We start from the raw sequence: 546244 nt of genomic DNA on the forward strand, positions 1-546244 counted from the left end.
AGCCCAAGGGACTGCCTTTAGAGTAGCAGACTGGATAGTTAACAACTCTTTTACTGTAAGAGAATAATTTCATATTTTTAAAATGAACTATTATAAGATAATAAAGTGTCCTACTTTTCTGACACCAAAACACACTTAAAACCAGCCTGCCTTATCCAATGAAAATACCAAATAATTGAAATTTTGCTAATCTTGCTCCCAAAATAAAATCACGAGCAAACATCAGATCTCTAATACTTTCATACGTAGAAAGCTTGTATTGAAAACATCTTGCCAATCTATAATCAAACAGTGTTGGTAACAATATTTTCATGTATGGTTTTGACAAGATTTGAAATTAAAGTTCTTCAGAGTTGAATAAAAAATTGTCTGACATTTGACCAAATCCAGTTAAAAAAGTACACACTTGAAGATGAACTGAATGAGCATGAAATAAATGAGTAAGAGGAAATAACTCGAGCAAATATGAAAATTTAAATTATTTTATTATAAAAACTTATACAAATGAACCATAAACACAAAGGTAAAAATAAAATTTAAACAGAATTAAGCCAGTACATAAAACATTTCAAATGAAAAAGTAATAACAAAAACCTTATCAACTTGTTTGAAATTATTCATCTTTTAGATACATGATGCTTTATTCCTTAGACTTAAAATAGTGATCTCCATTACACTTACGCTATGAAATATTGAATACCATTTAAAAAGACAAATAGATTCCCAAATTCAACGATTAACAAATTACTTGCAAACTGATCACCAAAATCTCTGTACATTTGTTAACCAAAATCGTAAATCCAAAATACAAAATCTACCTTAAATAATCTAACCAAACACCAAATTACTTAAATGAGACTCAGTTTCTGAGATGGTATCAAGAGAAAATTAAAATCCTACTTATATACAAGGTTGTGCACACAAATGGATTTTTGTCAATATACTTTTAAAAACAAACCAAACCAGCGACCATTCCTGAAAACCCTTTCTATACCTGGATGGAATTTTAAAGGGCTTTTAATAACTTCAAGATTACACAGAAAAATAAGTTTATTGTTGAAATTTCAAGTAATTTTTCTTTTGAACTTATAAACGGGTTCAGTATTATGTCCAAAGCGTCTAGAGAACAGTTCTTTAATATTAATGCTTTTTCCCTCCCCTCAGTGAAAAGGGGATGAATTCCACCTGGGGGGCAACACTTAACTGTAAAGAATCCATTCTCCGCAAGAAATTTCCCCTCAGAACCCAGATAGCGGCTTTCACAAGTAAGTTCTCCTTACAACTGTTTTTAAAGAAAAAGTTGCTACCAGCGGACTGCACTCACTTCCCTACTCACTTAAAATCAGATTTTAGAGTTATTCAGTGACAAATTATCACTTGGATAACTTTGTCCAAACTTGTGCCGATGTCAGACAAAATAAATACCCGTTCATATCTGGAGCTACATCTCAATCAAGACAATAGGATTTTATTTACACGATTATTGTCGAAGTCAACTGCTGACTCGAGTAGGACGGTCTACCTGGGTCAGTGCCATTACTCCATAAATAGCCACTTTTTCCAAACCTGTGCTCAGATTTCACGTTGTACATTTCACACTGAGAACCTAGACTTGGGTAACAGGTTCTGACGCCCGTAATCAGTCAGGGCAGACTGACTTTGACAGATGATCATCTCATTTATAAAAAAAAATAGTCCCAAATTTGTGCTTTCTTCCTCATCTCTGGACAAAAACCCGTCAGAAAAGATTTTAGGGTATACTGCACGGAATGACTCCCTGCAGTAAATCGGCCCCCAGAAGCACAGGATGAGGGTGACGCTTTACAAATATTTCCTGTAAGGAAGTTCATTAAAAATTATCTTCCACATATCTCTATTTTCTTCAGAGCCTTCCTAACAAAGATTCTGCCATACAATTTCTGTTAACAGCTCTAAATGATGGGGAAAATTTTTTTACTATCATGCAGACATTTTCAGTTTCTTTTTCTTGGCCTTCAGTACAGGAGGTAGCGAAATCTTAAAGGCTGTCCTGAAACGATAGAAGAAAATACTTTTTAATGCTCTAAGTCTCTAAAGGGCGAGCCAGCCACATGACCTCAAAGGTACTTACTCGCAGGTAGTGCAGATAGGGCTGAAATTGCAGAATACTGTAAATTAAAAAAAGAAATCAAACTGAGTGGTTTGAAAACTACACAGTTCAGATATTCTCTGCACACTCCCCCCAAAATAGAAAAAAAAGAAAAACTCAGCACATAAACTTACTTGACAAGCACACAGAACAGACGTAGCCAATTTCAATGAGATTTCGGTGACAGAAGCAAGCAGCCCGGTAGTCAACGTGAACTGGGGGTGGGAGGATTAACTGAGATCTCTGATCTTGATCAGGAAGAAAAACCCACTGTATTTAAAAAAAAAAAAAAAAAGCGAGGAAATTGTGTGAACAGTCACATAACAAACACTCTGCATACAGCTTACAGGCTCCAAAGATGCCCTGAAGCCCACCCTTCTCAGCTCAAATCCCCTGGGTCACCCATCTATTCCTGTATTCCAGTTACTGGCATCAGCTGTCTTGCTCCTATTCATTCCCCAGGAAACAGGGGTCTCACTTGACTCAAGGTGCTGGGTTCACTGCTGCTGTTTCCTTACCAGTAAATACTGCAGGAGGGAGGGCATCTGAGGCACCTTCAAGTACAGTCCCCCCGTGATGTCACAAGCCTGCAAGACACACAAAGGGCTCTCTGCCAAACAAGCACTTGCTTAGCTTTTCCAGAGGAAGATCTAACACAGCAAATTGAAAGGGAACGTTTTCCCAGAGTGAGTGAGGACCAGAAGCTTGTAGCTACCTCTCAAGATGTTCAAGTATCTTGTTTTTTCCCCTCGGCTCAAACCCTTTCAACCCTTTGAAGACTACAGTATAAGACAGTATATGACTTTTTTCCTGTTTGTTTGCTACTGGTAAAATTTTTATTCTTGCCATTACATTTTTAAATAATAGCTCTGAGATATAATTCACATGCTGTAAAATTCACTCTTTTAAAGTATACAAACTCCTAGCTTTTAGGATATTCACAGAGTTGGGCAACTGTCAGCACTCCCTAGTTGCAGAATGTCTTCATAACCCCAAACGGAAATTCCTCACTCATCAATGTCACTCTCCATCCCCTGCTTCCCCAGACCCTGGCAATCACTAATCTGACTTCTGTCTCTACAGACTTGCCTGTTCTGGGCACTTCGTATCAATGGAATCAGACAACATGACTGGCTTCTTTCACTTTGGATAATGTTCTCAAGGCACATCTGAACTGTAGCATGAATCAGTACTTCATTCCTTTTTATGAGCAAGTAATATTCCACTGTGTGGACAGACCACATTTTGTTTAGCCATTCATCTGCTGATGGGCATTTTGAGTTGTTTTCACCTCTGGGCTATTAGGAATAGCACAGCTATGAATATTCATGTACAATTTTTTTTTGTGGACACCCATTTTCATTTTTCTTGAATATATATCTAAGAATAAAATTGTTGATTCAACCTGGTAATTCTAGGTTTAACTTTCTGAGGAAGTTTCAGACTGTTTTCCAAAGTGGCTGTACCATTTTACATTCCCAACAGACACCACACGCCTACCATCAAGCTTAAGAAATAAGACCATCCCAGAGCCTTTGAGGTTGGTGTACTTTCTGATTCTATCTCCCCTTCCCCCCAATCCTCATCTCCAGCAGTAACCTGAAGTTTTCTACAATTTCGTGCTTTTAACTGGCCTTTTAGGAAATATTTCTTATGGTCAAAAAACATTTGTCAAGAGTTTGGTAATTTCTTCAGTCTAATTTCTGGGGTTTTTTTTTTTCCTTTTTGGTTAAAGTAAAATTCAGTTTCATACTTTTCATTAAAAGCAATGTCTAAATGTTATCCAACAGAAATATGACACCAGCAACATATATAATTTTTAATTTTCTAGCCACATGAAAAAGGAAAAATAGGGGGAGACTATAGCTCAGTAGCAGAGTGCCTGCTTAGCATGCATGAGGTCCTGGGTTCAATTCCCAGTACCTCCACCAAGAAATAAATAAAATAAATAAACCTAATTACTGCCCCCCCATCCAAAAAAAGGAAAAATTAAGAGAGAAAATCAATTTCAACAGCATATTTTATTTAACTCAATATATCCAAAATATTATCATTTTAACATGTAACCAGTATAAGAATCATTAATGAGATATTTTACACTGTTTTTCATATTATGTCTTTGAAATTCAGGGTGTATACATTCACACATCTCAATTCGGACCACACTGACTTCAAGAGTTCAATAGCCATACGGTACCAAAAAGGACAGTACAGATCTAGAGTATGATCCTATTTTTATATAATTCTTTGCTTAGTGATCTATTCTTCCAACTATATATACAGAGAGACCTGTCATGCGTTCACCTGATATTAACAACAGTGACATTCGGATGACAGGATTTGAAGGGATTTTTTTTTAACCCTTTTTAAAAATACTTTTCTGTGTTGCTTGAATTCGTTTTAATGCGTGAATTACTTTTGCAAAGTCAATCAAGTTTGAAATTTTGAAAAAATTTCAAAGGGAAAAAAATTTCAAAGGGACCAGAGAGATGCTGGGGCTCTAATCTGAAAGCATCACCCAGGCTAGCCCCTAGAAATGTGTGAAGACTGGTGAAAGGCATTTAACAACAGGTAACAGCACACACCACGCGTTCATAACCGCCAACACCGAGCACTCATTTAAAATGTACCTGTTGGAGGAGTCCTGAATCGGAGTCTAAGATGCAGGCATCAATCAAAATATTCTGAAATGAACATTTCAAAAAATGTTATAGGAATAATAATGACAACCTTATAGTGAAAACCTACTATGTGCCAGACTCTATTCTTAAAACAGCTTATTTAACACACACAGTAACTCTACAAGGTAGATATCTGACTTGCATTTTACAGCTGCAGCAGCCAGGCCTTGGCTGGGCAGTGGTCATAGAGCTGGGGGTGGGGGTGCGCAGTGCTGCCACTCCCAGTCTACCTGTCCCCAGAGTTTATGGTCTTTTCACTCTATCATGCTGCCACCCCAAGATGGAGAACATTATACAGGCTACAGCAGCATTTTTACTTTAAAACTGAAGTTTTAAGAAAGCTTTTTCTTTAAACTTATCAGAGAAGAAAACGTGTTAATGATAATTTATCTGAACACTTCAGTTATCTGCAAAGTGAAAACATCAGATCTTTATCAGCTCTCCCTAAAGCAAAGAGACAGAGCAATTGAGTCAAGGTATGCAGCAAATTGTAAAACCCAGGATTCTTAGCCTGGGGCCCAAGGATGGGCTAAACAGGGCTCTAGCCACATAAACCAGGAAACTACATGCAAAACTGCGTCAGAGTGCGTGTTTTTCTGGGGACCCAGCAGATTCTCAAGGGTCCAGGACCCAAAATAGAGAAATGACTAGGACAAAACATGGATTCCAGATTCCCAATCCATCATTCAGTCAGACTACCTCTCTAAATTGGTGATTCAAACAATAAAATTAATTCCTTCACTATGAAACCAATATTCTTTAAAAAAAAAAAAAAGGCAGCGCTCGATTCACCTGCTTCTGTGCTGCGAAGATGACATTCATGAAGTTCATATATTGTAATGCACTGTCTTCCGCAGCCTTAATCACCTAAAAATCACATCCACGTTAATACCTTCCAGCCACATCCTGGCACTCTCAGTCAGGTGTCACCACAGTATACTACACACTACAACCAATATCATTTTTCTAATTTGCCTTGGTAGTTATTATTAAATAACATCTAAAAGTGTAAAGATGGCTGTAAAAATCTCCCCTAAATCCTACCACTCAAGAGATAATACTTGCTAATGGTTTCTAAAGAGCATCTATGTGGCCATGTCTATACACTCACACCCAAAACACACACCAGGATGATACTCTATCTAGTGTTTTAGAACCTGCTTTTTCAGTCTACAGTATCGGGGCGTGGGGGGAGGAATCTTACGTCAAATAGCAGATTTAGATGGATCCCATCCTTCATGCTGAGTTTCTAGATTTCCACTGTTTAACCAACTGTCTTTAAAGATATTCAAGTCATTTCCAAGCCTTGGTTTCTGACAGTGCTCTGATGAACACCCTCATCTACCTTTTGCACAACTCTGATTAAGCCTGTAGTAGTCAATGAGATGGGTGAAGTGTCTGCACATTTCATTTTGATACAGATGACCAAACTGCCTTCCAGAAAAACTGTATCAGTGTATCCTCCCATGGGCGATGCAAAGAATAATTAATCCCAACTGCCATCAACCCCAGATTTTTCCATTTGTGCTGAGCAAGAAGCCAACGGTGAAAAACCCACTATTTGACACTGACGTTTCTTTGCTCACCAGTAGGGCTGACCGTATTTCCAAACGCTAACTGACTGCTCACGTTTCCGACCTGTTTCTTAGAGTGAACTTTGACTTTTTTTTCAATTGAAGTATAGTTGATTTACAATGTTGTGTTAAACCCTGACTTTTAAAAATTAATTTATGAGAGCTCTTGTTTATTTTAGAAATATTACATTAATCTCGTCAGGCAGCTATGCTAAAACTACTTTTCCCTAAAAGTTTTTTTTTTTTTGTCCTTGTTTTGGGGATTTCATTTTTTCGAGATCTTAAGCTTCTTTTTATAGTTCCACATAATGCTTAGAAAGATACTCACCAACCCAAGAGTATAAACAGATTTATTTTCTTCTAGTGCTTTTATGACTTGAATATTTACACTGAAATGTTTGATCTTTACTAGAATGTGTTTAGGTATAAGCAGTGAGATCTAGCTTTGTTTTCTTCCAACTGGCCAACCAGCTGGCCCAGCACTTTTTACTGGATAATCCACTTCCTCCCCACTAATTTGAAGTGCTTCATTTATCACATGTGAAACTCCCCTGTATACCTGGTTTCTGGGCTCCACAGACTTTTCCATTACCTGTTTGCCTACCACTGCACCAGAACCACACCGTCACTGTAGCTTTATAAAGTGTTTTAATGCCTAAAGGAGCGCAAACAAAGGATAACAAAGAGCAGTGCTCACCACCCAGTTCTATGAGGGTTAAGTGGGGACCGAGTGCAGTCACCCACTGAGTGGCACCCTGAAAGGAACTCAGGATGAAAAGCAGGACGGAGCCCTCTGTGCTCTGGATAAACAGGCCCTAGACAGATGTGCACATCAGGAAGAACTTCGGTGACCCCAGATTCTTGCCTCTCCCCATACACAGAAAAGCACTAAAACCACTAACTCTAGATATCTAGTCTCTGTGATTAGCGTTAATTGTTTACCAAGATGTACACCTGACTGCACGAATTTCCTAGCCAAAAAAAATCATAATAAACTGGCTCCTCCCCTACCTCTCTGGGGCAGTTTCCTCACAGCTGAGTGGCTGTCTCCTGGGCTTTAATCCTCAGTAAGACCCTGAGTAGAACTGAAACTCACAACTCACATTGTGTGTCTTTAAGTTGACAGGAGCAAGTTTCTATCTATTATTCTGTTAGAAAGCCCCTGGCTTTCTCATTGATTTACCCTTTCAGATAAACTGTTGACTTTCTTAAATCCCCACTCTGCCAGGGGGGAAAACTTAAACATCCAAGAATAAAATATGGCTTTCCACAAACTAGTGGGGCGAGGGAAGGGGGAGAGAAGTAAGCGGCACAAACCGCGAGGTATATAATAGGCTACAAGGATGTATTGTATAACATGGGGAATACAGCCAACATTTTATAATAATTACAAATGGAGTATAACCTAAAGTATAACCTAAATTTTTTAAAAAATTGTGAAGCCCTGTACTGTACATCTGTAACATATAATACTGTACATCAACTATACTTCAATTAAAAAAAAATAAAAATTAAAAAAAATAGCTCTCCATTTATACAATTCTTTTATGTCTCTCAGAATTTGTTTTTTCTCATAATCAATTTTACACAGTGCTTGTTAATTAATTCTGGACACTTAATATTTATTGCTTCTATTATAAATGGGTCTTATTTCCCATCATGTTTTCTAATTGGCTATAGTTGGTATATAAGCATAGCATTGATTTCTTTCAATCTTACCAATATCCTTGATTTCATTTCCTGATTATCTATAAAGAAATAAAAACAGATTCCAATTTAACTGAATCTTATTAAACATACTACATACAAGGTTTTCCACCAATTTTTAAACAGTCCCTCCGAGTTACAGTAGGAAAACAAGGATTACAGTCTCACAGAAGAGCACAGGCTCCTACCTTTAACCTCCTTGTTCATTCTATGAATGTCTTATTTTCTTAGCATTAAGGAATTTTAAAATATTATTTTATAAATACTCATAGCAAACAGAAAAATAACCTCAAATCTTAGTTAAGTAAGTCGAGCATCCACCTGTCAGGAAAAAGGAAAAGCTCTCTTGCCCACGACAACACACACAACGAGAGTGACTGGGGGCTTCCAGTTACCACCTCTGCATTCCAGCGGGCTTTGTAACTTGACCAAAACATGATCTTTGTCCCAGAAAATTTAAATTATCAAAGGTTTGATTGTTCTGTGATTATCCACATGACTGTTCGGTGATTACCCACCAGGTCCTAGACGTGAATACTGGGACCACAGATAAATCAACAAGCCAATGAAATGAGACAATGAACCTGAAAACCATACACAGAGGATGAGACAACCCCAATCAAAGTCTGGGAGAGAAGAATCGCTCAATACTGTACAAAACAAACACAGTAAATTACACAAGACTGAGAAAACATCCCACACACAGAGGTAATCAAAATGCTTACGAAGGTGGGCAGAGTAACTCAGCCACCTGGAGAAGCAGCCACTCAGCTAATAAGCCCCAGGGTCAATAAACCACTTTTAAAATCAAACACTGCTTCCAACATAAGAGAGACGAGAATAATTTTTTTAAATTTGCCTAAATAAGAAACAAAGAAGCATTCTGAAGAATAACTCGTTGTGAGCAAGACATACTGGAGAATCTAGACTTTTCTTTCTTCCCATTTCAAGTTTTTACAGCTTGTCTTAAAAACATTTCAAAGCCAAGCCAAACTATTGTTTGATTCTCTACCACTTTAGAATACTCACACCTTCCATTAACATAGGCAGCCAAGGCTCTAAGAAATATCACAAGTGAAAATATCTTTATTACAAAAATACACCCTCTGAATGAGTAAAACACCAAGGATACAGCAAAGAGCTTTGGCGAGGGATCCTGCCAGCAGAGTTTCTGTATGTTGACCCTTTATGTCACCTGTAAATAACAAAAAAAAAAACATTAAAAAGGAAATTTTAGGTATTTTCTTGAATTAAAATCATTTTCAAGCCAAAGCATTCTTCTTCATGAATGAAATCAGATATTTTCAAACTGGGTTTAAGAAACATAGATAAGCAATTTTAAAGCACTTCCTCAATTTAAAATATCCTGGTGGTCAAGGGCTGAAGGGGGGAAAAGAGGAGTTGTTTAATGTAAGGTTTCCATTTGGGATGATGAAAAAGCTCTGGAATGGACAGTGGTGATATGTGCACAACAATGGGAACATACTTAATGCCACTGAACTGTACGCTTAGAAATAGTTAAAATGGTGAATTTTACATTATGTATATTTTACCACAGCAAAAAACAAGTAATAAAAAACATCCCGGTGTTATTTGGAAAGGTTCTGGCTTCTCAATGATCCGAGTGGTACAGAAGGTCATGCGTAACTGTAAGCAGCCTGGACAGTGGCCCCTGGCCAGCTTCTGAGCCCTTCCCCCTGCCTCCTCCCAGCCAGCCCCCTGCGAAAGCAGGACCCGTGAGAAGAGGACTGGAGAAACTGCCCAGGCTGAGGCAAGGAGGGACGAAGTTTATAACTTGTTTGGAGACTTGGGTGCAAAAGAGTCACTCTTATAAAAATCAAAATTCTAAACCTTTAGCTCAAGAAGGTGGGGAGCCCAGGCTGACACCCTGTGTGAGCAGGGCCTGCAACTGGTCCAGGAGCACTGATACCCCACGGGGAGGTCAGATCAGGAGCAGTGGGAAGTCGGGACTTTATTCTGGAGGCCGGTGGTTTTCAAAATGTGTTTCTACAACGGGCTTTAGGAACATCACAAGGGAACCTAGCAGAAATACAAATTCTTGGGGCCTCCCGAGACCCACTGAATCAGGAACTATAGATTGGGGCTCAGTGTTTTGTCTTAATAAAGCCTCCAGGTGACTGTTAACAGTTTTTATTGGGGTATAACTTACAGATCACAAAGTTCACTCTTTTTAAGCACACAAGTCAATGATTTTTAGTAAATTTATGAAGTTGTAAATCTTCGCCCCAATCCAATTTTAGAACATTTCCATCACCCCAAAAGATCACTTAGGCTCGTTCCTAGGCACTTCCCTGCTCCTCCCCAGCCCCGGGAAACCACTAACCGACTTCCTGTCTCTAGAGCTGCCTTTTCCCTACAGGTGATTTGGACACAGGCAACAGTTTGAAACTACCACCCACGAGCAACAGGGAACCAGTGAAGTCCTCCAAGCCAGAGAACAGCAGCTCTGACTTTTAGGATGACAGCTCTAGAGGCTGAGTGGAAAGACATGAACCGGGAGAGACAGGAGTCAGTTAAGAGGTTGCTACAATGATCTAGAGCAAAGGCTCTCAGCCTGGGCAACCGTGCCCCACGGGGGACATGCGGTTGTCACGACCGAGGGATATTATGGCATCCAGCGGGCTAAGGCCAGGGATGCTGATCGGTACCCTCCAAAGCACAGGAAACCACCTCAACAAAGAACTGTCCAGCCCTAAGTGCCAGCAGTGCCGAGGTTGAGCCGGATGTCAGGTAATAAGGGCCAGACTCTGGAGGCACTTCCGAGGCCAAGCTAACAGGATTTCACAGCTGATGAGATGTTGGATGAGAGAGGGAAGGAGTCAAAAATGAAAGCTTTTGGAAAAGCAAGTGGATGGGGCTGACAGAAATAGGAATTGGAAATGGTGGTGTAACTGAGGGAAAAGATAATGAAACTGGTCGGAGGCGTGTTAATGAGACTGTGGACACCAAAGCAGAGACACATGCAGCCTGAAAGAAAGGCTGGATTAGAAGTGAAGACTGGGAAGTGTCCACACATAGATGATAATTAATGACAAGGGTGGATGAGAACACACAGAGGAAGAAAATAATCCTACAGAATAAAAAATAAGTATTTTTTTAAGAAACAAGATGAAGGAAAAGTCAGAAATGGAAGAAAGGATGGTCTAAAAAAGAAACACAGGTTAACAGGACATCCTTAGAAACCAGAGTGTGTGAGGAAGTTGAGGATATGACCAGTGTCAAATGATGTGGACGCAGGAGAATAAGGCACAGGCTCTGATGAGGTGATGCTTCAAAAGAGAAGAGAGAATGAAGCAGGTAACGTCAAGAACCTCAAATTTCTGGACTCAAAGCCTCAAGGACCTCCACAGTCCACTCCACTTGCAAATAGCAATAACGGAAGGAAAAAAGAAGCTGAAAGTGGTTACTCTTGGTCATTAGATCTTTGATCTCTTCAACAATAACGTCATTTGCTGCTGTTAGCAACTCGTATTTTCCATCTTTACTTCCTGAGGGATTAAATTCGGAAGAAGGGTTGCCAGGGTCTCCAAAGAAGTCTCCAAGTCTGCCATTCTTTCCAGGATATAAGAATCGACTGAAACAACAAGGGGAAGAAAAAAAAACTCTAGTTACACAAACATCGGAATGAAACTCAGCAGAGACAACAAAACTACACGAATTCCGAACACTCAAGATTCCACAATAAATTTAAGTTTTTAAAAATGTATAAAATAGGCAGATTGGCAGACATAAGTCTACCACCACAGAAGGTTCGATGATTCCACTGTCTTCTAATAAAAAAAAAAAACAACAAAGAAGGAACAAAGAAGGTACTGGGTTATAGCCTCTTGAAATGCTTTAGGGTGGCTCTCACTCTGCCTTGTCAGATGACCAGTGAGAGACTCATCCCAAATTCTAATTCACTACTCATTTATCATTTGAGATCCGTTGATCTACTCCAGTAATATCTGGCCCAGGGGTCCCTGAAAAGCTCCACCTCGGGCTCCATGACTTTGACAGTTATCATATAAAACATTCCTGATTTTTTGAAAAAATGGAAACTTTGCCTGTCGCAGCTTTTACTGGTATCATAACCAAATTAGCATCATCTTTTTCACTCAGTTCTGGGAAAAATGTACAATCATGATGGGAGCAGGAGCGCTCACCTGTCGGCCCGTGGGCTCTTTTAACACAGAGTGGGAAAAGCTGAGAAGTAAACACTAACCTCAGCTGAAATCTGTTGGTAAACAAGAGTCACTCCTACTGTGATGTGACATTTAACTGAGACACAGTGGAGCTGTATCTTCCATGAGGATTAGATTCTACAGCGTGTTAACATGACAAGTAAATATGGTTATTCTTCATGAAAACATTTACTGCATGCGTGGCCATATTTGCAAATCAGCTGCAGTCTGATGCACCATTTTGCAGTGACTCCAGCACAGCCAGCTTTTACACCAGTGTTAGAAAAGGTCACTGTTTCTTCAGCCAAGCAGCAGATGGAGTAGTTGGCTTGGGTTTAGGAGCCAATGTTATGAGAAAAATCCTTATTTATAAACCCTAGAGTCCCACACAGAGCAGTGAAATATTCATAACAAGAGAGGTAGCAGGAGCCAAGAACTGGCTGCAGGGAAAGCAGAATCACCTCTCATCTTACCCGCTCCCTGGGGCAGACCTAGGAGCAAAGCAGGATGGGAGCTGCCCACCCCATTTGATAATTCTTTTTTTGGCCTGGAGAACACAGGTGAATCCGTGTGAGTTAAACGTGTACATAATGCAACTCTACCATACATCAGCTGATGAGTTTTCAGTATTTGCACCTATGAAAATACACATGTACTGAATCTTTTTTTTTTTTTTGAAGTTTAGCTCACATTTTATTTTTTTTATTGTTTTTATTTTCTTTTGTTTTGGTGGGGGGAGGTAATTAGGTTTATTTACTTATTTATTAACAGCAGTATGGGGGACTGAACCCAGGACCTCAGGCATGCTAAGCACATGCTCTACCACTGAGCTATACTCCTCTCCCCACCATGTACTGATTCTTGATGCTGTGAGTATTGCTGGCTGGTACAGAAAAAAATTTTTTTGCAATACACAGTAGGAATATTACATGCCAGCTAGCATAAAAATCTCACAGATGTTAAGCACTCAACAGGAAGAATGGTCATAGTTGTCATACCTTTCTTGAATGTGACTCGCTATCACAGCAAGTTTGTTGGAACGATTCATGAATAAATGAGAATTTCCTAGCACCATCACCGCATCTATGCATTTTGATAAAGTAAACTGTTGAAAAACAGAAGGCAAAAGGAAGATAAATTAGCTATCCAAATGACTATGTCCGTTCTTGACATAATTAAGATTTCATTAAAATTTTACAGTTATTCACTGCTAACAGTCTGCTCGGGAGCTCCCTCCTCCGAAGCCATAAGAAAAAGCACTTGCAAACTACAGTTGTCTAATTTCACTTGTATGAGAGCATTTCTGCATCTGTACAATACTCCACAAATGTTTTCTGCATAACATTCAGGGAATAGCAAACATGTCACATCTTCAGTGATAAAATTACCAGCAAACTATTGCTATGCATGGAATAGATAATGAATACATGCTGATTAACCTGGTGATTTGTAAAATTTTTCAATTCATTCATTCACTAAGTATGCTGAGCACCTATTATGTGCCAGGGGAAGATTCCTTCCTTCATGGAGTTTACATCCTCACAATTACTAATATTACTAAAATACATAGGTGGATATTTTTATAATCGTGGAATAAGGCATGTTTCTGTTAAAGAAATACTTCAAGCAGAAAATAAAACTCTCATAAATTTCACTCACTGTTTTTTAAAAATATAAAACAAACCTAGTAACATTTCTGTAGAGCAAAAAACTGACTAAAGTAAGAGGCAAATTACAAACTGGAAAAAGTAACTACAACATGTGACAGTGAGTTAACCTTTTAATATAAAGTGTCCACAAATCATAAAAAAAAAAAAAGGAACACTCAAAAAGAAAAATGGGCAATGCCCCAAAGGAGAAATACAAAGGGCCATTAAATACTTAGCAGCAAACTGAGGTAACTTTTTTTTTGGTATATCATATCAGCAAAAGATAAAATAAGGAAACAAAGAATCTTGTGTTGGTACAAAAAAAAAAAAGGAATGCTCATATACCACTTATGAGAGTTCAAAATAAGACAGTCTTTCTCAAGAGTGACAGGGTAACATGCTGGTCTAGCCACACAACAGAATCCTGTTCAGCAATAAGAAGGAATGAACTACTGATGCATGTAACAAGGACAAATCTCAAAATAATTATGCTGAGTAAAGTATCCAGACCAAACAAACGAACAAAAAAACACAAAATCCCACTATATATACTGTTTCAGTCCATATATACAAATATCTGAAAAATGCAAACTAAGCTATAGTGACAGAAAGCAGATCAGTGGTTGCCTCGGGGTGGGGACAGGCAGAGAGGTGGGTGGGATAAATTACAAAGGAATATGAAGAAACTTTTGAGAGTAATGGGTCTATATGTTCATTATTTTGATTGTGGTGATACTTTCATCAATGTATCCATACCATATGTGAAATGTAACATAACAAATTAAGCACTTTAAATATGTGAAGTCTGGGGGAGGGAATAGCTCAGTGGTCGAGTGTGTGCCCAGCATGCACAAGGTCCTGGGTTCAATCCCCAGTACTTCCACTAAAAATAAATACATAAAAATCTAATTACCTCCCCTCCCCCCAAAAAAACCTAAAGCAAACAAAAAAGAATAAAGCAAATGCAGTACTTCAAAAAAACAAAAACTTAAAAAAAATGTTAAGTTCACCGTACGCCACCTATAGCTTGATAAAGCTATTTTTAAAAAAGACATCACTAAGAACATGAAAAGAAGGGAGGGGAGTGGGAGAGGATGAGGACAATAGGTGAAAGGGATTAAGAGGTACAAACAACCAATTATAAAATACTTAAGTCACAGGGATGTAAAGAACAACACAAGGAATACAGTGATACTGTTATAATTGTGTACTGTGTGTAATGTATAAAAATACAGAATCACCATGGTGTTCACCTGAAACTAATATAATATTGTTACGTCAACTATACTTCAATAAGAAAAAAAATGCAAAGACAAGCCACAAAGCTGTAGACAAGGAGGAAATATTTGTAAATCATATATCTGACAAAAGATTTGTATCTAGAATATATAAATAACTCTTACAATTCAATAACAAGAAAATAAACAGTTCAATTTAAAAACTGGACATAACATCTGAATACAAATTTCACCAAAGAAATACATGAATGGCTAATAAGCACAGGAAAAAAGGACTCAACATCATTAGCCATTAGGAAAATGCAAATTAAAACCATAATGAGATATTACTACCTACAACAGAATGCCTAGAATCAAAAAGACAAACGAGTGTTGGCAAGGATGTGAAGAAAAAATTGGAGCCCTCATACACTGCTGATGGGAATGGAAACGGTGCACCCACTTTTGAAAAGTTTGGCAATGTCTTAAAAAGTTCAATCTAAACTTACCATATGATCCAGCCATTCAACTCATAGGTAACTACTCAAGAGGAATGCAAATACATGCTCATACACAGACTTGCTTTTACAGTATGTAAACTATACCTTAATTAAAAAGCAACGTAAACATATACTTGGTCAAACCAGAATTATCCAAAAGCCCTCTCAAGCACTCTTACCTGAGATTCCTTTAACGCTTGCTTTCCCCACCAGATTGGGTTGGTATCAACTATGATAACCAGAAGATTCAGTTCATCTTCTGAAAATATGACAAAAAATTTAAAAACATTAGCCTCATAAAAGTGTGACAAAACTTAACATTTTCAATCTGTAAATTAAATCCAGAGCAAGCATCACTACGTCTTTACATGGCTACCATCCTCCAATCACGAGATTAACATAAAGCCAAGTTCTTTTACAGATTTAGAGCCCTGGGGGCCCTCAGCAAGCTCTTGCTGGCCTTCTGCACATCTACACCTTTCATGCACTAGAATGTAAGCTCTGTGAGGGAGGATCCTGTCTGTTTTGTCACTGCTCATCCTCTGCTCCTAGCACGTTGCCTAGCACGTGGTGGATGCTCAAAAAATATCTATTATATGAACCCAAAGATATTTGCATTTTAAATGGCTAGTGAAGGACGGAAGAAACTGATTAATCAGTAGTAAGAAACACTAGCAGTAGAATTGCGGGCATGGGGTAGGGTTTTTAAATGGAGACACAAATCAATCTGGCTCCAAGTCCATCAAGTCACCTAGCAGCAAGGCCAATTAAAGGTGCAAACCAAAGTGAAAAGCAATTGCTATGTACAGATTTTACTGTGAAAAGAATTAGGCTACTCTCTCCAAAATGACAGACATGACTGAACAGGCTAACTTAACACAGTAATTCATTCAACAAACATTTACACTAAGTACCAGTGTTAGGTGTTGGCGATACTGAGTCCAAGCCCTCAAAGAGCCTACATTCTAACTGTGACAGACATATGGACCCGTAAGCACACACTGTTATGAAAAACCCAGGATGCTCATTTAATAGCAAAAAGCAACAATGCCTATCTTGACCCCATACCTTCCTTCCTCCACTTCCCATCTCCTGTATCAAGATACTCCCACCTCATCTTTGATTTCTGCTTACCTACCCAAATCCTATATACTCTCCAAGGCTCCAAATCAATGCTACCTTTCTTCAAAAGCCCTCCCCAGGTTTTCCAACAGGTCCTGGCTCCCCCATCTCAGAAGGGTGGAAATATCAGCCCCTGTGCATCAGGCCCTGGCACACGTGATCCTACAGTCCCATCCCACGCTGACAATAACCCAGCAAGAGACTTGTTTTGCTATCTTTCACCAATTGTAAGATGTACTCCCTCTTTTTTTTTTTTTTAACATTTGACGGTTGCTGAAATCAGGATGGTATCTTAACGTTATGACTGACTGACAGCATTATATTTTCTCTTAGCGGTACTAAATAAAAGCACATTTCATAATCAATATTGTCTTAGATTAGATGAAATAAGCTGTTCCTACTTTGCAAAAGAAAATAACCTGCTCTAAGTCACATGGCCTGTAGCAAGTAGCAAAGCCAATACCCAGCTTTCAAGACAGATCTGCTTGACTCTAAAGACTATGGCTTTTTAGTGCCCCAGTGCCTCCTTCTGACCACGCACAGCATTGCCCCTCTCCTAATGACAGAACTCACTACCTCATTTGACGGTTAGCTATGTTTCTGATCTCTCTTCCCAACTCTGCCCATTAACCATGGACTCCTTATAGAATGAGAAATGAGTAATGTAGTATCAAGCACAAAAGAAGCACTTAATAACTGTGTCTCCCACAGGCCCTCACTCCTCTACCCATAGCCTTTAGCCTTATTCTCCAACAGGCCCCACCCCACAATTCTCAAGGCCATAAAGTTCTTGCTACTACCAAGCCCGAGAAAAATGCAGTGTTGCCTGTCAGGAGAGGAGTGTATCCATACACATGGATCGTCCCTATGAATTTCCTTCTTTGTGTCTCTAGCTCCTCATTTGTTGCCAGGGGCCATACCAGATCTGCCTCCCTCACAGAGTTGTGATAATTATTAAAACAAATAAAGATATCCGGACAATTGTTACTGCCTCCAAAAAAATCTGTATCTATTCCTGCCCTCCATAGTCCATTTCCCACACAGCAGCCACAGCAATCTTTTAAAATCATAAATCAGACAGTAACACTTCTTTGATTAAAACCCTAAAATGCCTTTATATTACGCTTAAAAAATAAATCTCAAGCTCTTTATCATGGCCCACAAGGGCCCTGTACCTGGCTGGGTCACTCGTCCCTCTAGCTCACTTTGCTCCTGCCACCCTGACCTCTTTTTTCTCCTTTTACGGTATCAGGCCGTGTAACTAGCAGTTTAATGTATAAAAGAAAGGCTCTCCACCTTCCTCTACCCCTATATGCCCCCTTTCCGCCTTCCCATTGTAACAGACTGACTCAACTTGCCACGGGGCCTTCACAAAGTCATTCGAGTCAGAGTTTCAATACCACTGGTCTTCCCTGGACCCCTATCTAAAATAGCTCCTCATCCTCATCTCCTAATCACAATCGACAACATCATCACATTATGTTATCTTCACAGCTGTCACGCTTCGAAATTATTTTTATTTACTTGCCTATTATCTGCCTCGCTCACCAGACTGTAACCTCCACGAGTGTGTCACGTTCTCTACTGTATTTCCCAAGGCATAAAATAACGCCTGGCACACAAGGCGCGCTCCAAAAATATCTACTGAATTAATGAATACATTCGCCACTCCTCTAAGCACCAAACAGCTTCCACCCAGTCCCTAAAATATACTCCATCCGGCCGGCGCTGGCCGGACAAAGTCTGCCTAGCCCCGGGGTCCGAGTCCTCGGGCCCTCACCGCCTAAGACCCGCGGGAGCGGCCCTCACCGTCTGAGACCATGGCGGACCGGATCTTTCAGCGCACAGCCAGCTGTGGTCAGGCAGGCCTCCCGGAAACTGTTAACCCTGACTTCCGGCGCTGCCAAGTGACGTGTGAGGCGGCTTTGCTCAGGCCGCGCGCCGTACCCACGGCCCCGCCTCCAAAGCGCCGGAAGTGGAATGCAGAGTGGCGCCGCGCGCTGTCAGTCTCTGTGGCTCGGAGCCCGCGCGGTTGCGGGACGCATCCTGGCAAGGAGGGCAGCTCTGGACCCCTCGGGCTCCACGGTCCGGAGGGCACGATGGACTCCAAGGGTAAGGCGGGATGTGACGGGCCTGCTGGGCCTAAAGCGGAGCCGCGCAGGGTTCCCTCCACCTCGCACGTCCAGACTGGGCTCCGGGAGAGGTCCCTTTCCGAGCTCAGGCTGTTTGGCTGGATGTGGTTCCTCGAGTCACAACTAAAACTCTTTCGCTGCTCCTATATCCAGGGAATGGGTCCTGGGGGTATCCCCATACACCCCCTCTCCCCACGCTTTCCAGTGCCTTCTTCCAAAAAGTGAGACTTCGGACGAAGTGTGCAGTCTTGATTTTCTCATATGTGAAGTATGAGTAAGACTCTGCCCTGTTGGATTTGGTACTTAAAAGAAAGGGCGTATTTGATGTGCTCATCTAGTGTGCTTATCAAGGTGTTTTATTAACTTAAGGACAAGGGCAAACTAATATATATTGTACCTTTCATGTAAAAAATAATAGCGGGGTGGACCTCTACATACACATACGTGTATACGTTTATGTCGGTGAATAGGCTTAACTTGGCATAGACTGGAGGGGTGCAGGAGAAGTCGGTAAGGTGGATGACTCTGGGATTCTTTCAGGACTTGGGGTTAAGGATAAAGAGGAGAATGACCTTTCACTGTCATTTGATAGAGCTTAAATTTTATGCCATTGTACATGGATAGCTTTTTCAAAATGGGAAAGAGTTTGCAAATAGTGATGTGATGTAATCCCTGTTCCCATAAACATTTATGGTACCCCTGAAGCCAAACACCCTGCAAAGTTAATATTTTAAAAATTTGTCTGCTTATTAAGATCTAGTCATTGATAAGCTCTCTGATCGTCCATCCTGCTAAATGAATTTGATGAATCACTTTTTCTCCCTTTCCAGAGTTAATTGAATACTTTAAGTCTCAGATGAAAGAAGATCCTGACATGGCCTCAGCAGTAGCTGCCATCCGGACTTTGCTGGAGTATTTGAGGAGAGACAAAGGTAAAGAGGGTCCTCCCCAAGCACTCGGGGTATTAGGAAAGTCAGCTCATAACTCAGAAGTGTAGAAAGTGAGAGACACCCTTGTGCCTGCAGAAGGTAATGCAGCCCCAAGCTCTGCTTCTCCCTGCATTTCAGTCCTCCTTTTGACTTCAAGAGAGCCCTCAAGTCATCATCAAAAGGGTCCCCCTTCTCAAATGAAATATACTCTGAATCAAGAATGACCATTTTTATATCAGGTTAACTATGAAGCTTAAATTATAGCCATAGTTCGGCTTCACAAGTGTTTATTGAGCTTCTGTCCTGTGGCAGATTCTTTATAGTTGCTATAGAGAATATTCCACTATAAACTCTGGTATTAATGTCATCATTGTGATCACTACTAATTCAGACATCCTAAATGTAAGCATCTGGGTATAAGCATAATAATAATAACAACAACAAAGCCTTCTTTAACTTAAAGGGCTGGCCTAGAGGTGCATGGCTCTAAGACAACCTCCAGTGTCTTCCCATTGTACTTACAATAACATCCAAACACCTGAGCCTTATGTTCACCACACCGCAGACCTCTTCTGTCGCTGCTACTTAACTTCCTTCCCTGCTGTCCCTCACTGAACTGTGCTTCACTCTGGCCTCTCTTTGTTTCTCTTACCAACTTTGTTTCCATCTTGAGGCCTTTGTGCTGTTATAGTCTGCATCTGGAACTTTTCCCACTGGATCTTTATGCGGCCAGATCCTTTCTTACTCACATCTCTGTTTAAATGGCCCTCACTCTGAGAGGCCGTCCTTGTTAATTCTCTCAAGGAGCTCTACCTTTTTCATCATTCTTTTTTTCTGTCTTCATGTCATTCTGTGATTACCTTGATTGTTCCTTTATGTGCTTGTTTACTGTCTGCCTCTCCCACTGGAAGGGGGTTCCATCAGAGCAGGGATCCTGTCTGTCATGTTCACTGATGTATCTCTGCCATCTTCAATAGTGCCTGGCATACAGCCTGCACCCAGTAAGCATTGCTTGAATGAATGAATGAATCACAGACGCATCCAGGGGATGTGATACTAAAATGAACATCACCTTCCTTCTGTGCTCATCCCAGGGGAGACGATCCAGGGCCTGAGAGCGAACCTCACCAGCGCCATCGAAACCCTGTGCGGCGTGGACTCCTCCGTGGCTGTGTCCTCAGGCGGGGAGCTCTTCCTGCGCTTCATCAGCCTCACCTCCCTGGAATACTCCGTGAGCCCCTGCCTGCCCTCCTTTACCCTCTGTTTCTCTGGCCACAAATATTCTCAGCTTACCTGGATCCTTTCTTTCCCTTCATTTTGCTCTCTTCTTCCTAGGATTACTCCAAATGTAAAAAGATCATGATTGAGCGGGGAGAGATTTTTCTGCAGAGAATATCACTGTCGAGAAATAAAATCGCAGATCTGTGCCATACTTTCATCAAAGATGGGGCGGTGAGTAGATCTTGGTCATGTGCGGTAATCGGGAACAAGGACTTCGGAGTTGGACTCCTGGGATAAAATCCTGCCTCTGCCACTTACTTGCTGTGTTACCTTGGACAAGTTATTTAGCCTCTCTGGGTTGCAGTTTTCTCATCTGTTAAATAAGGGTGATAATAGTAGCTAGCTCATAGGGCTGTTGTGAGGATTAATGGGATGGCATGTGTGAGGACTCTGCACTGTGCCCAGCACAGAGTAGGCCCTGTGTAAATGCAGCCATTACTGTCATGGACGGTTGTCATCTTAAACAGGCAGAGAAAGCCCCTGGGACAGCAGGGATGATTCTTGATTTAATAAGGTGTCTTACTAAAGCGGTATTTGTTATTATTGGATATGTACTAAGTTAATCTGAATTAGATCAACACAGAACAGCTTTTGTCACGAGTTAATACTATCTTCCTGCTGAACGTTAGCACTAGATTGAGATTTTCATCTTCACTCCAGATGTGGTTACAGAGGTGCAAAGCTGCCCAGTGTTTATAAGCTAAGACAGGAGCTGTAGGTTAAGTCAGGCTCCCAGCCAAGGGGTAATTACACTTGTGTGACGTCTCTCCCACCAGCTAAGCCTCCACCGGCCATAAAAGTATTTACTTGCATCTGGACTCTGAAATCATTTCCTGTTTTATTACCCTCTTCCCAACTTTGAAGTGTGTTATTAAGTAAATGGCGCATGGTGGGGAGCTTGTACAAAAGCCAGTGGCAAACAGCCATTCTGGGGCCAAGAGGAGGCAAGGTTGTGACCACTTCTTGCCGAGGCCTTCTCCTGCAGACGCACTGCGCCGTCAGCGTCCTGCGGGGTTCATTTGTTCTACCGTAATTGAATGTGTAGGAACCACCTGCATCAGTGCTATTTTGGCTAAATTTCGAGCAGAGCTGCTCCAGTTTGAACCTGCGGATGAACCACATGGGGATCATACTAAATGCAGGTTGTCAGTCTGGGGGCTCCTGAGAACCTGCATTTATAACAAGCTCTCGGGTGAGGTTCAGAAAGGAGCTCGGGAGCTGCGTGCACCTGTCTTACATGACACAGTCCTCTGCGCTGCTCCTTAGAACGGAGATTACATCTACGTGTCTGCAGAGTGTACCCAGTCTACAGATGGATTGTGTGTTTACTCCCAAACAGTATTTGTAAATTTTTAAAAATTAGTTAGCCAACATTGAAATACTGGATTTTTAGCTCCTGTGGAAAAATCAGATGATCTGGCAACAGCGGGCCCACGTGACAGCAGCCGGAGCTCAGCCTTGCCACTGTGCTGCTGGCCCCAGCGGCCCGCTGCACTTCTTTATGCTGCCTGCCTGGTGCCTGTCGGCCCAAGGGTGCAAACCATGTCTCAGAATTAGGGAAACCAACCCAAACGAACCTAATGGAGCCTCCAAATAGAAAAGCTTGCGTATCTGGGAGTAACACCACGTGGAGATCCTACTTCTGCACTTGCTATGGGTAGAGGAGACTCATATTCCTCTGGCAGAAAACATTTTCAGCTTGCCTATGGGCTTCAAACTCAGTGTACTCTCAAGGAGCGCCTTTCTGGTCACAGGTGATTTGTAGGAGAGCACACGGAGAAGCTTCAGGGTACCAGGAACATGCACTAGGCAGCAGAGAGGATTGGGGAGCACCGGAAGTTTGCCCTTTTGACAGAGCGTTCTCTGTCCACAGAGAATATTAACTCACGCCTACTCCAGAGTGGTCCTGAGGGTCTTGGAAGCAGCCGTGGCGGCCAAGAAGCGTTTCAGCGTGTACATTACGGAGTCACAGCCTGATCTATCAGGGCAAGTATCTTTCCATTTGGTTATGTGCCCAGCAGTCCTTTACAAGAGTAAACTGAGGATTAGAATCCATTGTAAGAGGAGCCAGAGCATGCCCCCTCCCTTACCCCATTTGCCAGCCAGTCAGCATGGCCCTCAGCAGTGCCCGTTCCTGCCCCTGGAAGAAAAATCACCGTGAACTTGAAGTAGGTCACAGTACAGGATCTAGGGGTCTTATTTAGTACTGAAATCAGAGGGACAGCAATCGATAGATTTTTATCAAGGAATAAATAATGCATATCTCCTATTTATCCACAACATAAAAGAAAACTCCCTTTTTTTCCCTGAATTTGCATCTCTTACCTGGAGTCCCCAAGAGTACAGTTTTCCTGAAACACATACTTCCTTCTAAAGACCCCAAATTCTTGTTTCCTTAGTCCAGAGTCTTGGGATCTACCCCTTCATCCATTAATATTAACTGAGCTTCAAGCTAATGTGCTTTATCATCGTCCAACATAAGTGACTCACCATACACCACTGTGGGACTTTCTTGGAGTTTTTCTAATGTTCTCAAAATGTTATTTTCAGTAAGAAAATGGCCAAAGCACTCTGCCACCTCAACGTCCCTGTCACTGTGGTCCTGGATGCTGCTGTGGGGTAAGCACCCAGCTTCCCCTGCCCCAGGTTTCCTCACCTCCTCCCAGGGTTGGCTTGGAGCAGGGTTTCAAATGGAAGGTTTGAGTCCCATTCACAAAACTGGACTGGGTAGCGTCCTACCTCTTAATTGACGGCTGTGTTAAACCAGCAAGCTCATTATAAGGTCTTGGTAGCGTACACAGAAGACAGGGCTGTAGGATGCTGGGGAGACTGAGAGTCACTTACGTAGTATCGTGGTGCATTTTAAGAGCAAGGTGCAAAGGTCAGCTTAGGGTCAGCACTCATGATCCACGATCCCGCTTCATCTGAAGACACAGGCTGTCTTTGGTGTCACTCTGGGATTCTGTGTCACCTATGGAACTTTCCTTCTAAAACCGAAGCGGCACGCTCCATGGATCGTCAGCGTGCCTTGCAAGAGAAAACAAGAGTAATAACCCCTTGGAAGGAAAAGACATAAGGAGATGATTAAGGAAATTAGGAAGGTGTTCAACCATTTTAGGGAGAGGGGATAGCGCAGTGGTAGAGGGCATGCCTAACATGCACGAGGTCCTGGCTTCACTCCCCAGTACCTACAGACAAACAAACAAGTAAACCTAATTACCCACCCCAACGACAAAAAAAAAAATTTTTAAGTAAGCATTTTTTAGAATCCTACTAATTGCTCATACTAAAAGGTAAATTGGCCTTCCCTTACCTGCAAGATTCTTGAATTACATAACACATTTTTCCAACTTCAGATCATTTCAGGTTTTTAAAGTTTTGTTTTGTTTGTATTGAAGCAGAACAAAAAAATAGAGTGTGCCACATGTAGTAAGGATAAATACCAGCTCATGAAGTTCCTACTTCAGTTACACACATACATGCGCATGTACTGGGTGGCAGCGTGAGTTATACGTCTTATTATGGTGTCGTGATCAAAATGGGTGTTAGTGGTCCTGGAGCAGAGCTGGTAATTGTGCCGGGGGCTGTCTCAGGTACTCGGTGCTCTTTGGGAGAAAGGTAGTTAGGAGAGGAACTTACCCTGGTGAAAATGGGAGTATTCATCTTGGAGGTGATGATGCTACTAAGAGCAGAGCAAAGAGAGCATAAAAACTTGTTCTTAATTTCCTCAGCTACATCATGGAGAAGGTGGATCTTGTTATAGTTGGTGCCGAAGGCGTTGTTGAAAACGGAGGAATTATTAACAAGGTAGGCGCATCCGTGCTCCAAGGGCGTGGGGGCGTGCTGCTGGACGCGGGAGCGCACCCGGCACTGTGTGGGAGCACCGCTCCTCTGACCTGCCTGGCTTGCAGTTCCCACCCCTGCAGCCAGCGGGTCCCAGTTCCCGTGAGTCACTGCAGTGGTCAGATTCTGGTCAGATTTCTGTCCGCTTTTGAGATTGATCTGTGTAAGTTGGAATATAATTTGTATTTTCGCAAAGTATGCTCTGATGGCATTGGGCTTTTTGGTTGGGTTTTCTTTTTAATGGAGTGATGACATCAATATAATGTCTTAAAATTTCTCTATTGCTTAACATGGGAAGATTTCAGGATAGAGTGGCATTCATTGCACTCGTATTGTTGTTCAACCACTACCATTGTCTGTTTTCAAAACTTTTCTATCACCCCAAACAGAAACTGTCACCACTAAGTAAAACTCCATTTTTCTTTCCCATCCCCCAACCCTTCTGCCTCCGTGATTTTTGCCTATTCTAGGCACCTTATATAAGTGGAATCATACAGTATCTGTCCTTTTGAGCTGGGTTTATTTCACTTAGCATGAGGTTTTCAGAGCTCATCTGTATTGGAGCCTGTGTCAGGACCTCATGCTTTGATGCCTGCATAATGTCCCACTGCATGGAAACACCTTTGCTTATCCATTCTTCGGGTTGATGGATACTTGAATTGTTTCTACCTTTTGACTGTTGTGATTAATGCTGCTGTGAATATGAGTGTACAATTATCTGAGTTCCTGTTTTCAGTTCTTCAGGGGTACATACCTAAACACGGGATTGCTGGGTCATATGGTATTTCTGAGTTTAGCTTTTGGAGGATCCGCCAAACTGTTTTCCATCTTACATTCCCACCGGCAAACTACGAGAATTCCAATTTCTCTACACCCTTGCCAACACTTGTGTTTTTAATTATAGCCCTCCCAGTAGGTATGAAGCAGTATCTGTTGTGGTTTTGACTTGTGTTTCTCTAATGACTAAGAATCTTGAGCATCTCTTTGTGTGTTTATTGGCCATTTGTATATTCTTGGAGCAACGTCTATTGTTTTCTTTTTTAAAAGGTCCTCTTTAATTCCAGAGCCAGAGTTACACATATTACATCCACTCATACACTTTGTTGCTTCCACTTCAGCTGTGCTAGAAGATCTCATCCTTCTCCACTTCTGACTTCCCAGATTGGAACCAACCAGATGGCTGTGTGCGCCAAAGCACAGAACAAGCCTTTTTATGTTGTTGCAGAAAGTTTCAAGTTCGTACGGCTCTTCCCACTAAACCAGCAAGATGTCCCGGATAAGTTTAAGGCAAGTTTTACATATTTGAAGGGGCATTTGAGTCTAAACTGAAGTCTTTGAAAAAACGCAGTGCTAAGAATGTTCTAGGAAGTTACTCACTTCCCATTGCTATTTTTTCCAGTACTCAGGATACAAAGATAAATTGGTGGTCTAATTTGTCCCCAGAATTTCAGTCTTTCCCTTATTCACTGACATGCTAGGTATGGGCCAAGGAGGCAGGGACAGCTGGTGGGTAATGGTCGAAGTTTGGGGGTCAAGTGTCTGGGCCCTTCTGCCATCCCCGCCACTTACTAACCACTTGACCTTGGGCAAGTCCTTCATTTTAAGCTCTGTGAACTTCGGTCACGTGCGCAGTAGGGTGATAGTACTATCAGAGTTGTGATGATGTAGACATAACCACGGGAAGAGCTCAGCGTGGTGCCCGGCATGTAGTAAGCGCTCTGCAGATGCTCCAGTGGTCTCGAGAGGCCTTGAGGAGTTAACCCAGCGCATCAATGGAACACGTGAAGCTTTTCTTTAACCAGCTGGCTCACCCACGCCACGCCCGGCCCTCCCCACCAGTGCGATGCACAGCCAGCTGCTCCCCGTTTCCCCGGGGCGCTTTCAGGCAGTGGCACACTGATTACCCAGGCCCAGGTCTCCCCAGCTCAGAGCCCTCAACACGTTGGGCAAGCAGACTAACGAGTGCTTCCTGTCTCCTCAGTACAAGGCAGATACTCTGAAGTCTGCACAGACTGGACAGGATCTCAGAGAGGAGCACCCATGGGTCGACTACACCTCCCCTTCCCTAATCACCCTGCTGTTCACAGACCTAGGGGTGCTGACGCCCTCAGCCGTCAGCGACGAACTCATCAAGCTGTACCTGTAACCGCCGGGTCCTCTCCTGCCGGCGTGCGGCTGAGGAATTGGGAAGCCTCTTGACCCCTCGGTGAGCCAGGCCAAAACTGAATTGTTTCTTATGACGTTTTATAGACTAAGGACTTGAAATCATAAGTCATGGAGAGTTTTTTAATTCATTTCAGTTCCATCTAAAATATGTTCATGGTTCCTATAAAACCCAACCTAGATTGTGCTTGTAGTTTCCAGACACTTTCATCCATTTCCAGTTTCCAGAAATACAAGTTGGATTGTTGGCTACTTGACCAACTAAAGAAGATGTGCCTGCCCCCCTCCCTCCAGCTCCCCGCACTCCAGACTGATTTGCCGAAAGCATCAATGAGGCACGCAGGCCTAAGAGAGCCAGGCGCCCCTCAGCAGCTGAGCGGCGGCCACCCCGGGTGCAGGCTGCATGCAGTGTGGGATGAGAAGGGCAGGAAGCGCTCAGGAATGTGTGTCAGGCTTCCAGCGGTGAACTCGAGCTTTGGGCTGCCACCTCTGCAACAGGATCCGGATCCACAGAGGAAACCACTACGAGAGCCCAAGGCAGGCGGGGGCGGCATCTCTGGCAGCAGCATCCTGCACAGCTCACCGTTTACAAAGACGCCTTCCAGAACATTTGTAAACTTAAATTCTCTATCTGTGAAAGATGTGAATTTAAACATGTTTGGATCCTGAACAGCTTTTTACAATTGTTCTTGGGAACAAATTCAGCATCTTTTCAAATAAATTATATGAAAGATTTTGCTATGGCGTTGCATCAGTGCTGCAAGCTGACCCCAGACCCAAACGCTCCATCCATCTTGGTGGAGACACTGGGCGGCCCCCTGCATACGCTAAAGGCACAATCAGTTAGAAGGAAATAGAGTTCATTCAACAGAAGGCATTGTAATTTTCTTTCCCAGAATGACTTGCCTTCTCTGTTTTTTAGATCCCCGCCAATAAAACGGTGCTGGGGCTGTGGGGGGGTTCTGTGCGGTACATCGGAGAGATTAAAGCTAATGCCTGGGGCCAAGGATGCCAGGGAGGCAGGCGCCTGGAAACACTGAGGAACTTTAAAAGACCTAAAATCAAGCCTACTTCAGTATCTTTATGTTAAAAAAAGGTATAAAAAAGTCACCCAAAAAATGAGCTCTTTAATTCTAAATGACCCATCAAAATAAATACTGACATCTATTATTTACACCCAAAGAATCTCACATTCTCTTCTGCCAGGCTTCTTCAAAGCCAGTGCGTTTTTAGTAAAACACGAGTGTGCAGCCCTCATACCTCCCCAGTCTGAAGTGACAGCTTTCGGAGAGGCGATTCTTCTCGGGAGTCTCCTGAAGTTCTGATTCTCAGAGAGAGCAAACGCCGGCCGGCCGCGAGAGTGGGGCCAGCTCTCTGTCCTCCCCTCGCTCTCCAGCCTTTCACCTGAGGGGTGGGAGTCAGCCGTCATCCTCCGCATCTGACATCCCCAAATCTGCTGTCTTGACTGATCTTTTGCCACTTGTCAACAGCCCCTTCTCAAATTCTTCTTCAGTAATTTTGCCTTTTTTAAACTTTTTCAAGAGCCTTGTGTCATTAAGCAGTTCCTCCATGTCCTCATCTTCAATGTCAGAACCCTAAGGGCAGAAGAGACCGACAAACTGCTGCATTCCTCAGCCACAGCGTGCTAGGTGAGACCAGCCATTTCTAACCAGGAACCACATGTGCTCAGATCAGCTTCCACAAACGGCCCATTCCCCGCCCGAGCCACCCGTGAAACAGAAATCTGAGACTCCTATGCGACTCCCATTAGAAGACCATCACCTGCTACAGTGAAATTTATCCAGAATTCTACGTTGAGTATTTAAATAATAAAACTGCGAACTTTACCTCTTCCCTTTTCCTTTTTTCATTCATTTTCTTCTTCTTTTCCTTTTTGGCCTTCTGCTTTGACCAAGCTTTATTTTTTATGAACTTTTTCCTCCCTTCATTTTCTGTTTTCTCTTTTCTTTGTTGCTCCAGTAGCTTCTGCCTCTGCCTTTCTCTGATTTTATCTTTAAATGGAATGGTGTCTGTATTGACATCCACGGGCACGAAATCTGGAAACTGCTTTCCTCTCAGCTCTGGCATTTTGGGCATCCTCAGCAGGGCAAAACCTCGAGCAAGACTAGCAAAATCAAGATCTGATTAAACCAAAACACCGGCGTTAGCGCACCCAGAGTAGGATTACAAGCATCAACCCATGGAGTATTCCCGGCAATATAATTTTTTCTAACCAAACGATCTAATGTTCTTTTTAATTAGAATTATTTCATTTCAACTAAAAAGGAATACTCAACAGCCAGTGTATTCTCTGTCTACTCAAACCAAGGAAGGCTTTCTTTTAAATGTTTACAAAACATGAACCCTGACACAGGACTCACATTTTTATAAGACAAAATGGTTTCATACTTGTAATACTTATAAAACTATCAGATGTCTCAGATGGAGACACAATTAAGAGAACAACGTACCCTTTAATCTGAAGATGAGGCTGCATTCGTGCTTCGCATAAGCCTGGACGTATGACACAAAAGCTTTCATGCCCTTTTCAAACACAGCTCTGTCAGCCAGGGCCATGGACTTGAGCTTTGGAAGGAGGTCTGCTGTGTTTTTCTGGAGTTTCATCTCCTGCAGGGGGCACTGCACAGGGACCACATTGTCACTCTCTGGCTGTAATCACTTCATCCCCAAGGCTACCCCATCAGAGCCAGAGCCAATAAAACCAAAGGTAAAACAATCCATTTTAGTCTTAAAGCCCAAATACTACCCAAGTATTTAACTTGATCCAGAAAGTATTTTAAATTTTTTAAAGAAAAGTTTAAAATCAGACTTTATGTAACAATCGTGATTTCTAGTTGGAAAATATGGCAACACTAGGTCCGTGTCCCCAGGTAGTGACACTCAGCTGGGACCGGGCAGTGGCTGCCACCCTGGAGCCTCTCCACAGACATAAAGCCAGCAGCTTCCCCACTGACATCACCAGCCTGGCCCCTGTGAGTTTGCAACCGCTAATCTAAGTTCTGGACCACCTGCTGGAAAAGAAGTCCAACCACCCCGGCACTGGGTGTTCTGTATGGAAAAGGAAGACGGCTTACTTTCTGGTTAATGGCAAGGAAGCTGACGTACGACTCTTCCATGGGCAGGAGGAACACGAGCGCACTGCCGCCGTGGCCGATACGGGCTGTGCGGCCACAGCGATGCACAAAGGCGCTGCGAACAACACGGGACGGGGCCACGGTTACACGCGATGGTGGCTGAGCAAAGCCCAGGCAGGTCTGCAGCCGTGCAGAGGATGCATCTAAAGTGACACGAGGAGCCGCCAGAATCCACGGCTCAACCCCAGCCCTGCCACTTACTGGTGTTAGAAGAGCTGCTGATTAAAATACACACTGCAAGCCAGGTAAGAGTGTCACACATCTACTGTGAACTATAAAAGTTAAATTTCTGCCGCTCTGATGATACCGGTGGGAGGACATGGTCCCAGCAGAAAACTTGGGAAACAATGAAACGTATAAAAAAGAAAACGAAAGTGACCTGTGAGCCCCCACCCGGAAGTAACAACTGTCTGCGTAGGAGTCTGTATTTACAGGCCTCTCATGTGTTTTGAGGCTTTCATTAGGAGCGCAGGCTTGCCTTCGGAGAATAACTGGAATTTTCACATACGGTGTACGTACTGTCTTCCTTTAAACATTCTATCATGCATTTCTGCAAGAACTTTCAAAAGTATTTGAAAATACCTCACTCACCGGTTCGCCTATTTTTGCTATTTCAGAGAATGTTTTAACAACCGTCACTAAGTGTATCTGACTCAGGGTTCACTTCGTTAGGCGGGACTCCTGGACAGAGGGGACATCTGTCACGCGGTACCTTGCGCTGCTGGGAGGGTCGTACTGCAGCACCCAGTTGACTTCGGGAATGTCTATTCCCCGGGCCATCACGTCAGTGCACACCAAGATCCCACTGGAAAACAGGAAAAAAGCACTCGAGTGAGGAGGCTGCCATTTCCACCACCAGCCAGCAGCCTGTTCTGATCTTGGTGATGACGACAGCGATACTCAGGCTGCAGAACCTCTCACAGAAGCAAATATTTAGTAACAGTAACGTTCTGATTTTTCTTCCCCCTAAGCATCTCCAGGACTTGAGAAATTCCCCGTGAAAACAGCAGGTGGGGAGGAGACACGGAGAGGAGTTTTTAAAAAAGCGTATTTCCATTTGGTGGGGAAGGAAACTGCGTTTAGTCTAATCATTGGCAGCCATTTAAAAACATGAAATTTTCCCTCCCAGCCTGAGGTGGTTAGCAGTCAGGTCTGTCATTTTGCCTAAAAGATTGCTTTTAACAGCCAATGATTAAGAAAAACAGAAAGGTATCTCTGTGCACAAACAGAATCAAGTTACGGTCAGTAGAAACACCAGTTCCCTACAGTGTAGCCTTCAACGGACTTTCTATCCGCTCTGTCCACCCACTGAACACACAGCTGTCCAAACCCCCACTGGCCGGCCCCGAGCCAAACACTGGGGGAGCCAGGAGAAGCACAACACACAGGTTCCTGATCTTACGGAGCCTGAAGTCTAGCAGGGAAGCTGACGGGCAAGTAAGGAAGTCAGTATAGCCAAGTGTCATGGGGTCAGGGTGGAGGGAGGGGATCTGGGCACCTTCACGGAGAAGACGTGATAACCAGCTTAGAGGAGGAAGATGGCTCCAGGCAGGGCCACGACACGTGCAGGTTTCGAGGCAGAGCGACCCGGCGGAAGAGCAGAGTGGCTGGAGATCTCCACCTCCAAGGGAGCGGACCCACCTCTGCAGTTTGCGGAACTCCATGAAGATCTTGTTGCGCTTGTATTTCATCTTTCCGTGAATGCACATTATCTTCACGCCCTTCACCAGGGCCTCCAGGGCCTTTCCGTAGTACTCCACACAGGCGCACGTGCTGCGAGAGGGGCGAGAGGGCTTAGAGCCGTTGGCTGTCTTGGTCCTTCGGCGACTTGGGGGAGGGGGGCGCGAGCACCGGATGCAGTGGAATGACCCAGTCCTCTTGAGGAGAAGGGCCGTAGAGATCATCCACAGCTGAGCTCTCAGCCAGTGAGAGGCTCATCTTTTGACAAAACCCTCTGAGCAGGAGTTAAAACCCCAATGATGTACTCCCATCCCTGGCCCCCTGAGAAACTAACTACAGTGAAGTCATCCTTCACAACGAAAACCGTGACATCTAAGTACAAACAGTCTCACTCCTTTTCCTTTGGGGAACTGCTGCTTCCCCAGTGACTCCCAAGGGTGCAGATAACCCAAGTTAGACCAATCAGGTCCTTCCGCTACATATTTGGACCTTAGTCGAGGACAAAAAGGGGCTGGAGCAGCATCATCCCAGTGAGGCCGTGCCCTAGAGAAGGCCACAGAGCTCTCTGGGCCCCCCAGATCCTGTCCTCCCTAGGGGCTGGGCACCCAACTTCTCCTGAGGGAGTCTGTGAGCTCCCTGCGCACCACTCTTCTAATACAGTTCACCCTAAGCCCCTCATCCCTCTTTTTATTTGAGAGATTCCAAAGTGACGTCACATCCTTTTGCAGATGAGGAAACTGAAGCTACAGAGGAAATACGGGTGAGTGGCAGACCCAGGACCAAAAGGAAGGTTTGATTCCATCTCCAGCGTTCTTCCCATTATCCCAGGCTCAGGAGTCCAATTTGGGCCAACTCTTGTCTAGGTACTTCTGTCTTAAATACTGTTCTCAGTGACTGCTACCAGACTGCTCGCTGTTTCCACCACAAGTCACATCAGTGCATGATAAAGCAGTTTTACATACTGAGGGTCATAGTCCACAGGTCCTGAAAGCAATCTGGTGGGTCCTGAAATTAATTTACTGAGTCTGGACCAGCATTTTTTCTTTTTTAATTAGAACGAAATAAAAAGCATCAGAATGTGTCCCTCCTAGGCAAGTGTAGTTTTGTGAAATCTGTTTCAGCTTTGTGTGTGTGTGTACATACCAGGCTGTATTTCTAACTGTGGGTCAGTACAGCTAATGCATTTTATTGGTAAAATGATGGATGGAAAAGAAACATAAAGTTCTTTTGGTATAGGGAAGGGGAGGGGAGAAAGAAAGAAAGACCACAGGTATGTTTAGAGGAGAAAAAGCAGTCCAAAGCATGCACACATCTGTTCCTCTCTTGCATTCTGACAACAGGACAAAACCTCCCGTGTGGCAGACCCCAGACTGGCTGATTAAACGCCATCCCAACCACTTCCTCCTTTCACCTCCCTCTCCTCCAGAGGCTGGGACAGCTTCCCATTTTCCCCACCTCTTGGAGTGAGAGGTGCCCAGCTGACCCACCTTTGGCCCATACAATGAAAGCAAAGTCAGCTGGGGAGGGGTTGGTTCTGAGAAAGCCTTCTGCACTTCTGATTAAAAGGGTCGGATATAGCCAACACTGCCCTTCCTCCCCTCTCGGCCTTTCCTCCCTTATCTGCTTTCAGTGCAGAGGTGACAGTGGGTGTTACAGTGGTCATCTTAAAACTAGGAGGTGGCCAACAAGAAGGAACGGCCAAGACAGTGGCAGGAACACTGGCCTTGATGTTGCTGGGACAGAAACCAACGTCAGGACCTGCCTACCTCCAGACTCTTTAAAGAGGAGAAAAATAAACCCCTCCGCTTGAGCTGCAGAAGTCGGGTTTTCAGTTAGTAGCAGCCAAACGCATTCCTAACAGAGAAGCAACCTAAAGGGAATCCCAGAGCTGAAGGGCACACGCACGCGCACACTCTGACTGTGGCTGAAGCCCGGACTCTGCTACCACAGTCCAGAAGGGGTACCTGAAGAAGACCAGGTGTTTTTCCCGCTTGTGATTTCGAAGAAAGTGTACCAGCTGATTAAACTTCTCATCTGCCTTACACACCTGCAAAACAAAAAGGAAAACCAGTAAAATAAAAACAAATTTGCTGACAACAATAACCCCATAGCTACTTTCAGTTTCAACCTTAAATTCTAAGGAATCTAATTTCCTCCAGGAAAAGGACAGACGTTGGTCAGAATGTTACTCCGTCTGCCGGGCAGTCTACAGGGTGAAGAGCAGCCCGTGCAGCTGACACACCTAAGTTACAGAATCACGTAACTGCGGCCTGGGGGGTCACCTGTGCAGTGAGCAGTTCCCAAATCCCAGCATGCAGACAGTACCATGCGCCACAGCGCCGTCTCCAGGGTAGATCTTTACAAGGCAGATTCTCGGACACAGCATGCAGATCACAACTAGGTGGGTCTGGAACTGGACCTGTGTCATTTACGAGCTCCCAGGAGGTTCTGAGGCACAGCCAGGTTCAGAAATCACTGCTCTAAGGTGAACACAGGTTTCCAGAGCAGAATGTACAGAACCGTTGCACAGACCTCCATGGAAGCAGACTCCAGACAACCAAGCGCTCCACTCAGGCCCCTAAACTGGGGGCCTCTATATCCCCCTGAATGCCTTCCCTCTATTTTCACCAAAACCAAATCCTCAGTTTGGAATTTCTGTCTCACACTCAGACATCTCTAAACATAGTCACTTAAATGAATGCAGAAGAGCAGGATCAACAGCAGCCACAGTGGGCTCCGAAGCTAATTTATTAGTGCTTACCACGTACCAAGCACCGGCCTGCAAGCCTTCATAGGGACTGCATTAGCAAACCAGTCCTCACAGCAAGGCTGTGAAGAGGGTGCGACTCGAGCCCCCACATCCCAGGTGAGGAACTGGGAAGCTCCCCTAGTTCAGTTAGGAAGGGCCAGATCCCGGATGTGCACCTGGGCGCCCTCATTCACCCCTGCACTCCCACCACGCCCTCCCTCCCCAGGGAAGAGCCAGCCTCCTGGCTTTAGCAGACCCAGCCTCGGGCAGAAACAACGAGGTCTGATTGCGAAAATACCCTCGAGGCAGCGGCACCAGATATAGTTTCCTGACTTGCAAACTCTGTTCTACGTTCAATCCCCCCATGAACTGGCACAAAGGCCAGCAGCCTTCTCCCTCACCCCTCACGGTCCACAGCAATAGGGACACTGGTGTGGAAAGAGCCCACTGCTTTGTGAACATGTCACCGTGTTCAGGAGCTGAGGGGCCCCTCTCAGCCAAAAGTAAAGCCCCGTCCCCTGGCCAGGGACGCACGATTTAGATGTGCCTTGTCCAGCAGTGACACTGGCCTGTGGTTCTCCCAGTTCCCAAATGGCGCTGCCACCCTGGCTGACCATCCTCTCTAGATGCTTCTTGGCCCGACCCAGAGACGGGAGAGAATTGAAGACGGGCAGCCTCGTTGCTAACAATCACTTTTCCAAAAGCCCTCCCACTGCCTTGTGAGGAAACTACAGGTAAGGATTTACTGCTGCAAATTCAGCAATTCCCAGTTGCAAATCAAAAATACCAAACATTTAGGTTACAGAGCAGAACACTGTCACCCAACAAAGCCTCCTTCAGAGAGCCTAGCATTTGGTTTTGTGTTTCACCTGCATGTCTGGCTGTGCCGTCCACCAACTCAGGCTCATACTAATGGGATGGGAACCCAGGTTCCCCGCGCCTGCACCCAGCACGCCCACGCACGTGTAGAGATTGAAAACGTATGATCACTTGCGGGTAGGAGGCCCATACATACCGTCCTTGGAGACTATGCTTAAAATACAGTCACACCGACATTAACTTATTCACTTACTTGCTCAATGACAAGTATCATCACACACACCAGGTGTCCGAGCTCTGTCCCCAAATGCATTTTAATATGTGCCACAGGGTATCACTTTATAGATTTAGTTTCCTAGCAAACTGAAAGCTAATCCCTAGAGCACTCATTATTATTCTTTGCTTGCTTATTTGTTATAGTTGCTAAGAGTTAACATCTATTAGTGGGAATACGAATGCATACATATTGATAAAACATACAGGCAGTAAAAGTTTAAAAAAATTACATCATTTTTCAAGTAAATAGAAACACAAAAATCTAGTAAGTTGTTAAAACATTATAGTTGATCATTTAAAAAGAAAAACCAGAACTAAGCTTACTGAAAGCAGTTCAAGTAAAAGAAAATTAGTAATTCTTTCAGTAAATCGCTTTAGCTTATAATACTTTTTCCCTAGCTTTACCGAGATATAACTGGCAAAAAAATTATATATACTTAAGCACGTATATATTGAAGGTGCACAATGTGGTGGCTTCATGTATGTGTACACTGTGAGGTGATTACGGAATCGAGTTAACTGACACCTCCATCGCTTCAGCTAGTTCCCTTTTCTATTTTTTGGTGAGAACCCTTAAGACCTGCTCTTACTGAATTTCAAGTACACAGCACGGTCCTGTACCCACAATCACCATGCTGAACCTCAGAGCCCAGTCCGCGTCACCACTGAACTGCAGGAATCAGCGAGAATGCCCCATGCTCACCATGTAGTAGTTCTCCAGGCGGGAAGGGGTTTTCTGGGTGCTGCTGGCCGCGGCGCCCTTCTCCTTCACCGAGATGCGCACGGGGTTCCGCAGGCCTGCTCTCACCAGGTTCTCCACCTCCTGCGTCTGAGTGGCCGAGAAAAGGCCCGTTCTCCTCTGCTTGGGCAAAAACTCCAGGATGGTGTTTATACTAAAAAAAAAAAAAAAAGAGGGCTCCTCTTAACCACTCCTTTATCAGCATAATCAACAAATGGTGCTTTATGATACTAAACAGGTGTTTTAAAAGACTGGAAGCCATCACAATATTTATAGTAGCTACTACTGGGAGGTGAGATTATGGGCGATCTTTATGTCTTCTTCATACTCTGGTTTTCCCAAGGTTTCTCCAATATTAAGCATATAATTATGCTTTATAATAGAGTGCAATTAAAAGAGTGAAATTAAGAATTAACTTTTTGAGACTAAAAACTACTGAACTGTATAGTTTATATGGGTGAACTATGTAATAGGAATCATATCCCAATAAAGCTATTTATTTGTTAAAAAACACAAAAACTGTTAAAGAAACCATGAAGGAAAACACATCTTAAGAACATCAAAGATAAAAGAACTGGAATTCAGTGTGGTAGAATCTGAAGGATCAAACCACCTGATGATTTGAAATGCAAATGTGGCTAAGAGAGGTAGTCAAGGAGTGACAGAAGAACTCCATTCTGGTCTCCTTTTCATCCTCTGCCACCCAAAGCCCATGAAGTCCAAAATCCAGTACCTCGCCTCAAACCCCATGTCCAGAAGTCTGTCCGCTTCATCCAACACCAGGACGTCCAGGGACCTGACGCAGCTGGCCAGGTCCAGGCCCTCGGCCTTCCTTCGGAACATGTCCTCCAGGCGGCCGGGGGTCGCCACAATGATGTTTCCACTGTGCAAACAAAGTTCACACTGACCAAACTCCCTGGATCTGGGGATCTTTGGGATTCCAGACACCAAGCTTTGTATCCCTCCGCCCAGAGTGAGAAGAGCAAGGGCCCGAAGCCCCATATGCTCTGCCCGGGAAGAGCGGGACCCGCACTCCGACACCCTTCTCCCCTGCGGAGGTGAGACTCCAGGGGGGATGTTCATCAGGACCACGTGGGAAGGAGCCCACAAGCAAAATGGGAGGTTGGCCTGAAGAAAACCCTTTTTTTGTGGGGAGAAGGTTGCTGAAGGTGAGAGGTTCCGATTAGGCCCAGATTCTGCATCGATTCCTCTTGGGTTCAGTGCAAGAGCAAACAAAGAAATGAGTAAGAGAAAGCAATCTTACCCGTGCTCCTTAAACCTCGCAACATCCTCTCCAGGATTCCTGCCTCCGATCCAGAGGATCTGGCTAAACGAGAAACGGGTGAGCAGGTCAGGCAAAAATCACAGCCCGCGGCTAACAGGGACCCTGCGTCCACTTTACCTGAACTGTGGGAAGGCCTTCGTGAAGTGGGACAGGACCTCGTCTATCTGAATAGCCAGCTCCCGCGTGGGTGTGATGATTACGGCGCCGACCTGCCCATGTCGGGGGAAAGGACAGGATCAGCAGTGCTCGGGGCTCAGAGCCAAACTCACACGAGGTCACCCACGCCCTCCAGCTCATGGAGCAAAGTTCCCAGAGAAGCAGCACTTCCGGGGCTTTTTCAGCAGCATCTGGTCACAGTGCGTATCAGACAGTTGACCCTCGAATGATGCGGGGGTTAGCGGCGCCAAGCCTCTGCAGTCGTAAATCTGCCTATTATTTATAGTCGGCCCTCCGTATAACCAGTCTGGTTCCTCCGTATCCCCATTCCGCATCTGAGGATCACACCAACCTCAGATTGTGTAGACCTGCATTCACTACTGGAAAACTCCACGTACAAGTGGACCTGCCCAGTCCAACAACCCGTGTTGTTCAAAGGTCAACTGTAGTTTGAATTACTCCGTTCTCACTACTCAAAGCAGTCCTGTTCTACAGAGTGGCGACAAACGCTGTTTGGCAATGGTCCAGCAGATACTGGGCCATTGCTCCTGGGGAAACAGGGTTAGGTTCCTGTGAGCCTCTGGTCACATTTCTGTCACCCTGTCAATATATAAGCTGATTTTGAGTATACTTCTGTTTAAAGACACCTTATTTTGTAAGTCAACTATACGTCAATCAAATAAACAGACACCTTATTTACTATATACTGTTAATTCATCAACGCTGAACTCATGGCCAACAGCACTGTTACCACACCTGGATGAAGCTTAGCAACACGTGGATTTTCTCCCTGAGGCACATCACAGCCTCCTCGCGTTCAGGAACACTTGACAGTGCTTCACCACTGTGTCTGGGAGTCATTTTATACAGTGAAATCATCCCCCCCACCAAATAAAAAAAACCAAGCAGTAAGTAGACTGCGAAAAAGACACTTGTGTGCAGCCTGAGGGCTGGAAAGAGAGGGCAGAGGTTCATCCTGTTCAGACTCAGCTGGGAACATGCCAACAGGTGACTTCAATTTGTCACTGCCCCACGCAAGTCCACGCAGGAGCACGAAAGCACAGCGAGCACTGCTTCTGGGAGCTACAAATAAGTTTTAAGGAGGAGGCAAATTCATAAATACAGACTCCGCAAGTAATGGGGACAGGCTGTATTTAATTTTTCTTATTTTTTTCAAGCTTTTGACCAGTGAACTCTCTGATGACTCAGCTCTCCTCACCTGACTCTTTTTTAACTTCTCTTCCCTCCTCAGGAGAATTTCCAGGATGGGGATGACGAAAGCGAGTGTTTTGCCACTACCTGTGACCTGAAAAGGGGGGAAGTTTTGGTTTGCTTTTCCTCACAGGTCATTCTGGAGGGAAAACAGGAGGATGGGCTGCATTTACACAAGGTACTCACCGCTTCCGCGGCAACATCTTTGTTTTTCATGAACAAAGGGATGGTTGCAGACTGAAGAGAGAGATGGCAAAGCCCTGGTTAGAGGATGCCGTGACTCCAGAGATGAAGCCCCAAGCCTGAGGAATGCAGTGCTGACCTTGGTCACACTGGACCCCACCATAAAGTGGACTCTCAGCAGAGTCTTCAGAGGCAGCCTTTGTGAGGGGCTGGCTCACAGGTAACACAGCAGTGGTGTCTACACAGACGGCGTGGAGCGGAAGTGAGCTGAGCTGGCATCTGGGACTCTTGATTTTCCCTTTGAAACCTGTCCCCTCTGCCCCACCCCCACCCCAGCCTTCCTCATCTTGTTAAATGATGCCACCACCCACTCAGTCGCCAAGGACGAAAACCTCAGGGTCCCTCTACATTCCTCTTGCGTGCCCCGATGCCTGGTCCCTCAGCAACCCTCAAGCTATCTCGGAATTGACTTCTCAGTATCCACTGCTTCTTCTCTACTCCAAGCCACCATCACCTCTAACTTGATAATGGCCTAACTGACCTTGCTTCTTCTCTGACTCCTCGCAAGTCCATCCTCTACACAGCGGTCACATCCCTTCCCTTCCTGCAGCTTCCCCTGGAAGATGGCTTCCCATTGCATTTGGAAGAAAGTACAAACTCCTACAAGACAGACCCTGTGCAGTCGAGCATCCAGGTTGCTTGTCTCTTACACTTCTCATGATGCTCCAGCTACAAAGGCTTTCTTGCTGTCCCTCCAAGATCACTTCCAGCCCCAGAGTATTTGCACTGGTATTTCTCTCTGCTGGAACATCCTGTCCCCAGTAACCCCACAGCGGCTCCTTCTCAGTCATTCAGGTATCAGTTTAATGCCACCGCCTCAGAGGGGCCTTTCCTAACGCCCCGTCTTACTCCCTATCCTGTACCTTCTCGTCACTGTCTCCTCCATAGCACTCAACAGCAGCCGAAATTAACCTCATTCCTTTACTCCCTTCTCTCTCTGCTGCTTCAGAAAACAAGGCCCAGGAGTGGGAACCAACACTGCAAAATCCCCAGAGCCTAAGAAAGAGTACCTGATACACGCATGTCCAGAATAAATTACTTGGATAAATGAACAGATCAGGGCAGGACGCTTCACTTAGCCCCCAAAATAATGATGACAACAGGTAATGTTTATCGAGCGCCCATAACGTGTCCAACATTGTTTTATGTAACCTCACAACAACCCTCTGAGTCGGGTAACACTACTGTCGTCATTTCACAGAGAAAGGAAACGAACACAGAGAGATTAAATCATTTGCCTGAGGTCTCACAGCTAGAGTGGGCAGGGCCAGAATATGTACCGGGCACTTATACCCGAGCACCCAAGGGCGGGGGCGGGGGGCAGTGTTGTGACGACCCTGGCACAGGTGCGCCGCCGCCTGCCGCCTCTGCCTGCCGATCACTAATCATCCCTCGAGGCTGGGCAGCAGGAAGACGTGGCGAAAGTCCTAGCCTGGGCGAAAACTCCAGGATGCGAGTCCTAATTCTAACACCTACCGGCCGTGTTAAGCGGCTGCCTGGCCCACCCTGAGCCTCCGTTTCCTCACCTGCCCCCTGCGCACGGAGGGCCCTTCTCCCCCCGGCCCGCGCTGGGTACCTGCACCGGCGTCATGTACGGGAAACCCAGCTCCCGCAGCGCACCCAGCACCCGCGGGTGCAGCGGCACAGGCAGCGACTCCCAGGAACCCTCCGTCACGTGCTCCATGGCGCGCTCCGCCGCCGCTGCAGCCACCACCCGGAGACCTCCCGGGTGCCGCCAGCAAGCACTTCCGCTTCCGGTCGCCAACAGGGCCGACGGGGAAGAGCACACTCCAGCCGCAAAGTTCCGGAGGGCGGGGAAAGGCGCCCTCGCGGCGGGAGAGTGGGAAGCCGAGCGCTGGCTGATGAAAGCGGACGGCGGGAGCCAGGCTGGAGCAGCACCATCGGTCCCGCGCAGCCGCCTCGGCTCGGGGCGTCCTTCCACACCGAGCAGGCATTTGGGCGGGAGGGATTTTGCCCAGGCTCTCTCACGTTCCCCGCCAGTTGGAGGCAGGTGGCAGCACAACACCGCGTCCCGGCCAAAGGACAGTGGGACTGGAGAGAATGGAGAGAAAAGCACCGCAGCCCGGGAGCCCCAGGTTAACAGTCGTGCAAAACAGGCCGACGATGGGGAGCCACTGCCTGGTACAGTCATCCTAGTACTTCCGAGGACGCTGGGTCAGAGACCTAAGCACGAACACTGTATCTTCTCACTCCTGTGCTCACCACTGGATTGATTTGTCCACATGCACATTCACTCAGCAAACTTTTACTGACCAGCTATTAGGTGCTGGGACCGTATTTTCAGCTTGAGTTGCTCGCTGACATCCGTCAGGGCTTTTCAAATGTCGTTTCAGATGACACCTTCTGTTCGTAATCACTAAAACCGCTCATCCTGCTTTATTTTTCCTCCATAGCACTTACTATTAGTAAGCCATATCATTTATGTATTTATTAGGTTGATCTCCCCCACTAAAAGGTAAATCCCACGACCCTGGGTACTTTTCTCTATTTTCCTTACCTCAGGGGCCACAACTGGTAGCAACAGCAGTCACCCAAACATTTTGGGGGTGAGTAAAACGGAAATGGCCCTCATGCAAACTCCTGTCATGTCAAACTAGATGAAATGGAAAGGAAAAGCCTGAGACATTTTTACTTTAATGTTATCATCACAACCTCGAAACGGCTTTGACAACTGTTTTGTAAAATAGGACTTCCAGGCAGATCTAAAAGCAAAGACCGAGAGAAAGCATAGCTGCATTTGCATCTGGTGGTCCTTCTTCTCTGGAAACCGTTTCTAAGCCTGTCTCTTATTTCCAAAATAAGGATTATATAATGTGTGTTTGGCAGTTCTGAGGAGTAAATGACACAGACCATTAAAGCACTTAGCAACGTGCCAGGACATTACACATTACGTTGGATAGATTCTTTTATTACCAGCTAGATTCTTTTATTCTTTTATTACTAGGTAGTTTCTTTTATTATTAGCAGGTCCTTAGTGTAATAGAGGAAGAGGAACTGTTTCTAAAGGCAGAGATCTAGATTCTGGTCCCATCAATCACTCGTCATCTGGGAGCCTTGGGCAAATCGTTTCATCCCTTTTAAACTTATTTCTCACATCCATAAACCAGGTGGTTGAGTGAAATAACACAAACTTTTTTTTTTCCAAATAAAAAAGTATTTAAGATGTTAACACTGACCCATCAAAGAAACCACACAGGGCAACCTAAAAATTGGTTCCTATTCACTATCCTCTAGTTTACAGACATAAAATCTAACAGGTATTTATAACAGGCATCATTACTGAGAAAACCGAACACATCTCATTTCAAATATGATTAGAAAGGTGATATTTAACAAATGTGAATTAAACATTAATATATAAAACACAGACTACCAAGACTGTTTTTAAAAAGAATTGTTTATTTACTGAACCTGGGGCAGATTAGATACACAACCAATTTTAAATTTACATCTTTTAATTCAATTTTGAAGTGTTTTCACACACACACACACAAATTGGCGTGCAACAGTTGTCCTAAGGTAAAACAGTCACCTTGAACTGTTGCAAGTATTTTCACCCAAGGTTGAAAAATTGTTTATCCTGAACATGAAAACCTGTAACAAATTTAAATTAATTATATAAAACTCGTTACTTGTAGTTTTCCCCTTGCAAAGATCCAAAAAAAATGTACAAGTAACTAATATACATCAGTCACAACATAATCCTGGATCATCCCCACACCAAAACCAGATGCTCCTTTAATTTCAAACCCATCATCAGAGACCAAGAGAAAGTCATTTCGTTTTATACAAAACAAAATTCACATGTGCCAAAAAAGAAAGACCCAAGAAAAACAAAAACAAAACCCTAGTACTGACAGTGATGTTCAGTACCCTAATTACAGTGGCCAAAATGCCACTGATCAAAAATAAAATAGTGGCTGTATATCACTGCAAATAAACCCAAGAGGCTTCAACCCTTTGGCATCAGAAATCCAGATTTTTCCAATTATGTGAACACATACCTCCCACATGCCAAGAGTGGAGAAAGCAGATGTGCCAGCATAGAAAGAAAAAGCTACCATTCGCTGAAACACTCAGAGAATTGGCTTTAATAGAGCTTCTTCTTACAAGGTTAGGCAGAAACCAAAAAATGGTTATTAGCTGTTTGTGTCAATAATTTTAAGTGGAGGTGATTGAGTTCTAAGGTTCTAAAACTTTAGGGGGGAAAAGGTTGTTGGATTAAGTCTTATCTTTAAAGCAAAAACAAGATAGACAAAGTATAAAAGTACCAACCTAGTAGCAAACTCTCAAGTCACAGAGCTGTGCCATAGGGCTGGATAAAAAATGTCAAGATTCAGACTGTTGTTTCTCATAAGGACGCAACAAAATGAATCTTTAATGACTTGAACTGCAGGATAAGGAATCCAAAAAATGCAATCAGTTTAGTAAAGTACTATCAGTAAGTACTATCCTGAACAAAACTGCATTTTATTATGAAAACAAAAGGAAGATATAGTAAGAACTATACACCTATATTTCACTTACAGCGTTTGAGTTCTGGAAGGACCTGTATACCGGAGGTGGAATTCGAATATGAAATTATGCCAATCAAATGTCAAATTCTCACTGTAACTTTCCTAAAAAGGTGTTTTCCCCCAATATCTATTAATCGTAAAGAAACATAAGCTGTGAATGTACAGTTCAGAAAATAAAAACATAGAAACTAATGACATTATTATGACCAAGATGTTTGGTAAACAGTGAATCATGTGCTCGGGAATCATCAGGAAAAGGCTTTTAAACAACCCTCCGGACTTCAAAAAATCTCTTCAGGTAGTAGATCTGTCCCAATGTCATGGCAACTAGAACAAGAGCTTCAAAGAAGGACCAAAGGACCACTCTGCTGTTTGTGTTGTCATTGACTGTTGAGGACAAACAAACAAAATTTAACAACCCAAAAACCAAACAAGCAAAAAACAGGCATCATAAACTACCCCCTCGTCTGTGTACAGGAACATTCTGCACAACATTCATATTACTCTGAATACCTTTGTCTTTTGTCCCCAAGCAACTCAACATACTTAGGAGCAGAAAATTCTAGATTTAAATGAGAAAGACCTTAAAGACTCAGGGAGTATGGTGAAGCCCACTCTGCTCCTATACAGGAATAGAGAGGAAAAGTGAATTGCCCAAGGTCACATTCTACGGTTAAAACCCAACCCACCCTTCTCCCTCACACTGAAATGTCCCTGCATAACAATCCTTTTCGCTGAATCAGAAAACTGAGTTAAAAAACCAAGAGATCATTTCGAGATCACAGTTACCCACAAAGCACCACCTACCAAGTCAAAATGTGTCAGTCTAAGCGTCTTCTTTAACATTTGTTCAATAAACAATAAACATTTACTGAGCACCCACCATGTACCTGGCATTTGTTCTAGATGGGGACGTTTCTCAGTTTTATGGACCAACACTGGCAGCTACCACCAGACAAACTGGAAACAGTCTCATGATTAACCCCGTTTTTAAGTTAAGAATTTGATCATCAAAGAAAACAGTTACAGCTATACTAATTTATTCTGCTTAATTTATGTCACATTCTCTCAAGTTTCTGATCAAATTCCATAACTCTTAAAAATGAGTAGTTTCTGATTCTTCTACAAAGGGCCAATATTAAAAACAGTCATAACTAGCAATACAGTCGTACAGCTGAATAAGTGACTGCCACATTTTTAGATGTATGGTTACCATTTATAAAAAAAGTTTACTAGAACTGCAACAACTATTGGACTGATGATCACTCAAAAAGTGGTAAAAAGCAGTTAAATGTTTCCAAAAAGGTAACCTATAGTTTCTCAAGAAAAAAAAAGTGTTTTTTTTTTTCCCAGAGTAAGAATAAACACATGTTCAAGAACATTAACTAGAACTCTGAAAACTATCAACACTGAAATTTTAGTGCTAATTCCATGGCATGAAGTTAACTTCTGCTGTAAACTTAGTAACCAATTCTAGCATAAATGAATGACTAGCATCTTAAAACTTTGTCTAAAAGAGAAATGGCTGAGTGAATACTTCAAAATATTAAGCGACCATGTAGAAAGAAGTATTTATGTCACATTCTCCCTTCACTTATGGAAAAATGCACCTTTAAGTTTAAATAGAACACATTGAAGCAAAACAACAGAGGAAAGTAACCATCTAGGAAAACGTGTCTATTAAGATACTGTTCTCATGCCAGTCACATATTACTCTGATCCAGAAGCAACACAGTATTATTGCGACACTGTAGTTAAAAAAAAAAAAAAAAGCCTCATTATATCCATCTCTGAGGAGTGACTGCTATTGGAAGATGAACAAAAAACAAACAACCCTGTGGGAACTATTTGATTTGCAAAAGTAAACTGAATGCCTGTTATTATGTTGTTTTGTGAGACAAATACAGGAGAATCTCTACTTAAGGGTGAGAGAATAAGGTCGAATGACCCCAGAGACTGGGACAGGTGCTTCCTCTGGCTGCTGTGTTCCCAAGAAGCAACCATGCCCTTAAAGCCATCTGGGCTGAGCTAGTCACACTGCAAAGCAGCGCAAGCTCTGAGCCCTCACACTTTGTTCACTGCCCCTCTCATCCTAGAAAGGGTCGGCCCCCACCTGGGAGCAAAGTAACCAACAAATAGGTCCCTGTCAGGTGAGGCACAGAAGGTGGGGATCCCGGGGGGAGGAGATTAAGACTGCAGGCGAGAAGGAATCACGGAAGAGGCAAGAGTGTATGTGTACGAGCCGTGGGCCATCTTATGCCCCACTTGGTGCCCTCAAAATGAGAACAGAGGCACTTCTCCAGGCTGTCATATTTACTCACTATTCTCTCAAGAAAAGGTGAAGTCTATGCTCCAGGTCCTTTCCATCAGCGGCAAGAATAGATGTAAGAGGGTAGGAAGAACAGAAACCACATCTTGAAGAAATTCAACCTGTTCTCATCCGTTTGAGTCACTCCTCTCTCACTCCCCACCTCGACTTTAGAACAAAGACTGCAGACGTAAGTCACTTTGCATGTACAGACAAGCTTGCTCCCAGGGAGGTCTACCCCCGAGAATGACCTGGAGGATGAAGACACTGAATGGGTGTGGACCTGGATCTAAAATACGGTTACCTGGTCTGTGTGTCAATATAGTACTTCTTATTTTTAAGTGCAAATGCATCACACTTAATGCTACATTATGGGCTAAAGAAACAGGCTTTTGTAACCTAAGATGGGATTCCAATCATCAATGTTTCCAAAAACAAACACATTCTCAGTTCCAGCTTACAAACTTGGGAACCCAAACCGATCCTCAGCTGGTGAGCATCTCTATTTATGTTTTAGTGCTTTCTACTTTAACTCCGCTAAACCTTAGGCTTTAGAAAAACAGCCCAGCCTCAGCATATAATATTAATCACACTAGCACAAAAGTTTCAGACATGTGATTTAAAATCAACACAATACCCACTTTACAAAGTTGTTCCTTTCTACTTTATGAAAACTATTAGCTTATTCCCTAGCCGACCATACATTTTTTGAGACTCTTAAAAGCTTCTGCTGAATCTTAACAGCATTTCCGGGTTTAGAATGAAAGTCCCAATATTAAGCTGGTCTAGTACAAAGCTCTACAAAGACATACACTCAAAAAATATCTTTGCAGGAGTGCTTTTCTAAGTCAATACTTTAGTATGTTTATGTTTGTAGAATTTCCAAATGAGCAACATACAAGGAAGCTTTTGAGTAATACACCTTCACCAGCTCATGGCCCCCAGGCCCTGCTGCAAAGTCAAAGCATCAACTTACTGGCTCTGTGTATTCTCTCCCGGACTTCCATGTATTCCTGTTCATGCTTCACAGCTGTCATCGCCACTGCTAGCTCATTAATCATTTCTTCTAGTTTGTTCTGGTGAGCTACAGAAGGATGCAAAATCATATTAGCACATATTTGCTGATCTCTGTTTGAAAAATACTTATAAAGCAATAAAAAGAAAAAAAAAAGAAAATCCTCAGAGAAGGTATACAAAAGAAGATATTTTTAAGAAATGGCTCAGACATCATTTTGGACCACTGATGACAATGTAATTCTCAAAGCATTTTTTAAACCATTCCCAGTAGAGAAATTCCTTTCATGGTAGGAAACAAACTATACAATGTTTACTAACTAAAGGAAAACAATTAACCCTAAGAAATGTCTTCTAATGAATTGCTAAGTGAAGTTCATTATACTCACTGCTAACCATAGTGGAGGGGAAAAAAGACTGAGGTGGGGGAAGAGAGAGAGAAAACACACAAAATAAACCTAAAGCAAACAAAACTCTAATAATAACACTGTTATAATAATCCTATTATAGTAACAATCTTTAAACTAAAATCAAAGTCTACTCTTAAAAATGATGTAACTCTAACATTAATTTAGGAGCAGTAGCAAAGCTGACTTTTAACATTTATGACACTGAGCAGAAGAAAACAAGAAGACATCTGAGGAAAATCCACACCAACTCAACATTCTTCTAGTCAAAGCAGTTATTGCACTAGAGTGGGAAATAGCAGGCATTGGAAGTGAAGAAACAAGCTCTCAGGTGCTTATCGTTTAAAACCAGGTATCCTCTATAGCAAAAAATGAACACAAGGTAAACTAACAGTTCTGAAGAGTAAGTGTACACTTCTAGGCAGTGCTGTATTATGACACTGAAAAAATGGGCCAGAAAAAATACACCACAAGGGAAGACTACCATCAGAGGGGTCTCGTAGTGACTGCCCAAGATTTGCCCTCATCTGGAATTTCAAATTGCCACAGATTATCCTAAATTTCTTAAGAAAAGCCAAGAGCCTCCACCATTTTAAGGCAGTTGGGCTGGAATCACAAATGATCCCTCACCAGCTTCACTTCAGCAGCCCATGCGCTGGGTGGAACCTTTAGAGCAGGGTTTCTCAGAAGCACTATGGACGTTCTGGATCACAATTCTTTGTTGTGGAAAGCTGCCCACTATGCTATAGGACCACCAACCCAGCCAGGAGAATCAAAAATGTCTCCAGGCATTGCTGAATGTCCCCTGGGGGCAAAAATCGTCCTAACCTGAGAACCAAGGCTTTAGAGGAAAGCTTGATTGACAGCTGCCATTCACTGATAGTAACAAGCACAAGCGAGAATATCATGTTAAAAGATTATTTAAGAATTATATTCACATTCATCAGCCAACATTTTCTAACTATTTAGAAAGAACTAACTTTCAGAAAATGAACAACAACAAAGCCCTCTGAAACACCTAACTGTCCTTGAGAATAAGCCAAGTCCTGAACTGCAAATGGCCCTGAAAAGCAAGCACAGAAATTTCTTAGGAGTATGAATTCTACAGATTTCAAAACCTATGAACACTTCATGTGAATACTCTACTAATTGCTCAATTAATACTATGAAGTGTGTTGAACTTAAGTTTCCAAAAATCCTGAAATGCACTGTGGGAAAAAAACAAAAATCCGTATTTGCTGGCTCTTGGTAAGGAATTTACCCAGCAGAATCAACTTGGGGTTCACTGCTGATCAGTTGAGGAATAAAAATTAATCTCATTGCAACATACGGCTGACAGAGCTTTTGCCACCTATCCAGACACGGCTCCTAGAAAATGCTAGTAACAGTAAAAAAGAGCCTTCAGAATACTTTCTACAAAATCAACAGCAACATTTGCTATTAGCTATGTTTAACTAAGACTTTTACTTGTTCAGTGATGGTTCAATCTTTTCACCTCTCAGTATTCATCCAACAGAAAGTACGATGCTACTACTTAGCCAACTACTGTGTTCCCAGTGCTAGTAATTTAAAATGATCTAAACTTCACCTCCTGGAGCCAAATGAAAAAGCACCAAAAAACAATCTCTCTAAAACTTTAATTAGTTGTAGGATTTTTTTTTAATTAAGAGAAAAAAACACTTTCATGCTAGCAAACTGAGGTTAGAAAGAAGGAAAGCAGAAATTAGACACTAGCAAACAAAAATATGCAGAAAGACAGGATGCTGTCAAAGAGCAATCCACATACCATCCCAGGTATCTCCACCACCTAGAGGAGAGTGTAGGACATAAACATACACACACAAAAACAAGAAGTTTAACCAAACTAATCATGTATACAGATGAGCAAATAAAGATGTGTATACCAGAATCAGCAAAGTAACAGAACAAACAACCAAAGACACATGTAACCTACATGCTTACAAGGGCACAAGGTGATGAAGAAAACCTAACAGAAAGGGCAACTGTACAGAACTAAAATATAAACATGAACTTCCAGTAACTTCTTTTTGTAAATCAGATTTGGATAAATAAAAAGTGTACTTCACAAAATGTTTTGGTTGTAAAGATAGTGAATGAGACTAGAATAAGAAATCAAAATAAATATTCAGGTGGATAAAATGCACAGCACTAATTGAGAAGTCTTAGAATGTGATATAAATCTTCTGAATGTTCATCTCACCTTCTGTTTCCATGTCTTGTCCTTTTGGAGCCTCCCCAATATCAATGGTGAACACCACTACCTTTGGAGTCATGGTGGACATTCTATTGCTAAAACAAAACTTGTATGTTCCATCCATGTGAGCAGCAAATGTGTATTTCCCACTGGACTCCCGGTCTCCTTTATAAATTCCTTTATTGTCAGGCCCTGTAATCTGGAGGCAGGAGAGGAATGCGTGAGACAACACGAAGACTTAAAATAACAAACTTCGTAAGTGACATCTATTGGCACTATGATATTCGCTCAAAAAACATAATCTGCGCTTGGCTCCACTTCAGTTAGTGACAGTAACCTCTTCAGGCTGCAGTTCTCCCACTTAAGGAACAAGGCTCGCAAAACACCTTTCAACTCTGACTACATCTGTCTGTCCAACTTAAATGTAAACCCCGCACCTCGCAGAAAGAGAAACCACACCTCCTCTTCAAGTGGCCCAACACCATCAACAAACATGCAAACATGTAGCAGTTAGTATCAAAACAAAACAAACCTCTTTAAAACTAAAAACTTTTGAGCAAGCTACATTTCTAGGTTTTCCTGATTGATTACTGCCAACCAGTAAAGGAATCTGTTTTATCAGACATGCCTGAAGGCTTAAAGGAAAGGACTAGACTGGAAATTTGGAGACCCAAATTCTCATCCCAGTCTGCGATAAATCAGCTGTTAAGCCTTGCTCTAGTCAGTTCCTCTTATAAAGTCCATACCATCTGTAAATCTTGCAGACTGGAATAGCTGATGTCTTAAGATCTTACTTAATTTTAACAGTCACTCCTTCCATTATCTCATCATTTCTGGACTTCACTTGTTTTGTGTTATGTATGCCCAACTCTGCGGATGGTCACTGTCAAATGGAAAATCCTTCAGCCCAACTAATCATGCTAACATGATTATGAATTTATGTATTAGTTACAACTGGTTTCCTAAAACAAAGTTGGAAGCGAATCATTCTTTAGGCTTAAAAAAAAAAAAAAAAACAAAATTTAGGAACTGCTGGTTTCTTGAAATAACTTTCCGTTTTCTCCAGATACTTCACTGCAATCATGACTTCTAACATGCGTGATCCAACTTCATTCTCTGAGTCAGAGATGGCTAAACGAGGTATCTGGAGATTTGGGTAAAAACGGGTAAGTCGGATCGTTTCTATGAAAAATAAAGGAAAACACAACGTGAACTTCTGCCCAGCATTCCTAAACAGCTTTCGATTTACTTTTTCAAAAGTTTCCATGCCACGTTCCAACTTCAATTCGGACTAAGGAGGAAAGCAGCTGCTGACCGGACCGAGACGTGCTACGAGCTAAACAAGACTGTGGAGCGCCTCCTGGGCCTGGAGCTGACACGCGGCGCCTGGTCAAAGCTCGGCGAGAGGTTCCAAGGGGAACCTGCCGTTCAAGCTGAGAATTCAAAGCAACCAAGTAACGGCTCCTTATCCCGAGAGGAGCCCGGAATCCGGGCGGGTGCGGGGAAATGGGCCGTTAGGGGGTCGCCGGGTGGCGGCCCGGGCCCCTCCCAGGATTCGGACAGCGGCCTCCGTGTCCCGCTCCCCCGCGAGCCCAGCACGGGCCCGGGGCGCCAACCCCCGAGCGGCCGCGCGACCCCGCCTCGGCCGCGGGCAGCGTGCCCGCACCTCCACGTCGATGTCCAGGAAGCCGCCCTCGGCCACCTCGAAGATGAGGCCCATCTTGGTCCCCGAGGTGACCCGCTCGAAGAAGCACTCCTCGGCATGCGCGTCGATGCTGACGAAGTAGCCCGAGGCCGTGGCCAGGAGGGCGGCCAGGAGCACGAGCAGCTCAGCGAGCGTCACCATGGTGGGGCTGGGGCCGAAGCCAGGACCGAGACTGCGGCCTCCAGAGCCGCCGTCGTCGCCGCCACCGCTGGCTTTCCAGCCGCCGCCGCCTCAGCTCCGCCCCTTCCGGCTGCGCCGCCCGAGGGGGCTGATGCGGGCGCCGTGGATTGGCGGGCGCCGGTAGCTGCCACGTAACGGACGCACGGCGGCCGCCGAGGGACAAGGCGAATCCGCGCAGACTGAGCCTGGACGGTGGCTCCGAAGGACCAAAAACCATCGTCTCCATCCCTCTCCCCGTTCGCGTACAACCTGAATTTCACGTGGACCACACTAGGAAGCGACGGTATCAAGAAACCTCCTCCGCCCTGTGCAGTACCCTCTTAGGATTGTCCATAAAGATGGCGAAAGATTTGGAAGCAGCAACAGGAGTGGAAGGAGGAGATGGGGCTGAAGCCAAGGGCTTTGCGATTTTTTGTTAGCCTCCCCTCACCTCACAAAAACCGACAGAAGGACGATGGAGACAGGTACAGACTGGGAAGGGACAGGAGGGAACCTCCTAAGATGTTGGGGAAAATTTTTTTTTGGAAACGTTTTATATCGTCACCTAAATGATGGGTACACAAATGTTTGTATATTTTTTTTAAACTCGAGAAGCTGTATACTTAAGACTAATACACCTTATTCGTATGTATATAATACAACAACATAACACAAAACTTTACATTGTCTACATCCTCCAAAATTAGGATTCTCTCACCTCCCCAAAGTCTTCCTGACAACCCACACTCCTTTAGCTCTTGCCAGCTAATGGGACAATTTTCTCCAACCCTTTGTGTCCTATGCATCCCTCAAAACCCAACTCAAATGTCACCTCTTCTCTCCTTGAAATGTTCCTAGATGTTCTTCTGCCAAATACTAGCCCCTTCCTTTCCGCTTACAAGGCAGATTTGTGCTTACTGAATTATAGTTATTTACCAGTCTGTGTCACTCATAAGGCACTAGTCTTGGCATAAGTATGCTACCGTAGGTCCACAAAAGATTTCACTCATGATGTGTTTGTTGACATGTCAAGCTCTCTAAACTGGCCTGGGGATAAGGAGACCTGGGTTGTTACTCTAGATTTGCAATTAAGCTGTGTGACCTTAACTATGTTCCACCACCTCTCTGAACTTCAACTTCCTTATCTGTAAAAAGGGGGGTGACACCACATTCTTCGCTTATCTGCTAAAGTTATCATGAGGACCAGATGACACGATGTGTGTGAATGTGCTGTGCAAGTTTGAGGGATTATTTCTTCAAAGCCTATCAAGCAACAGGGGGCAGTAGTGACCCAATATCCAGTTTCACACTCAGGTGTCAAGAAACAGGTGCGGCTACAGTGATGGAAAGTTCCTGAGTATGACAATGTGTTACTGAACTCAGATTCCCCACCTTGCAAACTGAGGCAAAGGCCCTGCTTCTCCTGGCAGGTCAGTTCTGTAAGTGTTATCCTGGGAGCCATCACTGGAGGGAGGCTCAGCTGAAAGCCTGCTCCTCTGGTCTCACCAACTCATTTATGAGCTTCTATTTCCCAGTAGTAAACATATTTCTGCTTGGAATACCTTCAGAGGTTTCCTACTAAACTGATGAATACAGCCTTTTAGGCTTCCTAAGCAACTTAACTCTCTAGGAAAGTGTCAAGAACCATTCTATTATTTAGGCATTAAATGATGATTTTCATTTTCAGACTGAGTAAATAACATTCTAACTCCACTTGTCGGGGATTTAAAATGTGGACATTTAGCATCTCAATAGACCACAGTGAGTTGTATGTTGTGGGAGTTTTTATTATATAAGTGATAGGATCCTAATTCAAATGTCTTCAAGGATCAGGCAGTTTATATGAATGAGAAATGGCACAAGCTTAAGACAATAGGGAGTAGGGAGGACTATGGCAAACTGGAGCATAGATGCTATATCTAAACACATTCAGCTCTAACTTTTGAAGACATGGTGGTGGCCAAAGCAAAGATGCAGCCACAGTCATCTGTAAATTTATATTTTGTATCATAAAAGCAACTGTGCTATCTAAAAACTGGAAAAGAGACAAAAGTAGCCCTAATCACAATACTATAAAATAATCTATCAACTACTTGCTATTATCTTCTTCTTTGCACAGATTTTTCTTTTCATCATGCTTGTCATAATTACTCATCAGGTGTCTTTCGACAATGTTTCAGGATCTAAAGACAAATTAATTCAAAGAGCAACAAGCTCTCAGGATTTGCCAGGTCACCCACAGAGTTGTTCAGCTATCACCACTGTCTAACTCCAAAACATTTCATCACCCCAGACAGAAGCCCTGACCCATTAGCAGTCACTCCCCATTCCCACTGCCCCCTGCTCCAGGCAACCACTAAGCTACTTTCCGTCTCTAGGGATTTGGAATGGACTCAACCAATACGTGACCTTTTGTGACCAGCTGCTTTCACCTAGCATAATGTTTTCAAGGTTCATCCATGTTGTAGCATGTGGCAGTAGTCCATTCTTTTTTATGGCAGAATAATACTGTATTATGTGAATACACCACATTTTGTTTATCCATTCACCCACTGATGGACACTGAGTTGCTTCCACTTTTTGCCTATTTTTAGGAATGCTGCTATGAACATTCCTGTACATATTCTTGTATTGGGTATATACCTAGAGTGGGCATGATAAATTATTTCTTCTTGAAATCAGAAGCTGGTTGTGGCAGGGACTAGGAAATCAGGCTAGAAATTGATGTGGGATTTGTATTAGTTGCATGGTCAGTTCTCAAATGCTGACAAATTTTAAAGAGAGTAACAAAAGGCTGTGTCCACAGAAAGGCTAGATCAGCTTTCTGCTGTCTGGGTGTTAACGTTCCCCTCCCCTTCTGGTCTCATAGAGGTCTTTTTTAAAATTAGGAAAGAGTAAAGGAGACTGGGGGATTTTCTTTTTCTTTTTCTTTTTTCATTTTTAGTTTTAAAATGTCGCTTCCTAATCGCAAACTAAATACTGATTTTTTTCCTTTGTCTGTTCAACATCCATTCTCCCCTCTGTAAGAGCACCTTGCTTGTCCGGTGAGGAGTCCCCTCCCTCCTATCTTATCCCATGCCACTCCGGCGGACTGCCCCCACCCTCTAGCTCTAAGCCTGAACAACCAGCAACACCCATGTGCCTAAGTTCAGTGACTGGTTCAGGGGTGGGCATGTGTCCCAAGCTGAGCCAGTGATACACAATGAAAACCCATGGAATTTTTCTGAAGTTATTGAATGGGTAGGATGCAACTCCAGAGGTCCTGGATGCCATCTTGGCCACCATGTGTGGAGAGCCTGCATGAGAGTGACATCAACATCTTGCAAACCTGAAGCTGAGGGGTGAAGAACAACAGAGGTCAGATATCATTGCTGATCCTCTGGATCCAGCTGTGCCTGAAGTCCATATCCTGGATTTCTTATTTATGTAACTTTTTTGCTTAAGCCATTTTGAGCTGTGGAAGAGTTTTGACAAACTCTGGAAATCCCAAACAAGAGGCATTACAGCTACAGAGACTTCCCCCATGTCTGTCTGGAGATGCTTGTGATAAGCAGGTTTGATGCTATAAAGGGTTTTAAATAACTTAGGTCAATTAATTGGTGGCTTAGACATTTTGACAGAGCATAAGGAGAGACTATGTCTTCAAAAACTAAGTCTTGGGGTGGAAAGTACTAGTCATTGTAATTCTCAATCCTGCCATTCATTTAAATACTCATACTCAATTCCTTTCTTGGGGGTCTTTAGTTCCTCACCTATGAAGTGGAGTATTATCTCCTCAGGAAGGCTGCTTGCCTTCCCCCCTCCACTGACTGAGTGAGCTGCTCTTATTTTGGGTTCCAGTCAAATCCTGTGTTTGGTTCTGCTGTAGTCTTTTATCTTGCTATTGTTTTATCTTGTTATTTTACTTTTTTATTACTCAGGTGTAATTTACATACCACACAATGCACCCATTTTAACGTGTACAATTCAGTGGTTTTTGCTACGTTCACAGAGTTGTGCAACTGTTGCCACAGTTGATTTTTTAAAATTCTTAAAGACTGTCAGTTCATGCAGCTGAAAATCCTGCAGGTAGGAAACACTCAGGCACAGCTTGATCCAGCTGCTCAAATGACATCCCGAGACGTGGTTTGTTCCCCCATCCCTTGGCCATGCTTTCCTACCTGTTGTCAGGTGGGCTCTCCCCAAATAATGGTGAGATGGCCACCAGCAGCCCCAGGATTTCAGCCTATTTTCTCAGCAACCCAGTAGGAAAAAAACAACCAACCAGAGCAAAAATTTGCTTTTTTAAGAGGTCCAGTAACCGTGTCAAGGAATCTCCTTAGACTGTCTGAGGTCAGTGCCCAACCAAGTGAACTGCTGTCCCCACAGGTCGGATGATGCTGATGGGTCAGGATCTTGTTTCTCCTTCCCAGGAATCGAAGAGCAAGGGCAGAGTGGTTCCCCTGAGGAAAGTCAGAAAAATAGGGTGGATCCTAGCGGGCAAAACAACAGATGTCCCCTTTCCACTCACTGGACTGTGAGCTCCTTGGGGCAGGGACTTGCACTTCGGAGCCCCACCTGGCACCCGAAAGGGACTCAGTCAGTGCCGATGAGCTTCCCTGGTGGATCAAGCTCTTTCCTCTTTTACTTTCCCACTCTCTTCTGGAGCCTGCTTCATTTCCCAGAAACAAGGAGTTCTTTGAGGAGGTAAATTTTCCTACAAAATGACTCGAGCTTCCAGAAGGAAAGTGTTATTTTTACCAAGGCAAACAACAGGGAAAGTCCACTGAACACAAAAATCTGTTCATGGGTGAAATGGATAAAACAAAATGTGGTCCATCCGTGCGATGGAATATTATTCAGCCATAAAAAGGAATAACGTACTGATTCATGTTACAGCATAGGTGGGCCTTGAAGACATTCAGCTCAGTGAAAGAAGCCAGTCACAAAAGGCTACATATTGTATGATTCTATTTACATGAAATATCCAAAAGAGACAAACCCATCGAGACAGAGAGCAGAATCATGGTTTCCTCGGGCTGCGGTGGGAGTTAGGAGGAAATGGGAGTGGCTGCTGCTGGGGTTTCTGTTTGGAGCAATGCAGATATTCTGGGACTAGATAGTAGTGATGGTTGCACGTATCTGAACATACAAAGAGCCACTGAATTGTATCTCTTAAATGTGTGGATTTTACAGCCTATGAACTGTATCTCAATGAAGCTGTTTAGAACAAACCAGCAAAGAAGAGTTTTCAGCCATCCAAGGTGTGGTCCGGAAAGGAGAGCCAGGAGGGGCTGTGCCTTTGAGATGTGATCACATTCCAAAGCTGGTCAGGGTTGAGTTTTGTTCTTTCCTAGACCCTATTTCTACCTTGACCATCAAACAACCTTCCTGGCTTTGAGGAAGAGGAGAGCAGGGCCTGCTGTCCGCTTGCTGGCCCGGCACGGTCAGCTGGCCCCACTGTTCTCCCGTAGAGATAATGTCACAGAACAGCAACGTCAGACAAGGTCACCCTGTGATGGCGATGGAACGAGGCAAAACATGAACGTGGTCCAGGCTACAAAATGCCAGACATCGCCCTCTCTTGGCTGCTCCTGGACTGGTTGCAGCCTTAGCCTCACCCTAGGTTGTCCTCCTTATAAATAAGATTTATTCAGAAACCCAATCTTAGAATCATCCCTGCTTTTTTTTTTTTCCTACGTGGTGGGTAGGTAATCAAGTGTATTTATTTAATTATTTTTTATATAGAGGTGCTGGGAATTGAACCCAGGACCTCGTGCATGCTGAGCACGTGCTCTACCACTTGAATTATATCCTCCCCACCATCCCTGCTTTCTGATGGCACTCACTCTAGAGCAAACTCCCAGACCTTTTACCTCTCCCCAGAACCACTCAACCAACCAAAGCCCAAATCTTGTAGTAGTTTCTTCCTAACACCCTAACTTTCTTACCAAGACGCCCTGTAGCTCCCCAGGCTGCGCGTTCTCCCTGGCTGCGACGAGTTAGAAGCCCAACTGGCTTAACTACCAGTGGGTTCTTGATGGTCTGTGGCTGGAGGACAGTGACAGCTTCCAAATACCCACTTTTTATTTATTTATTTGATGCCAAAGCTAGCTCAAAGAGAGCACAGAGGTCAACAACACACTCTCCAGCCTTGGACAGACCTGGATTGAATGTCAGCTCAGTCACTTACTGTGTGACCTGGGGCAAGTTAACTCACCTCTCTGAGCCTCCATTTCTTCAGTGATGAAATCACGTCATGCTTCTGCTCAGAACCCCAATAGTGGCTCCCAAGCTCATTCAGGGTCAAGTTCGTATTGCTGACCCTTCCCTGGGGGCCATACATGACCTGGTCTCACTCTCCTCTCTGCCTCTTCTCACACTTCCCTTCTCAGCTCTGCTCAAGCCCCAAGGACCCCCTGGCTGGGCCTCTGCCACACCAGGCACAGGCCTGATGCAGGGCTCTACATTTCCTGTTCCCTCTGTCTGTGACCGTCTCCCCGCAAGCTTCCTCATCCCTCACTCTCTCACTTTACCCAGGCCTCTGCTCCCACATCACTTCCTAAAGGAAAGGCCCACCAATTCCACCACCCTCTAAGCCAATGGTTCTCAAATGTGGGTGAGCAATGGAATCACTAAGGGACATTGGTAAAACAGCAAAGGCCCAGGTCCTTCTTCATCACTGCTGGTGGGAACATAAAATGGCCCAGACATTCTACTTCCAGGTGTCAAAAGGAAAGCATGTATCCATGCAAAGACTTGTACGTAAATGTAAACGTATTTGAATTAGGCAAAAACTGGACATGACCCAAATGTGCATCCACGGATGAGTGGGTAAATACGTTGTGGTATAGCCATACAGTGGAATATTACTCAGCAATGAAAAAGAATGAGCTATCTAGACACATAATAATTTAAAGAATCTTAAAATCATTATATGGACTGAGAAAAGCCAGAACCAAAAAAAGGACATTCAGCTTTTTTTCTGTTTTGGATGATTTTGAAGAAAGCTGCTACAGACGTTCTTTTCTCATTACTGTGGCTATAAAGCTAGGCGTGGAATTGCTGGGCCATGGGATAGGTGTATGTTTAGATTTAGTGGATGCTACCTGTTTCCCAAAGTGATTTTATGAGTTATACTCCTAACAGCACCGTAGGAGGGTTCTGACCTTGGCAAGCTGGCAAAGTGAAAAAAAAGCTCGTGTGGTTGAAATGTGCAGAATAAAAAAGGGTTAGATCCAGCCCCACCCCAGCCCCACAAGAGCAATGAAAATCACAGAAAGGATTTAAGTCAGAAAATGGCAGAAAGATGCAGGGCTGCAGGCTGGAGATGCCCCCCACCCCACACAGCCCCTTCCCCTCCCCACACAGCCTGGGCTGCCGTCTGCAGTGATGCGCTGTGGTCTGCAGCCTTGTCCTTAGTGCCTCGTCTGTAGGCAGGAATGGAGGCGCTGGGCAGAGGAGGATGTAACGATCTTGTTTAAAATAGCCCAAACCAGCAAATAGCGTGATTGTCTATCAGGGGAGAAATAATCAGGTAAATTACAGTGCATACACAAAACAGAAAACTATACAATCATTTAAAAGAATGAGTCAGGGATTATCTATTAAAAAAGAGAAAGGACGAGATAGATATGTATATGCTGAGCTGGAGAGATGATTATAGGGTGACATCAAGTGAGAAAAGCAAATTGCATACTAATGTGTATGTCATGCTTCCATTTGAGACATAAATGTGTGTTTAGATATATATGTATATTCTCAGGAAAAAAGTCAGGAAGAGCGTGGATTAAACTGTGAATAGTAGTTACCCAGGAGTGTAAATGGGATGGGAGGAATTCTACTAAATACATAATCTTGTAAATGGTCAGATTACGGGATGGCAGACCCAGATCTGCTGGTCCCACCTGTACCCTCCCCAGCCCCCGCCACCTGGGATGCTTGCCTTCTTCCTGGCATGAACACCACCAGCCACAGTTTATGCTGTCCCCATGGTTGCAGAGCCCCGTGCGGTGCCCCGGCCAACTCAGCTCCTAGCAGTTCTGATGGTCTCAGAGGACCACAGGGGCAAAGGCTGCAGCCGCCTCAGCACCCAGGACCACCCCAACTGGAGGGGATCTGCCTGGTGATGGGGGGAGGTTAATGTCCTATGGGGAGGATGAATGAGAGACATAAAGGAGCGGGCGGGTGAATTGCTCATCTTCCACCAGCTCCCCTCACCCCCTTCCATACCCTGATCCATGCTGTCGGTCAGTTCTGAGGTTCAGGGGTTTCACATATTCTCCCTGGGGACATCCCATTAGATTAAGCTGTTCTTGCACAGCTGGGCCAACTTCAGTAACATTCCACCTTGAATTTGCTCTCCTTCCTTTCCGGCCTCACTTCCTTTCTTCCCTGACTCTTGCTTCCCTGATATTATACCTGCCAATAAAGTGTTAGCTCCTAAGCTTTTTAAGGAATCCATACAAAGACAATGGGTGATTTTTTATTTTACGTTTTAAATTTTTTTCTTTAAATATTCTTTTTAATTAAGAGCCCAACCATTTGAGTGGATGAGACCCTCAAAGCAGGGAAGCACTACCAAATGGATGTAGCTGTGATGGAAAATCTACACAGACCCAGCATTTACAAGTGACCTCTCTTCAGGTGGAAACAGACATTGAAATTCAGAGAGCGTGCCCAATGCACTTAGAAGAATCTTGTTGCTAAGGTTTGATCTTCCTGTTTTTCCAAGGTAGGTTTTGGAAGCCTGTTCATATCTTCCACACAATGTCCTTGAGTCGGCAGGGTGGGGCGTGGGGGTGACTATCAAGCAGAATCAGTGCGGAACAGACTGTGAGTCTTGTGTGACATTTCTGGTGCTTAAAGATGCAATGACATCAAAATTGTTCATGACCATCTCCAGTCTATCAAATTAAAAAAAGAGGAGGAGAAAGGGGATAAGGACAAGGAATGAGAATCCAGAACAGCAACCATGGGAAGTCAGGAGTGTCATCAGTGGAAGAGTGGGTGTGAGGCTATTTCTGGTTGTGAACCCTTGGGATCAAGCCCAAAGGACAGGACAAGTAAAGCAGAAGGCTCCTCAGACTCCTGACAAGTGGGGGTCCTCACAAAACAGTCAGTCTTAGTCATCTGGGGCTGCTGTAACGACAACAACAACAAAAAAAACATAGACATGCAGGTGTTAGCTAATGCTGTGGTGGTAATCATAAGGCAATACGCAAATTTATCAAGTCAACACATTGTGTACCTTAAACTTACACAATGTTATGTAACAATGTGTGTTAACTATCTCAAATTTTTTTTTAAAAGGAGGCAAAAACATGTACCACAGACTGGTGGTTTATAAACAACAGAAATTTATTTCTCACAGTTCTGGAGGCTGGAAACCCAAGATCACCAGCAGATTTGCTGTCTGGTGAGCACCCGCTTCCTGGTTCATAGACCTCTGTCTTTTCATACGGTGGGAGGAGAAGACAGTTTCTGCCATTTCTTTTATAAGAGCACTAATCCCATGATGAGGGCTCCATCCTCATGATCTCATCACCTCCCAGAGGCCCTTTCGCCTAACAGCATCGCATTGCACGGTTAGGATTTCAGCACGTGAATTTGAGGGGCACAGACGTTCAGTCCATTAGACAGTCTTTGGCAACAGTACTGGGGAGCAAACAAGTTCATACTGTCTAGCACAGGGAACTCTGTTCAATATCTTGTAGTAACTAATGGTGAAAAAGAATATGAAAACAAATATATGTAAGTTCCTATATGACTGAAGCATTGTGTTATACGCCAGAAATTGACACGACATTGTAAACTGACTATACTTCAATGAAAATATATTTTTTAAAAAACAGTACGGGGGAGCTACACTTTAGTGCCCCGAAGTTCCCTCTCAAGTCCTAGTGTGGTTTCTCAGGCCACAATGGCCTGATTTTCCAGGAAGCAGTAACTTCTCCTTGCATACAATCACTGCTTCTCTCTGCCACGTGACCAGCTCATGGAGTGAGGAACCATCTGTCCTCTGCCCACAGCTCTTCCTCCTCCTCCTACCTATGGGAGCTCCCGGCACCCACTCATCCTTTCTCCCCACTTCAGATCTTCTGTTCCTGTTGGTGGCATCAAATCTCTCTTCTTTTACTCATGGCTGAAGCAAGACTCAGGGTCATCCGAGAAAAGCTAACATTTTGCCACTCCTCCAAGCTCATAGTCTGCATTAATTTTAAAAAAAAGTTTTTGATTAAAAATTTTCTACCATTACAGAAGAAGGGAAGATGGTATAATGAAGTTCCATGTACCCATCACCCAGCTTCAATAATTACTAGCAAAAAGGCCAGTCTTCACTTCATCCATATCCCCAACCATCCCACCCTCCCAGTGGGTTATTTTAAAGCAATTCACAGACACTGTATCATTTCATTCATAAATATTTCAGCAAGCCCATAGTCTTTAAATAGTTGTTCCGTGTTATTGAGAGAGATTGAGTATTGTGTGTGGAGTGGATGGAGAAAGACCTTTAACCCCCGTTCTATTGTTTTGCAGCAATTCAGCTCTGGCCTAAATTTGCATGCCTTCCATGTGTTGTGTCCTGCTCAGCATCTGAATTCCCTTTCTAAGTCTGGGCTGTCCATCATATGTGATTCTTGATGAAAGCAGAGCTTTAGTCCTTCTGTGGAAGCTGAAAAAGTTAAACTTTGCTTCCTCTGATCCCAGGGCACAAGCTATAACCCAAGCTCAGCTATTTGGACGTTCTCGCCAGGCATCTGAGTGTGGAATAGATAAACCATGGCACGCAGACGGCCTAAAGGAATGGCAGGGTGGGTGGTGCTTGGAGAGTGAGGTGTTTTGGTGTAAGATGGAGACGGAGAGGTAAACCAGATGAGGCTCTGAAAGTCACAGTGGCCACAGTAAGGACTTTGGGTTTATTGTAACTTGGCTTTGACACCTGGCATGATAAAATGTGTGTATCAAGATTACTCGCTGCTGTGTAGAAGACGGATTAGAAGGAAGAAGAGATGAAGCAGACATCTCAGCCTGCTGTAACCTTCCAAGAGGGGAAATAATATTAAGTGGGGCCAGGGTGGTAGCAGGGATGTGAAGAAAAGGGGAAGAATTCGAGAGAGATTTTGGAGGTAACAATTGACAGGACCTGGTTGCCCTAATTGCTAATTCCTCTAACAGCTCCTCACACCACAGTCAGACAAGAGTGTTGATTCTATTGATGTCCCTGTTTTGAATAAAGTGTGTGGGGGGGTTGGTTATAGCTCAGTGGTAGTTTCAATATGTGTTAGAAATACGTAGTAAAATATTTATAAGTGAAAAAATACCGTGTCTGGGACTTTTTTTGCAACTGAATTGTGCTAGCACACCTGGTTACTGTGACGCACTAATTTCTTGACTTCCCTTCCCTTTCTCAACCCTCTCTTGTTCTGTATGAAATTAGTTTTTGTTTTTTGGTTTTTCTTTTTGGTTTTACATGTTGACTGTCTGTTTCCCACAAGTGCAGTAATCCTGTCTCTTGTACATTGCCACAGCCCACAGGCTTAGCAGAGAACCTGGCAATATATTAAGAGCTAAATATTTATTGAATGAGTGAACATCATTATACATCTTATTGCATCTAATTCTCCAGTTCTGAGTTCCACGTCCACGTTTCTGCCTGTCAACTGGACATATGTCCACACCCGAACCAGATATCTCTTCCAGGTTTCTTTGCTAAGAAGGAGGAGGAGGAGCAGCAGATAACTCTTCTATAGCACTTTGTATGGCCCAACACAAATGTTGATTTGTTCAATAATCACAGTTACCCTCTGTGACCCCATTTTACAGAGCAGGAAGCTGAGGCCCCAAGGGGTCATGTGACTTGCCCAAGGTCACACACCTGGTCAGTGACTGCCCCACTGTTAGAACGCAGAGAGGTCTGAAAGCTTAACCACCAGGATCAACTGCCTCTCACTACTTTCCTTAAGTTTGTAAACATTCTCCAGGCTCATCCTTTGGAGGTTATCTTGGACTCCTGTCTCCTCTTTCCCTCCCTAAAGTCATTTCCATCCCCCCCACTCTCCCATCCCTTTCCTGACATGGCCTGGAGGTTCAGGCTGCAGGCTGGTGCTGTGGCTTCTCCATCCTTGTCCCTTTCCAGCAGACTCTCAGTCCTTCTTTGCTACCTTGAAGACAAAGTCGCATCCCAATCTGGGCATTCATTATTTAGTCCTTAGTTCACCACGGGCACCTGCCCTGTTCAGCTCCACCCCTCCCAGCTATGGGACCTTAGACAAGTTACTTAATCTCCTGTAGTGGGTTGAATGATGGCACCCCTCCTGAGCCCCCCGCCAAAAAAAGTATGTTCATGTCCTAATCCCCGGAACCTGTGAATATAACTGTATTTGAAGAAGGTGTCAGTGCAGATATGAGATAGGATCTTGAGAGGAGATCATTCTGGATTGTGCAGGTGGGCCCTAAATCTAATGACAATCGAATGTCCTTACAAGAGACATAGAGAAGACAGAGATCCAGAGGACAAGGTCATGTGAGAAAAAAAGCAGAGATCAGAGTCACACTGCCATGAGCCACGGAAGCCAGCAGCTGGAAGAGGCAGGAAGGATCCTCCCCTAAAACCATCAGAGGGACATGCCAACACCTTGATTTCCGATTTCTGGTCTTCAGAACTGTTAGAGAATAAGTTTCTATTGTTTTAAGTCACCGAGTTTGCGGCAGTTTGTTACAGTAGCTACAGGAAGCTGGTGCCCCTCCCTCTTCCTCGCTGTCCTTAATTCAGGATGGAGATTATCCTATGGTCTACTTTATTGGGTTGCTGTGCACAGATCTAACCCCGGTCTCAGCACTTACTGGCCTGGCCTTGGGCAAGTTGTTTGACTTCTTTGTACCTCAATTTCCTCTGGTGTAAATAGAGTTAATAATGCTTCTTAGGATGTTGTAAGGCAGCAGTTCTTGAACTTTTTGCTCTCAGGGACCTTTTTCCGAGGGCACACTTAAAAACCATGGAAGACCCTGAAGAGATTTTGTTAGATACATAACATCTATTGATATCTACTGTAACTAGAAATTTAAACTGATGGTTCTTGAAACTACTGATTAATTTTAAAAAGACACATGACATGTTAACATGAATATTTTTAAATAAAAAATAGCTATGCTCCAAAACAAACAAACACAAAAGTACAAAGGACAGTGGCATTGTTTCATATTTTGGCAAATCTCTTTAATGTGTAGCTCATTATCAGGGAGAGCTGGATCCTCAAATCTGCATCTGCATATTCAGTCTATCATGATGAGCTGTTGTGTGTTATGTATGTGAAGAACATCTAGCCTCTCATTGATACACAGCCAGCAAAAGGGACCTTATAGAGACTGACTGCATATTGGGGAATCCCAGGGGTCCTCAGGCCACACTTTGGGAAGCATGAAGTAAATGAGGAAGTATTTGTAAAGTACCTAGAATAATGCATGGCACATGATAAATGCTATATATGCTTAAAGCAAATACAAAGCAAAAGAAAAGAACAAATGTCCAATAGATTTTAAACTTTAAAAAGTTTTCGTTTTAATCAATACGTGTCTGGTTGGGGTGGGCTTTATAGCTACAAGGGCGTTCGGGTTGTTTTTTTTTTTTTTTTTCAGCCTTCAAGGCCCTCACAGTGTTGGGGGAGGCGTTTCAGTGTAACCACGGTGGAAATTCACTATGCTAAGAGCAGTTTTATGGGAGTAGGTGGCCGGCTGTGGGGATGCAGAGGAGGGTCCCTACTTACCCACTCGTGGGGGTGGGAAGGGTGGGGCTATAGGTTCAGGAAAGGCTCTCCTGGGCGGGGAAGGGTGGTCTGATGGACTAGATGATTTAGCCAGGTCAAAGGACAGAGGTTTGGGACAAGAAAACTGAGATCCAAATCCTGGCCTCACCTCCTCTGTGAAGTGGTGTTTATGTCACAAGGAGCCGCTAATGGACGTGGCTCGGCTGGCGGGGCAGCCTGGCGGCTTAGGAAGCAGAGAACCCCTCGACCCTTCTGCCCCTCTCCGGGGCGCCTCTCCTGGAGCGCAGGGCCCGGCGCCGCCAGGTCCCCCTGGTGACCGGATCGGCCGGGAGGGTCTGAGAGCCGGGGGGTCTTTGACTCCTCCCCAGGATGGGCCCCATTTCGGAGTCCACCTCCTGAGCCCTCCACTCCAACCCCGACGCTGTGAATCGTCCAGAGACCAGCGACCGCCACCACCATCGCCCCTTCTCCTCGGGGCTAGTCTCGGCCCCTCCGGGGCGGGAGCGGGAGAGGAGGAGCCAGGACCGGGCCGGAGGAGGGGGCTGCGCGTCCGGACGCCGTGGGGGCGCCGGCTGGAGCGGGGAAGGAGGGTCTGGCGAGTGAAGCAGGGGGCGGGGGTCTGCGGAGTCGGCGGGTGGGGGTGCCGCGGCCGCGGGGACCCCAGGGCGCCCTCGGGCGGCGGAAGCCGGGCGCGCCCCTCTCCAGGCCGGGATCGGGGCGGGGCGCGCGGCATCCCCGCGGGGGGAGTCGGTCACCCGGCCTCGCCGCCGCCGCCAAAGTTTCCCGGAGGAGCCGCGGCCGCCCTTCCTTCCCAGGCCCCGGGCGTGGGGGCGAGCCTCCGGCGAGGACCGTTTCCGAGGGCAACGGGGCCCCCTCTCCAGCCAGACCCCGCGCCTCCATTGCGCCCAACTCGGATTCCCAACTTGGGAGGCGCCGCGGGCCTGCGCACGCGCGCGCCTTCCTCGCCTCCTCCTCCTCCTCCTCCCGCTGGGGAGCAGGCTCCGGGCCGAGCCGGCACCTAGACCCGCACCCCGCGCGCTGACCCCCGGCTCCCGGCCCGCCGCCTCCGCCCATGCCGACGCCCGCCTCCCGCCCGGTGCGCCCTCGCCCGAGGGCCAGCTAAGTGCGGGCCGGCGGCGGCGGCGCGAGGTGGGCCCGGCCCGGCGCTGCCCTCGACAGCGGCAAGTTTGGGAGTTGCACTAGTTTGCGGGGTGGGGGAGAGGACGGACGGGGGGCCATGGAGGAGGACCGGGGGTCGTCGCTGGCGGCCGAGTCGGCGCTGGAGAAGAACGTGGCGGAGCTGACCGTCATGGACGTGTACGACATCGCGTCGCTCGTGGGCCACGAGTTCGAGCGGGTCATCGACCAGCACGGCTGCGAGGCCATCGCGCGCCTCATGCCCAAGGTCGTGCGCGTCCTGGAGATCCTGGAGGTGCTGGTCAGCCGCCACCACGTCGCTCCCGAGCTGGACGAGCTGCGCCTCGAGCTGGACCGTCTGCGCCTGGAGAGGATGGATCGCATCGAGAAGGAGCGCAAGCATCAGAAGGTGGGCGGTAGCCTCAGTCTGCCCATCTGGGCTATGGGGCCGCCGGGACCTGAGGGCCCTTGAGCATTGAGCACGCGTAGGTGCACACGTGTGTGTGTGTATACACTGAGTAGACTAGAGGAGAACGGATTAGATGAGGGAGAGAGGGGTGCCCTTGGCCCTCTTCTGCCCAGCCAGGGGCCACTGGCATATACGACCCCAGAGATAAGGGGTAGTTCCTTGGAGTCAGACCTGAGTTCCATTCCCACCTTTACTATCGAATAGCTGTGTGACCTTGACTAAGTTACTTAAACCCTCTGTGCTTTATTTCCTCACATATCAAATGGTGATACTAACAGGACCCATCTTATAAGAATTAAATAGGATAGTATCTAAAGTGCTTAAATAATACCATTCTTTTCCAGAAATAAAATAAGCCCCCCTGCCCGGCAGTGCTACAGTGAGAGGATGTGACACCAGCCCCCTATCTTCATCCCCGTCCAGAACCCCCAGAGCCAAGGGGATGTGACCTCCAGCCACTGAGCTCATTGACCCTCAGTCTCTGGGTTCTAATTTGCAAACGACTTTCTAGGGTTCCTTCTGTTATTAAGCGGAGGTGGTTGCCCTTCCTTTATTTTCTCTTTAATCCTCGCAGAACTCTGTGAGGTAGGGGTTATTATCATCATTTTACAGAAGAAGAAACTGACAATCTCATCCCAAGTTAGTGCTGAGAGAGTCCCAGCCCCGGTGGGGATTCTAGTGCCTCTTCCCCACCCTCTTTGAATTGGGGGAAGGTGATTTGGGGCAGCTTTAAGGCTAAGCCTCTGCCTCGTGAACACGGATCCCCCTGCGCTTGTGAATCAGGGACTCCTCACTGGGCTTGGTCGGGGGAGTCCAGACAAGGTGCCTGGGGAAAAGGAAGTGGCAGACGTGTGGTTTCCTGCCCCAGCCTCAGCCCCGGGAAACTCTTGTCAGACCCTTCAGACTGAGAATGGGAGGAAACGTTTTTCCTTGGGGAATTTGGGTGTCTGAGGGGACTCTGACTTGCTGTGTGGCCTTAGGACATAGTCTTTGGCCTCTCTGAACCTCTCTGACTAGCTGTGACCTGTTGTGTACTTTGAGATCTGTGTCTTTTCAAGGGAAACATCCCAGGCTATTTGTCGACAATCTTAACCTGAGGACAGATCCTTTGGGACAGAGCACTAGTGCTTTGGAGGTTTGATTGTGTTTGTCCTCAAAGGTCCCTACACCCTGGGGTCAGGTAAGAGATCCAAGCTCCCAAGCCTTAGGCAGCATTTCCAAGATCACACTGGGAGCTTGAAAATGCCCCAGCCTGTAATTAATGTCAAGATTCGGAGGAGCAGGAGCTTTGGAGCTAGATTGCCTGGTTTCAAAGCTTGTCACTCCCGGGCTGTGTGATCATGGGCAAGTCACCTCACCTCTCTGTGCCTCAGTTTCCTCAGCTGTAAAATGGAAAGAATAATAGTGCCCATCTCATCAGGTTGTGGTGAGAATTAAAGAGCTCAGGACAAAACCTGGCCCACTTGGAGGGCCTTACGTGTGTTAACTATTGTTCCTAGGCCGGGAGAGGCTTTCACTGGGTGTTCTTAGGCTGATACTGGAGACTCCACCCCCACCCCGGGTACCCCTGCTCCTACCCTGGGTCCCTCCTCTCCCAGAGAGTCAGGGAAGGAAGGGACCTTGAGCTCCCCTCATGCATCTGCCTCTTATTGACAGGCACTAAGGGACTTAGCCCAGGTCACACAAGAAGGCCTGGCACCTTTGTCCCCACCCCTAGCATTTTAGTTCTGCTGCAGCTGGACTGGGAGCCACCCTGGGGAGCCATCAGAGGCCACTAGGCCTGGAGTCAGGTGGAAGTCCCAGCCAGCTGCACCTGTCACCTCTGGAACGCTCGCTCTCAGCCAGGAAGTAAACACCAGTGTGTTCACCGCCAGGGCTCGTTTGTAAACACCGAAGATGATCTTTTCCAATTTGGAGGACAGAATCCCTTGTTTTCCCATCCCAACTCCAGTCCCCATCGTACTCTTGGGATCAAGAGACTTGTCTGATTGTTTTTCATCTTCATAAACCTCAAAGGCTCTTCAAGGTGTCATTTCCACAAAACTCTTCTTAGTATGTCCTTGATCTTATCTGTCTGTTCTTCTCTCCCTCCTTCGCTTTGCTCCCTTCCTTCCTTCTATTTCTGTTTCAACAAATCTGGCTCCAGTAAGGCTTGAACCCTGTCTTCCTCAGTTCTGTTCATCACTCAGACCTAGGCCACAGTCTTGTCATATTTTACCTGGTGACTCAGTGTGCAAACCAGTCAACTGACCACAGCTTGCAAAGTGCACCCCTAGGTGACATGATGGATGCAGAGGAAAGGAAAACCAGTTCCTCATCTCAGGCAGTGAGTGGGTAACAGGGAAGACAGGAAGAACACACGAATAGACTTTAGAAAGCAGTGGCTGTGCAGATACAGTTGCATATAATGTAAACAGTATACATTGTTCATTTAATCAGTCAACAGATACATTCATTGAGTACCTACAATGCACCAGGCACTGTTCTGGGAGACACTGGTGAGCACAACTGATAAAGTCTTTGCTTTCAAGGACCTGACATTCCAGTGCAGTGCTGTCCCATAGAAATACAATGTGGTGTGTCACATTAATAAAAAAGACACAGATGAAGTTAATTTTAATAACATATGTTATTAAACCTAGTCTATCCGAAATATTATTTCAACATGCAGTCAATGTAAAAAAATATTTTTGTTGAGGTATAATTGACATACAACATTGTATTAGTTTTAGGTTTACAACATTATTTGATGCACGTATATATTATAAAACTAAACACAGTACATTTAGTTAACATCTATCACCACACATAGTTACAAAAAAGTTATTAGTGAGATATTTTGCATTCTTTTTTTCCTATGTCTTTGAAATTCAGTGCATGTTTAACCCTTACTGCATGTTCCAGTTTAGACCAGTCAAATTTCAGGTGCTCAGCAGAGACATGTGGCTTGTGGCTACTCTGTGGAAGGGTGTGATTCTAGAGTAAAGAGATAGATTTTTTTTTTTAAGTTTTTAAAAATTTCAGCTTATGATAAGTGCCATGAAGAAGATAAAACAAGGAAAGAGATTGGCCAGGGCTGGGGTCTGGCAGATGGGACAGTCAGGAAGGCTTCCCTGGGTAGGTGACATTTGAGCTGAGATCTGAATGAAGTGTAGGTGCCACCCATAGAGAGATCTGGCATTTTAGGCAAGAGGCACAGCAAGTGCAAAGGCCCTGAGGTAGGAATGAGCTTGGTGTGTTCAAGAAACACAAAGAAGGCTAGTGTGTCTAGAGCAGAGCAAGTGAGGAAAAAGGGAAGGAGCTGAAGTGAGGGAGGTACTGGGGCCATCTGTGTGCTCAGCCTGTGCCAGGTGGGAGCAGAGGGGACCAGGGCAGGAAGAGCCTGACTCTGCTTCCAGCCTGCCCTGCGTGTAGGAAGGTCCCATGCCCACTCCATCATTCCACCATCACTTCCGCCCTCCAGCCCCACCCGTCACCTCCCCTGGTGACCTTGAATCAGCTGTGCGAATACTTACTACCTCTCATTTCCCCAGTGCAGCAGGCTTCCTGACAAAGGAGATGGGATTTAGGAACTTATTTAAGAGATGAATGGAGGCGATGCTGGACATCCGGCCATCTGGGCCGGCTTGTGATGGGCTGTAGGAGGACCAGGAATCAGCAAACATCTTTAGCACTTTCTGGGTGCTAGGCACTACTCCAGGCATTTACATATATTAACCATTTAATCCTCATGACAACCCACAGGGGTAGATACTACACTATTTTTCTCATTTCAGGCACCTGAAGGTTGAATAACTTATCCAAGATCAGCTAATAAGTGGCAGAAACAGAATTCAGACTCAGGCCATCGGGCCTCAGTATCCATGCTTTAAACCAGCATTCTATACAGGCAACAATGATGAAACTTTGTTTAGTTTACGGTTTTACAAAATACCTTTTTTTAAATACCTTTGGTTTTTTGGGGGGGAGGGGAAACAGCTTTAATGAATATAATTCACAAAGCTTACAATTCACCCATTTCAAGCATACAATGCAATAGTTTTTAGTTTATTCACAGAGTTGAGCAGCCATTACTGCAGTCAATTTTAGAACATTTTCATTACGCCAAAAAGAAAACCCAGACCCATCAATAGTCATTCCTCATTCCCTGCCAGTCCTTCTGCCCCTGGGTAGATGCCAACCTGCTTTCTGTCTCTATGGATTTACCTGTTGTGGACATTTCTCATGAATGGATCGTACACTGTGTGACCTTTGGTGACTGGCTACTTGCCCTGAGCATCGTGTTTTCAAGGTCCATCCAAGTTGTAGCACATGTCCTTGCTTCATTTCTTTTTGTCTGAATAATATCCCATTGTGTGGAAACACCACATTTTATTTACTCATTCATCAACTGATGGGCATTTTGGTTGTGTCTACCTTTTGGCTATTGAGAATAGTGCTGCTATGAACATTTATGTACATGTTTTCATTTCTCTTGAGCAGATCCTACAAGTGGAATTGATGGGTCACGTGGTAACTATGTTTAACTTACCAAGGAACTGCCAGGCTGTTTCCCACAGCGGCTGCACCCTTTTGCATTCTCACCAGAAATGCAAGAGGGTTCCAATTTCTTCATATCGTTGTCAACACTTGTTATCGTCTGTTTCTCTGATTACAGCCATCATTAAAATAATTTTAATAGACTGATCTTTTTTATTCTCACAACAATCCTGTGAGCCTTTTTTTTTAATTGAAATGTAGTTAACACACAATATTGTATTAGTCTCAGGTGTGCTACACAGTGATTTGACACTTATATTATAATATAATCATCATAAGTCTAGTAACCTTCTGACCCCATACAGATTTACTGCAATAATACTGACTATATTTTTTGTTATATATTACACCCTGTGGCTTATTTATTTTATAACTGGAGGTTTGTACCTCTTAATCTCCTTCACCTATTTTACCCCTCAAGCCCGTCTGGCAACCACCTATTCGTTCTCTGCATCCTTGAGTCTATTTTCATTATTTTTTGTTTGTTTTGTTTTTTAGATTCCACAAATAAGTGAGATTATATGGTATTTGTCTTTTTCTGTCTGACTGATTTCACTTAGTATAATGCTCTCTAGATCCCTCCATATTGTCACAAATGGCAAAGTTTCACTCTTTTTTATGGCTGAGTAATATTCCACTGGATATGTATACCTCATCTTCTTTATGCATTCAGCTATCAGTGGACACTCAGGTTGCTTCCATAGCTTGGCTGTTGTAAATAATGCTGCTGTGAATGTTAGGGTGCATATATCTTTTTAAATTAATGTCCTGGTTTTCTTTGCTGTGAGCTCTTATATTAGGGCTCCCTGACTAAGGGAAACTGAGGCTCAGAGTTGTAAAGGGAGTTGCCCTAGGCCACTTGAAGAGATGCCTGTTTGGGGGGCCGGGTGGCATCCCCAGGGTCTTTGCAGCCTCTTTCTCCCTTGGAGAGAAGCTTGTCCTGTTGGAGGGTCTGTCTGAAGATCAGGGACATGACCTCCCCAGAGCGGTTAGGAATGTTCTGGTCCCTATAGCCTGGGGCGGCCCCTCCTCGCTCTCCTGTCTAGATAGTTAAAAGGTCCAGTTCCAGTGCCGTGGTTGTCCTCGGGGCAGTTCTAGCCTGGCCAGGTCCTAACAGTATAAATGCAGGCCTCACCCAGAGGAAGGTGTTTTTCACAAAGTTGCCCTGTGGGCTAGTGACAGCCTTGTCGGCTTACCTGGCGGCTGGCTTTCGAGGCGAACGGGACGGCCCAGAGCCCCGGCATCCCGGAGCGGCTCCTGTGGGTCCAGGGGGTGAGGCCGCTGCCCTGAGCAGGTGGTGACCCGCGCCGGCCCCTCCCCCGGCAGGAGCTGGAGCTGGTGGAGGACGTGTGGCGCGGGGAAGCACAAGACCTCCTTTCCCAGATCGCGCAGCTGCAGGAGGAGAACAAGCAGCTCATGACCAACCTCTCCCACAAGGACGTCAGCTTCTCCGAGGAGGAATTCCAGAAGCATGAAGGTAAGAGGAGGGGCCAGCAGGGGAGGAGGGGGGGAGGTTCCCACTGCCAGCCCCGGCATCGTCGGTCACAGTCATGAGCATGGTCCCGGCGCAGCCGTGACTCATGTCACGTGGACTCACACCATCACTCTGTCTGGGAAATGGTTTGGCCTGCTTTACAGGTGATGAAACCGAGAGGTTCATCTGACAAATCGTTGGATTCCTCACTTTTCCAGACTCTTTCCTAGGCACTGGGGATACACGTGGGACAAGACAAAGCCCCTACGCTCGTGAAGCTTATGTTCTAGTGCAGAGGAGATAGGTGATAAGTATGTAAACAACTAGATGTCACAGTTCTGAACAGATGCTGACCAGAGTTGTGGAAGAGCTAAAACAAGGGGACTATAATAGAGGCAACTTGGTAGGGAGCTTCTTTAGATATGGTGATCAAGGAGGGCCTCTCGATGAGGTAACATTTGAGCCCTAGTGAAGTTATGGAGCGAGCCATGCGAATATGTTGGGGAGGGGCGGGTGCAAAGGCCCTGGGGCACGACTGTGTATGGAAAACCAAGAAGGCTAGTGTCACTAGTGCTACAGAAGATGATTGAAGCCAAGGGCATTAAAGATGAGGTCACAGGGGTCAGCAGGGATCAGATCACATAGCCCATTAGAGGCCAAGGTTTGGGTTTTATTCTGAGTGTGCTGGGAAGAAATTTGAGGTGCTTGTCACCGGCACAGGTTTAATAATGAGCAACCCTGGATGGCCACCCAGATCTGAATGCTGCTGGATGCATCAGCTCGGCTCCCGGGCAGCCTCCTTCCTATTCAGGGGCTGCCTCTGATCCCAAGGAATCTCAGACCCACCTCTTTGGTTAAACTCAGGTCCCTACACAAGCCCCCTCCTCGTGGTTTTTGGGAAGGGGAATGGACTTTCGTGGGGGGCCTCAAGTTCAGAACTCGTGGTTACAACTCTAGGAATAAAGTAAGGTGCTGTATGAGGACTGTAGGGACCAGGGAAAAAGGAAGTGTTGGAGCCAGGAGCCGGCATTCTCTCTTCCTTGGGCTTCCCTTGTGCAGGTGTGAGTACTGCAGTGCAAACAAGTCTGAGTGGTGTTGAGCGTTGGCTGTAGAGCCAGGCCGCCCAGGTGTGAATCCTAACCTGATACTTACCTGCTAAGTGACCTTGACCTTCGTGTGCTTAAGTGCAACATGTAAAAATGGGGGAAATAACCATATGTCCCTCAAGGTTGTTGTGAGGCTTAAATGAATTAATACATGGAAACTGCTTAGAATCGTACCTGGTGCCTACACTGAGCGAGTGTTCACTCTTGTTACTGTGAGCTGTTGTTATCCTATCCAATCTCTTTTTTTTTTAATTGAGGTATATTTGACTTTCAATGTGGTGTTAGTTTCTGGTGTACAGCACAGTGATCCAGTTATACATAGATACTCTTTTTCATTATAGTTTATTACAAGATACTGAATACAGTTCCCTGTGCTCTACAGTAAGACCTTGTTGTTTATCTATTTTATATGTAGTGCTTTGTATCTGCTGATCCCAGACTCCTAGTTTATCCCTCCTCGCCGCTTTCCTCTCTGGTCACCATAAGTTTATTTTCTATGTCTGTCAGTCTGTTTCTCTTTTGTAAATAAGTTCATTTGTATCATTTTTTAAGATTCCACATAAAAGCGGTATCACATGGTGTTCGTCTTTCTCCTTCTGACTTACTTCACTTAGTGTGATAAGCAATCTCCTTTTTGAACAGATGAGAACAGGCTGAGAGGGTCCATGCCTTTCTCTGGCTTAGTAATATTCCATGGTATGTTTAGGCTTGGTCTTGTTTATCCGTTTATCCACTGATGGACGTTGGGTTGTTTCCCACTTTCGGCTGCTGAGACTAGTACTGCTATGAGCATTCCAGTACACGTTTTTGTGTGGACCTGTTTTCAGTGCTTTGAGGTTTACACCCAGGAGTGGAGTTGCTGGGTCACGCGGTAGCTGTGTGAGCTTGGTGATGTACCCGGAGCCATCTTTTTGTCTGTGACATTTCTGCGGGGCATCCGGAGGCCTCCAGGTCTGACCTGAGAACCTTCCACCGGCCCCAGGGACCTCCTGGAGATCTCGGGGCCCCCAGGGCCCCCAGGCATGGGCCTGAACACCCTGAGCCGCTTCCCTGGTGCTCTGCTGCATCTGCGTGCACACGGTACCCTCCGTGTGGGAGAGCATCACCACGGCTTCCCAAATCCCTGCTGGGCTTGCCGTGCAACAGCCCACACGGGTGCCATTGGAGACACACTTAGTTGGCATCTTGCGTGGGTCCAGCTCCTGGGCGGTGAGCTCAGGGAGGCTCGGCTGTTCTGCGCGGCAGCAGCCCCCAGCCGAGTGCAGAGACTGGGCAGACGCCAGGCGTGCCTCTCGCGGTTATTTTTATTTTGCATGGGAAACCATGGGAACACAGCAGGGACAAGAGCATTGCTCCCACCTGTGAGAGGAGCAGACCTCGGGCTGAGGGCCCCTGGGAGGAGGTGCCACCCATAAAGTTAGACTGTGGATCCCGCGCTGCTTTGAGCAGTGGGGCAAGGCTTGGGGGCTGACTGTGGATTTAGGGGTGCCATTGCCTAAGCTGGTGTCGGGGTGAGTGGGGACAGAGAGCCTGCACGGAGCAGCACTGCTTTCTCAGCCACTCACACTGGCCCTGCGCTCAGAGCACCCGGGCAGTCTCCCGTCTCCCCCTCCCTGGAAGTCTCCAGACTAACAAGCATTTTCCTGCCTCTTGTATTTGGAAATCCTCATGTCAGCACTCGGAAACTACTGGTTTGCCTGCGCGGAAATGAATTACAGATTATCGAAGCCGTTGGACTTGGGAGATGGGGTTGCAAAAATAGGCTCAGGGGTCTGGAAAAAAAATCTTAGGCTCTGGACAAACAACTCCGTCACCAGGAGAGGAAGAAAACTGATCACATAGCCATTTTCTGAAGGGCAGCTGAGAAAAGCACTGTCCAAAAAAATGTCAGACAATGCTCTGGTTTCTCTTCAGATGGTATAAATCTTTGGCCTTTTACGAAAAAATGTAAGGCAAGCCACACACGTGATTACAATTTTTCCAGTTGGGCATTAAAAAAAGTAAAAAGGGCAGGTGAAAGTAATTTCAACATATTTTTATTTAACCCAGTAGATCCAAGATACCAATCCTCTCAACATGTAATCAATTTAAAAATTAGCGTAGGGTATTTTGCATTCTTTTTTTTTTTTCATATTAAGTCTTTGAAATCTGGTGGGTTATATATTTATATATAATATAACATATTATATGTGTGTTTTATTGGGGTAAAATACACATCAAATTTACCATGTTAACCGTTTCTAAGTGTACAGTTCAGTAGTGTTAATTACATCCACGTCGTTGGGAAGCCCATCTCGAGAACACTTTTCGTCTTGCAGATGGAACTCTAAAACTCTGTCCCCGTTAAACAGCAGTCCCTCATTCCCCCGCCCCCAGCCCCTGGCATCTGACATTCTACTTCCTGTCTCTAGCAGTTTGACTATTCTGAGTACCTCGCATACGTGGAATCATACAATATTTGTCCGTTTGTGACTGGCTTATTTCACTTAATGTCCTCAACTTTCATCCCTGTTGGAGCTTGGGTCAGAATTTCCTTCCTTTTTAAGGCGGAGTGATATTCCATTGTATGAATCCACCAAATTTTGTTTATCCATCCATCCGTTGATGGTGAGTGTGTACTTTACGTTTATGCAGCACGTGTCCATTTGGACGTGCCCTATTCCAGGTGCTCCGTTGTCACTAGCGGTGGCTGAGCTGGACACACGGAGCTAGAATGTGTTCGCGGAGGCTGCTGGGTGAAGTCCATCGTGAAAAGAATGGGCTACAGAGGCAGGTGGACCTGAGTTCAAAGCCCAGCCCCACCCTTGCCAATGGGTTACGCTGGGAAGAGTCCTTCCCGTTCCCATCCTCAGGGGCCTCACCTGTAAGATGGGCATGGCGACTCCTGACCCCTGGGATTGTTGAGAAAAAGTATGTGCAGCATCAAGCATAGAGCAGTCCGGGAAAAGATGACCCCAAGAGCAGTTATGCCGATTTTTGTCCTAGCTGAAGCTTGTGTGGGAACCAAGAGTGTCTGGTATGAATTTCAGCTCAATAAAAACAGTCCATGCACCGTCTCTGGGACTTTCTCCGTGTGCTTGCTCTTTAGTTTCCTGGGGCCGCTGTAACAAATGACCACAAACGGAAATGCACTCTCATAGATCTGGGGGCTGGGGGTCCAAAGGCAAGGTGTCAGCACGGCTGTGCTCCCTCCGAAGGCTCTGTCAGAAGAGCCTCCTGCCTCTTCCAGCTTCTGGTGGTGGCCGGCCATCCTTGGCTTGTGGCTGTGACCCTCCAAGCTCTGCCTCTGTTGTCACGTGGCCGTCTCTGTGTTCTGTGTGTGTGTGTGTGTGTGTCTGAATCTCCCCCCTCCTTTCTCTTATAAGGACACCAGTCATCGGATTTAGGGCCCACCCTCATTCAGCATGACCTCATCTTAACTAATTACATCTGCAAAGACATATTTTCAAGTAAAGTCACATCCTGAGCTTCCAGGCAGAGGTGACATTTGGGGGGGACGCTATTCTCTCCGCTACGCTTGCTGACAACGTAAGGAGCTTGGGCTGTGAGACTTAGAAAGGGAGTATAGTGGTTGCAGGAGTGTGGACTCTGGAGCCGGACTGCCTGAGTTTGAATCCTGGCAGTGCCACTAATGAGCTGTGTGGCCTTGTGTGAGTTAACTAGCTACTGTGCACCCGAGTTTCCTCGGCTAGCCAACGGCGGCAACAGGAGTCTTGCTTCATAAAATATTCTAAGGATAAAATGAGTTAAGCACTGTTTATATCAGTTTCTTCTGGAAGGAGACCCTGAGACGATTTTCTTGTGTAGGTAGTTTATTAAGGAAGCACCCCCAGAAGGTGGGGTTGTGGCGGGAGCAGGGCAGCCAGCGCTGGAGTGTGAGTTACATGCCAGAGTGTGGGCGCGGGGGCTGCACTTCCTTACGGAGCCTGCCAGCCTACTTGGTGCCCAAGGTGCCCGGTCAGTAGCAAAAGCACATTGAAGGGGTGCGGGGGGTGAACACAGGTCTCCGAGGGGCTCTGAGCACCGCCTCATCCATGGTGAGCGCTGAGCCCAGTAGCTGGTGACGGCAGGTGCTCGGTAAATGTGTGTGATCATCACCGCCGTCCTGTATCAAAGGCGCCTTTCTGGCTCTGGGGAGTGAAAAATGTCTTGGTCTGGAATTGGGAGACCTGGATTACAGTCCAGAATGGCCGCCAACTAGCAGAGTTGGGGCAAGCATCTCAATCTTCTCAGGGCATTTTCTTCTCATATGGATTGAGGGGGGCGGACCATAGGGGTTTGTGAGTGGTAGCGGTTGTTTGGGTCTTTAAAAAAAAAGATCTATTACCTGTGTTCTTCCATATGTAAAAGACTAAAGCAAAACAACAAAAAAAGCACGAGAATTCTCTTCCCTTCTCACTGCACTGTAAAACCATTCCCTTCCATGCATTGACACACATATTCCACGTGTGTGGTTTTTAAATAAGCAAAAGCTCCTATAGTGCTAACATTGATGTTGCAGGGAACAATGTATTTCATTTTTTAAATAAAAGAAATGGTGCTGTATAGATTGGCACTTGCCTTTTTAAAAAAATTATGTATTTACTGTTTGGATTGCCTTTTTTAAAAAAAGTGACATGAAATTCATATATCATAAAATTAACAGTTTAAAAGTGTAAAATTCAGTAGCATATGGTGCATAATTTATTTATAATGTTGTGTGACCATCACCTCTGTTTAGCTCCAAAATATTTTTTCTTCCTGGTAGGGGAAGGGAATTAGGTTTATTTATTGAATTATTATTTTTTTAGAAGAGGTACTGGGAATCGAACCGAGGACCTTGTGCATGCTAAGTATGCGCTCTGCCACTTGAGCTCTACCCTCCCCGACAAAATATTTTCGCCATCCCCAAAGGGGACCCCGCACCCATTAGCAGTCACTTCCCAAACCCCCCTGCCCTCAGCCTTGGGCAACCGCTAATCTCTCTGTCTCTATGGATTCACCTATTCTGGACATTTTGTGCAAATGGAATCAGAATATATAGCCCTTTGTGTCTGGCTTCTTTGGCCCAGCATCGGGTTTTGAAGGTTCATCACACTGTAGCACGTGTGAGAACATGATTCCTTTTTATGCCGAGTGATATTCCATCATATGGACTTTTTTTAATCCATTCGCCTGCTGACAGACATTTGGACTGCTCCCTCCGTTCGGCCGTTGTGAATAGCGCTGCTATGATTTTATCACTTGCCTTTTTCTTGTGACCAGCCACATAGTGTCGCACCGTGTGGAAGGTACTTGTTTAACCGTCTCCTTGCCGGTGGGTGTTTAGCTCATTTCCAGTTTTCACTCCTACAAACTTGGCTCCTGGGACTGACCTTGGACTTGCTTCTCCGTGCACTTGCCCGAATGTCTCTTCAGTCTAGATCCCAGGATCCTGAATTGCTGAGTGACTAAACAATTGCTCAGAACTCTTCCAACTTTTACCTGTCTGTGAGTCTGTTAAAAACGCTTAACCTTTTAGTTTTCCGAAGCACTGGTGTGACCACTATTGGACTTTATCGTAGCAGCAGCCTTTGGAGCAAGGAGGATTGGTATTTCTATTTTGTGGATAAAATGCCAGCTGACACTTAGAGACACTCTGTGCCAGGCCTCTTGCGAGCACTTCAGGTAGATTAACACATGCAACCTCACAAGAGCCCTGAGGTGGAGCCTCCCCATGATCCCCACTTGCAAGTGAGAAAACAGGCATGAGGTGCACTGCAGGGGCAGCGGAAGAGCCGGGAAGGAGCCCCAGAAATCTAGCTCCAGACTCCAAGCCCTTAATCGTTTTGTTCCCTGGTCTCTTGGTCCTGCAGCCACTGATACCCATAAAGGTGGCGGATGTAGCTGGGTCCCAGCTCCAGGCTTCCTTTCTCTGGACTCATGCTCCCCCCTCACCCACTTAGCTGTCCTGCTCACATGATTTCTCCAGGAGTGGAATCTGCCCCCACCAAGAGGCCCTTAATGCCCTGCCCAGAGCCCTGGCGGGAGAGGTGCTCAGAGAGACAATAATGACTGCTTTTGTGGCTTTTTCACAGACTCTGCCTACTGCTGATTTCAGCCCCCTCCCCCACTCAGACACACACACACACACACACACACACACACACACACACTCGCTCACACTGTCTGAGAAGCTCTTTTTTGGGAGACGTGAGGAGTATCCACTTGTCCCACTAGCCAAGGCCCTGGCCCCACCTTGCAGCAGTGGCCTAGAAGTTTTGGGAGGGGATACCTGGTACCCGAGACCCTCAGATGGCCCTTTGATTGCCCATTGGAAGTCTGGAGGCCCTCCAGCTCAGAACTTTGGCTGGAGAGCATCTTTTGAGAAGTCAGGAGGTGGCCAGGAAGGCACCAGGGCTGCACCTGAGGGAGGAGGAAAGCTGGAGTCTCTAGAGAAATAACTGACTTTATAAACGCCAAGTGGAGAGCAGAGTTCTTTTTCACTGCTGTGTAATATTCCGTTACCTGTTAATATCCAGGTTTATCCATTCATTCTACTATTGATGGGCTTTTTGTCCATTTCCAGTTTGGGGGCTATTACAAATAAAACTGCTATGAACATGTTTGCACCGCCTGTGCTGTACAGATTGTCACTTACTGTTTCAATCTCCAGTATGTCTCAGTCTTTTAAATAGCCATATAGTATCTGATTGTACTACAGATTATTGAACTGTCCGCCTACTGATGAACATGTGCACGCATGCCTGTTGGGGATATACCAGAAGGCAGCTGCTGGTTCAGAGGATGTACGTCAGCTGTAGTAGGTAATGCCAAATGGGTTTCCAAAGTAGCACCCCCAGCAGCTCCGCTGAGCACTCTTGTTGCTCCACCTTCTCTCCAGCACTTGGTATTCACAGTCCTTTTCATGTTCGTCACCTGCTAAGGATGCTCGCCCCTTCCAGCCATGCCTGCCTTCCCACTCCAGCTAGGGCTGGCATCTCTCAGGGGCTTTGCAGCTTCTCAGTCTCTCTCAGCCTCATAGTTTGGTGTACGGCCCAAGGGGGCCCAAGCTGAGTGGTCTCAGGGGCTGAACTGATGCCCCCACGCCCACCAGTAGGAAAGGATCCTATTTCATGACCTTGTGTGATTTCCTACTGTACAATGTTGTCAGAGAGGTGGAGTCAAGGGGTACCCATTTTGCAGCGGAGGAAGTGGAGGCTCAGAGAGGTTATGTCACTTCACAAGTCAAAGCCATAGGCTGTGATAGAGCCTGCGCGATCAAGCTCGTCTTTCTCTCTTGCCTTCTGGGGCCTCCCAGTCCCTCGGGCCATCAGCATTTCTCATTACAGTTCCTTCCCTCCGGCTCATCTCACTTGCAGACACAGACACCCCTGGCCTCCTGTGCATCTTTCCTCTCTGGCTGTCCCTTCCTGGTCTCCTTGGCCTCCCCCTCCAGCTCTGGGCAGGCTCTGCATGTTGAGATCCTGAGGTTCTTGTTGCCCCTTTAGAGAAAAATCCAGCCTCCTTACTTGGCCTCCGAGGCCTCACGTGATCCAGCCTCGCTCCCAGCTCAAGCCCGTATCACCCCTTGGCCACTGGGCTCAGCCCCTAGTGCTGCCCTCCAGCTTCTCAGATACAAGGTCTTCCCCCTCCAGGGCCCCTGTCTGGGAACGCTGGTCCTGGTCACCAGGCTGCCCTTTCCTGCTTCCGGTCTCAGCATAAATGACCCTTGTTCAAGGGGCCTTTCTTCACCCATAGTCTACCTGGGTCTCACTCATTATTTCTCAGCCCCCATTGCATCTGTCATGGCATGTGTCATGGTCTGTAATGACACACCTGTCTGTCTGCCATCTATAAGTCTGTGAGAGCAGAATTATGTCATGACCCTAGTGACTAGTTCAGTGTCAGGTATACAGCAGGCGCTTGATAAATACTTGACAGATGAATGTTGTGCATGTGTGCACACGTGCATGTCTGTGCACAAAAATATGTGAGAGTACTCCCAGCAGGTGGCCCTGTCTGGAAGAAAGTGTGTGCTGGGGTCTGCCCCAGTGTGACACCTTCTGGTGACCTTAAGGGAACTTCTGAGTCTTGTCCCCCTGTGGGGAGGTGGCATGGCATCAAGGAGAGGACGTGAGACTTGGGGTCAGAAAACCTGGGTTTGAGCCCCAGCGCTGCCAGTGCCCGGCTGTGTGACTTTGAACAAGTCTCTGGGCCTCAGTTTTCTCTATCTGTAAAATGGGACTCATGTTAAAACCAACAACAAGAACAGTAATACCCATTTCCAGCAGTTGGGAATGAGAATGCAATAGGGTCGAGGATGTAAAGTGGTTTATCTTTACTGGGTTCAGCAGGGCCTTGGAAGGGAATCAGTCCCTATTCCATCAGCCCACCTGGAGCGGCTCCCAATGTGAAGCCCTAGACTTTTGAGATGGTTGAGGCAGGACAGCTGCCTTCTGGGACCGTCCTGCCTTTGTGCCTAGAACATTGTCTCCAGCTCATCAAGGGCAGTATCCAGGTCTTACCTGGATTTGTGGCCCCCGTGGTATCACGCACCGTTCTAGACACGCACCGTGAATGCTTGTTTGTGGTGGTGACTGCCTGCTTGGGACCATCCAGGACAGGAGGAGGGAGGCCAGCGGGAAAGCTTCAGTGTGGGATGCAGCAACCTGGAGAAGGGAGTCACAGAGGGAAAGTAGTCCTGAGTCCTGGGGGAGGGAAATGGGGGAGAAAAAAATGGTTTCTCCCCTTTTAATCTGTGGTTGAGTCTGACTGCCAGTACCCCAGCCCAGGTGTCCTGGTGATCAGGGATTAGCTGTCAGCCCAGTGCCTGTATGAGGCTGAATAACGGACCCCCAAATGTCCAGCCCTAATCCTTGGAACCTGTGGATGTCACCTTCTAGGGTAAAATCCTTACAAATGTGATTTAGTCAGAATCTTGAGATGGGAGGTTATCCTGGATTATTTGGGTGCACTCCAAATGCCATGACAAGTGTCCTTACAAAAAGGAGGCAGAGAGAGATCTGACATGGACAGAAGGGGAGAAGGCCATGTGACCGCAGAGGCAGCAACTGTAGTGATGTGGCCACAAGCCAAGGAACGCTGGCAGCCACCAGAAGCTGGAAGAGGCAAGGAACACATTCTCCCCTAGAGTCTCCAGAGGGAGCCAGCCACAGTGACATCTTGGTATTGGGCTGATTTTAAACTTCTGCCTCCCGGAACTATGAGAAAATACATTTCTAATGTCCTAAACTACCCAATTTTGTTGGTTATTTGTTACAGCAGCTGCCTGAAACTCATACAGCATCCGTCCTCACATTCCTTAATTCATCACATCCCTGATCAAATACCTGCTGTGTGCCAGGCACTGTGCCAGTGCAGGGAATACACAGGGGATGGATCAGGCAAGGTCTTGCTCCTGCTGACAGTATCCTTGGGGGGCGGGGGGCAGGGGGAACAGACATTGAACAAGCAAGTAACAGACAACACCCCTTGAGCATCTGCTGTGTACCAGGCATCTTCTTCAGTGTTTCGTGTGTGTTAACTAGATCAGTCCTCACAACAGCCCTATGGGGTAGGTCCTGCTATTATTCCCATTTTAGAGATGTGGAAACTGAGGCACAGAGTGGAGGGAACCCAAAGCCACACAGCTAACACACGGGAGAGCCAGTGTCTGAGCTCCAGAGCCCACTCTTCGAATCACGTTGCAGTGTCATCTTTCATTATTAGATGAAAGGATGTACCAGATACTGAGCGGTTGTACAAAGCACTGTGAAGGGATGAGTGGGTGGGAGATAGGGCTGCGTTACAGGGCTCAGGGAAGGAGGGGCCTCTGTGAGGAGGTGACCTTGAGCTGAGGCCTGAGAAACGAGGGGAGCCAGCCAGCGGGAGGTTGGAAGGCAGGCACTTGCAGGCACTGGGAGTGGCAGCCGCAAATGCCTGCGGTGGGGATGAGCTGGGAGGATAGAGGGGCAGGAAGCAGGTGCTGGGGAGTGGAGGAGATGAGGCCAGGAGGAGGCCGGGGGAGGGGCCAGGTTGATCTCAGTGGGGAGCTGCTGGATGGTTTAAGCAGGGGAGGGAGGTGGACTCACCTGCTGGTCCCGCCCCTCCACCTCCCCCAGGCATGTCGGAGCGGGAGCGGCAGGTGATGAAGAAGCTGAAGGAGGTGGTGGACAAACAGCGAGACGAGATCCGCGCCAAGGACCGGGAGCTCGGGCTGAAGAATGAGGATGTTGAGGCTGTAAGTGATGCGTCCCGCCCCACCAAGAGGCTCCCGCCTCCCCTTCAGTCTCACTCTCTGGGCTCCATGGGGTGGGGATCCTGCCCACAGCTCTGTGGACCCAGCTTTGAAACAGTAGCCATGGGGAGGACCTTTGGCAGAGTCTTCGCTGGAGCTGTAGGCGGGAACATGGCATGGCCAGCGATCTGACTCCACACACTGAAGAGGTCCCGTGGCCTGGGCAGCCTTTGCTATGACCCTGAGGCTTCCTCTAGCCCACCCCCTTCATGCCCCAGCATGGTCCAGGCTGCTCTAGGAACCTATCCGGTGTCTCTACCTAAATTAGAAAAAGACGCCCCTTTCTCAAGGCATGTTACTTCCATCTGTTGGGAAATTGTCATAAGATACTAATAAGACACTTATCTTCCATCTGTCATAAAATTATAGTAAATCTACAAATTGCCCACCTCTGGCATCAACAGAGTTAGGAGAATATGAACACATTCCAAACAAATCAAGACATCTACACAGTATAAATGGCACACCTGCAGATGGTTTGCCCTTGTACAGTGCACAACATGAACTACTGTATGCGGCGGCCCCATACCATGGCCTTTGTCTCTCTACAGCTGCAGCAGCAGCAGACCCGGCTGATGAAGATCAACCATGACCTCCGGCACCGGGTCACGGTGGTGGAGGCCCAGGGGAAGGCCCTGATCGAACAGAAGGTAGAACTGGAGGCAGATCTGCAAACCAAGGAGCAGGAGATGGGCAGCCTGCGGGCGGAGCTCGGGAAGCTGCGAGAGAGGCTGCAGGGCGGGCTCAGCCAGAACGGAGAGGAGGAGCCTGAGGTGAGTGGGAAGCCAGCTGGTGAGGTGATGTGGAAGGGACAGTCTGTGGGCTGGCTCGGGGTGGGCAAGGCTGCCTGGCTTTCCCCATTACACATGAGGGAAATGGGAGCCCCAGGGAGAGCCAGCTGCTGGCCAGAAGACACACAGGTGGGCAGGGGCAGCGCTGGGCCTGGAACCCAGGACTCCCAGCATTCCAGCCCAGGGTATCCAGCTCGGTGGTGGTTACTGGGCACCCGCCATTCATTCATTCATTCATTCAAATGATTATTAACTATGTTGCAGGCATGGGGGAGAAAATGCAGACCTGGTTCCTGTCTACATGGAGCTTACAGTCAGTATAGGAGACAGACATTAGTCAAATAATCATGTAACTCCCTGTGACCCAGCAATCCCACTTCTAGGCATGTGCCCAAGAAAACTGAAACTGTATGTCCACATAAAAACCTGTACGCAGATGCTCACAGCAGCCCTCTTCCCAACAGCCAAAAGGTGGAAACATCCTCCGTGTCCATCAGCTGATGAGTGGATAAAAAACTTCTCAGAGTGGACTCTGAGAACACATTCTAGCTGTGTGTGTCCAGCTCAGCAGCCACTAGTGACAGTGGAGCACCTGGAATAGGGCACGTCCAAATGGACACGTGCTGTAAATATAAAATACACACTCACCATCGATGAATGGATGGAGGGATAAACAAAATATGGTAGGCCCAGGATGTGACCCACGGCACCAGAGGTGTCTGCCACATAGATGTGCCCCGGGGTGTGCCAGGAACACAGAGATAGGGCAGTCAGTCCTGACTGGGGGGGCATGGAGCTTCGTGGACCATCTGTGACTTCAGCTGGATGTCCGTGATAATAATGCTAAGCTTTTGGTGGTGGCTGTAGGAGATGGCTATGCCGTTTCAGAAGAGCATAAGGAACTGTTAAGAGAAAAGCTCAGGGCTGGCTCTTTCTTCCAACAAATATTTATTGACTGTTTCAGGTTTGCAGGCACCATGCTGGTCTCCTGGGTTACAGGTGGGGGAGGTAAGACGGCTGAGCTTACCATCAGGTTGGCTCAAGTCCCAGCACAGTCATTCAGTATCTTGTGGATTTAGACCATACACTTCTAGGATCTTTAAAGGACAAGAACCTCTGGGATACAGATAGGGAGGTAAAAAGAGAGAAGTATTAAAAGGGAGAGGTTAGAGTCTGCTTTGGGATAAAGGTGACAGAAGCCTAAGTTAAAATGGTTTAAGGATTTTTTTTTTTAAGGAATTTTTGGCTGTGTAACTAAAAGCTTTGAGTTAATGATGGCTTCAGGTATAGCTGGTTCCAGGTGCCCAAGTGACAGTGTCAGGAATTTGTTTCAGACCTCCTCTCAGCTTTGCTTTCCTCTCTGTTGGTGTCATTCGTAAGCAGCCACTTGCCATATAGTGGCCCCAGTACTTAACCAGCTTTGCAACCCCAGTGGAAGGAAATTGCCTCGTTCCCAGATTCTCAGCAAAAGTCTCAGGGAACCCTCTCTTTAGCCCATCACTGACAGTCATTGTGGTCTGAGGTCTAGAATATGCATGTTGTCCATTCCTGAGCCACATGGCTACCTCAGAGGTGCCCATCAGAGCTGCATACACAGAAAGTGGGGAAGGGGAGTTTCTCCAGAGGCAAATTGCAGTGACTCAGCCTGGAGACGTGTGGGAATGGAGGCAGGCCAGGCAGAGACAACAGCTGTTGTCATCAGTGCCGGAGAGTCAAGGTTGAGAATGCCACACACAACACGCTGAGCAGTGAAGGATGTGGATTCTTTCACAGGCTTTTGTCAGGGAAGTGACAGGATCAGCTCTGAATTTATGGAGGACAATTTGAAGAGTTTGAACAAGGAGCTGATGGCAGTCTTGGCTGTTGGGAGCCCTTTGCAATAATCCAGACAAGAAGGGTGAGGGCTGGACCAAATCTATAGCATTGGGATGGAGGAGAGGAGCCAGCAGGCGAAGTGTGGGGCGGCCACCCCGCATCTCCCCAGGTGTACCGCTTCCAACCTCCTAAGCCCCATGAGAGCTCAGGCCTGTCTCTGCCTGGACGGGGGGACCTGGTCCAAACCTGGGTCCTGAGCTCATCACCCCAGCTGCAAAACTCCAAGCCCTGCTCCGTATCTCTTTAAGACAGGAACATTGAACACCTCCTTGGCCTGGCTGCCTGTCGGTTTCAGTTTCCTTTCTGGCATCATGGGGGTGGGACAGAACGGGAGTGAAATCAGGTGACAGTTATGACTAACCCACTGAGCAGCGTCTGTTCCCAAACTCAGGGCGTCTCTGCTGCGTTTGACTCCATCCCTTGGAGCTGAGTGGAGTTCACGATGCTTGTCACTCAAACGGAAGCCACAGGTTGTGGTGGCTTCATCACCTGCTGCCATGTGACTTGGGCCTGTCCATCCCCCTTTGGCGGTCAGTTTCCTAACTGACAAATGAAGGGGATGAATTTGACTTGATTAAGTAGATCTAATAGTGCGGCTGGGATAGAGGGCGGTGGGATCAAAGGATGGCACAGTGAATTCTGAGTCCAGAGGAGAGGGCAGTGCAGGCCTCCAGAGCACTGAGATGAATCTTGTGGGATGGGTAGGCTGTCCAGGGTTAGAATGTGGGGCAGGTCATTCCAGGCAGGAGGAACAGCCTGGGGAGTGGGGGGGTGGTTAGCCCTGCTACAGGATTGGTGGGGGAAGATGGGAGCCATGGAAGGATCCAGAGCTGGGGAGGAATCCATTCTCATCGTTGCCTCTTGATTTACATGGTTCTTTCTGAAGGGCATCACTGTCCTTTCAGGGTGATCTGCAGTACACGAGGCCCCTTGTATATTCTTATAACCTACTTACTGAGATATAAGTCACGTACTGTACAATCCAACCATTTAAAGTGTACAAGACAAGGGGTTTTAGTATATTCACTATATTGTGTGCTCATTGCCACTGTCTAGAACGTTTCCATCACCCCCAAAAGGAACCCCATACTCACTAGCAGTCACTTCCCATCTCTGCCTCCCCCAGCCCCTGGCAAGCACTGGTCTACCTGCCCTCCCTGTGGGTGTGCCTGCTCTGGATATTTCACTGACTTGGACTCATACAACACGCGGTCCTGACCGCCTTCTCACGCAGCGTATCTTCTAGTTCATCCGGCTCCTCGTGTTCTAACTGCCAGTTCTCCTACCTTCGGTAGGTAGACACATAAACCCTTAAGAAAATGAGGTGGCTTCCCTTCTAAAGGACTTCATATAAAATCAGTAAGAAAACTGTAAAGTTAATAGCTACCTCCTTGACGTCACTGCCTCTGTTTTGCAAGTTCTGATTTCTTGGTAAGTTGAGTTTTTTTTTTAAGTACCCAGAGAAAGCAGACAGGGGCCCAATGGCTGACCTGTGAAATGGGATTTGGGGGCTGAATTCATCCCTGTGGAAGCCTGGAGATTCCAAGGGTGACCAGAGCACAGTCCTGGCCCATTGCTGGGCCAGGGGCTTCGGGAACACAGGAAGAGGCCTCGAGGTGCCCGGGCAGTGGGGGGCCTGCCCTGGAGGCCAGGTCTCAGGCTGGAGGGCCCCGGTGGAGGGCGTTGCCTCCCTAAGGCCTCCGGACAGGTCCCGTTGCTTGTCGGCCAGTCTCTTGAGCCTCCCTGGGGAGCACCTGGGACCTCAGGCGTCTCCCTCAAGCTGTGCCCAGACAGCCTCGCGGGACCAGCAGACAGTCCACGATAACCCAGGCCACCTCCGTGGTCCCCCGTGGAGTAAGCGTAGAAGGCCGGCTGCCGACCGGCCCGATTGCCGGCTTGGGAAGAGCCAGCGCAGTGTCCCTCAAGGCCGGGGCTGCCCAAGGCTCGCGTCAGTGCTTGGTGGCGCCCTGGAAAAGCTAGAGTCCCAGGCTCACTCTCTCCTGCACTTTCAGGCAACGGTCCCAGAAGTCAGGGCTTCCTTACGCTCCCATCCGGGAAACCCCCAAGCCCTAAGGGAATCAGGTTGCTTCACGGATAAAAGAGCCATCCTTTCTCCAGCGAAAGAAGTTAGGTTCTGAGGAAGCCCTTCGGTGTCTTGGGTGATGACAGCCCGTGGCAGGGGGAGCAGGGAACTGCTGCGGCTTGAAAGCGTGTGTTCGTAGGAGTCCCCAGGTGTCTGGGTGAGAAGGGCTCTTAGAAATATTACTGGGTTTTCAAGGACTGGTTGGGGTAATGAGGGCCCGGAGAGGAGCAGGCAGCTTGCCCAAAGGCCTTTTGGAAAGTGAGGGGCTGGGAACCCTCTTGAGGGGCTTTATGCCTTCCCCAGGGCGCATGGACCCCTGTCAGCTTGCCCTTCCCAGAGACACGGAGAGGCCTGGGACTTGCCAAGTTGTCTGGGGGAGGGAGGGGCTGGAGGGAGTGTGCAAGCCTGCGATTTGGGTCTACGGCTGCCAACACCTCCAGGATACAGGCAGGGAAGGAAAAAGGGGAGGGGAGTGGGCAACCATGGAAATAGCATGTAAGAGGGAGCAGCTGCTATGCAGCACCAGCCCAGTGTTGCCATGTGGGCCCAGTGTGGCCTAGTCTTCCAATGTTTTTTCCCTAAAGGAAGCCCCAAACCCAAACTTTAGGGTGAAATCCCCTGACCTAAAGCTGCTGGCAACCAATTCAAAAGAGTTTTAGAACACAGTGAGGGCCAAATAAAATGAGGGGATGGGGTCACTGGAGTGGACCCAGAGTTCTTGGCAAACTCCTACACATTCGTCAAGACCCCATGCACAGAGACCACATCTGCAGTGACATCTTCCATGTTCCTCCTCAGAGTTTGATGCCCTTGCACCACTTATTATATTACCTTGTAAATTTTTATTTGTGTATATCTTCCTTCCACCTCCACCTGTCTGATTCATCTCATTTGCTCAGTGACCAGCAGATGCAAAGTTGATACTCAATAATGTTAAATAAATATGAGACATCCAAGCATGTTCTGTGGTTAACCTGGGCAGAAGAAGAGAAGGGAACTGGCATTAGTGAGTGCCTGCTTTATACTAGGCATTTGCTATACATGATATTGGACAGGGGTTACGGTCCCAATGTGTGGCTATCAGGTGGTCCAAGGAGCAGCCCTGGAGGCTCTGCAGAGGGAGTTGGACACTGAAGATGTTCCCTGAAGACACAGCCCCCCTGAAGGTGTGGCACCAGCAGATGCCTGGAGTACCTTCTTGGGAAGCTGAGTCCTCCAACATTTCCTCCCCTAGTCTTTGGATAGGAAGAGGCCCCTCTCTGCTGCCCAGCCGGCTTGGGGGGTAGCATGTGTCAGGTTTCCTGCTGCAGTGGGCCGCCTCCCCTGCTGCCTGCTGCTCAGTGCTGACTCCTGGTCAGGACCACTTCCCAGCCCGCGCCTGCCAGGTGGCTCTTCTGTCACCTGATCTGCCCTGGTGGGTAGTGTCTCCTTACAAGTGTCCTTTCCCAGAACAGCCCGTCCCCAACTCTCCCAGGATGGGAGGCATCTCAACTCTGCCTTCTGGAGCCCTTCAACATCCTGGCCTGTCTCAGTTGGAGTCCATTTCTCCTTGTGCTTCTGTGTTTTTTTGTTTTGGGGGGGGGGAAGGGGGTTAGTTTTGTATTTCAATCCCGCTTTCCCCTGTTCCAGAGCTCACCCACTGTTGTCCTAAGCTTCTGTCTACTCCTTCTAAACAATCATGGGATGCTGGCGGCTCGGGGGGTGTCAGGAATAGTGCACCCTGGAGAGTCTGGGCCACCTGCAGATTTGCCCAGCTGACTTGGAAAGCTTGCAAAAACTTCCTTGCTATCGAAAAAAAAAAAAAAGAAAGAAAGAAAAGAAAAGAAAAAGAAATGTTGGCAAGGAGGTGGAGAATGTCGAATCCCTCCTACACTGCTAGCAAGAATGTAAGATGGGGCAGCTGCTGTGGAAAACAGTTTGGCAGTTCCTCCAAAAGTTAAACATAGTCACCATATGACCCAGCAATTCCCCTCCTAGGTAGCTACCCAAAGAACAGAAAACAGGTGTTCAAACAAATCTTTGCACACTGATGTTCATGTCAGCATTATTCACAATAGCCAAAAGATCGAAATAACCCAAATGCCCATCAGGGGATAAAAAGGATAGGCAAAATGTGGTGTCTTTACACAATGGAATATTATTCAGCCATGAAAAGGGAATGAAGCACTGACACAGGGTACCATGTGGATGAACCTTAAAAATGTGATGCTGAGTGAAAGAAGGCAGTCACAGCCACATATTGTATGATACCATTTCTAGGAAATGTCCAGGAAAGGCAGATCCACAGAGATGGAAAGCAGGTGGTCATTGCCAGGGGCTGGAATTGGGGGGTGGGTTGGGGAGGAACTGCTAAGGGTGTGGTGTTTCCTCTGGAAAATGTTTTGGAACTAGATAGAAGTGGTAATTGCACAAGATCGTGAGTATGCTGAACACTGCCGAAGTGAGTATTTTAAAATGGTAAATTTTATGTTAGGTGAATTTTATCACAATTTCTTTTAAAAAGCTCTTGCTGAGGAAGAGGGCAGAAGGATGGGGTTGGGGTCTGGAGGAGGTGGCTCAGCAGGTTAGGCTCCATCTGTGTGACCTGCATGGAGGAGAAGTGCCCTGCGTGTGCACGTCGGCTGTGATGTCACCCCCTCACCTCCCATCAGGGCTCCCACTGAACTTCAGCGAAAAGATGCCCACAGCCACTGGGGAGGAGAGGGATTAACCAGAGGGCCAGGCACAAATGGGGAAGTGTCTACGACTTAATGTCAGATGAAAAAGGAATAGAGAATTGTGCGTAGGCTCTGATTCCAACAACTTTGGCCAGGTTAGCAATGGCCTTGGTAAGAAAATGAGGCAAGAACACGGGAAAGGGAAAGCAAGCAGATTTAAGAGGGTGGCGGCACTGGGGGTGCACTGTTTCTTCTCCTCGGGTGCCTTTTAATGTCATTTGTAATAAAACCCTGAGTCAGATGGGGAGGCACCAGGACCACGGGTCTGGCTATTGAGAAGGCAAACAACGGTGGCCACTGGCTTTCGTCTCCAGAGGGACGCTGACTGCATAGAACGTGAGCAGAGGCCGCCTGCAAGTTCTTAAAATAGCGCCCTCGGCGAGCTGCCCAGGCCCCGGGAGGATGGGAAATTCGGGCTCCGGCAGGATGCGTAGTGGGTGCTGGTGGTGGCAGGCCAGGAATTCATTTGCAGCATCTCTGCCTCCTCCAGACGGAGCCGGGCGGAGACGAGTGTGTCTCAGAGGTGGAGAAGGTGGCCATGGACCTCAAGGACCCCAACCGCCCCCGGTTCACACTGCAGGAACTGCGGGACGTGCTGCACGAGAGGAACGAGCTCAAGTCCAAGGTGTTTTTGTTGCAGGAGGAGCTGGCGTACTATAAGAGGTGAGTGTCCCTGGGAGCTCCCAGGCTGGCTCCTTGCTGAGATTGTGAGGAGTTTGGGGACAATTAGCACCTGGAAAATAAGGATGGCATCTGTATCCATTGTGGAGACCATCTCTGGCCTGAAGCACTTACATACCCGCTCGTAATTCCTTCCTGTAACTCAAGGGTTCAGGTGCATTTTTTAATTCAGAATTTCCAGCTGTGGCGGGAGGGTATAGCTCAATGGTAGAGCGCTTGCCTAGCATGCACAAGGTCCTGGGCTCAATCCCCATACCTCCATCAAATAGATAGATAGATAGATAGATAGATAGATAGATAGATAGATAGATAGATAGATAAACCAACCTAAGTACCCCCCCAATTTTTTTTAATGAAAAAAAACCTTTCCAGCTGTTAGAAAAGAATATTCCACCTACTGTGTATTCTCTCACACCACAAGCGAGGTCTGGGGCTGCTCCCCAGAATCAAACTCGTGAATATTTTTGCAGCAAAAGATACGAACATTCATACTAAATCGGATAAATAAAGACTATAAACAGCCTCATGAGATTTCATTTCAGGTTTTACCATCAAATGAATGACAAAAAAAAAAAAAACCTCACAAATGCATTTTGGGTGTTAGAGCTTTTCAGATTTTGGAATTACAGATAAGAGATGGTGGAGCTATGCAGCCTAATTATTTGTTCATCTGGTCCATTTGTGGCCCGTGAACTTCTTGTACATGGTAGAGCTGCACCGTCTGATGTGGTAGCCATTAGCCACATGTGGCTATTTAAATTTGAATGAGTTAAACTTAGGTAAAATGTAAAATTCAGTTCAACAATTGCACTCGCCACATTTCAAGTGTTCAGTCGTCACTTGTGGCTAATGGCCACCATATTGGACGGCAAAGATATAGACTGTTCCCATCCTCGTGGGAAGTTCTGCGGATAGCACTGCTCCTGACTTAGCCCACCATCTCGTGCCATGAAACCTCATACTCATTCAGCTTTGCACACACTGCCCTTCTATTGGGTCCCCAAAACACACCATGCTTGTTTCTACCTCAGGCCCTTTGCACATGCTGCTCTTGACTCCTGGTCATTCAGGGTCAGGTCAGGTGTCACCTCCTCAGAGAGGCCTGCCTTCCTCATCACCTCCCCTCCAGATGAGCGCCCTGTCCTGGTCACTGTTTATCGCTTTACCCAGTTTTACTTTCTGCATGTCTCTTTTCACCATCTCACATTATCCTGTTTATGAACATGCTTGTTTTATTGTCTGTTTCCACACCAGACTGCAACAGCATGAGACCAGAAACCTTATTTGTCTTTTCGTGACTAAGTTCCCAGAACTCAGCATGCAGCTTAGCACAGCGTAGGCGCACCAGCACAGCGTAGGCGCACAACATCTATCTGTTGAACAGAAAGCTGGAAGGAAGGATGCACCAGATGTCCCTGCCCCAGGAGGGAAGATAAGACATCAGAGAAAATACAATGCCACACATTTTTACTGAAAACCCACTGTGAGTCCGCCACCTAAGACAGTTTTATGACAATGTGTGCACTGGCTGTTCAAAGAAGAGAAAAGTCACTTCTGGCTTGGGGATGGGGTGGAAATCAGGAAGGCTTCATGGAGGTGGTGGCATCAGAACTGAGCCTTCCCTAAAGGATAGGGTACTTTTCAGGTATGGGATATGTTATGGGTGGCATATTTCAGGCAGAATAAATCACAAAGGTGTGGAGACAAGGAAGCATTTGGCAAGAACAGGAAACAGGGAATCGTTCTTTGTGGCTAGAATCTCCAAAGTAAACTTAGAATAGCGATGTGGTGACCTTCCTGAAATTGTTCACATTTAACTAACTGGGCCAAAGGGCCTGCAGGCACCTGTGTCCATGGCCTCCAGGACGAACCCTCGTCACTGGCCACTCCTGTCGCTCCGAGGCCGGCCCTTGAGGCAGAGAGCCTGTGGGGCAGAGGCAACTGTTGTTGTCCTCCTGGGTCCCCTTACTTCCACTCCCCTGAAAAAGGACACGCCCTCCCGGACCATCGGACGATACCCTTGGAATAGTCCAGCTCTTGTGGAATGTTTGACTCTTTTACCTCACGCCTCTCAATTCCTTCCAGTGAAGAAATAGAAGAGGAAAATCGAATACCCCAGCCTCCACCCGTCGCCCACCCAAGAACATCCCCCCAGCCGGAGTCTGGGATCAAGCGACTGTAAGTGCTCCGCTCGCTGGCGGGTGGCCGACCTGGTGGGTCCCACGGCCGCTCTCTTCTCCCGGGCACCAGGCTTGTCACTAACTAACCCCCTCCCGCTGAGATGGGCCTAACCCCGGGGCACGTCGGGTCTGGCCCTTGACAGTCCACCTCTGTACCTTAAAGGTTGAGCTCTTCCCGGGGGGTTCCAGGGCAGAGAGGTTTGGGGAAGGCTGAGCGGGCGGGAAAGGGGTGGGGCCTGTGGCTGACGCTCAGGGCTTGCTTGAGAGCGTCAAGTGGGGCATGTCTCTGAGGACAGCAAACACGGCGCGGTAGGGGAGGGTCATGCATTTTAAGGACTTGAAACCCCAGGAGTCCGGAATGGCCGCAGGTCCCCCCATGTATGCTTTTCTGTGAGGACTTCACCTGTCCCTCTGTCTCTGCATTAAGGACTGATTGGTGCATAATGCATGCAGAGTCAGGCCCTGGTTGCTGTGGGGGACATGCAAGAAAAGAGCGACCTAGTCCTTGCCCTCAGCTAGACTTAAAGCTACTTCAGCGGTCCCTGCATCACAAGAGATGCGGATGAGAGCATGCAGACCCTTTCCCTGGGGTAGGGGGGTGGGACATAGAGATTTGTAAACAGTTTCGGGTTCACTGACCCCTACAGCCCTTCAGATAAAAGGTTAAAGCTCTGGTCTAGTTAGTTAATATCTACTAAGAACCTACTATGTGCCGGTTACTGTTCCCGCAGATAATAGCCCTGTGAGGTGGGGGCACTGCCATTCCCAGTTAAGGAGACTGAAGCATTGAGGTCAGTCACCTGCCTGGGTCATACAGCCAATACAAGGCAGAGCCAGGGCTCGAACCCAGGCAGCCCGGCCCCAGAGCCCAGGTTTTACACTCTGCAAGAGCACCTCCTGCTCCCAGTTGTCTTGTGGCCTCGTTGTCCCCCCTGAGAGGGTCCTCCTGGCTCTCGGCCTTCTGGCTCATTACAGAAGAGGCATCGGTTCTTCCCCGCAAGCCCCGAGAGGCCTTGTGAAAGCGAGTGCTGTGGGTGGGAAAGCAGACCGGAGTGTGTGGGGAGAGAGACTGGGGTACTACTCGGATGCCTCAACCTTTGAAGTCCAGTTATGTTTGGAAATTCTTGGCTAGTTCTTATCCTGGGAACTGAATTCATCCTCAGCGTTGGGGAATGGGAAGGGAACACAAAATGTGTGCAGCCTTGTAACTGCTGGACCCTCTGCTCTTAGAAAGGGGTGCCTTGTTCAAATGCTGGGCCCTGGTGTCTGTGGGAAAGGCTGGCCACCCTCTGGAGTGTGTGGGTTAACCCGCGGCTCCTTTCCAAGCCTCCTCTGCCACTTCTGTGTTGCTCGTTTGCCTGGCCCTCCATCTGCTGGTTTCGGAGGAGCTGTGGTCCCAGTTCTGGTTAGGGATAAATATTTTCTGAGGTGAAGCTTGGAACCAGAAAGACTTCCTCTGGATCCCAGTACCATCTTGGCCACATATAAGTTCATAATCGTCCGTCAGCACTTGAAACTCAACTCAAAGTAACTTAAAGAAAAACTGTTGGCCAAGCAACTAAAAATTTTCAGGTCATTCTGGCTTCAGGCTCAGCTGGACCCAGGTCTTGTCATCAGGGCTCTGCTTCGTTCCCTCTGTTTCTGACTTGGTTTTCCTCTCTGGGGGCTGTATTCTTGGCTGTGCTGTCCCCTTAGGGTGGAAATGCCGCAGCCATCAGCTCGGGCTTCTGTTTTCTGGTCTGAAACTCCAGTGGGAAGAGAGACTCTCCCATGGGAGTCAGAGTCGAGTCTCATTGGCTCTGACTGGGTCACATGGCCACCCCTGAGCCAATCACAGGGCAGTGCATCCACAGGCCTGGCCTGGGTCTCATTCTCACACCTGAAGCTGAGAGTAGCTTTAACTCCATCCAGTTCCCGTGAGCTGAAATGAGGGGAAGGACAGGCCCCAAGCAAGGTCAGTTTGCTAATTAACTCGGAGACGTAACAGGTATCCACTGTAGCCTCATCTTGGGGAGAGGGAACCCTCTGGTCCTGATTATGTGATGTAATCAGCACCCTTGGTTAGGGTTTTCCATCCAGTGCTCGGTAAGAAATGGGACTGACTGCTCTTAGACCCTGATCCGTCCTCCAGCCCTACTTGCATGTAAGGATGAGCAGAATGGCTTTTACATGCTTTGGGTTAAAACCTGGGGAAGTTGAGAAAAAGTTGATGAGCCACACAGGCCTTTCCTGGGCTGAGGGAGGGATGAGACCAGGAGACCAGTGTCTTCTTCCTAGAGTAGTTCCTTGCCTGTAACAGTCGGACCGTGCTAGCATCTCTGCTCCAGGTGAAGCGCATTTACAGCGTCGCCGGCACTGTCATTCCAAGTCACGTGTAATTCTGAGACTTCCTTCTGAAGCTGGGCTGTTCTGACTTTCTAGTTTTCCACTCCAGTCCCCTTTCTTTAAAACAAGTAATTAAGAGGTGGCTTTTGCAAATCTCATACTGGGTAGAATCCAGAGGGAAGTTATCAGAACTAGCCAACAATCTTCTTCCCATTAGTTCTTCTACCCACACCTGTGGTGCAGGCTGTGGTGTCTGGTCCTCTCTTCCAGATTGCTCCAGAAAGGACCCTGGGGCCCTGTTCTCAAAGCCCATCTCCTCTTTAGCTTGACCTCTGGTTACTCAGCAAGACCTGGGGCTCTGAGCCTGGCAGGAGAAGCAGCTGGAATCAGGGAACCAGGGAGGGAGGGAGAAATCAGAATCTCCTGTCCACAGGGTGCAGGTGGCCAGTCCCGCGGCTGTCCCGGCCTTCTAGGGGATAAGTGGAACATCACACCGGCAGCCCAGACAGGACGCTGGTCGCCTTTGTCCACCTCAGCCGCCGACCAGGCGCTGCATCAGTGCAGCCACGAGCTCAGGGCCTGGGGCAGGGACAGGTCTTCCCTGGGGACCCGGGCAAGGGAACGGTGGTTCTTAAGACGGCTCCACGCTTGTCTCCCTCTCCATCCTTCACTCTCGGGCAGCCATCTGGGTCTACTTGGTCCCTTCGTCCTTGCTTTTGTGGAGTATTAGTCACACGGCCTCTTGAGTGCCTCTCACGGCCGTTCTCCAGCTCAGCTCCCCGCCTTTGACTGCTTTTCCCACTGCCCGGGAAGTAAGCAGTAACTGCCATGGAGGTTCGAGAGGGCTTCACCGTCTTGGAGCACTTGAATTAGGGTATCTTCACCCTGATGGAGATTCAGAGCTGGGACAGTTAGCCGCATTTCTCAGATGAGGAACCTGGGGCCCAGAGAAGTCCATTGCCTTCATTGAGCTCATGCTGCCGAGAAGGATCAGAGTCAGATTGGAAGCCCTGCCTTTTGTCTGCCGCCCGCCCCGTGCTTGCCCCAGCTGTCTCGTTCGGCCTTCCCGCCCCCTTTTGCTCACCCCACTTCCCGAGTCATCAGCTCTGGGCTGACCGCCCAGTTCCCTTATCTCTCAAATGCACCACCAGCCAGAGACACCAGAGTCTACATTTCTGGGCTGAACTGGTCCAGGGAACCAGAAACTCTTGCCACTGTCAAAACAGTGTGCCCAGACGTTCCAAGAATAGCTTGTGATTGAGCAGCTGCTGGCCGGGGAGTCTGGGTTGGCACTGCCCGGGAGGGTCACGAGGGAGCGCCTGAGTGACTCCAGCCTCATCCCCAGTGGACACCAGGCACCAGCGCCCCCTTTGTGTGGCCTCCGGCTCTCAGTCTTGGTCGCATGCACGCACACACAGCTGCTCGCTGCTGAGCAGGGGCGGGGGCTGCCCAGGGGGGCAGGAAGCTGGCAGTGGGCGCAGAGGCACAGCCAGGGAAGCTGCGATCAGAACAGCTGGCCTTACACACCAGAAAGGTTGGTCTTGAAGCAGGCGGCCACCCAGGTATCCAACAGTAGTGACAACGGTGCGTCCTGTCCCTGTCCTCCTACCCACCGCCCTCCTCGCTGCAGCCCAGAAATAGCTTCCTCGCAGCCGCCCTTTACGCTGCCTGAAATGCCACTGTCAGAACCTCATTCGGTTTGAGTCTTACAGAAAGAATTGTCGCAGGGAGGGGTGGGGGAGGGGGGAGTTTAAAGCTACATCATATCCAGGTCATAACTTTTGGCCAAAACAAGGTAGTCTTTTTGTCATGAAAGTGGCAGTCCCTCTGAAGGAGACGGCTTCTATAGTGAGGCACCTGGGATAGGGAGAGAAGGGGGCAGTCTGTTCAGTGAGAGACACAGAGAATAACTCGGCCGGAACCCCCTAGGTGCCCCAGGATCCCTGTGCGTCAGTCTCGCCCCTGATCAGGCCCCATATGAGGACCAGGATTTCCTAGTGGGCAAACATCCGTACAGGCAAAATACCCACCCCACATGTGGGACCACCCCCAACCAGTGACTCTGTCTTTGGGGGCTCCCTGTTACGTACACTGAGAGAGGAGTCCTGGTGAAGGTGGGTGCAGAACTGTGTGGTTTAGAGCCCCTAGAAAGCTACTGGTACCAACTAGCCTGGCCCCTGGGAATTGGGCCCATTTACCACAAGGTAGCCCCCTTTTTTCATTGTCCCCATGAGAAGCCAGCCAGGTGTTTCTGCCAGGATGCCAACTTCCAGCTACTCTGTGAAGTTGCATCAAGGGTGATCCAGACAGAGAATCTCCAAACCTCATTTGAGATAATCATACTTTCCCCACCAACCTCTTAAAAAAAAAAGTCAGAGCCGTTCAAAATAAGGTCTCGAGGCTTGGCTGGCGTTTCTTCTTCACTTTCCTTGCCCAGACAAGGAACCGGTGAGCACTGACTGTCAGCTCTGACCTACCCAGGCAGGTGATTACGCAGGCTCTCTCCTGCCCCATCCACCCGGCTGCCTCACCTTCTCTCCTGGGTCTCCCCTGGCCGCCTTCAGGGCACAGAGCCTGCAGCTCAGGGCAGCTGGGGGAGATGTGCTGGAAGACACCCAAGCTCGTCACCACCAACCCCCACCACAGGGGTCGACTTTCCCTTTCCCGCACCCAGGCCTGTGTTTCCAGCCCTTGAGGCCCCCTGTCTAACCTAGGTGGTCATCACATGCTGTATACATCTGCTAGGGCTGCGGGACCACAAATGGAGTTTGCTTAAACACTGGAAAAGTATTGTCTCACAGTTCTGGGAGCTAGAAGTCCAAGATCAAGGCGTTAGCAGGGTCGATTCTTTTTGAGAGCCGTGAGGGGGAATCTGTTCCCTGCCTCTCTCTCAGCTTCTCGTGGTTTGCTGGCCATCTTTGGCCTTTGCTCACGTATGGAAGCATCACCCCAGTCTTTGCCTCCATCTTCACTTGGCCTTCTTCCTATACGCATGTCTGTGTCCAAATCTCCCCTTTTATAAGGACACCAGTCGCACTGGATGAGGACCATCGTACTCCAGTATGATCTCACCAAAACTAGTCACATCTACAAGGATTCTATTTCTAAATAAGGTCACTTTCTGAGGTACTGGGGGTTAGGACTTCAAAATATGAACGGGGGAGGGTTGCAGCAGTATCGTTCCACCCATAGCATAAACCATAAGCAAACCCTTCAGCTGATCTGTCTGTGGAGTGTGTTTCTTTTTCATGCCTCCCCTGTTTTTATCTTCTCTGTGTCTATCTGTACTTTTCTAACCAGGATCTTTACAGCCATAATGCCCATGGTAGCCGCTGGACTGATAATAGATGACCCCACACTGCAGCCTGTCCGACGACTTGTGTCCCTCGTAGGCACTGTGATTTTCTGGTTTTCTTTTGAGCTGTGCCTTTGGAATGTCTGCTGCGGCTACTGCTGGGGCTGGCCTGTCTCCTCTGGCCACGTTAGCTGCATGGCCATCACCTGCGTGTCCCCATTTGAAGTGGGTGTTGTGTGTGATTCCAGACGTGCCACTCATGACGCTCGATCGGCACGAGTGAAGCCTCGGAATTCTCGGCTCTGTCACCGATAATTCTTTTTGTCTTTTCTGTTTCCATTCTAAAACCACCTTGTCCATGATCCAGTAAAGAAGGTCCTTTAAGTGACGGGTCAGTAATCAACGCCCACCACGACCCACCCCTTGAGTGACACTAACGCTGTGTTTTCGATCTTCACGCCCTGGCTTTCTAAACCGCTTTGTTTTGCCGAGCCATCATCAGTGAGCCATTTGATCTTGGTTTTTTTAAAAAAAAAAAAAAGAAAAACAGAGGAGGGGACCTTCATCTTGATTCTCTCAGTGTCCCCTTGGACAGGGCGTGGCAAGTGGCTTTCCTGCCTGAATCAGGTAGACGTGAAATGTAACAGTGATGGGTGCCGCTGTATTTTTGGCCAGCTGATTGCTTTGATTACACTATGAAAAGTGCTCACAAATAACCCAGGATGAAAAAATCATGCCTTCACTTGCTAGTACACATACTGGCTGTAGGGAGAATTTCCAGACAAATTTGGCGTGCCCGACCTTTACGATGAAAGACCACTTTATTCCTGGTGGGAAGCTACTGTAGGATCCAGTAACCACAGAACAGGAAAATCATTTTCACCTAGATGTGATTGAAACCATAGGCTATCGCACTAAGGGGGAAAAAAAGAAAAAGCTAATAGGTGAACAGACAGAGGGAACTAAAAATAGTTGATCTGAAGCTTTGATTTCTTAGTGGTTCATTCCTATCCCTGCCCCTGGAGAACATAACAGAGCGACGGGATCTCTTACCAAGTTCAAAAACCAAAATTCAAGAGTAAGGGAACTTGGTGAGAATAGAAGGAACCTTTAGGGGCTGGGAGCATGGAAGGACAGCTGGCAGCTCAGAAAGGGTTTCGAGGGGAGATACTCAAAATGGGCCAGCTCAGGTGTACTGGCCGGGGTCCTAGTCTCTGTTTAGGTAGAGTTAAAGCCAACCTTGTTTTAAATGGACCACTTTGTAAGCTTTTTGCCTCTGATTTCTGCCTTTATCTTTTAGGCATCAGATGGTTCACTCTGACTGATCAGTGATCAAGTCACATCTGTCTTAAAAAGACCCGTTGGTCCGTTTTAACTGTTGCTATGTAGTTACTGTGGTAACTTCTCCAGGCTTTCACTATTAAATCAGTTTTTGTCATCAATTTTGATGTTTCTCAAAATTCATTCACATACTACACTCACAGTGTTCATCTAATCAGAGAACCATGTGTACCCTTAATACATATCTTAACTGTCCTATTTTTTAACTGTCCACTTTTCACCTCATTCTTAGCAGCAGTAATCTCCATGAAGTTTGGGCTTTGATATGTACTTAGCTGGTTTCCCGATTCATATTAAATAAATACATAATTACTTAAATTTAAAACATTCGTCTCTTTACATCAGAATCATCTTACGCTCCATGTGGCTTTCGAGTATTACTTTCTCTGCATCACTAGGGTAAAGTGACTCATGATTTATGTTCCCAGTAGCTTTTTACTTCCACTCATAATGAGAAGAAATCCCCAGCAGTGCTTAATGCGGGAGATGGATGCATCACACATCACATACGTGCGCACCCTGACCACACCGTGCCACCTCCAAGGTCCCATGGCAGTGAAATGCAGAATCCCCTGCTGCTTTCTGGAATAACTCTGACCCGCACCCCCCAACTCTTCCGTTCACACCTTGAGTTGATTTGCTCCCTTCACGTTTGCCGCTGTATGTCCCTGGCATTGCAAAAACCGTGACGCGCACGGCCAAGGGCAGGCTCTCATTTCTTTCCTTCTCTTCCAAAAGGTTTAGCTTCTTCTCCCGAGATAAGAAGCGTCTGGCCAACACACAGAGAAACGTGCATATCCACGAGTCCTTTGGCCAGTGGGCCAACTCCCACCGAGACGACGGTTACACGGAGCAAGGACAGGAGGCCCTGCAGCACCTGTGACCGTGGCCCACCTCTGTCCTCGGACCTGAAGTGCCCACTGCCAGCGCCTGCAATGGAACCTGGCCGCCCCAGGTGTCACAACCCTGTACACCTCTTGGTTCAGATGTACCCTCAAAACTGATCCCTCAAACAAACTGTCTGCTTTGAGGAAGCACGTTGAAAAACTGATGCCAAACTCTAAAGAAACGTTTATTTATACCCAGGGCTATCACTGTTTCTAATAGATGACTCTGATCCCTTAGGATATATATTTAATAATACCACGAGTGGAGGTCGACTTTTGCATTAACTTCAGTAACACAAGCTTCGCCAGATACATCACTTGCCACTATAATTGCTGTTTGACTTGCTTTGTATGAAATTCTGTGTGTAGAAGTTTTATGATCACGTTTGTCACACTTAGGTGGGAGGCAGGGAAGTGGTACGTTTTCATTAGTTACGTTCATGAAATTGTCATGGTGGTAGCATTATGTACAGGATGTGTCAACTACACAAGCAGGCCTCGGAAGTCACAGGACGAGGTGGCCCAGCTCAGACACAAAGCAACGGAAAACGGGGGTGACAGTCCTCCCACCCAGAAACTGGAGACAGCTTTGCAAGAGCCCATGGTTTTCCACTGCACCTTGTAACTGACAATGCCTAGAGCATGTAGCAATGTTTAAGGCGAGTGCCTTGGAATCTGCTGTGAGTTATGCAGTACTAACCGAACAAAGTTGCTAAGGACGAGATAGTGCAACGTTTCTTGTGTGGATTTTTTCCCCCTGGCATATTTCCTTCTAGCATTCACTACGTCCAATACTTAGTCCCCTGCAAAGAAGACAGATGTCCCAAGGCGGATGGGGAATGGGGTGCGGAACCCCAGGGGATGCCGGATGGTGGGTGGGTAGACTTGCCAAAAGTGAGGGCGGTGGGTGAAAAGACGGCTTGGGGACCGCGTGTCTGGCTGAGTCGTGGGGCTGCAGGAGCAGACGGAGAGCCAGGTGCCCCGTCTGCAACTTGCGAGTTGGGAGTTTGCCCAAATATTGCTTTCTGTCCGCCCACGGGGCACCCACGGTGCAAGGCCGAGTGCTCACAGATTGAGAGAGGTATCCGTTCCTAACGGAGCGCTCAAGTACGTCTGACAGGGCTGCTGTCTACACATCTTGCTGTGGTTTGCTAAGAAACCATCAGGTGAACTGTTCTCAGATCACTGAGAAAAACAATCAGAAGGGATAACGTTGGTTTAGAGCAGTGGTTCTCCAACCTGACTGCCCATTAGAATTATCAGAGCTTATTCTCAGAGAACATAAAAGCATGTATACTGAGGAATCCCCCTGCCCCAGTCAGTTTTCCTTACCCTTCCCAGGGGTGACCAGTGTTGGTAGCTTCTTGGTGACCAGTGTTGGTAGCTTCTTGGGTGTCTTTCCTGAAATAGTTTATAAATATACATGCAAATTATGTTAAATATATATATATATTTCCATTCCCTTTTTACATAATTGGCAGTATATCATACACTTGCTATCTGTACCTTTCTTCCTTAGAACACCCTGGACATGCCCCCACATCAGTGTAAAAGACCGTGGGGCTCACAATTGGCCCACAGGGACACCTGGCACTCTGTGGAGACATTTTTGGTTGTCACCTCTGGTGGGAAGGGTACCACTGCCATCCAGGGGGCAGACCCCAGGGATGCTGCCACATTCCCTACAGTGCACAGGACAGCCCCCAGTGACAGCGAATTATCCAGCCCCAAATGCCAACAGCGCCAAGACTGGGGAACCCTGGTCGACTATACAGTGTAATTTGTTCCCGTTTGTCCAGGCCCCACCAGTAGACAACTAGCTTCCTTCTGATCTAAAACAGCACCGCACACTTTCACACGTGTGCGTCAGTCTGCAGAATAAACCTGAAGCAGAATTGCTGGGTCGGGGGGTGTCCGCCTTTGCCGCATTGAAGGCTTCCGCTGCAGCCCCTGCCAGGGGGTTCTACTGGGTTTTTTAGTTACTAGGGCAGATTCAAGACTAAGCCCAAATGTCCACGGGTGGGGTCTGAGTGTGGCACTCAGGGTTGACAACCGCCGGCTTAGACTATGTAAACACTGCCCTGGATGCATCTCTTCCGAAGCTCTCTCAACACAGGCTTCCCTGATGTGGAGCGCTCTTGTGTAGCTCACACACCTACCAACGCCAGCCCATGTCACACCCCGTAAGTGAAATGTGGGTGAGACCAGAAAGCTGTTCCTGCAAGGCTGTTCCTGCAAGACTTGGGAGGTAATAAAATTCTGCCCTGGAAATTTACAAAGGGAAGAGCATATTTTTCTAAAAACCATTCTAATGGCAATTTTAAGACTAATAGTTAGGTTCCCTACGTTCAATAGGAGGCATACTCCTAATGCAAAAACCTAGTAATGAATGTGCGAGTCTTGACACTAAATCAGACATTTATTTTGCATGAGACATCATGAATTTTAAGAACCTGAACTTTCAAAGAGACAGCCGTGGATAAAATAAAAATGTTAAATGTCACTTTTCTGAAGATCATGTGAACAGTATGGAACTTACTCAAAGCCCTCAGAAGCTAAGGTCAATATATCCAGCTCTCAGACAAACCAGAGGCCACCAGGTGATCAAGAGGGAAAAAAGGAAATCAACCCACCAGAACTAGGTAGGAACCTTTCACTGATTTCATCTTCATTCCACTCTCGTTTCTTTTGAGCGTTCCCTTTTCCAAGGGCTGGAAGACTGTCACAAACCACAGTAGCCCCAAAGCCCTGCAGCTCTGGTTTTTTATTTTAAATGTCAGCCATTCCACCAAAAAAGGAAAAGGGGAAGAAAAAGCAGTCAGCATTTGGCTGGAGAATGGAGTTATATATTTGTTCAAGAGAAGCTCGTGGCTGACCCAGATCACTGCTGAGAAGCCTCTGGACATTCTCCCTGGATTCACTTTTCTACCCCATTTTTATTTCAATGCTGCAAACCCCTGCATCATGGATGTAAAGATGGAAAAGACACAACTTAGATTCAGACCAGATTCGGGTTCCAGGAGTCACAGGACCAACACAAATGATTTTCAGTCATCACCTCTTTTTGCCAAGCCCTCATAATGGTCATTTCCAACAGATGGCAGAAAATCAAAACAAATTCTCTAGTGCCAAATTAACTGGTGGCTCCTTCCACAGGCCCTTCTGCACAGATGCCGGTGACTACAAAATGCCTATCAAATAACATGTCCTTAAAACTATAACACGAAGAAGAGAAATTCAAAATGTCCGTGCTCGCCTTGAACCTGGGTTCCAGAGTCGAAAGGAAACGTATCCCAGCCCCACTGTCATCAGTAAGTTTCATTCGACCAGTGGACTTGGACTTCGTCCGCCAGCCCTGCAGACGCCCCTGCACCGTTACTGACGCCGTGGCTCCGCTGGGGTTCCGGTGGGGGAGGGGAGCCTCTACTTACTTCTGTCCCTCTTCTCCTTCCCCTTGACCCTGTCATCTCTGAAGTCCCTCTCTCTCTCCCAGTCACCCTCAGGCCACACCCTGCTTGGTTCTCTTTCCAGCCATCTCTTCTCCCGGCCCCGGTCATGGTCTCGATCCCGATCCCGCATCCTGGAGTCCCAGTGTCTTTCCCGGGATCGGGAGCGCTCCCTCCTCTCCCTCTTTCCCTCTCTGTACTGGTCATTCTTCACAACGGGCAAATTAATGGGTTTTCGGAAAGGTCGATCCCGCCCCCCAAATCTCAGTTGCCCAGATTCCTTTTTCCCCCCCAGGCCTCCTCCAAGTCGCCGAGGAATCCACCCTTTGAGAGTCCTTTCCAGTTCGTAGTCCACAAATATCTCGTGCTGGTCGATGACCAGGCCATCCGCGTCCCGGTAAGCTTTGAGCAGAGAACGCTCCTCTTTGTATTCAATGAAGGCGTAGCCCTTTGAAAAGCCGGTGACCAAGTCCCTCACCAGCCGAAGCCGCCGGATGTCCCCATAGCGGGAAAACACTTCCTTTAACCTCTCCTCTTTGGTCTGCAGGTTCAGTCTGGCCACAAACAGGGTGAGGAGGGGGTCTCCGGTGACGCCTTTGTTGGGGGCGTAGCGTGCCAGCATGGCCCTCCAGACCGCGCGGTCGTGTGGGTCTTCGTCAGTGCCATCGATGCTGCCAGCTTTAAGCGGGTCATACTCCTTGGCGATGGGCACCCAGTCATTCATGTTCTAAGGAGGATCACAGCGAACATTTATGTAGCACCGACTACGAGCTATGGCTTTAATCCCTGCAACAACCCAGGGAGGTAGATAACAATCATTCGCCTCCTCCTCCATAGGGAGGGAAGCAAATTCTCAGAGGCTGGGGCCCCCCAGCTAGAAAGCCAGGGATACAGTATCCAAGCCGGGCAGCGGGGCTCCGGGATGCTCTTTCCCACTCACCCACCCTCCCTCCTGGGAGGAAGCAGAGGGCAACATGCCTGAGTTCGGCGCATCCGTGTTACCCAGCTTAGGCACAGGAGGGCAGGGGGCATGTACCAACTACATTATAATGAGGCAACATGGACCGAAATCCAGACTCAAAACAGGCTCGCCTTTCAGACTTTAAAATGGTCATAGGAAAACCAGCCTGGGAACTGCCACAGAAATGGTGTTTTTTAAAATCTCTTTACTACCAAGAATTTCAGACATATACCAATGCAGACAGTGGCGTAACCCTCCCTGAATCTCCCAGCCAGTTCCAACTACGACTGACACCTGGCCAGTCTGGTTTCACCTGTGCCCCCACTCATGTCCCTGCTCCCGGATTATCCTCAAGCAAATTCTAGATATTATATTTCAGTGTGGATCACTAAAGGAAAAGAACTTTTTTAAAAATGAAACTACAAGGGAAAATGGTGTTTTGAATGCAGCATTTTGCACCTGTCAGTAAGCAGGTAGCAAAACTAAAATGACAGTGACCCAGCCGCAGGCTTTCAGTTCACTGCAGTTGTCATCCATTCTGATACGAGAGTATTTCTTTCTGAAAGAGGGTGGGTAAATTTACATCTGACATGTGATAACTGATTCATGTGAACCTGCTGGAAGATCAGGTACTTGCCAACATTTCAGACACTACTAAAAAATCACGTGACCACTTCTGTAACGCTTTAGAGCCAGGGCTGAAATGTTACTTAAAAACCAGGGCTCTGTTGAATAGATAGCCTCATTCTTAACAGCATCTTTCCATGACATTTATTAAAACGGTATCTATACCTTCCCCTCTCTTTTTAAAATTTTCCTCAAGGGTTTTTTTTGCTTTTGTTCTTCAGTTTATGGGTTATGTAAGGGGAGTGATTGTTTACGGGGCACACAGTGGAATTTTTTCCTAGTAAAAAAGTCAAACACCTACAGAATAAAACTGAAAATCAATGGACTCAAGACCTCTGACTTCCACTTAGCCTCTCACTATATTCCACTGCAAATCCTATTCCACCCAGGACTGCTCCTCATTCCTTGAATGGGCCCTAATTCCCCAGCTCCATGTCTTTCCTGGTGCAGCTGCCTCTGCTGGGAATATTCTCTTCCTTTCTACCTCTTCCATCTCCACTTGTGGAAATTCCACTGGTCCTTCCAAGTCCAGCTTCCAGCCTCTTCCCCATGAAGCAAATCTGTTTCTCCCACAGCTCATGGTACCTCTTCTGACATACTGCTCATGTTTTTCCCCATGCACAATAAACACTCTTCAATCCTGGGACTTCATGATAAATGCTGGGGAGCTGAACCGACTCCAGTCAAAATTCACTGAACCTTTATTGGTCCAAAGACAAAAAGGACCACTTCATGAGAACTGAGAGACAAAACAGCATTACTCCGTCTGCTGCCAAACTGTTAAAAGGAGAGCTTATGTCTGTCATCATTAACAGGCAACTTTAGAGAAGACACCTCTCTTGTACTCTTATCAGCAAAAGGATGATAAACAGCTAGAGCAAGGGAAGGAGCAGGAGACGAGAGTGAGACAATTTTGGTCCAGTCTCAGCTCTGCCTCTCACTCACTTTGTCTTTTCTCTATCATGGGTATAATTTCTCCATGTGGGAAAAAGAGAGAGAGACCACTATGTGGTTTGGGACTCTGCTCTGGTATCCTCTACATGGCCCTAAAATTCTTAAGATTCTAATCTTACTTCCTACCTTCATCACAAGGTTGCAGGGAAAACAAAACAAAACAAAACCCAAAGACCGTAATAATTACAGGTAACTTGTATGGAACACTGAGGTGGTGTCAGGTACTGTGCTAAGCACTCAACTCCCCTCACCTCTCAACAATACCAGGACACACATACTTCTATTACTCCCATTTCAGATGCGAAGGGTGAGATACAGAATGGTGGGTTTTTTAATCCCAAATCACAGAAGTAGCCCGGACAGGGAGTTGGAACCAATGGCTTTTTTGACTCCAGAGCTTGAGCTTTTAACTATTTCCTTGGATGGCTGTCATAAAATATAAAGCTTTGGAGATGGGGCTAGGAAAAAGCTGGCTAGGTCTGGGTGTTTGAGGCTGAGAGCCCCAACCAAGTAGGAAAGAAACCCTTCCCTATTCCACAGGAAAGTCACAAAGATCCACCAAATAAAACTGACATTATTGTACACAGTCAGAACTCCTCTTCAAAGCTGTAAGGGTTCTTCAAATTAAAATCTGGAGAGAACTACAAAGGGATAAAAAAATGAATTTTCTGTTTTCTTCCTGATTTGAATGCTCGGATCATTACTAAATACCAAGAGAAGAGCGGGCTTCACAACCCTTCATTGATCTTTCTAGGTGTATGTCCTCCGTGGCTACGTTGAGATTTCCTACAACAATCTCTTTGGATTTTTAGATTCTCGTCATTACTTCATAAACGAATACGAGACGTTAAAGACGAATCTCACCGGGGGGTGGGGTGGAGGGAGGTGGGGCAATTAGCGATTAGGGACAAAAGTATGGATAGTACAAAAGCACTGGATTGGGAGTCGGAACACCCAGGTTTAAGACCCAGTGATATCCTGGGCAAAATTTAAATTATCTGTAAAATGTTACTAAATGCCACTTCGCTGCATCTTAGGTAAGACGAGATAAGGTAGTGTCTATAATTAAAATTATGCCCCCGAAAGCTATTATTAGACAAGCAAGCAAAGCACGCCTCTCCCAGGTGAGTCTGCGGAACAAGCCCGCGCTTCCCACCAGGTGGGAAACCAACTGAAGACGCGAACACGGGGCCGCCCACGCATGCGCAGCGATGCCGCGGACGCTAAGGCGGAAGTCTCGGTGGAAAGTCTATACTCCCAAACCCCCCACGGCAACTGCGCCTAGGCCCTTGAGGCTACATCCCCCAACCCCTCACCTTCTGGGTGGGCGCAGGATGGAAGAGGCCGTTCTACCGACCCAGCTATCGCCCCCGCTCACCGCAACACAACCCCAAAAGGTCTCCGCCCTTGCCCGGCTTCAACATGGCGGCCCACACGAGCCGTCACACAGTCCAGGCCGAATCCCCTCGTCCTTCTCGCCAGGGTGGGCCCTGCTCCGACTAAACCGCTCTCGCTCACCTCAGCAAGGCTCGGACCTCCCTTGTCACGGGGACTGGTGCCGAGCTCCAAGCGACGGAAGATTATTCCCGCCTTCCGGACCGGACCTTTACATTGGAAGCAGCAGATTCGTCACGGCCCTCTTTCCGTCTTTGCTTTTAAGAAATTCAGTCACACGCGTCGAGCATCGAAGTCATATCGTCTCCGAAGAGAATGAAATTTCTGTTTTTCTGAAAATTTTCACGAAGACAACAACTGCTAAATTGAACAATTAACAGAGTTGAAAGACTATCGAAAGTGCAGCTGACTGGCTGGGAGCCGCAGAATCGCTCTCGGTCGCGAAGGGATCTTTCAGCGCAGTGAGAGTTTTGGTTCTCAGACTCGCTTAGAGATTTTGATTCTTTTGTGTTTTTTTTTCCCTCCGAAAGTACGTGTGCCGGTTCACAGTGAAACTCTTTACGTATGTTCTCCCAGAGCTTTTCTAACCCCTGAGTTTAACAAATCCGCTTTCCACGCAAGCAAAATACTTATTCAAAATGAGCTTGGAAGCGCGTGGCAGGTTGTTAAAATGCCGTTTCCTGGGTCCCGCAGGGATCTATGAATTCAGAATCTCTGAAAGTTTGCACTTTTTGCAAGTCCTCAAATGATTCTTTAAGGACCCCTGTCTTAGAGTCACGGTTAGGAAGCCGATTTAAAACCTGGGGTTGGGAGGGAGAGGGCAGAACCGTGTGGTCAATAAATATTTGTAGAATGGATAGATGGATGCATTCAGATTATACTATTTCTTTTTTGTAAGGTCAGTATATTCGATTGGATTACGACTTGTGTTACAACTTGAAATTATCGATACAGTTGTGCTTTCTAAAATTTGGTGACGGGTTCTCTGTTCTTCGGCCACCCGTTTTCTGGTTATTCCTTGCAAGTGGGTGATTTCTGCCAACAACTTACCTCTTTTTGATTCCAATCTTATTCTTAAAAGGTAAGCCAAGCACCAATTACTAAGGGTGTATTACTGTTATCCAATCTTTACTGAATCTTTATTATGTAGGTGAAGCATAGGTTTGAATATGTAGAGCTTTCTTTATAGTACATCTTCTTAAAGTAAAATAATAAAATGTATAGATTCTTTAAAATGAGCAATATCTATAGTTTAATTTTTTGTTTAAAAACGTATGTGTGGTATGTACATGCAGTGGAATACTATTAAGCCTTAAAAAGGAAGAAAATTCTGATAATTTTAACTTGCATGAACCTGGAAGACATTATGCTAAGTAAAATAAGCCAGTCAGGAAAGGACAAATATTTTATGATTCCATTCCTATGAGGGACCTGGAATAGTCAAATTCATAGAGGTAGAAAGTAGGATGGTCAATTATATAACAAAATACTTTACAAACCAAGCAGCTCTGGAGGGAAACATGAACTACACTACTAGACATTTCTATAGAAGTTACACACTAATAGTTTTTTTCTTCTTCCAGTTTTATTGAGATATAATTGACATACAGCACTATATACATTTAAGGTGTACAGCATAATGATTTTTTAAATTTTTATTTTATTTATAGTCAGTTTACAGCATAATGATTTGACTTACGTCATGAAATGATTTCCACAGTAAGTTTAGTGAACTTCTGTCATTTCATATAGATACAAAATTTTAAAAATAGGAAAAAAATGTTTTTCCTTGTGATAAGAACTCATAGGACTTACTCTCGTTAACAACCTTCATATATAATAGAGCAGTGTTAAAAATATTTGCTGGGGGTGGGGTATAGCTCAGTGGTAGAGCACATGCTTAGCATGTACAAGGTCCTGGGTTCAATTCCCAGTACCTCCTCCAAAAAGAAAGGAAATAATAATAAGCTAAACCTAATTACCTCTCCCCCCAAAATTTGTCATTTTGTACAACACATCCCTAATACTAATTTATCTTATAACATGAAATATGTGCCTTTTGACTGCCTCCGTCCAATTCCCCTCTCCCCCACCCCCCACCTCTGGTAACCACAGATCTGATCTCTTTTTCTATGAGTTTCTTTGCTTTTGAAGTATATAGCTGATCCACAACACTATGTTAGTTCCTGGTGCACAGGATAGTGATTTGATATTTCTACATTCCAAAATGATCACCACCACACTAATGCTATCTCAAAGCAAACGTTTAGCACCACCTGCAAGGCCCTGGGCTAAGCTCCTGTAGTTCTCTCAACAGCTCTTGGAAGAGCGTATTGTTACATTCCAGGGTGGAGCAAGAGCTGGCTTGGAGAGTAGGGTGGAGGGCTTTCCTCTCACTGCTTACCTGTGGCCTCCTTTAATGCTTTCCCACCCTCCCACTCACCACCCTGAATAAACATTTCACCCAAGTTTAAAAAAAAAAAGTGCTCCTATGCAAACACTGACTAAAAAGAAGTGCCCTGGGCATCACCCTTCCTGCAACCAAATTCTTTTCTAAAGACCTTCAACTCCTAGAGATGAAGCCACTGATCCAGGATTGCAGGCATTTAAGCCCAACTTGGAAATCCCAAAATCCTTGCTGTTTCCATGCAGGATTGAAGGGTAGCAAGACCTGAAAATAATTTAGAGAACAGGAAGAAAGGTGCTGAGTGTGCCACGCATGAAATTAAGGTGCCACAGATGCTCAGAAGAGCATGGTGCTTACTCTGCTTGATGTAGCAAAATAGGACCAGCAGATATTTGCTAATGGAACATTCCTGTGGGTGGAATTAACCCCCAGACATTTATGGTTCCATTTTCATTAAGTGTGACCCACCCACTACTTTTGTTTCCCCTGTCACCTTTGCCTTGATTTAACCATGAATAGGGCATGACCTTACTTTCTGCTCCTTTTTGCAGTCAGTTTGGTTTCTGCTTAAAGGCGGGGGAGAAGAAACGCAGCTGCATACTGCCACACGCCCATCTTAAAGCTCAGGGGAGGAGTGTTTTTGAAATTATTTTTAAAACTTCATATAATGATGTGTCATTGGGACTTTTAAAAAGCTTTGTTGCTGACATAGTCTATGTACATTACTGATCCAGCTTCTCATATCTTGTTTCCAAATAATCATCTGAACTTGGGGAGTTTCTTATACTTCATATTTTGGAGATAAAAGTAGTTTGTAATAGTAATAGTAATAACACTAATACTAGCCAGCATCTGTTGAGCACTCACCATGTGCCAGACACTGTTCTAAAGCCCTTCACGGCAGTCTTATGAAATGAATTCTAACCTTCTCCCCATTTTATAGTTGGGACAACTAGCCCCAGAGAGTGGTCATTTACTTGCCTAGCGTCGCACAGTTTGCAAGTGACAGAGCCAAACAACCTGAACACAAGATCTAGAACCCACCTTGAACCCTGTGCTAGCACTCAGATTTTCCAAATTGGAGGGCGCATGTGCATGAGAATTACCTAGAGGGCTCGTTAATACACAGACTACTGGGGCACAGCCCCGAAGTTTCTGAGTCAGTGGGCCAGGAATTTGCATTTCTAAAAAGTTTCCAGGTGAGACTGATGCCACAGTTCAAGAACCCTTGCTGTGTTAAAAAAGAAACAGGCCCAAAATGGAATCACTTGTGCTAAGCCCCAGGGCAGCAAAATAGAACTTAACATCTAATTTTAGTTTCCGCCTCTCCTAGGGGTGGAATTTTAATTCCAATCAGTCTGGAATTTCCCAATCAGCCCTAGTGAAGTAATCAGCTTGATAGGACCACCCTCCCAATCTTTCCCGGAAAGGAAGGTGACCTTATCGGAAGTAATCCTTTCTTTTTCTGACTTCCTTGTCTTACCCCTCCTTTCTGCCTTTAAAAACCTTTCATTTTGTGCAGCTCCTCAGAGCTCCTTTCTACTTGCTAGATGCAAGGCTGCCAGATTCATGAATCATGAAACAAAGCCAGTTAGTTCTTCAAATTCTCTCAGTTGAATTTTGTTTCTTAACAACTATAGCTCATCATTGTTTCCATAATTTCCCAATGCAGAGAGGAGGGCCATGGTTACCTACCAGAAGATTGTCCAGCTCTATGAGGAGTCTAAGAGGCAAGATCATTAACACTTTATAATAATAGCCAGTGTCCACTGGTGCTTGTGATGTGCTAGACACTGGACGAGACACCTTTCAGGCATTATCTAATCCTCACACCAGTGTTCAGGAGTATTTTATTTCCCCCAGTTGACTGTAGGGAAATGGGGATTTGGGGAGTTTAGGGAACTTGCTTAAATTTATGTACCAGCAAGTAGCAGCTGTGAGGTTCTACTTAACTACTTAACACGTGGACTACTTAGCTCCACAGCCCTGCTGCCCTCCACACGACAGTCTTTGCACGTAGTAGATGCCCAGTAAATAAACTGTTAAATGAATGAACAAAAGAATCTTTGGGGTTTTTTTTTTATATCAAAAGCCTAGTTACTCAGTGGAAGGACATTTTGACATTTTAAAAGCGTGATTTACTAGGTTTCACTGTGTAACAAAGGGATATAAAGCACGGAGGAAGGAAGATATGGTGCCTTAGAGGGTGAATTTCTAGAGAAATTTCAAAGCAGAAGGAACTTTTGAAAAGAACCATGGTGCAGAAGAGATTTATACCAGCAGTGGAGGCTGGGGATCCTGAAGAAGGTAGGAAGGAAGAAAGAAGGGAGAGAGAGGGAGGGAGGGAGGAAGAAGAAAGAAAGAAAGAAGGAAGGAAAGCAAGAAAAAGAAAAAGAGAGAGAAGAAAGAGAAAGAAAAGAAAAGAAAGAGAAAGAAATGAAGCAATATTAAATTCTTCCTGATACCATTGTCCCGTGAAGTCTACATTCCAACAATGATGTCTCAACAGCACTGAGATACCATCTGCTTATCATAAAATTAGCCCATTTAAATTGTGCAATTTGGTGGTTTTCAGTATATTCACAGAATTGTGCAACTATCACCACAATCTAATTTTGGAACATTTTCACTACCCCAAAAAGAAGCCCTGTTGGCATTAGCAGTCACTCCGCATCCGCCTTCCCCCAGCTCTAGACAACCACGAATCTACTTTCTGTCTCTAGGATTTGCTGTTCTGCACATTTCATGTAAATGGAATCAAACAATAGGTGGCCTTTGTGGCTGGCTTCTTTCACTCAGTAAAACGTTTTCAAGATTCATCCACATTGTTAGCACATGTCAGCGCTTCATTCCTCCCCTCCCCACCAGCACTTTGTTGAGGTATAATTTACCTAAAGGAAATGCACACGTTTAGCATACAGCTCCACAACATCTCAGCTATGTATACACTCGTGTGACCTCCACCAAGGTCAAGATACAGTATTTTCATCACCCCAGAGAGTCTCCTCATGCGTTAAAGAAATATATTTTACCATCTTAATCGTTTTTAAGTGTACAGTTCAGTAATGTTAAGTATATTCACATTGTTTCTCAATCAATCTCCAGAACTTTTTCACTTGCAGAACTGAAACTCCATACCTTCCTCCCCCCAGCCCCTAGCAACCACCATTCCACTTTCTGTTTCTATGAGTTTATGTGCTAGATATTTCATAAGTGAAATATATCGTGTTTATCGTTTTGTGACTGGTTTTTTTTCCACTTAGCATAATGTTCTCAACGTTCTGTTGTAGCACGTGTCAGATTTTCCTTCCTTTTTAAGGCTGATTCATATTCCATTATATGTTTATCTGCAGAATGCCTTCTCATTTTCAAAGCAGTGATTTTTGTCTTGTTCTCCTCTCACAGACAAGCTCAGTGTTTGTTGGAGATGAGAACGAGGAATACCCGCTAAGGTTTTTGGAGCAGTGCCTACGTGCTTTTTATCCAACGCAGTATCTCACGATCTCATATATCCCTCACAGCGACCCTGCCCGGTACTGTTATTTACAGAGGGGTAGACTGAGGCTGGGAAGTTAAGTAACTTGCCAAGGCCACACGCTGGCCAGATGGAGGAGCCGGCCGGGAGGACAGCTCAGGGATGGTCAGCTCCGCGCAACCCAGGCCTCCGCCGCGCTGCCACCGACTGCTGTTTTCTGCTTTGCGGCAAGATTCAGAAAATACCCTCAGAGACCGGATCTGCCTCCACGTAGCATGCAAATTCTGTGGCTGGAAGGCTTCAGTGTGAAAGGGAAAAGTTGTGTTCTTTAGCCTCTTTCCCAGACTCGCGGTGGAAACTCCGCCCCCGTCTCCGCGGAAACCCGGCTTCGGTCGCTGCTGTCACCGCGCGCGGAGCGCGGGGCCGTGCCCCTCCCCGGGTTTGCAGCAGCTGCCAGGCCGGGAGCGGTCGCCGTCACCCCTGAACCTCTCCGTTCCTCTTCTCGGCCGCCCTCCCTCTCTGTTGTCCTTTCGTGCCCCAGACCACATCCTGGAACCCGCGCTCCCGCACGGGCCTCAGCTGGGACCGTGCACTCGGCGTCCAGCCCTGAAAGCCGCCGTGTGTGGCCTCCTTGTCCCCCCGGGCCCACCCCTGGGCTGCGCTGATTGGCCGATCCTGTGTCGTCCCCCCGCCCTGGGCAGGCAGCGTCCTCTGCCCAGCGGAAAGTTTTCCGTGCCGGGAGGAAGTTGGTTGTTTGGAGAGTCCGAGAAAGCAGCTCCAGAGGCTGCAGGGGTCTGGGCGGTCATGGAGGAGCCCCCTTTGCGAGAGGAGGAGGAGGAGGGGGACGAGGAAGAGGAGGAGGAGGAGGAGGGGGAAGAGGCTGGGCCCGAGGGAGCTCTGGGCAAGAGCCCCTTCCAGCTGACCGCCGAGGACGTGTATGACATCTCCTATGTGATGGGCCGCGAGCTGATGGCCCTGGGCAGCGACCCGCGGGTGACACAGCTGCAGTTCAAGATCGTCCGCGTCCTGGAGATGCTGGAGACGCTGGTGAACGAGGGCAACCTGACGGTGGAGGAGCTGAGAATGGAGCGGGACAGCCTCAGGAAGGAGGTGGAGGGGCTGCGGAGAGAGGGCCCGGCGGCCGGCCGGGAGGTGAGTGTGGGAGAGAGGGGATCGGCCCAGAGTAGCCCTGAGATGCTGGGGGAGAGCGCCCACTGGCTGGGAGGCCGCCTTCCTCTCTTGAATATCCAAGCCCCTCAAAGCAAATGGCTGTGAGTATCCAGGGCTCAGATTAGAAGCGTTATGAATGTTAACATTAACTGAGCACTTACTAGATACTGGGCCCTGTGCCGAGTGTGTTTTAATCAGCAGCTTCCAGCACTTTTGACCCGGACCTTAAGCAGTGGGTCCCAAGCTTTAGCATGCGTCAAAATCATCTTGATGTTCCTTAAAACACGGATTGCCCAGCCCCAACCCTAGAGCTTCTGATTCAGTAGGTCTGGAACGGAACCTGAGACTGCATTTCTCACAGGTTCCCAGGTGCTGCTGATATTATTGGTCCGGGTATTTCATACTTGGATCATCTTTGACCTAGAGTAGGAAGTATATTTTAATTAAAGAGAATTTAGTGCTTATGACCACGTAAAGACACATACAAGAATATTCAGAGCAGCTTTATTCATAATGGTGCTGAACTGGAAATAATCCAAATGGAACAGCAGAATGGATGTTTTTTATTGTAGTATATTCATACAATGGAATACTACACAGCAATGAAAGAGATCAGAGTACTGATACGCACAGCTGCTGTATGGATGAATCACACAGATGTTACACTGAGAGACAGAAGCCAGGTACAAAAGAGAGCCTACTGAATGTGAAATCCAAGAACAGGAAAATAATCTTTCCCTATAGAAGACAGGTTGATGGTAACCCCCAGGAGGGGGAGGGTGGTGGAAAGCAGGAGGGAAATTTATAGGGAGCTAATCTGGTTGTGGTTACATGGGTAAAAAATCATCAAGCTCTAAACTCAAGATAAGTGCATGTTTCTGTATGTTATACCTCCATTTTACAAAAGTACATTTTACATTTCTGTCCAGTATTGACAAAAGTTTCAAGAAGCAGTTTACCCTAACCCACCGTTGCTAAACATGATGTACAGTCATACTTTCCATTCTATTTTTTAAATTATTTTGCCATTCACTAAATTAATATCATGACTCACTAGTGGGTCTCCAGCTACAGTTTATTAAAAAAAATTGCTGTAGGTGGATTATCTCATTTAATCCTCACATTTATTATACCCATTTTACAGAAATGGAGGCATGGAACAGTTAAGTAATTTGCCTAAAGACTTACAGCAAGTCAAAGGTGGAAGTAGAATGTGAGCTCAGAGATGCTAGTTTCAACCACGCTGAACTAGAACACAGACCTATGACCTTGCTTGTAACATTTGCTTACAAACTGAGAAACATGCCGTGAAAGGACAACACGAACAGGGTGGCTGAAATTCGCAGGAAGAGTGAAGGTTTCCGGTAGCTTCCTTGTTACACTTATTTCATGTACTCATTAGTCACGGTGAGAATTATATTTGTAGATGAGGTTGTGCTTAAGTGTCCATCATGTGCAGTAGTCGAGTATCATGATTAGCAGCCTGGCTTTTGAGATTCAAGAGCAGTTAAATGACTTGCCCAAGATCCGTGAGCTCACTTTCTGTGCTCTCTTCCTGTCCCCTCCAACTTTGGGCGCAAGGATACAGGAGGAAGCCCCATCATGGACCATGAACAGTGTGGTCTGCACAGGGGCCACGTCATTTCCTGTTTGGGGCACAGTGGCCAAGCTTCATCAGCCAGCAGATGAGATGGCACATTTTTCTCCCAAACTATGTCTTAAGAACCGAAGTGGGGAAAAAGGCAGAGAGAATGAATGTTTACTGCTACTCGACAGTTCATAAAAATATGCCCTGTTCTTTTTTCTTTTCTTTTTAGTTTTTTAACTATTATTTTTAGTTGTGCTAAAGTAGAGATAAAATTTACTATCTTAACCATTTTAATTTATTTATTGTTATTGTTTGTTTTTTGGGGGGGATAATTAGGTTTATTTAGTTCTTTTAATGGAGGTGCTGGGGATTGAACCCAGGACATCATGCATGCTAAGCATGCACTCTACCACTGAACTATGCCCTCCCCCTCCCCCTTAACCATTTTTAAGTGCACAATTCAGTGGCATTAAGTACATTCACACTATTAGGCAACCATCACCACCATCCTCTCCAGAACTCTTTTTATCTTGCACAAATGAAACTCTGTGACCCACTAAACACTAACTCCTCACTCCCTGCTCCACCAAGCCTCTGGTAACTACTGTTCTTTCTGTCTGTGTGAATTTATCTGTTCCAGGTACTTCACATAAGTAGAATCACATAATCTTTGCCCTTTTGCCCCTGGCTTATTTCACTTAATGTCCTCAAGGTTCACCCATGTTGTGGCTTGTGTCAGAATTTCCTTCCTTTTTAAGGCTGAATAATATTCCATTGTTTGGATTGCCTCACGGTTTGTTCACACTTGAGTTGCTTCCTCCCCTTCACTAGTGTGAGTAATGCTGCTAAGAACATGGATCTATAAATATCTCTTCAAGTTCCTGCTTTCAGTGCTTTTGGGTACATACCCCGAAGTGGAATTGCTGCATCATATGATGATTCTATTTTTAATTTTTAAAGGATCTGCTGTACAGTTTTTCGTAGTAATTATACCACTTCACATTCCTACCAACAGTGCACAAGAATTCCAGTTTTTCCACATCCTCACCAACACTTATTATTTTCTGTTCTGTTTGTTGGATTACGGTAGCCATCCTAGTGGGTATAAGGTAGTTTTTTTTCCTTTCTTTTTTAAAAATTTAAGTTCAAAATTCAAAAGTTACGAAAGTGTTTGCTTTGGAAAATCTCCCTCCCCGTCTCTCTCCACCCCCAGCCACCCACTTCCCCTCCCTGGAAAAAAATTTAAATGATCAGTTTCTTAAAGTATCCAGAGATGCTGTATGCAAACACAAGCAGATATGAATATATTTCTCCACTGTTCAGATAAATGGTATTATAATATATACCCTGTTCTGCCTCTTACTAATCTTCACTTAACATAGCATGAAAATTGTACTAAGTCAGCATATAAAGCACTTCCTCATCTTTTAATGGCTTTTGAAAACTTCTGTTGTACAGTGTTATCAACTGTTCAGACAGAGTGTTCTTAACTTGGAATATTTGGAAGCTCCTCAAGGGGGTCATGATTCTAGCCTAAGAGGTCCATGAACTTGCATGGGGAAAAGGTATATATTTTTCTCACCAACCTCCAACTAAAATGTATTCCTTTCTTCAGTTATGAGTGTAGACAACAAACCACTGATGACCTGTGACAGTCATCAGTGTCACAATCAACAATGTCACAGTGGAAATCACAGATATTTTCACATCCCATTACAGTGTAGTACAAATCCCAGTACGTTGTTTTTGTTCAGTATTTTATTAGACCTGTGGCTACATTGTGTTATTTAATAAAGGAGCAGGTATATTCATCGTCATTTTGTTTTTAGAAGATTTTGATGAGTGTGTGTTATCTGAGTTGGTTTCCTTGTAATCCTATGCCTTTCATTTTATACATTTAAGATCGTTGTTCTGAGATGGAATCTACATGGGCTTTACCGGGCTGCCGAAAGGATCCATGGCACGTGTGCGCGCACACACACGCACACACGCACACGCACACACGGTTAAGAATCTCTGCTTTAACCAGTTTCCTATAAAAACGCCTTTATTTTCCAATTATTTGCACCTAATCCATGCAACAATAAATTACTCTGACATATATCAGTTGACCCCTGAGGAAGAGCGTCTTGAGGAAATGGATTCACTGGGGCGAAGGAAAGCCGCATCTGAAATTTTAATAAGTCTTCCCAAATTGTACACGAAGGAGGTTAAAGAGATTGGCTCCCAATGGGTGAAGGTGCCCATTTCCCCGCAGCATTTACAACACAGTGTGTTTTCAAACATGCTGATGTCTGTCAGTCCCGTAGGAAGCATGTGATCACTACTGCATCTGTCTTTATGGTGTGCCTTATTCTGTCACCTGTGGAATATTCCAGAGTCTGGTGGTGCCTTAGTTTGTTTAACTAGGCTTCTGTTAATGGATATTTAGATTGTTTTTTAAATATTTGCTTTTATTTTAATTTTAGCTTGAAAAAAACGTTAAACCTCTGGAAGAGTTGGAAGATAAGTACAATGAACACCTGTAAACCTTTCACCTCGATTAAGGGGTTGGGTTCAGGTGTGTGTATATGGTGTGTGTGTGTGTGTGTGTGTGTGTGTGTGTGTGTGTGTGTGCAGTATGTCTTAAGAGATACACACTCAAGTATTTATACACACATATATAACAGATGTTTATGTATATATATTATTTATTCACTCAAAATTTGCTCACCTCTTTAAGCAGACATTATTTTTGTTGCAGAATTAATAAAAGATCAGGATCCTTCCCCCTAAATACGAAATACTTCATTGTGTGTCTCCTAAGACATCCTGTTACATAAGCACAATAAACGATCAAATCTGGGAGAAAATGTTGGCAGCACACTAAGCTCTAACACGCCATCCCTGTTCAAAATTGGAAATAACGTCCTTTATAAAGTTGTTTCTTCCTGACGCGGGATCCAGTGCAGGGTCACATGGCACCTTTAGGACACATGTCTTTAGTCGCCTTTAGTCTGGAACAGTTCCTCTGCTTTTCCTTGTCTTTCATGTCCTTGGCGTTTCTGAAGATTGTATATTACCTGGTCTATAGAATGTCCTTCAATTTGGGATTGTCCTGATATTTCCCCATGGTTAGATTCAGGTTATACATGTTGACAGGGATACCTTAACTGATGCTATGTCCTCAGTGCCTCGTACCAGGAGGCACCTGATTCAGTTTGTCATTATTGGCGACGGTGACTTCCATCACCTGGTTAAGCTGGTGTCTGCAAGATTTCTACGCCGTGAGGGTTCCTTTGTTCCCTGTCTGATGCATCAGCAGCCTGTGAGGAAATACTTTAAAACTGTGTAAACTATCCTGTTCCCCAACAAACTTTCACCCAAAGGTTTTAAATCCATTCATTAGTCTCGCCTGAATCAATTATTACTAAGTTGGTTGCAAAATGATGATTTTTTTTAACTCTGTCATCTTCTACACTTGTTAAATGGCATTCCGATGTAAAGTTCCGATTCCCCTCCTCCCCGTGCTCCCATATTAAGAGTTCTCCAGAGAAACAGAATAATAGGAGATACATAGATGAGAATATTTACTATAGGCATTGGCTCATGCGGGTATGAAAGCTGAGAAGTCCCACAATCTGCTGTTTGCAGGCTGAAGAATCAGAAAGCCTGTGGTGTAATCCACTCCAAGTTGGAAGGCTTGCAAATTGGGGGGCTGTTGATGTAAGTCCTGGTTTGGGTCCAAAATCCCAAGAACCAGGAGTGTCAATGTCCAATGTCCAAGGGCAGGAGAAGAAGGATGTCCTGGCTCAGAGAGTGAATTCACCCTCTCCCCACCTCTGTGTTCTATTCAGGCCCTCAATGGATTGGGCGATGCCCACACAAACTGGGGAGGGCCCTCTGCTGAACTCAGTTCACCAATTCAAATTTAATCTCTTCCAGAAACACCTTCACAGACACACCCAGAAAAGACATTTAACCAACTATCTGGGCATCCCTTAGCCCAGTCAAGGGGACACATAAAATTAGCCGTTACATCCCCCTTAATTAGTTAATTAATTTAAATAAAAACATTTTAATTATGGATTCCCAAATTCTCCTTTTATTTGATGGGTTATTATCCAGTCATGTTATTATTCATTTTGATTCTCAGATTGTTCAGTTTGGCCAGCAGGAACGCCTTCAAACTGATATGTCTTCATCTTTTACACAATGAAATGTTCCAGGCTCATCTTGGACTTTCCCCGTTCCAGCCCTGGACTCAGCCATTCTCCAAGGAGTGCCGGTTTCTTTCTTGGAGAATGGTGCTTAGAGCTCTTCTTACTACCAGCCAAACACTTCCAGCAGGCAACATCTCATCTCCCAGCGTCCCTGGGAGTGACAGAACAAGAGAAATTTCCTTCCTGGGATGGACAGTCCATCCAAACAAGGGACGTTGTCTAAGCGACGTCTTTTCTCACAGGTCAACCTGGGACCAGACAAAATGGTGGTGGACCTGACAGACCCCAACCGACCACGCTTCACCCTGCAGGAGCTGAGGGACGTGCTACAGGAGCGCAACAAACTCAAGTCGCAGCTGTTCGTGGCACAGGAAGAGCTGCAGTGCTACAAGAGGTGGGGCTGCCTGCCTTGGGAGCCCCTGTACCACAGAGCCAGACCCTGCCTGCAGCCCACTGATACGTGACATATTTGTTCTTATGTTCATTCAGCCAGTTTGTTGGAGATCCACTATACGCCAGGCACTCTTCCTGGCACTGAGGGTAGAGCAGTGAACAAAACAGAAAAATCCATGTTAGTCGAGGGGATGACAGACAACCAACCAGAAAACTCGAAGTGAACACTCAGATGATGGTGACAGAGGCTGTCGAGAATGTGAAGCCAGGTGACCTGACTGCGGAGGGCTGGCGGGGGGTGAGGAGGGGCCTGCTTTAGATCGATGGTCAGGGAACACCCCTCTGAGGTGGTCTCAGCCAGCCACATAATGATTTGGTTGGGCAAGAAGTGTGAAGACCCTTGGAAACAGGTTTGGGCAATCTAAGAGACCCGCCATGGTGGAACTTGGGATGCGAAGCAGAGGACAGTGCAGATACTGAGGCGGTAGGTCCTGTTGTCCACAGGAAGCCGCTCTCATTTTATTGTCGGTATAATGAGGACTCCTTTGGGAAAACCGTTTCCCCAAATGTTTTCCTTAATGTGGTTATTTCTCGAAAAGGGAGCTCTGTGGTTGAATAATTCTGGGAAACACTGAGTTAAACAAAGCAGGTTTCCTTAGAGGCAGGAGAAGGAAAGACCAGGAGAATAAAAACATATTGCCAACTAATATTTATCGATGCTTACCATGCACCAGGCACTCTGCTAAGTGTGTCTGCAGCATCCTTTCCATTAGTGTCCACAGCAAGCCTGTGAGTTAGGGTAATGTTATCCCCAAGATGATGGAAGGTTCAGAGGTCAAGTACCTGCTTGAGGTCCCAGGGCTGGTGGTGGCAACCCTGAGACATGACCTTGGGCAGCCTGACATCAGAGCTTGAGCTTTTAATTATCATGTCAGGTTTGGACATCGAAAGTTTAGAAGTAAGGACATACTCCGATTCACAACAAAACAAAACAAAGCCTCCGTGATATTATTCTTTAAATCCGTTGAATGTGGCATCATTAAGAGAGCAGCAAAGTAAAAATGTTCTAGGGAGCCAAGTCCAAAAGGTCTGAGTTCTTCCAACAAGAATTTAATTGTCTTCCTTCTGCTGAGGTTGGAACCACGTTAATGGAGAAACCTGTTTTCATCTCATTTAGTAAGTGCTCCCGACACAGGTAGTTAAAAGAGGGAACTGCTAGACTGCCAACGTGAGCAGCTTGTTAGCGACTAAAGCAGTGCACTTCAGTCTTGAATTCCCAGGGAACAGCAGATGTGCACTTCCCATCTGGTACAGGCCAATATGCAGGCAGCAGGCTTCTGTTCAGTCTCTTGTGTTATATATTCTGGAGAAACCAGAATGTCAGCCGAGGTGTTCTCTTAGCAACTGCGTCAATTTAGAGGCGCAAGCTCATACTCATGACAGTTTTTAACTGAGGGCAGACGTGGTAGGCTGTTTCCAAAGATGGCCGCGACAGCTTTTCCCATCCTGCTTTCCCTTTGCAACGAGACTTCTCCACTCCTCTCATCAAGAGCTAGCATCCGTTTTCCCTCTCCTTGAATCTGGAAGGACCTGTGATTTGCCTTGACTGATCGAATATGGTGGAAGTGTTGCTGTTTGGCTTCCTGGGTAAAGGCTCTAAAAGGTCTTGCAGCTTCCATTTTTGTGCTCTTAGATTGCTGCCTTGAGACCACCATGCTGTGAGGAAGCTCGAGGGAGTCACATGGACGGGTCATGTGAAGGAGAACCCAAGAGCCCCATCTGACAGCCCCGGCTGTGCCCAGCCTCCAGCTGATCCACCAACTTAATGCTGCCCCATTTGAGAACCCCAAACTAGACAGTCAGGAGAACCACCAAGCCAACCACAGAAATAGAGCCATCATGAGAAATCATAAATCATCACTGTTTTAAATCACTAAGTTTTGGGGTGTTATGTAAGAGTAGATAGTGGCGAAAGGAAACTTTTAGGTGACGCCTCTTATTCAGTCATATGAATATTATTATAATAAAAATAGAAATAACAATACTAAGTAATAAGAGCCCACTCTTCACAAAGAGGGAGAGAGAAGGGTAAATTCTGCTCTGTGATGCTCGTACCCAAAGGGGTGTGTCAGTCAGCCTGGGCTGCCGTCACAGAACACCAGACACTGGGGAACAATAGAAACTTCTTTTCTCACAGTTCTAGAGGCTAGAAGTCCAAGATCAAGTTGCCAGTATGGTTGGTCTGGCTCTTCCTGGCTTGTAGGCAGCTGCCTTCTCTCTGTGTCCTCATGTGGTGAGGAGAAAGAGACAGAGCAAGCCGGCTGAGGTGTATTCTTGCAGGGGCACTAATCCCACCCAGGGGGCCCTGACCTCACGACCTTAAGTAAACCCGGCTGTCTCTCCAAAGCCCCGTCTCCAAATACCGTACTGTTTAACATACGCATTCTGGGGAACACAATTCAGTCTGTAGCAAGGGGGAAGCACCACAGACATAAATTTACCAGTAAGCACCACATCAAAATACCTAAGTGGCGCTAACAAGCTTACTGGGTCATATATTGAAATGTTTCATTGTGGTCAGGCTTATTTGGGTTGCAAGTGAGAGAGATCCAGTTCAAACGAGCTTAAGCACAAACGGGAATTTTATTGACTGACATAGCAGGGAAGAATTCTGGAACTGCTCTCAGAAAGAAAAAACTGCAACTAAGGCCTCAGGGTTGGCACCAGGGGCAGGGTTCTTCTTTCTTTCCTCTTTGGTTCTCTGTTTTTTGGTCTCGTTATCTTGTATTAAAGACAATCCTTCTCTGAATCTTAGGAAACATGGCTGCTGGCAATCTCAGTTGAGCAAGTGAGAGAGAACAGCTTTGTTCCAATTCCGTACATCAAGTCCAAGAAAATACTCTGGCCTTCTTTGGGTCACCTGACCTCAATATCTTATTGATCAATATCAGTCTGGCTCTTATCACCATCTGACTAACTATATATTTTTTAATTTTACTGATTTATTTGTTTGTTAACTACTTCCTTCCCCAGTGGAATATAAATTGCAAGGAAGAAGATACTTTATTCATTGCTGTATCTGTATATCTTGGCACAGTAGGTAGCCTGATAAGTATTTGTTGAATGAATGAATAAACTCCATGTATTCTAATCCTAGGAGGTAGGTACTTTTTTTTTTTCAATTGTACATGTTTTATTAATTAACCTAGTTTTCTTTGATCATAGAGGTAGGTACTTTTATTATCCATATTTCACCAATTAGGAAATGGGGGCTTAAGTTAGAGAATTTATACGTGGTCATAGTCCTAGAAATTGGAGAAGCTTGAAATACAGGCCAATGCAACTGGACAAGAGAAAGAAAGAAGAGGTTTTAACACTGCAAAGGTGGAAGAAAGAGTCTAATTATCTGAGTCAGAATGTCTAACTCTAGAGCTTTCGATGATACTATTCATATAATAATAATGATTAAGAACCTGCACTTACAGAGCTACACAGATAAGAGATCTACAGTTAAACAACCCATTTGTTTGTCTTCTTTTTCCCAGTGGCCTGATTCCACCGAGAGAAGGCCCACGAGGAAGAAGAGAAAAAGATGCTGTGGTTGCCAGGGCCCGCAATGCCAGCAAAAACAAAGAGGAGAAGACAATCATAAGGAAGCTGTAAGTCACCTTGCTGCCCCCTTGTTTCCACTAAGTAATTGCTGAAGAAAGTAGCGGGGGCAAGGGGGGAGGTCCTGTTCTCCTGGCGGTGGTGCTGCAGCTAATATGAAAACTCAGTGCTGGTGTATTGTATCTGCCAGGCAGTAGTGTGAGCGCTTGACGTATATTAACTCACCGACTCATCACAGCAGCCCTGTGAGGTAAACAATTGTTATCCCCAGTTTGTAGATGGGGATACAGTTACCGAGAGGTGAAGTAGCGTACCCAAGGTTCACCAAAATAGTGAAGTCAGGATTTGAACCCAAGGAAGTCCAGATTCCATACTCTACTGCCCTCCTATGATAAAACAATAACCAAATAATAATAATATTACAACAACAAGAAAAACACAATAACAAGAATTATTGGAGTTTAAGGGGTCTAATTCATCACCTCTCTTAACCTGCAACTTTGGAGGGCCCTGTGTCTCCCCCCGTTAGGATACATAATGCAGTTTCCTTTAAACACTCCGCTCTGGTTCGTGCACCATTGTTTTTTGGGGTTTTTTTTTTTTTCTCTTTTTTTTTTCTTTTTTCTTTCTTTTTTTTTCTCTTTTTCTCGCACCATTGTTAATCCCTTGTCTCTGGTTGCTACGACCCAGACCATAGAGTGTGGGACACTTGTTTAAAATTCAGATTCTCAGAAATCAAGTCACTGGCTCTAGCATGAGGCCCAGAAGACTGGGTTTTTAATAAATTCCCAGACAGTTCTGATGTGGGGAGCTCTTGGACCACACCTTGAGATGCGCCTTTTCTGGCACCAGGTGTCAGTACAGTTAGGCACACCTTTCCTCCACCCCATGCTGAAGCAAGCAGCTCTTTTGCCTTGGTTGCTTTGAGAATGTCTGGCCTGGTGACAGTTTACCAGCCACTGGTCTTATGGATTAAAAGTGAGAAACCACCTTGGTCAGGGATCTCAAACTCAAAAGCCTACAGGGTCCAAGCACTTAATGTGCATAAGTGATGGGGTGTGGGCTGGGCAGGGGACATCTGCCCCTTGGTTCTGTCTGGCTGAGGGATAACATGTTATCAGAGCTTGTGCTTCTTAAGAGAAGCCAAGACACCAGGTGTGTTCATGGAATCTGATTTCCAAATGCTGGTAAATAATTTAAGCTAAAAAATAAAGACCATGCGATCCAAATGATCCACCACTGCAGGCTGCACTGGGTCCTCGGCTGCCATCAGGCTCTCACTCCGTTAGTCCTGCCTCTGAGGGAGGGCTGCTTGGGGAAGGGCCCCGGAGACCTCGCTTTCTTCCATTCATTCAGTCGTTAGTCAGTCAACAAACCCTGGCCGAGTCTGTATTGTGCACCAGGCGTGGTACTTGTGCTGGGGATACAGCAGTGACCTGTTCTGCAAGGACTCTGTCGACTCCCATTTCACAGAGAAATCATTTTGAGGAGTTAGAGATTCTGGGTTACCTTCCAGGGCAGGTTTAATGGAGATGCTTTTGTTTTGAGAGAGGGGAGAAATTTTTTTTTTTTTCTTTTTCTCTTTTTGGATCTCAGGAACAGAGGGTTGCGTTAGTGATTCTCAGCTCACGGCACAATGAGCTTTATTGTCAGCACAAGACCCCTTCTTCTTGGTTTTTATTTATTCCTTCTTCATCCCCATCCCCCGTTCCCATTCTTCTTCCCAGTTCCCCTCCCCCTTGGCCAATCTCACATGGTATTTAACGTGTTCTAAAAAGCGTACGTGGTCTTGTGTGGGTGAATTTTTAATAGTAACTATTACTGTGTTTAACACTTCATTCTGTTTCCTAGTGTTGTTTTCCCATAAGCACTGTGGTGGTTGTCTTTTTTATTAGGAACTCATTTTTTAAAAATTTAATATTATATTTTACTTATCCAACAAATTTAAAATATTAATCATTTCAACATGTTATCAGTATAAAACATTATTAATGAGATATTTTACATTCTTTTTTTTTTTAATAGTAAGCCCTCAAAATCTGACGTATATTTTACACTGACAGCACATTTCAGTTGAGACTTGCTGTGTTTTGAGGGCTGAAAACCATGTGTAGCCAGTGGCCACCATATCGGATGGCACAGCTTTAGCTGATATGTGGTTGGATCCTTTGGGCTTTGAGAACTAAGTTCATATGAGCTCTTTTTTTAAGTTTTTTTTTTCAGTTATACATAACATAAAATTTACCATTTTCATCATTTTTAAGTGCATAGTTCAGTCATATTATGTACATTTACAATATTGTGCAACCATCACCACTATCCATTTCCAGAACTTTTTCATCATCCTATCCTGAAGCTCTGTCCCCATTAAACACTAACTACCCAGTCCCTCTCCTCCAGCCCCACCAACTCTGCTTTCTGTCTGTGCGAATCTAACTACTCTAGGGACCTCATGTACGTAATGAGACACGCAGTACTTGACGTTTCACGACTGGCTCATATCACTGGCATAATATCCTCAGGTTCATCCGTGTTACGCCTTGTGTCAGAATTTCTTTCACTTTTCAGGCGCAGTGATATTCCATGGAATGAACAGACCACATTATGTTTGTCCATTCATCTGTTGATGGACGTCAAGCAGTTTTTAAGATCTATCCATTTAGCAGTGCAGACATCCCAGGGGCGGGATCCCAGGTTGCCTTCCCCCGCGGCGGGCAGTGCTGCAGTGAATCTGTCCGTGCTTATCCGTGTCCTCTCATGCACCTGCGTGTGACTTTGCCAGGGATATGTACCCAGGAGTGAAAACTGCCGGATCACGGGCTCTATCAACCAGGGTTCTTGTTTGTCAAGAAACAGAGGCTCACTCAAAGGAGCCACTGAAAAGATTTAAAGAAGGGACTTCTTGAGAGATAAGAGATGGAGAAACACCCTGGGACCGACAACAGAGGGGCGAAGGGAGGGAGCTGGGAGGGGGAGGGGGAGTCAGGAGTGTGGCCTTCAGCTGAGGAACACACAGTAACTGGTAAAGCAAGGCCGGTGGGGACAGAGCTGGGGAGTGAACACCCCCACCGTTCCTCCCACCCTCCTAGCCCCTGTGGGTGCATCCCATTGGCTGAGCCCAGCCGGAAGCTCGAGGACAAGGGAGCTTGTTGAGATCACCCACAGACATCAGCCTCCTGGAGCAGAGAGCAGGTTTGAGAAGAGAAGAGAGGGTTCCATGGGGGCAAACAGCTCCTGGAGTATGCGTCGACTTAGTTCAGTTAGGCACTACCAGACTTTCTAGAATGGCTGCATGAAAACTGCTCTATCAGACGAGACCACCTGGAACCACACTCATTTATTCTTTTGACAAATATTTACTGAGGGCCTCCATGTGCCAGGCGCTGGTCTAGGTGCTGGGGATGCAGTGAACGACACAAGAGTTCCTGCCCTCGTGGTGCTTCCATTCTAGCAGGGGAGTCAGAGAGTGAACCGGTAAGGAAACGTACTAACAGGACAATTTCAGATCGCCCTATGTGCTAGGAAGACCATTAAATAGGGTGCTGAGAAAGAGGCTGATAGGGAGCTACTTTTAGATTTGGGGAATCCTGAAAGGCTTCTATGAGAAGGCAGCATTTAAGCTGAGCCCTGAAAGATCATAAAGGGAAAAAGCATTCCTGGCAAAGGGAACAGCAGGTGTTAAGGCCAGAGGCTGGGGAGAGCTTGTGGAACAAAGATCACGGTGGCTGGAGCAGCAAAGAGAAGGGAGGTGAGGTGGGAGAGGGGGAGGGATCAGGTCACTCAGCGCCATGTGGAGCCCGGTGAGGACTTTGAGTTTCTTTCTTCCCCAAGAAAGGGTCTCCTGAGGTGAGATAATGAATATAAGAGCCTCTCCACCCCATAGAGGGTGTCAGATCTGAAGGTGTTTATTTGAGATGTTCATTGACTGGCTATCCCATTGCAAACAAGGCTTCCAGAAGCATTAGCTACTGATTTCTTTCTGCCTTTTCTAGGGGAATTCTTTGGGTCACTTAATTGGAGTTTGGACCTGATATGGCAAAAATAAAATGTTTGTTCTGTGTACAAGCCAGCCTGAGGATACATGTTTAAAGAGGCCACAATTTCATGATCAGACAAGCTCATTGAGCTAGTGGAATGAATAAATGAATGAATGACTTTCTGAAGAAGTAGGTCATGCGAAGGATTTTTGTCCTTGTCCTGAGGACAGTGTGGAGCCATGGCAGGGTTTAAGCTGAGGAATGACAGTCGGCTCTGCACAGTGACACAACCATTCTGGCTGCTGCATGAGTAGATTGTAGGGGGTGACGGGGAGGCTGTTGGTGCTCCTTATGGTGGCTTGGGCTGGGGGTGGCAGTGAGGGAGACAGGAAGTGGTAGGGTTAGGAACAAATTTGGGGCATGATGACTAAAATCCAGCAGATGGGGTGAGGGGAGAGGAGCTGAGAACAACTCCCAGGTTCCTGCTTGAATGACTGGGTGGGGGATGATGTCATTTCCTGAGACAGCGAAGTGGGGTTTGAGGGGCGTATGTGCAGGTTCGGGAGGAGCACTGACGCCTGCATCCACCCACGGGTCAGGGGCTCGACCCTGCCATTGCTAGCAGAGCTGCCAGCGCTGCTGGTCGGGGGGAGGCCTGTTTGCCTTTGACTAGAAGCAAGAGCCTGTATCCCCATCGCTGACTTTTCAGCCCACTGGCCATCTCTGCATCTTTCCTGTAACTGGAAATAACACTGACATTGTACGTTGTGATCAACCCCAGATATCACTTTTCCTTTTCAAAACTCTGCATGAGGAGGACTGAAAGTTTCGGCATTTGGTATTCATATGCCTTGAGGGATGTCTTTGTGTTTTATCTATTTTATCCAAGAATTTACATGTTAATCTTTATTCGTGGCAAAGATCTATTTAATAATTGTAGGTAACATTGAGAAGCTATCACTTCCTCTAAGATAAGGCCACTTAAAATTAAAAAAAAAAAAAGGTGTCAGACTCCAGATTCCATCTGTCAGTCTAGCATAGAATTGAGTGGGTTCTGGGTCTGACTAGTAGTTCCAAGGTATACCATGTGACCTTGAGCCTGTCACTTAACCTCCCAGAACCTCAGTTTACTCATCTATAAAATGGGGATTTTGATTGCACTCACCTCCTGATGTTGTTATGACTGTGAAATGAGCTAATAGGTGGAAGGCCCTGGAACAGTACTGGCCCCATAATGAGCCCTGAGGACATTTTTGAGTGAATGGCCTGAAGGAGCTGCTTACAGATTTTGCAGGGGGTTCTTCACTCCCTGCTTTGTTTTCTCTGTTCCCTCTGAGCCCCCTCCCCTTTCTCTCTCCACCCAGGTTCTTTTTCCGATCAGGGAAGCAGACATAGATCTGAGGCCATGACTAAGGAAGGCAGCAGTTCTGAGCCAAGATGACATCTCACGAAGACTACTTCCTCACTCATCTCTGTGTCATGCACACCCACTGCACTTGCTCGCTTGTTTCCCCTCAAAGCCGTCTGAGCAAGAAGGGGTGAGTTCCCCGTGAAGGATGGTTTTCTTCTGGCTGCAGAACTGGGCCCCCCACCACCGAAGGATGGGCCAGGGCGGGTGAAGCAACAGGAAGAAATCAAGAAAGCAGAAGGAGAGTGCAATGGGCCGCTCGCAGCCCCACTTCAACCGCCAGCGTGCAGGTGGTCGTAACTCGCAGCAGCGACAGACATCAGCCCAAAGCCAGAGGGGAGAAGAGGATGCTGGGAAATACGGTATTGACATTCCAGGGATGACTTCACTGATATTTAGTGACTATTTGATCTTGCTCACATGACTTTCTTTACCTGATTTTGTATTAAAGTGAAATGACTTTTGTACGTCTGTAAGTGTTTTGGAGTGGACTCTTACAGTTACATGACCTCCTAGAAGGTGCTTTAACTTCTCAGAGTCTCGGTTTCCAAGTCTGTAAACTGTATACAGTTGACCCTTGAACAACACGGTTCGAACAGCGCTTGTCCACTCACACACCAATTTTTTTTCCATAGTAAATTCTGTAGTACTTCACTATCTGCAGGTGGTTGAATCTGCGTGTATGGCGGAACCTCAAATACAGAGAGGGCTGCTGTAAGTTAAACGGGGATTTTTCAGCTGTGGGGAGGGTGGGCACCCATAACCTCCACATTGTTCAATGGTCAGGTACATACACACCCACACATCTACATAGATGTGTACATACACATGGTGGTGTATATATGGTGCACATACTCTTCATTGAAGCTGAGTGATGGACCATTACTTTGTTTGTTGCTATGACAGAAAAAATGCTGCAAATTACAACATTAAGATACTATTGATTTTAAGGCTCATCCTGGTTTCAGAGATGTTACAATGTAAAAAAAAAAAAAAACAACAGTGCGTTTAGGGATCAATGAAATCCAGTATACGGATAGCAGGTGACTGCACTTTGCAAAGAACCTAGCAAGTTGGATGAAGACACCCCGTGAGCCTGTGTTCTTAGTGAATTACACCGGCTTACTGAACACATTTCACCTGCTGCCCGGATTTTCTCATTTATTCCTATAAAAAATAATTGTGAAGAGATGGGGACTAATACTAATCCTCCAGTTTACAGATTTGAAAACTGAGACTCCGAGAGGTTAAAGTACCTCACACAAGGTCAGGTAGCTGGGAAGTTACTGCCCAGGATGCAAACGCAGGCCCAGTTCTAAGGCCTGTGAAGCTACATATATCCTGATTCTCCAGAAAACACTAGTGTTAATAACAAACGCGACTTACCACGTGCCTTGCCCACGCTTACACGTGCTGCCTCACCCCATCCCTGTGGGATAGGAACGTGGTACCAAGCAGATGCCAGCACGGCGGGGCTTGTCCAAGGCCCCAGCTTGTAAGTGGTGGAACCAGGACATGAACCCAGGTGCAAAGGCCACAGCCACACTCCCTCCCAGGAAAAGTCGGCAACCTTTGTGTGTCTGGCCATCTCAGCAGCAACTTAGATCAGGGGCTCCTGATTCCTGTAACCTTGTATACTGCTGCAGCCCTGACTGGGTGCTCCCCTCTTAACAGCAGGAAGCAAGGAGGAAGGTTTCTGCACCTTGGAGGTGAGAGCTGACTTGGGAAGCGGATTCGAGCATCCTGGCTTCACCACAGTTGCTGGGGTGTGGGCATTCAAGTTCAGGAAGATAAGTCCGGGAGCATCTTTCTTGGAGCCAGGACTGGTGTGACCACAGACAGGAGATACAGCCGCTCCTGTGATACGGGCTTTCCTCTCCACACCTAGCACAGGGAGAAACAGGCTGAGAAGCGGGTTTTGAGCCAGGTTTCGGAAGGCGTCAGGAGTGGTCGCTGCAGTAATCATCTTTTAAAAGTGAAGAAATAAATTCAGCAACTAAGTGTCAGAGCTTAAAGGTGCTCATCAGTCCTGGGCCCTTAGAAACAGTGCATGATAGGAAACACTGAAATTTTTCATCCTAACAATAGCTAAACATTGATTACCGAGGATTCTCTCTGTGCAAGCACTTTGCTGTCTTAAATTCATTCAGTCCTCACAGTCACCCTGATACAAGCACCAGTATTTTCTCCACGTCACAGAGGAGGAAAGGGCACACCGGGAGGTGAGGTAACCTGCCTGACGTTACGCAGCTGCTGAGTGGCTGGAAACGGAGGTTCCGTTCCAGGGCTGAGCACTTGGCCACACTGTCCCCTCCAAGGTGAGGATGTAGTAATGTATGACTGAATCCTCAGGAAACCCTGGCAAGGCAGGTGGACAGAGGCTGTTCCCATTCGATGGATAAACTTCAGATGGTAAATGATTTGTTCAGGGTGACAGCTAACAAATGCTTTAAGCTGACGCTGAGAATGGACCTTCTGCCTGTAAACCAAGGACCCTACTCACAGTCCAACCTCCCTCAAGTGCCTGGGGCTGAGGGAACTAACAGCCTATCAAGGGCAGACGGTGTGTGTGCGGCGGGGACCAAGGTCTGGGCTGGACTGGGGGACTTCCAGCACCAGACAGGCGCAGGTGATGACTCTGAGACCCCTCCCTGAGAATCAAGTCTGCTATATTAGACACAATAAAAATGACAATTACAGGGGGCAGGATATAACTCAAGTGGTAGAGCACATGCCTATCATGCCTGAGGTCCTGGGTTCAATCCCCAGTATCTCCACTGAAAAATCAAATAAGTAAACCTAATTACCTCCCCCCTGCAAAAAAACAAAAAAAAAAAAAAAAGGAAAGAAAAATGACAATTACAGCAGCTAAAATTTACGCTATGTGTCAGGCGCTGTTCTAGCGGGGGGAACGTGCCTAACTTTTAATCCCCACAAGCAACCTCTGACCCCCATTATACAAATGAAGAAACTGTCCCCTAGGAAGACATTCAGCAAAACTCACACTGGTGTGTGGCCCTTCTGTAAAATAAAGAAAACAGAAAACCCAACCTTACTTTTTTCTACCTCTGCCCTGTAAAAAAAAAAACCAGAATGACACAGGTAGCCTCGCCTGGCAATAAATATTTTAATTTTTGTTTCATTTTTATGATGACAAATAATTTTCAAGTTTATTTCCTTTTTTTTTTTTTTTTTCTTTTAAATACAAAGCTAAACCACAAACAGGTACAACCAAGACATTTTTATCTCACATTTACACACTCCCATCGGATCCTCCTCCAATTCGCTGACCGCTGACCAGGCAAGTGCGGGTTGGGGGAAGACTTTCTTAGGTAGCACCGTCGTGAGGCCGGGGTTGAGGGCATCAAAGTTGAGGACAGGCTCTCATACCTGTCTCCATTCACATTTACCTGGGAGCAGGGGGGCCGGGAGACCCCAGGTCACGGCTCCAGAGCCCCGGCCCCTAAACTACAGGTTAACAGAAAGCGGGAATCGGTCCCCCTTGGGGAGGAAGCTACCTGCTCTTCCTGTCACAGTCAAGGTGAAAACTTTACCCTCAGCCATGATCCCTGGGCCGCTGGCCTGCCCGCTCCCCTGCACCCCAGCAGCTGGGGTGGGGGGCCCTGCATTTCAGGGCATGTAGCTCACCCTTCAGTTCACGGCTGCATTTTCACAGGAAGGACACCAGGTGGTCTGACAAACAAAAGCCTTGACAGCAGGTCTGGAACTTTCAACCCAGCAGAATCAGGGTTGAGGTTGGGGGGGGATTGGGTAAGTAATTTCTGGTCCCACTACAAAACTTTATTTTTGATTAGAATAGTGTACCATCTCAAATCTCTTCTACAGAAACAAAACCAAGGAAAAAAGAAAAAAAAAATTAAAAAAAAACCCCAAACAAAAACGCAGCCACTTCACTCACTTCAAGACCTATATACACGTTAAGTTGTCTTCTGTGGTTTTTTTTTTTGTCTTTTTGCTTTTTGATTTTTATTACTTTTTAAAATAAAACTCAGTGTTCACATTTCTATAAAGAAATTAACCCAGTTTCGGGAAACCCTGTCCCGGCAGGGCCAGGTAAGCGATGCTTTTCCCTGCCCACATCTGCTTTGATTCCCCGCCCTGATGCTGCGAGGTGCCCAGAAAAGCGGCAGCCCGTGGAAGAGTGTTCTAGGCCCGGCCCGTGAGCCGCCGGGTCAGTGAGCTTTCGAGAAAGCAGAGGGGAAGACTATCTTACTGTGAAACCTTTTTTTAAAAAATATTCATACACTTCAATGTGCGCCTGTCGAGATGTCAGGAAACAAGAGCTTGGGAACATCCCAGCCAGGCCATGGCGAGGCGGCGTCTTCCTCACGCCCGCCTGCACTGGGACGTCGGGGGTGCGCGGGGGTGGGGGACAGTCCTGGCTCTTGGGTTGGAGGCAGGAGCATTGCCCGGCTTCCTAGTTCATGTTCGACTCTTTCCTCTAAAACCTGTGCCGAGTCTTTGACTGCACGGGAAGCACAAACGCTTGACTTGTATGCAAAAAAGGTACAAAAACAACTAGAATATAAAAGTTTTGGTAATATAAGGCCATCTGTTCAAGTCCACCTTGGAAACCTGTAACAGATATTTAAATACTACAGTGAAAAGGCATCTTAATATACTTTTTAAAAACATCTGAAGTAATTTGCTAAGATTAAGTGTGTAAAAAAAAAAAATCAATTCCCTTTGAGGGCACTTTGTCCATTGAAGAAGGGAGGCGGGGAGGGGAACGGGGCCGCTGGGCTAATGCTTCAGCCAGGGGTAGGCTTCGATGGAAGCCCTGCTGCGGTCCCCGTAGTCGTACAGGAGCTCCTCCCCGGCCTCGATGTCGCGGGAGGCGATGAGGATGAGGTGAGGCACGCCGCCGATGTCGTGCAGCTTGGTCTGGCAGTTCCCGCATTTACTGTGATTGATCAGCCTCCCCAGGCGGTTTGTCTCTCTAGTCGCATCCACGCTGGCGGGGAGGGAGGGAGGGAGGGAGACGGAGGGTTAAATTGATAAAAAAGCTTTTGAACCTAGCCAGAGTCTCGCTTGCTCTCCACTCTGGGGTGATGGTGATTTACAGCCCCGTCTCTGGGAGAGCAATTCGACTCGAAAAAATATCTTTAGGAGTCTGCGGAGGCGCTGAGTGGGGTGTCTGAGGCGGGGGCGGCTGCAGAGGGGAACGCAAAAGGCTCTTTGTGGCGGCACGGGAGGCAACTGTGGAGTTGTGTGTAATAAACAAATGAACAAAAATCAACCGTGCTGATACTGGGGGAGGCTGTGCGGGGACAGGTGGGAACTCTGTACTTTCCACTCAGTTTTGCTGGGAACCTAAAACTGTTCTGAAAAATACAGTCTATTAAAAGAACAATCAATGACACTGCCACATGGAGAACAGAAAAGTCAGTGATTCCCAGAGCTGCTGTGGCCAAGTGCCCGGAGAGGGAGCGGCCACGTGAGCCCCCCACGCAGGCTTTTACATGACTGGTCCACCTCTTGTCCGACGAGGTGGCATCCTGGACTGCTCCGATCCCCAAAGTAAAAATAGGAAGCGGGGAGAGCTACATCACAGCTTTGAAAACTGGTTAGGTAGCAAGAACTACACAAGAAGCGGGAGTGGCAGAGCCAGGATGCCCTCGGGGGCTCTCTGGCTGGACCTACACCAGGCTGGGGAAACGCCACTCGGAGCACTAGCAGGCTTACCAGTAGGTTTTGCTCAGATACTGAAAATAGTACATGTAGCAGCCTGTGGAGGGGTCTTGTGCGTACAGAGCCTCCCGCTTCTTGGCGTCGGTGATCTCAATGAGGTCCCCGTGGTATTCCACCACAAACTCGCCCCGGGAGAACTGCTTGGTGGCAATCACGCCCCTGCCTTTGCCATCGATGAGGTCAATCTGTTGGGAGGCGCCGAGACAGAGCGTTGGTTCATAATAGCAACAAATGCCGCCGAGCATGGCCAGCTGCCAGGGTGCCAGAGGCCTGCACTGCGTTCCTTAAACAGCTTTAGTGAGGTAGGCCATAAAATTCACTCATTTAACACGTACAGTTCGATGGGGATGATTAAATGCACCCAGCCGTGCGGCTATTGCCACATACCATCACCCCAAGGGGCTTCCCTTGTGCCCATCTGCAGAGCGCTGTTACCCTGGGTCCTCTTGCGATCTGCTACCTGGCTGCCGTCCCCCCCATTTTGCAGATGAGAAAATGGGCTTAGAGAGCTTCCACGCAGGTAGGGAGTGACGCAGCACAAGCTCTGACCCCATCTCAGCCCCTCTAGGGGAGCAGCAGGACCCAGTGTTCCGAGTCTCTCCATTACTCCATCACTGACCTCCCGGGTTTCTCCTCACTCCATTATAAGTGGAGATTGGTGGGGGATGATTGCTTGAGAGGCCCAGACTTAAACTCAGATCCCTCTAGATGGCTGGTGGAAGCTGAGATTTCCAACTCAGGGCCCCAAGCCAGATCGACCCGGCCACCGCTGCGCAGTGACTCCGCCTCATCCACCCAATGTGTCCAAAATATACCAAGAGGAAAGCAAATCTCCTGGGCAGGGCCATTTCCCAGCAAAGCAGTTTAGAAAAAAATTATCTTTATCCTTTTAAAAGTTTCCCCAGGCCTCATGCTAAATGAAAGAAGCCAGATACAACAGGCTTCACATTCTCTGACGCCATGTATATGAAATGCCCAGAACAGGCAAATCCAGAGACAGAAGGGAGACGGGTGGCTGTCAGGCGCTGGGGGACGGGAATGAGAGTGACTGTGCTCTCACCGGGCTTCTGCTTGGGAGGACGAAGAAGTTCTGAAACTAGACAGAAATGATGCTTGTACCACACTGTGAATGTAGAGTGTACTTAATGCCGCTGAACTGAATACTTAACAAATGGTTACAGTGGTCAATTTTATGTCATACGTATTTCATCATAATTTTTTAGAAGCTTCCTCAGGATAACATCTGACATACAAAGCCCGCTCTATGTCCTTCGTGAGGCATTCCCTTAACGACAGTTTGAGCGTCTGGCCTCTGACAACCTGAAGCAGCCTGCCTAGTCACAGTGACCGTCAGAGGGTTAAAGCAGCACGAGGGAAGGTGTGACCTCACGGCCTGCGCCTCCCTGCAGCCGGCCCTGCTGCCCCATAATTACCTTCATTCCTTCTTCCTTCCCGCTTTCAATCAGTTCATCTATTCTTTTCCTTTCTTCAGACTGGGTGGGGAAGAAAGAAGAAACAAGAGCATCAGCATCCTCCGCTGGCCTGTTCCTATAGCCCTCGCTCTCCGGGCTGCCCAGTTGTCCTCTGTGGCATCAGTCCCCAAAGATGCCTAGGCTCCCCAGATCCCATCCTCCCCTCATTGCCCATCTAGGGGGACAGCTCATTGCCTGGGGCTCAACTGGACCAGGAGGGAGACAGAGGTGGCCCAAGGGCAGAAGCAGGCTTGTTGCTGTGTTCTGTATGGCCCATGCAGTGTTTTAAAAAAACATCTGAATCACTGACATCTAAAAACCAGAAATCTGACTTCATATAAAATCAGCTATGGCTGCTCAGAGGCTGTGTCCTTTAGACGGGGCATGTGTGTGCTCCACGTCCCTCCCATCTGATGGCCCCGGCAGACATCTCTGTTTAGGATCTAAGCTACGTCTCCACGGAAGCCGCTGCCATGGATGAGGAGAGGGCCTCCCACCCCAGAGTCAACAATGCCAGGAACAGAGAAGCTGTAAAGGAGTGGACACTCTTCTGGGGCCACTCCCCCCTGTTACCATGCCCACCCCTGCCTTGGGACACCAGGGAACCAACAAGAGCTAAACAAAAACAGACAGGAACCAGGCATGACTCACCAGCGCGGACCCTCACCAAGTAGGACGGCACATATGGGAGTGGCTGGAACAGCAGAGCCCCCTCCCCCACATACACACACACAGAGGTCCACCAGACAGTCTCAAATCCCAGTCCACTCCTCTCCATTTCTATCGCGGCCCCCTAGCCAAGCCACGCCTGTGCTTGCCCGGACACCTGCAACAGCCGCCTTGCTGGTATTCTGGCTTTTGACCATCAACCCTCTCCACTCCTGCCCCATTCTCTGCAGAGCAGCCAGAGGGGTCTTTTAAAAACGTAACGCAAATGAGATTGTATCTTTTTGCTTGGCCCACACTGGCTGGCTTTTACAGAGGCCAGGCTTGTAGGAACCTCAGGGCCTTTGCACTTGCCATTCCATTGCCTGGTATACCCTTTCCCTAATCCATTTGCCTGGCTTGCTTCCTCCCTTCCTTCCAAGCTCTGCTCAAAAGGTACCTCCTCGGAGAAACTTCCCTACTGTGGCTAAACTACCTACCTACTGATTTATTAACCAGTGTCAGAGTGCTAGCCAAAATTATCTTGCTTTTCCATTGTTGTTATTGTTGTTAATTGCTCCCCAATTAAATATACACTCCATGAGTTCAAGGGCCTGATCTTGCTCACGGTGGAGTCTCCTGGCCTAGAACGGTACCTGGCGATCATAAGCCCTCAAAGCAATGACACCGAGCGCACAACCACCTTGTTGAATAGTTAATTAGTTACAAGCGTGCCAAGACCAGCGAGCAGAAGTAAATGGGAGTCATCATGGGAAAGTGGGATAGGCGACGGGGGATTTTCCTGCTGTGACGGAACAGGGCAGAGATGAGCTGAGGAGAGTAGGGGCCGGGCCAGATGCCCTGAATATGAAGCCCTAGTCTGGGTTTCGCTCTGGAGTCTCAGGGGTTTGGGGCACGCAAACAACCAGCTCCGAGCTTCCTAAAGAGTTCCGGCAGCAGCCCACAGCAGGGGTGTGGGCAGGGGTGTGGGCAAGGGCTGTCTAGGGCCTGAGTGGGAAGGGAGCAAGGCCTGCATGAGGGGGAGGGCCTGCCAACAGGAAGGAGGGAGGGATGCAGGAACTCCCGAGCTGGAATCAGCAGGCTGCCCTGCACATCAGGCCAGGGCTGGGCTGGGGATGACGAGGCCAGGGCACTGCCAACAATGCAGTCCCTGCCCCTGTGCGGGCTGTCACTCCACCCACAGCCAAGCCAACCAGCGAAGGGGCCCCCATGGCAAAGAAATGAGGGGTACAGGGCATCTCTCCAAGGCCCAGTTTCCACCCTTCTGTCCTGGCCCTGACCCTGCCCTGGGCCCGGCCCCGCCCGCTCTGTCTTTGGCCATGGCAAGGTGTCTGCAGGGCTCTTTATTTGTTCCACCCCAGATACCCACATCCTCCTCTTACGCCCCGCCTGCCTGGGCCTCGGTTTTGGCCAGCCCAGGAGGGCAGTCAGGTCAGGCCTGACCTCCCCCTCAGATGAGGCCCAGCTGCCCCGCCCCAGGGCTTCACCTCCGCCACCAAGAGAAGGCACCGCCCTGCCAGCCACAGCCCCACCACCCCGGCCAACAGCCGCCTGGCTGTCCTGGCCTGCGACCACCTGGCCATGGTGCTCACTGAGCAGAGCCAACACAAACTGTGAAAGGCAAGCATGGCGCTCCCCGGCCTCTGGCTCGGCATCCAGTGACAGGGCGAGCTTTATTGTGCCTGCAGACCCAGCTCTGGGGACCTAGTGCCTGCTCCCTTCTCCCCATCTGCTGCAAGATTCAGTAGACCTGTGTCATGTCCCACTGCAGCCTTCACTCCTCCAAACAGAAAGGTCCTTGGTTTTTTTTTTTAAATTAAAAAGGCAAACTCAGCTGACCCCACCCTGCAGCCCACGGTGGCCCTGGGTGGACCCCAGGCTCCCTGTGTGGGCAGCGGCCAGGCGGTGTCCCGGCTTCGGGCACCGCCTCGCCCTCTGCAGTGCTAAGTGACCGAGCACAGCCTCCACTGCAGGCGAACATTCTGTAACAGCTTGTTCTTGGCTGAAAGACACTGCCTTTCTAAGGAAATAAAGCCAAAGCTCCTCTCTAGGGGGAAAATGGACCCCCTTTTTTAGTTTTTTTAAATGAAGCCCTGGCAAGTCAAAGAAAAAGTGAGAAAGAGAGCGATCACCACATGTACAGCCACAGAGCTGACATCACAATGCTGAAAGAGTCTGTGTGGGTTGAAATGCTAACTAACACCCACAAGGCCAGGTCCCCCCCGTCTCTGTGGGGGTGGCAATCCTGAGCACGACTCCCAGGCTTCGAGGCTGCCCTGCCAGCCCAGATGCCCGGGTGGGAGGGCGAGCGGAGCAGCCGGTGGGCTGCAGGGCCAGGCCACTCCCGGGGTTCCTGCACAGGGAGGCAGCAGCCACACCTCACTGCATCAAATATTGACTGACTGCCGCAGAGCTCAGCACTTGGCAAACACAGTGGGCGGGGCCTCGCAGCCCAGCTGGCCTTCCTGCCTGGTTCTCACATGTTCCCAGGGCCAGGGCCGGGGGGAAAAAGAGCAGAGAGGAGCCTCGGAAAGGACAATACCCTGGGAGACAAAGGTGATGACAAGAGTTAACTGGTGCCCACTGGCTCAGTTCTAGAGTTCCATGTGCATTAACAGATTTAATCCTCCGGACAAGCCCATGTGTTTATTATCCCATCTTACAGACAGGACAGCAAGGCACAGAATGGTGAAGTAACTGGCCCAAGGTCATCTAACCAGTGAGTAGTTCCCAAGTCACTGCTCTTCACCTCAAGACACAGAAACTTCTGGACAAAGAAGCCTCTGGCAGAACACGCAGCCTGGCACACCACGCTCCAATGGCCCTGCAACAAGTCCTGGAAAAGCCCCCTTTGTGGTGACCCCTGACTTCCCACCCCATGTCCCACAAGCGACAAGGCTCCTTCAGAGAAGCATCTCAACCAAGCCTCAAGGTGACTTAGCATGTGATGATGACCCCACGAGACGGAGGAGAACACCAAGGCCACAGAGGCCAAGAAACCTGTCCTAAGATGATACAAAGACAGCTCCAGCCGTGCGCACCACGCGCTGCCCCCTGGGCCGCCCTGCCCTCCAGGAGCCGGAAGCAGAACCACGTGACTCTACCTGCAGCTCAGCTTTGCTCTTCCTGGAGCTCCTTCGCACTGGATAGAAATCTGTGAGTTTGCGATTCTGTTGCGTTTTTCCTTGAGCTCTGGGGTGGGAAAGGAAGAGGAGGAAGCAAGTCTTAGCACTGAGACCACATTCACATCCAGGAAGCACACAACCCCTTAGGAAGGGGACTCCTTGGAAACGATGTCACTTAAACACCTTTGTCCACTGTGGCCTGGGGTCACTTAGGCTCACCTGCCCACGGGGGCCTCCGAGTGTCAAAGACAGGCTGCCTACTCTCGGCAGGGACGGGGCTCTTGAGCTCTGGACCCCGCCAGACCAAGATGCTGACAGACAGTAGTGCCCCTGGTGGGAACTCAGAAGTCTGAGCCCTACTGCGAGAGGGGCTGAGACAGTGGACGGCTTCCCCCCTGGCTGGCACTGGCATCAGGACCAGGCCGCCCTGCGTTAGCGTGGGGGAGCCCCAGGGGGCACTTACTTTTTCCTGGGTGTCTGTTTGCCCCTGACAGGCTTTTTCAGGGCTTGCTTGGCGGCGGCTGCATTGGGAGAATCACAAGACGAGGTTGGGGTTTTGGGAGGTTCTGCAGCTTCAGATTTTTGGTTTGGAAAAGGTGCCAGGGGACCCCTCCTGGCGTCTTTGATCTTGTGTTCATCGGCCTTCATGGTGCTTCGCATGGCGTTCCCAGAGTTTCTTTTCTCTGTGGGCAGAGGATGGAGAGAGACAGGCTTATTCCAGACTCTCTGTCTCCCGCTTCCTAGCCCTCAGCTGTATTCTAAGAAGGCCACCGGTGTGTGGGGCAGCAGTGCCCTTGGGCTGTTAAGCCTGGTGTCCACTGACAGGTGTCTTGGGAAAAGCACATGGCTTTACTTTTTGATCCAGACACCAGGCAGAGCTCTTGGTCTTCCACATTTTTTTTTCCCTTCAGCTTTGTTGAAGTATAACTGATAAATAAAATTATAAGATACTTGAAATGTTACACCATGATGAGTTGACATACACATTATGAAAGGATTCCTCCCACCATATTAATCAACTCATGAGGTCTTCTGCATCTTGGGGGGACGAGCCCTTCAAGCAGAAGCACCACGGCCCACAACACTGGCAAGAGGGCTCCATCAGTGGCTTCTCGGGAAGTGGGCTGCAGACCCCAGAATAAAAAGCTAGATTCCTAAAGAGCTGGGCCAGCGTTGGTGGACAGGAGTAAGGCAATAAAACAGAACCTCTCTCCCAGTAAAGACTGCTTCCCCAAGAGCTGCCTGGCATGATTCATTTCAGACTCTTTTTAAAAAAATTCCCTCTTGTAATGGTTGAAGCCCGGTGTTCATCGGGGTCCTCAGCATGGTGCCCCGACAGCCGTCAGTATGTTGCGAGGGATGTCGCAAGTGACTTGTTACTAAAAGTAACTGCGGAGCGCTAGTGTTGAACTATTTTTTTCCAGAAAATAATTTACTTTTTAAAAATAAGTAAATAAGGGGAGGGTATAGCTTAGTGGTAGAATGCGTCCTGAGCATGCACGAGGTCCTGGCCTCAGTTTCCAGTACCTCCATTAAAAAAATAATAAATAAATCCAATTACTTTCCCCCACCCCAAAAAATAAATAAATAATAAAAAGAAGTAAATAATACATTGCTGGTGGGAATGTAAAATGGTGCACGTTGGAAAAGACTTTGGCAGTTCTTTAAAATGTTAAACACAGAGTTACCATGTGACCCAGCAATTCTAATCCTAAGCTTCTAGTAAGAGAACTAAGAACACACGTCTACACAAAATACCGGTATACAGACATCTGTAGCAGCTTATTAGTAACAAGCAAAAAAATGGAAACCCAAACATCCATCAGCTGATGAATGGGTAAATGAAATGTGGTCTATCCACAAGATGGAATATTACTCAGCCACAGAAAGGAACGAAGCACTGATACATGCTACAACATGCATGAACCCTGAAAACATTATAATGCCAACACATTATAAGGCCGGACACAAAGGTCACATACAGTATGATTCTGTTTGTATGCAATGTCCGGAATAGGCAAATCCATAGAGATGGAAAATAGATTAGTGGTTGCCTGGGGCTGGAGGGAAAAGGAGGAATGGGGAATGATTGTGAATAGATAAAGGGTTTCTTTTTGGGGTGATGAAAATGTACTAGAATTTGACACAACAGAGGTGATGGTTGCACATATCTGTGAATATGCATTGAACTGTACCCTTTAAAATGGTGACTTTCAGGGTATCAGAATTATATCTCAATAGACAGAAGAGGAAAATAAACATGTCAGCACCCATCCAGAGCACTCTCACTCCCTTACATGCCTTCCTGAGTGGAATGAGAGAGAGTTAAGGCCGAGACGTCGGCATGACCCTAGGAGTGGGTGGGGTTCGGTGCTCGTGGACGTCAGCTGTCACGTCAGTCTGCGTCAAGGCAGGAAAAAGGTAGAGAGTCACGGACAAGAGCCTGGCCCCTGGGGTCTCCTCCAATGTACATCCAGCCTCCAATTCTAATTTTCGCCATTTAGTGAAACCACGAGTCAAACAACCTAGCTTGTGTACTATGTTATGATTTAGGACAATCTATGTTCTGCCCAGTTCTAGAAGGGATAGGAGACTGGCTAACCACCTTCAGGAGAGAGCTCCTCCCCCAGTCCCAGTGTGGTGAGTGCTACCCTGCATAGAGATGCAGGGGGGAGCAGGCGCGATGTTTGAGGTCCAGTGGGGGAAAGGGCTGAGTATGCAGCCTTCACAAAGTCTTTCTGCACTCATGCTTTACCTGGTCTTCAGAACAGCCCTGTAACATAAGACTCCCTTCTCTCCCACTGTACAGACGAGAGAACTGAGGCTCAAAAAGAGTAGCAAACTACCCTCGCCCCTTCCTTTTATCAGTGGCAGAACCAGGATTAGAACCTAAGTCATCTGAAATAACATCACCCCAGGCACCAGGGGAATCAAGCCCAGGGCTGGCTCCAGCCCCTGGTTCTCCGTTCTGGCCCCAGAGGCTGAGCTACACCATCCCTTGTGGCACTTTGTTAATGAATACAAAGCTTCCTTGTATGGAGCTGCTGGTAGCCAGAGTTCTGCTTCTTTAAGGCAAGTGTTAATTAGAAGGGAGCACAGTGAATTGGGGAAAGCTCATGCACCCCCCACTGCCCCTTTAAAATGGAATATTCGGATTAGAGCAAGATTTCTAAGAGGTTTCAGCATGTTTTACAGGGCCAGACAGAATTTTCAGTAACCATATATTTTCTTGCTCCATAGTTTAACTCCAAATCTCATTCCAGAGGATGCTGCTTCAGAGAGTAGCACGGAACACTTGAGTGGAAAGAAAATTTAGGACGGAAGTCAAGGCCATCTCGTAAATGGGAAGGAAGTCAGTTCCTTGGGTTCACACGACTCCGCCGGAGTGCAAGGGCCTGGTCTGGACAACCCAGACTCATAATTTCTGCGCTTTTAGCACTTGTGAATCCCTTTAACTGCAGGTCAGGTGCTGCATTTTTGCAGCCTGGCAACTAATCAAGCCTGAAGGACATGCTAACGCTTGTGAAAGCAGGGAGAACCAGTTAGACCAACAGGGCACATGCCCTGGAAAAGGCCACCCTTTCCCCTGTGTCTGTGTTTCTCAACAGCAAGACAGAACATGGTTCAAACCTTTCAAACTCTGGCGTGAGAGGGCTGGATAAAAACTTAACATACATGCATCATTATGCAGGATGCAACCCAATCAGCCATGGTCAGAACAAGGCCGTGTCACAGGCTTACCGTCGCGTTTCCTGTAGATGCCGGATAATGGCTTCCCCTGGCATTTGACCTCGTGATGTGCAACTGAGTTCTCTTCCTGAAGGGGGGAACGCATTCCAGAGCATTTGTTCGGGCTCATGTAGGTATAGATCTTTGATTGCCCGGTAAACACGTTCTCCTAAAACGACAAACGCATATTCTGAAAGAGGCTTCAAAAAGAAGATCTCACAGCATTTAAGCAAAGAAGGGGCAATCAGGAAACAATCCACAAAAAAACAGACAACGTCGCTCAAAAACTGGGCTACCAGGGGAAGCCAGGCCCAGTAGAGCAGTGGAGGGTCTAGAATCCCCCTGGTCCAAGTCGGTCTCTAATTCCAGTCGCTGAGGCGGGGCGTCTGGCCAGGGGGAGAACCAGTTGTCCACAAAGGTCTATATACGAAGGAGGCAACCCACCAGTCTCCGGGAGGTCAGAACAAGCAGGGTAAACAAGGCTGGGATCTGAAGGGTTGGCCTCTGCGCAGGAGCTGACTGCCCTGGCAGGAGTTTCTAGCACAGAGACAGGTCTCAGAGAACCTGACTGACCACTTCTTGGTGGTGAGATCAGCTGGTAGGACTTGCCATTACTGCCCCAGCCTTCTGTGTGCCCAAGCCAGGCCCCACTTAAATCCTCCCAGGGCCGCGGACTGGACTGTGGTTTTGATAATTCTCGCCGGCTAACTGGGGACTGCAGAGCTAGTGAAAGCAACGCCAAGGGCCAGCGCGTTGAGGGCGGTCGCTATTGCGGTGGGCAGGCAGGTGGGGCGGTACAGGTCACTGCCGGTGTCTCTGGGTGTGGGGCCTCTCCTCTGAGTAAGTGCAGACCGGAGGAGGGCTTTCTCAGAAACACTGCTGGGCCTTTCTGCCTGGTGAGCCATTGAACACCAAGTCAGCAAGACCCGTGACCTCCCTGAGGGCCCCGGGCAGGCCCCGCACACTCTGGGAAGGCAGCCACCGGGGTGGCTGGGTCTCGGGGCATGGAAATGCCATAAAGACACAAACTTTTCCGAGGTCGAACATTGCCAGGGTCATGGCGGAGCGAGTGTGGACGCCACTCCCAGGCAGGCAGCAGAAAAGGAAGCTGCCCGGCCGGGCGCCCCGCCCGCACCCCCGCCCCAGGGCCGCGGGCGCGCCCACGTGCTCTCGGAGCCGGGCCGGCGGGGGCGCCCGGCCGCAAGGCCCCTCGGGGAGCGCCGAGCGAGTGCGGGGAGGGTGCCTGCTTACCCCGTTGGTGCGGGGCCTCCCCGGGCCCCTCCGCTCCACCATCTCCGGGCCCGGGGCCGTCGCTGCCACCGCCGCCGCCGCCGCCGCCGCCTCCACCGCGCGGGGCTTGGACATCTTCCTGCCTGGAGAGGGGGACCCGGGGGAAGCGGGGGAGGGGGCGCTCAGGGCGCGGCGGGGCGGGGAGCGGGGCCGCCCGGGCCGGGCGCCGCGGTGGCGCCTCCCGCCGCAGCCATGTTCCGAGGGCCCGGCGGCGGTGGGCCGCCCGCGCCGCCGGGAGGCCGGGGCCGGCCGGCCAGGCCGGGCCGGGGCCCGCGTCGCCCTCCCGCCGCCCGGCCCGGCCGGGCCCCGCGCGCCGCCCGCCCCCCGCGCGGCCGGGCCCGACACACCCACCTGCAGCCCGGCCAGGCCCATGGCGGCGCGCCCCGCGCCCTCGCCGTCGCGGCCCGGCCACCACTGCTGCCGCTGCCGCTGCTGCTGCTGCTGCCGCCGCCACCAGCGCCGCCGCGGCGCCCCGGGGAAGGGCCGGCGGCGCCCCACGGCGCCCCCTTCCCCCATGGCCTGCGAGGCTGGGCCCGGCACCGCGCGCCGCGGCAGCCCCGGCCGGCCCGGGACCGAGGACGCAGGGAGGGAGGCGCTGGCGGCGCGTCCTCCGCGGCCCGCCCGCTCGCCACCGCCGCCGCCGCCCACCGTCCGCTCCCGGCCGGGGAGGGGGGCTGGCAGGGGCGGCGCTGCGAGGCTCCTCCGGAGGGAGGGAGGGAGGGAGGGAGGGAGCGAGGGAGGGAGCGAGGGAGGGCGGGCCCCGCGGTCGCGACGAATCCCGACTCGGGCGCGCCCCCTCGCGCGCGTCCTCAGCCACTCGGGGAGGAAGGGGTGGGAAACATGATAATAACAGCCCGGCTCCTTCCCTTGCAGCTCAACGGATATTTCGGGAGACCTGTCGGTGCCAGGCGCAGTCAGCCGCGGTGAGCGCGACAGGCGAGAGCCCTTCTGTGCGCCGGTGCGCACGGAGCGTCTTCCTGGGCATTTAATCCTCCCCGCAAGCCCCTGGCAGCCAGGTCCTGGGGCAAACCCGTTCACGATGAGGATGCTGAGGCTCCAGGGAGGTGCAGGGGGCTTGCCCAAGGCCACAGAACTAGAAGGTGATCGGGTCAGGTGTGAAACCGAGGCGGTCTGCACTTGACCGGTACAGACCCTGGGGAGATAGAGCCAGGAATTATAATGGTATGTTTACTGGGTGCTTCTCTTGCATACGTTATCTCATTCAGACCTCACAACAGCCCTGTGAAGGTAGACACCATTATTATCTCTTCCACAGACAAGGAAAACAAGGCTGAGAGAAGTGAGGAGCTTGGCCAAGTTCTCAGAACTAGAAATGGATTTCTGGCCAACAGATCCCAGAGCCTACACTCCCAGCCACTACCTTCCGGTTTACAGATGAGGAAATGAATAGGGAGGAGCCAATGGTATCGCAGAAGGGTTTAGCAAGTCACCCAGGTCTCCTTTACCCCAATGAGAAAATGTCCTAGGCAGGCAGGGGTTCCAGGCTCTGTAGTGTCTCCACATAGCTTACTGCCCTGCACCAATGTGCTGTAGCCATTAGGGTTTGAGGGCCAAAGGCCAGAGAGTCCCTGTATTTGTGCAAAGTCATAGATGCAAACAAGACACCTCGGGGCATCTAGCTCTTGCTGCTTGGATTATGGCCTGGGAGGAAAAGATTGGGTATCTCTCCCTGCATCTGCCCCAGAGGTGCTTTGTGACCACAGCCAAGTCCCTTCCCCAGTCTAGGCCTCAGCATCCTCGTGGATAACAACCAAGAACTATGAATGCCATACCCCGCCCAGGGCACCTTCCAACATCCACAGATAAACAAATGGCTGTCACTTTAAGTAGCTGCCTCCCCTTAGAAGGGATAAGACAGTGGATTAAATGGCAAGGCACTGCTCAGGACAATGCCTCCCAAATCAGCTCGTTCTTTAGCATTCTTCAGAGGAGGGCTAGGGAAATTGCCCTCCCCCCATCCCTACCCAACCACTAACTCCAGTAGGGTAGGGCACTCTGCCTGTTTAAATACCCAAGGGGCTATGCAGAGAGTTACAGAGGATTCTAAAGTGACATTGTGACACCCAGGTTGAGCCATTTGAAACAGTGTCTGTTACCTCTGCAGGGTAGAGAAGGTTTGTAGTTTGTTGCCAAACTATCATGGGAATCATGGTTTGGGAGTAGGAAGCAGCTTCTTAGATAGTTATGTCCAATTCTCTACTATTTTAACTCCCCCCACCCCCCACTACACACACATACTTTAGAGCTTTCTCTATTTTAGCCCATAAATGCACGGGATACATTAAAATACAAGTCTAGCACTCATCCCTCTCAATTCTGCAGCTCTAGTACCTAGAAAATGTAGCACAAATCATCCAGTATAAGTTTCAAAACACTTTCTTTTCTCCGTACATGAGGTGTTCATATATATACAACAAATACATATAGCCATCAGCAGACATAAAAACCCTTAATGCTGTCAGGGATCTCACAGAAATAGAATTCAATCACAAGGATACTAATAGCTAACACTTTTGAATGTTTACTGTGTTAGGCCCGATAATAATGCATTATTTACTTTAATCTTCCCAACCATTTATGAGAAGGTACTATTCCTATTTCACAGATGTATAAATTGAGGCTTGGGAAAGATAAATCACTTGCCTAAGGGTTACGAGACTGAAATAGTGAAGAAGCTGGGATCTGAACCCAGTTCTGCTATATGAGGGTACTTTACCAGAAAAAATGTATACTGCTTTCCTCCAACTCAGACACCAAAATACCAATTCAATCATTCAACAAGCATTTACTGACTACCTACTGTGTTCCCAGCCCCATGCTACAGACACAACAGTGAACACAGAGAAAGATGGAGCACGGTGAGGCCAGAGAGGTCAGTAGACCCCTGAAGGCCATGATGAGGGCTGTGGACTTGATCCTAAGAGCAAAGGGGAGGTTCAGGATGGGGGGAGTACTGAAGGCCACATGATTAACATCTGTGTTCTTGGGGACCACTCCAGCTGCTGAGGCATAATAAACTGGAGATGGTAACAATGGAAAGAGGCAGACCAAGTAGGAGGCCATCTGATAGTGGGAGCAGAGATGGAGAAAAGTAGAGAGTGACCTTGCTCAAACCAATACCCTCAAGGCTGTAAATACGTACCAGATTGTAAAACTTCAAAACCAGAGAGGAGTTGCCTGGTATCTGAACATTTTCTTTGTGTGACTCAGCAAGGCTCTCAAAGTGTCATACAAGTTAGGAACAAAGACTGCTTTTCTAGAAGAAAAGACTGACCCTTCATTTGAAGTACTGTAAATGATTCAATATCTACCACGTTAAACGCCCAATTTAATGGTTTGCAAGAATAATGGAGCCTAAGAAATAAATGACTACTCATTTGGGGGTCAAGTGAGTCAGAGAGAATCTCTAACCAGTACGTTTTAAAGGTGATTTGTAAGCCTGTCATGGCAGAAGCTGGGAACACTCATCTTCACTTTGAATAAGTCAAGGGAAGTAGAGTGGAACGAGTAAAGACACAGAATGGCCAGAGTCTGGACAGTGACTTTGGACTTCAGCTTCCACCTCTGAAAAATGGAAAAAAACAGTTCGTAAAGGTTAACTGAGTTAATAAAGTACCTGGCCCTCAGTGGTAATTATTATTTGCCCATATTAAGTATTTAAGTGGTTCAGTAACAAAGTGGTTCATTTTTTCCCCCATAGATTAATTAGAGCAGGCTATTTTTTTTTAATTGACTACTGTTGAAACAGGTAGTTTAAATGATTTTGCTGTGATGGGAAAAATGAGTCAGGGAAGCATAGCTTTATTCAGATTTGTCACAGAAATTACTCAGATATTAGTAAATATACTTTGTGCTGCTTAACAACTTTCCTGAAGGAAAATATTCACCTTAATTTTCTCTGTCGATTGAGTTATGAAGCTCTTTAACTTGAAGTTCACGATGCCTCATTTCTTAATTATAATCTGGGTAAATCTTGTCCCAAAAGACCCTAAAGGGATGCTGGGAGAGTAAATGATGCAACTGGGTGCAGGGGCTGAAAACAAAGAGGTCCAGTAAATACTTGCTGAATGAATCCTTATTCATTATGATCTCTATAGGGAGAATACTGCATTAAGGCAAATCCCTCCCAACATGTAATACCTTGGAATTTTGAGGGAAATGTAAAACCTCAACTTATTTCTTTTAAATAATAATTCTACTCAACCATAACGCTCAAATTTTTGCATTAAGGAGACACAGCGGCTGGAAATGACCAGCGATTGGAGATCACTTTGCCGCATAACGTGGATCTTACTGTTCTGACAGCAAATTAAGTGTGCAAAGAACTTCAGGCAGGGACACCGCCTCCCTCGCTGCTGCACAATCCCACGCAAGCCATTTCCCGTGGGCAGGAGTCCTGATCAGGTGCGGGGCGAAGGATCGCCCTGGGAGGTGCCAGGGGACTCGCCTCACCCCAAAGTGGGCCATGGGGGCCCGTCCCCGCCCCAGCGGCGCAGAGCTGACTCAGGGCGTGGGGAAGGAAAGGAAGGCGCCTGCCGCGGTGTAGACTCCGACGCGCTCCTCACCATGTAGGTTACCGATCTGTGCCCTCGCCTTGGGGTCACCTACTTTCTCAACCAGAGAGAGCTCTAGGCAGGCGAAACCTCGCCCTCTCCCCTATTTGTATCAGTAACAACCATTCCGCGGGGGTGCCCAGCGCTTCAGTTTCCAAACAGCTTTGACATATGGCCCCATTACCTCCGGAGAGGCAGGCCAGCGGGTGCCCACACATGACAGAGGGGAAACCGAGGCAGGTGGGTGGGGGGGCTTCCGGGGGCTTCGGAAGCATGGGGGTGGCCAGGTGGGGAAGGTTCCGCAGCCCCCCCCCCGCTTCCCCCCTTATCCCCGCGCTCAGTCTGAGCAGCCCGCGGGACAGCGCCTCCTCGCTGCCGCTCGCGCCACCTCTGTCCCACCTCCAGCGCGACCCCCGACCCCAGCTGCCCCGGCGCTGGCCACCTGGGCCAATACCTCTAGCCATGGCCCTGCTCTGTCACCGCCTGGGATCTCCCGGGAAACGCAGCTTTCGAAAAAAGTTGCAACAACTGTAGCCAACTGCTCCGCCGGGCCCCGGCTGCTACCCTGATTGGCGCCGCCGCCCGTCTCTCCCCGGGGCGCCCGCCGTGATAGGCGCATTCTGGAGGGAAAGCCCGCCCTTCTCCCCGCCTCCCCGGCGGGGGCGGGGCGAGCGGCCGCACTTTCTACAAACGCTTTCGGGACAGGTCCCAGCGGAGGAGATGGGAGGGGGTTTAAATTTTACCGTCTCTCTGCGTTGATTGGCTGCGCTGGAAGGACACCTTTGCTGCCATTGGGAGGCCCCAAACTCCGCCCTCCCGGTGCTGAAGCTCCGCCTCAGGAGGGTCAGTCACGCGGCTGGAGGCCCGGGCTCAGAGTAGACCTGCTCAGGACTTCCGGTTTTTATCGGGTTTGCCTGGAAGACGACCTTTGACCCCTCGACCTCCCCTTATGGCCTGGGAAGCCCCGCTCTGAGCAGTTTAATATCTGCACCACCTTGACCTTTCCAGGAGTTTAATCCATTCACTCCTAGGTTTGAAAGGTTTATCCAGTCTATTCTTCCAGTATTCGAAACCCGCTGGCACAGCTCCTACCAACTAACTGAGTCAGCCTCCCAGAACTACAAGGATCCTAGCCCAACACACCCACCCATTTTACAGATAGGGAAGCCGAGGACCAGCGGGAACAGGTAACTTACTTGCCGCCCAATGTCACCCAGCAGTTTAATTGCAGGTCCTGGGTCAGTCTTTTGACTGTTAGTCCACTAGAGGGCTACCTTAACCCCAGGGAAACCACTCTGCACCTTTTCCCACCCAGGAGAGCCTCAGTCAGTATGATCCCAGAGAAGCACAGGTGTCATGGGTATTCTTTGCTTTGAACACTGGTAAGCTCTTCCCTTGGGACCCCTCCTGGAGATAGGGGTAGAAGTCACTCATCCATTCTCTCTCTTTGGGCCCCAGGAAGATTTTGGAATCCCCACCATTGCACCAGGAAAGTACGAGAGCAAAACAAGGTGATAATATGTGAAAGCCCAGAAAAAGTAGGAAGTGACACTTTTGTCACTCACTGTGTGCCCTTTGGTATATCATGTCAGCTCTCTGGCCCTCAACGTACCCAGCTGTCAAATGATGGAGTCTGGTTATCATCTCCAAGATTCCTTCCAGCTTCCATAAATATATAAAGGTTTTTACTTTCTCTAAAATGCATTAATTCAACATTTATTAAGCTGTTTACCTGGCACTGTCTGGTCCCCCAAGAATACAGTGGCAAATAAGACAGGTCCCCATACCTTTTAGGGAAGAAAAAAGATAATGTTAAATAGTGATTAATACTTGAGTAAAATGAATTTTACGGAGTGTGAGTGGGGAGATCATTGCTTCTATAGATTGGTGAAGTCAGAGAAATCCTCTTTGCTCTTTTTTTCTTTCTTTCTTTCTTTCTTTTTTTTTTTTTTTTTACAGTCCATGTCTTTTATTTTCCTTACACCATCAGTTCAGGCTCCTTTCCATTGGCTCTCACCAAGTACACTTCTCTGCGTGGAGCAGGCTGGTGCTTCAGCTGAACCCAAGTACCTTTCTCTTTAGCTTCCTTCTTTTTCTGATCATTTTCCTTCACTCGTTTCAGGAAGCTATCTCAGCTCTTAGAGTGCTTAATATGCTCAACACGCACATTAATTCTCCTGGCAAGAATCTTGCCCTTAACTTGTTTGTTTACAATAATGCCAACAGTGTGCTGGGTAACACTGTAGACTCCTCCAGGTTTGCCGTGGTAACAGTTGTGAGGCATTCCTTTTTGAACAGTACCGGTTCCTTTGATGTCTACAGTATCACTTTTCTTACAGATCTGCATGTATGAGGCCAAAGGAACAGCTCCATGTTTTCTAAAAGGTCTAGAGCACATACAGCGGGTGCCTCTCCTCTTTCCCTTTGTGTTGGTCATTTTGGCGAGTTACTGGAAGATGGTGGATCCGGCTGGGAAGGTAGGCGGGGGCTAGACCACGGAGGCCGTGCAAGGCTGTGCTGCTCTCTGCTCTAAATTCACTTTTCTCTGCCCTGAGATAGCAAGGCTGCAAAGCGGATTGCACCTTTGTCACCTGGTGTTAGGGCCTGTCACTGGGGGACTGTCTCCTACAGGAAGACTGGAAGACAGGGAGAGGGACCAGGGACTTACGCCTGTTCACTTGTGTTCCTGTCATGCACCTGAGTAACAACATTTTACTTCTGACAGGGCATTTGGTTCATTCTCCAGGTTCTTGTGAGGAAAGTCTCATCATGCTACCTCGGAAGTCCCAGCAGCAGCCCCACTTTCGAGTTCCCAGCCCCAGCTTCGCAGGGCCCACCCCGAGGCTCCTGAAGGGCCAGCACCACCTTCGTGGTGCCCCTTTCTCAGAAGCATGAGGACCAGCCCTCAGGAATCCTCTGATTCTTCTTCCTCTACTAACCCCACCTGTTCTCTCTGTTCTCCAGCTGTAGAAGTGGGAGCTGCTTCCTGCCGTGGTTACGAAATTACCTCGATGGTTGCTTTTTGCTTTTTCAGTCCTCTGCCACCTGTTGAATGAATTTCCTATTTTCCTAAACTCTGTTTTCCTGACCGGACCCTGACTGACACAGAAGCTGTTAGTAGGGGCTTAGACTTTTATCCCAGGTCTGATAGGAAGCCGTTACATAGTGCTATGCCAAGTGTAGGTAGATAGATTGGTGAATCTGAACAGTGATTTTGCAATAATTACTGTTACATAAGTTGCAATAATTTCTATTAAGATTTGGAATCTTGGAATAATGTGACATGTTTCTGGAAGGTCTGTTTAATGATCTCCATTTTCCTAAAATGGCCACATCACGTAGGTGAAATCACACCAGTCCTGAGATGGCTTTTCTTGCTCTAGTGTTATCTTTGCATTAATATTTGCTCCAGGCTTTTGCTATTGTTAAATACTTTATGTTAGCATCAGTTCTTATAAGATTCTACCGAATGGGACATGTGAATCCTTAAGTTTCACAGGTGGTGGCCACTGTGATGTACGAACTCCTTTCCATTCTTCTGTGAATATACACACACACACACACATATATATACACCCATATATATCTCACGTACATATATACATTTTCCTATTATACGTACGTGTGTGTATATATAAATATGTGTGTATGTATGTCTAGCTAGCTATTCACAGGTATATAAATATATTAAATTCCCCCATATGTAGATATACCCGTATATGTTAATATGTGCAATACATATATGATATTTGTAATATGATTAGAACTCAAACAAGTGAGAGTAAAACAATACTCTCTACCTCATAGGCTTATTGTGAGAATTAAATGAGAGAATGCATATAAAGCATTTGGGGATTTATAAGGGTGAAATGGTAGCCATTTAGCACTGAACTTTTTTCTTCTAAGTGGAGGTGCTGGGGATTGAACCCAGGACCTCCCTCGTGCGTGCTGAACATGTGCTCTGCCACTGAGCTCTACCCACCCCCAGCAGTGAACTTTTGAATAAAGTTACAAGATTCCATCTTAGTGAATTGCTGTCCTTTGGAGTTATTTAACACTTTCTTCCTCTTTTTTTCTTTTTTTTTTTTTTTTTTTAGTGTCCTAGAAGGGAGGCCAAAACTTGACCAAAACTCGAATGAACACAAGAACTTGGCGTCAGATGATATACAGTCATAGTTTCTATGCTTGATGAGCCTTTTTTCTCATCTGTTATAAATAAGTGTATCTTTTCTCCCCACATCTCTCTTTAAGAAAAAGTACTACAAACTAGGAATTAGGAATACTTTAGGATTAGGAATACCTTCAAGTTTTAAAAATTGTAATTTTACTGCAAAAGCAAATGGAAAAATGTATGTATTAACGAGCAACGGCAGTATTTTGTTTGTTTTGAAAGATGATTTAGAGATGGTTTGGCAGCAGCGCTGAAGCTGTTCAAATTAGAATGTGATTTTTCTTCCTTTTTTTTCTGTGCGGGCTTTTTCTGGCTGGACCTTTAATTTGTGAGTTGGAAGAGATGAATGAACACCATCATTTTGTTTCTGAGAGATGTTGTGTTCGTTTGCTTGGGCTGCTGAAGCAAAGCACCACCCAACTAGGCAGTTTAAATAACAAAAACGTGTTCCCTCAGGGCTCTAGAAGCTGGAAGTCCAAAACCAAGGTCTTGGCTGGATTGGTTCCTTCTGAGGACCAAGAGGAATATTCTGTTCCGCGCCTCCCTCCTAACTCCTGGTGGTATGCTGGCTTTCTTTGGCGATCCTTGGCTTGTAGAAGCATCACCCTGACCTTTGCCTGCCTTTTCACATCATGTTTCTCCCTGTCTGTCTCCAAATTTCCCTTCATAAGGACACCGTCTTGTTGGATTAGGGCCCACCCTAATAATCTCATTTTAATTTAACTAGATCTGTAAAGATCCTTTCTCCAAGTAAGGTCAGGAGGGGAGGGTGTAGCTCAAGTGGTAGAGCGCGTGCTTAGCACGCAAGGGGCCCTGGGTTCAATCCCCAGGACTTCTGTCAAAAAAATAAGTAAAACCTAACCACCTCCAACCCCCCACTAAGAAAAAACTAAACTAACAAATAAGGTCACTCCTGAGATTCATATTAGGTCTCCACGGTATTAATTCACCAGGGACACAATTCAGTCTATAAAAACAGTGGGGTTTTTCTTAATTAATAATTTAAAGATCTTAAATGTGGTGCTTTTACAGGAAAGTTTATAAAAACGAATAGCAGGCCGTCCATTATAAATACATTAAAAAGTATTTCTTTAAAAATACATACATAGGGTGAAAACTTCAAGCAGAAACTCTCCTCCCAGCTAATGTGAATCCCTCAACTCCAAAACTATTCCATGCATATGCTACCATAGTACCTTAGAGGACGTAGAGATGAGGCTATGAGTAATGATCAAAGAGATGATGACTATGAACACTTTTGGGTAGCTGAGGAGTTGTCAGAACATTCTAGAAATCCATATTAAGAAACAGGACACTTGACATGTTTGAAGTTAAAAAACTTAATCCTCATTACTTGTGGTGACTGAGAGTCTGTGTTTTAAGTCTTTGCCTTTATTTTTCTGTCCATTCTTCTTCTGCCTTTACCTTTACTAAAAATATGTATACATATTCTGTGGATTAAAAATGTCCTGACTTTCTTGGGACAGTTTGAGTCTTTATCAGTTCATACTCAAAAACAATTGATAATTAAGTGAGTAAAAACCCTTAAAAATTAGCTTAAATATATGTTTGAACCTTTCTTTTATTTAGATTTTTTTGTTGTTGGGTGGAGGTAATTGGGTTGATTTCTTTCTTTATTTTTAGAGGAGGTACTGGCGATTGAACCCAGGACCTCATGCATGCTAAGCATGCGCTCTACCACTTGAACTGTACCCTCCCTGCCTTGAACCTTTCAACATTGCACTTTAGTTAGTATCTGTATTGGTCAAGATTGTTTTGGATTGCAAATGAGGGAAACAAAGCTCAACCTGGTTCGAGAAAATAAGGGAGTTCCTTATTTCTCATAACAGAAAAGTAAGAGTAGCTTCAGGCATGACAGGATCCAGAGACTCCAAGGATGTCACTGGGATTTAGTTTTTCCCCCTCTCTCCCTATCCAGGTCTTTGCCCCGCTGATTTCTAGGTTGGTCTCCAGCTCCGCTTTGTGGCCTCTGCTCCCACTTTCCAATGTTATTTTGGCAAAGGAGTGTCTTTTTGTATTATTTTCAATACAAAGTTTTGCCATTGAATCTCACTGGCTGGCGCTAAACCAATTCATGTGGCCTGGCAGTGGATCCAGTAGTCCAACTGCCCAGACCCAGATTACATGCTCTACACTGGAGTGATGTATGTGGGAGATGGGTACTGCTTTCCAAACCACATGGAGTTTGAGAGGGATTGATACAATTAAGGTGCTGCTATCTGAAGAAAGAGATGGATTCTGGGCAGTCAAAACAACTGCTGTTCCAAAACACACGATTTTTAGGGCAGTGGAAATACTGAATGATGCTGTAATGATGGACACATGTTGTTATACATTTGTCAAAACTCATACAATGTACAGCACCAAGAGTGAGCCCGAAAGTAAACTGTGGACTTTGAGTGATAATGATGTGTCAATGTAGGTTCATCAATTGAAACTAAGGTTCCATCTGGTGGGGCTATTGGTAATAGGGGAGGCTATGCACGTGTGGGGGCAGGGGGTAGATGGGAAATCTCTGCACCTTCATCTCAATTTTCCTGTGAATCTAAAACTGTCTTAAAAAACATAAAGCCTTAAACAATAACAACAACAAAAACACCTCTGTCCACAATGATGTCTGCCATCTTGAAAAAGCCAATACATCCTTCAGCTGTATTCCGGTGCTCTCTACTGCATTAGATATTGTTTGACCACTCATTCTTTAAAACTCTACTGCCTTGGCATCCATGATGTAATCTCTCCTTGGTTCTGCTTTGACCTCTCTGATTGACCTTTCTAAGGCTCATTGAGTATTCACTTTTTAGGTACAGAACCTCATGGTTCTGCCCTTGGTCCCCTGCATCCTCTCTAAGTACAGTTCTGTCCTGTCTCATGTTTTAATCCCTATCTGGCTCCTCAAGCTGTAGGCTCCAAACTGCTTGCTAGAGCTGTCCACTTGGATGTCCCATAGGCCCCTCAAAATTCCTTATGATAGACTTACTTTGATAGCCTACAATGAACAACATCTCCCACTATTCATACCCTGGTGATGACTTTCCTTGAGTCCTATTTGGCCTTGTTAACCAACAGAATATGGTGGAAACATCACTGTGTCATTTGCAAGCCTAAAATTTAAGAATGGCTAGAAGTTTCTGCTTTCATGTTCTTGGGATCCCTGAGCCACTATAAAAGAACCACCAAGAGGCTGGTGGAGAGACCACATGGAGAGAGAGAGAAACACAGCTGTTTCAGCATCCCAGCTGAGCCCAGCCCACACTTGATCCATTAGTTGGTTATAGTCACACAAATGATTATTAGCAAAAACAGTAGAAGAACTGTCCAGCTGAGCCCAGCCCAATTTGCAGAATCATGAGAAATGAAAAAGTAGTTGTTGTGTTAAGTCATTTCATTTGGGGGTCGTTTGTTACATAGCAATAGATAAGCAAAACACTCCTCATGTCTAAAGCCAAACTCATTGTCTTCCTCTTCTGACCTGTTTGTCTTCCTGAGATCATAGTTTCAGCTACGGCTCCATTGTCTACCTAAGTACCCAGGTCAGAAACTGAGGCATTGTGCTAGGCTCTTCCCTCCCCATCACCCCTTTCCAACCAGCCACTATGTCTTGCTGGCTTTACTGCCTAAATATCTCTTGAACTTAGCCTTCTTCTATTGCTCAACAGTTTTGCTCCAGTTCAGGTTCTGTTCTTATCTTCTTTGACCTGTCTGGTCTTTGTACCAGCAGTCCAGTTCTTAGATCCATTGCTACCCTGCTTTCAGAGTGTTTCTTCTAGAATGTAACTCTAACCATGGCAGTTCTCCACACAACAGGCCTCTGAGTTCTTTGTAGCCTACAGAATAAAGTCCAAACTCAGTTATAGGAGAATGGCCTTGATCTACTTTTTGCAATATTACTGGTAACTCCTTTTTATTTGCTGTATCAATCAAGGTTCAGACAGGAGACAGAAACTACACCAGTTATTTACTGAAGATAGTTTAAAAGAAGAAATTGCTAACTAGGTATAAAACGGGGTAACTAGGCAACAAAAAGGGTAAAAAGGGAACTTTAAGGCACCACAGAAGTTACAACTGCAGGAAGCAGTTCTCACTACTCAGGCTAAGGGGACAAAGGTGTAATTTAAATTTAGAAACATAGAAGTGGGGCCCCATGTTACTGAACCCCAAGCTCCAAGGAGGGGTTCTGCTCAGCCAGTGCTAGTGTCTCTGAGCTTAGAGGGCGACCCTGTGGAGGCTCTTGCTGGTCCTCGTGTCTTGGAGGAGAGTTTTGTGTGATGAGGCCAGTTCTGCAAGTGTGGGAAACACTGCAGACAGATCTAGCTGCTGCTATGGGAAGGAAACGCATCTGCCAGGGTGGAGATGTGTTGCTGGGATGATGTTCACAGGAAACTTTTTCCTCCTCTGGCCAAGCAGTCTCCCTCTTGCAGAGTCTAACACTGAAACAGCTGGCAAAGCAATGCAGTTTTGCAGCAAATCACAAAGCGGAGCATAGAAGCTTGGGTTTGGAGCTAAGAAACAAGAATCTTAATAAATGATGCACTTGCTTTGTTACTGTCCCTTCTTCTTGCTTTGCTCCTGTCTGTTTTGGGATGTTTGCAGGTGCTGATTCCTCTTCTTCAAGTGCAGTTCCCTCTTTGCCTAGTTAACACCTACTTTTCAAATCTCTTTCAGTTGTCGCTCCCTCAAGGGAGCCTTCTTTGACTTCCCAAATGAAGTCAAACTCCTAACAGGCTCTGTTAGCTTCTACGTAGCACTGCCACAGTTACTAGTTTACATTTTGTGTAATTTGGGGATTAATGCCCACTAGACTGTAAAGGCATTAATCTCAAGGCAACAACCACCCCCTACCTCTCCCTCAATCTGTTTTTCTTAAACTTCGGTCCCTAACACCTAACATGGTTATCTGGCTCAATAAATATTTGTTGAAGGAAGTGAGAAGTATAGTATAAATAGCCCCCCCGGGGGGTGGTGGCAGGGGAAATCAACACCATGCCTATTAGGGATTTTTCTGAATCATCTGCTTCCAGTATTATCTCTGTTCTGGGTGCACCCAATATGCCTTCCCCGACCTCTGACCCTCAGTATCTCAGTTCCCATCCCGGTACAACTGATACTTGTGATGTCACTCTGATATGCCCCAAGTGTGCATGCAACCAAAATATTATATATTCTCATAGATAGAGGTGCTTCACTCTTTTGAACAACTGTTTCACTGTAGAAAAGTACCACAATTTAGTTAGTTTTCCCTTAAAGACATTGCGATTGTTTCCCATCTTTTCCTTCTATAAATGCTGCCACAATGAATAACCTTGTGTTTAACATTTGTGTGCATATGTGCAGTCACGTTTATAAATATCCTCTGAAACACCATCTTTTACTTTGCTTCAAGGTAGAGATTATGCAGAGATGGCAGCAAAGAATCAGGCTTAGATGCTCAGAAAGTACCTCAAAGAGTGGGGGTTCCTAGGTTAGCTCTCCGTTTTCAGAATCTAGGACTCATCTAGTACTAGTGGGCAACTAGAGTTCCAGGGGCCGCTTGGAAACTGAATAGTTCCAACCAAGCTCCTAAGACACTGAGGCGTTAACTACAATGTCTTAGATTTCCTTGCTGCATCCTTTCATATTTCTCTACATGACAGATTTGTCATCTCGTTTACTGTCATCGACTCTATACCATAAACTAGGCAAGTAGAAAGCAGTGAGTAAGACAGATGAGGACCTTGTTCTCATGGAACTATTTTTATTATTTTTACCTTTATAGGTTTTGTGTGTGTGTGTGTGTTCTTGTTATGGATTAAACGAAATAATAGAAGTAAAGTGATTAGCTAAGTGATTAGTCAGCAATTTTAAATGTTTATATGTACACATATATAATACGCATTTATGTATATAAGCACTAAATTGAAGACTCAATTATTTTTATCATGGCTAGTTTTTTCTCCTCTCCCTGAGCCCCATACTGTCTCTCCAAGAGCTCACATCTTAACCTCCACGTGTTCCGACGACTTGGTTTGCTTTGAGCACAAAGCAAGAGCGAAGCGCCGCCGGTAGGGGGCAAGAATCACCCAGGCGTGCCCATTACCTAAGCAACGGAGTCAAACAGCACTCTCAGAATGACTCTACAAAAGGGTTACCAAGAAGTTAATTTGTTTATTCTGTGTTGGCTCACTTAATAGGAGTAGTAATAATAATCATAATGGATAATATGAAAATAAGGAAATGAGAGGTGGTAGCGACGGATCTGCAGTAAACGTTCATTGAGAGCAATAGTTTGTTCAGGTTACCGGGTGTGTGTGTGTGAGGAAAAAAGAAGGGGGGCTGACTGCGCTCTCACTCCTTAGGATATGATAATGGCAGTGGACCAGCCGAGGGGCTCCAAGTTACTAGCGGTTTCACATTGAAAAGTGTTTTGAACGAACCTAACAAGCAATGATGAATATGCGAATATTTTTTTCTAGAATTAATTAAGATATTGAAGCTTTTCAAAGTGACAGAGACGCCACTAGGTAACTTTCTAGGCCAAAGCCACATACCGAAAAGATTTTGAAAACAGCTTCGGGCCCCTCCTAGCCTGACTAGAAAAGCAGGTGTGGGATGCATGCGCCCCGCCCACCGGCTGACCTCCCAGTGGCAACCCCGAGCGCCGACCTTCTTCCCGGCAGCCCACGGGGGAGAAAGGGAGGAGGAACGGACCTCTCGCGAGGTCTTTCGAGTGCCGGCGGAAGCAGCCGACACGTGACTCTCCTAGGCGGCCTTCGCCTTCCCCCCTCCCCCTTCTCGGAAACCCGGCCCCCTCACCCCTCGCCCACCCCGGATCCGCGGTAATGGACCGTTTGGGTTCCGGAATTCCCTTGGATCCAACCACTGGTACCAGGTCGGCGGGAGCCGACGGAATCCGTGCTCGGCGGCGAAGGCAGGGGGCGGTCAAGATGGGGGGGGAAGTCATCTTCCTTCACCTAAGAGGGAGGCGGGGCGGGGCGAGGCGCTGCGGAGCTGGGTGGGGGAGGGAGGAAGTCACGTGGGGCGCGCGGCGCCTCATCCGTCGCCCCACCTCCTCCCCGCCCGGCGGGGCGGGGGGGCTGGGGGGGAGGGGCGTTAAGATGGCGGCGGGGAGGTAGGCAGAGCCGGACGCCGCTGCTGCCGCCGCCACCGCCGCCTCCGCTCCAGTCGCCTCTGGTTCTTCAAGCTCTCGCCGCCCGGGAGAAGCTGTTCCGGCGTCGGATCCCGCGGGGAAAGTAAGTCTTCCCCTTACCCCTTTTCTGCTTCCACACTCCCTCTCCCGGACAGCCTCCCACTCCCACCCTCCTCAGGGGGCCGTGTGGGGCCGGGTTGGGGGGGGCCGCCACCTCACTCCGGCTTGGGGCCTCCCTCGCCCCTCGTCGCACCCTCAGCTGCACGCCCCAGGGCCCACGAGGGCACGGTCCCCGGCGGCGGCCCCGCCGTGCTAGCTTCCTTCGCCCGTCAGCGCCGGGCCCTGCGGTCGCCGCGCGTGGGGCTCTCGGGGCCCGGGGGCCCCGCTGTCCCGGGCCGGAGGCACCCTGTTTGGGCGGGGAGGCAGGGTCTGCAGCCGCTGGCTCCGGCTCCGCTTGGGTCGCCCCCCTTGATTCCCCCACTCGACTCGGGGGCTGCGAGGTCCCGGACCCGCAGGAAAGTGAGCTCCGCAATTCTTCAGAAGTCCTCTTGCAGGAGGATTGCTCCGGTTTGGGGCGAGTGCGGGAGGCGACAGGGTCTCCCCAGATCTGGACCCCGCACCTGCAGTTTGCTGATTACCTCGCTCTCGGGGCGATGGGGACAGTACGTGGGACACGTGGGGACACCTTCACGCTTCACCCGATGATTAGGTTAAATTTGCCTCAAGCTCGCTTGCTCGCCTCCTGGACCTTAAGTAAGCATCTATGTGGAGGGGAAAGGCGGTTGGGGATTTGCTTACTTTGAGAGTGCTTGGCGTAACGAGCATCTAAAGTTCCCCAAACCAGTGTATGCTGGTGGTTTCCCAGAAGTGGTTTGGGGGTCGGTTTAACCCCTGAGGAGATTTGGATGTTCCTGAACCCTTGTGATTGTTTCTTTCCTGACCCTGGTATCCAGCTCCTCCCCTTTCCACCCCGGCTTTGTGTTTCTGTTTGGTTAATGTTTGCGGACCACTAACTTGATCCTCGCACAGAGAAGCTCTTTTTATGTGCGTGCTCCGTTTACTGTGGGAGGCTTTTGTTTTGGGGAGTCGCTGGTTGAGAAACGTGGGAAAAGAACGGGCGAGAAGATGAGAGTCAAATGAAGCAACGTTTTTATCCATTGAATTGCGCAGCCAATTGTAACCGCACCCGGAAGTTTGTACTGAACACGTGTTGGTGAGAGAAGGTTAAAACCTGGGTCCCCTTTGACCTTTGAAAGTTGATTATTAGCAGTTTATGTTGAGTTAAATGTTTCGTATTCTCCGGGAAACCGGAATTAGAGACGGAATAGGGCTCCCAGAGAGTCGGCCAGGAGGGTCCAGAAAGCTGTCAAACGCCGAGTTGCTCTAGCGCGATTAGTCTCAGCAGTTGCAGACACTTAAACCAGCTAACAGTGCAGAAGAACTCCATTTTTTCCCAGTTATTTACGGCAGTCGAAACTGATTTTCGTAAGCAGTGGGAAAGCCTTCACCACACAAAAGATAGTTTGTGCAGAGTTTCTAGGGTACAGTGCAGAATTTGCTGCTGATGCCTTGAGTGGGACATTAATTTTGCAAGCCAGGGAACATTTTATTTTCATGTTTAAAGAAGTTGTTTCCAAAGTTTACCTTACGAGAGAAGATACCTTTACTTTTTTCTCTGGCTTCTGCTTTTTATCTCCCAGTCTAACTTTATTCCTAATCTAATTTTATTCCATGCAATGAACTTCAGGATTTTAAGTAAATTTTACTTTGGTTGCTGGGTGAGTGTTCAGAAGGGAGGCTTAGGGAGTGGTTTATAGTTTGTTCATAATTTATCTTTTCATTCATACATTCATTCATTCATTCGTTGAATGTGTCTGTGGATTGGACAGTTTCACGTGTTTTAAGGGCTTTGCTGAGATTACTATTTAAATACGTGCAGTATGGAGATGATTTCCATGCTTTTAAAAGTCTTTTTTCGCTTCAAAGACTTTAGGTACAGATACATTTTGGCGTTCCTTAGTCTTTAAATTGAGCTTTGATTTGAGACTTGCTGCCTGGGAAGGAAGACAACACTCAGGTCTGAAGTCTTGTCTTACCCTGTTCGCCTGACTTTTCATTAGGCTCTGTGGGTGCCTGCACTTTGCCTGCCTAAAACTGATGTAAAGATACATTTTGAGAGGAATTGTTTTCCATTAAGTAGCCAGTTAATAGCCAAAATGATGCAATCCTTAACTGTTTTCCAGTTATATTTGCTTGTCTATACTAACTGACAGATCCACTTTGAAGTGATTGAACTTACTAAGTATTAAGGACAACCGTGGGATACCACTGACATTTTCTGCAGATGGAGAGGATAGGCTCTTGAAGAGCAGGAACTGTTTTTTATAAAGGTATTGTACAACATCTGTCAAATTAACTGCTTATTTGCTTCTTTAGAGACAGTATATAGCACAGAACAATGGTTTTTCAAGCCTTTTCCCCTCCTTGCATTCTACAGTAAGAAATATGTTTTATATTGTGACCTAGTACATAAGCACACACAGAACTGAGTTTCTTGAAATGTTTATCCTCTCTACATGTGCTGCACTAAAGCTATTCTTATTTAAAATATTAGAATAGTTACATTTGAAATATTTAAAAATACTGGTCATGATGCACTTGAATTATTTGACAACCCACTGTGCTGTGACCTGCAGTTTGAAAAATACTGGTATGGGTTTTAAGAATAGAGTCTTGGATGGGTGTGATGTCAGACTTCCTGGGTTTGTAATTCTTTTTGAAGCCTGCTTTGTTATCTCATTACAGTTCATCTCTCTAAACCTCAGTTTCTTATCTATGACAAGGGGATAACAGGTAACTTTTACTCATGGGTTGTCTTAAGAGTTAAAAAAGAAAAAAATCCAACCATGTAGTAAATGTCAGGAAGACTGGCCCTCTGACTAGACATCTGAATTTGATGTCATCAGGGAGGTAGTTTCATTCCCCCCGTTCTTTCTTGTGCTTCTTTTTCAAAGCATTTTTGAAGCTTGTGTATAATTTGCACATTTCTTTGTGAATTCATTCTTTCTGTAGGTTTTGCAGTGAGAGGGAGGGGAATAGTACTTTACTGAGCAATTGCTCCTTTGAGAAGCAAGTGTTTAAAAATACAGGTTATATATCCTTTTAAGAAAATCTTTAGCGAACTTCTTTATACCTGTCTTCTCTTCCTCCTCATGTTTTTAAGGAACAAGTGCACACAGTAGACAGTAAATACTTGTTGATGGATTTATCAGCCAAATTCTAAGTGGATCGTTATCGTTCAGATTTTTAAACTGAATGTTTACATTCCGTCATCACATCCAGACTAAATAAAAGCAAAGTTGAAGCTGGGTCAGAAATTAGAGATGCTTAATACTGTTAAGTAACGAGGAAAACTCCTTTTCACGCAGATACTTCTTGCATGATATTTATGTACGCATTTAAAGATGTCTACGAGTTTCCTCAAGACACGCTAACTGATTAACTGGACAAACTGGATATATGACACTTTTGGGTAAAAGGGAGCTAGTATTTTATAGAACTAATATGGATGTTATTTATTGTATAAATTGCCAACAAGTAAAGTTTATGCTCTGGAAAATAAAGTTTTGCATCAGCAGTTTGAAAGAAAACATTTTTTGGATGTGATACTAATACTGATCAAAATGATAGTTAATAGCTAGTAGCTAATATTTATTCCAAATAGTATAAAATTTACTCAGTCCAACAAGCCTATAAGGTAGATTCTATTTTTATTTCCACGTGAAGATGAGGAAAGTGGCAGTAGTTATTCCCTGACTGGACCACACTACTAGCGGGCGATGTGGCCAATACTTGAAACCACGCATCCTGCTTGACTTCGCAGTCTCCTCAGCCTCAGTGTTGTGCCGCCATCACCGCGGGCACACCCCTTGTATCTGCCCGGAGCTGTAAGGATCTGCTCTGCGCTCAACAAGGGGAACCTTGTCCTTGTTGATAGGTTTCAGTGTTGGTGTTCTCAGCAGGAAATGTATCCTTCCATTCTTCTGGTTGGCTATTGTTTCTCAGGGTTCTCTTGCCAAAGATGGCTCTAAGTTTCTACTACTTGTCCTTGTTCCTTATTTGTCATTGATGCTTTCATAGGTGTATTTTTTTGAAATAGGTGATTTTTTTTCCAAATGTATTTAAGATAAAAATGGAACATTTTTTGTTGTCCGTTGTTTGAGATAGAATCACTCTGTGGTTAGTAACTTTCGTTAGATTGCTACATGTTGAATGTCACCTGAGGTCTGTGAAATCTTTGTAGACACACTGTAGAACAGTTCTTTTTGCACCTAACAGTATTTATGTTTACATTGTATTTAGTGGGTTCAAAATGAAATTTGTAAAAAAAAAAAAAAAAAAAAGAAGAAGAAGAAGAAAGAAAGAAAAAAGTTGTTTTCCTTCTCAGGAATAAATCTTAGTTATTTGTAAAATGAGAAGATTGGATTATATAACCTTTTAAGGGCTCTCAGCTTGAGCACTGATATTCTATGAGTCTGTAATAGTTTCAGAATAGGAATATGATTAAATATTAAGAGTTTTGCTTAATGGAGTTAGAGGATGGCATTGATGTTCCCTCTCTAGCCCCTTTCCTCCTTCTCATTGCAAAAAAGTGCAGGTAGAGAATTTGTGCCCAATTGGCTTGAGAGAAAGGATCCCTAGATTTTGTTTGTATATGAGAAATATATAAAATTAAAAGCCCTTTTATTAATAGTGTGTCAAAAGACAGTGTCTTTTATAGACATTGACATTGCTAGTTGACTTCTCAGATCAGAGGGTCTCAAATTGTGATTCCTACAAATGACTTTTGAGTTGGTCACTGATAATGTTATTTATAACTATTGTCATTTGTATGAACACCAACAAGTTTTTCCCTCAAATTCCTTCTCTGATGATGTTTTTGTACTTTAAATGCTAATTATTTAGAAAATGTATTTCAGAAAGCTCTCATGAATTCAGTAACACTTTTCAGTGTTTGTGTTGTTGTTGTTAATTAATGATGTCTCTGTACTTTTGAGTCTAATTAGACAAGGCTTGGTGTGCATCTGATGGATTAATGGATTCCTTGGCCTCCAAGGTTTCTGTGGCCTATAGTTTAGGATTGGTTTAAAACAATGTACTTTTTCCCCAAATATAAACAGACCATTATTTCCAATATTTATTAAAGAAAGACGACGTTTTGAAAGTCTAAGGAATTGTTAATCTAGGTCAAAATTAGCAATAACAAGTGGGCCAAGACCCCATAATCCCACAGGTCATTGGTCCTAATGAATTATTTTAAAGATTGAAAATGTTTTTAAAGTGCTGCTTTAGCTCTCATGGTATGTATTTGAGCTTTGTCCTAAGATAGTAATTTATAAAGTGTGGTCGACTATGTCTATAGTAGAAAAATGGATCGACTTTATATTAAATCCATGTTGGGACAATGCTCCCATTTGTCTCCTCTGCTGTCTGGTTCCTTCATACTGTCTCCATCTTGCTGTTTAATACTAATACTCCCCCTTCCAATTTTAATCTCAGACTGGCATTTATTCCAAGGTTAAATATTGAAACTCTGTAGATTACCAACATTGACTTCTTAATCTGCTCATTGGAAAGAGAATGGGTGGGCTTTGGGAGTTTGAACAGTCTACACCTGGGTGTGACCTTGGGCAGTAATATAAGCTTTTTAAGCCTGAGTTTCATCTCTAGAATTATAGTACCTATCTTGCTCAGGGTTGTTGTGGACTAGTGATGTACATAAAGAACGTAAACACTGTGCCAGGCTTGTGAACGATACGTAGTCATTGTCAGTTTCCTTCCCTTCCTCCTGCCTGCTCAAAATGTTTTCTTCCTTAGACTTATTTTAATTTCTCTGAAAATTTTTTGGGAAATATCCTTTGGACTATCTGTCCTTCCTCCCTTCCTTTAAACAGCAGGTCTGCCCTTAGTTTCATTTTAGGATGTCTGTGGTTTCCACCTTAAACTCATTGATGTTTCCATTAGAACATCTTTCTAAATGATGCACAAGCTAATGTGACATAGACCTATCTGGTAGAGGATTTCTCTATTAAATATCTTGCTTTCAGCTAAAATAGTAGTTCTTAATGTATTGGAAGTTGTGGTCACAGTATTCTTGGCTAACACCTTTCTTTTTGTATGACATAATTTAACAGTGACACTTAATTCTATTACACAGTGTGAGAACAAATGGACTAGCTGAAAATTAATGTATTATTTATATAAAATGAAATTAGTTCTCTGAGGAAAAAAGTGGTCAAATTTCGTATGTTTGTATATATAAATTGGTTATTGTAGATAATGAGAAAAGTTAAAATTGAGAAAGCTATGTTATTTTGAGCTTTTATTTAAACTTAGTCTTATGAATTCTCCTTGGAATGCATTCTCCCTTATTCTCTCTATAGACGTCTTGCTATTAAAGCACATCATTTTCCTGGTCTGCTGTAGCAGTTTCCTGAGATGTCTCCCTGCTTTGATCTTATGCTACCCATTCTCAGTTTCCTTCCACACTGCTGTAGAGTAACTTAGTTCTAAGTCACAAATCTGACTACGTCATGAAATCCTCTATCTGAAAACCCTTAAATGACCCCTGTTATTTACAGGATTAAATGTACTCTCTAGCATGGTGCTCAGGGCTTTGGGCGATGACTTCCTCATCTCTTGCCATCACCTACTTGAACCTCATACTTCTGTATGAGCTTCCATACACATGTTGAATTACTCTAGACATCTTTCTTAGCATGCCAGTATCATTCACGCCCCCATGAGTTTGAATGCGCTGTCTAGAAGATCCTTGTCCACCTAATTTCTTCCTTGAGACTCAGTTCCATTGTCATCTTTGTAACCTTTCTCCCCTAGCAAATTCAGCATTTCCTTCTCTGTTCTCACAGCATTTCGTAGACATACATTCCTACTGTGACTTATATACTCCTTTGTCCATCTTAATATGAAGTTATGGGGATTAGAGATTATTTCTCTTTCATTCTTTTTCGCCTGATACGTAGATTCTTCATAAATATTGAATGAGTGAATCTGGTCGAAAATGTTGATTTATATTTAGAAGAGAGTTAATTGTCATTTTTAAGTTTTTTTCTGTTGATATTTAATATTTTGTTCTAAAGATGGTGGAGCCAGGGCAAGATTTACTGCTTGCTGCTTTGAGTGAGAGTGGAATTAGTCCGAATGACCTCTTTGATATTGATGGTGGAGATGCGGGGCTTGCAACTCCAACACCTACCCCTCCAGTACAGCAGGTAAGAGTTCTCCAAAGTCTCTGTAAAAAGTGAGTTTTTTCTTAATTTTAATCTCTAAAAAAAAAATACTGTATGATTAAGCCTTAATTTTAAATACGCACATGAATGTTATTTTTAGGTTGTTAGTCCTCATTCACAATGTGGAAAATATGTGCAATGAAAATCAAGACATTTTCTGCTTTAATATATAAAATAAAAGTAAAAAGTGAATTGTTTAGGTTATTGTGGGAAGATCACTAATCTCAGTAGTTGTCTTTGTAAAAATGTCTTTCTGAAGTTTCACTGTACACATTCTCTGAAAACAACAGTAAGATTCTGGTGCTAGTGTAGTTTAGTGAAGATGTTATGCTTGCACAGGTTGCTGCTTTATACTTGGAATCAGTGATTTTACATTCCATTTGAACGTAAAGCTTGAAATTTTTAAAAATGTTAATAAATACGTCTCTTGTTCGCTGTCGTCATTTTTTATTTCTTTCTCTGATGTTGTTTTCTCTCCAGTCAGTGCCACTTAGTGCATTAGAACTAGGTTTGGAGACTGAAGCAGCAGTTCCTGTTAAACAAGAACCAGAGACGGTACCTACTCCAGCACTATTAAATGTTAGGGTAAGAATTGCTTAGATTTGGCATCACTGCGAAACTAGTTTAGGATTGTAGTAAGACTCTGCCCTTTAACATGAAATAGTTCTATCTCACTAGTTCTGCTTTTTGCTACTTCTTTCCCAATATTCTACTCACCTCCTACTTTGTAAAACATTTCTTTCATTCTTCTGGTAGTTACGCTGATCAAAAGATTAGGACAGAGCAACATTTTTTGAGTTTATTTATTGCAGAGAATACAAAATTGATGAAGTGAAGATGAACTACACATTATCCCACTACACTTTTCATTTTTACTTGTTTATTTTGGGTTTCGTCTATTGATGTATATAATTTTTATGTAATTGTAATTGTGCTTTAAAAGTAGCGTTCCTCTGGCCTTGCTTTAACAATTATTAATTTAAGCCTACTGGTATAAAATTATTGGACAAACTGTTTAAAATTTAATGACTTAGGATAAATTGTTGAGAGCTGTACTTAAAAGTGATAAGTAGTAATCTAGAAGATTCTTATGGGTCGGAGTCATGGAAAAATAACATAATTTGAAGGGTAAAGAAAGTAGAAATAGACTTAAATTTATGAAAAAATCTTAGTTGTACTTTAGTTGCCGTAGTCACAGACATATTGTTATCCTCAAATCTTGACTTGTTTTTCATTCTTGTCCAGCTCCTAACCACACCTCTCTCCCAACTATAAAAAATAAAATGCTTTGTAGCTTTGCCTTAGGCTCAGAGAAAGCATTCACATTGTCACCAATATTTGTAATTTACCTGGCTGGATCATTCATGTGACATAGGAGTTTTAAATTCTGCTTGGTAATTTTATCTTAATAAGTTGAACATTAGTATAGTCTGTATGTTAGCAGATGGAGTATTAGACAGGAATCACAGAGTGTTAGAAATGGAAGATGGTCTTCAGAGAGCCCAGGCCTCCAGAGGTGAAGTGACTTGCCTAAGTTTATCTTGTTAGTTGGGACAGTGCTGGGATTATAAATTATGTTCCTAGTCCTTGTGTTCCCTGGGGTTACTATACATTACAGCTTGCTTAGGATAGTCTCATTTTACGCTTACTGTCCCCAAACTCCTCCTGTGCCTTCTTTTCCTCAAAGTAATGTGTTTTAACTTGATAGTTTATAGCTAATCATTTTCTATTAAAAATGAAATCCCAATGGTTGGGTAAGATTAAGTCAGTTTTAGATTTTTTAATGTCCTACTGAGTTTATGGATATGGGCTGCATTAAAGAAGGAATTTTTCATGGGTGTGATGTGTATGGTTTTCTCTTCTAGCAGCAGCCTCCATCTACGACAACATTTGTGCTGAATCAGATAAATCAGCTTCCGACCTTAGGATCTACAATTGTGATGACTAAAACACCACCTGTAACAACGAATAGGCAAACCATTACTTTAACAAAGTTTATTCAGACTACTGCAAACACACGCCCTTCAGTCTCAGCACCAGCAGTACGAAATGCCATGACCTCGGCGCCGGCGAAAGACCAGGTTCAACTGAAGGACCTACTAAAAACTAATAGTCTGAATGAACTCATGAAACTGAAGCCACCAGCTAATATTGCTCAACCAGTTGCAACAGCAGCTAGTGAGTCTTTTTGTTTTTCAGTAGTGTCAGCTGTCTGCCTTTGTTGAGATATGTCAGTGTGTTTTTAAAGGATTGCTTAGGTCTTAAAAGAACTGGGCATTAAAGAGGTAATATGTACATGACTCTGTACATCTACAGTATTTATACAGTTTAAGGGAAGCAAAAATTTAGAGGTCTTAGCTTTTTTTTTTAAACACCTTTATTGTGGTATGGTTCCTGTACAGTAGCATTAAGCCTTGAAATGAAAGGTGGAGTTACCCAGGGGCTACATTAACATCATGAGATCTCAGTTTTATACTGCCAGTAACCCGTTAACATTTTTCTCAGTCCTTTAAATCAGTGCTTCTCACACTTTATGCCTATGTTCAAAGATCTGGAGATCTTGTTCAAAAACAGAATCATATTTCATAGGTCCGGGGTGGAGCCTAAGATTCTGTATTTCTCATGTGCTTTTTAGAGGTGCTGTTGCTGGTGGTCCTTGGACCATGCTTAAGATAACAGCTTTAAACTGATACTTCGCTACTTTAACTCTGACTTTCACAGTTTTACAATTTAGGCTGTCATTTACTTCATTGCTTGTGGGTAGCGTTTTTAGAAACTTTTCTTTTAAAATATATTAACTTTCATTGTGAAATAAATCACTGTATTTTCTTTGAAGAGTGAGCATTCAGTAGTACTTTTCTTTTTATAATAGTCTTCCTTAGATATAATTCACATACCATAAAATTTACCCTTTTAAAAGGTACAGTTCAGTGGATTTTAGTATATTCACAGAGTTGTGCAACCATTACCACTAGCTAATCCATAATGCTTTAAGTATAGGTTTAGATCTAAAGGGGAAAACTCAACAGTGGATTGATCACTCTTTTTTAGAAATTCATTTATTATTAAAAGATGTAAATTTTACAGTTTTTTTCATCTGGAGTGGCTTTCTTATTGCTCATTTGTTTAACAAATATTTATTGAGTGTCTGCTGTATACCAAACACTGTTCTAAGATTTTGAGACTATGGCCAGGAAGAAAGCTGTTGAAATCTTTGCCCTCATGGAGAATGCATTCTAGTGGAGGAAAATAGACAATAAACAAAACAAATAAGTAAAGTATAGTGTATTAGATGGGGGTAGGCAGGTGGAAGAAAATGGAGAATGGGACAGGAAGAGGTTACATTTTAAGTGGAATGCTTAGAGGAAGCTTTGTATTTAGTGTAGTAAGTTAATTTTTTAGAGTAAAATACAATTTTTTTTTTAACTTTAGCTGTATCAGATTTCAGTAGTGTGGTTTTAGAAACTGAAAATGTGAACTCTTGAGAGATTCTTTCCTGTCTTTTTCTATTGAGCTAAATAATATTTGAGTCCTTGTTACATACCAGTACCAAGTTGGTTACATTTAAAGGTGCTAACTCTGAAGTCATATATGCTGAGCTGGCCACTGTATTATAGTTTTAACAAGGGGAATGGATGTGCATCCCCTATCTTTTTTTTTTTTTAATGTCTTTGGGATTGTTGTATTTTTAGACCAAGGGGATAGAATGAAGGTTCCTGGTGATTTATACTAGTACATACATAGCATCCCATCAGACTCTTGGAATGAGGTGATGGGTATTGAATAGAGAGTTTCTCCTTCTAGACAGCTGCTACATTTTTCTAATTTTGGAAGATAAGTTTTAACGTCTGGTATAGATCAGTATATAATTTTGTAACAGAATTGATTGCTTGAAAGTTTTAATGTGTTTGTATACAGTAGAGGGCATCTCACAGAATGGGCAAGAAGTGTTTGTAGGATGATGCAGAACTTTGTCTCCAGTGACAAATGTAATTAAAAATAGCAAATAACCTAACAGTCTTTCTGTTTGATTCCATATTGTTACATTGTCCTGAACTAACTAGAGCCTGGCAGTCAGATTCCCATTGAGAAATCATTGTAGCTGCCTTAGGACTGATTTCCATTCTTTGCCATGGAGAGCGGGACAACAGCCCTGACCTAGCTGAGGTGCAGGGCAGCATCTGGAATGTCTCCTGGGAAACTTGGAGGTGATCAGCAGTTAGTAGAAGCTGCTTTTCATTAAAGTCTTTGGATTTAATGAGGAGAAAGACTGCTGCTTTTATGTGAGTGGCTTTCTGCACATTCCATCCTCAAATCAACACATGCCTTCATAATTTAAGGAGAGAACTGTGCCATTGTGAGGAAAGAGTTTAGAGAACAAAATAACTCAGGATAGATTTGCAGCTAACCGAGTGATATCTAGTACAGTAACATTTCCACATTCAATATAGTAATTTTTAAAAGACTGCAAGTCAAGGCCATCCTTGTGTGGAAGCTTGAAAAATTGTCAGACTAGACCAGGGCTGAAAAAGAAACACAGTGAATGCAAAAGATAAGCCAACGTTTGTGTAAGAGGGTCACCTTTTTACTGAAAGGGAAGAACATTGCGAAGAGCAAGGTTTGGCATGTTTTCTACCTTTCATCTGTGTGGGTTTTGCCCCTTTTGGACCCCTTAGCCGTTTGAGTTTCTCTTTGGATTCTGATCTCTCAGTTGAGCTCCAGTCCTGTAACTATGAACTGTTTACTGGCTCTCCCACAGTTATGTTAAACAAATTCAGACCCCCAAATAAATGTATTATCTCTGTACTAGCGTACTTTGCCAACACTTTAATCCTAGCCATTTTGTGTTCCCAATGACATACCACCCAAATAATGTCCTTTCTTTTGGTAGAATAGATAAGGTGCTAATCAGTCTTCCTGGTGTGATTTTCACACTGTGATCTCAAGAACAGCATGTACGGAGAATGCTTCAGGGTTACTTGGAGGATGGAGGCTAGTTTCAGGGGCTCTGGACTCCTCAATCAAGCAGCTCTCCTTTCTGAGAGAGAGGTTTTATTACTCTATCTAAAAAGAGTTTGCAAACCACTGGTATAGAAAAAAGAAAAGCTCTATTGTTTGGAAATTTATTTTGGGAGAAGGAAGAAAATAGATTTCCCAAATTGTTGTTGTTGTTGTTGTTGTTTTTCTTTCCTTTCTGGAAATAATTACTTTTCCTTGGAAATTAGTAAGTACCTTAATTTTTTTTCTTCTTTTTTTAATGGAGGTACTGGGGATTGAACCCAGGACCCTAGTAAGTACCTTCAAATCAGGTGGGATTGATTCTGTCTTGGTGATAACACCAGGTTTGGGGTTTTTTACTGAGCCAAGTGAAGTGTCTCAAAGTAATGCTGGCTCTTGGTAATGGTTTTGATATAAAACTACCAAATAATGTTCTGGTTAAGGTGTCTTTTTGATAATAGTTTTCAGACTTCTTGTGCACACATTTTCTTTTGTTTTCTAATGTTAATTCTTACCTCTATAATGACATACAGCTTTGAATTTTTTTTAAACTTTTTTTTTTAATTGAGTAATAGTCATTTTACAATGTTGTGTCAAATTCCAGCGTAGAGCACAATTTTTCAGTTATACATGAATATACATATATTCATTGTCACTTTTTTTTCCGCTGTGAGCTACCGTAAGATCTTGTGTATATTTCCCCGTGCTATACAGTATAATCTTGTTTATCTCAGCTTTGGATATTTTTATCTTTATGCTTAATTTAAGTTGGAGATAAGCAGATGGTATTCTCTGATTTGTGAAGTGGGTAAACTTTACTCAATTTTTTTTGAAATTTAGGAAAAAGTTCTAAAATGTATATTGTCTCTTCCTCATCAGCTGATGTAAGCAATGGCACAGTAAAGAAAGAGTCTTCTAATAAAGAAGTAGCAAGAATATGGATAAATGACATGAAAATGAGGAGTTTTTCCCCCACCATGGTGAGTTTCAAAAGCTGTATCTGTATTTTTGGTATGAAAATACACTTGGCTAACTGTAACCCTTAGGAAACTTTTTGTGTGAAGAGTACTCAGCTACATAAACTAATGAATAAGCATTTAATCTCACTGGAATAAACTAATACATACTGAACATGGTCATTTTGACTTGGATATTTGATAGGATGTAGTATTACACGTAGTACTGACATCTTTTTATTGTGACTCTCACCTGAGAAGTAAAAAGGACAATGTGGAGTTAACCAAAAGTATTTGATAATTATTTTCATTTTAGGATTGAATCTTACTATGTATTTAGTTATGAGCTGTCAGATCATATAGTGGTTTAGTTATGAGTAATTACATGATAACTTTTTTTCTTACATTTTGGAAATGCTATATGCTTCATGTAAATTGATTCTATACATGTGTTGAATAATTATGCAGTATATAACCCTGTGTGTGTGTGGCAGGTATCTGGCTTCCTCCTTTAATAAACATATAATTTGACAACCACGTGGTTTAAGTAGTAATATTTAAGGTACAGCAAGAGGTGCGTTGTGATGCTCACAATAGGGATTGTGGGTTTGGAGGAAGATAAAACTCAGATGGGGTGAGAAGACTTCACTTTATGGAGGAGGTGTCATGGAGCTTGGGAGGAGTCTGGAGAGACTTTGAGATGGCATTTTAGGAAGTGAACTACAGCATTAGTAGACACAGAGGAGGTGGTAGCCATGTGCTCTTAGGATACTTGGCTTGCAGGAAGAAATTGAAATGGGTCTTTGGGGGCTCTGTGGAGGGTCCAGAGTTGAGTTTGATGTGTTTGGAACTTGGTGCAGCAGCAGTGAGGGAGGGCCTCTGGCAGGAGAGGGAGCTGCTACTTGTGTTGCGTGATGGGAAAGAAGAAACAAGTTGGGAGGCTGGTTAAGTAGTCCAGAAGGGAGGTGATAAGGGATAAACTGGAGAGATTGCAAAGGTGATTGGAAAGGGTGAGGGGAAAGAAAAAAAGGAAGAGAATACGAGGTGACTGAGTATATTGGTACTAGAGAGTTGATTGGGTTGGAGAGACAGCAGAGCGACCTGTGCCTGAGGCTTTGAATGGGGACCAGGGGAATAAGCACTGTCGTTGTCAGTTTACTTAGTGGTTGCATGCCAGTGGCTTACTTGGAAATTGAGTTTTGGAAAATAAGATTGCATTTTTTCTTTAAGATTAGTTGGTGCTCAAGTTCCTAGTCTAGCCCATGTTGCCTGTAATATGGCAAAAGTTCTATATTGTCTTTTTTTAAATTATTATTATTAAGTTATTTTTTATTTTTTGTGGGGGATGTAATTAGGTTGGTTGGTTGGTTTGTTTTAGAGGAAGTACTGGGGATTGAACCCAGGACCTTGTGGATGCTAAGCAAAGACTACCACTTGAGCTATACCTTACCCTAAAAGTTCTGTATTGTCTTAGCAGTCAGGAAACATCTAACAGATTGCAAACTGGTAGCCTCTGGACCAAAACCGGTTGACAGATGTGTTTTGTTTGGCTTCCACATAATTTTGGGAAAAAAATTTGTTTCAAGAGGCCTCATTTGTTTCTGTTGTTTTTTGAGGGGGCAAGAGGTTTACTTATTTATTTTAACAGAGATACTGGGGCTTGAACCCAGGACCTCATGCATGCTAAGCACGCATTCTACCACTGAGCTATACCCTCCCCCTGAAAAAGTTTTGAGTATGTTTCTAACATGTAAAAATTCTGATTTCTAGATTCTCTTGAAAAATAGGAGTACCTGACAATCCTGGGCCCACATTCCCTACCTAGTGTTAATCTCTCTAAGGTTGAGTAGTGAAATATCTACTTTGTGTGTTGGGCAGGCATTCTCCAGGTACCACAGTCTTCCTCCCCTTCATTTATCTCCTTGACCCTAAGCTTGGTGTCAGTTGCCGTTTTATATCCAGCTGTCTTAGAAATATTACTTGTCTGGTCCCTGGATTTTGTGATCCTTTTGTATAACCACCTCATCCTCCAAATATACCGGTGGTAAAAAAGGAAAAAATGTTGGAGAGAGAGAAAGAAGGAGGCTGGTCTTTTAGCATAGTATGCATTCCTGTTTTATAGGTGGGGGAAAAGGTGCAAAGGGAGGGAAGGGAAGGAATCAAAATTTAAATAATTTGCCCAGGGCTACACAAATAACAGCAGAATTGGGATTTGTATCTTTATTTGGCCAGCCCCGTTTTGTCTCTTATTCCTGAAACTGGGTTTCATTTTGGCATACTTTCTGAGAATATTTGGAGTTTTGTGTTTTGTTGGTTTTTTGTTTCTAAGGACCCCACGGGTTGATGTTGACTGAATGTTTATCTCCCACCTCCCTTTTCCTTCCCACGTTTATTGAGCATCTATATGTCACCGTATGCTGCTCTAGACTAAATAAAAATAAGTAAAACTGAAAGAAGAGCCTGACCTTACTTTTTAATGCCGTGCTATCCTTGGCATTACCTGTAGGTCCTGACTGGGTTTTCTCTGTCCTTCTTCTACCGTTTCCTGGGTCTCACAGCTGCTTGTCTTCGTTCTCCCTTGATCAAGCACGCATTAATAAAGAGCTTTCCTAGTGGTTTACTGATGGGAAGCCCTTGAAAAAGCCTCTTTTCACTATTTTCCTATCCCTTCCTGCCTCTATCCTGTGAGATTCTGTGGAGAAACACTGGGTATGGTGACCATTCACTCAGTTTGCTTGGGACAGTCTGGGTTTACTCCTGTTTTCCTGGTACAGTTACTAATAGCTCCTCATTTTACTTTCAGTCGTGCTAGGGTTTGGAGAGAAGTGATACAGGATCCTGTATCCGATTGTCGTGTCTGCGGAGACATGGATGTCAGAATAAATTTCTCTGTCTTTCAGAAGAATTTTAAAATTCCAGGTCTTCTGGGGTTCTGCGGTTTTAGGATATAAGGGAAAGAAAACAGATGGAGGAGAACTGAAAAGAGGGCAGGATGTGAGGCTTCTGCCCAGGAGAGTGTAGGATGTGCTCTTGGAGCTTAATCCACCTTTTCTCTTCCGACTCCTCGCTCTCTGTTCCTGAACTGGAATGAAGAGTGAGGACTGAGGTTAGAGAGTTCTGAGCATCAGGGAGGGTAGTAGGCAATATTGAAGGGAAAGTAGTCTGAGATGATGGTGGAGCTGTGTGGTGACCCATTTGATAGGGATCAGAATAGGTCATGCATTGTCTGAGTCTATCATTGGAGAAGCAGGGAAGTCACAACATATGATCCAGATTGTAGGGACTATAGAAGTGATACGTCATGTTTCCAGGGCTGAAGATAGCAGGTATTCCTGCAGAAGCATTTTTCTGTGTGTTTTGACTGGGCCTCCAGTCTCTGGACTAAGTTGATTTTACTCTCTCTCTGTTATAGAAGGTCCCTGTTGTGAAAGAGGAAGATGAACCAGAGGAAGAAGATGAAGAGGAAATGGGTCATGCGGAAACCTATGCAGAGTATATGCCAATTAAATGTATGTCTCTGGGACTTGTCAAAATAATGAAAGACTTCTGGGTTCCTTCTGAACTTAAAAACTTCCCCACACATACTGTATTATCTGTTAGGACATATTTATGTTTGGTACCTCAGGATTTCACAAGTATGAGCTTTTGTAATATATTTTAAACTATAATATGTTTTAAAATATCCACATGAAAATTTTACTATGAGTTTTTTTTTTTCCCTTCACAACATTTGGGGGAGGGGCATGTAATTAGGTTTGTTTGTTTATTTATTTGACAGAGGTACTGGAGATTGAACCCAGGACCTCATACATGCTAAGCGTGCACTCTACCCCCGACCCCACAAACTTAGAACTTTGTTTTAGAATGAAATCTTTTAAAACTAAGAGTAAAAAAGCTTTTTTCTTTCAAGTTAATTTTGCTCTTATCAGCAGTGATTATAAAATCATAGTAAATTACAGAGATATAAACACATAGCTTTATAGTTTATACAGCTTACTTAAAACAGGTGATGAAAACATGGGAATCTTTAAAGTAAAATGTGCTATTTGAATTCAGTGGTTTATATTAATGCCATGTCTATCTTTTTTCAGTTTTTTTAGTGGCCAGTATATTAAGTTGAAAATTAAGAATTTTTAGCTTTTGTATAAAATTTTTCACTTTTTAATTTTATGAGGGTAATAAGATGGAGAAAAAAAATCCATGACCAGAATTTGTCTCTTAAATATTTTGATAATATAATAAGACCACTTAAACTAAAAATCTCTGTTTACCAACTATGTATGGATTCCAAGATCCCATACTTTTCTGGTCGTTTAAAATGATGCCTTAGTCTAGGATTATGTTCTGTTACTACTGGAGAACTTGGTGATACGAGCTAAGATGGTATTTTTCTAGATCATTTTAATCAGTAAGTCTATATTTAAGCCATAGGTAGTTGATAAATAGGTCACTGTAGTCAAATTTAAACAATACTTCACCATCCATCAGTGCTTTGTATAAGATCTCAGAGTGTATAGTTACTTATTTTCTTATATATATTATATGGTAAGCCTGGAACTGTTATTACTTAGAATGATTAAAATGAATATTTTAAAATTTTTGTTTAGTAAAAATTGGCCTACGTCACCCAGATGCTGTAGTGGAAACTAGTTCTTTGTCCAGTGTTACTCCTCCTGATGTTTGGTACAAAACGTCTATTTCTGAAGAAACCATTGATAATGGCTGGTTGTCAGCATTACAGCTTGAGGCTATAACATATGCAGCCCAGGTAAGCCGTCTTTTATAACTACATGCAGTTTTTATCTTTTAATCTTAGTTCATGTGATACAGTTGTTTCAATTTAGAGGTAAGTTTTCCTTGAGTGAAAAACTTGCGGGTGTAATTTTTAAAGGAATTTTATGTGTTAGGAAATTAAAGAGTAGGGTTGATGTGGGGGGTTCCATGTTTAGTGGAAATGATAAAATGTCATGACCTTTTTGGGAATTCCTCACTGGGAATATGTATTAAAATTAAAAATACCTATATCCTTCGACCTAACAATTCCATTACTGGGAGTCTATCTCATAGAGCTATTAAATAAGAACATAAACATATAAGGCTGTTTGTTGCAGCTTCCACCCCCCCCTCCCCCCCAGTAGCTGAAAGCTAGAAAAGATTTGAAAGCCCCCACCCATAGGGAGTGATTCCATCTCAGGAGTCTACTTCCTCCACTGAAGTCTTTAACCCCTCAAAGTCATCCATGAGGGTTGGAATCAGTTTCTTCCAAACTCCTGTTATGTTGCTATTTTGACCTTTTGCTGTGAATCACAGATATTTTTAGTGGCTTCTGGAGTAGTGATTCCTCTCCAGAAGGTTTTCCATTTACTTTGCTTGAACCTATCAGAGGAATCACTATGGCAGCTATAGCCTTACGAAATGTGTTACTTAAAGAATAAGACTTGGAGAAGAAAAAAAAAAAGAATTAAGACTTGAAAGTCGAAATTACTCCTAGTTCCATGGGCTATGGAAGGGATGTTATGTTACAGAGCAGACACGAGAACGACCTTAATCTGGTTGTACATCTCCATCAGAGCTCATTGTCAATGCGTAGTACTATTTTGAAAGGAACCTTTTATTCTGAGCACTAGTGGGTTTCAACAGTGGGTTTCAAATGTTCAGTAAACCATGTTATAAACAGATGTGCTACTTTTTTATAGCATTTGTAGAGCCACAGGCAGAGTAGATTTAGCATAATTCTTAAAGGCGCTAGGATTTTTGGAATGGGAGATGAGCATTGGCTTCAACTTGAAGTTGTCAGCTGCATTAACCCCTAGTAAGAAAACCGCCTGTCCTTTGAAGCTTTGAAGCCACACATTGACTGCTTCTCTTTAGCTGTGAAAGTCCTGGATGGCATCTTCTTCCAACAGAAGGCAGTTTCGTGTATATTGGAAATCTGTTGTTTAGTGTAGCTGCCTTCACTGATACTTTAGTTAAATCTTCTAGCTTCCACATCAGCACTTGTTGCTTCACCTGCACTTGTATGTTACAGAGATGACTCCTTTCCTTAAACCTCACGAACCAACCTCTGCCAGCTTCAGACTTTCCTTCTGTAGCTTCTTTACCTCTCTCAGTCTTCGCAGAATTAAAGAGAGTTAGGGCCTTGCTCTGGGTTAGGCTTTGGCTTAAGGGAATGCATGGCTGGTTTGATCTTCTGTCCAGACCACTAAAGCTTTCTTCACTTTAGCAATAAGGCTGTTTTGCTTTCTTATCATTTGTTCACTGAAGTAGTATTTTTAATTTTCTTCAAGAACTTTTCCTCTGCGTTCAGAACTGGGTTGTTTGGAGCAAGAGGCCTAGTGTTCAGCCTGTATCAGCTTTCAACATGCCTTCCTCTCAAGTTAATTATTTCTAGCTTTCGATTTAAATTGAGAGACATACAGCTCTTCCTTTCACTTGTATACTTATGAGTCCATTGTAAGAGTTATTAATTGGTCTAATTTCAATACTGTGTGTCTTAGGGAACAGGAAGGCCCAAGGAGAGGGAGAGAGATGGGGAAAATGGCCAGTCAGTGGTGCAGTCAGAACACACACAACATTTACCAATTTAATTCACAATTTAGTTCATCTTCTTACATGAGCAGGGTGCGAGGCACCCCAAAACAGTTAAAATAGTAACATCAAAGATCAATGATTGCGGATCACAATAACAAATGTAATAATAATGAAAAAGTTTGGAATTACCAAAATGTGACACAGAGACACAAAGTGAGCAAATGCCATTGGAAAAATGGCACTGATAGCATTGCTTGACCCAGGGTTGTCACAGACCTTTAGTTTGTAAGAAGTGGAATATCCCCTGAAGTGCAGTAAAGCGAAGTGCAATAAAACGAGATATGCCTGCATGGTCAGTATAAGTGTCCACACTAAGCCAGACTCTGTACTGTTCATATAAAAATGCATAATGTTGTTATGTTTCTAAAACTGTGTGAAAGACTGATGACCAACGTCTAACGGGGTAGATTAATTACCAGCTTTTGCTTTTTCAGCAACATGAAACATTCCTGCCTAATGGAGACCGTGCTGGCTTCTTGATAGGTGACGGTGCTGGGGTGGGAAAAGGAAGGACAATAGCAGGAATCATCTATGAGAATTATCTGTTGAGCAGGAAAAGAGCTCTGTGGTAAGTGCTGAAGACCGGCCGTGGAAGCTTTTGTTTGTGAGTAATCCAGCGTATGAGGATGGGCTTTAACGAGTAGGTGTAAGTTTTGAAGTGTCAAGGCCTGGTTTTATTGACTCTTGAATACTGCTAGAATGATGGAATTTGCCTTTAATTTGTGTATTTTTCTTTTCTCTCTTTCTCTTTTTTTGGTGGCAGGTTCAGTGTTTCAAATGATTTAAAGTATGATGCTGAAAGAGATTTGAGGGATATTGGAGCAAAAAACATTTTGGTGCATTCATTAAATAAGGTATGAAAGTTTTGTATTCAGCCATTACTGTTGGTGTATGGATTACTGTGTGTTAAATACTATGCCAGGTAGGGTTCTGTAGTGGCAACAAATAGGCATTGTCTCTTTTTATAGAGTTTATTCTTTCAGTTTTCAGGGTGGTTTGTTTTTGTTTGTTTGTTTGTTTTGTTTGTTTGTTTTGTCTGTTTCTGAAGTAACTTTCTGTGGGCAAAACTCGTAACTGAGTGTGGGGTGCAGTGTCATACAGCTGTCTGGACCGGCAGTGCGCCCCTCATAGCACATAGAGAACTGTGGTTTGGAGCCTAGTTTAGATGTTCGTACTTTCAGTGGACTTGTATTAAACCTGTACCTGTGTCTTGTTAAAACAGTGCTGTCAAGTGGGAGAAAATATTTCATTGTCTAGAAGCACAGTTTAATGTGATTAGAATCTTAATGTTCATTTAGCAAATCTTTATTGACCTCCTACTATGCACCAGTTCCTGGAGTCACAAGGGTGAAAGAGGCAGACCTGGTTCCTGCAGGTGTTTCCTTGCTAGCCCTTTGAAACTAAGTAAACGTGAATCCACTTTCCACGTGAATCCTGAGTTGCTTCAGTGTTGCCCTGCCCATCAGTGGCTTTTTTGGGTGAATATTACCGAGTGGGTTAGTGGGTAAAGTACTGTGTACTTCAGTGACTGCTGAAGTTCAAAACTTAAAACAGGTAACTGGCATCTAGAAATGGTTTTCTGTTTCTGAGTCAGTGTAATTGAAGAAGGGCACAATTATTAATCATAATTCTTATATATCGCTCAGAACTTAGTTACAGTGCTTTGAAGGTAGTAAGTGCACAATATTTATAGAATGAATACTGGGACTTTTTCTTGTAGGGTAGTTTGGTTTGTAATCTTTCTTTTGGTGGTAGACTTTTTAGAGACTTTGAAAACGGTCCTTGCACCATAAAGTTAAACACACACACACACACACACATACATAAATGTGGGGGCATGGGCATGTCTGTATGTGTATATACATATGTGTGAAAAATTTTGTGGATGATCTTAGGTGGTCCTTTGATTTTCCTAAGTCCATCATGGTCTAGTTAACTGCTATAGAAATTTGGGTGGGATAAATATTGAGACAGATAAGCGTATTTATTAAGTTCTTTTCTTTTTTAGTTTAAATATGGAAAAATTTCTTCCAAGCATAATGGGAGTGTGAAGAAGGGTGTTATTTTTGCTACCTATTCTTCCCTCATTGGTGAAAGTCAGTCTGGCGGTAAATACAAAACGAGGTTAAAACAGCTTCTGCATTGGTGCGGTGATGACTTCGATGGAGTGGTATCCTTTGCAAAAAATGTTTTTATATTTTTTAATGACACAAAAGTTAATCTAAGGATAAACATTTGGAAAACAGGAATTCTGAGGTTAAACAGACTACTGGGATTCCAAGGAAGTCAGAAAGTTGATTCTGTTTTGTAGTTGTCATTTAGAAGGCCAGTATTTAAGTTCCTCCTTTAGGAAAATGTTAATAGGTGTGGAACATGCTGAATGCTATATTCCCTCATTAAGTTAGTGATTTCCAGACTTCCTTGCTCGTAGCATGCATTTTACTGTCCTGCATGAAAAACACCAGTTTTGAAATGCTGATAAAATTGGTTTTCATTCGTGCTTGTACTTAATAGAACTTGCCAAAATCCTCTGTGTGCTGGACATTTCTAGCTGTAGTGGATCCTTTCCTTCATTCTAATTAAGAAATAAGTATCCAGTTAAGGTTAATGCCAAATACAGTGAATGCCTCTCTGGCTAGAGAGAGGCGAGGTGGTGGAATCAGGGAGAGGCACATAGAGGGCTTTATTTATAATCGTAAAGAAAAAACAATCTGAAGCAGTGGCAAAATGTTAAGGTTTGACAAAAGCAGATAATAGGTATGTGGATGTTAGTTGATGCTCAGAGGCTTGTTACCAATAGCATCCCTCCTGCTGATAATCCTGTTTTGTTTTGTTTTGTTTAACTCCAGCTACTGTCTTAGAAATTTTGGCTATTTCCCAAGGCCTCTGGGAAATGAAAGTTAACTCTTCCTAAAAGATTAGAGACACTTGCTACTAATATGACATGCTCCTTAATGTATTCCTTACAGATAGTGTTTGATGAATGTCATAAAGCAAAAAACTTATGTCCTGTTGGTTCTTCAAAGCCAACCAAGACAGGCTTAGCAGTTTTAGAACTTCAGAACAAATTGCCAAAAGCCAGAGTTGTTTATGCTAGTGCCACTGGTGAGTAATTATTTATTTAGAAGTTACATGTATAGATTATTTTTTTCAACTATATAATATGTTTCATTTTGGGGTTTTTTTTCAGGTGCTTCTGAACCACGAAACATGGCCTATATGAACCGTCTTGGAATATGGGGTGAGGGAACTCCATTTAGAGAATTCAGTGATTTTATTCAGGCAGTAGAACGGAGGTAATGCAATTTACAGTATACACTAGCAGTATAAAAGAGGTGTTATTGCTAAAACCTCTTCTACATATGTTAAAGCCCTACTATATTTAATGATAGTTACTGTGTGTTTTAATTTTATTCAGAGGTGTTGGTGCCATGGAAATAGTTGCTATGGATATGAAGCTTAGAGGAATGTATATTGCTCGACAGCTGAGCTTTACTGGAGTGACCTTCAAAATTGAGGAAGTTCTTCTTTCTCAGAGCTATGTTAAAATGTATAATAAAGCAGTCAAACTGGTGAGCATTTTTTTCTTAACTTCTAGTACTTTTTTTTAATTGAAGTATAATTGATTTACAATGTGCTAATTTCTGGGGTACAGCAGAGTGATTCAGTTATACATATTTATATTCTTTTTCACTATAGATTATTATAAGATACTGAATGTAGTTCCCTGTACTATACATTAGAACCTTGTTGTTTTATCTGTTTTATATATAGTAGTTTGTATCTGCTAAACCCAATTTCTAGTACTTTTAATGTACCTGATAATATTTCTGTTAGCCATTCTTGTCCAATGTAATCTCTGTCAGCCCACAGGAGTATATTTCTGCAGTAAAACAGCAGATAAGTCACCAGATCCTTATTTTCCCAATTTTCCAAGCTTTCTCTTTGTTAAAGTAATTTATGAAAAATAGCCATTTATTTCAGTTGTAATAGTTTCAAAAATCACAATGTAACTATTTCCTAAAATGACTATATTAGGTAGTAAGAATTTGGGGACAGCTCTCTGTGAGTGTCCTAAAAAACGTATGTTCAGAGATTTCCTGAAGGTGTTTCATTGAATTACTGTTAAGTGGTGTCTTGCACTGAACATTATTTTGATTGACTGAGTCACTTTTAAATAATTCACACTCAGAGATTGAAGTATCTAAAATGTTGGGTGTGCATTTTCAGTGGGTCATTGCCAGAGAGCGATTTCAGCAAGCTGCAGATCTGATTGACGCTGAGCAGAGAATGAAGAAATCCATGTGGGGTCAGTTCTGGTCTGCTCACCAGAGATTTTTCAAATACTTATGCATAGCATCCAAAGTTAAAAGGGTTGTGCAACTAGCTCGAGAAGAAATCAAGAATGGAAAAGTAAGTTGGAGAATGTCTGAAGAGATTCATCTTTGGTTATGTTTTTTAGTCTACTGGGTGTTGAGGTTTTCTACTTGTATTATAAACCTTTTCTTTGTAAAGGACAGTTGTAAAAGTTTTAACCGTAAGACTTTAAAAAATAAATTTTTCAAGGTAGTAAAAGCAATGCCTGTTTATAAAGAATTTAGATAGCTCAGAAAAGTATAAACATCACTGTAATTTGGCTATCCATACATATAACCACTGATAGTATGTAGGTGTATTACCTTAAGGCTTTTTCCCTTTTGGTGAATATGTATCTACTTAAAGCGCAAAGACAGGGGCAAGGGTGTCAGTTGGGTCCACCACTGTAATACCATTTCCTAGCTAAGTGTTTTACACATAGCATGTTTCAGATGTGTGTAGGATAAATAAATGGGTACACGTACAATAATGGGTAATTCTTGCTGGAAATCTTTTTTTAAAACTAAATATTTAAAATACATCTTGAGAAGCCACATACATATTTTTACTTATAATTATTAATACTCTTTTCTTCCTCCAGTGTGTTGTAATTGGTCTGCAGTCTACGGGAGAAGCTAGAACATTAGAAGCCTTGGAAGAAGGCGGGGGAGAATTGAATGATTTTGTTTCAACTGCCAAGTAATGTTTTTGGTTTTGAGTTTTTACTTAGATTTGTTTAAATGTTGGCATTTCCTGGAGACAAGAATTTTTGCCTTTTAAAGTTTTCCTGATCTTAGTTTTTGCAGTCCTGTGCGTATTCGTAATAGTGTGTCTGTTGGAAAACATTAACATAGAAATGCTGAAATGTCAAGTATTTTGACAGTATTATGCCCAGTATTTGGACTAATGGAAGGGTTTGATCTTTATTCGTTTTGTACATCTTGAAAATCTGTAACAGCTTGGTTTAGTTTCAGTTTTAGTTTTGGCTTTGTGTATTTGAAATTACCATTATTCAGAAGAGCAGTAAGTATAGTTTGCCCCAGTTTAGTAAGCGCCAATATAATAATTGCAGATAGTCCTGAGGTAGAAGAGTTTTTAAAAAATATTTTTGACATTGTTTTTCAGTTTGTTTACAGAACCTGACAATTCTAACTTGTAGTAAAATTAACAAGAAAACTTATGCCACCAGATTGTCTTTTGCCTCAGGGAATACATTCAAGTGGCTCCTTTTAAGATGCATGTATTTAAAAACTACTTTTTAAAGCAAGTCATGCACCTGAGAATCTGTATTTTTCCTGTGCTTGCATACCTAGTACTGCCTCTGATGTGATGGGCACTAGTCACGTGGCAGTTGAGCAGTTGAAATGGCTAGTCCAAATTGAGATGAGCTCTAAGTGAAATACACAACAAGTTTCAAAGACTTAAGGAAAAATATGTAAAATATCTCACTGATTACATGTTAAAGTGATACATTGAGTTAAAATACTAAAATTAGTTTCACCAGCTTTATTTTACTTTTTAATTTAGCTACTGGAAAAATGTAAAAATTTTGCTTGACTAACACTATGTTTCTGTTGGACACCCTTGGCCCAGAATATTAAAATTTATTTGAGCTAGATTGTGAATATTTTGTAAGATTGCATAAAATATACTTACTTTTTAAAAAATATGTTTGGTGAAACTATAATAATTTTGTAGACTGAACCACTAACTGTCACTATTTCTCTCTCCTGCAGAGGAGTGTTACAGTCACTCATTGAAAAACACTTCCCTGCTCCAGATAGGAAGAAGCTTTATAGTTTGCTAGGAATCGATTTGACAGCTCCAAGTAACAACAGTTCTCCAAGAGCTAGTCCTTGTAAAGAAAATAAAATAAAGAAGCGGAAAGGTGGGCACTTTCCTTTAAATGGGGTTGAAAGTAGAATAAATTTGAGCTTTTTGCTGCAGCTGTATTTGGGGAACGTACTGCCTGCCTTGAATTGGCAGATGGTTGCATATTTTCGCTGTCACTTGTGTAGTTTTGAATGCTCGAGTAACCTGTTATTAATGAGTGACCAGTGCTAGGCACTGGTAAGCATCAGTCACACATGATCTCATTCAACCCACGAGGTATCCATATGAAAGTAGGTTTTATTTTTTCGGTTTTATAGACAGAGGACACTAAGGCACAGAAAGGCTAAGAGGTTGAGGAATATTCCCAGGTTCACACAGCTACTGGTCTTTCTGTTGTCAGTGGTGTGGTTGTGGGTGTGTGTGTGGGTGTGGGTGTGTGTGTGGGTGTGTTAGGTGCTTACGAAGCTGTTTTGACTTTCAGAAGTTACCTTCTCAGGCTTTCTTTATCTAAAATGGGGAGAATAACTCCTTGTATTGTGAAGGCTCTGATGCTGTGTCTTCTAAATGCCTGACACTTCACCCTTATATTTCATCCATTCCAAGTAATACTTTTTTTTAAGAACATTTTTAATATGCCTGAAAGTAGGTTTATTGTCGTATAATTAACAGGTTTTTTAAAATTATTATTATTTTTTAGTAGTACAAAAAGTAATGCTGTCTCAGAATCAGTGATATCTTAGAATGGTCAGATAGATGGACATGTTTCCCTTTTCTGAATTGTTCTCACTATCTTGTTAATATGTGAGCTTCTTAATGTTTTCTTAGTTTTGATTGGCTTATTCCAGATATCTTTTATGAATATTCAGTAAGGTAGTTCAGATTAGCACCTTGTTTGACTTTTTAAAATGCAGTTTTATAGTTATTTTAGTATTCCATAAAGTGTTTAAAAAACATTTTATCAACCTATAATTATTAGGCCTCTTATCTCAACCTGAGATGCAATTAAATTGTGACAGTGCCAGAGATTCTGTTTCATCTCTGTTGTCCTGAATTTATTTTGAAACTTGTGCACTTGAAGGTGGGCTTGAGTTTGTACTTACATATCTAATATTTTCTTAAACATAATTGCACATAACCTTTCTTGTAAGAGTCCACAGGGTTAGCACTTGTCTGTGAATTTTCTTTGCTCTTATTTACGTGCATAAATGCTTTTCTCCACTGTTCTCGTTTGAACTAACTAAGTGTATTAACTCATGAACTAAATGTAATTTCCCGGATCTTTAGAACAGTGTGTTTTGGCTGACCTTCTTGTTTGGGGTTTGAGGGTAGGTGAAGAAATAACTCGAGAAGCCAAAAAAGCACGAAAAGTAGGTGGCCTTACTGGTAGCAGTTCTGATGACAGTGGAAGTGAATCTGATGCCTCTGATAATGAAGAAAGTGACTACGAGAGCTCTAAAAACATGAGTTCTGGAGATGATGATGATTTCAACCCATTCAGAGACGAGTCTAGTGAGGATGATGAAGATGGTAAGTTCATCACTATGTTAAAGGACGGTTATTTCTGGGTATTTGAAATGGGGTGTTGTACTAAAACCTTTTTTCCCTGTACAAAATCATCACGTAGATTCTAGTCTTTCCTTAGTGGGAGCTCTAGGCTTGTCTGTCGCTGGCGGTGGAGCCCGTTATGCGAGGCGATGGCCTCCGTTCTGTACAGTCACGTTGAACGTCAGGCTGTGGAGCCGCACCTTGTGGTGTTAGCATGTACCGAGCCAGCGTCACTGGTGATGCTTTCCTCTGGGAATGTTTAGTTTGTTTTGACAGATGGTTAGATACATGTCTTTCCTTGACTTTCAGATCCCTGGTTAATCAGAAAAGACCACAAGAAAAACAAAGATAAAAAAAAAAAGAAAAGTATAGACCCAGATTCTATTCAAAGTGCCTTATTAGCGTCAGGTCTTGGATCAAAACGACCGAGTTTCTCTTCTACACCAGTTATCTCACCTGCTCCTAACAGTGCACCAGGTATCCACGTTGAAGCTTGCTTTTGTCTGTGAAACATACTTTTAAAAAAAGCAAAAATTTAAATTTTGTACTGATTTTTAACAAATGTATTTTATCTAGCTAACAGTAACACCAACAGTAACAGTAGCCTTATAACAAGTCAGGACGCTGTGGAAAGGGCCCAGCAGATGAAGAAAGACCTGCTTGATAAACTAGAAAAATTAGCAGAAGACCTCCCGCCTAATACCCTGGATGAACTTATTGATGAACTTGGTGGCCCTGAGAATGTTGCTGAGGTAAGTATGTCTTGATCGGGGCTGTGTCTCTTTTAGGTAATTTTTTGCCACTTTTTTTTTTTTTTTTTAATTTTTTGCCACTTTTAAAGCCTTTAGAATGAGTGATATATTTGGTATCATTGTATAATTATCTAATATCCTCTCTTAGATCTTAGTACAAGCCTTGCTCTACTCTGTTGTTATGCTAGAGCCTGTGAATTCCTGCCCTTCGTATCTTTGAGTGTCTATCCCAAGACACTGATCTCGGTTCCTGCACCTGTCACTCAACCTTTGTTATTATTGCCACACGTCTGTTTTCTCCACTGGAATTTGAACTTTTTAAATCCAGAAACTGTGTTGCAATGTTCTCTCCCCAAGGGTGCCTGCTGCAGCCCAGGCTGCACAATACGTGTTGGTTTCATTATCCCCTTTCATCTCCCACCAAGTTTCTCTGATGGAATAGTCCTGAGCTTCATGCGCCATAGTCAGATACCTTAATTGTAAGTGACACTGTTTGGCTTTGCAGATGACTGGCCGCAAGGGGAGGGTTGTAAGCAATGATGATGGAAGTATATCTTATGAGTCAAGATCTGAACTTGATGTCCCTGTGGAAATTCTGAATATCACAGAAAAACAAAGATTCATGGATGGAGATAAGGTATGCTTTTCTCAGATGTTTTGGATGAAAAGAATAATGCCCATATGTTTAGATTAATCTTAAAAGGGTTTTCTCTTTTAATATAAATCTTGTCCATTGAATGTTTTTATTCTATACTTTTTTAGTAATTGCACATAATCACTGAACATTTTACGTATTTTCATTATTTTCTTATAAATTGAATGTGGTAAGTGTTTTGTGCACAGAATTAGATGTAACTCTTGATAACTTTGGAGGCTTTTGAGGTCTTTAATCAGAATATTAAGATACTGTGTTCTCTTAGGTCATCTTAATGGCACGACAAATGCTACTCTAGCTTCTTTTTTTTTTTCCGCTTCATTGTAATTTTGAGTCTAGAAATACATTTAAACATGCCCAGATACGTTATCCTTTGGCTTTGCTGTATCTTGTCTTGCTGTGCCATGTTCTATGAGGACAGTTCGCTCTGAATGGCTACAGATTACTTGTGCGTATCAGACCACTGCAGAGGTCAGAGTTGCCTCCAGAGGCCCTTTCTGTAGGCTCTTAGTGTTAAGTATTAAAACTTTGTCAGTGTTAAGATTCTCAGATCAGTTCTTCCTCCATCTAGTTGGAGTTGCTATAAGCATTTGCTGATGAGATTGCTAAAAAATAGCAGTACCACTTCAGTCTCGTTCCTTACTCTAAGAGAAGTGGAATAAAATAATCTCTTTATTCATACTTTGTTTTTTATTTCAAAATTTTTTTCTGCCTCTGCAACTAAAACTAGATGATAGTTATTATCATCATCAAAGTTTTAAAAATATATTTAAAAGCTCACATGTATTTTAAAGATTGTAGGTAGAGATATTATTATATTTTATGTACTTGTTTCTTTAGTAATTTAGGGCCATATGCATTAGGAATTATATTAGTTAGCATTAGTTTTGGCTGTTAAGTAACAGAAAATCCAAAATCATATTGACCCAAAGAAATTTATTTCTCCCTCATACAAGTAGGTAGACCAGGACCAGTGTGGCCCCTTGAAGGGTCTCTTCTGTCTTGTTCCTTTAGTATGCGGGTCTCCATTCCCGAGTTACCTCTGTATTGCAAGACAGCTGTTTCAGATTCAATCATTACACCTCTACATTTCAGCCAGCAGAGAGGAGAAAAGATGAGAAGGGCATGTCCTTGACTAGGAACGTTTCCTGGATGTTCGTATCACCTACAACCTACTGGCTGGAGTGTGCCCACACTTAGTTGTAAGGCAGACTGGGAAATGTGACCTTGATCCTGAGCGTCCGTGTAACTATGCATAGCTAAAGCTGAGGGTTCCATAACTTAGGAAGTAAAGGAGGACATGTATTGGTTGATGTTTCCCAGCTTGTCTTTGTGCAGGGGTGATCTTCTGTTTTTTCTTTCTTACTTTCGATACAGAATATTGCTATCATCTCAGAAGCTGCCAGCTCGGGTATTTCATTACAAGCAGATAGGAGAGCTAAAAATCAAAGACGGAGAGTTCATATGACTCTGGAATTACCATGGAGTGCCGATAGAGCAATTCAGCAATTTGGTAAGTTCCTGCACTAAGTTTCGCTTAATAGCTGGGAGTCACTGGGGAAATATTTTAATGTCAGACATATTAAAACTTGACATATATGTAGGTTTTGAAATTGTCTGTATTGCATATACCTTAAAATAGGGAGTTCATCATGAATTTATTTCTTAGCTGTTTTAAAAGGTATAAAAGGCCTGCAGTAGGATTTCATGGGGTTTCTGGCATTGTATCCAAGAACGGGGTTCCTCAGGAGTATCTCCATTATAGACCTTCAGGATGCACTTAACCATGTCAGAGCAGCTGCCACTTGTGTCCTTTCACCCCCAGTGGCTTCACTGAGGGCACATGGCTCCTCCCTTCCCTGCCATCTTCATATCCCTATGACCTGGTGATTGAAAAAAAACAACAATTTTGGGAGAATCCAGGACAGCTGTGCATCAGCAGCATTGTGGTCAGCCAGTCTGGAGTTGTAATAATATATTTATTGTATAATAGTTTCATGGCCATTTCTTTTCCCTTGTAAGGGGGAATATTGTTCTGAATATAGATGTTAAGTCAATGTTTCTGATTTTGTACCTTCTGGGGAGTTACGGTAATTGTTACATTCCCCCCCGCCGCCCCCGGTTTAAGGGTTTCTGGATACCAACTTAGTGTTAGCTAGGAATAGATCTCAGAATACTAGTATCTAGTGAACACAATCAGTGATGATTATTACTTTTTTTAATATCGTTACAGGACGAACTCACAGATCAAACCAAGTTACTGCTCCTGAGTACGTCTTTCTGATTTCTGAATTGGCAGGAGAACAAAGATTTGCATCTATTGTTGCTAAAAGACTTGAGAGTTTGGTAAGTTTTTGAGTTACATAGATGTGTATAAAAGATGGTGGATGTTACCTGTCTTCTGTGTCTTAACTGGAAATTTTATGTTTGGATAGGGCGCGCTTACACATGGGGACAGAAGAGCAACAGAATCTAGAGATCTGAGCAGATTCAACTTTGATAATAAGGTACATTTCAGCTTCTAGTATCTGAAAAATTGTGGCAGTAAATGGAAAAGGGAAAGTGGTTACTGTTGAAAAGTTAAAGTTGCCTCCTCTTACGGTTTTGCTGTAAATTCATGGCTTCCCGTAACACACATAGCAGTCAGATCTTTGGTGATCAACTCTGCAATATAGTCATCTTCCCATTCCTGTTGGAAAATAGGACTGTATTAAATACTTGCATTGGAATCACATGTGAGTTCCCAGAAGTAAAGGAATCTATTTACTGATTGCCTGCTATGTGCAAAGGTGTGAATTAAGGACTTAGGCAGTCTGAGATACAGATAGGTAGGTAGGTAGGTAGGTAGATAGGTAGGTAGGTAGGTAGGTAGGTAGATAGGTAGGTAGATAATTGAGTCCTGCTATTTTTGACTGTTTGTACAGTAATAGTTTTTATAGTATTCACTTGGTCATGTGATTGACGGGTATCCAAATGCTGAAACTGTTTAAATGTATTTGGTTTTTATTGCAGTATGGAAGAAATGCTTTAGAAATTGTCATGAAATCCATTGTAAACCTAGATTCTCCTATGGTATCACCACCTCCCGACTATCCTGGAGAATTCTTTAAAGGTAACTTTTAAAAATAATCATAATAAAGGAAAATCAGTACCGACAAGAAGGTACTATAACCTGTTCTAACATGTGCTGTTGTTTTTTGTTTTCTTTGGACATAAATTACATAAAAATTTAGAAATTGATGGTTACCGGATACCTAAATTGACCTCTTATAAGCAGTAGATTTATTAAATTTCATTCAGGTGAAGTGATTTTGCTCTTGACATCGTTTATTGCACGTTGTTTAATACTAGGTTAATAGAGGGAAAATGCTTTTGTTAGATTAATTTGAAATGACTATGCTGAATAGCTTTTAAAAATTTAATTTTAAAGTATCCTGGTAAATAATCTGTGGAGGTTGGTGGGGGGTGTAGATAAAATATATTAACAGTTGTTAAAACTGGGTGGTGGGTACGTGTGGTTCTTAGAATATTCTCTTTACATTTGTATGTGTTTGGACGTTTTTGTATTAAAAATAATCCTAAGTAGTGCTATAGAAATTCTTAGATGTATCTTGCAAATCTGTAGAATAGATTTTACCCCATAAATACAAGTATTTTAAGTGATTTTAGTAGTTCTGGAAACAATGAAAATATCTTGTAAAATAAATAGATGTTAAAATATTTGAAACATTATCATTATAGAGTTAGCATTTTTCACTAGGAAGTCCTTTCCAGTTGGACCAGTGTTTAGTGTTACTAACAGTCCATATTGTCATCTCTGGCAGGGGTGCTTATCATCACCGATGGCATTTACCTAAACAAAGACCCAGTAAAGCCTTGATCCTATTCTTTTTCTCCCTCTCCTTTTCCTTCTCTTTCTCTTTTTGTTTGGTCATTGGAGAGAATGTCAAAAAAACTCATCAGTTTATTTCTAATTTTTAAAAAATTGTATGTTACTATTCATTATAAGTAATGAAAAACTAAAAGTGAATAATGAGGAGTCAGTACTCTCCCGTTAAACACCACCTTCCATTCTCATCTGCTCGGGTCATTCTGGACAGAGGCAGCCTCACACCCCTTTCTCCATGTTTGTCTAAACACAGAGCTTTTTTTTCTTTTTTTTTTTTTTTATTACAGTTCGACTCTACATACCAGAGCTTTTCTTTTAAATGTTAATATTACTTGCAACATGCTTTTCTCATTTAATACATCATAGACATTTCTTACAGTCAGTGGCTGTAGCACTCATACAGGCTTTAACGGCTGCGTAGTGTTCCACAGCTGGTTTCTGTAATAGTTTCTTTAGTTATTCCCTTACTGATATTGAGGTAATTTCCTCCCATGGGATGGGTTCCCAGAATGAGGACTTCTCTGCAGTGGAGCTCTTTGGCGACACAGTTGTCACCCTCAGAATTAAACATTTTGAGCACATAGCAGAGTCTAGCTGATTAAATAAATGTGTAAGTAGGATATAATTATGCTTCCTGTTGACCTTTTTCTTTCTTTGACCCCTTATTCTGTAATTCTGGATTGGAACCTGGACACTCATATTTTTTAAAAGCTCCACAAACTCTCCTCTTAGTCGTGGAATTCAGAACATGTTGACTGTTAAGCGTGTTGCTTATCTTCTGCATCACCTTGTCATTGCTGATAGGTAACGTTTGGGAAGGAAGCAGGATTACTTCCTTTACACAATTATTTAATCAGTTTCCTCCTAGGCATTCAAAATTGTTTAGATTCTGTGGGTTATAACTGTGTAGCTGGGAATCTCCATAGCCAGAGATTGTTGTCGGGAAGACAAGACATCTTAGTAAAATAATAAAATATAATGCGAGTTGATTTTGCAGTGCCTAAAGATCTGCAGGGGTCGTGGGTTCCATCTGATTCAGCTAATAGGAACTATGGGAGGTACATAGACTCTTACCTACTAGAATTGATCTACTTTGATTAGTCAGGTAATAGCTCATTGACTCATTTGGGTTATACGATTTTTTACAAACTTATTTTATTATAGATGTTCGACAAGGACTGATAGGAGTTGGCCTGATAAATGTAGAAGATCGCTCGGGAATTCTTACTCTAGATAAAGGTAGTAGTATGAGTTTCATATGTTCATATAGCTGTTGCTGTTTCATTAAGCCCATTTTGTTTATGCTTTTGTTAACTTGAAGAGGAGAATTCAAGTCCGTAAGTCTCAGTTCCTTGTTACTGAATGCTCACAAGCACTCTGGCTGGCTTTTGCTACTGTGGTTATTCAGGAGATTAAACCTCTATCAATATAGCAGCAGTTCTCAAACCAGGTTGTGTGTGTGATCAGCTGTCGTGCTTTTAAAAAGTGCTGAAGCCGAGGGCAGGAGCTCAGATGTTGGTAATTTTCCAGAACTCTTGGGCATTCTGCTTGTGCAGCCGAAGCTGAGCTTCACTGACCTATAGCACTTAGAACTTTCACGAGTTAAGACTTACTGTTGGAAAACAAACATTCTCTTGTGCTAAGTTGTGTTCATACTTTCAGTAAGTGAAGTTGAAGATGGAGAAATTCAATTTGGCAACTGTCTTCTGAGCCTGTGCTGTAGTCGTGCTAATGGCTAGAGATATAAGTGGTCAAATTATAGCCCTGTTCTGGCAGCAGTATGAGGGTTGTGAGGGAAGACTTAAGAGGAGAAGGTGAGACTTGAACTAGGCTTAGATGAATGAATTTTTTAAATTGTCGTTTGAATGCATTAAATCTTTCATATAATCTTGTCATTGCAGATTATAACAACATAGGAAAATTCTTAAATAGAATTTTGGGCATGGAAGTTCATCAGCAGAATGCATTATTTCAGTATTTTGCAGACACACTTACTGCAGTTGTTCAAAATGCCAAAAAAAATGGAAGATATGATATGGGAATCTTAGGTACGTTGGGAAAATTTTAAAACATCATGTGTATTCCTGATGAAATAGTCTTTTTACATAATTGCTTTTTCTTGTTCAAGATCTTGGTTCTGGAGATGAAAAAGTGAGGAAAAGTGATGTTAAGAAGTTTCTGACTCCAGGGTATTCAACCTCTGGCCATGTAGAATTATACACAGTAAGTTTGGAAAACTTGCGCGTTCAAGTATAAGGTCCTTCTGTGACAGGTATTGACATAAGCGAGTTTAATTTTAAAGTTTATTATTTCTTTTACAGATAAGTGTAGAGAGGGGAATGTCCTGGGAGGAAGCTACCAAGATTTGGGCTGAGCTGACAGGACCAGATGATGGCTTTTATTTGTCATTGCAAGTAAGACTATTTCCTTCAGATACTAACTGTTACAATGTATGACATATTTTCATTGCCAGCACTGTAGTTACCTACTTGCTTTGTACTGATTTTCCAGTTGTATTTAGCTTTCTCTGTTTTGTTAATTTATCATTGCTATGTCGGCCTGTCCATTTATATGCATTTTTACTACATTTTGAGGGATGTCATTAAGTGCAAGTTTTTAATTAGTACACATTCTTAGTAAATTGAACTGTTTTTTTAATAATATAGTGACCTTCTTTAATCATAATAATGCTTTATGTCTTTAAGATTCAGTTATTAATGTAACTGTATTCTTTGGTTTAGTATTTGCCCGTGGACAGAGCTAAGGAGAGAGGAAGTGTGTGTATGTGTGTATACATACATATGCATTTACATATACACACACAAATGAATGCATGCGTAATAGATTCATACATGTTACGGTGTCTTGAGTTCGTATTTATTTGTTCTGGTCAAAACTACAGGATTTTAATCACGCCTCTTCTCTGATATTTATCTTTGTCTTCTTTCTTCCACACTAATAACCCTTATTCTTCAGAGCACACAGGATGATAAAATATGGATACTACTCCCTAATATCCCTGAAAATAAATTTTTTAAATAATAACTTTTTTGCACATGCTTTCCCCATTCTATTTAAAAAATTAGTTAAACTATTTCTGCATGTCAGCATGTGGCAATTAGATAATATACTCTTCTTTTAACCCTTAATCTTGGAGGGAGGGTATAGCTCAGTAGTAGAGTGCATGCCTAGCATGCATGAGGTCCTAGGTTCAGTCCCCAGTACCTCTGTTAAAAATAAATAAATAAACTTAATTATCTCCCCCCAAAACAAGCAAAAACCACGAAGAATTGTTATATTAAAAAAATTAATCTTAGTTCTGTAGGTAATGAATTTGTATTTAAAGCTCACCACTCACTCACTAGTCCTTAGGTTGATATTTCTCTAGTTGTCTTGTCTAAAGCCCATTCTGTAGTAGACTCCTCAGAAAAGGGCTTATGGAAGCATTACTCCCTGAGTTCTTGCATGCTGATAAGTGCGTGCCTTTGTACTTGAAAGACAGTTTTTTCCGACATGAAGTTCACATCTTCTTTCCTTGAATATTTTAAATATACTACCATTATTCTTCTGAGAGAGTTTCTCTCAAAATTTGATGGTGCTCCAATTTTCTTTCCTTTTTTAATTTAGTTCTTTTTTGACTACATGTGCAAAGGATTCTTTGAAGTTTAGTCATTTTATTACAGTATATCCTGGTATTAGTCATTCTTAGTCACTGTTCTCAGGTAACGTGATATGCTCTTTCAATATGTAGTTTCAGATCTTTATTTTTGAAAGTTTTGAATTATTTTTATTTGCCAAGTTTTTAATATCCTATTGCTTGAATTTTTCCTTACCCAGGTCTCCTCTTATCCATGTATTAGATCTTAGCTTGTCTTTAATATTTATTTTCTCTTGAATTCTTTTCATAAACTCTTTCTCTTTTAATAGCTTTTATTAAGCTATAATTCATATACCATACAATTCACCCACATAAGTGTATAATTTAGTGATTTTTGGTATATTACATTGCTAATTTTTTTAAAATTGTGGTAACATATAACAGAATTTGCCAATTTAACTGTTTTAAAGTGTATTTTTAAGTGGTATTAATTATATTCACAATGTTGTACAACTATCACTGTTAAGCAGTATCTCCCCATTCTCCTTTCCTTAGCGCCTGGTAACCTCTGATCTAATTTCTGTTTCAGAATTTGCATATCTTGGTACCTTATATAAGTGGGATCATGCAGTATGTGACATTTTTTGCCTGGTTTTGTTCGCTTAGCATGTTGTCAAGGTTCATCCATGTAGCATGTGCCAGAACTTCATTCCTTTTTGTGACTAATACTCCATTTTATGTATGTAGCACATTTTCCTTACTTTTTAAAAATTTTTATGGAGCGACCAACTGTGAATGATGATGTGGTTCACAATGTAATTGTGTAAAGGAGATCAAATATGAACCGCAGGCAGGATGAAACCATAATCTCTCTAGAGCAGAAATCCCTGAACTTTTTCTGTCAAGGGTCAGGTAGTAAATATTTTAGGTTTTTGCAGTGTATACGTGGCCTCTGCTGACTATCTGTGGGGTTTTTTTCCCCTTCCTTTCTTCCTCAAACTGTTCTTAAGCTTAGGAGCCTCAGGCCAGATTTGGTCTATAGGCCTGATTTACAAGTCTCTGACTCAAGAGGCAAAGCTCTCAAACTGGATTTGGCTCCTAGTTTTTGTTTGTTTGTTTTGTTTGTTTGAAAATCTTACTGAGATTATTGTAGATTCTCATGAGGTTATAATAGATAGTACGGAGAAATTCCTTGTACACCAGTGCCTCCAATGGTAACATTTTACAAAATTGTACTATAGTGTAATATCACAACCAGATGGGGGAGGATATAGCTCAGTGGTAGAGCACATGCTTAGCAAGCACAGGGTCTTGGGTTCAATCCACAGTGCCGCCTCCAAAAATAAATAAATAAATAAACTTAATCCCCTCGCCCCGACAAGCACAACCGGGATACAATTCACCATATTTTATTCAGATGTCTCTAAGGTCTTGGATGGGATACTGATCGGTCCATATAGGATATTGGTTATTGTTTTTCACTTGAAATTATTGCCAGAATTTAAATACTTACAGATTTTGATGAAAGTGCTGACCCCCACCAGTTTCTCTTGAGTGAAAGGATGTGGTAACACTGTCCTTTGTTACTCTCTGCACGGCAGCAGGCAGCTGGACGTGAGGAGTGAGGGCCTTAGAAGAAACATCATTCCAGGAAGGTGCAGCCTGTTCTCTGAACCTCCTCAGCAGCAAGCAGATGTGCTTTACAATGTGTTTAACATGTGTTAACGTGAGGAAACCATGTCAGAGTCATGTTTTAATTCCACTGTAGTGAGGTGATTTATTTTGTAATTATAATGAAATAACCTAACACCATCTGGATAGATCACAGTGACCTAAACTGTAAGTTTGAGTGTTTCACATTAGCTAATAAAAATTTTTAAATGTAGTTTTCATGTTAACTATTACTTTATAGACTTTGCAGTAATTATATAAACTGTTTCAAATCATCACAAGTAAAAGACTGAGATCTTTAATATCCATGAAAAGAAACGTAAAAGGCCAAGTCCTTTGATCAGTGTAAGAAATGCCTTACTAAGTAGCCTAAGTAGCTTAGCAGATGATTTATTTTGTAGAGGAGCTGAAAAAAACCTTTACTTTGAAACTTTTTTTTTTCTTCAGTTTTGCTCCAGAGATTATTGCGTAGAAATTGTTCATCATTCTTTACAAGAGATACTAATTTTCCAGTCATATTTTTCCTTGAGTTAAATACAGCTTTTTACAACTCTTTCCTCTTAGAATTTTTTTTAAGTAAAACAAGTTCCATCGTTTGTCTAATGCATCCTTTTCTTCCATTTTTGCATCATATTTATGTATCATTTTTCAACATTGGCTTTCTCCTGTTACAGCGTTACTGTTTAGAGATTGATTTGTCATGTGGTGTTGCCCCCTCACGGGGCCACAGGAACAGGGAGTGGTGCTGCTGGGTGAGGTGGGTTCAGAGGTCTGGGTGATCAGAATCCTTATCTTTGAGGTTATATTTCATTGTAACTTAAAGGAGAGTAACATACAGTAGGGGTAAAATTATTTTCCTGTGAAGACCATTCATGCCCACTACCTATATTCTTACCTCGTATCTCTTAGGGGCTGTGAGTCCAGTTTCATGGACTAGAAGAAGCAAAATTATCTTCACAGAACATTTGTGCTTTAAAGCTTATTCAACACAATTTTCTAAAGGAAATCTTGGCCCTTAATGTATTCAGCCTACCTCAGAGCTAAGGTCCATCAGCCTTCACTTTGGTGAGACCTTGTTTAACTCAGTTACACAGCAGGTGTCATCCTTTCTTCAGAGTTATGCATTTACGGAATCATTTGGTGTTACAATCTTTCAGAGCGTTATATTTGCTGATGTGATGGTGCAGAAAACAAGCTTGTCTTAAAATGTGCATATTGAATCTTTATGTTTTCTCACCTTTTTTTTTAATAGATAAGAAATAACAAGAAAACTGCCATTTTAGTTAAAGAAGTGAACCCTAAAAAGAAGCTTTTCTTAGTTTATAGACCAAATACTGGAAAACAGCTAAAATTAGAAATTTATGCTGATCTAAAAAAGAAATATAAGAAGGTACTTTTTTCATTTGTACATTATGCTATGTATGAGTACTTGTTTTATAATAATACATTGAAACTATGTGTTTATATATAATTATTTTGTCAGTTTTTCCTGTTTAAAGACTGAAATATTTTCAGAAAAATTTTAAGTCTTGTTACATTAATAGCCCAGTCTTAATGTTATCAACCATTAGGAAACTTACAATTATTTGAAATAGCTTATGTGGTCAGAAAAGGAGACTTCTAGTGCTAACTACAAAAATCAGAATTTTTTAAATAAAGGGAAGGTGCGCAAGACTGAAATTTCTTCTGCCAACTCTTGGTTTTATTGTGAACTACCATGTTTCTATTTTGCAATGATTTCTAGAAAAACAGTGAATGTTAAGAATGAAAAATTCCTAACAATAATTACTATGTTGTTATTACCTTATATTATTATTATTTCTAGCCATTTCACTTGAAAACAAATGTAATTAACTTGGCTATTTGAAAATTTCATTACGTAAGAGGAACCTCGTGGCAGAACTTTATCAATAGCATTCAAATACAAGCAGTGGCAGGGGCCAGTTTCTCTGTAGAGTCAATTTTAAGTTTGCTTTAGAGACCAAATTAGGCAGCCAGTTTGCTTAAAACAATACTGTTCAGTGAGATTTTTGTCTTATTTTCACAGGTGGTCTCAGATGATGCCCTGGTCCACTGGTTAGATCAGTATAATTCGTCTGCAGATACTTGTACTCATGCTTATTGGTTAGTATTTTCATTTTTCTCACCATATATTCCAAAGTGTAATCAAGATTTCATTTAAACACCCCTTCACTTTTGAGCTGTCTGTCCCTTCAGATAAGCACATGAGCAGATTATCAATTGCTAGGTATTGTTCCTTCAAGCCGAGGTACTTGGTGGAAGTCTGGAGAACACACACTGTTTGAGGTTTCCCCTCTGCTCTTCACTGGTGCTGTGTTACTTCCAGCCAGCTGTTGTCCGCCAGCAAGGACTTAGCTGTCATTCTTAGGGTTGAGACTTTTTCCTTCTCCTCTCCTTTCCTCCCTTTATTTTTTGTTCCCTTTTTTTTTTTTAAGCTTTTTTATTGATGTCCCAAATCAGTTATATTTTTAAGAGTAGGGAACTTCTAGGAAACCATGGAGGTGCCTCAGGTAGCTAACAGCACTAGCACACCGTGTTGCTGGGCTCTGGAGCTGATCTTTCTGTGTCACTAGGTTGGCCAGAGGTGTTCTCACGTCATTGTGTTCATGTCAGGGCGTTTTAAATGCAGTATCTGGCCCGCTTTCTGAAAAGTGATATAGGATATAGATGACTTTTAGCTAGGTTTTTGTGTAGACACATGTAGGAAGATAAATTTGCTTTGATATTAGCAAGGTTTTGGTGGTGTTTAATTTTAGGAGTAAGTGCTGTTGGAAATTAACTTAAGAAGAGCCTTTAAGGTAACGTATGTAAAAAGTTAGCACACAAAGGTCCTCTCTGAAACATTTGCTTTGGGTTTTAGCAAAGCCCCTAATACTATGTATTAAATTCATCTTGAATTAATAGTGGAAAGACATTTTTTATTGATGAATTATGAAAATAATTTGAATTATAAAATTTTAATGTCTCCTCGTTTTTCACAATTTTAAGAAATTTTAAGTATGATTTTATTTGTTTGTTTGCTGAGGCCTTTCCCACTTACCTGATTTAGAACAATTTATTGGTGGTTTAACACTACAGAAATAATTGGCAGGATTACTTTATAAGCTGGCACTAATACAGTCAACTAACTGATATTAGAATGACAAATGTTTAAATGGATATCAAAACCAATAAGTCAGCCCTTCTAGAGGGAGTCAGACCCCAGAAATAACTGTAATTTTAAAATCAGTAGTGACACCTTAAATTGGAAAGGATAATCCAGTCCGTCAAAAGGGTTACAATGTCAGAAACTGTCAGTAAAGGCAAATGACCGTAGGGCATTTTCTATTTGGAATTGGGGTAGACCTTGCAGGCTTTTTATGCGTGTTTGTGTTTGTATGCATATATTTTTTCCTGTTGTCCATTCTAGGCGTGGCAATTGCAAGAAAGCGAGCTTGGGATTAGTTTGTGAAATAGGTCTTCGTTGCCGCACTTACTATGTACTATGTGGCTCAGTACTGAGCGTCTGGACAAAGGTTGAGGGTGTTCTAGCATCTGTCAGCGGCACCAACGTGAAAATGCAGATAGTTCGGCTAAGGACAGACGACGGACAGCGGGTTGTAGGTGAGTCTTTTTTTTTTTTTTTTTTTTTTTTTTTTGAGTGGGGGTTGTTGAGCTGTGAGAAAAAAAATCAGATCCTGTTTTTTTATTTTGTTTCTTGCATCTTAGAATCTTAGCATCTATTCCAGTGGTGGGATGGAGCTTGCTTTATGTGTTCTTAAAAGGTCAATGAGTAGGTATGCTTTTGAATGGGCGTTGTTGATTCTGGCTGAAGTTCTGCCATGGCGGTTTGTTTTATGCTGCTCTCAGCTGCTCTCGCTCGGCTTCCTCACCGTTGCCGGCTGTGCAGGCTCCCTGGTGTGAAGACTAAGCTCGGCCTCTTGCCCAGGGTTCTCGGAGACCCATTGCTTACTTCCATTGAGCCCCATTGGCACAATGGCACTCAAAGCCGCTGTGCGCGGAGGATGGGCTGGCGTCCGGTGGGGGGCAAGGGCAGACCGGACTAGCTGTTCCCACCATTGCCTCAGTTACAGGCTTCACAGGAACCCATCCAGTTACTGCACTTGCCCTGTTGCTTTGTCTTAGTTCCTTTTGCAGCAGTCTCCCCTCGGTATCATGGGTTGCACATTGGTAGCTTGTGGGCTAAAGTTAGTCCATGAACATTTTTTTGACCCTCAGGTATTTCTGGTTGCAAGATTTTATTTGAATTAGTTGCTAACATTTAAAAATCAAAAGACTGGATTTCTATTTTTTTAAAAAAGAGAAAAACACACCGAGCAGCTTGGAACATTGATCCCCTATCCCCACATGAGAGGAGTTAAAGTTTCCTTACCCAGGCCATGTACTCTCCGGTTTGCTAACATCCGCACTTTGCCACTTAGAAGTTACTGCTTCAGTAAGCATTTGAATTTGCAACTGCTATTCTGTAGTCTCTTTGGTACATTAGTACATGCCAGAGAGGGTGGTATTGGCATACATTTGTAGAGCTGCAAAGACAGTAGATGGGAAGGCACTGTGCTTGCCCTTCTGTGGCTCCAGCAAGAAGGTGGTGTTCACTAGACACAAGCCTGCGCTCAGGTGTTTGTGGGTAATGCTGCTGAGGAATCGGTTAACTTCTGAAGGGGCTAGTTCAGGTGTTAGGTATTCATTTAGTTTTTGTATGGAATGTTGTTCATTAAACTTAATATTATGCCTCATTTGGAATCTGCTGTGAAGCTGTAAAATGCTGTATGGTTTTTCCTGTTTGCAGCCTTTATAGGTTCTTACTTCTAATTACAGGTTTGATCATTCCTGCAAATTGCGTGTCTCCTCTTATAAATCTCCTGTCAACTTCGGACCAGTCGCAACAGCTTGCAGTCCAACAGAAACAGCTCTGGCAGCAGCGTCACCCCCAGAGCATCGCCAACTTGAGCAACGCGTAAGAACAGACAGGTTTCAACATGGATGTGTCTGACGTGCTGTTGAAGCATATCATTTGCATAAAAATCAGGGACAGTTTCCAAAGAATTATAATTTTTTTTTCAGTTGTGCTCTCTCTAGTTAATTTTTTTGGGAATGAGGACAAACCTGGAATAGCTAGCAAAACTGCAAATCAGCAGTGCCGACGGTGGTACACGTGTCTTTCCTTTTGCTTTTCCCGTGGTACTTCCCGGATGCTTTTACTTTGGGTGAGCAGAGGGGTATGTACGCGTGTGTGTCAGTCTGTCTGTCTGTCTGTTAGTTTGTTAAAGGCTACGAGCCACAATTGGTTTAAAAATGCTTGGAACTTCCCAAACTGGCTTTACTTTTGTGTTAAACAGTGCTCAGGGTTAATGCAGTTCACCCACGGCATTGCTGTGGGCCTTTCTCCCGGATGCATGTGTTTTGAGTCTATAATAGAGAAAATATATATTGGTTTCCTTTTCCAACTTATTAAAACAATAGGTTTATTAAAGCATGCAATGAAAGGTTGCATATCATGCATTCAGGTTCTTTTCTAGTTTTTGTTCTGACAGTGCATGTCTTTGAAAGCATGCGTAAACAAGATTAACACAGAAGTCAAGTAAGGAGAGAGACATTTGTAGATGTACAGCATTGGTTATTGCATTTTTATAGTGTTTATACCTGGGTATTGCTTCAAACCCTGCTAAATCCCCTGCCCCCATTCTCCCTGCCCCAGGTTTCTTGTCAAGGTAATGAGTACATACATTTTCTGTGATATAATGCTTAAAAGTTAATTTTAATGTATTAATAGTATTCCTAATGTGTGCTGCAAAAATGGCTACAAGCCTGCTTTTCTTAAAATTACATTTTTTCTTAACTTAAAGATAGTTTTAGAAAGAAGTACAAATTGGCTTCCATCTTGCAAACAGTCTTTTTTTTTAACTTCATTATCTTAATTTGCTTTGTCACTCGTAAAAATGGAAAACATACTTGAGTTGTAAACTAGACAATGAGGAAACACTTGAGGCTTCTGCTGTATGTTTATTTCTTGTGTTATTGTTGTTACCCAGTAACTTGAATATCGTTTAATGTGTTGTAAGACATTGTAGAGTTTATCTCAAGCTGTTAAAAATGGTAATGTACAAATGTGAATAGACACTTATCTATAACATGGGTAAGTTTTGTTTCGCCTATAATAGATGTTTATAAAAACAAGTGAGGGGACAATTGGTCTTTTTGTTTCCTTGTTTTCTCCCTTTCTTTCTTTTCTTTTTTTTTTTTTTTTTTTTTTTTTTTTGCTTGCACAGGTTGCACTATTGAAAAATTGAGATTGTATAAATCTGGTCAAAAGCTGCAAGACACCACACTCTTGTAGATGTCAAATAAAAAGTTGTTATACTAACCAGAAGTGGACTCTTGTTTAGGCCTCACCACCTTCAGCAGTAGTCTGTGACGGGGATGCTGCCGGACTTGCGTGTTCTCAACATTCCAGGTAGCCCTGTATTTTGGCTTAAAACCTACCCCTCAGAATTAAAGTGGTGTTGAGGAGTGGGTAAGATGATAGTATTTTTGAATGTTTTTCAAGTTGAACTGTTCTCCTTTGTTACTTTTTAACTTCTGGCAGAATCAGGTGAGATACAAAGTGATGGGAAAGCTAGGGCTCTTATCCTCTTGTGTTTCTTCAAGCCTGAGTTTGGTTATTTCAGGCTTACCATACATTTTCTTTCTTTGGATTTATTTATTCTTGATGCCTAAAAGAACAAATTGAGAATAATTTCTGTTCTTTGGCATATTTTGCCCAGTGGATGCAACTTTTATCCTCAATCTAGTCCTTGTATCTCAGGCAGTAATCCTTAGGAGTATCAACCAATGTCCCTTGTTAGGGCCACTAGACCCAGCTGACGGCCCAGAGCAGAACTGTCCATCTGAACGAGAACTTCCCAGTTAGTTCTATTTTTAAATCGGGAGGCAAAGCAGCTCCCATCAATGCCCTGAGGTGAAATAGAGCTGTGGAGGGGAGGCCTGACGAAGTAGCTCCCTCCCGTGAGACAAATGGCAGGGTTGGGGAAGGTAGACTTGGCCCAACTTCCCTTTTTTATGTTGAGAAATACCTTTTTTTAGCAGGTTATGTTTTTTTCCAAGCAGCATCAATATGAGGATTGTTTGACATGCAATTAGTTGACCTGCACGATTTGTGATGTAATGTTTGCTCTTGGAATAGCTGTCTTGATACAAAGGGGCATGTGTATGTTCTGTCCTTTGTAGAACAGCTTTGTTTTACTTTTTTAAAAAAGGTCCAGAAATAAGGCCTCTGGAAACTGAGAGTAGACCTCAGAAATGCCACCAGTGTGACAGATGGGGGAGCTGAGGAGCTTCGTGCCCATGCTCGTCATGGGGCGGTGTGCGTGTGAGCACTGGGAGCCTCTGTCCATCCCCCTCTCAGGAGGTGAACATAATGACCTTTACACTGTGCCCTTATCTAAGTCAGCAAGTTTAGGTTGGCCAAAAATGGGAAAACCCAGCATTCAAGGTCCTCCCCTGTCAAAAAAATCGAGTCTCAACAACAGCTAACTTCTGTCAACCAGATCCTGTATTTCAGGATCTGAATGCCACATCTGAACCCAGGGGCCTTGTCGAACCTGACTTGAGTCTGCTTGGCCCCTGCAATGCCTTTTCTCCCTTTTTAGCAATATGACTCTGAGCACAAAGATTTGATTGTAAATCATGGTAGTGCTTTCAGCATTTACAGAGCTGATTGTACTGAAACCACTTTCCCAGCTCATAGCTGCTCAGATGGCGTCCTGGGCGGTGGGCAGGGGATTAGTGTTCCCCGATTGAGCATCCTCCATACCACAAGGTCTCTATCTGCAGTTCAGTGGGATTGTCCAAATATGTATCAATGATGTGAACTCCAAAAAGTGTTTATAAGGTATTTTTTAATACAACTTGATCAAAAAGTAATTATCTTAAGCAGTTTTCCCTTTTTGCTGCTAAATTGCAGATACGTTCTTCAGTATCTTTTCTTTACATTTGTATGTAAGTTAGCAAGAACCTGTATCCAAAGCAACGTAGTTTGTGTGTATGTATATATATATATATTTATTCCAGTCGAATTAGCACTTCAGAAACCTTTTTTTTTGAGTTGCAACAGTAAACCTTTTATTTTGCTTCATCTGTAAAGGTAAAAGTTCTACATTACTAAGCCCTGGGGGAGTGTATTTTAGATGCAAATTTTTCTGGCTGTAGCCCTGGGGGCATTCACTTGCTAATCTCCATGTGATGCTATCAGAACAACTTCTAACAGGCATGACGAGAAAGGGTACCCAGACAGCGTTTACAGTTGTATAATGGGAGTCTTCCCCCAGCCCCCTCCCCTTTGCAATTTAGCAGGAGGGAAAAAAGCAATAGGTCAGAAATGATTGATGCCTCTCAATGTATGAAAGTAGGAGCAGAGGGAAAATATTTCCCCCTTGGGTCCTTTTCTTGATTAGCTGTTAAGGGGAAGGTCCCTATCCAGATACTCTCATTCTGCAAGTGTACCTGAATGCTCTTTGATAGTTTCTAAGAATGGTGCTACACAGGAGTCACTGCTGAGCTGGGATCCAGGTGACAGATGTTTGCTTAGCACAGGCATCCCGATGACAAAGGCAGCCGTTGGATAGTGGTCATTTGTTGGCTGCCCTTCCTCTGTCTGTGGTCTCCTTGGCTAACACCACGTCCATGCACGCGCACTGTGCACGCTTTGCTGCTGGAATGTGCAGCAAGCAGTCCATGTCGTGGCTGCAGCTGGGAGCAAAAACCGTTTGTAAAGGTTTCGCACTGGATGCCAATTGTCTAATGCAAAGGCAGTGTCTTTAAGGGCATGTAAGTGAAGGAAACACGTCTACATACCTGCACCTCGAGCTAGCTAGTGATTTTTTTCTGAGTATTTGAGGTGAAATCCAAAACCCATCTTCTGATTTTATGCTGTACTTAAATATATGTACATAATGTGTATATACAGGAATGTTGAGTTCTTTGGAATTCTGAATGTAAATATTTCTTGTAAATTGGGACCCCGTCCACTTGTCTCTCTGCCCTCCTCCCTTCAGTCAGTCCTATTTATTCTTTTCTTGACTTCCCATAGGGTCTTCTTATAATTTTTTTTTAATGTAGAAACATATGAGAAACTTCTTAGTTGAATTTGTTCACGTGTATTTTAGAATTCAGTTTTGCATCTTTACTATAAAATTCCTATATCTCTTGTGTTAATATTTTTCAACATGCCTAATTGTGTTTTGCATTTTTATTGCAGATTTTTACTGTGTGCAATGCATTGTACTGGGGGGGTACTTGAGTGCAATTTCTGATACTGTCATTATATGACTAGTTATGCTCATTTATGTTGCTCTTTGGAAGCTATAGTGAGCCTGATGTTTTCACCTAAAAATATTTGTTCCTAAGACTTCCTTTAAGCTCCTCTAACTTCTTCAGTGCATTTGGGATCAAACTTAGCTCTTCAGTAAACCCAGCTTGTTCCTACCCTTGCAAATTTTTGAGGCCTGCACCAAATCCTTCATACTTGTGGCTCTCCAGCTGAGAGGAAGGTCTTGCAGATCTGAACAGTGACTTATGGCCTGCTGCTGCTGCAAATTTTGCCTTCTTAACAAGTTGGGCCTGTACTTTTAACCTGCAGAATAATAATCAGAAACTTACTTTGCAGTGAGCACAGGTAATCTGCTTCTGTTTGCACCAGTTAAGGATATTTATAGCAGGTACAGAGATAGGCCTGGTACATGCTGGTGTCTATACTGACAGGTGACATTAGAGAATGTCCTTTAAGGACAGTTGTCCTCCAAAACAGAGCAACACAACTGTCGTGGAGGCTTCCATGAGCCTTCAGCCCAGGGGCTGATTCTGTGCTGAGGGCAGACCAGGCAGTTACCTGCGGAGGGACTGGCCAATAGGCTCCTCTGACCTGCTCTGGCCCCCAGTGTACGCGGAATTGATCTTGACTAGAGCAGCCGTGAAGCTGGGAGCTGAGCTGGGTTAGGCATTCTTCACCAGTAGATTAGTGTGGCCAGTGGGGCAGACCCAGGCATGGCTCACAGAAGTGGTGGTGATCGTCACCCGGGGGGCAAACATTGCATTTTTAATTACAGATTTTGCACTTCTAGGAAAATGTTCTTCCATGACTTTCAGGAAAGATAGCTGAGAGTATCTCTTAGGACTTTCATTCATGTACACATTTCATTACTATTCAACTTGGTAGACTTGTTAAAATTTAAAAGTTGTCTGCCTTTAGTAAGCCTCGGGGACCTAATTTGTCATGGAGTCGGGCCTGTCAGGGATGAGCTCCGGTAGGAAGCCTTGTCCCAGCCCACCCTGCTCTGCGTTCCTCCTCTGAGGGCCCGTGGAGCCGTTGGCCTGAGCGTTTGCAGCAGCAGCTGTCAGGGCACCGTCAGGTTGGTGCGGGGCCCAGCAAGGGACGCCGCCTGGAAGAAGGCACATCAGGCCTTCCAGGGGCCGAGGGTCAGCCTGCCCGCCCCTGAGGGCGAACTCCCCGGCTTTCCCGCCCACCCTGCCATGAGGGCCTTTCTTGCCGTGACAGTATTTGTGGCACTGAAGAGGATAAAGAAGCTTGAGCCTTCTTTCTGACTTCTGCTTTATGGGGCAGAGAGCTTTTTTTCTACGTAGCACATTGCAGTCTCACAGCCATCAGAAAAAAAATCATCCTGTTCATGGTTTATACTGAATTTGCAAACTACTGATATTATTTTTCAATAACCACTTGTATCTACCATCAACCATGAGAGGAGGGAAGAGGTACGCTGTATCTCTGCAATAAAACTTTTGCCAGGTTCTACCTCTGCTGAGCAAAGGATACTTTTATACGTAGGCATAGATCTTCCTCCTTTAGTAATCTGACATGGTGCATCTTGAGACAACATGATGGAATCCAAAGACAATTTGAAACAAAGGTGGATGTAAACTTTTGGTTGTTTTTGTTTTCATTCTCTTTTTTAAAATCTCTTTTTATATTGCTACTCTGTTTTGAATGTCCGTCAGTGTATGAAGGGTACGCACTGTTCTGATGATCCTGCACTGCTTCGTTCAGCCTTCCGTGGTAGCACAGTACCAAGTGTCCAGGAACGACTGTTCTGACCATTTTGATATGTAACTTTAAAAATTGGGTCTCATGCAATAAAACTGTATTGGCTGCATTTAGCGAGGTTTACCCTTGCGAGTAAAAATGCTCTACCATGAAGCGTAACAAATTCTGTATTTAGTTTGTTGTTGTTGTTGTTGTTTTTTGATTTTTGTTTTTCTGTTTTCTTTTTCTTTTTTTGTAAAAATTCTTAAATAAATTAAAATGGCTAATCTGCTGCTTCTCTCTGTGTTTTCTTTGTCCGGGTTCTGAGCACCCATTTGAGCTGTGTCAGGGTCACACCGTGCTCACCTGAAAAGCTTCTGAACGCTGGGGGTCGGACTTTTTTATGCCGGCAATGTATTTAGAATGAATTCTAGAAGACTTCTCACCACGGGGATAAAATGGAACCGGGCATGTGTTAGAGCAAAAAATGCGTGCACGGCTGCGTAGCTCCAGTTGGCTGTGGGCCGCGTGGAGGGCCACCCCCCCTGCGCCCCCGGCCCGCGCCGCCGTGGGGTGTCCCCCCGAAGGGCGCTGCGAAGCGGGTAGCCTCGGGTATTGGGAGCCTGGGGTATACAGCTATTTCATTCATTCCAGGTGTTAAGCAGCCATCCATCCTGTGCATCCAAGATGAGAGCTGTGTGTATGAAGAAACAAACTGCTGCAGACAACTTACAAGCCAGTCACTGCTGAGTGCTGTCCGTGTTCCTTTCCGTGGTCCTCAATCCTCTAGTTTTCAGATGAAGTTACTTGGCTCATAAGCTATGAAAAAAGCCTTTTGGATTCTAGTTTTTGCAGAATTGGTCCTTGTATTTAATATTTATTCAACAACTGTTTAATAAGCGACTGCTGTGTGTCTAGCATGGGGCCACATGCTGTCCCCAGTGGTGTCCCTCATGGGCAGTGATTCTGAAATCAGGGGCAGCAAACAAGTGAGCAAGTTAGGGTTCCGGGGTGGTGGGGGATGGGAAGAGAGCGTCAGGAGTGCCGGCGGGCCTGAGGGTGGGGCCCTGGCAGTGACTGGCCAGCGCACGGGCACCAGCCTGCCCTGAGCACGGAGCTCGGGCTCACCCCTAGAGAAGCAACAGCTGGCCGAGAGGTCTAGTCAGCTCCTTGCGCTGGACTTGGGGAGCCAGAGAATTCGGGAATAAACGGGAGAGAAGACACCACGGGACACCCAGAACAGTGACTAGCTAGATCCCTTAGCCCCGTGAGTGTGAGGGAGCGGTTAAATCTCCCGCCCCCGTGCCCTGTGGCCCTGTCTCACTCGACAGATGTGGAGACAGGCCCAGAAGTCAGGGAACCCGCAAGGGGCAGTCTGTCCCCCGGACCCAGACAGGCATTTCGGATGTTCAGAGCATGGCTTGCTTATGAGTCTTCTCTGTGTGGAGTTGGAGATGCTTGAGAGAATCATATTCAATTTGTAGCCTGAAATGCTTATGGGAATTTTATCAAATTTGCAAATGGTGTTAACATCTAGGGGAATTTAGTCTGCCAAATACACGAGATAATTGAGCATTAATTGAAGAACAAGTGAAAGAGAAGTGTTTTACATTTTAACTAAAATTTTACAAAAATATTTGTAAGTTGAGCATTAACTGAAAGGAAGCTTGTTTTTAAATATATGACCTTAATAAATTGAGTATTAATTTGAATAAGAAATGAGAGGCCACACTTCATATGGAGCTGCCACCATCCCCACTGAGTTTTTTGTTGTGGTTCCAGTTTGCTTTGACCTGTTCCCTTCAGTGTTTTATCTCCACTCAAGTCTGCTTTCAGCCTCACAGTGTGTTCCCCTGGGTCTCCGCACACTGGGGCCTCACTGTTCTTTGCAGAGGGGTGGGGTGGGGTGGGGGCAGTCCTGTGCCTTGTGGGGTGTTTAGGAGCCTCCCTGCATCCACCCACTAGATACCAGTAGTACACACTGAGGGCCCCTCACCCTCCCAGTTGTGAAAACCCAAAGTGTCTCTCTCCAGCCATGGCCAAGTGTCCTCTGAGGGGCAAAATCGCCTCTCAGCAAATTAGTCCTAAAGAGACAAAAAGCTGGTTGTGAACTGTGTGTATGCACGCACAACTTTGTATGTGTTTCACGGAGGACAAGGCCCATGAACAAGGGGCCACCACCCTTGAGATCTGGAAAATACAAGTGTCAGTTGGCTGGGGGTTTGGAGTATGTACAATACAATTTCCATAAGTATGAATATTTATCAGCTAGTCATTTGAGAGCATGATGTAAAGAAGCCATCTGTGGAGGCCTTTATGGAGAGAAAGGAGGCTAAAAGAAATGTGCAAAATGTTTATTTTTAGAGCCCAACTCTCGGCAAGTTGGCTTCGTCCTCTGAAAGCTGCCCACTCCGGACGTCAAGTGCATCATTGGGTTAGGAGAGGCGAGCCCCACGCTGCTGGTTCCAAGTCATCCTTGTTCAATTAAAAATTACTACCAGGTATCATGCGAAGGTAAGATGGCCAGGTGGACACTAATTAGTCTGGAATACTTAATTTTTATGTTTTTGATTGGTTGTTGCAGGAGTAAGTAACAGCGGCACATGACAGAAGTCAACAGGCAAATGAGAACATACAGCGAACATTTTCTCTCTGCCCCTCCCACTTGGCCCCGGTTCTTTCCAAGGCAGTCATTCTTGCCAGTTTCTTCAGTATCCTTTCTTGGGGAACTTTAGAGGGTAAATTTTTGAGTATCAGAAAAAATGCTCTAGCTTCTGTTGTTTACCTTTGGTTCCAAGCAAGATTCGTTCCTGCAAAGATTGATGCCCACACCCTTTAGTTACTGGAGAAATCCAAACTGGGATAAATTATTAATTGTAGGAAACGGAGAAATTCGTGAGCCTTCAATAGAAAGCTTAGCGTTCTGTGAAGATGCCCACTGTTTAGAGCAATGAGGAGTCCCTAAAAATTCCCTTTTCAAACCCTAGTCCTAGATCAAGAGAAATTATACAATGCTCTCAATTCCTGCAGTAATACTGGGTTTCTTTTTGGCTTTCTGTTGCCACAGTTTATGTTTTTGCATGTGTGTGTTTCCTGTTCAGAGGTATTGATATGAAAATGTTTATTGTGTCCTCAAATGTTTGCCTGCTCCGGTTTTGGGTGTTCTATCCATAGTGAATCAGACTTAAACAAATTTCTGAGGTCTAAAACAGATTGCCAAACCATGGTCCACGGGTCAGTCTAGTCCACCACCCATTTTTGAATGACCCTGGAAGCTAAGAATAGTTTTTACTTTCATAAATGGTTGGAAAAAAGGAAAAGAATATTTTGTAACAAGTGAAAAATACATGAAATTCAAATATCAATGTTCACAAAGTTCATTGGAAGCCAGGCTTGCCCATTCCCTTCTGTATCCTCTAAGGCTGTTTGGTGCTACAATGGCAGACTTGCACGGTTAGAGACTACAATTCCTGCAAAGCCTGAAAGATTTCCTATCTGACCCTTTACAGGAAAAGCTTGCCGGCTCCTGGTCTATAAAACGGAAATAAAAGGCAGACACATAACTGAAAATTAATCAGTTTTGGGTGTAGACCTCTGATCAAAACACAACTTTGGTCAAGTATGGTTTTCCTGTCCTGAGGATATAAACCATGCTGGAGTCACTAACTGCCGAGTTAATCACGACACTCGGACCCACACCTTGTCTGGCTGTGCAACTGCTGGGTCTGGTTGCCTGTTAGTTTCTTAGGTCAGTGGTCTCCAAACCTTTTTGTCACATATTCTAATAAACATTTCTGAGCTAACTTCCACTATCATTCATTTAAAGTTACAAGTTCTGCGCGTGCCACTGTGCTGAGATGCACACAGCAGATCCCACGTAGGCAGGAGTTCTAACACCCCCCCACTCCTCCGAGTCACCTTGTTACCCCCGGGCAGGCGCACCTCACTTTGGAACTGATTGCCCCAGAATGGTGTCCAGTGATGGGAACAGTTTCAAAATGGTTTCAAGGCCTTCCTGGGCTGATGGTTTTGTTGGGGAAAATGGCACGTGTGTTGTCTGTCTGCCTTCTTAGGGTGTTAGAGTTTCGAGAATTCTTAGAATTTCATCCCGTCAAACCCCCTTAATCTTTTAGATGAAAGTAAGGCCCAGGGAGGTCAAACAAGTTGTCTGAAGCCTAAAGAGAAGTTGCTGTGGCGCCAGGACTGAAGCTTTCCTCCTGATGTTCTTCCACGCCAAGCTCTGTCCCACTGGGCTCCCCCTCTCTCCTTCACCTGCTCTGCTCCCTGGCAAGGGACTCTGTGACATGCCCATTAAACTAATAAGGGACCATTCTAGATCCTTCTAAAACTACTCATTTAAAGGAAACTATTTGAGGGAGCTTCATACAGATGTTTCTAGGGGTGCCACTTGCAACGTTTTCCCCCCTTTTTAGGGGTTTTAACTTTCAGAGGAGAAAGGGAAAAAAATTCAGGTCTTTTTGAAGCCTCCTGTAGTGGGTTGAATGGTGCCCCACACCTCAAAAAAGGTATGTCCACCTGGAATCTGTAAATGTGACCTTTTTGGGGAAAAAAAATCTTTGCAGATTGGAGGGTTCAGCCATAAGCCAAGGGACCGTGGGGCCATCAAAAGCTGGAAGAGGCAAAGGGTCCTCCCTTAGAGCCTTCAGAAGGAGGGTAGCCTCACCCACACTTTGATTTCAGACTTCTGACCTCCAGAAACTCTGAGAGAGTAGGTCTCCGTTGTTTTAAGGCACCACTTAGTGGTCATTTGTTATGGCAGCCCCAGGAAGCTAACACATCTGTCATGGAAAGTGAGCTGTGAGCAGGAAGAAGGCTGAGAACCAGACTGCTGCCTGCAAACGGGAACTGACCTCACTTGGTCTCATTTCTAGGAGCACACTGAGGCCATTTATGAAATGTTCTATGTGCCTTGAGCAGATGTTCAAGGATGCAGTTTTTTTTTTCCAGAAGCTCAGACTCATGAAGGAGACTGACCAGCTTAAAGGCAATAGCAGGCATCCACAGAGGGGCAGCTGGCCAGGGGAGGCTTTTCAGAGGTGGGGACAGTTGAACGGGGCTCTGATGGGTGAGCAGGAGTTCGCCAAATGCAGCAAGCGGGGCACGTTGGTGTAATGAAGGCTCTGAGGTGGGAATGGTCAAGCGCCAGGGTCATTTAACTCAGTCTGGCTTGAAGAAAAATAACCAGTGTTAGGCAAGGGGTAAGGAGATCGCTCCAGTGGGGTGTGGTAAGAGGGGACAGCTAACTAGGGCTGCCATGCCTGGAACCATAAGCTTGGGGACAACGCGGGATTTGTCTTCCCCTGCTGCCCCTAGAACAGTGCCTGACACTTAGCAGACGCTCCATAACCATCTGTTGAATAAAAGGAGAAAAAAAAAACAAAAAAACCCATGTTCTACTCAGTAGATGAATAAAAAGCACTTGACAAAATCCAACTCTTTCATAATAAAAACACTCAACAAATTAGGAAGAGAAGGGAGTTTCTTCAACTTGATAAAGGGCATCTATGAAAAGCCCACAGCGAACATCACACTTACTGGTGAAAAACTAAAATCTTTGCCGCTAAGATCAGGCACAAGACAAGGATGTCTGCTCTCACCACTTCTGTCCAGCACAGCTCCTTGAGGTTCTAGTCAGGGCAATTCGGCAAGAAAGACAAATGTGGAAAGGAAGAAGTAAAACTCTCTGTTGATAGATGACATGATCTTACACATAGAAGACCCTAAGGAATCTACAAGCAGACACAAAACAACTATTACAACAAATAAGCAAGTTCTGGAAAGGGGCAGGATACAAGACGATTTACAAAAATCAGTTGTATTTCTACACACTAGAAATGAGCCATCCAAAAATTAAGAAAATTGCATTTACAATAGCATTGAAAATAATGAAATACTAAGGAATACATGTAACCAGAGAAGTACAAGACTTGTACACTGAAAAGTATAAAACATTGTTGAAATTAAAGAAATAAGACCTGGTTGGGAAGGTATCGCTCAGTGGTAGCGTACCTGCTTAGCATGCAGGAGGTCCTGGGTTCAATCCCCAGTGCCTCCAATAAATAAATAAATACATACATAAATACATAAATAAATATATAAATAAACAAACCTAATGACTCCCCCGCCCCCTGAAAAAATAAAATAAATGATGGAAAGACATCCTACATCCTACATTCATGGACTGGAAGACTTAATATTGAAATTAAGATTGCAATACTCCCTCACATGATACACACATTTAATATGAGCCCTATTCCAATTGTATATATATATATTTGCAAAAATGGACAAGCTGATCCTAAAATTCATAGGGAAATGCAAAGGACCCAGAATGGCCACAACAATCTTGAAAAAGAAAAAGTTGCAGTATTCATACTTCCTGAACTCAAAGCTTACTACAAAGCTACAGTAATCAGATCAGTATGGTACTTACATGAGAATAGATACCAAAAATCGATGGAATAGAATTGAGTGTCCAGAAATAAACTCCCATATTCACCATCAACTGATTTTCAGCAAAGGTGTCAAGGCCATGCAATGGGGAAAGACCAGACTTTTCAACAAATGGTGCCAGGACAACTGGACATCCACACGCAAAGAATGAGTTTGGACCCACCTCACATCATACACAAAAATTAACTGCAAATGGATCATCAAAGACATAAATGCAAGAAAAACAAGTATAAAACTGAAGAAAACACAGGTGAACATCTTCATGACCTTGGGCTAGACCAAAAGCACAAGCAAATAAAAACTTAAAAATGGATAAACTGGACTTCATCAAAATTAAAAACTTTTGTATATCAGAGGACACTAAGAAGAAAACGAAAAGGTAGCCTGCAGAATGGGAGAAAATATTTGCAAACTGTGTATCTGAGAAGGGACTAGTATCCAGAATAAAAAACTCTTATAACTTAACATAAAAACACAGGTTAAAAAATGGGTAGAAGGTTGGAATAGATGTTTTTCCAAAGAAGATACACAAATGTCCAGTGAGCACATGAAAAGAAGTTCAACATTATCATCCACGAAGGAAATGCAAATCAAAGCCATGAGATTCCAGTTCACACCTACTAGAATGCCTACAATAAAACAGCCAGATAATAAAAGTGTTGGTGAAGATGTGGAGAAACTGGAATCCTTATACATTGCTGGTGGGAACATAAAACAATACAGTTGCTATGGAAAACAGTGTGGCAGTTCCTCAAAAAGTTTAACACAGTTACTATGTAACCTGGTAATTCCACTCCTGGGTATACACCCCAAAGAATTAAAAACATGTTCACAAAAACTTGTACACAAATGTTCATGGCAGCTCTATTCATAATGGTCAAAAAGTGGAAACAATGCAAATGTCCATCAGCTGATAACTGGATAAACAAAAGCAGTCTATCCATACAATGGAATATTATTTAGCCGTCAAAAGGAACAAAGTCCTGATACATGTTACAACATGGATGGAACTTGAAAGTATTATTCTATGTGAAAGGAGTCAGACACAAAAGGTCACATACTGTATGATTCCATTCATAGGAAATGTTCAGAATATACCAGTACGTCCATAGAGATGGAAAGTAGATTAGCAGTTGCCTAAAGCTATGGGTAGAGGGGGATGGAGAGTGACTGCTATTGAGTAGAGAGTTTCTTCTCGGAGTGACGGATGTATTTTGGGATTAGATAGTGGTGATGATTGCACAACTCTGTGCATAGACTAAAACCCACTGAATTGTATATTTTAAAAGGGTGAGTTTTACACGTGAACTAGATCTCAATTAGAAACAAACGGAAAAGTATTTTTCAATGATGTATGGGACTTAAAGTGATGGTGGTGGGCATTGTGGTAAAAATAAAATATGGAAAGAGAAAAGCCCACAACATCTGTAGAAGGAACTGAGGCAGGCCACCGAAAACTAGATTCTTGCCCCAAGGTTGAGTCAAACAGCTAATAGGTGATGGAAACAGAATTATTACCCAGGTCTGTCAGCCTTATGAGCCCTCTGCTTGTAGCTTCTAGCTCTGCACTGGTCCAACAGGAAAACAACTAGCTTTTGTGGCTGTTGAAATGTGACTAGTTTGATTTAGAATGAGCTACAAAAGCAAAATACACACTTCAGTGGGGAGAGGGTATATCTCAGCGGTAGAGTACCTGATTAGCATGCACGAGGTCCTGGGTTCAATCCCCAGTAACTCCATTAAAAAGTAAATAAATAGACCAAGTTACCCCCCAATAAAAAAATACACACTGGGTTTTGAAGTCTTAGTATTGTGAAAATAATGTAAAATATCTTAATTGTTGTTTTGTACTTAGTACATATTGAACTCATACTGTTCTGGATATACTGTGTTAAATAAAATACATTCTTAAGGGGGAGGGTGTAGCTCAGTAGCAAAGTGCGTGCTTAGCATTCAAGAGGTCCTGGGTTCAATCCCCACTACCTCCATTAAAATAAATAAGTAAACCTAATCACTTCTCCCCCTCACCTCCCCCCAAAAAAAGCGAGAAAAAAAGAAAATTAATTTCACCAGGTTGGTTTTTTTTTAACATTATAAAATGTGACTGCTAAAACTTTTAAATTACGTTTGTGGCTTGCAGTGTATTTCCATCGGACAGTGTTCCTCTAGAGTATTGAGCCCTTGGGAGCAGCGTAGGAAAGGGTGACATTAATTTATTCATGAAATAAAATGTCACTAAGCATCCTTGTCTGAAACAGCCTAAAGCTGATTACACGGGGTGCTGGGGAGGGGGTGTCACCTGTACCTTCAATCCTAAAGGGACAGAGGGAAGGCATGGGTAGATCCCTTCCTTCCCCCAAGGGGTTGTTGCCTTGCTCATCAGATCCAGGTATGTCCGAATGTCTGTGCCTAGTCAAAAAATCTGCCAAGCGTGGCGATTAAAAATGGCAGAAAAGGGTGGGCATCTTGTGTATTTTGACAAGATTTACTATTTAAGCAGAACTCGAAGAAATAATACTTTCAAAAGCTAATCATCTAATGCGAAATACATTTGATGATTGCCTTTCAGTCTGAGGGTGAGCTGGGTGGGGGGAGGGGGGTGGTGAGGAGGGTGGAAAACTCCAGGCGAGAGGAAACTTTGTCAAGTTTATTCTTGTATCCTTAGCGCCTGGAACAGTGCCCAGCACATAGTAGGCGCTTCTTAAATATTTAAGTGAATTTAGGTGCAGAATTACGTATGTGTGAGGGTGTATTTTCCAGGGGAGAAGGCCTCTGGCTTTTGTCCGGTCTCAAAGGAGTCTAGGCTCCCAAGGGGTTAAAAACCACTTAATACCGACAAGGAGTGAAATTTATTTGAAATCAATGTCAAGAATTGGTTGTCCTTAATTCTGGGGAGTAGCCAGACCTCTGCGTCTGGAATGATCTACGTGCTTAAAAATACCACTCGCCACCATTTTCTCCAGGTAATTTTCCATCCCTGCCCCCACAGTCAAGGGGGAAAAAAAGTAATTTTGCAATCCTACCTAGCTGTTTTATTAAAAAATATACAAATTAAGCGGTTAAAGAACAAATCTTCGGGCGCCGCCAGCGAAGAAGAAGAAAGGGACCCACGCGGGCCTCGGGCACCGCCGGGACCCCAGCCCCCCAAACTTTGCCAAGTTGCGGACGCCGAGCGCGCCCGGAGGCGCGGGGCGCGGCCGCGGGCGGAGCCGCCCCCTGACGCCGGGCCGCCGCGCGCCGGGCCGCCCCCTCCCGGCCCGGGCCGGCCCCGCTGGCTCCGCTCAAAGTTTGCGGCCGCCCCTGCGCCCGCCCGATGTATGGGTGATATACTGCGGTGGTGTCAGGGTGAGGGACGGCCATATTTGCCGGTGCGGCCCGAGCCGTCAACAACAAAAAGTGCGCGGGAGCTCGGCGGGCGCACGGACGGGCGCACGGACGCCGGGGCCGCCTCGCCGCCGCCCGGTCTCGCCGCCGCCGCCGCCGCCCTCGCGGGCCTGGCCCCGCTGCGCCCCGGCGCGCCCCGCCGCTCGGGGGGATGTCTTACAAACCGAACTTGACCGCGCACATGCCCGCCGCCTCCCTCAACGCCGGTGAGTGAGTGCGCCCCGTGGGCCGCGCACGCCGCGCCCCAAGTGCCTCCAAGTTGGGGACCCGCGCGCCCGGCCCCAGCCCCGGTTCCCGGGGGCCCGCGGCGGCCGGGGGCTGCGGGCACCGGGTCCCGGCCCGGGGCAGCGCAGCCGCCGCCGCCGCCATGATTCCGGCGCTCGCGCTGCCAAAGTTCGCGGGTGCGCCCCGCGCCACGGCGGGCCTCCGGCTGGGCCGGGCAGGGGCCGGGGCCCGGGGCGCGGGCGGCCGCCGAGGTCCCCCCCGCGCCGGCGGCCGAGGGCTCGCGGGGAGCGCGGCGACCGAGGGCGAGGGAAGCTTTCTCGGCTCCTTTTTCCTCCGGCTTTTGGGCGGCTCGGCGAGGGCCCCTGCCGGCGGGAGTCGGGAGCGGCCGGGCCGCGCGGGGAGCGGGGCGCCGGGAGCGCGGCGCGGGCCGCCCTGGGGGAGCGGAGGGGCAGGCCCGGGCGGGGGCCCTGGGCTGCAGGGGTGCCCGTGAGCAAGGCCAGGCCACGCGCGGGCGGCGCTGCGGGCGGCGAGCGCGCCAGGTGCAGCTGCCCCTGAGGGCGTGGGGCCGCTGGGGTCACCGGCGGTGCAGGGGAGGTCGTCGGTGGGCGCTCGGCCTGGCGCGCGGGAGCGGGGTGCTCCAAACGGGGCGCGCGGGAGGTCCCCTCTGGCGTGCGCGGAGTGAGAGAAGTTGGAGAAGACCCGGGGCTTCGAAGTGCCTGCAGGCGGAGAGTGGGGGCGGCATCTCAGTCCGGGCCGCGCATCTTGGAGCCCCTAACTCTAGGTTTAGAGGACCCCTTCCTGAAGAAGCTGCAGGGGCCATCCTCTCCCCTCCCTGGGGCTGGAGCTGGGCGGTCCCAGGAAACTCCTGGGAAGTTGTCAGGCAGCTTTAGGCTGCGCCCAGGGTCTTGCCCCAGTGACCGAGGGCGACATGAGGAGGGGAAGGTAAAATTGTGGGGTTCAGAGGTGACCGGCCTTGTCCCCTCACCAAGGCCTTCTCCTTTACACTCTTGGTGGGAAACAAATTTAAGAAAAAGTGAGGCGCGTGGAGGGAGGCGTGGTGGGGGGGCTTGGCGGGGAGGGGATTGGCCATGCTGGTCAGAAATGCCACGCTGGCAGTTGGCCGAAAGTTTTGGGCCTTGTCTTCAAATGTTGACTCCATAACTCCAAAAATCCGAAGAGGGACCCAGAAAGCAGTATTTATGTATATGGATGTACATATATACACACGGATTACATGCATATTTGATTTAGACACAGATTTGGGGATTGGAAAGGGTTAAGATTCAGAGCGTGGATGGGGGGCAGGTGGATAGTTGAGTTGGTCAAATGTGGACTCGAGCAAACAGCCACTGCTTTCTCCTCAAATGTTCTCACCTCCTCTGGGGTCTGCAAACCTCACAGAGACAGGCTTTGTGGCCCCTGGTATTTCTCACTGCCTCCGGCATCTGACTCTGGGGTGGGACAGGTGGAGGGTCTTGCTGCCAGCCTGGACAGGGGAGAGATCTCATGCCTGCCCTGGTACAGTTGAGGCAGGGGCCCTAAACTGGGACCTTTGGGGATTGGGGTCACAGAGTGACAGAGTCACCCACTCAGGATCCCTGAAGCCCTGTTCTGGGCTGGCTAGCACCTGTACGCAGATTTTCTTCTTTCTCCTATGGTGAACTCCAGGAGGGGTGGTGGGGGGCTGCCCCCCTCCCCGTGGACCTCTTTAGAAAGCCAGGATCTCCCCGTGCCATTTGCATCCAAGATGGACTCTCCGATGCCGCTCCTCCAGCTTCCTTGTCATCATCCCTCACGCCCTCCGGCCCTGCCTCCTGCTCGCGAGTTGCCAAGCCGCGGCCTGGCCGGTGGTGGCAGTGGCGGAGTTAGACAAAGCCCCCGCCTCCCCGCCGGAGAGCCCCCCCAGGCGCCCCAAGTGGCGGGAAGGCCGCCAGCTCCCCGGGCCCAGGCCGCTCTTTGTCTGGCGTGGGGGCGGGGAGCCGCGCCTGGCCCCAGGAGCTGCTGGCCTCTGCCAGTCCCTCCCTCAGCTCCGGGCCCTCCCTGGTCCCCGCACACTGCGCGCATTGTCTGCGATGCTCTGAGACGCCGGTGCTCACGCCCAGTCTGGTTTTCTCCCTGGCCTCCGGCAGCCAGACTGCTGGCCCTCCCTGTGCCTGCAGGGAGGAGGGGGCATGAGTGGAACTCGGGGTCCTCCCGCCAACTTTCTCCAGGGCCACAGACACCCCCCTCTCAATACCCAGTAAGAGACTGGCACCGGTACAGAATCAGGGTCACCTGCCACATCACCCAGGCCATGGGAAAGTGAAGCTTCGAGCTGATCATTTGACTCTCACCTGCCTCCAGGCCCCTGACCAAGATCTCATTCCTCCCTCCCTCCCTGAGCCCCTCAAGACCTAACCCCAGCACCATGGAGGAGTAGGATCTAGTCTCTAGACATTCTTTTGGGAGCTATTGCCTCAAACAGGTGGAGAAACTGAGGCCCGGAGAGAGAAGGGCCTTGTCTCAGGTCACACACCAGGTGTGGCACAGCTGGACTGGCTCTTGGTCCCAGCCCTTGCCCATACGAGAGATGGGTCAGCGAGGCAAGAGGAGGAGGGCAGGAGGTGGTACAGGGAATGCCCAGACGGTGTCCTTCTCACCTCCTGCCATGGAGTTGGAATCTTCTAGATGCTGTGAAGTGCTGAGCAGTGCAGCACACCCCCCATCGCCCTCCAGTCTTGCATTTAGCATCCTGGACTTGCAGAGAAGCGTAATAACTTGTAGTGGTCGGGGCTTGAACCCTGGCCTGGGGCTATAAAGGCCGAGCTGCCCAGACCGCACTTACCACCTGCGTCAGAAGAAGGTCAGGAAATTGGGGTTTGACTGATGTGGTGAGGGGTGCACTCACCCTGCCCCATTCCTGCGCTCTGGCCCCCCCACACTCACAGTTGCCTCACCCGGAGGTCACAGACGTGCCTGTAGTTCCGTGGCACAGGTGTCTGAACATCCCCACTTCAGAGACGGGGCAGTGAGGCTTGGAGCAGCTGTGCTTCACAGTTCCCAGCTTAGAGGTGGCAGAATCCATGTTTCCTGACAGGGCCTCCTGTGTTTGAGCATAAACCTGGGCCCCAGGGAGAAATCCAGGGCAGGCCTGAGACCAAGGAAGACATCTTGGGGAGAGATCTGTCCCCAGCTCCTGGACAGAGGGACAGGTGTGGTGGTGTTAGCCTCTTCTGCACTGTGTGGCCTTGGGCAGCGCCCACCCTCTCTGGTCTGTGTCTCTACGGTGAGGGGTTCCAGGGCCCCTTCCAGCTCCATCAGCCTGAGCTCCTGAACTTCCTTCCTCCCCTGCCCCTCCCCTTGCCCGCACCAGATGAGCAGCTGGTTGGCTTGGCCGGCCTGGCACCAGCTGTCCATCCCCGGGGCCAAGTCTGCAGAGCCCACTGTATGCGTGAGAGAGAGACCGTTTGGCTCCGGGGGCGGCAGGCAGAGGGGAAGCTGCTCCCCGGCCCTGCGTGGAGGCAGGCGGGCAGCTGCCGAGGAGGGCTAGGTAAATTCTCCATGGTTACCGCTGTTTGTAATTCTGCAGGACATCCTTTACCCACTAATGGCCACTCGGACGCCATTATGGGTCTGCATGCTTCCAGCTACTGAGCTGGAGCTGGAAAATTCCCTGCTGAGGACCTCCCCATCCCCTATCCAGGAGACTCCATTCTAAGCCCCACGTGGTCCCTCTGCTGAGGGCCAGTGTCTCCCAGTAATGCAGTCCGTTTAAGTGGGGTCTTACTCCTCCCCTTGTGGGGTGCAAGCCATCCAGGCATAGACTCATGCCGTCAAGAGTCTTGTCCCCTCTTAGGGGAGGGGCAGTGGGAGCTCAGAGAGTTGAGGGGCTTGTCTGAGGACACACAGGCTGTGATGTACTCCAGATTCCTGACTTTGTGTCCAGTGCACCAGTCTCTGACCAGGGTTAGGTCTCAGAACCTCCAAACCTCCCCCATCTTTCTCACCGTCTAGCCCAGCACAGGTTTGGACACACAGGCAGTCTTAGCCCAGGTGTGGACCAGTCTTAGTAGCAAGTGGGCTCTTGCGGCAGCCAGGTGGCTCTAGGATGTCGGCCTCTGGGGAGCAGGATGCAGGGAAAGGGGACTGCCAAGGTTTAGGCTGAGAATAGCCAGCAAATTTCATCTTCGGTAACAGTCTTAACTGCATGGATGGGAAGGATTTCTGTGGTTGATTAGCGACGTTTGCTGTGATGGGCGTAAAGAGCAGCGGCCTGTTAGCTACAGTTTATCATCAGTCACCTAGGCCAGGTGCCAGCCATGGCCAAACTACAGGACAGGAGTAGGGTTCTCTACCCTCGAAGGCAAAAGCCCACTGTTGGTCGCATGAGTCTTGGGTAGGGAGACTGTTTTGGGACTCAAGAGTCCTTACATTGGGTACAACTGGCCAAGGCTACTTAACTACCGACTCCCGTCTCTTCTTCCATAGCTGGGAGCGTCCACCCGCCCTCCACCAGTATGGCGACGTCCTCACAGTACCGCCAGCTGCTGAGTGACTACGGGCCACCATCGCTAGGCTACACCCAGGTAAGACAGCGGGGTGGTGTGCGGGGAGGGGAACCCATGGATGGCCTGGGCGCTGAGGGCACCTGCTCCCTGCCATCCGGGAGTGGACATGATGGAATGGAGCAGTCGTCCGCGCTTCCTCAGCCCGGGCCCCTGGCTGGGTTCGTGTTCAGGACTTGAGGCATCAGAATGGAGGGGTGGCAGGGAGTTTCCTGGGGGACACTGAGTGACAGGAAGGGGTGGGAGAGCCCAAGGAAGGCCAGAGTTTTCTCCCTAAGAGCCACAGTTTCTCTTGGGGCCACCACCTGACATATGTCCCTGGTGGGTCTCCTTGTGCCTGGTCCCTGGGGAAGTGAGGCCTGGCCTTAACTCTGACTCTGAGCTTGGATAGGAGAGGGGACCCCGTTCCCACCCACTCCCCATCAGGTTGTGGCCCCAGCAAAGAGGCTGGGGCCCACATCCTAGTGGAGTCCAGGTGGGTTTCATTGAGAGCTGGTGGGTTTACACCTGGTTCCACCAGTTACAGGACTGTGACCCCCTCCTTGGTAACCTCACCAAGACCGGTTTCCTAACTGGGCTGGTGGGTGCATGGGTGGGATAAGCCGGAGCTCCAGCCACGGCTGCTGCTGCCAGGGAGGTGCTGCCACCAGGGAGGTGCTGCCACGTGGGGGGGACCTGTGAGGCCCCGCCCTCTGTGCCAGGGCCGCCAGTGGTGAGATTCTCTCCTGGGGCTGGAACTGGTGTTCCGAGGTCGCCATGGAGGCCGGCCCTGGGGATACGGTGGTGGCTCATAGCCATGCCCCGCCAGGCCATCCTGCCTCTGGAAGGGAAGTGGGCACGGGCTCAGGCTCCCCTGAGGAAGCGATGGCAGGAGGCTGGGGCCAAGCGCAGCCTGGACAGGCCCCGCAGCACCCCGGCCATGAGGCAGTGGCTGGAGGGGAGGCAGGAGGACCGTGGGGCCCAGAGGAGGTGCCTGGAGGATGCTGAGGAGAGAAGGAAGGACCTGGAGGCCAGGAAGCAGAGGAGGGAGGAGCAGGCGAGGGACTCGATGGGGGAAATGGTGGCTGTGGGAGGAGAAGTGGGGCTTAGGGGGAGGAGAGGGTGAGTCCCCAGCAGGCGGCCTCGGCCCTCAGGCCCACAGGCACCCAGCCTCACTGATCTGGGTGTTTGCTCAGGCTCTTGGTAGGGGTCTGGAGAGGAGGGGTTTCTGTGGGGTGGGCCCTGCTGGTGGGGGAGGATGGATGAGTTTAAATACACTCTGGGCTCGCTCTGGATGGACTTCGGCAAGTTTTGTGGTCGTGCTAACTCAAGTATGGCCTCCATCTCGTTCACCCACTCTGGGCCCTCAGCTCCCGGGATGCACTTGCCCACCTCTCCGGCTGCTGCTTTAGGAAGTTCTCAGTGAACCTTTCCTTGTCAATAAGCCAGTCCTCCTCTTTTTTCATTTGAGATGATGAAAGAGCTTTCTGGAGACTGCGGAGTGTGTAGGGACAGGAGAGCGGGCCCGCTCCCTGGTCTCTGGTTGTCCCCCACAGGGGACGGGCCTGGCCCCGGTGGAGGCAGCAGCTCTGGGAGTCTGAGCCAGGCCTCCCTCTCTCCACCAGCCTGTCCCTGGGCTCAGTGCTCTCCCCGGCCCTGCCCTTGCTGCAACTGGCATGCAGTGGGGTCCTGACCATGGTATTGGGATCAGGTTCAATCCATCTGAACCCTCTTCTTTCTGATTCCAGGGAACTGGGAGCAGCCAGGTGCCCCAGAGCAAATACGCTGAGCTGCTGGCCATCATCGAAGAACTGGGGAAGGAGATCAGACCCACCTACGCGGGCAGCAAGAGCGCGATGGAGAGACTAAAACGGGGTACGTCGTGGGCCCTGGACGCCCCTGCTGGGTGACCGCAGAGCACTGGCTCTTTAGCTGTCTTGAAAGATTTTCTGGGGAAGACAGAGGATGGCTGATGGAAGAGTCCCCTGTGGCACAGGGGCTCCCGTTTTGTTACAGAATTACCATTGGATGGGGAGACATCAGGCAGGGAGAGCAGGTCTGTGGGATGTAGACTCCTTAGGGTCTGGTGAGGGGTGCTTGGCAGCCGGGGCCTGGAAGAAGGGAAGCCGTAGCGGGTGAGCCTGCCTCGCCCTACATGCTCCTGGGAGGGTCCACCTGCCTTAGAAGGGAGTCTTTGTACCCAGATCCTGCAGCTCTGCCTTAGGCCGGCTCCGTGCCTGTTGGCTGACGCTGGGCCCAGGGAGCCCAGGGCGGCCCAGGACAGCGGGCTCCCTCCTCTGGGCGAGGCCAGTGACGTGGGCCCTGTTGCCCTCTGCTCTCCTCTTTGGAAGGGGGTGTGTGGTCCATCCTAGTCTGGGGAGGGAGAGGAAGAACGCTTTGAAGTTCTTTCATGACTGAAGAGGGGAGAGAGGGCGGGAGGATGGTACCACGGGAGAAGAGTGACTCACATGAAGATGCGACTGACCAGCCGACTTCAGAAGGAAGGGAAATAGGTTGGTTGCTCCCTCGTGAAGTGAAAGGGGAGTGGAGGGGAGAAAAGGGTTTCTACTTTAGAAGGCGGCAGTTCAGCGCACGGTGGCCTATGTGCAAATTTAATCTCAGGAGGGATTTGGGTCGTCCCCCCCAAAGGTTAGAGAAGCAACTTGGAAGGAAAGTGAGAAGGGAATGTTCTGTGGTTATAAGTCTGGGGCGCACTGGGGTGCACAGGGGCGCCGCTGTCCAGGCCACGGCTCCACGGCGGTGGGCGAGGCTGGCTGAGGGCAGACTCCTACCCAAAGCAGTGGGCTTTACTGGGTTCATGAAACCTTTGTGAAGAGACTGACTGGTTGCCAAGCTGGATTGGGCGATGACAGGCAGGGGGATGGGGATGGGGACTGGCAGGCAGAGGCTGGGATGGAAGAGGGCTTGTGGGGAGGGAAGGACCTTGACCCTAGTCCAGTCCCGGGGTCAGGTGGGCATGGCTTTGCCCGCAGTCCTGGTAACTAGAGAGCTGGTTCCCCAAATGGAAACGCCTGGGAAAACGCCGGACCCCAGGGTCTGACAGGCGCTCTGCGGTCACCCAACAAAGCCTGCAGTTCAGGTCAACACACGTGTGTGCCTGGTGGCTGCTCCAGGGCACATCCGGGATGAGCAACTGGTCCCGCAGTCACCCTGACCAGGAGCCGGAGCAAGCTCGCCAAGTTTCTGTCACAGCAAGTAACACGGGTCATAGGGCGCGAGGGAGTCAGGCGCCAAGCGTGAGCCAAGAATGTTTTTTGTGGTTTTTAATGGTGAAAAAAGTAAAACTCTGGGACATCTGAAAATTACGTGATGTTCAAACTTCAGTGTCCGTAAGTAAAGACTTGATGGAACGTGGCCACCCCCGCGGCTTACGTAATGCCTGTGGCTTCATGGCTCGACGGCGAGTGGAGGAGCTGTGACAGTAGCGCAAGTGCGGGGAGAGCAGGTCGGCGAGGCGGGGACACCTGAGTGACGTGAGGTGTCATTCCCAATGTCCTGAGGGGTCCACTCTTAGAAGGAGTGGATTCTTGGTGTCTAAGTTCAGTAAACGCAAAAAAAAAAAAAACAAAAAAAAAAAACCCAAAACAAAAACCCCCAATGAACAATAAATAACTCTAAACCATAGAGATAAAATTTGGCGGAGGATAACAGTGCAGACACCCCTGCAGGGACGGTCACCTTTAGCACAGGATGAAATTTTAGGGAAACACAAAGGAGTCTTGGCTTTAAGGGGTAGGATAGGATTCGTAGTGCCTCTTCCAGCCGCTCCAATCCTTGGGTGTTCGGACTGCAGATCCGAGTTCCATTCCAGTTTGAGGGCTTCTCGGCTGGTTGCAGAAGGACCCTCCTCCTCTTCTGGAATGGGTGCTGTTGGCTGACGCCGGCCTCTGCTTCTCTTCCAGGCATCATCCACGCTAGAGGACTGGTGAGGGAGTGCTTGGCTGAAACGGAACGGAATGCCAGGTCCTAGCTGCCTTGGGAGCCTGGAAGGCTTTCCATCTTCCTAGAGAAGTTACAGTTCATCTCCCCTGTTCAGATGAAACTTTGTTTTCAAAATGGTAACAGTTTGGTTTCTCTGTGCCCCTCCCACGGCTCACTACGTCTGAAGCTACAGTCTGTAAGATTAAGGAACGGTTTTGCAGTTGATTAGGGTTTACATTTTAAATAGTTAGGATCTACCCAGGTTTGTTTTTCTTTAAAGCATTGATTCAAAAGATGCACGTAAAAGTTACCTGTCTTACAGCAGACTAGTTTGCCTCCAAGGTACCGGTGTCTTGCTCTCCTGTTTTGAATACATTTATGTTATTCAGATTGTTCTTTGTACCTTTTCATAAGCTGATACAACTTGAAGGGTTTCTTGTTGTAGTGCGGACTGACAGCACACTTAACCTAGTAGCCGGTCCCCCCTCCCTCCCTTTGCCATACAGTGTAGGTTCTGCTTAATGTAACTTCTTTTTTGCTTAAGCATTTGCATGACTATTAGTGCTTTGAAGTCCACTTTGAAAATGCACAAGTTATAAATACAGAAGAAAGAGCAGCCTCCCAAACCAAACCTAACAAGGATCCCTGGAAGCTTCCCTAAGACTATGTAGATTTCAGTTCCGCCTTTCCTGTAAGTTGATCCAAACATCTGGAACAAAATGAAACTGTTTGCATCTTTGTATGTATTTATTACTTGATGTAATAAAGCTTATTTTCATTAACAGCTTGTATTAAGATGTGGGTTCCTTGAATTCTTGGTGATGTTTTAAAGAACAGCTCCCAGAAACGTTTTGTGTGACAGTGTCAGTAGCACAACGGGTCAGAGATGGGATGTGTCGGGTGAGTCAGAAGGCAGGGGTGAGGTGAAGCTGCGTTAACACATTTTAGCTGTAGCGGATGTAAGCGTGCATCCGAACAAAACCGAGAGTGGAGGCAATTCTGCCCTTTGTGCGACCCTCTTCCCCCGGACCCCGAGTTAGGCTACTCGCAGGTTTTAGGAGCTTATCCTGTGAGGATTTCCTTTTTTTTTTTTTGGTATAGCGCAGCTAGCTACTAAACTCGAGCTAGCTACTTCATCCTGTGCTCACTGGAAGAGCTACCTGCCCTGTGCTGGGTCAGCTGGGCCGCCTCATATGTGTTGAGAACCCATGTGGTGGCCCGACAGTGCCTTCCAAAGGGACTCTGAGGTCATCTTTACTATATTCCGTAGGCACTGGTCCCCACGTAATGAGGATTTACCGAAATGAGGGATGTGGTCACTTTCACAGGCCTGAGGCTGGGTCCCAGCTGTGACAGCGCTGGAGGTGAGGAATGGATACCGGGGAGTCGGCCTGTCTGCATCTCCTTCATGTACATGACAAGACGTTCCAGAAGGCTCAGAAAGGAAACAGAAGTCGAAGCCTCTGTCCCTCCAGTCTGAAGCTCCCCGAATTCCCCCCTGCTGTTATGGTCTTTGTGTACCACTCCAGATACTTCGGTTGGCTGCTTGCTAAAAGGAGGCTGGGACTGGGAACGGCCCTGCACACTGCGACCAGAGGTCCGGAGAGCCTTGTGAAGAGCTGAGCTTCCAAACCAGACCGCTCCAAGGTGAGAAGAGCCTTAACTGGCTTCCGGGAGCGGCAAGCTCACTTGGACGCATGTGCTCCGGTCTTCATGAAGAAACGAGGCAGACCCGCTGTCTGACAGTGGCCTGCTCACCTCCTGGTTCATTTCCCTACTAGCATTATGCGTAGACTCCAGATGTGTTCTGACAAATCAAGCTACTAACCTTGCCTGGCCCCCTCCCCCAGCAGTCTGTAAGGTCGAATCCAGCTTGAGTGATGGTGTCAAGCAGATTCACAACCAGGTTTGTGAAACACCTCTTATGAATCAACATACAGGGAATGACGTGTGTATGTCCACATCAGAGCGGTTACCTGTCAGCACACAGTCCATTGAGCTAATGGGGTAAATGGGCAAGTGACTTACTAACATGTGGAATCCTTCTCCACCTTGCTTGCTCTTATTCTCTTAACCTGACTAGTTAGGCTAACTGACATCTCCGTGTCACTGACCAGTGACCTCCCAGCAGATGACAGGGGAGCACTAAATGCCATTCACGTTTGACTCAGTTCTACAGTTTTCCATAAAAAAATTCCTTATTAGTATTCATGCTTTTTTTCAAAAAAATTTTTCATTTCTAGTATTTGATACAGTAAGATACAATCACACAGATGTATAGCTTAGAAGGTGACAGGCTTCTAACTCCGGCCCAGGTCAAGAAGCAGAACTCCGTCAGCTGCCCAGAAGCCCCTCCCAGCCCCACAGCACAGTGACAACCCTCCCTCCCCGAAAGGGCCCCTGTCCTGCAGAAATGACGTCCTCGTGTCTCTGTTCTGCACAGTCCGCTTGCCATGTGAGACCTCGGCTGTCCCCGGCACGCACTCCCCTTGCAGACCCGGCGCGGCGCTGGCGGAGAGCTCGCCGCCCCGTTCCTGGAAGCGCCCGGCAGGTTCTTTCAGTCGGAATCTGCAGTCCTTTCTCCAGGAGCAGTTCTACTTGATTCCCACTGTTCTCTCAGGAGTTTCTTTTTCTCTAGCGTTTCCTTTGCTCTTTTTTTCCTTTCTTGCTTTCTCTTCTCTGCCTCTCGTCTTTCTTTGCAGACAGGACTGTTTTCGCCGTTGTAGAAAACATCCACTTTCTCCTGCAGGATTCTCCGCGCTAGCTTTCTGTTCTGATCGACGGATCTCGTCTGGTGGCACTGTAAGAGATGATATTTCATCATGTGGAAGCCAGCGTTCTGGGCGGGACCTCAGGAATCATTAAATTTCAACCTCGACCCTTTACAGAGGGGGCAGGCCCGCAGAGGCAAAGCCACTAGTCGGGAGTCCCAGTGGGTCAGTGACAGGACAAAGGCCCCGCCTTCCCCCCGAGCTGTATGAGATGGCTTTCACTGACTGTTTCATTATTGGGAGTGTTGTGTTTTTTTAGAAGTAACAGTGGCTTTCAAATGACTTAAAACTCCCCATATATTTTTTAAAGCATCAACCAGTGTGTCTAGCTGGTGGCCAGGGAACAGGCCCTTTGTGTGCACCATTTATGAACACAGACTTCTGTCTGAGGGAGGAGAGCAGCCTGCTTTTAGTCAGCCGTGATATTCATTGTGTAACAGTGTCGTTACGACAGGCGGGTGCCTTGCAAAGCTATTTGATAAAAGAAATCCTGTGAAATTAGGGTGACAGAGTAGTACTAAGAGCAGATGTGAAGTAGGTTATACAAAACAGGTTAAACACATGAACTGCAATCATTTCAGAACTTTGTTTGTTGCTCATGAATGCCACTTGTCCCAAGGAGGAAGAGAAAAGGGATTGAGGTTTTAACTAGCGTGCTCTTGGCTCAAAAACATGGCAGCAAAGAACAGCTGTTGGGAACAGACTTCGGGTTTGGTCTGAGTTGACTCCTGCAGCTGTAGGAACCGCAGTGCCTCAGATTCCACATCACCGAGTGTGGGCCTCTGAGAATTAAAAGAGTTCATGCAAACTGAATTTGCTTAGAACAGCGCCGGCCACGCTTATACGAGAGGTGAGTATCTGCTAACCGTGTCGTCTGGCTGGTATAAGGAGGCCTGCCCCTGCTCGCTCCCCTGCACCTCGAGGCCAGTGCTGCCTTCAGGGCCCTGTGGGTGCAGAGTGGAGTAACAGACCCACTGAGAGGCAGTGGGGCCACAACCAAACCAGAAGCAGCAAAAAGCACCGCACCAGCCTGCCCTGTGGGCGCCAGCGTGCCGACAGCTGGTGGGACTCTGATCAGAGCTTGGCTTTGTATACTCAGCAGGAAGACTCCCCCTGTGGCCAGTGTTTCTCCTCTGAGTGCTGAAAACGCTTTGCTTCTGTTACCTCACTCAGTCCTCCCTCTCCAGAGAGGTACGTGTCACTGACATTTACCAAAGGGGACGGAGGGACACGGAGGACGCGCCCATCTGAGTAGCCGGCCAGGTGGCTGAGGGCTGAGACTGCTGGCGGACAGCCCGGGCCCATGTGCTGCGGGGGGACCGGGCCCAGGCACTGCCGCAGAGCTGTGTGCAGCCCGGGGGCTCCACCAGAACCGGGGTGCCTGCCAAGTTCAGGGACGGCAGCAGTCAGAGCCTGGCTGCAAGGATCCCAGAAGGAGGCTCCTGAGGCCGTGCAGGAGGTTCCCCCTGGGAGGAAGGCTCGGGGCAGAACACGAGTCCTGCAGTCCCTCTACTGCCCGGGCCACAGCGAGAACACACCTCGGCCGAAACTGGATGACCCCACAGCCTCCTTCCTCTACCTTGACGACGATGCCCGAGGGGACGTGCCTCAGCACCACGCAGTTGCTCGTTTTGTTGGTTGCCTGGCCCCCTGGACCATGTCCTTTTACGAACTGCTCTTCGAGTTCACGCTCATCCAGGGAGAGCAAAGCAGGGTGGTCCTTCTTGCCTGCCACCTGGACCGGAGTGACCACCATTCCCAGGGAGAGCAGCGCTGGCTTCTCGGGGAACCGGAGCCCCCATGGCACCATGCACACCCTGGCCAGCCGGGCAGGAAAACGAAACAGACCCGAGGTGCTCATGGCTGCTCAGGACCTGAATCAGACAGAAAGGACAGCCCTTCAGGCTTGTTTGCTCCCAGGATTATGCTTCAGGTTCTAAGACCCCCTTTTATGAACCATTTCAAAAGATGACCACCTGTCGGGCAGGCAGCAGATTTGGGAAATGAGTGCAGACAGATTACTCAGCAACACACACCTCTCTCCGGCCCGGCATCATCCACTGTGTTCTCAGCAGTGCACGCCCTGCCAGCTGATAAATGTTTCCTTATACAGACCAAAAATATCTTCAAAGCACCCAGAGGTGCTGTTTTCTCAGGAAGGAGAGGCTTTCAGTGTGAAATTCAGAAGAACGGAGCCGTAATTTGATAAGGAAATATTACATAGTACATCAAGCAAGAATTAGGATCTGAGTCAAGTGACATTATTTAAATGTGTGAGAATCTTTGAAATCAAAATGGAAAGACGACAGTATGTGATAGTCTATTTTATAGCTGAGCTTAAACAGTCTGACGCAGTAAATATCACTATCAATCAATGTCATGATTGTTGTTTTTTGAGTGTTTCCAGTTTCATGGATTTGAATAGGAACATCTGTTCCCTCAGAAGCACTGCCAGTAACGTGATCCAACTGGTACTCATCGTCAGAACTACCAAGTCATCTGACTTTTCATTAAGGTGCCTGTTAGGTACAAAATACCGCGCGGGGCATAGTGAGTGATGTGAAGTCAGAGAGCTAGACGCTGTCTTCATGGAGCTCACAGTCTAGCTGGAGAGAGGAGACATTCAGCAAGAAAGCAGCACTGAACAAGGGGTTTAAATAACTACTCGAGACTAGCATAGGGCTGAAACGTCTTCGTCGACACATGAATGGTACGGAGGGTAACAGCCGTGAGGATATGGGGAGCCCCACAGCACTTGCTTTTCTTGAGGGGAGGAAGGCAGAAGATCTGAAAGGCATTAGCTCTTTTCAGAGATCTACATCCTCCCCCTGCAAGTGCGGGGGGAGTCATAAGCTTGGCCCGTCGCCTCACCTAGAAGACGGGGGAACAAGCCCCTCTCCACGCAGCCCACACAGGCATAGAGTAAGATCAGAAAGCAGTTTTCTGGAGAGGGCTTTGCTGATACCTCTGACGGCATGGGACTGGTTTTTAGCAAAGTCTCGCCCAGGTGGATTTGGGGACCTACCACTGCGCCACTCGCTTGATACTTCTTGATCGAGGATTGTCGGGGCACCAAAAAACCCCCCAAAACCAAACCAAACCAACCCCGCAAAAAACCCAGATGTACTGCTCTTTTTAACAACTGGTTCCTGTGAGGCCCTGAACAGCTTCTTTCAACTACTTGAAACCTTGTAAACTCTAGCTCGTGGCAGCGGGCCTCGAACTCACGTAGCAACTGGAGTTCACCTAAGCCAATTTCTTCGGCCAGAGTAACTTAACATCCACCAGATTATTTCACCAGGTTTCTCTGCTCATTTATCTTCACCCCAGTTGACTGCTGGCCTCGACCGGGCCCAGCACTGGTTGCTGGATGAGCACCGAGGAAGCGTAATGCGGACACACGCCATTAGGCGTTGCTTCCTTGCAAACAGGCACATGTTCTGTTATGTGAAATCTATGCGCCTGTCTTACTTATCACTGCAGGTGACACGGGCCGTTTTTAGAATGAACATTCTTCATCTATCTCCACTGTATCTATGGAAAATATATATAATGAAAGCCTTACGCCGATGCTACAGTTCTGTGACTGGAATTATGGTCTAATTTATATCTTCTTTGTGAAAAGTGTGGTGTTCAGTGTGTTCCGTCGGTCCCAGTGGGTGATAATTAAGGAGGTGGTGGTTCGAAAGGTGCTCGGTGGCTACCAAGGGAGGTATTTTGAAGCAGAGTGTGCCAGGGAACGTGGTGCTTTAAAAACTGGTTTTGTTTAGTGTGTGTGAGATATTCCACAAGTATCCTCAGGAAAAGATAAACGATAAACGCAGGCATGTTCTGTGAAATCTCTACAACAAAGAATCTGCTCCCCTTTAAAGCTGTGATGAGATGTCCAAAATTTCCCTCCTCTTATTTCTGCTTTCTGTCCACAGAACAAGATTCCTTTGTGTATCAGACAGTGTCTAGTTCCTGGATTAGATTCCCGATGGAACAGGAGCCCGCTGCCCCTCTTTGGGGTTTCTCTTCTGCTAGGAAATCGGACCAGGCGGGACAGCAGGGGAATATAGTGCAGTGACAAAGGAAGGAAGGAGGTCTGAGACAGGGCGAGACGCCCAGACAAAGGGCGGAGAGGAGAGTGCTTTTATCAGCTGCTCCGTCACCGGCCCACTGTTTCACATCTACCTTTCTGCCCTAGTTCAGAGCTGACACACACGGGAAGGTCTCCCACCCAACTGGAGTTCAAGAAGGTCCCCAGGGTTCAGTCACTGGCTGCTTTGTTTAACAGCTAATTCCAACAGCCAATCGGCCAATTCCAGATACTTTTAGTATCTCCTGGAGCTCTGGCCCTACTCCAGGGACGGCTAGAAATGACAAACACACCCACGGTTCCACTTCCCGAAAGCCCAGAGAAGAATACGGACTGGGTTTCAGGTTCTGTGATACCCACAGAGCAACCCGAAGCCTTTGGGGAACAATAAAAGCAGCTCAAATTAGAGCTCATCGTGACATTAAAAAAGAGAAAAAGAAGAATGGTAACAAGCCGTGCGAGGAAGGGGGAGCCAGCAGTCTGGACGCGTACCCTGATTCCTTCCCGTGACTGAGCGTCAGTCCCGGGCCGGCCCTCCGCCCTGACATCCCCTCAGCTCTCTCCCTCAGAGGATGGTGTCTGCACTCAACAGCGGACTGCGATTCAGGTCAAAGCCTCTCTGACTCAGTCAAGGTAGAGATAACAGGGCTGAGGCCTTTACGACAGCGAACGTTAACTTGCTCAGTGAATATTTTCAACACCTACTGCGTGCCAGGCCCAGGCCTCAGTGAGTCCCAGGAGCCCAAAGCATGAAAGGAATTCAGACGTCTGTGAGTAAGACATGTGCCAGAGTCTGGAACGGGGGCCACGCTGTGGACCAGTGGTTCTCACTACACTGTGCCCCTGGGGCACCTGGAGCGCTGCCCAGCGGGACTTGGAACCTGCACCCTGTGAGGCACCTTTCTTACTGACGGTACCCAGCTGGCACACAGTCCCTCCTCCGGCTTCCACGATCAGCTCAGACCAAGGCAGACTCCTCGGGCAGGGATGGCATGACCCGAGCAAACCAGCACAGGTTGAAGCTCGATGCAGCAAGGGGAGGCTTGTTGCACTGCAGCTCGCATGCTCTGGAGAGCAGTCAGGGGATGGTTTATGTCTCCGAGACAGAGAGGGGTATCTGGATTGGTTTTCAGGCAGACATAGCCTATCAGTCTCTGGGCCCACGTTCTGGATGGCATTTTGCCTAAATTCACTGTTCAGGTATTTTTAAGTAAGGCAGAGTTCTAGTTTCTCTTAGCCACAACTTTCATGGTGTGTCAGCCTTGCAGAAATGTCATCAAAACTGACTGAGGAAGGAACAGATGTGGAGATTAGCTGAAATGGGGTACTTTAGGAAGAATGATTGTCAACGCTCTCACCGCTCAAACATTCACCTGTAGACAAGTGCCCTGGGGACCTTGTTAAATAGAATATGGCTCATTAGGTCTAGGGTGGGGCCTGAGACTCTGCATTTCTGACTAGCTCCCAGCTGAGGTGGTGGCTTCTGCAAGGCTCTAAGGCTTGCCTGACTGTTCGCTGTGGGCCCCAGGATCAGGATGGGAATGATGGAGACGGAAGAGGTGTAAAGGAGGGTAACAGGCGGGAAAGGAAACCATTTAGAGAAAAGAATTAAATGAATTAACGATCTGAGCTAAAAGAGAAGATGAAATAGTGACAAGGGGATTTAGAAACTGGGTCATCTGAAAAAAAAAAAAAAGAGGAACACCAAAAATGTTGCTTCTATTGCACTGATGTTCTAGAACAGCACTGTCCAATAGAAACAGAGTGCAAGCCACACGTGAAATTCTAAATTTTCAAATAGTCACAGTAAAGATAGTAAAAAGCAATGGATGAGGTGAATTTCAGTATGTTTTAATCCGTATATCCCAAATATTACTGTTTTAACATGTAATCAATATAAAAAATTGAGATTTTTTAAAAATATGAGGTCTGCAAAATCTGACACGTGGCCACACTTCCAGCATGTGTCAGTTTGGACTAGCCACACGTGCTGGTGGCTGCCGTCCTGGGTGGCAGCAGCAACAGAACTCCTCGGGAGCCTGTTGGGAACGGAGACCCTCAGGCCCCACCCAGGCCTCCTAAATGAGAACCTGCATTTTAACAAGACCCTCAGGTGATCGGGAGGCGCACTGAAGCCTGGGAGGCACTTCGGGGACAGGAATTAGCAAGTTCTTCCCGCTGCTGGGACAGACGCTTGCAGAGTGTTGTTTCCTATGCTTATAACACCTAAGAAGCTGAGACCAGAATTCAGGAGTGCCGAGCACCTGCTTGTCATGGTCTTGTTTCCCCTCCCCAACAAGGAGGGTGAAATAGGTCTTAAAACAATGACCTAGTCAATGGTGAAGGACCAAGCACAGTGAGCTTGGGCAGACTGATGGGCAATATTGCAGCTTTAAAAAGACAAAATGGCCAGCTGATGGCACCAGAAGCTAAGTGAGAGAATGATTTTTCTGAGAAATGCTTAATAATAATTCATGTTTCAAAAGTGTGTTTTGGAGCTCCCTGCCGAATGGGAGTTAAGCTAAAGCAGCCCTTCTTTCTCTCCCTTTCACATCCAGCTCATCCTCCTGTTGTAGTTGCTCGAAATCCTCATGAGGGCTGGGGCACCTCCTCAAAGAGAACCACTGCAGCTTGAAACACACCCTGCCGTCTCCTAGGCTGGGGGCTTTACATGGGAGATAAAGCACTGTCACCCACAGTGAGGGTCTCCAGAGAATTATTCCTCAAATAAGAAAAGCACAATAGATTGAACAGGAAAGGACAGCAGAGCTCTTCTTGATTTGGGGGAACGAGGAGACTCTGGTCTGGTCTAAACTGCATAGGCTTACCGCTGCACACAGGTCAAGAGACAAAGCGAGGAAGCCGATAAAGAGAAAAGCTTTCAGTTCACACAGTACTAACATCCCGTCTCGTTTTTTTTTTTTTAAACAGAAAACTTTGAATCCACAATTGCACCTGGCCTATTTGGGTGCATCACTGTGATTTCCTTCTATTTATGGCATCTAACAGGAAGTTTATAATTTACCAACTACACTATTAAAATAATACAGGAACACACAAAAGCAGCAAAAACAACATTCCACATTTTCCTCTAAAAATCTCAGAGATTCTATTACCATGAATGATGCCTTGTATTTGTTTAGGACTTAGGTTTTCAAAGCACTCTGAAATACGTTATATTTCATGCAAATAAAGAAAAGAAGGGATACGTACTATGTGGATGGTTTCAGGAAGACTTATTTTGGAAGAACAGTGGGTATTCCATTGTTTTAAAATAAATCTGTCCTTTCTACTGCTTGTTTCTTTACCTTTCAGAATATCTCCAGATTTGTTACTCCTCCAGCTCCTTAAAAAGCGTCAGCTCGTTTTCCTCACCTTCTTTTCTTGACTCTCTCCTTGTCACTTTTTTGTCCCTGAAAGGCCATCCTGCATCGTAGTCAGTGTGACCTGCGTCAGTGTCTCGACTCCATAATCAACTCACTGTGCAACTCTGGCTACGTTTCCGCATCTGTAAAATGGACATAATACCAGCTAGGTTGAGAAGAAACTCGTATGTGTCGCCACAAATGTAAAGCACTTGGTAGCACTTCAGATCCCTAAGGTACAAAGCTCAGGAATCTCTTGTGGGCTGACCCCATAAGCCCAGTCTGCAAACTGACTATTTCATGGATTTTCGTTTGAGAAGCTCAGAGTAAAAGGGCATCTAGGACATGACCTGCAAATTATTATACGTGGTATGGTCCAATTTAAGAAATGCTTGGAAACCATGAAATTACCAAAGACGTGCTGTTTGGTGAGGTCATAATTGTGGTCTATGAAATCATGGGCCAAAGAGATAATTATGATGCCAAGAATAAAGTTTGACTTCTCGGTAGGTTCAAAAAGGTAAAACTTGAAAGATAAAAACTACCTTCATCAAAGCAAGTCCTGGTTTAAACATAGAGATCTTTAGGAATTATCTACCATAGTAATAAAAATCATAAAGGACAGGAAAGATGAAAAAAAGTTGTACTTATATGTACACCTGATCATTTCCTTTCATGTTTAATGGTTAAACTATAGATTGAAAGTTTTAGAGTTCCTCATTTTTGCTATGGATAACTGCCCTTCCCCAACTCCCACCAATGACAAGCTGTCTGGATATTAAAAATGAGTGACACAAAGTAACACCCTGGTTAATGGACATTAAATGCCTCAAGCCATTAGCAGTCACTGTTACTGAACAGCTTGATCTTATCCCAATCAGAGTGAAAGCTCTCCACTCAAAACTGTCAGTTTGAAGCCTTCATGGCAAAAGAGAAATAGTTGAGCAATATGATGTTATAATAAAATCATATGGTAATCACATCCTTATAAGGCCATAAAATAGTGGTGTAAGCTTGCATACCAGTAATGCAAAATCTCCAGTATGAGATGAGTGGGGTTAAATTAGATTAAGTTATTATACTTAATATATACTTGAAATTCTGAAGTCTTCTATTTCTGTTTCCTGTATACAGAAATCATTTCCATGGACTTTAAAGACTACCTCTTTAGCTGTTTATGAAACTTCTCTCTAGTCCATTTAGTCAAAGGAAATTTCTACTCTGAATTTGTAAAAATTAAGGCCCTACCAAAGAGCTTAACCTAAGTTAAGAAGTGTGGTGTAAATTTACCAAAATATTTCATATCAGCTGGTTAACAAGGTAACTCTGAAAATCAGAATATTAGCTCCTGAACATGTTGGCTTATTAAGACATTAGTTTTTTTTTTTTAAAAAGTTACCCAAAATCACACTGCCAAAAACCAAAACCAAAAGATACACAAACTAAACAGAGTCCATCTGATTTTGTAGTGAAAAGCAGTGATTTCCTGCCCCTTGCATGGTTAGGAACTAATCTCTAGTACTCCATTTTGGGGTCAACATTTTTCTTGCAAGGAAATACACCTATCTCTGCCTGGAGCTGTATCAGGAACCCATATTTTTTAGTTCTTCTGTGAGTGCAATATTCTACGGTGTCTCAAGTAATAGATTTTGTAACTAACTGAAATTAGTGATATAACTGACTTTTTTTTTTTTTTTTTGGTGGGCTTGAAACATGGTCGCTGAAATAGAGCCATGTGCTTAAAAATAGATTTTTGTTAGGTATTACACGAACATAGTACTGACTGGTGAATTAACACAATTGGGGGAAGGATTCAATTTATTTAAGCTTGAAATCTTTCATACACGAATGGGGTTTTGGATAGATTGAATTTTTACTGTTGAAACAAAATTGGTACATACTCCTAGGAGGCTCAGATCAGATGGAATGCCTCTTGGCAGATTTGTCATTCCAAGGGCAAATAATATCTGCTTCACTCTGGTTTCTCAGGCACACCTAAGTGACAAGGATGGAGAAGTCCCTCTACTTTGGTGTGGGCTCAGGACATTTGGAGGGAAATCTAAGAGCTGTAAATACCTTACAGGTTAAGAACATTAAGTCTGAAAAACGCGTACTGAATAGTGTGTATGAGACGGGCTGGGGACCGGGGGGAAGGAAGCGGGTTCTCTGTGGTCCTTAAAGGTTTGGCAAAAACAAAACAGCCCCTCTGCCCAAACAGGCCGCGCTGCTGATAGTTCCCTAAGGCTCTGCCGAACAAGGAAACCAGGATCTTTCCATTTGTCCTCGGGCCTCGGTGGAACTGTTTTCTCCACCACGGTGGGCTCTCCTCCTCTCCCCAACCAAGTCCGTGAAGAGCCCCAGAGCCGACCCCCACCAGCCTAGGGTAAACCAGGTCCAGGGAAAATTTAGCTCAGGGGCCTGGCCGGCTTCACCTCACCGCCCGCGGGGCCTCAGTCAATTGGTTGCGCGACTCACGGTCGCAAACCAGGAAACTCAGGTTTCCCAACTCCAAGTCCTCTTGCCAGAGCCCCCGATAATCGTGGGCAACCGTGTGGGTGCCTGGCTTCTCCGAAGACGCTTACCTGGCCTCAAGACTGGCCTCTCGTCCCCAACCTTTTGGGGAACCCGGATTCGCCGCAGAACCTGGATCGCAAACGCGGTCCCGTCTGCGCACGCGCCGTACTCTTACCGCAGCTTCCCCTCACCAGCCTGAGGCCTGTCTCACTAACTGCGCATGCGGGAAGCAGAGGCTTCTTTTCCCGCGGAGCGGCAGAAGGTTCCCAGAGAGCCAATCAAATGAGAGGACTTGACAGCAACCCCGCCCCCTCTTGTTTCCCAGGCGTCTGACGTCCTTCTAGGGTGAGAGCTGGCGGACTGGACAGGGGAAGTGGACGCGCGCGCCGCAGCCTGGCCGTCCCCGCCCCCTTCCGAGCAGCCAATCGCAACCAAGACGCGGGGCGCGCGCACGCTCCCTGGAGTTTAACGGTCGCGAGAGGCAGCTCGCCCGACCCTGACATCGGCAGTGGGAGCGGCGGACAGGTAAGGGGCCGCCGGCCTAGGGGAGCTGCAGGTCGCAGGGGACAGGGGACGCGACGTCGACCCTTGAGCTTGCTGGCCGGTTAGGGTGGGGGAAGACGACCGTCACAAGGCACATCCCCGTCGGAGCCCGGAGGCGTGTGGGGCTTTACCCGCGGCTGTACGCCGTTTCTAGACTCAGTGCCCTTGAGTGACGTCCGAGCGACCCAATCGCAGAGCGCCTCTCCCCGAGGGGCGGGGGGCTTGAGGGATTTCTCTTTTTCTGTTTTTTTTTTTTTTTCTTTTTTTGACCAGCTTCCTGGGCTTACTTTGGGAATTACCGTTGTAGTTGTTGGAGGGGTTGCTTTTCCCCCGGCCTCCCTGCTGTCTACATTTTAGGCGGCTACGTGGCTTCTCCCACCCTCGCCTTCCCACTTTAACCCAAGAACCGCCACCAGCACTTGCGGTCTTCTGGCTGTGAGTGCGAGAATGTCAGGATTTGGCCTCAAAACCAGAAATCAACCCTTCCTTCCCCCCTCGGGCTCCCAACAAAGCAAACTCCTGGGTAACTTTTATATTCTCAGCACACAGCGATCAGTGGTTCTTCTTACCTCTAACTCCCTTTTTTTGCTAAGACCTGGGGGCCATCAAAAGCGTCATATTTTGTTGCTGGGAGGTAAAAATGACTCTGTTCTTATATCCCTTTTCCATCAGTTCTTAACATTTTGCATCGTACATCGGTTTTTAAAATTTCTTCCATCCCCGGCTCTCCCACCTGCCTCCCTCCCCATCTCCATGCTCTGCTGGGGAAGCATCCTTGCATTTCAAGTGGTTTTCCATCTGGATCTACTGCATCCGGATTAACTCAGCGGGGGAAATAATAGATGGGGTCGCATGCAGATCCACGTCCCTGGAGAGCTTGTGTTTTCCTGGTAGAAGAGCACGGTGATTTGAATCCAGGTATTTTCGTTACCATGTGGAAGGTGCAGCCCCTGACTTTTTCAATACCCCATTTGTCGTTGGTGATGGGCTGAGTCACTGGGGAGAAAAGCATTTAGCTAGGTCGAGTTACCCTTTGCTTTCACACCTGTCCCTGAAGGAAATGGTTCCTTTATGAGCTGATGTATTCAAGGTTGTGCTTTGTAAAACCAGGCCCTAGAAAGTGGGAACCTAGAGGAACCAGAATAGTAGGTAATTTTCCTCTATTGCACTCCCTAAACTTTCCATTTGATAAGCAGCATAGGTTTTCTTTATTCTTTTTTTTTTTCTCCTTGTTCCTTGGCTCTTTTTTGTTTTGTTTTTGGTACCCTTTTTTAAAAATTGAAGTATAGTTAATTTACAATGTTGTGTTCACTTCAGGTGTACAGCAAAGTGATTCAGTTACACATGTATATGTATCTGTTTTTTAGATTCTTCTCCTTTATAAGTTACTAGAAGATATTGATTATAGTTCCTTGTCCTATACAGTAGGTCTTTGTTGTTTATCTTTTTGTATATAATAGTGTGTATGTGTTAATCCCAACATCTAATTTATCCCTCTCCCGTCCACTCTAGCTCTTTTTTTTTTTAAGTACATGAATTCTCTAAGAAGGAGGCATATTATTCGACTTGTTATAGCCAATTTACCTCTGTACATATAGCTTCAGTTAAATTTTAGTTGACTTGGCAAATAGTTTATTTTTAAAGAAGTAATTCATGCATAGAGTACAGAGGTACTCTGTGTATATATTACCACCTTCCAGCCAGTGGGGAAACAACCATTGTTAACAGTTTAATTGGCTGTTTTCAACATCAAATTAAATACTAAGTAGTTCCCATCCATCTATTCACTGTATAAATCAACAAGCTTGAATACTTAGTAGAGTTTATTAAACAAGACATGTAAATATTTCAATGGTTGCATAGTAGAATTGTGTCTGGAACCTTGATTATTAAATACATGAAACTTTGAAATATTACCTGAAAAAAGTAATCCTATTTCAGCAAATCACCATTATTGTAGATTTTTTATTAAGATGTAATTCACATGCCATAAAATTTACTATTTTGAAGTGTACAACTCATTGATGTTTTGTATATTCACAGAGTTGTCCAGCCATCACCGTTACCTAATTCTAGAACTTCTTCTCCCCAGAAAGACACACCATGCCTGTTTTGGGAACTCCTGTTCTCTCCTCCCAGCTCCTGGCAACCATTAATCTCTCTTCTGTCTCTATAGATTTGCCTGCTCTAGATAATTTGTATAAATGGAATCATACAATTTGTGGCCTTTTAGCAAGCTTTTACTTAGCATAATATTTTCAGTGTTCATCCACATTGTAGCATAAATCAGCACTTTACTCTTTTCTAGGACTGAAAAATACTCCGTTTTATGGATACACCACATTTGTTTATCCATTCATCAGCTGATGGACGTTTGGGTTGTTTCTGAATTTTGTCTATTATGAATAATGTTGCTATCCTTAATGTAGATTTGTATAAAAGGATCAAGGTTTCCAGAGTCTTGAAAACACAGTTACTAGGTTTAATGGCTTTTTATAATAGTATTTTTTTCCCCTCATTCATTTTCAGACTCTCTTGGGAGCTTGGGATATTTCACAGTTCTGAATGTCAGCAACTGAAAATGCCTGTAGACACTGAAGCATCTGAAGATGACTCGGATTCAGTTTCTTCAAACAGTGAGAGCCTACATTTTCAAATAAGAGAGTATAAAAATTTCTGTACGCTATGGAAGATTTTGACCTGGGGAAACCTTTACAAAAAACATCTTCTGTAGAATCTGATATAAAAAATTCTTCCCATTCTCTTGGACTGAACTTAAATACTAACAGGTAAGAATGGGATAGATTTTTTTTGTTTAATGTAACAACAAATCAAAATAACTGTATTTGCATAGTTTACCAGTTTATCCAAATAGTGTCTTAGTTACTGATTTTGTTTAAAAACCCCAAAACTATGACCAGAGACTGTTTGGGGGCCCATCGTTTAAGAATAGTTTCAGCACTTTCGTGTTCTTCATTCTTCCAGAGATGGACTTTGGCGTGGGGAACACTGGGGGGAAAGAACTTGTCTTGCTAGTTGTAATTTTCTTTACATTTTTTGTTTTGTTTTTTGTAAATTACAAGCATATCTTTAAATTTTAGTTGCCTAAAAATTGTTTCTCCATTTTGAAATTAAGAGGACAAATAATGTTTCATATTGCGGAAGTACCTCACCAGTATGGAAGGTAGCAGCGAAGTAAGCTAAAAAAACCGGCTCTGAGTTGACAGAGGACATGCTATCAAACAATGCATTTTATGCATTTTCTTTTTAAAACTGTCCCATGTTTGGTTTGTTTTTAATCAGGGCCTGTTAACTCTCCTTTTGTACATAGTCTGACAAGCTTGATTATTTGGTTTTTAAATTTACGGTAGCTTAAAAACAGCAGAGACAGGGACCAGTAGAGAAGGCATCACCTGTGAAAAGCAGGTACAATAAAGCAAAAACACAGCAGCCGGGGGCCTACTCGTAAAGGAGCAAAGTTACACACAGTAATAGGTTTTGAAGAAATTGTATATTGTAAATAAATTAATTCCTTAAAAAATTTGTTCATCCTCTGCCCTGTCAGGAGGAATTTAAGGCAGTTTACAAGAATATATACAATCAAAGGAGAAAGCATAAATTAAAGTAGGGTGAAAAGGGAGGGGGAAGCATGGGATGTGGTCCAGAAATGTTTGCCAACGTCATCTATCCCGCTTCCTGAAAGCTGGCCGTGCTTTGTGTTTCCTGTATTGTTTGGCGGCCTCTTTGAAACTCACTGCTAGAAGAAGCTCTTTTTAGAACTTAGTGTTCGATTTTCTTGGAGGAACCTAAATGTACCTTCCTAATGAAAATTACGGAACTGAACTGTCTCCCTTTTTTTAACCTGAAAGTTAAATCAGCCAGATTTAAACTTGATTATTATACAACTGGAATTATGTTTTAAGCCTCTAATGGACAACATATTTATGTTCTTTCCCTTGAATTTTTATTAATATTTTCTCTGATCCTAATTCTTTATTATTTTCCTATTATTTTCATTACTGTCCTCTTTTTCACAAATTGTTTGTGAAACAAACCAGAGTATCAATAAATAAATGAAAGTGACCTTTCAGTGATTTAAATTTAAGTAAATTTTAATGTCCTTAATTGTGCTTTGTGCTTTTATAAAACAAATCTGAAATAAACTCATCTCAAATTTGGAAAAGCAATCCTGGAAAGAATCAGTGCTATTTTATACACTGAACAGGCTGAATAAGTCCTGAATATTTGCTGCTAATGTGCTTGACACTACTTTTATTCAAAGACAGTGCAAAGATAAGCATCAGTTTATCACACCCAATTAGGGGGATCCAGTTAACAAGACTTGACTGTAATTCTGGGCAATGGAGAAAGAATCCCCATTCCAGTAAAGGGCTGTTCTTAAAGTGGGGTGAAATAATCCTCTGGAATAATTTAGATCTGAGTAGCTTGGAATTTTTCTTATTTTTATTTAGCAGAAACTTTTGTTTTCTGCTGGTACTTCGGAGTGTTCTCTCACTTGTGAAGAAGGTCCTTCTGTTGTGTTCTTAAAAGTAAAATTAAGTACTGTCTGTCTTTTCACTGCTATTTTCATTTCACGGACAAAGTTGTGATCAGATTTTCAGCAAATGAGGTGCCATTAAAAAGGATTAAATATCAGTAGTTTTGTACTGCTCTGCTAAATCTTGAACTGCTGAATTATTCAACGCTTCGGTAGAATGAAGAAAACCATTTGAATTATTTATGTTTCAGCAGAAGTAGTCCCCACCTTAGTACAAATGGGGTATCCTCTTTCTCAGGGAAGACCAGACCATCTGTAATTCAAGGTACAGTTGAAGTCCTAACCTCTTTAATGCAAGAGCTACAAAACAGTGGAAAGACTGATTCGGAACTTTGGAAAAACTGTGAGGTATCTAGTTTTGTTTTACTTTTGAAATTAAAAAAAAAAATTTACTTGTAAATTTGCCTCTACTAAACTCTAAATTATTAGAAATTTATATCTGAAAGAGCATGACACTTTAGTTATTGCTAGAATAAAGTGGTTAAGTATATTAGTAAGGAACAGTACAGAACAGATGTGAAAAAGATGATCAGAAGTATGTTTTAACAATATATTAGTGATCAGACATTCTAATTTATATTTTAAATGTGAACTAAAGTATTGTCTTTTTTTCAGAAAAATGACAATTTCAAAATGATTAATATTGTTATTATTTCTAATATTTTAAGTAACTTACACAGGATTGTCATCATTTTGTAAAACCTAAATCCACTGTGAAGTATTTTGAATGCTCTAATTATAAATTAAGGTTTCTGTTTTAATGCATTGTCACATTTAGCTGCGCTACATTGAGTTATTGATTGTTCAGGCCAGGTGGTTCTTTCTTTGGTCCGTAGGTTAAACTGTGATATAAAAATTTAACAGTTAAGAGAATACTTACATATAAATCTTATTTCATGGAATTATGCCCAAAATAGATTTTAACAAGGCAAGATTTGGTAATGCTTTGTAGAAATGTATAAAACATTATTAAGTTCTTTATTTAGAGAGCAGCAGATTTTGTTTTGTGTTAATCATGTTTTTAAATATAATTTGTGTAATTTTTCAGAATGTAGAATAAATGGAATGAAAGATTATCTGTTTAAGAATTTGGTAGCAGCCATCCCCAAGTGTAATTACTTATATTAGTTATCCATAATCATTAGAATTAAAAAAAGTGACTGAGTATTATGGCAAACTTAAAATTGAGTTTTAATTTTTGAGTTTTTTAGGGAGGGCGTAATTAGTTTTATTTACTTATTTTTTAATGGAGGTATTGGAGATTGAACCCAGAACTTCATGCATGTTAGGCATATGCTCTATCACTGAGCTATACCCTCGCCCTGGAATTTTTAAGTTTTTATACTTTTTTTTCCATATGACAATCTGTATGTTCTAATGCAAAAGACCTATAAAATACCATTGTAAAGTTATGTAACTAATAATAGAATGTTTCATGAACTGTTTCCTCTAATATACTCATTAGCTTATAATACCTAAATTGACAAGCTTTAAAAAAAAATGAGACATTGCCTCAGTGTGGTTTGACTTCTGGCAAATTCATGTTTAACTAGAAATTGTTACTTTTAATATTTGAAATCAGTATCTTAAATCAGAACCAGAATATGTTTGTGAATTTAAGGCACAAGTTATTATAAGCCAGAATACTAACCAGCTACTTACACCTTTTAACATTTGAAACCGTTTCTTTCTTTCTGTCCTTCCTTCTCCTGTGATCTAACGGATTATTTTTATTACGTTTAGTATTAATTGACTACTTAAATTTTGTAATGTAGGCATATAATTGATTATTCAGTGAAGAATTTGTTAAGCTATTTCTTACTTTGACAGAATATGAAATACACTTCTGGCCATTTTGGTAAAATTTCTTGAATTTGTATTTTGTGTTTTTGTAGCCTACCAAAATAAAAGCTTCTAATGCTTTAAGGTAATGATTTAAAAAGAAAGGGAGGGTGAGGATTGTGCAAGTCTTATTCTTGACTCTTCCCTGAATTTCACGTTTATATATTTCTTTTGGAATAGTAACATCTGATTTCTACCACTTGTAAGAAACTAATCTAATCTACATTATTAAAACAAAACACTCAACCTTCCACAGAGCTCTGGAAGAGATCTGGAGATAATCTGATTCTTTAGAATTCCTTTATAAAACCTCTCTCCTGGAATTCTTGTTTATCACTGCTTAAACTTGGGAAGGTTATATATTTTAGTTCAGTCAAGAAAGAATCTTTTAACACATTTACTTATAGAAGTACTTTGATACATTCTTAAGTACTTGCTAATACTTCTGTGACTAAGAAAATCTTAAAGTACATCATTAACTAATTTGTTTTAATTAGTTACTTTAGCATTTTGGCACTACTGTATATATAATAGTAATGGTTGTATAATAATTATTATTATAATACCTACCATTTTTTGAGTGTCTATTTGCCAGGTAGTATACTAGACACTTTCTGTCAGTGGCACTCAACCTTATTAGACCCAAAGCCCTCTTTATAAAAGTTTTCTAAATAACTTCAACTTATATTGTCTTGAAATGAAATTCACAGATCCATCGACTTTTTAAAAAATTGATGTAATGTCCTAACTGTGATGTAAAGGAGGAATAATAGTTATTTATAATAAGAGAACATGTATTTCAATGTATAAATGCACAGGCACATCTACACTGGAAAATGTAATGAAGCAGTCTGGTGTTGACCTATATGTAGACTCACCGTGAACGCAGCAGCTGTCAACCCAGCCTGATACAGCTTCTGTGTATTGATGACCCGGCACTGCAGTTGGTGATGATTTTCTGAAATGATGACTCATGTCTGAGCAAATTCTGAAACAAGCTTAACATCTTGATAGTCGCATTCTTGGACAATTTGGTGATTTGAAAACTGCTAAGTATATGTAATGTTTATAATATAAAACAGACACAGGACAGTTCTTTATTGTAGGGGGCTGTCCTGTAATTTGCATCCCTGGACCCTGCCCACTAAATGCTGGTGGTGCTCCCACTGTTTTTATGACAACTATGAACTCATAGATTTTCAAAATAGGGTACCCTGTTGAAATCACTGCTTTACATGCATCATATTTAAATTTAAAATTTAATCCTCCCAGTCACGTATAAGGTGTTATAGTTCCCATTTTTTAAATTAGGAAACTGAGGCACAAAGAAATGAAATTTTCTTGTTGGGGACCACATAGGTTGTTAGTGGAGAGGTGGGAGTCAGACTTAGGAAAAAGCCCGTGGGATATTTACCAGGCCAGACTACAGAAATCCCATTCGGACTAACAGCGTCAGAAACCTGCGTCCAGGGGAAAACTTGAACTAGATGCCCATATCCTCCAACAATATGTAAAATACAGGAAGTATAAATTATTTAGTTTGAAATGAATATTAACACTTCTTAATAATTAAATGAATAATGTTCACTGTAGCCATAGTGTTCTTAAATTAGTTTATTTAAAATTAAAATGTTAACTATAATATCTGACTGGGAAAAACAAAATCTCCATTAATTTATAGCCTGAATGAACTCTATTCATTTGTATCCTAAATAGTAAAATGATTATAAGGATGTGATTAATATCAAGTGTCTCACATACCGTGATCCATTTTTAAACTAAATTGTTATTCTGTTATCCTTATGGTTTAGTTTTACGTGAATAATAACTTTATCAGGTTAAAAATAACCCTAAAGGATTGCTTTAGTATAATTGAAAAAAACTGTTGCCTGATTATTTCTTTTTTGTTTTGATTATTATTAAGATACTTAATATTGTAAGTAAGCTGAGAGGGTAAGGAACTACATTTGATCTAGTCCACCTTGTCCTGAAGTCAGTTGTTCTAGAAGTCATACTTCCTATCAGTACCCTCGTATTTCACTTTAAGGCTTCCTTTCTAATCTTGAAGTTTTCTCCCCTTTACCTCAATACTGTAATACAGGTTCCAACGTAGTTCTGTTATATTATGGTATATAAGTGGCTTTCACCACTAACCTGAAGGGTCTCTGGATTGTGTGAAGTTCAGCTTGCAATATCCATTTTTATACATTCGTTTAGACTGTATATTAGGGAGCCCATTCTTAATTTGTCATTGTGTCCTGGGTGCTGGAGATGAAGTAGGGGCAGGGATGGGAGACTGACAAGTTGACAAAGTGAACAAATGAGATACTTTCTGATTGTGGTAAATGCTGTGAAGGAAATAAGCAGGATACCAAGAAAGACAGTAACTGTGAGGATGGTTTGGGAAACTCTTCGAGAAGATGATAATTAAGCTGAAATAGCAGGATGAGAAGAAGCCTGCCATGTTGAGAGCTGGGGAGAGAGCTTTCCAGGTAGAGGGTGCATAAAATCCAAAATTTTTGAGGTGGAAGACAACTTTAGCATTTCAGGAAACAGAAGGGGAGCAGAGTGTCTAGTGTGTCGAGAACGGGACAGAGAGACTTGAGATGAAGTTGGCAGGTGTGTGTGAGCCAGAACCACATGCAGGGCCCTGTAAGGAATGGCCGGAGTGGGAAAACACTGAGAGAGCTTTTAAACAGGGAAGCTGGTTGTCACAGTAGCTACTTATTGACATGGTATGTTATTGCATATGGCCTATTACTGAAAGTAGACAGGCGTTTAGATTGAATTCAGCCTCTGGAGAACTCCATGCCCCCTCTCCTTCCAATGTTTTGGCTTAGTCTAGTTACAAGAGCACTGACTACTCTTGGGGGGTCAGGACGGATCAGGATGTAAAAGTGGCTGTGAAAGAAAGGAATTGTAGGCTGCTTCCGTACATTTCCAGAGTCACTTTTATTCCTTTTTCAGCCGAAGTGTTTTAAAACACTTTAACATGTGACTTTGAAAAAGAGTATTTTTACTTGAAGAACAACCAAATTAGGGGTCAGATTCTCATAATACCAAACTATTTGTTTTAAGATGTGCAATTCTTTTTCTGGGTCCAGGTTAGTGTTTAAGAAAACCATTGGCTGTTATGAGGAAAGTAAGAGGAACTTAAGACAAATGTAAAGTACACCTACCAGCAGTTCTTGATTCATCAGAAGTGATGGCAGATGACATAAAATTAAGATGCTATATGAAAAATAAGATTTACCCAGACCTTCAAATTTGCCCAGATCACAGGTCATATGGGAAAGGGGAAAACAACCTTAAAAAACTAAAACTAGAGTTACCATATGATCCAGAAGTCCAACTTCTGGGCATATATCTGGAGAAAACTCTAATTTGAAAAGATACATACAGCCCAGTGTTCATAGCAGCAATGTTTACAGTAGCCAAGACACGGAAGCAACCTGGATGTCCATCAACAGATGACTGGATAAAGAAGCTATGGTATATTTATACAATGGAATACTCCTCAGCCATAAAGAAGAATGAAATAATGTCATTTGCAGCAACATGAATGGACCTAGAGATTATCAAACTGAGTGAAGTCAGACAAAGACAAACATATCATATCACTTATATGTGGAATCTAAAAAATGACACAAATGAACTTAATTTATAAAACAAAAACAGATTCACAGACATAGAAAACAAACTTATGGTTACTAAAGGGGGAAGAGAGGGGATAAATTAGGAGTTTGAGATTTGCAAATACTGACTACAGTATATAAAATAGATAAATAACAGGTCTTACTGGATACCGCAGGGGACTATATTCAGTGGCTTGTAATAACCTATAATGAAAAAGAATAAAGAAGTATAAGTAAATCACTGTGCTGCACCCCAGAAACTAACGTAACATTGTAAATCAACTGTACTTCAATAAAAAAAAAATTAAAAAAGAAAGGGATGTCCAAGTCTATGTCCTCATATTTTTACATTGAATATAATTTTATTACTTACTTACCTTATACTTTTTACATTAAAAATACATTTTAAGAAGGCCGTTTCCCACTGGAGGAATATTTCTGTGAAATATTAGGTTAAAATTATTTTTAATGAAAATATTTTATAATTTAACAGACCAGGTGGTTACAGCTATTCAGTTTGGTGGAAAAACAATGCCAAGAGCAAATAGTTGCTCAGCAGGAACAGTTTCACAACCAAATTCAAGTAAGTTGTTCTTCATATTGATTCTTATATTATAAAATTTGCAGAAGAACCAATTCTTTGTATCAATTTTGTTTATAAACTAAAGATAATGCACATATATCATCTTTAGAATAATATCTCTTATTTTTAAAACAGTATTTTCAATATGGTTATAAAAACATGATGTTAATTTACTTTCTTACCCAAGTCTGTCACTTTTTATTTTCAGCGTATACAGGAGGAGATAAAATATTTAGTCAAGTTACAGACCAGTAATGCTTCCTGGGCTTCCTATGATACAAGTGCTTTAAGCAGACAAATATCTTCAGAAAGTCAAATGGGTTTTTTTTCTGAACACAGTGAAAGAAATGAATCTGTTATCAGTTATCGTAAGTCTGAAGAACCCGAAATGCAGCAAGAAACACCCATGTCACAACCAGACTGCAACGTGGAGAGCAGCTCAGTGAGCAGCGGGTATGGTACCCTTTGTGTCTCAGAACTAAACACCTACAGATCTAAGGGCCCTCAGGAGCTCATGCAGCACGCGGAAGCTTCTGAAGAAGGGTTCGGAGCACCTGTGGTGCGGACGGAGTCACTTGCAGATAGTGTAAAACCCCGGAGTTTTTATACACATACGAATGAAGAGTTCTGTGCATCTTTAAAGGAAGATACTCCCGTTTTTCCTGGTGAATTTGAACACAATTTTCTTGGTGAAAGTAAGATTTCGGAAGTATACAGTGGAAAAACAAATACGTAAGTAGAATTTCTCCATCACTTGAAGGGAGTTTTACTTGTTTATTCTATTTATAATAAACTAAACATTTTTGTTTAGTAAATAAAGCTGCTTTTAGTTGGACTGTGATGGAATGAGATGTGTTTGAATGTCTATCAATTTTATCAAATTCTTTTACTTCCTGTGAAAAACTGAAATTAAAGCATACTGCAGCATGCTAATATCTGTCTTCCCATTTACAATGTTATAAGACTACTAACACTCTTGAAGTGGGAGGTCTTGCCAGAAAAATACCTTTTATATTTTGTAGTCACTATAGAGTTGCTGAAAATTAGCATATAGGATTGTATCAAAAAGTGGAATTTTCCCAGACATGTTAATATAATTTGAAACCAAAAATTATATACAATCATATTCATTTTTGTTTTGTATATATAAAGAGAGATTTTCTAAGTTTATTGACATTTCGAGTGACCCAGGGAACTTTTTAGTAAAAGAAACTTTGGTTGAATGTTTATAAAGCAAATAATCTTTAAAAATTTTTAATGTTCAGTTTTATGTCCCTGAAATATGTCATCTAATTTAAGGTATTGATCTGTAGCAGTACAAATCTTGGGTACCCATAAGTGTAATTGTTAGTCTGTGTAAATAAATAAGCTTTCACTGTAGAGCTATAGTTAGTACTTGAAGGGGCCGCTGTGGTGGCTTTTATCCTATTGCATGGCTGCAAAGACTGTATGTATTGTAAAGACTGCTAGTCAGTCTTTTTGTTCATTTTGCCCATAGTAATAATTATATTGTCGAAAGAAACTTTTGTGAATCAATAAAAATCCATCTGCTATTAGAAAAACAACTCCAAGCATCTCCGCTGACTTAGTGTTTAGTTTTAATTTGTGAAGGACAGCATCTAAAGGGGGTTATTTTGTTTTTTCTTTTTAAATAGTAAATCCATAACATCATGGGCTCAAAAGCTGAAGCAGAGCCAACCAAAGAGAGCACACGCAGAAGAGGGATGTTCAAAATCTACCCAAGGAAATGAGCAAACCAAGAAATCACCGATTGAGAAAGTAGGTGCAAGTCACTTTACTCAGGCATGCAAGCTGCGGGCAATTCGGGTAATTGTGCTGAGTTTACCACATAGCCATTAACATAAGTTTTTTGCTTTTTCTTTTGTATTGTTAATTTGTTACAATTTTTTTTTTTTCTGTTTTTACCTTAACTGAAACTCAGTTTGTGGAGACTTTGTTATTTCTGATAAGCTTTGGGTTTGTGGTGTGTGACTCGGTTGATTCACTGTCATTTGTGACTGTAGATCAATATTTGTCTCATGTAGCCCTGTGGATCCCAGAATTTGCTGGCTATTAGAGTCACCTAAGGAGCTTTGAAAATCTGCTTATGCCCCAGGTGGTCCGCCCTCATTGGTGGGATTGTGGTCTGTGATCAGGTGGTTTAAAAGCTCCTCAGGTGATTCTTATATGCTGGAACCACTGGTCTAGCCTCATTTCTTCCTCGATTCAGCGGAGGATCAGACCAGCAGCCAGATGATCAGAAGCACTGCCTGAGAAATGCCTTTGGGGGATGAGTTTACCCAGGAGCCTGTTCTCCCTCTGGGGGTGTCAGAAGAGCAGAGGGTGAGGCTGTGATTCCCCTTGAATTTTCCCTTTTTTAAATCACCTCCTGGACAAGACAAGTTTTATTTTTCTTATTTTTTAAGGTGAATTAGATATTTTTGGTATTAAATCATTAGGGAAAATCAAGTTTCTTTGGTATTTCTAAGTTTTAGATGTAATTTAAATGGTGATAATTGCGGTTGGTGAATCTAAGACACCACACCTGAAATGCACTTCTTACCTGCATAACTCTAAATCAGGTTCTCTGGATTCACAAAAGTGAATCTTTCCTCTTTATTTCATCCTTTCTCTTCTCCCATCATTTTTTTCCGGGTTCAGTTTAAATCAGGGAATCTTTACGATCAGAATTCTCTTGGGATCCAGTTTTCTTTTTATACGATGTAGTTTATTTTGGGCACTAGCTATTTTGAAGCATGTCTTGAAATTGGTTATTGTTTAGCACAAGGATTTTCCAGAGCTCAAGTCGGTCTTTGTTTCCTTGCTCCTTTGGCGCAGCCTGGATGTTACCCTTTCCTGGGGTGTGGACTTCATGGTGGTTTTCAGATGCTGCTGGACGGCTACCGACACTAGTGAAGGTCCTTGTGCTAGGCTGAGGCCAGCTTCTTGGGGAAGACTTGCTTGCACCATAGTTTGACTTCTCATTGAAAGCTGTGGCTGTTTTCTTTAGCCGATGCCCTGTTTGCTGAGAAGAGAGCAGCAGGCTGCCGTGTGAGTGCGCCTCCCTCCAGCGATGTCGTGTGTGTCGCCTCAGTGCACTGAGTGGCACCTCAGAACCGGGAGAGGGTCAGAATAGTGCGCTTGGGATTTTTCATTTACTCTTCTGCAGTCAGCTTTTCCTGGGCTGTTAAGTACTGAGACTCAACAGAAATTTGAACAGGTAGGAGTTTTAGGGGAGACATTTGAAGAAAAAGAAGTAAAGTGGTGCCTTAGAAGGCGGAGGGGTAACCCTTCCTTGGTAGGTAGAATGCCATCCTCTTACTGTGCTTTTGCAGTGCGTCCACGGATGGCTGTAAGCAAATGCAACTTAAATCCTTTTTAACAGGAATTAAAAGTTTGATGATGGTGGTGCTGATAAGAAAAATTCCGATGAAAATAATTTTTCACATATCTCTGTTTGGAAACAGGTTTCTTATGGCAATACCAGAGATAGTGTGAGGAGAGATTAGCTCAGAATTTTTTTAGAATTAAGGATAAGCAAGCATCTTGAGCCTTTTCTGGTAACCAGTTATTAAATACATTTTCAATCTGCACTTGTAACACCTGCTTTTAGTTTCTCCTTCCAGCTTCACAGAGAGTCAGAATAAACTTTAGTGAATTTACACGGGAATAGAAAATTCTTCACTGTTAATTGCTGTCACTGCATTCTTGTGACCACGGGGAAGGCCACTCTTGCTTTCTTCGTGAACCCTCGGAAAGCTTCTCTGCGCCTGGGTTTCACACCTGGCTCTCATTCCTCGGGTCAGCAGTTTGTGCCTAATGATTTTTGGCTGTCAGCTAATAGTTTTCTTTCTTAAATTGTAGTCTGATTTCATTGCTGCTACACATGCTCAAGCTTTTTACCTCAAAAAACCAGATGAGAGTCCAAAATCTTGGATGTCTGATTCAGGAACAGGTATGATACTTATATTTTTAAAGGGTTTTTTTTAATAACTTGTGTGCATTTCTCATAGGATATCATGTACAGTATAGTGGAGTGGTTTCTGTAAATGTATGGTGTGTTGTCTTGGGCCTCCAGTAGCTGTAACTTCTTTACTTGCCTTAATTTTTACAAGTTCTGTAGAGACAGAAGTACTTTTGCAGTTATTTCAAATGGCTGCAAAAATCATCTCGGCACTTTTCACGCGCTCCAAAATGAATTAAGAAATTCAAACCCTCTGTGAGCCATTCATTACTCTCCATGGTGAGCTTCTTTTAGTTTTAATGGCTTTACATACTGACTTTTTTTCCACAATCCCACATCCAATTTAAGATGAACTAGCTTTACAGACTTTATCATCACTAAATCTGCCTTACAAAAAAAAAATAGTGAAAGGCGTTCTTCAAGTTGAAAGGAGAAGACAGTAATTAGTAACAGGAACACATGCGAGAATATGAAACACATTAATCAAGGTAAATATATAGTCAAATAAGAAGACTCTAAATTTGTGATACAGTGGTGTGTTAATAACTTAATTCTAGTGTAAAAGTTAGAGAACAAATGTATTAAAAATACCCATAGCGTCAATAACTTGTTAATTGGTAAGCACACAATATTAACAATATTAAAATGTAATTTGTGACATTGAAAACATAAACTACTAGTAAGGGGGGTGAAAGTGTCTATTTTTGTATGTTACCAAAGTGAAGTTGTTATCAGCTTAGAATAGACTATTATATCTATAAGATTCTTTTTACCTTTATTGAGATATAATTGACAAATAAAATTATATTTAAAGTGAAAAAAAAAAGATGAACTAGCTTTGCCTTATGAAAACTGGCAGAATCCAGCCACCTCTCACACCTTCCTGCGCTCACCCTCACGGAGCCCCGGCCCCTGCCCCCTGGCTTCCTGCGGGCTTCCCAGCCAGCCTCCCTGCTGCCATCCTCGCACCGTCCATCTAGTCTCCACACAGCAGCCAGGATGATTCTTCTTAAAGACAAGTCAGCTCATGTGACTCCTCTGTGCGGACCCTGCGGCGGGTCCACTTCCCGCGGAGGAGCAGCCGGAGTCTGTCCTACAGAGGCCTGGGGAGATGAGCCCTGCTCTCGGACCTCACTGCGGCTACTCTCCCCCTTTCTCTGCTTCAGCAGCAGAGAGGCTGTTCGCTCAAATGTGCCAGATAAGTTCTCGTTCCAGGGCTTTTGCTGTTTGCTTTATGTGAAATGTTCTCCCCTGCTTTTGGGGGGAACTCCCTCATAAATGGCTCACACGGCCAACCCTGAGCCCCCTATTCAGAAAGAGTGCCTGCCCTCCCTTCCACACACACTGCGTATTCCCTTATCCCCAGATTTTCAGGTTCCCACCTCCTAACACACTGTATGTATTGCATGATTTACTTACTGCTCGTGGTGCCCCCTTCCCGCCCACACCTCTCCCCGCAGCTGGCACAGTAAATGCTCGATAAATACCCAAATTATTGAATTCTTTGCATTGCTTCTGTGTAAGTCTGTACTGTGCATAAAGAAATTTAAAAAAAAGTATGTTTTTAATTTTTAAAAGTTTATTTATTTTTATTTATTTATTGGGGGAGGTCATTAGGTCTATTTATTCATTTATTGTTAGTTTTTTCTTTTTCCTTTTTTTTAATGGAGGTGCTGGGGATTAAGCCCAGGGTCTCAGGCATGCTAAGTAAGCACACGCTCTACCACTTGAGCCATATCCTTCCCCACCTTAAAATACATTTTAAATAGCACTAGTTTATCTTGACTTTTAATAATATGATAGTTCAGTTTAAAATCCTTGGGTCATTAAGTTAGGGCTTTTACATGGCAAGGCATTTATATGAATTTTTTCCCTTCCAAATTCAATTTCCTGTATCCAGAGAGCCAAAAACTAGTTACTTCCCATATTTAATTTTCTTCAGGTAGAAATAAGTCATTCTACAAAGCATTTTTGTTCTTTTTCCTCACCCTTATCTATCTGGTATGTTTGTGCACGTTAGGACTGACTTACTGGAAACTGGAGGAGAAGGACACGTATCACTCTTTGCCTGAGACTTTAGAGAAGGCGTTTGCACCGGCCTCCTCCACGGATATATTACCCAGCCAGGTAACTTAATAACATGTGACATGTGCATATTTGTGTTATACATTGTAGTCAAGTATTCTATTTCATTTATACATTTTTTATGTGTCAGTTTCTGATACACAGAAAAAAAGCACGGGCTTTAAATCACACTTGCCTGCTTTCAAATTTAGTATCTGTCATTCATTGCCTGTGTGATCCTAGGAAAGTTACTTAAAAATGAAATTAAAAATGCCCGGTTACTGTTTTGTGCAATTAAATGACATGGTTTTGTGCCCGCTATTTTAAATATAGCAGGTATAGATAAACTTCTTCTCTTTTCCCAGACCTGGTTTTGATTTCACATTCTATTATACCCTCCTGCTGATCCATTTGTACAATAATTATGAGCAATTTAATTTGCTATATTGATTTTCTTTGAGCAAAAAATGTAAATATTCTGTTAACTTCAGAGCAGAGAAATAAAAACATCCAGTATATGTACATTGAAGTGTATATCTCACTTCTGTGTTTAGGTCAGGTGATGAGAGAGTAGGTTGGGGGAAGGAGAGATACAGTTGAGGCAGCCACGAGTGTCAGGCGTGGATGAATGGGACAACGTGGGACCAGCATGTTTGCAGACCTCAGAGTCCCAGAGATGGGCAGGAACCAGCATTCCATCCTTCAGGAAAGGAGTGAAAATAGAAACAGATAAACACAAAGAGGGAAGGGCGGGGGAAGTGAGATTGTGAGGGGCCTGGGAGACTCAGTGGGCTTTGCAGTTCAGGGCTCACTGTGCGACTTGGTCTGCGACATCAGTAAATTGTTACTATATTTTGTTGACTCTAAGGTGGCCATCAATTTTAAGAATTCCTGTCTCATATTCTACCATGAAAAAAATTTGTCAATTAGACTGATACAATGGTTTCTTATCACCTAGAATTTATAATTTTTCTTATAGAAGGAGCTTGCAGACTCAAACATGCATTTTTATCATATAGTTCTCATACATACGTAAAAAGAAAAATGTAAGTATAATAAGTTGATTGAAGCTTCTTCACCTACAGGGGCTTACCTTCTACACTCCTCTCTTTTGAAGTCAGTGTTGGTTTCTGTATTTTCCACACACCATTCTCCTCGGTCCACCAAGCACATTGGTAGTTTGGTATTTACCAAAATGGGCGAAAGGCCTCGGAGCTGAGTTTTTGCCTGTCTTGGCAGTTATATAGGACTGGCCTGCTGGTGACTCCCAGATGGGGAATGCTGCTGAATATATCTGACTCACTGTCTCTTCCACACTGGTTCTCAGGGGCTCCAGCATAGCCTCTAGGATTTTTTTCCCAGCTGCTAACACCTATTTGGCCAATTTTGATGGTTCTTTTATTTGCTTGTGAGCAGGCAGTGACAATTATGTCACAGCTGCTACTTGATTGAAAGCATTTGTAAGATGCCATTAATTACAAGACGCATCCTCACTTCAGAGATGTTAAATTGTGAAAAGCAAAGAAATCATAAAAGTGGTGGAAAATGTTACCTCATTTTACCATGAGCTCTAACTAGAATAATTGCAACTGTTCACCTGGCCGGCGGGCAGGATTCCTCAGGCTGGAGCCGTGGCCGGAGAGCGGCTGTTCGTCATAGGCTTCGGACTTGGAAGGCTCCTAGGTTGATGGCACATAAAAAGTTAAATTCAGAGCAGGATTGTAGAAACTGTGGTAAATTTTAAGGGTTTACATTTAACAAATTAATGCCTTTAGTGCACACACAAAATGTATAATGAATTGCCTTATTCACAAGCTAGTTATAGGATTTATTAAAAAATATGAATTCATGGTGCTTTGTAGTCTATGTGGGATCTGGAAATGGGACAGTTTAAAAGTTTAAAGCCATAAAATGTGTGTGTTCTTTCAGTGCTTTCAGTGTATCTCTTGCTGAATCTGTAATCTCATTTGAGAGAATGTCCACAGTTTAAATTCGAGGCCCAGGGTTGAGTGGTACCCCATCACGCCCTGCAGTAAGTCTCACCTTGAGATCGTTTAAGCCAGGGCTTTACTACTTGGAGCTTAGGCCTCTCTGCAGCACTTCCAGCGTAGCCAAGCCCTGGTTTCAGCTGTGGAAGCTCAGATCGTATCTTCTTTTACTAATTCAGAAAGGGGCTTCTTTTCATTGGGTAACTTCTTTCTTAAAACTTTTTGTTGCCTGCCAACTCTTAAACGTGAATATCACTACAGAGATAGGGAACTCCACCTTGTGACAGCAGTCTGTGCCTTTGAACCACAGGAAATTAATCTGGCCAGAAGTTTTCTTGTCCTGCTTCATTCATTCATTATAAAGTCTCTTCTTACCTCAAAACTTGGTGCTTATTTTGAGTAGGGAAATTACCAAGGAATTTATTCTTTGGAAGTTTTCGTAGGCTGCTAAGTATCTTAGGTTCAAATTATCTTCTTAATATTTATTGTTAGGGGATATGAAATTTTTTTATTCTGAGGGAGCCTCATAATAGGTAATGACTTCCAAACTCTTATTGCAAGTCTGACATTCTAGGGTCTCAGTTTATTTAAAATTTTTCAAAAATCTTTGTATGGTGCTGATCTTGATATCAGGAAAGTAAGCTTTTCTCATCATTGATTCATTGATAATACTATTTAAATAATTCTGTTTCATATCTTTAAGTCTAATACTAGTAATGAGATGAAGCTACCGTCACTGAAGGACATTTATCATAAAAAACAAAGGGAGAACAAGCAGTTACCCGAGAGGAATCTCACTTCTGCTTCCAGCTCAGTTCGTCCGCCAGAGGTAAAGTTGCCGGCACCGCTGCGTGGAAGTGGAAGGTGCTTCAGGACTCACTCTCGTCTCGGGCTTCCTGTCCACTAGGAGACCTGAAGCCTACTCGCTTTCAAACAGAGCAGTGGGTACCCTGGCGAGAGCTTACCGTTGTCTGTCTTGTCTTCTAGGTACTGACTCTAGACCCCACGTTACACGTGAAGCCAAATCAGCAGATTTCAGGGATTCACCCCCGTGGCTTTTTGAGTGCCCTTGATGACAGAACATCCTTTTCACCGGACTCTGTTCTGGAACCTAGTATGTCTAGTCACTCTGACGTAGACTCGTTTTCACAGGAAAGTCATGTCGCTTCTCAGTTATCTGGATTCCCAAAGTATCCTTCAAATAAAAAAGTTTCACCAGTGGGTTCTTGGAAAAATCACGCGTTCCACAGCGACAGTAGGACCAGCTCCACGTTTCCTTCCGTATGTACCATTGGCAGTAACGACGTCTCAGTCAGCACCGTGGACGAAGAGGACGCTGTCACGGTAACTTCCGCCTCAGTCAGTCCGTCCCAGCTCCCAGGTGCAGCCAACAGTGTCCCGGACTGCTTTGCACTGGCTTCCCTGGAAGATCCTGTCATACTGTCCAAGTACGTATTTCAGTGACTGGCTTGTGATGTCAGTAGACTTTCTGTGAGGGCCTGCTTGAATGATGGAAATTGTTTTTGTTGAACTTCAGTAATAAAAAATTTTTTAAAATATGTAATATTTTTTAGGTAGAGCATCTAAAAAATAATCCATGTCTTTTTTCCTTCACTTTATTAGTTGTCAATTTGATATTTTAATCTATTATATTTTCTGTGGGTGTACAAAGGGAAGTGGCTGTATTTTTGCTTATGAGAATAATTTTGTTCGTGGTTTTTCTTATTGAGATAGAGTGTGGGGAGATGTTTTCTTAATAACTTTTTCCAATCTTACCAACAGGATCAGGCAGAACCTGAAGGAAAAGCATGCTCGACACATAGCGGATCTTCGAGCTTATTATGAGTCAGAGATAAATAGTTTGAAACAGAAACTGGAGGCAAAAGAAATTTCTGCAGTTGAAGATTGGAAGAAAACCAATCAAATTCTTGTAGATAGGTAAAGCTTGTAATTTAACTGTAAACTTAGTGTTTCTCCACCTTGGATTTATTATTTTCCCTGAAGTATAATCTATCGTGATGATAGAACACTTTGAAAACATGTGCTTTGTATTGGAAAATTTTCACAGAGAAACATGTTTGCCTAAGTAATTATTTTTAAAGATTTGAGCCAACTCACAAAACACTGATAACGGATGAGAACATTTTTTCATGTGGGTGAAATACTGAGACAGTCAAGCAGATTTTGTGTATGTAAAGGAATGTCATTTTTAGGGGGATTAGTACTATGTGTGGATTCCCTAATAAGTCTATGACTGACTGAAGGCCTGGGGTAGTTGTCAACCTTTTTCACACCCAGATATGCTTAACTTTAACCCAGACACTCATGAACCTGTGGAAGTAATTATCTCGTTCAGAAAATCCGTAGAAACACAGGGGAGAATGGTCTTACATTAGGGATGGCTTTACACTTATTTTAGAGAGAATCATTTACAAAATTTGATGCTTTTATACTATTAATAGCAATGTACTTGCAACATACTTTGCGAATGGAATTAAACAGACTGAAAACTGATTGGGGCTAGATGACAGCAAAGAATTCTTCTCCAGGGCAAAAAGACAAAGCCCCTTGAGAAAAGATTAGTAGGGAACTGAAATCTTCTGGTTCAGTTAACAGTTTAACTTGTGGAATTCTAGGAAAACTAGCTACACATTTGTGGCTGCTGTGGTTAACATGCTGTCTTAGTCCTGATTATTTCTATAGCTTCCATTTTGCTGTAGGTGGTGAGGATGGGGGTACAATGGTAGAAGTAATTTGAAAAGAAGCAGAAAAAAAAATCAATTTTAGGTTTTCTGGGACAAAAGGGAAAGATAGCAGGCTAGGGGAAGTCGGTCCTTCTTTTTGTTTTGTTTCCTTTTTTTAAGAAGGCAGCGATGACCACAGGTACTTCCTGTTGGAAAACAGGAAATAGGAAAGCAGCCTACTACCTGTAGACCTTGTTTGGTCCGAGACAGAGTGCAGAGAAGGCATGGAGTAAAGGAGAGCTAATTAAAACATTTTTATGTCTAAAAGCTGTCAGTGCACACAGAGCAGTGGGAGAATGTAGGAGGAGCAAGTTGGGAGTCAGGGTTTTAAATAAGCGGTTGTGTTACAGCAGTAACAGCAGTAACCTGAGGGAATGTCCGATACCACGCAGACAACGAGCAACACGTTCTTTTCTCCTGCTGCCCCCAAGAGCACGTGATTTGGCCTACAGGATAAAGCTATGTGCTAGAGGACAGTAGAGACAAAATGAGAAGTTGCAGTCATTTAGAACTGGGGAAACAATTCACCTAAGACAAAAGCCAGTACTATGTTGTCAGTATACACAGTAGATTTTTTCAGATTTAAAATTGCACATTGGAGAATCCCCCTGCTGCTGCAAATGGGGCTGTTCACACTTAACCTTGTCGCACAGTGGCCACTTAGGGGATGAGACCTATGGCATACCAGAATCAGTGTGGCAATTAAAACAGAACGATAACAGTTAATACACCTACACTTAACTATTTAGTGATCTTTGTTTCAAGAACAGTTTCATCAGTGTTTCATTTTTGTAAAGCATTAATGCATAGTGGTTCAGAGCATGGGCTCTGGAGCCGGACTGCCTGGCTTAGAATCCCAGTGTGACTCGGGAGGAACTTAACTTTTCTGTCTTCGTTTTCTCATTTGTGAAATGAGAATGATAACAACCCTTACTCACAGGATTGTGAGGGTGAATGTAGAGTGCTTGACATAGACTGGGCGTGTGATCAGTGCCACAAAAGTATTAGCTTTTATTCACAATACATCATTAAACACTGGGTCACAAAGTTACCGAATTCTTCCATGTATTTTGTTATTTTGAGGTTCTATGCTAATTAACTTGACAAAGAAAGTAATTATAAGAATAAGCATTCATGCTAATTTGAAACAGTACAGAAGGATTTAATAGGAAGTCTCCCTACCTCAACCTCTCCTTTCACATCCTAGACTTAACTTTTCACATCCTTCTAGAAATCATGATGTATACACATACAGATGTTGTCATAACAAATATAAAGTTACTTTATGCAGTCTTCTATGTCTTACTTCTTATTTTTTAATGTGGTGAAATAACCGTTTTAACTATTTACCATTTTAACTATTTTTAAGTGTACAGTTCAGTGACATTAAGTATATTCACATTGTTACGCTAACATCACCACCATCCATTTTTTAGAACTTTTTATTTTGCAAAACTGTCACTCTGTGCCCATTAAACAACTCCTCCCCACTACCCCGAGCCCGAGCCCTGGGCAACCATCATTCTACTTTCTGTCTCTATTAATTTGATTCTTCTGAGTATCTTGTATAAATGGAATCATACAGTATTTGTCCTTTCGTGACTGGTTTATTTCACTCAGCATGGTGTCCTTGAGGTTCATCCATGTTGTAGCATGTGTTAGAATTTCCTTCCTTTCTACAAATGAATAATACTCTGTTTTGTGTGCACACGTGCACGCGCTCACACACACAGACACTCTCTGCATTTGATTGTTCATCCATTGATGGATACTAGGTTGCATTCATCTTTTGGCTATTGTGAATAATGCTTTCATGAACATTCATGCACAAGAGACTGCTCATATCTTGTTTTTTTCACTTGATATTTCTCAGAGATCTTTTCATATCATTTTTCATTTTCTCCAGAGACCATCATATCGTTAGATTCTTTGGGATATATTTTACTAAAGTGGCATCCTTAGTCTTAGCTTAACATTAAGAATTTGTTTTATGTAATATTTTGGAGGATCAGATTTTTATAATACTTTTAAGGGAAAGGATTTTATCTTCTAATTGTTTTGTTTCAATATATGGTTTTCAGATGTAGCCAGTTAGACATTGCTCTGAATGAAGCTACTAGTCGTGTGAGAGCACTTGAAAATAAGAATAACTTACTGGAAAGAGAAGTGGTAAGTAAACACTCTACTTTTTGTTGTTGTTCTGGTGGCTTAATGTTAAAAATTTAAGACTTTTTATTAATTGAACTTTAGAGACAAATGCATAATTTTATAAAAACATTGGTTATATATTGTCTGTCTTCTTCTTTAGAATGTCTTATTGTTAAGTTTGTATTTTGAGGGCTGCTGGCTTCATATACTATAAACTTTTACCCTTTAATGAAAATTTTTTTTTATTGGGAAATACTTTGCATATCATAAAATCAACCCTTTTAAAGTGTACAATTCAGTGGTTGTTAGTATATTCACAAGTTTGTGCAACTGTCACCACAATCAAGTTTATTTGATTTATTTATCCCCCACCTTTTCCCTCGGTAACCATGGATTTGTTTTCTATGCCTATGCATCTGTTTCTGTTTTGTAAATAAGTTCATTTGTATCATTTTTTTAGATTCCACATGTAAGTGGTAACATATGGTATTTTTCTTTCTCTTTCTGACTTAGTTCACTTTGTATGACAATCTCCATGTCCATCCATGTGGCTGCAAACGGCATTAGTTTATTCTTTTTTATGGCTAAGTAGTATTCCATTGTGTGTGTGTGTGTACATACCACAACTTCTTTATCCAGTTATCTGTCAATGGATATTTAGCTTGCTTCCATGTCTTGGCTATTGTAGATAGTCACCACAATCAATTTTAGAACTTTTTTTTCTCACTCAAAAAGAAACTCCAAACCCCTCAGCCATTATGGGTTTATACACACCCTTCTCCTCAGCCACGAGCAACCAAGACTCTACTTTGTCTTTTTATGGACAGAAGGATTCATACGACGTGTGAACTTATGTGTCTGGCTTCTTTCGCTCAACATCATGTTCTCAAGGTTTATGCACAGTGTAGCGTGGGCCACTACTTCCCTTGTTTTCATGACTGAATAATGTTCCATTGTAGGGCCACACACCACATTCTGCTTATCCGTTCATGAGGCGACGAGTATTTGGGTTATTTTCATGTTTTGGCTATGGTGAATGATAATGCTATGAATGTTTGTATACAAAATTTTATGTGGACGTGTTTTCAGTTTTCTTGGATATGTAACTAGGAATGCATAAACTTTTCCTCTTAAATAACTTTTTTCCAATGCATTACCAAGTTTTATTCTCCTGTGTGTAGCCTTACAAACAATGTTTTGGTGGAAAATGCCAGTTACATTCTAGACATTGTTTCTTTGTCTTTGATGGTTTTTTTTTTTTTTTTATCTTTATCTCCTCCTCAGTTGTAAACTTCATGAAGTCAGGGACCTGTCTTTGTGTTAATCTTATATTTCTGGCACCCTAGTGCCCAGCACCTAGTGAATATTATTCAATTAGTGATTACTGCATGAGTATTAATGTATCAGATGTATTTTGAATTTTCTCTTTTATTTTCCTAGTAAATGAGAGAATAGGATAAGAAATGCCTTTTTTCCTCTAAATATTAATGTGGGACAACAAATCCTAGCTGTACTTTCATAGTCACTGCCCGAGGGCCATGGTTATATTTTCCTCCTTTAAGTGACCTACAGGTGAGCCCTGGAATCATAGAGCATCAGGCAGTGGTTTTCTGTGTATTATTCTGTAGAGTAGTCCTTTCTAGTCTCCAGCCCAGGATATAACGATATGTTACGTTTGTTCATTTCCATTTATGGTTTGTTTTATTACTTTTCTGTGTCTTAATATCTGCAGTTTATTAGCTGCTATTGATACATTTTTTTTTTAAATTAAAAATAATGTATTATCCTTGTCTTTTGTAGAGTGATTTCAGAGAACGCTTCAACGCAGCCAGCAGTGCCTCCAAAATTTTGCAGGAAAGAATTGAGGAAATGAGAACAAGTAATAAAGAAAAAGACAATACCATTATTCGGCTAAAATCTAGACTTCAGGATTTAGAAGAGGCATTTGAGAATGCTTACAAACTCTCAGATGATAAGGAGGCGAGACTAAAACAAGAAAACAAAATGTTTCAAGATGTAAGTGGCAAGTGATGGTATCTCAGTGACACGGTTGGCTAAAAGTGATTTCAGATACTCTGGTCTAACAAGCTGTTATGACTTTTTCCACGTTTGTTTTCATTTTACATAACTTTACTGTAGCTGCAAGTATACGTATTGCCTTCTGATTGAGTCAGCTGGGTCTTATCTTGAAGCAGGAAGTTGGGCTTTCAGAACTGGTGTCACTCCCACGCCTTTCTGTCTCTAGCAGGTCGGCTTTGAGCTGTCTTAAGTCAACATCTGTGTGTCTGGTAAAACGAACCAGATTTACAGCGGCTTGGTAGAATTTTTAACTTTGATTTAATTTCACTTAAAATTTAGAATTGTGTAACCTTGAAACCGGCTCAGGTTTCAGGTTGTTTTTTTTTTCCCCTAAGTTTTTCTTAATATCCTTTGTCATGGGACATAAAAATCTGAAAGTATTTCAGCTGTTGAAGTTTTCTTCCTGGTAGCTTTAGATTTGATTCTTGCTGCTTTGTTTTTTTGAAGTTTCTTTTCATGAAGGTAATACATATAAATAGTTTAAATAGTCAAAACTGAAATGAGAAACAGCAGTCTCCTCCACCTCGCCCTGCCTTGGAGTCCTTTACCTTAGAGGCCATTATTTTCAGCTCTTTATGCTATTTCTTCTAAAGGTTTGCTCATGTTTCTAAACAACAAACTTACATTGCTCTTTTCCCTGTCAGTTTCAGACGTTGTATATTGACTTCCTTCTGTGCAAGGTCACGGTTTAGCTCCCCACACAAACTCTTCTCCCCCTCCTTCCAGTGTGGTTCGTATATTTAATGGATTCTAAGAAGCTTATTCTTTTACATTTCGACAGCTCTGACATTGGACTGCATGTTTACATTACAGTGTTATATTTTACCTGGCAGCATTTTTTTCTCTTAGTATTTTAGTAAATAATAATACATAAAGTAGTATGATTTCCAGTCAGTGTTGTCTTAGATTTTAAATATAATGTATTGTCATTTATAGGTGAATCAGAATTCAGTATTATGTCGATGCACATATTTTTCAGAGCTAAGCTGCAGTGTTCAGTGATTATATTTCCTGTCTCTTACAACGTTTATTATTCCTAGCTTAATAATTGCCTTCTTAAAAATCTGCTTAGTTTTTTATATGCACAGAGCTTACTTTCCCCCCGCCTCCCCAGTACGCTTGCTTCAGTCTGAACTGATTGCCCTTCAGGTCTCTTACACAGATTTCTAGGACTTGACTTGGTCATCATCTTAGGAATTGTGTTTGACTCTTCCCTGCATTGTGTCGGTCGTTTTGTGTGGGTCCTGTATCTTCTTTCTTGGTCTAACAGTTTGGCTAGAGTACACTTCCCTAGGAAAAGGAAGGCATGAGAGACATTTTGAGGCCTTCCATATCTGAAAACTTTTGTAGTTGCAGTCACACTTTTCTTTTTAAAAAAATGCTTTTTTTTTTTTTTTTAGAATAGTTAGAATTACAGAAAAATTAAGATGGTAGAGTGTTCCCATACACCCCACACCATGTCCCGTGTTACTAACATTTTACATTAGTGTGGCACTTTTGCCACAATTAATGAACCGATATTGGTATATCATTATTAAGTAAACTCCATAATTTATTCAGATTTCCTTAGTTTTTTCCTAGTGTTCTTTTTCTGCCCCAGGACTCCTTCCAGGACATCATATTACTCTAAGCCGTCCTGTCTCCAGAGGCTCCTCTTGGCTGTGACGGCTTCTCGGACTCCCCTTGCTGTTCATAACCTTCCCAGTTTGGAAAAGTACTGGTCAGGTAGTTTGTAGAATGTCCCTTGAGATTCGTCTGATGTTTTTCTCATGATTAGACTGGGGTTATTTGGAGGAAAATCTCAGAGATAAAGTACCATTTTCAGCATGTCATATCAGCAAGCCTTATGTTTTTTATTCCTTTACAGTCATTTTAGTAAAGTTTCAGGAAGGAGCACACAGAAGCGCTGTTCCGTATGCCGTGTTTGGTTAGAACTTTCCATAGTTGGATTGTTACTGTTCTTATTCGTATGCATTAATAGAATAATTCTAGCTTCTGTGAGTACATGAGCTCCTGGTTTTTAAAACTTGTACTTGTGCTTTTTGCTTTAACATAATATCAGACTTACAGAAAGTTGTAAAGACTGTATAAAGAATTTACATATACCCTTCATCTCTATTCTGAATGTTAACATTTTACAGTATGTGCTTTATCAGTATGTCCACATGTAAAGATTTTTTTCTAAACTAGTTGAGAGTAAGTTGGAGATACACTGCACCTTTTCCACTAAATACTTCAAGGTATGCTTAAAAATGAGGCCAGTCTTTTACATAACCACTGCAAAATTAGGAAGTTAACATAAATAGAGTCATCTTATTTAATTTGTACACTCCATTCAGTTTTTGCAAATTATACTACAAATGCTCCTTATATCAAAAGAAATTTTCTTTTCCCTTGTTCAGGATCTGATCCAGGATTGCATGTTGCATTGAGTTGTCGCATCTCTTTTATCTCCTTTAATCTGGAGCAGTTCCTCAGTTTTCCTTTGTCTTTTATAGCCTTAAAACTCTTTGAAGATCATAGACTAATTATTTTAGAGAACTATGCTTTCTAACATGGTAGCCACTAGCTACATGTGACTATTTAAACTTACACTGATTACAGTGAAGTGAAAGGAGAGACTCAGTCCCTCAGTTGCACTGGCCACATTTCAGGTGCTCAGTAGTCCGATGTGGGTAGTGGCCACTGCATGGGGCAGTGCAGTGGGAGAGTGCCTCCGTCCTTGCAGGAAGTTCTGCTGGACGGCACACTGTAGGGGTTTGGGTGTGTGTTTCATCGCAGTTAGCTTCCAGTTGTCCCAATGCACAGGAGTCACCCCACAGCAGTGAGCGGAGCCCTCCTGGCACGTCCTATCAGGAGGGACGTGTGAACTTCAGATGCTAACTCTGGTCACTTGGTTAAGGTAGTGCTTGCCAGGGCTCCCTGCTGTAAAGTTATATCCTGCCCCTCATTGGAAATAATAGTAATTGATAAGAGAGTAATTTGTATAATTTAAGACTCTGTAAGTCACGTTCTTCTCATCAGCTTTACCCACTAGCTTTAGCCTGCCCTGAGGAGTCATGTGTGAAACCAGTAATTACTGTGGTGGTGGCCAAATGGTGTTTTTTCTCGTTGTTATTCCTTCTACCTTCTGGAATGAGGAGCCTTCCTTTCTCCTTTATTTATACTAATCAATGGAACTTGTGGATCTTATTTTATTCAGTGAAGTTACAGTCTTTTTCACCATGGTTTTTATTTTGATGCCTCGTCTTAGCTTTGGCCAGAGGGGTACGTGTGCAGCCGGCTTCGGTGGCCTTCTGACACGTTGCCAGCATGCTCTGAGCCCCTCCAGGTGTCCTGCCACAGCGAGACGTTCCAGGCTCATCCTGTGCTTTTCTAGCCCCAGCCCGAAGTCATTTTTCTGAGGAGTCCTGTTTCCTTTAAGTGCAGAGTGGTACTTAGAAGCTTAGGTCTAGGTATGTTTATGTTTTTAGTTATTCGAAAACCCACCACAGTTATGTTTGAGTAGCAGTGAAGCAGCAAAGGAAAGCTAGAATGTTGTTTTCAGTTGACATTACATGAATATTGCCAGTGATAACAGTGACTTCTTTTGCATCTGTCATGTCATGTATGTAAGCATATGGAAAGGTACAGAGAATAATTACTGAATACCCGTATGCTGGCCACCCAAGTCATAGCAGAAACACTTTCTTCTGTTCCTTCCTCTCCCTCCCTGGAGGTACCCGCTGTGCTAAATGTGCTCTTGGTTATCCCTATGGGTTGCTTTTTGCTTTTATGACATATGCATGTGTCTTTAAACAATACGTAAGTAGCGTTTTGTATGTTCTTAAACTATATATGGATTGAACTGCATATATCCTTCTGCAGCCTGTTTTTTCCTCTCAACGTTGCTTCTGAGATTTACTATGTTGATACATGTAGCTTTTATTCACTTGTATTGAAACATTTGTTTTTGAACTATTTCTGGCATACACAAAGATGTGGAGAATACTGTCACAAATACATTGGGACCTACCACCCACGTGAAGAATTAAAATGCTTCAGATACTGAAGCCCCCCACATACCCTCTTCTGATCACCTCTGCCTCGCTAGAAGTAGCTGGGCTGAATGGTGTAAATGTGATTCCTGTGTCTGTCTTTGTGTCATCACACGTGTGCGGATGCTCCATCACTGATGTTTGTTTGACATATCTTGAATATCTTTTATATAGATGCTGCCATCCTGTATTTACTGTTCTGCAGCTTTTCCCATTTGTAAGACTTGTCCAAGCTGATACATGCAGCACCAGCTCATTTCTCATCCCTGTGTAGTATTCCATCGTGTGAATCTTCAATGATTTGTTTATGTATCTTTCTGTTGCCAGGTTCTTTTGTTGCTGTTATGAGCAGCACTACCATGACCATGTCAATACATGTCTCCCATGCAAATGTGTGCAAGTACCTCTAGGGTATTTTTCCAATTACCAGAGCTGCAAAACAAGTGACCCCAAAACTGGACATGTTCTGATAGTGGACTCAGTGGTCTAGGAGCTTGGACTGGGCATAGCAGGGACAGCTTCCCTCCACCCTGTGGGATCTAGTACCTCAGCTGGAAACTCCGAGGTTGGGGGCCTTTGAGGGTGGCTGCAGTTCCTCTCCATGTAGCCTCATTTGGGCTTCTTGGCAGCATGATGGCTGAGTACCAAGGACAGGCCTCCTGAGAGAGCATCCTGACAGCCAAGCCTTTTGTGACTAACATCACTTCTGTCACATTGTTTGTTAAGCAGTCCCAAAGGACTGCCTAGGTTCAAGGGAAGAGGAAATAGACACCACCTCTCAGTGGGGCGTAGCAAGGTTCTAGAAGAACTTGTGTGAACAGAAGTATTGCTGTGAACATCTAGGGGAAGTGCCATTGTCACAAGAGTATGTGTACCTATGAGTGCAGTGGCTGGGACACAGACGAGCACTGTCACCTTCATTAGACAGTTGCTAAATTGCTCTCTGAAGTGGTTGCACCAATTATTTTCCCGCTGGTAATGTATGAGAATTCTTATTTTTCTAGGTTATTTCCAGTGCTTAGACTTGTCAGACCTCTTTGCCAGTTTGATTGATGTTCAGTGGTTATATGTACTATATATGGTTGGCATTTCACTTTACTTGTGGTATCATTTACAGGGTGCAAGTTTTGTATTTTTTTTTTAAATGGCAGTACCAGGGACTGAACCCAGGACCCGTGCATGCTAAGCACACACTCTGCCACTGAGCTGTACCCTCCCAACAAGTTCTGTATTTTAATGTCCAAAATACAGTCTTTATTTATGGTTTGGGCATGTCTTGTTTACAGAATCTTTTTCTACCCCAAAATTGGAAAGTTGTTCTCTCATATATTGCCTTCTAAAATTATAAAGCTTTACTTTATATATTTAGGACTTTAATCTACCCCATATTACCTCTCATCTATGGTGTGTGATCAGAACTTAACTTCATTGTTTTTCCAGATGATTAACCGGTTGCCCCAGTACCATTTTTTTAACAGATCTTTTCCTTACTGACTTTTTAAAAAAAATTGTTTATTTTTTTATTGAAATATTGTTGATTTACAATGTTATTTGTTTCTGGTGTACACATAGTGATTCAGTTACATTATATATATTCTTTCATGTTCTTTTTCATAATAGGCTATTACAAGTTATTAAATATGGTTCCCTGTGTTCTACAGTAGGACCTTCTTATTTATCTATTCTGTATATACTAGTTTGTATCTGCTAACCCAGACTCCCAATTTATCTCTTCCCTGCCTGGTAACTATAAGTTTGTTTTCTATGTCTATGAGTCTGTTTCTGTTTTGTAAATAAATTCATTTTATCATGGCATCTTTTTTTTCCCCACATACACATTTTTTTTCCCTGACTATTTGAGAGTAAGTTGCAGACATTGTGCCCTTTACCTCACACTTTCGTACTTAGCCACAGACGGTTATCCAAATAAAGAAATCTGATAGTGGTGCAGTCCATGTCCGGATTGTTCCCTTATGGCCTTTTTCCCCAATCCAGGATCTAACCCAGGGTCATGACTTACGTTCACTTATCTCTTTAGCTGCCTTTAATCTGAAACATGTGTTAACCTTTTTCTTTCATGACTCTGACATTTGTGAAGAGTATGGGTGGTTATTTTATAGACTGTCCCTCAGTTGATATTATAATATTTAAATGTGGTGCAATTCTTTGTTTTTCCTTGTAGCTTTTAGGAGAGTATGAGTCCCTTGGAAAAGAACACGAAAGAGTAAAGGTAATGGTTGATGACTCATGAAAAGCGTTGGCCCCTCTCTCCCTTTCTTCTCCCCTGCTCTGTCCCCATCTAGCTATTTGAACTTGACCACTCACTTCTCTTGTGTCAGTATCCTTATTTTCAAATATCTGCCAATGTAACTCAGAAGTTTGTTGGATTTGTTAATTTCGCAAATATTTATTGAATGGCTGTTGCATTTGAGATGATATGAAATTTTTAGAAGAGTGTAGAATGCCAACAGATGCAAATAATTATTTAATGCTATTTAAATATAAAGTTTTATTTTCAAAATAATAGCTTTATGTAGGGTTGAGTTGATTATATTTGAATTCTTAATTAAAACTCTGTTTGGGGTCTACGTATTTGAATTCACTGAAACCCCACAGTAAGTAAGTGGGGTCCAAGTATTTCTGTTGCATAAAATGCAGGGTTGTGATTATTCAAGGTTAGTGAAAAGGCCTGCACAGCTGGGTGGCCCAGATGTCGGGGGCTCAGGGGCCAGTCATTATATCTGAAACCTCATCATTGCAGGTTTTAGCTTTGCTACTTACTGACGTTTTAGTCAAATTGGTGGCTAAAACATGTCCATTTTAATACTGATTGTTTCTAATCAAATAAAGCACAGTAGGCTTTACCTATTAAACAGCAGGCTTACACATAGCTGTTTGTATAAACCCGTGTTTTGCGCTCTCATTTTCCCCTTAAATTATGTGTATTGGCTCTCTGGTTGATGCCATATGTGCTGAGTTTCTGCATAATTTTCTTTGTAGTTCTTTGGTGTAGTCTTAGATTAGTTTTGTATTATGCATTTTAAAATAAAAGGAATACATCTGAATGTTTATCTTCAGCTATCTGAATTTTTCCTTTATTTTCACAGGATACATTAAATACAACCGAGAACAAATTGCTTGATGCACATACTCAGATTTCTGATCTGAAAAGGTAAAATACATTGTCTTACTAATAAGCAAATACCTCTAACTGTTCTTTCAGTCCTTAAATATATGTCTATATTAAAAGTGATGAAAACGAGGATTTTGAAGCACTTTGAAATTAGATTTTATCTTCATCTTCCCTTGACCTGGAAATACATTTGATTTTAGCTAAAGATTTTTAAATGATTAAACTGTATTGGTGGCTGTGTCTGAAAGGCATGCATGTCCCTAAACGTAATATATATTTACTTAGCATAGGTGAAACCTAGGTGACAGTAAAGCATTGAAAAGCATTCTAAGAAGCAGTCTGGTTCACTGAATTACTTTTGTGCTCCAGAAGGAAAACCACATTCACACCAATTTTGTGGTCAGCTGCTTGCTTAGAGACCTGGCTTAGGGACTATGTTCGTGATCTGATGGGCTTGATTAAGTAGGAACAGTGTCATAAGTGGCCCCTGTGGCAAGTGGTTAGAAACTTCTAATTGGCTTTAGAGTACATTTTTGTATTTTTTATTTGGAGAGAAGTAATGTCCCTCATTTAGAGATTTTACTGTACTCTTAAGGACTTCCCATAGGAAGGAACAAGAACGCTGTCTAGCTTTCTTGTCTGCTCAAGTCTTTTCTGTGATACATTCAATTTTAGGGATTGTTTCCGTATCAGATTGGTATAAAGCATCAGTCCTGTTAAAGTTTTCTTTCTCGAACCTTCCTTGCAACAGAGTAGCTAAGAATTTGAGTTTAAACGTTGAGATGAAGACATATTCAGTTTAAAAGAAGAGAAAGAATGCCAAAATATCCTCAAAACAATTGGCCAGGGTACCTATTTCCTGTTGGTAAACTTGGAAGTAAGCTTTTATTCCGAACAGGGTGCAAATTTGGTAAGCTGCCTGTGGGCTGAGAATTGTTCAGGACAGGAAGTTCTTTTTATTATCTCTGCTTTGGATGGTAGGCCTGCTTCCTCTCTTGTGAGAGCCTGTGTATATTTCATATGAATACATACATATTAGACTTAAGTATGTTAGAATTGAAATTTATTTGATTGCTTGAACTTACTATTTTCATTTAATTTATACTATGTGTTTTGATCTGCAGTCAAATTTATTTTTTATTTGCTGTATTAAGTCCATTTGTTGTTCCCTTTTCCTTCAGTTGTGGCATATGAAATGCTCCTGTGTAGAATTTTTTCTATTTGCCTTTCTATTTATTCTTCCTGATTTTGTTCAGCTTTTTAAAGTTGAATGGTGGGATTTTACTATGAAAAAGACACATGGATTTGCAGCTCTTTTGTCACCCTAAAAGTATCTGTTAAAATAAGTAATTTATAGTTGAGCTGAATTTTAAGTTTGTTGTTTGTTTATTGAAATGTACTTAATTTGTCTTATTGCTTTTGAATTAGAACAATTTCAAAACTTGAAGCTCAGGTCAAGCAAGTAGAGCATGAAAACATGTTAAGTCTTCGTCATAATTCTAAAACTCCCATGAGACCCTCACGTGCCAAGTAAGTTATTTTGTTTAATCTCTGTAAAGCTAGAAATAGTGCACCCTGTCATTGAACTGAGATGCTCATCTGTCTAAATCATGAGAAAGACAGGGTTGAAGGTCATTATGGAACATAGATGTGTAAAAGCATCTAATTGTTAGATGTCCTGAAAGCTCTTATGCAGAGGCGTTTGCCAGAGAGAGGGAATAGTAGAACCAGACTGGGGTGAGGAGAATTGGGATGTTTTTGTTTCTGACTGTGCCCAGCTGTGTGACCTTAGGCAAATCACTTATTTTTTTGGAGCTCAGTTGTATCATCTGTAGACAAGAACATTAGGCTGGCACATCTCAAAATTCCAGAAATTTTATTCCCATGTTAATGGAAAGACTTACAGAGGTGATCTTCATTAGGCTGTATGGATTTCTCTTTAGTTTTTCAAAATTAGCTTTGTTATAATCTAAGAGTATTACCTTGATAATACATTTACGGAGTAAGTGTTTTTCGTATTAGAATTGTTTTTTTTTGTTATGATGTTGATGTAAGTAGTATTAAGTGAGTAGATAACTTCCTAATATTGATGTTTTATCAGAAAAAAATTTAATTGTAAATGTTAACCTTTCTAAATTGTAATTGTCAAATGAGAAACTTTTTCTAGATCTTTACTAATTAATCTCTGTGGGACATAATGAATTATTTAAATAAAAATTGTGTAAATAACTGAAGTTGGACATTTGAGATTGAACAAAAGGGAGGACTACGGTTTGAATCAGGGAGGACCTTTCTGTGGAGATGACGTGTGAGCTGAGAGGTGAGGTGTGTGCAGAGTTGTTTAGGTGGGAGGTGTGGAGGGGAAGGGGGTGTTCTAGGTAGAGAAATTTCTCTTGTTAAGTCCTGAGGTAGGAAAGAGCTTAGTTTTATGTCTGAAGAACCCAGAGGAGGCTAGTGTGGCCTGACTGTTCCCAGCAAGGGGTAAAGGAGCCCCAGATAAAATCACAGACACATCGTACATAACTTTCTAAGCCGTGGCCAATAGTTTGGATTTTATTCTAAGTCTGTTGGGATGCTTTTGATGGGTTAGATTGTGACAGTAAAATTGTGTCATGTCATTTCTGTTTTTTAATGTGTCTGCCATGAGGGGAGGAAAGAGTAGAAGCAGAGAGACCAGTCGGGCCAGGGGAGAGATGGCGCGGGTGGGTGGGGGCCGTAGAGATGGACAGAGGGGAAGGACTTGAGAAGGTTCTGGAGGTAGAATCCACAGAACATGGTTATGTATTGGATGGCAAGGTAAGAAAGGGAGGTATCAGGTAAGGTCAGGTAAGTCCTTTGTTTCTATCTTGAACAACTAAGGGTGCCACATATTGAACCAGGGAAGAGTTGGGAAGAGCAGACTATAGGATAAAGAGTTTCCATCTTGAATATTTTAGTTTGAAATTCATGTGAATTTCAAGTGGAAATTAAGCAGGTGATGATAAATTTGCATTTGGAGCACAGAAATGAGGTCTTGGGCCAGAGTTATAAATTTTGGAGGCATCTTTCTAGAGAGGCTTAAGGCTATAGGGTAGATAGGTGTGTTTAGTGAGAAGTGAGCCCAGGACAAAGCTCTGAGGACCCCCAGTGTTTTGGTGTTGTGCAGAGAAGGAGCTGGCAGAGGAGCCTGAGAAAGAGCTGCTACAAACCCAGGAGGCAAATGAAGCAGCTGCCGAGAGAGCAGGTGAGACAAAGACTGATGGTCTGCTTTGAGAGCTAGCGGCTCCTGATGGCCTGGAGGGCAGTGTGGCTTGTGCAGGGTGATGGGAGTGGAAGCCGGCTGGGAATGTGTGGAAGAGTGAGTGAAAACAACCTGGGTGTCTGGCGGCTGGGCTGTCAGGATGTCGTGATACATCTACGCAGAAAACTGTTCAGTGTGATGTGCACAGGCTGGATCAGGATTGGCAAACCACAGCCCCAGGCCAAGTCTAGCCTAACAGCTGTTTTTGTAAGGCCCGTGAGCAAAGGATGGTTTTTGTTTTTAAGTGTTTGGAAAAAAAAAGTCAATAATATTTCATGACACATAAATATTATATGAAATTCAAATTCCATGAGTAAAGTTTTATTGGAAAACACCCAGACTTACTCATTGATGTGTCATCTGTAGGTTCTTTTGTACTACAGTGGCAAAGTTGAAGAGCTGTGACAGACTATCTGGCCTGTAAGACCTAAAATATTTCTTATCTAGCTCTTTACCGAAAAAACTTGCCGATCCCTGAACTAGACTTAGACTGTCAGCATGGTTTAATCTTAAGAATATAACGTGGAACAACAAAAAATCAGTTGCAGAAGAAATAGGGTACTGTTTATATCAACGTTAGCAAAATTCGTATCTTATGTGTCATACAGATGTAGTAAAAGTAGAAGCATGCATGGAATGCTGAACACATATAGTATGAACAGTTGCTTGGAGGAAGAATGAGATTGGCGAGGTATGCAGGGACTTCGGTGGTGTGTGTAGTGTTCCACGCTTCAGAATTCTAAGGATGTATAGCGGAGAGTCAAGATTTTATAAGCAGGATGGTTGGTGCATGAGTATCTCCTGTATGTCTTCACATTTGAAATATTTTACATTTTTAAAGTGAACAGGAATTAGTAAAGGATTAGCCCAGAATATAAAGAACTTACACAGATGAATAAGAAAAGGACAACCTCCTCAATAGAAATGTGATAAAAGAATATGAACAAGTTGTTCACAGGGAGAGAAGCCTAAATGGCTGATGAGAATGAAAAGAGGCTCCCTTCACTAATAAGAAAAATGCAGATGAAGACAGTAGTGGGTTACCACTCACACTGCCGGACAGGCAAAGCTTAAAGTCTAATCGTTGTGAAGTTTGGCAAAGATACGACATAGGAGCCCTCCAGCTACTGGTTGGACTGAAAATTGGTAGCTCATCTCTTAGGTATTTACCTTTGAGAAATTCTTACACATGTTAATTGTAGCCTTGTTGAAAGGTGATTGATGAGAAACTAAACCCCACCAGCAGGAGAGAGGAGCGCTAACTTGTGATCCACGTGTGCTGGGGGTGAGTGAGTGGAGTGGCAGAGCTGCACGTACTGACACGGGGAAATCTCAAACGTAATGTTGAGTGTAAAAAACAGCATTAGAAGGGTGTGTACATTATGTCCTTTATATAATTTAAAAAATACAAGCAACTATATAAATGCGATGTATGTCTTACAATTAAGAACACATATGGTAAGATGTTAGCATTTGTTAAAACTAAGTATGGGCCAATGGTTGTTTATAGTAGTCTCTGATTTTTCAAGAGTGCTTGAAATGATTCTTAATTTAAAAATCTAGGGGACACGGAAGAAAGGAGTGACTGGGAATTGAAATGAAAACAGATAAAAGAGGCGACAGCTCTTAAAAAGTTTGGTTGTGAAAGGGAGCAGAGAGAGGGAGACAGGAGACCTTGCCTTATGGTTCCCTTTTTTCTCCGGGGGGTGATGTGAGGTCGTCCCCTGGCAGGCAGGGCTGGGGTGAGTGGCCGGAGGAGAGCGGAGAGGGTGTGAGGTCGTCGTGCTGGAGAACTGGAGCTCGCTGATACAGGAAGCTGCGTCACCAGCAGCGTCGGGTGTCCCCTTGAGGTGGTGGTATGAGCTGTCGTGACGCCCCAGGCCACACAGTTGGGCAGCTTTTATCCAGCAGAGCTCAGGGGTGGGAGTACAGACACTGAAGGACAGCGAGGTCACGGCAGCCATCCAGGCTTAGGGCTTAGCTGCCTGTCAGGTGTGGTGGAAGGTGAGTGGGGAAGGGAGTCAGGCGATGAGACATTCTCAGGAGCGTGCACCCAGGAGCAGGGAAGGGGTGCTGGTGAAGCTCGGAGGGGCTGCTGTGCAGAGAATGGGGAGCCCAGGGGTCGAAGGCCTTGAGGTGAGATGCTGTGGTGACGCTTGGGCACGTGGGCAGGAGGCTCCTTGGTGTGTCGATTTCTCTGGTGATGCCCGTGCTGGTCTGGGAGGGGCAGGACGGGGGCTCTTGCTTCCCCCCCCCGTGCCCTGAGCTACGACAGGTCTGAAGGGTGTGAAGTGCGGTGGGGCGACTTAGGGGGGTGTTCAGAGCCGTGTGGATATGACAGCACCTGAATCTTGACTGAGATTCAGGAATATTCATAACTAACAGAAACCAAGAACCATAAAATAGAGTCCATGTAGCTAGAATAGATTATTCTATGCGGTTTTTAAATTGCTGTGTAAATAATATTTCAGAGCACATTGTTTCCTGTATGTGCTCAGTGCAAATCGAAGCACAAACCTCGCAGTGCCTCAGAACTCCTCTCGTCCTAACAGCACGCTGGCAACCTCAGATGTCAGTCGGCGGAAGTGGCTGATACCGGGAGCAGAGTACTCCATCTTCACCGGCCAGCCTCTGGACACGCAGGACAGCAAGGTGGATGGCCAGCTGGAGGGGACCCGCGTTCCTGGGTGAGATGGCTTCGTCGGAGGTCGCGTTTAGGAACCGTTACGTTTCCTTAGAGGTGTCCTTAGAGCTGCCGTGTAAAGAGCCATCTTCTTGCCGCTTTAAGGTCTCAATTTTGAGGGTCTGATTTTTATTTTACTTTGAAAGTCTAGTGCTTTTAGGAAGTTTTGCTTTCACAGGCTACGCAGAGCTGTCTCCACCCGTGCTGGCACAGCCGTGTGCGAGCGCTTGCAGTTGGTCCTCACCCTGGGGCTAGCCCCAGCCTCCATGAACAACCTCGCTCATTTACTCCGGAGCGTCATAAATACTGTATGTCTGTATGTGCTAGGCTGTGAAACGGATTGGGAAGCACTGGTCTGTTACTATATGCAGGTTCAGTTTTAATTGATTTGCATTTTAAAGCACACATATTCATCGTGGAGTCTTAACTATCAGCCCTCATGTTATTCCCTTAATAATCCCAGTAAAGCATCTTAGTTCGGGCTGCTGTAACAGATCACCATTGACTGGGCCACTTAAACAACAAACAGTTGTTTCCTCCAGTTCTGGCGGCGGGAGGTGTGAGGTCAGGGTGCCAGCAAGGCTGGGCCCTGGTTCTATCCTCACACGTTCTTTCCTTGGTGCATGTGTGCGGAGGGAGATCAAGGTGTCTCTTCCTCTTTTTGTAAGGGTACTGATCCCAGCTGTGGGGGCTTCACCCTCATGATCTCATCAAAACCTAATCGCTTCCAAAGGGCCCTGCCTCTCCACACACTGTCACATTGAGGATTGGAGCTTCAGTATAAGAATTGGGGGGGGGGGAGGGTCACAAGTATTCAGTCCTTAGCACTTTGTGTCTTACAATTATTATTTAAGGTACCGTTCTCTGGAAAAGGATCCTTCACCTGGAAGTTCACCAACAAGTTTATTAATAAAAACACAAAGAGAGACTTCAGACACACCAATCATGAAAGCTTTGAAAGAACTTGATGAAGAAAAGGTATTTAAAAATTGGGGCACACAGACAGAGAAAGAGGATGCCTCGACTAGTAAGTGTTTTATTCCTTGTTTGATGTCAGTGTAGATACACAGATCTCTTCTCCTCTGTCCTCCTATTATATTACCTCCTTTAAAGTGGAGTGCTTTGCAGCCACATGGATGGACCCCAGAGATTCTCATACTAAGTGAAGTCAGTCAGAGAAGGACAAATATCATGATATCACTTATACATGGAATCTTAAAAACTGATACAAATGAACTTTACAAACCAGAAATAGACTCACAGACATAGAATACAAACTTCCGGTTACCAAAGAGGAAAGGGGTATGGGATTAACAGATAACACATCACTATATATAAAATAGAGAAACAACAGAGTTTACACTATAGCACAGGGAACTATATTCAGTATCCTGTAATAACCCATAATGGAAAAGAATCAGAAGAAATAATGAATGCATCTGTATGTGTATAGATATGTAACTGAATCACTTTGTTGTACACCTGAAACTAACACAATATTGTAAATCAACTCTAGTTCAATTTTTAAAAACTTAAAAATAAAATGGACCCCTTCAAGTAATGAAATAGAAAGTGTAATGCATTTTGCTGCTGCTTTAGCCCCATTTCATAGACAGTCGTATCCCCTTGTTGTTAGTTAATCATCGTCGCATGTGTACCTTCCATACAAAGCAAATGACCTATTACATTCTGATCATTAAAGATTTTCATGGCATTCTTATGGATATTTGAAAAATGTCTACATCAGTTTGTCTTACTTGCACACATCAAAAAAAAGGTAGACATTTGGTGTTCATAAAGGAACAGTGGCTTTCCCTCCTCTCCCTTTCTTGGTCACTGAGCAGCTTTAAGTAGGACAAGGAGGATGTGCAGCAGTGTTTCTCCACAGGTCCCGGTACTGCTGCTTCCTCCGGTGCATACGTGCTTGGGCCTGCTAGTCACGTCAGTAACACCGTTGGTGTTGCAGCTCCAAAGCAGCATCTCGTAGTAAATAAGTTAGTGACCTGCTTTCTAAAAATAAACTCTCCTGAAACATCATACCTTGAATGCCAGCTGTAAACAGGGAACTAGAATAAATTCATTATAAACGCTCACATTTTTTTTCATCAAGCATTTATCATTGTAATGTATTGCATTTGCAAATAATCTTTACAACCCAGATAGTGAGAAGAATTGCTTGCTTGGTGTAACCATCTGTTAATAAAGGCAGGTAACTGAAGCTGCGTTTGTTTTGTGTGATGTATATGTGTGTTTTTTACATTTGTCTGTTACAGAATTAGTGAATCCTCGGCAAACTGACAGTTCAGTCAATGCAAGTCGATCCCCAGAGAAAGGTGCCCAACAAAGACAAAAGAGATTTAATTCTGCTTCACAGAGATCGTCATCTTTACCACCTTCAAATCGTAAATCAAGTACTCCAAGTAAGAGTTAGAGATCTATCTATGTCTCTTGGGCTCAGAAGAGTGACATCTGAGCCGTACACGCTGTTTGACGCTTCCTGTTTCCCATACGCTCTTACTAACCTAGTGGAGGGCTCTGAGACAGGACCCCCAAATATGCCTTGTTCAGTAACGTTGTCTGACTGCACAGTACTACAACTGAAGAAATTCTCACTATTCATCAAAATGAGATTTTTTTAGTTGTGTGTCTAGCAAATATTTTGTAAATAATACCACTTCACAATTTTTGATAGTAGACAACTATCTTACTAAACATTAATTCAAACAAATTAAGCTAGTCTGAAAAAAGACTTTTTTAAAATATATTTACCTAAGATTATTCAGCATTAGTCACCGTTTTCTTTAGCCAGTTACAATTATGATTCTAAAGTTAAGCACTGGCTTTCTTGATTTCCATTTTCATAACAGCTGAGGAGACTCGTGTATGCCTGTGTTATTAGGAATGTTCACTAGTGCACTGGTGTTTCCATCTTATTTCCAGTCGACTTCTAAAATCCTGAAAAACCAGTTTTGAGTCAGAGTGCTGAAACTACGGTCTAATGTACTAAAATGTTGACAGTGTTTCCCTCTAGATGTTAGGATTATGAATAATTTTTATTTTGTATACTCACCTTTTACATGTATTCCTTTTAAAGTTAGAAAAAAAGTACTGAAAAAGAAATTGTTCTGCCAATATAATATATACAGAAGGAAATGACTATTTCCTCTTCATTTTCCTCTGTAGCAAAAAGAGAGATTATGTTAACACCAGTGACTGTGGCTTACAGTCCAAAGCGATCCCCTAAAGAAAATTTGTCCCCAGGATTTAGTCATCTACTTAGCAAAAATGAAAGCAGTCCGATTCGGTAAGTTCTCTGAAATTGTAGAATAAAATATACGTATTATTGACTTTTTAAAAATGTCAACTTATGCCTCTAGCTATCACTAATTTTTCAGTTGTCAGTGGGAACTTTGTGGATTTAAATAATTTAAATAAACACACTGCTAATATACAAGCACTATAATACATGAGAACAGTTTTTAACTTATGTAAACTGGCTACTGCAAAATTTAAATACTGCCTCAGAACCCCTTCCAGTCTTTGGGTGCAGAATGATAATTCTTTGTTTTCCTGAAAAGGTTTAGGATACAGGGAAAATTTTGAGCCACTTGTACAAGAAAGTGGGCTGTCCTGTTATGGCCCTGGCACTGAACGTAAGTTGGCCTGTGCTCCTGAGAAAATTGCTCTCTAGAGGAAGTGTGGTCAGCAGTGTGTGTGTGCTGTGGTGGAACGACCACTGACCCCCTAAGACATAAGTGCTGGTGACTCAGTCCATCAGGCTCTTGGGGAAATTTCTTAAACACATTGAACCTCAGTTTTCTCTTCTATAAAATGGGGTTAATAATGCCTGCCTTCTTATTTTATACTGTTGTTGTAAAGATCAAATGACGTAATGTGTGGGTAAGTGCTTTAAGTCACTATTGTGTTAATATAATTTTGTGTTAGAAAATTTTAAATCTCAGTTTTAAAAAATTATATGATCAGCTCTCTCTTTAAAAAATATCTAAATATGTGAGTTAACCGGATGCCAGCCAGCTCATCTTTCTAGTGGAGTTAGGGAAAATCAGTTAACATTTTTTTCTCACAAGTAACTTGCTTCATTCAATAGATTTGATATACTTTTGGATGATTTAGATACTGTTCCTGTGTCTACATTACAACGTACCAATCCAAGAAAGCAACTCCAGTTTCTTCCTCTAGATGACTCGGAAGGTATCTTTTCCTAAAAAGTTATTAGTTATGGTTTTAGTCATTCATTTTGAGAGTTTCTGATATCTTTCCAAGGCTCTAAATGTTGTTATATCCTGCACTTAAATCGTTTTTTACCCAGGGGCCTCTAAAAATAAGTATTTGTGACACTCATTGCGTGTCAATGCTGTATCCTCACTGCAAGGTTGGGAAACTGAGGTACAGGGAACGTTAATGTTTAATTACCAGGGCCGTACTGTTCAGTTTTTCTTTACTTTTATATTCTGTAATATATATGCCACTTAGGCTTTGAGTAATTTTTTCTTTTTCTCATATTTTAAGTTTGGAATATAGTTATAAGATAATGTATGTGAAATCACTTGCGTAGGCCCTTAAAATGTTAACTCTGTAATGTTGATATATGTCCACTAAGTGTGTTGTTTAGGTTTTCAGCTTTTTTTTTTTTTTTTTTTTTTTGCTTTAAGTTTACAGGAAGTTTGCATATATTCATTTAGGGAAGTTGTGAAGATTGTCAAACTGAGGGCAAAGCTTTTAGAATTCTGTGGAGGAAAAAAACTGAGTAAACATGATTGATTATGTATCTCTTTTCATTACATTTTTGGCTGTGTAGCAGGCACTTCGAGAAAGTCAAGTCGGGTAACATTTTGGTATGTATATGCTGTGTTAGAAAAACTGGTAAGAAGTAAAAGAAATTTCTTTTCTCTCTGACAGAAAAAAAGTATTCAGGAAAAGCCACTGACATCCACGTTAATCATAGCTCTTCCCCTGAACCGTTGCCAAGCGGAGTGAAGAACGTCTCTGTGAGGTCGGCCTGGGAGAAGAATAAGTCAGTTAGCTATGAACAGTGTAAGCCTGCTTCAGTAGCCCCACAGGGTAATGATTTTGAGTATACAGCCAAAATTAGGACCCTAGCTGAAACGGAACGGTTTTTTGATGAACTTACAAAAGAAAAAGACCAGGTAAAAACAAACAAAAAACAATGTTTTAAATCTTTTTCTGAACTTAATGCTTATGTCTGAGGAATAGTCAGAAGGGAGTTACTGAGTTAGACCCATCCCAGGAAGTTATGTGGCCGCCACGCAGAGCATCAGGGAAAACGTGTTTGAGCCGAGCTGTTGTTACAATTGTGACAGAGGGAACTTAGGTGAAGACGAGATGGACAGGAAAATGCTAGGCTGAAGTCTTTTCTTTCCATTCTGTTATAAACCTCCCTGCCAGTAATTAGAATTCTTCTTCTGTTTTTATTTAAACATTTTTTTGTGTGTTAACAGATTGAGGCAGCACTAAGTCGAATGCCTTCTGCTGGAGGACGAATCACTTTGCAGACAAGATTAAATCAGGTGAAGTGTCTTAGCTTGAATCTGCTTTGGAGGCTTGGTGCTAGTCAGTGCTTCGTTTATCCACATGATTTTGAAATATCCCAGCTTTTTTAGGTACACTGAAACAAAACTTTTAGACTTTACAAGACATGTTTGGTGATTATAGCATATTTGATAACTGTGTACTCACCTTCAGGAATAAGAAGTGATTTTATCTTTATACTTCCAAGAAAAAGGTGTTCAATGCCATTAAGTTCTCGAGAAACTAACTTGCTAGCAAATGGCAATATGGCTTTTAACAGATTTTTATATTAAGTTAATGCTCTCACATTGTCTCCCTTTTTGTGTTTGTTTTTTCCTCCCTAATCTTTCATTTATTTCTGAACCCCTTTCCGTGTAGTAAACTTGTGAAACAGTCACACATTACAGCTGGAACAGGCATGAGGGTAAAACGAGGAGTGTGATTGCATTATTGAGCAGGAGGCGGTGCAGGCGAGTGGCCCGCGTGCATTCCTTTCAGTTGCTTTTCAAAGAGAATTAAAATGCATGAAACCATGGGACATTCAAAATCTGCTCTTTTTGTAACATTTTAAACATAAGAGCAAGAATATGTCTCTTATATAACTGCATATTTTGGCTTTTCAGTGCCTTAGCATCAGGAAAAGTTAATTTTCAGGTTGACTGGTGATACCAGAAGGAAGAAAAGGACTCAGAAAATAGCAAAGGTCTTTTTCTAGGGCCTGTATCCCTAACTTGTCTTTTTTTTCCTGACTTTTAAGTCCTTTCGTTGTTTTTGTTGTTTTGAAAGATTTTCTTCAATAATTTGTAAAATTCAACACATGAAGCTCATTTTAAAATAGTTTACTGGGAAAGCGGGTGGAAAACTTGTTGGTACTCTAGTTCTAAATGTGTCCGAAACATCTATGTAATATACTGTTACATAATGATTTTAAGCTCTTAAAATAAGACTTAAAGGGCCCTATCTTTTGTTCATATTTGTCAAAGTTGTTTCAATCCAGTAAGAAGACAAGTGGCAGCAAAAAGTGCCTGAGGGTGCTTATAAACAATTGATAAGTGAAAAAGGTGGAATTGGGCAAAAAAAATGATGCAAAGTGCTCAGCCTCACCAGCGAATAAAAAACAACACACATTATACAAAAGCATCATTTTAAAATATGACATTGTTAGGTATTTAAAAAAAAAAGTGTACCTGGGATGGGGAGTAGCTTATTCTCCTGCAGTGCAGGTGGAAGGAGAAATTGTTACAAACTTCCTGGATTTCAGCTTGACATGTATCCAGAGCTTTAAAATTTTACATTTCTTTGGACATTTTTACTTCTGGGAATGATTCCCTAAGACAGTATTTATAGTTATATGCAGAGATACATTTAAGAATATTTATTGCTGCATTATTTGTGATGTCTGAAATGAGAGGAAACCTAAATTTCTTCTAGGAGAATCTTGATTAAATATGGTACATCTGTTGGAATATTGCACATTAATTTGAAATGTCATAAAGGATATTTCAGAACAGGGAAAATTAAATTGTAAAACATTCTGAAGTAGAACTTGATTCTATTTTATTTTTCTTAAAAATGGTGTTCATATCTGCAGAGAAAACAGGAAAGAGGAAAAGTGGTTATTTGTCACTTTTTGCTCATCTGTCTTCTAAATATTCTAAAATGAACATGTAATTCTTTCATAATTAAAGTAGTTGAAGAGAAAATTTTAAGTTTTATTTCAGGACACCATTGGAGTTCATACTGAATAAAGTATCTAAAATGATATGTGTGTGTTCCAGGTATTTAACTGTAGTACTACTTATTTATTTAAAAATAGCAGTTGTCACTCACTCGTGAAATCTTATTTCTTGGAAAAGTGTCCTCCAGTGTTTTTCCTCCTTGTTAACTTACAAATTTTTGTCAGAAGTTATTTGATACACTTGTAAGTGGGGTACGGCACCAAGCAGTGGTGTCCGTTTCTTCTGGCGAAATGTGTGTAGAACCTGCTGGGTTCCTCTTGTGCTGTTCTCAGCAAAGTCAGAGAATTCTCTCCAGGGAATTGTGTTGCTATTGCTAGAATTTCCACATACTCAAGATACCAAACAGATTGAGAAAATTTAATGATCAGCAGTTACCTTGGGGGAGGGTACAGCTCAGTGGTAGAGTGCATGCTTAGCATGCACAAGGTCCTGGATTCAGTCCCCAGCACCTCCATTAAAAACAAACAAAAAAGCAGTTACCTTGAATGGTTGGAAAGTTGATTCATATTTAGTTTAAAAGAAGTAATATAAATGATGACTTGTAAAAATGACAATAACTGTAATTGGGATGTTTATACTTGCTCTTTTGCTAAAAGAAAGGTCGTTTTGGTGGTAATTACAAAATCAGTGAACTTGATGTAGAATTCTAACTAAGCTTTTTCCATTATTTTTACCTAGGAAGCCTTGGAAGATCGTTTGGAAAAGATTAATCGAGAGCTGGGTTCAGTTCGCATGACATTAAAGAAATTTCATGTTTTGCGCACTTCTGCAAATCTTTGAGATTTGTAGCCATTAAATTTTGAGACATTTTTGTTTGCACTAATGTATAATTATGCACTCAGAAAAGGCAAACTATTTTGTACTGTTTATAAGCCTTCAAACGGTAGTTTTACAATCATGCTATTCTTTACACTTGCTATTTTATACTTCAAATGGCCACATATTTTCAAGCTATTTTTGTTACGCTCAGGAATCTCTTGTATATTTTACTATTTAAAAAGTTTTATTTTTAAATAGTGTATGTCTCCAATTTATATCAAAAATAAGGAAATGTAAACAGGGGAGGCAGCTTGTTTCTAAACAAATAGTGCTATCCTTTTATGAATAACTTTGCACACCAGTTTTATAAACTTGTTCTACATTGTGAATATGATTCTTTTTTTTTAAATAAATGCTTGAGAACAGCTTCTATAATGATAGATTAATACATGCTGAATGCAAAAAAAAAGTTACAGCATACCCAGGGTTTAGTTGTGTTGAAGTTTTTTAAAAAATGGTAATGTAATTCCTGTTTAGAACGCGTCTTACAGTGGATATTAGCATAGTAATCATGGAAAGATGGGAAATAATGGAGTACCGGAAAGCTGTGAAAGTATGTGAATATCTCACTTTGTTTCCTTTGTACTTTATTATTTGTAAGGAAGGAAAAATGAGAGGTATGATGCTCTAATTTTGTTGTATATGTTAGAACTTTTCAGAAAAAGTTAAACAATTGGAGAACTGTAGCTTTCTGCCCATCATTCTGAGTGTAGCTTGTGTGCCACCCTTGACAATGAATTGATGAAGCTTTGACGAGATCCAGGCCAGTGAGGCTGTAAGAGCAGCCCTGTTTTCCCCAGCGTACGTGGCCTCAGCTGTCAGAGTCACTATGAAGACATTTTTAACGCTTCTCCACCCCTGCCAAAAAGGAAAAGGAACACTCCCATAGTAGCTGCTGTAAGAACTGCGGGCTGAGATCAGAGCCACTTACTCTTCCAGTTACTGGACAGGGAACATGTCTAGAGGGAGCTCGGTGCCCTTAGCTTGGCCTTGCAGGAGGGCTCCAGCGCGCTGCCTCGGCAGCGCCTCCTGGCTCTTGGAAGCAGCCTGAGGGCAGGGGGCTGTGCTCTGAGCAGGAGCACTAGCAGGGGTGTCCTGGCTGCTGGTCAAGTTCAGGCTGCTTAACTGGCCACTTTTTGGTGGCCGGTCAGAAGCCAGTGCCCACATATTCAGGCTCAGTATGTGTTGATCAGACTTTCCACGTTGATTCCAGCTGTCAACACTGATTCCCACTGAAAATGCTCAGGTTTTAAAATTTGATTTACTTTTGAGCTTTTTCTCCTTGTGTGGCTCTTAATAGCATGTAGTTACAATGAGCCAAGCCAACCGTTACTCCGCTAGGGTATACGTATGCCTTCAAGCAGGGATCTCCAGTGATCTCTGAGCACCCGTCACCAAAGCCTCGCCTGGCTGGGCCCCAGGCCTGGTGCCTGTGCCCCCTTCTCAGCAAGGGGCCATCTGACAGCTGCCTCTCTTCCCCCTCCTATCTGTGAATCCAGCATTTGCTCCCAACCCCTGCAACCAGTGAGAGACCTCCAGCTAATCAAAACTACGCATCAGCAGATAAGTGCCTTTATTCTTGGTATTTTTTTCCAGCCTGTTTTTCTTTTTAATCTCCTAGTTATAGTAAAGTTCATTTTCATCAAGCACCAATACAGCTTGTGTCAAGACTTAATAAGAGATTGACTTTACCGACGATGTTCCCTTTAATGTGCTCCTAGACGTGATATTAAAAACGAGTTTGTAAATTGTTAGGATATTTCATTGTTCCCTACTTTTATTGCAAAATCTGTGATATTCTTAAGAATGGGAAAGTGCCGTTTCAGAAGAGATTAGAGTTTTATCTTGTCAAGGAGTTATCTTCTTAGTCTTATTCCAAGAAAGGTATTAAGCCCCATCTAAACTGTCTTCTGTGCCTCTCAGAAAGTGTGTGCTTTGATTTGTAAAGTGTGTAATAGATTGGAAGTATCATTTATTTAAAAATTAATTTTTTTCTCTTCCTAGCTGTGCAGAGGGAAACCAAGGAAAACCCTTCCCGCCCTCTTTCCCTTTGGTAATGCCTAACATCCAACACTCCATTTCAAAACAGCCTGAAGGCTGGAAAGGTGGCCGTCTTAAAAAGCAGCTGTAAACTGCTTTCCTTGCTGGCTGGGGCTGAGCTGCAGTTAGTAAAAAACTTAAGTGAATCTTCCACTTCTGGGAAGTGCCTTTTAAAGTGCAGGTAGTTACTGCTCGTCTTTCACCTGGATCTACCCCCTTCCTTTCCCTGAAAAGCCTCCTGAGGTGGGGGGAGCGTCCTCTGTCCTTTGAGAGCCTGGAGTAGACGTAGCTCTCGAGGCAGTGCTGGGACTGCAGCAGCTGGGCAGGGGACAGACAGACAGACCTGGGTCACACCCTGCCCAGGCCTGCCTTTCTCCACGGTGAAGATGAGATGAGATGGTAAGACGCTTCCTTCCACTACGGGAGATTAAAGTGCCTGGGTGTTTAGTAAGTTTTCAATAAGTAACACATTTCAGCTTCATTCGGAGTTAAATAGGCTTTGAAGTAGCGATTTCACTGTTTTTAGATAGAAAGGTAGGTTGTGTCCCCAGCGATTAAAACCTGCTTTGAGTTGCTTGACATTTGTGAGATGGTCTAAGATGTTCTCTTCACCTTTTTGCAAAAAAATGAGCTTTCTTTGAGTTTAAATGAGCTTCCCTCTGGTTTTTCTTGTTTTTCTTTTTAATGGCTAATAAATTGATAACTCGAGTCTAAGTTCAGAAGCCCTTTGATCTTAAATAAAAATGTATTGCCAGTGTAATCAAAATAATTGCTCCTCTGAATGTTCAATAGTTAGACTTGTAAAGGTGCTGGCCTGTGAAGCAGGACCACGTGAAGGAAGTGGCAGCCAATGGGCGTTTGAAGATGTATTTGAAGATTATGATTTGCTTTTGGAGTTTGATAAGCAACCAAAATGTGGTCCCCTTTTTAACGCAGAAAAGCCAGGTGCTTTGCTGAACGCTATTTGAATTCTGAACTCTGCACTTACATACGTAGAAAAATTAGACATTTTTGTCATTTTAGTTTTTAGATTTCTCAAAAGCAGTTTTCACTAAATTTTAATGTGCCACGTGTGCTGTGAGTCTTTAAGAAGCTTTAAAAAATAAATGCGTACCTAGAGCCTTTAGGAATCATAAAGGTAAATTGTATTTATACCCATCATGAGTGATTGTGAATGGTTATGAGATTTGCAGGTCTGATTAAACCAATTAATGTTGCACAAATTTTGCAGGAAATAATTTCCTGCCTTGCCAAGAGTTCTGTGGCAGTTTGATAATGTATTAACTACACCAGTATTCTTCAGACCTGTGTTACTAAGCTTCCCCCTTCTGATTTGTGTTTTATTTCAGTAGACCCCCCTCCCAAATAGGAGGAATCAAGCCATAAATCTGCATTTGCTGGACATTATATGCCACATCATTGCTGTGACTACAGATTTCAGAAGTAATGTTTTACTCACAGTTTCACTGTAACAGTGACCAATATAACGTGAGAGATTTGCTTCCTATAGTGCTGCTGACAGAGACCAGTGCTTGTTGCAGTTTTTAAATCTGGTCAGATAGTGGAGTAATGAACTTGTAAGCTCCATGAGAGCAGGGACCATCTCCTTCATTCCTGCATACAGGCACTCAATAAATATTTGTGGATACAAATATTTGTGATATTAGTATATTCATTCCTTCCGGCTAACTGGGGGGTCTGGTTTTCAATGGTATTAAGTCCTCAGAGTTGCAGGTCTGAGCGCAGTCCTCGCAGGGCCACAGTGGCAGCCATCGGGTGCTTTGTTCTGACTGGCCTGCGGGCAAAGAGCCTGGAGATCTGTATGCACCCCAAACCTTTAATGGGTCTTAGGGCACCTCTTGGTGGAGGGAAGTGTTGAGGGTTTAGTGTCTACGGGAACCCCTTCGCTTGTCTCAGTATGATCATCATAAGATGGGTTTTGAGGCAAGTGGTGTTATGAGGGCTCTCCTGGCCCATTCAGTCTCTAGTTCTGACAGTAGCCCAAGGAGATGGGACAGCCTTTGGTCGGGGTGGCTGTCTGACCGTCTGAACTTGTCTTGGACTGCTTTAACTTCAGCTTGAGCTTGCGCTTCCTGGGGAAAGCACTCCTGGCTCCTCTCCACCTTATAATGCGATACTTAGTGACAGGTAAACCACCACTAGGTTTTAGGTGTGCCCTGTTTAATTCCATCACTTCAGTTCTTGGGAAACAAGGCCATCCTTAAAAGAAATCAAAGTGTGTATTTAGAGTAAGTTCCACTCAGTACCCTCTCCTTGGTCTTCTTATTTTCTGACTGGAGAGTCCAGTGGAGAGATGAAGTTATTTCTGATCCTCTGCCAGTTCCTCCTTGAAGTCAGGGCCTAGAACTTACCCTCTGGCTACTTTTTACTCGCACTCCTGATGACCAAAGAGCATTTTCACGTTTTGGCCCAGACCATATTTGGTGTCCTGAGGAGAGAACTCACGGTGCCTATTTCTGCCAGTCTGGTCTGTAACTGATGGAAATACCCAGCATCTAGATTTGGGCTTCACGTAACTACCTTTGGCTTGACCACATTTCAAATGCCTTCCGAAGTCTTCCGCAGTTCACTTCCCCTTGATTTGTTATTTTACTCCTGAAGGACTGGATTATTTTTATTTATTTTATTTTTTCCAATTCCTGCCCATCTCCTTGCTCCCTTCCCCTCGTCCTGTTAGCGAGGCTCCCTACCGGCCAGGCTGACGGAGTTAAAAGGGCCAAGGGTCGTGGGCCGGGTCCTGCGCGCGGGGCCTCCCCTCCCCGCGTGGAAGCGAGCCCCGGGCCTCCGGGAATCGCCGGGGTGAGGGCAGGCCCGGCGCCCGGTGGGGGCCGCCAAGTTAGCCAGGTTTCTGCGGGCGGAGGCCGGCCCTCGGGGCGGACGGGCGAGCGGAGGCGGCGGGCGGCTCCCCGCGCGGCCTGACGGAGGCGCAGGCCCGCCACCGAGTGAGGGAATGCGAGGCGGGCCCGGCGCGCGCGGGCAGCAGCGGCCGCTGGGGCGCGCGGGGCACGGCGGCGCCGCGGCGTAGAGCTGTCAGGCCGGTCCGCGGGCGCGCCCGGCCCCGCGCCCCGCCGGCCGCCGCCGCCGCCTCCTCCTCCGCCCGCTGCCCGCGCTCCGAGCGCCGAGACCCGCGGGGGCCGGCACGTGCGCCCGCCCGCCGCCGGCCGGGGAGCATGCCCGCGGGGGCCCGGCCGCTCGCCCGGGGCCAGCTGGCGGCGGCGGCGGGGGCGCGCGGAGCCGCGGGGCGCAGCCGGCCGGGCCGGGGCCGCGGGGTCGGCGCCTCCCGGGCGGCGTGAGGCGGCAGCGGCCCAGGGCGGCCGAAGAGGACGGCGCCGAGCCGCGCGGAGCCGGGTGAGTGACTCGCGGCCCGGCTGGAAAGCGGCGCGGCCGGGCCCCCTCCTCAGGCCCGTGGCGAGCACGGGGGTTGGTGCGGGGGCCTGGCTGGGCAGCGGCTCCGAGGCGCCCCGGCCAGCCTGCCGGGTGGGAGGGACAAGTGGGAACCCCAGGCCCCGCCGCCCCTCGCGGGGAGGAGGGTGTGGCGGGCGGGGACCCCAGGCTCAGGAAATCGCCCCCGGCCCGTTCCCCGGGGAGGCGCTGGCCCTCGACTGGGGCCCCCACTGCTAATGCCAGAATTTCCGTCGGTTCCGGCTGAGGCGTGGAGGACTCCCCTCCCCCAGTGACAAGTGTCACAGCGGTCAAGGGGCAGGTGTGTGTGCAGCGCTGGGCCTGCCCCAGCCGGCCCGCGCTCGTGAGGAGGCGGCCGGGAGGAAGTGGTGGCCAGTGCCCTCTGTCCAGCCTTCTGGTCTCACCGCCTCCGGCTGGACAGCCCTCCAGTCCCGGCCTGGCTGGGTGGGTGTGCGTGGCCTGAGCATGAGGTGTGGCCCTCAGAAAGGGGGCCAGGGCTGAGAAGAAGTGCTGCGGGGGGCCCCCTCACTGGAGGAGAATCTGGCCCATCTCCATCCTGTGAGTCTCCCTTTCCTGTTGTAACCTGAGGTGCTGGCTGTGTCTCAGAGCAGCCGGCTTCCTCCCCACCCTCCTCATCCTTTCTCACCCAGGGCGGGGCTGCCGGGTGACTTGGGGAGAGGGAAACTTGTGCCCCCCTCCCCCAACCTGGAATGGACGTTCTGAGGAAACAGAGACTGCTTGCTAGGCAAATGTCCTTTCAACGCAAATCTGGCGCCGTCTTTTCTCAGTGCATTGCTGCCCCTGCGTAAATTCTAGGTCCCTCATCCTACACTCCTCTCCCCACCTCTGGTACACGTGCTGGGGCAGTTCTCCAAAGTGGCCCGCCGGCTCGCCTCCTCCCTTCCAGAATCGAGCTTCTTCAGAGGGGACCTCCTTTGAGCATCTCTCTGGGTTCACTACTAGCTCTTTCCCCAGCTCCCACCTGGGTGCCACTGGGGCTGATAGGCTAGACCTCCCCACCCCCACCCCTGGGGAGAATGTAGTAAATGTTCCCTTCATCTGACTCTCCCCACAGCCAAGCCCCCAGTGTGAGTCATCTCTGCTCTGAACTCCCACTGCACCTTATCTGTGTCTCTTGTGTGACTCTTATCACCGCCCGCCGTATTTTATAGCTACTTTTGTGCCTGGCTTATCTCCCCTGCTGGATTGTGAGCTCCTGGAGAATGGAGGATGGGGTGGAATCTGATTCAGCTCTGGTCCCCAGCCCTGGGTCAGCACCCCTGTGCACCTTCAGCGTCTGGATGGAGTAGAAGCCCCCTCCCCGACTTGCCTCCAGGACCCTCATTTATCTGGCTCTGGAACAGTCCCTGTTAAATTTGCCTTCTGTTAAGTGGCTGTATGCTGTGATCGGAGGAGAGTCCCAGGCTTCTCCCTTTGCAGAGAGAAGCACAGTGAGTTAGGAGGGGCTGTTTCTCTTGTAGGGAGTGGCTTGCCAAGCGACTAGGACAGTCCATGCTCTGCTGTGACGATGCTCTGGGTTCTCTGAGCACTGGGTGTGGAATGGACTTCTTTCTTTGGCCTTCCGCCCTCACTGCGTGTGGGAGGCAGGAGAGTAGAGAATGGGACTGTGGGAGTCAAGGTGCCAGGCCTGGCCATCCCATAAGGTCTGTACGTGCTTCACTAAGTCACTTGGTTTCTCTCGGTCTCGGTTGGTCCTATAGAACCTCTACTTGTACGAGGCCCTTGGGGATCTGGGCCCTGCGTCCTCTGCCTGATCAGCTGTTTGCTGCTGGGACCCAGGGCTGTTTTCACTGGCCTTCCCAGGTAGAGTTGATCACGTCCACCTTTGTGCCACCCTAGTCCGATTTACCACATGGAATGGTAGTTGGTGTTACCATGTGCCTCCCTCCTAGACTGGTCTCCTGGGGACTCGGTGCCAAATCTCATTTCTCTGCATCCTCCATGCCCAGCATGTGGCAGGCTCTTAGGAAATGTCTGTTGGATAAATGGTGAGAAGCTGAGAGCCCCTTGTCCCAAGTTGACTGTACAGTCTCTCTCATGGGGACCCGGCTTTGCCTTCCTCCCTATCTCGGGCCTATTTTAAAACCAGGCAGACGTTCTCCTAACCGTCCCATCCGGTTAAGGCTTTCCAACTTGGCCTCCAAGAAGAGCCAGTCATGGAGAATGTGCGGTTAATTTGTAGAGATTAGAAGAGGAAACTTCTGGTGCTTCAAGATCGCTGCCTTGCTGTTTTTGGAAAAGACGCGCAGGGCGGGGGCCGTGTGCTCTGTAATGGAAGGACAGTGATCTCACACCTGCGTCCTCAGCCATGGGCAGGAGAGGCCGTTAGGCCAAAGTGAGCGGTCACATGCTTGCACGCCCCTTCTCAGTCTGCACACAGCCGTCCTGAAACCTGCTCACCAGGACCCCTGCCACTAGACACCGATGCAGCTAAGTGGTCTTCAAGTAGCTTCTCCGCAGATCCTTCCTTTCACTAGGTACCTGGGATGTGATCAGATAGAGTGATGGCAGCTATGGTAAACCCTCATCGGGCTTGCTCTAACACCAGGGGTAACCATAACGTGGGACATTGCCCCTCTCTGCTCAAGTCTTCTTACAGAGTCTCTTATGAAAAATTTCTTTTAGAATTTAGGGTCAGGCAAGCTTTGCCTCTCCCACCCCACAAGAAACTAGGTTGCTTCCTCCTTTCATAATGAGAAGGAAAGTGGGGAAGGAAAACTGGTATTGTGTGGGTGCTGGATGCACACAGTGTGCACAAGGCTCCGTGCACCGTGCACCTGAGTGGTGTTCTTCCTCCATTTTCCAAGGGAAAGAAGTTGAGACACAGGGAGGTCAACCGATCTGCCCAAAGGCTCTCTGGGTTTGTACCCAGTTCTGCTGGACTCTTCCCATTCCACCCACGCTGTCTTTCCGGGGATTCTGGTCACCTCCTCTTCTTGGCTTCTAGGATGCTGGGAGAACAGTGGGATTTTTTCATCTAGGGACTGTGTCCACTTACCCTTGTCACATACTCATTTCTGCTTTCCTTTCCTGTCTGTATGTGTGTGTATGTGTAAACCTGTCTATCTGTATTCTTGATAAGTTATCACAAAAGGTTTCTGGAAAACTGGACAGATAAGTGAGTTGAATGCAATAAGTAACATTGCACCTACAACTTCGGCCACCTCATAGTGTGGTTAGGGAGATGCGCCCCGCGGGTAACACTGAGTGTGTATGATAAGTGTCGCTGACACGGCAAGCAAAGTTCAGAGGAGGAGACTCCTTTTCTGGGAAAGGCGATCAGGGTTGACTTCCTGGAAGAGGTGGGATTTTGAAGGAGGCCTTCCTTGAAGAATGGGTGGAATTTTGAGTTTGTAAAGGTGTGTAGGATTTAGAGTCTCAAATCTGTGGTTATCACCAAGGCCCTACCAGAAAAGGTTCTAGCTTGAAAGGAGAGAATTAGTCTGGAGGGAAAGTGGGGAGCCTGATGGTACCTTTTAAAGTCTTCTCCAGCCTTGATGGAGGGTCTGGGAGCACTTGATCCAGGAGGGCTGTACCCTGTTAAGCATGAGAAAATGATGCCATCAGAGAAGCCACTTGCCCAAGACCTCTCCTGCAGCCTGGAACCCAGGTCCCTCGTTGCCAGCTCAGTGCTGGGTCTTTATCCTGGCGAGGCTGTATACCTCGGGCCTTTTGTCCTGTAAAATGGGTGCAGGGGTACTGCCTTCCTCACACCGAGCCTGGCAAACACCAAGACAGACCCTTGCTAAACCTTTACTGCCAAAGGCAGAAAGAGCGCTGTTGGAGAGGAGAGCTGGCACTCACTCCAGTTACTCATATTAGCAACTGCCCTTGGCAGAGGACGGAAACAAAATTAACCAACAGGCAGGGTTCCAGTAACACACAAATCAAAATCCAAGCAAGATCTTTGGGGAAGAGCATCGAAGAAGCAGTTTTGCACGCTCTCCTCGCTGAGGTCCCAGATCCTTCACAAAGCTTTTCCTCCGTGCCCTGGCCATCTTGTGGGAAGGTGTCGGGAGCTAAGGGAGCAGGGGGAAAGCAGAGAGTTACTAAAAGCAGCCTCAGGACTCAGGGACCCCGAGGCTGATTTTCATCGTGGAGCGTTGCAGTTAGGCTGGGTGTGGACATGTCAGCCTTCAGCTGCAGGTGTGACGGCCCTGCAGAGCAGAAGACCTCCCAGTATAACGTATCCTACGCCCCGTGTGCACACGGTCCAGGCCCATTCCTGGCAGTTCTGTTCTATAAAGTGAACCACTGCTCTTACTGGGTTAGGTTCCTGCCAGCCTCTGGGCATAATGTGTTTGTCCACCGATCAGTACGTAATGTTGTTTTATGTGTGTTTCTGTTCAAAGGTGCCTTATTTAATATTTATCACTGATTCATTCATTGAACTCAGCCCACAGCACTGTCACTCATGCCTGAGCAAAGCTCATTTGACACGTGTTTTCTCTTTGAGGCACATCCCTTCCCAGCCCTGAGCACTGGACAGCATTTCCACTTCATGCTCGGGGCCATTTAAAATCACCAACAAAAAGCACTTAAGTGTGAAAACCTTGAGACTAAACGGGCCACGGAAAAGACACTTGCTGACAGTTTGAGTTGAAACAGAAGGTGGCAGAAGGCCACGCTGGGCGACTCAATTTTTTTTCATCTCTGTGCCTGTTTGCAAATGACCACGTAAGCCCCGTGATGGGTAATTTTGGGGCTCCAAATAAACTGTAGCAAGTAGGCGGATTCGTAAATCTGGAATCTGTGAATAATGAGTACCGACCGTTTATACAAAGTTGTTCCACAACACAGCATTCCTTAGAGATAAAGAGGGACCATTGCCACACTTTGCAGAAAGGAAACAGGCTCAGAGAGGTAAGTGACTTGCTGGAGCTTGCACAGGTAGCTGGGGCTGAGCCAAGACTTGCATCCACCCCTGGCCGTGAGATTCTTTGTTCCTCACCCCCCACCCCCCCTGCAACCAATGCAGGGACCGAGTCTGCCATCTTTGTCATTGTGCCTGTCCCCATGGTAACTCCGGCATCCAGAATGGGACACCTCGTGGACACTCAGTAATTACTTGGTGAATGAAGGCTGGGGCCACAGCTTCTTTTGTCTGTGCCTTCAGTGCCAGAGGAAGGAGACCCCTCCGGGCACAGGCTCCCTCCTTGCCCTCCTATACCCCTTCAGGAGGGGCACCTATCTCCCCTTCCCACAGCCTGCAGGCAGGAGGTGCCCGTGTTCTCGTGCACCAGGGGGTGTCGGCAGCCCCACGTCCAGCCCTCCAACAGAACTGGTCTTTGCTGGGGGGAGCCGAGGGCAGCCCTTCGCCCAGTGGAATGATCCTCTTGAGGAGTCATTTCAGGCCAACTGGTACTTCCCAGGGCCTCAGCCCTCAAATCCAGGCCTTCTGACTCCTGGGAACCTTTCCAAAAATGTTTGCCTGTGTGCCCCGTTAAGACCTGGTACCTAGGTGATGGAGATTATTGCCCTTTCTTCTCTCCAAGTTTCTTTGTTTCCTTTTTCGCAGATGATTCCCAGTGAAGGATGGAATTTTCTCTTTTGGCAGCTGGGGGTCTGGCTGACTCATGGGCTGTGCTGTTGAGCAGAGGAGAGCCCTTTCCCGCCGCTGCCCTGCGGGGCATGAGCCAGGCCCTGCAGCCTCCCGGCCTCACCTGGCCGTGGTCCGCAAAGGAATCAGACCCCAGGGAAGGCCCACCAGGCGCCAGCGCCCTGTGTGAGGCGGGTGGAGGAAGGGCTGCTCCGTTGATGCAGCCAGCTGTCCCTCTGCTATCTCTTCACAGCCCCCTAAAAACCCATCTTGAAGGGTGGGGGGCAGGGGTGTGTCGGGGTAGAAATAGGTGGCTGTTCCCCTTTCCAGCAGGGAACCTTGTCCATCCGCTTGCTCTGGGCTTCCCAGGAGGCTGGGCTTCCCACAGGTCTGGAGGTGGGTCAAGGCTGGTCCCTCCCCTCCTCTGTCCTGCCGGAGGGCCCATTAATTGCTTTCCTGGGCACTTTGTAAGTGTTGACTTTTCACTTGTGGTTTTTTTTTTTTTTCTTTTTTTCTTCTCCGTAAGAGGGAGAAAAACCAAACATTTTCTGCAATTAGAATTTTTCCCTCTTGGGTAATCACAATGGAAAAAAGCATTTAAGTCCTTTGAAAACCACACAGACATGAGGCTCACGGAGCGGCGGGCAGCGTTCAGTCGGCAGGGACAGCCAGACACGGAGGCTGTTCGGCGGGCTCTCGTGCAAGGAAACAGCTATTCCGCATTTATTTGGGGTTTGCTCCTTGCAGCATATTTCAATTAGCTCGTCAGTGTTGTGCATCTGACAGGCCAAACGTTCACTGTGGTTGAGCCATCTGGGAGGTGGGAGGCCTGCAGCCTTCCCCGTGGCAGTCGCTAACTACCAGTTTGAAGGAAATTTGTTTGATGTGTTTAAGAACCTAACACTAAAACACCATTAATAACAGAAGCTTCCAGAGTTCTGAGAGCACACCCCCTTGTTGAGCCATCAAATGGACCTTCGTACCTTAAGACCTCGTTTTTTTTCCCCCCTACACCTGTGACATTTTCCAACACAGCAAAGCAAAGTTCTCAAGTGGCTTAATTAATTAATTGGCCCAGAGCATGATTTGCGTTAACCCAGTGCAGAAGGGGACTCATTAATTTATACCTGGGGGCCAGGCAGCCTGGGCATTTGCTGCCCAGAGTAGCAAGGGAGGCAGTTAGCAGATCCCCACTTCCGTACTCAGCTGAGCTCCGAGCTGTCCGCCGGTAGAGAAAGCCCATTTTATTTCGGGTCCCAGCCTCGGGTGACTCACCAGAGCATCATGAGTTCATGGTGACGACTGCTGTCCAGGGTGGCCTGCCCGGCCCTCCTTGGGTACCAACATGTAGCGCACCGATCACATCTATTTCTCTTTTTATCTCTGTTACTTCTCCCGGCAGACAGTCCTGTTTTCCTAAGGGGGGAAAAGAGGAATTCAGCATCTTAGGAGAATAGGAAGCCGGAAGGAGTGTCGGAAAAAACCAAGTCCAAGGGTTTGACCTTTTAGGAAGAATGACTTTCCATTTCCCTGAAACCTTACCATCCCAGGCTGGGCGTGGAGTGGGACTGAGACTCAGGACACGGCTGTGAACCTGGGGCCAGCTTGTGAAATCTGGAATGTTGGGTTTACCTGAGTTTGTCCTGGTGGACGGGATGTTTGGAGGGTTTGGAAGAATAATGACCCCCATCCTGCACTCAGTCCGGCTGACGCTTAATGGTGGACTTCCCAGATCTTGAGATTCCTGCCCATGGAGAAGGCAGCTCTTCCCTTTCCAAACGGCACCGTAGCCCAGCTGCTCCACAGGCTGAGGGACCTGGACTTATTTGACTTTGAGTTTCCGGTGCCCGGCTCAGTGGCCTGATAGTGACTCAGGGCCCAATGACTGTTTGGGGGAGGCAGTGGCTAGAGGTCCAGAGGTGAAGTGGTCTTTCTTGTGTGTGCACCTTTTGTGTAACACCCTCCATGGTACAGAGTGCTTTTGTCCTTTGTACTTCATGGACACCCAGAAGTGCTGCTGTGCCCATTTTCCAGGTAAGGAAACTGAGGCTCGGAGAGGTACTGATTCGACACCCAGTGTTTTCATCTGTCAACGTTTCACATGTGGGCACATGCTACAACTCAGGGTGGTTGTGATTTGGGTCAACCGCAGAGGCAGTTACCTGCTGACCAGGATCCTTGTCTTAACTGGGGTCCCTGATTCCTCGAGTTCAAGTTCAGCCACATTCGCGACACGGCCTGATGTGTTATTATGTTGTTATTTTAAATTCATCAGTGTTTTCTGATCTGGTTCAGTCTGAACAGTGCCCAGAAGTTTTCCTTTTGGGTTTGTGTGAGGTTTTGTTTGTTTGTTTGTTTGTTTGTTTTCTTTTCTCCAGAGGGGAAAATAGACTTTCTCTTCTTTTGTTCTGTGGCTTTTGCTTTTCAAAGAGGCCAAAGGACACCGCAGTTGTAGAGACAGGACTGCATGCTCTGGGATCACGGCTGTTTACGTGGTTTTGAGGTTCCGAGGGGATCCTGTTGCAGGCACCTGGGAGGCTGTGGTCAGAGCCTGGGTGCGTCTTTGAGGCCTTGGGAGGTGCTGCCTTTTCCTCCCCTGAAGTGAGAACAGCTTTCAGGCTGGCTGAGTGAGGGCTGGGCAGGCGCTCCCCCGTTCACGGGGGTGGGACAGGTGGAGGTTTCAAGAGGGCACAACTCAGAACGAGCCGGGGCTTGTCCAGGAAGGTGGGGGCCGGTCACCATTCACCCTACATTCTCACCTGGGGCTTGGTCTGGATTTTCCCCCTCCCGGCCGACCTTCTACCCTTTTCCTCACTCATTAGAGAAAGAGCAAGGACCCAAAGTGGCCTCATCAGGACACAGCAGGACGCCAAGTAAGGGAGGAAGTGGAGGCGGAGTCTCTTTCCCCCCGCACCTGCACTGCAGTCCTCCCTTGGCTGCTCTGAGCTGGAAGGGCTGAAGGGCTTCTGGCCACTGGGCTGAGGGGAGACTCGGGGGCCCAAGTGGCTTCCTCTGGCTCTGGCCAGGGTCCCTTTAGTAAGAGTTAGCAGGTTTGCTTTTCCCTGCGGCTCCCCATGCTGTACAAGCCACACCCTGACTGTGATCATCTTGGTGTAGCTCCCGGGGCCCAGGTGTCCCATTCTGTCCCAAGGGCAGGGCCAAGTGGTGCCTTTATGGCTTCCTCGGAGCACCTTGCCTGGCTCTGAACTTGGAAGAGGGTTCAAGGCAGCTTCTGATGAAAAGAAACTTGGGGAAAGTGGTCTGGCCCACCTGCTCTCCTAGGAGGCTGCCTTCCAGATTTCTCCCCCTGCTCTCACTAGAATCCTGACCGGTGCTTGGAATAGATTCCAAGCCTCTGGTGATACTCAGGTCTGGATGCAGAGGAGAAACGGAGGTTGCAGTGTGTGCGGTGCATGGGAGGGGCAGGAAGGGGCTGCTGGACAGATGCCCAGCAGAAAAAGAGAGTGCCGACAGACCGGGCGAGGCTTTGGCTGCAGGACAAGAGGACTGGAGACCTGGAGATTCCCTTTCCTTTCCTTTTTTTTCCCCATTGAAGTGAAATTCACATAACATGAAATTAACCATTTCTAAATGTGCAATTCAGTGTCATACAGTACCTTCACGGTGCTGGGTGACCACCCCTCTAATCCTAGAGAATTCTCATCACCCCAGAAAGACATCTGACACCCTTTAGCAATCACCGTCCATCCTCCCTCCTCCCCCCAACCCTTGGCCACCACGCACCTACTTTCTGTCTCTATAGATTTACCCATTCTGGATCGTTCCTGTAAGCGGAACCATGCGATGGGTGACCTTTTATGTCTGGCTTCTTTCATGTAACGTAATGTTTTCAAGGTTATCCATGTTGTAATACATGTCAGTACCTCATTCTTTTTTTGTGGGTGGTGAAATCCACACAACATCAAATTTACCACTGTAATCATTTTTTCAGTGTACAGTTCAGTGGCATTAAGGACATTCACATTGTTGTGCAACCATCACCACCATCCAGCTCCGGAACTCTTTTCATCTTCCCAAACTGAAACTCTGTCCTCCTTAAACAACAATTTCCCATTTCCTCTCCCCACCAGCCCCTGGCACCCACCCTTCTACTTTCTGTCTCTGTGAATTTGACTCCTCTGGGTACCTCATGTAAGTGGAATCATACAATATTTCTCCTTTTGTGTCTGGCTTCTTTCACTTAGCATATTGTCCTCAAGGCTCATCCGTGTTGTGGCGCGTGTCAGAATTTCCTTCCTTTTTCATGGCTGAGTAATATACCACTATGTGGATAGACCACATTTTATTTATTCATTCATCTGTTGATAGACACTTGGGTTGTTTCTGGGCAAGCAAGGTGTTGACTTTGGCTTGCCTCTGGATGGAGAACAGTGAAAGATAACTGGCCTAGGAGGGCCGAGGGGTCTGGAGGCGTGAGCTGTACCATTTCCAGTGTGAGTGGCCTTTGATAGTCATACCTTTCTGTGCCTTGGTTTCTGTGTCCATCCAACTGGGGCAGTGATGCTCCCTCCCAGGGATGCTGCGTGGATGCAGGGAGAGTCTGGATGAGAGGATGGTTCTGTGAACTGTCAGTTGCCCCGCACACATGAGCTGCTGTCTTCCTGGTCAGGGACAGCCCTGGTCTTCTTCAGTCATAGGTGTGAGGGTTGGTGGTGCCTAGCCCTCCGTCCACCTGGGGCTCACTGTGATTTCCACTTGCTAGAAGTTTCCCTCCCTTGCAGAGGTTCCGGAGCCAACTCACAAGAAGGTGTGTCCTGCCTCTCAGTAGCCTTCTGAGCACTCACTGACTCCCAGTTGACAGCAGTAGGGGAGCTGGGAACACGTGGTTTCTTGAAACCCTGTCCCCTGGGCCCCTTCCTTGGAGCTCCAGGAAAACGAAGCCAAGAGGATGACACTGGCAGCCTCCCGGGGCGGCTGAGTCAGAGGAGAAAGTGAGGCTGGAATTCACTAAGTCACACTTGCCTTCATTAGGCTAATTAACTTGCAATGTGAATTAGCTCTGTGAGCTGACTTAGGAAATCCATTATCGGGCCAGGCCGGTTCTGTGTGCAGTGGTGCCTTGGAAGCCATGCCCTGCACTTCCACATCCACCAATTAAGGCTGCTTAATTATTAACTGAGGGCTGCGTGACTAATGAGGAGTTGCATTCATGGTGCGCTCTTAGAGAATTTTAAGGCCGTTGAGAAGTAGCTGTAATATAGGTAATAATCGTACTGAGAGTCCTGAGTTGGGATCCAGGTTATGGATCCCTTGGAAGGTAAGCCGAGGCTGAGGGTTGATTTGGGGAAGGTCATGGCGGTGGAGAGAGAGGGACGTTCAGTGTGTGCACAGTGCTGGCTAACACCAGAGTTTCCAGCTGACCCACAGCTGGTGCCTCGAGAGGCTGCCTTCTCTTGGAACATTCATCCGCTCTTGGGTTTGCAGGCTGGCCCACCAGTGAGAACACGCCGCGGCAGGCCAATGAACAACTGAGCCCTCGGGGCACTTAGTCTATGCTGGGCCCTCAGCGGCCCTCTGCCATTGACCCCGTTGTACAGGTGAGAAGACTGAGGCCCAGGGGTGAAAGCCGACTTTGCCAAGGTTGCATGGCTGGTAGAGTCAACGCCAGACAGTCTGGCTCCGAAGCTCTAGACTGAACAACTGCTTTAGACAGTTTACCCTACATTGGACTTCAGTAGGCTTTTGAGAGCCTACCTGGGGATCCAAGCATTTTGTAAAGCTTTTTTTTTTTTAAGTGAGAAAACGTAAAAACCCTTGGTACCTCCGGAGAAGGAACGCTTGTTACTTTCAAGGCTTAGGAGGCAGCTCCCAGGGCCTGCCGTGAACTGGGGCTGGTGCGTGTGCCGGAGGGCAGCGTGCCTTTGCTCGCGGGCACTGCCCATAGCTGGGCCCGTTTGTCCAGGACCCCATGGGCGACAGCCTTCGGAAACTCTTCCGTGGGAGCACAGCTGGTGCCCGGGTGCGCTGTCCCCTGCTCTCGGGGCGGTGGGGCCTTCTTTGCTGTTCAGGTGCGGGTCCCCGAGCATCCCCGAGCGTCCCCGAGCCCCTGTGCAGCTGGAGCTGAGTGGATGGGGCTTTCAGGAGGAAGAGGCTTTATTTCCAGTCCCGTAGCTGCTGGCATTCTGTCGCCATGGAGATGCTGGCTGGGGGCCCACGAGGCTCCACGTTGTTCCTGCGAGTGAGGAGAGAGGGTCCCATTTCTTCTCTGGAACGTGGCTCCCCAGGGCCTGGGCTGTTCAGTGGAGACTTCAGTCCCTCAGGGTATGTGTGAGTGCGTCTGTGTGTGTGTGCATGAGAGAGAGAGACAGACGGACAGATGGACAGAGAGATGCCGCCGCCGCTGAGAGGAACTAGCCCTGGGCCTTGGCCCTGCGTGGAGCCCGGTGTCCACGACCTTCTTGTGTTTTGGCTAAACTGGAGTCCAGAGGCCCCATTCCAGCTGTGCTGTGTGACCCAGGGCAGGGTTACCTCACTTCCTTGGGCCTTCGTTTCCTCTCCTGATGATTTGGGATGATAATTCCTGCCCTATACCTGGCTCTCTGGATCTGGTGACATAATCGATTTGCGTAACCTTTGAGTCTACAAGGAGGTTCTGGTGCTCTGTGTGTGTGTGTATCCAGTAATTATCATGATGCCAAAGGAGCCCTCAGTATATTACCTAGAATTTTCCCCACATCTTCTTACGTCTTTCTACTTTTTCTTGTATTTTGACTTCTTCATTCAAAGGCACAGAAAGGGGAGGTTGAAGGGGAAAGTCGTCTAGTCCTTTCCGTATGTTATCATAAAAGATCTATCTAGGGAAGTGGAAACCACCCCCTTTCCCACCACCTATGTGTCCTCTGGCGGGGTTTCTGAAAACACTCTGTCTTCGGTTCCTTTCACAGATTCACAGCCCCACCTCCTGTGGGAGGTGACACTTGGCACTTTAGCTCTTTTCCCATAGTGGACATAACTGAGGCTCAGAGTGGTTAATGTATTTGTCCAGAGTTGCACAGCCATGAGCACTCTGCTGGAACTAGAACTGAATTTTCTTGACTCTGCAGCCAGTGCTCTTGCAGCTCTGCACAGAAGGGCAGGCGTGAAGTGGATGGACACTGGCGAGCCTTGTCCGGACTCCTGGGACACTTTTCCCTTCTAAAGTCTCAGGCATGGCTATTATCCAACTGCAGACACTAACAAGTGTTGATGAGGTTCTGGAGAAATGGAATCCTTGTGCCCTGATGGTGGGAATGGAAAATGGTGCAGCTGCTGTGGCAAACAGCTTGGTGGTTCCTCAAGGGGTTAAACACAGAGTTGCCAACTGGTGAATGGATAAACAGGACGTGATCTAACTATACGATGCAATATGATTAGCAATTCTACTTCTGGGTTATTGCACTCCAAAATACTGAAAGCTATTTATACACCCATGTTCACAGCAGCAATATTCGCAATAGCCAGGAGGGGAAAACAACCCAACCCATAAGCTGATGAATGGATAAACAAAATGGGGTATATCCATACAATGGAATATTATGTGGCCGTGAAAAGGAATGAAACACTGACATATAGGCTACTGCATGTGAACCTTGAAAACATGATGCTGAGTGAAAGAAGCCAGACACAAAAGGACAGTATTGTATGCTTCCACTTCTGTGAGGTGCCTGGAATAGGCAAATTCAGAGACAGAAAGTAGGATGGTGCTTCCCAGTGTCTGGGGGCAAGAGGGCTGGGGAGTCAGTGTCTGGTGGGGAGAGAGCTTCTGTTTGGGATGATGAAAATGTTCTGGAATTAGCCATGTTCATTTCACAACCTGTGAATAGCCTCAGTGCCACTGAATTGTATGCTTAACCAGGATTGAAATGGTGCCCAAACGAAAATCTCAGGCTTGTGCCAGAAACCCAGGTGGGTCTTGGGCTGGACCACACCTCGCCTTTGCACACAGAGCTCCTCCCTCAGGCACCTGTGGCCTGACCAGGCTCTTGGGCTCCTCAGGAAGGCATTCCTGGTGGTTCCCGGCCGGCCAGGCTGCTGTGTGTAAATGACATGTGTCTCTATGGAACGTTTGTGCACCTGACGTTCGGCCTGTCCTTTTATGGCTCTTGCTCTCAGGGAGTGGAAAGATAAATACCTTTTCAAAAAACAGGTGCCAACTGCCCGGGGTCCCCACAGCTGCGGGGCGAGTGGGAGACGGGCCTGCTGGGGGCAGGTGCTGCAGCCCCGGCGGAACTGGGCGGTGGGTGTGCAAAAGAACAACTAGGCCTCGGGGTCGTGCTGCCGCCTCCACCATGCAGTCAGCCTGGATTTGGAGTGTGGTTTTGCCCACTCTCTCTTGGAGCTGCTGTGTCCTCACCTGCCTTTTGGCTGATCCTGAGGTTTAAAGTCAGTGTGTGTGGAAGTGCCCAGCACGGTGCCTGCCTCGTGCCTCACAGTTTAATGAGCACATGCATTCCTGTGTCCAGCCCGGGGAGGTGCTGGGAAACTCCATCCAGGCTACGGAAGGTGTGCTGGCTGGGAGGACGAGGTCTGTTGATGGGGCCGAGGGAGGGGTGATGTGATTCAAGGGATTCCAGACCAAACCGTCCCTCTGCCTCACAGAGTTCCTGTTCCGTGGGGCAGGCCCTGGCGCTGCTGGGCCTGCATCACCAAGCACCGCAAACTGGGCGGCTTAAAACCACAGAAATGGTTCTTTCTCAGTTCAGGAGACCAGAGGTCCAAGTTTAGGGCTGGTTCCTTCTGGAGGCTCCGAGGGAGAATCTGCTCCATCCTTCTCTCCAGCTTCCAGTGGTGGCTGGCCACCCTTGACCTGTAGGTACACCCCTCCCGTCTCTGGCTCTGTCTTCACACGGTCGTTTTCCCTCCGTGTGTCCATCTCTGTGTCTCCTCTCCTCGTCTTGTGATATGAACACCAGTCAGACTGGGTCCAGGTCCCACCCTAATGCAGTGCGACCCCACCTTCATCACACCTGCAAAGACCCCACTTCCAAATAAGGTCACATCCTGAGGTTCCAAGGAGGACGTGAGTTTGGGGGGACCCTCTTCAGACCAGCATAATCTCCACACTTGTTGAATGAGTGGTGGAGTGAATGAACGACCAGGAGAAGGCGTCCTTGTACGTCTGCTCAGGTGTGCTGGTGCAGGAGACCTGGGGCTGCTGCAGGGGCAGCTCCAGGATCTGCCCCTCTCCCCGGCCAGGCTCCTCTGACAGCTGGCCTCTACTCCCTGAGTCTAACATCTTAGCCGCCTCCTGACTCAGCCAGCTTTCATGGTGGCAACAGTAACGTTTATTACAGGGAAAGAGTTACAATACACCTGGTGTTCTCTGCTTCCTTTCTACCCAAGATCTCAAAGCTTCCTTTGTTTCTCTTCCCCTCCCCTTCGAACCAAGAAAGATAGTAGGGATGGCTCAATGATCTTGGACGGATCAGCTCCCTCTTTGAACCTCAGCCTCTAGAGTTTGCAAATGAAGGAGGCTAAAAACTGGGTGTCTCCAGAGGTCTGTTGGTTTATGATTATTTCTATTTCATTGCTGACAAAATTATAAGCAGGAATTTGTGCCCTTAGGCCCCAGGTGAGGCAGGACTCAAATCCAGTTGCCCTCATTCCCAGCCTGTTTCTGAATCCCCTCTGCCACCTCCTGCAGGAAGCCCTCCATGATTAACCTGACTCATGTATGGCTCCTCGGGTCCTCACTGTGCTTTGTGCGTGATACATGAATTCACAGATACTAGCCTGCTGTTCAGATGGTATATAGGGGTGTGTGTGTGTGTGTGTGTGTGTGTGTGTGTGTGTGTGTGTGTGTGTATTTTCTCCATGTTCTTTTTCCCTCCCTTCCCTCTGTAGGTAGGAGGATTTGTCTGATGTCTCTCTCTGTGCTCCCTGAGTCCGGCACCCAGCACAGGGCTTGTTATATTGGGTTGTGGACAAGCCCCCAAAACATAAAAGCAGATGATTAAATGCTAGCTGATCTACCAAAAGAAGAAACAAAAAGAACTTAAATGCTTTCAATAGATGTCAGAAAAGCATTTGATAAAGATAAAGATTTCAAAATGGTAAAGAACATTTCTCATCAGTAGCAACTTAATCTTTAATACTGAAACACTCCACAGCATTTTCCAAGGTGTGTCCGCGGAGCACAGCACGCTCCTGGAGACTGCGTCAAAAAGAGATTATGGGGCCAAACGGCATTTAGAAGATACTTCTCTTTCATATCAGTTGCAAGACAAGCAGACCCTGTGTCATCACTGATAACCGTCAGTCCAGACTGAAGTTAGTGCAGTGGTCCAGGAAGGAAGTGGGACAGGACTCTCAGAAACAAGTTGCAAAATTAATGTTTTAAGATGGAAACAGTAGTCATAATGTCTCAAAGTAGATACACTGACAAATAATTAGAAGCAATAAAATGGTATGGTGGCCAAGTCAAAAAATAAATACGAAACTGCCACCATTTTCCCAGGTGGGAAGTGGTTGGTCATCATCCCCAAAAGGGACACCGCTGGCATCTGTCTGCTCAAGTGTCAACAAGCCAGTGGCCTTATTTTCTGGTTTGAAATGAGAGTAACACACCGTGGCAGCCTCAGGCAGCTGCCAGCATCTCCTTGGCCTCCCTGGAGCCCAGGTTCCCAGGAGCTGCCGGAACAATGTGTGGTGTGGAGTATTCTGGATCTCCCTGGGGCCAGGTTGAAGCTGTTTCTTGGGGCCAGGCTTCCCATGTAGCATTCCGGTCACACAGGTGTGACGGGGAGTCAGGAGACCCGGTCCGAGCCTTGCTGTACGGTTTGGAATGAGTTACTTGGCCTCCTGGAACCAGCATTTCCTCATCAGTGAAGGGGGGATCACAACCTCGTCCTTGCAGGTCCTTTTGTGGAATTTCTGAGATGTTTTGAGCACGTTTGCACACCCCTGAGCTGTAGTCACAAAGGCTGGGAGCCCATTATTTCAGCTCAGCACCAATCCTGGGCGATGGAAGCAACTTGAGGAGGGTTGGAGTCCCCCCCGAGCTTCTTCACAGGTTCTGTCTCCGTCCTCCCCGAGGCCGCTGAGTTGCGTGGGAAGACGCCACTCGTGAGAAGAGTCTGCTGGTTGGAGGTAAACCATGAGCCCCTGTTAGAAGCCAGCGCACAGACATGGCCACGTCACTGTCATTCGGCCGAGGACACCTCACTCGCCAGCTTTCTGGGGACTGAGGCATCCTTCACAATTCCCCAGTAATGATCCTGCTCTTTCTCCAAGGCATTTCTTGCTTCTCTTTGAGTAGATAGCGAGCCCTCGGTGTAATTCAGTCTCTGTGGGTGGCTGAGTCATTTGGCTGGCTGGAGCGACCAAGATGCAGACGAAGTTCCCATGTCACGAACTGGGCCATCCGGGGAGGCCTTGGAAGGGGTGGATGGGGTGCATCGGCCAGATGTCCCTCTGGCCGAACCCCAAGGCGCCCCTAATTCCTTTATAGGTAGCCTTCCCGCCTCTCTATTTCTTCTCCTTTCCTCTCCTCAGTGTGGTTTTGCACCTGTTAACTTTTTGCCTTGTTTTAGCCACAGCTGTTTGTGTGAGTGGCCAAAGGGCCCGGTGTAACTTTCTGAGGACCCAAGTCCGTGGGCTTTGTGGAAGGTTTTTCCTTCCTTCCTTTCTTTCCTTCCTGGTGGCCTTGCTCTGCTGGTCAGCCCAGTTGTAAATGGTCAAGGTTGCTGGCAGCCAGAAGGCTGGGTGGCAGAGGACCACAGGCAGGCGTTCCCAAGCCAGGTGTGTATGCACTCAGCCCTGGAGGGCTCTCCGACATTGTAACCAACTCGCTGCAGAGCGATGGGGTTTTTTGATCTACTTTCTGATTCTTTAGGAGTATGTGGTTCTCGGAATTTAGAGGTAGACTGTATCATGGTTTCAAAGATGTATTTTAAAATCATATGAGGGGAGGGTATAGCCCAGTGGTAGAGCAGAAGCATGCATAAGGTCCTGGGTTCAATCTCCAGTACCTCTGTTAAAAAGGAAATCATTAAATAAACCTGATTACCCTCTCCAAACAAACAAACAAAAATAAAATCATATGGCCCACTCACTACTTTATTTATTTTTGCATTCTGCTATTTCAAAGGAAACATCAAATATCAACTTAAAAAAAATCTAAATTAATTATTAAAATTTAAATTTTAAAAACTCTTTTTCAGTCAAACTTTTAACATCAGCCTTACTGCCCTGTCAGTGGCGTGTCTCTTCCTTTAATTTGCTGAGTTCTGCTTTGAGCTCCTACCTGCCTCCCTCAGCCTCTTCCTTCCCTGGCAACTCGAGACTCACAGTTTTCTAGGGTTGAAAGAACTTGACTTATTTTTCCAATGCTTTTCTTCACTCATCATTCACTTACTCATTCACTCATTCTTTCCTTTTTTCAAAAAATTACTAAAACACCCCAAAAGTCATACGTGACATTATACTAGACATTGGCAAGTTTGTTTTTTTTAAATTTCAGTTACTTATTATTTTTCAGTTGAAGTCTATTGGCAAGGTTCTAAAGCTAAACTAGATCAAATCATCATGCTGTACACCTCACACGTATGCAGTGCCGTCTGTCAACCACACCTCAATAAAACGGGAAGAAGAAAAAAAGATAAATTAGATACATCCCTTGACTGATGGAAACTACGAGCTCATAGATCACAGTAAAATAGTCAAGTAACAAGAGTGTTCATAAAGACCGTATTTGATATGAAAAACGTTGTTTGGATACGTAATCTGTTATACTTGGTACCAAGTGGCCAAGGGACTGCAGGCAAACTTAAGACTTCTTTGCTCTCTGTCTGCGGTCTCCCAGTGTGAGGATTTTTCAGAGAGGTTCTCTGCATAGGTGAATATATATTACTTAAAAAAAAAAAAAACCACAAATGGCTGCCTCTGATATGCACCTGCTATTCTGACTTAACAGTTCATGAATCTGGGGTGGTCCTCTGTGGGTTCATTTGGGCAGCCGGGGCTTTCTGACGATGGGCTCAGTGTTTGGCTGATGGATGCGCCATCATTTCTTAAACCAGCTCCCTTTCCGTGGAGTTTTGCATCGTGACTGCGGAAGATTGGGAGCAAACAGTGCCGCAGCGAGTCTCCTGGTGCACAGGTTTCCATGCAAATAGACTTTCGTTTCTGCTGAATAAATTTCCAGAATCCGAACTGCCAGGTCAAGGGGTGTTCTCCTTTTATTTTCGGTAGCTGCTGCTCAATTGCTCTCCACAAAGGTAGGACCAATTGACACTCCCACTGACAGCGTGGGAGCAGGAGGCAGTGGTTTTTAACCTCAAAACCCCAGGCAAGGAAGAGCTTTTAAGTAAAATGAAAATCTGGCAAAAACCGTGTGAGAGCCTTTCCACCACAAAGGGCAGCTCTTAGCAGAGTTCCCAGCCAGCCGGCTCCCGTTAGGGGCCCACTTGTGCACAACAGAGGGGGCACCCCTGGTTCCTCCAAGAGGTTGGGGCCTGGAAGGTTCCTTACTGGTGCAGTGGAGGGGGTGGTGGCAGCTGCCCAGCCCCTCCTCTGTCAGCTCATCCGTCACCAAGTATCTGAGAAGTACCAGGAGCTTTAAAATGACACCAGAATCTGTAAAATTACAAAATAATTTTGCCAAAGGAGGACATTATTTTTAAGAGATACCACTCACAGACATGACCAGGGGTTCGGGGAAAGGCAGGGATGGGGCGTTAATATTTAATGATTATAGAGTTTCTGTTTGGGGTGATGAGAAAGTTCTAGAAACAGATGGTGGTGCTGATTGCACAACAATGTGAATGTACCTAATGCCATCTAACTGTACACTTAAAAGTGGTTAAAATGGTAACATTTATGTCATAAATAATTAACCAGACATGCAGGAAAGCTGCAATTCCCCGTAGCCAGCCTCTCACAAGCTGAAGGACACTAAGAGATAGGAAAGATCTAATCTAAGAATAAAAGGAGAATAAACAGAGTTTTTAGAACCGCTTGCTCCACTAACCGTGAGGTTCTCATTTCACCTTGAACTGGTGAGGGTCTGGTGGCGCCTGCCGGGTGCGGGGGCTGGTGCTGGAGGTGCTGAGGGCCGGAGACAGAAGGAACTCGGGCTGGGCCTGCAGGGGCTGCACAGTCTGGAAAAGTCTCTGACTTGGGAGGCCTGGGGCTGACCCACTCCCCGTCTCGAGGTGCTGGGCCCACGCTTGGCTGTCTCATTTCTCTGTGTTTCAGCCAGAAGCCTGTCCCCGGCTTGGGTGTGTTTTGAGCCTGGTGTGAGTAAAGCAATCAGTGACCTGGGTGCAGCTTTGTCACGATACTCCTGTGTCCCCGGTGGCTCGGATAACTTGCAAAAAGAGCATTTGCCAGGCCCTGTCTAGAAGCTGGTGAGCGGAGCGGGTGTCTGTCTGAAACTGCTTGGTGGCTCAGAGCAGATGCTCAGAGCTCCGACCCGCGAGGAAGAGCTTCCCAGAGATGTCGCTTGGGCCTCTGCACGGCCACCTGGCCCCACTGGGGTGCTAGGTGTGTTACCAGTGCAAACTGCCCTCCCAAACTGTGTTTATTGTCGGGCAACCCGTGCTGCTGGTCTCAGTGCTTTTAGAGGATGTGGACGTGCGTGTCCTTGGCCAGAGTTGCCCTAAAGGGGGATAAGCCTCAGGGTGTGTCTGGCCTCAGGTTCTGACTTTTTTCATACTTTTCCTGCCTTCTTCTTCTTCTTCTTCTTCTTTTAATGGAAGCACTGGGGATTGAACCCAGGACCTCGTGTATGCTAAGCATGAGCTCTGCCACTGAGCTGTACCCCCTGCCCCCACAGTCCCCAGTCCTCCCTCCATGTGCAGGGTCTGTGGTCCTCACCCTACTTGCAGAGAGAGAAGCGCTAGTCTTGGGAGAGACCGTGCCCCTCGGGTGATTCCATGGTCTCCATGGAGACCCCTGACCTAGGCCATTGCATCCCAGTGACAAGAGGACCAGCTCATGACTATCAGGGCAGGAGGCTCCTTGGAGCTGTGTCTCTAACACTCATTTCACAGCCCAAACCCAGATTCCAGGAGGCGAGGTGGCCAGTTAGCACTCAAACCCGGTCTGCGGGCTGCCTGGGGCCCTGAACGCTCTGGTCGGGCATTTAAAATCTTTGAGGGCATTCGTTACAAAAAGTCTAAAGCTGTGGGCTCACAGTTGATGGAAACACAGCCGACCTTTCCTACAGGTGTGCCCTTCTGAAAGCCCTCACCAGAGCCTCAAGCCAGCCCCTTGGCTGCACAGCCACCCGGTGACGAGTTTCCATTTGACTCAGGGTTGTCGAGAAGGCGACACGACTTACCATCTTCACAGGCGCTGTGATCGCCGAGCTGACACCGCTCCTCACGTGGGCGGCAGGCGGACGCTTCCCATTAAGAAAATTGCTACTTTAGAACAAGCTCCGAATGGAACTTTCTGCTTCTACTGAAATTAAGAAAATAATAATAAAACAACCCAAATTTTAAAAAAGAATGTAAGAAGGAAAAAAATGAAAAAATTCAACATCAACCCAGAAAAAAAACCCTGTTATACATCCTGGTCTCAGAACTCAGCGGAGCCAAACGGACAGAAGTAAGAAGGCAGAGTCACCAAGGTGAGGTTAAGGTCGCTATCCTCCATCCTTCCAGAGAGAGGATACCTGATTCTTGTCCCTGCCTCCCAAGTGAGCTCAGGCAGAAGCGGCTTCAAGCACAAGTGAACTGTGCCGTTTGCTTCTGAGAACTCCCAGCAGTCCCCGGAGGTCACTGGAGAAATCCCGCGGGGGTGGTAGAGTCGGAGCCGTCTTGCTGAGTGAAGTCTTGTTTGGAGCACTTGAGTCCTGAGGAGATACTTGATAAAGGAGAGTCCGGCCGTGACTGTCGACGCTCACCCAGACAGAGCAGGGGTGGGACTTTGAGAGCTGGGCTCCCAGCCAGGGGGGCTGGGGCCGACGGCGGGTCCACGGGCTGGAGATGGCCTCTTGGGTTCCCCGTGGTCGAGTGCATGGTGGGGACGGGGCCGAGGGACGCCGCCTGATCCCAGAGCCCCACCTCCACCAGAGCTAAGGCAGAGCGTTTGCGGACGGGCCATGTGTTTGACAATACTTCCACATCCAGTAGCCAGATGGTCTAAGCAAGCCATCAGGGGTAGGGTATGTAAATACTTTCCATCATTATCACGGTGCTGCCGTGTGGATATGAACGAGGATGAAGAATTAAGCTTGCTGCAGTCAAGCGCCTGTCCGGCTGTAGGGAGCCCTGCAAAACTGGTCCTCCACCATGGAGGGGACAGCTTTTGGTCCAAGCTTGGTCTCTTGTCTGCTTAGACACCAATTCCCTCACACAGAGACCCGAGGGAACATTCCTCTCAGAGCTCTCAGCCAGGACAAAGTTTGATTCTCATGGTGAACAGTGTATTTTTCACTGTTAGCAGAGCTCTGTGGCCAGTGTATTTCCCTCTTTGCTTTGCCTACCAGGAAGCCCACAACTAAGTGTTTTTTTTTTTTTTTTTTTTACTCATCTGCATGTAGATTGTCCTCAATTAGGAGTCGAGGTAGAGAGGATCCCATGAGGTGTTTTAGGGGCCAGGTCTGGCAGGTAGGGTGTACATCCCTCTACTCACAGAACTAATCACACAACCCATCAAGAATCCAAATGGCTAAAAGTGTAATTTAGGAAGAGGAAATTGGACCAAGCCAGACAACCGCCATGGGGAATGTCGTGGAATGAACAAGAAGGTCACGGGGATAAGAGTAGGGTTCCAATGGGGCAGAGGCGAGGATTCCGATGTGTGTGGCTGCCTTGTAAACCTAGATGCAAGTCATTTGGACTTTGTTCAGGGTCTTGTATTATGTTTCAGCGTTGCCTTCCTTTCTGCCAAAACTGCAGCATTGTGGAATGTGGGAGCTGAGTGGAGAGGCCTTTTAGGAATCAACCTCCTCACCTTAAAGACGGGGAAACTGAGGCCCAGAGAGGGGAACTGACTTACTCAAAGTCAGCCAGCTAGAACTCTGCTGTCCAGCCCCACGCCCGGGATCGTTTCACCGCACACAGGGAATTCCACTGATGTTTCTGTTCACTCCCTGCCCTGGACAGAATGGTTGGAAGTCAAATAATCAAGTGACAGGTTGAACTGGTCAAATGGCCTGGTTAGTCCATGGGATCACTGGAGAAATCCCCCAGCGTTCCCGGCGGCTGCTTGTAACTCCGCACGGGGCTTGATTTCAGCATTTATTCCGCTGGGATTTGGGGAGTGGAAAATTAGTCTCTTCTGCAGACTCATTCAGGCACTGACTTCTCTTAGTGACTCATGTGCGAGTGTGTGAAAGATCTTCGTAAGTCTCACGTTAGGAATAGAACATTTCTCCAAATGCATTATTAAAGAGCTTGACCCCCGTGTCAGTGTTCTATGGCACTGTGAAAAAGTGCTCCGCAGTGTGGTGGCTTAACGCCCCATTCACTTGGTGGTGGGGTAGCCGTTCGGTAGGGCTTGGTGGGGACAGCTCATCTCTACTCCGCTGGTGTCAGCTGGGACAGTTCGACGGGGGGTGGAAGCTCCGTTTCCAAGACGGCCCCACTCCCGTGGCTGGCAGGTCGGTCCAGGTGCTTGGCTGTGTCAGCTGAGGCGTTGGGTCCCCTCCGTGTGACCCCTGCCTGTGGCTGGACCGGGCTTTTCACAGCTCAGTGATCTCCAGGTAGCTGGACTCCTGACATGACGGCTGCTTCCCCCAGGGGACAAACACAGAAGCATCTACGCCTCCTCACCCTCCTCCTCCATCCTCTTCTTCTTCTTTTTAAATTTAATTTGTTATCATAGCAAAATACACATAACATAAAATTTACTGCTTTAACCATATTTTTATTATTCTTATTTTTTATTGACACATACCAGATTTACAATGTTAGTTTCAGGTATATAGCAAAGTGATTCAGTTATACATATACATACAGACATATATATATATTTTTCAGTTTCTTTCCATTACATCTCATTATAAGAAATTGGATATAGTTCCCTGTGCTATACAGTAGGTCCTTATTGTTTATTTTATATATAGTAATGTGTGTCTATTAATCCCAAACTCCTAATCTATCCCTCCTCCCGTTTCTCCCCTTGAGTAAGCACTTTTTAAATTGAAGTATAGTTGATTTACCAGGTTTGTGCTTAACCATTTGTAAGCGTATGGTTCAGTGGCATTAAGGACATTCACATTGTTGTTCACCCATCACCAACGTCCATCTCCAGAATTCTTTTCGTCCTACAAACTGAAACTTTGTCCCCATCAAACACTAACTCCCCCTTTCCTCCCCTCAGACCCTGGCAACCACCATTGTCTGTCTCTATGGATTTGACTCCATAGAGTCATGCCTCATATACATGGAATCTACACAGTGTTTGTCCTTTTGTGACTGGCTGGTTTCACTCAGCATCGTGTCCTCATGGTTCATCCACATTGTAGTACGTGACAGGATTTCTTTCCTTTTAAAAGGCTATGTAATATTCCTTTGTGTAGCTATATCACCTTGTGCTTACCCAATCATCCCCAAGTGGACAGTTGGGTTGCCCACCTTTTGCAGCTGTGAACGGTGCTGCTGTGAACAGTGTGCTAACATCTGTTCGAGTCTCAGTTCCAGCCCCACACAGTGTTACCCCCACCTCCCCGCCACCTTGTTCTGTTGGTTAAAACAGGTCATAGGGCTAGACTCAATTCACAGGACAGGGACTCCACAAGGCCATGACCCAGTGGGGGCCACCAAAGTAACTGTCCACCGCAGCCACTCCGGGAAAAGCTCTTTGCGGAAGAGGCCAGGGGGCTGCACTCACACAGACCCACCTGTGGCCTGGCTCTGTTCTCAGATGCCTCCGGACCGCCCGGGCATCGGGCGTGGAGGGTCTGTCGGGGATGCCCCAGTCAGACCCCGGCTGTCCCATCCCTCCAGGAGGCTGCAGTGCTCGCCGCCTGCTTTGTGTCGCTAATGGCTGCGCCACCTTATTACATAATCTGTTATTCTGGGCTGCACCAGGCCCTGGTTACTTGTCAAAAGTTTCTAAAAGCCAGCTGTATCAGCTCCAGGCAACTGGGGGTGCTGCCCCTCCCTCGGAGGATTAGTCACTCTGTACTTAGCTAAATTTAACTTTTTATCATCCAAATGATATTTTTGTGGGCTTGGGGTTTTACATAATGCTACCAACTGCTGCAGGCTAAGAATTTCTCCTTTTGCGATGCGTGTGTGCGCGTGTTGGGTGTCTTCCCCGTGAACTTTTGCACGCCCCGGGCGGCACTGCTCAGCTCCTCTCCCTGCTCTGCCCTCCCAGGCCTGGGAGTCTTCTGCAGGCTCTGTTTTGCCTTTTGCCAGCTGGGAGAAAAATCGCTCCTAACAGCTTTCTAATGGCCCCGCTAATGCTTCCTTCTCACTTGAGGTCTCTCTACTTTGAAGGTCTCTGAGGGTTTCCCTGCCGCCTCCAACAGTCTGGGCTTCAGAGAGAAAGGCTCAGGTCCAGAGTCAGGTGTCTAATGAGAAAGCAGAGAGAAGAATCCGGAAGGGGGGTGGCGGGGAGGGGATGAGAAATAGGAAATCCAGCCAACCCGCCCCAGGGATGGGGTTTGGGAAGCAGGTGTTTCTCCTTTGCTTGTAGGGTGGTGGGGCAGGTGCGGAGAGCTCTGGGCTGCAGGAGGCTGAGTGAGGAGACCTGGCCTCTCCCTGGGGAGGTCTGGGGCAGGACGTGGGGCCGTGGGGATACAGCCGGGGGTCTCATGTGTTCCACACTGTAACTGCACGGGAGGTACCTACCGCCGCTTCCCAGATGGGGAAACAGAACCTGTCACGGGGTGAAGCTGCAATAGGACTTACAAACGGCAAACACCAGGCACCTCCTGTGCCCCGGAGACAGCGCTAAGCACTTGCTTTCAGGCGCTCATGGGCTCTTCATGGTTGGTGGTCCCATGAAGCTGGTACTAGTGTCAGCGCGCTTTTACAGAGAGGGAAATGGTCCAGAGGCATTAAGCAGCCAAGAGGCCACAGAGCCAAGGATGGCAAAGCCAGATGTCAGAATCTGTCCACCTGCAGGGCGCCTCCTGCCCGCTGTGGCTTCCCAGGGGTGGGATGCCCGACTGACAGCAGAGATGGGACTCGGACCGGGCCCCGTCTCTTTCCAAAGCATCACTGAGCTGGCTCCGGCCTCACCTCGCTGTCGGGTTTCCTCCCTGCCAGCTGTCTTTAAAATACAGCAGGGTGTCCACTGCGTATCTGCATCTCTAGGAGAATCAACCTGTCACTGGCCTCTGGGGAGACGGACTAGGTGCTGGGGAACAGGGACAAGAGGGAAACTCACTCTCATGCCTTTTTTTTTTTTAATTTTTCCAGAAATGCAGATGTATTACTTGTTTTAAGCTATTTTATTAAAAAGTAGGAGCTCCTAGGTATGTACCTAAGGGAACCAAAAATACACATCCACACAAAAACTTAGGCGTGAATGTTCAAAGCAGCACTATTCACAGTAGCCCCAGAGTGGAAACAACACATGTCCATTAACAGAGGAGCGGATAAACAAGACATAGTTGATCCACACAATGCCGTATTGTTCAGCCATGAAGACGGGTGAAGCCCTGGCACACGCTGCAGTGTGGCTGGCCGTAGAAAACACCATGCTGAGTGCAAGAAGTCCATCGCAAAAAGCCACGTACTGTGTGATCCCATTGATACGAAATGTCCAGAGTAGACAGCTCCGCAGAGACAGCAAGCAGATGGTGTCACTCGGGGGCCAGAGCGGGGCGGGAGGCGGGGAGTGACTGCTCACAGACAAGGGATTTTTGGTGGGGGGTGATAAAGACGTTCTGGAGCTAGAGAGAGGGGATGGTCACACAAGTTTGTGAACATATTAGATGCTGCTGAATGGTACACTTTAAAAGGGTGATTTTTGTGACATGTGAATTACATCTCAATAAATCAAAAAAGTAGGAGCCATGCCTTCAGATGGAATCAAAGGCTGGGCTGCCCCACACCTGTTGCCGGCAACCTGGACGACTTGCTTGGGTACCACTACCCTTTACATCCATCCCTTAGCCGCGCCTCACGGTCTCCATGTGAACGGGGGGATGGGAACAACAGTGTTGAAACTCCGGTCGCGCTACCCACTCACTTGGAACTTATACTTTCAACCAGGGCCAGCTTGAGACATGTGGACGTCTGGGCAAGCTAGCAATTTGGCACCCCATCCAGCAGTATTCTTTAAGTGTTTGTTTGACATTTATTTAGTGGGGATGAGGAGCGACTGATATTCTATTAATAGAAATTGTGTAGAGAAACAGATTCACTTGCTAATTCATGTCCACTGACTAAAACAGTTAGGGATCGGAAAAATTTTCAGGAAAGCAATTCTGACTTCTTTTTTTTTTCTTATCTTCAAAGGTTGGGTGTTTTTTTTTTTTTCCTTTTCTCTTCGTGCAATTTTCCAAATCATTTGAGAGGCATATTGAAGATTTAGGTTTAAAGCTTAAAGGAGAGGATCTAATGTAGATAAGGATGGTTCCAGTTGTTAACACCACAATGTATACGGGAAATTTGCTGAGAGAGGAGAACTTAAGTGTTCTCATCACAAAAACAAAAACCAAATATGTGGCGATAGAATAATAAACTCAGGGGTGGAATCCTTTCACAGTGTACTCATATATCAAACCATCATGCTAAACACTTTAAATATATCATAATTTTATTTGTCAATGATACTTCAGTAAAACTGGGCAAGGGGAAAACTCGAAGCAATAAAATGTTTTCTTTTTGGTAAACAGCAACACATTGTGCATTATATTGAGTTCCAGAACCTCCCACCCCAACCCCCCAGGACCACAGCTACAGGTGGGCTTGGAACATCATGCATGCAACAAATCTCAGAACACGGAATTGTGTTCTGTCTTGATTTTTCGTTTCCCTTAAGGGAGCGGGCTGACTTGCTTGTTGCCTTTTGTGAGAGGTCACAGGAGGAAACCCAAGTCCTCCGGCAGCATCTTCCTGCTTTGTCCCTGTGTCGTTTCCCTCCGCTCCCCCTGCCCCTGGCTCTGGCCTCTATAGTTCTGTCCCCCAAGGAGCAGCCTCGCTCCTTAAGCTGACCCTGCATTCACTTTTTGGATTTTAAATGCTTATTTTTTTGTCAGGAAAGTCATTTCCCCGCCGTGCACCTCTGCATGAGGAGCGTGCATCCTTTCTCGCAGGCCCTGCGGGGCTCATTCTGCTGGGTATGAGTCACCACTGACCTCACCCTGGGCGAGGTGGTGAGAAGGGGAGTGGGGCTGGTGTGCAGAATCGGGGCTCGCCTTGGACTGATGTGTCGCCATGGCAACCCCCAACTCTCTTAGTGGCTTTCCTGACCTCTCAAGTGGGGAGACTTGCACTGACCTCACAGAGGGGTCGGAGGTGTGGTGATGAGAGCTAAGAAACAGGACAGAGGAGGAAAAACCGTGCAGAGGCAGGGTGCGTGCGCCAGGATGGGCTGTGGATTCTGGTGGGATGGAGTGGGGAAGCCGGCGGGGCTCGCGTGCCTGGCGGGGAACACCTGGGACATTTTGTCCTATGGGGGTCCAGCACATACGTAAGGGTGTAGGTGCAGGGAAAGATGGAGCTTCAAGCCCTGCAGGCCCGTCCGGAAGAGGATTTTGCAGAACTGGCCGTGGCTTCCCCGGGAGTGTGGGACTGCACTGGGGTGGGCGGGCGTGTGAAGAGCCGGTCTGCGTTGCTTGCAGCCACACCTCCCACTGCTGTGCGGTCGCTGGCTATCTTTTCACCTCCCCAGTTAGCTTCCCTCCCTCCTCTGAACTCTTACTGTCTGTGCCTGCACTCAGCAGTTTATCACTTTCGTTGTTCTGAGCCACTGTGAGGTTCCCCTCCTTCTTGGACTTTTACCTCTAGTTTCCCCGGAGCCCCCACACCCCCACCCCCGGCCTGGCCTCAGCCCTGGTGATAGGGTTGCTCTGGAATTGGGAATCAGTCCCTGGAACAATCAGGGCTTCCGCAGCCCACAGGGGGCTGCCTTCCCGTCGGTCACTGGAAAAGACCTCCTGGGCTGCTGCCTGCCTCCAGCGCATGGTACAGAGATGGTACAGAGGGCGCAGGTGTGTCAGACACACGAGAATTTGTGTTGAGCCACAGACGTGGGCCTTGGGAGCGTCTCCAGTCCCCATGGGAACCCTGGATTGGGTGGCGGCTTTAGCGGTGCCTGTGACTTTTCTTTTGTCTTGTAGGCTGGCTGCACTCGGGACTCTGGAAATCTATGTCTCCGCCTTTTTCATTTCGTTGTAGGGCTCGTCCCTGGCCTCTGGATATCTGGCAGAGGTGGGCCTCCAGCCACGCACTCCAAGTTCAGGGGCTTGGTGGGAAAGTGAGGGTCATGCGCATCACTCCAAGATGCTGGCTGTGGCCCTGCTCCAGGCACCAGGATGCTGGCGGCTGCTGACTGAGACCTCTGGGCTGTGCCTCCCTCCCCACCCCAGACCCCGGTCTTCTACTTGCCTCCCCTTTGCAGCCTGAGGTCTCCGAGTCCCAAAAACTGATGGGTGAAAAGCCTCAGGTTTGAGGCCCAGAGCTCCAAGCTGGGCTTCTGGGATAAGAAAGTTTCCAGCGTGTGCTGGGGATGTGGGTTCTGGTTCCTCGAGCAGACTTCCTAAGCAGAGGGAGCGCTGGGCAGTGTTAGGTGTGTCAGCTTCCAGGAGTGCATCCTGGACTGGGTCCCTTTGTCAAATGAAGACTTCTTCAGCCAGGGGTCCCCTGGCCTGTCCTCGGGGGCACATTTGGGTTTCTCGTCTCTGGCATAGCTCAGGATGAGGCCTGGCTTCATCGATTTCCCAGCCGCACTGGCACTGAGTGATCGGAGTGGCCAGGTGTCTCACCCCCTCCCCTGCTGGGCTTCTCCCTGCAGGATGCTGGCACGTGTGTCCTGCTCCCCAACTCCCTTCTGTGGGCCTCGGGAGCAGGACATTGCAGTGCCGTCTCACACAGACCCGCAGGTAGGGCCCGCTCATTGGCTTTGGAGCTGCGGGGACCCAGGGGCTCTGTTACCATTTCCTTCCGACTTAAACATCTGACCATCTGATTTTCATGGGGCAGATCGTATTCATCGATCCTGCTTCTTGCAAATATTGGCTCCTTTTCACCAAGTAGGAAGGGCTGTTCTGTAGCTTTGGACTGCAGCTGCGATGAGACCGCCTGGGCGGCCCGTGTTTCTCTCCTCTGTATAGGGTACCCTGGGGTGCCTCTGTTCTCTTGGCTCCCCTGGCTCAGCCGGGCCCTCCCCACCCCAGTCAATGGGACAGAACAGGAGCTTTGGGGCTCCCCAGCCTGGGCACTGCCTCGCCCTGTTTCTTGCAAGCCGTGGTTGGCAACACAGAAACAACTGTGTGTGTGTTTTCAGATAATCATCTCCCTGGACGAGAAGCTGTGCAGGGGGACATGGTACGCTGGGGTCCTCTGTGGAGCCAGGACGAGTGATGAATCTCCCAGAGCTCAGCTGTCTCTCTCCTTCTGCCCTGATTTGGGAGCAGAAGGCCTCGCACCAGGCTTCTTGTCTGCTCCCTTCTGTGGAGTGTCCTGAGTCTCAGGCACAGGTCTCGCCCTGTCCACTTTCTGTCACTCCAAGGCCTTTGGTGGGCAGAACAACGGAAGCGACATTTGCCCTTCCCTAAATCCTGACGCTCCCTTTTCCTCATATGCCAGTTGGCTAGTTTGAACTTTGGGGCCTGGAGGGTGGATTCTCCATCCAGGGAAACTGACGTGGGCGGGGAGGGAGCACGAGGGCCCGCAGGTTCTGCTGTGTCAGCCGGGCTGTGGGCCGTAAGCGCACTGGCTCTACTGAGCACACGATAACCTGCACAGAAGCCTTTACAATCCCAGAGGAAGCTGAGGCTCAGAGATGGCAAGCGTCTGGTTCTACGTCACACAGCTAGTCAGTGATGGGCTTGGGCTTGGACCCCAGGTCTACACCCTGAAGCACATGGCACGGTTTTCCAAATACAATTAGACTCCCTTCCCCATGGGCTGGGGGCTGGGTTCAGCCCTTCCTTGCGGCCTGGCTCCAGGTGAGTCCCTTCCCTCCTCTGGACCTCCTCTTCTCCCTGGGAAACGGGGCCCAGCAGACAAGGCCTCGCCGGGGGCCCCCTCTCCGCTGTGTTTCCAGGGTCAGCACCGTGGGCTGTCTCCTCTAATTGCTCATTCTTTTCAGTTGCCATGAAAAGGCCTCCAAGTGCTAAGAAGGGAGAGTGCTATGCTGTCTTTGTTTTGTTGTTTGGTGTTAATTCTCTCTCCAAAGTGTCTCAGCTGGTGTGGGGGAAGGCTGGCATGGGAATGCGGGCCCTGACTCTCAGCCTCTCCCCGGCCCCGGTCCCGCGCTGTCCTGCTGGCCGGGGGGGGGGGGGGGGGGGGCCTGGTGAGCCCTCCTCTGCCCACGTGGTCGGCCGGGCCTCAGCTCTGACATCAGCTCCTGCCGGTTGGAGGGGCCCTGCCCCAGCGGAGCCTTGGCTTCCTGTTTCCTCTTCTACAGGGAGAGGGTTCTTGTCCTTCCTGACAACCACATGCCCAAGTCCATAGTGTTAGAGAGTGTGGCTTTTACCGGCATCTTGCCTGCAGGTCCTTGCTTAGAGTTCCTCAGCCTCGCTCATTTACCCGGCGAATGTTTACTGAGTGCCCGGTACGGGCCGAGTCCCGTCCCAGAGCCGTGACGCCCTCGCCCACATGAGTTGATGCCCCGCACTTGCTCTGCAGTCTCCCCTCTGCACTCGGCGTTTGTTGTTCCCTTGTCCTGAGGGTCCCTCTTCTTGCCTCTACTTCCAGCCCCCAAATGGTGACGATCATGGTCACCCCCTGCCTGCCTCTGAGCAACTTCTGGGACTTTGTGGCTGTGTTGGGCCCTGGATGGCAAGAGTGGAGGGTGGAGTGAGGCAGCCCTTCTGAGACGTGGAGTCACCTCCTGGTCTTCTCTGCGTGAGGCTGGGGGAGGAAAGGGCTTAAGGAGCAGGGTTTATTTTTAGAGAAGCTCCTTGCTCCAGAGGGAGCCCTTCCTTCCAGGAGGTGGGGGTGGGGTGGGGGGAGGGCAGGGGGCAGCTGGAGTTGCTTCCTCAGCTCAGCCCGGCTGTCTTCTGCCTCTGCTCGACCTGATGCAGGAGCCAGGCATCCGCAGAGGGTCTGCGTCAAAGGGGGGGTCCCAGCTGGGAGAGCATCTGCCCTCAGCCCTCCCGCCGCCACAAAGCTGCAGACGTTGGCCATTCTGAGCAGGTGAGCAGAGCTTCTTGCCTGTGCCGTTAACTCAGGTGTTCTTGGGGTCGGGGCTCAGTGGGGAGGGTCCCAGGGCCCAGGCTCAGAGTTGGTCACTTCCTTCCTAACTCCCCGGCTCGACTGGCTGGGAGGGGCACTTCCTGCCATTGTCACTGCAGAGACCTCAGCAAGGTCACTGTCTCCTGGGAGGGAAGAGAGCCCATGACGAGGGCAGGACCTCAGGCCACGGCAGCAATGGACACACTGTCACCGCCACTGTGCTGGCCTCCCTGCCTCTACTTGGGCCCCTGGATGGAGGCTGGGTGGCGGGGCTTTTTTCTTTCACCTGTGGAAGCTTCGCCCTCCTCTCAGGCACCCCAGCTCTACACGGGAGGGATGGCTGGCCGTTCCCTGAGGGTTTAGCTCTGGGATGGGTTAGAGGCTGCAGCCAGCGAAGGAGATGGTGCCCACGCCAGAGGGGCGGGAGCACACGGCCAGGAGGGAGGGCATAGAAGCAAAGACCAGGGCTTGTCCTGTGATCCTCCGCTGTCCCCCCACAGCGCATGGGTGGCAGCTGGGCGGGATCTGACGTCCCCATGTCCCCCCTGACCTCTCCCATCCATATTCCATCTTCTGATATGGTGCCTTGGCACCGGCCAGCCCTGCCCAGGACTTGGGGTAGGACATGGAGGGGCTTCCACCAGAGATTGCCGGAGCCCCACCTTCTCTCTACGCTCTCCGGCCCTCCCTCCCCGCCGGTGAGCCGTGCCCTGCTGACGTCTGGCCCATCCATCTCCCAGATCTCTCTCTTCTCAAGAGCCCCAGGAACCCACTCCCTGGCTTTGCCCTCTTGGCCTCGGTGACGCACGTCTTCCCGAGAGCGTATTTCATCTTTGTCCGGGTGGCAGGAGCTGCGTTTCTCTGCCTTTGTTTCTGGTATCTGCTCCTGGACACTTGTGGGCGTTTGCACAGGCACCTTTCCAAGAGCCGGGCCCCGATGCTTTCAGCTGGCGCTCTCTGGGGTCAGAAGGGCAGGGGAGCGGCTGGCTTAGCCTCTGCGAGGCCGGGGGGTGGCTCTGTCTCAGCCCGGTGGTCCGGGCTGGGGGCTCGTCTGGAGCTCTGTCTGCAGGCTCATGGCACTGCAGCTCCGCTCCGGCTGCCTTCTGCTCCCTCTTCCCCCATCTCTGCCTTTCCTTGGTTCCAATGAAGAGCCCCTGCTTGAGTTTTCTCTCCTGTGCTTTCCCCATGGTGGGTGTCCAGTGCCCTAACAGCCCGTGTTTATACCTTCATCTTGCCCGGCAAGGAGGTACCTGGAAGTGTCTGTTTATGAACTGACCCTCAGAGCTCCCGGGGACCAGACCAGGTCTGTGTCATTTCCTTGCTTTGTTCCTCCGCATGCTTCCTGAGCCACGAACCTGCCTAGAACAATCACTTTGATTCCTGGAGACGGTGTCCAGAGCTTGGGATTCTCAGAGAGACTCGTGGGATGACATCATTCAAGCTGGAGTGTGGTATGGCCTGAGATGGACCGAACCCACACATGAGCAAAATGTATTTATTCAACATGTATGTAGTGAGTACCTGCTATTCTGGGAGTGGGTATAAAGGAAGGCTAAAACATTGAAAACTCTGGCCCTCCTGGGCTTATAGTCTAGCGGGGGTGGACATACAGTATGCGAATGTGTGGTACAATATGTAAGTGCGTCAGATGGTGATCAAAGCTAATAAACAGGGGAAGAGAAGGCCTCTCAAGTCAGGGCCACTTAAGCAAAGGCCTGAAGGAGGCGGGGAAGAGAGCTGGGATGTTGTATCAGGCAGAGGACATAGCCTATGCAAAGGCCCTGAGACAGGAGTGTGTCCGGGATGTTCCAGAAACCTGCGAGAGTGAGTGAGGGGAGGAGCAGCAGGGGAGCTGGAGGAACAGGGGAGCCTGCGTCCAGCAGGGCCTTACGCTTGGGGTGGGATTTCACCTTGACTCTGAGATGGGGTGCTGCTCTAGAGTTTGATCAGAGAAGGGCCAGGATCTGACTTTTAAAAGGATGGTTTCTGGATACTGTGTTGGGAACAGACCAGGTGGGATGAAGGGAGGGAGCGGGGAGACCACTAGGGATACGGATGCTCTGGCGTGAGGTGGCAGGCGCTGGACCAGGGGGGCGGCAGTGGAGGTGAGAGAGAGCTGCACTCCAGGTATGTTTTAAAGGTAGAGCTGGAAGGGATGCCAAGGAACTGGGCGATCCTGGTTGAGTCCAGACTTTTAAACAGCAGGTTCTCAAGGACCCAAGAGATCATCTAGTCCAACCTTTTCACTTAACCTACGGGGAAATTGAGGCCCAATAAAGGAAGTTACTTGTTCAAAGTCATACAGCAAGCTGCTTTGCAGCAGAGCCAAGACTTGGGCTTCTGACTCCAAGCCCAAAGTTTTTGTAGCTGAACAGATGGGCAGCTCTGGGAGGGGGCCCACAGAGCTTGAGGTCCCGAGAGAGGAAGGGCTGGCCCTTGACTGCCGCTGAGCGTGGTGTCCTGGCAGGCTTCTCTGGCCGGAGGGGCCCGGGGCCTTGCAAGATGCTGCTGCTGCGTGCTCTGGCCTTTAAGGCTCTCTCCGGGCCGGCGTTTTGACCTCAGTTGGGCAGAGGTCTTGATGGCTGTGTCTGAGCTCAGAGGCAATGCTCTGTGCATGTTTTTAAAGATTTTATTGAGCTTCTAATAAGTGCCAGCCCAGAGACAAGACCTCCTTGCTCTTGAGGGGCTAACAGTTCAGGGGAGATGGACAAGAGAACCAAGGCCACCCCTGTGATGGTGGGTGATTGGGCCCGTGTCTGAGGCACGGGCAGGAGCTGTCCATGCTCGGAATCTCTGTCCAAGGATGGGCACTCAACAGCTGCCGCAGCCAGCAGTTCCCCGGTGAACACAAGCCAGTGCTTCTGTACACCCAGGTGGTCTGTTTAAACCCAGTGTTCATCTCTTATAATGAAGGGAGCCAGGATGGTCGGTGGGGGCCAGGGTCTCACTGCCCTAACCCTAACCCCCAAGGACCACAGACCTGATCACACTGCCTGAGAGGCAGCCTCTCACCGCCGGGACTGCCTGTGGCTTCTTTATGCAGGGCGATGGGCTGGCAACCTTTCTTAGTCTGTAAGTCTGATCTGTTGACTGGCTTTGGGGTCACTGGTGGCCCTTGGGATACAAAACGGGGCATGTGAAGTTCCAGCTCGGCTTGGAAAGGTCTGGGTGTCATCCTCAGATTGCTCTGTGCATGGGTTGCCCCAGGAAAGTAAAGAGAGATTTTGCTTTCGCTCTGTCGAATTTATAGGCCAAAGGCGGGGGAAATCCAGTTTGATTTTTCTCTTAGCCTTTTAACTCGACCTGTCCCCATCACAAGAGAGGCGCTATTGAGGCCAACTTGGAATTGCTTCCACGGAGTGATTTACGGGCTGTGTCCAGAAGCATTTCTCATGCCCGTGAGTCTGGTTAGCGCCCTGGAAACCGCTGGTGATCACAGGACCCAGCTGATAAGTAAGTGGTGCCCAAAGGTGGGAGATCCAGGCCAGACCACGGAAGGGAGGCTTGAGTCTCAGTTGCCTGGTGTCCAGCCAGCCCGTGTCCTTTTGTCGGAGTCTTCTTTGGAGGCTGGAAGAGGTGGGGGGACAGCAAAAATAACCCTGGATGGGCTCCCTGCAGGGCACAGCCATTTAGTCCCCACCTGCCCCGGGGGGCAGCGCCAGGGTTCGGGACTTGTGGCAGTTCTCAGGTGCGGACCATTCTCCAGGACAGCCGAGGTCGGGTGCTGTGCTCAGGCTGTAGGTTTCAGGATTCACATCTCCTCTCCTGGCATCAGTTTCCCTGAGAAAAGGGAGTCTGTTGACTTGTCCCCCCAGCACGCTTTCCAGGAAGCAGGTTCCCAGGTGGGAGGAGCTGCCTTAAGCCAGGTGATCATTTGACTCACACATATTAAGCACCTTCTGTGTGCCTGAGCTGTGCTGTGTGCTGGAGGTAAAAGTGAAGCAGGGCTGCGCTTGGAAGAAGCATGCCGCCCTCCTCCCTCCATCATCGGCCACGTCTTCTCTCCAGTTCTCATTCAAGTTGTAAGTTCCCTTGGGAAGTATGTCACAGTCCCTCCCTGGTACTTCAGTGTGAGTGAGCTTACTCAGTGGATCCAAGAAGCAGGCCAGGTTGGCAAGGATGAGATGAGGTGGCAGTGGGGAGCTGGCATCTCTGCAGGAGGACTCCTCCAGCGTCACAGATTGCCCTGGGGCCAGCCCTGTCCCCGTGACACACGCTTTACTCCCCTCACAAGGGGACATCTGAGGTCATGGCATGTTTTCTGGAACCATTAAAGCATCTTGCAAAGATGGCCTAGATTTGAAAAGGCTGTGACCAGGGAAAGCCAATGAGAAGCGCCTGGCACTTAGTAGGTGCTCAGTAAATCACTGTTTCTTTCGTAACATAAGCAGACAAATTGCTCGGGGGTGGCAGAGGCTGCCTTGGGACAGTGGCTATGCACTTGGCCAGTGGAGCCCTCTGATCCGGGATCTCTGTGTGGTCCAGGCACAGGGGCAAAGGACTCCTTCCATCTGTGGAGTCAGGAAGGGTTTCTGGAACCGAGTGCTTTGGAGTCGTGGCAGCACAGTGCAAAGGAGGACGTACCTGCCCCAGGTGAGGCGGCCTGGGCCTGAGTCTCCTCCCACATGGCAGAGAATGGCCAGGGCTCTGCCGCTTCTAAGTCTTGTGTGTGACACAGGAGGTAGGGGACAGGCCTGGCGTGCAGAAGCAGAAAGCCAGCAGCCTGCCAGCTGTGGTGCCCCTGGTGCCCAGGCTGCCCCTCCCGCAGGCAGAAGGGAGCTGCGTGCTCTGGCTCCCCGGGTACCTGGGCTTACACACCTCTGGTTTTGTGCTTTTATTTTTTAACAACTCAATGGAGACGTAATTCACATAGCATATAATTTATCCATTTAAAGTGTCAGTTCAATGGTATTTTTTTGAACAAATTAGTATTCACAGACTTGTGTAACCATCACCAAGTTTAGAGTGTTTCCATCATCCCCCCCAAGAAACCCCACATCTCTTAGCTATCACTTCCCTCCCCCAACCTCTGGCAACTGCTCATATCCACTTTCTGTCTCTATGGGTTTGCCTCTTCTGGACATTTCGTTTAAGTGGAATCTTACAACATGTGGCCTTTAGTGACTGGCTTCTTTCATTCATGGTGATGTTTTCAAAGTTCATCCCTGTGGCAGCCTGAATCAGTTCTTCGTGCCTTTTTATTGCGGAATAACGTTCTATCATGTGGACCGACCACCATTCGTCTATCCATTCATCAGCTGATAGGCATTTATCTTGTACCCACTTTTTGATGTTTGTGACTAGGCTGCGGCGAACATTCATGTATTAGTTTTTGTGTGGAGCTACGTTTCATTTCCCTGGCGTATGTCCCTAGGAGGGGAATCGCTGGGTCATGTGGTAACTCTGTGTGTAACATTTTGAGGAACTGCCAGACTTTTCCGAGGTGGCTGTCCCATTTTTTTCAGTGCACGCTGCTTTGTAACGATGGTCGTGGAGAACTGTAGAGTGTGGCGGTTAATGCGGGCTCCAGGACCAAGCTGCCTGTGTTCAGAATCTGGCTGGGCGACTTTGGACAGGTCCCTTCACCCATCTCAGCCTCAGTTTCCTCATCTGTAAAACAGGGACAAGAGTAGTGCCTACTGCACGCCGTCAGGGGATTAAACGAGAGAATATCTGTAAAGCGCTTCGTAAGGGCTGTGTTTTGTGTTCTCTCTTCTCGGAGTATTTCCACCTAGACTGTAGGTGCTGAGCACATACCAGGTGCTCTATCCATGTTGTTTTAAAGGATGCAGAATTTGCTTTTTGGGATGATTTTGATTCTGCTGATCACCCCTGGGAAAGCCCTCTGGGCTGCCAGTGCACCCTGGCAATCTCTTTTCAGCTGGAGGGTCTGGCACAGGGCTCTGTGAGGTTGAGAGTGGGCCTTGGACCAGCTTCAACTCCAAAAGGCACTTAAACCTCAAACCCAGGGACTCCGGGAGCATTCGGAGCCAGGCCTCTGGAATCGGGAGCAGTTTGGGTAATTCAGAAGTAGCAGCTCTGGGGAGGCAAGACCCAATCCCATGACAGCAGCCCCTGTTCCTCTGCACCCCGGCTCCTGCTCTGAGATCAGCCACTGGGAAGGAGGCTCTACCTCTGGCAGGAGCCCCGCAAAGAGTCAACCCAGTGTTTGGAAAGTGTCCTCGGAGCCCCGGTGCCACAGATATGGCCTGACGTCCCCAGGACCTCGCCAGCCCCCAGGCACCAAGACGGGCCTGCTCCCTCACCCAGGGGTGGTCCTGCTGTCGGAGCCCCAGAAGAGCAGCAGCTCCTCAACCTGGTGTTCTCTGAGGCCTAGGAGACCCTGTGTGCTGCCCAGATCGGGAGGTGGAGGCAGAGAGCACCCGGGCTTACCCTTTGCCTGGTCATGAAGGGAGACTGAGTATGGGGTTCTATTCTTTAGAGAAGAACTGGGGGTGGCAAAAATGACAGCTCTGGGTGAGAGTGAAGGAGGGAAGCGGTTCACTCTCTCATCTGGTAGACGTTTGCTGTGCCAGGCAGTGGGGCACAGCGAGGAAGAACTTTCCATCTGGGATCTGACACATCAGAGCACATAGTGCAGCAACAGACGGAGGCATAGAGGGCAGCCGGAGCAGAGAGAGGGCAGTAGATGACTGCCTGTTGGGGAAGATTTCATAGAAAATGGAGCATTTCAGTCGTGTTTTGAAGCATGCAGAGGAGTTTACCAGGAGAGAAGTGGGAGAGGCACAGGGAAAAGCATGAGCCAATGCCTTTAGTGCTCAAAGTGCATGGAATGTCTGGGGAATGGGAGAAGTCCCGGGGGCAGAAGTGTGGGGTCAAATGTGATGAGATGGAGATCAGGTTGGGAAGGGGGCTGGGCCCTTTAAAAGTTCAGCCGACACACACACACCAAGGACCTCCCAGCAGGAAAGGAAGCAGCTCTACCTACAGAGTCAAGACAAACCTCATTTCAAAGCCAGCTCCATCACCAGCTAAGATTGGGGTGTGGGGGGGTTTCAACTTTCCTGTGCAATGGACAGGTTCATATCTACCAGGATTAAATGGAGCCTATGTGGGGCACTCCAAGGAGAGCTCCCAGCACTCTGTGGTCACTCTACATACAAGGTTCTTTCCCTCCTGGTGGGGAGGTGCTCCTAGGGCCCTGGGCTCCCCTGGAGAGACCTGGAATGGGCCGGGGCTCATGGAAAGGAGGGACAGGGAGCCAGATGTCAGTCAAGACTGAGAGCTAGAGATCCAGGCAAGGTGGGAGTGTCAGGGACCAGATCGGAGGCCCCGTCATAGCAGGAGATCAGAAAGCTCCTCCCTGCTGGGGGCAGTGACAGTTCAGAGAACATCCCAGTCAGGCCACAGACCCAGCCACAAAGAAGGTGAGCGAGTCTCCTGAATCCTGTGTGCCCAAAAGCTCTGCCCTTCAGATCTGTGGTTGGGTCTGGCCCCTTACCCGGCCTGATCTCCACCTCATCACCCTTGACCCCGCACTTCTGCCCCCTGGGACTTCTCCCATTCCCCAAACATACCGTGCACTTTGAGCACTAAGTCGTTGGCTTATGCTGTTCTTTGCATCTTTCCCCCTTCTTTCCTGGTAAACTCCTGTGTATCTTTTATTTTTTTACTCCAAAGGATTTATTAAGACAAGTTTCACACACAAATCCAGGGCAGAGGGGATGGGGCTTAAAAACAGGAACCTGGAAGGGGGCCAGAGGGCACAGGGTAGAACCCAAAAAAGAGAGTGAAATAGAGGAAGAGAGTGGAGGGCCTGGAGGGAAGACTGACAGACTATCTCAGTGATAACAACATGGGTGGGGGTGGGGCTCCATTAAAATCCCGTTTATTTATACAGATATTCAGGGAGTTATGAGGGACTAGGGGGACCCCACTCCACCCTCCATGCCCCAGGGAGGGGCAAGAGAAGGCCATCTCTCCCCATGGGTGACCCCACGGGGGTCTGGGGGGCTGCCCTTGGAGGAGTGTTGGGGGAGGTAGGGGTGGGCGCCTCCCCCAAGGGCATCACATGCTCCCCAGGCAGCCACTGGCCCTGGAGAGGTTGGGTAGTGTCTGGAAAGCTGCACTGAGGGAACTGGAGGGGAGGGTGGTTCACTGGGCACACTGCTGGGGTGGGCGAGGCCCAGCACTCCCGCTGAGGACCACCCAGCTCCGGGGCCCCTCCCAGCACGGCTCCCACCCAGGTCCCTGGAGGTGGAGAGGAGGGGACTCCTGTGTATCCTTGAAAGCCCAACTGACACGCTCTGTCTGCTATGAAGTCTCCCCATCAGGCAGTCATCTACCGTCTTGTCTCTGCTCTGTGCCTCCCTCTGTTGCTGCGCTGTGCGCTCTGACATGTCTGTCCGCCATCCCAGATGGTGAGTTCTCCTTCCAGGACACTGAGGCTCAGGAGCGGGAACCCCCCACCGGTTCGCCTGAGGTCCTTGCTTCTTCTTCCCTGACCAGCCAGGTTGTCTTTGAGTCGTCCTCCCTTCCAGGAGGTGGGAAGAGGCCCAGTAAACAGGAGACACTGCACAGACTTCCACGAAGAGCCCTGCGCCTGCATCCAGGTGTGAGGGGGCCAGCCGGGAGGGCGTCTCCCTGCAACCTTGGTGTGCGGGTGACCTGCTTTTTGTGAGCATATGCCTGGGAATCGGCAGAGCCATCAAGCAAGCCCCCTTTGAGTCTCCATTCTGTCTCTGAGCTGATTAGCGTGCTGACGTCTGTCAGGGGACCGTGTCACCTTTGGTCTCCCCGCAGCCCGGAAGCTGTGATGTATCATTTTGGACTTGTCCACTGCATCACGACAGAGGACCGCAGCCAGCAGCCAGCAGGGAGAGAGGGATTATGTTGTTCCCATCTGGCTTCAGCCGCCTTCCCGGCCCCATCCAGCTGTTGCCCGTTACCCAAGGCCAAGTGGCAGATGTGGAGGGCGAGGTCAGCTGGGAGCTGGAGACCTGTCCGTCGTCTTCACGTGAATGTCTTCAAGGCTATTTCTGGCCTTGCCATTATCCCAACGGCTTTGGGGGATAAATATAGACACGGATTGAAAAGCCCCAGTGGCAGGCAGGCAGGCAGGCAGCGCTGGAGAGCGTGCGGACTGGAGCTTGGCTATAAATAAGCCTGCTAGAACAGCTCCCCAGCCATGCCGCCACCGAGCTGTGCTGTGCCGAAAGACAGATTTCCTCCCTCCCAAAGCACACTTGTGCCTGGGGGGCCTGGTGGTAGAGGAGGGCGGGAGGGAGGATCTGTGGAGGAGGGACAAGGAGGATGTGGGTGTGTCAGGACCTTGGACAGGGGGGCGGGCTGCTGGAGGTGGTTCTCCCTTAGTACTCCTCAGTAGCTCATAAAGGGGACTGGCTGGTGGCCCCAGCAAGAGCCCCGGGACAGTCCTGTGGAGGGACAGTGTGCTGTGCCTAGAACGGTGGCTCCAGGCTGGCATCCTCAGCTGCCCAGCTTCCCCAGGCCTGGCTCCTGTGGCAGAGTGGCCAGCAGAAAAGGCCTGGGCCTGGGTGCTGCTGGGCCTGGGGCCTGGGAAGCATCCTGTCGGGCGGTGGCTCCATTGCATTCTCAAGCCACAGTCTCCTTTTTCTGCTTCCTCCTGGCCTGGATCTCCTCCTGACCAGGGCTCAGCTTTGTTTATCTTCTGGTTCCCTGGTCCTCACTGCTCAGCCAAGGCCGGCCACCTAGTGACCCCTGATTAGGCTGAGATGCAGGGGGAGGGAGCCGGCGGCTCCCTGGCCCCTCACCCCTCCTCCAGCCGCCTTCCCCCGCCTCTGGCCTCCTGGCCCAAGCAGCGGCAGAGACCTGGGCTGGCGCTGAGTGGGGACCAGGACGCGTGCCCAAGAGACACTTTTCGTGGAAGAGGATGGGAGTCGGTAAGCTGGCAAGAATCCTGTGAAGTCCCTGTGAATAAAACACCGTTGCTGTGCAGCCACCAGCCGTGGGAAGTGGCTTCCCGCGAGCCTGTTCCCCTCCGTGGCCTCAGTGAACAAAGGCCCAGCGGAGCATGAACGCGGGTGCAAGGAGGCGACATTTGTTAATATTGTGAACATCACCCCTGCGGATGGGGCGTGGGCACCTGTTGTGTGGTGGCCCTGCCCGTCCTGCGGACGAGGGGTCTGCACTCCTGCCCTGCAGTCATTTCTGGTGCTTTGGGACCTCGAGGACAAGGGGAACCACAGGGCCCCTGGGGCTTCTTGAGTGGGTGGCATGTGTGCAGACCCGTCATTCAGCCCATCATTCAAGTGTCAGCTTGGAGCAGGGGCTGCAGAGATGAATCAGGTCTGGTCCCCACTCTCAGGAGCTCATTGGCCACCAGAAGGGACCGAGTCAGCCGGCAGTTGTGGTGCCCGTGACACAAGCTGTGGGGACGGGGGTGGAGGACCTGCTCCTGGAGTGAGGAGCCCCTGGAGGAAGGCCTCAGGGGTGCTGACACTTGGGGTGGGCGGAAGTGGAAGGGGGTCTTCCCCACAAAGGCACAGAGGCCGGAGGAGGTGCTGTGGGTCTCCGGCTGCGAGTCTGGTTGGGCGCTGTGCAAGGAGCACAGGCTGAGTCCAGGGAAGGTGCTGGGTCAGGGGCGTCTCGTGCGCTGGTTAAGGAGTCTGGATGTCATCTTGAAAGCTGAGGGGAAGTGTTGAGGGGCTTAAATCAGAGGAATGTCACACTCTGATGTGTGTATTAGGAAAGGCTTCATCTGACTGTGCGGATGACAGATCGGAGGTGGGGGGAGGAGGGGGCAGGCCGGTGGCAGCATCACAATGTCTTGCTTTGTTGAGTACCTGAAAGATTTTTTTTGTTTTCACCCGAGCCTGTAAAACCCGGAATGAACGCACGTGGGTGGCTGCCTGAGGAGCTAGGGTTTCTAAAGATGGCAGGGCTGGGCGAGGGGTCTGTGCCAAGCATGGCGCTGTCCATTGGTTCTGACTTGCTCAGGTTCCCTTGTCACCAGCAGGGTGACTTTGTCCAGCAAGCTTGGCCGCTGCCAGTAGCGTGGGTCTGGAGCTGAGATAGCTGCTTCCCAAGGGGCTTAGCCCATGACCCAGGCTTCTCTCGCCAGGCTCTGACCCCAAATCAGCTGTTTATAAAGGGATGTTGGCATGTGGCTCTCAGCAACCCCGCCCCACCTGCCACTTTCCCCTCCTCGCCCTAAAGCTGACGCTGTGCTGTGAGTCCCAACACCCTGAAAAAGAAGTGACTTTAAAAGTGCTATGTGACGGGAAGATAAACATGTTTATCTTAAGTGAACCACAGAACCCAGAAGTTCGTCTGATCATGTAAATATTTCCATGTATTTATGATTCTGTGGGTGTATACTGATAAACAGAGGGGAGAAAGGAGAGACTGTGTGGTCTCGATCTTGCCTTCAGGGAGAGGTGTGATATGAGTCAGAAGCCCAGCACTGCCCTGAAGCCCCAGCCTTCACAGATTGAGAAGGTCAGAGCCAGAAGCCTCCTGAAGGTCGTTCAAGTCCAAGTCCTGCATTTCTCGGATGGGGAATAAAGGAAAGCTGGGTTTCTACTCAACACTTCTGATGCCAAATGTGTGGGTTTTCTACACCAAGCAATTTTCCAATTCTCTGTGGGCACCAACTGGCTGTCCTTCCCATCAATTCAGTTCTGACACTAACCTCCCGGGGTTAGCGCAGACCCCAAGGGTTAAGAGCTCGGTCCTACAGGTCTGCCCCCTCCCACCCACCTCAGACGCCAAACACAAGTAGTGGGTCCCAGGTTACTTACTTCGGACTTGGCTGCAAATTGGGGGTTCCCATCCTCCACCACCTCAGGTCTGATAATTTGCTGGAACGGTTCACGAAACTCAGGAGATATTTACTGCTTTATTATAAAGGATGCGATCAAGAAAGCAGATGAACAGCCAGAGGAGGAGGTACATAGGGTGAGATTGGGAAGGATTCTGAGCACAGCGGCTTCTGTCCCTGTGGAGTTGGGGTGTACCACCCTCCCAGATGTGTTCCTCAGCCCGGAAGCTCTCAGAACCCATTGCTGAAATTTCCCTTTACAGGGTTAGCTCAGCCTCCAGCCCGTCTCCCCCTCCTGGAGCTGCCCGTCGCCTTCCTCCCCACTGTCTGGAAGGGCCCTTGGAAGGCTGGCCCTGTGATCCCACACCACTATCTGCGCGTGGCTTCAGACAGCCCTCGGCTTTGATGTGTCTGTGCAGAGAGCTGTCTACGATTTATGGTCCTATTGGAGAAGGGAAGAGCTCCTCTGATTATCAGCTTCTCAGATTCCTTGCTTTATGGCTGGAGTTGGAGACAGATGTTTGGATAACGTCTCCAGAGGGCTCGACCTGCTTTCTGGAGCAGAGCAGATTAACAGAGACGTCAGGACCATTGCACCGCCCCTGGGAAGCCCCCTCTGAGCTCTCCGAGCTTCTCTGTACCCCAGCCCCCTCAACCCACCCTGTGCCATTCAACTCTGTTCCCCTAACTGCTCACCTCAGCTGAGATTGTCCCCCTCCTCAAAATGTATGGTCAGCCCTGGGTTGGTGAGGCTCACATAAGTCACCTGGCACTTAGCTTGGTAGAAAGTTTGTGACCCCACAGCATGGGCAGAAGCAGCTGCCCCACGTGGCCTGTTGAAATCTGGCGTGTTCAACAACACTTTGCTGTCCGCTTGGCCCCGAACAGGCCTTTCATGTACCCCCTGTCTGCACTGGGCCAGCTGCAGCCTTGGAACCCAGCCCAGTGTGGTGGTCTCTCGTTCAGGTCCTGGGCTTTGTCCCTGAGATGACAGGGAACGCCTCTGCCCAGAGGGTGCCAGTAGGGTCCAGCTCTGCCCCCCACAAACTTCAGGCTCCTCACCGCTGACCCTGGTCTCCTCTGATGGCCAGCTCATGGGACCCTTGGACACAGGGTGCTGGGAGTGAGGGGGCCTGTCCAGATGCCGCGGGGACCTGCGCAAGAATGATAAACACTTTGGGTTTCTCTCTGCCCCGGTGTTGTTTGTTACTGTTGTTTTAGCAGAGAGAGGATGGCAGACTTGCAAACCAGCTGGATGTCGGTGTCTGGTCAGTTTCGTCTCAGGGTTGAGGGTTTGAAGATGTGGGGCAGCAGTCTCCACCCGTCCATCACCTGTCTCCTGGGTCCTCTGGCTGCAGAGGTGTGGTTTGGGGGAGCTGCGTCCCCCTGTTCTCCCTCCCAGCACTGGCCCTGGAGTTGGGGCCTCGGAAATGACAGCATGAACTGTGACAGCGTCCAGCGAGCGGGCTGCCCAGTGGCGGAGGGACAGGATTCAGGAGCAGAGGGAGACTCCACCTTCTTCAGTACCCTTCCATGATTGTTTACAAATGAATGTTTTTTGTGGGGTTTTTTTTGCATTTAAAAATTTTATTTTCTTGGGTGGGGGCAGGTAATTAGTTTTATTTATTCATCAGCATTATTATTTTTGATGGAGGTACTGGGGATTGAACCCAGGACCTTGTGCATGCTAAGCACACACTCTACACTGAGCTATACCCTCTCCCCACTTTTTTTTGTGTTTTTTAATAAAAGGCTTTTGGGGATATAATTCACATCCTATACAATGCACTCATTTAAAGTGTACAATTCAGGGGTTCTTAGTATATTCTCAGAGTTAGGCAGCCATCACCACTATCAATTTCAGAACATTTTCATCACTCCAACAAGAAACCCCTAGACATCACCCCCTATAGCTCCCTAAGCCCCCAGCCCCTGGTAGCCACCAGTCTGCTTTCTGTCGCTATGGATTTGCTTCTCCTGGGCGTTTCGTGTAAATGGAGTCCTGCAGCCCGTGGCCTTTTGGACCAGGCTTCTTTGACTCTGCACGGCAGTGCCGTTTATTCACGTGGCAGCCTGTGTCGGTGCTTCGTTCCGTTTCATGGCTGAATCATGTCATTGGCCACGTTTTGTTCTCCTTTCATGGGCTGACGAGTGCATATTTGAAGAGTGATTTTTTTTTTCCGTCTCAACCACAGTTGTGAGCTGGTGCGGGTGTCAGGGGACAATTGTAGAGAATGCAAACAGGATCAACTGCAGCTTCCAAGTGGAGCAAGGATGCTCTTCTCTGAGCAGCCCCTCGAGTAGGAGAAGGGAGAGCCGGGGGGACCCGGAAGGAGAGGGTGTGTTTTGGGTTTCCTGGCAATTTTCCTTTTCTCTTTCCTTGAGACGGGCAGGTGAGGAGAGCAGCCAGCCTCGGCAAAGGCCGTGATGCCTGCTGACGGAGGCGGCGGTCCCAGGCTGGAAGCCCCGGGCGTGTGTCCTGAGGCCCCACTTTGAGGCCAACATCTAAGGCCTCCAGAAGCCTTGCAGGCAGGTCCAGAAGGAACCCAGATTCCAGCCGGCCTGATTGATTACAGCCAGGATCAGGGGAGGGCGGTTAAGCATTCGTTTAATCTTGCTCTAATTGTCTCATCTTTCCAAACAGAGTGGCTCGTGATCCTGTGGTGGGGTGCCTGGGGCACCGCTTTCTGGAGAGTAGGGTCTTTTATTGAAAGGCCCTGTGCCTGTGGCCTCTCCACAGGCCATGCCTGAGCTACCGCTGGTTCTTTGGTCCGGAGGCCACAACCAGGGGTCACAGGGAAGACTCTGCAGCCCCCAGGAGGGGCCTGGCTCACCCACCCCAGAGTGTGCGTGCAGAACACAGGGTGGCGGGTTTCTCCATGGCAGGGTCCCCTCAGGTTCCAGAAGTAAACAAGAGGGCTCGGGGGCTCGGAGAAACAGCTCCTGGGTTGACTGTCTCTGGAACGCAGGCATCCGCTGGAGGCGTTGTCCACTTTATTTAATCTGACCCTTGCATCAGCCCTGCAAGGTGCGGGTGATGGGTGAGGACATAAGGGTGCAAGGAAGCCTCCCAGCTGCTGACTGGATCAGGGTGGCTCTAACTCTCCAAGACGCTGTCTTCTCTACGACAGGACAGCCCAGAGGGGAGAGCCAATCTTCTTTTTGTAGGAAGTTCGGCTGGTGGAGATGGGGTCTCCAGGACAGGGAGGGGACGTGGCTTTCTGGATTTGACAGCCAGGCTCTGAGTGATGGCAAGAAGGTGTCTGAATCAGTGTGGGCCCCCTGGGGACTGCAATGTCGGCATCTTCTAAAAAAAATCAGCCAAGCGGACTCTCCTGCTTGTTTTGCATTTGGGCACATGGTGGTACTGGCTTCTGCCTCTTCCCACCCCGGCCCACCCCGGCCCACCCCAACCCATCCCCACCCACCCCTGCCCAGGCCTGTGCCCGGGAAGAGTAATCAGCATCAAGAACCATCGACCTGAGGTGGAGAAGTTAGACTGATGGATTTAATAACTTCTTTTCCCCCCGTCCATGGTGGTGAGAAGGAAGTGGGAGAAAATTGATCAGCCACTGTTGGGTTTTACTGCGAGACAGAGTCGCAGCTGGAGAAACCACAGTTTTTCACCCGTGTCCTCTGCCTCTGAGCAGCTGCAAATCGTGTGCCCCACGAGGCTGCTCCTGGGGCCACATGGCGCTTGAGTGCTTCTGGAAGTCTGTCTCTTAAGGAAGGGGCTGCAGGAAGCCAGGCACCTCGGAGAGGGCAGGCCCGAGACAGGAAATCCTCCAAGCTGTTTCTGCAAGGCCTCCGGTGGCAGGTGGCTGGCCCCGTCTGCGAGGGGTGACCATGTGAGTGGCCCAGCTCCTGCTGGTCTCCTGAGCTGGCTTGCTCCCGGATGCTACAGCCACATCCTCACCACGTAGCTTCCAACTTGTCCTCCCTGCTCCAAGGAAGCAGGGCCGGTGGGCCTGCAGGAAGCTCACCGTCTAACACGAGAGGTTCAGGAAGCATTAGAACAGCTGGGTGTTTACCGGGTGTTTGCCCTGCACTGAGCCCTGTGCTGGACGCTTCTCCACGTTATCTCTTCTCATCTTTGCGACACTCCCAGTGTCAGCACTTATATTAACCTTACTTTACAGATGAGGAAATGCCAAGGGATTAGGTAACTTGGCTGAGCTTTGCTGGCCTGGCTTTTGACTCCCTTTGAAGGCCCTGCTGCCCAGTTGGTGGTCATTGGAGGCTAGATGGGCAGGACAGGGTGCTGGCCAGGTCTGTAAGTCCTGGTGGGACTTGAGGCAATTTCCTTTTCAGAGTTTCAGTTTCCACATCTGTAAAATGAAGACAGAAATGCCTGTCTTTGAGGACTGTCATGAGGGAAAAAGGAGGTGGTCTGGATCAAGGGTCAGGAGCTCCCAGGATGGTCCCTGGTGCTCCTGCCTCCTGGTACATGGCCCTGGGCAGTCCCCTCCCGCGCTGGACAGGGCTGACCTGGGTAACCTGTGGATATTGGGAGAATGATGGAGCGTGACTGCCAAGGCACAGTGTGTTTTTTGCTATCCTCTCTCAGATCGCTCCCTCTGGGAAGCCAGCCCCCATGTCATGAGGATACCCCAGTGAGCTGGAGAGGTCTGGAGATGTGGTGAAGAACTAAGGCCTCTTGCCAACAACCGGTACTAACTTATCGGTCGTGTGAGTGAGTTAGCTCAGAAGTGGCTCTTCTGGCCCTGGTTGAGCCTTCTGATGACCGCCGTCCTGGTCACCCTCTGGACTGTGACCTCATGAAAGATCTGGGGCCAGAACCAACCAGCTGAACCCCTTTCAGATTCTTGATTGAAACGGTATGAAATCAGAAGTGTTTATTGCTTTAAACCAGTAAGGTTGGGGCAATTTGTTACGCAGTCTTAGATAACAAATACAGGGTGCCGTGCGTGCTTATTTCCCTTCTGCTGTTTCACTGACTCATCTTTGTTCCACTGGCTGCCAAGATGCCTGTTTGTTGGCTCCCCCTTGTAGCTGCAGGACTCGGTGGCTCACACCAAGGCCTTTACACAGAGCGTTGGGGTTGGTCACATCTGCTTTGCTAGTCTGTGGAACCTTCCACCTTTGGCCCAAGCTTGAGGGCTGGTAGGGAGGTGATGGGTGAGGCAGGTGAAGATGTGCAGAGCAGTTGCTAATCCATGGGTTTCTCTGGCTTTCTTGGCATGAGTCCTTTTAGTTGAAAGGGAGGCAGACCCTTTCTGTCTGAGTATGGGAGGAAAACTCATGTTCTCTCTTTCTCCGCCACTTCCTTCGTCTTCCTCTTCCTTTGGCTCAGCTTTGCAGACCATCTGAGACAAAGACTTGTTCCCTTTTTTGGGGTCAGTCTGCGGAGAGCCAGTCCTGGGACCCAGAAGGGAACCAAGGGCAGTGAGCTGATCTTCCCAGGAGAGGGCTCTGGGCCGGCAGTGAGGGTGGGAGGACGCAGGCCAGGCGAGCAGATGCCGCAGGAAGAAGGCAGGGAAGGTACAGGCCAGGCAGCCAGGCTGGGCACAGTCTGTCCTCTGAGGGAGCCGGTCTGGCTGGACCCTCTGCCAGGGATGCACCTGCGGTTGGCACCGCACACACAAACAGACTGATGTCACTGACCAGTTGCAGGAAAGTGCATTTCAGACCAGGCTTGGTCTCTAGTGCCCAGCGGGGACAGAGTTTTATAGCCTCAAGCTTCTCCGACTTCGCATAAAGGGGCTGTAGATGTTCCCTGTAAGGTGCCTCACCAAAGTCCTTGAGGCCACCTTGTCCCTTACCCTCTCATTCTGCATAAAAAGTAAGATGACTCTGCACGGTACGTGGGGAGAGAGCACTGTGTTCCACTTAGTCTGACCCGCTCAGCAGGTGTGAGCGGTCTTGTTAAATCTCTACACGCTTTTATTTATTTGTTTATTTATTTATTGTTGGAGGATAGTTGATTTATAATATTGGTTTCAGGCATACAGCATAATGATTCAGTATTTTTGCACATTATACTCTATTATAGGTTATTCCAAGATAATGGCTTGTACAGGCTTTTTAAAAGCTTTGCTGTCCATCTTTCATTGTTTAGTTATTCAAGATTCATTTATTCAACAGAGCTTTAAAAAAATTTTTTTAACTTTTTACAGAAGTGTAACAAGCATACAGACAATGCACAAACATTAAGTGCACGGCTGATAACTTTGTACAGACTGACTATCCAGATCGATTAGCAGGACGCCAGCCAGCCCCAGAAGCTCTCCTCACTCTGCCAAGCATCCTCACTTCTACAGCCGTCAGCGGAGTTTTCGTACACCACTCCTATGCCAAGCATTGTTCTAAGCACTGGAGATTCAGCAGTGAACCAAATGCAATCCCTTCCTAAAACACAATGGTGGTACCAAATGCCAGGAAGGAAAATAAGCAGGAGAAATAGAATAGAGAGAGGGCAGATGGGTGGGGGTGGTTGGGCATTTTAGGTAGCATGGTCAGAGAGGACTTCTCTATAAAAACCAAAATAGACTTAGGAAGCAAGACCTGTAATATCTAAGATAGCCGGAAAAGCAGGTGCAAAGGCCCTGAGGTAGAAGTGTGCTTGGGTGTGCTTGGTAAGTTTGAGGAGTGAGAGAGGAAAGGTGGTGGGAGATGACAGAGCCAGGGGTGAGATCTTGGCGGACTTGTAGGTCATGGTAAAAACCCTGGACTTGTGGGAGAGAGTAGAGCTTAATGATAAAGTGTGTGCTTAGCATGCACAAGGTCCTGGGTTCAATCCCCAGTACCTTCATTAAAATAAATAAATCAATAAACCTAACTAAATCCCCCCATTAACATTTTTTTCTAATTAAAAACAAAACAAAACAAAACAACTTTGGACTTAATCCTAAGTGTGAAGGGAGTTGCTGGAGGGTGTGGAGGTAGAGGAATAACAAATCCCTATTTGCATTTACATGTCAAGATGCTCACTTTGGCTGCCCTGTGGTGTGGAAGCAGGGAGACCAGTTAGAAAATCTGTACTGCATTAGCCTAAAAGAGTTGTTCGTTATTAAGAGGTTTGTAGATACTCTTTAGAAGGTTTCGTAGAGGGATGTGAATCACCTTCAAGAACCCGTTGCTATAGCTCAGCGGTAAAGTGCATGCTTATAGCACGCACGAGGTCCTGGGTTCAATTCCCAGTACCTCCATTAAAAAATGAATTAAAAACAAAGAGCAAACACCCACGAGTTGGAAGCTGCTTGGTCTTTAGCCGTGCACACAGAATCACCTGCCTCGTCCAGCCCCTGAAAGGATGTGGGCCTTCAGGTGTCCCCTGGGTGGCTGGGGAGGCATGGGAGCTGTTCTGCCCCTCCCCGGCCCCAGCCTGGGTTCTGAGGGAGCTAATCGCACACTCGGGTGCTGACCCGTGCAGCTGGGCTGAGTGGAACTAAGTATGAAGATCTTGGGCCTGACCTTGGAGACCTTTGAGAGGAACCAGGCTGGTCCCACTGTGCTCTGGGCTTCCCCAAGGGGCCTGCTCTGAGACCTTGCCCTCTGGCTTCTGGAAGCTCACGTAGCCCGGATGTCAGAGTTGCAGAAGCTGGCTGGGGGGGTCTGGGCCCTTCTCTGTGCCTGCCTGCCTGCCTGCCTGCCTTCCTTCCTTCCTTACTCCCTCCTTCCACACTTCTCCCCAGATACACTATGGAACAGCTCAGGCCCTGGACCCACATGACCTGGGCTGGAATCCGGTTCCACCACCTCCTGGCTGTGTGACCCGTGCTTCAGTTTCCTCATATGCAAAATGAAAGACAAAAAGGATTAAATTAATTCAATCGCATACAGCACAGGTCAGCCTACAGGCCTCATCCTCCGCCTTCCGGGCCGCTGACCACCCGGGCAGCCTCGACAGTGATTAGTGTTGCGTGTCCTTCTTTGAGTTGTCTGGGATCGTTGACCTGGACCCTCTTTGAAGGAGCATGCCTGTGTGTTTGGAGATTACAATTAGAATCATTACCATTTATCAGCTTTTGACCCTGTCTCAGCCGTACACTAAACACTGTACATACATTGTTTCACATAGTCCTTGAAAAGTTTGCTTGCATCCCAATTTTGTAGAAGAGAAAACTGAGGCTCAGAGGGATGAAGGAACTTACTAAGGCCCTCTAGCTGGTAATGCTGGAGCCAAGACCTGACTGTCTGCTCCAGCTAGGAACAACACAATGGTACTGGCTTGCCATGGATGCTTGGGGCTGTTGGTTTCCTGTCTTGCTCACGGCCACCCTGCCTGACCCCAGGACCTTCCCTGCATCTGACTGTAGGATGGTCCAGAAAGGACCTCTCTGTAGGAACCTAAATAAACTTAGGAAGTAAGTCATGTAATATCTGGGGAATGCATTCCAGGCAGAGGATATAGCAAGTACAAAGGCCCTGAGGCATCTTCCAGGGCGGGTGTCCCCTGAGTCTTCCTAGTCTCTGCCTGCCCTTTGGCGTCTGGTAGGCCATCAAGGACATCGGAATCCTGACTTGGTGACTCTGACTAACACGAGGAGCCTTTCTCTGAAGGTCCCTGGCCTTCCTACGTGACTAGAGGGGCCTGGGAGCTCCCTGAGCTGAGGTCTTTAGGAACAGAGGGTGCTGCCCGAGTCACTGTGGAGTTGTTGGCCCCTCCTGCATCTTCAAAAAGCATTTCAAAGAGTGGACTCTTTTTTTTCTTTTTGTATTTCATTATGGTAAAATATACATAAGATTTACTTACTGCTTTTACCATTTTTAAGAACACAGTTCAGTGGCATTAAGCTCATTCCAGTTGTGCCACCATCACTGGCATCCATCTCCAGAACTCTTTTATCTCCCCAAACAGAAACCCTGTCCCCGTTTTAAACACTAAAACCCGCTCCCCTATTCTGCTGATACCCACCCTTCTACCTCCTGTCTGTAAGCATTTACTCACTCCAGCCATCTCGTATAAGCGGATTCATGCAGTATTTGTCCTTTTGTGTCTGCCTCCTTTCACTTAGCACAATGCTTTCAAAGTTTGTCCATGCTGTCGGGGGGAGGGGGTGGACTTTTTAGAAATAGTTGAGGTGTCAGCATTGTGTGCTCGCCCCTGTCCCAGGAGCCGAAAAGGAACCAGAGGAAGGGAAGCCCAGGTCCTGGATAGAGTAACGCACATCATCCCTGCCCCCGAAGGCGTGGGCTCCTCAGCTTCTGACTTCACCTGTTTGTGTCCCTCCAGGTGGATGTACCTTGAAACCAAGGTCCCCATCCCACATTTAGTCCTTGTGGGCTATCCACTTAAGTGTGTCCCATCTCAGCCTCGTTTTTCTCATCTGTGAAATGGGTCTCATGCACTGATTCTCAGATTCTCTTTGGCCCAACTGAGCTGGCTTCTCATGGCCAGCCTGGAGCTGACCCTTGTATGCTGGGCCGACTCGGAACAGACAGGGGAGGGGTGCTTCATAGACTATGACTTTTTTATTTATTAAAAATTAATTAAGGAACTTTGATGTATCAGGACTTAAGAGGAGTGGACAGGTCACGTGGTCTCTGAAAGCACAGAGCTGGTAATCCATTTAAAAAAACATTTTCTTCTTCTTTTTAATTTAATGGAGGAAATCATTAGCTGGGAAATTGGTAGAACTGATTTATTCCTGTTTTGGGGAGGGGGAGTGGAAGAGAAAATCTGCTCTAATTGCCGTTTGTTCTAGAAATATGTCAGCAAAATATTCCCATGAGCTGGGCCTGGCATGGGTGGAGGCAGTGCCTCCAGCTCTCTCCCCTTCAAACCCGGCTCTGGGCGGGGGCAGGGGGCTCCTTCTGGACCCAGGTGGGCGGCTGAATGTTGGCAGTGGCACATCCTCCTGAAGATCCCAGCAGACCTGCCCTGGCTCCCCGGTGTGTGTTCAGTTGGGGGGGAGGGGCCCACCGCCCACGAGCCCCAGGGCTTTTACATTCAAGCCCTGGTTCCCAAGGATGCAGGACTGGGACCCCCATCTGGGAAAGAGGACTACGTGTCTCTTGGGCTTCATCCGGTTCCAAGGGGAGGCAACTGGGTTCACCCTAAAAATAACCAAACATGCAAACAGCTCCAACAGGCAAATGTTTTTTTTATCTGTGGGCCAAACAATTTAAAGGTACAGCTGTTTTCCCACTGTCCCCGTCTTCTTGTTTCCCCAGAGTGGGGAGGAGCCCTTGGGGGTGACCTGGGCTCTTCTGGGGTCACTGACTTCCAGCACCCCCGGTTGAGGTCTGGCTGGGCCTTCGGACGCTGCCCTCTCCGCGGACACCTCCTGCCCGAGTCTGGCAAGCGGTGAGCCCCATCTGGTCTCCCAGCGCTGGCCGGCCTGGCTGGAGTGATGTTGCCCCCTAAGGCTTGCTGTGTGTATGGAGGGGTCTGCCTTGCTTTGATTTTCCCAACTCGTCCAGCCCAGAAACAGGAGTAAAATGAGTTCTCAGAGAGGAGGCTATAAATAGCCAGGCAGGATGTGGAGAAGGTGGAAGACAAGGGACCACCGGGGTTGTGAGCAGTGGCTGTGACCAGACGGGACTCCAGGTCTCCCGAGCCCCCACCGAGGCAGCTGCTCTGCTGTGCTGGCCTCCTCACTCCGTTGGGGGATGTGGATGTTCCAGGCTCTTGCTCACCTCTGTGAGGCTCCAAGGCACATCACCGTGCTCATGGCTGTTCCTGTCATAATCCTCCCGTAGATGTGCCACATCTAGAGGGAAAGCCACCCGCCATCAAGTGATGGGGGGATGTTTTGGGCACTGAGTGTGGTCGCCCTTTGGGACAGCAGGCCTGGGACTGCAGGGCAGGGGTCTAAAGCCATGGGCTGGGGCCACCATCTCTGGGAGTTGGTCCACAGTGTGGGGAGGGGCAGGGCCAGGCCTGGGGGGTACTGACCTCTACCAAGCCTTCATTCATTCACTCATGCATTCATTCATCACTCCCAGAGATCCATTCAGTGCCTGCTGGGTGCCAGGTGCTCTTCTAGGCCATGGGGGTACAGCAGTGAGTACAGCCCCAAATCCCTGCCCTCCTGGAGCCTCCATTCCAGTGGGAGAGACAAAATTTTTTTTTAAAAAACCGCTACACCGTGGATAAACCTGAAAACCTTATACTGAGTAAAATAAACCAGACACAGAAGGACAGATACTGTATGAGTCCACTTATAGGAGGGGGTTAAGCCATCAGATTCAGAGTGGTGGGTGCCAGGGGCTGTAGAAGGGACAGGGCTAGTATTTAATGGGGGCAGAGGTTCAGTTTTGCAAGGTGAGAGAGTTCTGGAGCTGGCTGGTGGTGTTGGTTGCACGACAGTGTGACTGTGTGTAATGCCACTGAACTGTACACTTAAAAATGGTTAGGGTGGTAAGTCTGATGTTAGGTGTATTTTAACCCAGTAAAAAAGATAAAAATTCAAACAGAAGGAAGAAAAGTACGTAGTATGTTAGATAGAGATCAAAGCTATGAAGCAGATGAGAAAGTCAGGGGAGTGCGGGGGTTGGGGTTGAGTTTTAAATAAAGGTGGTGGCGGAAGGCCTTAGCGAGGAGGGGCCCAGAGCAGAGGCTGCAGCCGGAGGCGGCTCTGGGCAGAGGGTCCACAGGTACAGATGTCCCGGGGCAGGCAGGGCTGGGCCCCCAGGCCTTCACTCTGAGTTGGGTAAGACCGGGTCACTCCGGGGCATTGGTTTGAGGGGGATCCCTGTGGCTGTCCTGTTGAGGGAGGCGGGGGCCTGCAGGAAGCTATGAGAGCTAAGTCTTTGCGGGATGAGGGGGGAACCGGTGGACTCCCCGCCCTCAGCAGCAGTTCCCAGATATGGGTGACCTGTACCTGTTCGTGGATTCAGAGCACAGTGGGAGTTATGGTTGTTTGTGGCTGCGTTTAAATTGTTCTGAAGTCCCTGCTGCCACCCCCCAGATGTCACTTCTCCCTCCTCGACTCGGCTGGGTTGGGGTGGGTGGAGGGACAGGAGTGGGATGGCTTGGCCAGGCTTTGGTTCCTGCCATTCAGGCTTTAAAGCCCCACAGCTGTCTGGAGACCCATGCAGGCCAGGCCAGGAGTTGGGGGGTCCGGCTTCAGCCCCAAACCCTCCTGCCTTGCCGTGTGCTCCTCTAGCTGAGTCTGGGGTTCTACATCTGCAAAGTGAGAAGGTCAGACTAGACTGTCTGGTCTGGATTCTAGTCCAGACTCTGTACCAGGGCGGTGAGCCTGCAAGAACAGCTTTGTGCATGTAGGGAGTTCTCCCTGAGCACCTGCAACAGCCCAGCCTGAGACCACGGACCCCTCCTCCCACCCATCCCCACGGGGGTCCCTACTGCCCCTTAGGAATGGGGGGAGGGTCTGTTCCAATCCTCTAGCTCCTGCCCAGACATTCCAGGGATGACCTCAGCAGTTGCTGGGGGAAACGGCAGGAGATGGGGTTCTAGAATAGGGGTCTGGGGCCAAGAGGGCAGGAGGAGAGGTCTGCGGTTCAGGGACCTACGTCACTATGGAGTCTGCCGAGCCCACTCCCCAGCTGGCGTCTGCTTTGTTCCCTGAGAGCCCAACCTCTCACCCTCTGTCCTTTTAGAGGGGGCCTTGAGGGCCAGGCTCCACCACCCAGACACTGCCGGGTAAGTAGGGAGAGGACGAGATGAAGGAAGAGATGGCAGAGCGAGGTGCTCGGTCTGGGGTCTTGGTCCTACATTCCCATCTCATTACATCCTCGGAGCCGCTCTGTCCAGGGCGAGCACCACTAGCCCCATGTGACTTCTTGATTTATATTTAAGGTGAAATAAAATTAAAAATTCCATTGTCCAGTCACACCAGCCATGTGCTAGGTGCTCAGTAGCCACGTGGGGCTAGTGGTAGCCGTGCTGGAAAGCGCAGGCGTAGAACATGCCCATCATTCCCAGAAAGTTCCATGGGGCAGCTCCCATCTCAGCTCTAGAGGCCATTCTCCCTATTTTACAGATTGAGAAGCCAAGGCTCAGGGAGGGGAAATGACTTGCTAGTCACGCAGCCAGTGAGTGGAAGGGAGTACTCGAACCCAGTTCCCTTGGGTCTCAGAGTATGGATGTGGGGTTGGTGCACACACGTGTCCTGCTGCCCAGCGGGCTCCTTCTCAGGACAGAGGAGCCCAAGGTCCACTCACATGCTCTGGGACCTCTGCCTCGGTCTCCAGGGCCAGGTGGAGCATCCTTGCCCCATGCTCGGGTACCCAGTGGGGAGCGATGCTTTAATGAAAAGGCCAAACAGAGATTAACATTCCATCTTGGGGCCTCCAGGCCTGCACCTTTGACACCAAATACCAAATCCCATAGGAGGGGCTCCAGGAAACCTCACTGGGCTCTGAAAAACTCATTTTAAAAGTGAGTAAAATGTAATGAAAAAAAATATGAAAAGGAATGCATGTATGTACAATACACATACGACTGAAACACTATGCTGTGCACCAGAACTTGACACAACATTGTAAACTGACTATACTTCAAATAAAAAAAAAGTGAGTGAACAATAGTCAAGGGATGGAAACAGCCTATGCATCCATCCATGAATCCAATGAATCCGATGAATCTGATGCTATGATTCAGCCATAAAAAGGAGTGAAGCACTGACACTGGCTACCACGTGGCTGCACCTTGAAAACATGGTTCAAAGTGAAGGAAGCCAGACACCGAAGGCCACGTGTGTACCATCCTATGTACAGGAAGGGTCCAGAAGAGGAAATCCATAGAGACAGAAAGCAGATCGGTGGTTGCTAGGGGCTGGGGGAGGGGAGAATGGGCATGAGTGCCTGTCAGTTTTGAGGGAGATGAAAACGTTCTGGAATTAGAGGAGGTGGCTGCACAGCGTCGTGAATGTACTCCATGCCTCTGTGTTGTGAACTTTAAAACGGTTAAAGTGGTAAATGTTATAGGTGTTTTGCCACACTGAACGAAAGTGAGAGGAAACGGTGGTGTCCAGGTGGTGAGTGTAAGGATGTTCATTAAGACAGGTTTTCAACTTTGCCGCATATCTGGACGTTCTCGTGATAAAGTGTCGCGGGGAAAATGAGATGCTGTCTGTGAGAGCTGCAAGGCCTTAGCCTGTGTTGGCTTCAGCCTTTCTGGGGCCTCTGTCCCGACTGCGGGGAGCGAGGGGAGGTGGGACGTTGGGTGGTGGCTTCCGTCCCTGGGCCCGGTTGTCCCTGTTTGTGATGAACAGGCCTGGATGTGCTTCTGTCCTGTCACCTCCAAGAGGAAAAGCTGAGACCCTAGTCCAGGCCTCCCCGCTGTCTTCCTGGCCCCATTTCTGCAGCTTGGAGTGTGCACGGGCCAGAGGCAAAGGCCAGTCCTGGAGCTGGGGCCATGGACAGGAGCAGCGGGAAGGCTGGCTCTGACAGGTGGGAGAGGCAGCCCAGCACCAGAGAACGCAGGGGACCAAGGACACGGAGCCAGGGAGGGTTGTCCACCTGGGAGGGTCGTACCCCCAGGAGGGTTGTCCACCTGGGAGGGTCGTCCCCCCAGGAGGGCTGTCCACCTGGGAGGGCTGTCCATCCGGAAGGGCTGTCCACCTGGCAGGGCTGTCCACCCGGGAGGGCTGTCCACCTGGAAGGGCTCACTCTGTTCATCCTTCTCCTCCACTTCCTGCACAGGAGGTTCTGGGCATCAAGGCCCTCCTGTAGTTGGACAACCCCTCACTCCTGGGAAATGTGGCTGAAACTCATGGGGAACTGTGACTTGGGGTCTGGCCACTCTAAGCTTTAGAAACGAGGAGGCAGGTGGAGGTCAGAAACGCCTCCCCAAACGCCAGGGCCTGGGTGTGCCTGGTCCCCTGAGTGCCCGGTGGGGCAGGTGGCGTGGCTCCTGGCCGAGGTGATGGGCTCAGTGAGCCAGGCAAGGAAGCCCTGAGGTTCCTGCCCCCTCACCCACCTTGCCTCTCGGGGCAAAGAGCAGTTGTTTGCCCCACTGGGTCAAGCCAGTCCCCCTCCCAGCCTGGCGGCCTCGGGCCCAGAAGGCCTGGTTTGGGGGAGGCTGCACCAGGAGTGTGGGGATTGGCTCTCAGCTGACGCCTTCCCTCTGGCATAAGGTTCCTCCGCCCGCCTCAGGCGCTGCCAGCGGCTCCCCTTTCTCCATGGCAACTTAGCTCAGTGGTCCCAGTGGAGGAGAGAGAATCAATTCTCCCTCTTCCCTCCCTCCCTCTCCTCTCTCCCCACCCCTTCCTCCTGGCCTCCCTTCCTCCTTCATCCCTGCCAGGCTCACGGCTCCTCCATCCATCCATCCATCCATCTGTCCACCCGTGCGTCCATCCGTCCGGGCTTTGAGGCGCCCTCTGGTCTCCAGGCATGGGCTGCCGGCAGAGCTGCGTGCCGGGGGCAGCTCCCTGAGGCCGTCAGCATGGGCAGCCTGGGGGACCTTCGCAGACATGGGGGCTGCTCGACCAGCCCCAGGCCGGCTCCTGTGGCGTGTGGCTCCCAGCTCTAACACTTTGTCCCCTCCTCTTCCCCTTCCTTACATTTTCTTCCTGAAAGGTAATTTTCTGCTTAAACTGTCAGAGCCTTAGGATGGGTTTATTAGCAAGGCAGGCTCGGTACTGGTCACGTGGGCTGCTTGTTTTCCCTGGAGTAGCTGGGATGGAGAGAGAGAGGGAGGGAGAGGCACGGTCTGACTCGGAGCTCAGAGGGGACACGGCGGAGTTTGGATGTGTGTGGGGTCTTGCCTCCAGGGCGGCTGTGCGTAGCCCGCTCCCGCCTCCTGGTGCTTGGGTCTGCTGCTGTCTGTTGCACTTCGATTTTTCAGTCTAACTGCTACACAGCATGGACGGTCTGCCTTCCTGGACCGTGGTCCGACCAGGGGGCGGTGGAGGGAATTTGGAGGCATGCATGTGCACCCTGGAAGGGGCAGGGCTCCCGGGTGTCGGTGGCTGGTACAAGTCTCTCTGTCCTATCCTTTCGCACCTGAACATGAAGTTCAGTGGGGGAAATGTTTTGTTCTCCTAACCAAGCATCTCTGGGAAAATGGTCTATTGGGCATCATCCTCTGGCTGGTTCCGGGTGGAGGGGTCCTGGCAGCCTGGCTGTCCCGGGCACCACCATCTGTCTGGGACAGCCCTTCAGCAGAGTTTTGTTCAGACAAGATCGTAAGGCCACTGCCCAGTGGGTGGAGATTCTCCGTCGCGTCTCCCCTGTGTCCAGCCATGGCGTTCACGATGGCTCTCCTGGAAGGAATCTGTCAGGCTCATCCATTAGCCGCCTGTCCCAAGGGCATTCTCGGGATCCGCGCCCCTCCCATTACCTCTGCCTCCTGGCAGCGGATGATGGAAAAAAGAACCCCTCGCTGTCAACTAGAGCATCTGTGTTGATGGAAAGTTAGGCCCGAAGAAAACGGATTTAGCACCCAGTTCTTAGAAGCCACGGGTTTGAATGGTGCTTGAGAGGAAGCCCTGTGTGATCTTTAAATAGAACGTGAACACCAGTGACTCACAGAGAGGCTTTCAAGTTTGGTGCAGGTATTAGGAAAACAAAACTCAGTTCTGAACGTGGTCCCCATCCTGGGGGCTGAAACGGCAGGGAGTCTAGACATCCAGGTATGTGTCTCAGAGTCAGGCGTCTGATTGGATTACACTTTTTGTTTCCAGTGTTATCTCTGGCAGATTGCTTTAATAACAGATGGTCCGAGGCTGGGCTCCCCAGCCTGGGTCTGTGGTCAGGTCTCTTTAAACTACATGTGTTCATCTCCCAAAGCCCTGTTTCTCTAAAGCCGCCTTAGACGCTGAATCCTTGGTGCTTCCCTTTGATAATCAAATCGGTTCCTGTCGGGCAGGATGAGAAGAGTGCTTTTGTGTCTGCAGACGTCTGTGCTGTGTCTTGCTTTTCCTTTGCTTTGAGGCTGGAGCCTGTCACCGAGACCCTCCTGGCATCTGGGCGCTGTGCAGGCTTCTTAATGACATTACCCGCGTCTGGATTCTGGTTGGTTTGCTGTAAATTCTGATGGGTTTTTACGAGTTGTGTGATGGGTGGGGAGGTGGTGTGCTGGTTTGGTTTGGTTTTGGTTTGCTGGCGAATGGAAAATCTGATGTGACACATAAGAGGTCAGCCCCGTGAGTGACAGCACTCTTTCTCAGCTTTGCTCCCAGCCTCCACGGGAAGCAGCTGGGGTTGCTCCGCCCTGGGGTCTTCCATGGGTACCCAGGGTGGGGGATGCTTCGGTGATCCACGCGTGTGTTTGATCGGCAAGCCGGCAAGTCGGGAGGATGGCGGAGCAGGGCTGGCTGTTGGAGGAGGAGGGAGGCACGGCTCCACCAACCCGCCTGCTTTCATCCAAAGTGAATCCTGAGTGCTCTGTGCCAGCCTCCCCCCGCCCTCTCGTGTCCTCCGGCACAAGGAGCCAGCCTCCTTTCTTCGTGTAATTTCCCATAGCGGTGCCTTACTTGAAAGCATTGTAAAGAGCTGCAGAGGGTGTGAGAGCAGGTCGGAGAGGTGGGAGCCCTGGGTGCCGATGGCTCCAGCCGGTGAAAGTGTGGAGAGCTCATTCCAGGAAAAGTGGACTAGTCCCCGCGTTGGCTGGCTTTCAGGCGGTGAGTGGCTCTCTCTTCTTTAATTCGACAGGAGCGCTGGGATTCAGGGAAGGACCCCGTGGAAGCCCGGTGGTTCAGCCAGCCCTTACGAAGCCTGCAAAGCTCCGTGGGGCAAGTTTGATTTGTCTCCAGCTGCGCACTGGCAGCCCCCACCCAGGCCAGGTCGGGCAGGGCAGGTGGTGCTTGCTCAGCATCAGGAATTCCAGGGCTTGGGACCCCGACCGCCAAGGAGGCTGAGCCTGAGCCCCACCCCAGCCCCAAGCCCAGCTGAGAAAATCTGTTCGTGGTGACTGTTCATCTTTGCTACACAAATGGCTTAAGAAATTGTACAGGAGAACAGCAGCTCGTGAACATTGAACTCTCTCGATCTGTCTTGTAATGTCCTTGAGCACACACGCACACACATGCATGGAGTCACACGTGCACACTTGCACACACAGATACGTTTTTCCCATCTGCTGTCGGAGATGCACATACCAGTTGGCGTCCTGCTCTCGATACCACCATCTCCTATGAACAGTTCCCGGTATTGATGAGATCTGATAGCTGCCCTTTTTATGCATTGCTTTTTAGTTCTGTGTCTTACCTGAGTAAGGCAGGCCATTCTTGTCCACTTCTGGAAAGAGCTGCCTCCCTCTCTTATCATTCCTCCTTTCCGTGCCCACCCCCCACCCCCCACGCCACTGGGCTCTGCTACGTTGTCAGGTGTGTTACAGACATTAGCATGTTTGTGTCTGCAGGGAAAGCCCCGGGTGCAGCTTTCCATCCTGGGCTGCTGAGGGTCTCAAGCCGAAAGAAAGGGGGGTTGTCAGAGAAAGACTGCTGAGCTTAAGAGGGGCTGAGCTGCAAGGCTGTACGTGTGTGTACATGTGTGTGTCCCCACATTGTTCATATTTAGGCATCTTCGGCTTTGCTTTCCATTTCTCCCATTTTCTGGTTCCTTTCCCTCAGCAAACTCTGAACAGGGATCTTAATTTCCACCTCACAGGCGCCTTCCCGAATATCACCTAATTTAACAGTTTGCAGATTTAGAAGTGCTTGGTCTTGTCCCGTTTTACACGTGAGCAAACTGAGTCTCAGAGCAGTCGAGTAGCCCACCCTGTGGCAGAGCCAGAACTCAGGACTCTGGCTCACTCACTCGCTTAATCGCTCATTCATTCATTCATTCATCTGTTACACATGCAGCCTGCTCTGCCGCTGGGCGCCGGGCCACCGGGCTTTGGGACGAAGGGGAGACCCGGTCCTTGCCCTCCAAGGATGAGTCCCTCCATCCCAGTTGCCTGAGGAGAGAAAAGGAGAGAAGCAGAGGGCAGACCCTGAAGGGGGAGGCAGCCCAGGGTGGAGGGGGAGCCCCGAGCTGCCCACTGCACTGTCCAGACTCTTGACCACCTGCGTCCTGATCACTCTCTCTTCTGCTGTGGGGGAAACCTGGCTCACTTTCTTTTAAAAATTAAGGCATTGTCATGTCATCAGAGAGACAGTCTGCAGAGTGGGTCTGTGTGTTTTATGCTGAGAACTTTGGCGTGGGGGGCTTGGGGTCGTGGGAGGGGCACATGCCCCAGGACACCGCACCTCAGTTTCCTCACCTGTAACCTGGAGATAGCACCACCTACTACTTCCTGCACCTCAGCATGGAGGAGCGGCTGTGGGGGCGCTTGGCGGTGAACCCCACGAACTGGCATCGGGGGTGGTAGCGTGGTTGTCATGCATTTGATATCCTGGTCCCTTACTCTCCGATGGTTCAGAAAAGACTCTGAGCGTATTGAGTATATAGATCTACGCACAGAGGTTTACAGGGAGGTGCATGTTAAAGCCGTGATTCTGGATTGAGGGTATGTGAGAGTCTTTGTTATTTCGGCAACTTTCCTGTAAGTTAAGAGATTATGTGAAAGAAGAGGGAAAAAAGACAGGCTTTTGAGGGCTTTACCCCAAAGGCAGACGGAATGGCGACACCACAGAGGAGGGTTTATACTTCAAGGAGCCCCAGGAAGCCACATGAACAAACCCAGTGGCCGGCCAGCCCTGCAGGGGAGACAGAGCCGCCGTGGGGGCCCTTTCAGGCCATCGGCCAGGCCGGACTCTCGAGGCACGGCTCTCCCTAGACGGGAGGGCCTGCAAGGTCAGGCTTCTCCCCAGCTCCCTCCCTGGGCTTGGTGATACCTTCCCCAGGGCCCTAGTCTCTTCTTCCAGAGGACAGGCCTGCTCCCTGCCCTCGGCCTGGAGAAAGTTGGTTTCTTGACGGGGCGCTGATTTAGTTGTGGTGCAGGCCGCAGCGCATCCTCCCGTGATTTCAGCCTGTGGCCTTCTGCTGCCTGCCAGGCTCCTGAGAGCGCCTTTCAGTAAATCCTTGAGTGGCTATTGGGAGGGAAAATTAGGCCTGGAGTTTCTGCTCTGCTCCCCGTCCGTGGACCTCCCCAGCCTCCACTCTCTTCCCGACAAAGCCGAGCCTGGTGGGAGTGCATGTCCCAGGCGCCCGGGCAGGCTCTGTTCCGTCCGCCCTCGCAGCAGCTGCTCACTCTGAGCCTCAGTTTCTCCATTGTGCTGCCATAGCCAGAGGAGAATTCCTCTCCGGGTCCCCCGGCCTCTCTGAAAGCAGCTCAGCGGGTAGCAGGAAGGATAGAAGGCGGCACCGGAGAGGCGAGCTGGGTGCGTTTGGGCCCATCACACACCCTCGAATGCACATCGTTCGCCGGGGCTGGGGGGCGGGGAGAGCAGAGGCAGAAGCAAGTCAGGGCACCTTGTCCTGTCCTCACTCTGCCATCAGACTGGGCGCGAGACCTCGGAGAATTCCCTTGACCTCTCTGAGCCTCAGTTTCCTGGTCTCCATAACAGGGTTAAGGACTGTGCCCCGGGAGGCTGGGAAGGACGCGGGGAGGGTGTGTGCAGAGCGCTGTATTCCCGGCGGCGTCCTCCCCCTGCCCTGTGCCCTTGTCAAGTACTTCACAGCTTTCTAGGCGTGGTCACACCATTATCGCAGCCTGTGGCTGTGAACGGGCTTTGTCAGGGCCGCGGCCAGCCCCGCGAACAGGGAACCTGGAATGGGGAATTTGCAATACTCTTGCCGCCTGACTTCTCTTGCCTGTTGGGCCCCTCTGATTGCAGGGCTGAAATCCTACCTCTGGATTCCGGGCTCCTGGGATGGGGAGACTCGGAGGTGGGGGCTGCTCCGGGGTGGCAGGAAAAGCAGAACTGGTTAGCCACATGGACCCAGGGTTGAGTCCTGGCTGTGTGACCTGCTTAATCCTGTGAGCCTGAGTTTCATTCTGTGCAGAACCGGCGTGATCCTCCCGCCGCAGGGCGCTGCGTGAGAACGGGAGACTGCTCCTTGCGTGGCCAGTACGAGGAGCGAGGTGACGGGGGTGATTATTTTATAGGGCCCTCCTCCAGGGTATCGGACTTAAGAAAAGGATTAGTTTCAAATAGCCACTCTGTACCAAAGGTCATCCTAGGATCAGGGCCAGGCCAGCTGCTGCTTCTCATGCTCCCGAATGTCTGGAGAGCCAGTGCTATGTCACGTCCAGCGGACCTTCTGTCAAAGGTGTGGTCACTAAGCTGCCTGTGGCCTGGAGGATGGGCCTGGGCCCCGCCAGCCACCTGAGGGCACATGGCACAGCAGTGTTGCTGGTGGGGAGACCAAGGCACTGGTGTGTGTCTCACTGCGGTAGCTGGGTGCGGCCACGAAGCCAGTGAGAGACCTCCCCTGGACCCAGAAAGAGAGATGGGCCCAGAATTTATGCTTGAATTACCGCCTGGCAGCTTGGGCCTGGATGTAAAAGGCCTGCATGACTATGGCCCACGGCCCTTCGTGCCCCCGGGCAGCAGCCAATAGGCTAGGATTCCAGGTCAGGCCTGGAAGATGGGGAAACTGGCTCAGAGAGCCAGAGGAGCTTTCCTGAGTCACCCAGAGCCACAATGGGCTGGGCTGGGAGCTCCGGGGGCAGAAGAGGGTCCACGTTCCTCTCCACACTGAGCGCTGCTCCCCTCCGCCTTCCTTTTACAGCTGTGGAGGGGCTGTGCTGGGGACACGGTGACGTCCCTTCTGTGCAGTGCTGGCCCGAGTCACGGCGTTCTCTTGCTCACAGTCGACCTGGGTCGGGCTGATGTGTGAAGGCGCGTGTCGATGCTGGGCCCTCAGGGCTGCCCCCCACCCCCTCCACTAGCCCGGGCTGAAGGCCTGGTTGGTCCCGTGAGGTCATTGAGAAGGCAGGGCTGCCTCGCGTGCAGCTTGAGGAAGAGGTGCTGTCCAGCACGCCTTGGAGAAAACCGTCCATTCCACGGGCAGCTGTGCCCTTCTGCGACCACGTGGCAGTCCTTGTAGACTGGCGGATGTGGCAAGAGCCACATTTCTCTGAACTGCCCAGCCTGGGTTCTGCACGAGGCCTGTCTCTGCAGGGGGAAGGGTGGACACCAGCCAGTGCCTTCTGGGGGTCCCCAAGGGCACAGAGCCATGGCCTGCACGGTCCTAGGGCCCTTGGAAAGGTCTCGCTCAAACCCCTTTGTTATCACTGGGAAACTGAGGCCCATGGAAGCCCAGGGACCCACCTGCCCCACCCAGCTCCCCGGACCTGGGGGCACTACCTCCTATTTGCAGCCTGGTGACTTTCAGGGCCTGGGCCCAGTCCCTAGGGTGGGTGCGGGACTAGGGCAGGATTTACACCCCTGAGAGCAGTGAGCCTGGCTGGGAAGGAGACGGCAGAGCCTCTGGATTCCACCTGCCTCACTGCGGTGGGGCTCACCTGCCCACCAGCCCCCGGGCTCTCTCCTGCTGCCCCGGGAGTCTCCTGGCTGGGTCTTGCTGCCCTGGACTCTCAGCTCATCACCAGTCACTCAGTGCAAACTTACTGGCTGTGTAATTAATCACCAGTGCGCAGAGTGCCTGCTCGGATGTGGCTTTGCCATTTCCAAAGAGTGTTGCTTCTGGTTTAGCGGGTGAGTCTGGCTGTGGCCCTGTGGCATGGCCAAGGCAGGTGACCGGAGTCTTTTCCACACAGGGAAGAGGAGCTGAGTGAGCTGTCTGAGGTCAGACAGCAGTTCTGGGACAGAGTTTGGACTTCAGATAACTTTCCTGACAAACACTTGCCAGGCAGCTGCCTTTATGGAGGCCTGGGCCCTGGGGAAATGACTGAGCAAGACGCAGGGCCTGTGCTCGAAGCGTGCGGCGACCTGACCGTCTGAGAAAGGCCATGAGAGGAGTCATCGCCGGGTGCCCGGGTTGCTGACCCCGCCCTGCAGGGGAAGTCTTACCTGGGAGCAGGGCTCTTTGAGCAGACATGGGCTCAGTGGCTTGATTCCAGGCCCAGAGGGACACCGGCATGTGGCCCCCCCACCAGCCAGGCCAGCAGACATAGATTCTGGTCTGGGCTCTGCTGTGTGACCTCAGGCAAGCCCTGTCTTATGACTGCTCTCTCCACCCCATGAAGGGGTTGAACCAGGCCATGTGTTTGCATCCTCTGGTGGGCTCTCCAGTGTCCTTGGGAAACATGTATAAAATGCAGGGTCCCTGGCCTCTCACACAGAGACTTTGAACCGGTAGGCCTAGGAGGGAGGGCCAGGAGCCTGCATTTGGGGCAGGCTCACGAGACATTTCTAAAGCAGTTCGTCCCTATACCTCAGTTGGGAAAATGCTGAACTTGGCCGTCACGAAGCTCTCTGAGCGCCGACATCATCGGCCCCACAGTGGTCCTAACCTCACCCCTCCGTGTGGCCGCATCCGCAGAGCTGGGAGGGTGGAGAGCCAAGGGCTTACTAATTCTTGGCTAAGTTCCCATACCTGGCAGGAACCCAGGGGAATCCTGGTCTTAGTCCCGAAGCTTCCAGAAACCTTGGCCAGCTCCCTACACCCAAGGAGAGGTTCTCCAAAAATGGAGACAGGTGGGGCTGCTGAGCCAAAGGTCAGGGTAGGGGTCGAGCATTTCTCATCAGAGAAACTGCAGTCCTTGGTTAGGACGTCATACAAGGAGTGCCTCCAGCCACTTGCTTGGAGCTGGTGCACCCAAGGACTCTGGCAGGGCTGGGCTGGCCTGACCAGGCAAGAGCGCCTAGAAAAATCTGTCCAGCCACGGGTGTGCGGGAAACGAGGAGGCTGGACAGCTCCACGTCCAGCAGCTGCTTCCCCCAAGTGTCTTCATAATGGAGGACTTCTCACCGGCTCTTCAAGTGCCCTTAGCTAATTGAGAGCCTGTTGACAGGCTTGCTCTGTCCTGCCCGAGCACCGGTGTCACTGTCCTGGCCAGAATGTCATTGCCTGAAGGCTCCCGGAGCAGGGGGACACTGACTGACGTCCGCGCGGTCAGCTCAGGGAGCATCCTGCTTCCTGCTGCCACAAACCCAGTGAACTAGTGCACTGGGGCCTCCGTAACCAAGGGCCTCAGACGGGGGGCTTAGAGTAACAGAATGTACTGTCTCACTGCTCTGGAGGTCAGAAATCTGAAATCAAGGTGTCTGAGGGCCATGCTCCGTCTGAAGCCTCTAGGGGGGCCCTTCCATGCCTCTTCCCCCTTCTGGTGGCCCCAGGAGTTCCTCGTGGCTGCATCTCTGATCTCTGTCTCTGTGTCCATGTGGTCATCCCCTCTGTGTATCTCTGTGTCCTCTCCTCTTCTTAGAAGGACACCCGTCATTGGATTTTGGGCATCCTAAATCCAGGATGATCTTATCTCGAGATCCTTAACTAATTACATCTGCAAAGCTCCTATTCCGAGTAAGGCCACATTCTGAGGTTCCAGATGGACATGACTTTGGGGGGACGCTCTCCCGTCCACTATACCCAGCCAGCAGAGCGTCACTAGGTAAAGGAAGGTCTGTTCTGCGGGTGGAGGGAGTGGGGGACTGGCAGCTGGTCCGGCCTCAGGCTCTGTTGTCAGCTAAGGCGGTTTTGCCTCAGCGAATAGAATCAGAGCACCCAGAGCACAGGAAGTGGTGGCCGTTGGGGCAGCTACCCTAGAGAGGGTGTGCCACTTGGATGCCTGTTTTGCAGTGTCCTGGAGAAGAAAAGCTGAATTAGGCTCCGAAGAGCCAGCTTCAGGGCCAGGCTGAGTCCCAGGGAGGCAAACTGCTTAGCATAAGAACTTTCCACCAGTACTTGTAGGTGGTGAGCGTCCTGTCCTGGGAGGTGCTCCAGCAGCCCTCGCAGGGCAGGCATTGCAGAGAGCGTTCCCGCCCCAGAGCTGTGAGCCTGCGCTTGTCGGGGGCTGATGGCCCGTCCAACAGCCCGGGGTCAAGCTCAGGGACTCAGCCAAGGGCAGCCAAGGAGATATGGCAGAGCCAGCCCTGGACCCCCAGAGCCTCCCTCTGGCTGGCCTGTGGGTTTGCAGGGTGGGGGTGCCCCCAATGCCCCCCTCTCTCTGCCCCTCCTACAGCATTGGCTTCCACAGTCAGGTCTCCCTCTGTTCCTCTGTCCTGAAGCGCCACATCCTGCCGGCCTCTCCCGAGAACCTTTCCAAGGGCTGGCCGGCCAGGCATTCTGCCTGCCCCCTCTGCCTCTCTCTGAGCACCAGGCCCTCACCAGGCACTTCACCCAGGGCACGTTGTAAAGTTGACACCCAGACGCTTAACACTTGTAAGAGCCTTCTGTGTCCAGGGCCTGTCCCAGACAAGGTGCACTGAACACATCTCAGCGATGAGGGGGATGCTGGTCTCCACACTATTTAAGTGTACACCAGGCTGGAGGGTTCATGGGGGGCATGAGGTCCAGCCCCGCCGTGACCTCCTGCAGACCTTGGGCAAGTCCCTGCCGCTCAAAGGGCTTGTGTCCCCATCAGCTAAGGACGGAAAGATGGATCCTGCTGCTGTGTAAAACCCATCCTGTGTCTGACTTCACAAAGCTTCTTACGTCCCGGGTGATGGAGGGGTGACTCTGATGCAGTGCCTGAGATCCATGCATTCCCCAGCGCCGGGACCAGTGGCCCCGTGGCTGCCTGTTTGCTGGCATCTGGGCCACGTGTCTGCATCCCTTCCCACACCTGTGATGTCCCTCAGACCCTCCTGCTCAGAGAGAACTAATAGGCTTGCTGGTGAAGTCTCTGCTGGTTCCCGGGCCCCACCAGGGTGCCTGTCTGCTGGAGCCGCCTGCCTCGCACCGGCGGCTTTAAAACTTTGTAAATTGAGATGAGATTTACATAACATAAAACCATTAGTCCATTCGAGATGCTGTGCAAGCCCTAATTCTATCTAATTCCAAAACATTTTCATCACCCCCAAAGAAAGCCCTGTACCCAATTCTGGGGCTTTTTTTTTTTTCTTTTTCTGTTTTATTTTAAGATTGTGATAACATACACATGCCAACATTTAGCACATTAACCATTTTTAAGTTTACGGTTCAGAGGGCCGCCAGCTTCAGGGTGCTGGCTGGGGTGAGTTTGGTGCAGCCCTGGGCCCAGAATCAGGGGTTCTTATTCCCTCCCTATGACTGACTTGCCCGCTGACCTTGACCAAGTCCCCATCACTGTGCCACCATCACCACCATCCAGCTCCAGAACTCTTTTCTTTCCTCGAGCTGAAACTCTGTCCCCAAAAAACACTAAACCTTCATTTCCCCTCCCCAGCCTCTGGCAACTCCATTCTCCTTTCTGTCTCTATGAATCCGTCCTGGTGGAAGTGGAACCACACAGTTCTTGTCCTTTTGTGTCTGGCTTATTTCACGTAGCATCATATCTTCCAGGTTCATTCATGTTGTAGCCTGTGCCAGAATTTCCTTTCTCTATAAGGTTGAATAATGTGCCATTGTATGGACAGACCACATTTGTTTATTGGTTCATCCATCAAGGAACGCTTGAGTTGCTTCCATCTTTTGGCTGTTGTGAATCCAGCTCTGGGGCTTTTGAGGGTCTAGGGAGGCAAGTGCAGGACCAGCGGTCCGACTGGTCTCATCAGCTTCCCAGTACTCGCTCCAACCCCCTTAATTTGTAATTAGCTCCAGGCTCCTGAGCCCAGGCCCTAGGGGAGAGATTCTCGTTCCAGAATGCCCTACCCGACCTGTACAAAAGGTCTCTGAGTCACGCTGCCTTCCCTGCCCCTAGGCCCCCATTTTTTCCCTCCAGAAAGATCAGGGCACAGCTTCCCGAGAACCTCAGTCCTCACTGGAGCCGCGGGCCTTCTGTGAGTTCTGACTCGCTGAGTGACCTTGGGCGTGTCGCGTCCCTTCTCTGAGCCCTTGCCTGTCACCTGTCAGAGAGACATAATGATCTGTATCAGCCACTCCCGTGGTGCCAGGCTAGGAAAGACCCCCAATGGCTGTTCCCATCCGTGGGCCTCCACTTTCTACTCTTCCCCCTTCCATTCCGTCCAAAGGTGTTTTCTGCACTCCTGCTCTGGGCAGGCAGGGGGCTGCAGTGGGGGGGTTGGGGAGCAGCTGCCCGGCAGAGGGGCTTTGAGCAGCCTCGGAGGGATGAAGGGAAGTGTCAGGCCGAGGCAGAGAGGTCACTTCCAGAAGGAGGTGCCCAGAACCTCGGTATCATCTCACTTAATCCCACCCAACCCCGCGGGGCGGGTGATGTTCCTACAAATGGGTAAACTGAGGCCAGGAGTTAAAGGATAAATGACCTGCTTGAGGACAAAGCTTGAATAGAACTTAGGTCCATTTGTTCCAAAGCTTCTCCACTGCATCTGGCGGCCGGCCTCCAACTGGTTGGTTGGTTTTATTTTTATTTTAATTTTTTTGGTATATAGATATATATTTTTATTGAAGTATAGTTGGTTTAGAATGTTGTGTCAGTTTCTGGTGTATAGCCTTAACACTTCAGTCATACATGAACATACATATATTTGTTTTCGTATTTTTTTCACCGTAAGTTACTACAAGATATTGAATAGAGTTCCTTGTGCTGTACAGTATGAACTTGTTCATCTGTTTTATATATATTCGTATCTGCAAATCTTGAACTCCTAATTTATCCCTTCTCACCTCCTTCCCCCAGCCCCGTAACCATAAGTTTGTTCTCTATGTCTGTGGGTTTTGTTTGTTTGTTTCACCACCTCATTTTATTTTATTTTTTGCAGGGTGGGGGGACTGTCCCTGCCCCCGCTGCCCCCGCTGTCCCCGCCACCCCCAGCCCTGCTGTTCAGTTCAGGGCTGTTCAGTGCCTCCTCACTCCCCACCCTGTTGACATGGGGCTGTTGCTGGGCTGGTTTTGTTTTTGACCCAGTCAGGCTGGCAGTGAAGTGGCGGGCTGTGTGCAGAGCTTCCCAAAATAGCCCCAGGCTCCCCGCCAAAGATAGAAGAGCCAGACTGTGTGCGATGGGCCTGGACCAGTTGAGATGACTCAGTTCCCTGCACCCTAGCCACCCCCTCTTCCTCTTGCCCTCCCTTCGAGCTCACCGGTCCATAGCCTCCCCTAGCCCGGGCCACCAGATATCTGTGCTCCTTTAGGTGGCCTTACTCCTGGGAGTGCCCAGAGGCTACAGAGGGCTGCCAGCTTCGGGGTGCTGGCTGGGGTGAGTTTGGTGTAGCCCTGGGCCCAGAATCAAGGGTTCTTATTCCCTCCCTATGACTGACTTGCCCGCTGACCTTGACCAAGTCCCCATCGGCCTCTTGGCTTCACTCTTCCTGCTGGAGATCTCTCTACCTGCCTTGTGTCACCATGGGGGCAGTGGTGGGAAGGTCGGTGACGATAATATCGATGAGTCATTTCTTCTAGTCTTGACTGTTTTGAGTGTAAGAGGATCCAGTCCACAGGGAAGCTGTCCCCACATCACAGGGTCATCCTTGTGGTGCTGATGACAGCCGCTGCCATCCCTTGGCTGTTGTGTGCTGGGCACTTTACGTTCATTGGCTCTTGATTTATTCCTCAAACTACCCTATGGGGTGTACATGACTTGGATCTGTTTCTGTAAACATAAGATCTGAGGCTCAGAGAGAGTTTGAGTAACTCGCCAAGACCAAGTGAAGAGTGGAGCTGCCACGGGTACCCTGTTCTAGCTTCCGAGCTGGGCTCTGTCTCTGACGTCTTACCCCTCCTCCTCCGTCCCTGCTCTAGACTTCTCCCTCCAGACCCTGAACCCAGTCTCATGAGGGGCTGCCCTTGGCAGCCAGAGCAGCCAGGAAGCTCTGTCTGTGTTCATCTGGGGAACTTTGTGTAGGACAGAGACCCACGGAGGATACACTTCAGAAGAGAGCCCTGGGGGCAGAAGGGCATCTCTGGAACTGAAGGGACCGTCCCTTTAACACCCCCTTTTTATACTGTACATTGAAGCAACTCCACAGAACAGTCAGCAAGCAGGCCCCGGGGGTGCCTTCATGCTCCTTGAAGAACCGTGGGGGACCTGATGACTTTGACTTTGCAGGTGCAGAAACGCAGCTCAGGGAGGCCAGGCAACCCTCTGAGGCTGCCGGATCCCATGTGGCAGTGCCGGGACTAGCTCCCAGTCTGCCTGGCACTCTTGCTGCCCCTCCAGGGTCCAGAGAATGGGAAGCCCTTGGCTTCCAAGCCCCAGCCCTGTTCCTCGTTCCTGCCCCTCCCTCCTCTGTCGGGGGCAGGCTCATCAGCACGGGCAGGGGGTGGCCTGAGCAGGTGTCCGAGGCCACCGGGGACTGCACAGACTGGGTTCCACCCCCGGGTCTCTTCCATCACTGTTTGCCTCTGCACCCGGGGCTGGTTTGTGATTATATTTATACGCATTGCCATGTGTGTTTATGTGTGTGCGCATTTGTGTCTGCTCTGTGACCGGTCTCCTTGCGCTGTGTCCCCCTGGGTCAGGACTTGATGGGTTTTCGGGCCAGGACTCATGCGACTCTCATCGGGACCTTGTCGGCTGTGGGATGAACTGGGGCTGACACACAACTGTTTCCCTGGTTTGCGCTGAGAAACGCTGACACACAGAGCCGCAATCTCTTCTCCTCAATTCCAAGCTCCAGCAGGCTTTGAAAACCAAATGCTTTTTCATAACTCATTTGGCAGTAAAATCCCGCCCGAATCGAGGTGAGCCTATTTATAGTCCAAGTGAGACTATTTATAGCCCTACGTATTCCGTGTTCATGCATTTCACTGCTGAAACGTCCACGGGTTTGGTTGTTGGATGCTGCTGAAATATGTAGTGTCACCCATCCGAAGTGCTGGGAGTCCTGAATTCTTAAATGCATCTGGCCCCCAGGGTGAGACATCTACTTTAGTACCGGTTGCACATAGCCTCTTCCCCAGCCCCCAACTCCAGTGTCCCTTTCCTGGAGCTAAAGTGGTGGTGTCACCCACGGGAGCCTCCTGGACCCCACCCAGCACCACTGGCAGTGCCCAGCAGACAGATATTTTTATTATCACCATGGGTGATAGAACACATCTTTACTGCCAGGCCCCAGGTTGGGTGCTCTCCACATGTATGTCTGACCCCCCTCTTTGGCTGTATTACCATCTCCCTTTGCAGATGGCTAAACTGAGGCTTGAACTTTTAAGTATCATATCTAAGGACAGAGAGGGGAGAAGAGAAGTTACTAGGGCTTATACCTGCCCCCCCATCTTGCTGCCTCTCTGGGAGGGAGTCTGGGGACACAGAGACATGACTCCCTGGATTTGCAGCCAAAGCACGTTGAAATGGGGAGGGAGCAGGCATATGGGTCCCAGGTGCATATGTAGAGGAGCAGACAGATGCTAGCCAGGCCCATCCCCCTGGCAGGGAGGAGGGAGAGAAACAGGAGCCCCTCGGTGCTCCAGGGCCTCCCTTGGGACCCACTGCCCACCTCCTGCTGCCGTTCCTGCTTCTCAGATAGTCCTTTCACGCGAGCACCTGTGCCATCCCCCTACCTTGTCTGTTCCCAGCAGCTGGCGGCTGACGGCACTCATCGCTGCTCTGGCCCCTGAGTCTTTTCTGCAGTGCTCTCGGAAGCTGCACACAGGGAGATGGCATAACTTTGCCCCAATCCCATCTGCCTACTATTCTTGGGACCACCTTCCCCCATAACCTTCAGGAGCTCCCTTGCATCTGGGAGCTTTGGCGGGCTCCGAACGCACATGCTCCGCAGTGTGCAAGCTCTTTCTCATGCATCTCTCATCGTCCTGTGACAACTCAAGGACCCCTCGCCACCTGCCATGGCAGTCCTGCCTCAGAGCCTTTGCTCAGCCTCTTGCCCCCCAGGAGTGCCTCCCACCCACCACCCCAGCCACCCCTGCCCCTCAGTGCCGTAGAGCAGTGAGAGCAAATGCGGTGAGCGCTGCAGTTTCCTTATCTGCAGAGTGGGCTGGGAATGCCTGCCCTCGCTGAGCTGTTGGTGAACTGGCCTTAGGGCAGGTGCCTGGTATAGTGTGTACCTCGGCACGAGCCCCACTAGCAGGGACTCTGCCTACCTAATGGGGTCAGAAACTTTCTCAGAGCTGCCATGGAATTAAAGAAGGCACTGTGGCCCATTGTGGAGAGCTTCAGGTTGAGAGGCTTGGGCTCTGGGCTCCAGTTCCAGCTCTGCCCTGGCTCCCTAGAGAAAAAGGAGGGAGGGGTGGATGCCTGGGTGCATGTCTGGATAGACGGATGGATGCATGCACACATGGATGCACATGTGGGCAGGTAGATGGATGGATGAGTAGGTGGCTAGATGAACAGGTGCACTGGTGGATGGATGCACTGATGGACAGAGAAACAGATCAACTCCCTGCCCCTCTCTGGGCCTTCGTTTCCCATCTATACAATGATGGGGCTGAATTACAAGTTCCTTTCAGTTTCCGAGTTCTGTGATCCCATCTGCATCAACCTAGCACTTTTAAAGTCCTCTGAGCCACCCCACGCACCTGTAAAGACCACCACACCGGTGCCCAGGGGCTCTGGAACCCTCTCCCAGTCCCACTTTCTGCTGCCCGTTGGGCGCTCCCTGCGCTAGCCTCAGCCCCAGCCTTCATCCTCTCCCCAGGGTGCAGTCTGGACTCCGCACGTCCACCCGTCCCCTCTAGTTGGAGGCGCAGCTGTGTTTTCTTCTGACTTTTTTTTTTTTTTGGATAGAACCATTTGTTTATCTGTGGTGGAGGATTGTATGTCCATTCAGGGTGAGTGAAAAGTGGGTGGAAGCATTGTTACGTGGAAGGGAACGGCGCCCCCTGGAGGTGGGCAGTGCTTCGGAGGCATCAGGCCCCGGAGATCCAGAGATGACGCGTGGCCTCGGGTCCTTGGAGAGCTCAGTTTTGTGGGGGGAAATAAGAACTCAAAGCAGCACAGACGGGAAGTGGCATTACCCATGGTGACACGTCCTCTGTGCACGGGGGTCTTGGTGGAGGGAAGGGCAGCTGTGGTGGAGGCTGTGGGCCAGGGATGGCTTTATCAACAAGGTGGTGCTTGGCGGGGCTCAGCCTGCCAGACTGGGCACCCCGGGGAGATGGGGACCCGGATGTTGGCACTAAGTGCGGGCACCCAGACTGGCTGGGGACCTCCGCACAAGAGGTTGTCCCATCACTAGTTTATGCAAGACCTTGAGTGCTGGGATACACGGCTCAGGATGTTCTCTGATGAATAAAGGTGAATTCTTGAAGATTTTAATCACCCCAAAGGGAAGCCTTGGACCCAGTAGCAGTCACTCTCCCAGCTCCTGGCACCCACCAGCCTGCATTCCTCCTCTAGGGATTTGCCAGTTCTGATGTTTCACATCAGTGGAATCACACACACACACATCAGATGCTGGGGGCCTTTTGGCCTGACTTTTCTGTTATGTTTTGCCCGGCCGTGTCCTACACTCACCCTGTAGCTTCGGCTCTGCAGCCCTCAGGCCAGCCCCAGGTCCAGCCTGGCTGTAGCTCCCAGCCTTGCACTGGTCCAAGAAGGATGTTGATAGATTCCGGGAAGAACAAATTAGTCGACAGCACCTGCGGGAGAAGCATTCCTTGCACCCTGTGGGGCATTAATCGTGTGTGTGGCTGTGAGCTGAAGGACAGGGTGTGAAGCTGGGGCACAGACCCAGCTCCAGAAGCCACAGTGGCATGGGTGGCATCTGGGGCCCAGGCAGGTTCCTTCCCAGTCTTCTCTGGGCCCACTGCTCTGTCTCTAGATCCTTTACCAGGACTCAGACTAAGGGCTCCCCAGGTAAGGTGCCCACCATGTAAGGGGGCAGGGACTGGTCCACGGGGAGGTGGCCTGTCTACTGGCCCCCGTTCAGACTGCCCGCTGGAAGATCTCCCAGAAATGGCCCCAAGCATCCAGCGCTCTCTTGACTCTGACTGTCCGAGGCACCCGGGCTCTGTGTGCCTGTCCGGCCAGGAGCTGGGGTTGGCCCCCCTGCTGGGACCACTGCCCCCAGCTGTGGCCCGAGTGTCTGTGCAGGTCTGCAGGGCACCTTGCACAGCCCTGACACGGGCCCTGCCCTTGAGCCTCGCAGTCTGGGGACAGGCAGTGGGAACGGGGTGTGTGAGAGCTGGAGGCTAGGTGTTCCCGGGGCACTTCCGTCTGGGCGGGGGTGCTCAGGGAGCGCGTGCTGGGTGAGCTAAGTCTTAAAGGACACTTTGGGAGTTTGCCAGGGAGACCAGGTGGGGAAGGAAGGGCTTTTCGACAGAAGGAACAGCAAGTGTGAATCTCAGCAAATGCTTCCAGCAATGTGAGGGAGCTCCCACTGCGTGCCAGACACTGGGGACCCAGTGAGCCCGTGAGCGCTGCCCTTGAGTGGGACTCGGAGGTGCGAAGCTGCCAGCAGCGGTGCTTCAGGTGGCCACGGCGGTGAGAGGACCCCAGAGGTCGTGGGGCGGAGCCCAGGGCCTTGAGTGACGTTCCAGGGGCGGGGCTCTGATCCTGGCGGAGTGCTGGGAGGCACTCAGATAGCTTCTAGAAGGAGACTTGGGGGTGGGGGAGGGGATCCAAACTGGGAACGTGGAGACCAGTGAGGAAGCTGTTCTGCCACCCAGGGAGACTGACAGCGCCTGAACCCAGGCCCAGGCAGAATGCGAACAACACGTGGGGCCCTGGGGCCCGTTAGAGGGAGACTTCTAGTTCTGCTGCTGAAGTGGGATCCGGGGGGAGGGTCCTCAGGTGACACCTGGGGCCTGGTACACATCCTGGCCTGATCCCAGCAGATGTGAGACTTTGGCTGAACTGCTGATCCAGCCTTGGTTTACTCTTCTGGAAAATGCCCGGAAGGAAGGAAAGAGGGACATTGGTTCATAACTACTTTGAAGAGTAAAAGCTCAGGGAGTGAGGCATGGTTTGGTGTTTGCTGCCCTGACGAGATGAGCCCCAGGGCTTTTGGCCCCGCTGCCATGGAAGGTCACAACCCAACCTCTGGATCCCTGGGGCTTGTGCTGCCAAAGCCCCGGTCCCCCTCCCTGACCCCAGGACAAAGGGGCAGCTGCACCTGGTCCCCCTGCCCCGGCCATCGGCCTTGCCTGCACCTCCTGCTCCGTGGTTAATAATTCAGGACAAGCCAGATGGCTCTGCTTCTTTCCCTCGTGCTCTCCCATCGTCTCCCGGGGCTTGTTCGTCACTCGGGGTGGGCATGGGGGGCAGGGAGCCCCGGAGGCTCCCTGCAATTAGCCAGGCGTCCAGGTGTCTGAGCTCTCACCACGGGCGCCCACGGTCTCAAGGGGCCCTGGGGCAGCCCACCTTCAGAGACTGTGGGCGCGTTGCCTGTGGAAGTGGAGAGAATCTTTAGAAACCACTGGCCCTGCCTTCCGCCCATCCTTGGTTTCCCTCAGGGTCCATCTGGGGCACTTCGTAAATATTTACAGGGTGAGGAGACCAGTAGTACCATTTGTACTCTCAGGAACCTTCCTTTCTTTGCTTTTCCCAGTGTCCCTGTTAGGAACAGATTCACACACACACACACACACACACACACACACACACACAAGCAAACTTCCCATGTTTGAGATCTGAGGCCTCGGAGTGCCCCTAAAGCAAGCAATGACTTCAGTCCACACCTGCCTGGTCCCTATTCAAGGCCAAGGGCTGGACCTCAGTGAATAGTGCACTCCCGGGCCTATAAAACCCAGGAGGGGAAACTTGAAGCCGTGCACCACTCTGGTTGTTGGCTTCATTCTTAGCAGAACCCTGTGGGAGCAGCCAAGCGCATGTGACCCCCTGACGGGGCCAGACATGGAGAAAGGCAGATGCCGAGGCCCCGGCTGTGGGCAGTTACCCCAGTGCCTGAACCTAGGGCAGGGACAGTGTCCAGTGTCACACAGGGCCAAGAGAGGACAGAAAGACTGCAAGCTTTTTTCCATCAACCCAGGAGGACTTGCTGGAAGAGGAGAGCAGGGCAGTTCAATTCTTTCACACCTTAGGGCTAGCAGAAGGAGGCAGCAGCCTGGTGTTGGCAGGAGCTGCTGACACAGAGAACCCGACCCAGGCCATGAAGGCGGCTTCCAGGGCAAGCAGCCATGGTGACACTGTCGCCACATCTGTCTGCTCAGGTGAAGCCTTTGCGGTGAGGGCCGGCACAGAACACTCTGGGGCAGCTCTAAATAGAAGAGGAGTTCACCTCCCAGGCAACATGAGCAGGAGCTGCCAGCCTACACTCCTCCACTGGGGTAGCCAGCACTGCCTGAGAGCTCCAGCTAAGTTCAAGTATTCGCTCTCCTTCCCAGATGAGTAAACTGAAGCCGGATTTATGTGTTGCGTACAGGTCGTCACGTCAAACTCAGCCTGATGTTTCTTCCACTGACCCCCCCACTACTGCCCTGACCTCAGGCCCAGGGTCTGGGACTCAGTCCTCAGGGACCCTCAGAGCCGACTCAAGGGAGCTCACTGGGGATTGAGACCCGGCAGTGTTCCAGGAGCCAGGTGGGCCTGGGAGCAGGGGTGGGGTGAGGTGCATACCACCGGGAAGAGCCCGGAGAGAAGTGGGGCCCGCGGTGACAGCCGGTGGAGGTTTAAACACATAATTAAGAAGTGCTGCTTTCTACCTTCTTTCCTCTTCTTCTAATCCAGATTTCACACAGCTTCCACTAACATCTTACATGTGGGTGTGTGTGGTGTGTGGGTCTTAAAGCCATCATATTGGTACCCTGGGGACACTTTTTAGACAGGGCTCCTGGGGCACCCTTGGCACCAGTTCCCCTGCCTGCTATGCTTCTGCTGGGGAGGGGAGCTGGGTGAGGATGGCTTAGGGGTCTGAGAAGAAAGAGTCTTCCCATCTAGGAGCTGCTGAGAGGGTCAGTCTGGTTTTGAAGTTAATCAGAAGATCTCGTAGCCCGAGCTACCCTCAGAGTGGTCCAGAAACCTGTGAATCTGCGCAGAGCCTGCTGAAGTGTGATGAATTTACAGGCAGGCGTGCAGAGCGGGGCAGCTGTGCACGGGAGTCTGCTGTTCCTGCAAAGCTGCGTCAGGATGCCGCTGAGCTGGGTTTGATTTTAGTCCCCAGTGTTGTATCTGTTTAGCACCAGGCCCGCATGGCACTGTGCACACTGGGAGGGCCGAGCTGGTGGTGGTACTGCCTCCTGGAGGGCTTAAGGCTTCAGGGTAGTCCCAGGCAGGTGGAACCAGATTTGTTAGAAGCCCAGAGCAACTCCCCAGATTCACAGCACGTGCCCAGAGTTCACGGATAATATCTTCGCGTGATGGAAGGGTGGAGCATGTCCACATCCCTGGACTCACGTCACTCATGTCTGCCCTAACCCACCCGCCAGCTGCGCCCTTCCCCTCACCAGAGCAATTCCCCACAACTTACATGAACGAAGGCAGTAAATCTGTGAGACTTCAGAATGACTCTATGCCTTAGCTGATTTGGATTTTTTTTTTAATCATATTTTGGCCTTGGGGTAGAGTGAAATGTATTTCTGTGCCTTTAGGAGAAAAAGATGTGCTCAGCACGTGAATAACATGCAGCAGATCAAAACCAAGAGACATCATCCTACTATTAGGCAGGACTTTTCTGGTTGTAACAGAAATCCAGCTCCAGCTAGCTCCGGCGAAAAGAGACCTACTTGGATGTTCATGTCACCATGGGAGCGGGGACAGGGGTAGCCAGCCTCTGCGGCGGCTGGAGCCAAATGCCCCCAGGACTTGGGCTCGTGCCCAGCTCTGTTGAGGCCCAAGTGCCAGTTTCGTTGTCCCAGATTGGCTCCGTGGAGAGGCCATAGCTGCTGACAGCCTCCCTGCCTTTGTCACCAGTGAAGGACTGACCCACGTTCTCTTTGACGCCACCTTTTAAAATAATTCCTTGGAAGTTTAAGCAGGGCTGAGATCACTGTGTGCAGATTGAGGGCACGCCCCAGCCTTCTCTTCCTGCTCCAAGTCCCTCTGTGTGATAGAACAAGTATTAGTTAATATCCATGAGGGCAAAGAGATGCCTTGAGTGCGTAAGGAACCCTGAGGAATTCCCAAAAGATAGAGTGAAATTAGGATTAGACTGAAAAAGAAAACAATGGTCAAAATTCAACCCAGGACGTAGGGAGGCATCTAGGTGTGCTCAGAGCCTAGAAGTGACATGAGCAAGATGAGGTTCAGGGGTGACCTATGCAGTTTGGGGAGTAAATGAGGAAGTAGAATGAATACAGATGTTAAGTTTCCTCTCTTGTTGGGGAAGGGAAGGTAGACCCTTATTGAATGGAGGCACTCTAGAGAATTATACTTTTAAGCACATGGGTTTTAAAAATTTAAAGATTATCACTGAAACAAGAGTCAGCAAACTATGGCCCGCAGGTCAGATCTGGCCCACCATCTGTTTGTGTAAAGTTTTATTGGAACACAGCCATGCCTGTTTGTTACGGGACTCTGTATGGCTGCTTTCATGCTACGGTGGCAGAGCTGAGTGGTTGCAGCAGAGACTGCGCAAAACCTAAGATATTTACTACGTGGCCCTTTATGGAAAAAGTTTGCTGATCCTTGCTGTAGAAAAATGAAAACAAAACGTAACATCCAACCCATTGTAAAAAAAAAAAGATATATCTAACAAAATGAATCCAATAAAGGGCAAAGAAGAAAGACATGTGAACAAGTTAAATTCACTAATTAAAAGATAGTTTCTCAAAGTATGTTTAAAAAAATTGTGAGACTCAGAAAAATGAAACAGCTTAAGTATGAACATAGAAAGATAAGGGAAAAAATCCCTAACTAACCACAGCAAAGAAGGCAAATAGAGCAATATTAATATCAGATAAAAGAGAACTGAAAGTGAAAAATATTTTAGGTATGAAGGTATTGTGTAAACCTGTGAAAGGAATATTTCGCCAAAAAGTTAAAAACCCGCAGACTTTCTGTACTTAACAAGGTAGCTTCAAATACATGAAATAAAAATTGATGAAAAATGACAAATGTAGAGTAACAATGGTGGACTTTTTAAATTTCCAAGCTAAAAAACCAAAATACTAAATCAAAACAAAAAAAGAGAAAGAAAAGAAAACAAAATTTCCAAGTTATCCTTTGTGGTGTATACACAGACATACACAGGTGATGAAATTGTATAGAACTTAGCACATACACACAGCATACATACCAATAAGTACAAGTAAGACTTGGGAGATGGGATTAAAATCTGTAGATTTTATCGATGTCAATATCCTGGTGGTTATAATTTTGTAAAATGTTACCACTGGGGGAGACTGGATAGTGTACAAGGGATCTCTCTGTGTTATTTATTACAACTGCATATGAATCTACAACGATCTCAATTAAATTTTCAATAGAAAAATCTTCAAGGACATCATCTTAGGTACAAAAGAAAAAAAAACCCAAATAACTCTTAGGTTAAACAAGGAAGTCAAAGTGAAAATTTTAAACTACAGTATTTTAATGAATGGCAGTGAGAGCCCTGAATGGGAAAGCCTGTGAATGAAGGCAAATCAGTGCTCAGAGGAAAATTTGTAGCCCTGAATTCATTTACTAAGAGACAAGTAAGACTAAAGGTTATTCAATTCAGCTTTCAATTCGAGAAACTAGAAAAATAAATTCAAAAAAACCAAAAAGATATAACTAAAAATGAAGTTAGAAAATGGAGTTGAATTCATCAATAACTCCAAATACTTGTTCTTAAAAAGACTAATAAAAGGGGTAAAACTTTGGCAAGTCTAATTAAAAAAAAAAATCCAGAGGCACAGATATAAAGAGATTAGAACTACAGAAGAGATTTTTTAAAGAAAATATTATAAGCAACTCTTTAACCAAGCATGACCAAAGCAGGATTTATCCTAGGAATGAAAGAAAGATTCAGTGTTAGAAAAACTTTTCATCTAATTTACTACATTAACTGTTGGCTATTTTTTTTTAAGAATTAAGTTCTTCAAAATTAAGATTGTTCTCATCCTAGAATAGACAAATGGATGCCACTTGCTTGCTCCTGAGGGAGTATCCAGGGAACTTTGTCATCCTGTCCTTCCCTACTTACTGCCCCAAGTGGATTTCACAGGTGAGGCTGCAGAGGACCAGGTGCCCTTTAAAGGGGTGACAGAAGGAAGACAGTGTGATGTAGTGGGTACAGCAAGGTTTTTAAAGTCAGGCCAGGATGAGAAGTAAACAGATTACTCAGAGAGGGTACCACCTGATGGAAAGGATGTGGTTTGAATTGTGTCCCCCCAAAAGATACATCAAAGCCCTAACCCCTGGTACCTGTAAAGGTGACCTTATTTGGAAGTAGGGTCTTTGCAGATGTGATCAAGTTAAGATGAGGTCGCACTGGAGTAGGGTGAGCCCTAAGTCCAGCGACTGGTTTCCTTATCAGAAGGCCATGTAAGATGCAGGGACCCAGAGACACACAGGGGGAAGGCTGTGTGACAGCAGAGGAAGAGATCAGAGGAATACAGCTGCTAGCCGAGGGGCACAGGAATTGCCAGCAACTTCCAGAAGCTGGGAGACAGGCCTGGCACAAGGAAGCAACCTCGCCGACACCTGAAGGTTGGACCTCTGGCCTCCAGAGCTGGGAGAATTCATTTATGTTGTTTAAAGCCACCCAGTTTGTGACAGCAGCCCCAGGAAGCATGCACTCACTAGGTATTCGAGAGGAATGAGGAGGGTGAACACAAGGGACCTGGTGGTTCAAAATGACCACCAGCCGGGAAGTGAAGATGATCTCAGGTGGGTAGTAACCCAGGTGTCGGGTGAAGCAAATGTAAATTCTCTTAAGAAAAACATACCCTTGTCCCAAGTCTCAAAAGATTTCTACAGATAACCTCCACAGAAAATGATCGGTTGATAGTCAAAAGTAACTGGATAGGAGGCGATCAGACACCAGAGCCAGAGCCAGAGCCAGAGCCAGCCTGGACACTGGGCAGCAGAAACAGACCCACAGGACTTCAGGTATGGCAATATTTAGGTCTTGCCGATAAAATGACTATGTTTGATACATTTGGTCAAAAGTATGTGCAGGGACCACAATGTTCACAGCAGCACTATTTACAACAGCCAAGACATGGAAGCAACCTAAGCATCCATTGACAGATGACTGGATAAAGAAGATGTGGTATACATACATAATGGACTACTACTCAGCTAAAAAAAAAAAATGCCATTTGCAGCAACATGGATGGCCCTGGAGATTGTCATATGAAGTGAAGTAAGACAGAAAGAGAAAGAAAAATACCATATTATATCACTTATATGTAGAATCTTTAAAAAATGAGACAAATGAACTTATTTACAAAACAGAAACAGACTCAGAGACATAAAAAAACAAATTTATGATTACCAAAGTGGGGAAAGGAGGTGGGAAGGGATAATTTGGGAGTTCAAGGTTTGCAGATACCAACTACTATATATAAAATGGATAAACAACAAGTTTATACTATACAGCACAGGGAACTATATTCGATACCTTGTAATAGCCTATAATGAAAAAGAATATGAACAAGTTTCTACTGTATAGCACAGAAAACTATATTTTAAAAAAAGAATATGAAGAGGAATATATATATATATAAACAGTGAATCACTGTGCTGTACACCAGAAATTAAGACAACATTGTAGACTGACAATACTTCAGTTAAAAAAAATATGCGCAGGAATAAAAAGCTGTAACAAATGAAGAAGCAGATTTGACAACGAAAAGCAGACCTTTACTAGGAGAGCAGTCACAGCTGAAGAAGGGATTAGTGACTGGAAGCCAGTGTGAAGAGTCTCCCAGGATACAACACTGGGAAGAGAGGAAGCTGCAGAGAAGATAAGACACACGGAGAAGAAGAACAGCTAACATTCATCTAATCAGCGTTCCCAAAAGGGAAGAGAAAAATAAGCCAGAGGCTATGTTTGAAGAGATAATTACTGAGAATTTTCCAGAACTGATGAATGACAGAGGTAAGAACGGAGAGTAGTTTGGAGAGAAGGGGAGAAAATGCTGGCAAAGTATGTGAGACTTAGCACAGAAAAGATAGCTAATTCTTCTCTCAGGTCCTGGGCTTCAATTCCTGAGAACTGATGGGTCTTCATGCTTGGTGTTAGTGAGGAGTGGACCTTGAGACTACTGAAGACATTCCTCCAAATCAGGCAGGGCCCTTTCCCTGTACTGTCCAACTCAAGAGAGTCCATGAGAATGTCACTGCTTGGATTTGGGCAGTGCACAACCTGTGCAACTGAATTAGGCAACCCAGCTACCTCTGATGCTTTCTCTTCTCAAGTTATAGACCCACTGGGCTTTCTAAATTTCACTAGTTTTTTTTTTTTTTTAATTTGTGCTTTCTTTCCTTCCTCTCTCCTTGCCTGGGAAGGGACGGCATCTATCATCAGGCGGAGGATTTTGTGGGGTGATGAAGGGAAGCTAATAACTCTGTAAAGAAGAACCTGTTACCTGGGAAACTTTCCAGGCATGTTGTGTTCCGTGGCAGCCCACACGGTGAGATGGAGCGAGGCCTGGGCAAAGTTGTGCGGACACAGGGATTTGCACGTGCACATGTGCATACCTCCTCTTGGGGACACTGCTGGGCCTTTTGGCCCAGCATCCAGCTCTGCCTGCTTGCTCCCTTCTGCACTGAGCATTTGGACCCAATCATTGGAGCCAGAGGCACCTGGACCCTTGCTAACCCTTGTACAGTAGATCAAGACCTCGATCACTGATCAGGAAATGTGGATTCAAGTGCTGTTCTGCCCTTGACTCACTGTGTGGCCTCACCAAATGACTCAGCCCCTCTGGGCTTTCTTCTTCCTGCCTTGCCCTGGCTGCTTGTGAGCACTGACTGACTGAGTGTTATAAACTGTAATGTACCGTGCACATCTGAGAAGGGGGTGGCAGCCTCTCAAGGTTGTTTGGGCTGCCTGGCTTTTCTGTATCTCATCCAAGGCTGTGCTTGTCTCTCCCAAATACCCCAGATACCCGCACACTCCCCGTGCGCCGTGGATAACAACATCCAGCCCTCTCTTTGTCTGTCTGAGGTTTAAGCCCCTGTGCGCACTGTTAGGGAGAGGCAAGTCGGGCTCCACGAACAGTCTGAGTCACAGACGCTGTCAAGAAACCCAGTTTGTTCTTCCAGGGACGTGGCAGGGAAGGTACGCTATTCTTGGAGAATCCTTTAGTTGCTTTGGGGAACAGCTAACGGAGCAGTTTGTAATTAGCACTTTGGCTGCTTCGCGGCATGATCTGCCTGTCGATGGGGCTGTGTGAATGTTTGCCAAACAAGCCTTTCCGAGTCCCTACTAAGTGCCAGCTCCCCAGCACCTGCTGAGAATGAAAAGGCGAACAGGACAGCTTTGCCCTCTGTGCACCTGCCTGGGCACCCTTCTAGCCACGAACAAGACAGGCGAGGTCCCTGGCGTGGGGTCAGCGGTGCTGTGGGGAAGGGGTGGCAGGTACAAGTGAATCAGACCATTCCAGAGTGTGGTGAGCCAGAGGCAATGGAGGCCCCTCCACAGAGGGGACATGGCTTCTGGACTGAGGCCTGGAGCACGACGGAGAGCCACCTGTGCGGTGGCCTGGAGGACGGGCGTTTAATCCGCACGACAGATGCCCAGAGTCGGGAATTAGCCTGGTCCGCGAAAGGAGGCAGCCCAGGTGGCTGGAACATAGGGAGGCAGGCAAGCAGGCAGGGCCCAGGTGTCAGACTCTCCTTCCTTTTTAAGGCTGAATAATATTCCCCACCAGGTCTTTGATGCCTAATGCAATGTCCATCTTCCGCAGTAGCCTGGGGACTCCCTGAGGGCCGTCTCGGGCCCTTGTACCCCCGGCACAGTGCCTGACATCTGGCTTGGCAAACACCACTGGATGCATGAAGTTTAGAGGGACCCCAATGTCAGCTTTCTTGCTAGGAAGGGAAGTTGGAGGGGCTTGTTGAGACTGGAATTTAAGGCCTTTACCTGCTAGGTTATGGAGTTGAGATTTTAGCTTCTAGGCACTTTCCTGTTTTCACAAGCCACCGAAGGAACTGATTAAAGATGCATATTCCCACGTCCCTTACTCTGCAATGCAGCAAATTTGGGCTGGAACCGAGGAGCCTATTTGGAAAGAAATATCAACCTTTATTTCCAAGATCAGTCAGAAACAGTCAAATAAAGCCAAGTACTCACTCTTGGACGGAGCTTACATGGGCTGCCCCTCAGCTCCAAGGTTTGCACTCATTACAAAATAATCTGAAAGAAAACAAAACCCAAAAATGATTTCTCCAAATCATGCATCGTTGTAAAAACGCATTAAAGGGTTTTGCTTTAAACAAACAGTTTTTGCTTTAAGCAAACGTTAAACCTGTTTGCTCACACTGTATCTAGATTCGGATGCAGCCACGGCTAATCCATCCGTAAATGTCTCTAGCCTTGAATACGCCACTTAACGTTTTTGACTCCTTCCAAAAATGGGGCACACTTGCCTTTTCCACCTTGGCGAATTGATCTGCAAAAGCAAAAGGATGAAGCTAAAAGCATTTGTAAACCATAAAATGCTATTATCAGTGCTAGGGGTATATATTTATATAGATTGTTACAAATTTAGGCGACAGTTGTTCGGTTCTTAAGTTATTTCTATCCTGGCTGCACAGTAAGATAGATAAACCCAACTCCAACACGTACTGAGCGAGGGGGACGAGATATGACACTGAGCCACAGTTTCCTCAGCCATAAAAATGGGCGTAATTGCCAGTACAACGTTATTCTGCACAAAAAGGAGTGAGGGACTGATGCAGTCTACAGCGTGGATGAACCCTGAGAACATGATGCTGAGTGAAAGAAGCCAGACACTAAAGGCCACATTATTGTATGATTCCATTTAAATAAAATGTCCAGAATAGGCAAATGCATAGGGACAAGAAGCAGATAAAAACATCCCTGGGGAGGTGGGGACGGGGGAGGACAGTGAGTGATGATGGTATGGTGGTTCCTTTAGGGATGAGGCATGTTCTGGAATTAGACAGTGGTGGTGGTTGCACAACTCTGTAAATATATCAAAACCCACTGAATTGCACACTTTGGAAGAGTGAATCGTATGGTATTCAAATTACATCTCAATTAAATAAATAGATAAATGGGGGTAATATATCTAACTCAAGGCAGTTGTGAGGATTAAGTAAGTCATAGTTTATTCATGTAGCCTGGATGTGTAACATGATTGAAGGGATCTGTACGCCAAGACACCAAGCAGAAGATCTGGTTTCCACGTGGCAGGGCGCAGGGCGTGATGAAGTGGTTATTGTCCGTGCACCCCCCTCGCAGTGCGTGTAAACAGCTGGGGCGGAGTGGAGCTTGGTCTCTAACCCTTCCTTTGCTCCACAGTTTGTGTCTTCAGAGAGCACTCCAGTTGATTCCTGGGATCCAGCAAGTTTGGGAAACACGGTTTTAGGCACTATTGGGAACTGTGGGCAGTTTCTCGAAGCTAAAGGGCTTTAATGTTCCACCGTGACACCTAGAAAGCACTGGGCCTGCGCCCCATTGGGCTGCAGGTTTTGCAGAAGGTGCTGTGGAGGCACAGAGCCTTGGGGTGCTTGAATAAGATGGGCTTAGGGGGACGAGACCAGGGATGCTGGCTCCTAAAACTCCCAACGTGGGGTGGTGCCCCTCCAGATTTGAGGCCAGCCCTTCGGGGCTATGTGCAGGCTGCACAACAGCAGCTTTTCTTTTCTGGAAACAAACAAAAATCATAATTTGCAGCTGATGGCTGACAGGCCCTAAATAAGCTGGCTCAGAGCCTGGGTGCTGGAATCTTGCACACAGCCGGCTCCGAGTGGAGGTTTGCTGGTGGGGTGTGTTTGCTCAGCTCAAAAAGAAACATTCTCCAGGCAGAAATCTATTCCAGGGTCATGCTACCTGCCTGCAAGCCACAGAGCCTCCCTCAGTATGCGTCAAATGCAGGAGTTAATGAGGTTCAGAACACGAGGACTGAGAGCTGGCCACCAGCTTAGCCCCACAGAGGTCATAGCTGGCCTTGACCGACGCAGTTTCAGAGATGTGGTGGGCTGAAGAGACATTGGGAGGTGAGGGAGTAGAAACCGCAAGAATAGCTAACTTTTGAGGAGTTTTGCTGTAAAAGGGAGCAGAGAAATGGGGTGGTTCCGAGAGAAGGAAGTCGGGGTAGAAAGCTGGGGGACGGGGTGTCAGATCACTGTGTTGTACACCTGAAACTGATGAATATTGTATGTCAATTATAACTCAAAAAAATTAGCTTAAAAATGAGAGCGCAAGCTATGGGGTTTTTGTTTGGTTTTTGTAAATATGGGAGCTGTCACCAGCATGTCTGCGTGCTGATGGGGGACGGGGGCGGCAGGAGAGGGGCAGGTAGATACTGATAGGAGAGAGGTAACTTAGAAGAAGGTTATTTTTTTTCCTGCTCTTTAATTTTTATTTATTTTTTAAATTAAACTGTAGTTGATTTACAATATTATATTGGTTTTAGGTATACAATGTGGTGATTCAATATTTCATGGATTACACTCCATTTAAAGTTATTATAAAATATTGACTATGTTCCCTGTGCTGTACAATATATCCTTGTAATTTATTTATTTTATACATAGTAGTTTGTACCTCTTCATCCCCTCCCCCCTTTCTTCTCCCCGCTGGTTACCACTAGTTTGTTCTCTATATCTGTGAATCTGTTTCTGTTCTCTTCTATTCCTTTTCTTTTTAGATTCCACATATAAATGATAACATACAGTATTTTCTTTCTCTGACTTATTTTACTGAGCATAATACCCTCCAGGTCCATCTATGTTGTTGCCAGTGACAAAATTTCGTTCTTTTTTATGGCTGAGTAGTATTCCATTGTGTACATATACCACATCTTCTTTATCCATTCATCTGTTGATGGACACGTAGGTTGCTTCCATATCTTGGCTATTGTAAATAGTGCTGCTATGAACATTGGGGTGCATGTATCTTTTCGAATTATTGTTTTCATTTTCTTTGGCTATATACCCAGTGGTGGTATTGCTGGATCATATGGTAGTTCTATTTTTAGTTTTTTGAGGAACCTACATGTTGTTTTCCATAGTGGCTGCACCAATTTACATTCCCACCAACAGTGTGCAAGGGTTCCCTTTACTCCACATGCTTGCCAACCCTTGTTATTTCTTGTCTTTTTGCTGATGGCCATTCTGACAGGTGTGAGGTGGTATCTCACTGTGGTTTTGATTTGCAGTCCCGTGGTGATTAGTGATGCTGAACAGCTTCTCATGCGCCTGTTGGCCATCTGTGTGACTTCTTCGGAAAAATGTCTATTCAGTTCTGCTTATCAGGAGAAGGTCCTCAAATGACAAGAATGAGAGTCATGGAGGGATTGACCTCCTTTGGGAGCCGAGATGCTCACCCGTTGTTGCAGGAGTGGCAGGTGCAGGTGGCTTGGTGGATTCCGTGGTGGGAATTTGAGGAAATAAAGAAGCGGAACCATCCGGGAGAAGGCATGACGTAGCTGGGGCGGGGGGGAGTGCAGGAGCTGGGCCAGTGGAGCAGGAATGCCAGGTGCTGGGCCCACCCGGGTGTCCACCAAAACCTAGAGCCCAGGCTGGCCCATGAAGTGACCCCTGGGCCCTGGTGGCTCTCATTGTCGCCGATATTTATTTCATGTTGTCGTTATCACATCGTCCTCATCATACGAGGGGTCAGCCCCAGTTTTGGTGAGAATCCCAGCTCTGGCTCCTATTAACATGGGTGCCCAAAAGCGTCTGTCCCCTGGGGGATTAAATGAGCGGAGACGCTTTGGGGCACAGCCTGTGGCAGAGCCCCTGCCTGCTGACAGATGGTGTGCTGACACCCCTTGCCCAGAGCCCTCCCCGCCTGGGGGAGCTCCCTGCGCCCAGGTATCTGGAGGGGTGGGTTCTCCTTCTTTCTGCCCCAGGAGCTGGGGGACATTCTCCCCTAGAGGGTTGCTCATTTCTAAGGCCCAGACACAGGACCTTAGGTGCTTGGGTGGCCCCACCTTGTTTGAGCTGTACTCAGTGCTAACTGTGGGGAGCCCCGCCCTGGAGGCCAGTGTGGGGATGGTCGCAGGGGCAGTGACCAGCAGGGTCCCCAAAGGGCGATCAGTAGCCGGTGGGGGGAGGGCAGTGGCAAATTCAGGCTGCTGCCCCTTCATGCTCCTCTTGGAGGATCTGGGTCTCAGTTTTAATTTCCTCCCATGCAAATCTCCTCTCACCTTTCCCCGACAAGCGGGGTTGGAGCTGGCAGGCCCGGCAAGGAAGTGGGAGTCATGAAACCGGGGTGCCGATCGCCCTTGGCTGGCGGCTGTCCTTGAGCAGGGCGCCAGCCTCCTCTGGCCCGCCTTGCTCTCTGCACCATAGTGATAAGACGCCCTCGCTGCTGAGTCCTCTGGCTGCGGTTTGGGATGAGATGTCACAGGTGAAATGCGGCCTGCCCCTCAAGCATTTTCCAAGGGTCCCGCCCCCACCACCCCTCAGTCCCAGCCTGCAGAGCACTGCACACTCTGCAGTGCCCCCACGTGAACCCCATCCCGTGGGGGCTGATGACAGTCCTGCAGTGGCTTGGCAGTCATCCCCAGGTTGGCACTGCGGGCTTACAACAATGAGATTTATGGCCTTCAGTCACTGGCTGAAGGGGTGCTCAGGGCTTTGGGGCTCTGTGGGGCCCTCTCAGTGATCAGGCTGCAGGGGGAGCCATGTCCTCCTCTCAGAGGGGTCCAGGACATGGAGAGGGTCTGTGTCCTCCAGCTCTTCCCGTCTGTGAAATCCACATCAGCCTCCCTATTTATAAAGTGAGGGTTGGACTGGACCAGGAGGTCCTGTAGTGTTTCTCCCAAAGAAATCTTGGTCAAAGCCCAGTGTCTAACAGATAAAGGTGAAACTGCTGTGCGGGCAGAGATTGGAACCCTCCCACACTCCCCCGCTGTTCCTTCTAGATCAGACTTTCTCAGGGTGGGGGTGGTGTGTCTGCTCCTGCTTTTACCCCCAAGGGACAGAGAGGCAGCTAATCGGTGCTAACTTCATACACACACTCCCCCACCCCACCCTAGGCCTGGGAGCTGGTCCCTAGGGCGCAAGGAACTGCCCCTTCCCCCTCAAGGCCCCCTCATTCATCTGGAGCTGCCTTCCGCAGACATAGGTGGTCAGACCGGAGGGAGGGGTGGAAGTCACCCACATGGGGGTAGATGAAGTTCTTTTAATATCACTCACTTTGGCCCCTGATTGGGGGCCAGCAGGTTTGGAAGCAGAGAGCAGAAGAAGGGGGCTTTCCTAGAGAAGGCGGGAGAGAGCCCAGCGGAGCCAGAAGGGATGTTCCAAACGTACCAGAGGCCCCTGAAGCTGCCGGGGGCGCTCCCTTCCCCGCCAGCTGCCCTCCCCACTGTTGCAAACATCTAGATAGACTCCACCGGCCTGGCTTGGAGGAGCTTCCAGACCTAATGGCCAGAATGCAGCTGAATTGCGTTTGGATGGATTCCATCCTCTGTTGTCTCTGCACAGCCTCACTCCTAAATTCCATCTGTGACGTCAAACCCCAGCTAATCATGGAAAAACAGATTAGGTTCTGTAAACTCAATTCTCTTGCTTCCCCTCCCAGTGAGGGTGTCTCGCCACGGCCTCCGCTTGATGGAGCCGTCTTGCCTTCCTCCCTGCTCGGTCTGCCCATCCTTCTGAGCCAGACCCTAATGATCCACCAGTCTTCACTGACCATGCCCTGGGGGTCCCTGAAAACCTTTGGGCTCCCAGCTGGGGAGGCCAGGAAGGTGTCCTGCCTTTGAGTCCTTAGGCAAAATTAGATGTTTTCAGTCAACTGCAGGCCCTTTTCTCTGTCTTCCCATGGAGCTTCTGGGGGGACAGGCTGCCAGAGGAGGAGGAGGGTGGACCCTACTGCGCCCCACCCTGCCGAGCGTCCAGGCCAGGGCTCCAGGCACAGGCAGAACACAGCCTGGGCTGCACACTTTGTCCAGGGCTAGTCCCACCTGCTGTGGCCTCCCTGATCGCCATGCCAGGTAGCCCCACTCAGACGTCGCGTGGCCCTTCTCTTTCCTCAAAGACACCGATGGACACTGGGGCTGGGGGTTCCTCCTAGGTCCTGATACAGGGGTTCTGGAAGCCCGAGACTCTTCTAGAGACGGATGCCTTGTCTGAGGCCCTCCAGGGGTCCATCCATGTTCTCCCTGGACGGGGGTGGGGGGGGTGGCTTCTGGCACAGGAGGGCCTCTTGTGTGTTTCTTTCTTCCCGCTCATTATTCCAGCCCCAAAAGCTGCCCCGTGGAAGGCAGTAAAATATAATTCTGTCTAGCCCATCGTGACTCCAGCAGGGACGGAGATGAAATGTGTGTCTGCCTCGCAAGCCCAGGCAGCCAGAGTGGGTGTAATGAGATCATCTGAGGGCTCAGCCGCTGGGTGCGGCAGCTCAGGGGACAGGCAGACACCAAGTCACACTGCCCCTCTCGTTGTGGGGCTGGGATCTGCCTGTGCCCCGCTTTGCTTCAGTTTCAGCCCAGAAGAACATAAGGGGACTCCTGGGCCCAAACCGGGTCCACATTCTGGCAGCAAAGCCAAAGGGACCCGTCGTCCTTCGGACGCTGGTGCCCCGGGAGCTGGGCTGTGTCTCCCTGATGACGGTGGGTTGAGCGTCTGCACCCACCCCTGCTCCTAGCAGCCCAGGCACCCGCCCTCCAGACCCTGCTCAGCACAGCAGCACCTCCTCACCGCTAGCTGAGTGCTGGGGGCAACGGGGCTGACCATTTTATGTGCATTATCTCATTGAATCCGCGAGCCAGCTCGATGGGGCGGAGCTCTTCCCACCCGCTGTTCTGTAGGAGAGCAAATGAAACAGCAAAGAGATTGAACAGTTTGGCCACGGTCACTGCTGGGGGTGGCAGAAGGTCTGGCTCAGAGTCTATCACTGTAACAACCACACGGACTGCCCTTCTCCGGCCGCTTTTATACACACTCCTCATACTCGGCTGCTGCTGCCTTGTGAAAAACCGAGTAACACAGAAGAGTGTGAGGAAAAGTTGCCCAGAATTCCATCAATCTGAGATAACCCTCACCAGCAGGCAGTGAATGTCATTCCAGACTGTATACAGACATATACAATCAGAGTAGTAGGAACTCAAAAAAAAAAAAAAAAAAAAGATCAGACTACATACATATTTAAAATAAAAATCAAATTTAATTTTACTTGAATTTAATCAAAGACAAATCACCTTATTTGCATGCGTCTAAAATGAAACAGAAGAGAATTGTTAAACTTCAGAAAAACATTTCTTTATCATAAATGATAATAGTTCCTAAAGGGTTAAAGTGAAGATGAGAAAAAAGGGGAAAAATTTTAACAGCTTTATTAGCTATAATTCACATACTAATATAATTCACAATTTTTGGCATATTACATTAATTTAAAAAATTGTGATAGATATCTATTTGTAACACAAAATTTTCCATTTTAACCATTTTCAGGTATACAATTCTGAGGCATTAGTACATTTACTGTGTTGTACAACTATCACCATTCCCAAAATTTTTTCATCACCAAAATTGAAATTCCATAACTGCTAAACAATGACCTCCCCCAACCATTACCCTGTCTCCCCAGCCCCTGATAACCTCTAATCGACTTTCTGAGAGAAAAACTTTTAAAACGTTGGCGTTGTTAATTTTTTTCATTAATAAAATTTATTTTTTAGGGCAATTTTAAATTCACAGCAAAATTGAGAGGACGGTACAGAGATTTTCGATGTTCTCCCTCCACCCCCACACATGCTCGGCCTCCCGTATTATCAACATTCCCCAAGAGAGTGGTACGTTAGTTACAACCAATGACCCTACGTTAACATGTCATTATCACCCAAAGTCCATAGTTTACATTAGGGACACTGTGTCATACGTGCTTTGAGTTTTGACACAGGTACAATGATATTAATCTACCAGTGTAGTAGCATACAGAATATTTCCACCGCCCTGCAAATTCCTGTGCTCTGACTACTCACCCCTCATTAACTTGTTAACCTACATAATGAATCAACTTCCATGCTATGGAAGTTGAGGAAATTATCCTCCACCTCTGTTCTACCACTCTTAATTTTCATTAGGTGTATTATTTGTGTACATTGTCAAGGTTTTCATATTCTATTTAATAACCATAATTGCCATAATTTCAAAAGTATTAACTCACTATTCACCAGGATTCCTCCATTGACGAACTTATTTTTATTTATCTTTTGGTTGGATTTTAGCATCAGGTAATTTTTTAAAAGAACTTACGGATGTCTGAGCCCCTAAATTCATGTTTCAGAATGTCTATTAACTTTTTACTTGAATGGACAGTTTAGCTGGGTACAAAATTCTGGTTCCTAATTCCTTCCTCTTAGAACTCTGTAGATACTGCTGCACTGTTTTCTGAAATTGTGTTGCTGTGGAGGATTCTGATTCTACTCTACCCATCTCCCTGTGCCCCCTCTTTAAGTGATTCTTTCTTTATCCTTTAGGCTCAATAACTTTTCTAAGGATGTCTTGGTGTTCATAATACTATCAAGTTTGCCTGAACCACAGAATGGCACTTAATCTGCAAAATCAATTCTTTTTTATTTCATGGAATTTTTTCATTGTATATTTGAATACTCCCCCCACCCCACCCCATTCTATTATTCTATTTTTGCAGAGAAACATAACAATTATATATGCGTTGGAGTTCCTTTTGCCTCCCATGACTGTCATTTGGTCATATTAATCTTCTCCATTTAATCTCATGTGAGTTCCTCAAGCTCACCCACCCATCTCTAGTTGTTTACACTGTGCTTTTCCTTTTTATTCATTGCTTATAATATGGCTTTTAAAAAAATATCTGTGATGTGTTTATTTTTCTTTCATGTTTCTCCCCTGAGCTCTGCTAAATCAGCTTTCAGCTTTCTGCTCTTTTTGTTACCCAATAATTTCTTTGTAACATTTCTGTAGTTCCTTCCTTCCACTCCTCTGCCCCAACCAGTGTCTAAGAGATTATGTCTGTAATTTCTCTGAGTCGATGGAGAACTGCTTTTCTGAAGTCTTTGGATGGTTCCTCGTGTGATGCATGTTCTTAATTAGCACCCCCAGCCTTCATGCCTGGGACCCACGTGGGCTCCCTTCTGATTATGGTTCTCTAACTGCCTTCTCAAGAGAAGCATGCAGGAAATACTAGGGATTCCAGCTCTCTTGGGCTTTGGGGTTCACGCATTCACTGTGGTTCACAGAGAAGCTCTTTAGGTCTCTGACTCTCTGTATTAGGACCATCTCCTCCCTGTCTCTCCTCCCTCCCAAGCCCCATTACACTCCCTTACCTGGAAAACTAGGTTCTGTCATAGAAACAGCGTATTGGCGTGATTTTCCCATTAGCTCTCACTGCTCTTCCATTCCATGATGTACAGTTGCATCTCTGCGTGTGCTCAGTTCTTAGGAATCAGTGTAACCCATCCCCACATCCTGCCCCAGGGCCTGGTGGGCTGGAGGGAGCAAATGAATGGACACTCGGTCTGACTTGTGTGTGGGCGGCTGGTTTACCGTGTAGCCACTAAGACCCCAAAGGGCAGATTGCTTCGACTCCTAGAGTTTCTCAAGACCATTTAGAGATTGCGTCTGACCTCTTCGTTAGCATCTGACCTCTCTGTTATTTGGATGACGACATGGGACTGGCTGGGGGTCACTCTAGGTCATTGCATTTATCCTGCACAGCAGAAGGAGCCCACAAAAGCTTAGGAAACATGGCCCTTATTGAACCTAGGTTTTCCCTTTCCTGTCTCCAATCCTCATTTCCTCCAGCCTCTCCCAAGCATCCAGTTCTCTCTCCTTTGTCTGTGTCAGGAGGGTCCCAAATCCGGTGCCTGTCCTACCCTCTGGGGGTGTCAGCCTGGGTGCCTTGCCACCCCAGCAGAGCCCAGGGTCTTGTTTCACACCCTCTTGTGGAAGGAGGTGGTGCCATGGGGGCTCTGGGCCATCACTCTTCTCTCCTGTGGGCTCAGCCCCCAGCCAGACGTGTGTGGGCCTGTAGGTCGCAGGGCTGAGTCCGGGCAGCTCACAGCCTCTGCTTTCTCATCCTCCTGGACAGTTTCAACTCAGGCTTCGAACCCACATGCCCTCTCAGCTGTTGGCTGGACCCACACCTTCAGGAAGGTTAGCGATGATGTTTGCACTCGATCACGGCCTCTGGAGAGTTGAGTCCTCCCTCTGTGGTAAGGTCAGGGGTCCAGGGCTGATCAGGGAAGGGACAGGACCAGAATGGGTAGTAATGACAAGCTTTCCTGGATGGCACTGAGTGGAAAAGTTCTTCCCAGCAAGAGGCCTTCCAGATACAGAGATGTGGGACCACTGCCCAGAAAGGGAGGAGGGTGTCAGACAGGGGGCTCCCGTGTCTAGGTGACATCATTCAGACGATGGAGAGCCTCTGGGTTGCAAAACGCCCTCTTTGGGGTCTTTTATGGACCCAGGGTTTGTCTTATCTGTGGCTAGCAGATGTTGGGTGCAGTTTCTGGGGTATGTAAAGTATATGAATTCTAACTGGCTAAAAAGATGTTTATCTGGACTGTATTTAAAGCAATTGGATATGTGAGAAGTTGAGTGTGGTGCTGAGAGCTTTGAGGGGCTAATAGTCCTGCCTGCTATAAAGAAGTAAACAACCAGGGGTCACTTTAGGCTAATAATTCAGGAGCTGCCTCTGTCCCATTTATATACACCCTGGCCCTCTGTCTTTTTCCTTAGGTGGTTTATTAAAGAATATCGTTCAGCCTTATGTACTGATTGTCATAAGAGTCCTGGTATATGTGCTTTCCCCAGTCTTGTTAGTTATCAAGTAATGTGTTAGTGCCTGGGTGATGCTCAGGCCTCGTACACACGGTGCCTGGGGCCAGCTGCCTGCCTGGTCAGACCCTTATTCTTATCACTTAGCCAGCATCCTGCCTCCAGTCACTGTGAATTCTCACTGGCTGCTGTCCCCAGCATGGTCCTTCTAAGTACTATCCTGATTCTGCCACTGCCTATCTTGGAAACCATCACTCAGTTTCCATTTAACAGCATCGAATCTCTCTGGGGGGAACCAGATATATTCACAGCAAAGCCCCCTCCATCCGGGGGACAGATTATGATAGGTATGATATGAAATCACTTTGCAGATCACCGAGAGTATGCCTCCTTCTAGCACTTTTTGTTAGTTTTAAATATGATTGCGTTAGGTCCAAGTCTTCATCAAATATATTGTCATCTGAAAGACAAGCTACTATGAATACATTGCTTGCTTGTATTTTTAAATAGCTTTACTGAACTACAATTCACATGCTCGGGAATCTACCCATGTATCTTATTTTCCTCTTCTCCCTCCAAGACTTAGCCCAATGTCAGCAATAGAGTAGGTACCAATAAGCAGTTAGCAGAGGGGAGGGCATAGCTCAGTGGTAGAGCGTGTGCCTAGCATGCATGAGGTCCTGGGTTCGATCCCCAGCACCTCCATTAAGAAATAAATAAATAAATAAAACCTAATTACCCCCAACCCCCCAAAAAAGACCAAAAAAAAAAAAAAAAGAAGAAGCAGTTGGTGTTGGGTTGAAAGGAAACCACACTTAAGATCACCTCTTTTGGATAATTCGAGATCTCCTGCCAGGAAGCAGTGTTGCCATCTGCGCTCAGTGACAGGAGCAGAACCGATTGCCCCGATGCCGGCAAGTCCCAGACTGCTGATTTTTAAATTTCTCGCGTCTGTTTTTCCTAGTTTTGTTTGTCCTGCCTTCTTGCCAGCCATTGTGACTTGCTGCCATCACTGTGCCTACCTCCAGCTACTCCAGAACATGGAGGAGCTGAAGCCACAGCCTGTTAGAGCTGCACGTGAGACAAGAGCGCATCCTCTGTGCTCTTAGGGGAGGCAGTGCCCTGCCCTCGCCTGGCCCATGCTACCAGGATGACAATCTTTTATTTCCCCCGTGGCTGATCAGAGTTTACACACGTCCTCTCCACAGTTGCTGAGCAAACAGGGAAAGTGGAGGCTGGGGAGGTGAGAGAACTTGCTCAAGGTCACACGGTGGGCTTAAGGTCATACAGTGGGCTTATGGCTGAATTGAAACCAGAACTCTAGCCTAAGGTCTGGACTAGGCCCTTCCTGCGCTATTGTACCCACCAGCCTTTGCAGAAAGTGACTCTCCTGTCTCTCTTTCTCTCTCAGGGGTCCTTGGTGAATTTTGTCATGGTTATTTAAGGAATCTCGCCTAGAAGTCCGAACACGCAGTTCCCCATCGACGGGAAGGCTTGGACTCCAAGATGATTATAAAGGAATATCGGATTCCTCTGCCGATGACCGTGGAGGAGTACCGCATTGCCCAGCTGTACATGATACAGGTGGGTGGTGGGGCCGGGTAGGGCCCTGCCATGCACACAGGGGCTCTCAACACCTGCCTGTGGGGCGGGTGGCTCTGTGGCCTTCACAGCAGTACCCGCCCAGCAGGCCCCCGGCAAATATCTAAATTGCTCTGGAGCTCTGGGTTCCAAGCACGATGCCAGGCACACGCAACACACCGTGGAGGTTTGTGGCACTGGGTTGTCTCGCCAACACTGTATTCACGGCCCTAACAAGTCTAACACTCTCTGTGCTTAACACCCATCCTCTGACTGGTCCAGGTACTGTTCTGGTGTTTGGTCAGCTTGGACTGTGTAACACAGTGCTACCAACTGGGCAGCTTAAACCACAGACGTTTATTTCTTACGGTTCTAGAAGCTGGGAAGTCCAAGGTCAAGTTGCTGACAGATTTGGTGTCTGGTGAAGGTCCTTTTCCTAGCTTACAGATGGCCACCTTCCCACGGTGTCTTCCTGCAAGGTGAAGGCTCCACCCTCATGATCTAATCACCCCGCAAAGGCCTGACCTCCTAGCACTAGCACGTTGGAGGTTGGGGCTTCAGCATATGAATTTGGGGGGTGGGGGCGAGGGACGCAAACATTCAGTCCATAGCAATCCATGTGACAGACAGGAAGGTACAAGGCCCAGAGAAGTTAGATGCCTTACCCAGAAGCACACAGCCTGCCTCCCAGCTCTAGGCGCACACTCTCCTCACTACCCTAGGCTACTTGCAAGACCGATGTCAGCTGTGTGGCTGATTTAGAGTTACAAATGACTATGAGGATGACAGGTCTCTGTGACAAACCAGAGATGACCACCCCACCCCAGATGTTGCTGGCCTCCCCACTCAGTGCCTGACTAACCTGGAACCCAGGATAGGGAGCCCTAGGATCGAGGTGCCCATAGCTCCCACTTGCTGGGGTCCTGCTCCATGGGGGTCCCCATCCCAGCTTCTCTGCCAGCTTCCTGCTCATCCTCAGTGCCCCAGCTCTTTGCCTGGCCTAGCAGCTTTCCTCTCAGTGGGAGGAGTGACTAAGAACCTACTCCCAGCCTGGCTCTGGCTCTTCTGGTTACACAGATGCCTCGGGGCAGCCCCTGATGGTGGGGCCATCAGGGCAGGGAGAGCCCCTCCTGGCAGGGTCTCCACCTCCATCCCTAGTAGAGTCTGACCAGGTTCTCAGTGTCGGAAGCTTGACTGGGATGAGAACAGAAGGCGAACTCAGCCTCTTTGGTGGGGGCTGTTGGCTGCATGCTGCTTCAGAAGCGCCACTCAATTCCCTCTTGAACCACTCACCCTGTCATTATTCCTGGAGAGTGGGGAGAGGAGAGACGTTCTTTAGCCCCCCGGCTCTGAACACTCTGGAAATCACTCAGGCTGTTCAAGGACCAGGCTGATCTGCCAAAGGCGCTGTTTGTTCTATGGCTTCTTAATTCCCTCCCCAACCCCTCACCGAGCCGGGGAAGCCCTGGACCACAGCAGGCAGCCCTCAGCTCTGCCCGGTGGTCCAAAGGCATCAAAATCCCAGGGGACTGACTTGCAGCTTCCAGGATACCCCTAAGCTTTTTTGAGTATGTAATCACCTCTGGCTCAGGGCTCCTCAAAACACCTGCCATCTTCACCCCCTGTTTTAAGGTTTTTTTTCCTAAACGTCTATCCTTATGGCTCCAATTAATGTGAAACATCACACAGCTTCCTATGTGGTGCCTCCTGCAGGCCCGGGGCTGCCTGTGTGTGCTGGCTCTTCCAAGCCCACCTGCCTCTGGTCCTGGTGTTCTTAGGGCTCCATCCACTGTGGGGGTGATGAGCAAGCCCAGCATCTCCACCGTGTGATGGTTTCACAGGTGTGAACATATGTCACAATCTCACCAGCTGTACCTTTAGAGATATATGGTTGACTGTATGTCAGTCATACATAAAACTGTTAAAGAACTAAGTTAAATTCACCAGACTTTCTTGTGGCCAGCCTGGGCCAAGGGCTGGGCTACAGAGATGAATGAAAAGCACTTTCTACACTCCGGGATTGCCTGCGGGGAGATGGGTGCATATGCAGCCCACTGAGTACAGGCCACAGCAGCCGGACGGGAGACAGGGAGCCCGGGGCTCGCATGGGCTTGGGGCCAGTGCTCCAGGAGGGGTGTCCGTTCTGAGCAGGGCCTTTTGAGATGGATGGGCCATAAAGGGTGGGGCAGTTTCATTTTTGTGGAAGAAAGAACAAGACCTTAGTTCATTGCCCACTGATCCCACTTACCAGCTGGGGTGGCAGTTAGGAAGGGGCCTGCCTTCTGAGTGAGCTACCTGCCCCCTGAGGTTGTGAACGAGATGGACTCACATGTCAAACTGCCTCATACCTGCTTGACCTGCATTCAATGTACATGTTGTTCAAGGTTAAAAAAATTAAAAAGAAAAAGAAAAGAAAGAAAGAAAAGAAAAGAAAAACTTATTTGGCTAGGAGAGCGCATTCCATCCTAGGAGGTGCCCAGCAAACAGGGCATGATCAGAAGCGGCTCGGCCAGGACCCTGGACAGCTCTGTGAGCTGCAGGTTTGGTGAGGGATTCTTGGTCTTTGAATCCGTTACTCACCCGCGCCCCCTCATCCAGTGCTTTTTCTGCACCGGATCCCTGGTGGCTCAGGCTCCTCCCTTGCATCCCCCAGGCCTCAGGGATGGGGGAGAAGAGGGAAGAGGAAGCGAGGGTTCCCCACCCAGCCTGTATCAGCAGGGTAAGCAGGGGTCAGGGTCAGGCCTTGCCCTGGGCGTGCATGCCCCAGGGAGCTGAGCCTGTCTCTCCTGCCCATCCATCTGTAGTCTCCAGGGAAGGCACCACAGCATGGCTTATGGGAACGGTTGTCAGGGATGGGCAGTGGTTTCCAGTGTGGGCTGAGAAGGTCAGCGTGATTTGAGACGAGCCAAGTGTAGTGACAAAGCCTCGGCTGTGCCAGGGGAGGCCCGCCCGCCGCCCCTTGGATGCCATTGCCAGAAGGGAACCAGGAGTCAGCTCCCGGGATGCCAGCTCCGAAGCTGAGGGAGGTGCCCAGGCTTAGAGGGAACTGATGACAGTTGGGACCAGAATTCACTTGTTCATTCAACCAATCTTTACCAGCATCTACTATGCAGAGGCACCAGTGTGCTGTGCAGGCAGTACAGGCTGGGGCCAGTCTGGGTGCCAGTGGCTCTGATGCTCTAACTGTGGTCCTCCTGCTCCTGAGCGGCCCACCGTACCCATCTCCTGTGAGTGACCACAGCCATTGCCACCACAAATGATGATGGTAGCCTGGTTGCCGAGAGCCTGACACATGTCACCTGCTTTAATTCTCACTGGACCCGTAGAGGTGGTGGTATTCATCCACAACTTACAGATGAGAGCTTGAGGTTCAGAGATGTCAAGGAAGTTGCCCAAGGATGCACAGCTGGCCCAATGCAGCCAGGCTTTGTCTGCAGGCGTAGCTGGCTGTTTCTTCCACTGGACTTGGAGATCTTCTAGTTCACACAGCTCTTACCTTCTCTGAAGTCACAGCTGTTGAGGGTTGAAGCAGAGATGTCCTGCCCCCATCTGCTTCCAAAGCCTGTTCCCTCCGCCTTCCACAGCCCTCTTCCCCATCCTTCACACACACACACACACACACACACACACACACACACACACACACACACACGTCTGCACCTTACGGCGGCCAGGCCAGGTTAGCCTGGGGAGTCAGCCACATTCTGGGGAACATGGTGGTTCCAGAAGGCTCATGTGGCCAAGGGCTTGGCTTTGAGAGCTGGGGGTTGGGCAGGAGGTGGCAGGGGGCTCACCTCTAAGGCAGGTGTGGGATCCTCAGGGTACTGTTCTTTTTCCCACAGGCAGGCTGAAGCTCACTCACAGGGGCTGCTGGTTGACTAGTGTCCCCCCTAAAATTCACATCCACCCAGCACCTCAGACTGTGAACTTATTTGAAAATGGAGTCTTTGCAGATGTAAATCATTAAGGATCTCGAGATCATCCTGGATTTAGGGCAGGTCCTAAAGCATTGAGGTGCTCCATGCTTTGAGTGGGCAGGCCCTGGAATCCAACAGGCCTGAGTTCAAGTCCTGGCCCTGCCACTGTGTAACCGTGTAACCTTGGGCAGTTCACTCCACCTCTCTGAGCCTCCACCTTCCCATCTGTACATCGAAGGCATCTTTCTCAAGGTGTTGTTGCAGTAACTAGAGGAGAAAGAACACGCCAAGCACTTAGCATAGCCACTAATAAACAAAGCTACTGTAAGAGGCTGGAGCTTGGAACGTGTCCAGGAAATGGTTGCTGTTTTCATTATGGAACCTGGGCCATATTCCAGGAGCTCCTTTATAGAGCGAGGAATGGCACATCCCTGTTCTGACCCCATCTGTGACCTCAACCAGGGTCTATTTTTTTTTCCTGAAGGGTACTTAATTGCTCTGGCCACGGAGAAATAGCACATCTGTGTGCCCAAGGGTGAGGCGGTGCTGCTAGGAATTCCCGTGTGTGTGCACACGTGTGCGTGTGTGTGTGTGCATGCATTCAGGGGTGTGTGCTTGTGTGTAAGCGTGCGCACACCTGCTGTTCAGGAAGCTGACCGAAGATGGCCTTGGCAATGCCGTCATGTCACCATGGAAACGAATGTTGAGCTTAAAGTCACCAGCACCTTGACCACGAGGTTCTGTGCAGAAGCAGAAACCTGAGCTTTTGGGCACTAGAAAGGATATTTGTGACAGAGAGACACTTAGAGGTGACCCAAGCATCGTTTCTCTTGGGTGGTGCCTCTGAGGCCCCTGCTCGCCTTCTGTGTTTGATCTCTCTGAAATCTTAGTACTAGAGGCAGAACTGGTTCTGGTTGGTTTGTTTGTTTTGTTTTATACCAGATTTATTGAGATGTGAGTCCCACACCACACCTTTCACACATTTAAAGTGCGCAGCGTAGGGGCTTTTAGCATCTTCAGAGTTGTGAAACCATCACAATTTTAGAGCATTTTCATCACCCAAAAAGAAGTCTCTCTCTACTTTCCCCCAGCCCCTGAGCGTGGGCCAATAATTATTTTCTGACTCTATGGATTTGACTATTCTGGGCACTTCGTATCAATGGAATCACACAGTATGTGGCCTTTTGTGTCTGGCTTCTTTCACTCAGCGTGTTTTCAAGGTTCATCTCTGTAGTAGCATGTGTCAGAACTTCATTTGTTTTTGTGGCCAAATCGTATCTCACTGCATAGGTATAATTTGTTTACCCATTTATCAGTTCATGGACACTTGGGTTGCTTCCACCTTTTGGCTATTGTGAATAGTGCTGCTCTGAACATTGATGTACAAGTTTCTGTGAATCTTTTCATTTTCTTGGATGTGAATCTAGGAGTGGAATCACTGGGTCATATAGTAACACAATGTTCAACTTTTTGAAGAACCGCCCAGCTATTTTCCACAGCAGCTGCACTATTTTTTCCACCAGTGAAGTATGAGCCTTCCAATTTCTCCACAGCCTCACCAACACTTGTTACTGTCCGTCTTCTCAGCCATCCAGGTGGGTGTGAAGTGCTATCTCATTGTAGTTTTAATTCGCATTTCCCTAACGACCAGGGACGCTGAGCATGTTTCACGTGGGTATTGGCCCTGTGTATGTCTTCTTTGCAGGAATGTCTAGTCAAGTCCTCTGCCCATTTCTGAGTTGGGTTATTTGTTTCTTTGTCATCGAGTTGTTAAGAGTTATTTATGTATTCTGGATACAAGTCCTTTCTCAGGTATATTATTTACAAAAATTTTCTCCTATTCTGTCGGTTGTCCTTTCATTCTCTTGATAGTGTCCCCTAATGCACAAAAATTTGCTTTTTTTTTTTTTAACTTTGATGAAGTCCAATTTAGCTGTTTTTTCTTTGGTTGCTTGTGCTTTTAGTATCGTGTTTGAAAAACCGTTATCAAACCCAAGGTCATGAAGCTTGGCCGCTAGGTTTTCTTCTAAGAGTTCTGTACCTTTAGTTCTTACAAGGGTGTCTTTGATCCATGTTGAGTTAATCTTTATATATGGTATGAGGTAGTAGGTCCAACTTCATTTTTTTGTACATGATATCCAATTGTCCCAGAAGTGTTTGTTGAAAAGACTGTCCCTTCCCCCCACTCAATGGTTTTGGCACCCTTGTTTGAAACCAATATATATAGCGTATAGATCTGTGGGTTTGTTTCTAGACTCTAATCTCCAGTCCATAGATCTGTCTTATGCCAGTACTACACTGTCTTTTTTTAAAAAAAGAAATTTGCAAGGGGTAGGTAATTAGGTTTATTTATTTGTTTATGTTTGGAGGAGGTACTGGGGATTGAACCCAGGACCCTGAGCATGCTAAGCATGCTCTCTACCACTTGGGCTATACCCTCCCCCCTAGGACTACACTGTCTTGATTACTATAGTCTTGTGGTAAGTTTTGATATAGGAAAATGTGAGTCTTCATTCCAACTTTGTTTTGTTTTGTTTTCCAGATTGTTTTGGCTATGTGAGATCCCTCAAAATTCCATGTGAATTTTAGGATTAGTTTTTCCCTTTCTACCAAAAATGCTGTTGGATTTTGACAGGGATTGCATGGGATCTGTAGAGTGCTTTGGGGACTACTGACATCTTCACACTATTAAATCTTCCAATGCATGAGTATAGATGTCTTTCCATTTATTTATGTCTTCTTTAGTTTCTTTCAGCAATGTTTTACAGTTTTCTCTATACAAGTCTTGCACCTCCTTGGTTAAATTTATTCCTAGGTATTTTATTCTTTTGGATCCTATGGTGAAGGGAAATGATTTCTTTATTTCATTTCTGCATTATTTGTTTCTGTGTATTGATTTTGCATCCTGCAACTGTGTTGAATTTATATACTAGGCCTAACAGTTTTTTTTTGGGGGGGGGTGATCCTCTAGGCTTTTCTATGTATAAGAGTGTGTCATCAGCAAACTGAGATAGTTTTATTTCTTCCTTTCAATTTGGATGCCTTTTATTATTTCTATTCTTGCCTAATTTTTCTGTCTAGAGCCTCCAGCACAATGTTGAATAGAAGTGGGAAAGCCGGCTTCCTCGTCTTGTTCCTGACCTTGGGAACACTTTCAGTCCTGGGACATACAAAGTCAGAATGGACGAATTTGTACATGCAGTACTGGGCTGGGAGAGGAACCGTGGTCCATTCAGTCTTCTGCACGAGTGCTGGGGCACATGGAACCAGGGTTTTTCTTTGTAGGGGTGGTCCTGAAGTGACGTGGGAGGAGCCAGCCTGGTTGGCCAAAGCCCCTCCTCCCATTCACCCGGTCTCCCGAGCCCCTCCCCTTCTGCAGAGTGCTCTGGACCCACCCGCCCCGCTGCTTTTGTCCCCACAGAAGAAGAGCCGTAACGAGACGTTCGGCGAAGGCAGCGGCGTGGAGATCCTGGAGAACCGGCCGTACACGGACGGCCCCGGCGGCTCCGGGCAGTACACGCACAAGGTGTACCATGTGGGCATGCACATCCCCAGCTGGTTCCGCTCCATCCTGCCCAAGGCGGCCCTGCGCGTGGTGGAGGAGTCCTGGAACGCCTACCCCTACACCCGAACCAGGTGAGCCTGCCCTCACCCCCGTGGCACAGATCCTGAGGGCTAGTCTTCCAGACAGGTTTGATCCCCACACCCCAAGGGGCCCAGGCTCCCAGGGAGCTGAGCCTCCCTTCTCAGTGATCCCCTGAAGGCCCCCCATTACCCCCTTCAGAGAACGGGCGGGAGAGGGAAGGGAGTACCCCTAGATGCCCCCCAGCCTGCCACTGGGGGCAGACCAGGAAGGAATTGAGTCCAGCAAGGGCCATCTGAAACCCCTTTGCCATCTGGCAAACTCGAGGAATACAGACTTACTTTAATGTTCACCTGGGAATGCAGGACAGTCCATCAGCTGGGAAGAAACACGAACTGAGGGTAGACCAGATGGTCCAGAGATTCCCTGAACCCTGAGGCTTTCAGTGACTAGGACTATGTTTTATAACAAATCATGTTGAGCAGGGCTTTCTTTGGCTCCCCGTGGTAGGGGGCTCTTCACTCTGTGCCCCCTCTGTGCTCAGTATAGCTGAGCACTGCTTAGTTAGAACAGACAGGGGGCTGCTCCCAGCTGGCCACCCACTTGCTGAGCAGGTGGAGTCCCCAGGAATCTTGCCCACGTTGGTGAGGGCCTGGAACTTGCCAGAGTATCCATTCAGGTTATTCCTCTTCCCAGCAGCAGTTTCCTCCTCTGAGCTCATCTCCAGCCAAGAGAGAGGGGCCGTTTCCCTGTTGCCAGACCTGGTTCCTTGGGGGACAGGGGACGGGGTGGCATGTGACACGGAGGGCTGGTCCAGATTCAGCCGGCTCGGCAGTATCCCGCACACATGTGGACCCAGGGCTGTCGGCAGCTTCCTGCAATGACTTCCTCTTCCCCCACTCATCCCTACCCGCAACCTGGACTGAGCTCTCCTTAGGACGAGGTGAAGGTCCAGGAGGTGGATGGGACAGATGTGTCTGGACCATGGCTCCAGCCCCCACCTCCGCCCGCCACCCATGCCCACCTCGCTAGCTTGGGTCCTGATGGACACTCGCCTTCCCCCACAGGTTCACTTGCCCTTTTGTGGAGAAATTCTCCATTGACATCGAAACCTTTTATAAAACTGATGCTGGAGAAAACCCCAACGTGTTCAGCCTGTCTCCTGTGGAAAAGAACCAGCTGACAATCGGTAACCGTCCAACCTGACGCTCCCATCCTGGGCGGGGCAGGAGCCCTGCAGGGCCAACTTCCTGGTTTCCCTACCCACGGGCCCCTCGATTCTGCTTGGCAGGTTCCAGACTGGCTCCTGGGTGGGGAGGTTAGAGTCCAGGCAAGCGTGGTAGGGGGCACCATGTGGGGGGAGCAGGACAGGCCTCCTTGGCCCCATTTTCCTGATGTGCACCCTGAGGCTGAGTGCCTTTCCCACCTCAGCCCTTCCCCTCCATCCAGGCCTCTCCCTTGGCTTCTGGTGGCTCCTGGCAGTCCTTGGTGTACCTTGGCTTATAGAGGCATCACCCCAGTCTCTGCCTTCATCCTCACATGATGCTCTCCCTGCGTGCATGTCTGCATCCTTCTTAAATCACACTAGTCATGTTGAATTAGCTATATCCTAATGACCTCATTTTAATTTGATTATTTCTTTAAAGACCCTGTCTCCAAATAAGGTCACATTCTGTGGTCCTATAGGCCAGAAAGCCAATGTATGCATTTGGGGCGGGGGCACATTCTACCCTTACAGGAAGGAAGGGCCCAGCATGACGCAGGCCCTCTTGCAGCTCTTGTCTGGCCAGCGGCGGGCTCCCTCCAGCGGCCTCCTACCATGGTCTCTGAGTCCCAGCCTTCCCCTTGGTGGCCCTTGCCTCTCTGGGCGGGCTGGGCATGTGGTCTGCTTCAGGAAGGATGTCCATCCCTCCCCACACACTGCTGCCCTCAGGCTGCCCCTGATCCCTCGCTGGTTTCGGTGGAGCCAATATCCGCATCTGTAAACCACAGCCCAGGCTCAGTGCCAGCAAGCCAAGGAGATGAGACAGCCAGGGCCTGTGGGGGGAGAGTCCCAGGTGCCATTGTCCTCACACGTCTGAAAGAAGGGCTCTCTGAGCCACAAACCCTGTCCTGAGTTCCTCCTCGCCAGGCGTCTGTGCAGCCCTGTCTGACACACACGTACCTCCGGAGCCAGCCCAACATCGTGGTTTGACTTGAGGGGGGAGGCATGTGACAAGAGGTGGTCCTTCCCGGAGTCACGGTCACACCCCCTACCCAGGTCCCACCAGGCCCCAGTCCTGTTTCCCTGGGCACCCAGCCCCATGGCATCTGCTGCCCGCTCAGCCTGTCCTGGACCAGCTCAGGCCCCACTCCTCCCACTGGGCCCTTCAGACGTCATTTCTGGCCTCCTTCCTGCTGGTCTGTGTGGCGGGGGGGGCTTCCTAGCAGGCCAGCCCACCTTAAAACCCGCCTATAGCGCTGCTTCCCCTCAGGGTGCCGTCCAGGCACAAGGGGATGTCAGATGTGTCCAGCCGCATTCCCATCACCTCTCCCTGTGCAGACACCCTGGTGGCTCCCCGAGCTCCCCCACCTCCTGGTCACGTGTCACATTCTGGGACGTTCTCAGCCCGCACGGTTCTGCAGTAGCTGAAACACCACCTTTTCTGGGAGGCTTTTCCCGGCCTTTTCTACTCGCCCACACCCCACCCCACACCTTGGGTGGAAGTTCATCGCTCCCATGCTTCTCCAGCTCATCACCTTATTTACTTGCTTCGGCAACATGGGGTTTGCTGAAATGATCTGAAAAGGCAACAAGGAGAGACGCAGGCCCTGCAGTCAGGGGGCTTGTGGTCAGAGTGGACCAGAGCAGCATCCTCACCCCGACGCCTGGCCCTGTGGCACGCCGAGGATTTGGGGGTAGCAGGGACATGGGGAGGAGACTGGACGGGGATGGGCGGGGTACAGACTGGGGCAGAAGTGGTCACTCACAGGGTCTCCCTGTAGACTTCATCGACATCGTCAAGGACCCCGTGCCCCCCAACGAGTATAAGACGGAAGAGGACCCCAAGCTGTTCCACTCGACCAAGACCCAGCGGGGGCCCCTGTCCGAGAACTGGATCGAGGAGTACAAGCAGCACGTCTTCCCCATCATGTGCGCCTACAAGCTTTGCAAGGTGGAGTTCCGCTACTGGGGCATGCAGTCCAAGATCGAGAGGTTCATCCATGACACGGGTGAGTGCCGGCCTCCGCGTCTGTACCCCTGCCTACCGCCTCCTCCCTCAGCGTCTGCCCGAGAGTCCGTGCTTCTGCCTTACTCTGGGGAGGTGACCCCAAAGCCCATTTGCAGCTTCGCAGCTGGCTTGCCTGGACCATGTAAACACATGCCAAGCACCTGCAGACAGGCAGTGTGTGTCTTGCCCCAGACACTCCGGGCTGGTTGGTATCTGTAGCACGGAATGCCCACCCCCACAGAGGAGCCTCCCCAGGGACAGCCTCCCTGCTGCTCATGGCGCCTCTTGGCACCCAAAGGCCAGACCCCAAGCCCTGCCCCCAGTGCTGCCTCTGTGTGGAGCTGGAAGTCCCAGGGGGAGTGTCTTGGACATCCTTGTGTCCTCACACCCCCGCTGGCCTGACCTGGAGCAGGTGCCCAAGGAACAGGGGGACCAACAGATGACCTGGAGTCCTGACACAGCTCATGCTGGCCGGGCCCCTCCCTCCCCTGGGCCCTTAGCTCCCTCCCTGTCCCCCAGGTCACGGCAGAGGTCAGTGCCCAGGGCCCGGCTCATGATTCAGGAGCAGCCCCCCGGCAGACACCTGTTGACTCCAAGAGCAGGGGTGACTGTGTACCGTGAACAGAGCCACACCCCTGATGATGTACTTCACAGGCGTCCTATCGATGGCCTCCCAGGAGGGTGGCCACTGTCACCCCCATTTGCAGAGGAGGAAGCAGACGCCCAGCGCTGGGCCTGAACCCGTCTCCCATCCCAGACGCCCTGGTCCTGATGTAACATTCTCACACCAGCAGGCGGGGCATCTCATCAGATGGTTTGTCCAGCGTGGGTGCTGGCTGACCCCGAGAGTGGCCTTCCTGAGGCCCAGCGGGGGCATTGGGGGGCACCCTCCCCGGAGCAGGGGTGAGAGGGAGTTTCTCCCACGCAGGCCTTTAGGAATGAAAGGATTTAGAAAGGACGGCTGGGGATGCGGAGGGGCCTGCGCGGAGCTGAGAGTGGGAATCAGAAGGCAAGCCCAGAGGAAGGGTCCCCAGAGACCAGCCTGGGAACGGGAGGGACTCGGCCACCGGGGGAGCTGCTCGGCTTTCTCGAGGAAAGCAGAGGAGCCCGTGCCGGATGTCCCGGGTTTGCTCCCCGGAGAAACTCAAATGCACGTTCTGGAATGTTCAGAGCAGCAGGTTTTTAAGAGTAAAATGGACAAACAATGAAAGTGAGCCAAAGGCCCATTGGCAGGAAAAGGGATAAATAAAATGTGGTATTTCAAACAAACAAACACCATACAGCAACACACCAGAAACTCACCCAAAAAAGCAAGTGGCAGAAAAATACATGCAGCTCGACCACATACGTGTAAATGCCAATGACATGTAGAAAAACACACCTGTGTGCTGAAGCCAGAGGGAAAAGCAAATGATAAATGCAGGATGCGGGACAGACCCTTCCGGGACGGGAGGAAGGTGCAACCAGGAGGGCGACCGAGGGCTCCGTGTTACTGGCCACGTCTGCTCCCTCCCTGGGTGGTGTGGCGGGGGGTGCTTTATTTCTTCTTAATGTTTTTTAAGCAGCTTATTGAGGACTAATTTTGCACCTGTTGTCAGAGAACAGTTCCGTGAGTTTTAGTCTATTTGCAGAGCAGTGCTCACAGTTCTAGAATGTTCCGTCATCCCAGAGTCTGTCCCAGTCACCGCCACTCCCATCCCCACCCAAGGCACCCTCATCGGCTTCCTGGCGCTGTAGTTCTTCTGTTCTGTTTGAGATCCTCAAAGTATCTTGTTTTCGTTCTTATTTTACATGCATGATCCCTTCCTACGTATCTTGCTTTTGTATCTTATTTTATATGGGTATAGATTCTATTAAAAAAAGAGAGAGAGAGAATGAAAGGGGGTCGGGGGAAGAAAGGTCCGACCTGCTGTGAACTTGAACTTGATTTTCCCATGGGCAATTCGACAAGAAAAGCGTACTAGACACTTGAGAGGTCCTCTTCCAGCTCCCCCAGAATTCAGGCCTCTCAACCCCACTTGTAGAAGCTCTGTGAGGCATCTGTGAGCCAGACCCCTCACTGACATATGGGGAAACTGAGGCACGGGAGGGGCAGTGATTTGCTCGAGGCCACACGGTGGGTGTGGGTCACAGCCTGACCTGCAGCACGGGACGCCTCCCAGCCTAGGGGTCTCTGGGGGGCTCTAACACGGGCCTCTTTGCCTCCCCCCCGGCCCCTCCAGGCCTCCGGAAGGTGATGGTGAGAGCCCACCGGCAGGCCTGGTGCTGGCAGGACGAGTGGTATGGGCTGAACATGGACAACATCCGGGAACTAGAGAAGGAGGCACAGCTCATGCTGTCCCGCAAGATGGCCCAGTTCAAAGAGGACGACAAGGAGGCCGTGGAGATGGCCAAGGATGAGGCCGCCCAGGACCAGGCCCCCAGGGAGCCCCCTCAGCCCAGCAGCAGCACCGGGGAGCCCCTGGCGGGCAGGAGCCTGAAGAAGCAGTGGTCAACGTCCTCCAAGTCGTCGCGGTCGTCCAAGCGGGGAGGTGAGTGCTCTCTCCACGCGTGTCCTGCCCGACTGGTCCACCCCCATGACAGCCCCACCCAAGGCAGCCCACAGCCCAGCCAGGGAATTCTAACTCTGACGGTGGACTCTGGCTTTTGGGCACAGGGGCCACACCAGTGAGAGGCTCCCTGTAGCCTCCACGTCAGAGTGAAGTCCAGGGCATCCCCCAACCCTGGCAGGTTCCCCCGGATCCGCCCACACAGCCTGGGTCAGACAGATGGGTGGCCCATGTGGGAGCCCCGGTCCCAGCCTTTCCGGGGACCCAGCACACCCAGGATGGCCTTCTGCCCCTGAGTGGGGGAGCCAGGCTTCACATACTCAGAAAGGCCTTTCTCTGGAACTTACATGAAAGTGCCATGGCGACTGGAGAAAATCAGGGTATCCTGTATCAAAAGCCACGAGTCCCTGCTGCAAATGCAGCTTTTCCCACACCAGCCGTACTGTCCTGTGCTGAAGGGACCCCATGAATTGATACCTTTCATCCCATTTCCGGCCGCTGACCGGCAGCCCAGGTCTGTCGGTCCCGCTGTGGCAGAGTTTAAGGGACTCGCTCCCAGGCAGGCCAGGTCAAGGGCACCGGCGTGGACCAGACCTGTGTGACTGCACATCCTGGCCTCACCCCTGACACCCTCCCACCTCCACGTTCTCCCCGGGACAGGCGGGTGGGGGCTGGGAGGCACCGTCTTCCACCGAGATGAGCCAGGGCCGCCCCGCCCTCACTTCTCCACTTCATCCCCTTCTGAGCCCTCCCGGCTCTGCTCTGGCTTCATCACACCTGCCTGCCTCTGCTCACTCAGCCCGGTGCAGCTGGCTGGTCGGTCAGCCTGGGGTTTTGCCTTCCAGCCAGTCCTTCCCGCCACAGCATCTCGGAGTGGAGGATGCAGAGCATCGCCCGGGACTCGGACGAGAGCTCGGACGACGAGTTCTTTGACGCCCACGGTAGGCGAGCTCCCTGCGGTGCACTGGGGCCTTCCCAAGAGAGGGAGGGGAGGGGTCTGAAAGAGCTGGGGTGCGGGATGTGGGTCAAGGTGGGAATTGCCTGTGGAAGGTTCTGGGTGAACAGCAGGGTGTCAGGGGCGGGGGCAGAGGATGAGATGAAGTCACCAGGAGTCTGGGGTCTCAAGCTCACCTCAACCAGCTATCAGGATGTGCACCAGGTCTGGCTGGTGGGGACTGTTCTCTGGAACCCGCCCCCCCCAGATGGATTTACAATCAGCTGGGGACATTTTTCCATATGTGAATGTAACTCCCTAAGAAGCTTAATAAAAGCATAACTTCTAATTTTGTTTTTTAGTAATTACCGGCTTTTTCGTGATTAAATTAACACACATCTAAGGTAGACATTTTTAAAAATACAAACAAGCAGAAAATACATGCAGTGCCCATTTCCCCACTACTCCCGAAATAAGTACAGCGAACTTACAGCCTGATGAATCACTCACCTGTGCTGGGAAGATGCAGGCACCACACATCCTCGCTTTGTACTTTGGTCATTCCTCTTTAGGAATTAAGAGGGGTAGGCAGGCAGGTGCAGGAAGATGGGTTTGCATTTTGCAAGGCAGCATACAGGCTCAGAGAGGGACAGGGACTTGCTCACAGGCACACAGCAGAACAGAGGCAGGTTTGGCCCTGGGGCGGGGATCTGGAACAGGTTCCTGAGCTGGCCTCTGCAATGGGGACCTTCTCAGGGGTAGGGAGTGTGTTTTAGCCATTGCACACTCCTGCCCACCTCCAGCCAGGCCAAGAGGCTGAGCGCCTCCAGGGTCTGTGTCCCTGATGTGAAGAAAACGCAATCTAACGTGGAAACTTTAGGAAAAGCTGGAAAAAGAAGAGATAGCAGAGCAGGTGATGCCAGTGCAGTGTCCTGGGGAGACTGTCCCAGTGACCGACGGAAGAGGGACCAGCACATGCCAGGGTCCAGGCAGGTGCCTCCAGCCAGCAGTCACAGGCGGAAGTTCTCAGAAGAGCAAGAACAAGAGTCCTGGATAGAATTGTTCACAGCAGTGCTTCTCACTAAGCTGTACTTTTGTGGACATTGCAAACAGTGCGGAACATCAGTGGAGAAACAAAATGTGGTCCATCTGTACAAGAAAATGTGATTCAGGCATAAAAAGAAGTGAAGCACTGACACATGGATGAACCTCGCAAACACCAGACACAGAAGACCACACATCACTGGATCCCGCGTATAGGAATGTCCAGAAGAGGCAAAGCCATAGAGACGAAAAGTCAATCAGTGGTGGCCAGGGGCTGGGAGAGGGGACATGGGGAGTGACTGGTAATGGGGACAGGGTTTCCATGTGAAGAGATGGAGATGTTCTGGAACTAGATAGAGCTGATGGTGGTACAGCATTGTGAATGTACTAAATGCTACTTTAAAAATGGTTAAAATGGTGAATTTTATGTTAAGTGAATGTTAACCACAATTTTTAAAAAAAACATCAGGCAGAAGCCCCTGGGTGTGTGGCCATGTGCCCGTCCTGGGAAGGAAGGGAGAGAGCGGGACTGAGCAAGGAGGGGTGCCCGGGCCCCTCAGAGTGGCCACTCTTAGGCACCCACCTTTGGAAGCCAGGGCTCCCAGAGCCACCCCCTGCAACAGCCCCTGCCTTTGAGCGGGGTACTGAAGTCCCTCTCTCTCCTCTCCAGAGGACCTGTCCGATTCCGAGGAAATGTTCCCCAAAGACATCACCAAGTGGAACTCCAACGACCTCATGGACAAAATTGAAAGCCCTGAGCCAGAGGACACGCAGGGTAAGCGGCTGGGGGCTGCAGGGCCCAGGGATTGTGGCCTCGAGGGGCCAAGCCCCTCTTCCCTGACTCAGCTCCTGGGCATTGCTGGGCACCCAGGAGGGGTGGAGAACCCTCTGTCCGGTGGGCCTGGGGCTGCCCCTCTGCTCACAGCACCCACCCCTTCTGTGTTGCAGATGGCCTGTACCGTCAGAGCAGCCGTGAGTTCAGGGTGGCCTCCAGTGTGGAGCAGCTGAACATCATGGAGGTGGGTGCCCAGGTGGCAGGGGGCCGGGCTGTGCAGGGAGGGCTCAGAGAGCAAAGGACCGGTCCCGCGGGGGCTGTGGAGGTAGAACTTGGCACCAGCAGCCTCATGTCCACACTGGCCTGGGCACTGTTGGAGAGAGGCCCTGGGCCCAGCCCCTCTGACATCCCTGAGAACCAGTAGGAACTGCAGACAGCTCCCCCGAGGAAGGCCTGGACCCAGCTCCACCTGTGGAAAGTAAAATGAGACACTTGTAAATTCCAGATCAAAAATAAGATCTTCACCCTGTGCTCAGGCTGTCTGAAGTTCCTGAAGAAAAAAAGATGGAAGGGGAGGAAGCAAAAGCCATCTAGGCAGAAGTGATGTGCCCGCAGTCGCCGCCCCGCAGGGGCTGGGCAGAGCTCTCAGTGTCCAATAAAGCTGTGTTGGTAGAGCGCCTGTGTCCGCTTTGGGGGTTCTTTGCCTGGAGCTCACGCCCCTTCTCCTCCTCCACCTGTGGGCAGTCAGAGCTGTTTGCACTGGGGGCAGGAGCCAGAGCGGATCGGGGGCGCCACACGCTGCGCTCACCACTCTGCTCTGGCCTCCATCTGCCCAAGGTGGACACAGCACCTCTGGGAACTCAGGATCCCTGAGGAGTTTGGGCCGGAAAAGAGGAGCATACACACTGCCCTCGTCCTCTTGGGGTTTCTTTGAGGTCTGAGGTCGATGTGGGCTTGTCTAGAAGGGTAACTGGGATGAGGGAAGTTGATTTCCAATTGTTAATTAATGGTGATAAAGCAAACGGAGCCCCCTCCCCACCTTCTGCGCACACAGCTCTGACGGCCCCCCTTCCTGGGAGGGGCAGAAGGGGCCCTGGGCTCTGGATCTGCCTCGAGATGAGCATTTGGACCCAGCACCGGTTCTGGGGCACTGCCATCCACAGTCAGATCCTTTTGCTTGCAAAAGCCCCCAAACCGGAGCCTCCTCTCCCAGGCTTTCAGAGGGAGCAAGGCTGGCTTTACAGAGTCACTGCTGAGGACCCTCGGGCTCTCCAGAGTGGCTCCCACGCCCCACCATGTTCCCCCGCCTCCTGTGTGTTCTGTTCCCACTGGGGTTCAAGTCTCCGGCAGGGTGTCCCCCTGTGGAAAGCAGTTTGAATTGGAGGAAAACTCCTCTGGGTTCCTGAGCAGTCTCCAGGCTCCAGTGCTGGGTCCCAGCAGACAAGCACAGGCAGATTCAGCCCCCCGCCGCCCAGCCCTGCCCATCCCAGGTGACTTGGGGCCACGTCTGGGTGACAGGGAGGCTACCATAGGACATTGCTTCCACGAGCCCCTGGCCTGGCTGTGTTGATCTGTCCTGGGTACCATTTGGTGGTTCCATCCTGGCCTGTGTTCTGGGCAGCTGGTGGCCCACCCTGCCTTGGGGCCGTGAGTTCATTCCTGCCCAGGCCAGCCAGAAGTGGGAAGCCCTCATGTGGAGATGGGAGTCTGCCCCAGGCTCTGCTGGGCGTGCGTCCCTGCCCAGGCTCTGTGGCCCATGACTGGCTGATGATCAGCCCCCTTTTGTCTTGAAGCAGCCCAGCCTTACCTCCACCTGAGACCCAGTGCCACCCACCAGCCTTCCTCCCGCCCAAAGCCCTCTGCTGCTCAGTGCCTCCCATCCCTGCTCAACCCATTCCTGAAGTCCTCGCCGGCCCCTGGGTTCAGTGCCCGCACTGCCCGCCCTTCTCTTGGGCTCTGCATTGACACCTAGGTCCTGCTGTTGCCCCACCTCGTGCCATCCGATGGCCCAGCTCTGGGCCAATGGCCCCCCATGAGCCCTCCAGATGGCTTCAGCCCCTTGTTCTGGCTCCCGAGTTCCTTAGGGACATGCCCCTCTCTTCAGCTCCCTTCCCCACCCCCGTGCCCCCTGACATACTATGGGCACAGCTAGTGCACACCAGTGGCTCCTCTTGGGCCCCAGCCTCCCCCAGTCACACACCAGAAGCTGGAGACAGGAGAGGCTCCCGGGGATGGGGCCACAGACTGGGATGGCAGGAGAGCACTGAGCAGGTGACAGTAGCTCTGGGTTCCAGTCCTGCTTGGCACTGACATGCTGTGTGACATTAGACAAGTCCCTTGGCCTCTCTGGGCCACCACCACCTCACCTGTAAGTAGAATGGTTCCATCCCCCATGTGGTCTCACTTGGACCTCACAAGCAGGCCTGACCAGCAGGAGGTGGGGTCATTATCCCCCGACAAACGAGGGGGTTCAGATGGATACATCTGCGTTGCCCTCCTTGCTCTAAGATGCTGGGGCTCTGCCACTGCTGGGACATCTCTGCTCTTGTGGATCTTGGTCCGGGGTGTCCGGGAGTGACAGGGCCCCGGGGCCACAGGCCGGGGGCAGGAGGGGAGGGCCTTTGTAGAGGGAGGGAGAGCTCAGAGCTGCTGGTGGAGTGGCCAGGCTGAGTCCCTGACCCCAGCCCCTCTTAAGTGAGCCTGTGACTCAGGCTGAGACAGACCCACAGAGGGCAGGCAGGCCCCAAAGGCCCGCACGGGGCTGAGCCTCTGCCTCCTCCCCTAGGCCAGAAGCCCTAGAAGCCCCTGCCTGGGTACCCTGATGGGAAGTGGAGCCTGGGCTTTGGAAAGAATAGAGCCTCCCTGTCCTCTGCCCTGGTCAGGCTGGCAGAGAGGAGGAGGAGGACCAGCTTGGCCTCCCCAGGAAGGGGGTTGAGGCGGCCGACACCAGGCCCCGGTGCTGAGGAAGTGAGATCGGGGTTCTTAGAGGGAGCGGCTGGGAGGCGGCCGATGCCTGGACAAGGAGCTGAGTTCCCTGGGAGTTGACGCCCACCCCCCGCCCACGCAGGACGAGGTCAGTCCGCCGCTGGCCGCGCCGCCCTCCAAGATCCACGTGCTGCTGCTGGTGCTGCACGGAGGCACCATCCTGGACACGGGCGCCGGGGACCCCAGCTCCAAGCAGGGCGACGCCAACACCATCGCCACCGTGTTCGACACCGTCATGCGCGTGCACTACCCCAGCGCCCTGGGCCACCTCGCCATCCGCCTGGTGCCCTGCCCGCCCATCTGCGCCGATGCCTTCGCCCTTGTCTCCAAGTGAGTGTGCAGGCCCACTGCCACCTGAGGGTCAGGAGACTCCCCCGGTACTGGGACCAGGGTTCTGACATCCAAACCTGCCCTCTAGCCTGTTCTGCTGGGAGGCGGCAAAACCTGTGCAAATGGCTGAGCTCAGAGTCCAGGAGCACCCGGGGCCCAAAGCTGAGCCTCAGCTTCTGTGTCTGTGATATGGGGATACTGACCTGCCTCACTCCCCAGCCCTGTTCCCCGCACCTGGCCCAGAAGGGGCCCCATGAGGTTTGCCGAGTCAGGGCTGAGGCTCCCAGGATGTCAGGCAGCTCCTACTCTGATGCTTGGGTCAGGGGAGGAGGGCCCACTGGGCTGAGCTGAGGCTACCTGCTCTCTCCTGACTGGCCCCTCTCCCTCAGCCTCAGCCCCTACAGCCATGACGAAGGCTGTCTGTCGAGCAGCCAGGACCACATCCCCTTGGCTGCCCTGCCCCTGCTGGCAACCTCCTCACCCCAGTACCAGGAGGCAGTTGCCATGGTGATTCAGCGGGCTAACCTTGCCTATGGGGATTTCATCAAGTCCCAGGAGGGCATGACCTTCAATGGGCAGGTGAGTCGTGTGGTGGGGGAAGGGAAGACAGAAACTCTGCAGGGTGAGCTGGCCTGGTCCTCCAGCCTAAGGCAGGGGGTGACAGCTGTCCCAGGCCAGCGCCTCTTGCCCCAGCAAGCGAGGCAGGTGCTCAGGCCCTGGACCTCTCCCCGTCCAGGTCTGCCTGATCGGGGACTGCGTCGGGGGCATCCTGGCATTCGATGCCTTATGCTGCAGCAATCAGCCAGTGTCTGAGAGTCAGAGCAGCAGCCGCCGGGGCAGCGTTGCCAGCGTGCAGGTACCAGCTTCCCCCGGCCCCCAGAGCAGGGGACCTCCAGGATGGGGACCGTGTCACACTCTGGCTCCAAACATCCCTGAGGCCTGCCGTAAAAGGGAAGGGCAGAGGTGGCCGGTGCAGGTGCCCAGAGGCAGGGGGTGGATGCGTGGGACAGGCGAACAGCTGTGGTACAGCTGAGCCTAGGAGCATGTGCGGCTTCAGCAGGTGATAGTGCAGGGTCTGCACCTCGGGGAGTGGAGTCTGGTCCTAGGGGGTGTGGCAGGTGGATCCTCTGAGCTTCCCGGCAGGAGAGAGGACCCACAGCCCCTCTGCTGCAGAGTAGCAAACAGCCTGGCAGGCCTGGCAAGGCAGCAGGATCGGGGGAGGGCACCAAGGTCCAGGTGGCCAGCCAGGCCAGGAGTGAGGACTTGGCCAGTGGGCTGGGGGGACCGGGGCCCACGGAGGGACAGAGCTTTCCCCTTTCCGGCTTGGGTGAGAGGCTGGCTGGACAGTGGCCAATGGCCTGGAGTTGGGAGGGAGGATGCCACCCTCAGGACACTGAAGGCCACCGGGCAGTGAGCCTGCATGGGTCCGTTCCAGGACACTGACCTGCTGTCCCCGGGCACGATGGGCAATGCGGCACATGGTGGCGGTGGCGGCGGCGGCGGCGGCGGCGGCAGCGGCGGCGGCGGCGGCGGCGGCAGCGGCGGCGGCGGCGGCAACCTGGAGAGCAGCCGGCACCTGAGCCGCAGCAACATCGACATCCCCCGAAGCAATGGCACTGAGGACCCCAAAAGGCAGCTACCCCGCAAGAGGAGTGACTCATCCACCTATGAGCTGGACACCATCCAGCAGCACCAGGCCTTCCTGTCCAGGTGGGTGGGGCTCGGGGGCCCAGGGGTCAGACCACGAGACCCACTGCCAGGTGAGGACAGGCGGACAGCTCAGAAGTGAGGACATGAGCCAGGTCATGCCAATGGCCAACGTGAGGGTCCTGGAGGCCCCCCAGCCTGGTTCTGGGATGTCCAGACTGGGCCCACGGCTCTTCAGCCAGGAGAAGGTGGCTTGTTGGGTGTGATCATGGTCTTGTACACACCTAGGGCCATCTTGAGTCAGAGGGGACAGGTTGGCCGGGGCTGAGTGGGCAGGGAGGGGTGGCAGAATCAGGGAGCAGAACTGACCAGGGGCAGTGTGATCCTGGTCAGGGCCTCCTGAAGGCAGTGGGGTCCCTAGAGAGGCTGGGACCTGCTATCACCAGAGGTGTCCCAGCAGGCACTGAGCAGCTGTACCCAGAGGACAGCACAGGGGTCAAGCCTCATTTGGGCCTGATAATCCCTGAGGGGCCTCTTCCAGGAGGCTGAGGGCAGGTCAGCCCTGAGAAGGGCCATGGTGTGACCTCATGCACCCTCCCGTCTGCAGCCTCCATGCCAGCGTGCTGAGGAACGAGCCCAGCTCCCGCCGCTCGAGCAGCTCCACCATGCTGGATGGTGCAGGGGCCGTGGGCAAGTTCGACTTTGAGATCGCTGACCTCTTCCTCTTCGGGTGCCCACTGGGGCTGGTCCTGGCCTTGAGGAAGACTGTCATCCCCTCCCTGGATGGTGAGAGCCCTGTAGGGGAGGGGCAGGGCAGGGGGCACATGCACTGGGCAGAGAGTCTCAGTGGACCCTTGTCATGAGGGCACAGCCACATCCCAGTCCCCTTCCTGCGTCAGCCTCCTTTCTGAGCACCCCCACCAAGGGCTCATTGCTCTGCTTTGCTCCTGCTTCAGTAGCTCAGTCTCTGGCCCCATCCCCGACAGCTGTTTTATTTAATCTCCAAGGCACCCCTAGGAGCTGAGGTCCAGAGAGGGATGGGGCTGGTCCAGGATCAGATGGGGACCGACCCAGTCTTGCAGGCCCAGGTCTTCCCGTAAGGAAGAGATGCGAAGCCAGGTATCCCCAAAGTCTCCTCAGTGCAGTAGGCTCCCAACCCCAGAGGAGCCACAGCCACGCTGTTCCAGGGACCCTCCTCATGGCTACACACACAGGAAGGTGCAATGTGTGGGCTAAACAGCCGCCAGAGCAGTGGCTCCTGCCTGGGGATCAGCCGGTGCAGCCCAGGGAGCCCTGCCATCCTCACAGGAGCTGTACAGGGATCCCCGTGGGAGACCGAGGCTCAGAAAGGTGTAGACATTTGCCCAAGAGCAGGTAAGCAGTGGCTTACACGTGAGAGCAGACTTAAGGACAGTGATGTTTGGGCAATGTCGTCTGTAATCATGAAAAACCAGGACCAACTTAAACATCCGTCTGTGCGGATGGGGACTAGTTAAATCAATTCTGGTACAGCCGGTCAATGGAATATCCCGAGGCAATGAAAAAGAATGGGGCAGAACTAAGCTCATGGCTATGAAAGACTCCCCGGATTTTTTGTTAAATAAAAATTCTAAAAAAGCAATTTAAAAAAAAAGCAAATTTCAAAAAGTGTAGGTTATATTCCCATTTGTGGGTATTTTAAAAAGTGAGGTGGGGTGGTAGTTGTAGCCCAGTGGTAGAGCGCATGCTTAGCAGGCACGAGGTCCTGGGTTCAATCCCCAGTACCTCCATATAAAAATGTTTTTTTCTTAAGTGAGATATGCTACTGACATTCACGTGCTCTTCCCTTCAGCTATAAAGTGTTTGGAAGAGCAGCCCCATCCCACAGCCTAGAGACGTTTTCAGCCCTAGCTGCCTGGGCTGCGCATGCAGGCCACGCCCCTAAAAGCAGCCCCTGGGGCTCCAGCCTCCAGGCTCTGAGATGGAAGGGAGCCTTCTGCTATGTCAGTTGTCATATATATTTCTTTACTTAAAAAATCCTTTTCTACCACTGTCATTATAACTTTTTCAGTTAAGACAAATTTGGCTAGTAAAGGGATAGTGGCCCCAACAGAAACATGCTTCTGGGTCTGTCCGCAACCCCGACCCCATCCCACCCTACCCGGCCTGCTCTAGGCCCCGGCTCCTTAGGGCTGAGCTAGCTCCAGACTCTGACTCCCACCCCCCTCTGCCCCAGTTTTCCAGCTGCGGCCTGCCTGCCAGCAAGTCTACAATCTCTTCCACCCGGCGGACCCCTCAGCCTCGCGCCTGGAGCCACTGCTGGAGAGGGGGTTCCACGCTCTGCCGCCTTTCAGCATCCCCCGCTACCAGCGCTACCCGCTGGGGGACGGCTGCTCCACGCTGCTGGGTGAGAGCCCCGCGGCCCAGGCCCTGGGGGAGGGTAGGAGTTGGCCCTGCTCCTTGGGTGTCCCAGGCCGGAGGTGGCCCTGTCCTGCGGGGAGAGGCGGCCTGCACCCAACACCTTAGAAGCCAGACACCTGCGTCAGCACCCCCAAACCCTGCGGGGTGGGAGTGAGACAGCCTTACAGGCCGGGGCCTCCCCCCCGAGCTCCAGGGACCACGCTCCCCTCCCACTGCCCAGCCAGGGCAGGGCTGAGGGGCCCTGGCTGAGTCCTGGGCATTGTCCCGCCCTGTGAAGGGGCCCCTCACAGCAGGCGGCTGGCCCAGAGCCTCCAGCTCACCTGGCCTGGAGTTGGGGCCCTAGATCAGGGGCAGGGAGTGTGTGTGAGGGCTTCCTGTGGTCCATTCTCATCCCTCCCCAGGGACGGCCCGTCCCGCCTGCCCCCTACGTGTCCCAGTCCTGTCACGTCCTGTCCTTGAGAGGCCCTGCGTGTCTGTGTTGGAGCGTCCACACGAGTGTCTGTTCTTGTCCTCTGTTCTCTCCCCGTCTGCCTCTAGTCGAGACCGTGCAGAGAAACCCTGAGCTGGTCCTGGAGGGCGGCCCCCTGGCCCCGCTCCCTCACGGGGACGGCTTCCTGGAAACCAGTATCCCCGTTCCCGCGCTCACCTGGCAAGACGGGCCCCGCCCGAGCCCGGGCTGTGCTGAGTGTGTGTAACCCCCCTGCTCGTGGTGGTGTCTGCTTCGCTGGCTGACCGCTGGTCCTCAGGGACCCTCCATGCCCTCCTTGGCCACCTGGAGTCTGTGGGGCTGTGGTGCCGAGGAAAGGAGACCAGGAAGGATGGGTCCTGGGGAGTGGACTTGGCGCCTCCTCTCTGGACCCTGTAGAGGAGGCCCAGGAGCCCAGAGACGGGAACAGCTGTCCTCTGGTCACCCAGTGCAGGTGTCAGTGTGAGGGCTCTGACCCCATTTGTGAGGCTGACAGGAGCGGCCAGGAGTTGAGGTGAGGCCTCGAGCCTGCAGGACTCACCTGTCCCCAGGAGAAGCCTTCGGTCCCAGTGAGGGGTTGGATTCTCAGGGCCCCACGCCCTGACTCCCTGAGGCGGTCCAGGCACCTCCTGCATCCTGTCTAGGTGTGGGTCCTCTAGCTGAGCCCCTTTCTTCTGCCCGGCCCTCAGCCCGCGCCCGGGTGAGCCTGGCTGGAACCCTCAGCACCTGCCTTTGTCCCCACACACTCATTCAGGGCTGGCTCGATGTGGCCCATGTGTGAGGCTCATCCCTGGGAATCCGCCCCAGGCCCCTGCTATCAGGCGGGGCTGGGCTGGGCCTCAAAGGCCAAGAAGGCTAGACTAGACTGGGAGACTGGAAGGGTGGCCATGGGGGACGTGAGCCTGGCCGCCTTGCCTCCCTGCCCACTGTGTCTGTATCAGTCCGTCTGTCCAGCCCTGCCCCAGCCCTCCCTTCTCTCCTGCCTCAGCTCTGGGCCCTGCCCTCTCGGCCCTGCGCAGGCAGGCCCGGGCACACTTGGGCCTGTCTGCCAGCTGTGCTCAGATGCCACCGCTCTTCTGGCAGTTAGAGATGTCGGCCTTGCCTGGCACAGCCACCGCTCCGGCCCGCCCCAGCCCAGATTCACACTGGACCCCCTCCCACTGCTTGGGGGGGCTGGGGGCCAGGCTGGGCGAGGCCTCCTCACCCCTGGTCTCTGGTCCCTGTCCACCTGCAGCGGATGCACTCCAGACCCACAACACCGTCTTCCAAGAGCACGCGGCCCCCTCCTCGCCCGGCACAGCTCCCACCACCCGAGGTTTCCGCAGAGCCAGCGAGATCAGCATCGCCAGCCAGGTGTCAGGCATGGCTGAGAGCTACACGGCGTCCAGCATCGCCCAGAGTGAGTGTGGCAGCGCCCGGGCCTGCCCTCCCGGCACTTCCCTCTGTCACAGCAGGGGTGGGGCGTCCTGCCCTATCACAGCTGGCTCAGCCAGGGCCGCTGTGCCCCACAGAGGACAGTTGGCAATGTCTGGAGACGGCTGGGATGGGCACCACTGGCATCTGGTGGGTAGAGCCCAGGGTGCTTACAGTACCCAGGACAGCCCCACAGAGGAGTGATGCAGCCCCAAAGTGTCCATAGAGGACTCTGGAAGGAAGGAGTGTTCACAGGGGTGGTCCGGTGGGGCCGAGTCCAGGTGGGAGCGATAGACCTGGGAGGAGGGGGTCCTAGCCCCAGTGGGGCAGGGGCTCCTTGAGGGAGAAGGTGGTGGGGCTATTTCTGGAGAAGCTGAGAGGAGCCAGGGAGGTGAGGTCTCCCTGTGCCCGGCCCCTCCTGCTGCCCCAGAGGGCGGAGGTCCCCCTCCCCCAGCCTGGCTGAGCCCTTCCTGGTGTTCTTGCTTCTCAGAGGCCCCGGGGCTGCTCAGTCACACCCCCAGCGTCAGGCGACTGTCCCTGCTTGCCCTTCCCCCGCCAACCCCTGCCACCCCAGGGCCCTGCCCACAGGCCAGCCCCAGCCTGGAGAGGGCCCCCCGCCTCCCCAACTTGGACATCAGAGAAGGTACTGGGCGTCGCAGGCCCTCCATGCACATACGTCCTTTTCCTCTAACTGGGGTCACTCTGCGTTTCCAAGCATGTCTCGCCACCAGGCCCTGCCCACTGACCCCGCTGAGGCCTAACCAGGGTGCTGGAGGCTTGGGCTGGGAGCATCCAGGCATCCAGGGAGGAGGCAGGAGCAGCTGGGGTTGGCCAGGGGAGGGGGGAGCTGGGCTGAGGCCGGGTGAGGACCAAGGCTTGCCTGTTACATGGGCTGCAGGCAGAGAGCAAAGGAGCCCTGACCCGTAATCAGGTGCCATTTACTGAGCACCTCCTGTGCAGCCACCAGGGAGGCCCCCTCTGCAAATCTCACCTGGAGCTGGGCTGGATTCACATGTGGGATAGTCTGACCCAAGGCCCTCACTTCACACTCTGCCTGCTGGGTGCTAAGGACAGCAGGCCTTGCCTAGGGGTCCAAGAATGATGACTCCACCTCTGTGACGCCTTTCACAGCCTTGGAGCCTGGGGGCAGACTGGAGGAGCCTGGAGAGGGCAGTGATGGGGCCCTGGGCAGGGAGTCTACAGGACCTGGGACAGCGAGTCCTGCCTCCAAACCCGGCTTGTCCCCGCCCCCTCTAACTCCACATCCTCACTGCGGAGCCACAGCCCCCATCCCCGCCACCCAGGATGCTCTCGGGCCACTTGCCGCTGTCCTGGAACCTCTGTCCTTCAGCCTGGGAGGGGGACTTGCTTTGGCTGTAACCCTGTTCTTTGCTCAGAGTTGGGTCTTGTCTTTGGGCGGAGCCAGGCCCGAGGGGCCAGGTGACCCTCTGGGGCCCCACCCAGTCACAGCCCCTCCTCCTGGCAGTTGCTGCAAAGTGGTGGGGCCAGAAGCGGATCGACTATGCCCTGTACTGCCCTGATGCCCTGACGGCCTTCCCCACTGTGGCCCTGCCCCACCTCTTCCACGCCAGCTACTGGGAGTCAACGGATGTGGTCTCCTTCCTGCTGAGACAGGTACCCCGGGTCCCACTGCCAGGCACACCCACACCTCTCAGGAGTTCCCTAGTGACACCTCTGCTGACGCAGCCCCATTTCATAACTGAGGAGGGCAGAGAAGGACCCCAACCTCTGGCCCTAGTACATCCCAGAGCAAGCAGGATGGAGGAAGCCTGGGGGATGGTGAGTGGGGTGAATGGAGGTGCACATTCACAGACATGTGAATTCTAGGGGGCAGAGGGCAGACTAGCGGGTTGAACAGTGTCCCCCCTAGACTGTTACAGGGTTAGTTTGGCCCCGAGGGCCTCTGGTCTCTCCCCCTAGAACAGGAACAGGAAGCCCCAGGCCTGAGTCTGCCCCATGACCTCCCTCGGTCCCCTCCCAGGTCATGAGACACGACAACTCCAGCATCTTGGAGCTGGACGGCAAGGAGGTCTCAGTGTTCACCCCCTCGAAGCCGAGAGAGAAGTGGCAGCGCAAGAGGACCCACGTGAAGCTGCGGGTGAGGGGTCCTCTGGGGACCCGGGCCCCAGGGCTGTTGCCCTATTGAATCCTCATAAGAATACTCCCATCTTGAGGGGGCGGGGGTAGCTCAGGTGGGAGAGCGCATGCTTAGCATGCATGAGTTCGAGCCCCAGTACCTCCACTGAAAAACCAAATCCATAAATAAACCTAACAACCTCCCCTCTGCAAAAAAAAAAGGACCCCATCTTAGAGACAAGAAAACTGGGTCACAAAGAAGTGTGCCGTCTTACTTAATCCTCAGTCTGAGGTTGGACCCCTTACAGACGGGGACCTGCACCGAGGCCGTGTAGCTCAGTGGCCGAGCTAGGCTTTGCACCCATGCTCACCTCCCAGGCCTGTGGGAAGTTTGAGCTGAGCCCAGGAGACCCCAGCTTCCCCTCCATCCCCCACCCTGACCCAGCCTTGCTCCTCCTCCCCCCAGAATGTGACAGCAAACCACCGGATCAATGACGCGATCGCCAATGAGGACGGCCCGCAGACTGTGACGGGCCGGTTCATGTACGGGCCCCTGGACATGGTCACCCTGACTGGGGAGAAGGTAAAGACGCAGGGGGCCCACGGGAACCCCCCGCCTCGGCTTCCTCTGGCTGGGGAGCGGAGAGGCCCGGGGCGCAGCCTGCCTGTGACCAGCCTGCCCGGGCCCCCAGGTGGACGTGCACATCATGACGCAGCCGCCCTCGGGGGAGTGGCTGTACCTGGACACGCTGGTGACCAGCAGCAGTGGCCGTGTCTCCTACACCATCCCCGAGACGCACCGCCTGGGCGTGGGCGTCTACCCCGTCAAGATGGTGGTCAGGTATGAGCTCCAAGCAGCGAGCAGGCCGGGCCGGCCTCGTCCTGGGTGGGAGCAGCGGGCTCTGGGGGGTTCTGACCAGCTGCCCCCTCCCAGGGGAGACCACACGTTTGCCGACAGCTACATCACAGTGCTGCCCAAGGGCACGGAGTTCGTGGTCTTCAGCATTGATGGCTCCTTTGCTGCCAGCGTGTCCATCATGGGCAGTGACCCCAAAGTGCGGGCTGGGGCCGTGGACGTGGTGCGGTGAGTGGCCCAGAGCGGCCTTGGGGTGGGCAGGAAGCTCCTGGAGGCCAGGATGGGGAGGGCCTCGGGGGACTTGCAGTAGGGACCCTGAGGCTGGGAGGAGCCGGCACCACCACTTCCTAGCTGTGTGACCTTTTGCTGTTGATGCGTCAAGTTCCCTCACCTGGGAAGTGGGGCTGCTTCTAACGAGACCAGTTACACGTGCTGCCTGGGTGGGGGTTGGATGACGTGGGCCGTGAGCACCACGCGAGGGCTGCCGCCAGCCTTGTTGCTGCTCTTACTGCTGGAGCCTGATCCAAGGTGCACCCCTTGGTGGCCCAAGTGGGTCTGCCTGGTTGGGCAAGGAGATGGGGCGGCCCAGGAGGGAGGACAGTGTGGCTGGGGGCCACCCAGGCTTGCCCCTCGCCCCCAGGCACTGGCAGGACCTGGGCTACCTCATCATCTACGTGACGGGCCGGCCTGACATGCAGAAGCAGCGGGTGGTGGCGTGGCTGGCCCAGCACAACTTCCCCCATGGCGTGGTGTCCTTCTGTGATGGCCTGGTGCACGACCCACTGCGGCACAAGGCCAACTTCCTGAAGCTGCTCATCTCCGAGGTGAGTCCCGGGTGGGAGGGGTGGGGTGGAGGCGGGCGGAGAGGCCGAGCCCATGAGCCCGAGCCCATGCCTGTCTCGCCCACAGCTGCACTTGCGCGTGCACGCGGCCTACGGGTCCACCAAGGACGTGGCGGTCTACAGCTCCATCAGCCTGTCCCCCATGCAGATCTACATTGTGGGCCGGCCCACCAAGAAGCTGCAGCAGCAGTGCCAGGTGAGTGGGCACAGGGCGGTCGGCCGCCCCGGGTGGGCAGCCCCGGGACACCCCCTGTGACGGCCGTCCTCCCCGTTGCCCTCCCCTGCAGTTCATCACGGACGGCTATGCGGCCCACCTGGCCCAGCTCAAGTACAACCACCGGGCCCGGCCGGCCCGCAACGCGGCCACCCGCATGGCACTGCGCAAGGGCAGCTTTGGCCTGCCGGGCCAGAGCGACTTCCTGCGCTCCCGGAACCACCTGCTCCGCACCATCTCGGCCCAGCCCAGCGGGCCCGGCCACCGGCACGAGCGGACGCAGAGCCAGGCAGACAGCGAGCAGCGGGGACAGCGCAGCATGAGTGTGGCGGCTGGCTGCTGGGGCCGCACCATGGCCAGCCGGCCTGAGCCAGCCGCGGGCCCCAAGTAGGGCACCGTGAGTGAGGCGCTGTGGTCCCCATGGTGCTAGGCCAGGGCGGCCCGCCCCGCCAGGATGCCTGGGCTGGGCGTGTACAGTCGGCTGGGGCCAAGCTCGTCCCATGGTCCAGCGGTGGGCACAGGCCGGGTCACACACAGTCCTCCCAGCCATGCCTCATGTCCTGGGGTCTGCAGCGTTCCAGCTTGTCGTGGAAGCTGGCAGGACGACCAGCCCCGGGATGACGGAGGGACCAGGAACCCCTAGTGTGGACTGGCCTGGAAGGCCCTCCTAGACACTTGCCCTGCGTTGACCTCCCAGCATCCTGACACCAGGCCCGGGCATGTCCCGTCCACTAGCTCGCCCTGATCCCCAGGTCCCCTCCCACTTGGTAGCAGCTCTGACGGGGGGACAGCCTGCTTCTTGTTAACTCAAGTTACTCAACTGTTCGACCTCACTGGTTTTGCACTGATTTTTGAGAGGGGAGACCCATTACCATCTCCTATGGCTACAAACTCGTTGGCATGCATGAAACTTCAGCATTTGCTGATCCAAGACCTGCTGCCACACAGAAGGCTCCAGGGCGCCGAATCCTTGTACAGTAGGAAAGAAAGGCCATATTGTAATTTCTGCTGCTCCGCCTGGCCCGCCAGCCCATGGGAGCCCCAGACCCTGGACCCCTTTCACCTGCCCCAGCTGGAGCACAGTCCGGCCGCCGGCCTGGTATCAGCTCGGCCCTCGGCACAACCCAGACTTTGAGGCCGGTGAAGATCAGCGGTGGCTCCTGAGAAGCCTGGCCTCGGGCCGTGGGGCCTGGACAGACCTGGAGGTCTTTTCCGCTCCTTGCTCCTTGCCCACCATCAGCCGGCTCCACGCCTGGGCCCACCCTCCCGCGTTTCTACACCTTTCTACTTCTCCGACCTGATTTCTATGAGGTTTTTTTAAATGAGCAATCCTTGGCTGCTTCCTTTTCTTAACTCTTTCAGTACCAAACGCAGCCCCTCCACATGAAAACACCCAGCACTGTGACGGAGTCCAGCCTGGTTTTGGGTCCCAGGGCCCTGTCCCTGCCCATGCAGCGGGCACGGGCTCTCTGCCTCACCTGACCCGTTAATTCCACTGAATTTCTACTCTGGGGTGAGTGGGGCACACACTTAGGGTTTTTTGTTTTTTTTTTTTAATGCCAATTCCGTTTTGATGCCGAATCTAAGAAGCCACACAACTCGCTTAGTTAGCTTAAGGGCAGGCAGCCGTGACTTCATTTCCTACCTGGTAAGGACCATGCTGTCCCACTCGCTGGGTCTGAGCATCAGCCCTCCCTCCCCAGAACCGAAAGCCGTCTCAGCTGTGGCCCTGGGGGGCCCTCTGCTGCTCCCCCACCTTCTCCGAGGTGGGGGACCCTGCCAGGCCCCTGACAGCTGTCCGGTGACCAGGCTCCTTCTGTGAGAAGCTGCTGCCAACCTGGATATGGCCCCAGGGCCTCGTGGGCTGGACAGGGAGGTGCACAGACGGATGCTAACATCTTCCCGTATGTAGATATGTACAGCCAAAGGGTCGTGTAAATGTTCTGCGAAAGTGGGTCTGTACAGAGCGAAAGCTATTTATTTTGTGCAGAGAAAAATGTCTGGAGAGATGGGACCTTCAGGGTTTATTCATATTTAAGATGTAGCTTTTTGTTGTTGTTTCAGGCGTTATGTATAAAGCGACGATTATTTTATGGACCAAATTTTAATGTAACTGTTGCAGTGGAAGTGCAATATCTAACCCCCTGCCCCCAGCAGGAATCGCTCGGCCCGACAATCACAGCCCCGGCGAGGGCCCCGCGGCCAGTGCCTCCTGTCGGTCCCACCTCACCCCATCTCGCCTACCGTCCCGGTGACCAGCCGTCCAGAGGAGCACCTGGAAGAGTCCCGGCCCGCCTGCAATAAAGGCCGGGAGGCCGTGTAGGCAGCGGGCTTGGCCTCTCCCAGCGGGCAGCTCCGCCACGGCTCCGAGCTCCCCGCCTGCCTGCCCAGCCGCCAGCCATGCCAAGGACAACAGCAATAGTCCCCGGGCCTCTCCGGCGGCCCTCAGCCATAGACGTGAGGTGGGCACCCACCCTCCCTGTTGGCGCCTCTCTTCTGTATCCAGGTCTGCTTCCTGCCTCCCCGAAGATTCCTTTTGGCACATTATCCTCTTAAGGAAGCACCAGTTTTTCAGAAACTAAGAGAGAGAGGACAGAGTCCTTTAAAAATACCAAAAATGTTTACAGCATTGGGTGCTGAGCTGCAGGGCTCAGGCCCGACCAGTCGTAACCAAAGGGTGAGGCAGGCCTTGCTGACTGCCACCGCCCCCCAGCCTGTTAGAGTAGAAGCCTTAGTCCCCCCTCCCACCCCACAGCCCAGGACCGAGCCTCAGCCCGCCACCCGAGATCTGACCACCTGCCTTCTCTTTGATTTCTAAAGAGGGATTCAGCAGAGACCCCACGCCCCTTCCCAGCTCGGTCTGAGCTACCCGCCATGTCACACAGTCTTCACGTCTCGGCCCCTCCTGTCCGTCTGTCTGGGCCGTGTGTGCAGTGTCCTGACTCGCCCCTCCCACCCCTGCTGTCCCTGCTCCATCGGGCCTGAGTGTGCTCTGTATACAGTGTCCTTGTCTGTTACACCAATTAAAGAAGCAGGAAGGCTTTCTTCTGGGTCTCATTCCTGCGCTGGCAACCCGTGCACTGGGTGGGGGTGGGGGCTGGATGGGTGCCCAGCCTGGCCTGTGTGGGGAGAGGCTGTCCTCCCCAGCACACGATGCCAGCCACGCTCACCGTAATACCCATGTGCTCACGTGGGCCTCACCTATGCTGGGCCCCCTTGCTGCCCCTTCCCAGGGCGTGAACTGTTTGTCCTCATACCAACCCAGTGAGGTAGGTGGGTGCTTTGCAGAGGACACAGCTCGTAAGCTGGGCCCCAATTCCTCCCAGGCCACCAGGACTCTCCACTGTTGTCGTCTGCAGGATAAACACAGTGAGGGCAGCAGTCCAGCTCTGAGCCTGAGGAACTCCATGTTAAGAACCAAGTCTCTGGTCTGGGATTCAGCTAGGGGTGGGGAGTCGCCCAGCAGGCTGATCTACGGATGAGGATGGCAAACGTGGCTGGCAGCCAGTGCTCACTACCACCGGGGTACTCCCCAGCTTTCCCCCAAAGCTCCCAGAACTCGTTTTTTGCCCCGGAAGTCGAGCTACACACTTCCTTCCCCCTCAGCACAAAAAGTAACAGCACAGAGCAAGTCTCCAACCAGGGAACGTTTAATAGCTGGGAAGTTGCGCTATTTCAGGAGACAGGGAGGCTGACTAAGCCAGTGACCCCCACATCTGAGAGGAGGCTGGGCTGTGGGAGAAAGGCACATAGTGCCCATTGGGCTCCCTGCTGCTCACCCTGAGGCCAGCCTCCAGGCTGTGCCACCAATGCTGTCCGCAGGCTTTGGCCAGCGGGGCCCTCAGGGCAGCAGCCCTGCTCGCATCTGGAAGGCCAGACCATCTCCTCGGGTGGCTTGCTGGGGGAGAAAGCACACAGGGAGGGGATGCATCAGTAACAGAGCTGGGGGTGGGCACGGGCAAGGGGGCGACACCCACCTTGTTGATCTCTCTGTGTCGTTCCTTGGTTACAATTTCCTCTAACACCTCGCCATCTCCCTTAATGAGCCTAGAAGAGGAGGTGGGAAGCAGGCTGAGCCTTTAACTGACAGGCCAAAACAAAAGAACCAGAAGCACTGGCAGAGGGGTGCCAGGCTTCAGGCCCCCACCAGCCACTCCGACCCTTCCCACTCTCCCACTCTCGGGACAGGAATGAAGGCAGCTGCGTGGGCTCTGCCATCAGACCAGCCAACAGTGGCTCTTTGAAGACCCTCCTCAAGGCCCTTCCAGCCTGTGCCATCACTTGCTCTGGGCAATGGGGAGGAATGGGCAGAGAAGCCCACCACGTGCACCCCACCTGGTGCGTCCTGTCTCCGGGTCCACCACCTTGCGGATGACACTCTGCCGGGCATCCCACTCCTCCTTGGTCATGGGCTTCATGGCCTGGATGCGGGACTTCTGCTCATCGGTCAGGACTGGAAGGGGAGATGGCAGGGAAGTGGTGGTGGAGCCTCGGGAAGGGGATCCTCCCCTCTGCACACTGGGCAGCACAGTACCTGGGCCATCCTCTTCCTCCTCGGCTGATCTGTGCCACTGGTCCAGCGAAGGTCCCGGCAGAGCCTCAGCCTGCTGCACCTTGGCCTTCTCTTTGCTTTTCTTCTTCAGTTTCTTCTTCCTTTTCTTCTTCTTCTTCCTCTTCTTGTCCTTGTGCTTCCCCCGCTTCTTCCGGCCATCGCTGGAGGAAGAAGAGGAGGACGAGGAGGAAGAGGAGCTAGAAGAACTGGAAGAAGAGGAGGAGGAGCTGGATCGTGGTCTCCTCCGGGCCTTGTGCTTGCTTCTCTCTGTGATGCAGGGAGGTGAGGCTGGAAGGCCAGGAGGGGAAGAAGTAAATCTTCGTCCCCTTGCTCTGGCCTGTAGCAGGCTCAGGCTGACTACAGAGGGGTGAGACCGTCCCGGCAGGGCTTTCCCGGCTATGGAGAGGCACTTTCCGGCTCCGCAGTCACTGTCTGCCCAGGAGCAGGGCGGCCAGCCCCCACATCTCAGGCTCAGCTGCACCAAAATATGATTAAGTGCTCCCTTTGATCTGTACTCAATGGGTCAGCCCAGCCCCTAGATTCTGAGCGTCCTTCAATCCAGATATCCAGGATCTACACTCCGTGTCCGTCTAAATATTGCTCACTGCGACTTCCCCACAGCCAGACTGTAGAAGGCCGCCCAGCTGCCCGCAACTTCCTTTCCATTAAGTTCCCTCGCCCCTTCCCATTCCCTCTGGTCCTCACCCTCCGCCCCAGAGGAAGTGGTGCTGGCCTTGCGGCTCTGGGATCTAGAAACTGAGCAGCTCCTCGAGGCGTCCTTGCTGCTCTTCTTCCTTTTCTTTTCCGACCCTCGCCCCCGGGACCGGCTGCGACTCCTCGAGCGCTTCCGAGAGCCGACGTGAGCCATAGCGCCGCGAGCTGGAGACAGGAAGACGCGCTTAAACTCAGGATCCCGCCGACTGGATTCCAAGGGAGGCTCTACTGTGTGGCTGGTCCTCTGGGACCCGGTACCCATCACCACCCGGGGCAGGGATATGAAGGGGCCCGTGCAACAGCACAATCTTCACCCACCCCCCGATCCCAGTACCCCAGGTTCTTCGCGGACACCCAGACCCTCCGCTGCGGCCCCTTTAAAGGCCCGCCCCCGCCCGGACGCTCCACGCCTGCGCGCGCGGCCCAGGCGGCCCTAGGACGGGCCGAAATCCTCAGCTGCAAGGTGCGTTCACCATCCCTTCCCGCGCGCTCCTACCCTCCTCCCCCGCACCCTCTGCGGCCTAGCCGCTTTAAAGAAGGTCCCCGGGGCCGCTCCGTTCCCTCCTCAACCGCCCATCCGGCCGGACCGCCAGCCCCGCACCACGCCTTCGCGTGAGGAAGCGGCAGCTGGGTGATTTCCGGCCCGCGGCGGTGCTCCGGGAGGCCGTCCGGCTGCGAAGCGAGGAGCTGCTGCCTTTAGTTCTGCATCCCCAGGTTCCGTCTCTGGGGCAGCCCAAGAAACGGGGTGTGGCGCGCCCGCCTCCTGAGCGAGCTGGGGATCCAGGTTTCTGCCTCCAGGCCAGTACGAGGCCGTGCCTGTCCCCGCAGCTCCGGCCAAGAGACCTGCTCTCCAGCCTGGCGCCAGTCCCTCCCTGAGCTCGCGGGCCCTCTCCCACAGCTATGGCCTCTGCCCTTTCTCGGCGCGCCTGCAGCACCCCCAGCCTCCCTGAGGCCCTAGGAAAGAAGGCGACTCTAGCGCACAGCTTTCCTCTCTGGATTGTCTGCAGGCACTTCCACTCCATTAGGACGTGAGCTCCAGAGCCTTAGTCTTTCCAGCGTCCCCATCCAGTAATACAGAGGTCGCAAACTAAAACGTCCCTAAGGAGCAGAGAGATCATGGCAATGAATGAGGGATGGACCCCCTGTGAGAAAGTGCCTCATGGGCTGTCTAGAGTACGGGCAGCTGAGACTCTGCTCCCGCTGGTTTCTGCAATGTGGATTGGGACCTGGTGTTTATGATCTTCCCACTTCCCCGGGGAAGCCAGAACTCAAGATTGCAACATGGAAAATGCTCTGAAACACAGCAGGGCTGCACACCTCATCCAATCTTGGGGCCACCAAGTTGCAAACCCATCAGTAGTAATGACAGCAACAAACACAGAAGACTGTTATAAATCACTTTATAAACAGTAAGTCATTTGATTCTCACAACGGCTGTAGGACATAGATACTTCCCAGATGAGGAAAGCAAGACACAGAGATTTACCCACAGTCACAGCTGGAAGTGTCCAAATCAGAATTCGATCCCAGGCAGTCCGGTTCCAGAGTTCCTGCTTTTAACCCCTCTGCAGTAAACCAACGCTCAGCAAACCAAAACTCAGCACTGTCTGGAAGATGCTGTTGATGTACAACCCAAATTCTCTTTGTAGACAGGTGCACTCTCCCACAGCCATGCTGCTGACAAGTCACACCTTGACTCTTCTCTGGACGATTCCCTTGGTCACTGGGAACCACCTTGCCCTGGAGATGTAAGTTACTCACCCCCTCCCTACCTGGAAACATTCTATAGGCAATAACTGATGTTGGGGGCAAACTGGTACGATTCACGCTGCAGAGAGCCCCATGGGATCAGGCTGGAACTGGATGCCATTGGAAACGACATCTTGGCCCAGCTCCTTCCTGCCCTGTCCTGCTTCCACTTCTCCTGAGAGTACTCCCTCCTTAAACCACCTGCACAGGAATCCCCATCTCAGGCTCTGGTTCTAACAAGCCAGAGCCAGCCTGTCTGCTGAAAGAATGACCCAGTAGCCTGTGTCCTTTTGAACCAAGAAGTGCTGAGGGCTGCAGGGTGTTTATTTCTGTCACCCCCCACACTGGCCCCAGCCAGGTTCAAGTCAGCGCACACACATCCACGGTGGGGGGCTCCTCGCGGGTGAAGCCGTCTCCGAAGCCCTCGTCGTCCACCAGGTCGGGCTTGCGGCAGCACATGGGGCAGAGGTGGTTGCGCACAGCAGAGGCCCGGAGCCAGACGACCAGGTTCCAGCGCTCACCAGTGCCCAGGGGCCGGGCCCCGTGCAGCTGGCCCCCTCGGTGCAGGATGCCCTGGGCCACCACGTGCTCCACCTCCAGGGGCTTGGCCAGGGTTGACGGTGCCTGCAGACAGCGGGGCTCAGGCTTGGGTGCTCCCGGGAGCCCCAGCCTTGCCCCATGGGGTCACATACACTAACCTGGAAGAGGTCCCCGAAGTATAGGGTGCCCCCTGTGAAGGCCTTGCCCAGGGCCACGTTGAGGGTGAGCTCGGCGTTATCGTAGTGGCAGCCCAGCTCGCGGTCCTGGCCTGGAGCGTATTTGACCACAAAGGCGCGGTGGCTGTCCAGCCAGCCCCCGCCACAGTCCGGGTACAGCAGGGCCATCAGCGGCTGCAGGAAGCGCTCCCGCAGCGGCGTCACCAGTGGTTCATCCAGGCCCAGCTCGTGGAGCAGCACCTGAGGGAGTCCCTGGGGTCAGCAGGGAAACTGGGGTCCCTGGGGAAGTCACTTACTAAGGATAGTGGTAAGTGCTTTGCAAACATCAACTTGCTTAACTTCCTAATACTCCCGCTGTGATCTCATTTCACAGACGGGGAGACCAAGGCTCACAGGGCCATCCAGCTCGTCTGCAGCGCCAGGGACACTTCTCCCCAGACCCCAGATCTCCCCACCTCCTCAGCCCACCAGGCAGTGCCTCACCCACCCCGTAATTGTTCATGGTGTTGGGTCTTCCCTTGGGCATGTCCGACTGCTCGAAGTGCTCCAGCTCCTCCAGCAGGGCCTGGCAGAACCACGCCGTGAACACCGGCAGCCGGTAAATACGCTTCTCCTCTGCGGGGACGGGGAGGGAAAGTCGATCGGCCAGGAGTTCCGGTGTGGGTTCCAGTCTCCGTCCGTACGATGGGGATGACAGGGGTACTCACCTCTCAGGCCATTGTGATCACTGAATAACATAACGTATACAGCAGGGGAGCCCTGTCCTCAGGCCCCTCACTCATCCCTGGAACCTCTCACCCTGCCCTGAGGTCTAGCCTCCCCATGGAGCCAGCCACAGGTTCCTTCTGCAGCCCCTCCCCTGATGAGCCACCAAAGTCTGCACCCCAACTCAAGCATCTCTGTTCCCCAAACAGGAAAGCCAAGAGGCTGCTCTTTCTTGCTGGGCCCCAATGGGGAGAGGCCAGTCTCAGAGTGACGAAACAAACATTTCTCGACAGATGCACCAACGCCCAGGGCTAGTGTCCCCCACACTTTGGGCCAACTCACAGCCCAGCCCCAGCCCCACCCAAACAGCCTCCACCCAGTCTCACCTGCAGTGAGGAGGGGCCCCCTGAGGCTGGGACAGGAGTTTCAGCCCACATTCCACCCTGGGCCCCCCAACAGCACACAGACTCCACAAGGGGGCAGGCTTAGCCATCTGTCTCCCCGCAGTATCCCCCAGCCCTAGGCTAACAGTCATCATAAGACTAGAAGACACTTTCTAAACACTTACTGTGCGCTGAGCTTTTTTGCCCCATGTACCTCACTTACCATCACGACACCTTATGAGGTGGGTGTTATGACTGCCCCCTGTCACAGTTGAGGACACTGAGGCAGATCTGTAAGGAACTGCAGGGGCCCCCCTGCCCCGGGGAGGTTAGCCGGTGGGAGGCCCCGGCAGGAGGAAGGATGTGGTGTTTCTGAATCTGGCCACAGCAGCTGACTGGCATCCCCTCTCCCAAAGCTCCAGGTTCCAGCAGGTTCGAGAAACTTTGTTCTTGTCCACCCCTTCACATCTCAGCATAGGAACTGCTCCCCACCCCCACCCCTATTGCTAGCCCTGGGGTGGGCCCTTCACCGCCCATTGCTGGTCCCTACCCCACACTTGCCTCAACTACCCCTTCCTTAACCTCTTCAGTCACCCCCATTTGACTGTGCCAGCTGGCTCATGTCTGATCCAAGCCACTGAGTCACTGTTAGGTGTGTGGGTGGGTGGATGAGTGAATGAATGAATGAATGAATACAGATAAGGGAGTGAGTGAATGAATGAATGCCTACAGATGAGGGAGGGAGTGAGTGAGTGAATGAATACAGATGTTCTGTTCCTGGCAAGTCCATCCCACTGGCCCTTCTAGCTCCTGGTTTGATTTTTGAAGGCAGATATGGTGGGTGGAGGAACCCCAGTCTCCCACCCCCTGGTCCTGCCAGGTGACAGGCCAAGACCTCACCTGACACTGTCTCCAGCCGCTGGAGAAGGCCCTCAAGGTCTGCGCCTGGTGATGCACTGTATTCAGCTGCGGCCAGAAACTCGGGGGCCAAAGCCACATCCTGGGGGCAGAACACACCAGCTGTGGGGCCGACAGCCCCCAGGCCTGCATGCCTCTGCCTCCTTCCAGTCACCTGCCCCCTGCCCAGTACCTTCAGCGAGTTGTAGACGTCGGGCCGCACCGGATGGTAGGAGCTCGCGATGAGGGCTCTCCTGGCAGCCGACTCCTGCCCCAGCCGCCGCCGCCGCTCTACCTCCTGCTCAAGCTGCGGTGACACAGGGCCTGATTACCAGGACAGGGCCTCCCACCCTCCCAGAGGTCACTGTACAGTTGAGGAAACTGAGGGTCAGGAAGCCTAGGGCAGGGCCAGGGCTGGGAGCCAAGTCTCCCTGTGCTCCTGACTCTACCAGGGTCAATGGCAGGTGCTAAGCTGTTAACTGAAGAGGATTCCTTCTAGAAGGGGTCCATTCCACTCAGGGCTGCCCCAGCCTGAGCCTGGCTGGGCTGAGAGGCCCTGGATGCACCACAGCCAGCTAGGCCCACCCAGGGAGGGGAACTGAGTCCCAGTCAAGCCTTGTGTTACAGAAGCTGCAGGGGGCTGTCCCGGGCAGCTTCCCACCACTAACGCCCCGGTGAGGGAGTCGGTGGGAACCGGCAGCAGCGACAGAAGTGAGGTGGGGGGAAGCAGGAAGAGCCCGCAGGCAGGCGGCCCTGGGTGGGATCTCAGCTCCAGCTGCTGTGAAACCTTGGGCAAATGACTCCTCTCTCCGAGCCCAAGTTTCTCATCTCAAAAGAGCACGAGGCAGACAACTTGGCCTTTCCTGCTTTCTCTTTTTCTGGTGCCAGGACCCAGGTGCTGTGGTGAGTGGGGACAGGAGGGAGAAAAGGGGAAGTCTAAGGAACGCTTCAGGGATCTGGCACTGGCAGGCCTGAAGCTGGGAGACCCCTCAAACTGCTGACACAAACCTAAAGAGGAAGGGCAAGGCTGGGTGTGAAGGGTCGAGGGTGGGGAGTGTTACCTCTCCCAACAGCTGCTGGAAGTCCTTGGGGCTAACACAGCCTCGACTGCGCAGGATCTGGGGGCAGAAAGGCCAGTGAGCGCGACTGTGTGACCTTGAGCAAGTCACTTAACGTCTCTGAGCCTGTTTCCCCTCCCTGAAATGGAGACAAGGGCCCCGACCTCACGGGATCGTGGTAAGGGTGAAATACGGTAAACACGCCAAGCACAGAGCAAGGTTCCCAGCTGCCCTTGGTGATAACGCTGACAGAAGTAGTCCTTGGAGCCCGGCCGTGCCCTCAGCGCTATTTGCCTGTTCATTCATTCGTTCCTCACGACAGCCTCACTAAAGAGATGCTGTTATCCCCATTAAAGGTGAAAGCACCTAGAGGTTGTCATTCTTGTCAGATCTGAGAGCGCCAAAGGCAAAGCAAATGACCTGGGAGACAAAACTTCCTCCTCCACCACCCTTCGCCTCCCATTTCTCCGCAGAGCCAGTAGAGGCCTCTCACCGGGCCGTAGTCCTGGCGCAGCTGCTGCTCGCTCCGGAAGCGCACGTGCAGCCCGTAGCGCGCCAAGTACAAGTTCTCGGAGCAGAAACATGCACAGCGGCAGAAGCGCCGCGGGGCAGCCGCGGTCCCCATGGTGAAGAGCCGCACGCCGCCCCGCCGGCTTCCGTAGGAGCACTTCCGGGTACGCCCCCAGCCGAGGGGGTGTGGAACCAGTGGCCAAGGGTCCGTTCTAAATTCCCAAGTGTAGAAAAGAACGAGGACTCCATCCCAGAAAACGGTCTATGGTGCAGAAAGATGCTCCCGGGCCGGGGTGGTCCCTGCAGCTTGGCTGAGAGCACGCAACCTTCTCGTTCCCCTTCACAGCTTCCCCACCCACAAGGCGGGGATTGGTCGTCCCACTTTACAGATAAGTGAACTTAGTCACACTTTCACAGGACATGGATTAGTAGGAACTCGGAATCCCAAAACCTTTTGCTTAGACGCTGCCTCCCTTTTCTGCTAAGAGCTTTTGAAGATCCAGCCAACCCCACGAGGACAGTTAGAACTCTGGGGTCCGATCTCGTTCCCTCCAACTGCCATCCAGTTCTGTGCGTCTGAGCGTGGGTTTAGCATTTATCCTGGGTCCCTGCCTGGCTCTCTCGCTACCTCTGCCACGGTCTATTAGGATTCGCCGCGGATCGCCCCAGTGAGTGTCTCCCCGAAAACGCTCCGTCCGGCGTGACTTCCGGTGACGCTCCCGTCGGATTCAAGTGTGGGCGGGGAATGGGGCGTGGTCGGTCGGTGGCCACACCACTCGCAACCAGGTTCCCGTTCTGCACAGGAGCAGTGTGAGATGAGTATGTTTCCGTCTTGTAGAGCGTTAACCCCAACCTCGGGGAGACCCATCACAGCGCACACATACACTACCTTGGGACCCCATCATGGTCCGCCATGCGTGCCCAGGGCCCCGGTCTGCAAAGCCCCAGGAAGACACGTGGATGGCAATCCTATTGCTGAGCCGCAGAACTAAGGTGCACAGCTGGGGAGGAATTCTTGTCCCATGGAACTGACCCCTGCCCCCTGCCCTGGAGTTCCCTCCAGGACTCAGCGTGGTGTGGGGATGGAGGTAGGGAGGAAGACTATGTGAGTTCAAGAGTCCGGCCCTTCCCCAGATAAACAGGTGACTACAGATGACAGTTTGGCCGAGCCTCCTCTCCACCGGACCTGAGCCAACAGATCCACCACCCACCTTATCTCCTTTCATCCCTACAGCAAACTTTTGAGCTAGGTACTGTTACATCACCATGGTACAGATGGGGCAACTGAGGCTCAGAGAGGTGCAGTGACCTGCCCCAGGTCACTCTCCAGTAAGGGACAACTACAGGGTTTGAACCCGACAGTCTTCCCTCTGAGTTCCCTGTTCACCACAATAGAATTTCTCTGAGTGGTGGGATTTGAGGAATTTTGAATCTTCTTGTTGGATTTGATGGCATTTTCTTGATGACTCTACTGTCCTTTCCTCTACGTGTACACACAGGTTCATGCTCACGCACACGCACATTCACAGTGACACATGGACACACGTTCAGGCACACATGTACTCAGATACACCCTAGCATGCTCACACATGCTAACACACATTCATACCCTCACTCATACCATCAAAACACTCACCCCTACTAGGCCACACACAACCTTCACGTACAGTCACAATCTCACACTCGTATGCACACACCTGATATCACGCTCAGAGTCCTGCATGCCCTCACACGTGTCCTTAACACACGTCCCACACACAGCAACACATATGCTCACCCACCAGCAACACAGCCCCTGCTCCTTCTCTCTGTGGCTCCAAGGCCCACCGCTTGCTCCTGCTGAAGCCCCAGAAGGGAGATGGGAGACCTCCACACACTGTGACACAGTGCCGGGCGGTCCTCCACAGCTGTCTCCATCAGCACATTTGGGGGTCCAGGTTTCTGACCAGCAAAGTCTGCTCCCCCCGACCCCGCTCCCCAGCACCTTGTGGGACCGGAAGTGGGCCCCTGCTCTCTAGGCAAAGCCTGCACCAACAGCCTAGTTGGTTTTCACACAGGCTGAGCAGGGGCATCAAGACCCTCCTGAGTGTGTGTGTCTCTGAGTGTGGGGGTTGTGCATGTGAGCATGTGAAAGTGTGTTTTGGGTGACAGACAAGATCGCTGCCCTCCTGAAGCTCTCAGTCGAGTTGCTTGCGGAGACAGGAGCAAGCAAGGAAACAAACATGAGATCAAGTTATTTTCATTCAGTTGTAAGTGCTAAAGGCAGTAGGGTGATGGAATGGCGAGTGCCTGGAGGTGGCTGCTTTAGGGGCCAGGGAAGGCCTCCCAAAGCGGGACATTTCAGCCAAGAGCTCTTAATTGCTGCAGCAAGAGCTGGCAGGAAAGGATTCTAGGCAGCGGGACTGAAAGCGCAGAGGCCCTGCAGTGGGATGAGCTTAGTGTGCTTGAAAAAGCATATGAGAGGCCAAGTCATAGGGAACAAGGCCATGGTGGTATTGGGACCAAATCACTGGGCCCAGTAGGCCATGGTTAACATTTTGGATTTTACTCTACATGCAAAGGGAAGCTGTTTAATCCTCACGACAAACCCTATGAGGTAGGAACTATCCCCATTTTACAGATTTGGAAAATGAGGTTCAGAAAGGTTGAATGACCCAACCAAGGTCTTACCAGGTGGAGTCTGGAATGGAGCCTGAGTCAGACTCCGCTGGGTTGTTCCTAAAGGCACAGTCAGGTCCATCAGTGCCCCACCTCCCCTCCTCAGGCATGAAATCCAAGTCACTGCCACAGAGATCCTGTCGCCCAGCCAAAGCCTCCTGAAGCCACCAGGCTTCCCCAGGAAGGGAGCCTGCTTCTCCCTACAGGTCCCAGCTCCCCAGCCCAGAGCTCTGTGACCTGAAAAGGTGATTAAAGTTTTACAGCCTCTTGATTGCCCAGCGATAGTGATGGGCCCTGCTGTCCAGGAAATGATCCATTTTCCCCAGCTCGGCATTCATTCCCCACCCTCCACCCTGCAACTGCCTTCCTCCCCCAGAAGGTCCAGGGCAGGCCGACACCTCCCACCACACACACACATCCAGGTGAATTCTTTTGCAGCAACTTTGCAAGATGAGCATGTTCTGCTTCTCAGTTCAGACCGGCCTTCCCCGTCCCCTACCTCTTCCCTGAAAACAGCGTCCCCAGCCCAACCCTGCCCCAGTCTGGGCTCACTCATCAAAGGGAACCGCAGCCAGAATAGCAGTAGTAAACATAGAATCAGCAGACTCGTAGCCAGCACTGACGTGTTTTTGTTGACCTTGAGAGGTCTTATCTCTGTTTTACAGATGAGGAAACTGAGGCTCAGTGAAGCGCAGGGGCCTGTCTAGGGTCATGAACCTAGTGAGTACAGAACCAGAATTAGAACACCCATCCTTCTGAGTCGAGTGATGTGTGTGTGTGTATGTGTGTGTGTGTGTATACATGCATGCTGTGTACGTGTATATATGTATATATAAACTACATGAATTTACATTAGGGTTCACTCTTGGAGTTGTACAAACTCTCTGGCTTTTTGACAACGTATAGGGTTATATATCTACCATTATGGTGTCATACAGAATAGTTCTACTGCCCTAAAAATCCTCTGCGCTCTGCCTGTTTGTTGCTCACCCTCCCTTAACCCCTGGCAACCACTGATCCTTTTACTGTCTCCATAGTTTTTCATAGCATATAGTTGGAATCATACAGTATGTAGCCTTTTCAGATTAGTTTATCTCCATCAGTAATATGTATTTATGTTTTTTCCATGTCTTTTCATGGCTTGATAGCACATTTATTTTTAGTGCTGAGTAATATTTGACTGTCTGGATGGACCGTCTTATCCACTCGCCTACTGGAGGACATCTTGATTGTTTCCAAGTTTGGGCAGTCATGCATAAAGCTGCTGTAAACCTCTACATGCAGGTTTTTGTGGGGACATAAGTTTTCAACTCTTTTGGGTAAATACAAAGGAGCATGATCACTAGTAGGCGTCTGTTTAGTTTTGTAAGAAACTGCCAAACTGTCTTCCAAAGTAACTGTGCCGTTCTGCATTCCCACCAGCAACGAAAGAGTGTTCCTGTTGCTCCGTATCTTCATCAGTATTTGTTATTGTCAGTGTTTTCAATTTGGGCCATTGTAATCACACCTCACTGTTGCTTTAATTTGCAATTTCCTAATGACAAGTTATGCTGGGCATCTTCTCATATGTTTATTTGCCATCTGTACGTTTCATATCATGAGGCGTCTGTTCTCAGGTCTTTTGCCTCTTTTTTAATTGGGTTATTTCTTTTTGTATTGTCACATTTTCACCGTTCTTTGTATATGTTTGGATAACAGTCGTTTATGAGATATATCTTTTGCAAATATTTTCTCCAAGTCTGTGGCTTGTCTTCTCATTTTTCTTAACATCTCTCACAGAGTGGAAGTTTGTAGTTTTAATGAAGTCTAGTTTATCAGTTCTTTCTTTCATGAATCATGCCTTTGATGTTATATCTTAAAAAGTCATCTCTGTGCCCAAGAAAATCTAGATTTTCCCTTATGTTATCTTCTGAGAGTTTATAGTTTTGTGTTTTACATTTAGGTCTATGATCCATTTTGAGTTAATTTTTGTGAAAGCTGTGAAGTCTGTGTCAAGACTTTTTTTTTGCATGTGGATGTCCAGTTGTTCCAGCACCATTTGTTGAAAAGACTGTCTTTTCTCCATTGTACAGCCTTTGCTTCTTTGTCAAAGATCAGTTGACTGTATACATATGGGTCTATTCCTGGGCTCTCTGTTCTGTCCCATGATCTATTTGTCTATTCTTTTGTCAGCACCGCACTGTCTTGATCACTGCCATTTTATAGTAAGTCTCGAAGTCGGGTAATAGTGCACTGACTTTGTTTTGCTCCTTCATTATTGTGCTGGCTATTTTCACACAGCAAAAATGACAGAGCCTGGATTTGGCCCTGCTCTGAGTCACTCTAGCTTTTGTGCAATCCATCCAAGAGCTCCTCACATAGAATTATATATTTGCTTTTATTTTTGCACCAATAGTATCATATTTCAACTTGATTCTATCCCTTGTTTTTACTCAATACATTCAGGAGGTCATCTCATACCTTTATGTAACTTTTGTGTACAGAGAGATACATAGATTTCCCCCTACCCCTGCTGCCGCAGGGTATTCTGTTGAGCAATGCTCTGTAATTATTTGGCCATTTCCCTATGGAGGGGTATATAGGTTATCTCCAGACTTTTGCTCCTCCAGTAACTCTCTACAAACTAGTATCTTCACTCCCTCCACAAGTCTATCTATAGAAGAAACTCCTACTGGGTCAAAAAAAAAAAGTGCATTTTAAATTCTGAACTTTGCCGAGTTCCCCTTGAAGGAGGCTGTCCCATGTGAGTAGCAGAGGCTGTTTTAAAATCAGAGAGCGTTTTTTTAGCCTCTGACTGAAGGCTGGAGAGATGGGGGCCACATCCTGCCCCAGCTGCCGCCCCTCTGGGCTTGACCTACACTCCCCAGCTCTCGGTTCAGGCCACACTGATCCATTTCTGTTCCTCAGATGCCAGGTGAGTTCCCACTGAGAGCTTTTCAACTAGCAGCTGCTTCCGTTTGGAATGCTCTTCCCCAGACCTCTCCATGGCTCCCCGCTTTCCACTCTCACCTTTCTCCTGGAGCCTTTCCCAGTTAGAATAGCCCCGTGGTACTTTCCATGGCCTCATCCAGCTTTATTTCCTTTATAGGAAATAAGTAATATTTACCACTACCTGAAACCACCTTATGCCTTTATTGGTCGACTTTCTGTCGTCCCCCGCTAGCTCCGCGAAGGGTGGGTGGGGGGGTCTTCTGTTTTATTTCACACCCAGCACCTGGCAATCACTGAGTACCTATTACTGCCTCCCCGCTCCCAACCCCCACTATCCTGCTCTATTTTTCTCCGTAAAATGTATTCCCTTTCAACAGGTATAATGTACTTATTCATTATGTGTATCGCCTGACTCCCTCACTAGGATGTCAGCTCCAGAAGGGCTAGGATCTTGTGTACTGTTGCATGCCAAACGCTTGAGTGCTGTACGGCACGTAGTAGGTGCCTTTCAACAAATATTGGTTGAATGAATGAATGAATGAATGAATGAACATCATAACCCCCACCCTCCAGGGCTGGTAGGCGGCCCCTCCAGAGGAAAATGCCAGTTAAAGAACAGATGCCTCCTGCAGGTGTAGCCATTTCTGTCGGCTCAGAATTGGCAAGAGGCTCCGGGTTGGGAGCGCGGAGCGGAAGGGCGTGGCTGTGCACAGGGGGGCGGGCAGCTAGCTCTGGTCACGCCCCCAGGGAGACCCGCCCACCTGTAGGCCCCGCCCCACCTGTCAGCTGGCCAGGGTGCCCGCCCCGCTCCGCTCCGCTCAGCTCTGCTCCGACCTTGCAGCGGCGCAGCCCGGGGCCGTAGGCGGGGAGGAGCGGCGGGAGGAGCGAAGCGAGCGCAGCGCCGGGCACGGTCCCCAATGAGCCGCGCGGAGCCTGCGCCCCTGAGGACCCGAGCCCGCTGCGCACCCTCCCCACAGCTCACCTGGTGCCAGGTAAGGTTACAGGTAAGACTGCGGCGGCCCGGACCTCCGACCCGGGTCTTTCTCAGGTCGGGGTGCTAGTCTGGGCACAGGCTGGGGGACATCTGACTCCCCCGCCCCGGGGGGTGGAATAGGCATCTCGGTTGAATGTGAGCGCCTCCCGGGAGCCTTCTTGGCCCGCTCGGATGGCCTGGCCCGCTCGGGTGGCCTAGCCCCCGCAGCCGCAGGTCCCAGCCCCCCATCCCTGCAGCATCCTTTCCTCTCCCCGCAGGGCGAATGTTGCGTTTTTTTAACCCCTCAGGTGCCGCCGCCTCTTGGAAAATGGTGAGGGTGCCCTTTGGGGTGGATCCTAGGATAGCTGTGTTTCCCCCAGAATGGGACTGGCATGTCTTCCCACACCCTACAGCAGGCTCTGCCCACAGATCCCGAGGGCCTGGTTGTGTCAGAAACCCTGGGGGACCTTGGCAACCCCTTCCCCTCAGTACCCCCAGCTGGCCAGTGGGCTGACCCTCCTCTGCATCCTCCCTGGCAGTTAGGCCCTGGGTTCCCAAGGGCCCCTCCCTTATTTCTAGGCCTCTGTTAAAACAGCGCCCCCTCCCCAGACCAGATGTTACAGTAGCTTTAAGCTGGTCAGACAGGATTCCCCATGCTCTACCTGCCCTCTGAAGATAGACTGGCCTCCATTCCCCAGCTTTAGGTAGCACAAGAGGAGGATGGCAGGAAGACCACCATGGCTCCCCAGTCTGCCTCAGAGCCATGAGTTATCTGAAACAATTTCCCCAGGTACCAGCGTGAGGGCCAGTCCCAGCATGGGATGGAGGAGCTCAGCAGGGGTGGAAGTCAGGATGCCCCTGCATCTAGAGACCCCAGGTGACACCATCCCACAGAACCGGCCCCAGCCAGCTGGGCGATGATTGCTTTGGGATGAAAAGTTCACTGAGTTGGGGGTGAAGTGAGCTGCTTGGGCCACTCAGATCCTTCAGGACCCTTTCTTGGGAGCCCTGAATAGCCTGGGCCCAGAGGATGAGATGTGGGGTTTCAGCCCTGCCTTCACTTATTCTCTATGGCTCATTTGACTTCCCCAAGCCTGCATTTCTCCATCTGTAAATTGGGGATGATAATCATGAGCACCTCCATGAGTAGTGGTAAAGATTAACTGGGGAGGGAGGTGCCAGGCACTTAACATGTTGGCAAGTTAGTAACACCCCATAAGCCTTAGCTGTTGTGACATAATAATAATTGTCATTTATTGTCTCCTGGCTGTTCCAGACTTTCTTTTTGTTCAGTTGACAGCTGGAGATCCCCCAACTATTTCTTCTACTGGGAAGGAAAGCCTTTGACAGGACCCTTGATGGGGATGGGGGTCACTTGCTAATCCTGTGCCATTCCTTAGCATTTGGGGTCAAGGTGAATTGACCCTGTCTTCCTGGACACATCAGGGCCTGGGTAGTACCTGCTCTGGCCTCTGGCCACCACCTTGTCCTTGTTCCCTGGGGCACACCCATCACCCACGTGCCCACGATTTGCGCTCCAGTTCCACCTGGCTGAGCCCGGTTGCATTCTTCAGGGCAGGCAGATGGAGACAGGGACATGGTTCCAAACAGCCCTCTGGTCCCCATCCTCCCTCCTCCCCTGGTGGTCTTGTCCCCTTCACCCTTTTGCTCAGTAACTTTAAAAATAACACAGTAGTCTGTCCCCACTGAGGGCTGTAACCTGACCCGAGCTGGATTCTGCCCCGTCAGAGCCTGGAGTAGGAGGACTCAGCACTTGGGAGCTGGGGACTCCAGCCCACCGGCTGACCCTAGACAAGACTCACTCCCTCCCTCTCTGGGCCTCAGTTTCCCCATCTGTAAAACCTGGTTCAGATAGTCTGTGATGCTGGAGTGCGAACTTTTGTTTATTCCGGTGAAGATAAACAGCTAGGGCCCCTGGGTGCGTGGCTGTCAAATGGACTGACATGACCCGAGGTGGAGGGATGTCAGGTGTTGGGAATAAACTCCGCCAGTGACGAGGGGTGGGGGTGGAAAGAGCTGGCCAGGCCCCTGGGCAGGTCTCTGCCAGATCTGCTTCCTGTCCCACTTCTGAATCCCATATCCTTCCTGGGGCCTGAGGGATTCCTTGTGCCCACCAAGAGGTGAGCTGCAGCCCAGGTGGCTGGCAGGGAGGGCCTGGCAGCCGGCAGTAGCTTGGCCAGGAGGCCTGGGGAGGCACCAGGCCAACAGCATCCCTCCCCGGGCTCCGACTCAGGATCACCCACTCTCTGGCTCCCCGAGGCCTCTGCATTGCAGCAGACAGGAGCCTGCGCTGGCAGCCCAGCCGGAAATGGGGGTGGAACCAGGGGCTGGCCAGGGGGTGTCTGTTCCCCCAGCCCCACTTCCACCCCCTCCCCTGCCCTTGAGCCCCCTCATCAGCCCTGCCTTCCTTTGGAGGGGCAGCTGTCTTCTCCGGGACAGATTTGAGTCTGCCTGGAACTGCCGTGGTGAGGGCAGAGCCTGAGCTTGGGGACTGTCCCACCCCCGGGTCCCCTCTGCATCGCAGATCCTCCTGAGCATCAGGAGGAGGATTGTTAGAGGTCTTGCCCACTCCCCGAGAGGCTGTTTTTTAGAATTATGGCTTTGGAGTTAAAAGCAGGATTTTGGAACTCGAAGGCCTGGGTTCATATCCCAGTTCTGCCACTTCCTAGCTGTGTGACCTGGGGCAGGTCACTTGAACTCTCTGTGACTCAATTTTCTCAACTGTAAAATGGGGGCAATAACGGAACCTGCCTCATAAGCTTCTTGTGAGGATGAGTGCATGCACATCACTCAGAACAGTGCCAGGCACACATCAGTGTCAGCTCTGCTTCCTGTTGTTGCTGTCCTGGTCATTGTTGTCACTGTCATCACTTCTGCATCTCGGCTGAGCCCCCTCTGGTGTAGACTCTATTCTCCTTTGACAAACCCACTCTGTTAACACTTGCTGCATTGACAAGCATTTTAGCTTAGCAATCCCAGCTCTGCTACTTACCAGCTGTGTGATCTTGGGCAAGTTATTAACTTCTCTGGGCCTCAATTTCTCCATCAGCTAAATGGGGACGATGATAGTGCACATCTTGCAAGGTTGTTGTGAGCATTAAATTAGCAGACACACACAGAGCACGTGGCACACCTAAAGGGCCAGGAATGGGCTGTGCTGCAGAATTGGTCGCCCATAGGTACCAGGCACCTGCTAAGTGTCGGGCACGCACTACGGAGGTTGCGAGTCAGGCACTGGGATCTGTCACATATTGGCTCAGGTCCTGGCTGGGGCCTGTGTGGGCAGGGTCATATGGGCCAGATGCTTTTGCCTCTCTGTGCCTCAGTTTCCCCAACTGTAAATGGGAATGTGGGAGCACCGGCCCACAGGGTTGTGTGGCATTTCTGGCATTCCAGAACGTGCCTGAGTACCAGAGTCTGAATACCAGAGCTATGGGGGAGAGGGTGTCTCCAGCTGGCCTGCGATTCCAGTCACTAGCAGTCTCCCCTCCACTGAGGACTCCAGACAAGCCTCATTCCAAAACTCAGGCCCCCAAGCCCCCATCTCATGGTGTTCCTGCAGCCCCTGCTGTCTCCTAGACCCTGACTTGAGTTCTCAGGGACTCGGTGTGGGGCCCACTTTGGACAAAGCTCCAGAAAACCAAAAGATCCTAGGGCTGGGCATGACAGCCATCTTGGCCTGGAGGAAAAGATTCTGGAAACTTCCATGTGAAAGTCCCTGGGTTGCTCTCCAGCCTGTAGCCACCCCCTCTTGGTCTAAGAGGGTTAAGGTTTATTTGGGATGATTGAAGGTCTGATATGGGGAGGAGGGAAGTAACAAACATTTATTAAACACCCGCTGTATGTGGTAACAATCAGGAGCAATTATTATCTGCCAGACTGTGCCCAGAATTGATGCTCGTATATTAAATCTCCTGCTAATGTTTTACAAGTACGTGTTTGTAAACAAGTGAAGGTTTGGAGAAATTGATAATAATAATAGTAGTAGTAGTAACAAAAACCACGACTGTTCATTACACTTTTTGCTTACTTCAGCTTCATCTGCAGAGTCCTCCTGATCCCTGCCCCCCTACCTCTCTGACTTCACAGGGCCTCCTTGCCTCCCTCCAGCACACCAACACATCAGGGCTCTGTCCACCTGTCCAGAATGCTTTTCCCCCAGATGTCCACATGGCAGACTCCCTCACCTCTTTCAGTCTTAGTCAAGTGTTACCTTCACAATGAGGTCTTCCCTATTTAAAATTGCCCTCAGCCCTCACTGCCCCCCATCCCTTACACTCTACTCTTTTTTCCCTCTAGCCCTGTCTCTTAGCCTACCATATCATCTATTTGTTATATTTATTATCTGTCTCTGACGTGCATGTGTCATCGCCGCAGGAGCAGGGATCTTTGTTATTTCTGTTCACTGTTAAATCCTCGGCACAGAGAACAGAGTCCAGCCTACAGAGGGAGCTCAGCAAATATTCCTTGAATGAATGGAACCTTTGCAACACCCCTGTGCTATCAGAATTCTTGTCACTGACATTTTACAGATGGGGAAAGCAAGGCTCAGAGATATCAAGTGACTTGCTCAAGGTCGCACAGCCAGCGAGTTGCACATCTGAACCCCTCGCCCTGTTGCCCCTACAGGTCTGGCCTCGCCCCACAGACAATGGCCCTGCCCCCATGAGCTAGAGCCTGCCCCACGGTGCCTGCCCACCACCCGCCAGCAGGATGCAGCTGTGGAAGGCGGTGGTGGTGACCCTGGCCTTCATGAGCATGGACATTGGCATGACCACGGCCATCTACGTCCTCAGCCACCTGGACCGCAGCCTGCTGGAGGACATTCGCCACTTCAATATCTTTGACTCGGTGCTGGACCTCTGGGCAGCCTGCCTGTACCGCGGCTGCCTGCTGCTGGGGGCCACCATCGGCGTGGCCAAGAACAGCACCCTGGGGCCGCGGCGGCTGCAGGCCTCGTGGATGGTCATCGCCCTGGTGTGCCTCTCCGGGGGCATCTACACCATGGTGAAGCTGCTGCTCTTCTCCGAGGTGCGCAAGCCAGTCCGGGACCCGTGGTTCTGGGCGCTCTTCGTGTGGACGTACGTCTCCCTCGCTGCCTCCTTCCTGCTCTGGTGGCTGCTGTCCACCGTGCGGCCGGACGCCAAGGCCCTCGAGCGGGGGGCGGGTGCTGAGGCCGAGGCCGAGGCCGAGGCCGAGGGCTTCCCTGTGGAGGCCCGGCCCCAGCCCGAGCAGGCATCGGGGGCCACGCTGCAGAAGCTGCTGTCCTACACCAAGCCCGACATAGCCTTCCTCGTGGCAGCCTCCTTCTTCCTCGTCGTGGCGGCTCTGGGTGAGTGCGGCCCCGCGGGGCCGGCCGGGCACCCGGGAAGTCAGCCTGGGGGGGGGGGTGGTATCCAGCTCGTCTTTCCTCTGAAGTTGTTAGCACCTTACTTATGTGGTTCAAACATCAAATTGATACTCAAAGATGAATAAACATTGAGAATTTCCCTCCTAATTCTGCCCCTGACAACCCTGGTCCCTCTGCCCAGGGCTAGCTACAGGAAAAGTTCCCAGAAACTTCCAAGTGGGCAGGAAACCACCTGTTCATTTCTTCCAGTGTTTCCTTTTGCAGCTACAAGCAGATGAGAACACGTCACTCTCCCCACCTCTTACACTCTATTTTGTGTCTTGCTTTTTTTCACTTAACAGTACAGAATTTTCCCAATCAGTACCTCTTTTTTATTTGGCTGCATAATATTCCACTGTGTGGCTCTACCATAGATTATCTGGCTGATCTGTTGTTGGGTTCTTGGGTTGTTTTGAGCCTTCTTCTCTTAAAATAAATCACCTTATTTATACACGTTTCATAAAAATGTGGATATACCTGTAGGATAAATTCCTGGAAGTGGCATCTCTGGGTGAAAGCATTTTTTGTAGTGAAGCAGAATAGATTAGAGACCATCAGAGTACGTTGTCTGTGGTAAGATTAAGCATTGTTTCGTGAAACTTTTATTTTAGTTGTGTGTGTGTATGTGTCCTGATTGGTGATATAAATTGTACTTGTTGCTGTGGGTCTGGTCTAAACAGGTTGAAAGCATCAGTCTAGCAACCTGGGTGGGAAGGTGACGTCACAGGGCAGAAACTTCATGGGTTCTGAGAGTGACAAGGCCTGGGGAACAAATCCCAGTCCTGTTCTGTGTCTGTGTGACCATGAGCAAGAGATCGAATCTTTCACAGCCTTACTTCCTTCTTCTGTGAAATGGGGATTGATAGCATCCTTATTTCAAGATGTTGTAAAGCTTGACTAAATTAACAGACAGGAGAGGGACAGATACAGAGCTCAGTACAGCCTGGTAAGTACAAGAATATTAGCTACTAACAACATGAGTTGTTCCATGTTTAACTCATCGGGGCAGAGTCTGGGAGAGGCCACAAAGCCAGAGTGATCTCAAAGAGGACAGGCAAACCCCAGTGCTGGCCCTGATCTTGCAGCCCATTTTCTTGCACTGTCCACCTTCTACCCTCCTGGCCCCTTAACCACTGTGTAATTCTGAAAAGTAAGCTCTCTGAGTCTCAGTCTCCTCATCTGTCAAATGGGTATCATGACAGTTGAGGAACTGAGGGGTTCTGTTATAAGGAGTAAGACACCTCGCCACATAGAATGCTCCCAATAAATGTTAGTGGCTGTGAGTATTGGGATGACCCCTTTTCATTTAACCAGATTGTTTCTCCTACTCAAGGCCCAAATGTCCCCTCCTCAGAGAAGCCTTCTCAGATTCTACCAACCATAGCCCCTTGTTTGCACATGAGTTATAGTGTTGGTGACATGAAAATCACACGTCCACTCTCCTGCCTTCCCTACCGGGCTTTGAGCCCCTCGGGGCCAGGGACCAGGTCTGACTCACCCGGGGCCCCGTTAGCTGGCATAGAAGTAGGCCCACTGAATGAATGAATGAACACACAAATGATCATCCAGCCCACGTTTACGGATGTTGCCCCACGGCCTCGTTTCCCCCGCCTGCCAGAGCACTGTTGTCAGCTGGTGCGCTGAGGGAATGCAGATGTCCTAGAACACAGCCGAGCAGACTGTGCCAGCCTGCAGGATATTTCAAGGTTAAGGGTTCCAGCTTGAGGTCAGACCCCCGACTCCACCAATAACTTTAGGCAAGTTTACTTGACCTGGCCCAGCTTCAGTTTCTCATCCTGAAACCAGGTCTTCGTTGGGTTATTGTGAACATTAAATGAAGTGAAGCACTGTGTACTAATGGAGTAAGTACTTCATAGAAGTTAGGTACTGTGATGTTTAATAATTATTTCTCAATCAACAAGCATCCAGGAAGGCCCCACTTTTTCTGAAACCTCATAATCTAAAAGAAAAACTGCCCATTGGGGGAAAAGAATTAAATTTTTGTTTGTTTGTTTTAGTGGAGGTGCAGGGGATTGAACCAAGGACCTCGTGCATGCTAAGCACGCACTCTACCACTGAGCTATACCCTCCCCTCAAAAATCAGGGTTTTTTTTTTTTATAGTTACAGTTCACTTGGTTTAACCATATTTATTTATTTGTTTGTTAATTTACTTAACATAGGCACTGGGGATTGAACCCAGGACCTTGTGCATGCTAATCATGTGCCTTATCACTGACCTACACCTTCCCCCACCCCCGCAAAAAGTTAGTTTTAGTGTTTAGTTTTGGTATTTCCTATTAAATTGAGATCCTTTAATATGCGTTTCATGGCATCCTAACTGCATAACCTTGGGCAAATGACTTAGTTTCTCTAAGCCTCAGTTTCCTTATCTGTAAAATGTGAAGAATGATGATACCATACCTCTGGGATTACAGGGAGGCATTTGAGACTTGAAAGAAATGAGAGAGCAGATATCTGGGGTAACAGTGCTGCAGGCAGCCCGAACAGCCTGTGCAAAGGTCCTGAGGCAGGAAGGTGCCTGGTTGTTAAAGGAAAAGCAAAGAGGCCAGCATAGCTGGGGCAGAGTGAGTGGGGAGACAGTAGAAGAGGAGGCAGCTCAGTAGCAGGGACCAGATGGCATAGGGTGCCGCTGGCCACTGTAGGGACTTCCGCTTTGACCCTGGACGAATTGGGAGCCACTGGACTGTTTTGAGCTGAGGGCTGACAATATCTGACTTGGGTTTCACAGGCCCCCATTGTCTGCTGAGTAGAAAACAGGCTGACAGGGACAAGGGTGGCAGCAGGGAGAGCCTGGAGTTTGCAGAGATGGTCCAAGTGAGATTATCGAAGGCGGGTAGGGCAGTAGAGGCGGCAAGTTCTGGAAATGTTTTGAAGGCAGAGCCTCGGGATTTACTGACAGATTGGAGAGTTTCACGTGGACCTCATGCAGATTCGATAAAAAGAGTCTACCTACCTGCTTAGCATAGCACGCCGCCCAGCAAGGGCTCGATAAACGTCTGTCATGGTTACTATCATCACTGGTGCTTGCTGGAATCAAAATGCTGCTGGGGCTCATGATGCCCTTTACTTTCCTGTGGGTAAACTGAGGCAGAAATTCAGTGGAGGCAGAGCTTCACAGAGGTGGCTGGAGACCCCATCTGGCCGAGGACTGGGGAGGGGAGACCAAGGTCCTATGAGCTGCCACCTTGCGGTCCCCGTACCAAGACCAGCAGAGGGCGCCAGAACCCCATGGAAGGCCTCAGCGTCCTGGCTGAGCCAGTCCTGTAGAGCTGCTGGGAGTAGGGGCTGAAGGGAGTGGTGGGCAGCCAGGCCTGCCCAGGGTTCATTTGCTGAACTTTATTGAGTGCCTGCTATATGCTCAGCCCTGAGCCAGACTGTACCGGAAGAAAGAACTGCAGTGAAAATACGGGGCCCAGCCGGGTCTGAGCACTTTCCATTCCATGTCCATCATTTCCAGCAGATGAGAGTGGGCGTTCATTCCGGGCTATTGGGAGGGAAGGCGCAGTGAACAAGCCCCACACTGGAAACTGGTGTGGGTTTGAGTCCTGGCTCTTCCTCTTAATTGCTTTGTGACCTTGGGCAAATTACTCAGCCTCTCTGAGTCTCCCATTCCACCTCTGTGAAATCGGGGTGACCTCCCTGCCCCACCCCCTCTCCTCACTCCTACCAAAGATTGCTGTGAAGATACAGCAAGACATATGGGTAAGAGGTGATCTGGCAAACTGAAGTGCCCCACCCAAGAGGGGCGGGGTGGCACTGCCCAGCAGGGCTCAGAACCAGAAGAGCAACATCTGAGGTCCTAGAACTTGGACTCTGGACCCTCAGCCAAAGAGAATAAGGAAGTGAACTTTGGCGTCTGTCAGCTACCCATTGCTACGTGGTCTTTTCAGCTTCACTTTCCCCATCTGTAAAATGGGTAGCAGCAGGGGTGGCACAGATCTACGCACAGAGGGATTGAACTGTCGCACGGGAGCCCCTTGGCTCTGTGTGCTCGATGCCTGGTAGCCGCTGTTAATAAGAACACAACCCAGTCCGTATAGATGAATAGTCCACGTTTCTCGTGTTCTGCTCTCTGAAAAGAAGGGGCGTTAAGCAGGTGAAGCCCCTTCCCTGTTTGCTGAGAGAGAAAACCCCACGGGTGGAATGAGCAGGGCGGGTGATATGGGGGCTTCCAGGAGGATGGACACGGGTTCCCTGGTTGCAGATGCCCCCTGAGCCCGCCCGTCTCCCGGCAGGAGAGACCTTCCTCCCCTACTACACTGGCCGGGCCATTGACGGCATCGTCATCCAGAAGAGCATGGAGCAGTTCAGCACGGCCATCATCGTCATGTGTGCGCTGGCCATCGGCAGGTAGCCGGCCCTCGGCCCCACGCCCTGCCCCAGCCCCCCACGCCGGCAGCAGGGGGTCGGGGTCGCTCCTAAGAGGAAGATGGGCCAAGAAGGCCCAAGAAATGCCCCCGGGGGCCTGTCCCTCAGCTGGTCCCCGTGGCGAGCAACAGCCCAACTGCCTTAGTTCTGTCCATTCAGTTGAGACACACCCTCTTGTCCCTAAAAATGGCTTCAGTCCTCGGGCTTCCCCTTTCACTCTCCTGGCTGTTTTCCACGCGGGAAACAAGGGCCAGCCTTGTCCGTGCTGTTCTGGGAGGGAGAGGGGTCTGGGTTCCTCGCCCGCAGTAAGCACAGTCCCCTCGGCGCCCTCACCTTGGGGGCTCCCGTTGGGAACAGGGAGACCCCAGGGAGGTGCCGGCCCCAGAGAGCGGGCTCAGGGTTGGGGTCCCGCGCGGTCTCCACCCCGCGAGGGGCACGGGCCTGCCAGTGGGCGGTGGGGGGTGCTGGCTGGTTGTCGAGGACGTCGTGCTATGTATAACATCTCTTATCTGCAATTAGCTCATTTGCCGCAGGTATTCGGGGCGGCATTTTTACCCTCATATTTGCCAGACTGAACATTCGCCTTCGAAACCGTCTCTTCCGCTCACTCGTGTCTCAGGAGACGAGCTTCTTTGACGAGAATCGTACAGGTTGGTCCCCCCACCAGGCCTCGGGTGACCTGGGGCTGGGCCTGACCAGGTTGGCTTGCCTTGCGTTGAGGATTTAAATGGGTCCGTCAGTGGGCTCAGCCCCGCCGGCTTCTCCTGCCGTCCAGTTCAGGATGGGAATAGCCTGGGAGGCGGGCTCGGGCCTCTGGCCCTGCCTGAGCCCTGGGAGCTGGCCTGCTGGCTGAGGTTTTGGTGTGAGCTGCGGCCACTGTAGGTCCCTAGCCAGGCCACCCGATGTCCCTGCAGCAGCCAAGGCGTCACCTCCCATTGCCCTCTGGGACCACAAGGGCCAGGACTTCCCAAGCCTGTGGCCTGGGAGGCGCAGTTCCTCTGAGGATGAACGGGGCGGGCATCCGGGCAGAGCAGGGAAGGCTGCTGTCCAGGCTCTGAGGCAGACCAGCCTGCGTCTTGGCACTAACTTCACCTCTCAGAGCCTCTGTTTTCTCTCCTGTGAGATGGGAACAGAAGTGGGTTGTGGTGAAGTTCTTAGCCCAGTGTGCGGCGATGGGCAAACGGCTGTCTGACCCTCCCTCCTCCCCCTCAGCCCAGATTAGTCCCTCGGAGAGGAGAGGGGGCTCACCCCTCTGCCAGTGATGGGGAGCAGCTGTGAGTTTGGCTCCGGCTCCGGCATGGATACACTGTGGGGCGCTGAGTGAGCCTCTCCCCCTTCCTGCACCTCAGCTGCTTCCTCTGTGCTGTGGGAGGGCCTGACGCTGAAACAAGATGCTGGTGATGAGGGCTGGGCTCAGGGCAGCCCTCAGGGGCACCTGCTTTTCTTCCCCCACCCGCCCCGCTGAACCCCGCGAGTGGCCCTGTCGCCGCAGCGGGAGCTGAGCTGCCTGTGTTCCAGGGGACCTCATCTCCCGCCTCACCTCGGACACCACCATGGTCAGCGACCTGGTCTCCCAGAACATCAACATCTTCCTGCGGAACACGGTCAAAGTCACGGGCGTGGTGGTCTTCATGTTCAGCCTCTCGTGGCAGCTGTCCTTGGTCACCTTCATGGGCTTCCCCATTATCATGATGGTGTCCGACATCTACGGCAAGTACTACAAGGTAGGCCGCGCCCGGTCCCTGCTGGGGCCCGGGAGCCCCAGCAGCCCCTGGGGGACCTGCAAGGACTCATCTTCAGGCTACGTTTCCAGTCATTCCCTTATTCATTCAGTCACTCCGTAAATATTTATTGAGCACCAGCTGTGTCCCAGGCAGCCGGAGACACCAATGAGACAGACAGGGCCCCTGACCTCAGGGAGCTTATATTCTAATAGGAGAGACCGACACTAAACAACAAAAATAATGAAAATGTGTAATGGTAAACGCTAAGGAGAAAAATGGAGAGAGAGGTTGGGAACATTGAGGCTGGTTGCAATTTTAAACAGGTCTTTCTGAGAAGGTGGTATTTGCATAAAGAGGTGGACATCTCGGGGAAGCATGTTCCAAGCAGAGGGCACAGCCTGTGCAAAGGCCCTGAGGCGGAAATGTGCCTGGTGTGTCTGAGGAGCCTCAGGGAGACTGGGGAGGCTGCAACCAGGAGCAAGGGGAGGGATAGGAAACCAGGGCAGGGAGGTGACAGGGGCCAAATGGTGTAGGCCTTTGTGAGAAGTTTGGTTTCCACCTTGAGTGCAAATTCTGCTGTGCTTCTGTGGAGTGTATGTTCACGTTGGGGTGACTCAGGCTCTGTGAGTGAGGCTCTCACCCAGGATGCAGTGATGGGCAGGCAGCAGTGCCCTCCAGCCACCCCTCCACCAGAAGGGTCAGCCAGGGCCCCGTCTCGTCTTCCTCCTGCTCTCCACGATGGTGGGCACCCCTGACCCCCAAGGGCCCCAGGCTGGATTCAGACAGTGCAGGCGGTCCCTTCCCCAGTGACCTAGGCCTGAGGGAGGCGGGGGCCTCCTGAGCAGGGGGCTTTGACATGTGATCAGCTCAGCATCCCCAGCTCGACCGGAACCCCGGGTGCCCGTGACCTGAGCCCCCAAATTAACCCGTTCCCCACAACTCACTGCGCCACCTTCTGGCTGAGCCCCCACACAGGAGGGCCCTCTCCCCTGCAGTTCTGGGTCCCTGGCCTTGCTGTTTTCCTCCCTGAGCAGAGAAAGTAAATACATGAGTCGGAGTCGGAGCCGTTTCCCTTCCTTTGCTCCCCACCCCGCCCTTCCTGCCTTCCTGCCAGCCCCTGGGAGCAGGGCAGGAAACCCTGGAGCTCCCCGCATCAGCCCCACCTCTGTGCACACCTCAGGCTCCACCTTCGAGTTCAGCTGGGTGAGGCCTCAAGGAAGTTCTATTTAGGTCTTATGCCTGCACCCGAATGTGTCAAATACAGCCACCGAGTCATCATCACAAGCCACACACATCGCCCACAGCCAGACATGACTCAAGGCACAGCATGGCTCCTCCCAGGATTCTGGGACACTGCATACTTCCGATGGCCTGCGAGTCATTGGACATGCCTGTGTATGCCTGTGTACGCTCTCGGGCAGCCTTCCCAGCGGGTGTGAGATTCTGAGTGTGGTAACTATTTGCAAAGCCTGAACAGCACTGCCCAGGGACTGCTTCCAGAACTTTGGTGGGTGGCAGCCTGGGAGTCATATGCTTGGAACTGCTTCTCAGCCATCCATCCCCAGTTAGAAGCACACGATGCGGGCAGATTTCATAGCCCGTGGCCTCCACTGCCACCTAGAACTTGTCTAGGAGTTCTGGAATCTCTGTGCCAACCCTTAGGCTCTCACGTAATTTAATGTATGTTGATGATGTAAACGGTGCCTCCTTAGCAGTGAGTGTTTCTTGTGTCATGTGCAACCTGAACAACCATCCAGGGCATCCTTGCTCTTATGCCAGCACAGGATCAGGTATTGAGACTCCTGTGTTGAGAGGATTACCAAAAACTGTATGGTCATGAGTAACCTCCTCTGAGAGCTGGAGCTGACTTACTGATCCTTCAGGAGCTGGAACCCAGGAGCTCACCCCAAGAGCCCAGCTGGAGGCTGTGCTCTGAGTTCATCAGATCAAGCTGGGAGGAGATGGGGGAGAAGGGGGAGCTAGGTCTTCGCCTCTTGTCCCTGCAGCTCCCTGCACAGAGCTGGCACCAACTAAAGGTGGAAAGCCCCAGAGAGGCCTGGGGGCCCAGGTAGACAGTGAGACTGTCTGTTTTGGGGTCTCCTCCTTCTCGTCCCCACTTCCTGCCCATAGAGGCTCTCCAAAGAGGTCCAGAATGCCCTGGCTAGAGCCAGCAGCACGGCCGAGGAGACCATCAGCGCCATGAAGACAGTGCGGAGCTTTGCCAACGAGGAGGAGGAGGCGGAGGTGTACTCGCGGAAGCTGCAGCAGGTGTACAAGCTGAACAGGAAGGAGGCTGCCGCCTACACGTGCTACGTCTGGGGCAGCGGGGTACGTGCCCCCGGCCTGGGCAGGTCTGACCGTGTGGGGGACAGGACACAAAGACAGGGGTGCCCTTGATCAAGGCATTAGCCCAGGTCCCTGCATGCTGGTGTGACACTTGACTTTGTCCCAACTTTTTGCTTGTCCTCGGAGAACATTCTGGGAAGGAAGGCAGCCTCCTGGTGAATGTCTTCACAGGGTACCTCCTCTTTGCCTCTTACCTGGGCGTGAGGTGTCAAGGCAGGAACTTTGTTTTCTCAGCTGAGAAAACATCCCTGCCAAGGAGGGGAGCCACTCCAAGCCCAGCCAGGACCCAACCTAGGCCACTTGCTGGCAGGTCCTGTGTCGCAACCACACACAGCCCAGTCGTGTCCTGCTCACTCCCTGGGGATGAGTTACAGCCCCTCCTGGAGGAGCACGTGGGTCCTGTCACTGTGCTGACTGCATCCCAGGGTGGGCTGTCGGGGAGTAGCTGGGGGAGGAATGAAGAGGGCTTGGAGTTTAAGGGGAGGAAGGAGCTGGTGGGCTACGGGGAAGCAGGGGATGAGGGCCATCTGGGTCCCCCTGGGGTAGGCCACCCCTCAAAAGCGCCCAGCCAGAGGGGAGAAGGGTCTGAATCAGCTCAGCTAGCCAAGCCTCTTGGAATCTGCCCACCGCAGGGGCTCCTCTTGCTGCTTGTGCAAAGGCACTGTGGTCTTGGGGTGGGAAGGGGCAAATAGGGACCCTGAGTGGGTTGTCATGGGTAAGCAGGTTCCACTTCTCCCAGACACAACCCCAGGTGCCGGAGCGGGCGGGAGGTAAGCATGCCCTGGACACAGCCCCTCCTTTGTGGAAACCCAGACATCCTCATCTGCTCTGGCCTGGCTTGCTGTGTGACCTTAGCCAGTGGACTCAACCACTCTGAGCCATGCTCTTCCCAATGAGGGGAAGACTAATAGCTCCAGTTTGGCCCAGCTGAGGCGCTTAGGGGCTGTGTGTGTGTGTGTGTGTGTGTGTGTGTGTGTGTGTGTGTGTGTATGTGAGCGCTAAGGCCTTACAAAGAAAGCCTTGTTCCCAGCCAGGCTCGTGGCCCGATCCAGCTGGGGGCCTTTGCAGGGAAAACTCCATGGTGGGGGTGGGGAGGGCATGAGTGACAGAGGGTCACCAGCTCGTGGGAGGCCGGCCCTGCCGCTGGCCGGAGTTTCAATTGAGTGTGGAGCCCACAGCTACTGTCACCTCCCCTGCGGCCTGCGGGGCAGGGAGTGGAGGGGTTAGACGGGGCGGTCTGAGCCAGGGCCCCCGTGACTCAGATCCCCCTTCCCTCTGCCCTTCAGATCACGCTGCTGGTGGTCCAGGTCAGCATCCTCTACTACGGGGGCCACCTCGTCATCTCGGGGCAGATGACCAGCGGCAATCTCATTTCCTTCATTATCTACGAGTTTGTCCTGGGCGACTGTATGGAGGTGAGGGGCCTGGCTGGAGGACAGGGGTCCTGGGAGAAGGGAGAGCTGTGGGAGGCGGACTTAAGTGGGGGTGCTCCGGGGCCCACGGGGCATGGCGTTTCTTTCTGAAATTGGTGGGGAAGAGAAGGTAACGATACCAATACTGAGGCCACTATTAACAAGCGACGGGGGATCCCTTACAGAGCAGAGTGGCAGCCGCAAGGGTTACCTCAGGTCGCCCTGGGAGCACCACGCGAGATCTCCGGCCCCCACTTCTCAGAAAAAGAAACTGAGGCTCAGAGCTTAAACGACTTGCCCACCACATTTGTGGGGGAACTGAGTTCAAAGCCAGATGGTCTGACTTTATTTTAGCCCACTTTAAAGAGTAGCTCCATGGATTAAAAAGGAAAAAAAAAGGATTATTTAAAATAGATTATGTCCTAACTTGGCTTCCCGCACCAGCACGCGCGCTGGCTGAGGCCGCCAGCAGTCCCTGCTGGCGGGTGCTCGGAGTGGAGTGGCGGTGTTAATCCCCTGTCCGCCTCCCGCCCCCCACAAAGCCCTCGGCGGGGAGGGGCGGGCAGCCGCAGCTGCAGGTGGCACTTTGCATTTGCTCCACTGGTCCGCACAGTGTCATTTGAGTCAGCACCTAGGAGCCCATGCTTCAGAAACACCCTTACCGGTGGGCACAGACGAGAGTCCCAGGATGTTCAGTGCATGTTTGTTAATCGTGAAAAGTTAAAACAAATGCCCATCAAGCTGGGGTTGGGTGAATACGGTGCACCTGCATTCCAGGAACGGTACGTCTGTGCTGTGAAAACGAGGCAGCAGCCAGAGAGATGCGGCAGAGCTGTGCGCTCTGGCGTGGAGAGAACCCCAGGACACACTGTTAGTGAAAAAGCTGGTCCCTAATCCCCGAGTCATAGGGTTGTTCTGATCCCATTTGTGGGGTGTTTTTCAATCTCAAAATTATTTAATTATATATGCGCATTTATTTGTAAATGGACAGAGGAAGGACTGGAAAGATACAGTCCTGAGATAACTGGGGCCACCTCTGGGATGAGGCAGGAAGGCCAACTTCTACACAGCACTTGTATCTCAATATGAATAATTATAGCTGGATATTAACAATAACAGCTGTAGCTGTGGCCTATCGAGGGCTTACTGTGTGCCGGGCACTATCTTCACAGAAATGTGACTAGTATTAATCAGGGTAGTACCCCCGTTTCATTAACTAGGACACACAGTCACAGCTTGTAAGGGCCTAAACTTGGGAGCCAGACATGCCTGGGTTCTGGGCCCAGCTCTGCCACTTCCCTGCTGTGTGACCTGGGGGAAGTTACTTAAGCTCTCTGTGCCTCCATTTCCTCATCACCCAAAAGGAGATATAGAATGTACCTCGTAACATATACAAGGTCCTCAGTGAAATGAGCCATTTGGTGTATGTTTTTACCCAAGGAGGTGTACAGTACACATTAAGAGCCATATTTTAAATTGAAATTTTAAAATTCGGTGGCAGCTGAAAGAGGAAGGTTCATTCCTGTTTGGCCACATTCCGGCTGGTTCATTTAACTTCTCTGCGCCTCCGTTTCCTCCTCTGGGGGCAGGGCGGGGTGGGTAGGGGTGACAATAGCTACTCTGCTGGACGATGGTGAGGTTTAGCTGTGACACAATTGGCATCAGTCCTTGTTATTGCTGTCCTCATGTTCGTCATGATCTGCTGTACTAGCAGGTGGGGCTCCAGCAGCCTCCTGCGGGGCCCCCAGAACGGCTGTGTGTTCTTGCTCTCTCTGCACCCCTCTTCATCTCTCTGGCACGGGGGGTGGTCCCAGGGTTGGGGTGTCATTGGAACAGGGACATATGTCTACTCCCCCCGCAGTCTGTGGGCTCCGTCTATAGTGGCCTGATGCAAGGAGTGGGGGCTGCAGAGAAGGTGTTCGAGTTCATTGACCGGCAGCCAACCATGGTGCATGACGGGAACTTGGCCCCTGACCACCTGGAGGGCCGGGTGGACTTTGAAAATGTGACCTTCAGCTACCGCACTCGGCCCCACACTCAAGTCTTGCAGGTGAGAAGGGGCTCGAGGCCCACCCAAATCACCCTTTCCCTTACCCTGTCTCTTGTGCACAGGCCAGAACAGTGCAGCTGGGAACACAAAAGGCAGAGCCCTTCTCCTCCTGGAGTTTGGGCTCTAACTGGGGAGGACAGATCATTAACAAAAGGATTCCAGGATAACTGCTAGGAAGGCAATAAATCAGGGTAGTGTGATGGGGTAGTCTGCAGAGATGGTATTAGCAGTCAAGGAGGGCTTCTCAGAGGAGGTGGCATTTGATCTGAGACCTAAACAAGGAACAGGAGCCAGCCAGGTGGCTCTCTGCAGAAAGAACATTCCAGGCAAAAGAAACAAGTATAAAAGTGCTGCCAAATCCTGGAAAGGGGATCATTCCAGGGGACCAGCAATGGGGCAGGCTGGGAAGGGTGCCCACCTGCGTCTGAGGCCAGAGCCCCTGAGCCAGCGGCCCCACACCGTGTCTGCATGTTCCTTGCAGAATGTCTCCTTCAGCCTGTCCCCAGGAAAGGTGACTGCGCTCGTGGGGCCGTCGGGCAGTGGGAAGAGCTCCTGCGTCAACATCCTGGAAAACTTCTACCCGCTGGAGGGGGGCCGCGTGCTGCTGGACGGGAAGCCCATCAGCGCCTATGACCACAAGTACTTGCACCGAGTGGTACGTGGGTGGGCCTTTCCTTGTCTAACCTTCTCTCCCGGGGGGTCTAACGCGGATGCAGACAACAGTGCTCAGGATACACATGCAGTTCATGTAACACCATCCAGGTCAAGAAATAGAACATTCCAGCACTCCAGAAGCCCCCCACATAGCCCCTCATTTCCCCCCAAGAAGCAACGTCTCACGTGACTTTTATGATTATCATTTTCTTGCTTTTCTTTTGTTTTACCATCTCTGTGTGCCTCCCCAGACAGCACAGCTGTGTTTCGCTGGTTCTGAACTTCACCTGGAGGGAATCATAAAGTGTGTATCTTCTGTGTCTTGCCTCCTTCCACTCGACATTGTTTGTGAGTTTTTCAGGTTGAGGCTGCGTTTGTAGTTCATCCACTTTCATTGCTGGAAGATAATCCACTGTGTAAACACGTCACAGTCTATTTACACATTCTGTTCTTGATGGATATTTGGGTTGTTTCCTGTTTTTTACTGCTACCAACAATACTGACATGGATAATTTTGTCCATGTTTCCCAGTGCACACGGGTGGGTATGTCCTCCCAGAGTAAATGCATATCCTCAACTTTAGCAGTAGCCATTAAGGTGGTTTACTTTTTTTTTTTAATTTAACTTTACACTCCCAGATGAGAGTTCCAATTGTCCTACATTTATCTCCAGTACTTAAAGGAGGCTATTCATGACCATACAGTTTTTGGTAATCCTCTCAGAAAAGTAGACCCACCACCTGATCTTGTGCTGGCATAAGAGCAGGGATGCCCTGGATGGTTGTTCAGGTTGCATACTATACAAGAAACACCAACTATTAAGCAGGCACCATGTACATCATCAACATACATTAAGTTATATGACAGCCTGAGAGTTGGCACAGAGATTCCAGAACTCCCGGCCAAATTGTAGGTGCTGGTGGAGGCCACACATTGTGAAATCTTCCCACCCGTGTATATACAACCAAGAGAAGATGTGGAGAAGTGGCCCCAGATCTGCCACCACCAGGCTGCTGCCCACTCAAGTTCTGGAAGTGGCCCCTGGACACAGCTGTTTGGCTTTGCAGTAGTTAACACGCTCAGGCATTTAGTCTTCTCCGACAGTTAATGTTGTCAGCCCTGATCCTGTATTTAGAGTTGAATATTTATAGAGGTCCTTCACTGAGGTCTTTTTGCATTTTCCCGTTGACTAAAGATATGAAGTCCCTTTTCATATGTTTGTGGCCATTTGGATTTCCTTTTGTGAATACACTCTCTTTAAGTTTAAATTTTTAATTTTCATAAACCCAAAACAGTAAAACTCAACAATCTAATAACCACATTCCCATATATTCAGAGAATTTTATAACAAAGACATGAGAATTCCCCTCCTCCTCACCTTCTGAGTTCTACCCCATGACAGGAACCAGTGTTAGCAGTTCAGTCAATATCCTCTCAAACCTGTTTCCTGAACATATCTATATATAAAGGCACATATTCTTTTTTTTAAAGAAGTCTAGAATTGTGATATATACATTGCAGTTTGATTGTATGGGTACACTGTAATCATTTAACCAATCCTCAATTTATAGACAACTAGGTTTTATATTTTTTCCTTTTTCACCACTTACAGTGTTGCAATGATATCCTCTGACTACATGCAAATTCCTGAAACTGGGACCGTGGGACAACAGCTCCTTTAAATTGTTCTCTTAAAGGGAGGGAGTACCAGCCTGGGAGGTCTTTGTGGGCTGGGGCCTGCCTCCCGGCACGAACAAACTCCTTCTCAGAGTTACACTCCGTGCTGTTTTTCTGTCTCTGCTTCCGGGGCAGGGGCAGGGGCAGCGGGGTGAGCTCTGTCCGGGAGGTCAGGGAGCTTGGCTTAGCCCAGAGCAGACGGCAGGCTTAGTGGAGTGGGCCCCAGTTTGTCGGGGAGGCTGAGGGTTTGTGTGGCAAGTGGACTCCACTGTTTGGAAAGAAGAGAGGCAGCTGGATGTGGCAGCTGGGCGCAGGCCCCGATCAGATTTCTGACCTGAGGCCCCTGGCGTCAGCCAGGCCCGGGGCTGGTGAGCTCCAGGTGACAGCTGGACAGAGACGTTCCGGGCCTCTCATGCCTCCTCCTCCCTCCTCCGCAGATCTCCCTGGTGAGCCAGGAGCCGGTGCTGTTCGCCCGCTCCATCACAGACAACATCTCCTATGGCCTGCCCACCGTGCCCTTCGAGATGGTGGTGGAGGCCGCACAGAAGGCGAATGCCCACGGCTTCATCACGGAGCTCCAGGACGGCTACAACACAGGTACAGAGCCCGGGGCATGGCCTCCCCCGGGCCCGAAGGTCCACCCCCAGGGACCCAGCCTCTGAGTCACGTGTTGCCCTCTGCCAGCTGCTCTTACTACTTCAGGCGAAATTCACACAACACAAACCTAACTATTTCATAGTGAACAATTCAGTGGCATTTAGTACATTCACAGTACTTACAACCACCACCTCTATTTAGTTCCAAAACATTATTATTTAAAATAATATATGTATTCTATTAACTATAGTTGCTTAACTTTATAGAAGTAAAATAATTTCATTTAATAAATTGAACAATATATTAATTTACATATTTTATTTAATATATTTTAAAATTTTCACTCTTGGCAACTGGGTTATTCACATAGTTCAAAACTAAAAAATATAATATTAATTTTTAAAAATAATAAATTTTTTAAAAACTAAAAAAATACATAACAATATCCAGTGAGAAGTTTTCTTTCATCCGAGTCTTCACTGCCAGCTTCTTCCCACCCCCACTAAAACTTCTTTCATTCATTTCTGACATATCCTTTTGGAGTTTCTTTATGCAAATATGAATGTATTTTTATTCCTTCCTGCCCTTTTACAGAAAAAAAACCCAGCACCTTATATTCTGCACCTGACTTTTTAAAGTGATCTTTCCACACTGATACCTAAAAAGCTGCTTTTTTAACCACTGCATAGTATTCTATTGTGTGGCTTTATAATAATTCACTGGAAATTAACTAATTCCCTCAGTTTCCTATTGATGGACATTTGAGTTGGTTTTTCAGTTTTGTGGGGAATTTTTCACAGTAAAAGTGCTGAGTCATGCACAGTACGTTCCTGTGTCCCTGTGCGTGAGAAAGTGAATCTATAGACATTCACAGAGGCAGGTTTGCTGTTCCAAGGGTTGTCCATCTGTAATTGTGATCCGTAAGCTTGCACAGCACAGCCCGACAGAAAGGTGTGTGCACTGCAGCATAGGGACTGCACCAGCTGTACCCCAGGAAGACGAGGGAGTGCCTCTCTCCCCGCAGCCACACCAGCACAGTGTATTATCAAACGTTTGGATTTTTGCCAAATAAGTAAAAATTGACATCTTGGTACCAATTACACATCATCGTAATTTGCACGCCTCTTATGAACAAGGAGGAAGAGCATCCTTTCATGAGTTTTTCAGCCAGTGGCCCTTGTAGCCACACCTTTTCCTGGGGAGCCCAACTCCCATGGCAGCAGGGAAATGGGGAGGAAGGCGCTGCCCCGCCTCACTTCCCGCTCACCTGCCCCTGTGCCTCCACCTGTGCAGAGACGGGGGAGAAGGGTGCCCAGCTGTCGGGGGGCCAGAAGCAGCGAGTGGCCATGGCCCGGGCTCTGGTGCGGAACCCACCTGTCCTCATCCTGGATGAAGCCACCAGTGCCCTGGATGCAGAGAGCGAGTACCTGGTGAGTTGTGCAGGGGCGGGGGATGCTGGAACAGAAATGGCTCCAGGTGGCCAGAGTGCCCCCTCCACCCAGCAGAGGGATGCTGGGAAGAGCTCAGAGTTGGCCACAGGGGCTCTCCCAGGCTGTCAGCTTCCTGGGCAAGGGTGTTCCATGCTGAGGGCAGGGAGCCGAGCAGGCAGAGGAAGCCCGGGGCCTGGTCAGCCTGGCCCAGCCTCCTAGCTCTGGGCAGAGCTGAAGCTGAATGGAACTGGGCTAGGATCAGGAGATGTGGGACATGGATTAGGAGCCCCCTCCTGCAGCTCACAACCTAAGCAAGTCTCTTACCCCCTTGAGTCTCATTTTAAAGGGAGAATAGGGGAGAGGGAAATAGCTCAGTGGTAGAATGTGTGCTTAGCATGCAAGAGATCCTGGGTTCAATCCCCAATACCTCCACTAAAAAAAAAAAAAAAAAAGAAAACTTAAAAAAAAAATAATGAAGGGAGGATGAGGGCATAGGGAGCGGGAGAAAGCCGGGGATCGGGGGAAACTTGTGAAGAGCTGGATGGTGTCAGTGTGAAGCCGGCCAGCAGCGGGCAACACTTGGAGTTAGGATTCTGTCCTCCCACTGGGAAATGCACTGTCCTTCCCGATGACTCCACTTCAAAGGAATGGCGGTCAGGTCCTTATGAAAGACATTCCTGAGTTTTAGGAGATTTGCATATATATCTCCAAGGGACAGAGGAAGGATTTACAGTTACAAGCCCTTTTTGGTAAATGCTCTCAGAAAGGGAGCTCAGGGGCCCGCCGTCACATGTTGGCTGGAACAGTCAATGCTCTCAGCAGTGCCGAGCATTTAGGGGCTGGGGTCATCCTTAGGGATAAGGCCTTGTACCGAAGTCCCGCTGGAGTGTGGCCGTCTTAGTGCAGGGTTTGGATAGGGTCACACAGGCCAGGAAGCTTGCAGCTCACACCAAAAGAGCCAGGGTTGTCAAGCTGAGACCAGAAAGGGAAGGAGCTCCGGGGATCCGGGTAAGAACGTCCCACCCAGGAAGAGGGGCCGCAGGTGCAAAGGCCCCGAGCAGGTCCACAGCCAAGCCCGAAGGTCAGCGCAGCTGGTGGCTGGGGGCCGAGCAGAGTGAAGCAAGGACAGTCATAAGGGACACCAGCTCCTCAGGCCCTAGGAAGGAGTTTGGATTTTGTTTTTCATTAATAGATTTTATCTTTTTTAGACTAGGCTTTAGGTTGAAAGAATATTAAGCAGAAAGTACAGAGAGTTCTGGTATCCCCCCTCATCCCCCCCCCCACCGTGTCATCTGTTACTAACATCTTGCGTTAGCGGTGCCTTTGTTCCGACCAACGGGCCAGTATGAATGCATCATTACTAATTCGGGGCCACAGTTCCCGATAGGGGGTCACTGTTTGTGCCGTGCATTCTAGATTCTGACAAATGCAGAATGTCATGTTCTGCAGAAAAGTTTTACGGCCCTAAAACTTCCCCCAGGAATTTGGATTTTATTCTAAATGGAACAAGAAGCTTCTGGAGGGCTGGGAGCAGGAGTTCAACAAGAACTGATTAAAAATATTAAACCCACATGGGGAATGGAAGGGCGCAGGGCAGGGAAGTTGCAGGCATCCAGGCGAGAAGTAATGATGGCAGCGTTGTACGGAGGGAACAGGACGAGATACCCTGGGAAGCTGGGGTCTGCGATCTTTGCCGTTGGGATGGATTCGGGTGATGAAGGCAGGATGAGGAACTGCAGGTGATGCCTGGTTTGGTCAGCATGAGCTTTGGGGCTAAGGTGAGGCCATTAACCAAGGCCAAAGTTAGAGGAAGGAGCAGGAAGAGAAGACTACCAGGTTGGGGGCCCCTCTGTCACCCTCTGAGTGCTGCCTTGGTGCCAGGCTTGGAGCTCTGTCTCCCGTGGAAGAAAACCCCAGGGAGCAGATCCTGTGCAAGCCCTCGCTTTACACACGAGGACGCCTCAGAGAGGCTGAGCAGCCCTAGGACGTGGGAGATCTGGGAACCAAGCCAGGACCGGGCAGGGCGGCGGGTGGCCGAGGCGGCCTCCCTGTGAGGCGGGCCACTCCTGTTTCCCCAGATCCAGCAGGCCATCCACGGCAACCTGCAGAAGCACACGGTGCTCATCATCGCGCACCGGCTGAGCACGGTGGAGCGGGCGCACCTCATCGTGGTGCTGGACAAGGGCCGCGTGGTGCAGCAGGGCACCCACCAGCAGCTGCTGGCCCAGGGCGGCCTCTATGCCAAGCTGGTGCAGCGCCAGATGCTGGGGCTCGAGCCTGCCTCGGACTACACAGCCGGCCACCCGGAGCCCCCGGGCAACGGCAGCCACAATGCCTGACCTGGGCCCTGCCTCTCCCGGTGGGGCAGAGGCCCCGGCGCCTGCCTGGCAAATGTGCCCTGGGGGGCCCCCCCGCTGCCCTCCAAGCCCAGGCCCACGGTACCGGAGGGCCACCTGCCGTGTCTCACGTGTCACAGCTTCCTGCATCTTGCCCCTGGTTCCCACCCTGTTCCCCCGGCCACCACCCGGCCCCCTGCTGCCATGAGCCAACCCTCCAGGCTGGGCAGTGGAGATGCTGCTGGTCTGTCCATCTGGTCTCCCACGGTTTCTAAGTGAAGGTAGAGCTACCTTTTTAAACCAAGATCTTAACCAGGTTTTTTACTGTTTGGTTTGATGGGCCCCAATCAACTCCTAGATTTCAAAAACATTTTTCTAATTGGGAGTAATGATGGGCAATTCACTGAGAAGTTCTAGAAACTTCAGAGCCGGGAGTGAATGACCCTTCCTAAGGGCCTGGGGGATGTCAGGGGAGAGGTAGGCCTCTACCCTTTGGCCCTGGAGAGAAGGGGCTTTCCTGTCCCAGAAGGGGACACTGGGGAGGAGGCTTCCTGTCTCTCCGTCTTCCCAGTTTTGTGAGTCGGGCCGAGGCGGGGCGGGGAGTGGACGCCTGCCTGCCCACCGCCTCCAAATCTCAGCCAGTCTCACTGTGAACCACTATGAACCTTAACTGGGGGAGTGAGGGGCTGGCCAGGCCTGGCGGAGCCTGGGGTGTCCCCGGCCCAGCACCCCGCTTGACCCTTCACCCTGCCTTGCCCCCGACGCCCCTCCCTCCCCTCCCCCTGCTGGCAGCCCCATCCCCACATCCGCCCCACGCTCTGCTGTTCTGAGGCCCTTTGGATGTTTGGGAGATGCGTTCTCTTCCTTGCCCGGTGGGCGGGACGCTGGCAAAGCCCGGGTCTGGCTTGGCCGGGGGGTGTTGCAAGATGCCGGGAGAACCCGGTCAATAAAGTATACTACCTCTGACCCCTGACCTCTGACCTCTTCCTGAGCTGTCCGCCTCATCGTCTGGTTAGGTTTTTCCATCAGACTAGCTCTCCTCCGGCCCTGCCCGGTGCAGTTGTGGGGAGACTTTGGGCAGTTCAGGGCCTCCCCCCACTGTCCGGGAGCCCCCATCTGTCCCCTTCATGTCCCCACGACCCCCCAGCGCAGACATTCACATCTGTCAGTCTCCACGGGGCTTGTACAGGGTAATAGAGACCTGTCTCCTCTAAATCCCTGGGACTTCTGTGCCTCCCAGGAAAACTGAGACCCAGCAAAAGTCACCTGTCCTTTTCCATCAGGGACAGGACACCCCACACCCACCCCAGCCCCATGGCACCAAGAAATATTACCCACAGAACAGCTCGATCAGATGAGAGGCCTAGGACTGGGTGCGGGGGCCTTCGTGGTGGCTGGTCTTACTTGCTGGACTGTGTGGAGGTCTGGAATGCCAGGACGGGGCTGGGGCAGGGGCCTTACCAGCTGGTAGAGAAGCAGCATTTCAGTATTTAACTACTGGTGCCAACACACTGCATATACTAGCTGCTTGTCAGCCATGTGCCTGTTTTCCTGCCAAATAAACTGAGGCCTGAGACCCAGACTGCAGCCAGCTGGGTCCCCTGTTGCCCTCAGGGGCTTGGACCTGCCCTGAGCATCTTGTCTGTCCAGGACCTTCTGGCTCCCTCCCTGAAGGAGCCATTATGAGCATAAGAACTGGGTCCCACAGCAAGAGTGTGCTTGTGCCCAGGATGGGGTTTCAGGTGGAATCGGAGAGACAGCAGGTGCTTAGCATCTGTCCTCATCTAATCCTCACAACAACGGGTTTTCTCCCCATTTTATTTGTTTTCCTATTAAAAATTGTGCAGTTTCCTTACTGATGCTAAACAGATACAAACCTGAGCAGTCAAAATGTGATTTGTGCCAGAAAGTTGTGACCTCCCCATTTTAAAATTAAGGAATCCAAAGCTCAGAGAGGTTAATTGATTTACCCTATGCCACACAGCCAAGACTCCACAGCCGAGCCCCCAGAAGGAGGGAAGGAAAAGTCGTGGGGCATTATGTGATCTGGTCTCTTTTGCTGTGCTTACCATTCCACAATAAAAGTAAATAAAAATGTTTAAATGCTGTGAAAACTCAGCAAGCTACACAGCTGAGCTAAATTCAGGCAGGAGACATGTTGAGAAAGCTGTAAGTGAGTTCTCCATCTCTCTTCCCCTATCTGGGCCAGGGTGAAGTCCTCAGCAGTAAAAGGGGATGTGTTGCAAGGATGGAAGGAAAGACTGAACCTCCTGCCTGCAAACGTGGGGGGGCCGTCGAGAAGAGGGGCCTGTATTAAATGACCACAAACTGGGTGCCATAAAACAACAGAAACTTACTCTCTCACAGATCGGGAGGCCAGAAGTCCCACATCAGGCGTAGCCATGCTCGCTCTGACGGCTCTGGGAGAGGATCTCTCCTGCCTCTTCCAGCTCGTGCTGGCTCCCAGCGTTCCTTGGCTCATGGCAGCATCCGTCCTGTCTCTGCCTTGGCCATCACATGGTCTGCTCCCCTGTGTGTCTCAAATCTCCCTCTGCCTTTCTCTTATAAGGACACTTGTCATTGGATTTCCGACTGGTGTGATTCTGAATCCCATGTGCAAAAATCCTTTTTCCAAATGCAGTCCCCCTCTCGGGTTCCAAGGATTTAACGTGAATCTCTTGTGGGGGGTACCTTGCAACCTTCATCCACATCACTTTGCATCCCTTGTGCTGCCCTTCCTTGGGGGTCACTGCCCTGAGCACCACCTCAGGACTTCCTGTCTGGTTTTGGAGGGTGGAGGATTAAACACTCAGGGAGTGAGAACAGCCAGGCTTGGGGAAGGCTGGTTGCGACAGGGATTGTGGAACTCAAAGTAGAGGCTATGGGCTGGGCTCGTTTGCTCCCAGGTCCACTTGTCCCTTCATCAATTGGATTCTGATGTCTGGCTGCTGAAAACCCTCCCACAGCAACCAGGGTCATCAAACCCAAACACCTCCCCTTGGCTACAGGGCCTCTGCCTGTCTTTCAGTCTCAAGTCTGACCCTCAGTTGCTCTGCTTCAGCCACATTACCTTTCTTCCTCCTGGTCCTTGGGCAAGCCAAGCTCTTTCTTGCCTCTGAACCTTTGCACAGACTGTTCCTTCTGCCTGACATGCTGTTCCTTCCACTCAGTTCCCAGCTGGTTACTTTTCATTCCTCTCTCAGCTCACATGTCCTCTCCTTCTCAGCAAGTACTGAATGTGGGGTTTCTTGCAGTCACCCCCACTCGGTTATCTTCACAGCACTTGTGACCCCCTGGAATTTTCTCTGCCCTGTTTGTTCTGTTCCAGGCACAGGTCTGCATGATTTGCACAAGCTCCATCACTTAATCCTCATAAAACCCCTAAAAGGTAGGTACAATGTCATGCCCACTTTACAGCTGGGAAAACTGAGACACAGAGAGGTTAAACAACTTGCCCAAGACCACCCAGCTAGTAAGGCGCAGAACCAGGATCCACACCCAAGAAGGACACGTGTGTGTTTGACCCCAACCTGGGAGAGGGAAAACTTCAGGGCGTGCTGACATCGCAGCGAAGGCTACAGGTCAGATATTAGACTTGAGTTCTTGAACATAAGGGCTTCCAGCAAGCAGGTAGGTATCAGAAGTGAGTGAAGCTGGCCGGGTGTAAGAAAAATAAGAGAATGCTCTTGGCGTGTCTCTCTCTCTTTTTTTTTTTTTTCCTTTTTCAGTTTTATTAAGTAGAATCTTGGTTTCTCTCTTACTTTTCCACTTTGACATAGTGCAGAGAAGTCTTTCTGTTCCTTAGAAACAGAATATGGTGCAAGCTTGAGGGTAAATGGCAACCAGAGGCCATGCAGGAAGCTGGTCTTTTTTTTTTTTTTTTTTTTTAATTGACGTATAGTTGATGGGAAGGTCGTCTTGAGTTGGCAGATCTTCAGATGTTTCCAAAGAAGGTGGTGATTCCCATCTTAATGTGAGATTGACTGCTTTTTATAGATTGACTCAATTCCTTTTACAAAAGCAAGGTCAATATAACACATCTCTGGGGCAGACTTCAGCCTGTGGGTCATCTGTTTGCAGCCTCTGTCTTGGGCATTCCTGTTCTCCAAAGGCCTCAGAGCTTCCCCAGCAAGGAGTTTTCACCAGCACCACCCTATTCTAGCCCAGGCTCCTCTCCCACCCCTCACCCCTGGCCCTCTCTTCGCCTCGCCCCTCCTCTCCCAGACTGGGAGCTCCAGATTCTCCTCCCTCTCCCATGCCAAAGGGTCAGCTCCAGCTCCCTAATTTGCAAATCCGAACCCAAATGCGGGCCCTCAGCTGATGAAAGAACCTTCTGGAGACCAAGCTTGCCCTTTTCCAGAAGGCATGTATGATTTTTTTTAAAGACGTGTTTTATTCTGGCACCATTCTGGATTTAGAGAGAAGTTGCCCAGTGGTGGAGGGGGTTGCCATGAACCCTCACCCAGCTTCCCCATGTGTTAACATCTCACACCCTCGTGGTACCTTTGTCACAGCTAAGAAACCTCCGCTGGCTCATCAGTGGCAATGAAACTCCAACTTTTATTGTATTTCACCAGTTTTTCCACTAAATCCTTTTTCTGTGCCAAGATCCAATTCAGGGGTACCACACTGCTTTTAAAGATTTTTTTTTGTTTTTACTGTGATAAAATATACTTAACATTTACCACTGACGACATTTAGTACATGTGCAAGATGGCACAGTGGTCACCATTATCTATTTCCAGGCCATTTTCTTACTGTACCTATTAACAGTTCCCCTCCCTCCTCCCCTCCCCCAGCCCCTGACAACCACCGATCTGCTTCCTGTCTCTGAAGACTTGCCTGCTCTGGGCTTTTTCTATAACTAGAATCATAGAATATATGGCCTTTGGTGACTGGCTTCTTTCACTCAGCATCACATTTTCACAGGTCATCCATGTCATAGTATCTATCAGAACTTCATTCCTCTTTATGGCTGGGTAATATTCCATTGTATGGATGGACCACATTCTGTTTATCCATTCATCCACTGTTGGACACTTGGGTTGTCACCATCTTTTGGCTCTTGTGACTCATGGTGTTGTGAACATTCACATTTTGGTGTGGACGTGTTTTCATTTCTCTGGGGTTTAATACGTAGCAGCAGAATTGCTAGTCACACGGTCACCTATGTTTAACATTTTGAGGAACTACCAAACCATCTTCCACAGCAGTTGCACCATTTTACATTTCCACCAGCAAAGTATGAGGGTTCCAATTTTTCCACATCTTCACCAGCACTGGTTATTTTCTGTTTTTATGTATTTTTTTAAATTATAGCACTTTATGTGAGGAGCTGTGATTTTTGAAGCTGACTTCTTCTCTGTTAACAATTAAGTTTAGCAATTAGAGCAGCCTTCCTCTGCCCAGGGCGCTGTGCTAGACCATCAGGGGAAAAGCAGGAAAGTTGGGCCCTCGGGGAAAGCACAGTCTTGCTGGGCGGAAAGGCAAGGAAACAAGCAAGGACCAGAAAGAATAAAGGTGAGAGATCAGGGGGGCGAGGCGGAGCCTGGACAGTCACACAGGGCCCGGCGCTCAGGAGGGCCCCGCGCTTGGTTTAAAGCTCTGTGGTCACCGTCTTGAAATTCTTAATTTTTGAGAAAAGGATCCTTCATTTTCACTTTGCACTGGGCCCTGCAGAGTTTGGAGCTGGTCCTGCCTGCTTGTCCCCATTAGAGGCAGGGGTCTGGGGAAACCTCTCTCCACAGTTGCATCTTTGGCATCTGGGGGAGAGGACTTTATTTTTTTAATATTTAAAAAGCACAGAGAATTCTATAACCAGCACTCTCTCGCACCCCACATCTTCACCCTGGGCGTTTCTCACCCCGGAGCCCCCTGCTGCAGGTCACCCCTCCCCTCCCACTGGCCCCTCCCTCATCCAAGCTGGTCCCCGAAGCTGAATTTAGTGCATCAGGCCGCAGATGGGTTTTTCCAAATGGCTGGTCTCCGCAGACTCTGACCCAGAGCATGTGAGTTGGGAGGAGGCTGCTAATCTGATTCGGGGTCATGGTCAGAGCTGACAGCTCCAAGGACAGAAACCCAGGAACTCAAGATGTTGCTCGCTGGACGCAGAGCTGGCGAGTTCGAGCTTGCTCCACTGGGCACTGGGATGAATGCCCACAGCAAGTTCCCCTTTCCTCTGCTCGCTGGCTGTGCCTGGGCTCTGATCCCACCTTCCCCTCAAGCTCCCAAGTCTGCTTTTCTCCCCACGTCTGGCTGAGACCTGCTCCACCTCAGGAAACAGCGTAGTCATTGGGACTGGAAATCATCTGTCCTCTTCCTCTTCATCAGGGCTGCCCAGGTACAGTTTTGCAGGTTGTAGCCTGCACAAGGGTGCTCAGCTGTGAGGCTGAGCCCCCATTCACACCTACATGGAGCCCAAAACTGTACAGCAGGGGTGCACATACTCAGAGGAGTGCATGGGCCGGAGGGGGAACATAAGCAATAAATGGGACTCGCTATGAGACATTAGGGAGCGGTGGGGACCACAGTGAAATGGAGACCTCATTCCAGGGGACAACTGCTGCTCATCTCTGCCACTGTCACCACAAGGAGGAAATGTGTATGAAATGGGGCCAGTGCTTCCCATTTTCCAAGTGAAGTGGGCAAACCACTTGACTTTAACTGTAGGTATCTAATTCAAACTTTAAAAAACAAACAAGCCAAACAAGTCAATTCTGCTCTTAGTGTGCCTTAGAGGAGTGGCTTTCCTTTTTTTTTTTTTAATTGAAGTAAAATTCACATAACATAAAATTCATCATTTAAACCGTTTTAAAGCATACAGTCCAGCGGCTTTCAGTAAATTCAGTGTTGTGAAGCTACCATCACTGTCTAGTTCCAGAACATTGTCATCGCCCCGAAAGGAAATCCGCACCCGCGAAGCAGTCAGTCTGCATTCCTGCCCCCAGCCCCAGACAACCACTAATCTGCTTTCTGTCTCTATGGATTTGTCTATCCCGGACATTTCATATCAATGGAATTGGACAATATGTGGTCCTTTTGTGTCTGGCCTCTTCCATCGGGCAACTTGTTTTCAAGGTTCATCTATGTTGGAAAATGTGTCAGGACTTTAGTCCTTACTACGGTGCAATCATTCTCTGTTTCACGGCTGGACCACATTTCATTTTTCCGTTCATCTGTTGATGGACGTTTGGGCTGTTTCCAGCTTCTGGCTGTTGTGATAGACCTTGTATATACATTTGTGTACATGCTTTTGTGTGGCCATACATTTCTTTTCTCTTGGGTAGAGCTGCTGGGAGAGGAGTGTGTGTTAAACCTTGTTTTCACTGCGATCCTTGATAAGAAAAACAATTTTACCTCCCTATCAAGTCTACATGCACGCAAAACAAAAGCTTCACCAAGGAATAGTAAGGTACTTATTACAAATTATTCTGTCTCAGATCATTTAAAAATAATTTGATTTCATGACCCATTCATGCCTCAGGCAATTTGAAAAAACACTGCCCTGGAGTAATTAGCCCAAGGACGTTTATAGCTGCCTGGTTTGCATTTGCAAACACTGGAAACAAAGGTTAGACCTTTAATTTGGTTTTGACAAGTATGGTACAGGACCTAGGGTGGAATCTCATGTGGGAGGAAAAGGCATACACTGGATCTCTACACATTAACTTGGATAGATCTCAAAAACATAAAAACAAACAAAAAAACCCAAAAAAGCACACTGCAGAAAGGTAGGTATTATGATAGAGTTAACTTCTTTACGCGCAAAACAGTATCAGATCTATTTCTTGGATATATAAATATGTGCAAAGTTTATAAATAAGCTGAGAAGCTACAGGCTGGAGTTTAGTGATTGGAGACAGAGGGGCCCAAACATGCAGGGCTTTACTCCTTTGTTAAGAGTGAAAGCAGATTCGGAGCAAACAGAAGACGTTAACAATGGTGGCGTCTGCGCCGCGGGCACAGGCGCGTCTGTTCTGTGACCATGTCCGCTGTCCTCAGGGCAGTGGGGACAGAACGCTTCAACTAACCCAGCCCTCCTGTGACAAGTGCCCAAGGGGCCCCGGAAGTCTTCCTGGGAGAAGATGGAAAGCAGTTTTCTGACTTCTATTTACTGAAAACACAAGTTTGTTGAAAAGCCTGCCAGCCAGCCAGTGCGGCCAGCTGAGAAGCCCTCCTGGACCTGAGTGTCCACTTCAGGCCAGCGCTGTACTCCTCCATCCCCAAGAACCTCCACTCTGTAATCCTGCCCTCCTCCAGCACCTGAAATTCTAGAAAATTCCACAGAGCGGGGACCCTGGGATCCAGCACCCAAACGTCCACGTCTGCTGAGGTTCAGGTACTTCTAGCTCCAGGTAGAAGAGCTATTAAAATTTCAAACAATGACACAGAGAAATTCCTTACCTTTTTTTTTCTTGGCAGGAGGCTCAGAAAGAGGGTAAGTAAACGCTTAAAAAAAATAAACTCTTTATTGTGGCACAATACACATCACATAAAATTGGCCATTTTAACTATTTCCAACTATACTGCCCAGTAGTATTGAGCACACTCACAATTTTCCTTTAACTTTTTTTTGGGGGGGTGATTAGGTTTATTTATTTACTTAATTTTTTTTAAATGGAGGTGCTGGGGATTGAACTCAGGACCTCAAGCATGCTAAGGGCGTGCTCTACCACTGAGCTAGACCCTCCCCACCACCCGGTGCAAAGCATTTTCAATGCACCAAGTCTAAGCATTTCATATAATATTAATTCTTTTAATCCTCACAAGTCCACGAGGCAGCTACTGCTATTAACCCTATTTTTCCAAAGCAGAAAAATAAGACTAAACAACCTACTGGAAGTCACACAGCTCAGTGACAAAGCTGGGACTTGAACCCTGGGAACCGGGATCTCAAGCCGGAGCCCTTAATCACTGCACTAGGCTGATGGTAGGATTATAGATCTGACCAGTTTTCCACCCAAATTCTTTTCTCTCTTTGTCTTTTTTTTTTTTTTTTTTTTGTAACTTTTGCAATTAGTCACTAAGGGTTACTTGTTCCAACCCAAAATGCTGCGGCTTGCTGCAGAGATGTCTGTGCTGAGTGACTAGCAGGGAGGGATGGAGAAACAGAACATCACCAGTGACGCCTTCCATTGGCTTTTGTTTTCTCCTCAGGGCAGGCGGAAGCAGTCCATTTGAACAGCTGAGTCACCCTGGGTGGTTCCCACAGCTGCTTCGGATGGCAGCGACTGGCCTCACGTTCTTGCAGCTCCTCTGAAAGACCTGAGATCAGTCATTCCACAATGATTAGTATTTATTGAGTGTCTACTATGTATCAGGCTCCGTGCTAGGCTGCAGGTCACTGTGGAAAATGAGGTATGGGGTCTTCGATGTGCTAATGGATCATGGACCCCCAAATGGTGAAAAGACAAGAGGGAGATTTGGGAGAGGGGTGCTATTTGTGTGTGGGGGCGTGATCTGAGAAGATCACATCTGAGCTGAGGGCTGAGTGAGGTGGAAGGGCCGGCCCCTGGTGTCTAAGGTAAAAAAGGAGTCAGACAACAGTCTGGTGGTTCCCCAAAAAGTTTAACGTGGAGTTACCATGTGACCCAGCAATCTCACTCCCAGGTAGAGACTCAAAAGAACAGAAGACAGGTGTCCACACAGAAACTTGTACATGAACGTTTATAACAGTTCTATTCACCATGGCCAAAAAGTAGAAACCAACTCAGGTGTCCATCCCCTAAGGGACAGATAAACAAACTGTAGTGTTTGCATACAGTGGAATATTATTTGGCCATAAAAAGGAATAAAGTTCTGACACATGCTACAATTTGGATGAACCTCGGAAACTTTATGCTAGTGAAAGAAGCCAGTCACAAAAGGCCTCCCATTGTATGATTCCTTTTATAGGCTATACTCGGAGAGCAGGTTAGAGGGTCCAGCACCCGGGGGAAGGAGGAATGGAGAGTGACTGCTTCATTGGGTAAGAGGTGATTTTTGTAGGGTGATGAGAAAGTTTTGAAACTCTCAAGACCTGGTGGTAATCACATTGTGAATACACTAGTACCAGGGAATTGGCACACTTTAAAATGGTTAATTGTTTGTTCTGTGAATTTCACCTCTTTAAAAGACAAAAACGACAGTGGGTGGGAAAGGTTGATCTAGGCAAAGGAGTGGCAAGTATAAAGACCATGAAGCTGGCAGAAGCTTGGTGGAGCGTGTGGGACGGAAGGGTGGAGAAGGTAAAGGAGAGGCGGTTTGTGTGGCTTCTGGGAAGGTGTCTGACTTAGTCTGCAAAGACTGGAGCACTGTAGGGTTACGATCAGGGTGTGATCCAGCTGATCCCTCAGGCTCTGTGTGGGCTGCACACACAGAGGGAGGCGGCAGGCACTCGCTCCCCCCGCCTCCCAAGGCAGCTGGCCCTGGGCTCCCCCAGCTCTGCGGCCTCAGAGGAAGGGTGCAGGAACCGTTTCAACACTGGGCCTTCTGCAGGCCTCATTCAGGAAGTCCTGCTGTTACTCCTAACTGAAGGGGCTTTGAGAAACTCTTCAAGGAGTTTTCTGCCCAGCCATTCAGCAAGAGCCCCGGGGCAGCAATACAAGCCCCAAACAACATAGCAGCAGGGGCCCTTCACCTTCCCTGGCACACGCCCAGACGCAATAAAGAGCCTCGAGAACTGACTCCTGGCGGTTATATGGGCCCTGAGGCCTGGTCAGCTGCCAGGTGTGTTCCCTGACCTCTGACCCTCAATTATCTGGCTTTTCTGGATATTGGCTTAGGGAAAGGGAAGGCCATTTCCAAACTGGAGCCTGGCTGGAAGCCTGGACTGATGTGGGCTAAGTCTGGTCAAGGTTAGGCTTTTCCAGAACAGGAAGATGGCTGCTCTGGGGACACCCTTTGTGCCCCACTGCCTCCAGGCAGTCTCCTTGGATTTCTCACTAGCCCAGCTGGTCTCCTCCATCTTCGTTTATTTGATTTGACGTGTTGTTTGCTCTTCGAACACACCAGAAGCTTCTTAAAGGCAGGACCTGTGCTTTTTCACGTGGGTCCCCACGTGGTAGTTATGTTCCTTCCTCACAGTAGGTGCTCTAACCCCCACCTCCAGAAGAATTCCTCCATCTTTCTGCCTGCTCGGTATTTCCTTTCTGATATCCCAAAGGACCTCAGGCTTATCAGGGTGGAAATGCAGACTCTGCAGATTTTCCTCCCAAACCTGTTTTTCTCACACAAACTCCATCTTGGTTAACAACACCATCTGCCAGTTGATCAAGTCCAACTATCTGGGTGTCGCACCTGCCTCATCCCTTTCTTTGTCACCTGCATTTCGTCTCTGGGAGAGACCTGCCCAGTCGGATTCTATTTCTCCATCTCCTTTGCCCCACTGAGACCCAAGCCACCTCTCAGCCACAGGCCTGCGATAATAATCGCCCGGCCCTTATAGTCCATCCCCCTCACCACAGCCAGTGGGATCTGCCTTTTGTTTTTTTCTTTCTTTAGTATTATTTGGAGGGGGTGGTAATTAGGTTTATTTATTTATGTTTAGGGGAGGTACTGGGGGTTGAACCCAGGACCTTGTGCATGCTAAGCACATGCTCTACCACTGAGCTGTACCCTCCCCCACTGTTTTTTTCTTAACTAGATTTTAATTTATTTATTTTAAAAGCTTTTTATTGTTACCTTCTAGCTCCTGAAAAAAGTCCTGCCCATACTTCCAGGACAGCTCAGATGGTATCCTCCGCTTGGATAACTTTATTATAAAACATCACGTTCCATTTCCATTCATAGCATCTCTCCCTAGATCAGAGTTTCTCAAAATACAAAATCAGAGAGCCTCTATCCATATGCCCTGGGCTGCTTTGTTAAGAAAGTAGACTCCTAGACTCCATCCCGGATCTGCGAAATGCGACTCTCTGGGGCGGGCCTTGAGGGTATGTGCGTTTTTAAGTAGCTCTTTCAAGTGATTAGTCCCTGAATCAGAGTTCAGGAAACGGTAAGGAAAGAAACTGGAGAGAAGAAACTTCCAGAAGGAAACCAACTTCCTGGAGGGAAGAAATTGCATGACTCATCTTTGTAAACCAAATTCTGATTAGACTATTTTTCAGAACAGTTTTAGATTTACAGAAAAACGGGGACAGTAGACAGAATTTGGGACTGTGGTACACGCAGCCAGTTTCCCCGTTACTAACATCTGACGCTAGTTTGGTGTAACTGTTACAATGAATGCACCAGTATTGATACATTATTAACTCAAGTCCACGCTCTATTCAGGTTTCCTCAGGTTTTCCCTAATACCCTTCTTCCGCTCCAGGACTCCATCCATGTCACTGCGTGACATTTAGCCGTCATGTCTCCTTAGACTCCTCTTGGTTGTGGTGGTTTCTGGCTTTCCTTGTTTTTCGTGACCTTCTCAATATTGAGGACTGGGCAGGCATCTTGTAGAATGTTCCTTGGGATTTGTCTGACGTTCTTCTCTTGAGCAGACTGGGGTTGTGGGTTTAGGGGGCGGGGTAAGACCACAGAGACAAGGTGGTGTTGTGGTTACATTACGTCAAAGGTACAAACTATCAGTGTGACTTAGCACCGCGATGCTGACCTCGATCACCTGCTGAAGCGGTGGTTCCAGTTTGGTTCAAGTTCCTCAGGCGTCTCCACTGGGAAGTTACTCTTTCCCCTCCTTCCATACTGCGCTCTCTGGAAGGACACCTCTCTGCGTAGCCCACACCTGAGAAGCCATGGAGGTCATTAAAACTGTGAATTCAGTCCTCTGGTTCAGATCCTGCAATGACCTCTCCTGCCCTTGCGATAAAGCTGGACTTCCTCATCTGGGGTGGCCTGGCCCTGCTCCCCTCCCCCTCCCACACTCACCCCGCCAGCCACACAGGCCTCTGTCTTTCCCTCCAGCATGCCCTCTTTGTCACTCACCAACCCCCTGCCCTTCCCTCCCCTCCCCCTCCTCTCCTGGCCAGTCCCTCGTTCAGGTCTCTCTCAGCTCAAATGTCACCTCCCCTGGGGGGATCGAGGACAAATCCTGGGGGAAACCCAGAACCCCAGAAGAGTTCACTGCAGTCTTTTTCATCCCAAGGGCACTTGTGAGTCCACGCGCTCCGACTGCAGTGTGGTGGCCTCGCAGAGAGTAGCGAGGATGAACCAGCACGAAGCGTGCCACGCGGCAGCCGGATGTACGGACTCCTGAGGGTGGGTCGTGTCTTCCAAATGCCACGTTTGTGACTTCACACTGGCAGCTTGAAACCAGCCACGGCGGGAGTATTCAGACCACAGGAAGCAGCAAGTGCTACACATCAGGGCTCTTTTCTCCCTGATGGTGGACGGCTAGACATTGACCGAGGCAGCACTGGGGGACATGATCGACCGCCACCCCACGGGATGGTCTGTCTCGATGATGAGCGAGCCAGAGAAAGAAAAAGGGACAGACAGAGAAAATAATTCCTGAGAAGTCGCTGCCGCAGACGGGCCTGCCCACGGCCACACCTGCGTGCACAGGGAACGGAAGCTGGGAGCTCGATCTGAAGTGGCCTCTGCTGGTGGTGCCCGAAGGGCCTGGCAGAAGTAACACAGATCTTCAGAGGATGGCTCATTCCTTCTGGGCCTCTGAGAATCCCTGCAAATACTTTTCCCAGGGCGATGACCAACATGCAGTTGAAGAAAACTTAGCCCACAAGGAAACAGGGCACCGTGAGCAAGAACCAGCAGAAAGAGGAGGCAGCAGAAACAGACCTGCGTAGACCTCAGATACTGGAATTACCCCACACGGATTCTAAAACAGCTATGCTTATCCCAAACTTGCAAATGTTATGAACCTATGAAAGGAATAATATGTCGACTGAAAAAAATGCACAACCTAAAAGTTAAGAGTTATATTTTATTCTGCAGACTTACTGAGGACTTCAAGCCAGGGAAGACAGCCTCTCAGCTCGCTCTGAGGGACTGCTCCAAAGAGGAAGGGGGGTGGAGTCAGGATATATAGGAGTTTTTGCAACAAAGACTAGGTCATCGGTACCTCAAAAGATTACTATTAATTAAATAAAAAATAGACATCTCAAGTTAAGGAGTTTAGTGCTTTTCTAGGTATGGGAAGACACAAAGGTCTGGGCTCATTGAAATCATCCCTGTGATCTGCACCTTGGCTCACCAGGGCCAGTGTCCTGTGCTTTCCCATCCAGTCCCCTCAGGGGGCACCACTGGGGGGATGGGTGGCTGCAGAGGCTGAGGACTTGTCAGCCTGCTGGTCTCCAGCCTGAGTTCCCTCTGGCTCACCCTTCGGGGCAGCAGTAGTGGCTGAAGGCTGATGGCTGCAACGCCCTTTGCTGATTTGGCCGATCGTATCCTTCATGCACAAATAGAGAGCTATGAAAAGCTTTCTTGCTGGTTTGATAAAGAACACAACAGAACTGGTAGGAATGAAAATAATAATAACTCTGTTGTGTTCTACAGAAAATTGCAGAGCAGAATTAGTGAGCTATCAGGAGAAATGATCCAGAATTGCAATACAGAGAGGCAAAAAAGACAGAAAAAATACTAAAGAGAGCAAAGGAGAATGTGAGGGTGCCAGCAGAACTTTTGTCATGCTTTTCTGGAGTTTCAGACCGAGAGGCAGGAGAGGATTTAGTAGAAAAACTATTTTAAGAGAGAATGGCTGCGAATTAGCCAGCACTGAAGCATTGATAAAAAGATATCAGCTTCACAGACTTGAAGAGGCCAAATATTTGCTGAATGAGGGAACGAGTGAATGAAAGATTCCTTGATAAGTGTGTCCCCCAACCCCGGGCCCCCTCCCTCCCCGTGGCTGGAAGCCCCCCCGCGATCTCCCGGGCTCCGCTCGCAGCGGGAGCCCGGGCCCGTAACTGAAATCCCGCCAGCCTGCTGCCAGCCCTCGGTGCCAGATGTCCTTCACCCACGGTTCAGTCTTTGTTGTCTTGCCTCGCCTCGCTAGTTATCTGTCTGGTTTAAAATAGACAGGCAGGGAGAGGAATGCTGCCCGGCTACCGAGCTGTGACAAGCCCAGCGTGCAACCCCAGAGAGAGCCTCCAAAACTCTACCCTCGGGCAGGAGGACTATCTAAACCTGTTTAGCAGTTTCTCTCTCCTGGAACACATGGGAATAGTTCGAACCCAGGAAAACCATCCAAGGGCCCTTCCAGCTGAGAGGGAAGGGGGAAATAGGGTTACAAAGGCGTGGTGTGGTTTTTACTACGTCTGCCCAGCCCCTACCAGGCGTCAGGGGAACCGCACGGCACCCAGGCCTTGTCAAGGAGGTGTGACCTGCCCCATGTGGGCTTCTCTACAGATGTGAGGCCTTGTTTTTGTCGTGAAGGAGCAGAGACAGGAATTTAACCCCATTTTCCAGATGGGAAAAGTGAGTCCCAAGATGCAAAGTTGTTTGCTCCTCCTTGAAACTGCCAGAAACCCAGGTTCTCTGGGTACCTAGTTGCCCAGACTGGGCTGCTCTTCTCACTGAACCTGCACCTCATCACCCACCATGAGGAATCGAGTCCCTGTCGTGTACAGTGTGCTCCGGAGGGGACGGTCGCCCTGCTTTCGTGATTCTGGGAATGTAGAGTTCGTTGGCAAGGACAGATCAAACCCGGGTGGAAAAGGTTTCAGATGGCTTACAAAGGAGAATGCAAACGGGTGCAGGTCGATAGAGCGCGAACGGAAGGCGTGGATTGCAGGATGAAGTGCTAACAACACGCTCCGGTGTGGAGGAAACGTGAAAACATTACGCGAAGTGAAACAAAGTCAGATGCAAAAGCGCAAGCACTGTATGCTGCCACTTAGATGAAGTATGTGGGATAAATTCACAGAGACAGAAAACGGAAGAGAGGTCACCAGGGGCGGCGGGGAGGGGGAAACAGGGAGTTGCTATTTAACGGGCACCGAGTTTCTGTTCGTGGTGATGAAAATGTTCTGGAGATGGATGGTGGTGCTGGCTGCCCGACAGTGCGAATGTACTTGATGTCACTGAACTGCAGGTTTAAAAGGGATTAAAATGGTAAATTTTATGTTATGTGTATTTCACTACGATATACAAATATTTTTTAAAAGTGGCAGCTGAACTAGTCCTGTATGTATTAATAGAGAGGGAGCTCCAAACAGAGAAAGATGCATGTTGCATAATATGATGCCACTGGGTTTTTTTTAAGTTAAAAAATCCTATCAGCAACAATACTCAACAAATATGCTATATGATTATAGGTACATATGTCAAAGAACCAAAACGGTCTGGGAAAAGACAGCCCCAGTGGAGTTAACAGTGGTCTCTTCTGGGAGACAGGCTGGAGCACAGAGCTAGGTGGTCCCAGGAGAGCTTAGGTTTACCTATGTTTAAAGGAGGAAGGTGTGGCAGGCAGAAGAGTAACCCTCTGAGTAAACCCACACCCTAATCCTCAGCACCTGTCATGTTGTCCTCCAGCATCAGAGGGGCTTGGCAGGTGTGATTCAGTTAAGGCTCTTGCGATGGGTCACCCAGGTGAGCCCGATGTCATCACAGGGTCCTCACAAGAGGGAGGAGGAGGGTCAGAGTCAGGGAAGAAATGGGAGAGCAGCAGGGCTCCGAGTCACATGCTTTGAAAGCAGAAGGAGGTCCCCAGCCAAGGACTGCGTGCAGGCGGCCTCTAGAAGCCACAAGAAAGGCAAGGAAGCGGATTCTCCCCTCCCAGCTTCCAGAAGGGACCAGTTCCCCAACGCCTTCGCCTTAGGACTTCCTGACTTCAGACCCCTGCCATGCAGGGCGGTAAGTGGCAGAAATGTGTGTGAAGCTGGTGGTGGTTTGTGAAACAGCCAGAGGAGACGAACACAGAGGGATGCACAGACGACTTGTGCAATTAAACACTACGAAAATCACATCCAAAAAAGACAAGAGGCTGGAGAAGTGGGAGCACATTTTGGGTGGATCAGCTCAGGCAGCCCCTCTTGAAAGAAGAGAGGGAACGAGGTGGGCTTCTGGAAGCATCAAAGCCAGGAACACGAGTTGGGAGGCGGGGGAGGTGACTGAAGTGTGAGGTGACGTAAGGCGATGAGCTTGTGCAGAGCCGCCTCGGGAGCCCTGAGGTGTAAGGAATCAGCGCTCAGCTTCACACGTTTTCTGCCAAAGATGAGACATGCAAAACTTGACAGGGATTAGAATGTTCCAGATTTAGTGCCCGAGTTAACACCTTTTGCCAAGAAGAATCTTTACTTTAAAAAAAAAAAAAGCATGGAATTAAAAGAAAAAAACCCACTCAAACTATTCTCGGTGCTAACAGAGGAAATGTAAACGGAGGCAGTGCCTGCTGAGCGAGCTTCAAGGACTTCCGGAACCATCCATGGGTCAGATAATGTTATTAAAGAGTCACAGTGATTTATCTTCTTTAGCAACATGATTTCAAAATGGCAGATTCCATGTACATCGAATACAATCCCTCTTGCATTAAAAAAAAACAGGAGTGGGTGGGAGGGTGGATCTGAACATAGTTGCTTGAATATTTCCTGAAAAAAATTCCAAGAAGGAAACACAAGAAGCTGTTAGCAATGGTTTTGGTTTGACCTCCTTCTTGACTGAATTTGATTTTTATATCATTTTATAACTTTAAAAATGAAAGTGAGGGCAGTATAACTCCTTAGGTTTGGGCTGTGCCTTGTGACCTCTTTGCAAAGAGGATGATGTAGAAAGGGGGCAAATGGAAGTAACTTCACAGGGAGACGCCTGGCAGACACCAGCTCTGTAGGTGGCTAAGGTTAGCAACAGTGATGTCACATCTGATTTTCTGTACTCTTGATACGATGTGATGACAATGGAACTTGGCTTCCGTGGCCTTCCTCCTCAAAACTTTTTCTTGAGGGTGGGGGTAGATAATAAGGTTTATTTAATTATTTTAACGCAAGTACTGCAGATTGAACCCAGGACCTTGTGCATGCTAAGCATGCGCTCTACCGATGAGCTGTACCCTCCCCCAAACCTCTAACCCCAGTCTAGTCGTGAGAAAAATACTAGACAAGTTCCAATAGAGGACAACCTAAAATATATCTTTACTCCTCAAATCCATCGAGGTCACCAAAAAGCAAAGAAAGTCTGAGAAATTGCCACAGCCGAGAGGGGCCTACAGAGATGTGATGATATAATCTAACGTGGTGTCCTGGATGAGATCCTGGGACAGAAAAAGGACATTAGGTAAAAATGAAGGACATCTTGGGGGAGGGCATAGCTGAAGTGGTAGAGTGCATGCTTAGTAGGGCACGTGAAGTCCTGGGTTCAATTCCCAGTACTTCCTCTAAGAATAAATAATTAAATAAACCTAATTACCGACACCTACCAAAAAAAGATTAAAAAATATATATATGTATATAAATAACGGGAAACTGGATGAGGGAAAATATGGGAACTTTTTGAACTATCTTTGTGGGTTTTTTTTTTCCCCTGTAAATCTGAAACTGTTCTTTAAAAAAATCTATTAAAAAATTAAAAAGTGGTTGAATCCAATTTACAGGAAATTGTCCTACATATAAAACTCCCAGAAGTATGCAAAGATATGTATACAAGAGTGTTCATTGCATCATACTATACAGACTCCTAGAAACCTAACAGCCCACACAGGCACTCTGGAATACTATACAGCTGCTAAAAAGAATTCGGTATAGCTAAAAGATTGAACTGCCAGTTGCAAGCTACATAGTAAGATCCTACTTCTGCTAAATGAAATGATACATGTGTGCATGTTTATCTATATTTAGGAAAATTCTAGAAAGAAAAAACCCAACACTGTTCATTGTGGTCACTGTAACGATACAAGATCAACTGGATTTCTTTTTTACCATTACACTCTACAACTTTACTGTTTGGAAGTTTTCACAGTAAGCAAATACTTTTATGGATCGGAAGTTAATTGGCAGATTTTGTTAGGAAGTATTCCAGATTTGCCAAAAGAGACAGAGAATAATAAACTCATCAAGACATTAAGTTAATACCCAGTTAAGAAATTAAATATGCAAATTTCTTTTTGTTTGGTTTCTTTTCTTTTCTTTTCTTTTTTTTTTTTTTTGAGTGGGAGGTAATTAGGTTTATTTATTTATTTTTTTAATGGAGGTACTGGGGCTTGAACCCATGCACTCTACCACTGACCTATACCCTCCCCCCTGCAAATTACTTTTATAAGTTAAAAAAAAAAAAACCCAAACATGCACCCTATGAAAGTTATTTTTAAAATACCACCTTCAGACAGTTTCAGTTTCTCCCTAGAGGGTTTGCAAGCACATTGCCTGGAAATCATATCTCTCTAGCTTCACCTACATGTAAATCAACTTAAATGTCATAACCACAGCTCATATGTTAGGTTTTTAACCTTGTCAGGACTGGAAGTGAAATTTAGAGTTAAATTAATTTCTTGGTGAAATTAATGAACTTAATATTCTTGAAGCTGTCAGGCTTATTGCAATGTATATATACAGAATGGACTGTTCTGTTCACTGCCTCTGTGGTTTATCTGCAGTGTCAAGGAAAAACAGGCCAAAAGATTGAAGGAATACTTTCTTAAGGCCATTTTGGTGAGGAAAACAAAGTTCCGGGATTTGAAAACATTTAGGGTCCTCTCCAGGGACAATCTGTGAAACTATTCTTCAGGGAAGCAAAAGTTAAGTCATCTTACAGATGCTCCTCCCAGTGACATGGGACTGGATGACCAGAAGGGGAAGGTTGAATACAAGAGTAAATAGCTTTATTATCTCTCATTTTTATTTGAAATAATTGTGCAAAACAGAGTTGTTTTTGGTGAGAGATACAAAAAGCAAAGCCAACATTTTTTTTAAAAAACACTCTTCTTTTAAATAATCAGTGAGAAGAGTAATATTTTAGCAACACTAAAGTAGAGTTTGAAGGAAATCAGGCTGTGAAAACTCATACTGCTCTGTTTCACAGCATAGGAGCCAACACATTTGTGCTTCTTATGGGTTTGTTCAGCATGTAAATTTTGGGGCTTGAGGAATTTACTATAAATTTTGTTGGTGATTAGTTTGGTCTTTGCACTGATGTTCAATAAAATCTTTTCTGAGGTTGTCAGCAGCCACTAAAATGAATCTACAACAGTTTTCTTCCTCTAGTTTTAGTTAAAAACAAAAAAACTACAAGCAAGTTGTCATCTTAACATAACTTACATACAAGAAAAAAATTTAATCTACTGCCTGTCCACCAACAATTTTTTTTAATTTTTTAAATTTATTTTTTCAGTTTTATTAGGTAGAATTGTTTACAATTTGATTACACATATACAATATGTTGCAATGTAAATACATATACATAATATACTGCATATATTTTTTAAAACTTACATATATGTACTGTTCCACCAACAATTTTAAAAGACTCGCCAGTCTTTGTTGATACACAGACATGACTTGTTCATGTTATAATCACAGTATGTGTACACATTTATATTTTTCCTTCGTACCTTAAGATTAACTCCTATTGGTTTGTCCATGTTGTTTCATAGTTATGCTTCTTATTCGAATGACAAATATACCATCGGTCAGATTTACCACCCAGACTTATCCATTCTCTTAGTGTTGGTCATTTAAGTTATCACAATGATGGTCCCTTTTTCATTCTTCCCTCTCACGGCCCCTCTATAGGTGCTGCATTAGTTATCTGTTATAACTTAGCAGTTTAACAACAAACATTTATTATCTCATGCTGTTTCTGTGGGTCAGGGATCTGGGAGCAGCATAGGGGGGTAGTTCTGGCTCTGGTCCTCTGGAGAGACTGTTATCAAGCTGCTGGCCAGAGCTGCAGTCAACTGAGGCTCGACTGGGGATGGCTGTTGGTAGGACTTAGCTCATCATGTGCCCTTCCTCACTGGCATTGTGAGTGTCCTCAGGGTATGACAGCTGGCTTCCCCCAGAGCTAGCCCTGTGAGAAAGGACGAGAGCAAGTTAGAAACCTACTCTTGAAAGTGATGTGTGGTCACTTCCACCATCGTGCACTGATCACACAGACCAGCCCTGGCACCAGGCAACAGAGGGCTCCTCGGGGGTGTGCGCAGCAGGGGGCTGGCTACCGCAGGTGCCTTCCTGCTCCAACAGCCCTCCGGTTCCCATTCCTTTCATTGTTTTCAAATTCTGGGTCTTAAAATGAGCCACATCCTTTACATACAGGGACACTCATTTCTCCTCCAGGACTCTCTCTACACCTTACTCCCTGGATTGTAGGGATATAGACAAGTTATCTTGATGATCACTGGTTTCTGAAACTTTTCAGACATCCTGAATGTGACCTGCACAGACTGGGAAATGAGGTGATGCACAGATTTCAAAGCTCACTTTTTTTTTGGCAGAAGGAAACCTAATTTTTAAAAAGGGGGGAAAAAACTCCAACAAAAAAGTCTGGGATGGCTGTTATACATTTTTTTTTAAAACAAAACTCCAGAAAACAAGTTTGATATGGATGCAGAGAAACTGGAAGCCTTGTGCATGGCTGGTGGGAATGTAAAATGGTGCAATCACCGTGTGGATCAGTACGGGGGTTCCTCAAAAAGTTAAAAACACCATATAATCCAGCAATTCTGCTTCTGGGTATAAACCCAAAAGGACTGGAGGCAGGGACTCAAACAGATATCGTAGACCAATGTTCATGGCAGCATTATTCACAAGAGAAAAGGTGGACACAGCCCAAATGGCCATTGACAGATGAACAAAATGTGGTCCGTACATACAATGGAGTATGACTTGGCTTTTAAAAGGAACAAAATTCTGTTGCAAGCTACAGCACGGATGAACCTTGAAGACATTATTTTAAGGGGAGTAAGTGAGTCACAGAAGGACAAATATTGTATGATTCCACTTATTTGAGGTACCTGGAATAGGCAAATTCATAGAGACAGAAAGTAGAATGATGGTTCCTGGAGGCTGGAGAAAGAGGAAACAGGCGTTATTGCTTAATGGTTCCAGAATTTCAGCCCCAGAGATGCATGGTGGTGATAGCGGCACACCAGCGTGAATGTCCTTAATGCCACCGAACTGTGCACTTAAAAATAGTTAAAATGGTAAATTTTATGTATTTTTGGTCACAATAAAACAAACCAAAAAACCCTACTGGTATAACTATTTTGGAAAGCAACGTCGCAATATCCAGGAGACGTGAATACCCTATGACCCTCAACAACAGAGGAAAGGATGTTTAAAAATGGCCTTACAAGTCTACAACACCACACTACTCAGCCGTGAAAAAACGATGTTTCAAACTATGTGAATCAGCAAGGATACATCTCAGAAACTTAATGTTGACCAAAAAAGGCAATTTGCAGAAAGATATGTAGATATATAATATTTTTATTAAGGTTATGGATATATACGTACAAGATAAAATAATTACATAGGGTAGTAGATCTGGAGACGGAAAAAGGATACCAGGGGCTTCAATTTTGCTTGTCATGTTTAGTCCTTAACCTGGTGAGTTACACTGAGTGTTTGTTTTATTTTCTCTCTCCTTCTTTTCTTTTCTTTTTCTTTTTTTCTTTTTTTGTATGATGGAAATGGTTGATTAAGTAAACCCTCACATGGAAGCAAAAAATAAAAGCAAAAAATCCAAAAAGCAAAAAAAGGGCAAACCTCAAATCAAAATAACCAAACTTTCCCCATCTTCCACCTTTATAGCACACCAAAATAACATCAACCATGAATACAATTTTTAAAACGCTGCTCTATATTTGTGTATCTTCCTTCACTCTCCCAAGTAGGGACCAACCATGTCTAAAATGATTTTTTTTCCCTCTTGGTGACTAGTGCTTAGGTCATGCTGGGCATTTAGGTATTAGCAGATGACAATGACAATGGTGGTGACATCAGGCTGAGCATCCTGAGAGGGGCCCGGCTGTTCCACCTGCCGCCTTGGGGAATAATTCTTCTCCTGCCAAAGCATATATTACAGACACATTGTCATCAGGCCAACACCTTTTCTCCCAGCTCCTCAAACTGGAAAACATTTATGAATAATTCTAATAACTTCCAACAGAGAGAAAGAACTCCAGTCTCAAGGCTCGAAGATCTTGAGTTAACTATGTGAAGGTTATGCTTTTTTTTTTTTTTTTGTAGTATGCTTTCCAAACAATCCCCCATGTTGTGTAACAGGAGATTCATTTCTCAGACGGTAACAATGCTCCCATTGAGACAGAAGCCTTGGCACATACATACATTGCTCTTCATTTGCCAGAGAAAAATCTTAGTTAACCCACAAATACTACAGGCAGATGTAGGTGCTCAGATAAACCTCAACATCAGTTAACAGAGAAGGGGAAAAATGTACAAGTCCACCCACGCATTAAAATCGACACGTCTGACACAAGTGCAAGGATTTTCTGATGTTTCTTCTCTCAACCACTTTTAAGAGCGACGAGACATTTTTAGAGCAGCAGAAAACAAGAGATTTCTGTGGTTTGCCCTGTTTGACAAAGGAAGTGGTGTGTGACTCGAATGGGTCGGTGGCAGAAAGTAGTTTTGAGAAGGGTTATAAAAGCCCTGGGCAAGGCTGAGCTGTGAATCTTGTTTCAGCTGAGGGTTCCCGCGGCCACTGTGCACAGGTGGGCCAGAATCCAGCTTGTTCCTGTGTGTCTTTGGATGAGTCATTTCACCCCTCTATATTCTGGAATGCTCTGACCCCTAACCATATTTTTACCTTCTGCGAGGGCTGTGAGAAATATCTGGACAACACCTTAAGCCTCATAGGTGAGGATTTCCTGGAAATATCGCTGCTATTTTAAACTTGGCAGGTCTGTTCTTTTCCTGGAGAAAAAAAAAATAACAAAAAACAAAAAAACTGAGCAAGTACCCTGGCTGTAAACTTGACTTTCTACATCCCCTTCCTCTTTATTGTGGCCTCTCTTCCTCAAAGCCACCTTTTTGGACCAAGTTTAACAAGCTCAAAGGAAGAAAATTATTGAGTGCCCTTTTTTGAACTCAATAAAACCTTTTATTTATACATAATACAAAATATTTCCTTTAACTTTCCTCATTTTCTGTAAAAGTGTACTCTTAGTCACATAGCCCAGGAGGAGAGAGAGAATGGGTCGGTGGAGCCCAGCCTAACGTACGGGCAGACAACTCAGACCTTACGTTCTACAGATGGGGGAGCAGCAACGTAATCTCCATGCACAAAGCTCATCAGTCAGCCAATAAGCGTTTCCTGAATGCCTCAGCTGTGTTCAGTGCTGAGTTATGTGATGAGGTCAGTGTGGTAGGATGCCAGCATGGCGGTTGCCAGACTGGGAGCCTGCAGACCTGCCAATTACTTGATTTCGGAAAAAAACAAAAACTTCCTCTTCTTAGGGCCTCAGTTTCTTTGTGTGTAAAATTAGGAGGCTGTAGTGGTTAACCTCAGATTTTGATTTCTTTCAACTAGAGTTGTGGCAGATTCCAAAGCAGGATAATGAGTTTCCAGACTCCTGGATCTTGAGAAGCTTCGAGATGGATGGGGAGATGGAGCTGTGGCACCCTAAATTGTGTCATTTCTGAACCTGCACAGCTTGGTCCACCTAGATATCTAGGCACCGTCCTCTGAGTGGGTGTAAAGGGGCCATTCTCGTGGGTCCTTGCTCATGATGCTCCACCCATACTGGTTTTTCTGCCATTCCCTGAATGAACCAAATGACCACACGACTCAGGGACTTCGCAAATGCTGATCTTGCTGCCTTGGGTTTTCTACAGGAATGCTGGCTGGTTCCGCCATTCTCATTCTTTTTTGGGGGGCGGTAATTAGGTTCATTTATTTTTATTTTTTAATGGAGATACTGGGGATTGAACCCAGGACCCTGTGCACGCTAAGCATGCGCTCCACCACTATATCCTCCCCACCCTTTTAATTCTTCAGATCTCCTTAAATGTCATCTTCTCTGAGAGGGCCACTTTACTACTCTCTCTAAAGGTCTTCCCTGTTATTCTCTTACTTCAGCATTCACATCCTTCTTTGCACGCTCCCAGTTTGTAACAATTTTTAATTGTTTATTTGCTTCCCCTATTAGCCCGTTAGCTCCATGTAAGTCGGCGTCCTTTTTATTTTATTCAGAACTGTATACCCAATTCCTAGTCTGCATAGTAGGTCTCAACAAATAAATGTCAAATGAATGACTTGGCAGCTCCACAATTCCAAGGAACCAAAGGCATCTAAACTTGCTTCCCCGTGAAGTCACCTTCGTCAGGCTGGGCTTAGGCTGCAGGAACTTCCTTCCCACTGCCTGCTTTCTCTGGATCTCGGGATTTCTTTTTCTTGAAGAAAAAGGCTTTTATGGCATCATGACGCACTCTTCTGTGCCGCAGTGACATCATCACCGCCGCTCGCTGCGTCACAAGCCCATCCCCAAGTCCCTTTCCCTTCCCTTAGAAGCCCCCATCCTTCCAGAGACATCCCTCCACCCACAACACGCGTCCCGGCATGTGCCCAGCCGACTACGTCACGTCCGCCCGCCCGCACGGTGATGACGTCACGACCCAGGGCTGGCGTCACGTGCCCCCCCGCGGGGGGCGGGCCTTGAGGGCGGTGCTTCCGGTCGGCGGAGCCTGGCGGCCAGAGCGGCGGCGGCGGCGGCTGCGGCCGAGACGCTAGGATGGCGGGCGCCGGGAGCGAAGCCCGGTTCGCCGGGCTGTCGCTGGTGCAGCTCAACGAGCTGCTGGAGGACGAGGGGCAGCTGACGGAGATGGTGCAGAAGATGGAGGAGGTGAGCCGAGCGGAGGCCCGAGGCGGGGGCGGCGGGGGCGGCGGGGCCTTGAGAGGGGCGCGCGGGGCTGGGGGCCCACGGCGGGCGGCAGGGGCCCGGGGGCGGAGGCGGTCGCGGTGCCTCAAGTTGGTTTAAGGGGTTTGGGACGAGAAATGGGCTTGAGACGGGGTCAGGGATGAGGGGACTGAGGCTGGGGCGAAGCTGGGAAAAGCGTCCTGGGACGGGGCTTGCGGGGGTTGATGAGGTCCTGAGGCCGAGGACCGAGGCGGCGAGTGGAGAGGGAATTGGAGAGCCTGGAGTGGGCATTGGGGGACGTAGAGGGCTGTGGCTGAGTCTGGTGGGGCGAGGAGGGAATTGAGGGGTGGAGACTGGGTTGGAGAAGTTACAGGGGTCAGTAGTTGAGGACTTCGGGTGCCTGAGACCGAACTGAGGGGGCCGAGGGCTATTTCTGGGCAGGGGTGGGGGGGGCTTGAAGGGAAGGTTAAGAGGTACAGGGGGGCTGAGGCAGTTATTGGGGTCTGAGAATAGGTTTTGAGAGGCTGAGTGGACTAGCTGGATATGAATCTTAGGGGAGGATTGGGAGTTCCAAGATGGGTTTGAGGGAGCAGAGTGACTGAGTCTGGGAGGTAGTTCTGAGGTGGGCTTTAGGGTTGGGCAGGGGTCGCCGAGGTTGGGAGACACGAGGCCAGGGACTACCTAAGTTAAGATTTGAGGGATCCGTGTATCTGAGGAATCCTGAGTGTCAGAGGGGTCCTCCAGGCTCTGACTCCATTTGAAAGTGGCCTTAACAGCGTCATCTCGGGGGCTCTTCTCCGCTGTCTTATGAGTGGGCCTAAGGCAGCAGGATCCCCTTTCTCCTAAGAGTTTCTCCCCTCCAGGGAAGAAGGAAATGTGGTAATTCTAGTACGGTGGCTTTGCCCCACGGTGTCCTCACCTGCTGAGGCCAAGCAGAATTCCCTTAGCTGTTTTTTCAGAAAAGATAAACTAGTGGTTGGGGGCTGACAGTCGACCCCCACCTCCTTGATAGTGAGGGGAAGGCATGTGTCCACAGCTGTTTCTGTATATGTCATCCATCCCTTGTGGCATGGTTTGTTCTCAGGGGTAACTGACTTCACTCTTGGCGTTTGCAGCGTATGCTTCCTTCTCTTCTTTCTCCCAACCTGAAAGTCAGTCCTGTGAGTCTGGGTCTTCTCCAGGGAGGTGGACCCAGGCTGATCCAGCTCTCCCCAGCCCATCTAGCACTCCTACTCCTTTGTCTCTGAAGTCTGCGCCTTCTCACGCCTACAGGGCTGAGCTTCTCACCCAGAAGCCTGGGGGGGGGGGGGGGGCTCTTGGCTTTTTTTCAGAAGAGGGATTGTTCCACACCAAGGCAGCCCCCTTAAAAGGGGGCTTGTATGGAGGTTGCACATTCAGAATCACTGGAAAACCCTCAACAGACCATTGTCCTGAGCTACAGAGAGGCCACTGTAGTAAGATGGTATCAGTCTTTCCATTAATCCACCCCTTGTATTCACAGGCTTTGCAGCTTGGCACATAAAACGTTGCTCTGAGATGCAATTTACCCCATTTATGGTCTCCATGTGGCGCTTTCCATTTTAGAGAATAATAAGTGACAAAATCCATCTTTCTTGACTGAATGAGAGTTTCATGTCTCCAAAGAAAGGAAATCTTTGCTTAGTCTCTCTGCTTTTCAGTTGCCGGGAGACCTTTTGTTGATTGCCAGCGGGCATCTTTCTAGTTTAATAATAAAATGATAGGTATATTTCTCTAATGTGTAACACCACCTCCGAGTTATTTTACTGTATGTGACTATCCAGTTTCAATGCGAACAGAGTACTGTAGTTGTGTTAGTAGAACATTAATAGAAATTGCCTTTTAGTGGAGGGAAGATTGTGGAAAGAGTCAAGTCATTCTGCTGACTCTGGCTGTTAGGGACAGCTTCCCTTGTTTCCTCTACCTGAGAATCTGGAGATTATTTTTTAAAGGGAGAGGCAAATTAATCTGGCAGGATTTTTTTTTTTTCTGAGTAAAGGTGACCTTCATACCAGAGCACCCTCCATAAGTACTGTGGACTGTGTCTTCTTGATTAGACCTTATGGTTAAGTTAAATTACTCAGGAAAAGTTTGTTCTTCAGGGTGTAGTGCTTTTAAAACAAGGGAACTGAACGTGGAGGCCAGAATACCTTAGCCGGGCAGCTCTCCTCACCACGGTCAGTCACCCTTAGCAAATCCTGTTGCCCGATCACGTGTGGTGCTTTTCTGAAGGGACGGGTATAACGTGAACAACCGAAATTTTGGTCATGGTAGTTTCACTCAGCTGTTCGTGTATTTTGGGGAGGCCGTGAGACACAGTGGAAGAAAATACTCCGTGAACTGTCCACTCTTGACCAAATGGCACATTTAGGATATGGTGTTAAAGAACGCTGGGGCTCTGGAATCATATATTCCAGGCTGGGTGACTGTAGGCAAGTCATTTTACCTGTGTGAACCTGTGCTGGGGAAGGATATATGAAAATATTTATGTCATAGAGTTGATGAGGGAGTGTGTGAGAGAGTGCATGTTAAGTCCTTAACCCAGCATATAGTTAGTGGTCAGTGAAGAGTAATTGCAACTAGTAATCATTTATAGTTCTCTTTTTTGAAAGATCACTGACAATCATGAATATTGATCATCCTGGGGAGGGTACAGCTCAACTGGTAGAGCGCATGCCTAGCATGCAGAAGGTCCTGGGTTCAATCCCCAGTACCTGCTCTAAAAATAAATAAATAAACAAACCTAATTACCTCCTCCCCCCACAAACAATAAAAAAAGCTTTAAAAAAAACCCTGCTTAAAAAAAAATATTGATCATCCTGACCAGTTAATAGGGTCTTAGTTTAAGAATTTGAAATAAATTTTAATATGCCATTAGCTTAAGAAACAGTTTTACCTTTCTGTGGTCAAAATGATAAGGTATCTCAGTAGGACTCAGATGAGACAGTAAATGGAACAGGACTTTCACAGCATAGAATCTCTGACTCTGAACCAAAGACTTTTTTTTTTAATTGGCAGAATGAAGTGTTTTAAATTGTAGAGTAAGGCTTCTTCAAGCCTGAAGGGCTATTTTGTGGCGACTGGAAAGTGTGGCTAGGTTTTGAAGGCTGAATTCACTGTTAGGTTTAAATACAGCTGTGCATTATGCTTCACTTAGGTTGTTTTAATTGTGGCATCTGAGCTTCAGTCCAGCTCAAGATATTCAACTCACGTCGGAGCTGTAGGCATTCTCATTTTCCCTGCCTGTGTGTTTCTTTTCCCATTCCTCCTGCCTGTATGCAGTTCCCTAAATGTGGTATACCCTTCGTGATCTTGCCTTTTGCTCTGGGCTGATGTTTCCTATGCACACGTTTTTATTTTTATTTAAAGTTATTTTTACATGGCAGTGGAATGCGCCCTTCTCCCTCTGTTCATATTAACCCCATTGGATTTGCAGGGCACTCCCTTAAAAGGAACTGTCGCTTAGGGGATTAGGCAGCTAAACCCGACCTCTTGGGTCATTTCTCCCAGTGTGCTTTCTGAGGACATGCTGGTTGGTTGGTGTTAACTAGTGATTCACTAAGGGTTCACATTCAGGATCTTTGTTCCCGTGGCAAGTGAAAATGCCCACATACAAAAACTCTTGAGGGTCTGAAAATCAGGTTGCTTTGTGGAAAGTAAAGAGTCTGGTCTGGAAGAAGCTGTTTCCTTAAGGCGTGTTCTGGTGTGATTTGTGTGGGGCTGCGAAGCCACTGCATGAATCATAATGGCTCATTGAAACGTACCAACCTTGCTTCAAGTCCAGGGACTGCTTCCTCAAACAAGCTCTGAACGCTGGTGGGACTGGTTTTTAGGAGCTAAGATTTAAAACTCTTTTGAGTGTCTACTGCTGGAGTTTGTTTCTGTTCATGTTCTACAATCATTGTTGTGTATACAAAGGCTTTAGTTTTCATGTTTAAGTCTTCTCTTCCATGGACCTATTGTGTCTTGAGTAAAAAATTAATGTGTCCTGGAATATTTTCTGAAATGCAATTTTATCTGATTTTATCTTTCTTTTTAAAGAAGGCATCAAGATTTTGTGGAAGCAGCACAGCTGAGAGTTGTGCGACTTTATTTCATTATTTAAACTCTCTGTGCTTCCACTGTAACGTGAGGGTAGTAACCAGACCTGCCTTTTAGGGTTCTTGGAGGCTGAATGGAATAGCAGATGAAGATGGTACTTGGCACAGAGGAAGCTTTCGGTAGAGGCTGGGCTCCCTTTCTTTAAAGAGATTTTCAGAATTGTTAGACTGACTTAGGTGAAATATGATTCCTTATTTTATGTAATTGCTCTCCACTTTTGTATTGATTTAAAGTGCACTGGGGGTGGTATAGTACAGAACTGGCTTTTGATACCAGCAGTGTGACCTTTGGCAAGTACTCAGTCTTTCCAGTTGCAGTTTCCTCACTGAAAACAAAGGGGATAATAACAGTAACCTGCTTCATAGGGTGGTTGGGTGGATTAAATGAGGTAAGCATTTAAGATGCTTAACATGGTACGTGGCACAGAGTAAACTCAGTAAATTGTTATTGTTAGCTATTATTGCTAAAACTAAAAGGCACATCTTTGCTGCCATTTCAAGAATATTCTATTTCAGTTCCGTGGCTCTGGAGCACTCACTGTGTGCGAGGCATTGTTAAAGGTGGAAATGTGACTAGGGCACAATCCCTCTGTTAGAGCGTGGGGAAGAAGCCAGGTCCGCAAACATCCAGACTACAAGACAGGGTAGGTAGGGAGCTTCAGTTTGGGAAGATGAAAAAAGTCATGGTGGTGATGGTGGCACCACAGTGTGAAAGTGCTTAATGCTGCTGGAAGTGTGCACTTAAAAATGGTTAGAATGGTAAATTTTATGTTGTGTATATTTTACCATTTTGCTTTTTAAAGAGAATAAGATAAAGGTCACATGTGAATTGTAGGTGACATTGAAGGTTAGGTAGAGTCTTTCAAATTAGGTTCCTACTGCAAGAGATGGACTTTGATTAGGGGGGTAGATTTAAGAAAATAAATGGTCAGATACAGTAATACCTGTAAGAGGATGTAGAATAATATAAGGAACATTTGTGTGCTTGCCAGCAGCTCCCCACCCACCAGGGAGCCACTGTCTCAAATTCGGTATTTATTTCTGTAAGGAGGATTTTGACAAAGTAGGGGCTCAGGAAGGAGTGACAGCCTGAGCACAGGCACTGAGCAGGAAAGCACGGGACAGCTTTTATGACTTTGAGTTAGTGTCTTTCGCCAGATCAGATTTGCTGGTGAGAAGGCGGGTGACGAGAAGTAAGGCTGACAGGGCGAAGCGCCAGGGTGGGAGCTCAGTGGTGGTTAACTTAGTAGCACTGAGTCTCCATGGCTTTTTGGAGCAGAGCAGCAGTGGGATGGGAGGTGCACTTTAGGAAGATTATTTTGGCAGCAGGTGTGGGCTGCATTGGCATGGGGAGGTTTAGGAAGACCAGGTCGGAGGTGGAGACAGACGTGCACAAAAGGAGAAATCAGGATTTGAGCTAGAGTTCTGGGAGAGGGGATGCAGACCAGCTGGCTTGGCCCCCTTCACACCTGCTGCCCTTGCGGCGCTGTCGCCCTAACCCTGCCCACCGAGGGACCGCATCACCTTTGCCCTCCAAATGCTGTCGCCTTCTCAGTCACGGACCCATGGTCCCTTAGCCTCCTGTATACCTCTTCTGTGGTGCTTGACACACATTTTGTGAGTTACCTCTCTGTGTCCCTGACTGGCCTGGGAGCTCCATTTTATCATGTTTATCCCATGTCCTTGGCACCTAGCACATGCCTGGTGCACAGGATGGAGCCCATTAGTGAAGTGCGTGGGTAGAGATTGCTGGGCTTCAAGTGGAAGCGAGTAGGAGAGTGGGCCAGTGAGAAGGGGGGAGGCAGTCCTTGAGGCCGTGGTGGCCTGGGTGTGGGGGACACTAGGACAGCTACATGGCATCCTCCACAGGCAGTGGGAGTGCCATTCTGGAGTTCAGGGGAATAGTCTGCTTAGAGATGCAAATTTGAGGACTAACTTCTTCGAAGCACTTGTTGAAATCAAGGGGAATATAAAAGTTTGAAAGGCCTCTAGGAGTATTGGTGGGTTGGAAAAAGGAAAGAGATGCCATCGAAGGACAGGGAGAAACGGGTCTGATGACTTTATGCACGGACAGGCTGACATCCTGTCACAGTGCTGGTACCGTACAGACTAGTCAAAGGAGGAACCGAGAAGCAGGCTGAACTTGCTGCACCATGCCCACTGTGTGCAGAGATGAGGTGCTCTTAAGCTCAGCCAGCTTCGTTGTAGGTTTGGCTTTTATCACAGTGTTTGTGGCGTAACGTTGCTCTGGGGATCATGCCAGGTACGCGGTGCATGGTTGTCTGTAAGGACCTGCATGTCACCACGGCTCACGTATGCGATCGCCGAGGCTGGAGTTCCAGCTGGTTTGCTTCCTTCCTTACCTGTGTAGGTTTTCAGCTGCTGTCAGTATTCTGGAAAACCGTCTCACCCAGTGGTACAAAGACAGGAAAGTTCTTTGCCGAGTTTCTTCACAGGGAAGAATACAAGCAGAGCGGTAGTCGCTAGGTAACACTGCAGTGTGTCGGGAAAGCTTTTCAAAAAAGCATTTCTCATGAAATTGTGGACAGCGTTGTTCATTATTGTACCAAAGAGTGTATGTGAAAAGCAGGTGTTCGAATGGTTGTTATAGTACAAGCAGTATCATGGTTAATGTTTCTTTCAAAGCAAATTTTTTTTTTATTATCTTTAAGGTTAGTTAATGGCACCTTGACGTTATATTCAAACCCATAGCCCAGGGCCTGGGTTGGCAGAGGGACAGAGTAAGTGCTAATTAATGTTTGCCATCAGACAGTGGCTTTCATTAATATGAACACAGCCGAGGTCAAGAAGTTTATTCATTTACTCAACCTTCATGGAGCACCTTGGGGATGTGAACCTGCTAAGCCACAGAGTCTTCATCTTTCAGGGCTGCACGGGTGTGCAGAAGCCGATTTCACAAAACAGTGTGAAAGCAGGGATGAGGACACGCCCTACTGGGAGGGAGACCCAGTGAGCCTTTTGGTGGCTGGGGGAGATCAGCGGGAATGTTTCCTAGAGGAGATGACTCATGAGCTGTGATTCAGAGGGTGAGTTAACCAGGTGCTGAGGGAGAAGGGCTTCCAGGCATGGGGCTGAGCCGCTGGAACAGGCACCCAGGAAAGAAGCAGAGAGCGTGTGCATAGGAGTGTTACTGGTCTTGCTGGAGGGACCAGGGCAAGGACCAGACCAGAGGCAGGCAGAGACCAGACGGCCCCAGAGCTTCCTGAGGGAGCTCGGGCTTCACCCCACATCAGAGGGAGCCACTGGGAGATTTTAAGTCAGGACGTGGTGCGGTCACACTTGGCGATTCACAGGAATGAGTCACGCAGTGAGCAGAGGGTAGATTTGAGGGGCTAAGACCAGAAAGCAGGGAGATCATTCAGAAGGCCGAAAGAGGATTGACAGGAAAGATTTTCAGGCAGCCCAGATCTCTAACTTGGAGGGCTCACGCCAGCCTCCTTGCGCAGCCTGCCGAGCCTCGCTTTGCACACGGCTCAGGTAGCAGCACACTTGATCCTGTGCTTATCCATCAGTGGCAGGACTTTTAAGGGAGTAGGGAAGAACTAGTAGGGCCAATTACACCTTCAAGAAATAAATGAAGCTGCACAAAAAATGTAAGATCAGCTCCTAGGCACAGTGGTTAAGACAGGATTTGGGTTGCTAGGAGACTTCAGACACAAATTAACCTTCCTAAATGTCAGTTTCCTCATCTCTAAAATGGGAGTATTGAAGTACTGTCCTTATGAGTTGTTATGAGGATTAAATAAGATAGCGTTTGTAAACTGTGGAACACAGTGCGTGACAGTAATAAATGCCCAGTAAATGAAGCTGTGACAGTTGTTAATGAAGTGGTTGGGATCGTTGGATTTAGGTTAGTGTATCCCTGATTCCGTGGCTGTTAATGATGATTACATTAAAACCTTCCACGATAAAAAAATTTGGGAAATTGGTCTTTAAGAGGGTTTTTTTGTTTTGCTTTGTTTGGTTTGGTTCTTAACTGCTCGTGTGCGTTGCAGTATTTCCCACACTTAACTCAAAGGCAGAACTCATGCGGAGGGAGCTGGGGTCCCTGGGGGGTGCTTTGGCAAATGCTTATTTAAGGGATAAATGTATCCATCTGCTTCCATAGCCCAGGGGTATTGATTCATCACACAGGGCACACAGTTACTTGATAGTGTTAATTCTGTCTCATCAGAGGCTGTCCTATTTCATGTACTCTGTTTAAGAAGGCAAGGAAGTGTGTATAGTATTTTAAATTTCTGATCCCAATTGATCAGACCTTTAAAAATGACATTCTTATTTGTTTGTTATCAAAAAATTTAAAAATACAGAAAACTATAAGGAAGAAAAATATAATCACAATGTAATACCACCACTCATAAACACTGTTAATAAACATTTTATATGTTTTCTTTCTGTGTTTTCCCCGATTGGGATCATTCTACATATAGTTTTTGTCTTGTATTGTTTTTTATCTAAAGTTATACTCTGGGCATTTTCTCTTTTTTTGGAAGATTCTTACCTGACATGATTTTTAATGGCTGCGTGATACTTCATCATGTAGGTATGCCATAATTATGTGACTAGTCCCTTATTATTGGATATTTAGGTGCTTTTTTTTTTTGCTTTCATAAATTATATTGCAGTTAACATCTTTGAACATAAATCTTAAAAAATCAAAATTTAATAATTTTTTGAAAATGAGTTAAGTCTTAAGTATAGGCAGTTCTTTTAGTTATTCCCAAATCTTATTCCCTGCATCAGATATAATTGCGGTTTTTTTGTTGTGAAATTTAAGTAGAATAACTTAGAGTAACTGATTCTCCTTTGACTAATCCCTTTCTCTACCCACAGACTTAAAAAAAGAAAATCTCATTATTAGAATAGCATTTTCTCATACTGAATAGAAGATGAATAATTTCAGTCATGTGAGAGTTAATTTTATCTGTTAAACTGAATTCTTGGGTCAGGTGTTGGAAAGTTCATGTCACGATGTATTTTAAATGGAAAAGCAAAATTGTCAAAAGATGTAGTCTTTTTTTTTTTTTCCCCAAAAGATGTAATACACATCCAGGATCTACCTGGATGGACATTGTCTTATTTGCACCTGTGTAAAGACGAGCCCAGAAAATCCTCATCCATGCTTTTCTTGTAGGTCGTGGTTATGATAGAGAAGAGGGGGAAACCCCAAAACTCCTGCCAAACAAGAGAATGCTTTGGTTGGTTGTCCTGGCAAGAAACTACTGCTAAGAAAAGCAGAGTTTGGAAATTCTGTCTTCTGTAGGCTGCTTTTCTTTTGGGGAGGGAAAGAGGGGTGTGGGTTTTTAAATTACAGTAGAAGCTATTAATTGACCTCACTCCACTTAACTAAAGTGTCAGTAATTGGCGCTCTCCTTGCCCTTCATCAGATGTAACGACGGACGCCCCCGCCATGACTGGACACCCCAGCACTTCTGCTCCCACACCGCAGTTGTGTAATTACTGAGAGTCACATGTGTTTGCTCTCAGATTTTTTTTTGCTATGGCAACTGATGAACCACACGTAAAAAGAGAGTGACAGCTGTAAGCTGAGTGCTTTGAAAGAGTTAATTAAATAGTGTGATTCCTTAGAAAAAAAACTTGCTCGTGAGTTAGGTGTGGACTAGATTGGGGAAAAACTGAAGATTCTAGAAGGTTTCTGCTCTCTTCTTGCTTGTCCAGTGTCTTTAAGTTCCCCACATGGGAGGATGTGATCTGGGTGAGAACTTTTGGAACTTGAGCTAGCGAATCCTTTCTTTAAGAAGAAGATCTTTGCCTTAAATGAAAAAATGGGTAGATGTGTATTCTTAAAATTTTATGTGCTTAGTGATTTACTACTTACCAGTAGCTAACTGGTTTTGATAATGTGAAGTGTGAGGGCTTCTGTTTTCCTGGCTCACCTGCTGTGGGATTCTGATTCTGTAGGACGGGGTGGGGCCAAGTGTGACAGGCCCCTTTTAGGAGACTGGGACAGAGGCAGATAACGTGATCAGTTTGGGTCCCATCCTGCCTTCTGCTTCTCACCCCTTTCTTACTTCACCAAGTCCCCAGGAATTATGAGGCCAGTGATACTAGAAAAGTAACATTTATTGACACCAGTATCCACACAATTCCAAGAAGTAGGGAGGTCTTGGTTTTTCCCTCCTCTGAATATTAGGTAGTAAGTCTTCTAGGAAAAACAAAAACAAAAACCAACAGAACACCTTGGTGTGTTGTGCCTGCAGAGTTAGAAAACTTACCAAATTGTGTGTCACCGAGGTCACTTGATTCTTCCTTGGGACTTGTCCATTTATTTTCAAGCCTAGCTTTTTGCATTTCTGTGGTCAGTTGCACTTAAAGTGAATAATATACTAATTTTTAAGGTGCAAGCCAGCTCCATGTGAAAGGGATTGGTTGAGTCTCATCCCGTAGCCCTCTGCTTTCTGAGAGCAGCAAGTTTCATGTCAAAAAGAAGGATTTTGGCATCAGTGATCAGAAATAGCAGCCTTTATTAATCTAATATGTTCTGTTTGTTGAGTGGTTGTTTTGGTGGAACATTTGATAAGCAGCTGGCAGATTTCCTTTCCCAAGTAGGCTGTAGCCTTGGAGATGGTTTCACACAGCCCACGAGATTGTTGTATTTTAGAACAGTTTCATAATGTTCTTTCACTGTATTTTTTGTATTTTCAGATCCTTAATTTTGTTACCATGTTAAACAGAGTCCAACTCAGCAACTGTTAAGTTTTTTCATTAATAACTCAAGAAACTTTTGGGTTGAATCAAGCCACGTTGGGTTGTGTTTGCAGCTCACCCCTGGGATATTGTAGGCTTGGATTACAGGCTCCATCTGAAAGCCTGCCTTCCATTGGAGAGCTCTGGGGAAAGCAGTTCATCACTGGGAAGTTCTTTTCACTGAATAGAAGATGAATTTGAGTTTTCTGATGACCTAACCTTTAGTATTAAAGCCCAAACTCCAATTGCATGTGACTTTGGTATAATCTACCCTGAAATTTATTGGTGAGCTCTAGATCAAGTGTAGCACAAAAAAAACCTTAAAGGAGATGAAGTTCACCTGGCTGAATCCGTGCCAACCTTTTAATCACCTAATCCGTAAGCCTGCTGTATTTAAAGTCTTAATGCAACCTGAACTTTTCTCGTAGACAGTACAGGGCTAAGATTTCTTTCATTCTTTACCTTTGTATTATATATAACTTTCTAATTTTATCTGGAGAGGAAAATATCAAAATCAAAATAAATTCCCCACCAAAAGTAACCAGTATTTCTTTGAGAAAGCAGGTCTAGGCTGGGGGCAGCAGATGTGGAGATGGGTCTGGGACATCTTGTTTTACCAGAGAGCAGGGACGCCGGCAGACCCCTGGGGCGGGCGTATCAGCCTAAGAGCCAACTCAAAGTGTCTCCTACTGGCCGTGGACAGTTTGAGGATTAGAAAGATTAATGACCACAGCTGATTGAAACACATTAAAAAATAAAAATCTGTTACATAGTAATGATACCCCTCAAAAGTTTATTGGTTGTTTTTGGAGGTTGCTTGATCATTAACTCAGTCTTCTAAAAGTTAGTTTTAAAAGTTGGGGGGTGGTGCTGGGGCAGAATCAAACATTCATTCTGCTTTTCCTGTGTGAATTATTTCAGATACTCAAACAGATGAGGCAAATGCTCATAGAGGTATTCAAGCCAATACATACATTAGATGAAATTAAGGAATTTTTAGTAAGTGTAGTTATGGCATTGTAGTTATAAAGTTCTTACCCATTAGAAAGTGGGGACTGTAGATGAAACAAGATTGGCAAATGTCACTAATTGTTGAACCCGGGAGAAGGGCACACAGGGATTCATTATATTCATGTAAGCTTTTGAATTGTGTTTGAAATACTGTTAATAAAAAGATAGATAAAAGACAGAAACGAAATGCAGGTGATTATTGGAACTTGAAAATAGGGAACTGCTAGTCGACTGGATTCTGTACAGTAGATTCTGTGGCATAATTCATGGCATAAACACATAGAAAACACACCCTTCACGTCACAGCTCTGGAGTTACTTCCTGGCCCTTGTGACTTTGGTGGCCTGCTAGACCTCCCTGGGTTGTGTTTCATTTCTCCTGAGTAAAATGGGGACACGTTTGCTTCCCCCTAGCTGCGAGGGTGACGTGGAGACACTGCAGGAAGGGAAGGCGGCCCCAAGCCGAACCTGCAGCGAGCGCTCAGTGCTCGCAGATGTGGTAGAATGAGTAAGGTGCTGATGAGAGCGGGGCTTACACGTCACTGCTGGCAACTTGTCTAATCAGATCTTTAAATTCACATCTATTTTGATTTTTTTTCTTCTTTTTCTCTCTTGAGCCTTTCATTTGAAGGGCAAATGAGGCTGCAGTCCAGAGTGAATGGTGACCCCGGAAGCTGGGCGATGGTCAGCTCCCAGGGCCTGTCTCCAGGGATGGTCTCGACACGGAGACTCACGTCCCCGAGGACAGATGTGTTCTGAGTACTCTCTGCAGAGCCTGGCACACGCTGGTGCTTGATCAGTAGTTCTTGAAGGAATGAATAAATGAATGAATGAACGAACAAACCGCCGTGTTGGAGCATGTTGTGGCTGTTACGAGCTATAGTCTAGGTACTAGAGTTTGTGAGTGGTTTTTAAGCAACAGATGTATAAAGTATAGGGGCTTCCAGGCTGTCTCGACCATACCTGTACTCTCACATTCGGATGTGCTTTCCAAGAGGGCTGAATCTCCGCTGAAGAGAAGGGCGGTGTGTGCTGCTGACCCACATCTAAAGTGTCTCCACCTCCATTTTGCATGTCTGATGTTTCTCTGCAGTAATGGATAGTTTTGCTTTAGAGCACTGTCAGAATCTTAATTTTTTCCCTTCCATTTTGCTCCCAGCTTTTATCACTCCTGTGAAGTAGGGATGAAAACAGTTTCCCAATCAATACCTGGTTGTTTGTAATAACAAGCATTAGTCTGTGATGTTACCGTTTAGACACTTATTGCAAACGTTCAGAGAAGCTAGTCTTCGAACAGCTTAGCAAGATTTTAACGATTGACAGCGGCCCGAGGCCCCTGCCACTGAGAGTCCTCCAGGTCAGGTTGAGCAAGTATTTAGCGACAGGCCGGTGGTGGTTTTCCTGGGTGTGGTGCCAGGCCCTGGGCATCAGGAGTGAAGAAGGCACAGTTCTCCTCTTAAGGGGCCTGATGTTCGCATCAGAAGGGTGAGAGTGAGCTCAGACATCATCGTATTGCATGGGAAAGCCATTCCTGTTGTATCAGTCAGGCCTCTGGCAGGACGCGGGGCGAGGGGCACTCAGCTTGGGGAAGGTGGGTGTAGACCCCCGGGCTGGTGCAGGACTGGCCACAGGTGTGCACTTCTCACAGGCCTGAGGGGTGGAGCAGGGTGTGGCACGAACAAGAGAAGGGGGGAGAGGGCTGCTGGGGATGGCAGTGGGGATCTGGTCACCTACAGCAAACCCACAGGGAGGGGACCCAGGGAACCCCCTCCTCATTTCATTCTCCTCCCACCCTAAGTCCCCATCACTGAATCCAACTAGAACCAGAAGGCCTGTGGCCTGTTGAAGCGGTGGATGAGGGTCGGCCATTTGTACCCGGGGGCACAGAGCAGGATGGAGAGTGGGTCTCGAGGAGAGAGGGAAGATTCCAGCCCTCCGTTGGTTTCCTGTTGATACCGTAACAGATTACACCAGCTTGGTGGCAGAAAACAAGAGAAAGTTATTCTCACAATTCTGGAGATTAGATGTCCCAAATCAGGGGTGTCCATACTCCCTCTGGAGGCTCTAGGGGAGAATCCATCCTTTGCCTCTTCCGGATTCTGGAGGTTGCTGGCCTCGGCTTGTGGCCGCATCACCAGTCTCTGGCTCAGTCTCCATAGCCTTCTCTCTGTGTCTTCCTCTCTGTGTGTCTCTTTTAAAAGACACTTGCCATCGGATTTAGGGTTACCCACATAATTCAGGGTGATCTCGTCTCCAGATCTTTAACTTAATTACATCTGCAAAGAGCCTTTTCCCAAATAGGGCCACATTCCCAGGTTCCAGGGATTAGAATGTGGGCACATCTTTTTGGGAACCTTCACGCAGCCCACTACAAGCACCTGTCTCTCCCAGGAGAGTTAAAACTCCATTGTGACACAGTGGTAACTGTTGGTGTGACTCTCTTTAATTTGTCTGCAGTCAGCAGGTGCTCTGTAAGGGTAGGGTCCTTGCCTGCCTCTTTCACTCCTGTCCCCATCACCTGCCCTGCCCAGAGTCAGCACATAATGGTGCCTCAGAAAGTCCTTTCCTGGACGAGTGTATAAACAAAGGAACAAACAAGCACTGTGAACTACAATACAGGGTAAAACCAGAGGTGTGCTCTGTGAGGTCACAGAAAAGCTCAAACGTCATTGTATTTCATGGGGAAAGCCAATTCAGCTATATCAGTCGGGCCTCTGGCAAGACGGGGGCACCCAGCTTGGGGGAGGCATTTCATTAATAAAGGCGTGCTTAACAAGGAGGCGGTGTGAATCAAGTGGGTGTGAGCTATGCCTCAGGGAGTGCCCGGTAGTCGGGGAGAGAGTGTAGCTTTGTGCGGGGCTGTTGGGGCCATTGCCAGGACAGAGATTTGAGGAAGGAGGGCATTCCAGGCCAGGGATCAGTGTGAGCAGAGTCGCTGGGAAAGTGTGTTTTATCTACCGGACAAAATGTTTACTTGTTAAGTGAAATGGGATTGTTGGCTTTGTGTAAATACTCGGCCTTCCAAGCGTGGTGGGAGGTGAGAGGGTATTTTTATCTGAGTCCCCAGCCCAGATTTTGAGTCCTTACTAGATTTTGAGCATTTAAAGGACTTCCAGTAACGATTAAGAGTTTCCGTTTGTTTGTTGGAATTTGCCAGCATAATTCAGTAATGTCATTTGCTTTGTTATGATAAGGATTATATTGTTGTGTAAAGGGGGGAGTAGGGGACCACTTTGAGTATTTTTTCATAAAAAGATGTAGCTTGGAAATGGGCAGACCTGCCCACTTAGTGTTTAGGAAATGTTCGGGAAGGCACAACCAGAATTATAGTTGAAAAAGCAGGCCGGCCAGCTTGAATCAGACCTTCACACTGTAGAAGCACCTGGTTTGGAAAACATCCCTTACAGGCCCAAACCTTGACCCGGCGCTGGCCAGCGGGGTGCAGTCTCCCGCCCCCTCCCCGAGTGCCTCTCACTGGTACCCGCTGCATGTGTCATCCAGAGGGGAGGTGATGTCTGCTTTCCCTCTTCCCAGCTTTATTTTCTACGACACTCCCTTGGCCCAAGTAAATAAATAGCGACCTGTGCATTGGCGGTAGAACATGCAAGAATGTCGTAGAAGCCTCCCAGGAGATAAAGGGGTCTCCACTCTGCCTGGACAAGTATATATAAATACCTTTTTTAAAAGAAAGGCAGCTAATTTCCCTAGAGCCTCTGCCCCTCTGGTTCTAATACCTAATAGATTTTTTAAAAATTAAAACATAAAGCAAATTTACACATGCTTATTATAATGAATCGAACGCTACACACAAGTAGAGAGAGGAAAGTGAAAAAGGTCACACCATTGAGAAGTCGAACTTTGGGTGTTTGTCCTTTCAGACCGCTCTGCTCACGGCAGGCAGAGGGGCAGAGATCCCTATGCAGGTGGCCCTGCTGTCACTGCTGCTGCCACGTGTCTCATTTTTCTTTTGAGTGTGAGCAGGAAAGGAAACTAAGTACAACTGAGTACGTTTATGAAAATATTTCCTTACCACAGATTATTTCCTGAAAAGATTTCTCTATGGTTAAGAAAAAGGATCTTGAGAAACCATCAAGAGGTTGGGACCCCATTTTCAATTTCAGGTCCTGCGGCTCTGTCCGGGCCCCCTGGAGTAGGGTGGGCCTCACCGGGCGGCCTCGGGTCGGCAGGACAGACCTGGTCGCAGACTCGAGGCTGGGCCGGTCGGACAGCAGGTGGAGCGTCTGGCCACGTGAGCTGTGCTGTGTCGTGTGCCCCGTACCCCAGCAACCTGGCCCTGCCAGCCTGCCTTTGCTTTGCGAATGACAGAGTCAGGCTGGTTCTTTCCTCCCTGGTTTCCTCGACTGGGACGGTGGGAGGCAGCATCAGGGAGGAAGGTCTTTCTCCACTCAACTCAGCGTCAAAGGTGTGTCTGGGGCCAGAGGTTGTGTTGGGAGAGTTTTATCAGAGGCCTACGAGGCTTCTCCCCGCCTCAGCACACAGGCCCTGGCCATCATCCCCACCACCACTGTTCCCCCCAGCCCTGTCCACCTGGAGAGTGCTCTGGGTGGCCACTTAGAATTTCCTGATATTTATTTATGTAAAAACATCCGAATGCTCAGAGGATAAGAAGATTACAGCCAGCATAATGGTTGTCTTCGTCGGTATTTGGTCTCTTGCTTTTGTGCATCCTGTGCATAACACCCTAGAGAGGGAGTTTGACCTGACTTAGACCCTATGCAAATGAGATGCATCTGTAGGTGTACTTTAATGGTGAAAACTGTGAAGCAGTGATGCTTAGCTGTACATTGAGATCACCTGTGGGGCTTTGAAGACAGTCTCCAGGTGTGGGTCCCCTCCTGGAGAACTGGGCTGATTCAGGCTTGATCTGAGCCTTGGGAATTTGTTGGCACCCCCTCCCGTTCAGGTGGGTGCAGGTAGACCTGGCACGGAGAACCCCAGCTGTAGGTAACACTAGACGTTGCCCCGCTTCACTGGACGCCAGGGCCTTTCCGGCGGTCACCTCGGGAGACCTGTGCTTACAGTGCTGCCTGTGCTTGAGACGGGAACATCCCACATTCAGATTGTCCTTAGATCCGGGGTGAGAGAGACCCTCCACAGATGCAGTCCCAAGGGGCTTCATTAAAGGATTTGGGGCATTTGTTGCTTGACAAGCACGGCTCCTCGGTTTTTTTTTTTTTTTTTGTCTTTTCAAAAAACTCCGCATTTTGTTACCCAGCTTGTTTGCCAGACCTGGCCTCAAGTGACTGGCTTTTTGGGGAATAGGGTGGGTCTCTGATTCATTCATCACATCCTTGCTGAGTGACTGGTATGTGCTCAGGTGCTTGGCGCGCCCCGGACCACAGGATGGCGCCTGTTGTTAATGCTGCAGTGGGGAGGCCGTGAGCGGGACACAACCCCAGTGCTCACTGGGTGCCCTTTGTGGCGGGAAAGAAGTGGGTGCTGTGACAGAAGGTGGCTGCTGGCTTAGGACGGTCAGGGAGGCCTCTGCAGACAAGGCGATAAGCTGGGCCCTGACCGTGAGGAGGAGCCTGGGCTGTGGGGGAGAGCTTGTTGTGTTCTCAGAACTGCCAGGTGGGGTGCGTGAGGACCAGGTCGCCCCAGGGCTCAGAGATCAGGGCATGACTGGTTCATAACATTTTCACTGATTCTCAGTTTGATAGGAACACGCCTGTTCCTTTCAATTCTCTGGGCTTGATTCAGGGCCTGGCAAATAATCGTTGCTCGGTAAGTGTTTATTGAACACAGAATTGATTGAGTCAGAATGATAGAGTGCTCGGGGCAGTGGGGCCTCACCGTGGCCTTGAACACCTGCCCCCCGCCTCCATCAGATGAGACTAGTGGGAGCAAAAGATCTCATCAGCAGTTTGTTTAAAATTAAGCTTTAAATTTTAAGATAATTGTAGATTCACATGCAGTTGTAAGAAATAACAGAGGGAGCCTGTGTACCTTTCGCCCAGATTCTCCCAGTAACGACACCTTGTACTCCCGAGCCAGGGGCCTGACACCGATACAGCCAGAACAGGGAACCGTCGCCACAGGGACCTGCATGTGGCCCTTTACTGCCACTTCCCTCCCCTCAACCACAAATCTGTCTCCGCTTCTGCAGTGTGTCGTTTCAGGAATGTTGTATACGGGGAATTCACAGAGTCTGTGACCCTTTGAGTTGGTTTTTCTCGCTCAGCCTGCTTCCCTGGACCTTCATCCAAGTTGCCACATGTCTCAGCAGCTTGTTCTTGGTCTGCACTGTGCCCCATGCTGTGGGTGTAGCTCACCTCGCTTAGCTGTTGACCTGCTGAAGGACACCTGGGTTGCTTCAAGTTTCTGGCTGTTACAGATAAAGCTGTTCTCAACATCCACAGGCAGGTTTTTGTGTGAACGTAAGTTTTCCTTTCTCTGGAATAAATGCCCGAGTGTACAATTTTTGGGTGATGTGATAGTTGCATGTTTAGTATTAAAAAGAAATTGCCGAGCTGTTTTCCAGGGTGGTTGTACAGTAGTTTATTTTTATTTGCTTGTTTTTTTAATGGCTTAACAAGGAGAGACTCTTCTGCAGGACCACAGGATACAGGGGCCCTCAGAGCTGCTGCGGGTCGGGGACCCGGGGGCCAGGGGAGCCCCCAGGACCATTCCAAAACCCTGTAGGACCAGGAACCTTGTTTAAACTAGGCCTTTCCAGCCGCCATTGTCCTTGCTGGCTAACAGCAGCAAGAGAGGAGAGTGTTTCTACTGCTCTGATTTTATTAGTGCTGGGCTAGAGGCTTAATTTTCTATTTTAATTTAAATTCCTCTTTAAACCAAGCCTAATCTTGAGGGCCCTGCCCTGTCATCATGTAGGAGATACAGATTATGCATCTGCTGAGGAGGGTGGTCAGGGCCTTCTGCTGGAGGCTTGCAGCCAAGGGCTCTTTCTTTGTTCTCTCACACGTGCGCGCGCTGGGAGCTGTGCACGCGCACAGAAAGGTATGGCTGGAGGGGGAGGGGTGCAGAGAGGAGGCAGTGGGGCCAGGAGCCTGCAGTCCGACCAGCAAGAGGAAGGAAGTAGCAGGAGCGAAAATAGCCTGGGTGGGGTGGGGGCAGAAAACACTCGGGGGGGGGGGTGGGCGGACATGAGGTGACGGGTGTGGAGAGCTTCTGAGAGAAACGGGGCCAGGCTGCCGCGGCCTCAGACCCAGCGGCCTCAGACCCAGCAAGCGCATGGCCGCGGCGCCCATCGCGGGCTTGTGGGGGTCGGGGGGAGGGAACCAGATGACGCCACGTTGGTGTTTTTGCTCTTTTACTCAAATCTGCTTTTGGTCACGATTCATAAGGAGATCCTCGCTGTTTCTCCCCTCTCACCCCTGGGGTCCCAGTGGGCTTCTCCACCTCCCACATGACCTGTCACCTCCCGGAAGCACAGAACAGAACCCCTGAAGGGGAAGTCACTCCCCCTCCCCCAGCTTGGGTCGCCGCGCTGAACGTGGCCAGGAGCTGGGGGGATCCCGGCTTCCTCCCAGAGCTGGCGGTGAGCGTGGGGACAGAGAACAGGGTCACTGAGCAGATCCCATCCCAGGGTCTCAGGCTTTGGTATTTAAGCTGATGACTAAGTTTGAATTGACCCCCTACCAACTGGCCCTCTTCTAATGCAAAGTGATTCTTTAACGTCTCTGGAATAGCAGCAACTTGTTTTGAAAAGATGTAGCCTGAATCTTCGCAGCTGTTCACTCCTGTGAGCGCAGTGGCCGCGGTGAGGAATCCGTCACAGCGCGGCTGCTGAGGCCAGAGCCTCGGGTCCCCGGACAGAGCCTGGCCTGTGGGCCAGTTGGGGAGGAAGCGGCCCCGCTCTTTAAGAACGGGGAGCAGTGTCCAAACTAGACGTCGGGGCTGGAGTCGGGGTGGGGGCGGCTGCCTCAGCCAAGTGCAAGCCGGCTCGGTGGCCCCGGGGGTGGGGCTTGAGGACCAGAACTGCTCCTCATCACCCTGTATGGTCCTTGCAGACGCAGAACGTTCAGCTTAACAAAGAAATGACGCTGGCCAGCAACCGGAGCCTGGCAGAGGGAAACCTTCTGTACCAGCCCCAGCTGGACTCTCTGAAAGCACGTTTGACCCAAAAATACCAGGAACTCCAGGTGCTCTTTGAAGCCTATCAGATAAAGAAGACCAAATTAGGTAACCTTTTTGGGGTGATCTTTCAAGAATAAAGAGTTGAGAGAAGGGCACATTTTCAAGCTGTTGACCTACTAGGAAGAAATATTATGGAACAGTTTCAGGTTAAGACAATGATTACTGTGAAAAAAAATAGTTCATGCAGAGGATTGTGTCACCAGTTTGGAAAAAGAGACTTGACTACTTTTTAAGCAAAACTCCCCCTTTTCCAAACAGCATAGAGAAAAGGCAGCTTTCTGAGTTCTGGTATACAGCTCATGTCTTATCCTCTGAAGGTTAGGCTCTCACAGTTAATGCTGAGAAATATTTGTCACTGGAACATTTCAATGTCACACATTAATTTGCAGCCGTTATGAAGTGATGCAGGAATTGTTTATTGTTGAGGCCTGAGTGCTCTGGGATAGCTTCAGGGAAACTCTGAGATGGACGTTAAAAATCATCCCCTTCAGTGAGATTTACAGTGGTGTCTGGTACTGTAATCCCTGCATCTCTATAACTGCAGTAAAAATTTACTATATAACGTGCCCAACCAGAATAAAGACTGGCAACACCTGTGCTGGTGGGGGCGGGGCTCTTCCATCGCTGGTGGACTGAGAACCGGAGAAGCTGTGTGGCAGAACCTGCTACCGCGAAAAACACGCAGACCCTGTGGTTCAGTAGTGTGGCTCCTGGTGGCTCCTTGGCGTATCCCCAACAGAAATGGACGTCCACGTCTGTCAAAAGACACACACAAGAATGTTCGTTAAGCTTTATTTGCAATAGCTAAATTTGGAAACAGTCTAGACGTCCATCTACAGAGTGTCGGGCAAGCTGTGATGCTCACACAATGGCCTGCCACACGGCCAGCTTGTGCAGCAGCACGGATGGTCTCAGAGGCGTGGTGTTGAGTGAAAGAGGCCAGCGCGGAGCGCACACAGTGCGATTCCGCTTCTGTGAAGTTCAGAACCCGGCAGAAGTCTCGGGTGGTGGGAGTCAGCGCCTCTGGGAGTGGGCCTCGGAGTCTTCGCAGACATTCCGAGTCCCCATCTGGGTGTGGTGGTTGGGTTTATATATGTGTACAAACTCAGGTCATACACTTAAGATATGTATGCTTGATGTATTTATGTAAGTTATCAGAGAGCCAAAGGAAATACATAATGGGGTGATTGCACGTTACGTCATTGTTCAGTCGTGGCCTGTGCCATAGGGCAGACATGACCCTGGCTGCTGTAACGCCCCCACCCCCCCTCGGTCACGTGCACTCCCTTCTCTCCTGGATGTTGAAGCCTTTCCTTTCAGCTTCCTGAAAAGTCAGCTCAGTAGGTGTGACTCTTCTGTCGCCTTTCCAGCTAAAGTGCGCTCTTTCTTTGAAAGGGAAGCGGGAAGGAGACTAGGGAGCATGCTGTTGTGAGGGGCTGGGGGTCATGGTGATTTCTGAGGTGTGCGGATGCCCCCTCACCCCATCCTGTCTCCTTCTAGATAAACAATCCAGCAGCGCTTCCTTGGAGACCCTGTTAGCGCTTCTCCAGGCAGAAGGGGCCAAGATCGAGGAAGACACGGAGGTAAAGCCAGCCTGCCGGGCGGAGTGCTGCAGGGCACAGTTCCCCGGCCCGGGCCACTTTGGGCAGTCAGTCCGTGCTTTGGTCCTCTAGTTCTCCACGGCCAGGAAGTGGTGCCTCCCAGGCGTGCAGGCTGCACGGGAGTGGGCTGGGAAGATGCCAGGCCAAGGTCCTGGGGGAGCAGCAGGGTGGGCTGGTCCTCAAGTGAGGGGTGCATGCCACATGGGGTGCCAGTCCCTGAGTTACCATCTGTCTGAGTCAGCTGGTGGGGCAGGACCCGTGGGCACGCCCAGCTGAGCACCTGAGTAAGCGATAAGGAAATGAGTCGGTCAAAAGTTGTACAGTTGTAGCAAGTTAGGCCGTGTGCTCTGATTAACTGTTGGGCAGCAGGTGGGGCCCTAACGGGCAAGTTTCTGTCCTGCTGACCCCTCGTGGGGCGAGTCTGTCGGGACGCGGCCAGTGGAGGGAAGGAGATGTCGGGAACCCAGCTGCTGAATGATTCCCTCTCCGACGGGCGACCCAGCAGCTTGGGGCTGCCGTGCGGCCCCCCTGCCACCGGTCCAGTCTGTGGCTCTGGAGGGCAGGGCAGACAGGTCCAGCCCCCCTCTTCCCGCTCACTGCCTGGGTGGGGGCCCCCGCTGAGGTCAGCCGGGGTCCGCGGTGGATGGCGGTGGGGATGGGTGTTGGGAGGAAGCTGGCCGTGCCTGTCCTGGTGCCCTGGTGGTGAAGGGAGCTTCCTTCCCTGCCGCTGACTTGCTTGTGACCGGGTGTCTCCTGCTGCTTTCAGAACATGGCAGAGAAGTTTCTGGACGGAGAGCTTTCTCTGGACTCCTTCATTGACGTCTATCAGAGCAAGCGGAAGCTGGCCCACATGCGAAGAGTTAAAATCGAGAAGCTCCAGGAGATGGTGCTGAAGGGGCAGAGACTTCCACAGGCTCCGGCTGCTCTGCCGCCCAGGGCGCCTGAGCCGGTGCCCGCCGCCCCACCCTACGCCACCCCGGAGGCCAGCGGGCCCCCCTCCGTTGTGCCTCGGCGCATCCCGCCCCCGCCACCCCCGGTGCCTGCAGGACGCCTGGCCACGCCGTTTACTGCCGCCTTGGGCTCGGGACAGGCCCTCCCATACCCAGTGTCACAGTGCCCTCCCCTCCCCCCCCGAGTGGGCCTCCCTCCCCAGCAAGGCTTCTCCTCGCCGTTCGTGTCACCATACCCGCCGGCTCTGCCCCAGAGACCCCCGCCCCGACTGTCTCCGCACCAGCCGGGCTTCATCCTCCAGTGAGCGTCCCTCCGTCTTCCTGGGAGACGCCTGCGCCTGCCGGCCGGGGCTCCACGCACGCGGAAGCTGTGAGCACCGGCTGCTTGACTGGGGGCTCCAGTGCCCGGACCCGCGCACCTGTTGGTTTTAGAGCTGTAGGTCCGTGGTAAGTAGACGTAGAACCCTGGTTTTGGACACCTGGGCGGTTGTGTGCTGGGCCTCTTCCTGGCACCCCCGTGGCCACGCCGGCCTGTGTTCTCGGTATAACTTCTCTCAGTCTTTAGTGTTGATGAACTTACGCGTTTTGGGGAACAAAGCCTCCCCCCATTCCCACTTTGGGTCGTGGTCCTCCCGTCGCAGCTTTATTTAATAAGCATGGTTCATCATTTCTGCTTTATTTTCAAAACGGTTCTGTGTGTCCCAGCCCACCACCCACTGCAGCCCCTGGTGGGGGTCGGTCGGGTGGGCCAGCCTGGAAGGTGCTGACTAAATCTGTGTGGGGAGTCGTCACCACCCCACACCACTCCCCCTAAACCCTGAGGCTTCACAGCTACCTGCAGAGTTTGCACTTGGCCCACTGCCATGCCCAGAGGCCAGGCGAGTTGTGGCCAGGTGAGGAGACGGGTGTGAGCTGGACTCTGTCCAGCTCCTCTTCCTCCTGCACCTCGAGCCAGCCCCCGAGGCTTTCTATGAAGAAAAACTACCCCCCATATTTTTACTGTGTGTGTAATTTTCCTGTTTTATATTGGGAAAGAAAACTTTTTTGACACATAAGATCATTCAGGGAAACTTTATAAAAAATGCACATATTGTTCTGAGCAGATTGAGATGCAGATGAAGTGAATGCAATTTCCTTTCTTGCAAGCAGTGCACGGGTCGCACTGCAGGTGCCTGTGCTGTGCCTTAGCTTCACCTGGTGCCAGGGAGGGGCCGGCCAGGCTGCGGGGCACCGACACCAGCTGCTGCCCAGCGCCCGGGAGGGGCTTGTCTGTGTTTGCTGTTGAAGGAGGGAGAAAAGCCCGCCTGCCTCTAGCGGGACCTCGGGGCACAGGTGGGGCGGGGGTGGGCCTGAGGGACACCAGCAGCGTCTCAGCTTGTCTGGAGAAAGCCCCCCACCGGCCGATGCTCTGGCCGTGCCCCAGGCTCTTCCTGCCCCTCTGGGTTCTGTCCACATGTGCCATTGTGTGAATTCCCAGGGCCCACCTGCCTGTTGGCAAAAAAAAAAAAAAGCCTGTGTGCTGAGTTGTGGCACTCCTGGCCCCGGCCTCGACTGCCCAGGTGATGGAACACAGGCAGAGCTCAAACGGGTCTGTCCCAGCAGACCCCGGGCGAGGCCACCAACCTTGTCCTCAATTACCAGACATTTCTACTCCTGGACTGGAACTCTACTGTATCAGAACTGTTTCTAAAGAAAATAGCAGTAAAGGACAATTTACTGCCCTGCCAATCAGGTGGGCCTGCCACGCCTGCATCTCGAGAGCCGTGCCGCCCACCCGGTACCTCTGCCGTCCACCCCGCTGTCGGGAGTGCCCACAGCCCACACGGGGCTCAGCCAAACACGTGTGAGCTCGGCCTTGATGTGGGGACGGGGCTGCCAGCCTGGCCTCACCATCTCCAGGGCCGTGACTGAGCTGTGGTTGTAAAGCTGTTAAGACCCTTTTTAATAAATAGAGAATTGTTAATAACAGAATTGTTAGTAACAGCCCTGTCATTTATTTGCCGGGGGATGTTTGTGATGTGTTTGGTTTTAGAATATCAGTAATCAGCATTCCAACAGGGAAGATGCCTGGTGTGATTACTGAAGTTAAACTAAAGGCCACCTTATGTGTCTGCCTGGCCCAGGTTCCCAGCCCTAAGGGCAGTGTTTTAATCAGGCATTCTCATAAATGTCAGTAAAGGGCAGAAAGACTCACGTTCCTCCTGTGTCAGAATGTGTCTTCCAGGGGCATAGCTGCCCTGCCAGGGCCTCTGAGCAGGGGACTCAGTGTGCCCTCGGGGCTCAGTTCCCTCCCTCCTTCTGTCTGTCCACAGGACCAGCTGCACAGCTGACGAACTCTGTAGTTAGGAGAGACTGCTTGTTTGAAATCATTGATACAGTTCCGTGGCTGGCATGTTGCTCTGGGGACTTGCCCACGGGTGTTTAACGGGGCCTGTGGCTGAGTCCTACGCTGCTAGAGGCTGGAACTCACCTCTGGTTCTCTGCGCCCCGGGACCCTCACTGCCTGCTGCCCCTGGGTTGAGCTGTCAGAGCCCTGATGCCCCTGGGAAGGACTTTCCTTGGTGTTGGTGGGAACACGCAGAGCACGGAGACAAGCGTCCCGAGACGTCTCCTCTAGCCATTCCCTTCCTGTCACTGCTGAGAGGGCGTCTGGGAGACACTGCAATGGTTTTCCTGTAAGAGGGAACCATTTCCTGAGAAGTCAGTTTGCTTTTGTTTAAGAGAATGTGTCAGTTTTCTCCTTTCCCAGTGGCTGCCAGGAAGCTTCCAGCCAAATCTGTAGTCCACCCCCAGTGGGGGCGCTTGGCTCCTTCTCACAAGCCATGTCTGATCTCTCCCTTCTCTGGGACCCTTTGCTCGTGAGACGGTCCAGGGAGGACCGGGGGCTGGCCTGAGCCAGAGTGGGTGGTGGGCACGCCAAGGCCAGATTCCGACGCTGCTCATTGTGGGGCTCCAGTTAAACGTTTGCTCACTGAGGACTTAAGTGCAGTCAGCTCACACTACTGTTCTGGTTTGTATTTGGAGAGAATCATGTACTTTAAAGTCTGTAAGAAAAACAGCTTCAGAAAACCAGGACCAGACACGGGCACCCTCTCAGTACCTCCCTGTTCGTGGAGATGAGTTTTCAAAGCACTTTGACACCTGTCCCCACCTGTCTCCTCACAACCACTCTGGAGGGAGGCAGGGCCCCAATTCATCCCCCAGGAAGCTGAGGCACGGGGAGTGGGATGTTTGCCCGAGGCCACATGGCAGGAGCCACCCAAGGCGACCTTTCCCCCCACTGACCTGCACTGTCCTTTGGTTCCACAAATGCTGGTGACCTGGGGGAGGGGTGCAGTTACTGAGGGCAGCCCGCCAAGGCAGAGCACCGGCGTCCACCCCCGGGGTCTCCTGGGGAAGGTGGGTGCGGGCACAGCCAGCCATGCTCCCAGAAGCCTGGACACCTGTTAAGTTATCTCATATAAAAAGCTGTATGTGGCCATGACGGTCAAGTCCAGCCAGGAGTCAGTCACCACCAAGCTCAGGTTTGTGCGTGAGGAAGCAGTCTCAGCCATCACCCCTCCCTTCCTGAAAGAGGTGTGGCTTCCAACAGGGCTGGGGAGGGGGCTCCGGCTAGGAATGGAGGCCGTGGAGAAAAGCCCCACGTCCCTACAGAAGTGACTCACCACACACGTGTCCCAGAGTCACAACCCTCCCAGGGAAGCAACCAGAAGCGGCCCTGAGGTTTCCTGAGGCCCCAGCGCGGCCCCACTACCTGCAAAAGCTAAGACGCTGCCTGCCCAGCGTCCTGTCCTCTTAGAAGTGAACAGCCCCGGCGCAGCCCCTCACCGTGGGGTGACGGTGACAACAGTCTAAGTGCGTTTTATTGCCCATCTGACAGTTCAACACAAGGAAACACTCAACAGAAAGCAAACAAAGCTGGCTCCTTGTGCTCATCTCCAGACCCGGGGCCTCTCCTCCAGCCGGGTCCCCCTCCCCGGGAGGCGCGGGCTCCGGGAGAACAGTGCCTCCCACTCCTCCGTCTGGGGCGGGGCCAGGCCGAGCCCTCCCCAACGGCAGCCCCCTCCTGTGCAGCATGAGGTACCTGGGTTCCACGGAGCGGGCCGCCGCTCCTAGCTCCTGGCCTTTTCCTGGGTGAGCCTTCAGGGGAGCTGGGAATCACCCAGGGAGTGGGCAGGCAGAGGGGGGAGAAGGTGGGCATGGGAGGTGGCCAGAATGGGGCTTCCAGGGCAGGGGCACCCAGATCAGGGGAATGAAAAACAGGAAGCGGGTGAGTCACTGCAGTCAGTCCAGCGGGAACAGAGACCACAAGGTGGCAGCACCTGTGCCCAGCGGGTGTGGGCGCTCAGCCGCGGGGTCCGCCCTGCCAGGCAGCCTCACGTGGCCTGCCTCTGCCTGGCCGAGGGTTGCGTCCCCCCAGCACTCACATCACTGATGTCCTAGAGCAAGGCCTGGGGAGAGAGGGGCGCTACCCCCAGTCCACCCAGAGCATCCCACTTTGCTTGTGGCCCCACCAGGTCCCGTCTCCATGGAATCAGTGCCCCAAGAAGGCCATAAACAGGTGATGTACCCATCTCCCCAGCAGTCAGCACGGACTGTGTTCTTCCTAGTCATCTCTAACCTCAGACCCGAGTCCGAAGAGGTGGGGGGCTTTTCCAGACAGCCCCTCCAGTGGCCCTGCTTCCCAGTGTGTTGAATACGAACTCACAACAGATCTAACTCAGAATATTAAGAATGTTCCGTGTATTTCCTGAAGAGCTGTGGCTCAGGCCTGCTGGGTTCTGGCTGCTTCCATCCAGGAGAACTGGTCCTGTTGGCCCTGGTCAGTCCTGAGCCCTCAGGCTCAGCGAGGGCTGGAGGCCTTGGGGACACTGATGCGGGCTGTGGGGCTGGGGACCGGGCCTCTCAGAGCTTCCTCAGCCACGTGGGCCCGGGCCTGCCCATCAGCCTCCCCGCTGGACCCCTCGGGGGTGCCTAGTAGTTCACGAGTTGAGCCGAGCAGATGCCATCCTTTTTGTCGAGCTGCAGGAGTCAAAGGTGCGGGGCTCAGTGGCCACAGCCGGGGGTGCGTGACATATCCAGGCCAGGCCCCCATGAACCCCACCTTTCCTTGTCCTCTGCCTCCTCCCTCTTCAGCAAGCCCCTGGCATGTGCTGTGCTCCCCCTGTCGCCGGGGCAGCATGTGTTTCTGACCTCCAAGGCCTTATGCCCTTCACACTGGCAAGCAGAGGCCAGGACAGCACCCCCAGGGCCCCTGCCCTGCCACCCGCCCCTGCACCCCCCCCAGCACTGATGCCTGGCACCTGGTGGTCCTGCCTGGGAGCCACACTGGGCTTCTGGGCCAGGGGCGGCTTCTTGGAGGTCCCGCTGCGGGGGGCAGGGCTAGGCCGGCCGGGGTCCTCCTCACCGGGCGCCCCCACGGCCCCGGCCAGCATGTAGTGCTGCTTCCGCAGCTCCCCCAGCCGCACACGCTCCACCTCCAGGGTCTTCTCCAGCTCCAGGACCCGCACCTGCAGCCCCGCAATGCCGTTCAATGGACCCCACAGCCGTGGCCCAGGGAGCCTTCTTGGAGCTCAGCCATAGGAGAGGGACAGGAGGAGGGGACAGGGGAGGATGCAGGAGGGACAGGGGAGGATGGAGGAGGGACAGGGGAGGATGGAGGAGGGACAGGGGAGGCCGGTATGGAGGAAGCTGGGCTGCTGGGTGTGGGTGCCTACCTGGGTCTCCATTTCCTGCTTCTTCAGCTTGATGAGGGAGAGGCCGGAGAAGTCCATGGTGTCTGTGACCAGAGGGAAGGGTAAGTGTCTGGGTGCCAGCCTCCACCCCGGCTGCTACACCAGGACCCCGGCACTCGCCTCTGTCCTCGATCTGCTCCTGGCCCGACTTGGTAGAGGCCACCACGTTGGCGGCCATCTCGTTGACGGCGCGCGAACACTCCTGCAGGCGACTCAGGTGGGGGCTGTGCTTATTGGCCTTCACCTGGGGAGAGTGCGGGTGGGTCAGGGGCCTGCTGGGCTCACCCCCTTCCCCTCGTCTCCCTGCCCAGAGCGGAGAAACCCGAGGTGAGAGGCTGAGCACGGAGCCTCACCTTGGAGGCCGCCACCAGCTGGGCTGTGCTGGCCGCGATCTCGTGGGAGCAGACGATGAGTTCTTCATACTTGCCCATGTGAAGCACCACCTTGTCAGCTGACTCCCTGGGGGCAGAGCCAGGCAGGGCCTGGGTCTCCAGCCTCATGGACAACCGGGCCACCCCCACGCTCCCTCCCCAGACCCTGAGCACCACACACCCTGCTGCGCCCCACCCCAACCTGGGGCGACATACACCAGCTGTGTGGCTCCCCAGCCCACGGCCTTGGAGGCAGAGATGAGGCCTTCCGTCCACCTGGAGTTCTTGGCATAAAATTCCTGCTGCGTGGCTGCCCCCTAGTGGCGACAGGAGAGCAGGGCGGACCAATGAAGGACATCACAAGTGGCAACAGATCCCCCACTGAGCCCTTCTCCCCTCACCCCAAGCACAAGGGCGCACGCCCGGGCCATGTCAGGGGCGAAGCTATGATTCCCAGGCACGCTGCATGCGTGGGAAAGGTCTGCCATCACTGCACACTTCAGGTGTCTCGTGCCAGAAAGAGCCCCATGGCCAGGCTTAAGCCACAGGGTGATCTGGGGTCCTGCCCCTTTCAGGAATCTGTGGCCCCAGCGGTGTGGGCTGCCCACCAGGGACGGGCCCACTTGGCCTAGCGAGGGAGGTGCTGTCAGACCAGCGGGCAGCCTAGCTCACCCTGCCGCTCTCCACAATTTCCTTCTGCAGGCTGGTGGACGTTGTCACCAACAGCCGGATGGCCTGCCGAGACCAAGACACATGTCACTCTCAGGCGGCCCTGCCAGGTACAGAGCCCGCCCTGGGGTCCCAGCCGGCCACTCACCTTCATCAGGTCTGTGCAGGAGTTGAGGATCCTGGGGAGAGGAGGGAGGGGTGGGGAAAAGAGAAGGATCTGCAGTGTGGCCCCAGAAGCCCCTGATGAGCGTAGGGAGTCTGGTCCTGCCTCTCATGGGAAAACCACTGGGCACTCCGCAGGTGGGCCCACAGGGCGGGTGTGCTCTGCTGGTTCCCAACCCTTCTTTCTACAGCTGAAGTCAGGACAGAACCCCCCTTCCAGATCTGGGAAGGCTGCTGGGAAACTGCCCCACCCTGGGGGGCAGAAGTGGGGCTCACCTCTCGTTCACCTCCAGCTTCACCCCAGAGCTGGCATGGCGGGCCTGGTTCATCATGTCCTACACCCAACAACAGAGCTCTGAGCAGGCTGGGAGGAGGGCAGCGTGGGAGGCAATGGCCCAAGGAGGGAAAGCCAGCCACCCCCCCCCCCCCGCCGGCACCCCAGGTCTGACCTACAGGGGCCGTCTGTCCCTCACACGGAGGCCGAGTGCAGAGGTGGGTGCAGCCAGCACTCGGCCCAGCCCAGCCCCCAGGGCTCCTGCACGAAGTGGAGGCACCCCTGCACCGGGTCCTCACCTCGATCCTCCGCACGGCATCTTCGATGGCCGCAGATGTGGCCGCCATCTCCTTGTCCACCATAGCCCCAAGCTCCTCCTGACGCACATCCAGGCTCTTGGGCTTCAGCTCCTGGGGGACGAAGGTATCCAGGGGTTAGACAGGGTGGATTTGACCCCTCGCCACCCCACAGAGCCTGGGAGAGAGGCTGGGGCAGCCATGTTCTGTGTCCTGCAGCCGCAGGCTCTGCACATGGCACCTGTACAGCCCAAACTGGAAGGAGGTGAAGAAAAGTTGGGGATGTAAGCCCCACCCAGGTGCCCTGGCCTGTGCTCGCAGTCACGGCTGCACACCTCACCTGCCCCAGCTGAAGGATGCCCTGCAGGGGACCCCGCACCAGGCCAGGCCGGGCCTGCAGCAGAGCCTGCTGATCCTGCAGCTGCCCCACGAGCTCCAGCGCCCTGCCCCCACACTCCCTGCAGGTGTCGATCAGGCCTGCGGGGAGAGGGCGGGGAGAGAGCCGTGAAGGGAGCCGGCTCCAGGAACCCTGGAAGACCCCACACGCAGGCCCCAACCCCGTCTGACACCAGGACCTGTCCACAGCCCCCTCTTGCCGGGGTCGCCCAGGAGGACCACTGAGATACAAGGTCAGGGCTCACTTACGGTCAGCAGGGTCAGTGGGGGCCAGGTGGGAGGTGGCGCTGCCTTGGACAATGGTGTCCGCAGCCAGGTGGGCAAACTGGGTCAGCGCTGCCACCAGGGCAGAGGCGTCTACGCAAGGAGAGTGGTGAACCTTAGCACTGCCGCTGCATAGCTCATCCAGCTCCCAGCCCAGCAAGCCAGAGACAGGCACCAATCCCCCAGCTTAGGGGGGTGGAGGGGGAGGGAATCACGCAGCCAGAAAGCAGAATGGGAACCACACTCAGGTCTGTGACCCCAGGCCCACAGGGCTGGGTTCCTTGGTGGAGCTGGGCTCCGAGGTAGGGGTGGGGGAGGGGAGTACCTGCTCAGCTTCCTGATTATGGGAAACCTCCCCAGAGGCAGAAGGCAGCGAAGGCCTGGTGGACCCAGCACCTCAGCTGGCGGCCTCTGCCCTGCCCACTCCTGTCCCAGCTGTACTTACCTGCCCTGGAGGTCAGGTACTGGTCGTGGCCCTTCTCCAGGGCACTCACTGCATCCAAGGCCGACTGGGCCCTGCTCACCAGGTAGTCTGCAAGCACAGGGAGAAGCAGTGAGGGGCGGAGCCCGGCCTGAGGCCCCATCATCCTTCTGCCCGCCTCTCCGGGTGGGAGGGAAGAGGACCACGGCTCGAGCGCCTGCACCTGCACTGGGGGCGGCCCTACCCGGGGAGCTAGTGCAGCGCAGGTGCAGGGGGTCGTCCAGCTTGCCCACCGCATCCCGCAGAATGCCCTCGGCCTCAGCGGCTGTGCTCCGGAGCACGGCGAACTGCTCATCCAGGAGCCTTTGCTGCAGCCGCTGCTCCTGAGACTCCTGCCGGAAGCGGGGAGAGGAGGCTTAGACCCCACTGCCCCCCAGGGTCAGCCCCACGGGCTGGCAACCAGCCAGGTCCCGAGAGGAGACCCTTGCTGTGGGGGAGGAGGTTCTGAAAAGAGGCCCTGCTCCACCCCCAGTGCTTAGGCTCAGGAGTAAGGCGGACAGCTCAGTAATGAAAAGGAATTCTGTCCCGATTCAGCTGTTAACACGGGGGGGGGGTATGGGGATGGGGTATGGGGGAGAAGGAGGATTAGGGGGTGGGATGGGGAATGGAAAGGGGGGAGGGGCAATGGAAAGGGCGGAGGGGAAGGGGAAGGGCGGAGGAGAGGGGGAAATATAAGAGCGAGAGCGCGAAGCGAGGGGAGGGGTGGGGAGGGGAGGGGTGGGGTGGGGCGGGGCGGGGCGGGGCGGGGCAGCTACCTTGTCCGCCAGCCGCCCCTGCAGCTCGCCCCTCTCCCGGGAGCTACGCTGCTGCTCCTGGCTCAGCGCCTCCTCCTTCTCCCGAACCAGGCTCTGGGCCGCCAGCAGGTCCTCCTCCCGCTGCCGCACAGCACTGCTCAGCTCGTCCTTCTCTGCACTCAGCGCATCCAGCCTCAAGCTCAGCTCTGACCCGCTCTGTGAAAACCTGGTGTGTGAGCGAGGCTTCCAGAGGCCGCGCCTGCCCCCCTCCCCACCTAATCAACAGACAGTTCCTGCGGCCCCATTAGACCGAGGGCCAAGGACCAAGTCCTGTTTCTCACGCATCCTCCCAGGTACGGGGTCAGAGCCCCACCCCAAGAGCACCGAGGGCCCCTCTGAGCCAACCCAACTCCTGTCCCACCCGATCCCAGGAGGCCACCCTACCCAGCGGCCACCACACCTGCTCCGTGCGGCTCAGGGCCTCCTGCGTGCGCACCAGCTCTCCAGCCTTGGCCTCCAGCTCCCTCTTGAGTTTCTCCAGCTGGTCACTCTGCTCCTCCAGCTGGGACGGGACAGGACAGCACATCACAGGGACTGTGGAGCTGGAGGGGATGCTGCGGGGTTGGGGGAGGAACCCACCAGGCAGGGCCTGTGCTCACTGGACGCACCTTCATCTCCGACTCCCGCTTCACCTGCTCCACCTGGAAGGCCAGCTGCTCCTTCACCCGCGCCACCTCCTCCTGGCTCTGCTGCGTCACTGTCAGCTGCTTGGCCGTGTCTGCGTTCTGCACAGGCGGGGGCCAGGCTCGGAGTTGGGCTCTGCAGGCGCCGGGGGCTCCCCTCCTCCCGCAGGCTCCGCCCCCGCCCGGCCCACCTTCCGGAGCAGCTCGGCGTGCGTGTTGATGAGCTCGCTGTGCTTCTCCTTCAGCTTGCTGTAGCGCGCCTCCGTGGCGCTGGCCCTCTCTGTGCAGGAGGGGAAGGCCGTGAAGCCCACCCCGCGGCCCCCAGCCCACCCCGTAGCCCGGACCCCACCTGCCCCGCTCGGCCCCGCACGCACTCTCGGCCTCCTCGCGCAGGCCCTGGTTGCGCTCGCCCTCCAGCTGGGCGGCCCGCAGCTGGGACAGCTCGTGGCGGAGCTGCTCGTTGTCCACTAGGGCCTTCTGCTTCTGCTTCCGCTGCTCCTCCAGCTCAGCCTCCAGCGTGTTCACCTGGCCCTTCAGCTGCGAGATGTACCGCTGGGCCTGCGGAGGCAGGAGGGGCGTGGGTCCCGCGGGCGGGGCAGCCGCAGGGTCCAGCCCCCCTCGGCCGCGCCCCTCACCTCCAGCTTGATCTTGTCCAGTTCTGCGCGAAGCAAGTCCACCTCCCTCTTCAAGGTCTCAATCTGAAGGTCCCTGGGGACAGAGGTCGGGCAGAGTTTTCCCAGGCCCACAGAGTCCTGGCGTTCAAGTTCTGTCAACCAGGACAGTCAGGAGACCCAGGCACAGCAACTGGTCTCATCGGTGGCCCCTTGGGATTTGGGCACCGCTAGTTCTTGTGAAGGCTATTTCAGTCCCCCGGGCCCTCTCACCTGTCGTCCTTCATGGAGCCATTGGGGGGTCCAAACGTCTGCTCAAAGAGGTCAGCCACCACCTGTCACAGCAAAGCACGGTGACCTCTGCCCCAACTGCCCCAGGTCCTCCTGGCCAGGAGAGAGAGGGAGACAGCCCAGGGACCGTGACCCCCCAACACCCCTCCTCAGCAAGGGGGCAGCTCACCGCTGGCTCCCCAGCTGGGGGACCCGTGCTAATCTCAATGAGGTTCTCAGGCTCCTCGTCCTCAGGGGCCTCCTCTGGGATCACCACCACCGGCTTGATGTGCTCCGCCAGCGCCGAGGCCCGCAGGAAGTTGGGAGGTCCCTGCGGGGGCAGTGGGTGGAAGGTGCTCAGCAGCCCCACCCTGCCAGGAAGCCCTCCCTCTGCCAACCCCACAGCCCACGTGGGGCACCGCCAGCTGCCCAGGGTCCTCCAAGTGCACACAGCCCAGGGCAGGCACCAGGGCTGCAGCGCAGCAGCGGCCTCTGGAGGGCGCCAGTACCTCGGGCAGCCGGGGGATCTGAATGAGTCGCTTGAAGTAGAGCATGTCAGAGGCTCTGCGGAAGAAGTTTCTGAGACTGCCGGGAAGGTGGGAGGGGAGGGACGCGGGTCAGAGGAGCCAGGCCCCAGCGGGCGTCCCCAGCGCATGTGGCTGAGAGTCACAGCGCCTCTTTCCTGCTATCCTCAGCCCCACCAAGGCTGGTACCTGTGGAACTGCTCATGGAACCGGTCCCTGTGACCTTGCAGAGTGTCCGCAGGGAGACCTGGGGGCAGTAAGGTTTAACTGTAAGGTCTCACTGCTCTGTGGCTAAGACTTCAGATCCACTGCCTCTCTTTCCCTTCCCCGTTCCTCCAGGTTCCAGAAATTATAATATTATATAAAATTATTATAATATAATATAATATAATCATAGATTAGAGAGGTCACCAGCCACCTGGCCAGGTCCCGCCCACCATCGGGAGGGCCAGAGGAGACCCCTGTGAGGGGTCAGCTCTCTGCTGAGCGAGGGAAGGAACCGTGACCACAGCTCGCACAGTTCACTCATGACCGGCTCTGCCGCACCTTCAAGGCGCACCCACACTCATGTGCCCGGGGCTGACACTGGAACAGCTCACACACCCCGGGCCAGTGGGTCTCGAAGCAAGGTCTGGGATGAGCCCTTTCCGAGGGTCTGCTGGGCCCAGACCCTTCCTGAACACGAAGGAGACGCCACGTGCCCGTGCCTGTCGGAACACTGCCTCCTCCCAGGCCAGACGTTTAAGAGAACAGCAAACACGTGAAACTATGCGACTCTTACTGTATCTCTGTTTTGGAAAACAGTGATTTTTCATAACAAGAATGTTTTTATGTTAATGGATAATGGAGTTTATTACTGCTATATTTAATTAGTAAATAAAGATACCTTGGTTTCATTCCTGTGTGTCTATCAACACAGCCCTCTGGGGCTTCGGCTGACCCTCAGGGCCCGAGGCAGGGGGGCGGGGGGTACTCACAGGAGTGCAGCTTGAACATGAGCTTGACCGTGTAGTGGTAGAGGTGACTGCAGTCCTGGATGACCTGGATGAGGGGGGCCAGGCGGCACTGGCCCGAGGACATCTGGGACACCGCGATGGCTGTGTTGAGCTGCCGGAAAACTGCAATAAAGAGGGGCAGGAGGAGCAGCCTGAGCTGGGGAGCCAGGGAGGTGCAGGTGCAGAGCCCACCCTGGCCAGAACTGTAATGATGGCCGTGGTGAGGACAGTGGCATCTCACAGCACTGTCACAACAACCCGGGGATGTGAAGACGGGGCAATGGCCCGGGGAACGGACATTACAGCTCCTGGCCAGGCAGCAGGGCTCTACCCCAGGCCTGCGGACACCGACGTGCTCTCCTAGGCCAGGACAGACTCTGTGCACTGAAGCTGCCTAGAACTCAGGCCCAGCGCTCCCACCAACTAGGGTGACAGCAAGGGGGCAGCAAATAGAATCTAGCTCAGCTCTGTGGGGGTGTCCTGAGAGCCTCCGGGGGGAAGGCCAGGACTAGGAGCTGGAGGGACAGGGTGACTTCGTGGGGCCTGTACCCACGGGCCTCCAGCTCACTCTGAAACTTTGGGAGGTAAGGAGGCCTGAGGCCATGCAGCCCCAAGGCCTCATCCTGCAGACGTGGAAACAGGCTCACAGCTCAGGACACGGCTCTGCAAACCCCAGGGGTCAGTCTCCCCTGCCCCTGAGAATCAGCCTTTCATCCAATGGACCAAGCAGGAGGGAAAGGGACAGACATACTGCTGCCCCAGCCGGCCTCCTCTCCGGGGCAGGGAGAGAAATGACCGTGAGGAGGCCCCCAGGGCGGCCCACCCGGGACATGTTCTGGATGGGCAGGCGCCAAGCCAGGGCCCTGCTCTTGCTCTGCCCGGGGTGGGACCATCCGCCCACCTCCAGTGACACGAGACGCCGGGAGGGAAGGGACGAGGAGGAAGGCACTACATGCTGCCCCTCACCTGCTTAAAACTAAATTCCTAATGACATGTCATGTCAAGTACACTTTTCTTGCAGAAACTTAAAACACACATAAAACACTATTTGGGGTTTAAACACAACGTAGCCATTTCTCCACTGAGGGGTGTTCAGGACATTTCCCAGTTTTGGCTGTTGGGGGAACGCCCTCCGGCCCCTGTGCCGTTTCTTAGGGAGGAGCCAGCATGCGGGGTGGGGGCGCCCACCTTGGGCTTCCTCCCCTCCCCACTGGGAGAGGCACAGATCTGCAGGGCAGCTGCCCTCCACTCCCCGGGTCAGGTCCTCGGCTGGCCCTCCTGGGCATGAAAGGTTCAGATGCCCCCAGACTGGCCTGGCCTCAGGAGTCTAGACACCGGAATGCCAGGAGGTGCCCAGACCCACCTCTTTCTAACTCCCGGTTTCCCTTAAAAAGGCATTTGCTTCTCACTCTCCTGCGGGGAGCACTGAGTCACCCACAAGTTGTTATGAAGCTGCCACTTAGAACAATCACCTCTGCAGCCTGGGGAGGGTGAGCCCCCTGAGATTTCCTGTCCAGCGGCTGCTGGGTTCCTGGGCTGGGAAATCCGACGTGACTCAGAGTCCTTTTTACAGCAGACAATGGGCCAGACGGCCCAAACCAACTGTCACGGGGCAGGATCTGCAGACGCCAAGGTCGGTGGGAACTTGGGTTGCGAACCTGGAAAGGAGGCTTCTGGTGCCCCCTTCCCCATCCTCCCTGCCTTGAGGCCAAGGGAGTGGGTTTGTTCAATGTAAGAAATGGCCAAGACCGTGCCCTGGGCATACCCAGCTGGGGCCTGGCGTCCTGCAGGGGCAGTAAAGGCCTCTCTTCCCCAGCTTTGAGGGCACCTGGAGGCCTCGAGACCTGCTCTTGGCAGGGGCGTGGACCTCAGGGGGCAGGTGCATTTAAGAGTGGTAAGTCAGGCTGGCCACTAGGGGTGGCAGGTCTATGTCCCTCTTGTCCCAACCCTGGGCCCTAAGGACTCACAATCAGACCCCAGATCATATCCTCAGCTACTTACCTGATTCAGAGAGCTTCAGCTCGCAGTCCATGTAATCAAACATCTCCACGGTGAGCTGGAAGCTACGGAGAGGGATGGGCAGAGGAGGGCTAAGCCACAGGGGTGTGGGGCGTGCCCCCACAAGACGCCCCAGGTCAGAGAAGGAGCAAGTTCATCAACATGTCTTTGCAGATACAACAGTCCATCAGCCAAAAATGCCCAGTTCCAGGTACACCCCATCCCCTTAGCTTTGGCCTCATCTCCTGAACATGACCTTCAGCCCCAGACCGAGCACAGCCCCCAGGGAAGCTGGGTGAGGGTCACTGTAGGAAGAGACAGGGGAACCCAGGGAAGGACTCACATGTTGTTGACGTCAGTCCCAGCGGCCTTCTCCAACACCTCGTCTGTCACCTCCAGGCCCGCAGGAAACTGGGGGTGCTGCAGAGAGGACACCCCCACTCAACCATGGCCCCTCTCGGCCCTGGCCCAGAACCAGTTCTAGCTTTTGAGGGAGGGAAAGGGGCCGGAGGAGCCCCCTCGCCTGTGGAGCCGCCATCTGCCCCGGGTGCCAGCTGAGAAGGGGCTGCAGCAACTGCAGAGACCAGGGGAGAGGGGACAGGAAGTCCAGCCAGAGCCAGAGGCCGCCCCAAGCCAAGGGCAGGGCTGAGACCACCTCCAAGCCCGCAGGAACGTGCCAGGGCCTTGACTTTCCCGCCGTCCTGTCCTGAGTCTCCTCTGGGGTCAGGTCGGGGCAGGACAGAGCCCACCTTCCCTCTACGTCCTAGGACATCACGGAGGGAAGAGCCCCGGTCCCTGCAGCCCCACGACTCTCCGAGGAAACTACCTTAAGGTGGAAGGAGATCTTGGTCAGCAACAGTTTGGTGTAAACATTCACCAGCTGTCCGTATCGGTCATGCAAATGCCCCTGCGGAGACAGGGCCCCAGGTAAGGACTCAGTGCCCGGGTGCACGCGCAGGGCAAGCAAGGAAGCTGAGCCAGAGACGCGAGGTGGGTACCATTCCCTCACCCACCCACACTGTCACTTATTCACTCGACAAACACTGCATGACCAGCCAGAGGCGGCCAACCCCCTCTCTGCCTATCACTCTCTCTTCTTATCATTTTTGCCAAAGAAACTCTTGTGACAAGAGAGCTCTTTGTCCGGGGCAAGAGGCCAGCTCTGAGTTGGGATACTTTATTAAAGTGGTGGCCGGGGAGGCACGTTCCAACGGGCGCGTGTACACATCCTCCCAGCTGCCTCCTCTGTCACTTCCAAACACCACATCCCCTGCGGCCACGCCAGCTGGCCCTGTGTCTGCAAATGGCACCAAGGATGCCGTTTTCCATCCTTCAAGGGGCTTCCTCTCCACAGGCTGGTCAGTTCCCAGAGGCCACCTGACCCCGCCTGGCTGACAGGCCCCAGCAATGCTCCCAGGGGACAAAAAAGGCCAGAGGCCCTCCCCTCCACCCAAGAGGAAGCCTAATTCCTGAGGGTCTCGGAGTGGATCTAGCACACAAGCCCCGCGGCTCTGTGAATGAGACTCCTGGGGACCTTGCAGAAAACACAGGTTTCCAACCCTGAGACTCAAAGGCAGCCGGTCCGGGGGGGCTGGGAGTCTGCACCCCTCCCTCAGCCGGACAGAGTGGAGTACTGCCACACTCCCCAACTCACAGGAGCTAAAGGGCGAGTCATTTCTGGAGCCAGAGGGCCCACTAGTGACATGTTTGAAACTTCTGGTGCCAGGCGCTAAAAGCCAGGCTGTAATTTCTTTTACTGATGCTCACCTCCCCAAGCCGTGGCCCCACATAACATCTCTAACTTGCTGAGAGAAAGGCAGAGGACACCCATCCCAGGTGCTCTACTCCCTCAGACCATGTGCTGGGGGCCCAAACTCCAAGCAGGACTTTCTGGGCAGTGCCACCTGCGAGGCACTCGGGCCACGTGCCCGCTCCCCGCACCTACCCACAGGTCTCCAATCTCCCGGATGTTGCTCCGATACCGCTGGCAGTCATGCAGCACCTGCACGGAGGGGGAGACGGCGGGCAAGGATGAAGGGTCCCGGCCCCGACACGCCTGTGCCTGCACTAGCTGCGACGCCGAGGGCGCAGGCCTGGGGTGGAGGGCAGCAGGGGGGGTGGGCCTGTCCGGAGCTGAGGGAGGCAGACGTGGGGACAGTCTCTCATTTCAAAGGTCACCACTCTGCCTCCCTGGGGGCTGGCCTGCTCAGGGGGTGGCAGACGGAGGGCCTGGGCCCAGGAGGCATGGAGTCATTGCAACAGGAGACCTGCCCCTTTGGAGAGCAGTGGGCAGCGGCTACTCACATTGGGGTGCCCATCTCGGAGGACCTTGTGGAGGACATGGCAGAACTTCCAGCTGAGGATGGAGCTGCTGGGAAGCGGCAGACCGATGGCATAGGACCAGAAGGTGAAGGCCCCCTTCTCATGGTGGGTGCCCAGAATGATGCCTACCAGGTCAAGGCCAAGTGCAGGCAGCAGAGACTCTAGTCGGGGGAGGGTCGGGCTGCTCAGCAGGTACAGCTGGACAAGTGACTGACCGCAGAGGCGGACGGGGAAGGAGGGCCCCAGTTCGCCAAGAGCCATGGTTCTCGGCCAAGTAAGAGAAAGGCCAAGGTTACTGCCACGGATTTAGGTGGCCCGAGGGCCTAAGACAATAGGTGGCCTTCCTACGATGGGACTTGGAGTCTGGAAGGAGGTGAGCAAGGCTGGCCCAAGGCCACAGGAGACACGCCCCATCAGGCCACCTGCGGCGCCCACTGCTCCCCACATTCATTTTCCCCACGTCCTCCACCCACTCCCCCAGCTCCTGGGGCCCAGACGGACAGGGGCAGGAGGATACGCCGGGCATGCTTCTCCTTCACGGGGGCCTCCTGGGTGTTGATGGCTTTGCTGATGCTGATGGCCTGGGAGGGACAGAGGAGGCAGAGGTCAGAAACCTGGCAGCCTTCCTGGGAGAGACCCCACCAAAGGGGGAAAGGCTGACACACAGACAGGGCTGGCTCTTCCTACAGGTTAACGGCAGGTGCAAAGGGGCTGCCGTGACCCGAGCCCTCACAGGCTGTGGACTCCCCCAAGAGACACACGTCACCCCCACTTTGCCGTGGGGCACAGCCCAGAGAGACAAGGCCCTCACAGCCACTACGTGCAAAACCAGCTGGTGGCAGGGCCTGTAACCCTCTGTCCACCCACTCCGCCCCACCCTGAGCTAAGGGCCTGGGTGCTTGTGGACTGAGAAGAGCTGCTGGTGAAGTTAGTGGAAGGGACAGGACAGGGTCCCCGACCAATGCAGACTCCCCCCAGGCCGGCCGGTGCTCCCAAGTCTCCCCCAGCTCCGGCACCAGGGCCCACACTGCCCTTCGCCCAGGCCGTCCAGGGAGCTGGCTGTGCAGGGCAAGGGTTCAGGGTACTGTACGCTCACCCTGCAGCCCGGCCCCGCGCAGGCTTGTCAACAGCCCACCCAGCAGCAGTGGGGGCAGGAGGGGACAGGGCGGAGAGGGAGCCCCGTGGGCCAGCGGGGGCTTTTTCTTTTTATCCCAGAGGCCACTGTGCTCTCCACCTCTGGCTCGGGGACAACAGTAACTATCCCTGCCGGGCACGGAGGCGACTTCACTCATCTACAGTCTATTGTGAACTGACTGTGGGCCTGCTCTGCAAGGCTGAACGTTTCCTCCATAAGAAAAGCAACCCCCTGGGAGCCGGCGGGGCTTCCTGCTCCGCCCCGCAGACCTAGGAGCCATGAGGCTGGGGGCTGGGCTGGGGGCTGGGCCAGGCCCCTCGGCCCCTCCCTCCCACCCCAGCTCGGGGCTGACCTCCTTTCACACACAGCACCCATTGTGGCCATTCCTGGCGCGGGGCTGCAGGGTGCACACCAGGCCCCGGGTGCCACTGTCCTGGCATCAAGGCCGCTCTCCCAGCCTGGCCTCGCTGTACCAGGGACCTGAGAAATGCAGACAGGCTCTGGCTTCTCTTATTCTCGAAGCCTCAGGGAGCCAGATGCAGAAGGCTCTCCATGCCCATCTGTTCTGTGTTTGCCGACCCTCTGCCAGCACGGCCTCCCTGAGGCCACACGCCTGTCTTCATTCAACAAGCATCACTGAGAGAAGCTGCGCCCCCACCCCACCCGGCAGAACTCTGCCCAGGGTAGTGGCGATGAGGATGATGATCAACAACCAGCAACTTCCCTGTGCCTGGCACAGGCAGCAGGCTCCCAGTAACAACCTTGGCAAGTCATCACGAGCCCACTTTCCTGATGAGGAAACTGAGGCTCAGGGAGTTCAGGTATCTTGTCTGTACAGCTAATAAAGGCAAAAGGTCTGGCTGACTCCACGCTCCGTGTCCCTAACGACCCTGCTATACAACCCTCAGGCACCTCCCTCCAGTACAGCGGACGCCGCAGTGCAGGCGACAGGGGGTGAGGGCCGTGGCTCCCAGCAGCAAGCAGCAGCAGCTCGTAAGCAGGGAGCGCCTGTCTCCGGGGGTGTGTAACCCCATCCGCCAGCCGCCCTGACACCCGAGCTGGCTCTTCTGACAACTGCCACCTGGTCCAGGAGGTCCCAGGCAAGAATAGAGCAGAGCCGAAGCCACACATGCAAAGCAGGCTGCCCAGGAGGCTGCGAAAGCAAAGATGCAAACTGCAGTCCCAGGGCAGATGCCAGGAAGGGTGTGCTCACGTCTCCCTCCTGGAGAGCAGCCCTCCCTGCCCTCCCCCAGGGCCTGCACACAGCTGGGAACGGGAGCAGGGACACACCCTGAAGGGAGGGAGGGAAGGGCTGGGGCCCAGGGTTAAGCATTCCTGCCCCCCAGTCTTCCCCGCAGGCCCCTAGGCACACAAGCTTTCACTTCATCATTGGTCCAAATGTAAACCGAGCGCCCTCTTCCGGCTGCGCACCAGACCTCCAGAGAGAGCATCTGTCCCTCCCCTTTGGGGTCTCTGCTAGCCTGTCACCCTCCCGGCCACCCTATTTAAACCTCCCTGACTGATGCTTCTCCTTGTGCTCAGCACCCCCGACGACGACAACGGTGTCTTCCTGTCTGTCACCCCCCCCCAGCCCCAGCCCACGTCAATGCCAGGAGGGAAGAGGCTCTGCCCCTGTGCTACGGGGCCGGGCACATGGGAGGTTCTCAAAAGCAGTGAGGGAGGCTCGGGGAACCCAGTAAGACGTGGTGACTCAGGCACACGGCACCGCTGCCTGGGCGCCAGGCCTCCCCCCGTCCCTCCCCCCACTGACTGCAAGAACAGGGTCCCTCCCGGCGGGAACACGGCCCCGTTGTGTGCAGGCGGCAGATGTGTGGGCCGGGAAGCCTCACAAGGAGGCACAGTGCTCACACAGAGGGGGTCTGTGGACGCCGCACAGGCCCGCTTTCCCTCCCAGGCGCCACAGCCAAGCCTCGTCCCAGGAGGGGACGGCAGGCCCAAGGGACGCCTGTCGCCTCCCCTGACCGTCCTGAGTGGGCCACAGAGGTGGGGAGAGCACTAGGGTTCTTCTCTGCAGCCCTGGCATCTGCCCTGGGCGATTCTGACACAGCTTAGCTTCTGGGTTTACAGGAGAGGCAGCTCTGACTGCCAGCAACACTTGGTTCTGTCTACACAGCGTGGCAACACTTGGTTCTGTCTACACAGCATGGCATCCTCACGCCGGCCCAATGGGTGACTGTGGGAAAACTGAAGGATAAGGGGGAGTCAGAGGGGCATCATGGGGGCTCTCTCCGGCCTGCCAGACTGAAAAAGGCCCCCACCTGCCCTGGTACAGCCACGGGGCAGCTCTGACAACAGCAAGCACAATCCGTCCCAACGGGCGGGATCGAGGGCGGGGGAGGGGGTCTTCTGGGAGAGGCAAGCTTCCAGCGGACTGGACTGACTAGGGCCCCGGGGTCGAGATGGAAAAGCCAGAGACGGAGAGAGGGCCCTGGGCGACCGTCTGGGGCTTTGTTTACCGGGATGCTGTCTGACTCTGAGAGGTCGGCGCCGGGAGCAGCTCTCCCCACTTCTGACCTGGGGCAGCAAAGCGCAACAAGGGCAGTAACGGTGGGTCTGTGAGACCCCCAGATATGCCCAGAGAGACTCCGGGGGAGGGAGCTGGAGGGTCAGCAAGGACAGCAGAGGGCGGATGGACCGTGAGGGAGGTGATTAAACAGCTTCCGACAGCTGCTGCTCCTTCTGGGCTAGAAAAATCCGAGCTCAGGCCCCGGGGAGGTGCCTCGCTGGGAACCCTCCAAGAGTCTGCACCTTGTTCCACCCAGCGCCTGGACTCCCGGTGTGGGGCCTGACCCTCCGCAGGGCAGGGTGGGGACCACGCCACGGGCTGGGAAGGCTCCAGCAGGCTCCAGACACACAGCCAGACTCGCCAGCACTGAGAAGCCCGCAGGAGGCGTATTTCATGCCGCAAGGCCAGCAGACTGTCTCAGTAACTGAACAATAAAACAGTTTTTGTTGACTTCAGCTGTGTGCCAGGCATGGTGCTGAGCACCTCATTTAATCTCCTAAGTAACGCTGGTGGCAGGAAAATCCAAGCAAGGAGGTAAATCACTTGCTCAAAGGTCAATGATTAAATGCTACCGGGCACTGACACCCTGCCACGCACTGTTCTAAGCACTGTCCCCACACAGACGGCCCACACCCAAGCCCCCATGAACCTGGCAGAGAAGCTCCCAAGGTGGCTGGGCAGGACTCAGACGGGGTGCTTCAGGCACCACTGGGTCCCAGGCCACCTGTCTCACTGGGGTAGGGGTTGGGCCGAGGGGTCCATGGGCCAACACAGACGTCCTTCCCTGTCCCACCGCAGGGACCCGCTCCAGAGGGCCTGCTACCACTCAGGGAGGACCTAGGCCCACTCCAAGTCAGCATGCAGATCTCGGATCTGGGAGTTGTTCAAACCATGGATGGTAACAGCAACCAGGCGGCACCAGGCAGTTCACGGGGCTCCTCCAGGCCTCCCCTACTCCTGCCGGTGAGGACGGGCTTCTGACTTCAAGCCCCGGCCTTTCGCTCAGTGGCTTCTGTCCTGCAACCAGGGTGGGAATGTCCGGAAACGCCTCTTACGAGGGCCCCACCGGATCCATGGGAGCCGGAGCCTCAGGACACACCTGTCCCTGCTTCCAGGAATAAACTCATTCTTGTTCGTCTAATAAAAATCCAGTCTGGTGCCAGCAGAAGCGCCGGAAGTCAAGCCTGAAGAGACAATCCCAGGACCTAGCCAGACAGAGCCACCAGTGGCATTATTTGTCCCTGCACCGGTGACTGCATGGATACACAGGAAAGCATCTTGGTGCTGTTCAGCAGGGAGCACCCATGAGGCAGCCAGGCTGGGGCAGGAGCCCCAGCAGGTGACATTCCTGAGAGGCTTGTCACCTGGTATGGACTTGAGACAGAAACCTTGGGGTACAGACACCATCAGTGAAGCCAGGCAACCAGGCCGGGACGCTCGGGTCAGTGGCAGCAGCAACGCTGTTCCTGCCCCATCGCTTGTGGGGCTTCACGCCAGGCAAAGGGGCCGCACAAATTTCAGGAAGAGCCAAGCAGTCGGAGGACAATGTCGGGGGACAGTCACTGAGGATGGAGGAGGAGCATGAGCCACTCATGGGGCCATAGCCCCTCAGCCCAACGCGTACCAACACTGGAATGCCGTTCTGGAAACCCACAGCCCTCGGCAAGGGGTCAGAGCTGAGTGACCGTGGAGGCTGCAGCCCTGGCCGTTCCCTGTGAGCTCCAACCCCTCCAGGCTGTGGGGAGCTCTGCACAGCAAAGGGATACGGACTCGGGGAGACCCCTTCCCCAGGAGCCCACGCACCTGGCAGCCCACACGAATAGAAGCAAATACAGGTCTTCTCGGCCAGCTTCAGCCCATGGACTCTGCACCTGTCCACCCAGACTCACCAGGGAGACTTCGCTTTAGAAACTTCCCCTTTCCCGCCTGGGAAGCAGGAATAAAAAACCCTCAAACAAAACCTTGCTTTGTTCGAGCCACATGTGTCTTCCTTCTGTCCCTCAAACAGGGCAAGCCAGGTCCCACCTCCAGGCCTGGCTGTGCTTCTGGGGTCACCTTGCTCGGAGATGAAACGCCCCTCCTGAGGGGTCTCCCCTAAACACCTTAACTAAAGCAGCCCCTCCCTCCACACGGACAGCACCCTCCTGCTCACGTTCACCCAGGACATTTGTTATCTGAAACCAACCCATCTGCTGACCTTTTATAGTTTCTACCTCCGAGCCCTGAACAGATGCACTTGGCGTGAGAAATGCTGTTGGTCTTGCTCCCTGCCGCACCTCCAGTGCCGAAACCCGTGCCTGGTGGCCAGTAAGTCTTTACTGGATGAGAGAAAGAGCGAGCACTTGAATGAGCAAAAGCTCTTTCAAATGTAAGCACTGGTTAAATTCAAGGCAGTGAGTGTCTCTTTCTCCAGCTAATAATTTAATCACTGGAATTAAAGAGTAAAGGCAACCATAAGACAGTTTCTATTTTTAAAATCAACCCTGAAATGAATCAGACTTAATCCTCCTTGTACTGTTATCATGACGCTTAACAGTGGCACTTGGCAGGGACAAAAACATCCTTCAAAGAGCAGAGGCACAGGGACAGGCAGAGAGGTGGGTCAGCCTGCTTCAGTGTTTTCAGAGTTGTCTGAAGGACAGAGAGATCCCATTCAAATGCTTTTGCCACCTCAAAGGCCATTGATGAAAGCAAACACAGGATTTCTGCAGCTGAGGCGGTGGCTGGATGTGGTCACGTGCAAAGCAGCGGGGAGCTCAGGGCCGGAGGTCTGCAGCTCAGTCACTTCAGCTCACGGGAGGTCAGTGGAGCAAGGCTGTTCCTGCCAATTCGACTGTCCTTCCCCTTCATTCATGTCCCCTGTCCCTGCTCTCTCAAGCCTGGCCTCTCAATCATTTCACCATTTACGAAACTGGAGGGAGGGCGGTGCTTGGAGGAGGGCGTGAGCCACAGGCAGGAGCCTCCCACTCACCAGGATGAAGTTCACAGGGGCCACTGCCACCTCTCCCCAGGGCTCTGCAGGTGACAAGTGAGGAGGAAGAGGAGGAGTAGAGGACGTGGCCCCGAGTCCCATCTCCAGGATGGACAGGCAGCTTCCTTCCCTGGGCCCTGGTGACATGTCTCCACAGACCTGTCTGTCCCATAAGCCAGGGGGCTGAGTCATTCCCTGGCAGGAGAACCTACGGCAGTTTGAAGACTGTTTATTTTAGCAAGATGGAAAACAGCCCCGCCACTACTAAACTTTTCTCCAAGGGCCCGGTCTCTCCCTGCAGTGGGTGCCACGGTCTTTTAGGCCTCACCGAGCAGCGGCATCAAAGGAAGACCACCGGCCTCCCCGGGCTGGCTCAGCACACACACCGAGGGCGGCCCCTAGGCCGGGCACTCCTGGGTGCTCGGACGAAAGAGGGGCCAACACTGCCCCTGTCTGAGGATCTTGGGGTACAGGGGAAAGTGCTTAGGGGCTCAGAGCAGGAGGCAATGCAACCTCTCCTCCGTGACCCTGGATCTAAACACACGGCCACCCGCACGTCCACCCACTCCCGCAGGGTCAGCACAGCGTCTGGGGAGATGGACACAGGGTGAGTAACATCGCGAGAACTAGGGAAGCCCAGTAAGGCGCGGGCAGGAGGCGGGCAGCTGATGGCTTTGCAAACAAGGTGATATTTGAGTCCACTGTGGAATCAGGTGGAGCAGGGGGAGGGTATGGCTTACAGTGCAGCCCGGCTGGCACAGGCCCTTTAGGCCGGAGTCTCAGGTTAGCCGGCTGGGTTTCCCTGTCTCCCAGCCAAGCAGGCCTAGACTGGACTCCAGAGTTTCCGCTTTAAGCTGCTGGACTGCAGCGCCCAGGCGGGTTTCATTCACAAACGGGCAGGCCTGCCAGCCTGGGGGCCAGATCAGGAGCGCAGGCGTTTCTGCCAAGGCAGCTACTTTGGGCTTCCCCTGGGAGTACCTTCCAGAGGACAGTGTCACCTGGAATCAGGGGCCTGCTGTCCAGAAAAGGGGCGGGGGGGGCGGGGTCTGGAACATGAGCACCGCAGGATCTCTCTTCCAGGAACAGCTGTGCCCCACCTTCCCACCTCGGCCCAACCCTGGCAGGGATCTGCTTCTCTTCCCAACAACCCAGTCCCGCCCTCCTCATTTACAGAGGCTGAACGAGGGACACAGGAACAGAACCCAAGAGGGCATCATTTCTCCTTTCAGTCCAGCCTGCTTTTCCGTGCACAGCTACTCAGTGCAGCATTTACTCTGCATCGGGCACGGTGTCGTCCTGCAAACCTCACAGCCGCTCCGTGTCTCGAGCACTGCTATTATCTCCATTTCACAGATGGGGAGACTGAGGCACAGTCTTCCCCTTAACTGCCCTGCCACAGCGCACCTGTCCGTCTCCCACCTCTCTGACTCCTTTGCTGAAACGAAACCTCTTGTCCAGGAGAATGATCTTTATTATCTTTGCATAGCATTCCCCAGAGCACCGGAAGCAAGCCAACACACACACAGTAAATGTCCTCACGAACGTGTCGTGGGACAAACATGCATCAAAGATGGGGAGGGGGAGGGGAAGGAGGAGCAGCCCCAACCCCGCCCTGGACCAAGAGGTCAAAAGACACCTGGGGAGCCCAGGGGGATTCTGGCAGGACTCCCCAGGAGCCAGGAAGTCAGCTGCCCTGCGCATCACCAGTCAGCAGAACCAGGTGGATGGTGTCTCAGGGGCATGAAACAGCAGTGCAATGAGAGGCGAGGGCACAGCTCACCACCCGTGACCCACCCCAGCTGGCCCTGCTCTGGGGGCGGGAGAGGAAGCAGCAGGTGCTGATGTGCGGCGCGCGTCCTAGGTGGGTTGTCGCCTGCTGGTTTCTCTTCTCCTTTTCAGAAAGCCTTGGCTGGCCCCTGTTCTCCAGCCCCTCAGCCAGCCTGCACGTGCCCGGGCAGCCGGGTGGGCGGAGCTGGGGGTATTCTGCCTTCCACTACAGAGTTTAATTTCCTCCCAAACTCGGGGGTGAGGGGACTTTTTAAAAAAAAACATTTAAATGAGGCCCCAAAGGGTTAGTGACTTGAGTGTGGTAACACCACAGTGTCTACAAGGAATAACGAAGACAGACAGGGAGTCCGCCTGCCTGCCCAGCAGAGGTAGGGTGACAGCACGGGTGGGAAGGAGAGTCAGGGCAGAGGAACAGCGTGTGCCAAGGATGGGAGTCTGAAAGACCACTGCCTATTTGGGAACAGCCTTCAAACCAGAAGCTCGAGTTAAGTTCCCAAACCTGTCTGGGCCCTGTGGCTTTAATAATGAGATTCTAAAGAGTTCCTGGCTGGGAAACTCCAAAAAAAAAAAAAGATCCACATGTCCAGGGCTTCAATTCAGGCCAATTCACACCAAGTCACCAGCATTTAGACGCTGGCAAGTTTATAAGCTCCCCAGGTGATTCTCAACCCGTGCCAGTCAATCCAGTAGCTGCTGGCCATGTGTGGCTACTGAGCACCCCAAACATGAGCCCAGCTGTGAGTGTCAAACACAAAATAGATTTACTGACGGGGAGGGTATAGCTCAGTCAGTGGTAGAGCAGGTTTAGCACGCACAAGGTCCTGGGTTCCATCCCCAGCACCTCCTTTAAAATAAATAAACCTAATTACCTCCTCCACCTCCCCCAAAAAGCAAAACAAAAAAAAATGTTTTAATGGATTTATGAAGACTTGATAGGAGCAAAAGAATGTAAAATATCCCATTCATAATTTTTATAGTGATTACGAGTTGGAATGGTTGTAGTTTGGATACACAGGGCTAAATAAAATATATGATTAAAATGAATTTCACCTGCCTGTTTATGTCAGCGTGGCTCAGTAATCTAAAAATTATACACACGTGGCTCCCATTCAGTTTCTACTTGATAGCACTGTTCTAATGCGAGCCAGACTGAGAAGCCCTGAGTGTCAATAAATGTTAATCTTTACAAGATTTCGATCCTACAAAGGCTGCTGAGGGGACACGTCACTCTCTGACCTGGAAAATTGGACCTATGAACTGTTTTCCACCTGCTGCTCCCCCTCCCCAGCTCCTTTCCCACCAGAAAACCCCTAACACCTGGGTAGCTTTACCCCAACGCCTATCACACCCCACCACCACCCCCGGGCCTGGCTCACTGAGCAGTGCGGCCCCTCTCGTCCTGACCCTCAAGGAAGCTTTCCTTCTCCTGCAGGGGAAACTGAGGCCCAGAGCAGCAAAGGGGCTCACAGATAAGGAAAAAGCAAGCTTGGAGTTTAGCATTTCCAGGACTCCTATCTGCTGAGTCTTCACTCACAATAAGCCTCAGAGATTGATTTCCTCTCCAGTAGAAGGATAGAAATCGTTCTCAAATTTTAAAGCTGTTTTTTGAGGGGGTGGAGAAGGGAGAAAGGTGGCCAGCTGACCATGTGCACAGCACTAGACTACACGTTTCTGCATTCTGGATGCCTTCATTGCTTATTGCTGCTATAACAAATCGCCACAAACTCAGTGGTCGAAAACAACACAAATTTAGCACCTGACAGGACTGGAGGTCAGCAGTCAACATGGGTCTCATGGGGCTAAAGTCAAGGTGCCGGCAGGCCTGTGCTCCTTTCTAGAGGCTCTACTTGCCTTTTTCAGCTTCTAGAAGGACACCCGAGTTCCTCCCTCTCCAAAGCCTGCGATGGCTGGGGGAGTCCTCACCTCGCCTCTCATCACTCCGACCTCCTCTCCTGCCTCCCTCTTCTACTTTTAAATGCCCTGTGACTACACTGGGCCCACCTGGACAACCCAGGCTAAGCACCTACGTTAAGGTCAGCTGATGAGCATTTTCCTATCAGGGACTGTAAAATACTCACAGGTTCCCGGAATTAGGACACGGACATCTTTGAGGGGCCATACTTGAGCCCTACCTCTCTGTATCTACATCTTAAGACAGCCCTAAGGAGTACATGGAATTACCTCTATTTTCACAAGACGAGGAAACAGATTCAGGAGTTAAGTAACTTGCCCCGGGACACAGGCTAGCAGTCAGGTACACCTGCCTACAAGTGCCTTCCACGATATCACACCACCTTCTTAACAAGACAGGCAATTGTCAGGTTCAGAATACGGGTATACCGTGTTCCATAGTATTCTGCATTCAGAATAGCACCACAACAAAAAGCCAATACAATGTTGTCACTTCCATTTTGAAAAGGGGTTTTACCACCAAAGGGACTGTAGTCATAGGAAAGAACAGACCAGCTTTCTGGACGCCACCCCTGGGATTTTAACACCCACACACACACTCAAATCATGCAACAATCACAAGTACCACCACTCGAAGGAAGTACGACTGCCCTCCCTTCACACTCCTGACCAGGGCGCGGAAGGGACCTTTCTGCAAAACAGGGTGTGACCTGCCAAGAAAGCTAATATGGAGGCATTTTTCCTCCTCCTGACCCAGGAGTCCAGGAGGAAAAGTGAGGCTGGCAGGATGGCGGGGACTTAAATTCTAAGGAAGCCCAAGTGCCCCTCTGCTACCCAGGGCACTGTGGTCAAAGTGAAGACACGCGTTGCATCCCAAAGGGAAGGTGCGTCCATGGGTGGATGTGTTACTTTCTGTCCAGAAGGAGGCCCGAAAGCAGCAATCTCAGCTGTCTGCATCCTTTCCACCAATGGGGACTGGCTGACAGCTCACTAGATATTTCTGGGAGTGATCTAATTAAATATTAATCATGCACAAAACCTTATTCCTACATCTCTCAGTAAGTCACTCTGAAGACAAGCAAACCCAGACAATGAACTCAAACTCCATTTCTTCAGAAAAAAGAGCCCCAGAATGGGTAAATCCTCTGAGATTCACCTATTACAAATTATTCATTATAAGTCACCCTCTTGGGCGGCGAGAAAAACCCAACCAGGAAGAACAAAATACGCTCTTGTTTATCAAACCAACCACCAAATGTGTGGTCCAGTAACAGGAAGAGATTCTTTCCCTTTGAGCTTTAGGAAGGTTGCCCTTGATTTATAACAATTTAAGGATAAGATCAATAAACTTTAAATTCCATCTCCTCTATGTAGCAACCAGCCCTCTTTATACCTCCTCAAAAGTACGGAAAAAAACTAAAAATCAGTGAATGAATCAAGCTCTGACAACACCCAGGTTCTCTCTGCCAATTAAAATTTTCTCCCCATCCTTCCACAAGTTCCTGGCACAATTAATTGCATATTAATGACTTTAAATGCCACATTTGTTTTTCTGATGGGCTTTCCGGGCTGAAAATATACCGTGGGCCAGATGGCGATCGCAAGGATAAATTAATAATTTGCAGCGAGGTTAGCTCAGCACTAGGATTTCAGAGCCAAGGTTTCATGATCATTTTCCTTGTTAGTCTCAAGCACAAAGGTTAGATGTTTCCCCTGCATTTTTTTTTTCCTTACTTCAAAATGAAAGTTGTAAGCTGCATGTGCTAACTTGATCTAAAAGAAACCGCAGAAAAAAGTCACTGCTCCCCGCAGGGAGACGTAGGAAGGAACCTCTTGCTAGTGGCAGACACAAACGTCACCATCCCGCTTCACACAGGGGTGAGAGGGGTCCTTCGGGCTTCCTTTATTTCTGAAGCAAAAATTTTCTGCTGTTTCAGTCTTGGCTGACTTATTTTTGGCAAATAAACACGTATGCTCTCCCCCTCCCCCAGGCGTAAGAACACCTCAGTGTTTGTAAAATAAAAAGGAACAGAAAACCAGAAACAGAGCAACACCCTCAGCAGGAGCACATGGACAGATAAACACTCCCGTCATTGTTTCATTTTTAAAATAACCTTCCCAGGATAGGCCACCCCCTGGAAGAGATGCAGGCGCGTGGGACGTGCGGGAAGGGAGCCCCAGGAAGTTTCTGTCTGTCAGGCGCCGGCATTTAATAAGGGGGTGTGAACCTGTTTATATGTGGGCCAGCGCTCGGGCAAACAAGTCTGGCTACATACGTGAAACTTTTAGCCCAACAGATAATAAGATACCGTGCGGCCCTGAAAACAGCTCAGGAGAAAAGGAAACAAGGAGTTTCCTTTAAGGAAATGCATTGCTTCCCCGAGGAGGGGGCTTTTTTTTTTTTTTTAAGGCATGGAAGAAGGTGGCAGGGTTCCGGGAGGGGCGGCACTCCCCGGGCAGAGAAATCCAGTCGGGCTGGGCCGGACGGACGCACCTTGACCCACCTGGCCCACCGCCGTGTCTCGGCCCCCTCAGCTCCCGGCCACCTCGGTCCCCGTCCGCAACTCAGACCTTGGACACCTCGGTCGCCGGCAGCATCTCAGTCCCCGGCCACCTGGGTCCCCCGCCACCCCGGCCCCGGCGCGCGCTTCCGGTTCACCTGCGCGCGGGGCGGCTCGGGCGGCGGAGGCCGGGGAGCCAGGTGGCCGTGACCGAGATGCGGCCGGCGGAGCGAGGTGGCCGGGGAGCGCCCCGAGCCGCGGGCGCTCCGGAGGCGGGCGCAGGCCGGGCCCCGAGGGACGCGTGCGAGGGGAAGGGGAAAGGGCGCCGCCCGCCCTCCCGCCCGCGGCCCCGCCGCTCGCCTGGGTCTTGTCGAACTGCTCGCGCTCGGCCTCCAGGCTGTGGCCCGGCCTGCGGCTCAGCACCCGCGCCGGCACGTTCTTGATGCTGTTCATCCTGCCGCCGCTGCCGCCTCTGCCGCCTCTGCCGCCTCCTGCGCTCCCGGGCCCGGCTCCGCGCGACTGAGCGCGTAAGACCGCCCGCCCGAGCCTAGGCACCGCCAGGCCGTCCGCAGCTCCGCGCCTCGCCGCCCTCCGCCCCCCCGGAGGAGGAGCCGCCGGCCGCCCCGCCCCCGAGCCCCGCCCCTGCCGCGGGGGGCGCCCGCCACCCCCGACCCCGCCCCCGGCCAGGCGGGGCCCAGGCCCCCCAGCCCCTCCACGGCCCTGGCGTGGGAGCGAAAAACCCGTCCCTCCTCCGTCCTCGCGAGCTGGGGCGCCGACCAGCCCCTTCCCCACCACATCCTCCACCCGGACTCACTAAGTCCTGTCCACCCAAGGCCAGGATCCGGGTAATTGGAGAAAACTCGGGCCTCAATGAATCTGGCCAATGGAAGCACAACTAGACATTTTTTCTTTCCTTTTTAAAAGTCCTATGTTAGTTTATGTGTCAAATGCATACAGTTGAGCTGTCCACCCTTTGTGCGTCTAACGTGACTGCAGCTGTTAGCTGGGCTGTGGGGTGAGTTTTCAGAGACCGCAGGCTCCGCACGCGGACTCCTTGCCAAAGCTGAGGAACAGTATTAGGAAGAGGAGAGTGAGGGCTGGGACGGCGGGCAGACGGATCTGAACAAAACACAGAGCTGGGCCATCAAAGTGCATGGCAGAGATGCCACAGGAGGTGGTGTGAGACTTTAAAAAA

The 546244-nt window shown here is 48.6% G+C and overlaps 18 protein-coding genes, 3 long non-coding RNA genes and 1 pseudogene across 67 annotated transcripts; 9 read left to right on the top strand and 13 right to left on the bottom strand.

The window, feature by feature from the left end:
* Window positions 1-466: 466 nt before the first annotated feature.
* Window positions 467-18680, bottom strand: GTF2H3 (general transcription factor IIH subunit 3). Of its 2 annotated transcripts, none has more exons than XM_010969724.3 (13): window positions 18572-18680; window positions 15820-15899; window positions 13273-13379; window positions 11519-11685; window positions 9223-9285; window positions 8279-8308; window positions 8103-8131; window positions 5602-5676; window positions 4759-4812; window positions 2647-2715; window positions 2263-2398; window positions 2111-2147; window positions 467-2029 (listed from the first exon to the last, which is right to left on the bottom strand). In XM_010969724.3, the coding sequence occupies exons 1-13, from the start codon at window positions 18582-18584 to the stop codon at window positions 1960-1962; spliced, it is 930 nt and encodes a 309-aa protein (XP_010968026.1). In that variant the 5' UTR covers window positions 18585-18680; the 3' UTR covers window positions 467-1959. The 2 variants fall into 2 exon arrangements, with proteins under 2 accessions (XP_010968026.1, XP_010968027.1); XM_010969725.3 differs by lacking the exon at window positions 18572-18680 and adding an exon at window positions 18291-18517.
* EIF2B1 (eukaryotic translation initiation factor 2B subunit alpha) lies at window positions 18576-27847 on the top strand. Its single transcript, XM_074356381.1, has 9 exons — window positions 18576-18874; window positions 19725-19826; window positions 20918-21054; window positions 21159-21275; window positions 22978-23094; window positions 23659-23723; window positions 24836-24911; window positions 26109-26234; window positions 26929-27847. Exons 1-9 carry the CDS (start codon window positions 18583-18585, stop codon window positions 27091-27093), a joined length of 1197 nt encoding a protein of 398 aa, XP_074212482.1. The 5' UTR covers window positions 18576-18582; the 3' UTR covers window positions 27094-27847.
* Window positions 27848-28217: 370 nt separating this feature from the next.
* DDX55 (DEAD-box helicase 55) lies at window positions 28218-41394 on the bottom strand. Of its 6 annotated transcripts, none has more exons than XM_010969719.3 (14): window positions 41001-41187; window positions 39368-39418; window positions 39189-39275; window positions 37931-38022; window positions 37793-37855; window positions 37262-37411; window positions 36493-36682; window positions 33910-33992; window positions 31907-32038; window positions 30978-31070; window positions 30206-30320; window positions 29582-29750; window positions 28959-29251; window positions 28218-28705 (listed from the first exon to the last, which is right to left on the bottom strand). In XM_010969719.3, the coding sequence occupies exons 1-14, from the start codon at window positions 41106-41108 to the stop codon at window positions 28529-28531; spliced, it is 1803 nt and encodes a 600-aa protein (XP_010968021.1). In that variant the 5' UTR covers window positions 41109-41187; the 3' UTR covers window positions 28218-28528. The 6 variants fall into 6 exon arrangements, with proteins under 6 accessions (XP_010968021.1, XP_074212480.1, XP_045362407.1 ...); XM_074356379.1 differs by having other exon boundaries at window positions 39368-39602; window positions 41001-41138; XM_045506451.2 differs by having other exon boundaries at window positions 39368-39483; window positions 41001-41118.
* A 1430-nt stretch (window positions 41395-42824) lies between these two features.
* TMED2 (transmembrane p24 trafficking protein 2) lies at window positions 42825-51865 on the bottom strand. Of its 2 annotated transcripts, XM_074356388.1 has the most exons (5): window positions 51573-51865; window positions 49913-50105; window positions 49478-49498; window positions 47247-47354; window positions 42825-44349 (listed from the first exon to the last, which is right to left on the bottom strand). In XM_074356388.1, exons 1-5 carry the CDS (start codon window positions 51750-51752, stop codon window positions 44225-44227), a joined length of 627 nt encoding a protein of 208 aa, XP_074212489.1. In that variant the 5' UTR covers window positions 51753-51865; the 3' UTR covers window positions 42825-44224. The 2 variants fall into 2 exon arrangements, with proteins under 2 accessions (XP_074212489.1, XP_074212490.1); XM_074356389.1 differs by lacking the exon at window positions 49478-49498 and having other exon boundaries at window positions 51573-51864.
* A 14227-nt stretch (window positions 51866-66092) lies between these two features.
* Window positions 66093-103397, top strand: RILPL1 (Rab interacting lysosomal protein like 1). 3 transcript variants are annotated; one of them, XM_074356380.1, is made up of 8 exons: window positions 66093-67061; window positions 72987-73137; window positions 84323-84441; window positions 85050-85271; window positions 92455-92627; window positions 94731-94823; window positions 100813-100836; window positions 102525-103397. In XM_074356380.1, the coding sequence occupies exons 1-8, from the start codon at window positions 66753-66755 to the stop codon at window positions 102667-102669; spliced, it is 1236 nt and encodes a 411-aa protein (XP_074212481.1). In that variant the 5' UTR covers window positions 66093-66752; the 3' UTR covers window positions 102670-103397. The 3 variants fall into 3 exon arrangements, with proteins under 3 accessions (XP_074212481.1, XP_045362288.1, XP_010968019.1); XM_045506332.2 differs by lacking the exon at window positions 100813-100836 and adding an exon at window positions 100451-100538 and having other exon boundaries at window positions 66095-67061; window positions 102525-102667; XM_010969717.2 differs by lacking the exon at window positions 100813-100836 and having other exon boundaries at window positions 66099-67061.
* On the bottom strand, window positions 86317-104074 carry LOC123612670 (uncharacterized). Its single transcript, XR_006719958.2, has 3 exons — window positions 104006-104074; window positions 90079-90221; window positions 86317-86405 (listed from the first exon to the last, which is right to left on the bottom strand). It is a non-coding gene; the product is annotated as an uncharacterized LOC123612670 (long non-coding RNA).
* Window positions 104075-105073: 999 nt separating this feature from the next.
* On the bottom strand, window positions 105074-110290 carry SNRNP35 (small nuclear ribonucleoprotein U11/U12 subunit 35). Of its 2 annotated transcripts, none has more exons than XM_074356386.1 (2): window positions 110180-110290; window positions 105074-106846 (listed from the first exon to the last, which is right to left on the bottom strand). In XM_074356386.1, exon 2 carries the CDS (start codon window positions 106841-106843, stop codon window positions 106097-106099), a length of 747 nt encoding a protein of 248 aa, XP_074212487.1. In that variant the 5' UTR covers window positions 106844-106846; window positions 110180-110290; the 3' UTR covers window positions 105074-106096. The 2 variants fall into 2 exon arrangements, with proteins under 2 accessions (XP_074212487.1, XP_074212488.1); XM_074356387.1 differs by lacking the exon at window positions 110180-110290 and adding an exon at window positions 109978-110173.
* Window positions 110291-116272: 5982 nt separating this feature from the next.
* Window positions 116273-132752, top strand: RILPL2 (Rab interacting lysosomal protein like 2). The gene is made up of 4 exons (XM_010969715.3): window positions 116273-117090; window positions 123141-123292; window positions 126837-126950; window positions 132242-132752. The coding sequence occupies exons 1-4, from the start codon at window positions 116743-116745 to the stop codon at window positions 132270-132272; spliced, it is 645 nt and encodes a 214-aa protein (XP_010968017.1). The 5' UTR covers window positions 116273-116742; the 3' UTR covers window positions 132273-132752.
* A 2641-nt stretch (window positions 132753-135393) lies between these two features.
* Window positions 135394-153430, bottom strand: KMT5A (lysine methyltransferase 5A). Of its 4 annotated transcripts, none has more exons than XM_074356383.1 (8): window positions 153308-153430; window positions 148241-148362; window positions 147002-147158; window positions 143724-143943; window positions 143240-143327; window positions 139431-139490; window positions 137992-138182; window positions 135394-137260 (listed from the first exon to the last, which is right to left on the bottom strand). In XM_074356383.1, exons 1-8 carry the CDS (start codon window positions 153315-153317, stop codon window positions 137050-137052), a joined length of 1059 nt encoding a protein of 352 aa, XP_074212484.1. In that variant the 5' UTR covers window positions 153318-153430; the 3' UTR covers window positions 135394-137049. The 4 variants fall into 4 exon arrangements, with proteins under 4 accessions (XP_074212484.1, XP_074212485.1, XP_074212483.1 ...); XM_074356384.1 differs by lacking the exon at window positions 153308-153430 and adding an exon at window positions 148631-148763; XM_074356382.1 differs by lacking the exon at window positions 148241-148362 and having other exon boundaries at window positions 153308-153332.
* A 44-nt stretch (window positions 153431-153474) lies between these two features.
* On the bottom strand, window positions 153475-156786 carry LOC141575807 (large ribosomal subunit protein eL21-like; annotated as a pseudogene).
* A 6665-nt stretch (window positions 156787-163451) lies between these two features.
* Window positions 163452-213673, top strand: SBNO1 (strawberry notch homolog 1). 6 transcript variants are annotated; one of them, XM_074356646.1, is made up of 33 exons: window positions 163453-164274; window positions 166445-166561; window positions 171332-171463; window positions 171962-172066; window positions 173347-173659; window positions 177359-177459; window positions 180848-180944; window positions 182043-182203; window positions 184461-184594; window positions 184790-184880; window positions 186035-186196; window positions 186996-187131; window positions 187217-187322; window positions 187445-187598; window positions 188257-188439; window positions 188984-189081; window positions 190119-190270; window positions 191545-191742; window positions 192070-192237; window positions 192337-192512; window positions 193018-193149; window positions 194545-194680; window positions 195401-195513; window positions 195603-195674; window positions 196180-196279; window positions 198221-198295; window positions 198958-199104; window positions 199185-199279; window positions 199378-199470; window positions 203578-203715; window positions 204373-204449; window positions 205756-205949; window positions 207165-213673. In XM_074356646.1, exons 3-33 carry the CDS (start codon window positions 171332-171334, stop codon window positions 207305-207307), a joined length of 4182 nt encoding a protein of 1393 aa, XP_074212747.1. In that variant the 5' UTR covers window positions 163453-164274; window positions 166445-166561; the 3' UTR covers window positions 207308-213673. The 6 variants fall into 6 exon arrangements, with proteins under 6 accessions (XP_074212749.1, XP_074212747.1, XP_074212746.1 ...); XM_074356648.1 differs by lacking the exon at window positions 166445-166561 and having other exon boundaries at window positions 163452-164274; window positions 180851-180944; XM_074356645.1 differs by lacking the exon at window positions 166445-166561.
* Window positions 213674-223103: 9430 nt separating this feature from the next.
* Window positions 223104-232713, top strand: CDK2AP1 (cyclin dependent kinase 2 associated protein 1). 2 transcript variants are annotated; one of them, XM_074356434.1, is made up of 4 exons: window positions 223104-223445; window positions 227932-228029; window positions 229736-229862; window positions 231911-232713. In XM_074356434.1, the coding sequence occupies exons 1-4, from the start codon at window positions 223391-223393 to the stop codon at window positions 231976-231978; spliced, it is 348 nt and encodes a 115-aa protein (XP_074212535.1). In that variant the 5' UTR covers window positions 223104-223390; the 3' UTR covers window positions 231979-232713. The 2 variants fall into 2 exon arrangements, with proteins under 2 accessions (XP_074212535.1, XP_074212534.1); XM_074356433.1 differs by lacking the exon at window positions 223104-223445 and adding an exon at window positions 226848-226993.
* On the bottom strand, window positions 231257-244879 carry MTRFR (mitochondrial translation release factor in rescue). 3 transcript variants are annotated; one of them, XM_010969711.3, is made up of 4 exons: window positions 244729-244879; window positions 242157-242289; window positions 236280-236574; window positions 231257-234729 (listed from the first exon to the last, which is right to left on the bottom strand). In XM_010969711.3, the coding sequence occupies exons 3-4, from the start codon at window positions 236559-236561 to the stop codon at window positions 234487-234489; spliced, it is 525 nt and encodes a 174-aa protein (XP_010968013.1). In that variant the 5' UTR covers window positions 236562-236574; window positions 242157-242289; window positions 244729-244879; the 3' UTR covers window positions 231257-234486. The 3 variants fall into 3 exon arrangements, with proteins under 3 accessions (XP_010968013.1, XP_045362454.1, XP_010968012.1); XM_045506498.2 differs by having other exon boundaries at window positions 241995-242289; XM_010969710.3 differs by having other exon boundaries at window positions 242090-242289; window positions 244729-244878.
* A 145-nt stretch (window positions 244880-245024) lies between these two features.
* Window positions 245025-295743, top strand: MPHOSPH9 (M-phase phosphoprotein 9). 13 transcript variants are annotated; one of them, XR_012503676.1, is made up of 24 exons: window positions 245025-245185; window positions 247733-247992; window positions 249953-250109; window positions 255732-255821; window positions 256030-256553; window positions 257477-257648; window positions 259686-259776; window positions 261806-261912; window positions 264541-264666; window positions 264825-265285; window positions 265620-265775; window positions 268663-268750; window positions 270530-270745; window positions 277028-277075; window positions 277953-278017; window positions 279407-279508; window positions 283811-283945; window positions 284796-284968; window positions 286215-286361; window positions 287125-287245; window positions 288050-288153; window positions 288862-288996; window positions 289422-289490; window positions 291909-291979. XR_012503676.1 is itself a non-coding variant. In XM_074356423.1 (24 exons), exons 2-24 carry the CDS (start codon window positions 247889-247891, stop codon window positions 292008-292010), a joined length of 3606 nt encoding a protein of 1201 aa, XP_074212524.1. In that variant the 5' UTR covers window positions 245025-245185; window positions 247733-247888; the 3' UTR covers window positions 292011-295743. The 13 variants fall into 13 exon arrangements, 11 of the variants coding, with proteins under 11 accessions (XP_074212524.1, XP_074212526.1, XP_074212525.1 ...); XM_074356423.1 differs by having other exon boundaries at window positions 288862-289109; window positions 291909-295743; XM_074356425.1 differs by having other exon boundaries at window positions 257477-257600; window positions 288862-289109; window positions 291909-295743.
* A 1555-nt stretch (window positions 295744-297298) lies between these two features.
* PITPNM2 (phosphatidylinositol transfer protein membrane associated 2) lies at window positions 297299-428388 on the top strand. Of its 9 annotated transcripts, XR_012503604.1 has the most exons (27): window positions 297306-297458; window positions 395911-396083; window positions 403419-403633; window positions 404648-404769; window positions 406566-406793; window positions 409015-409323; window positions 410187-410282; window positions 411990-412094; window positions 412268-412338; window positions 415162-415409; window positions 415799-415988; window positions 416146-416265; window positions 416845-417119; window positions 417664-417842; window positions 419272-419442; window positions 419994-420143; window positions 421157-421321; window positions 421826-421978; window positions 422822-422970; window positions 423338-423454; window positions 423899-424015; window positions 424125-424273; window positions 424367-424516; window positions 424929-425112; window positions 425198-425326; window positions 425418-426857; window positions 427502-428388. XR_012503604.1 is itself a non-coding variant. In XM_074356151.1 (26 exons), the coding sequence occupies exons 2-26, from the start codon at window positions 396006-396008 to the stop codon at window positions 425733-425735; spliced, it is 4188 nt and encodes a 1395-aa protein (XP_074212252.1). In that variant the 5' UTR covers window positions 297306-297458; window positions 395911-396005; the 3' UTR covers window positions 425736-428388. The 9 variants fall into 9 exon arrangements, 8 of the variants coding, with proteins under 8 accessions (XP_074212260.1, XP_074212252.1, XP_074212258.1 ...); XM_074356151.1 differs by having other exon boundaries at window positions 425418-428388; XM_074356153.1 differs by lacking the exon at window positions 297306-297458 and adding an exon at window positions 329143-329288 and having other exon boundaries at window positions 425418-428388.
* A 588-nt stretch (window positions 428389-428976) lies between these two features.
* Window positions 428977-430872, bottom strand: ARL6IP4 (ARF like GTPase 6 interacting protein 4). 2 transcript variants are annotated; one of them, XM_045506464.2, is made up of 5 exons: window positions 430602-430872; window positions 429879-430163; window positions 429680-429797; window positions 429322-429391; window positions 428977-429242 (listed from the first exon to the last, which is right to left on the bottom strand). In XM_045506464.2, exons 1-5 carry the CDS (start codon window positions 430870-430872, stop codon window positions 429186-429188), a joined length of 801 nt encoding a protein of 266 aa, XP_045362420.1. In that variant the 3' UTR covers window positions 428977-429185. The 2 variants fall into 2 exon arrangements, with proteins under 2 accessions (XP_045362420.1, XP_045362419.1); XM_045506463.2 differs by having other exon boundaries at window positions 429879-430184.
* Window positions 430873-431993: 1121 nt separating this feature from the next.
* On the bottom strand, window positions 431994-437545 carry OGFOD2 (2-oxoglutarate and iron dependent oxygenase domain containing 2). The gene is made up of 7 exons (XM_010969705.3): window positions 436612-437545; window positions 436122-436178; window positions 435254-435367; window positions 435064-435163; window positions 433563-433690; window positions 433058-433315; window positions 431994-432983 (listed from the first exon to the last, which is right to left on the bottom strand). Exons 1-7 carry the CDS (start codon window positions 436741-436743, stop codon window positions 432720-432722), a joined length of 1053 nt encoding a protein of 350 aa, XP_010968007.2. The 5' UTR covers window positions 436744-437545; the 3' UTR covers window positions 431994-432719.
* On the top strand, window positions 433543-468181 carry ABCB9 (ATP binding cassette subfamily B member 9). 3 transcript variants are annotated; one of them, XM_045506462.2, is made up of 12 exons: window positions 433543-433673; window positions 447841-448543; window positions 452858-452972; window positions 453510-453640; window positions 454509-454714; window positions 456845-457042; window positions 458347-458475; window positions 460334-460522; window positions 461004-461177; window positions 463290-463449; window positions 464743-464879; window positions 466958-468181. In XM_045506462.2, exons 2-12 carry the CDS (start codon window positions 447925-447927, stop codon window positions 467216-467218), a joined length of 2319 nt encoding a protein of 772 aa, XP_045362418.2. In that variant the 5' UTR covers window positions 433543-433673; window positions 447841-447924; the 3' UTR covers window positions 467219-468181. The 3 variants fall into 3 exon arrangements, with proteins under 3 accessions (XP_045362418.2, XP_074212263.1, XP_074212261.1); XM_074356162.1 differs by lacking the exon at window positions 433543-433673 and adding an exon at window positions 442506-443221; XM_074356160.1 differs by lacking the exon at window positions 433543-433673 and adding an exon at window positions 442506-443209.
* Window positions 452753-455915, bottom strand: LOC141575788 (uncharacterized). Its single transcript, XR_012503605.1, has 4 exons — window positions 455659-455915; window positions 454531-454695; window positions 454239-454371; window positions 452753-454106 (listed from the first exon to the last, which is right to left on the bottom strand). It is a non-coding gene; the product is annotated as an uncharacterized LOC141575788 (long non-coding RNA).
* A 24519-nt stretch (window positions 468182-492700) lies between the features above and the next one.
* On the top strand, window positions 492701-517402 carry VPS37B (VPS37B subunit of ESCRT-I). The gene is made up of 4 exons (XM_074356327.1): window positions 492701-492887; window positions 512754-512925; window positions 514381-514463; window positions 515248-517402. The coding sequence occupies exons 1-4, from the start codon at window positions 492777-492779 to the stop codon at window positions 515734-515736; spliced, it is 855 nt and encodes a 284-aa protein (XP_074212428.1). The 5' UTR covers window positions 492701-492776; the 3' UTR covers window positions 515737-517402.
* LOC123612722 (uncharacterized) lies at window positions 513017-515252 on the bottom strand. Its single transcript, XR_006720014.2, has 2 exons — window positions 514361-515252; window positions 513017-513635 (listed from the first exon to the last, which is right to left on the bottom strand). It is a non-coding gene; the product is annotated as an uncharacterized LOC123612722 (long non-coding RNA).
* A 1874-nt stretch (window positions 517403-519276) lies between the features above and the next one.
* Window positions 519277-545646, bottom strand: HIP1R (huntingtin interacting protein 1 related). 3 transcript variants are annotated; one of them, XM_074356324.1, is made up of 32 exons: window positions 545410-545644; window positions 532734-532797; window positions 532199-532341; window positions 531840-531896; window positions 530721-530801; window positions 530238-530314; window positions 529898-529959; window positions 527879-528019; window positions 527091-527148; window positions 526887-526962; window positions 526568-526708; window positions 526381-526442; window positions 526132-526204; window positions 525871-526054; window positions 525688-525776; window positions 525482-525598; window positions 525274-525375; window positions 524835-525029; window positions 524264-524411; window positions 524044-524130; window positions 523584-523691; window positions 523279-523415; window positions 522942-523052; window positions 522645-522703; window positions 522355-522385; window positions 522210-522272; window positions 521754-521854; window positions 521520-521625; window positions 521287-521410; window positions 521149-521210; window positions 520735-520941; window positions 519277-520453 (listed from the first exon to the last, which is right to left on the bottom strand). In XM_074356324.1, exons 1-32 carry the CDS (start codon window positions 545500-545502, stop codon window positions 520406-520408), a joined length of 3207 nt encoding a protein of 1068 aa, XP_074212425.1. In that variant the 5' UTR covers window positions 545503-545644; the 3' UTR covers window positions 519277-520405. The 3 variants fall into 3 exon arrangements, 1 of the variants encoding a protein (XP_074212425.1); XR_012503653.1 differs by lacking the exons at window positions 519277-520453; window positions 520735-520941 and having other exon boundaries at window positions 521195-521210; window positions 521740-521854; window positions 545410-545646; XR_012503652.1 differs by lacking the exons at window positions 519277-520453; window positions 520735-520941 and having other exon boundaries at window positions 521195-521210; window positions 521719-521854; window positions 545410-545646.
* Window positions 545647-546244: the final 598 nt, after the last annotated feature.

The sequence above is a fragment of the Camelus bactrianus genome, chromosome 32 (assembly GCF_048773025.1).
Source record: "Camelus bactrianus isolate YW-2024 breed Bactrian camel chromosome 32, ASM4877302v1, whole genome shotgun sequence".
Lineage (NCBI taxonomy): Eukaryota > Metazoa > Chordata > Mammalia > Artiodactyla > Camelidae > Camelus > Camelus bactrianus.

Bases quoted from the DNA above. Each gene is read 5' to 3' on its own strand.
- DDX55 (XM_074356378.1), bottom strand. From the start codon at position 41,379: ATGCCTGCTCGGTGTGGAAGGACGCCCCGAGCCGAGGCGGCTGCGCGG. The intron at 33,993-36,492 runs GTGAGCATGGGG...TTTGTTTTGCAG, and splicing joins GCCTGGAGAACTACTACATG to GTGTGTAAGGCAGATGAGAA. The intron at 30,321-30,977 runs GTACCGCGTGAC...TGTTGTTCGCAG, and splicing joins GACCCTCCCAGCAGCGCAAG to CGCCTTTGTGCATCGCTGTG.
- CDK2AP1 (XM_074356433.1), top strand. From the start codon at position 226,891: ATGCGTGAGAGAGAGACCGTTTGGCTCCGGGGGCGGCAGGCAGAGGGG. The intron at 226,994-227,931 runs GTAAATTCTCCA...CTTCTTCCATAG, and splicing joins CAGCTGCCGAGGAGGGCTAG to CTGGGAGCGTCCACCCGCCC. The intron at 229,863-231,910 runs GTACGTCGTGGG...CTTCTCTTCCAG, and splicing joins GATGGAGAGACTAAAACGGG to GCATCATCCACGCTAGAGGA.
- RILPL2 (XM_010969715.3), top strand. From the start codon at position 116,743: ATGGAGGAGCCCCCTTTGCGAGAGGAGGAGGAGGAGGGGGACGAGGAA. The intron at 117,091-123,140 runs GTGAGTGTGGGA...CTTTTCTCACAG, and splicing joins GCCCGGCGGCCGGCCGGGAG to GTCAACCTGGGACCAGACAA. The intron at 123,293-126,836 runs GTGGGGCTGCCT...TCTTTTTCCCAG, and splicing joins GAGCTGCAGTGCTACAAGAG to TGGCCTGATTCCACCGAGAG.
- KMT5A (XM_074356383.1), bottom strand. The intron at 138,183-139,430 runs GTAATTATGGGG...GCCTCCCAACAG, and splicing joins GGAAGGAAGAAGGAATGAAG to ATTGACCTCATCGATGGCAA. The intron at 137,261-137,991 runs GTAAGCCTGCTA...CCTCCCCGCCAG, and splicing joins TATCTGAGCAAAACCTACTG to CGTGGATGCGACTAGAGAGA.
- SNRNP35 (XM_074356386.1), bottom strand. From the start codon at position 106,843: ATGAATGACTGGGTGCCCATCGCCAAGGAGTATGACCCGCTTAAAGCT.
- EIF2B1 (XM_074356381.1), top strand. From the start codon at position 18,583: ATGGCGGACCGGATCTTTCAGCGCACAGCCAGCTGTGGTCAGGCAGGC. The intron at 19,827-20,917 runs GTAAAGAGGGTC...TGCTCATCCCAG, and splicing joins GTATTTGAGGAGAGACAAAG to GGGAGACGATCCAGGGCCTG. The intron at 23,724-24,835 runs GTAAGCACCCAG...TAATTTCCTCAG, and splicing joins GTCCTGGATGCTGCTGTGGG to CTACATCATGGAGAAGGTGG.
- HIP1R (XM_074356324.1), bottom strand. From the start codon at position 545,502: ATGAACAGCATCAAGAACGTGCCGGCGCGGGTGCTGAGCCGCAGGCCG. The intron at 526,205-526,380 runs GTGAGAGGGCCC...CTCTGTCCCCAG, and splicing joins GGCTCCATGAAGGACGACAG to GGACCTTCAGATTGAGACCT. The intron at 525,599-525,687 runs GTGGGCCGGGCG...CCGCCTGTGCAG, and splicing joins ACGCCGAGCTGCTCCGGAAG to AACGCAGACACGGCCAAGCA.
- RILPL1 (XM_074356380.1), top strand. From the start codon at position 66,753: ATGGAGGAGGACCGGGGGTCGTCGCTGGCGGCCGAGTCGGCGCTGGAG. The intron at 67,062-72,986 runs GTGGGCGGTAGC...CTCCCCCGGCAG, and splicing joins AGGAGCGCAAGCATCAGAAG to GAGCTGGAGCTGGTGGAGGA. The intron at 94,824-100,812 runs GTAAGTGCTCCG...TCCATGATCCAG, and splicing joins GAGTCTGGGATCAAGCGACT to TAAAGAAGGTCCTTTAAGTG.
- PITPNM2 (XM_074356151.1), top strand. From the start codon at position 396,006: ATGATTATAAAGGAATATCGGATTCCTCTGCCGATGACCGTGGAGGAG. The intron at 424,274-424,366 runs GTATGAGCTCCA...GCCCCCTCCCAG, and splicing joins CCCGTCAAGATGGTGGTCAG to GGGAGACCACACGTTTGCCG. The intron at 424,517-424,928 runs GTGAGTGGCCCA...CCTCGCCCCCAG, and splicing joins GGGGCCGTGGACGTGGTGCG to GCACTGGCAGGACCTGGGCT.
- OGFOD2 (XM_010969705.3), bottom strand. From the start codon at position 436,743: ATGGGGACCGCGGCTGCCCCGCGGCGCTTCTGCCGCTGTGCATGTTTC. The intron at 435,368-436,121 runs GTAACACTCCCC...GTGTCACCGCAG, and splicing joins TCCAGCAGCTGTTGGGAGAG to CTTGAGCAGGAGGTAGAGCG. The intron at 433,691-435,063 runs GTGAGGTCTTGG...CCGTCCCCGCAG, and splicing joins GCGGCTGGAGACAGTGTCAG to AGGAGAAGCGTATTTACCGG.
- ARL6IP4 (XM_045506463.2), bottom strand. From the start codon at position 430,872: ATGGGTACCGGGTCCCAGAGGACCAGCCACACAGTAGAGCCTCCCTTG. The intron at 430,185-430,601 runs GTGAGGACCAGA...CTGGCCTTCCAG, and splicing joins CACTTCCTCTGGGGCGGAGG to CCTCACCTCCCTGCATCACA. The intron at 429,798-429,878 runs GTACTGTGCTGC...CTCCCCTTCCAG, and splicing joins GGAGGAAGAGGATGGCCCAG to TCCTGACCGATGAGCAGAAG.
- TMED2 (XM_074356388.1), bottom strand. From the start codon at position 51,752: ATGGTGACGCTCGCTGAGCTGCTCGTGCTCCTGGCCGCCCTCCTGGCC. The intron at 49,499-49,912 runs GTGAGATGAACA...ACTCTCCTCTAG, and splicing joins ACAAGACATGGAAACAGAAG to GTGGTGGAGATACCTGGGAT. The intron at 47,355-49,477 runs GTATGTGGATTG...ATCCTTCTGTAG, and splicing joins TGGTGGAGATACCTGGGATG to CTCACCAGAACAAACTAGAA.
- GTF2H3 (XM_010969724.3), bottom strand. The intron at 8,132-8,278 runs GTAGGAGCCTGT...ATTTCTTTATAG, and splicing joins AATGAACAAGGAGGTTAAAG to ATAATCAGGAAATGAAATCA. The intron at 4,813-5,601 runs GTGAATCGAGCG...TGTTCATTTCAG, and splicing joins TCTTCGCAGCACAGAAGCAG to AATATTTTGATTGATGCCTG.
- VPS37B (XM_074356327.1), top strand. From the start codon at position 492,777: ATGGCGGGCGCCGGGAGCGAAGCCCGGTTCGCCGGGCTGTCGCTGGTG. The intron at 512,926-514,380 runs GTAACCTTTTTG...GTCTCCTTCTAG, and splicing joins GATAAAGAAGACCAAATTAG to ATAAACAATCCAGCAGCGCT. The intron at 514,464-515,247 runs GTAAAGCCAGCC...TGCTGCTTTCAG, and splicing joins AGATCGAGGAAGACACGGAG to AACATGGCAGAGAAGTTTCT.
- ABCB9 (XM_045506462.2), top strand. From the start codon at position 447,925: ATGCAGCTGTGGAAGGCGGTGGTGGTGACCCTGGCCTTCATGAGCATG. The intron at 452,973-453,509 runs GTAGCCGGCCCT...ATCTGCAATTAG, and splicing joins TGTGCGCTGGCCATCGGCAG to CTCATTTGCCGCAGGTATTC. The intron at 461,178-463,289 runs GTACGTGGGTGG...CCTCCTCCGCAG, and splicing joins ACAAGTACTTGCACCGAGTG to ATCTCCCTGGTGAGCCAGGA.
- MPHOSPH9 (XM_074356423.1), top strand. From the start codon at position 247,889: ATGGAAGATTTTGACCTGGGGAAACCTTTACAAAAAACATCTTCTGTA. The intron at 261,913-264,540 runs GTAACTTAATAA...CATATCTTTAAG, and splicing joins CGGATATATTACCCAGCCAG to TCTAATACTAGTAATGAGAT. The intron at 268,751-270,529 runs GTAAGTAAACAC...TGTCTTTTGTAG, and splicing joins ACTTACTGGAAAGAGAAGTG to AGTGATTTCAGAGAACGCTT.
- SBNO1 (XM_074356646.1), top strand. From the start codon at position 171,332: ATGGTGGAGCCAGGGCAAGATTTACTGCTTGCTGCTTTGAGTGAGAGT. The intron at 172,067-173,346 runs GTAAGAATTGCT...TTTCTCTTCTAG, and splicing joins CAGCACTATTAAATGTTAGG to CAGCAGCCTCCATCTACGAC. The intron at 192,513-193,017 runs GTAAGTATGTCT...TTGGCTTTGCAG, and splicing joins GCCCTGAGAATGTTGCTGAG to ATGACTGGCCGCAAGGGGAG.
- MTRFR (XM_010969711.3), bottom strand. From the start codon at position 236,561: ATGAGCACCTCGGGTCTGTTTCGTTTTCCTGCCCGGCTGGCCAGGGTG. The intron at 234,730-236,279 runs GTAGAGGAAGGA...CATCTCTTACAG, and splicing joins CCTCGGGCATCGTCGTCAAG to TGCCACCAGACGAGATCCGT.